At 47.3% G+C, this 564179-nt stretch overlaps 17 protein-coding genes, 5 long non-coding RNA genes and 1 other non-coding gene across 57 annotated transcripts; 16 read left to right on the top strand and 7 right to left on the bottom strand.

Annotated features, from left to right (window-relative positions):
- The first annotated feature begins 5112 nt into the window (after nt 1-5112).
- dennd5b (DENN/MADD domain containing 5B) lies at nt 5113-89565 on the top strand. 8 transcript variants are annotated; one of them, XR_015941274.1, is made up of 25 exons: nt 5113-5709; nt 34794-34853; nt 41459-41568; nt 44108-44774; nt 54968-55155; nt 58796-59326; nt 61266-61497; nt 64438-64588; nt 64895-64988; nt 66554-66661; nt 69288-69419; nt 70606-70758; nt 71088-71166; nt 71461-71542; nt 72160-72288; nt 72904-73025; nt 77834-77979; nt 78607-78651; nt 79296-79414; nt 80549-80736; nt 82102-82184; nt 84059-84185; nt 85552-85714; nt 87110-88196; nt 88293-89565. XR_015941274.1 is itself a non-coding variant. In XM_088646063.1 (24 exons), exons 1-24 carry the CDS (start codon nt 5601-5603, stop codon nt 87291-87293), a joined length of 4002 nt encoding a protein of 1333 aa, XP_088502189.1. In that variant the 5' UTR covers nt 5113-5600; the 3' UTR covers nt 87294-89565. The 8 variants fall into 8 exon arrangements, 7 of the variants coding, with proteins under 7 accessions (XP_088502189.1, XP_088502190.1, XP_088502191.1 ...); XM_088646063.1 differs by having other exon boundaries at nt 87110-89565; XM_088646064.1 differs by lacking the exon at nt 78607-78651 and having other exon boundaries at nt 87110-89565.
- Nucleotides 89566-92471: 2906 nt separating this feature from the next.
- Nucleotides 92472-102267, top strand: sinhcaf (SIN3-HDAC complex associated factor). Of its 3 annotated transcripts, XM_088646075.1 has the most exons (6): nt 92485-92726; nt 96238-96369; nt 97110-97209; nt 98247-98376; nt 98595-98745; nt 98941-102267. In XM_088646075.1, exons 2-6 carry the CDS (start codon nt 96242-96244, stop codon nt 99122-99124), a joined length of 693 nt encoding a protein of 230 aa, XP_088502201.1. In that variant the 5' UTR covers nt 92485-92726; nt 96238-96241; the 3' UTR covers nt 99125-102267. The 3 variants fall into 3 exon arrangements, with proteins under 3 accessions (XP_088502199.1, XP_088502201.1, XP_088502200.1); XM_088646073.1 differs by lacking the exon at nt 98941-102267 and having other exon boundaries at nt 92472-92726; nt 98247-98745; XM_088646074.1 differs by lacking the exons at nt 92485-92726; nt 98941-102267 and adding an exon at nt 92749-92934 and having other exon boundaries at nt 98247-98745.
- A 1531-nt stretch (nt 102268-103798) lies between these two features.
- On the top strand, nt 103799-119132 carry caprin2 (caprin family member 2). Of its 3 annotated transcripts, none has more exons than XM_088646072.1 (21): nt 103799-104478; nt 105703-105953; nt 106376-106438; nt 106748-106834; nt 107678-107916; nt 108142-108224; nt 108456-108605; nt 108725-108768; nt 108980-109291; nt 109410-109451; nt 109645-109776; nt 110123-110207; nt 110698-110750; nt 111018-111125; nt 111282-111389; nt 112369-112509; nt 112978-113149; nt 113255-113434; nt 115818-115921; nt 116724-116787; nt 117816-119132. In XM_088646072.1, the coding sequence occupies exons 2-21, from the start codon at nt 105717-105719 to the stop codon at nt 118382-118384; spliced, it is 2973 nt and encodes a 990-aa protein (XP_088502198.1). In that variant the 5' UTR covers nt 103799-104478; nt 105703-105716; the 3' UTR covers nt 118385-119132. The 3 variants fall into 3 exon arrangements, with proteins under 3 accessions (XP_088502198.1, XP_088502196.1, XP_088502197.1); XM_088646070.1 differs by lacking the exon at nt 103799-104478 and adding an exon at nt 104500-104521; XM_088646071.1 differs by lacking the exon at nt 103799-104478 and adding an exon at nt 104585-104886.
- A 3891-nt stretch (nt 119133-123023) lies between these two features.
- On the top strand, nt 123024-149869 carry ipo8 (importin 8). Its single transcript, XM_088646085.1, has 25 exons — nt 123024-123231; nt 127601-127682; nt 127775-127931; nt 128328-128486; nt 129519-129675; nt 130345-130434; nt 131028-131122; nt 131226-131310; nt 131873-132007; nt 132376-132475; nt 132967-133043; nt 134060-134176; nt 134455-134544; nt 135033-135198; nt 136658-136818; nt 138938-139063; nt 139710-139776; nt 140399-140524; nt 141134-141231; nt 142114-142209; nt 143179-143399; nt 145219-145424; nt 146484-146720; nt 147589-147715; nt 147855-149869. Coding segments are annotated over exons 1-25 (3060 nt in total). The 5' UTR covers nt 123024-123147; the 3' UTR covers nt 147856-149869.
- Nucleotides 149870-166261: 16392 nt separating this feature from the next.
- On the top strand, nt 166262-295940 carry tmtc1 (transmembrane O-mannosyltransferase targeting cadherins 1). Its single transcript, XM_088646086.1, has 19 exons — nt 166262-166668; nt 172783-172960; nt 181988-182061; nt 184236-184412; nt 221056-221137; nt 226022-226125; nt 230319-230508; nt 242472-242593; nt 259123-259290; nt 260649-260762; nt 277728-277871; nt 281943-282051; nt 284800-284902; nt 285647-285782; nt 286766-286910; nt 288570-288707; nt 290176-290298; nt 292257-292334; nt 293068-295940. The coding sequence occupies exons 1-19, from the start codon at nt 166385-166387 to the stop codon at nt 293185-293187; spliced, it is 2589 nt and encodes an 862-aa protein (XP_088502212.1). The 5' UTR covers nt 166262-166384; the 3' UTR covers nt 293188-295940.
- A 2679-nt stretch (nt 295941-298619) lies between these two features.
- LOC148655421 (chymotrypsinogen B-like) lies at nt 298620-303533 on the top strand. 2 transcript variants are annotated; one of them, XM_088646060.1, is made up of 10 exons: nt 298620-298674; nt 298900-299008; nt 299649-299820; nt 299953-300022; nt 301196-301373; nt 301853-301986; nt 302362-302515; nt 302614-302649; nt 303018-303227; nt 303305-303533. In XM_088646060.1, exons 2-10 carry the CDS (start codon nt 298900-298902, stop codon nt 303454-303456), a joined length of 1215 nt encoding a protein of 404 aa, XP_088502186.1. In that variant the 5' UTR covers nt 298620-298674; the 3' UTR covers nt 303457-303533. The 2 variants fall into 2 exon arrangements, with proteins under 2 accessions (XP_088502186.1, XP_088502188.1); XM_088646062.1 differs by having other exon boundaries at nt 298630-298667.
- A 3146-nt stretch (nt 303534-306679) lies between these two features.
- On the top strand, nt 306680-318051 carry ovch1 (ovochymase 1). Its single transcript, XM_088646059.1, has 13 exons — nt 306680-306951; nt 307269-307373; nt 308722-308905; nt 310565-310640; nt 311141-311330; nt 311678-311820; nt 313593-313749; nt 314142-314174; nt 314626-314845; nt 315037-315194; nt 315877-315975; nt 316459-316595; nt 317841-318051. Exons 1-13 carry the CDS (start codon nt 306900-306902, stop codon nt 318003-318005), a joined length of 1719 nt encoding a protein of 572 aa, XP_088502185.1. The 5' UTR covers nt 306680-306899; the 3' UTR covers nt 318006-318051.
- Nucleotides 318052-319131: 1080 nt separating this feature from the next.
- Nucleotides 319132-327098, top strand: kxd1 (KxDL motif containing 1). Its single transcript, XM_088646058.1, has 5 exons — nt 319132-319289; nt 320605-320731; nt 321464-321616; nt 324136-324182; nt 325593-327098. The coding sequence occupies exons 2-5, from the start codon at nt 320637-320639 to the stop codon at nt 325835-325837; spliced, it is 540 nt and encodes a 179-aa protein (XP_088502184.1). The 5' UTR covers nt 319132-319289; nt 320605-320636; the 3' UTR covers nt 325838-327098.
- Nucleotides 325286-325357, bottom strand: trnam-cau (transfer RNA methionine (anticodon CAU)). The gene has a single exon. It is a non-coding gene; the product is annotated as a tRNA-Met (tRNA).
- On the bottom strand, nt 326344-329368 carry LOC148655417 (uncharacterized). The gene is made up of 2 exons (XR_015941273.1): nt 329235-329368; nt 326344-328584 (listed from the first exon to the last, which is right to left on the bottom strand). It is a non-coding gene; the product is annotated as an uncharacterized LOC148655417 (long non-coding RNA).
- ergic2 (ERGIC and golgi 2) lies at nt 328578-345060 on the top strand. 2 transcript variants are annotated; one of them, XM_088646056.1, is made up of 14 exons: nt 328578-328781; nt 330852-330997; nt 332409-332517; nt 333666-333712; nt 334301-334371; nt 334538-334578; nt 335099-335200; nt 336642-336737; nt 337836-337891; nt 339153-339251; nt 339994-340091; nt 340921-341083; nt 342034-342113; nt 344388-345060. In XM_088646056.1, exons 2-14 carry the CDS (start codon nt 330892-330894, stop codon nt 344451-344453), a joined length of 1134 nt encoding a protein of 377 aa, XP_088502182.1. In that variant the 5' UTR covers nt 328578-328781; nt 330852-330891; the 3' UTR covers nt 344454-345060. The 2 variants fall into 2 exon arrangements, with proteins under 2 accessions (XP_088502182.1, XP_088502183.1); XM_088646057.1 differs by having other exon boundaries at nt 328578-328790.
- A 5574-nt stretch (nt 345061-350634) lies between these two features.
- On the bottom strand, nt 350635-354089 carry LOC148655415 (uncharacterized). Its single transcript, XR_015941272.1, has 3 exons — nt 353697-354089; nt 352370-352456; nt 350635-351337 (listed from the first exon to the last, which is right to left on the bottom strand). It is a non-coding gene; the product is annotated as an uncharacterized LOC148655415 (long non-coding RNA).
- A 241-nt stretch (nt 354090-354330) lies between these two features.
- LOC148655414 (fatty acyl-CoA reductase 1) lies at nt 354331-434811 on the top strand. Of its 3 annotated transcripts, XM_088646055.1 has the most exons (13): nt 354331-354625; nt 379306-379365; nt 389181-389418; nt 411992-412167; nt 416802-416981; nt 418150-418327; nt 423045-423089; nt 423323-423441; nt 425012-425079; nt 431099-431270; nt 432036-432165; nt 433882-434009; nt 434423-434811. In XM_088646055.1, the coding sequence occupies exons 3-13, from the start codon at nt 389209-389211 to the stop codon at nt 434583-434585; spliced, it is 1569 nt and encodes a 522-aa protein (XP_088502181.1). In that variant the 5' UTR covers nt 354331-354625; nt 379306-379365; nt 389181-389208; the 3' UTR covers nt 434586-434811. The 3 variants fall into 3 exon arrangements, with proteins under 3 accessions (XP_088502181.1, XP_088502179.1, XP_088502180.1); XM_088646053.1 differs by lacking the exon at nt 379306-379365 and having other exon boundaries at nt 354332-354625; XM_088646054.1 differs by lacking the exons at nt 354331-354625; nt 379306-379365 and adding an exon at nt 354654-354856.
- Nucleotides 434812-443136: 8325 nt separating this feature from the next.
- On the top strand, nt 443137-448974 carry LOC148655413 (uncharacterized). Its single transcript, XM_088646040.1, has 7 exons — nt 443137-443279; nt 444077-444197; nt 444560-444787; nt 445738-445846; nt 446182-446275; nt 446571-446647; nt 448021-448974. The coding sequence occupies exons 5-7, from the start codon at nt 446265-446267 to the stop codon at nt 448611-448613; spliced, it is 681 nt and encodes a 226-aa protein (XP_088502166.1). The 5' UTR covers nt 443137-443279; nt 444077-444197; nt 444560-444787; nt 445738-445846; nt 446182-446264; the 3' UTR covers nt 448614-448974.
- On the bottom strand, nt 447057-459435 carry LOC148655411 (uncharacterized). Of its 5 annotated transcripts, XR_015941267.1 has the most exons (5): nt 459218-459427; nt 458647-458913; nt 457087-457150; nt 455353-455877; nt 447057-448567 (listed from the first exon to the last, which is right to left on the bottom strand). XR_015941267.1 is itself a non-coding variant. In XM_088646043.1 (4 exons), the coding sequence occupies exons 2-4, from the start codon at nt 458766-458768 to the stop codon at nt 455437-455439; spliced, it is 627 nt and encodes a 208-aa protein (XP_088502169.1). In that variant the 5' UTR covers nt 458769-458913; nt 459330-459435; the 3' UTR covers nt 454314-455436. The 5 variants fall into 5 exon arrangements, 4 of the variants coding, with proteins under 4 accessions (XP_088502169.1, XP_088502167.1, XP_088502168.1 ...); XM_088646043.1 differs by lacking the exon at nt 447057-448567 and having other exon boundaries at nt 454314-455877; nt 459330-459435; XM_088646041.1 differs by lacking the exon at nt 447057-448567 and having other exon boundaries at nt 454314-455877.
- On the top strand, nt 448986-453412 carry LOC148655412 (uncharacterized). Its single transcript, XR_015941269.1, has 2 exons — nt 448986-451483; nt 452122-453412. It is a non-coding gene; the product is annotated as an uncharacterized LOC148655412 (long non-coding RNA).
- Nucleotides 459436-463958: 4523 nt separating the features above from the next.
- LOC148655410 (differentially expressed in FDCP 6 homolog) lies at nt 463959-489702 on the top strand. 2 transcript variants are annotated; one of them, XM_088646026.1, is made up of 12 exons: nt 463959-464153; nt 470686-470826; nt 474370-474549; nt 476099-476326; nt 476901-477047; nt 481437-481545; nt 484958-485136; nt 485376-485471; nt 485601-485767; nt 486242-486440; nt 487659-487749; nt 488516-489702. In XM_088646026.1, exons 1-12 carry the CDS (start codon nt 464058-464060, stop codon nt 488731-488733), a joined length of 1851 nt encoding a protein of 616 aa, XP_088502152.1. In that variant the 5' UTR covers nt 463959-464057; the 3' UTR covers nt 488734-489702. The 2 variants fall into 2 exon arrangements, with proteins under 2 accessions (XP_088502152.1, XP_088502151.1); XM_088646025.1 differs by having other exon boundaries at nt 463960-464153; nt 485370-485471.
- Nucleotides 485831-493614, bottom strand: LOC148655409 (uncharacterized). The gene is made up of 2 exons (XR_015941270.1): nt 493474-493614; nt 485831-486475 (listed from the first exon to the last, which is right to left on the bottom strand). It is a non-coding gene; the product is annotated as an uncharacterized LOC148655409 (long non-coding RNA).
- On the top strand, nt 492829-499620 carry mcat (malonyl CoA:ACP acyltransferase (mitochondrial)). 2 transcript variants are annotated; one of them, XM_088646038.1, is made up of 5 exons: nt 492829-492961; nt 493152-493651; nt 494733-494820; nt 496328-496545; nt 498998-499620. In XM_088646038.1, the coding sequence occupies exons 2-5, from the start codon at nt 493223-493225 to the stop codon at nt 499397-499399; spliced, it is 1137 nt and encodes a 378-aa protein (XP_088502164.1). In that variant the 5' UTR covers nt 492829-492961; nt 493152-493222; the 3' UTR covers nt 499400-499620. The 2 variants fall into 2 exon arrangements, with proteins under 2 accessions (XP_088502164.1, XP_088502165.1); XM_088646039.1 differs by having other exon boundaries at nt 492866-492918.
- Nucleotides 499621-500331: 711 nt separating this feature from the next.
- LOC148655407 (uncharacterized) lies at nt 500332-507234 on the bottom strand. Of its 6 annotated transcripts, none has more exons than XM_088646049.1 (8): nt 507116-507228; nt 506968-507002; nt 504457-504527; nt 503690-503752; nt 503297-503430; nt 502726-502854; nt 501233-501350; nt 500332-500834 (listed from the first exon to the last, which is right to left on the bottom strand). In XM_088646049.1, exons 5-8 carry the CDS (start codon nt 503389-503391, stop codon nt 500739-500741), a joined length of 438 nt encoding a protein of 145 aa, XP_088502175.1. In that variant the 5' UTR covers nt 503392-503430; nt 503690-503752; nt 504457-504527; nt 506968-507002; nt 507116-507228; the 3' UTR covers nt 500332-500738. The 6 variants fall into 6 exon arrangements, with proteins under 6 accessions (XP_088502175.1, XP_088502174.1, XP_088502177.1 ...); XM_088646048.1 differs by having other exon boundaries at nt 503695-503752; nt 507116-507227; XM_088646051.1 differs by lacking the exon at nt 504457-504527 and having other exon boundaries at nt 501233-501347; nt 503695-503752; nt 507116-507234.
- Nucleotides 507235-508057: 823 nt separating this feature from the next.
- ttll1 (tubulin tyrosine ligase-like family, member 1) lies at nt 508058-531916 on the top strand. 2 transcript variants are annotated; one of them, XM_088646037.1, is made up of 10 exons: nt 508058-508272; nt 510395-510527; nt 512990-513198; nt 514279-514459; nt 520580-520717; nt 522509-522617; nt 524040-524183; nt 525449-525535; nt 528892-529055; nt 529776-531916. In XM_088646037.1, the coding sequence occupies exons 2-10, from the start codon at nt 510415-510417 to the stop codon at nt 529900-529902; spliced, it is 1272 nt and encodes a 423-aa protein (XP_088502163.1). In that variant the 5' UTR covers nt 508058-508272; nt 510395-510414; the 3' UTR covers nt 529903-531916. The 2 variants fall into 2 exon arrangements, with proteins under 2 accessions (XP_088502163.1, XP_088502162.1); XM_088646036.1 differs by lacking the exon at nt 508058-508272 and adding an exon at nt 509288-509548.
- LOC148655406 (uncharacterized) lies at nt 526719-528898 on the bottom strand. Its single transcript, XR_015941271.1, has 2 exons — nt 528767-528898; nt 526719-527985 (listed from the first exon to the last, which is right to left on the bottom strand). It is a non-coding gene; the product is annotated as an uncharacterized LOC148655406 (long non-coding RNA).
- Nucleotides 531917-532343: 427 nt separating the features above from the next.
- Nucleotides 532344-563622, top strand: pacsin2 (protein kinase C and casein kinase substrate in neurons 2). 8 transcript variants are annotated; one of them, XM_088646028.1, is made up of 13 exons: nt 532344-532937; nt 545248-545444; nt 547790-547894; nt 549230-549386; nt 550292-550527; nt 551907-552062; nt 553787-553962; nt 554310-554430; nt 555998-556036; nt 558852-558979; nt 559997-560125; nt 561404-561588; nt 561959-563622. In XM_088646028.1, exons 3-13 carry the CDS (start codon nt 547838-547840, stop codon nt 562069-562071), a joined length of 1497 nt encoding a protein of 498 aa, XP_088502154.1. In that variant the 5' UTR covers nt 532344-532937; nt 545248-545444; nt 547790-547837; the 3' UTR covers nt 562072-563622. The 8 variants fall into 8 exon arrangements, with proteins under 8 accessions (XP_088502154.1, XP_088502160.1, XP_088502153.1 ...); XM_088646027.1 differs by lacking the exon at nt 545248-545444 and having other exon boundaries at nt 532345-532937; XM_088646030.1 differs by lacking the exons at nt 532344-532937; nt 545248-545444 and adding an exon at nt 532960-533082.
- The last annotated feature ends 557 nt before the right edge of the window (nt 563623-564179 follow it).

The following is a 564179-nucleotide window of genomic DNA, read 5'->3' as shown; positions in this document are numbered from 1 at the left end:
TTGCCTCCAGAGCTTCATATAGTTTAATTATTTCCCCGTGGCCCAGTAATCGTCTGTACTGTCTGGCTAAATCTCATTCAGCCTGACATCAGTCTGACTGCTCTCCTATGTACTGTCTCTAGGACACCAGCAACGTCTGCAGCCTGAAACAGAGCACACTATTCCAAAGGAGGTCGAGGACAACTAGGACATTGTTCAGCTTCAGCATGGCTCCTCTAGGTTTTAAATTCTCTACTATAAATTATATCAAGCATTCTGCTGGCCTCAGTTCTTGCTCCCTGACATTGCCTAGATGCAAATGATAATTTAACATAAACCCACAGATCTTTCTCATATATTGCTCCTTCTGATTCAGGAGTAATCCTTTGATGATTACAATGCCCATGTTTTACTGTTTGTATGTAACATCCTGCACTTGAACCATGCTAAATATAATTTACTGAGCAATTGACCAGGTGTGACGAGTATCTTAGTCTTCTATGGATCACTTGTGCAGCTGGATCTGTATTTGCATCTTCATCTAATTTTGCATAATCTGTCAAATTGATATAATTGATATAAATTAAGAAGAGCAGCAATTTCAAAGTCATGGAGGTACCTCGACTTTCTGAAGGTCCAGATACACTGTGTCAGATGCCCCAGAACTGCATGTGTATGTATCTGCTTTCTTGAAAAATCGTATCCTTCTAAAACAACACTCACTCAGATCCTTACTTTTTTTATTTGGCAGGTCTTCTAATTTGACTCAGCTATTCAGCCGGGTCAGCTTTGTATTTTGTTTAATGAATAGGTATTACATTACTATTATTCCTTCAAGTCCATTGAAGTGATATATGAATACCCTCCCTCATTGCTTTGAGCATAACTGGAAAAAAGCCATATGGCATACATGACTTAACATTCTCCTAGCTCTATAAGACTTTATTATTGACATACAGTTGAGGAAAGCACAGAGCATGTACATCCTTAATAAGAAAAATATAAATGTATTTACGTTGGCTGAAGGAATGCTAGTACACTGCCATAAAAAGGATGAGGAACTTAACATCATAATTATAAACCATTATGTCTGACTTACATGTATGTTAAGAAAATTATGATTTCAGCTAAACTAGAGGATCTCCTCTATGCAAACAGAATCACAGCCAATAACATGGATTTCGAAAGGGTAGGTCTTGCTTAACTGGTTAGAGTCCTTTGAACTTTGAACAAGCAACAGCAGTAAAAAACAATGACCATGAGGTATGGTATGTTCAGATTTTTATATACAGATATTTTGAATGATTTTGATACATTTTCTCATAAAACATTCATTCTCAAAATCCATACACAGTATGCTTTCAGAATAATTCATGTACTTGGATAACAATGGAAATGGTAAAGATAAGGGGTGCATGCTCAAATTTGAGTAATTAGAACTGTAGGGATCTGTGCTAAATCACAGGTCTTAATTACTTCTGCCATTGATGCAGATTCTGATACAGTTAGTAAACTAATCACATTTGCAAGTTATACCAAATTAGACGGACTTACAAAGACTGCAGAAGCTGCCAAAGAAACTCAAACAACCTAAATAGATGCCAAGACAAACATCTAGCAGATGACTTTTAATGTAGACAAGTGTTATACGCAGAGCTCAGATGCATAAGCTACTGATAGAAAATGGGAAACACTGAGCTGCAAGAAGCTACCTATGAAAATATTATTGTAGACATATTAGACAGATCATTACTTCTTCTAGACTGTTAAAGGAAGCAATAAAATGTTTGGACATATAGTTCAAAGTGTGAAATTTAAATGAAGTCATATTGTGTTAAAATTGCACAATTCACTAGTAAGATCTCATGTAGATTCTTGTTCACAAGTTTGGTCACCATGTTATAGAAACATTACTGGAGCTCTGGAATCTCTTCAGAGAACAGCCACCAGTTACGTTCCAGGTCTTTAGGAATGAACTGCACTGACAGGCTTTAGTGAATCTGAGTCTCTCTTAAGTCTTGAACACAGAAGTCTAGAGGGAGTTTGTATTAGTCAAAATCCTCAAAGCCAGTGACAAAGTTAATCCTATGGAAGACTTCATAATCAACAGTGAGCAATAGCTGGAGCTCATACTGAGCTCAGAGCTCCTGAGAGTCTCAGGATCTGGGTGGGGTCACCACGCTGCCACTTCTCCAGGAAGAACTGCTTTGCATTTAACATTAAAACAGGACCCAACAGGAGACAAATGTGGAGATTATCCTGAAAAAAAGATATCAGCTGCTGAGATCATAATAAGAGTTCTTTACACTTACATGGTGCTTTCCTGGACAGTCCACTCAAAGCACTTTACAGGTAATGGGGATTCCCTCCATCTCCATAAATACCAGTGTGCAGCCCCACCTGGATGATGCGATGGCAGCCAGGGTGCACCAGTACACTCCCCACACACCAGCTCTGAGTGGGGAGGAGAGCAGAGTGCACCAGTACACTCCCCACACACCAGCTCTGAGTGGGGAGGAGAGCAGAGTGCGCCAGTACTCTCCCCACACACCAGCTCTCAGTGGGGAGGAGAAGAGAGTGATGAAGCCAGTCTAGAGATTGCCAATCTGGGGATTATTAGGAGGCCATGATTGGTGAAGGCCAGGAGGAAATTTGGCCAGGATGCTGGGGTTACACCCCTACTCTTTTTAAGAATCGCCCTGGGATTTTTAATGACCATAGAGAGTCAGGACCTCGGTTTTACACCTCATGTGAAGGAAGGCGCTTTTTTACGGTCTAGTGTCCCCGTCACTATACTGGGGCATTAGGACCCACACAGACCGCAGGGTGAGCGCCCCCTACTGCCCCCACTAACACCTTAGTTTTTCCCAGGAGGTCTCCCATCCAGGTACTGACCAGGCTCACACCTGCTGAACTCCAGTGGGCTGCCAGCGTGGAGCTGCAGGGTGACATGGCTGCTGGCTGGTGATGACTTCAAGGGCTGATAGCTCCTCCCTGTGCAACCGGGCCAGAGCTGCGGGTTCGATCAGAAGATAATACTTCTGATATACAGGTGTATGCTGCACATTGGTGGTGGTGGAGGGGAGTCCCCATTACCTGTAAAGAGCTTTGAGTGGAGTGTCCAGAAAAACTGCTATATAAGTGTAAGCAATTATTATTATTATTATTATTATTATTATTATTATTATTATTATTATTATAAGCAGAACACTTTTGAATGTCCCTCACATTATTAAAAATAAACTGTTCTCCCTGCACTTGAGATACAACCTGTTAATGTATGGAATTATTTCCACTTATTTCAGGGAATTACTCTTTAGTTAATAGTTCATAGACGTGTTCTGCTAATATTCATCGTGCATGGGCAGGGGAACGGATTTCACTGCTACAGTACTTGACTGAAGGACTGGAATGTTATGGTTGGGAAGCATTTTAAATACAGTGACACTGAAGGTCCGTGTATTATGAGATTAGCAATGACCTAACACACTCCTGTACTGAATAACGAGATGAGATCCAATCAAACTGGATACAGGAACAACGTTCTAATCGAATTTACTTTAATCTCGGCTCAGTTGCGTTGTTTGAGTGGTTCACCTTGCTCTTCCCACATAAAAGGGGGATTTCTGTTGCCAAGGTGGCCGGAGGGTCTTAGGAAGTGGGTGACTCGTTGAGTAGTGACTCCTGAAGATTTCTTTTCTTCTCAGTTTTACAAGACGTTTACAAACCAGTTTTTATTGACCTTGCGAATCAATTTAATCTCCACAGCCTTTACACCGTGAATTGTTTATAATAAATGCCTTATCTTTCCGGATATCAGAAGGCTGTTTGATGCACAGTCAGGCTGTAGCAAAAATCTGCATGACAAATGTAACAACTTCTTAAACCTCCTACTTACGAACTAAGAATAACAACATGCAAACATCTGACTTTCTGGAGCGCCTACTTACAGTTTACAAAATGTTACCGAGCAATATACAGTAACAGATTTAAAACGGTTCACATTCGAGACAGCTAAGGATCATTTATTACGTCTAGGGGCAACAGGGGGAACAATTGATCCTTTTTTTTCTGTGGATGTTTCAATTACATCAAGTTTTATTTGTTTTTTAAAAATGTTACATACAAAGTACATTTCCATAATATATATTGTCGGTCATTTTTTCCCTGTTATGTGTTAGTGGAGTAAACGGATTTAATAAGACGGACATTAGACATCATTTAGGATGTTGCTTATTGATGATCTTATATTAATTTAGTATTTTCGTGTGTGTGAGATACAATAACATTCGTGCTTCATTACAAAGGCAAATAATCATATTTAACGCGAGTTGATCTTCGTCTCAGTCTACACAGCTGAGGAAATAGATTCAAACTGCAAATATATCGTGCCCCATAAATGCCTGATCATCCCGTACTGTACTGTCTTTGGAATTCTGCGGTACGAAGAAACGCAGTAAAACAGATCGCGCTACTAAGCTCCTTTCCAATTTACGGAGGCCGGATTGGATTGTTTTCAGGTCAGCTTGGGATAAAAGTGCGTCTTCAGCAAAGCTGGCTTGCATGTCGGCAGACATATCGGAAACAACACTGTGCCCAGGCCAGCCACACTGGGGTACTCTGGGCTCGGGTTTTACCGCACAGCGGGCGGGGTGCCCGCGGGCCGGCGGGGCTACCCTGGAGTCATCAGTCTGTGATTTGGACACACGGGAGATTTGATCAATGCAGGCAGGACTGGTCGGTTGTGACCCTTGGGAGCTGGAGGGTGATGCTGCTTTTGTTCAGATGATCTTTAAACCGCATGACACCGGCTCTCCCGTGACCCTGTGTTGGATAAAGCGGTTAGGAAATGGGCGGATGGGTCCGTGTTCACAGCTGGGCTGTTCCAGGTGCTTAGACATCAAGGATTTAGGGTCACTGCTGGGCTGTGGCCCCTCGGGACCCAGTTTAGACTGATGTCGCCCAGTCTGTACCGTTTTTACATGGCCGTGACTGTCCCTGCTGTCTCTGTGGCTCATCGGCCTGTATAAGGACAGCTCTTGGCTCCACGGCCGAAACGTTGTGTTTTCTTTCTTCTCTTTTCAGCATGGAATAAACCTATTACTTGTTCCTTATTATTGTTGTTGTTGTTTGCGTTTGCGCGTATGACGCATGACAGCGTGTAACGGACATTGATGCGGCCTGCACCTTCCTAAGGAGGGTTGGCGATTTGTTTGAAATCTATTAATACGTGAATGGCAATCGCAGCTGTTCCTCTTTATTTTCGGGTGAACGCGGGGCCGGGCAGATATTTTCGATTTGCCAAGCGCCCCGCCTCCGGCGGCGTGAGCGAGTGAGGAGCGGGCGGAGCGGGGGAGTGACCGACCGACCGAGTGGGCGGGCGGCCGGCTGCCTGAGCTCCTGGCAGGGCTGGATCAGTGTTCGCTGTCGCCGCGCCGGGAGACCTGCCGAGCCGAGCGCTCTCCGGGCACAATACAGCCCCGTATTGTCTTTGTGCGTCCGGCTGCGCTGCGCTGCGCATTCACAGCGCACAGGGGGTTTTGCGGTCGTTTCCCTTGTTGCCTAATGGAGGTCCTGCGGCAGGAGTAGGAGGACACAAGGCTTGACGGTCCTGATCCAGGATGAGCGTCACCCCTCCGGGCTCGGGCTCGGCTCCCTGCCGGTTCGCGCACTACTTCGTGGTGTGTGGGATGGACACGGAGACCGGGCTGGAGCCGGACGACCTGGCCGGTAAGAGTCGCTTTTCCCGGCTTCTGCTTTCTCTCGGGCGCCTGACCCCGAAGGGGTGGCCGGGTTGTGGAAGAATGAAATATCGGCTTTAGGCTCATCGTGGTATTCCGAGACAACATTTCACCGTTGCGGGGAGAAGCGAGTATGAAACTTTGTTTGCTGGGGCTGTTGGTCATGACTGGTTTATAAACCCAGCCCGCATTGTGGTATTAAATGGCGGGGGACCAACGGTGTATACAAGACTGAGCGCTCCTCATCGGGGAAAACTCGCTCGTTACAGGTCTGAATATCGCGTTCAGTGTCCGGAGAATGAAGGGGAACATAACAACCTTCCAAGCGTGTTAATGTTACACCACCGTCTCGCATCCGAGAAAGGATTACCGGCTTCAGTGGACGTACGCGGGCGAGATGATTAATATTCATTAAAGAGCCGCGCCGGTGCGGGGCGAGCTCGCGTTTATACTGAGATTTCAAGTACCTGTTTCGGCTGCGCTTCATAATCGGCCACAGTGTGACGATTTCTGATCACAGCCTCTAACGGTTTGTTTATCGCGGATTCCAGCGGCAGGTGCAGCTCGGAACTGTTTCGATTCCAGGATCTGTCCATGTTTCCAGTTTTCTTACAGGGTTTTAGTCATAATGTTGGTGGTAACATAGTGCGATCTGAGGCTGTACGACGTTTCTAATGCTGTTTTTCTGACTGGTTCGTTCACACACACACACGTATATATACAACAGTTCTTTTAAAACATAAGCTATTTTTATATATATTTCAAAATATTCCATTTAGTTTTAACGACGGATCCTATATTCAAAACCCGAATTAAAGCCCCATTGCACCCGAGGGGAATTAAAATCATGTTTCGACTGCCGGACCCGTCGTGGTGGAAGAAAATTGTGTGACGGCAGATTCCCACGCGTCAGAAAACTCTTGTACAACCAGCCGAGACAAATCGACTTATTGCGACCCCACTCCTTCTCCACCCGTGTGCACGGACGAGCAGCGCACCCCATCCGCGACGGGCTACTGGACATTTCTAGTACGTTAAGCATCTCTTTAGCCTCAGTGTTGAATGTCCCCGGTTTTGCTTTTACAAACCCTGCGCCTTTTTTTCCTGTAATGTTTCTTTCCCGGCGGGGAAGAGCGCTCCAGGCCTCCGCCGTGCTCTCCTGACCTCTTCCCTGCGGCCTGTAGGTGACTCGGGTCCGCCGGCTCGCTGCCAGCATCTCTCCGACGTGCGGTGTGACGTCCTCTGGTGGCCGCTCTGAAACCCTGTACACTGGCCTCCCACTGCCTGCCCACCGGCTGTGGTGTGCGCAGGAAACGCGCTTACTGTGGGCGATGTAAAGATTTCTCTAAACAAGACATCGGCAGAGAATTTAGGTTAAGGTCAAGAGAAATGTGAAAATACCTTTTTGATGTTGCCACAAATGACAGGTGTCACATATGTTTTCGTCTTTGTACCCGGTTTCAGAGGGTTTTTATCTCTCTGGTAACGTTTTTGATAGTGCTCAGGGCTACATCGTGCTCATTACAGTAAACTTTGTGCATAAGTCTCCACAAATATCTAAGTGCATTTGTAACAGGTTAGGAAGGTGAAATAGCAGAGGAGCTCCTTTGATCTATGACCTCCAGTCTTTCATCTGGGGTACAGTGTGTGTTGGGGAGCAGGGCTGCAGGGGTCTGCTCATTGTGAAGGGCACCTAAATATTTACAAAGAAAGCTGTTTATGAGAAAACGCATACTGAAGCCACGTTCAAGAAATTGTTGTGGTTACCCTCTTATTACCCTATGGAAGGGCACAGCCCCACCTGGGAGACCCACAGCGGCCATTCTGCACCAGCAGCCCCACCTGGGAGACACACAGGGACCATTCTGCACCAGCAGCCCCACCTGGGAGACACACAGCGGCCATTCTGCACCAGCAGCCCCACCTGGGTGACACACAGGGGCCATTCTGCACCAGCAGCCCCACCTGGGAGACACACAGGGGCCATTCTGCACCAGGAGCCCCTCCTGGGAGACACACAGGGGCCCTTCTGCACCAGGAGCCCCTCCTGGGAGACACACAGGGGCCATTCTGCACCAGCAGCCCCACCTGGGAGACACACAGTAGCCCCACTGCACAGCTGATCAGGAGAAGAGATAAACTCCTTCGCCAATTGAATTTAGGGAGAAATTTATGGAGGCCAGACAGTACAAGCACAGTGATGTGGTGGGGCTGAACCTGAGCTCGGTATGGATTAATATGATTCTGGTTTGAGGAAAGCATGGAGGCACCTACTGTATTTGTTGTATAATATAATAGTCCAGGACTGCTATGTGGTGAATGTGCACCAGGATGAGTTCCATCCCAGTTTGCTGTGGTAAGAAATGGAAGCACAGCCTTTGTAATAGTACTAGTTTTGAGCCTGGCTGTCCTGCTATGAGTCAGGAGGTCTGGACTTCATTTGGCGGCAGCAGGGACTCAGCAGCAGCAGTAGTTAGAGGCAGGAGAGTTTTGGTGATTCTCATCCTGCAGCCAGCTGATTCCAGGCTGTGTTTTTGCACTGGGGAAAGCACAGCCACCATGTCTCAATGATTTTCCAGACTCTGTTCAGCTATACTTGTTAAGTTGGACCCGAGGGGTTCCTTGAAGAAAGTGTTCCAAAATCTGTCAGGGTTTTGCGTTGGAGAGTCCCCAAGACATTGTTTTAATCAGAACACAAGGTTTACAAATTTCAGCTTTGAACCCCATCTGTTTTCAGTGTTTTATATCGGCTTTCCTGCGTTGAGCCAAACTCACGTAAGGAGCTTCAGAAGCAACCTGGCCATTACAGCATCCCTCACCCCGACCGTGGTCTTAGCACAAGAACAAGCTCTTAATTTTACAAGGGACAAACAATATGAAGAGCAGACTTGGACGTGGTTGTGAAGTTTATTTAACTGTGGAAGAATAATGCTTTGACTCGATCTGAGGATGAGAGAGTGCCGGTGTTTATTTAACAGCGTTCCAGTTTCTAACCGTACACGTGTCAGAGTCGCTGAATGGAGCACAAAGGTTAGGATGATGTAATACTGTGTGTGCAGCCTGTCATTACAGCCTGACAGCTCTTGTCTGTGCCCTTTCCTTCAGTGAGACATGGTGCCCATGTTTTGCATTTTCATTTTTGAAAATGACTCTAGCGGTATTACGGCCACTCAGCTAGACACACGATCGGGTCTGTCAACCTGTCCCTCCCTGGCAGCAGACAAAAGGAGACGGTTTGGCTGTAGGGCTCAGCTATAACGACAGTAATAGCTCAACAGGTGCAGCCAGTGCTGTTTCTGCTGCCCTGGGATTCCTCCCTGTGTTTCTCTGGCCTGTCCTTCCTTCTGGATTGCACAGTCCAGAGCAGCCTGTGAATGGAGCTGGCTGTCGTCCACCGGGGCTTTTCATATCGGAGAAGAGCAGCTCGTGCTTTGCTGGGGTCTGGAGCCGCAGTCCAGCGTTTGGCAGCCTGTGGGGGGGGAACGTAGCGGCAACACGAGCTGGAGCTGAAACACCTGAGGCGGCGGAGTGGAAGGGGACACTGGCTGGTTTTGTCGCTCAGTCCAATAAACATCTCCGTCACGCTGCCGCTGTCATGTGAATTCCTGTACAGCCCTGACTCGCCGCTTACCTTTGCACTAGATCAGCCTGTAAATTCCTGGACACATCTGTGTGATTAGATGGTTTCTAAGGTTTTTGGGAGAGCCAGAATGTTCAGGTGCTAGAAAAAAAACCTTCTGATTATTCACTGGGGTTGTGATTGTCACCTTCCCTGTTCCGTTGGGTGTGTGTGTTTAAAAACAAAGCATTTATTGATAGGAGGTTGTGAGAGGCTCCTGAGGTGGGCTGTCGGTTAAGTGCTGCAGTACTCTGACCCTGACCGCCTCCCTCAGGCTGGCCCAGGAGAAGGTCTTCTGGGTGCTGTTCCTCTCGGAGACCTGGGTGTGCGGTTGGCCACGAGGGGTGAAGAAATAGCTCTTTGGGTGACCCATAACCACCTCGCAAGTGGCTGCAGACACCCAGGTCTCCCCATCAGCCAGTGTTGTGCCCCTCTCTGACCTGTGCTGCCCCGGGTTTGGACTCGCCAGTCTCCGGTCCGTGGAGCCCTTCCTGGGCTCAGACAGGCTGGTCAGACCCGCGCTCGGGGGCACCTTGTGGCAGGAAGGAAGCTGGGTGAGAGTCGGCCATCAGTTAGTGACCAGATGACCAAGGTGCGCTGGTTGACATCCCTGTGTTTGCAGACCTTTGTGTGCTCTAATGTTTGTACAAGAGCCAGAGGAATGACGGTTTTCTCGTGCTGTGGATGAGCTCTGGCTGGTGAGGAGAACTGGCGCCGGGACGGTGGATCAGTGGGACGTCTGAGCCTCGGTACCTGTGCGCTGGGCCTGAGATTCGACAGGTCCGGCCAGGTTCAGCCTTCCTCCGCGGGGGCGATGGCGATGTGATTTTGCTCTCCGGCGCTGTCGTTGTGAATTATTCAAGAATGCGGTCATGCATAATTCAGGGTCTTGTGAGATTCGGTAATCGGGGTTTTCAGGGGTGTAATCTCCAGAGTATAATATGGGTAAAAATTTTAGAAATCCCAGGGTCCACCTGAAATGGTAATATTGTTTTAAATAGTGTACTACTTGCTCCCGTAGTAGTTGTTTTAAGACAAGTGTGTCTGTTTATGGCTGTCCTCAGTGGGATGACTTTGTCACTGCGGTGGGCTTTGCTGATGCGGAGGTTTCAGAGCAGGAGGCCACCCGGCTTATTCCTCAGGCCAGTGGCTGTTGTAACTATGGTGGTGTGGCTTCCTGGGACTCGGGGGTTACAGAACAGGGCTCTCCCCAGTGGGCAGGGGAAAGCGGAACTGGTAAAGATTCCTGTCCTGTGTTGTTGAGGGCTCTGGGATGCAGAGTTACCTGCTGAGAAGCGCGCACTGTATGTGGCGCATCAGACGAGAGCTATGACTCATTTCTGCAAGTCGCTCCGGAGGCGTCGGCGTTGCCAGCGGGACTCGGTACATCTTGCTCTGTCGCTGCTCCAGCGCTGCGGAGTGGCCCTCAGCCAGCCAGTTCCTACTGGTCCCAGCACACGGAAGACCATCCGAAAGGCCGTTCGGCTTATCCAGCGCGTGTGGTTGCTGACCGCTGATTGATCTGAAGATCTCTAGCAGTTTCTTGAGAGAAGCCAGGGTGTTGGTTGCCCAGCTGGGTAGCTTGCTCCACACTCCCACATCCCTTGGTGTAAAGTAGTGCATCCTGTACTTCCCCTTAGTTTCCTGGTGCACTTGACTGTTCAGCCCAAAAGTGGCGAGACTAGCTGACAGAGGCACGCGTGAGTGTTTTGCCCAGAGCTCCTGCTCTGCGCAGCTCTCTCTTCCTGATGCAGTCCAAGCCTGTAGGAACCTGCTTTGTTGTAGCATCTGCTGCCTTGAACCAAAATGCTTTTTTTAACAAGACAGCACACAGATTGGGTGTGAGAGTCTAGAACCTGATTTTAGAATATGAGTCTGATTAATGCACCTGAAAACAATCAATCATTTTTCCATTTATTTTGATTGCTGGAGCGTGTGTTAAATTTTAATGTTCCGAGTTTGCTGCTGAACTAATTAACATACCTAATCTGTCTGTGCTTTGCATAATGATTTAAACGGCGGGGTATCGCAGATTGGGTTCTCTTCACATGTATGGGCCCTGTGTGTACAGGGTGCACAGAGATGATAAGGCGTTTGCTGTTGGATTCGCTGGGATATGCACTGCAGCTCCAGGCCGGAAGGCTCACATTAGGCTGATGAGTCTTGGAGTTTAAAGTCTGTGAGCCACCTGTGTGGTGAACCCGTGTGTGTCTCTCATGCGTTATTCTATTTCTGCATTTAACCCTGGGCCCTGTTTTGCCCCAAACACCACCTGCCTTATATTATACGCTATTGAGCTGAGAATGCAAATGAATCAGCTTGCCTTTAGGAGACTTGGCTCCAATGGGGAGCCAGACAGCTCCCTGCCCACGCCTGCACCCTTGTACAGTGTGTGCATTGTGGGAAATCCCGTCATTGCGACGCAGAGGACGGATATGGCGACAGGTTGTGTGTCCTCCTGCAGAAAATAATCCCCTCACGACAGCGGCTGGCACCAGGGCTCACTCCCACGTGTGAACGGCACACGTTCGAAAGGGCCCGTTGTTATGGGGAGCTCAGATTTCCTGTTTAACTGTGCGCCGCTGGGTGTGAGTTTGTTACAGCCACTGTGGGGTTTTCTTTGTCATTTCCCGTCGGGGGCAAAATGTGAGCTTTACTGGGGACAGAGTGAGCAGTTGGCTCTGTTCTTAATGGGCGAATGGGAGTCCCTGTGAAGGTCAGTGTTTTTGAGGTACCGATGAGGAAACGCATCCAGGGTTGTAGGGCTGGCTGAGAATTTCATACAAAATGTAAAAGGCTCAGTCACAGAATATTTTATGTGGGCCGTGGGGTGTTTTGATATTCTGTTCTGAGAGAAGCGGGATGTTTTATTGATGTAAAATGCGGGATGACTTCCCTGCAGATTTGAGGGCAGGAACTGAAGTGTTGTAATTTAATTTATTTATTTTTTTTAAGAAGGAGGAAAAACAACTCGCTGGCTTCTGCTTCAGGTATTCCTGTTCTTGATCTTGGGAGTGAGTTCCTATTAGGCAGCTGAAATTGGGAGTCCGCTGCAGTGCCGTGCCGTGTGTGAGGTCCACACGCACAGCGGGTTGTTTTCTGTTGTTCGGTGGACACGCACGAAGAGCGGGAGCCCTGGAGCCCAGGACCCCGCTTGTCGCCGACGTCGGGCCGCGGGATCACGAGGTGCAGGGCCACAGCGCGGCTCGTGCGGTCCGGCACCGGGTGCGAACACGCCTCCCGGGGGCGGCGAGCTGCTGGAGCGAATTCACTGGCTTTCAGTCTTCAGGGTGAAATGACCCTGGAAAAGAATGCAGTTTTAAAAAAGAAAGTAATTGGTGATTGAAAATAAGGGCTATCCTCTTGTACCTGTAAGAATATAAGAAGAACTGTCACTGATGGCCCATCTAGCCCGTGTCTGGTAGTTCGTAGGTAATGGAGCCCAGGTTCTCATCCAGCTGGTTCTTGAAAGAAACCAGGGCATTGGCTTCAGCCACATGGCTGGGTAGCTTGCTCCAGACTCCTGCAGCCCTTTTCGTAAATGAAAAAACGCAACGAAAAGATTTATTTACAGCACCCTTTTAACCGGTGAGCTGCTGGGAGCTTGGCAGAAGAATACAGAGTCCTGTCGCAGCTGACAGTATTGTCAAGTGAATCCGTTCTGCCGCACCTGCGGTGCAGTGATTCAACATGAGGCCTGTCTGTAGCAGCTGTGCTCCAGTGCCCCCGGCCCTGGGCTGCTCGTGTTTGTGTTCACGACCCGAGAGAGGCTCCACGCGTGTGCGTCTCTGTCCTTCGGCATCTGACTCTCGCTCCGGTCCCTCGCGCTGCCAGCTGTGAAGGCACGTCCCACGGGCTCCGAGGGGTCGTGTCTCTGTGCTACAGAGGGCTGGGGTCCTGAGCTGAGACCTGCCTTCAACGCCTCATTGTGCCGCCTCATTGTGCCGCCTCATTGTGCCGCCTCATTGTGCCGCCTCATTGTGCCGCGTGTGAGCCGCGTGTGAGCCGCGTGTGAGCCGCGTGTGAGCCGCGTGTGAGCCGCGTGTGAGCCGCGTGTGAGCCGCGTGTGAGCCGCGTGCCCATTGAAAATGTGTGTCCGTTGAAGAAGTCTCCAGCAGAGAGAGATCTCGACAGGACAGTATCTGCAGAGTGAGGGGAGCACAGGGGTGGGGGGTAGAGAGATCCCCCTCCTGCCATTGGGAGGGGACCCTCCACAGACACTGAAGGGCCTTATCACAGCAGCGTTCTGTCACTCTGTTGTAAATCCATTTCTGTAACGCAGACATTTTCATTCATGACACCTGAAGCCCGAGAGACTGATTTTCATTTCCCATGTAGCAGGAGGAAATCTGCACAAGGACTGGCGATTTGTATTAGTCCAGTCAAGAGACGTCTGGAATGTGGGTGTTTTGGTGTTTTGTTTGTTAGTACTCGTGAATGCGTGTGATCTTGGTGTCTTGCGTAGTGTTTCCTGATTTTCGCAAGTGTGACATTTCAAAGTCTGAAGGGTCACATGCTGGCAGAGTGTTTAAAGGTCAGAGTTGCAGCCTTGCTCTCTGACAGAGCTGAGTGAAAAACTGTCAGCACAAAGCTACCAAAGATAAGCTCATGCCGCATTCCTGCAGGACTGAGAAAACATTGGCGAACCCCAAGCATAAGTATGGGAATGCCACTTTCTTATTGCAATTCCCTTGTTTAATCTGAATCAAAACTGGCCTTTTCTTAAATAACCAGAAGAGTTCATATTTACCAGGTCATAGTGAACTTGAACTTTGCCATATGTAACCGGTACATGTACTGGTACAATGGAATTCTTACTGACAAAGTCTCTCGATTTGTAAAAAGTGTAAAAACACAAAGTGCAGACAGTGCATCAAGACGATATTCAAACAAACAGTAGGCAATATACAAGTAAACAGCTTGAATGTAAGCAATGCAGACATGTAAACCATGACTGCAGATGCAAAAATAAATAAAATTACATTGCACCTTGCGTCACCCATGAGCGGTCTTCAGTTCTTTATAGCCGACCTGCAGTCCCAGTTTCACAGACTGGCCATTAAATCCCTGTAACAAAACAAATTCATCGATGATATAGAAAAAGTTTACAAATTTCGAATTGAGCACAACATTGTGAACTTTGTGAAAGTGCTGTAAGTAGCCAAACGGGTTGCAAGCTCTCCTGTGAGTTCCCATAAACTGTGATGTGATGTGGCCCTTCCTGCTCACTAGTCCCTGTGATGACTAATGTGCTGTGATGTACGAATGGATATATATGGGGTTGTGCAGCAGACAATTTGCCGCAGAAGGTTTCCAATGTGATCTGCATGCAGAGTTAACAAGTTGCATTTATCGTCCAAACCATCTCGTAGTCCAGAGCAATATTTCTATTGGTATTGCTTAAGTATTCACAAGCCTGCTTGTTTACAATATTATAGGTCCACCTCCCTTCAGCGGACATTCTATTGCTTCATCCTATAACACAGAATATGGTGCTGTGCATATGGGGGGATTAAGTAAATAAAATATTCTGTGATGTAAATAGGTTTTACAAGGTGCCGTGTGCATTTTACTTTTATTGCTGTTTGAAACGCACTTATCAATGCAAACTCTAACCCTGCAAAATCAGAACAGCGCTGCAGCTCCCCTTTAAGTAACTGGTGGTGGGCCAGTAACCTAGCTTCCACACTGCTGGGCTTAGTGCCTCTTGTTTGTATCCTTTCTTGTGTTCGTGTCGTAGTCTTTGATCCCATTGTACACCCCCCTGCTCTCTGTTCTCGAACCTGAGTGGCGTTGCAGTAGAACAGTGTAGTCCCTAAGTCTTCAGGTTCAGAGGTGAGCAGATGTTTCACCTCCCTCTGTGTGTGGGAGCTGTCAGACCGCAGTCATATCTGCAAAGTAAATCTTGTTTACTGCTAATGAATAATGGCGCTGTGGCACTAAACAGCCCGTTGCTGTATCTTGCTTTATTTCCCTAAGACACGAGAGTCATTAACCCCCTCCTCGGGATCATAAAGGATCAGAGAGTGCTTTGCATATAGAAGCAGACCACCTGGGTGACGTACAGCTGCCCTTCAGCACGGCAACACAAGGACTGGAGTTGAAATGGCATCACTAGTTGACTTGAGGGGAACGTTAGAGCGTTATTCAAGTGATAGGCTGGTAACACCGCCGGTAATAAAGTTGGATGTCCCACAACTACAAAAACAAATTGCATGACTCGCATCACCATCTGTACAAAAATCTAAAACAGACAGGAGGTGATGAACAACAGAGACATGAGTAACGTGTTCGGAACTGGATGAAAGTGCAATGTTGTCATTTGAATACTTAAGTTCAGTGTAAGCTTGTATTTTAGTCGTTACTCTGAAACATATACTGTAGGGAAGAGCAAATAATTCTAAACTAAAGAGTCTTGCAAGAACAAACCCTAGTGTGAAAAGTGTAGTAGCAAAACCTAAACTGTGTTTCTGATGTTCTTCAAATATGTAAAGAAACAAGTAAAGGTCAACTCCCTGCTGAAAAGAGATAAAAAGAAACAAGACGCTTTGGCTGTGTAGTCTTCTTCGGCTGACCGAAACATTGTTTCCTTTCTCTTTTCAGCAGGGAATAAACCTTTACTTGTTCCCTTGCAGCCTGACGCCTGCTGACGCAGCTACTGTACCTACTTAGAAATATGCATGTCGGTATAATATTTTTTAGATTTATTTAGAACTGAGTGGATGGTCATGGATTGTTCACATGCTTTGAAAGCAGAAGAGCTAATGTGCTTTATGTGCAGCCTGAAGGGTTATTCATTGACTGTAATGGTCTGCCACCCTGATAATACAGAAGAGCATCAATTAAGTTCTGTTTCTCCAGTGCTTTGATGGCTCCTGTGATGGTATTTCTTAAGTTCTTTGATATAATTGTAAAGAGTTTAATGAGCTGCAAATCTCTTAAAATACACGAACAGGGCTGATGTGCCTTTGGGCACATGCTTCCTTTTACAGTGTTACTGTCTGCTGTGGTGAATTCTGATTCTCTTCCATGTCTGTTTCAGTGAAACAGCTCTTGTCTGTCTGCGAGGAGAGGAGCAGTGAGGGAAGCTGTGTTGTTGAAGCTGTGTGGAGGGGTGGTGCTGAGGTGAATGAACTGACCCCTGTGCATCTTGATATCGGGGAATAAAGGCAGTAGTATCTGCCTCAGTAGGAATCGTGTCCCATTTTTATATACTGTATATATATTTTTTTTGTAAGGATGCTTTCTCCCTTCAAGAAAGAGTTAACAGGATTTAATACTTGTCAAACCTACGGCCTGTGGCTTTTGTTTTAAAAAAAAGGCTGAGTGGGTGCGTTTCAAAGCAAGAACAGAAGGCAGTTCGTTACTCAAAGGGTTGTAGGAGTGTGGCACGAGATACTCAGCCATGTGGCTGAAGTCAGTCTCATGGCTTCATTTAAGAAATGGCTTGATCCAGATCCTGAGATCAGTTAGCTTCTAACTACTAATTGACCCGGGTGGTCTGCATTTCCTCCTCTCATTTGTGACCTTAGTTTAGTTTCACCTGTCTGTATAATCTGCCTTTTTTAAACGTGTTACTTCAGACGTTTTCTAGAAAGTTTGTCAAGACAATCAGTCCACAGCGATTGAGCTCAGCCTTCAGAAGTTATCATGTTGACTGTTGAAGTTCTACAGGTAGATTGTAAGGGGCCAGCTGACTCACCAGATGCAACTGATGCCCCCAAACTTCAGAAACATCTGGCATTTTAATACCTGACAGTTCGACATATCTGCATTGTTAGTTCCCAAATATGAATTTGTACCAAAAATAATACATCTTTTTTTTTTCTAATGGAGTTGTTTGTAGAAATAGAGATTCTTATTTCAGAAGAGCTTTTATCTTTAGGCATAGGACACACTATCTGTGAAGCACTTAATCTTGCACAATATTCATGTTTTTGTATCGGCATTCCAGTACACCTCCTTAACACCTGCCTGATGCATTCATGCCACTACACTCGCTCTGGTAATTGTGGTTTCTCTTCCGTGACCCCTTGGAGTGGAACTGTGTAAAGAACTTTGCCAGAGGAATGAAATTTTCAGAGAACATTGCCATAAGAACAACAGCAGTGTCACAGTGTTCGCTAGGGAAAGGAATTTTGATTCCAGTTTAGAGAGGCGTGTGACTCTGACATGGTGACCTTTGGCGTTCTAGTAACTCAACTGACTGCCTGGCATCGCTACTTTATCACTGCTTTGTGCACTTCTAATGTCACCAGATTTCTGTTCAGAGTGTTTTTACCCTGAACAGTAAAAACTGCCCTCCCGCCGGGTGCGTTTCTGGTTTTAATTAGGTTTTAATACCTCGTCGTCTGATCTTATCAAGCCTCAGAAGCTAAAGAAGTCTGGATCTCCTCAGTGCTGGGATGGGAGGTTTGAACCAGGCTGCCGCTGTCAGAAGTGTTGGCAGACCAGTAGGGGGCGCCCTGCTTCGTGTACCACAATTTCTAGAGCAGTGCCCCAGTATGATGATCCGGTATCACTGTGCTTTAGGCAGTGCTGTCTTTTGGGTGAGGTATTAAATTGAGGTCCTGCCAGCTTGGGTCATTAAACATCACGCAGGGGTAGGAGTGTTCACCCCAGTCTTCTGGTTAATTTCCACTGTGCACCTGTAGTATTCCTGAAGACTGAACTGCTGGGTTACAAACCCTGAATAAATGAGAATTCAAATGAGGATATTTTTGATCTGTAAGTAAGGTTTTAAAATGATTAAAACACTGTGGCTGTTCAAAATATTTTACTCATGTGAACTTGACGTGATTGAACTTTTCTTTGCAGTTATTTCTTACTGGCTTTCATTTATCACCCGAAGGCATACCGTGTTATTATAATCCACACAGCACCTCACAGAGTCAGCTGTGATATAGGGCTGCTTTTTAATGGAGACGGATGGGCTCGTCTTGGAAGTGTGACAGTAAGCATGTTATAAAATGTCATGCGACTGTGTGATTAAGCACGTGGGCAGCTCTGAGAACGATTATTGAACATGTCCATTTACAGTATAACTTGGTTGAAAATGGCTGCAATGCAGGCTGGGATTCCATTCACCAGTCAGACATTTTTCTCAACAAAAAATGGAATCTGTAAAGAAAAAGCGTGTATTTAAAAGTGCTTGAAATTGGGCTCTTTTTTCTTAGAGCTACTGTAGCTGCTGTACCTCAGCCTTCCCCAGCTGAGCACGCTGTTGGTTCTGCAAGCATGGTCAGGCTGTGATTTCAGCCCAGGTGTGTTGTTGAAGCCGACACTGTGGCAGGGTGAGGTTCTGGAATCCATTAGCTATGAACCACTAAATGGGCTGGATGGGCCACATGGCCTCCTCTTGTCTTACGATCTCATTATGTTGATAATCCACTTCAGCATGATGTGGTTAGCAGAGCTGAGCCCCCTGTGAATCTTCCCCACACTATCCTGTCTTCCTGTGGGACAGTAAGAACAGCTCTGTCCCCTCTTCTCATTCTCCACCCTCTCTCTCTGTCCACTGCCTGTCCCTGATGACCCTCCCTGGACACTGACCGTCTCTCCCCTGCTCTTCATCGGTCATCTGTCTGCCCTGGTCTCTCCTCACCCTCCTCTCTCTCTCTGCAAATGCATGTGTAGGCTGAGACAATGGCTCATCTCTCCATCTTGTCCTCCTATTTTAAAATGCTTGTTGCTCCAAAGAGCATGTTTGTATTAACTGCTGACAGCAGTACTGTGCCTTCTTGTCATTTTCTTGTTTCTTTCTTTCCTTTATTTCCCTTAACATGCATATCAACTGTCTAAACCCCCAAACACAACATCAGCTTTTGTATTTCTGGGCTCTCAAGTCATCTTTTGCCCTGCGTGTGCATCTTCCTTTAGAAGCAGAACTAATGAGGAAAAAATCCTCCACAATCTGCTGTTTTTCTCCCTAGCAAACACTTTGTATAATTAAATAGAAAACATGTCCTGCATTTTCTAAACTATTCCTTCATTGAACTCCTATAGATTGTCAAGGTAAATCCTCGTACTTTAGGACAAATATTCACAGTCTCATGAAAAGAAATCGGAGCTATTAAAAACGTTTTCTTTCCCCATGAGTGTGAAGATCAGGGCAAGTTCTTAGCTTGTTTCTGACACATGAGGTTTTGCGGATTCCTTAGTGTTTCAAATTCCTTGATTGCTTCCTGTAGTGCCAGCTGTGACTTCTGAACTTTAACTGCCCATTTCCATTCAGTGTATTACCTCTGTTTGCTGCTGTGATTTATTTGCTCCTACTGCAGCTAAGTGCTGTCTGTATTGAGGAGCAGAAAATAGGCAATTCTCCTTTTACATATTGAACTTCACCTTTCAGTTTATAAGAAGTTTATTGGCCAAATACCATTGGTGAGGAAATCCCTGCTGTGGGATTACTCATGAGTGACTGCAGGCTCCCTTCCCAGGCTGGCTCTAGCCCACTGCGCACATAGATCACTTTATTGGCCATATATACATATATAATTGTAATGACAGATGACTTACAGTATTGCTAAAGCTGTATTAGGCTGTGTGCGTTGAGGCATTTCTGTGTGCGTTGAGTCAAGGTATATTATGTTAAAATATATAGTATAACGCACCAGTAATGCATAATTTAGAATATGGTGTTCAGTTTCGGTCACCACATTATTGAAAGGATATTGCTGTTCTGAAATCAATCCAGAGAACAACCAGACACATTCCAGAGAATAAAGGAGTGAACTACACCGACAGGCTGAAGGAAGTTAAGATAGGATAAGATGACTTTATTGGCCATATACAATTTCTTGCATTAGGAATTTGTCTTTTCGCAGACCCCAGCTTGCTCTCCATGAGACACACAGACAGGGAGAGAAGCTGGGGGTCAGAGTGCAGGATCAGCCATTTATACAGCACCCCTGGAGCAGGTGGGGTGAAGGGCCTTGCTCAGGGGCCCAACGGAGTAGGATTCCTCTTCTGGCTGCGGGATTTAAACCGGCAACCTTCCAGCCACAGGCGCAGATCCTGAGCCACAGAGCCACAGCTGCCCCAGCCCTGTTTGGAGCAGGGTGGTTTTGGAAACTGCTCAGATTCGGTACCTCTAGTAAAGACCACACGTCACCAAAAGTTGCAGCCGGACTTGTAAGCTTTTCCATTGAAGATTTTGAAAGTAGGGGCTGCTTATGCAGAGGAAATCTATTTTATTCAGCCCAATGTTTTAAGGATGGCTCAGTGGTTTCCAGGCCTGATGTTATCCAGCAGTCTTCCATGTTGTGCAAAACAAACATGCACAGAGTAACTCCTGACCTCGTTGAGAAATGGAGCTGCAGTGTCTTTTGACCCTGTGGAACCAGATACACGGGGAAATCTGTTTCTTTCTAATCTGTAGCTTGATGTTTAACTGCCCTTGTTGTACTGCATTATCTATTTAGAGGAATTGTTTTAAAAATAAACTGGAAAAAAATGAAGAGGCCAAGCAGCTGGGTAGGTGTGGAAGTGAGGGCTGAGTTTCTTCTCATGGGGCCCCTGCTCTCCTGGGGACCAGGTGAGGAGTTGATGGACAAGGGGTTAAGAGCTATTCTCGTGTGGAACAGCACCTCTTCACTGTAGCTTCAGAAGCAGGTGATCTCAGCAGGAGTGCAACACTGGAACCACTGAGAAATGTTCACATCCGAGTTTTCATTTCCGAGGGGCAGTGTCTTGTTTGTCTTGTGACTGCCTTGAGGGAAACGGTGTCAGGAAAGCTGAGTGCTTCTCCGTCTCCCAGTGCCGGTGTGGTCTATTTCCACCTCGCTCTCGGAGGGCTGGATTCCTGCCTGAGCACACTGTGCCTCAGCCGTGCGGGGAGACACGCAGCTCCGCAGCCCGCGTGCGAGTGGTGCCGATCGGCAAGCGCGTTATAGAGGTGCGATTCTGATGGCTGCCCCGTTTCCTTTTAACCACGGCATGATGAAATGTAGCTCTTGCTCTGGCCCTGTCGGCTGCGATCATTCTGTAGAGAGCTGCAAAGATTTATTTCTGTAAGAGGAGGCTTTGAAGCCCGAGCAGGCGGGCACGAGGTTCTCTCTCTGGGTACACGTGACGTGAGCGAAGCCTGCAGCAGTCAGAAGCTCTGCCTTTCTTTTTCTTGCGTGTCGGCTGGTGCCGATGGAAAGAGAGCCGATACCCAAGGTAAAACATTACAGAGGAGCTCTTAGTCATAGTCGTAGTCTACTGAGGATCCGGAATCGGGAGCGAGGAGGCTGCTTGATGAGACGTGATGGTCACTGCCTTCCTTCTCTTTACCAGACGAGAGACGAAGGCAGCAAACGCACTGCACAGACCATGGGGAAGAGACCCCTCCTGCTGGCCTTGCGGTGCTCTTAATTGAGGCTGCGGTTTGTGGGCCCAGGAAGGCCGTTCCAGCGCGGGGGAGGGTGTCCGAGGTGATCACAGGAGGCCCCAGGCCTGCTCACTAGATCCCCATGGAGGAGCGGGACGAGGCCTGACCGTCCTGCCCCTTGAGCGCCAGAGCCATGAAGCTGTGATGTTCAGAGTTAGAAAGTCTTGTGGCTGTTGTACCTGCCTGCGACTTCATTCTCTTTTACTCTGGGGAAAATCTGTTCTTGTGTTTAAATTTCCTGGAGGAAAATGTCAGCTAAGATTCCATTTAGCTTCTTTTTAGACTTTTTCACAACATTAAAATACGCAGGCTCATTAAGAGACGACCATATAAAGCCGAATTTCTTGTCAGATTTCTTTTTAAAAGTGTTTTTAAAAGAAAGGAGCCGTGTCCGCAGCTCAGAATTGTACTGGACAGTGCAGGTGCACCCTGCCCGAGCCTCCAGCAGGACCGCACCTGGGATTCGAACCCACAGCCTTCCAGCTGCAAGCGCAGAGCCCAGAGCACTGCTCCACACTGATGCCTGGAGGTTCATTGATTATAAATACTGATGCATATCATTATGTGGGTTCATTAGTAAATAATGTACAAGTACTGCATCTTATTTGACAATTTAAAGTTTGCACCTGGAAATTTTCTAGTAGGATTTTTCTTAATCTGGGTGCCCCCTTGTAACATATTATGACTTGGCTCCCATGGAGAGAAATAATCAATTCCTAAATGTGATTGTACAGTTTGATCAGTTTAGTACCTTTATTGAATTTTTGTTTTTGCACAGGAGTTACATTGTATTTCTATTTTATATTTGCTTTGCCTTGTTGTAACTTTATTGGACTATGCTTTGTCCATTTTATTTTATTTTGGGCTTGCACTTTAATATTAACACTGCAGTTTGACTCGGATCAGGGCTTCTGCTGCTGGAATAATCACACATTGATCAAAGATCGTGTTAATAAAAACGGTGAGTTGCGAGAAGTGAACCGAGCTGTTTCTGGAAGCGCCCTGCACTGTTCACTGAATTCTCTGAAATGTATAATAGAGCCAAAGAAAGGAGGAGAACAATAAATCGAGAACTGAGAAACTGAATTGAGCGATTGAAAATAACATTTTCCTGGGTTTTGTTCTCCATATGTTTCAACCTAATGCTGGAAAAGATGTTTTAAAGAAGAGTTAGAGGATTCCAGGGAGAACAGTGTGGGAATAAGGACCAGTGGTACTGGCTCGGTTTCCTTTGTGCTCGGGGTGTGGTTCTGTCCCAGTGTGGGAATGGGGACCGGTGGTACTGGCTCGGTTTCCTTTGTGCACGGGGTGTGGTTCTGTCCCATTGTGGGAATGGGGACCAGTGGTACTGGCTCGGTTTCCTTCGTGCTCGGGGTGTGGTTCTGTCCCAGTGTGGGAATGGGGACCAGTGGTACTGGCTCGGTTTCCTTCGTGCTCGGGGTGTGGTTCTGTCCTGTCCCAGTGTTCCAGCTGGTCATCAGGACACGTGCCCTTGTGTGGCACGGTGGCCGTGTCAGTGGTCTGCAGTTTCCCTGTACGTTATTGAGAGCTGCAGACTGCAGGGTGGTCTTCTGGGCAGAACGTGAGCTTCACCTGAAACAGTGAGGGAGGCTGCACTGACACCTGGTTCTGACCTGAACCAGAGACCAGGCCTAAGCTCGGTCTCGGGTCTAGAGAGAGCAAAGCAATCCTGTGCAGGGAGCAGCAGGACGCAAGCAGATTGCCTGAGCTCAGTCTGTGCAGGGCTGGGCTGCGCTGGACGGGTCTGTATGGGTCTGTGCAGGGCTGGGCCGAGACGTCAGGTCAGTCTGTGTGCCTCTTATGTCTGTAGCTTCATGGCCCGGGGCTGCAGTGAGTGCAGAGGAAGTTTGAGGGGTTCAGCTGGTGCCCTGCAGGATCGCAGGAATCCAGGCGTCCAGTCCGAGTCAGTGTGCTCAGAGCAGCAGTGTTTCAGGCCACATTCCTGAGCTGAATGAACTCATCATAGTGGTGGGGAGGTCCTCCCACTCTTGTGTCAGTTCTGCCGAGTAATGTGTTAAAGCATCAGGCCTGAGGGTTAGGGCACGTTATAGATCTCTTCTAAATGACATTAAAGACCTCTATAGATCTTCTTTCTACTTTTGAACGCCGCATTAACCTTTTACTTGTTCCATTAGAGGTCTCATTCTCTTGTATCGTGAATCGTCACTCCAGCATCCCCGGTCCTTGTCTTTAGAGCTGTGGTATAAGCACATACAAATCTCCCTGAGGAACAGTGAAGGCTTCGGATGGGGAACAGAGCAGTTAACATTTATTGTTCATTTGAACATAATTTTTGGTGTAAGATGGAGTTGATCTGTAGTTAGATCATTCTCCAGCACAATTTACACTTGAGCAACAAAAGCAGTCTCTGTCTTCTCTAGATCTTGGTTGCATCAGGAGATATCAGTGTGAATATGCAAATGAACAGTGGCTGGGTTGCTCAGATTGAGATAAAGGAGCTACTGCTTGATGCCTAGATCGCTGCTCTCCATCTCAACAGCAGACAGAGACCTGAGATAATCTGCCTGCGGGACAACTGCTTTTCCTTCTGGAAGAAGAAAAGTCTTAGCATTGATTTGTGTTTTTGCATTTCTTAACCTTGATCGACAGTGTCAGATTAAGGTGGGCAGTGCTGCAATTATTCAGCATTTTTATTTGTTTAAAACTTCAGCTGATCCACAAATATTCATATTCATACCTATGGCCGTTCTACAAGCTGCATATCAGACACGATACGTTTCTTGTTTTGTCTCTGAAAAACAAACCTCTTCACATGGCCATTGTGATTGGAAGTAAATTGGTTTGCGAATGATGTGGGGCGTTCCCCCCTCCCCACTGCTCATTCAGCTGTAATGGGCCTCTTTCAGTCCTTCGGGTCTCCAGGCTCACATAGCAACCGGAGGTCGCTCTACTTGGCAACCGCACGATATGGAGAGTCCTTGGGCCTCTGCTTTGAAGCTGGAAAAGGAAAATGAAAATAGAATATTTCAAATTAAACTCTCCAAGCTCTGGTTGAAAGTTCTATTTTTCTCTTGAGCGAAGCGCGTGCATCCTGAGTTCTTTGGTGGTCATAATAGCCCTGTTTTCAGGGGCTCTTCGTGTCGGTGACGTTGCCGAAAGGCCGAGACCTTGGAGACCTGCCGAGAGAGCAGGGCCCAGCGCTCGCTGCAGCCTCTCGAGAGCCGGCTTGCTCTGCCCGGAGCAGCAGTGTCTCTTCTGTCGAGTGGGGGCCAAAATGTCTCTCTGGAGCCGGGGAGCTCAGGAGCGCCGCGCAGAGAGGGGGCGGCGCCGCGAGAGAGCGGTGAGGGTGCTGGGCCAAGCGAAACTGCTCACCCTGCTAGAAAGGCAGATGTCTGCTCGGCGCTCCTGGCGGGGACTGTCCCACGCCGGTTTCAGAATGAGGCGTTCGAATCTGCAGCTCTGCACTCCTGGGGCTGTGGCCTGTGGTCCACCCCGCTGAGTGTGGCTTCAGTTTCTTTGACACACCAAAGCAGGTGCTGCCAGTGGGACGTCAGCGCTTTGTGCAGGACAGTCCACACTGCGCAGGGACCAGCTCCGGCAATTGGCCTAACGAGATTTGTAGTCTCTTTATTTTGAGCTGGTAATAAGGTGTGTGTTGGGTTGTTTTGTGTGGGTTAATGGAACGGCTTTCACAGTCCGGTTGCGGGTAGGGTCCCTCAGAAAGGCTCTTAACGAGAGTTTCTGCCAACGAGGGAGGAATTGAGAAGAGGCAAAGAGGACCTAGTTGTTGTCACAGTAAACATCCAGTTTTCTGGACTTTGGATTTAATGGACAGACTCGGTGAAAAGGGGATCTTGACTGTAAAATCGAAAATGCAATAACGGGAAAATGCACAAATAATAAAACAAGGTAAAAATAATTATGAGCTAGGTCATTCAGGAATGTTAGTGGTGTCCTGTAGGTCAGTTGCTTAGTATGGGTATTGTTTGCAAGCTTTAGCACATTTTACACAGAATATTTGTGAAATAAAGAGCTTGTGTATTTATGATAAAGGCACAGGGATTTGTTTCATTGACTGTGTGTATTGTAATTGTTATAATGAGTGAAAGGGTCCAGAAAGCATATGTATATGCTGTAGTATTTAAGGTGTTGATGTATCATATCGTGTTTGGGGGCTGAAACAATGTTGTATGTGATTTAACAGATATTTGGCTATAACGTAACGGACACCCCTTCCTCCATTGGTCCCCCTGTACTTATTATTACTGGCTTCGCAAAGCCCTTTTGCAGGATTGCTTAAACCGTATATATATATAATATTATAACATGACTTTATTAACCCTTTACAATTTCTTGCATTAGGAATTATCTTTTCGCATACCCCAGCTTGCTCTCCATAAGACACACAGACACACGGAATAGTGAGAGTATCTGTGTGTAAATATATGAATGTTTATACGTGTTCATCATAAACACCAAAAAGAAATAAAGAAATGCCAAGAAAAAAGCTGATGGAGGCACAGAAGTGCTTGGTTGGTGTGAGGCCCAACAGTGTGTCTTATCAGGCTTCAGACACTATATAAAGATTCAGTGCTAAATTGATCCCTCTTAAGATAAACACTTATGTTTTAAAGACCCTTAGTAGGTGGCATGAATTTCGGCACTTATTCATTTACTCTGTGAGCACTTAAATCACAATACATTTCTGGCGCATGTATTCTTAGCACCTCATGTTTTCCAAGAGAATTTCTTTGTTGGTCTGACCAAACCTCAGTTTGTGAGGGCAGTGTAATTATATGGTTGATTAGTGTGCACTGTATAGGGGGCGTTTAGGAGCTGCAATAAAAACGGTTGTTTCAGTACAGAGACGCTGAGAGGTCACTAAATCATCGTGCTCTGCACGCCTGTGGTTGAAGCCCAGGCTCGTCCAGTGGAAGTCTTGCCAGCTGCTCACTTGCCAAGCTGGCTCGTGGGAGTCTGGAACCAGCAGCTGGTCTTAGCTTCTTTCCACAAGAGCTGGATCAGGTGAGCTACATATATGTAGAATGTATCAGGTCAGCTACATAGGGGGGTTTTCTAAATCAGTTTCTTTCCAGCAGGCCATTTTTCACCGTGTCGCTGTGCTTTCTGCCCCTGTCACTGGGCAAGGCAGCACCTCTGAGGGTGGTCCCGAGTCTTGTACCTGGTGGGGGCAAGGCAAAGCTGCCCGTATTCATCCCAGCCCTCTCTGCACAGTGACAGTGACTCCCAGGGACAGCATTCTGCTTCTCAAGCTCTTCCTGGATCTCGGACTTCCCATTCCAGCCTGCGCCCAGACACAGGCACGAGGCAGCAGAGCCTGGGAAACCCATATGAAGGAGTTTCTATTTTTAATGTTTGGTGTTGAAATGTATTTAGTGTTCAAAAGAACAGTAGCACATCAAGTGGAGATCAGCGCCGGTTCTGGTTCCTTTCATGGTCACAGTGCTTGTGAAGGCTCATTAATGCCTTACCTCTCAGCTGGCGTGATCACTGCAGACTTGTCGTCCACTGGGATTTGAGCAATTTGTCTTTTAGGTTTAGATCTGAATGATTTCTCTCAGTAAGGGATAACAGTAGTTTAAAGGAGTGAACTGAGGGTGTCGATATCATGGGGTTTGACTGGCTGGATTGAGCTGGCCAGCATCGCCTGTGTGAGTGCGGCTCTCTCACGTGGCACTGGGCGCCTGGACGTCACCGTTCATAGTTCCTGCCTCGTGGAGGAAGCCACGCGGGAGTTAAGTCCACAGTTCTGTGTGGCTGGCGTCTTTAGAGAGGGTTCAGTCCAGTGTTCTGTGGCAGGATGGACGTCTCTGTTCTGGGGGTAGGAGATTTGCTCAGCAAGTTGACTTCCGTGGAGGAGGATTGAACAGGGTGGTTTCGGGGGTCCCGTGTGGGATTGACGAGCCTGTCTCTTCGCCACAGTGGCTCAGGCCCGGGCCCTCTGGCGGGCTGCAAGGACGGTGTTGGGTCTGGGCCCAGATAATCTCCCCAATCTCCTGGGTAACAAGAGGGAAGTGCCAATGTGTGGTAACACCATGCAGCTGGAATGGCACATGCGGGTTTTATTTGTAGAGCGTGGCACAGATTGGCAGGAAGGGGGCTGCCTGAAGCTCTAGGAGACGTGCTGCATGCCGGGAGGTGGCAGAGAAGCTCTCCAGGGCGTGTGCCTGAGCCACAGGAAGGTGATTGGAGCCTTGTGTACGCAGCCCAGCGCTGGCTTGTGGCTGTGGGCTGCCAGGTTCCATCAGACCCTCGGTGCCGATGTGTTCCCAAGAGCGCCAGCCCTGGTCTGTGGTGACGCTGGCTGGCACAGAGCAGCGCCCCCCGCTGGAGAGAGGAGGGCGATCCCTCCCAGAGGCCGGGATAACCTCTCGCTAGACTCGCGCTCCGAGAGGAGGCAAATGGGAATCGGGCTGTGATTATTTTGAAGTTCTGTGCTTGTGTGCATGCTGTTTGAGCCCAAATCCCAACACCCCCATCCCCAGATGCAAGAGGTTCTGCTTGAGTGCGTGACTTCACTCGCAGAGCAGTGACGCAGATCTCACAGGGGACCTGTGGTGGAAACAAGTGCTGAGAAAACGCGGTGTCCTTGGCGATAACTTAATCACATTGTCAATCTTTATTGTGCAGCGTTTCATAACCAAAAACTGCATTTTAATGCACTGTCCTACTTTGCACGTGGCAGTGCTCAGTCACCGTAGGCTCTGCTGTAGGGCTTAGTGAGTAACAGATGGGAAAGAGAAACTGTAGCAGTAGCAATGGAACCGACTACATCATCAAACAGAATTGAATGATGCTGAAAATGAGTTTGTCTTCATCCTCTTGTAGCAGGTTTGCGGCCAGCTGTGCTGTAGGGGAGTGAGGGTGTGCAGCTGGGGTGTGGGGGTAAAAATAAATGCTCTATTTGCAGGGGTGGCATTGTGCTTAATGGGAGAAGTTGTTTTGTAGTAAAAATAAATATTCCAATAAATAAAAAGTACTGATGGAAGAGTTGAATGAATTCCTAGTTCCTGAAATTTAGGAATGTCTTTCTGAAGGGTCTCTGAGACGCACCTTGGGAGACTTGAGAATATTTAAATGCCACCAAAGCATTTTCACAGTGTCACCCTTATTTAGATGTTAAAGTGTATTAAAACTGCTTTTGCAGGGTTTGCTGTTATATCTGACACCTTTTAAATGTGCCCTGCATTCTCTCCCTGGCTTTCAGTTGGATTTTTTTCTGTTTTATACATTTTGCTTTTGAACTGAAAATCGTAATTTTTAAGCAGCAGTAGCTCCAGCTGTCATGAACATGGCCGTGCACTGTGAGAGTAGAAATAGAGCTGTGCTGCTGGCAGTTGTATCTTTTCTTAGTCCTGTTTGCCACCTGCTTTCTGCTTCCTCATTGTTACTTCTGTTGCATGTTCACCTTCTCAGGTCTTGGGCCCCTGTGTGTAAGGGACTGTTCACTTGCCCAGCTCTCTTGCTGTGCTCTTGAATATTATGCCTTGAGGTCTAGAAACACACCAGCAATGAAGCCCAGTGGAATCAAACTGCTGCAGTGCCGTTTCTCCGGCTCATGAATCAGCCTTGAAAAACCAGCCCCTCAACTTTAACAGGTTCCACAGTCAGTCAGTTCTCCTTTGGTCAGGGCAGCAGCACCTAGCTCTGCTGTGCTGGTCCTGTTTGTAGGCAATTTTATTCTGTTCTCTTTAATATAATTTGTATTTTAACAAATGGTCTTGGTTATGATAAATGTGTCTGCGGTCTTGATTGATCTTTTTCCTTGGTAAAGGAACCTGTACTCAGTTACCTGCACTTCTGCTGCTCATTTGCTGGAAGCTTGTTGCACATTTTGTCAAGAGAAGGCCTGTCGGCCCGGGTGTGAGAGACTGACGTGCTCTTCCAGACGAAGGGGCCTTCTCTTCCCTCCCTTTGGCTCAAGAGCCCACGCCCCCTCCTCTCCACGCCTGTTTCTCATCCAGAAGAACCTTCCCCAGAGCTGAAGAGTTGATAGTTTAAACTCCTCTAGTCCAGGGCAGTGGTCTTCTAGACCAGTACCATTAAGATCACAGTTGTGCAATCAGACAGGTTCCAAACCAGAGGAGGCCGTCAGTCCCATCCAGCTCCTTTGGTATTCAATAGCTGCAGTAATTGATCCATGGATCTCATCCAGCCTGTTCTTGAAAGAATCCAGGCTATTAATTTGATACTTGGCCATAGCGATAGAATTAGCTACCCTGCTGGTTAGGTGGTTTGTTCCAGTTCCCCATCAGCCCTTTGACTCCTCCAGTTGTCAGTCAGGATGCACGCCTGAGTCGTCTTCATGCTCTGTGCGTTTCTGCTCCCTGCTGCAGCACTCGGCGTCTTCCTCCGTAAAACGTCACCTAGCAGGTGCTTGTCCAGTTGTGAATTTTGAATTTCCTTTGCTGCTTCCCCAGTGTTTTGGTATCCGTTTTGGCTAACAGCATCGTGGGACACGCAAAGAATTAAAACGAGGTTAATTCAAATTCAGGACGGGGCAGTGAGTAGGCTGAAGGCCCTTTTCCTATGGGGGGAAGCTGCCGTTTGCTGCTGTCGCTGCATGTTGATCAAGCATGCACAGGGGACACACTGGTTGGCTTTAACCACCGGCTTGAATTGGCTGAAGGGATTTTCGCTTTCACCTGTGAAGAGAACTGGCTTGATGTCGTCTCTCCATCCCCGGTAACAGACAGAGACGGCCTGAGCTGAGCACTGTTTTTCTTCTACAGACAGTTACATTGTTAACATCAATGGTAACTTAATGGGATCATTAATGTGAAAGGGGATTGGGTTTCACAAGCAGATCAGGAGCTGTTCATTCTAATTCAGGTTTGAAGCGGGTCAGAAAACGCGCGGTGCTGTGTGTTCTGTACTGCGAAGGTGGAAATGGCATTCGAGGTCAGGTCTGTTGTAAGAGTCAGGCTGAGGTGGTGTATCCGTCCTCGCAGGGTTAAGAGGCCACAGAGCTCCCTGACGTCTCGTGTTATCTCTAGTTCCAGTCACTGGCGCAAAGCTGGCAAGTCTGCCCAGCGAGCTCCAGCCTTTGAACAAGGTTATGTAATGCCTCCTGTTTTATTTATAGATGGCACCGCTTGAGTGTGGAATTCTGGGGGCTGTGATTTCATCAGCACAAAGGCTTTTCCAGGCACATTTGTGCTTCTGCAGGTTTTATTCTATTTATTCCCCTGGCACTGGGACTCCACCTTCTGAATGTCGCTCACTCTCCCTTTTGCATAAATCCAATGAATCATGAACTCTTTTTTTTTTCATTCCAATGCAGTGATGGAATGATGGAGTGTGTCTTCGACAGCGAGGCGTTATTGCAAGCTGCTCTGCCCAGCGACCGGTCGAGTTGGTCACGTGTTTGCCAGGTTTAAGCAACACGAGCTCCGGGATGCCTTTGTGCCGTCTTGCCTGAGCTCAGAGGCCGCTGGCGGAGTTTGGTGACGGGGGCTGTAGTGGGGATGTCTGTTCCAAGTGGCTGGTCTCGGCACTGTCCCGGATCTCCTCCGCTAGGAGAACAGTAAATTCTTTGAGGCACTGAATCTGCATGCTTGCTTTTCACCCTGGGGAGCAGGCGGGGGGGCGGGATCCGGCTGTTGGACCAGCCCTGCCTCTCCTCCTGTGTTTCCTCCTGCGCCGGGGGCCGCTGAGCCGAGCCCTGGGAGACGGACTCGTCCCAGAGCAGGAGAGGAGAGCGGTGGCGGGACAGGTGCACTGAGGCCTGAGCTCGGAGTCCTCTCGAACCGGCAACCTGCCGTGTAGAAGGCCGTTACTCTGATATCACTCTGCTGAAGGGAGTGGGCTTTAAATGTTGTCTTTTGGGTACCTGTTTCTTGGAAGATCTACAGTAGCAGTCAGGACAGCAACGGAAGACATTAGTACCAGAGGTTGGCACCCCAAGCAGACGAGAATAATTATCCAGCATCCAGACTTGTACTAGTAACAGTGGAGCCTGACTGTCCTGGATCGACTCGTCCGCACGCCTGTCCCTCCTACAAGACGATCTTGGAAGACCGTCGCGATCGACGAGGAGGGTGGACATTAGCGATGCGAGACGGGAAGGTGCAGATGAGCTGGTTAGACTCGTTCAAATGGTTTGCGGTCAAATGACCTTAATCAGGCTTCTCTCCTGCCCTTGGTGGGGAGAGTCAGCCGGCCGCCGCTATGGAGAATATTCTCCCATTCTTACCGCGGCAGCTGGTGAGGGAGAACCTTTGCCTTTCAGTGGGAGCTGTAGGAGAGCCATCGCTGTCTCTCGACTCCCCGCTGGGGAGTGCCGCCCAGCGTAACCAGAATTCTGCTGCCCGTCGGGGGAGCTGAGCAGGATTCCCAGGGAGCTCGGTGTCTGCCTCCAGACCCTCCCGTCTCTCCGGGCAGGAGTACAGTCTGTTCCACAAGACTGCAGGGAAGGGGAGTCGTTGCTCTCTAGATCTATGGACGTGTAACGTGTACCGATAAAAAAAAAAAAAAAAAAAAAAAACATCTCACTGGCAAGATCTATTCAGGAGCAAGCGAAGGGAACGTGGGTGATGAGCAGATGACGGCTGGAGCTGTTTGTTAGTGCTTATACATGCCCTTACAGTTCTTTCCAAACACAAGATGGTACTGCCGTGGACTGACTACATGCACCTGGGATGTTTACTGGGATTGGAGAGGCTGTTGGATCAGCGGGCTGCTGCAGCCAGCTGGCTCAGATTGCCTCCTAGTATAAACATGTGCTCTATCTTTACTGCACTTAAGTTCACAGCAGTGTGGGTTTGAGCACATGTACCAGCAGGGCAAAGATACGGTTGAAACATGTTGTCTTTGCCTGCTATTTGTGTTTTTTTAACTAATCCAAAAAAATCTTGAGTCCTTACTGTGCTTTTTTTATTATTTAAACTTCAGTTCACAGTGGTAGGACCCAGGGATCAATCTCTTTCAGCAAATCCTAGGAACGATTTGCAAAGAAAATCCATATTAACCAGTCAACACTGTGGTTTTAAATCGGCCCCCCAGAGCAATGCAATCCTTAGTTTGTCATGTTGCTAGTAAATCCTGCATTGATTTCCTCTACTGTGCAGAGGGTGAGTTCAGTGTGGTTTAACCTTTGCCCCATGTAGGCTGTCGAGCCAGATGAATGCATGCTACCCAGTCACAGCTTAACTGAACCTTCACTGATAACCCAGGCCTGGGTCACAGTGTGTTTGATCTTTCTTCTCTTTCCGTGCAGTCCAAATGGTTTCTTCTGTTTAGTGTGTTCTAATGGCTCTACAGAGGCACTGCTTAGTTCAAGAATACAAACGGGAGAGGACCAGAACTTCCGGTGCTGTGTTTTCACATCCACTGTTGCCCTGGCTGTCCCCCAGAGTGGAGGAAGGCTTGCTGGAGTCCGTGTGGATCTGACAGTGTGACAATCCCGTGCCGCCTCAAAAAAGATGCATCAAAGAAAAAAAATGTAAAAACATTTTTAGCTTGATAAAGCTTGTTCAGGGTTGTTTTTTAATACTCAGCTGCTTGTATTAAGAGTAGAAGTGGAGTAATTGGGGGGGAAAAGAGCCTGTTTCAGGGGAGAGGGAGTCTCCTGGGACTGAGATCCCGCAGTTCTGGAATCTGATGGCCAGGGAGGGAGGCGCTCAGAGAGGTGCAGGCTGGTCCTGACTCTCCGGCATCGGGACACTGGTGTGCACGCTGGCGGGAAGACCACAAGGTTTAGCTTCTGATGCACTGAAAAAAGCATTCTGCTTGGACCGCAAAACAGATCACTTTTTTAAGGCAGTCGTTCTCTGCAGTCCCCTCCCATCACCTTTAAAATGTTTTCTGCGACTGTGGTTGATTACTGTTCTTACTGCATTAAATCCCAGGGGCTACCTCAGTGCTAGAGTGAAACATAAGCCTGGCAGGTTAGTAATGTCCTGATAATCACCCGATGACAGCGACCACTGTATCTCTTGTCGAAGAACAAAGACCCCTAAAACCTGATTGTGCGCCTCACGTCATGACTCTGCTCCGCGTGTTAGTCTTTCTGCTGCCTCCTAATAAGAACAGAAGAGACACAAACAACAGGAGACCATCTGGTCTGTTTGGGGGTCGGTAACAAGTTTCTCTCATCCAGCTGTACATTTTGTCTCCTTATCTTATTGAGATGGTTTCGGTGTCACATCATTTCCTCACCCCCAGTAAAAAAGCACTTAATTTCAGATTCCAAAGCCTGATCCGAGATGTATTATTTAAAGTCTTCTGTCCCCATCGTTTAGTAACTCAATCAGTTTATGCGGTTTGCCTGATCGGCTCTGGGGCCCCTCTCATCTCCGATCTGCGTCGTCTGCGTGCCCTCCTGGTTACTTTGTCGGTGGCATCTGCTGGCTGGCACAAGCCAGCTGGAATAATTAGGGGCGACGGGGAGCATGTTTCACTCCTTGCTGCCCATCTGTGCGGGAGACGGTTTGTAGGCCTGACGAATCGAAGGGCCCTGCGAGCCGATATCTTTCTGCAGCCGAGTGTTGAAGAGCCCCTGATGCCTCTTTGTCTGCTTCCCTCTGTGGGCTGTTAGTCCCTGTCCAAACGTCTCTGGTTAGTCGCGGGACAGCGTCCCCTCGCCGGCCCTGTTGCCGGCTGGGAGTGCTCTGCTCGTCAGGACGCTGTGTGATGCTCTCTGACAGAATCAAGCAGCACCTCTCTGTCTGCAGTGGGCTGGGAGCTCTCAGTGCAGCAGAGGCTGCTGGAGATGAATGTGTCTTGTGCCTCTGTATGTGTATCGAATAAAATGCCAGCGATATATCAAAGTACACTTGGATAAAAAAAGGTTTTGAAATTTATGTTATCAGCGGCTACTGGGATTCTTCAGGATGGCCTCTGTGCTTGGCGACGTCTCATTTTGTTTGTCGTGCTACATGTGTTTCAGAGTGCGTCTCATAAACGGGCGCTGCAGTGTAACCGCTTGGATGCAGAACGTGTTGTCCTGCTGCCTCTGTCCGTGAATGTGGTCAGCTCGCGCTCCATGATGTCATGCCTTTGCTCTGTCTCCGTGCTCATTGTTTGCTTGACGTTTGGTTGATGTGAGCTGTTCTGTTTTCTGCTTGTGTCCACCTAGCGTTATACCAGTGGCTAGAAGCAGATCGCCATGGCAGGAGTCCAGAGGCTGCAAACCCAGGTAAAAAAACCCCAATAAAAGCTGCTGCCAGCTCTGCCCTCCGCCTCCTGTACTCCTGCACCCTTCCTTCAGTCCTCCTCTCTTAATCTCCAGCTGGTCTGCTGCAAATCTGTGGCTGGGGGTCTCTGTTCCAAATCCACTTCCTTCCGAAAGAAGGATGACCTTTCTCGTGGGGTTGCGGCCCGCCATTGGCCACGCCTTCTGCCTCGCCTGCTGCGTTCTGAAGGATTCGTTTTAACAAAGCGGCTTAAGGGCTTTTCTTCTGCCGTAATGGCTAAGAGTTTGCACGGCATCTGAAACCTGTTCCAGGCCAGCTGTCTGCCCCCACGTGCCGGCCAGCAGAGCCATGTGCCGGAGGTGTAGCCTGTCTGAGCAGGTGGCGGGTCTGGGAGAGCCCTGCAGGCACGTGCTCCAGGTTCAAGACCTCTCCTCGACTCTCTCCTGACCTTAGCTCCTCTAAGTCTGCAGGGAGAGCGCTGGCTGGCCTGGCTGCTCCTGTGAACACAGTTGAGCTACAGTGCTGTAATATCTGGGGTGCGTCCCGTGTGGGCTCGCAGAGTGGGCAGGTGTGTTTGCATTTATTCTCCCTGTCCTCCTTCTCATCCGGCTCTGTGATATCAAGTATTAAATGCTTGCACAATACAATGTACATCACAGTGGTGTCTGGAAGGGCCTGTTCCAGTCGGAGTGAAGGAAAAGCCCAGAAGCCTTGTGGAGGAGATTTATGGAGCATATAATTAATTTAGGCATGCTTCCGAATAACAACAGGCAGCTGACCTGACAGCGGGGTAGCAGCAGTGTCTCGCAAGGAACCTGCTTGCATATTCATGTGGACTTGGCGGAGGAAAATCAGACCTAGTGACCCCCGAGTCCATTCCTGGACATGAAATTCTCATTTGTTTTCTGACTGGGGAGCGAGGAGGCCTGGGAGTCGTGGGTCTTGGCTGTAGCCCACTGCAGTAGAGGTGTTTCCAAGCAATCAACTCTTCCTTTTCTTCCTTCCACAATCCTGAGCTGCCTGTTGTCCGTGCTAGCCTCTGTGTCCCCCTCGATTCTTTCCTGTGTGTGTCAACCTGCTTGCAGGCCCCGGTGCCGTCTTGTGGCTGCGATACCCTGATCTCATTCGCTGCACAGGCTGTCCTCACACAGCCCAGGTGCTGTGGAAGTGGGGCTCCCCAGGGAGGCGTGAACGGAGATGGTGTGACCTCCTCCCAAAGTGCAAACTTGACTGCAGCTGGCAGTTTTGTTCTGGTCCAGCGAAACTGCTCGGGGCTTTCCCGTGCTTAATACGGCCTCTGACCAGACCTTCCAGTACTGAAACACCAGTCTCGGGCAGTGGGAGTCCTACTTTCGCTCACTGCCTTCGTGAGCTGAACCACCTGAATCCGAATAACTTCAGTCGTGTTCATCTTCGTCCTTCCCTCTTCCGTTTTTGAAGTGTTGATTTCAGCTTTCACATTATTGAATTATTATTGACTGGTCACATCCAGAAGAGAGCGAGATCTGCTCTTATGCTTGAGGAAAAAGTTTATTTGCAACTGTTTCATATGTAGCCCTGAAGTGTTTTTTATTTTTCCAGTAATAAGTGTTCAATTTAGGCATCCTTCCACTACACCACTGCCAGCAGCCACGACCTTGTGTGTCCCCGTGACTCTGAGACGGAGCCTTATGTTAAGTGTCCTGAGTGTCTCTGGTGCCCTGGGCTCAGTCTGATCCTGGTGGGTCAGCTGGCTGTGAGGCTGAGGCTTGAGGCTGGACTGTCACAGTCAGGATGTGTTTTGTTCTGAGGTGAGGCACCATCTTAGCTCAGACCAGGCCCAAGGAAGAGGACATAGCTGCAGAATGAGACACGTCTGGCAGGAACGATTAGAGGGAGTAGGAGAGGGAGCTCAGGATAGGCTCTCGCAGGTCTTGGCCACGTCACGGATGTCCACGGACAGCCTTTCAAGAGAGCCGCCTGAGAAAGAGGGTCCCGGTCTGCATCTGCATCCACAAAGGGGACCGTCCCAAGAGGAGCGAGAGTGAGGGCTCCTTCTCGAGATGAAGAGTGTTGGTGCGAATTCCCAAAGAGCATTGAAGTGTTTAAAGAAAGCTGAGTGCCGTCGAGTCAGTCGGGTTGAAAACTCCTGTGCACAGTGAAGAGGGCAAGATGAAGAATGGGTAAATGGTGAGAGACAAAGTGTGGGCCCCACGGAGTGGATCATGAGGAATTATGGGAAGAGACAGAAGGAAGGTGTCTGATCAGTCTAAGAGCTAAGGGCCCAGAGGGGATCCAGATGTGGTAACTGCAGCACCTGGACAGTAATCGCACTTACAGGGGAATGGGACACTGCACGTCGAGGTCATGTCATCTTGTTAGACCTAGCTGTGTCACATCATGACTTCTAATAAAAGCAGCAAAACATCATTGAAAAATGAGCTGTGGTTCCTTTCCAGCTGGTCAGTCGGGGATTTTGTCTTTGCCTTTCAATTAGTGATAGTCAAATATTTATACTTTCCAATTGGGAGGTACTGTTAATAAGACAGGAAAACATGAACATCTTGCATCGCATTACAGGTCCACAGCGCCCCCAGGAAGGCCACTGACCACACTGAAAACCCATAGCGCCCCCAGGAGGGAACTGTGGGCACTGCAAGCCCAGAGACAGAACGTTTCTTGGTTGAGGCGCTTGGGAATCCAAGCCTTTTGAACATTTGCTTCCAGGTTCTCTCCACGCTCGGTCTGCTCTGTGCAACTTCTTCTCTTCGGTCCTTCCTTCACAGACAACCCTGCGAGTCCTTCCACACGGGAAGGACACGCCCCTCACTCTCCAGAACTGTGCCTGCATTGCTGCAGCTGCCCTTGACCTGGAAATTTCCAGCTTGTCTTCCACTGACGTGAAAGAAATGCTTCTGTAGCGAACGTACAGTATCGGCGCCTCGAATTAGAATATCGCATGTCTTCATTCAGCTCAGTTCTCATGCCTCTGTCTTCTCTGTGTGGTGTGTAAGGCCTGCTCAGGTGAAGTACAGTTAGGGGGCCGTGCGGTCTGTTGCACCTGCAGCAGGTCTTCAGGAGGAAGCCTGGGAGATGGGTGCAGAAGGCAGAAGACATCTTCGCTTTCACCCACTGAACAGTGAAGCAAGGAGAGCAGCTGCATCGAGAGTAATTAGAATGCTGATTCCACAGGTTTTGCCTGGGAAATACATTTTTGCTGGCAGAGCCCTTCAGGGACCGTGGAGCCTGCTGCTTGTTTCTAGTGTCTGGCTGCGAGCTCCGAAATCGCCCCTCGATTTTACTGCTGTGATTAAAAACACTCCGCAGCGCCCCCAGAGCTAACCCCATCGTTAAGTAAGAGAGCACGGGTGAAGGAAGAGAACTGTTCTGCTTTGTGGCTCGGTTCAGAAGGCCGAGGAGTGAACGGGTTTTGCTCCCCTCTTCTGGTGCCAGCTCGGTGTACCCAGGAGTTGGTTGGCAACAAGGGATGGTCTTTTCTTTCGTCTTGCCCTGAGACGCTCTGCCTCCCTAAAGCGCGTTATTACAACAGCCACCATCGGAGCGACGCCGTTATCTCGGTCAGTTCATTATTAGCCAGGTTATTGGTGGTATTGATTGACTTTTGGTAAATTGATTGCTTAATTTTCCTTATAGATTTCCACACAGTGAACCCTCCAGGGCTGAGCAGACAGCCCGTTATGGAATGAATTGCTGGTTTTCACTGATGAAGTTCTCCAGGAGAATACCTCTTTACCAGCAGTGGGGAAGGACTTTTTAATAATCGCTGAATCAGTCAGGCTGTTACAACATTATATAGTGAGGGTACAATATATGCTCAGCTGTCAGTCTTTGAGGTTGATGGCAGCCTCTGGAAAAATGAGTTGGGCTCTTTTGTTTTGCCTTAGAAATAGAGATTTCAGCAATGACTTGGGATCCACTAAAAAGATATATTTCTCCTTGTTTGCAGCTGTCTTTTTTTTTTGTTGTTGCAATTGTGACGCACAGGGTTATCAATCCGGACTTATCACTAAACGGATTTACTCACAGTGAAACACTACCTCCTCAGCAGCATCTCGTTCAAACGATCAGGCACAGGAAAACAGATAACCAGGTGAAAGAGACAACAGCTTTTCCTTTTCCAGTTGTTTTTATATTTTATGTGCCCTCAAATGTCACATTGCATGCTGTAATGTCCATGTACGTGCATGTCTAGTTCATAATGCTCTTTAGATTTAACCTGGGACCACACAGCCTGCCCAATGCAGTGATAATATTGAACGTCATTGTCACCGAATGAAGATAAAAACGCACTAACAGGAGTTCAGTTTGTTGATGACGTCGGCAAACGTGCAGTTGCATGTCATGAGAAGTCGGCTTTATGAATGCTGTGTGCAGAGGAGTTGAATGCTCTCTGCAGTCTCCAGCTATAGGAGCAGCCCACTCGTTTATGGGAAACGTTGTGAAAATGTGGAGCTGTCAAAGAGGATGTTGAAGGGATGTGTGGCCTGTGGAAGAGATTGTGACCGGGGTCAAAAAGATTCTCTCCCAGGTAGTACAAGGCAATACAGTGACCTTGCTATAGCTCGAACAGCAGAGCTGAGCCACCAGCCTTTCCTGTTCCCCTGGGATCTCTGAAACATCGAGAGGGGTCTGGCGACATCATCACAGCCCCGAAATGTACATCCGTTTGTCCTTTACAGCCTGGCCCTCCAACACTGTAGGTAGAGTCAGCGTGAAGGCATGCTTCCTCTCTTGCATAATTTGCTCATGTATATTTAACCCAGCTTTCAGTTCTGCTGATATTGGCTCATGTGATCATTCCTCCTATGTGCAGTATCTCTCTCTGAAGTCGGTCGTTATGACCATTAATAATGTGAACACCGGAAACTCGAGAGCTTGGACACAACGCAGCATGTCGGACGAGAGGCAGGTGCTTGACGTTTGTGTGCAGGAAGTAGACGTGTACAACATCACACTGCAGCTATGCCACAGGGCAGTTCAAAGGAGGAAGAACATGCCTGGGGGAAGCTATGGACAAGGGTTCGAGCCACGATGGTAGCATCCTGCTGAAGCTCCTTTTCACTCCTTTTCCCACGGTTCCACCAGGTTCCACCAAACCTGGGACTGGAAACACATCCTGACTGTGACAGTCCAGCCTCAAGCCTCAGCCTCACAGCCAGCAGACCCACCAGGATCAGACTGAGCCCAGGGCACCAGAGACACTCAGGACACTTAACATAAGGCTCTGTCTCAGAGTCACAGGGACACACAAGGTCTTGGTTGCTGGCAGTGGTGTAGTGAATGGATGCCTAAATTGTACACTTATTACTGGAAAAACAAAAATAACACTTCAGGGCTACATATGAGCCATTTGTTATCATAACCTCTTTTCCCTCCAGCAGAGCAGCAGATCTCAGTCTCCTGGATGTGACCAGTCTGCTGACGTTTCACCTCTCTGACTGGGCGCTCTGACTGGGCTTCCTGTCATGCGGTGACTGTTTATCTCGGTGATTTGGGGCTGCCTGTGTTTGGAGCGCGACAGAGGCTCGTTGTCGAGAGTGACCGTGCTTTCGCGTTCGCTGTCAGTTCTAATCGCCCTGCCTCAGCGGTTTCGATCCCAAGTCCGCTGTGGCCTCTGTCGTGTCATGTGCTGGCCAGCTCGGTGCTGTTCTTCTCTTACCCCAGTCCCAGCCTCCCTCTCCGGGTCTGCCCCCTGGGGGGTTATTTGCAGCCGTGCCGGCGTGACCCACAGTGCCCAGCTGTCGCGGGGGGCACGCGGGGCGTGAGTGGGGGAAATAGCCTCTGAGTCATGCAGAGGAACTCCTGGTATTTGCAAGCTGCGTGCTTTAGCAGGGTGGCTCTGTCTTTGTGTCTGTTGGCCTTGTGCTAATTCCAGTGATAAGCCTCCCCACTGCAGAAATGACAGACTTTGTTAATTTCACAAAAGGCTGAGAGCTGCACTGTGAATGGGCTTTCTGTCCTTGTCTGTGAGAGGGACATGGTTCCACTCGGGGTGGAAATTCAGAGCAGAAATGTCTCAAAAACCAAGTCTCCTCTGGCTCCTGCACGCCAGCGCCCTGTGGCTGTCTGGAACGGCAGGGAGACGCATCCCTCCAGCTCCTTCAGCTGTGAGTGAGCGCGAGAGTCGGGTGGGTGTGTGTGCTGTCCTCTCCTCTCCTGGGGGAGAGCAGGGAGAGAAGTGCGTTGAGAACAGACCGTCTGGTGCTAAGGGAAGAAAGAAAGAACAATGGGACCTCTGTGTTTGCTAGAGATGAAAGGGGAGACAGGCGTGTTTCTGGTCAGCGGTTTCCTTGCTCTCTGGCCTGGGGAGAGGGACTGTTGTGGCAGGTGCAGTGTTAAAGAGCTCGCTCACAGCAGCAGCAGGACGGCCGGCTCGAGTCACCTGCATTTTTTAATAATATTGTCTTAATGACTGTTGGGCTGCGAATTCCCTGTAGTTCAAGTGACTGAATCGGTTGGGGCGCCCCAGGTGTGGCGACGGGGGTGCTGTGCGCTTGGCTGGGAAGCGGTGGAGGGGTGCGCCGGGCCCGGCTGCAGGCCGCTCACCCTAGCATCGTCAAGGCGTGGTGCCGATGGGACAAACCCTCTCCTCTCCTCTTCCTTCCAGGGGAGAACTTCGAGCAGAGCCCCCTCAAGAGAACCTTCAAGTCCAAAGTCCTCGCTCACTATCCGGAGACCGTGGAGTGGAACCCCTTCGACCAGGATGCGGTGAACATGGTGAGTGCTGGGGGGGTGCAGACAGCAGGCGGACACCTTTGCTTCCGAGGTCTCTGCCCTGCGGCTGCTCGTCCCGGGGCTCTGGCCTCCTGCTCAACAGGCCGTCTCACGGCCCTCGCCTTCGTTCCAGGTTTACTGACCCTGCGCTCTGACCCCCAGCTTCTCTCCCTGTCTGTGTGTCTCCTGGAGGGCAAGCTGGGGTTTGCAGAAAGACGGATTCCTCATCCAAGAAATAAAGTGATTAATCTTATCTAGTAGGGACGCGCACTGCACAGCTTTTGTTTGGGAATGTTCTGCTCTCACCTATGCAGATGATCCTGTTCTTCTGAATTAACTGAATACCAAAAACTACGCTCTCCACGGGGAGTTTTTTTCTCTTATACCTTATTAAAGCGAAGATGTTTGAAGGCCGTGCCTAGTACAGTATGTGCTTCCTTTTCTGGAACAAGAAAAGGAAAGTGAATACCAGGCCCACTGGTCCAAGGTCATATTTTCCATTCTCAGCTCAGTGACTCAATGAGTGCATCAGAGATGCTGAATTATTCAGCATGGGCTCTCAGTTTACCGGGCTGTTCAATGGCCTTGCTGATGGCTCTTTGCAGACACAGCCACATGAGCCTGCGCGGCCTCAGCTTGATCTGTTCCATGTTCATGCTTAATGTCGAACACAGGAGGCCGAACGCCGCTGCTGTAGTTATGAGTGGTTCCATTTCCATCTTGGCTATTGAGTTTCATCGGGGTAAATGGGAAAGTTTGTGACTGTAGCCAGGGACAGACTTCATACATCAATCAGCTTTTGGTTGTTGTCTGCATTCAACCAAAGCACCGAGATGTTGAGTATCGGACCCCAGTAAAGGTCGTGGAGCTGCTGGAGCTCCCGGAGTCTTCGCTGTGCCACGCGTGCAGAGTGTCAGAAAGGCAGTGGCAGGCAGCGGTGTGCAGACGCACTCCTCCAGACTGCACCGCGCGGCCTGTAGGTGCTCCTCGTGGCGCGCGGACCTTAACGTGGAGCAGAAACGAACTGGCATCCTGCCCGCAGCCGTCTCTCTTGGGAGACCATGCCATCACGTTTTCTCACTGCTGCACAGCCTTCTTCACATCAAGCCATGAACTCATCTCCACTTGACCTTCATCAGGAAGAACCACCTTTATCCATGGCAGCACCGAGCCCCGCTGATGAGACGACAGCGCGTGTCGAGGAGGGGGGAGCGTGTGCGTGCGTGTGTCGAGGAGGGGGGAGCGCATGCGTGTGTGTGTCTCGAAGAGGGACTGTGTCATCTTTCATGCCCTACCTCCCACCTCTGTCCGCAGGACATCAGCGCTGGCTCAGACATGCCTATAATTAAAATATCTTAAATGGCCCTTAAGGGATTAGGATGAAAGGCTTGCAATATTGGTTTTTTTCCTTTTTCCCCTGACTTCACAACAGTGACTCAGCCCGCTCAGCAAAGATGGGCAGCAGACTCCTTATCATGGATTTTAATTAGAATGTATCCTCATTATCCAGATTGCAGCATGGGGAAAGCCTTTTCAGGAAATGAAAGCGATTCTGTGCCACGTGATCTGAAACACTGCATAATTGAGCAAGAATTTCTGCCTGGTCCCACTGAACTCCCCTGCATCCCTCATGCTCAATTGAATATCTATGACCGTTCACCCGCCTGGTGTTAACTCCACTCAGGTGAATAGAACTGAGAGTCTAAAATGTGTTGCTCATATGAACTCCAGATCAGGTGGTATTCTGGAATATACCCAGTGCAGGAATACATTTACAGACGGTAACTGGTCAACTGCTTTTCGTTAGAAAAAGCAGTAAGGTTACTCTGCCATGGAGATGACAGTGTAGAGTTTTTGTCTGTGTGAGATCCCGCTGAGCACTGCTGTTTAATACCTATGCTGAGACCCATTTCAATTCCTGGTATAAATCACAGAGACAGAGGCTTATTCCAGAAGAGGCTTTTCCCCTGGGAGTGAAGCTCCATCACGGGGATTACTGGAGAGAGACGTTTGCACCCGGGGAAAAAGGATGGAGGGAAGCTGATTACAGGGTTTGTCTTTAACATGGAGTGCTGCGCTTGTTGGATTGTATTCCTCAAACACCCTCTTATCGGGGGCCAGTTATTCTTAATGCTATTGATGCTGCTGGTTTAATTGTTTGGGGGGGGGCAGAAGCCAGAAGCCAGACATGTGTCAGACATAACGTTGTCAGGAAAAGCATTTCTGTTTTCTCTTTGACTTTCCCAGGGCTGCTCGAGGAAACGCCCGCAGCTGCTGCAATCAGTGGTAGAAGGAGAGCACGCCCGTCTTTAATAGCGTCAGTTTTGGTCTTGAGTTTTGTGCTCACCAGATCGCAGGCCGGACTGTCCACCCTTCAGGGACGGCCCTGCTCCTGTTCCAGTCTCACTCTTCCCTGAATGCTGCTCTTACTCGTGGTGCTTAGAGCCGTGCTTGCGTCACGTTGGCGGCTCAAAGCAGTGCTGTTCCCATGAGCAGGTGATCAGCTGCTCACGCCTGTCCCTGCCTGTCGCCCTGTCTCTAGCTCTGCATGCCCAAGGGGCTGTCCTTCCGGACCCAGCTGGACAGCCGGGAGCCGCAGTTCCACTCCTACCTCATCACGCGGGAGGACGGCTCGCGCACCTACGGCTTCGTGCTGACCTTCTACGAGGAGGTGACCAGCAGGCAGATCTGCAGCGCCATGCAGACGCTGTACCAGATGCACCAGGCGGAGCACGCAGGCAGCGTCTGCGCCTCCTCCTCCTGCAGCATGGACTCGCTGGCCAGCAGCCTGGACGAGGGCGAGGCCGGCCCCCTGAGCAAGCCGCCCTGCTGCGGCGCCTACGACGCCGGCCGCGACACGCTCTACGTGTCCAAGGCCATCTGCCTGGTGGCGCCGCTGCCCTTCATGCACGCCTGCCGCCAGTTCCTCCTGCAGCTGCACCGCGCCGTCACCGCGCCCCAGCCGCCCCCGCTGCCCCTGGAGAGCTACATCCACAACATCCTGTACGAGGTCCCCCTGCCGCCCCCCGGGCGCTCGCTCAAGTTCCACGGCGTGTACGAGCCCGTGGCGTGCCAGCGGCCGGGGCCCGGCGAGCTGCCGCTGGCGGACTACCCCCTGAGGGAGGCCTTCGAGCTGCTGGGCGTGGAGAACCTGCTGCAGCTCTTCACCTGCGTGCTGCTGGAGATGCAGGTCCTGCTCTACTCGCAAGGTGAGGCCGGCCTCTGGGCCTGTGGGTCCCCCCCCGTGGGCAGTGTCTCGATCAGGCCTGTACCCCAGTAACACCAGACCCGTGAGGCCGGCCCCTGAGCCTGTGGGTCCCCCCCCGTGGGCAGTGTCTCGATCAGGCCTGTACCCCAGTAACACCAGACCCGTGAGGCCGGCCCCTGAGCCTGTGGGTCCCCCCCCGTGGGCAGTGTCTCGATCAGGCCTGTACCCCAGTAACACCAGACCCGTGAGGCCGGCCCCTGAGCCTGTGGGTCCCCCCCCGTGGGCAGTGTCTCGATCAGGCCTGTACCCCAGTAACACCAGACCCGTGAGGCCGGCCCCTGAGCCTGTGGGTCCCCCCCCGTGGGCAGTGTCTCGATCAGGCCTGTACCCCAGTAACACCAGACCCGTGAGGCCGGCCCCTGAGCCTGTGGGTCCCCCCCCGTGGGCAGTGTCTCGATCAGGCCTGTACCCCAGTAACACCAGACCCGTGAGGCCGGCCCCTGAGCCTGTGGGTCCCCCCCCGTGGGCAGTGTCTCGATCAGGCACGTGCAAACTCCACATCTCAGGTAGAAATCCTAACCAGGATCCAGAAGTCCAGGAGCTGTAAGACAGCAGCACTTATCAGCACACTGCTTTCCCACTTTCATGACAGTGCTGGTTTACTAGGCCAGCCTCTTGCTAGAGGGCTGAAAACACTGAGACAAACCTTATTACACTTCATTAAGCTGTTGGATCACCGTGATCACTGGGGTGGAAATACTCGTCTGCAGTAGTTATGGTCCAAAAATCGATATTTATTTAGGCATCCAACAGGGATGGGCTTGTTTTTCTCTACAGCAAGATGTAAAAGAACTTTTCAGTGTTTGTTCCTCATCACGCCTCTCCTATTCTATTTGCGCACCTACAGTATTTGCGTTTTCTGTGTATGCAGAGAAGGGGACGTGAATTCTGTTAGAGGCAAGTTATCGCCTGTGCAGTGTTGTTTCCCTTGCGTGTTTAAACAAGGAGTTCAGATGCTCAACATCTTCCTGTTTTTCGACTCTGTGACCTGCTTGGCTGTCTTACATTGTTTCTGCTCCGGCTTGCGCCGAAGGCGTCCAGCAGCCAACACCAGCTGCTGCGGAGCCTGGCCGGAGCTGGCCGCCAGGAAGTGTGCAGAGGAAGACGGCAGTATACCCCAGAGCGAGAGCCAGCACAGCTGCCCTGCCCTGCCCTGCCCTGTGGCTGTGCTGCTGCGGCGCCTCGCGTCGTTTCCTCTCATTCGGAGAGGAGCCCGCTTCTCAGACGCCCAGATAGTCGGTCACTGTGACACAAGCAGTCCAAGGAGACACAGCCACCGAGAGCACATGCAAATATCAGAATGAATGACACGGCACTCACTACTCTCCTGTGTTCCTCCGCAGGATCTCAGTGTGCTGTGTGGTCCTTGTCAAGAGACCTGAATGGTGAAGGACAGTTTCTTAAAACACACAGCTTCCCAATAATGAACAGGAAACAATCCCAAATGCAGTGTTCACTGTTGTTGAGCTTCTCTTATTGAGCCGAATGATGCCTGTGTGTTAGCTGGTATTATCGAGCTGCGCATGGGTAGGGTTGACTTCTTGTGCAGACTGGTCCGAGTTAGAAGAGGCAGCAGAAGGGAGGAGTGAGGCTGTTGGTAAATCTGTGCAGAGGGGCGTGTAGTGCAATATCATCACCACTGAGCCACATTAACATCCTGAAACTCCTGAGGGATGTTAGTCGCACTTTGTAAGCTTTTTACAGAGCTCGGGCACTTTAATAGGCCTGTGATGAAGATTTTATAGTGAAGCTTTTTACAGTATATCTTACAATAACTATGCCATAAAATAAAGTTAGTTTAGCCTCGGGAATATTTTTTACAGGTTGGATACTTGTTAAAGGGAATGTGGCCTTTCTAAAGACAGTAATTGAGCTCCTCTGGCTTGGTGTGCAGCTGTGTAGACCAGGGGCACGTGGATTACACAGCACAGCCTGCAGTTTCATCATCTCAGTGCGGTGCTGTCCTAAACCTCTGCAACAGACGTCGAGCAGCAGCTTCATAGCTGAGGAAGGCCTGTGCCCCTTTTAAATCAGGTGGTCATTTTGACTTCTTTTTAGTATTTTTAGGGTAATAAAAAGGCAGCTGGTTATTATTTCATTAAAAATCTTTCCGAATGTGTGAGGAAGATTGAGTACGCCTGCCCAGGCCAAGCTACGAGCTGCAGGAGTGTAAGGAGATGGGATATCATGGAGTCAGCACCAAGAATATGTCAGAAATCAGCATTTGCCTTTTATCTGAGGCAAATCAGATCTTAAGTACATTTCTAAATTTTGGTGTTTTTGGATTACTGTACCAGAGGTGTATTTCATTAGCCTACATTTTGTTACTTGGACAGCAGCTTATACACACTTCCTGGGATCTGAAACACAATATTTCTGTTCTAGTAGATAGTTTTATTACTCTTTTTTCCAGCCCACTAGAATTATTTTTTTATCGACTTAGTTGAAAAGGTCATAGAAATATCCTTGAGCATGTCGCATTCATTGTACATATTCACTGTCAATGCATGTGTAAAATGCTGTGTTTTAATGTAGCATATATATAAAAAAATAATCTCATCATGGAAAGACTCTGACCTGATTCGATTGTTCTGAGTAGGCAGCATTTTAATAATACCATTCTATTTTTGAATGCTCTTCAGCAGCATCACAGCTCTGGGCCTTGCAATATCTTTTGCGCCTTAGATATCCGTACCTGGTATATGACAGGAACAGAAGTCCGACGTTCCGGGAAGATTTAGATGTGGGATATGGGTGCTTTGCTTTAGGAGGTGCTTGAATTTCCTGTAAATCTTTTGTTGGCCTAAATGCAAAGACTTGGAAGCTGGTTTTACGTGCCTCCTGTTCAGCTGTGGCACGTGCGAAGCCTTCCTGCCAGGTAGGAAGACCTGAACACCTCATTATGTTGGCATGAATGGGCGGAGCGGTGTCACTGTGGCTCAGGATCTGTGCCTGTGGCTGGAAGGTTGCCGGCTCGTATCCCGCGGCTGCCAGAGGAATCCTACTCCGTTGGGCCCCTGAGCAAGCCCCTGAACCCCAACTGCTCCAGGGGCTCCGTATAAATGGCTGACCCTGCTATCTGACCCCCAGCTTCTCTCCCTGTCTGTGTGTGTGGGGGAAAAAAATCCTAATACCAGAAATTGTATATGGCCAATAACCTGATCTCTAAATCCAGATGAAGGCTCTGCCCATCTGTATCTGAGTGCTGCCCCCTGCAGGCATATTGGTAGCAAATCTTAATAGATACTTTATTGATCCCATAAGATATTAAGTATCTTAATAGATACTTTATTGATCTGGTGAGGGAAATTGCAGAAATGCACCCTTCAATGAGCAGGGTGAAAAGGGCTCTGGAAATGGGGTGTGTACACTCCAGATAAGCTTATCATGTGTGTTAGGCTCCACAGAGAAAACCACCCTCGGTGCTGATGAATCAAATCATGTTTTTATCACAATAAAGAAAGGATGATGCACGAAGTTAACAGGTTCTCACTCACTTTTTCAAACAGGACCATGGGCTTTTTTTCCTCAAGGTGAGCAAAATTTCAGTATAAAAAAAAAACATTTTTTTTTGTTATAGTTCTGAGAAAAATCGTAACAGTTTGTTGCCTAATAAGGTGTTAACAAGGTCAGAGAGTCAGACAGTCAGCTCAAGTCAGCCCTGGCAATAAACCAAGTGTCCTGTTCCCTTCATGTTGCTATGTCTGAGGATACATGAATTTCATCTCCATTTGAGAGACCTTGACTGGCCCCAAAAGTACAGTGCAGTAAAACAGTTCTTCAAGGCTTCATTCTTAATTCATAAGGAATATATTCCTTCTCGTGCCTCATTAAACCCACCCCTGTTTTTACACGGGGTATTTGTTCTGTCCCCTGTGGCATGCCTATGGTTATAGGTTCACAATTTGTGTTGTGCTGCATCCAGGTCAGGCAGGCCAGGTCACTCCAGTCACTCCCGGCCTTGTTGGTTAAGGCACAGGCTTCATTCCTGTGGTGAGGTCAGCTGCTGTCTTCCTGCAGCGCAGCCTGAGACTGCTGCACTCTAAAACCGGTGACTTTTGGCCATTATTGATCTAATTTTTACTGCAATCAAGATAATGCATTAAAAAAGTAATGCAATTTAGAAGGATCTGAGCCTAACAAAGGCGTATATTCCTTAAATAAGCAAACAAAGAGTCAATGACGCCAATCACTTATTTCAGTTAATTTTAGGTACGTCCTCAATTATACTGAAGGACGATTTGCTTGTAATAGGATTCTGTGACTGTCTTTTATTGTCGGCTTACCCATGATCCCTCACGCGGTCGGAGCAGACTTGGCATTCCAAGCCGCGGAGCCTTTGAATTTTAATGCACTTTTTCAGAGCTGATTTCAGAGCCGGGAGATTTTTTGGTTTGGGCTCGAGATAGCCTGGAATATTGAGTTATTGTATGAAGATGTGTTATAGCCTCTGTGTCTTGGAGTTGTTACTTAACTTTTTAGTTGTTATTTTTTAAATGGGATTATTTTGGAGGAATGAGCAAAACTGCCTTGTGATCTGGGAAAAAAAAGTTGATGTGCTGTCAGAGTTCTGGCAGTAATTCTAAATATCTCATTCTGAATGATTTAAAAGCGGTTTCATTTCCAGTACTATTCAATAATCATTTGAAGTTGCAACAATAAACAGCTGCTCTCAGATGATGTTAGATTTGTCTGGCAGCAGGAGAAGAGCTGTGTCAGTAAATCAGAAGGGGAATTCACTGCGTTATCTGCTTTCTGGCTTTTCTGATTCATTAGCATGTTTGTAACTCACAGTGGCACCGGCCTCCTGCACTAGTCCTCTGTGCCTTGAGTAGGAGGAGAACCGAGGGGCCGAGGAAGAAGGTTTCCTCTGTGCTGTGCAGCCTGTCAGCTCAGGATGACTCAGCGCCGTGTGTGACTGATGACTCAGCTCTGTGTGGTCCGGGGCTTCAGAACTGCAGCGCTGCTGTGCAGATCCTGTTTGCTAAATGAACTGATCTGTCCGAGCCCGTTTCAGTGACACGCCGTGCTTTGCCATTATCTGGTAAGCTTTCTGACGAGTTGCCTCTAGGGCCAAGGCATTCTGGCAGAAAGAACTTCCAAAGCTGTAAATATTGGATTTAAATTCTGGATATTTACAATATAAATCAGAACAGCCTTGGAACACCAACAGGACATCAGTTATAGTACCAAAGCCTGGTGTGTTTCAGTGTCCTGCAGCACTGATTATATTTAGAAGAAATCAATTTTTTAATATGAAAAGGTCACGTGTATATAAAAATCTTTGCAATACATACTTCTGCAATTTCAAATGATAAATTACCAATCTGCAGTCTTCTGACATACACTATTACTTTAATTTAAATCTTGATTGTCATTTAATAAAAAAAACCTACTTTAAATTGCTAGATTTAGGCACCTACATGTAAGCGAACTTTTATAGCATCACCAGTAGCAATATCAGTTCCAGCAACTTTAGGAATAATAGAAAAACCACCCTGCATTTGCAGAAAAAATTATCGTGTAATTTGGTTTCAGTCTTGGAAAATGACACCACTGTAGAGCCATGAGGCTTAATGGGCCATTCGAATGAATCCGTCACTCCTGTGGGATGAACCACAGTTACATCATAAGATATACGGTGCCTTCAGAATATATTTATCCCCTTGGGTTTTTCTTCACAGTATATATTTCAAACTCAAATAGAAGCACGTTTATATGGAAGTCACTATCACAGATCTACACTAATTGCTCTATAATGTCAGAGTAGAAAAGAAGTTCTGGAATTCTTTTACATTCACTGTTTAAAGTGCACACGGCTCATCAGTGCTTGCTCATTGCAACATGAAGCATGGTGGTGGCAGCATGGTCTTCTGGGGCTGCTTTTCAGCAGCAGAACTGGGGGTGCTTGTTGGGATACAGGGAACAATGGAGCCAAGCACAGGCAAACACTTTAGGGGAACCTCTTTCAGTCAGCAGAAGACCCTAGACTGGGACAAAGCTCCACATTTTAACCCGACCCTGAGCACATGGCCAAAGCAACACTGGAACAGCTTCAGAACAAGAAGGTGAATGTCCTTGAGTGGCCCAACCAAAGCCCAGGCTTGAATCTCATTGAGAATCTGTGAAGGGCCTAAAAGATTAGAATTCACCAACACCCCCCCACCCCCAATCTGGACAGAGCTTGAGCAAAACTGCAGGGAGGAATGAGAGTGAAAAGCCCCAAATCCAGATGTGCCAAGATGATATTTTGTAGGAATTACAGCTCTCACTGATGAAGGTGAATACTTCAGTAAACAAGATACTTCTGTTTTCCATTTTTCCTCCTCCCAGCATGTTTGTGTGTGCCCCTCACTAGCTCTTCCAGACCACTCCACACGTTTAGTACATTTTCACAACTGCCTTTAATGCATTTGCTAATTATCTGGGAGATCCTGTGCTGAAGCTGGTAGCAGTAAATTCCTCTGGGAAATGACATGCTCAGATACTTACATTTCTCTAATGTTGATTGCTTTCAGCAACCTGCATTCTTAGTGAGCACGGTAAAGACCAGGGCATTCAGCATTTTTCTTTTTCCCCAATGGCTAATTTTTACTCACAGCGGATGTTTCTTTCTGAGATTAATTCTTTACAGTAGAACAAAATATGATTGCATTACACTGAACAGAATCAGAATAGAAGATAAAATATTTTTCTGGCTCAAACGTTTTGTCCACAAGGACGACTTGGCATCCCTAAACTAGAATGTTTCAATGAGTGCAAATGCCTTTGGTATGTCACACTGTAGAGAGCAGGTTAGACTGTATCTTGCTGGTGAGTGAAATGTAACAGATGTTGTAGCCCCTTTGGAAGTCAGGGCCTGCAGGTCTGTAGCGTGCATGAACACTGTGCAGCTGTGTGGTAATGCAACTGTGCAACAACAGCTGTGCCCCAAGGCAGCCAGCGCACTGATGCAAGAGCTTAAACAGCCAGTGGGCACTGCAGGGAGGTTGTGCTCTTTCAGGCTTGTGTAGGGCTGAGCAGGGGTTGGCAGGAGCCCAGGAGCTGGTCGCCCACCTGACCATGAGGATGTCCCGGAAAGAGAGCAGGCGTGTGGGAGGAAGATGGGACTGAGAACAGCAACAGAGGCTCACCTGGACTGAGATTCCTGCTACCTAACATGAGCTCGACCTGTGGCAGCATTTTTTTCACTGCGTCCTGTAGTTATCGTGGGGCTCCGTGTGCACCAGCTGAGCAGACCCAGAGGATCTGCTCTCTAGGGGGTAATTTCTGTAAATACGACAAATGCAATGTTGGGATAAAAATTATTATTAATAAATTATTATTGCCAGAAGCTATATCTCTCTGCAGCTCGCCACTGGCAGCCCACTGAAGCTCAACAGTTGTGAGCCCGCCCAGTACCTGGAGGGGAGACCTCCTGGGAAATGAAATGGAGTCCCCAGTAATTTTGAATCTGCACTAGTACAGAGACTCTTGCTGTTTTACTGTTTGAGATGAGCCTTGGCTATAGATCATTGCATCTTATCCACTTAAGCTAATTGTCCATAAGACTAAACTGGCACAGAAGATGATGTCTTCCTCCGGGGAGCCCTGTAGTCTTTAGTGCAGATCCTGAATTAATTTAAGAGGATGATGACAGACTGCGATTGTGCAGGTGTGCTGACAGCATATTGATAAATCGCATCTTATTATTCTCTCAGCATGCATTCTTCTGCTCCTGTTGTAATTTAGGAGATGTGAACTAACCTGTCCTTGAAGGAACAAGTAATAGGTTTATTCCATGCTGAAAAGAGAAGTAAGAAAACAATGTTTCGGCCGTGGAGCCTTCTTCAGGTTGACACACCATGGTTATTCCATTAATATTCGCATGGCTTTGACACAGTTTCCTATGGTTTCATCATGTTCTGAATTTTTTTTGCCATTCTTTTGCCATTTAACTGTGCTTTACCTCACTGTGATTTTTTTTACTTTTACCGTGCTTTTACCGTGATCCATGTGCCAGTCCAGCTGCAGCAGTGCTGCTGGACTGAGATCTCTGCTGCTACATTTGGATCCTCACTGCAGAGACTGAGAAGCTTCAGCTACAGCATAGCGAAACTGTAGCTGTGTGTTTTAAGGCGCACAATGGGAAAGCCTCTGGTGAAGAGTTTTAGGTAGAACTAGATTACTGTGAACAAACTACCTCAATAAATTCAAGTCAGATTTCATAACTATATAATATAATTGGCGACCCATAAGAGACACTTAAGAAATCAGTAAGAAAAGAGCTGCTAGCAAATAAGTTAACTCAGGAGCCATACTGCTCACTTGGGAACTCAGCATGGGATTTCATCCAACTGGTCTTGAAAGAACAAAGACATAAGAACAACTGCTAATGAGAGGAGGCCGTTGAGCCCATCGAGCCAGTTTGGTAGTTAAGAGTTGATTCCACATGGTTTCCACTTGCGTCTTCTGGGTCGTGTTTCTCTGTTGATTCTGAGGAAGCCTGTTGGGTGGATTTTGAAAACTGATCCATTTTCACCTTTCTGTGAGTCCGCTGCTTTTCGAACCCGGGGCTTGGTGTCGCTTTCTGATTGGAAGCGAGGTCGTGCTTCTGTCAGCTATGGGGTTTGGAGTGTGTGATGGGCAGGGTGGTCAAAGTTTGGATTTAATCCAGATGTAGTGTTCCAGTGAAAACAAACGAAAGGGAAAATGTAGAAAAGGTCAAAGCAGAATGTTGACAGCTGAAGGGTCTTCTTTCCTAAGAAAGGAAGAATCTAGCCTTCAGCAGAGGTGCAATGGTTTAATTACCCAATTCTATATTAAAACATAGTTTAATTATTGAATGAAACAATGTATGGACATGCCAAGGAACAAGAAATAGGTTTATTCCATGCTGAAAAGAGAAGAAAGAAAACACGTTTCGGCTGAGACGTTTTCTTTCTTCTCTTTTCAGCATGGAATAAACCTATTACTTGTTCCTTGGCAGCCTACACTTGCTGATGCAGCTCCCCACCTGAACTACTTCCTTATATAGACATGGATATTTTTTCCAAACTAAGTTTGATTTCCACACAAAGTGTGATCTCGAAATGTAACTACAGGTCTGAAGGTGTTTTGTTCTCCCTCTTGACAAAATGGACATGCTGAGACAATTAATCCTGGAGAGCTGATTCCTGTACAGTGTTAATCTCTGAAGTGGTTGGTGCAGATCATTAGTCAGCATGCTTTGGCAGTGACAAAGCTAGTTTTGTAAATCCCACTTAAAAAAGCAAGCACTAATTAACGGGTGGCCGTGCATGTGAGAAATCACTAATTGCAGCTGCCTGTAGCAATCGTCAAAGAGCGAGCTGAGGAGAGCAGAGGGACAGCTTTCGGAAAGAAGATGGATGAACAACTTCTCTGGTTCATTTCATCGGGAAACACAAGGCACGAGGGCTTTCTTTAAGAGGATAAGCCTCATTCATCCCAGTTCAGCCTATTCACACATTGGGAAATATTGGCTCCCTCATGCTTAATGTGGAATCGGGGAATGATGTGTCAAACTAAAATAAAATCAGTTGGGGGTGGGGTGGAGTTCCAGTGTAAATGTTATATGTTGAGTCTGCAAGAGACTGTGAAATAGTGCCAATGGCTGTACAGTTGGGATCGCTATCCTTGTTGCTGCTGCTTTGCCTCCAATTCTTCTGGGAAGAGGTCCTGCTGGAGTAGGGCCCAGAGCCATGTTCCGACAGGGTTTAATTAGTGTGTGGTCGCTCTGCTGTTCCATTATTGACAGCTGGTGGCTAGTATGGGCTCCTGCTCCCCTGTGACCCGAAGTGGATGACGAGGTTAGAAAATGGGTGGGTGGTTCACCTCCGCTCCTACCTGCATTGGTGTTGGCCCGTCACCAGGTCTGTGAATTTCCTCCATTAACTCACCTCCTACGTGAGAACGTGAAGTTTATAGACGACTGTCCTTGTCCCATATGGGTCATCTAGGGTAGAGATAGCTGGTAGCTCCTCTTCGCGGGGGTGTTAACGACCGCGCGTCCCCCCTCTGGATGGGTTTCCTGGTGACAGACGCGGGTCCCGTGAGCCGGCTGGCCTTCGCCCGGGGGGGGGCAGTGGAAGACGGTAGTTGACCGCCTGGTTGCTCTCGCTCTCTCCCCCGCAGACTACCAGCGGCTGATGACGGTGGCCGAGGGCGTCACAACTCTGCTCTTCCCCTTCCAGTGGCAGCACGTGTACGTGCCCATCCTGCCCGCCTCGCTGCTGCACTTCCTGGATGCCCCGGTCCCCTACCTGATGGGCCTGCAGTCCAAGGAGGGGACAGACCGATCCAAGCTGGAGCTGCCCCAGGAGGTACCCTGCCCCTGCCTCTGCCTCTGTGCGCATTGAGCTGTTCCTTGCTGGTTTCCACCCGGACTGTTTCTGGACCCTTTGAACGCCTCTGTGTAGGGATTCACGGCATTAACCCACTACCCTTCATCCTCAGGGGGAACCGCTCCCCCGACTCGCTCCCCTGTTGACACAGGAGAGGCGTGTCCCTCACCGATGGCACCGCAAGCCTGCAGATGCCCAGGGGGCCACAGGGGGCGCTGTGCTGCTGAGATCTGAGAGACCCCTGACCGACTTCTCCCGCCCTCTCCTCTGCTTGGGCAAAACCGGTTCACAGTGGGCAAGTGACATGACCCAGTCTCAAACCCGCAACATTAGATTAGACAGCTTAGTAAACACCTGTCACTTGAGCCACTGGGGAGAGGAACGTCCGTTTCTTTAGTCCCAGGCATTTCCATGACTGCCTGGAACCTCACAAGAGTCAAGAGGGAGCAAGGGAATCTATTTAAAGAGCTGGGGGAGCTGATACGTGTGTTAGATGTGATCCTAACTGACCACCTTTTATTGTCAAGCCTCTCTTACAACAGGCCCAGAAACGCTTCCAGTATGAAGGCCGGGCTCTGATAACTCACATTTTATCTGTCCACTAACCACTTCTCTTTCTCAAGCAGTGGAAGAACATGGTATTGACTTATTATTGATTACGTCCCTAAACAACAGGGGCAAAAAAAAGTTACCAAAGGTCAAAGGAATTTAGCCATTATGTAAATAACAAACTCTGCTAAAACTCTGCTACTACGGTACCAGGTATGAAGATAATGCCGATAGAAGTCTTAACTCTCAGCTTTGTTTTGGTTGTCTGGGAACACAATAGCATCGAGCTCCAATCGATAAACCTTCCCCCTCTTCTGCACTGGCCAGCACTGTGTTCTTCTCCACACTCTGATAGACAGGGGGCGCAGGTAAGGGCAAGACTGGGAGATGTGTGATCACACTGGCGAGAGAATGATGGAGGGTGAAGATCGTGCAAAAACCACCGCAGGTTGTGGTCTAATTACAGGCTGGAATCATCGGTGCTCTCTGAGCACTAATATTTCTGTATGGCAGAGGGGTCCTCAGCTTTCAAGCTTTCTGGGTCTGTGTGATCTCAAGCCCCATCCTGAACACAACCAACTTCTGACTGGAACTGTGGCCAAGCAACTCGCTTGTGTGCGAGAGAGATAACATTCTAATGAGCTAATCTCCACAGGCACACGTTGAATTATAATTGTCAGAGCAGCTCTCCTGCGATCAAGGGATGGGGCTGTTGGTTCCATGAGCACTGCTGTCGAAATCCTTTTTTTTGGTTTCTGTTCAGATCGCTCCATGCTGAATTACAGTTTTAGGAAAAAGCCTTTGAAGTCTTGGTGCCCCAGGAGAGAACGGACAAGGGTTCTTAGCTGAGCAGGGCTGCAGGGGATTTGGACTCTTGCAAGAGAGGCAAAGCCAGGGCAGGACAGGAGAGTCTGCACTGCTGTGCTTTCTGACCAGCCAGGATCAGCACGCTAACATGTTTAAATATTACTGAGTCGTTGTTGTTTGTATTGATCCAGACCTGACTGCAGTATTCATGTATAGATTCATAATGGACTCATTCTGCCTGCAGGGGTTTGTGATGTTTTTAGTCATGCCTGCAGCTTTAATTTCGTTTCCGCACAGTAAAAAGCAGACAGGCTGATCTAGGGAATTTCCGACACTATGAAAAGCAGACTCCTTATTCAAGAACCTTGGCTTAACCTTGGAACAACAAAATATTTCAAATGCATTTTACTCTCCCTCCGGTCCTGCCTGCTGCTCGGCTCCACACCTGACCTTCCACACTGCTGCCTCTAGCTCTTGGCACCGGGCACTGGGTAAAAACAAGCAAATGGAGTAAAACTGACACAGGCATTGTGTAAATCATTGATCGCTTCCAAAGCACTGCCTGTGCACTGCGCTTCTGTGTCACAGCTTTTATCTTTTGAAAGGATTACATAACAGAGGCAACCCAGATACAGGGCTGTGCAAAACAAAATGCCTCTTCAGTAGTGAATGTGATACTTGTCTAAGGAATAAACCTTGAAGAGCAGCTGCACTGGTTCTGCCCTGTGTCCCCAGGGTGGCGCTGGGGGCCTCCTCACGGACAGTGATGTCACTAAGAGGCTCGCTGTTTCCTGGCCACTCGTGCTCTTTGGCGTGACCGGGAGTTGGACACTGAAGGCCGCTGGGATCGACGCGCGCCTGCTCCCCGGGCGCTGTCCACAGGCTGCGGTCTGGTGTGCGGGCTCTGTTCGGGGCTCAGGCGGGAGAGTGACTCGGGCAGCCGGTCTCCATCAGACGTGTGGCCTGGTGTCTGTCCGCTCTCCTGCCCGAGCCCGAGGGCGACGTGCGCGGTGTTCTCTGGGGCTCGGGAGAAGGGCTCACTTGTTCCATATTCGCTTTTCCTCTCCCAGTCCCGGGAACGATCCCGGCTGAGTTTCTCCAGGGTCCAGGTTTGCAGTCTGGCCTCGATGGTAGTGTACAGTAATCACTAACTTGTTCTGCCCCAGGTGGGAAATTTGCTGTGCAGACGGGTAAAAGACACATCACAAAACATGATGCGTTTTTAACGCAACATGACTCCATTAACAAATGAGACATGTACATGTATGATGAGAGAATGTATACAAATAAATCTGATGCCCTGCCTGGATGCTCAGATCCATCAGTCCCAATGGCTCCTCTGGTTTGTAACCAGTCTTAATTCTGGGGCACCTGATTATAATGCTTTGACGTAATACGCCAAGGTGATTGGTGAAATGTTTATATCTGATTTTGTTTTACACCACATTTCACTTTTCATGAATCTGCCCTGTACACAGTGTAAGCAGCTGCACTGTTTCTGTACCGGGAACCTCTGGTCTGACTGGGCCCTCAATTTATACATACAACACCAATGTGAATGTGTAATCTGTGCAAGTGCAGTAGATTTTCTGCACCGTTGGCAGGTCTGAGGCTTCATTCTGCTGTTGCCTTCACACGTGCTTATCTTGATCACAACACAGTAGATCTTTATCATGCGAGCACAATAAAATCCGAGAAGCCTCTGCAGGGAAGACTGCTGCTGATTGTCAGGCATGACTGCAGCAAGGTCTCTGCCCTGTCCAGGTGGACTGACGGAGGAGGAGACTGACCACTGCGTTGACCTTTCACAGTCTGATGGGAATGGAGTCTTGGAATCTCCTCTGGCAGCAGAGTTGTCATAAGGCCATTACATCCGACCGGGTTTGCACTGCTATGACTAACATGCAATGCTCCGACATCGCCGAGTTTGATTCTCTGAGCTGCACTGGACTGCCTGGGAAACACGAAATCAACGCTTTCTGTGCCATATGCCACCTTATTAATCCTTGTCATGTTCCAAATGCTGTCCGTTTCTACCATGACATGTTGTGCATCTTCCTGCTGCCCTGATACTTTTGTGTTTTGTATCTTTTTAGCTAATACTGCCTGGGGGGCTCGTTAATTAACCGCTCAATTGGGATTGCCCAAGAGATGTTAAGAGCCCATTTAGAATACCTTTAGATCCTAGAATATATTTAAAAATGGGGTTCTGAGGACAAGACACCCTTTGGGACTGAAAATGAAGCTCTCTGTGTCCCTGCAGGCTAACCTGTGCTTTGTGGACATCGATAACCACTTCATCGAGCTGCCCGAGGACTTCCCGCAGTTCCCCAGCAAGCTGGAGTTCATCCAGGAGATCTCCGAGGTGCTGCTGCGCTTCGGCATCCCGCCCGAGGGCCGCCTGCACTGCAGCGACAGCGCCACCCGCCTGCAGAGCCTGGCGCTGCAGGACCTGGTCAACGACGGGAAGAACGGCAACCTGCCCGGCGACGCCCTGGCCGTGTTCGAGCTGCTGCAGGGCAACGCCACGCTGGCGCGGCTGCAGGCCCTGGCCCGGCGCTCGGGGGTCACGGTGGGCCCCGTGGGGGCGCCAGGCCGCGGGGACTCCAAGGGCGGGCGCCTGCAGTGCGCCGAGGAGGAGCTGCGTGACGCCCAGCTCAACGTGCAGGTCCGGGAGGTCTTCGCCAACCGCTTCACGCAGATGTTCGCCGACTACGAGGCCTTCGTCATCCCCTGCGCGCAGGACCTGGAGTCCTGGCTCACCGGCCGCGAGCAGATGCAGAACTTCGACAAGGTGAGGCGGGGGGGTAATGGGCTCGTGCCTGTGTTCAGGACCCCAAATGGGCTCGGGTACAGGTTCCAGCAAGTCAGGTCTGCCCCCAGCAGACATCCCGGCTTCCCAGTGTCAGTGCCAGAGCCGTACAGCTTTCGATTCACATTTCAGCTGGGGCACTGGCTGACCGTAGCTGGGGGTAAGCACACAGCCGCCATGGGGAAAGAGGAAACGCCCTCATTCAGCGAGAACAAGCTTGACTTCAGGCAGGGATGTGCTTCTGCTACTCTGCTATTACCTTGTTTAAGAGTACAAGAGCAGTAGCCTGCCTGGGATGTGAGTCTAGAGCCTTAACCACTGCTCTGCCTTGCTACCAGAAGACCTCCGCAGGGCTTGATGTGCTGAATATCCATGTTCATCACTGTTGGCCTAACAGCTTGATTAGTCCAAAATGTTCTCCACAGGTACCACTGTGGTTGGAAGGGTTTGTATTGGGTGTCACTTGTACTGGTATAATCTGTAAATGAAGGAGCACTGAAGGAACTCTATGCAGTTCTGTGAAACCACTCTACCAGAGTCCGGTGTTTTTAATTTGCTGAAGTAGTTAAGTATAACCTTTCTGTGATCACAGAGGTTTCAAATTAAAGCATCGCCTGTCTGCAGTTAATGGGCTAATGCTTTGATTGGTTTGCTCATTGATTAGTTTCCTAATTTGTGCAGCACTGTGGCTGAAGAAGAGCAGACAGCAGAGCTGAAGGCGAAATGAGCTCCCTGTTCAGGTGCAGATTCGCTGCCCTGCAGGGAATATTCATGACAAAGCTGGTTGTGGGACTACAGCTCCCCACCACTTCCAGATGGACGCTTGGCTTGGCACCACAATTAAGCAATGTTAGAGCTTTTATCTTTCCTTTATCAAGCAGTATAAATGGTAACCTTAAGAACTGATTAACGAAGAACAGCAGAATATTAAATATCTTCAGTCTTTTACCTACATTGTAAGGAAATATTACCCAGCATTTTACTTCTCACACTACTTTAGGCATATTGTACTAAATATTTTAATGTGCTGATTCATCTTTTAATCTCTTACATGTCAGAACTCACAATGGGATGGCTAGAGAGTGACTGTTTAAGATGCATGTAGTAGCTGAAAGGATGACTGTAATGTTGGTATGGGAGATGTCATCGAATGTGACAGATCTTAATAGTGGCTCATGTTGGTTCTGTAATAACCTTTTTACGCCTGCTTTGATCCTTAGAGAGTCCGCTATCAGAAGGAATACTTTCTTGTCAAAGCTATTCTTTGTTTGCTTTTGTTGGGCCCAGAAATCAAGGAAAGACCAATGCAGTTGTGAAATGTTATATATTGTAACGCTTACGGGCGACAGGCACTGTGTAAGAGCCGGCGTACCAGAGCAGGTGACGTCACCGCCCTTCCCTGTGATAGCAGGACTACAGCTACTGGGCTGTAGAGAGATCTCTCTTTGGCTCACCGGGCTGGGTCGCTGCAGAGTGCCGTGGGAGTCCCGGGTTCGAGCCCCCGACGGTGGGGGGCCGACCTAATGCGGCAAGGGCGCCCGCCTGAGCCCCCGTTGCGTTACAATATATATAGTATATGTGTACTATATGCTTACTGGCAAAATATTACCCGCAGTCACATGCAGAGGTCCTCTTGGTGTCGGGGTCAGTGTATCTCCCGTCAGTCCCCTTGAAGACCAGTGGGGCTGGAGGCATGTGAGCAGCCCTCAGCCCATTGCCTGAATTGGAGGGACCTGGGGTGAAGGCATTTCGGGGTGTCGTGGAGTACGAGTCTCTGGGTTCCTGTCTCTTGGGGGGTGTTCTGGCCTGGGCGTGTGAGGTTTGGGACACTCCAAGCAGGTGTGTGCGACCCGGGTGTCCAAGCTGGACGCGGTTGAGCCCCTGTTCCAACCCCGCTCGCTCGCTCGCTCGCCCGCTGCAGGCCTCCTTCCTGTCCGACCAGCCCGAGCCCCGCCTGCCCTTCCTCTCGCACTTCATCGAGACGCAGATGTTCGCCACCTTCATCGACAACAAGATCATGTCCCAGTGGGAGGAGAAGGAGCCGCTGCTGCGCGTCTTCGATTCCCGCGTCGAGAAGGCCAGGCTGTACAGCGGCCGGGCGCCCAGCCTGCGCTCCTCCACCTACCAGAAGTGCAGCATCCTCAAGGAGTCAGGTGAGGCCGCACTACATAGGCCCCCTCTCCCCCATTATCGAAGGGTGCAGTTAAACCAGAAAACCTCGGGAATATATCGTTCGAGATGTTGAACAGGCCTTGAGGATAAGAGCCGGTGTTTCAGCCCCGTGGATCTCGCCTGTTCCCCGTTTTCCTCTTGCAGCCTGAAGCAGGAATTTGAATTCTTCCTGAACGCTGATGTATTATAGGTGCTCAAACCTGGCCTTCGATTGCTGGAGCTGAGCTCCCCTGCTGTAAGCTTCTGCATGGTTACACGTTCAGATCTGGTCCAGTGCAGCTGAGGTACCCAAGACTGAGGATTTAAGGACTGTGAAAGAATAACTTTGGCTTCACTGTTCTGATTCTGAGGACTTGGATGTGAGACCTCAGGCTTTCTTTGTTCAGTCGCCCGCTCAGCCTGGTCAAGGACACAGCCTTCCATGTCGAGATCACCTCCTCTGTCTCACTTAAGGGTTAAACTCTTAAGGGCTGCTGATGCTGCAGGAGAGCTGGGTCGCTCCTGTTCTATTTTTATCTTGTTGCTGCCGTTGTGCTGATCATAGATCACAGTCCAGCGGAAATCAATGGTGCCTGATGAGTGTGTCATAACCTCACAGAGGAGCACATTACTCTCTGACAATTATTCCAGTACAGAGATATGCCCCGATCTGGCACTGCAGGAACGGAACGTCCCCAGCAGGTGGCCCTGCAGGCAGAGCCTGGTCATTTCTCCTCGGTAATGTGTGGGTTTTTACACACTTGAAAATCCCAGGTCTGATTCTGGGTTGAGTGACTTGTCCTGAGAGCACTGGGATACTCGGAAGGACTTTCCTGGCAGGAAAAAAATGGAGCAACATGGGGTGAAGATGGTCACTCAGACCTGTTAAGTAGTGATTAGTATTGACCATTGACCTTGCCTTCTAGGGAATGAGTGAACCCAAACCATGTGAGGAAAATGGGCCTCACAATACCCACAATACAGAACCACCAGAACCCCTCACTGTAGGAGCCCAGCGCTCAAGGCTGAAGGGATCTTCAGGTTGTGCCACTTGTGCACTTGTCTGTCTGTCGAGAACATGGTGAAGGATGACTCAGCTGGCCACATCACACTCCTCCACTGCCCAGTCCACAGACTGGGAAGCAGTGGACTCACACATGTGCATCTCCAGGTGTGCCTAGCGGTTTGAACACTGCAGCCTGACTATGGCATCCTGCTCTGTGGGCTCTCAGCGGACAGTTCTGGATTAAACTGGCTGCTTGCGCCCCAGTTTGGGATTTGCAGCCAATTTATCTGCAGTTATTGGCCTGTTATGTCTTGTACTTCGAATGAATTTGGGGATATCGCGACCCGGGAATGTTCCGCCCACTTGCCCTTTGCCAATGATGTTTTTCCCCCAGAGTTCCATGGTGACATCACCTTTGACTCCATTGTTTGGGAAACGTAATCAGGTTGAGCCTTCTTGCTCACTGAATCTCCTTCCAAACGCACCCCAGCCACCACCCATCTTGTCCTGTGCCTTACAGTGCTAGCTGCTCTCGTGGAAGATATCTGTCCACTCTGGGGTATCAGGTGTGATGAGGACAGCCATGGAGATTGGAGTGTCAAACACCATTTTGTGACAGTATAACAGTGCTTACTTCAATAGCCAGGGATTTTCAGGCATAATTCATTACTGGGCACAGTTCGATAGTGGATGGATGAAGTGTGTCATAACGTCACAGAGGAGCACATTACTCTCTGACAATTATTCCAATACAGAGATATGCCCCGATCTGGCACTGCAGTAACGGAAGAAAATGCTTGACTGCTGCAAGTCACTTACATTATCATTTGGCAACGTCTTTCTAGCAGAAATTTGTTATCCTGGGGAACACAACTCGGTAAATTCCTCTGATTGTGCTGAATTGATTTTCCTCTTGCGCTCAGCTCAGCTGGACTGCTGCATTAAAGAAACTCAATCCTGCTAGACATCGTGCATGAATACGTACTGTATTCACATTTTTCATGTGTTCAGACCTGAAGGGGATGGGCCCTGTTGATTACAGGTGATTGGATGAATTTCTGTGCACCTGTTTTAAATACAGATTTCATTATTGTATAGTTACTAATCCTACTAGAGCACATAAGCCTAGCTAGGCTGACTTAGATAGATTGATTACACTGTAGCAGCATTGTTTCTCCTACAGCTGTATATGAATCTTCTTTAAGGGTTTGATTGGATTTTAAAACTAGAATGCCCTTTACAAGACCAGGGTTTAATTTTATACTCTTAAATCTGTTTGTGTAGTTTAAAACCAAAAAGAGAAGTCTGTGTTCATATCCTCAGTAGAAACTAATGGTTAAAGGCCAGTACAGCATGTCGTCTAGTTGCATTTTCACAGGTCAGTAATGCTTGGCCTGAGACCGACTGCTCCACGCTGGCACCCCTGTGGCGCACATGTCCAGCTGGGCTTGTGTCTCTCTGACTTCCTGTCTTTGTCCAGTCGCTTGGGGGGGACATATGGGACTGAAGACGGCAGCTCCGTAGTGCTGTTCAAGACAACATCAGGGCTCTGTAATATGTATGCAGCGTTTGAAGAATGGTGATCATTTCACTGGGAATGTTTTCAAAAACAGCATATTAAGAATTGTATGGCTTAGGATTGTATTGATTGCAGTTATACCAGAAGAGAGAGAGAATTTTCTAAAGCAAAAAAGAATTTATACAACCGAAATGCTGCCTAAATCTGAGGGAAGTACATTGAGCTGTGAGAGGCCCAGTATTGTGTCAGTGTTGAGGAAGGAGCTCTCTTCGCTGTAGCCATTAAGAAGCAGCATTATAAAGAGGTTTTCACAGCCGCTCGTTTATTCCGGTGGAGTGGACTTGTGTTTTGTGGCTCGGCGCAGTGGCTCCCTGCCACTGCCGCAGTGAGTCACGCTGGTCCGTGCGTCTCCCACAGCCCAGGCCATCGAGCAGAGGCTGACGAAGATCGACCACACAGCCATCCACCCACACCTGCTGGATATGAAGATCGGCCAGGGCAAGTACGAGCCAGGCTCCTTCCCCAGGCTGCAGGCGGACGTGCTGTCGACAGGCCCCACCAACAACAAGTGAGTGGAGTCCCCCAAGGCAGCCTGAAGTCCTCTGGCCCACCCTGTCCCGCTGCGCTTATTTTGAAGATGAAAGTGGTAGCTCGTCTTATGGGAGACACTCGCTGTGCAGCCAGTGACTGTTCCCAGACGGCACGGCGATCCCGTATCGAGCCGGTCCAGATAAAACTGACTCTTCTCTGCGATTGCAATCATCGGCAGGATTCGTCGGCTGGGCCGTGTGAGCCTGCGCCCGGTATTGTGGAGGAGCCACAGGCTGCCCCTCGCTGCGTCTCTAATGCTGCCCTCTCTTGTCCCCTGGCTCAGCCGGTGGAACAGCCGCTCGGCCACAGGCCAGCGCAGGAAGGACCGTCTCAGACAGCACTCGGAGCACCTGGGGCTGGACAACGACCTGAGAGAGGTACGGCACGCCCGGCCCTGCCAGGAGCACCCCCCGGCTCCGGTGCCCAAAGCTCTTTCATTCTGCGGTGTTCTCCATCTCCTGCGGTGTCATGTCCCCTTCGGGAGCATGTTTTTCTCATGCAGTGTGCATCTGTCTCTCCTGTCCTGTTACATGCAGCTGATTTGAATGCAAAAAGGTTTCTGTGTTCCATGCGTTAAGGTTGTGACCCAATCAGTGTGTTTTCTTAATTTGCTCTTATCCAGACATTAGGCAGCCTCTCTGTAAGGGCCTGGTGTAGTGAAGGTAGTGTACGACCACTCCAGACACAGAGCTGATGAGAGAAGGCTCATGAGGAATAACACCCGGGACTTCGATGTGTTGGACGGGGTTGCTGAGTGTTTAAGTGGTGGAAAGGTTTGGCTTCATGCTCCTGGCTGAAGTCCAGCCCCCTGGCTGTAGGATGAACCATGGGGCTACTGTACAGCTGGAGGCTGATGCGAAGGAGAAGCAGGGGGTATTATTCAGGAAGCAGCATCATGAATGATCGCGTCAGGGCAGCTGAGGTGAAAATAGCTCTGATCCCCCCCTGAACTTTCTCTTCAAGCTCTACGAAATGGCAGTGAGGTGACTGGAGTAATTGTGGCCGTGTTGCGCCTGGACTTTTATCTCAAGTCTGTAGGGATCCCCACTAATGACATCCTCAATATTCCCTTTCTGTATAAACGAACTGTTGAGACTGGGACCACTTTCTGCTGGAGAAATGTTTTAAAAATACTGGAATTACACTTGGAATACAGCGTTAAGCTGTTTGGAGCCTCTGGAATTTATGGCTCCAAGGGTTTCATGGTCATAGACTGGTAGCATTTACATCAGAGGTCGTAAAATAAATGTGCCAGGAGATCATTTATTTCATACCTCCACACCATTAGGGCATAAAACGGCAATCCTAACAGTGCTGAAGCATCTACTGGTAAACTTCCAACAAAAGATACTGTAATTTCATCACTCGGATCTTGTGGTAAGTAAAGCAAGAGCACAGGAACATAAGGTGACCAACGAAAGGAGGTCAGTCAGCTTTTCTGCTAGGCTAATAGTAATCACACAGGGACTGACTCCCCCTACCTCTCCACACACAAACCTGTGGAAAGGGACAGTTCGGAGCACAGAAACTCCCACCTACTCCCATGGGAGGCACTGGGAGCACCCAACCACAATCTACTCAGAAGCACGGAGAACATGCAAACTCCACACAGACCGTGCTTGTAGCTAGCCTCTCCTTGAAAGATCCCAGGATATCAGGCTCCACACCTGGCTAGTTATTTCCAGACGGTTTGAGCACCACTGGTGGGGCACATCAGCAGCCTTCAGTGGAACACAGACCCTTTGAAACCTTCGCTGTTATGACTTTTTGTTAACGCCATTGTCTCGTTTGATTTTGAATGTGCTGTGCCTTCATCTGCATGCCGCTGCTCTTTCTTGGTGTCTCTCTCTCTTCTCTTTTCGACTGCCCATGCACTCTGGTTCTCTGCCGGTCCTGCTCCCCTCCCTCCCTCCCTCCAACTCCACACCCACCCCGACCGCAGGCGGAGGGGTGCTCGGGCCTACAGAACTCCATGGCATTCTGGGAGTGGGATCAGGGGGTGCCCCCTCCTATAAGACCTCCCAAAAAGTCCTTGTCTGCCTGCTGCCTGGTATGTGAAGGGTCTGACCCAGCGTCTCGGTAGACTGTGGCCGCCTCTCTGCTGTGTGCCTGTGTGCTAATAGTCTGAGAGAGGTGACCAGCTCCTGTACTGAAGAACTGGCATCTAGCTCAAACAACTGTCACTCTCTAGCCTTCAGTTAAACCTAAACCTCTCCTGATGTTCTTCCTCCGTCACGTCAGTATGTTAAGATCTAGAGCTCTGGTGCAGAAGGGCCAGTCCGTTATCAGGCTTCATTTGGAGTACAGTTTTTAGCAATAGCAGAAAGACATTCAGAGCTCCTCTGAATTATTCCTGATTTTGGATATTTTGTTTAAGCATCTGCTGTCCCCATGTCTGTGATTAATTCTCTAGACAGTTGTCTTTTCCGGTGGCATTCTTTGTGGTTTTTGTTTCAGGGAAGTGCTAAATGATTTCTAGACTTTTTATTTGCTACACCATTGAGAGGCATTAGAAGACTTGTACAGATTTTCTTTTCAGTCAATTTATGAGCTTTGTTTATAGTTGTTTCCCTGCAGCTTAAAAAGTGACGAGAGGCCACTCCTGTCCTGTCAAAGCTAACGACTCTGAAGGGGTGGCCACGTGCTCTTAGTACAGCAGGGCTGTTCTCTCTGAGCATGTTGCCTGTGTCTGTGCATCTGCTCTTTAAACTGTTAGTGATGACACACCTGCTTCAAAACAAGTGTCATCCCCTCTGGGAAAATGTCACTTTATTTTGGGGTGACATGTGGTTTGGTTCCGTAGTTTTCAGGAAGTTACTAAGGACAACCTCATGCATTCAATAATGTGAATTGCAGTTTGAACAGACTTTTGAAATAAAATTGCCCTTAAAACAATCCTGTAACAGGCGTCATCATGGCAGAATACAGAAAGCAGAGTGTTTTTTTAAAAAAGATTCCAGCAGGACCAGCAACCTTATCAAAAAGATCAACTCATTTTGATCTGTCTAAGATGATTGGAGTTAATTGAAGTTGGAAGTTTGTTCAGAGAGTCCTTCTGTTCTCTGTTCATTGGCTTCTCCTTGTTGCAGGCAGTCGGTCTAACGGTGGTAAAGCTGGTCTCTCAGTGGAGGGACAGACATTAGAAATGTATAGAACCCTGAAGCAGTGAAGGGGAAAAGGAGCTTCTGTTCAAGGAGTATGCCTAGCCAGGAATTGAACCCCTTGGTGTGTGTTGAAGGAATCGATAGCAATGTAGCATCCAGAATAAAGAATAAAAGAATCGTCTTTGTCTCGGTGATTTGATATGGAAAGGGTGCAGTGCCTTCCAGCAGCAAAATCAAAACTTGTTTTTGCTTCACGGTTAAGCAGTTTGTATTTGTGATCGTGAGATTCAGATGAATGACGTGTATTTTATTTTTGGTTAATCCCATATAGTTGATCAAAAACAGGCTTTGTGTTTAACCCAGTCTTTTCTAGTGCCCGTAAGTCCTGGGTCACATTCACCTGAAGTCAATTTCAGAGTGTAAAAGTCAGTATTTGGTTGCATATGCCATTGTGCAATAACTGCATGAAGACTGCAACCCCTTCAGGTCGTCTGACTCTGTATGGTCGTATGAGGTGCCTGATCTCCTGATGAGCACCTTGTTTGTCTATTTGTTCTGTGCCTGTGTTTCTGATCACTGTCATGCTGCATGGTGAAGCACCACCTAACTAAGATGGAAGCTTCTCCATAAGAAGGCAAAATGATTCTATAAAATTCAGAATTCATTGAATGAACAATGAATTCATGCCACCATTACTAATTGCACCATTTCTAAAGATGAGTGAGGCTTCGGAATTGAATTTGGAGTAGAAAAAGGAGTCAGGAGAGGTTGGGAATAAACGTTTATGGACAGATGGGACCAAAATAAACTTTTACTAAAATGATCAGATTGAGATGCGGACACAGCAAGGAGCTGCACTTGCTTCAAGGATCCCACCTTCTCTACGAAGCCTGGTGAGGGTCATGCTATGACCTGGGCGAGCGTGGCTGTCTCTGGCCTTCTGACTTTGCTGTCCCAAGACATTTGAGGTCACTATTATTTTTATGTCAGCCAGGGCTGCGAAGGCGGTGAGAAACGCACTGACTCTCCTGCAGGGCTCTGTCTGAAGATGACTGGCTCCATCAGAGGGGCATGTCCTCAAGACCATGAGCTGAGTCTCAAACAATAGTTGGGTGATTCCAAACTGGGTTCCAGTTAATCCCAAAATTAGTGTACAGTCGTTTTATTTTACTGTGACTGTCATATGCTGAAACACAAAGAAACGTGGAGTGTGATCCAGGCCAGTCTCTGAAGCCTGTTCAGTGAAGTGGCCATGTTAGAATGGAAGACCCATAAACACCCTGCAGCTTTTCTGGAGAGCCTGACTGGGCCTTGAATAGCAGAATCCCAACAACCACTCTGCCTCTGGGCGGCTTAATACTGGTCCTTATGGACCAATTTGTTTCACTCTCTCAGATCAAATCTTACAGCTAAGTTTGCTCTTCACGTGTAAAGTATTGCTTTATGAGATGCAGTAGAGAAAAGCTGAAAAGCACAGAGTCCGCAGCCTGGCAGTCCCGGCCTGGTGTGGGCCAGAACGTGTCCACAGCTGCGAGGAGCTGTGCCGTTGACCGTGTCTCCTCTGGGCTACAGAAGTACATGCAAGAGGCCAGGGGCCTGGGGAAGAACCTCCGGCAGCCCAAGCTGTCTGACCTGTCCCCCGCTGTCATCGCCCAGACCAACTGGAAGTTTGTGGAGGGCCTTCTGAAGGAGTGCAGGATGAAGGTGAGTGGGATTGTGGGGCCAGCCTGGGGTCGTGATGGGAGCGAGGTCTGGGGCTGCGCTCCAGGCGCCCGGTAGCGTTGGTGCAGATTTCTGCAGCTCTGAAACGAGGTGTTGAAAGGTTTGCTACCTGACTGCATGCCGTGTTCAGCTTGAGGACCTCAGAGCAGCACAGAAAGGTTAGAGACAAGAGGCAGCTGCTCATCCTGTTGTGCTTAACCAGGTGTTAGTCCTGCAAAGGCGTCAGAGCTGCACAGACTGCCTGAATGTCCTTGGCGACTGGGCACACAGTTCGGCTAGTTCCTCATGCCCACGAGTGTTCAAAGACACCGAGGGGCTTTCGGCTGAGGTTGTGTTAAGAGAGAGTACTGAATTTCAGAAACATACACATAGGACATTTTTACCTGAAACGATAGCTGATGCTAAACAAAATCTTTTTCTATAAATGATTTTTTCTATTCATTTGCATCAGGTGTGAAGCTGAAATATGTTATCAGTTCCAGTTGCATCTGACCTGTATTTTGTGACACTTTGTGCGTTTTCATTTGTCTGTTTTTGAGCAGGGAAACAAATCATCCTGATGTGTATCTGTGCTGAAAGACCCGCTTAGTACATATTTATTCTGGGGTGAAAGATTCACTGTGTTGTTCACAACTGTTAAACTTTTTAGAAGACTTTTTGGAAGTGACCTCTGTTTAGCCTTAACCGAACAAGCAGAATTGTAACAATTCATAATAAATAGTGTATTTCATGCCTTTTGTGCCTTTTGATGTATGTCATCTCAGGGTGATTTATAATTTGATGAACACCTGAAATGTAAAAAGACAAGCTAGCACTTCTGTGTCTAAAGAAGATGGGTGAAACTGGTCACATACTGTAGAAGAAGATGAGAAGGGTCACAAACAAGAAGCTACTGAGCCCATCTGGCCTGTTGGGAGATTGGAGCTCAGTGACTGGAGGATCTCATCCAGCCTTTGCTTGAAGAAAGCAACAGTATCGGCTGGGTAACGTGTTCCAGACTCCCACAGCCCTCTGGGTAAAGGGGTGTCTCCTGGTCTCTGTCTTAAATCACTTCCACACAGTTCCCACTTGTGTCCTCTGGTGCGTATTTCTCTGTTCTTGCTGGGTTGACCTTGTTGTGGGACTCCGTGGGGGACCGCTCCACACTGACGCGTCCTGTCCTCCTCAGACCAAGCGCATGCTGGTGGAGAAGATGGGCCACGAGGCTGTGGAGCTGGGCCATGGGGAGGCCAGCATCACGGGCCTGGAGGAGAACACGCTCATCGCCAGCCTGTGTGACCTGCTGGAGAGGATCTGGAGCCACGGCCTGCAGGTCAAACAGGTCAGATGTCAGGCAGGGCACCGGCTGAGCACGGAGGGGTTGTGACCTCTGACCCCTAGAGCACACGGAGGTGGGGTGACTTCTGACCCCTAGAGCATCTTCCTTCATGTGTTTGAGAGGTCTTCACTTCCAGGAGTCTGTCACAGGGCGCATCCAGATGCTTCCCATGGGTCTTCTTCAGTGTAGAGCAGCGTCTTCACAGCCGTCGCACAAGGAGGATTCCAGTGGGGACCTGCAGTGTCCAGACATGAGACAGGTCTAAGTGTCGTATTGGACACAAGCCCTGTGTCTGCGTGCAAACTGGGATCATCTGTTTCTGTCCCACACAGGGGAAGTCTGCTCTGTGGTCTCATCTGCTCCAGTACCAGGAGAGGGAGGAGAGGCAGGAGCCCTCTGCAGGGTCTCCAGGTGAGACGTCTGGGCACTGGCACAGGGGGGAGAGGCCAGCCCTGCTGCCCTGGGCGCTGGGTTGCAGGAGCTGACCCTTACTCTGTTAGGACTCAAGCATTTTATTAAGGATCATCCAGAAATAAAGGTATAAATCTGATTGCATTAGTCACAGTGTATCATCTAGATCTTTATATGGACAGAGGTTATAAGATAGTTTGTTAGATTGTTCCTGTCGCATTGCTGCTTTTGCTGGAAGACGGAGATTACAGCTCATCACAGATACACAGACAAGCACGTCTCATGTTCCCACAGTTCCTCTCGGGCCGGAAAGACGGCAGTCGGAATCGGGGTTGTCCATGCCTGCCCTCCGGGTGTCACTCATCCAGGACATGAGGTTCGTACAGCGGCGCCGAGCTCTGAGGGGCACGGCCAGCCTACTGTCACACACTGTCCCTTAAAACAGGATGTCTTTGCCCCCTTCAGAAGAGCTGTCAAGTCCTTTAAGGACTGTCTCTTCTATCACAACTCAGTGATGCATGGAGAGATCATTCGTTAGTGCAGTGGCACAGGTCTGAGGAGCTCTCCATTCTCCCGGACGTCTGAGCTGAGCGGATTTCCTTAACTGGCACTTCTTGCAACCTTCGATATATTTCATAAACATGACAGGAACAATTGGTGATGGCCCTGCAGATTCTGGAAGCAGTTGCTCTTTCCCATGACCGTTTGCGGATGTCTGTGACTGCCCACTCCTGAGGCATTGCGTATAGTGTGGACAAAAGCTGATCCGAGCGTCCGGAGGTCCAGCAGGCGCACCCCTGCTGGGCTGAACACAAACGCAGGGCAAACGGACTCATGGGAAGTTTGGATGACGGGTAGCAGTCGATGCAAGATGCAAGAGCCACGTTGTTAGGAGAGGCTCTTGTTTTGTCAGAATTGTTCAGATCATTTAAAAACCTTGAACTGAGCTGCACTCTTGCACCGCGTTGTGCTGAACACGGGTCGCTTTTACAGGCACATCCAGAACATGAGCGAGATCAAGACCGACGTTGGCCGAGCGCGCGCCTGGATTCGCCTCTCCCTGGAGAAGAAGCTTCTCTCCCAGCACCTCAAACAGCTGCTGTCCAGCCAGGCCTTGACAAAGTAAGGGAACACAGGGGGGAGCAGCCCACACTTGACATGAGCTGACCACAGACCAACAAAGCAGGAGTATGTCTTTAAAGTCTGTAGAGTTTTTATCGTCCGTGCACAGCTTCACTGTTCAAACCTTTTTTCCTTTTTTGGGGGGATTTTTACTGAAAGAATGTTCCTTATAACGAGAGTGCTAATAAGTGTCAGAATACAGGTCCTAGAGAGGAGGCAGTCAGCGAGCTGTAGGAGAGAGGTCATGGCTGTGTAGTGCCCAGAGGAAATCTGACGCAGTTATCTGTCTCCAGCAGCAATGAGTGGAAGAGCAGCACGCTTCTTAACAGACGGGGCCACTGTCTAATCAGTGAAGCCCTGGAATCCGCAGACACCAATGGATTTGCTCGAGATAAAGCAGTACAGCTGAGCTCTAAATACTTTAATCCTTTTATGTTGTTAATCACACACTGTTTTTTAAAAGAATTTTAAAAGAAAATTAAAGGGCAAACGTTTGAGAAAGCCGACAGCCGGGGTCCCCAGTTCTCCTGCGGAGGAGCGATCAGCAGCAGAGCTGTGCTCTGCGACAGCAGTGCGATGCAGCGTGACCTGATTTTGCCTGTGCTGGTTCTGCAGGAAGCTGTACAAGCGCTACGCTTTCCTGCGCTGCGAAGAAGAGAAGGAGCAGTTCCTGTTTCACCTCCTGTCGCTCAACGCAGTGGACTACTTCTGCTTCACCAGCGTCTTCACCACTATCAGTGAGTCTAAGAGAACTGTCTCTGGCGGGAACATTGCATGCGAGCGCATGGTGTTCTGCCTATTCAAATTTTGTGCTGTGTCCACTCATTCCTTTCTTGACTGCTGTGAGATGGCCAGAGTCTGGTCAACTGGCAGTGCGGCCCAATTCCAGTTCCTCGTCCCCCGCTTGTATTGATTTGGATCGGCCCAGATCAGCCAATGAGATCACATGCTAAAGTTCAGCCAATCCGTCAGCTCCTCCGTCTAACGTACTGTCCATGACATCTTATTGCTCATGAATTAGCAGGTATCTTGGAACAGGGACACAAAGCAGGGGCCGCTGAACAAAAATTCGAGACGGCAAGTGTCACCTCCCCAGTAACAGAACAGATCAGGCTGGTATCTCACGTCGTTCTGCGCAATTAAGTGAGCCAAGTTTAAGCGTTGTTAAAATCATTCGTATTTCTATATTACATAGTGTACTACTAGTAGTACCAAGAACATAATCATACTATTGTGGAAGAAGTATAGCCAACATTACTGCCTGCATACCCAGAATTCGACCCAGAACGTGACAAGGAGGATTATTAATCCCAACCCTTTATGTCAAAAGATAACCTTTGACCTTTCTAAAGAGGAAACGTTTGTTTTCACCAAGGGGGTGGGAGTGTGGAAGATGTTGCCTAGCATGGCTTTGGAAAATAATACTCTGGCTTCTTTCGGGAAACTGCTGGAGGAGACCCTGGGATCAATTAGCTACTGAAAGGCCCGACGTCGTACACAGTATTCTCTCTTATGCCTGATTAGTCCGTTATTCAATTTTAACATGACACCCTGGATTTAACTTCGACACTTTTACTTTATATAACTGTCTTGTTGTTTGAAAATGAGATATCAGTAGAAACCACTTATAAACTATATTAGTCTTTCCTGTAGACAGCTTCTTCCAGCTGAGTGTTTCATTCTTCTCTTTATAATCTAAATAGAATAATTATTTAAATTATAAATTTAAATAATTAGATGTATTAATTATTTAATAAATTAGTGCCACCAGGATCAGGATCAGCGCCTGTGACTGGAAGGTTGCCGGTTCAAATCCCGCAGCCGGCAGAGGAATCCTACTCCGTTGGGCCCCTGAGCAAGGCCCTTCGCCCCAGCTGCTCCAGGGGCGCTGTATAAATGCCTGACCCTGCGCTCTGACCCCCAGCTTCTCTCCCTGTCTGTGTGTCTCATGGAGAGCAAGCTGGGGTATGCGAAAAGACAAATTCCTAATGCAAGAAATTGTATATGGCCAATAAAGTGATGTTATGTTAATTTGTGTCTTCTACCTACCTGTATCATGGGAAGCACATTAAATCTGTCTGGTGTTTGGGAAGCTTGTTCTAGACGCCTGTCTGTGTACAGTTCCCTGCATCTGCCTACATCAAACCGCATCTGCCAGGTGTTGCTAAGTCTTGTTTTGTCTAAATTACCTATAATATACAGTCTGGAGTAAATGCCTGTGAGCTCCCTCAGTTGGTTTGTTATTGCTTTATATTTGTTACCTAAAACATAATTAGATCTTCATGAAAGTTTTAATGAAAACTGAGTTTAATGAAAGATAAAGATAACTTTATTAAATGCATAAAACAAAGACATAAGATATACCTGGATGATATACTTGGCATAGTGATCCAACAGTAAATGTCCCTGTGTGACTTAGTATGTGAATCCTCATCCTAGATTTGGTAACTGCTGGCACCTCCTTGACTTCAACTACTTGTTTTCTGTACCTGTTTATCAGTCTTTTGCATTTGCTTGTAACTTATTAGAGTTTTTCAGCTCAGTGACATTAGACTTTCCTTAAATGAACAGCTCCCTTTGGGTTCTGCCGTAACATCTCAACGGGGTTTTGGCTTGGTCAACTTCACGTGTGAAATTTCTTCAGCCATTCTGTTGTGGATCTGCATCTGGATCTGTTTGGGATTATTGTCTTGCTGCATGACCCACTTTCAGCTCGGTTTCCGCTGACGATGGGCTGGCCTGACGTTCTCCTCCAGATTTGCTGATACAACACTGGAATCATGGTTGTGTCAGTGATGACGAGCAGTTCTGGTCCTGAGTCGGCAAGCAGCCCCAAACCCTGATCCTCCCACCTCCCTGCTTGACACTCAGGATAAGAGTCTCCCGTAGGAAGGAAGTGTTTGGTTTTTGCCACACAAAAACATTTCTTTTTTTCAGTTCAGCTTTCAACTCTTCTGTCTAGAGAACCTTCTTCCAGCAGTCCTGTGGATGATCCAGGTGCTCTTTGCCAAACATGAGACAAGCAGCAATGTTCCTTTCAGAGAGCAACAGATTCTTCCTGCCCATCTTTCTCATGAAAACCGGTCCCATCAGTCTCTTCCTGAAGGTTGAGGCACGAACACGGACATTAGCCACAGCAAGAGAGGCTTGTAGATCCTTACATGATGCTCTGGGGTTCGCTGTTAGTTCTTGGCTGACATTCTGGTTTGCTCTTTGGACATATTTGAAGGACAACCAGTCCTGTGTAGAGTTTTTACACTTTACTGTATGTCATTGAACAAGAGACGGCAGTATAAGTGTAAAGAAAAATATTTTTCAGAGTTTCTCTATCTGTTTTGATCCTACCATGACATGTGTCCAATAATCTGCATGGTGAAGACCTTTTTTGCCTATTATTTAGGACAGGGCTGCTTAAACCAATCCTTGTTTACTTGTTACCGAATGATATAACCGCCTGATTCTAATTACCTTCTTAATTGTGCTAACTACAGGTTCATTTATTATCTGACATGCACAGTTTTCTACTTCATACACCATCGTCTCTGTAAATCATTAATATGAATAAGGATGAGCAGTGGTCCTATAATTGCTTACACTTATATAGCGCTTTTCTGGACACTCCACTCAAAGCGCTTTACAGGTAATGGGGATCCCCTCCACCACCACCAGTGTGCAGCCCCACCTGGATGATGCGACGGCAGCCAGAGTGCGCCAGTACACTCACCACACACCAGCTCACACCAGCTCTCAGTGGGGAGGAGAGCAGAGTAATGAAGCCAATTCATAGATGGGGATTATTAGGAGGCCATGATTGGTAAAGGCCAGAGGGAAATATGTCCAGGACACTGGGGTAACACCCCTACTCTTTTTGAGAAACACCCTGGGAGTTTTAATGACCACAGAGAGTCAGGACAGGACCTGTTTTTACCTGTTTTACAATATAGTGTCCCCGTCACTATACTGGGGCATTAGGACCCACATGGACCACAGGGTGAGCGCCCCCTGCTGGCCCCACTAACACCTCTTCCAGCAGCGACCTTAGTTTTTCCCTGGAGGTCTCCCATCCAGGTACTGACCATACTCACACCTGCTGAGCTCCAGTGGGTTGCCAGTTGTGAGTTGCAGAGTGATATGGCTGCTGGCCGTATATGGTCCTAATACAGGTCCCTGTGGTACTCCACTAAGACATCACCACAATTAGAGCACTCACCACTTGTCATACATTGCCAGTTTTCAGACTAAACACACATTACCAAGAATGCTTATTGTTTGCAGTTTAAGAATCACTCTGTTTGGAGAAACCTCACCAATATCTTTATGAAAATCTAAATATACCCTATGATATGCTCTTTGCACTCATAGTATTGTTCAAAGAAAATACTCTTATACATTAAGCAAAACCTACCTTTTCTAAATCTGTGGTCTGTCCCCTTAGTGTTACAGTGCCATCCCCTAGTTTAGTTCTTAAATACTGTTTCCGTAACCTTACATGCAATAAGAGTAAGATGTCCTGGTCTGCCTTATTTGGCTCAGCATTGCCACCCATTTATGGATGGGTGCTACATCACAAATTGTGGCCTGTGAATACCCTTTGTTGCTTACTTAAATACAGTTGGTGGGACACTAGAGGGCCCTGGAGATGTGTTAATCTTCAGAGTTTCTAGCACCTGCAATGCGTTGGCCTGCTGTGTGCTAATGCATCAATTTGGATTCTAAGTATCAAGGATTTAAAAATGAACCGAGTTATTCAACATGTACACAGGATTGAAGTCATGCCAAGGAAGTTAAGTGTCTGATGTACATGTGGCAGGCCAGCGGTAATTAGGACAGCAGGGTCAACTGATCTGTCACTAGAGGGCAGTAGGGCCTCTTTCATGTAAATAAGTTCACATGTGGTGCATTAATTGATTAATTAGATAATTGATCAAGGGCTGAGAGCTCCATTCTCACATGGAGTTAATTTAGACTAGTCAGGTGTGTAAAGAGATTCATGGTGGTAGTTGGTGTTGGATTGTGCAGAATAGGTGTGTGTTGTCCGTAGTGAAAGGATTTGGTAAGAATATCCTAGTGCTCCATCAGGTTTATCTAGGTGCACAGGCCTCACAATCCACCTGGTTGGAGGCCGACCGGTCTCCGATTACGGCTTTGAGGATTCTGCACTTTCCTTTCCCGCTCTCCGCCTGCTGCCACTCTTCCTTTCTTCTTCTCTTCGAGAGTGACAGTCTCCCGCGTCTCCGGCCACAAGGCTTTGTGTCCCTGCGGTGAGGCTCCCCACTGAGGCCGAGCCTGGCTGGAGCCCAAATCTGTTCTCCAGAGTCTCCTTCGGTGAGGCCCGATTTGAGCCTCACCGCCTCCGAGTGCGTGTTGTTTCTGTTTGAAAGCCCCACGTGGACCGAGTTCTGCTTGCCCTGTAAGGCTTCCAACAACATATATAGCACTTTCCTGTCTGAGGAACCCCGGGGTCTTTTCTGTAGAGGAGGGCCCACTTCCTCCAGCCTGGAAGTGCAGGGGATACTCAGCAGAATTGTTCCCACTTCCCCCGCAGTGATCCCATACCGGGCTGTGATCATTCCCATCAAGAAGCTGAGCAACGCCATCACAACCTCCAATCCGTGGGTGTGTGTGTCAGGGGAGCTCGGGGACTCTGGGATCATGCAGATTCCTAAGAATGTCCTGGAGATTACATTTGAGGTGAGTAGCAGTGCTTATCCCTTTACAGCCTGCCCCCCTGTTCATAAATGACTCATTTTGTAATTTGCCTGTATTTTAATTTCGTCTGCACAAATTGTTGTTTTCCATATTCATTCTACTTTTTTTTTATTTTGTTGAATCGGAATATCTTTCATTCGGGAAAGTAACCTGCTGTGCATGTCAGTAGATTTTAATCTCACTGATGGCTTGGTCACAGTAGCCATACATCAGTGCCACACTCTTGTCTTTGTGCTGCTCGGTTTTTGTATTTGTGTGTTTTTGTAAGTTGCGTGTTGTGTGCCAGCATGGAAGACCAGTGTCGTTGAGCAGACTGGTTCAGCTATTATTAGCGAAGATGGTGCTTCTGCCTCATACATAAACGTCCCACACAAACATCATCTCTGCACTGTCCAGCCCTGTTTTTAATTGTCTGCACAATTAGCCACTCTTGTGCCTCAAGCAGGTATAAAAATGAATGAATGTTCTCTTGGGCAGTTTGGACAGAAGGGACTCACACCTGCCCCTCACACGGTTCTCTTGGGCAGTTGGACTGGGTGCGTCTCAGGGGGATAATGAGAAGTTGTTTCAGGGCTACAGCAATGTACTAATTTTCTCTTCCTTTCCCAGAATGGTTTTAGGCCTCATCACACCCACATCTCCGCTGTGTTCAAGGTTAGACACCATTCTCTGAAACAGGATTTTCAGAGTCGTTAAATACATTTAGATCCTAGACATTTTGTGTTCTGTCCTGCGAACTCTTAGAATGCCTGTTGCATCCAATCAGTCATAATACATGGCAATAACATGTCAAAGTGTTTCTTCAGGAAGAAATGGTCAGCCACCTCGATTATGAAATACATCAATAGTCTTTCGGAATATAAAGCACAGTCTAGGAGAACACAAAAAGACAGTCCTGCCCCACAGTCCTTACTTTGCTTCAGTTTCTTATCAGTTAGCTCAGAGCACATGCTGACAAATTTGTAGTAAATGGCATTCCAGGAATTTGCACGTGTGTCTCCTGTTAGTGTCTGTTGACTATTTTCTCCTGAAGCATAGTCACTAGACTAAACAGTGGTAAAGGACAATGCTCTTATCATTAATTAGCAATCAGAATAATATGTTAAAGCACTGTTTTCTAACTTATAGTGTCACACTTCTCTGGAACTTCAGTTTGTCAGTACAATGTGGCTTTGGTCAATTTTCTGCCCAAGTCACGGCCGAGGCAGGGTGTTATGGGACAGGTGCACTCTGGAGAAGACGAGCTGGGGAAACCACAGTAATAACATCCTGTCTCCTTCCGGAACCTCGGGTTCCAGTGTCAGAACCTGGGGAAGCTGACGACTGTCCAGATCGGCCATGACAACTCTGGGATTCTTGCCAAGTGGCTGGTGGACTGTGTGATGGTGCGGAACGAAATCACGGGCCACAGCTACAGGTAAGACCTCCTGTTGGACACCCAGGGGCGGGGCTCTTGCCTGGGGGGGTCCGTCTCCCTCATTTTCCAGAACAGACTCTGCCTCCTTCCTTCAGTCAACTGGATTTCATCTCTGAAATTGAACGGGGGATTCTTGTTGTAGTTGGCATTTTGATGTATTTATTTTTTTCGTCTTTTAAAAATCCGGTTTTCTTTCACCAGATAAGTCACCCGAAAAGAGATTCAGGTTTAAAAAACTGGCCTGGCCCAGAGGCTTACAGACCACTATTACTTGGAAGACATAGTCAAGACAGAAGGAAATGATCAGTAGAGATAAAATACCAGTTAGTGTGGTAATAGTGTGTCCTAATAATACGGCTGTCAGGTAGGATTGACCTGCATTCAAGTTTGGCTGTTGCTCTGTCTCTAGGATAACATATTAAAAACATATCCCAAAATATATATTTTTTAATATGCTCCTTGATTAAGAGTTAGACTCGATTTTCCAGAATGTCAAGAGTAACAGATTTTATAAAGAGGTTCGAGAGCAATGTATGTCCTGGAGAGAAGATGAGTTATGTGGACATATCCTACAACCCAGTCTGTCCCCTGTCAGTGTGAGCCCCCGTGTGCTCGTGTCCACAGTCTCTCCCCTGTCACAGTGTGTGCTCGTGTCCACAGTCTCTCCCCTGTCACAGTGTGTGCTCGTGTCCACAGTCTGTCCCCTGTCGGCGTGAGCCCCGTGTGCTCGTGTCCACAGTCTGTCCCCTGTCGGCGTGAGCCCCGTGTGCTCGTGTCCACAGTCTGTCCCCTGTCGGTGTGAGCCCCGTGTGCTCGTGTCCACAGTCTCTCCCCTGTCACAGTGTGTGCCCGTGTCCACAGTCTGTCCCCTGTCGGTGTGAGCCCCGTGTGCTCGTGTCCACAGTCTGTCCCGTCGGTGTGAGCCCCGTGTGCTCGTGTCCACAGTCTGTCCCCTGTCACAGTGTGTGCCCGTGTCCACAGTCTGTCCCCTGTCGGTGTGAGCCCCGTGTGCCCGTGTCCACAGTCTGTCCCCTGTCGGTGTGAGCCCCGTGTGCCCGTGTCCACAGTCTGTCCCCTGTCGGTGTGAGCCCCGTGTGCTCGTGTCCACAGTCAGGCTTGCTGTTCTGTGTGCAGGTTCCCGTGTGGCCGCTGGCTGGGGAAGGGTGTGGACGATGGGAGTCTGGAGCGGATCCTGATTGGCGAGCTGGTCGTCCCATGTGCCGAGGATGACGTGGGCAAGCAGTGCCGGACCCCTCCTCTGCAGCGCTCCCCCACGCAGCCCCGCCGCCTCAGCATCACCTCCCTGGCCAGCAGGACCAGCAGTAAGTCCAGCCTCCTCCTCTGCACAGTCCCGGGACACGTATGTGGCTGTTGTACAGCTATTAATTCATAATTATTCCTTACACTTAGACAGCGCTTTCCTGGACAGTCCACTCAAAGCTCTATACAGGTAATGGGGATCCCCTCCACCACCACCAGTGTGCAGCCCCACCTGGATGATGCACCAGTCCACTCCCCACACACCAGCTCCCAGTGGGGAGGAGAGCAGAGTGATGGAGCCAGTTCACAGATGGGGATTATTAGGAGGCCATGACTGGTAAAGGCCAGGGGGAAATTTGGCCAGGATGCTGGGGTAACACCCCTACTCTTTTCGAGTAACGCCCTGGGATTTTTAATGACCCCAGAGAGTCAGGACCTCAGTTTTATATCTCATTCCGAAGGACAGCCCTGTCCCCATCACTACACTGGGGCATTAGGACCCACACAGACCGCAGGGTGAGCGCCCCCTGCTGGCCCCACTAACACCTCTTCCAGCAGCAGCCTTAGTTTTTCCCAGGAGGTCTCCCATCAAGGTACTGACCAGGCTCACACCTGCTGAGCTCCAGTGGGCTGCCAGCTGTAAGTTGCAGGGTGATATGGCTGCTGGCATTGCCTGCCTCTTACTGTAGGAGAGGGCATGTGAAGGTCCGACAGGGCTGGGATACCCAGAGAACTACACCCAGTCCCACCCATTCCAGCTGCTGCTCTGGGTTCATCTTAAAATCCATAATGCACGTTTACACACAATCAGGCAGCATATTCCATGATTGCTACATTTACAAACGAAAAAAATAACTTGTTCTGATTAGGAGTTTCAGTAGCAGTCTCGATGAAAAGCATTTGCACCAAACATGGCTGTACCTTCCAGGCCCCCGCTCGTACAGAATATGTAGTAGTGTGTTGACATCATAAAGACAATGTTGAAATGTGTCTGGTTCTAAGCCTAGTGCTGATGTGCTGAGTCTCCCGATCAGCTCTCATCGCTGTGGCCCAGATTAAGCTGGTTTCAGTCCAGTGCCAGGCTGTTTAAGATGTATAAAATAAGATGAATAGGTAAGAATCTGAAACGGGCAGATGTGAGTTTTGAATGGAGAATCTCGATCTCTGCTAAATCCTTTCTGCTAAATCATCCTTGAAAATGCTGAAAGGTTTAAGGCTTCAGAGATTATTTGTGTTAAATCTGTCAAAGCAATGGACAGCTTGGACACGTCAAAAAATCTCCAGACGCTGGCAGGTGCCTTCAGAGTCGTTACTGGATATATTGTTATTATTGCTCCTGTAATTGTCTTAGTTGTCAACTGTCTGCCAGTTGGGGCGTGAGACCGTGAATCCTGCCTCCGGTAACTGCTTCCTCTTCCTCCCTCCAGAACTAACGGCTGCGCAGATCCAGGAGGCTGTGGGCGAGGCTGTGAACAACATAGTCAAGCACTTCCACAAGCCTGAGAAAGAGGTGGGTTTCATGAGCGCGGTGCTGTGGGAGGAACGTGATTCCGCTGGGCTGTCCGGGACCAAAATGCTGTGTTTCTGTGGACGTTGTATGTATCCCAGTTATCCAGCACCAGAACTGCACGCTGCGTTGCTCACACCCAGCCCAACCTGCTGGCAGCGAGACCCCTGTGGTAGAGCTGGTCTTCCTGAAAGACTGTGTTTGAACTGCTGCGCGTGGTAAATGATCGATCAGAGCTGCTTGCTTGCAGTTCCAGTGTTAAGGACTCCCTGGCATGTCCTTTGCGAGGACATGCTGTATGAAAGCAACGAAGCAGTAAGGTTGTTTTGTTATCTGTTATTCGGATGAGATGCTAAACTGAGGTTCTGGCTATTGTCACTAAAATCCCCCCAGTGCAAGATTAGGAGTGTTAAGCCTGGTGTCCTGGCTAGATTCGGGGTTCGTACAAGCTGGCCTCCCTTGAGGTCCCCCTTAATTCAATTGCTGAAGCGATTTTTCACTTCTGCACGTGGGCTGCTGGTGCAGAATGGCTCCCAGCTGGAGCTGCACTTCAGTGAGAGAAGAGAGTCTCCTCCCATAATTGAAGTGCTTTGGGATCCTTTGGGAAGAAAAAACACTATATAAAATTATGGTGGAAAGCATGTTAGTGGTGAGGAAAGAAAATTGCATAATTATATACCCACTACTGTGAAAATCATGACATGCAAACAAATGGCACTGTAATGGAATACTGCAGTAGGCAGCAACACGGCACCAGGGTTTCTCTAGACTCGCTGTGGAGTCTTCTTCAGGTGACACAGCTATCTACTTGAACTACAGTATGTTTAGTGAACCTGCCAGTGGACAGCACAGACGCATGGACAGAGCTCTCAGTATTACACCTAGTACCTGGTGTGGGTGTTGTAACTGGGGAGGATGATGCTTGAATCCTCAGAGGCGCTGTCACCAGGTCTGTACCTCCCAGTTTGGACTTGGAGGTTGCAGGAGATTTAAGCCCATGGTAGTCTCTTGGTCAGTTTCGGTGCAGCCTTCATGCTGCAGGAAAACAAGTTTTGAAAAATTTTACCCAGTTGGAACAGTGTTTGGCGTAAAATACGTAAGCGATTTCCGAACAGAGGCGCTGTCATTGTCCCCTAGAAGGTTATGAAATGTTTCTGGTGGACGTGGGTGGGTCCACTCGGGGCCACAGTTTTCTCTTGATCAGCTGCCTTGTCTGCTGCACTGACGCTGGAAGGAAATTCCAAAAAGCCGACCAAACAATTTCCCAGTTTGGGATTTGGAAAGGAACAAAGAACAGCCCTTACCGGTAGGAGCTTCTTGAGCTCAGTGGCCTGGCTCTTGAGGAAGGACTTGATTCAAGAGAAAGTGTTTCCCAGCTCGTTGTGGTTATCCGTGTCCTGTCCCAGACAGTGGGAGATCAGAACAGACAGTTCCAGAGGCTTGTTTTTTCTTAGCAAACAGGCTATGGAAAACCAGGATGACCCACGTGCAGCAGAGCAAGGGAGTGTTTGAGCAAGGGGGCTTACAGGGAAGAGAAACTTTTACTCACCGTACCCCGTGCTCTTGGTCATTTTAATATCCAAAGCTGAAACAATGAAAGTGCAACCGGACAGGGTTTTGGGGATTTCAAGGACGGGTTCGGAGAGAATCTGGGAAGAGCTCAGGGGGTTGCAGTCCAGGGTGGCCCCAGGTGTAGGCTAAGGCAGGGGTGAGGAATCAGGTCAGTTTCCTGCACGGCGTTATTCACGAGACTCTGTCGGGCCGCCCCACGAGGGTTCGGCGTGGCTCCGGGACGTTCTCCCTGGTCCCAGCGGGCCCCCGAACCGCAGGCCGGGGCTGCTGCCTGACGGGCGTGTCCGATTCTCTCCGGCCTGCAGAGGGGGAGCCTCACCGTCCTGCTGTGCGGGGAGAGTGGCCTGGTCGTGGCCCTGGAGCAGTTCTTCCACCACGGCTTCAAGTCCACCCGCATCTTCCAGAAGAACGTCTTCATGTGGGACTTCATGGGTAAGCACGCCCCTGTCCCAGGCAGAGCAGTATACACGAACACCGTTGTGTGCCTTACACTTGCCTTCTATAAATATAGAACTATATATAAATCTGTGTTTAAAGATGTTTAGACTTCTTTCTGCTTTTCTGAGAACTGAGAGGTTTCTGTGGCCGTTATTTTTAATGATGAACTAGCGCCCTCTTGTGGAAATGTTATGACAAGTCCTATATTACGCCGTCATCGGTAGTTTTATTTGCAATAGCTTTTGGAGAAACGCACGGCGCAAAACTTTAGACCTTCTCCCATTTCTGTTCTATTTTAAATGTGTATTTTTAAAATGTTATACATCATATATAGTATCTTGTGGTCTCTTTTTGGAAGCCATTAGCTGAGCAGATGAAGTGGTGAAGGGAGAGAATTCACAGTGAAGCTACAGAAAACTCTGTGGCCATCACATTAACAGACTAGTGACTGTTTGCTTCTCCCTGGAAAATACTACAGTCTGTAAGATTGCTTTGAGTTTAAACTAATTTTGTTACCTACTCTTGTCTTTCTGGAAAACCCCATTTTATCAGTCACAAAACTGGTGTTTGGAACTGCGCAGTAAAGGGCTCAGCTCCCCTTGCAGTGTCCATGAGGTGATTTTCACACACAGAGGGTCCCCAGGGCAGAGGGAATTCTGATCCTTGCTTTCACATCCTGAATGAATCGTATGGAAAAAGATGAGATGTTGAAGAGGCTGAAGTCTGGGTCTGGTGTTAGGCCAAATGTGTTTATTTCTTCTAGGTCTCTGCATCACGGCAGTCTTGCTGAGAACACTGAAGACTTTAGAAATGATCTAAGACTCTAATTTAAGCTCATGTCTGTCTCCTTGGGTAGCAGCAGTTAATATTCTGCAGTGCGGTGGGGGGCTACACTATCTGAGTCAGTTCATGATGGCAGCTGATTAGAAAACAGATTTTCTCTAACAGGAGGCGTGATAAAATAGTTTATTGTGGTACTGATAAAGCTTACAGATTCTGTATGCTGCTGGAAGGTCTGTCTCTCTGATTACTGTTCAAGTGACACCCAAAACAAAATGACAGGTCCATCGGGTGATTGGAGAAATTCATCCCCCCCCCCCCTCTTCAGAATCATTGTAAATATGCTAAATAAATCTCTTTGTGGATAAACAAAGCAGGTTCACAGGTTAGGAACCAGCTGAAAAGCAGAGTGACGATAAGCCACATGCAGATAATCTGGAGTTTGTAGATTGTCGTTCGTCCACGAGCCTGGGTGTTTTGGACAGGCCGTACTTCCTGTTGCACAGGCTGACAAACTCACTGCGGCACCAGGAGGCGCTGGCGAGCGAGTAACGTCTGCTTCCGCCTTGCGTCCCTCCAGAGAGAGCCGCCGTCTACCTCGCGGGTCCCGAACTGAGCGAGGACACCGAGGAGCTCCTGGAGTCCTGCAGGACCTTCGGCCAGTACGTGCACGCCGTCAACGGGACGTCCCGGAGCATCGGCAAGGACACGAAGTTTCAGCTGCTGGTCTGTCTCGGCGCGAGGTAAGAGGGGAAGGCCTGTCTCAGCAGCCCAGAGCGGAAAAAAGGAGGAAATCTCCGCTAGAGCAAAGAGCATAAACACACGCTGGTGCCCCTCAGCTGGTGGTTGTGTTGCCTGATACTCTGATGGAGGAGGTTCTGGAGGTAACAGCAGGGCAGACAGTCCTTTGCCGAGTTTTGTTAGCAGCTCTGAATCATTTCCACCTTGATTGCATCTGGAGAGATGCTGCCTCAGGGATGATGGTTCCTGGAAAAGATGCAAGCAGTGATCTCCTTGGTTACCGGCAGGACTCCAGCAATGATGTCGCTGCCCATCCTTTCACGTGTCAGTGAGATGTTTTCCAGTAATTGTTGTGCCCACAGAGAAAATAAAGACCTGAGTCTATCAAATCCCAGCTTTTTTAAAAGAAGAGCAACTGCTCTTGCGCTACATTCACCCCTCTGACCTGGGAATGTAAATCGAACAGTCCCGTGGGAGTCGGGCAGCTGGTCTTTTCTGGACAAGCTGATTTATATATAAATTTAAGAACAGGGTATTGCCGTGCAGGAGCACACACCAAAGCACTGGGGCAACAGGAATCACTTGCATATTTAAGATCACTTAAATTAAAAACAGGAGGCACTGTTCACACAGTGGGAGCCTGGAACAAGCCTCCCATCCATGCTGTCAAAACTAGTACCCCAGTTTTTTTACTATTAGCAACCAAACAAGATGGGTGGTCTGAAGTTCTGAATGATACAGTAATAAGATTAGATAAGATTACTTTATTGGCCATATACAATTTCTTGCATTAGGAATTTGTCTTTTCGCAGACCCCAGCTTGCTCTTCATGAGACACACAGACAGGGAGAGAAGCTGGGGGTCAGAGCGCAGGGTCAGTGTCCACTGGAGACTGACCTGGCAGTGTAAAGAGTGTAGAGAGTGTATGAGGAGCCCTTGTAAATAGGTGTCAGTATTTGCTGCTTTGTCCTTGTAACCTGCTGTGAACTGAAGTACCCCTCCTTAATCCTTACCCTGTGTGTGTGTGACCCCTTCGAGGAGTTTCGATCTCCGTCTGTCGAAGTCTGACGGGCGGAGGTAAATAAACGTGTTGTTGCCGGCACATCAGGGGTGTGCGAGCTTCATTCTGTGCGAATCCCCCGGTCATTACAATAAAGTGCACCGTGTCAATCGACGGAATTCCATTTGGCGTTTACCCCTCCTCTTGCACGTTTCGGAGTGAAGGGGCCTGGGGTCTGGGGACACCGGAGGCCAGGCCCGGCCCCCCGCAGCCATTCTGCACCAGCAGCGCCAGAGCGGGAAATCGCTTCAGCGGGTGGATTCTAGGGGAGCTGGGGGGTGGGCAGGTGGCGGAAGCCCAGGGCGGGGCTGGGCTCTCACTGGCGCTGTGATTGCAGGGACCGCTGGCTGCCGCGCTGGCTGCCCCTGCTGGCGGAGTGCCCCCTGCTGGAGAGGATGTACGAGGAGCACGCGCTGCTGCGGGACCACCGGGCGGTCAGCTCCCTCGGCGGGGTGCTGCGGACCCTCCAGGAGTTCAACATCACGCTGGAGTCCTCACTGGTCAAGGGCATAGACCTGTAGCCCCGCGGCGGCGCAGGCCTGGCCGGGCTTCCCCTGGATCGCTGAGCCGCTGGCAGCGCAACGCCGGAGGGAGAGACTGGACCGACTGGACCGACGGGGCCCAGGAGGCCCACGTCTACATGCTGTGCACAGAGAGGAGTGCAGTGTTGCCTACCGTAGCTCGTTCATTGAGAGACCCTTGAGATTTAGGTTAAAAAAAACCATAGAATATTTTTCACGTGCTAGATGTGTGTAAATCTATTTTCCATAGCACCAGCGATGAAAGGCTCTGACGCTCCTGCGCTGAGCTTGCCAGGGGGAGCCAGCCAGACATGTAGAGCGTGTCTCGTGCTGGGGGGGGGGATGTGCCCTCTCCCCTGCACAGAGACTGGCACGGTCCTGCTGCCCACGGGCACTGCCTTGCCAAGGAGGAAGTGGACACGCCAAGCTGACCGTCTCCGTCACGAGGTGCAGACCCCGGGGCCCGTGGGCTCCGAGCGGGGAGCCCATCTGCTGTTGCTTCTGCAGGCTGATTCAGAGCTCGTGCTTCATCTCGCCACACACTCTCATCACGTCCAGCTGAAGAGAGGGCAAACGGCCAGGAGCTACAGACAGGCCAGCGGGGGAACGTGCCCTGGTCGTGTCTTCTGTGTTGGAAATGAAGACGTGCTTCGCTGTAGTGGAGCTGGACTGCAGTCTGTCCGACACGGTGTCATTTCTTTTTGTCTTTTAATTCTAACTGGTCTCAGAGAACGGTCGAGAATGTTGTGCGTTCTGCCAAGAAATTCAAGCACTGAAATGTTTTTGAAATGGTTTACTACCCATTTTGCATATGAACAAATAAATACTAAATCATGCGTTCTATTTCAGTAAGCATTCAAGGCAACAAAAACCTCCACAAACTTTCAAGAGGTGACTTCTTTTGTCAGCTTTCCTCCAGAGTCTGGTTCTCACACTAGAGCACATTCTAGACTCCATTTTTCCACCAGAGTCTGGTTTTCACACTCAGACACATTCTAGACTCCAGCTTTCCTCCAGAGTCTGGTTCTCACACTAGAGCACATTCTAGACTCCAGCTTTCCTCCAGAGTCTAATGTGAACCATAGATCATCTAGTTTTAACTTAGATTTAATTCAACCTCTTCAAAGCAATTAAAGGTCATTCAATCCACGTCCGTTAGAAAGCTTTCATTCTAAATCTCCTCTGGGGTTGTCGTTCCTCTTCATTGAGAGGGTTGTGTGTGGATTTTGCTGTATTTCTGCAAATAAGTGTCTGCTCTGCTCACGAACTGCAAGTTCAGGCTGCAGTCAGTAGATCTAGAGATCAGCTTTGCATTGCTCCAGAACTAGAAACTGTGACCAGAGACAATAACATGTCTGTCCTTGTTCTTGTATGTTGCTAACAGTATTATATACAGGCACATAGTGGACAGTATTCCTGTTTCAATTTGGGAGACCCAAGGCCTCAGGAACAAGTGTAAACGTGCCATGTACATTTCTTAAAGACAACTTTCGTTCAGTTTTCCTGCATGGACTTGACTTGAGGACTCACTCCATGCCATACCAGGGACGAGGAAGGTTTTGTGACTTGCTGGTGCTGTGTGTGGAAAATCAGATGACGCCGGAGAGTCCGTAAAATCACCTGACTTTTCCCTGGCAGTCCCTGCTTCCACAGCACTGTAGCCTCACTCCTCTGGTCCTCTGGTACGTCAGGGGTGTTCCATCTGCTGCCCGGGAGAGTCCGATACTGACCTGTCTCTACTGCTGCACAGTACAGATCACAAGGCTGGATTTTAATCACATTTCAGGCTTAAGTATTGAAACCACTTTCATTTCTATTTCCTTCTCTCAGAATCAATGACAACGTTGTTTAATCATTTAGGTCAGGAATGTAGCATTAGCATTAGGTAACTCCATATCCTACCCAGCTCTCTTCCCTGCGTTTGGAAGTCCAGTACTGTGGATGAACCCAGCCAGGAAAGTCCTAGCAAATACCTCTGGAAATGGGATGTTGGAAGTGATTGACCTTTTTTACATACCAAGAGAAATGAACTGAAGTTATTACAATCAGTCTGTGACACAAGACAGGACTAAAAATCTCTACTCACAGTCAAGTTTTGAGAGACTTTTTTTTTGCCTTTTTCACTGTCATTGTGAATTCACTACGCAACCAGCCATGACCTCCTGATTTTATTTCCAATGAATGTTCAGATGTCTGCAGTGCACTGTTTGTACATATCACTGTTGTTATGATATTTATGGAACATTTCATTAAACATGCTTTGTTCATTAAATTGAAAGTGCTGTTTTCTCCTGTGGACAAGAAGCCAGCAGCCATATCTGCAGGTGAGAGTGGTCAGTACCTGGATTGGTGACACTTGGGGAAAGATGAGGCTGCTGCTGGAAGAGGTGTTACTGGGGCCAGTAGGGGGCGCTCACCCTGCAGTCTGTGTGGGTCCTAATGCCCCAGAATAGGGACAGGGACACTATAATGTAAAAAGGCGCTGTCCTTCAGATGAGACGTAAAACAGAGGTCCTGACTCTCTGTGGTCATTAAAAAACCCAGGGCATTTCTCGAAAAGAGTAGGGGTGTAACCCCGGTGTCCTGACCAAATTTCCCATTGGCCCTTGCCAATCACGGCCTCCTAATAATCCCCATCTCTGAGCTGTCTTCCTCACTCTGGTCTCCTCCCCACTGATAGCTGGTGTGTGGGGAGTGTACTGGCGCAGTATGGCTGCCGTTGCATCATCCAGGTGAGGTTGTATACTGGTGGTGATTACCTGTAAAGAGCTTTGAGTAGAGTGTCCAGAAAAGTGCTATAGAAGGAATAATAATTATAATAATTATTATTATTATTATTATTATTAAGAAGTGTACAGCTGCTATCATTGAGGTATTCTGGCTGCATGGTGGTCAACAGGATACTGGACAGCTGAGGGGGAGTGTGTCAAGATGCCCAGGCTTCTCTGTGCCCTTTGTTACCCTACAAAAAAATGTAGCCCTTCCAGTCACTTGGCGAATGTAATATCTGAATATAAATACGTATGTTTTCTGTTAGCAGAGTGACTTCGACTGGTCGACCCCAGAACACTGACTTTTTTTTTTTTAAAGTCCTGTGGGGCTTCGACTTTGTTTTGGGTCACCGTCCTGCCAGGGCCTGATGCAGCGGAGCATTTTCATAGCATGAAGCTGCCCCCACTGTCCTCCACAGGAGGGACGGAGTTGTCAGGATGGTGTTCACTGTCACACTTGCGCTAAGCAAAGCGCCTAGCCCTGAGGCTATGAATGTCAGTTTGGTCTCATCGGACCATGGAGTCTTCTCCCACTTGGTCTCGGAGTCTCACACATGCCTTCTGGCAAACACTAGCCAAGATCTGATGAGATTTTTTCAGCAATGGCTTTCGTTGTGTCACTCTGGCATGAAGCCCAGAGCTGTGAAGCACTCTGCAGCTGCTGTCATATGCAGTTACTTCCATCTCAGCTGTGCAAGACTGCAATTCCTTTGGAGCTGTCATAGGCCTCTTGGTAGCCTGGTGCCCTTCTGCTCCCAGTTTTCTAGAGGACGCACTGTTCTGCACAGATCCACATTCGTACAGTATTGTCTCCGGTTTTCATAATGGACTTTACAGTGCCTTAGGGATTATTCAATTTTGTTTTATGGCAATGATTTGATTTCCCCACATTATTTCTAATTTTCTCAAATTATTACATTTGGGATGTTGCAAACCAACAAGTGAACCAGTAATGTTAAGACACTTTCAATAGATGAAAAGAGTTCAATAGTTCTATCTACCTTGAAATAGCCGAGTTTGCTAAAAAAAAAGCCTGTTGGCCTTTTTTTTTATAAATGGTGTCACATTTATCCAATCATAGGTTTTGACCAGTCCCAAGTAGTAAGAAGAAGGGGTTCTGAGGAAATCCGCTTGGGCTGTCTTTCGGTGTCTTTGAGGAAGTTGAATACCTGCGTCAGGCCCCTGTCATCCCGTCTGTTCAAATATAAAAAGGTTCAGGTCCTGTGGCTGGTCCAGACTCTCACCACCCTCTGGGTAAAGAGCCTTCTGTTCTTTGTTTTAAATGCACTTCCATGTAGTTTCTACGTTGTGGTTCTGTTTCACATTCACTCTGCAGAGCTCCTCCAGGTGACTTTGACAATGGCTGGGAGGGTTCTGAATATTCGGCTCAGGTCCATCGATTGCATTTATATAGTTCCCAGAGGTCTTCACACACGGGGGGGAGAGAGGAACTGCCCCACCAGGTGAACAAGGGCAAAGCTCGGAGGAAGCCCTATTGCTCAAGCTCAAGAGTGGGGCTGAGCCAGGACAGCAGGGTCAACAGCCCTATCCAACAAACAGGACCACTGGACCTCAGCTTAGCATCTCATCCAAAAGAAGGACAACCCACCGGATGCTATGAGGGGATGTGGAGTGGAATCTGTGGTTCAGAGGGTGCCACCTACTGGCCCACCAGAACCCGTTACAAAAAGCGGGAGGCTTGTAGAAGTTTTCCTATCCCAGGACAGCCCCTGTACATCTCCGCTCCTGACTGAATGACAACATCGGGTAAGCAGGAAGGCTGTCGCGCTCACAGGCTGCTAGGCCCAAGACCAACACAGCTCAGTTCTCCTACACCGTGAGCGCTGGCCATTCCTTTGCGCCCCCAAAACGAATCTGGGTGCGCTTTGCTCCAACCACCCCCGCTGTCAGCTTGACCTGGTGTGAAGACAGACAGCGCCAGACCTCGAATGCACCACGTTATCAGGAGAACGTGATGCAAAGCCACATATTTACCAGAAAGCAATATTTCCGCGGCAGCGTTTCAGGCTAAGCACTGGCGACGCGCTGCAGGGTGGGACACGTTTCTTGCAGGCTCCATAAACTCCGTGCGTGGTTTCCCGCCGGGTTTAGACTCAATGGTGACGTTCCACCAGCTCGGCGCAGGGTTATGATCTGAGCCCAGCAAGGTATCCATCTTCGCAACAGCGCATTAATGCCGCTATTGTTAGCGGTGGGCAGATACGACCCGTCTCCGGCCGGGAACAAAGACGTGAGGCGCACCACTTCCTCCTCCATCTGCAGAGGCCATCTGCTGCTCCAAGGTGACGTCTATCGCCCCGCCCCTCTGCTTCCATTCGCCAGGCGCACAAAAGTGTGCCATGGCAACCAGTACCAGCCCCCGTTTCCCGCGCAATATCCCTTTCCTTATAAGGCCATCAGAATGCAGACGCCACGAAACGTCAGGCGCGTATGCAAATAGGTTTGATTGAAGAAAATGGTGGCGTGGGAACGGAGCCTGCGCAGAGCGGAGCGATTTACTATTTCCCAGACGGAGCAAGTGAAGCGTCAACAAGCGAGCGCAGTTTGTGTTATTGTGTCGGATAGTTCAATGAATCCGAGTTGCGGCTGCCGTAATCACAACTGCATTTCGTTTTGGGTTCGAAGTCCACGCTCTCGGCAGGTAGGGCTTTCCGTTGTTTAGAGAGAGGAGAAAACGTGCTTTAGTGTAACAAGTTTCTTAGTTGCTACGTAAAGCTGGTAAATGAAGATATTTTTTATTGAAGTAGCCTACTTTTTCTGCGGGCGCGTGGGTAATCGTTGTTGATGGGGGTTTTTCCCCCCTGATTGCTTGTTTTAAATATTTTTGAGGACTCCCTCGTCCTCCTAGGGTGAGAAAAGCAAACTTCCTTCAAAGTTTCTTGTATATTTCAAGAGCGCACGTAACTACGACACGGTCCTGTAAAGCGTGCAGCTCCACTACTGTCAAGCGAAGTCTATGTCGATAGCTGACTTCAGCCTTATTTACCTGCCACTGATCGACCGAACATTTGCTCGTTTTGACCTCGTAACCTATATATTCTCCTCCTGCTGACCCGCTGCAACAGAGACGGGTCGTAGCTGCTGAATTGTCCTAATACAGGCTTATCTGCGACATGTGTTTAACGTGGTTTGAATGTTTTCGTATTTCACCAGCATGGGACAGGCTAATGTAGTAAGCGTTTCAGATGGACTCGACTACCGCTGCGGTGAAGATCATTAAATAACCCCACGCAGGTGCCGCCTAAAAAGCTGTAAACGTTAAATCCCAGTGTTAGAACAGTCTCTTGGACCCCGTTTAGAAACGGCACTTGATTATGCTTGAATAGCGGATCTAACTTCCAAAAACGCGCTTAGGTGCGTTTGTCAGCCTGTACAATGTGTGTATTCGTCTGACCGCGCTTTGGCGATGGCGTCTGTCTCGAAGACCAGACTGGTGGTCGCATCTCCGGCCATCTCGATGACCTCTGTAAGCATTTCCTCGGCAGCGCGCCGTGTGGCCGCGTTTGCAAGGTGGGCTCCTTTCGGAGTTCACATCCCCCGTCCGTGTGTCCGTGAGACCGGCGCGCCTGCGAGTCTGTGCGCCGGTGCGCTCTCCGGGTCGGGCACCGGCGCCCCAGCGCGCAACCGCCTGGAAACAAAGGGCGCCGCAGGTTACACTGTGCGGGAGCAGTTGTGCTGGGAGTCGCCAGTCCTGACCGGCTTTCCGCCGCTGAGTCTGTAAACCCCGGCCGTGGCGGGGACGTATCCGTCCCCCAATAGGCAGAAGTGCGCCCAACGCGGTAGAAATGGGCTGCATATGAAGAACGGGGCGCACACGGGAGCTAACCGAGCCGCGCTTCCCCTGAGCAGCGGTGGGCGGTCAGAGCGACGTCTCAGGGCAGTGTCGCCTGGTGACAAAAACGCACCGTATAAAACGCAGCTGCTGCTGCAGCGAGTTCTGTTCGTCGAGGGGGAGTTTGTTCTGCTTGGTGTTTGTATCTTCCGTACGGCAGTTTTCCTTCCTTTCGTGGCGGTTTCCGCAATTGCAGCGCTTCGCGGGTCTGTGTACCTCACACTCCTCCCCCGGCTGCCCTCGTCTGCAGCGTGACGTCAGGCCTGGGACAGCTCGCCAGGCAGGCCAGCGGAGCCCTGGGGAGCAGCTGCTCTCGCTAGCACTTCAGAGATGGCTTCTGGTCTTGCGAACAAACTGAGTTGCTTTGCTTTAATTGGTGCCACCCCGTGCGCCTGCACTCTAAACCACGGACCACCGCTAGGAGAGTTGCTAGAGAATCTGATTTTATCTCGGACGTTTCCCGTGCAGTGTTGAAGTGGGCGCCGGGTTTCTGTCCGTGAAGGTCGATGCGCACCGTGGCGGAGCTCGGCGGACCGGAGCGCTTGCTGTCCGACAGCGTCGCCATCTGACCGACCGGCGGCTGCCGACCTACTTTTCGTGTGGGTCACACAAGACAGCTGCAGAGCTCCAGTCGAGTGCGGATTGACGCACAGAAATGATCTCCGCTTCTTAAAAAAAAAACGCTTATTTTACGGCCACCCGTAGCGATGGGCGTTTTCACACATGGGACCAAATTCAGACCGTTTGCAACCCAAATAAAGCAAATTTAACCCCTCGGCTACAACTCTCTAGTCGTACCGGTCTGCACCTCAGGATCTGTGAAAGTACCTGGGTAGGACTGGTTTTAAAGGCGTGGGAAAGTTATAAACAGAATCCAATAAAAGTCTAAGAATGTGTGTAAGCCTGAAAGCGAGTTTGTCATTTTATCTTATGTAAAGGAAATTAGTAGACAATTACGTGGCATTAATTCTAAAAGCCTTCTGCGGGTTTAGTAACGAGATCGAAAACGTGTTGAAGTTCGCTTGACGGAATGGGGATATTGAAAAGGATGAGCTTGAGTTTCTGTTCAACAACGACTGAGTTCAACCTGTAATTTATACTTATCCAAAATATTCAGAAAGAAACAGTCCACCTGATGTCCCACTGAGCCTTTGACTGGACCTCTGTCCAAATCTGTCCAGATTCTTATTAAAAACCTAGTTTATAAGATGTGTTCCCATCTCGGAGAGACAGCTGATTTTCTCAACAAGCCACAGGTGTTAATATGAGCTCCTGATCTGTTTTTACGCACAGTGGATGTGTCAAGTCTTGACACCAGTATTCCCCATCAGAACGGTATGGATGCTTTGAGCCGTGTGCCTAATTGGGGAATTCCCACCAATTAAAGCTGCTAATCCGGACGGAGCTGGTTTATAGAAAGGGTTCGCTTGAGCCGCGCTCCTCTGGCGCGTCAAATACCTGTGCTGCAACGTCTAGAATAAAGCCACCCCTTTAAACAATAACGCAAAGTTACATTTATCAGTTGGAACAAATGTAGGTTTTTAAAATTTCATTTGATGTTGCTCCGGAGAACAACAGCGAAAGCCGTCTAGCCCGTCTGGAAGTTAGCAGTTAATGGATCGGAAGCTCTTATCCAGACGTTTCCCGAAAGAAGACAGGGCATCATCTTCAACAGCTCGTGCCCTCCTCCCTCTGTTGTGGAAAGAGCTGTGTCCACGTGTGTCCGTGTGGTCTGGGCTGTCTGTGTCGCTGCCCTTGAGGAGTTTGAATACTCGAGTGAGGTCTCCGTTCTCCACTACTGTTCCAGTTTCTTCAGCCCCTTGAGATCTGGAGTGTATCTGGTTGTTCCTCCCTGGACTGACTCCAGGGCAGCAGGCTCTTGTCTATAGAGTGGTGACCAGAACTGCAGCCAGCTCTCTACCAGCGAGCTCTTACTAGTGAGTAAACAGTTTCTGACACAGCCTGCCCTGGCGTTTCCCTGCACTGTCCAGGTGGGCAGGTGTCAAAAAGACTTGGGTTTATGTTTGTAGGAAAAAGAGAAGAAGCAACTTCTTTTGTGTTCTTAGTTGTTCGTGGCCGGTGGTTTTGCTTTTATTACGCTAATTATCTGTGCTAGTCCTGTGGACATGAGAGACTCGAGCGCGTGTGCCTGCGCAGGATATGCTCTTCAGGAACGCTCTCCTGCTCCGGGGCTCTGTGTCCCTCGCTCTCGGGGAGCTGGTTTTGTTTCCTCTCGTGTGTGGGCGCTGTGCGGGGCAGGTGGGCCTCTCTGCAGCCCGGAGCCTCACTGCCCTGTGCCCTGTGCCCTGTGCCCCCGCAGGAAGATGTTTGGGTTCCACAAGCCGAAGATGTACCGCAGTCTCCTGGGCTGCTGCATCTGCCGGGCCAAGTCCTCCAGCTCCCGCTTCACGGACAGCCAGCGCTACGAGAGGGACTTCCGCAGCTGCTTCGGGTAAGAGCTCCAGGGTCCCGGGGCTGGTCAGGGGAGCCCCTGCGCTCGGTGCCTTGACCAGGGGAGGTCAGTCAGACCGCAGGGAGAGGCCTGGCAGCAGTGGTGGGCTGAGGTCGAGGCCCAGCAGGGTGGTCAGTGAAAGCACAGCGGGGACAGCGAGAGGCCGGCCGGGCTCATGCAACTGTGCACAAGGCTGCGGCGTCAACACAACTGGAGACCGATGCAGTGTGCACTTCCACGCATGAATGAATCCACAGAGGCACTAGCCGTACCTGCTCCAGCATAAGCCGAGTCGCCCTTAGCTATGTCTTTGCGCTCAGGTGCATCGCTAACCATCTCTCGTCAGGGCTCGTAGGAGTGTTCATGTTCAAAGCGAAAGCAGTGTTGTTAAATGAAATAGTAATTGAATTCTGGTTAAAAGTTCAGGTTGATGAGGCAAGACACCTGATCAACCTGATCCTCATAGTACTACAGTATTGGTGTTTTGTAGATTATAATTTTTCTAGTTTTAATTTCTATGCAAATTGAATTCTGCATGAAAGTACTGTCCTAAATGTTTTCTTCATATTTAGTAAAGCCTGAGTTGTGATTAGCACAGTGTTGGACGCCCTGAGAGATGTGTGCATGAGTGATTCCTGAATTGCCTGTTTGCAGTCCAGTCACAGTCGGGTCTGCGGCTGGGAGTCGTTTCTTTTCGGATCCGGTTCCGTCTTTTGACCTGGCGGTGTTGTCTCCCGCAGGCTGGGTGAGGCTCGGACTGGAGAGATCTGCAATGCCTGTGTCCTGCTCGTGAAGCGCTGGAAGAAGTTACCGGTCGGATCGAAGAAGAATTGGAATCACGTATGTATTGTCAGCCCTGCTTTGCACTTCAAGAAGCGCTTTTGTAGCTTTTTGTAGTTGGGTAATTGCTTTGAATAGAAGTTGATCTGGGGGGTGCAGTTTCATTATCAAGGTCTTTTTTTTTTAAATGACCTTGATAATGGAACTTTAAGCATGATGTTTCACAAAAAGTACAATATTTTAAGTGATTGATATAACATACTAGAAATACTATTCATGACGTGTACTTGTATACAGTAAGTTTGATTTTGAAGTGGCGAGATCATTGCTGTCTCCTGGGTTTGCACCCCAGCTGGTGTCAAATTCCCGTGGCAGGTACTGCAGAGTTTGACGCTGGCCAGCGAGGGGCGCTGTGCAGCTCTAAATGAGCAACAGTGATTGAACCCCAGCAGGGGGCAGCGCTGCACCTTAATCCCTCTGGGCAGTGTGCGATAGAGGTGGTGTGATATGTCTTCAGGTGGGTGAGGGCCAATGCTCCCTCTCAGCTGTGCGCATTTGCGGCGCACACAGGTTAGGAAATCCGCGCACATAGGAAGCTGAACTGTGCACAAAAAAATAAATTCCCCCCAAAATATGATCATAATAAAACAAACACGGTTGTCAACTGAAAAATGCTAAATTGACCATGAGACAAGAGAGGCCCAACTTGGCTGTGTGAATTATTATTGCTACTCGATCATCGATATCTCTGCTCTCGTACCTCCCTGCTCCTGCTCGCTCCACACTCGGTCTCTATGACTGGGCTCGCTGAGTCGCTGTCCCGGTCTTCTGGACCTCTATGCTTCTCTGAGAACGACTATATTAACAAAAAGTAATTTCAGGTTTACAATTTTACATACAATTTACAATTTAGTGCGCACAAGTTTTTGTCAAGGGGGGAAAAACTTGAAATTTGTGTGCACGTGGGCCATTAGAAATTAGAGGGAAGATTGAGGAGGTAAAATGTTCAGTAAACTCTCTGGGGAGCGGGGATGGGGTCTGGAGGCCCCGGGCTGTCCCCCCTCTGCCTGGACTAACGCCGCGCCGGGCACTCGCAGGTGGTGGACGCGCGTGGGGGTCCCAGCGTGAAGACGGCAGCGAGGCCGAGGAAGATGAAGCTGCTGTCCGGCAGAGTCCGGCCCGGCCCAGGCCCGGTCAGCAGGCTCCAGGGGCGGCTGAAAAGACACCGTAAGACACCGCGCCGGGAGCCGCATGCTGGTGCCCACGAGGCCTCCTCTCCCATGCCATACCTCACACGCCCTGTCTCCTGTCTCCTGTCTCCTGTCTCCTGTCTCCTGTCTCCTGTCTCCTGTCTCCTGTCTCCTGTCTCCTGTCTCCTGTCTCCTGTCTCCTGTCTCCTGTCTCCTGTCTCCTGTCTCCTGTCTCCTGTCTCCTGTCTCCTGCAGACTCCGACGCGCACAGCTCCGCCTCCAGCGCCTCGCCCGCCCAGTCACCCAGCTACAGCCACCCGTCCGACGAGGGCTCGGACTCGGAGCTGCCCGTGGGCGCCGGCCGCGCCCCCGTCTTCTCCTTCCTCGACCTGACCTACTGGAAGAGGTAGCGGCCGGAGGGTGGGGGGCGCTCCTCTGCTCGCTGCGGCCCCCCAGGGTGACGCTGGGGCCTGGCCGCCGGAGTGCGGGGGGGGGAGGTGGCAGGGCGGTCCGACTATGCTGCTGCGGGCACGGTCATTCGCTGACCAGGCCTGAACCTTGTTTTGTTTTGTTTTTTCCTCCATCCTTCTAATTTTTCCAGGCAAAAAGTGTGCTGTGGGATCATTTACAAAGGCCGCTTCGGAGAAGTCCTGATCGACCCCCATCTCTTCAAACCCTGCTGTGGCAGTAAGAAGGAGGGCGGGGAGCCCCCGGAGCCCCAGGGTGTGCAGTCCCCACCCCCGGCCAAAGAGGAAGAGGAGGAGGAGGAAGAGGAGGAGTGGTGACGCTTTGACTGGTTTGCGATCGGCTGCTGCCTCGTTTGGCTTTGATTTCCAAGGGCAGCTAGACCCTCCTTCGCTCTTCCCTTTCATTCCCCTGCCGGTCGGATCGCTCCCACGCCTGAGCCAAATGGGCTCTTCCGCGTCCGGGAGCTTCAGGAATCCAGCGGGAAGATGCCGACTCCACGCGGGAGCAGTCCAGGACCGGGCTCTCCGTCTTCCCCGTTGTGTGAACGCGCACACGACCGCTGTGACCACCAGGATGGACCCGTAGTGTTTACACCTGCCTTAGCTCTACTGCTCCTTTCAGGGACTAGACACTCCCAGAGCTGACTTTACAGCTGTTTGAGCTTTTACAAAAAAGGTAACATGAAATGAAAGTCCTTTAGCCTTAAATGTGCCACGTTGGTATTCAAGGGCCAGTGAATCCTCCGTCAGGAAACCCCTGTGATCTCACTAAACAATTGTGACCGTTGTATAGTGTTCTTTTATTCTGTGATTCATTAACATGAGTATCTGTGCATGAGTGCTAAATATGGCACATGAAAGTCATTATTGCAGTATTGCATGAATTGACACAGTGCACAGCCTACAGTTTTCTGGACTGTGGGATTTAAGTGCTATACAGCTTTTGAAAAACACTATATCAGTTATTTCCCTGTATGCCCTCTCCTTGTTATGAAAAGTGATCATCCCCACAGCTCACAGCTCTTGGATCCTGGGTTCAGTCCTGGCCTGGGGTACTTTGTGTGGAGTCTGCATGTTCTCGTCACTTTCAGCTGGTGCTGTGGTTTCCTCCCGTCTCCCAGAGACAGGCAGGCTGGGTTACTGGAGGCTGCTCCCAGCTGGTGTTCTCAGGGACAGAATGGCGTCCAGCCTTGTGCCTTATGTGTCCAGGACGGTCTCCGGCTTTCCACAGACCTGGCCACACCTCGGCAGTGATCTGCCCGCCCATCGGGTCAGGCCCCTGCCTGATCTGCTGCTGCGTTCCGGGGAGTATGGGAGAGCAGTGCACGAAGGCCTGCACCTCTCCTGTCCTCTTCCTGTGGCGAGAGCTGGCTGGAGTGCTAGTGGTCTTTCAGTGCAGAGCTCTCCCTTCCAGGCTCCGAGTCGTTTCTGCTGGATTCTGCCACATCCCCTTCAATCCCCTGGAGTTTCCACAGGGACCTTTCCTCCACGTTCTCTAGGGTTTGGCTGTTGTGATTGAAAGCCTCCTGGTACCACCCCACCCACGAGGTCTCCTGTAGGCACTTTCAGCTCCTGAAACAGCTGGAGAATGAAGGATGGTTGTCGGCTTTCACGCCAGTTAAACTGCCCGAATGTTCACCTGCTTGACTGTTCCAGGACGGTCCCATTGGTGTGCGACCTGTCTCAAGTTTCAGAGAGACCATGAACAGACGGACCTAAAAGGCACAGAGCTGTCTTGGACTTGTACTTCCAGGAGGCTCTTTGCTTCTCAGAACCAATAACACGGAAGATGTTTGACAGCTCTTCACTTATTCCTGAATCTTGCTAGGCCTGGGTTTTAAAGAGCTGTCTTCCCTACAGTTTTTCTCCACTGGGTTGTGCAAACGTCTTCATTTTTCAATCAAAATAAGGCATTAGGCACGATACTTTGAAAAATGTAACCAAATCAGCTACATATGTATCACGATACTATAATTGAGCTCAAGCAGAACTGATTAAGAGATGACCTCCAGCTGCTTCAAGCTTTCAAATCTCTCACTAGAGGTTCTTTTGTAAATCAGAACAGTTATTCTGCGTGTGCAATTGCTGTCATTATGAGGGATACTTCTGTTGTAATTGTGATTTTTTTTTTTTATTGCTCCTGTTTGGTTTTACTTCAGCTACAGCACCAACACATTTAGCAAAACCTAGAACAGTGATGCTTGTGCCCACTTTGAGTTTTTGTTTTTCTGTAGGAGATGATCACGGTTCTGAAGAGAATCGTGTTTTGGACACTCGTTTGGAAGTCTGGGCTTGCCTCCGCGTAGGGTGGTCCAGAGCGCGTGAGGACTGGCTCTTGGGACAGAAGGCCTGTCCCTCCACCCTCATCAGCTCAGAGCTCTTGAGGCCCAATTCTGGCTCCTAGGATGAGCGAGCTGTGGGTTAAGCCAAACATAAGCTCATCTCTTTCCAATCCCATATCATCTTCTGTGTGTCAGTGCAAAGATTACTGCAATAATGTTTTGTTTTTAAAGAAATTAAAGGAATTAACCTCTTTAAAAAGCTGGTGTTGGGTTGAACATGCTGGCAGCTGTTTTGTGTGCATGTTCGCCTGTGAGAATTGGACTTGTTAAGCCCAGAGATTGACCATGTAAGGCTTCTCTTTTTGTGCAGAAATGATTACAGACTTGTCCACAGGCTGTTTTTGTGTATTATTTGTGTGTACAACAGTACCGTGCATGCACACTAAAATGGTACACTTTGTTTTCAGTTTTATGTACGGGGTAAATATTGTAACGACTTCTCTCACTGTTATTTATTTGTATTTATTTGTATTTGCTCTCTCCCTCCTGACTGTACTTTTACAAGAAATTCTTAGGGCTGTGTGGGAGTGGAGTACCCGATCCGGACACTAAAAGCCACTCGTGGCGTTAGCAGGTGTGTGCATCTTGCAGGCACGCACAGTGTGATTCAGCAGTGTTGTGCTGGTGCCAATGTAGAGCTCATTTTGTGCTTTCTTCTTTTAAAATATGTAATTAGACCATCATACAAATAATGGTGGGGTGGGGCAATTTAATTCAGCCACAGTGCCCAAATTATCCTGACTCAACTGATGCATCTTATCTAGCACTGTTTGTACAGATTTCTGCAGATGAGGGCAAAGTTTTTTATCTGTAATTCAAATATTTTAAATACAACGTAGCAGAAATCTGGATTTTGTTAATGCGTTTAAGAGGATACTCCTTTAATTGAGGAGTTATCCAGTTTATGAGGAACAGGATCCCAGTGAGATGTTTGCCTGAAAGTCTGATGACCTCCCATCATGGTATCTGCAGCAACTAGTTTCTTAGCTGTAGTGTTACAAGCATGTATGTAGCTATGCACTTTGTACTACTATATTAGAGATCTCTGGAGCAAGTTTTGTATTTTTTATACATATTGTACTTTTTTACTAGTTCTATAATAAAGGTAGCTTGTGGAGATTTCAGTGTGCATGTGTGCTCCACTGTTAATGAGCAAGGAAACTTGCTCTATAATCTTTTCATCTTTGCAGGGGCTTAAAAGTTTTCAGAGTATCCAAACCATAACTCTAGAAAGGGAGCTTACTGGACCTTCATTATACTGCACCGAGCGATTTGTAGCCAGAAAAGATTTTTGTTCCGTTTACTAACACCCGCAGTTGATAAGTTTGTTTTTGTGCTTTTATCTACGTGATATTTTCATATTAGACTTTCCCTCATCAATCATTATGCTGTTAATATTTCATACATCTTAGTTCCCTTTTTAGATCAATTTTAGGTTAATTTTAGTTACCCTGTGCAGTTTGTATAGGAATAACTTCATTTGCTCGGCTACATTCTGATTTTGCGAGTACAGTTATAAGAGGGCAAGTGTGTGTACACACTTCACGGAACTTCATGTCTGACATGGACATGTTAATGGGCATCAGGGGATTTGTTTCCCTCTGGCGGAAGAAAGCAGTTACTGCGAAAAACGCCAACGTAGGCAGCACCTGCTGTCGCCCTCGAAAATAAGATTATGAAATCAGATTCATATTGGAGAAGCCATTTTCTACCTTGTTCGAAATCTAAAAAAACAAAGCACCACAAAAAAAAAAACCCACGCACCACAAGCCCAGAGGAAACTCTAGGGAAGTCTACTTTAAAAAAAAAGACGAAGGGTTTTACATGTTATGGATCCAGCTGCCCAGCCTTGCTGAAAGACGCCGGGCTATCCGATGAATGAGATTCTCGATCAATTCGCTTCCAGCAGTCAAGTCATGTTTGCAAGCGTGCTTGGGTTATTAGCGTACAAATACACAATTGACGTAGACGGTCGGTACATTGTACCATGCAGCAGCTGCAGTGACTGTTTTACCGTCAGTTTAGGAGGTTAAAGGAGGTTTCATTCGGGTGCGAGACGGTGAAAGGTCCTCTCAGGGGCTATAGGGCGGGAACTCGACCGCTTCGGAACCAACAGCGTTGCTGCTGGACCGGGACCAGGGTCGCCCGGCCCGGAGGACGGGAGACGCATCTCCACGCCGAGGGGGTGGAATAAATCCCCTGGAATAACCCCCTCTGTGTAAACAGGGGCTTCGGGGTCCGTCAAAAACGTGACTCCAACGGGACCATTGGGTCAGTGTGCTTTTATAAAGCAAACGGATAATGCGGTCCGGATGACCCCTCGTTGTGACACCCTAGAATGGAGAGAAACCCTTGAGGTATATAAATAAATACATTAAATATAGGCCATTGAATATTTTATTAATCTATGATCAATCTACATCATACAATTCCTTTTGGACACGCTTGAAGAAAATAATTTTAATTTTTCACTGACCACTCCGCGTTACGGCTTTAACATGTTATTGTTAATAAATAATATTACAACAGCCAACAGACCGTTTTACAGCAGGTACTGTAAAACTCCCAACCGCAAAGGCTGCGCCTGTGATGATGAAACGGGGAGACGAGCAGAGAACAGCGCGTCGCGTTACACGGCCATCGGCAAATAATCAATAATAACGCCGTTCAATCGCACACGAAACCCGGGGTGAACATTCAATAGGATTCTCGGGATTTCAGAGAAAAGCCTTTTTATTATTATTATTATTATTATTATTATTATTATTATTATGAGTCCCGAGTCGTGGCACGACTCAATTACCGGCGCTGGAGCGCGTCCTCTCCACACGCCAGCGCTCACCCGCTCTCCTCCGACCCTGCGCCGACGCGGAGGGGTGAGCTGTCGAGCCGTGACCGAGACACTGACCCTTCCGCTCCCCGCGTCCACGAAGGCTGCTTTAGACCAGATCACAATCGCACGGCGTGGAAGTAAAGAGACCAGCGTGAAAAACGCCGCGCCGCGCGGAGGGGTCAGCGGGGGTGACGATGCACGCGCGTTGGGGGGGGCAGGTGTCTGGATTGCCGGACGCGGTGACGTCATAATAGATCGAAATGCCCTAATCGGCGCAGCGCGCACGGCCGGGCGCGTATAAAACAGAACAGGTAGGGGTAGCCTGCCCCCTGTTACCCCCCAACATCTGCCTGTGCGGGCTGCGGAGGGAGGACCGTTCGCTCGCTCGCCGTGTTTCTGTTCCGTGTATGTGGTCACACACCTGCCTCTGCTTCGCTCCGGCCGCCGCCGCCGCCGCCTCAGCTGCAATCCGCACGCCCCGTGAGAGGAGCGCCGAGGTTAGTGCGCCGGTCTGGATGCCTCTCGGTTCTGCGCGTCTGGGTAGGCGTGGGGGCTTCTCGGGGATCTCGGGTCCTTAGGGTCTGCCGCAGCCTTTAACGGGCATCTGTGTGTGGTGTGTGGTGGAGGCTCGAGCACGGGGCGAGGTTGCACTGGGTGTGTGTGTGTGTAGCGGGGAGCAGCCGGGAGGAACTTGCTGGTTAAAGCCCAGCTATCCGCGCCTTTCGTTTCGCGTTCGTGGCGCGTTTGAAATACTGCTTCATCATGACGCGCCCCTGCGCCGCTCCGGAGCGGCTCTGCAGAGGCGGGGAAGAGGTACTGGCCCCACGGGTTCAGAGCCGCGCTGCGGAGTGGGAACCGGGCGATGGACCAGAGCTGACTAGGCTGCTCACGCATGGCCTGCTCTGGTAAACTGATTTCCTCCTTTTTTTCCCCCTCCTGCTGGCTTGAAGCCATATGAACCCTGGTGGTGGTTGGGGAGGGATTGCTTTTTAAAAAATGAGCAGTCATCCTGTAACATGCCATTTTTGGGTAGCGCTCCTGAGGCCGGTGAGCTGAGGGCCAGGTCTGTGATGCTGCTGGGCCCTCCCTCACTGGAGGGGCTTGGCCCCAGCCCTGCTGGCCTCTAGTTCCCCGAGAGGCTGGGGGGTTCACGTGCCCTTGTGGTGCTCCCTGGGTCTTGGTCCTGATGCTGTCCTGTCTCCCTTCTCAAGACTCCTCTGGGTGGCTGTAACGTGCCAGCCCTGGCTGCTGAAAGGAGCACAGGCTGCGGAGGTTTGTGCATATTCAGCTCCACTGGGCGAGAGGATGTTTCTCTTCAACAGCCCCAGCTGCCTCCTGGGTGGACACTCTTGAAGCCCAGCTGTGCTGATAGTCTATCCAGCTGGAGCGAGGCTGGTGCAGGAACTCCTTTCGATACCCGATACACAATCCCAGTCACCGGTCCTCTTTCAGGGAGGCTGTCTCCCAGTGGGTGTCCGCTGCTGTGTTCTAATGGTTAAGTGGGAATGGGCAAGCTGGGCCCGGTCAGTGCAGGCGACGGGGTGCCCCAGGGCTGGCTCTGCTGGGGCAGGTGAGGGGGTGGTATCTGGTGTCTGTGTTCAGAGCCTGGCAGTGTCTGGGGTTTTCCCAGCCGTGGGTGCCTTGGGGGGGCAGGGCTGGAGTAAGGGCTTCTCTGTGCCTCCAGCCGGCCTCACTCCCTCTCCTCTCTCCCCTCTCCTCAGAAACCGTGTTGACGATGGTGCAGCTTTCCCCCTCCCCTGTCCTGGACCTCGCGCCGATGTCGGAGCACTCCGAGGTGACGGCGGAGAGGCAGGGGAGCCCCAGGAGCCCCACCGCGGAGGCTCCCCCTGTGCTGAGCTCGCTGCAGCTGGCCCTGGCGTCCTCCGCGCCGACGTACCAGGGCTACGACACCTACATCGAGAACGGGCTCATCTGCCTGAAGCACAAGATCCGCAACATCGAGAAGAAGAAGGTGGAGTAGACCGCTGTGCGGCCGCGGGCTGGCCTCCCGGGTCTTATCCAGGCTTTGCGTTTCCGCTTACCCGAGCGCTGCTCGCTCTCGTGCAGGAGGGGCTGATCTTTGTGCGAGGGCCCCGGTGCTCTGTGAGGAATGCTTTCCCTGCGGCGTTAATTGCCTAGCTGATCTAAGTAAACGCGTGCCTCCTGGGCTCCCCTTTCGGGGTTGAACCTGGGCTTCCTCCGCAATACTGGCGTGCGTGTTTACCAGTGCCTGACTTTGTGTTGTGTTTTTTAGTCTGAAGTGTTGCGCTTTGGGCAGGAGAGCTCAGGGTAAAAGGGGGGTCAAGTTGCCACGTTGTGATCTTGATGTCTGTTGTGTGCACAGCACATGATGGTGAGAGCTTGTTCTTGGTTTTGGATGGTGTTTGTCCACAGCTGAAGCTGGAAGACTACAAGCAACGTCTGAAGGCAGGAGAGGCCCTCAACCAGGACCAGCTGGTGAGATCCGGCCACCGAGACGAGCAGTGACCTCTAAACTCAGGAACCACTTGTATGATGTCCACAGTCCCCTTGGCTTTTTCACACTTACTAAAAGCAGTGGCTAAATGTGTGTTGCATTATTCTGACATCCTGATCTTAAAGGGCTATAACTATACTAAACTGCATGCTCCGGAAGGTATATTCTCCAGATCACTTTTAGATCTTGGTCACAGATTCCTGCATTTTAAACTTGGGTATATTTTACCCCCCTCCATGTTGAGAGATCTCTAGGCTCTGGTTCACCTGGCCTGTTGCTGTCGCTTGCAGGATGCTGTGGAGAAGTATGATGAAGTTGTTCATAACTTGGCATTTGCGAGAGAACTGCAGAAGACCTTCAGCTCCCTTAGCCAAGATGTAAGTCTTTGTGTTCTTCCAAACAAGAGCTCCTCACCATCTTTGAACTGTACTGGATTCTTTGAAGCCAGGTGTGCCTTTGCTGCTCTGAACATGGGAGCAGATGGAGCAGAGAGGCTGGCCAAGACTGTAGGTGTTGAAGCTGGTACTGTGCTTACCAGTTTTTTTTTTTGGTAGCTTGATTGCTTGTACGATGACCTGGAGATGTGGAGGGCTCTGGGAAAACTAGTACTTTTAGTCTCCTTTCCTATTCTTCAGCACATCGGAACCTTGGGGATAAGTGTAGTGGTAGCATGGATCTGTGCTCCTGTGCTGGGACATCCTGTGGAACTGTAACCTGTATCCACTGCTCTGCCTTTGCTGGAAGTTGATTTTTTGTTTTTTGCCATTGGTCTCTGTTAAAGGCCATGTGCTTAGGCAGCGTTTCCCTTGTGTGGGGGTGGGTGGGGGGAGGGTGTGAGGACGTTCTGCTGATCTCATGCTGCATGGCGCATGGGTATATTTTTGCTCGGTGAGCTCGGTCGTGCTTGGGGATGCAGGCTCACTGACAGGATGAATAGCAGTCTTCTGTGGGGAAAATTCCAGCTCGCATGGTGGGGTCAGACTTCAATGTCTGATCAATCCGTTTACTTAAGGCTCGGCTTCACTCTGGATGCCCTGAATTTGATGGGGGCAGGCAGGTTGTGAAACCGCTAGCCTTTTCCCTGCAAACAGCCTAGTGGGCTGACCCATTGGAAAGGGCCTGGGTCTGTGCCCGTTCCTGAAGAGCCCGCCTGCGGGGCTTGTGATGCAGATTTAATGGGAGCCCTCGGCGGTCCCCTGACTCGTACCCGTGTCCCACAGCTGCTGAAGGCGCAGAGGAAGGCCGTGCGCCGGGAGCAGGTGCAGAAGACGGAGGTGGAGAAGAAGCGGCTGTGCACTGTCCTCCAGGTGCACTACATCCTGCAGAGCCTGCAGCAGGAGCACGTGAGGAAGGACTTCCGCAGCGGCCTGAACGGGGCGCCCTTCCTGTCCGCCCGCGAGCTCGAGCGCCTGCTGGGCTTCTCGGAGCGGGTGGGCTGCAAGCGCAACGAGAGCATGAGGTACCGGGTTCGAGGAGGCCTCGGGGTGGGAGCTCTGTCACCCCCATTTCTGAAGGGAGAGCCTCATAACAGTGGGCGTTAATATTTGGGGAGCTTATTGCCCTCGAGTATGAAGTGGCTTTGGAGTAAGTTCCTCCAGAGCTGCAGGCCCGGGCTTGGGAGTAAGCCTGGTACCCCGTTGTACCCTGCTCTCTGGTCTCTGGAGCCTGGCCTCTTGTCTTGCAGCGTGGAAGACCAGATGGAGCAGGCAGCCATCGTGTACGGGGACCTGTTGGAGGGAGCGGACAAGCCCGTGGCCGGCACCACATGTGAGTCTGGCCAGGGTGTACAAGCCTGGCGTTCCCCTGCTGCCACGGGCCCTCGCACAACTTGTGCCCCCTTCCGGCTGGGGGCGGGGGGAGGCGGGGAGTGGGCGTTGTCGTTCATCCCTTTTTATTGCCAATATCGCCCCTCCAGTCGAGGCGCGAAGGCAGGCCGTGGGGGCGGTGCCTCGGGTGGCCGCGCGCTCCATCTCGTGGGTGTCCTCTCCCTCCTTGCAGACAAGCACCTCAAGGAGCAGCTGGCGAGGCTGTTGGACTGCGGCTACTTCGATCACATCCCTGTCCCTCACAGCGAGAGCCTGGAGGAAGCGGTGGCAGAAGTGGTGAAGAAGCCCCTGGCGCCGAAGAGGCCCGCCGCTGGTGTCCCAGGTAATGCTGGCCCCAGTGCCCTGTGGTGGCAACGCCGGCCCCAGTGCCCTGTGGTGCTGTCGCTTGACGCTGCTGTGTTCTCGGCCCTGGGTCCTCAAGCCAAGTCTTCTATCTTTCAGAACCCTCCGTGCCACTACCAAAGTGCGAAGTTCCCGCGAGGGAGGTAAGAATCCAGCTCTTCTCACCAGGTGTAAGGCCACTGGCCAGTTTTAATGTTTACTTGGCAGCATTGTGGCCCAGTCCTTCCCATCCGATTCTGTGCTAAAAAATGTCTGCTCCAAACACAAATTTGGAGCTTCTGCGTATTCCTGACAAGACAAGAAGGCTGAATGAATCTGAAGGCGGATCTTTGACTTTATTTTTGGATAATGTAGTTTCTTAACAGACGCTACTTGCCTGAAACGGACTTCCGCGCACAAGAACAGGAAGGCCAGCCAGTGCCCACCTGGAAAGCGGAGTTCCTGGCTCTGAAGCAGCAGGAGCCTCCAGACTCCTGGGATATGGAGTACACAGAGAAGCCGGCCTCTCCTCCGCAGTCCGCCCTGAAACCCTGGAGAGCAGCCCCGGCACCTGCCCCTGCCCCTGCCCCTGCGCCCATGCCTGCCCCCGCCCCTACCCCTGTGCCCAAAGAGCAGGTGGAGGTGAAGCCCCCCCCTGCTGCTGCTGCTGCTGCGGAGCCCAAGCAGGCAAGTACACCCTCTCCATCCCGGGCTCATCAGGGCATCGAGCTCCTCCAAGTACGTCTTGAAGTCCGTCAAACTGGTCCAACTTGTCTGCTTCTTGTCTCCTCATGGTGGCGTTCAGAGACGAGAAAGGAAGTCCAGACCTGAGCAGGAAATGAAAGTGGTAAGGCTTCTTTTATAAAAGTTTTCTGCATTTATTTCCCTGATGGTGCTGTCCTATGAGATCGGTGCTAATGGGCTTATATAAGCCTGTATGAAGCTTTTATAGCGATTTGAGTTTTTTCCCTAGTGCTCTGTGAGCTTGCCCATGTTTTAGCTGTGGCCGAGGACAAGGCTGACTGACTGCTTTCCGACAGGCACCCAAGTCCGACCCCTCGCCGGTCGCGGTCTTCACCTCCCCCTCGCCCCTCCCGGCCGACCCAGAGCTGCGGAAACAGAAGCTGCAGGATCTGATGGAGGAGATCCAGGGCTCGTTCAGCTTCATGCAGGTACTGCAAGCATCTGCCCCTGCGGGACTCCCCCTGAGCGCCTGCTGGGGCCGGCCCACTCCAACAGGGCAGAACCCGGGCCCCAAGTCCAGGTGTCCTGCCACAGGAGACAGTGCTCAGTGAGCCCTCCTGCACGGGCTCAGATCTGGGGCTTGTGGGATGGAGCTTTGCCTTTCCTAATCTGCGCCAGTGGCTCATTACCCGTTATTGTGGAGGTCATCTGTAAAATGTTTTGAGGTCTATTTCTCTAGAAAACTTCTAGCAAGTTGTACAAGGAAGGTGGGAGGTTTGATTTTCCCCATTCTCAGCAGGTAATGAAATAAGTCTTCATGGTCTTGCTTTCTAGGATTCTGTTCTAGAGGGTGAGGGATCTCCAGGAGGCGGAACCTCCCGGTTAAAGCATTCTGCCCTGGGAACGTCTACACCCCTAGGTATGTGTTTTTAGAGGAGAAAGTCCTTTTAAGTTCTTAATTTTAGGAACTGGGAGACATGATCATCTTAAAAAGATGATTGCTTACACTTATATAGCGCTTTTCTGGACACTCCACTCAAAGCGCTTTACAGGTAATGGGGATCCCCTCCACCACCACCAATGTGCAGCCCCACCTGATGGATAATACAAATGCAACATCCGTGGGTGGCCTAGATGACCCATTCAGTTTGATGGTGAATTAAAGAGACCCTATCTTTTATGCCTGTGCAGGGTTGTCCTCTCCCCCCCCCCCCCCCCCCCCCCCCCCAAGATCCCATTTGACACAACCAGGCTTGACCATTTTGGAGCTGCAAAGCTCAGCCCGTGCCCCACAAATGTTTTAATGATGCGACTAGATTTCAATCGCCACTTCCCCAGGAGGAGTCTTGGGATGAGAAATGTGGGATTACAAGGCGATCTTGACGTAGCCCAATGCCTTTCTTCTGCAGTGCAAAGAGAGCCCAAGAAATGCCCAGCAGACCTCCTTCCAAAAGCCCTGAAGGTAAGACTGGGGGGGGGGGGGTTTGACATGAGCCTGGAGCTGTTCATACGGATTTTACAGGGTGGAGGTTAGGGTCTGTGTAAATCTAGATATTGGGATATTTTCCAGTATCCTTTTAGCCTGTCAGTGCTGATGGAATGAGGGTTTGCTTTGCTCTGGACGTCTGCCCACGTCGGCGGGTGGGAAGGGGTTGGCTGTGGTTTAAAATCTTCATCACAGTGGAAATGCTTGACGGAACGGCCTGTGAAACTGTGCCCTCCCCCGCAGCCTGCTCCAGTACCTGCTGCTCCGGTCCCTCCGAAATCGAGCCTGACCAACGGGGAGTGCTCTCTGATCGACTCGGGAGTGGACTTCCCCACTGAGGAACCAGACCAAGTACTGTATAGCTCAGACTCTGTGCGCCCCGGTTTTGAAATATTTCTGCCTTCTGGCAACAGTCCATGTAGCTCATGCCTTGTTGCTTGTTTTTGGGGTTAGGTGGCCGACTTGCCCGGCTACGCTTATTCATCTTAGTTTTTTTTTATCTTCCAGGATAAAATGCAGCTTTCCAATGCAGACGGCTATGTTCCAGCACCACTGTATCCGGCTGGGTCAGGAGTTGCAGAATCCAGTGTGGATAAAGCATCGGATCCAAGTCCAGTAGGTGGTCTGGCTTGCTTGCTTCTCTCGTCTTGGGAATGGGCTGTGCCGTGAGCTTTCGGCCACGTCCCTGTTCAAGCCTGCGGTAGCAGCGAGCCAGTCTTGTGGCTCACCCTTCAGTCTGTTCCTGAACACTTCCTTTTCACCCCTGATCCAGGTGGCTTTGGTACATCTGTGATCGGCCCCCTCCAGAGCCAGTTCGCCATTTTCAAGCTTGAGTGGGAGTATTGGAGCCAAGAGCTCTTTAAGGATGAAAGCATTTCCATGTATAATGTATACAAATGGACCTTTTCTGCTTTCATTTCATAACCTATCAACGCATTTGGCATTATACTAGCATAGATGGGAGTTTACATATGGAAATATAACCAGCAAAAACAGAACAGGTAATCTACGCAAAGACTGCTTCATCTTTTGCAGGATAATATCAAGTCTTGGTGGGGTCCAAAGTTTATTCCAGGCTTTCTGGGATTTAATAAACCTTTCCTCCTGTAACCCAAGAGAAAAGGTGAAGGAGATTTATAAAGTGAAAAGATGATCACAACATCAATCCGTTGATCCGATGTTGGGGGTTCTTCGGTAAATGGGTTCCTTGTGACTTTTTTTTTTGCTAGCAACTAAGTATTACTACCAAATCAAAACGAACAGATTTCAAATTCTATAGACTTGAGGGTTTAAAGACCGCCCCCTGTGGCTGTGTGGTGCTCTCGAGCCCTTGCTTGGCCAGTGTCTCTGGGCTCCTGCCAGGGGGCTCCTAGCCCTGCCTGGGTGTCCCGAACTTGCTGAGACTGCACACTACCATTCTGAGGTGTAAGCAGAAGCCATTGTCCGCTTCTGCCATCCAAATTCTGTCCTGTCAAACTGCTGACGGGTCGCAAATGCTCTGGCGTGGGGTTTTAAATTCAATACTTACAGCGCGGCGGGCAGGCAGCGACTGCATTTTTCTCCTTGCTCTTCTTTACCATCCCCCCCCCCCCAGGCTCCTGCCTCTCTGCCAGAGGAATGCCCCCCCTGCAGTGCCACAGCTCCTTCCACTCCGCCCCAAGGACAGGCCTTCTCCTCGCCTCCCAGCAGCCACACCTTGAGCATGAGCGCAGCTCCGTTTCAGGCCATGCAGACTGTAAGTCCCCTTTCCCACTGCGGTCTGCCGGGGGGCTTCAGGCATAAGGTCCTTGTCGGTGTGTGCGTGTGTGGTTCACCAGCACCAATGTTTCAGGCTTGTTTTTCATGATTATCCAGTCAACCACTGTGGTCTGCAGCTGCTCTGCATTGCAGTCTTGCAGAGCTGTAGTATTGCTGGGTGTTCTTAGTTGAGGCCTTTTGCAGTAGACGTGACATTGTACCTCTGCTTTATTCAAGATGTTTGAGTGGTGATGGCTCAGCCGCTGAACCGTTGTCTTGTAAGCGCAAAAGCCCTGATGTCACTCCACCTACCGGAGACATTCCAGGCTCATGCAAGACCTACCAGTTTTCGTGGTTGCATTATTGCCTGTTCTAGAAGGGCTGTGGGCTGCACCAGTTCTCCCGTTTCGAATGCCGATGTGCACATGCTGTACGTGCCTCAGACCTCTCTCGCCCTCCCCCGCAGGTCTTTAAGGTCAACGCTCCCTTGCCACCCAGAAGCGACTCGGATATGAAAGCGGAGCCGAGCTCCTACTCGGACTCCTACAGCCTGAGCTACTCCACCGCCAGCACGCAGACTCCCCCCGAGTGCCCCGCCCCGTCGTCCAGTGTGCTGGAGCAGGACAGCCTGCCGCCAGGTAGGTGCCGCGGAGCTGGCTGGGCCCCGACGACTCCGGCCGGCCGCTTCAAGCGTGGTGTTCTGCTGGAAACGGGAGTGAACCCGGTGAACGGCTGTCTTGCAGTGTCCTACCCGTCGGACTGCGTGGTGAGCAACGGCTGTCCAGCTTACATGTCCCCTGGACAGCACATGGGCGCCTTCCCTCGCTCCAGCCAGCCCTACTACGGCCGGGGGGCTGTCAGAGGCGCGCCCCGCGGCCCCAGGGCACCGGCACACTCCTACCGCTCGCCCAGCGCGTACAAAGGTATCGTCTTCTCGCCTCTCCCGAGTCCTGGGGCGATGATGGGGTGCCTGTGAACATATTTGTCAAAGGAGTGTTTCTGGGGCATGTCGGCCGTCGTAGATAAACCAGGGATCTGTGAAGTCTGTTGGAGAAATGTAGAACGGTGCTCAAGGGTTGGGTTAGAAGGGCGACCTTCCGTTTCAGGTTGTGCTAAAGCGCTCCCCTACAGCACATGTACTGCATCAGGCCAGGAGGCTGGCTTCCAGTCTTCACTCATGCTGCTCCTCTGGGAGTGTGTGTGATGGCGGTTTCCCTCCTGTGCTTTTCTGAAGCCCTGGGAGTTTTCATGAGGCTGTGACTGGCACCCTTGCTTAGGGCTTGACGCTTGAGGAGGTCTTGGTACACATTTTTGTAAACCCCTGCAGTAGTTAGTGATGGCAGGGAGGTTGTGACTGCTAATGGCAACACCTTAACTGTTTTTGTGAAAATGGAGAATTGAGCAGTGTTCAGTCATACGAGCCTGTGATCTAAGGGCAGACCTTTCAAATTGTCCGCCTGTGTACATATACAGTATTCAAAGTGCAACACCAAGGCCCTCAGTGGGGAGGGAGGGGAGAGACTGTTTGAATACAGCGTGCAAAACCTCTACATTGATCACATGTTAAGGGCTGCTTGTCATGGTGCCTTCAAAACTGAATAAACACATTGACATGTTCCTGTAACTGGGGGGGGGACGACAAAGTACTGGACAGGATAGTCTAAGTATAGAGGAGACCTTTCAGGTAAATCCTTAGAATGTGATGGCATCTTGCCAGTGGAAGTGGCAATGAGGAAGCCAGACTTGCAGCTTCTGAATCGTTCAATGCAGCACTGCCCACAGGCCCGGAGACTTCCCAAGGCAGTGTTCAGCCCTAAGAAGGATCACAAACGGAAACAAGAAGCTGGTCTGTAGTTCAAGTCTGGCTTCCATTACCTTTCCTGCAATGGAAACAATTGTAAGAACTAAATGAGAGAGTTGTCTATATGGATGTTTTCTAGGAAACTGGATTTAGAGAAAGTAGGTCTTGCCTGCCAAAACATTTGTTCTTTTAACAAGCAGCAGTAATAGATGTTACGTACTCAAGGCATGAAATGGTGATTTTTTTTTCTTTTTCCAGAGAGCTTTTAAGAATTTCCTTGTAAAAGATCAGTTCACAAACAACGTGGGGTAGACATTGACTGACATGGGTGGTTGGATTGGGGACTATTGTTAATAAGAGGATTCACCCACTTATCTGACGCCCTCTAATTGGGAAGATGTAATTAGTGGAGGACCACATGGATCCTTACTAGGACCTTTTTATATTGGTGATCCAAAGTCAGGAATAAGAGGGTACATTAGGAAGATTAACAAAGAAAAACCAGCAGATGGAAGAAATCCTGGCAGATGACCTTTTAATGTAGAAAAGTGTGGGGTATTGAGTGTGGGTAGTTAATCAAGAATTAATGCAATATGGGGAGCAGAGTGCTAGAGGAGATTTGAATATTCTACATGTGTTAATGTATGGAAGTAATTAAAAAGGACAATATTAGCATGGTATGATTTTATGTTGAGGGTTGTGACAATTATACAATACCAGTAAGATGCACCCTAGTCTAAATGAGATAATGGTCACCATGTTCTAAACTTGTGCTGTGAGATCTGGCTAGAGAATAGCAACAAGATTTGAGTTCCTACAGCCTGTGCCTTTGTTCACGAATAATGAAGGTTACCACGGGACCCAATTACAGGTATTCAAAACAAACCAGGGTATAAGTGGAAACTGGAAATGCACTTAACTGAGAAGGGGCACTTCTAGGTCTTCCACAAGCTGCCTGCCTCTGATCTGAAACCCTGCGCTTGTCCACATTAGAAACCATCTTCCAGGCTTTTGCCCAGTTGTCAGTTTTCTCTTGCTGCTGCTGCTGCTGCTTCAGTGTGCTGATCTTCCTAACTTGGGGAATTTTGTTGAAAACAAACGAATCATACCAGAATCTAAATGACAGATGCATTAAAATGTGCATGTACTGCTTGATAAATTTGTCCTATTTTATTCATTTGGACATTACCCGATCCAGGCAGGAATTGTAGACTTGTAGAGTCCACCTTGAATAGAAAAGGCCTTTTTCCAGGGCTTTGGCACTGGTGTAATGGGTGAAAATGAGCCCTTTCCACAGCACCTAGCTTTTGGAGCTCTGCAGTCTCTTGGAGAGCTCTATGACCTAGCAGTTCCTCCCAGGAGCCCCAGGCTACAGGATAAGACTTCTTACAACATTGTGATGAGTGGTGGTGAATTCCAGTTTTTTTTTTAATTACCAATGTGAGACTTTGAAACATGTGGCTCAGGTGGATTCAGTGTTGTGATTCTTCCTTTCTCCACTTCAGGAGGATTTGAAAGTTACAAAAACGGCATGCCATCTCCTGGAGGGAACTTCATTCAACCGTCGTACCCCGCCAGAGAATGTACACCTATCCTGTATGGTGCCAGGGTACGGAACCGTCCCTCCCCACTGCTACTGCTTCAGCTGGAGTGGTCCTGGCTTCGTCTGTCAAACTTAATTTGACCTGCCCGAGCCGTGGGTGGGGGAAGATTAAGTGAACTGATTCATCTGTACGAGACTCTAAATCGTGGTTTAGCCAGTAGTGGAGTCTTGAGGTGCAGAAGGTCCTGCAGTTGTGCTGCTGACACAGAAGAGGAAGCCTTTTGCTTTTATAACAGGAGCAAAGTGTTTGCATTCACACCTGCAATCTTATTGGAACAGACCTGCCAACTGTAGTCTCCAACAGGCAGGTCCTGCAGATAGTCCTCTAATACAATAATTAAGCTGATAGGAATATGCAGCACATCCATTAGTCTTCATATGCCGAAGCCAGTAATGTCTGACCCCTGTCCAGTGGCAGAGCTGTTGCACTCTGGGTTCCAGGAGCTTGTCTAGAAATGGGAGGCCTGTGAAATGTCTTGATTCACTAGATCAGAATTAAGTCCTAATCTTTAACTCTGCATTATGGAGCCTGGGAGGGGCTATCAGTGGGGGGGGATTATATTGAGGGAACGATTAACTAGCGTTTGCTTGGAGCAGGGGATAATGCTGGTGTTTTAGAGACTTTCCATGTACGTCCATCTACCGTGACACAGGAAACAAAGGAAAATTGTGTGCATGAATGAAAGAGAAGGAGGGAACAAATTGTTCCCTCAATGTTACTTTTTTTTCTTACCGATGCATCCCTGTTTCAGAAATCTTGTTGCCAAAAGCCTGGGAACAAGACCTGAGTCTTTGCTTTTCTTTTAAGGAATCGGGGTTCCAGCAGAACTATAAACGTGGAGGCTTGACTGGGCAGCGTGCCAGCTCGAGAGGTAGGGGTCGACGGGATGAGCAGGTGCCGTAGTCCTCGCGGTCTTCCTCTACAGAGCAAGAGGGGGGAAGGTTCAAAGTGGGCAGGACACTGTACCAGAATAACTGAACTGGGAGGAGTAGCCCCGGCACATTTCCAGAAAATAAAGTTAGTGCTGTCGCTGAGAAATGGGTCACCTGGTGAGTGCAATCTACCCCTTGGTAGTTGAGTAAGTGGGCGGATCTGAAAGGGAAAACTTGAGTTCAAGGCATGTTGTGGATTCCTTTCCCATTTCCTTCATGGAGGGACAGCTGCATACCATAACTTTTTACAATTGTCTAATGTGTCTTTATCTGTACTGATCTGCTGTCTTGACTTTAAGCTTAATACATACTTGGTCTAGTACTTCTTAGCCTAATTGTGCTGTAAAATCCTTGGCATCTGTAACTTGGATTATGTCTAATGCTACAGTACACTTTCTGCACCATGTGAGGTCTTGTACAGGTGTAAACCCTTGAAGTTGCAATACCCAGAGTGGGAACACCTGGAGTGATGTGCGTTCAGATCTCCGAGCTGGAGATGACCGGTAGTGCTGGTGTGCTACTGTATACAGTAGGTAGAGAGCATGAACAGCCTTTTCTAGTCTTTCATGGAATATCTTGGAGCTCTATCAGCCCTGATCAGTAGCAGGATAGAGACCTGGTATGTCTTGCTGGTTTTCCTCAGAAGCAGTAACTGTAAAACTCAGTGCCTCAACATTAGACTGCATTTGAACTTCTGCAGCAGCAGTGCGGAGAGCTGGGATCTGATGTATGGTTTAAGTACAAATCTTTAGCAATTTTAGCTTTACTAGCAGTCAAAGGCTGCAGAAGTAGAACAAGGGTGGTTATGTGGAGAAGGGTAGGATTCTCAGAGCCTTCCCCCCCCCAAGTCCAGGTGACCAGCTCCAAGCATGACCCCTGCAGCTGGTAAGGGGGGAGGGGTTCAGTAATCTGGGGGGGTTGAGCCCTACTCTGCTCTCGGAAGCCCTGCCTTCCTTCTTTTCCTCAGCCACCTGGAGCGACTCCTCGCAGGTGAGCAGCCCGGAGCGGGACAACGAGACCTTCGCCAGCGTGGACTCGGGCCAGGGCGACTCGCGCTGCATCACGCCCATCGACGTCCCGGTCAGCGCCCCGGGGGCCACGCTCATGCCCGTGCACGTCTACCCCCTCCCTCAGCAGATGCGCGTCGCCTTCTCGGCCGCCCGCACCTCCAATTTCGCCCCCGGCACCCTGGACCAGCCCATCGTCTTCGACCTGCTGCTCAACAACCTCGGGGAGACCTTCGACATGCAGCTGGGGCGCTTCTCCTGCCCGGTCAACGGCACCTACGTCTTCATCTTCCACATCCTGAAGCTGGCCGTCAACGTGCCCCTGTATGTCAACCTGATGAGGAACGAGGAGGTGATGGTGTCGGCCTACGCCAACGACGGCGCGCCCGACCACGAGACGGCCAGCAACCACGCCGTGCTGCAGCTGTACCAGGGGGACCAGATCTGGCTGCGGCTGCACCGCGGCGCCATCTATGGCAGCAGCTGGAAGTACTCCACCTTCTCGGGTTACCTCCTGTACCAGGACTGAGGCGTCGGGAGGGCCGGGGACGTTGCTTTGCACTCGAACACTTGCACTTTATGCCGTGTAGTGAAACACTGCATGCCCAGGTTTTTCTTTCTTCCCAGTTTTGAGATGCTCAGGTTTAGTTTCAGGGTTCGTGCTCATTTTCTCTCTCCCCCGTCGCTTTCACTAGCGGCTACTGTGCGGTCTCGGGCAGCCGACGTGAGCTGACCATCTCCGCGGTGCAATTGCACCGTGGCCGAGACCGAACTTCGACCTCCCTGCTGTGGAGGCCCATGTGAATTGTGCACAAACCCCCAACTTTCTTTTAAAGCCAGAAATGTCCTCTTTTAATTCTGTAGGGTTGGATACACACAGGTGCCACTTGTGTGGAACAAGCTGCAGTTCATGTAAGGCCAGCAAGTTCATTTTTCTGGGATGTGCCCCTTTTTTTTTTTTTTTTTAAATGAACTTCTGAACATTTTCCAAAAGTCCGGTGTTGAGCTGGAGGGCATGCAAAATGGTGCCTTGAATGACTGGGTGTTGTGTGATGACTGGGGAGGTGTAGTTAGAATGACTAACTGAGCACTTTATAAGACTTCATTGTTGCCTTGCTTTTTGGTTGGAAGTGGGAGACTTAAGCTGTGAATGTCTGTATCTGTTCACTGCAAAAAGCTGTGTACATGTCTAGCTGGTAACTACCTTATTGATGAATCTGCTCTGAAATGGGCTAATTACAGTGCCTCGTTGTGCCTAAATAAACTATTGCGCAGTTCATGAGTCTGTTCTTTGATCAACATTTAGCTGCCAAAACGGTTGGTGTGGCCCCATTCCCCTGTCTGTGCGACTGAGGAAACTGTTCTGCTGTTGGAGTCTGTCAGCGGTCTGTTCTCTGTATGAATTGGTGATAAAACCACACACTGACCCATCTGGCTTCTGGCACTCATGTTGCAGCACTCTTACCTACCTTCCCCTCCCCACTTCCAAATGGGGCCGAGACTGCTAGTGAAGTACTATGCAGTGCTTGCTGCAGTCCACCGGAACTTGTGGGGTCCATTGTAATGTTGGCTCATTGACCGCTTTAATCTGGACTGGTTTCTGAGGGCTTCTGTCACCATGCCCGTGCTTATGACCTGCTGAAGGAGAGGTCCGCTGTTGGTGGCTACAAAGGAGTTCAGGCATGTGACCTCTTGATAAACTGCAGACTACCTGTAAGTCTCCTGGAAGCCCATGAGAGCGAGTGAGGGTTACAGCTCCTTGTCCTGGAGGTGCTTGTTTTTGATGTCTTCAAGTTGTAACTGATTTCGGTGAGTGGCTGTCCAATCTCTACTGGGCACCAGACTCATCATTTCTTTCAATTACAACACTAGCAAAAGTGGCCTTTGCTTTACAGATCAAGCATAAAGTAACTGAGCTGTATTTTAACACATGGAACATGCTAGATCGGTAGTTTTAGTGCTTAGCATTGCTGCCTTGCAGCCCTGGGTTCAGTTCCTGAGCTGGGGTGCTGCTGTATCTGTGTGGAGTTTGTCCACAGGGGCTCTCTCCAGCTGCTCCCGTTTCCTCCCACGGTCCAAAGATGCACTTGCCCTAGTGTGTTTGTGTCCGCCCTGCAGTGGACTAGTGTCCCACCCAGGGTGGATCCTGCCTTGAGGCTTTCCTAGAGAGGCTCTGACTCTCCCACAACCCTGAGTTGAATGAAGCACTGGGGGGGGAGATGGGTAGATGGGTGTTCAATAAGTGAAAATGAGGTAAAATTCCCATCGCAGTGCCTGGGAGTTCCTTCCCCTGTGGAAGGTGTGAAACCAGGCCTGAGTCTGGGGGGAGGGAGGTTTGCCATGGTGTTGGCTTTCCTGGAGGTTTCGAAGGCCGTTAATGAGCCAGGGAATGTTGCTAGCTGGGATAGAGCTGCAGGATGGGTCACTGCCAGTAGGAAGGAGGGGTGATGTAGTGCAGGAGATGAAACCTATCGGGGCAGATGGGTTTATAAGTGTATTTTAGTCTGAGAAGGTGACGTCTTGGGGTGATACAACTGCTACATTTTTTCACCTGTCGGAAGTACCGTTTACCCAGTTGCCCCGGTCAGCACAGCAGTGCGACGCGGCCCAGAGGATGTGCCCGTGTCCTCGGAGCAGCGGGGTTTGTGTTGGGCTATCGGCTCCTGAGGCGAAGGCTCAGGTACCGCAGGCATTGTCCTCCAGAAAGGACACTCGAGCGACTGACTAAAAACTGTAAAAGCAGAATACAAGAAGACAGAATTTGTTTTTTTACGACTTGTGCTTCAGGGCAATTCAGGCCATGTGATTTCTGGTGTACGTCGTCCATGAGTCCATCGTACAAAAGGTGGAGGAACTCCCTCCTTGGGTTTTGGGCCAGATATGTGGTCTTGTGCCACTGTGGCTGCTGTGCCAGTGTACACAGCTTTGTAACAGAATCGGTTTTAAAAAAGATGGACTACACAGAGGGGAGGGAAAACCTTTGGAGTGAATGAAAGGTGACAGTACAGGTTTTCACCGTGCGGCGTGGCCTGTGTTTTATTGAGAACCGAGGAATTTCAGGTCATCCCGCGGATGGTGAGCAATTGTAGTGTTAGTTTCCACTAGAGGGCGCAAATGTCACTGAAGGAAAACTAACAGGGGACGGAGGTTCTCTGCACAAATGAATGAATAATAATTCCTTACACTTATATAGCTCTTCTCTGGACGCTCCACTCAAAGCGTTTACAGGTAAAGGGGATATCCTCCACCACCACCAGTGTGCAGCCCCACCTGGATGATGCGACAGCAGCCATAGTGCACCCGTACACTCCCCACACACCAGCTCTCAGTGGGGAGGAGAGCAGAGTGATGAAGCCAGTTCAGACATGGGGATTATTAGGAGGTCATGATTGGTAAAGGCCGGTGGGGGGGGGGAATTTGGCCAGGACACTAGGATAACACCCCTACTCTTTTCAATAAACGCCCTGGCATTTTTAATGACCATGGAGAGTCAGAACCTCAGTTGTATGTCTCATCCGAAGGACGGTGCCTTTTTACAGTATAGTGTCTCCGTCATTATAGCGGGGCATTAGACTCACAGACTGCAGGGTGAGCGCCCCCCTACTGGCCCCACTAACACCTCTTCCAGCTTCAACAGGAGGTCTCCCATCCAGGTACTGACCCGGCTCACACCTGCTGATCTGCTAAGAGTGGACATCAAAGTGGAAAGCGATAGATCCTGCTTTTCTTCTTTATAGTCATCCTCCCAACTTGAGGAGCTCATTGGTCGTTTGTCTGAACCAGGATGCTGCTGAATGTTCACCTGGGAGACACACAGAGGCCTCACTGCACCAGCAGCCCCTCCTGGGAGACACAGTGGCCATTCTGCACCAGCAGCCCCAGATCAGAAGTGTGAAATTACAAGGAAGACTGAATTAAGGGCAAACCTGTGAATGACAGAAAAGTAAACAACAAACCAATCAGTAAATCAAAAGTCTTCTGCAGATTATGAAAACATGAAACAGTGTCGACAGCTTTGTAGTTGATAAAAGGTGGGGTTCCCAGGGGTCACTGGTGTCCCAGACATTCTACAGGTACTTTTAAAACGAGCAATTTATAAAAACCAGGTCATATGACTTAACGCCCAGATTATGAGTTCAATGAACTGATGAACAGAGGCGAAATGACATCCAGTCATGGGATGAACTGTCTGGAAGGTGCCCAGGTTAAAGAACAGACCCCTTGTAGTTCCCCAGGCCGAAGGAACAGAGCCCTTTCAGACCTGAGCAGGGAAGATTACGAGGGGATCTGATTCAAGAATTCAGAATCCTCAATGGCACTGACAAACACAGCCAAGCGGATTTCTTCAGAAGGAGCTGTGAAACGGGGGGCCAGAGGACAGAAGTGAGAACTGCAGAAGTGCATTTAAAACAGGGAGACAGAAGGTCTTTACACAAAGGGTGGTGGGAGTGTGGAACAAGCTAAAGGCTACCCAGCCACATTGTTAAGGCTGATGCCCTGTTTTCTTTCAAGTACCAGCTGGAGGAGATCCTGTGATCAATTGGCTACCACCTTCCAAACAGGTTAGATGGGCCAAATAGCCTCTTCTCGTAACCCCCGCGTCATGGCCAAATTTCCCATTGTACTTTCACAATCACTGACTCCTAATAACCCCCATCTATGAACTGGCTTCATCACTCTGCTCTCCTCCCCACTGAGAGCTGGTGTGTGGGGAGCGTTCTGGCGCACTATGGATGCTGTCGCATCATCCAGGTGGGGCTGCACACTGGTGGTGGTGGAGGGGATCCCCATTACCTGTAAAGCGCTTTGAGTGGAGTGTCCAGAAAAGCGCTATGTAAGTGTAAGCAATTATAATTATTATTATTATTCTCGTTTATAACGGTTCCTACTTTTAATAAAACGTCGTCTTGGCAGTTGGAACTTGTTTTTGGACTCTTTTCGTTTTGTCTTTCTTACTCGTGCTGTAGATTTAGCACACATCAGGGTTACAGAGTACCTGAAACATGACGAACGTACTGCAAAAGGCGCAGAACGCAGACGGGGGCAGGACCGAAACCCACTTGCCGTAAAGCCCGGCGCGCTTGCCGTACGATATGTCTGCCCCCAGGAGCAGGCCCGGCCCACCGCAAGCCGTAAAAAAGGTTGCCTTTTCTTCGCGTTTGCGACTGCCGCCTGCTGATTACCGGTAGGATGGGGCAGGGCTGTGTCACAGACACTGGCTGAGTGTGCTGAACGCCGACGATAATTGTTGCGAGAACCGTTTTCCGCCGCGGCTCGGAAGGAGAAAGCCAGATGGATCCGAATCGGATTATCCAGGCGCTGAAAGGGACGATAGATCCGAGCCTGCGGGTGGCCGCGGAGAATGAGCTCAATCAGGTGAGTTATTTCGCGGATCAACTTTCCTGTTGCTGCAGCCGGGCGGCGGCAGGTTCCCAGTCAGGGTACTGGGTCCCGTCCGAGCGAGGAGGCGCTGCAGGCCTGGTGGCGTGGCACCGCGGTCCAAGCAGCGGGCCCGGGCCCGGGTTCGGTCCGGCTCGGCTCGGCTCGGCTCGGCTCGGTCCGGTCCGGTCCGGTCCGGGCCTGGACGGGACCGGCGGCAGCCGGGGTCCACCCAGGGTCCCACCGGCCAGAGCAGTTTGATGGCGGCGAGTGAGCTGCAGGGATCCCCCGGCCACAGTTTGTCAGTGTTGCCCCGCAGGGGTAACGGGGTAGTTTGAGCCTTAAGGGGACCCCCTTGGGTTTCATACTCGCCCCGGGGCTCGGAAGGGGTGACCGACTTCTGCATTTTTCTCTGCGAGAGGTAACAAGTCGTGCACAGATCCGCAAAGAGAAGTTTTGTTGTGGCTGTGTCGGCGCCGCGGAAACAGTCACGAACGCCGGGCTCGTCGGTAACACTCTGGGAGTAATCGTTCAGTAAAAACTCTTTGTCGCTTGCGGCTTTAGAAGCAATGCCCCCCATATCGTGGAGATGCGTTGCTCGTTGACGTGATGCGATTTAAACACTTCCTTGCGAGTTACTGAAGAGCGGCGTTGGTGTCTGTGAAGCTGCGCTAGACAGAAAGCATCTTGCATTAGTAAGTTCCCCAAGACCATCTGAACTGCCCACGGGGTGCATAAACACTCCAGTGTAGCTTCACAGAGGGTTTTTATTACACTGACTAGGATATGCACTGGATTTCAGTTAAAATAAAATGTCATTCTGATTGTGTGCGCAGTTATGCTTAAACGTATGTAGTGCGTCCTTGTGAAATATAATAGTGACCCTGTCCTGTGTCCCAAGGCTAAAAGAGCACAAGAAGCACTCTCTTCCCCGAGACCTGATTTCATATGACAAGACGAATCCCTGTTGCCACTACAGTGGCCTCGTCTGCACTCTTCACCGTCTTATATATAGCAGAGTCCTGTGCTCATTCAACCTGTTCGCAGAGACCGGGACGAAGTCTCTGTCTCTTGTTTGAACTCTATTCTAAAGCTGTAATGTCCTCTTGGTTGGTGTGGTGACGGCGTGTTGTGAATCGGGTCTGAACACTGCGTATGACCAGAATATGACCCCCGTGGCCCAGTCCGCCGTCAGGAAGCCTCGAATTCCCGGTTGGGTCTCGGGAAACTGGAGCCTGTCCTGGAAGCACAGGGCACCAGGCGGGACCGGGCCACAGCCTCGCCAGCGTGTCTTGGGAAACTGGGAGATATCCGGCATGCGGTGCTCCGCTCTCTCTAGTGTGTGGTGCTGCCCCATGTGGTCTTCGTGCGTGCAGGGAGGAAGAAGCATTAACGCCCGGAGTCATTTTCCACCTCATGGCGCAGTCCGCGACACTGTCCGGGGCTGTCTGCGATGCTCTCCCTGCTGTTTCAGCGTTTGCTCCTCCCCCTGTCCTTGTGTCACCTTGAAGTGTAACTGGTGTGGGATCTCTAGCAGCAGGAAGGGAAAAGGACCTTGATCGGACCCCTGTGGTACGCCGCAGCGTTGACCAGCCCCAGCTGTTCTCCTTGAGACGATGAGCAGTCTTCTGTTATCGACCTCATCTCCAACAATCTGCCTTAAGCCTTATGGATTCGTCAGAATCTCATCCTCTTCAGTCTTATTCCGTTCTTGTGGTTAGCTAAACAAGACTTTCCCTTTTTTTGAATCCATTGGTGTCTCTTAAGGTGCGAGTATGTTATTTAAGTATTCTTCTCGTTTAGCTCTGGCTGTTGTTTCCATAATGTCGCTAAGTTAAGACCGATTGATCTGTGATTCCTGGTTAAATTTTTTCCCTTTTTCCTTTCTACGATTTAACACTAGATTTGCAGTTCTTCGATCAGCTCCAATCCTAATTCCGAGCTGAAATATTCTAGCTAAGGGTCTTGGCGTCCCCCTTACCTGTAAAGCGCTTTGAGTGGAGTGTCCAGAAAAGCGCTATATAAGTGTAAGCAATTATTATTAATTATATTATCCTTTATTCCTTATTCCTTTTATTCCGTTAAGTACAGCTGGTTGCCCTGGACTCTGTGACCTCATTTGTCAGTTATACTCGAAGCACTCCATCTTGATGGACCTTCTGTTACACAGGGGGCATGGGATTAGCATCTACGATCATAAAAATGTGTATAAATATTAATTTAGCCCCCCGTTTGCAGTTTGGCAGTTCACTTCTGGTGCAAAAAACATTGCCCCCACGCCCGGCCTGCGCACTATGGGGTGCTGGCGCTGTGGTGAGGTGCTCGGCAGCAGCAGGACAAGGGTGCTGTTGGAGGCTCTGACTCAGTTTAATGAGATGCTGAGATTCTGAAACGGGACACCTTTCTTTGCCCAGAGGCAAACTGCAGTCGCGAATCTGCGACTTCAGTTGCAGGAACCGCTGTGTCCGGCGGTGTGGAGAGCTGTCCTGGGCCCTGAGTGAGCCGCTGGACGGGGAGGACCGCTGTGTCCGGCGGTGTGGAGAGCTGTCCTGGGCCCCGAGTGAGCCGCTGGACATGGAGGACCGCTGTGTCCGGCGGTGTGGAGAGCTGTCCTGGGCCCCGAGTGAGCCGCTGGACGGGGAGGACCGCTGTGTCCGGCGGTGGGGAGAGCTGTCCTGGGCCCCGAGTGAGCCGCTGGACGGGGAGGACCGCTGTGTCCGGCGGTGTGGAGAGCTGTCCTGGAGCCCTGAAGTCCTCTCTGCTTGGTTTTCCCCACTTGTGTCCTCAATGGCAGGATCATACTGGGCAACGGGACCCTGTCTGGACTAAAGCACCCGTTGATGTCGGTGGATAAAGACGGGGACGGTCCTTACGAAACTAATCTGAACTCCTCCTTCGTGCAGTAGCTCCTCTCTGGAGCGTCTCTCAAGCAGTGTGAAGTTTAGGTCTCTTTAAATCGGTGTCTCTGCTGCGGCCTTGCACCAGTGCTATCAACACTTCTCGGAACAGCTCAACCTTAACATTGGAATAGATGTTTATATTACACTGTTATACTGTCGCTGCCCGAAAATATTCACACCATTAACCTGTGTCATAGCTCTCGACCTCCTCCTGTATAATATTCTCACATTCCCAAAGTGGCCATGTTCTCTCCAGGGAGGCAGACGGGTCTGGCTCACTATTGGATCAGTGTGGTGTAGGTGTGTGCGCGTGTGTTTTGCAATGGACCGGCATCCTGTCCAGGGTGTGTCCTGCCCCGTCCCCTGTGACGGGCTGGTGTCCTGTCCAGGGTGTGTCCTGCCCGGTCCCCTGTGACGGGCTGGTGTCCTGTCCAGGGTGTGTCCTGCCCCGTCCCCTGTGATGGGCTGGTGTCCTGTCCAGGGTGTGTCCCGCCCCGTCCCCTGTGATGGGCTGGTGTCCCGCCCCGTCCCCTGTGATGGGCTGGTGTCCCGCCCCGTCCCCTGTGATGGGCTGGTGTCCCGTCCAGGGTGTGTCTGTCCCGCCCCGTGTCCTGTGATAGGCTGGTGTCCCGTCCAGGGTGCGTCTGTCTCGCCCCGTGTCCTGCGGCGGGCTGGTGTCCCGTCCAGGGTATGTCCTGCCCCGTCCCCTGTGATGGGCTGGTGTCCTGTCCAGCTGTGTAATTCATTGTTACAAAAATTGTAGACGCTTTAAAATGTCCGATTTATAAGAAGACAGAAATCTAAGGACGGCTCCAGACGAGAGGAGGCTGAGGGGCCCTGATTGGTCATGAGTACCTAACTAATCCCTGGGTCTCATCCTGCTGCTTCCTGAAAGTCCCCGCGGTATCGGCTTCAACAGGGCTGGGCAGCTTGTTCCACACTCCCACCACACTTTGTGTAAAGAAGTAGCTCCTGTGCCTGGTTACTTCTACGCAGATAGCAGCACAGATGCGGAGAGTTTTACAGCAGAGCGACGAAGTGAGAGGGGACCAGTCTCCCGTCTCCAGTCGGCAGGCAGACAGACAGACAGACTTGCCAGAACTGTAGCTACTCTGGTGCCACCTTTTGCTTCAGACTTGCGGCTCTTAATCATCCAGAAAGGATCTGCACCCCTCGGTGCCTCATCTGGATACAAGCCATTAGCTTGGAGCAATTTATGAATTTCTGTGTTTTGTGAATGTTTGTGCGGCGGAGTTTATTGTACTAAAGCGAGACTTTTATTTTCCTGTCTGCTGCAGGTTTAGGTAAAAGAGTCCCTTCTGTTTTGCGAACACCATGCTGTGTGGCTGAGCGCCCCCCCCCTCTCTTGTTGGGGGTGGTTCTCGTGAGTGTAGGGGCTACACTGGGGCTGGCTGAACACGCTTCTTCCTGACACTTTTCAACTCCGTTGCCGTTTCTCCTTCTAGTCCTACAAGATCATCAACTTTTCCCCGACCCTGCTGCAGATCATCGTGTCCGATCAGGTGGAGTTCCCTGTGCGGCAGGCAGGTAAGGCCCTGTCCGTTTCCGCTGGGTGCGCCCGAGAGCTCCGGGCCGCGACTTGCCTCTGACCCACGCCCGTTGTCTGCCCTGTTGCGCAGCCGCCATTTACCTGAAGAACATGGTGAGCCAGTACTGGCAGGACCGCGAGCCTCCGGCGGGAGAGCTCATGTTCCCCTTCAACATCCACGAGAACGACCGGCAGCAGATCAGGGACAACATCGTGGAGGGCATCATCCAGAGCCCGGAGTCTGTCAGGTGGGCTAGCGCCGCGCGCACGCACGTGCAGGGGGACCTCTCGCCCTGCGGGGTGCTCAGCTCCTGCTCTCCCTGCCCTCTACAGCTGGGCCGCGCGGTCCTGCGTGCCCTTTGACCTCCCTGTCCTCGCTGTTGCTGGGAGGAGCGGCCTGCTCCGTCTGCCCCTGTCCGGCTTGAGCTGGGGCTGCTTCCGCACAGTGCTCATCCCGGGAGTCTTCCTCAGGATGTGCGGCGGCCCTGCTGGGGGCAGACTGCTCCTGTCTGTGGGACACATGGTGTCTCCTGAACAGGAAAGAGCAGTGGTTCTGCACTGCTGCCGACGTTTTCAAGTACGCAAAGAGCCTCCTAATCCATTTAGAATCTAGACCAGAGAGGTGTGTGCTCTCTTCCTTACAGGGCCCAGCTCACGGTGTGCCTCCGCGCCATCATCAAACACGACTTTCCTGGACGCTGGACTGCGATTGTGGATAAAATCGGAATGTACCTGCAGTCCCAGAACAGCGCCAGCTGGTACGGAAGCCTGCTGGCTCTCTACCAGCTAGTGAAGACCTACGAGTAAGTCTCCTGGCTCACCTGTCCCTTTGGGCTCCCACTGCCGCTGCCAGAGGGTCACGGGGTCACGGGGTCACAGGGTCATAGATCTGTCACATCCTGCTCTCGATGGCGATGTGAAATGTGAAAGGCGTCGGTTTTTGGAAAAAAAACACGACTGCGGAGCTGTCCAGGTGGGCGCTGTGGGAGTCGGGGAAGGCATACAGCATTGTTTGAAAAAAATGATTAGGAAGTAAATCTGTGAAAGACACAGGAGGCATAGCTTGCAAAGCATTTAAAAGTGTTTACTTGGAGGTTGTGGATCTATAAACACAGATAAAGCAAGGAAAATGACAAGGATGCTTAATCTTTAGTGTGGATTTTGACTGTGAGCCTCAGCAGTTGGGGATGAATAAGGCTTTTCCTACCTCATCAGCATAACTATGGTGTTTTAAATAACAATCCAGTAAGAACAGCTCTATTTTTATTTCAGCTTCTGTTCACTGGTGTTATTTAGAGCTTAGTTTACCTGCAGGATGTCACCTTGTTAATTAGAAATCCTCTAACCCCTCAGCTTACACAGTCACACGAAGAGAGCGCTGCCAGTGCCACAGCTGGGTGTCTGATGTGGTGCTGTATGGAATAGTGGAGGGGCAGGTGTACCAGGAGAGAGCTGACCTGGTGCTACACTCCTCTCACAGCTCTCTTGTGTGAAAGCTGCTGTAGTCCTGCAGCCGGGTGGTGTTTAGGGACTCTGGCCCTGTGGCGGGTGTGATGTGTTCAGGACTGGTCCTGCAGCGGTTGTGATGTGTTCGGGACTCTGGTGCTGTGTTTAGCACTGGTCCTGTGGCGGGCGCTCGCTGTGTTCAGGACTCTGCAGCGGTTGTGATGGGTTCAGGACTCTGGCCCTGCGGCGGGCGCGCTGTGTTCAGGAGTCTGGCTCGGGAGCGGTTGTGATGGGTTCAGGACTCTGGTGCTGGGTTCAGGACTCTGTCCCTGCGGCGGGCGCGCTGTGTTCAGGACTCTGTGTTAAAGATGTGGCCCGTCGGTGTTTAGGTACAAGAAGGCGGAGGAGCGTGACCCTCTCCTGGCTGCCATGCAGCTCTTCCTTCCCCGCATCCAGCAGCAGATCTCCCAGCTGCTGCCCGACTCCACCGTGTTCTCTGTGCTCATCCAGAAGCAGATCCTCAAGATCTTCCACGCCCTCGTGCAGGTGGGTGCCCATCCACTCATCCTCCTGCGCTTGTTCATGCTCCCATGGGGCTTTCGGATGCCACACACGTTGCAGTTACTTGTCCTGCAAGTGTGGTTCTGTTTTCCAGCGTCGGTGGGTTGAGGGCGGGCAGGTGTGTGGTAGAGCTAGGCAGTGCGTTCAGCCCGGTGCTGTTTTCCTCAGAACGGGCCGTGCCTGGTGGGGTGTGGGGGTGTAATACCCAGCACAGCACGTCTGACTAAACTCTCCCCAGAGTGGTCTTCAGAAGAGGCAAGGACCCCTGTGTTGCTTTTTTTAAGCAACATGGGCTTGTCTGATTGGTTGGTTTTATATATTATGTAGTTTAAAATAGCAAGAGTGTGTAAATAGGGTGAAATCTTCATTTCTAGAAGGAGATTTCTCTCTTACCCTTAGATGGGGCATCACTATGGCCGGGGTTTCTCAGCCCTGCTGGTATGTGCCCTACACTGCCGCTGGCTCTGGCGCAGATACTCTGGGGCGGCAGGCGTGCCCAGGGCAGGGCTGGTGGTCTCTCGCGCTGCGGGCTCAGGGCAGCTCACATGAGGCGTGAAGGGAGGCGTGACTGACGCTCTGTGCCCGTGGGGATGGGTGTGGCAGTGCCAGTCCGTAGCGGGAGCTGGGTCTTGACCCGTGTGCCCTGTGTTGCAGTACTCCCTGCCTCTCCGGCTGCTGAACAACGCCGTCATGACGCAGTGGATGGAGATCCTGAGAGCCGTGCTTGACCGGGACGTTCCCCCAGTAAGAGCCCTGCCCCCCGACACAGACTCTCGCAGACACGCCCAGAGCTGACTGGCCAGGCTCTCCCAGGCCTGCTCTCAAGGCTGGGCGTTTTCACTCCCACCCTGAGAATAAACTGAAAGAGCCCGGTTTTGGTCCAGCAGTTCTCACCTCTTTCTGAAATCATTGCATATCCGCAAAAAACAAAATCCGCATTTTAAATCCAGCAGAAGGTCTGTAATAGTACAGTATTATACATTACTGTAACTATAAGATAAGTTTAAACCATTAATTCAGTTCAGGAACTATATTCTGAGTTATACATATTATGGTAACAGAACGAAAGAAAAATGTTCAGCCCTGCATTGAGGAATTCAAATTAAAGCTGAATATACTTGTAAAAGTGCATGGTCCAGTAGATTTAAAAGCATCTACTTCTGTGTCTGCATACGTCTTTCAAAAGCAGTTTCCCTTCGCTCTCACGAGGCTGTAATGAGCTGGGTGCTCTCTTGGAGACGGGAGACTGTAGGGATGTACTAAGCCGTTATCCCAGCGTTGGGGCTCTTCAGTTTCTTCAGGAGGGGGCGGTGAGCAGTGTCTTGGCTTGTTGCTAGGAGACGCTGGAAGTGGACGAGGACGACCGGCCCGAGCTGGTGTGGTGGAAGTGTAAGAAGTGGGCCCTGCACATCGTCGCGCGCCTGTTCGAGAGGTGAGCGCCCTGCCTGCCTGCGCACGTGATCTCTTCTGCTCCCTGTCGGAGAGCACCGCGCAGCCCGGATAACCGCCGCGTCCGGCTTCTTCTCCCCGGACAGGTACGGCAGCCCGGGCAATGTGACGAAGGAGTATTTTGAGTTTGCGGATTTCTTCCTGAAGACGTACGCTGTGGGGATCCAGCAGGTGCGTAGGCAGCGTGGCGCGTGTGTCGAGGAGTGGTGGGCTGCGGTGGTGTTGAGCCTCTGTCGCTGTGGCTGTCTAGCTGGGCGCGCACGATGGAGGAACGCTGGAAACGCTGTGCAGTGTGTCTGACCAGTTCACGAGGAACAGGCGAGGTGCTCATGCACTGCCCGCGGATGCACTGTGACTCATCAGCGTTCGGCTGGTGCTGTTATCCAGAGTGACTTGCGGTACCAGAGCCCTGGTCACTCCTTCACACTGCGTTCAATATTTCACATCAACTCTTTACAGAATTTTGTATTTATAAGTAACTACTTGAAAATGTGGTCACCTGCTGTGGAGTGTTACTGTGGAATTTGAAAAGCCTAGAGCTTCAAGTCCCACACAGCTGACAAATGATTTTCCGTTTGATCTGCTCTCGGCGTGTCTGTTGTTACTTGCTGGTTGTTGCCTGCAGTCATTCTGTCCGGAGGATCTCCTGTCTAGCAGCGCACGAGAAGGGCAGAAGAACAGGCCCTAAGCCCCTGGATGGCACAGAACATTATAGACTCTTCTGTCCCTGCAGGTGCTGCTGAAGACCGTGGATCAGTACCGGCAGAAGCATTACATCACTCCCCATGTGCTGCAGCAGGCCCTGGCCTACCTGAACCAGGGCGTGTCCCACTCGCTCACCTGGAAGCAGATGAAACCTCACATGCAGGTCACTCTGCCGCGGGCTGTCCCCTCTGTCCCCTCTGTCCGGCTGTCCGCGCTCCGCCCTCCCCTGTAGGGATAGCTTGGTCCAAATAAGGCATGCAGCTCTTCCTGGTGAAAAACGGGGGTTACGTCAGCAAACGTGTTGTAAAATCTAGTTATTTCTGTCTTTTAGACCTTCCTGTATAGTGATGGCAGGAGTTAAATATAATGTTTAATTCTATTTAATCTATGAACCGAGCACATAGCGCAGCGTAGACGCTGGGACAGGCATGTGCTTTGCTGGACGGTTTCCGCCGTGTGCCGCTCGGGGTGAGCCTGTGCTGTCTGCAGGCCTGCCCTCGTCTCCAGCTTCCTGTGGTGTTCTCTTTGCAGGCCATAAACCAGGAGGTGATCTTTCCTTTGATGTGCTACAAGGACGAGGATGAGAAGCTGTGGCAGGAGGATCCCTACGAGTACATCCGCATGAAGTTCAGTGAGTGCAGCTCGGGCAGAGTCCGGCCCTCGGCTTCCTCCTCCCGTTTCCTGGAGCATCTGCAGCTAGGGGCGTTTTAGGATTCAGAATTGCAGAATAACCCATCCATCCATTTTCTCACCACTGTATCCGGAGGGGAGCTGGAGCAGTGGGCACAAGGCCGGACACGCTCTGGACGGGTCTCGGGGCACACACTTGCACACACTCTCACCAGGGCCATACAGACTCCGCACAGACAGCACCCCAGGAATTGAACCCAGGGCCTCGACGCTGCCAGGCAGCAGTGCTGTGACCACTGGCGCCACCTGCTGCTCATTTGAATTCAGTTTTTCTCGGAAAACTGTGCGAAATATTTGAGCTTGGGTTTCCCAGTAACTGTGCTTTTGTATGAAGGAGATTCCGCTTCGTGTGTGGCTGCTGCGCTGCAGGAAACGCCCCAGTGCTGAAATGAAAGCGTCTGAAGCCTGTGCTTTGTGCGCCCTGTGTTCCAGATGTGTACGACGACCACGCCCTTCCGGCCACCGCAGCGCAGAGCCTTCTCTGCTCGGCAGCCAGGAAGAGGAGAGAGGCGAGTGCCCGCTCCAGTGTGGCACGGCTCCGGGAACGTGCAGCATGTGACTCTGAACTCCGTTTACATCCCAGGGGCCGCTGGGGCGGAGTGCGGGGACTCCGCGGGGCCGGCAGTGGCCAGTTTGAGGCCCAGTGGTTCAGTTGGGTGTGGTTGGGCAGAGAGCCAGTGTAAGGCACCAGAGACATAGCGATCTAGAAAATCCCTGCTCATATGTGTAGGCACCCTTATGTTCTGAGAGGTCTTGGCTCTACATGATGAATATTTTTATTGTTTTCCTCATGCAAGAAATTGTATATGGCCAATAAAGTGACGTCTTGTCTCTAAAAAGCATGTGGCTGTGTCACCAGTCAAATTCGATCTTTTAGTCTGGTGAGATGTTTTAGTCGGCTTTCACAGCTCCAGGGTAACAAGACCAGAAGCCACAATTCAGCAGAGAAAACTGAAGACTAAAGTTTTGAGACCTTTTTTTGAGACCTTTTAGTTTGGAGCTGGAGGCCTGAGCCTGTGATCGGACCTGCGTGACACTGTATGGGGCCGATGAGCAGTTAGTGCAGCTCTGAGTTCAGAGTAGAGAGCAGAGCGAGGGGAGAGATAAGACTATGAAGTGTCTGAGCTTAGGCACTACAGAAAATTTGATAAGCAGACACCTTTAAGGTTTCTGGCACTGAAGCGATAGAGATTAAATTTGGGAAAGTGGTTGTGTACCTCAGATTGGTATCAAGTGTTTTATTATATCCCACAGAAGAGTGTCATTTTTCTCTTTGTTGTTTTTTTATAATAAATGAAATGGATATATTGCCTCACACCTGTGGCTGCTCCTGCAGTGTCCAGCTCTGTTCCTTTCCAGTCTGAGACGGGCCCGTCCCATCTGTTGTTGCTGCTGAAAGATAATATTTCTGTTGTTTTCTGAGAGCAGGGAAGTGGTTAGTTGCATGAGTATTTTTGTGGTTCGTTCAGCTTGTGTATTGAATCGTCTCTCCCTGCTGTCTTGTGTTTTGGGCTCTTTGCCACAGGTGTTGCCTAAGATGATGGGTTTTTGTCATCACATTCTGCTGGACCCTAACGCTGACCCCTGCAGGAAGGATGGGGCTTTGCACGTCATTGGCTCCCTGGCAGACCTGTTGCTCAAAGTAAATTGTCTTCATAGTTTGTCTCAGTCCCACTTGCGGTTTCAGCACTCGCAGTGCTGGACACTGAACTACCAAAAAAAAATAACGATTGGTCGTGATTGCATTGCTGTCGAACAAATCCTTTGCAATTTAAAAATAAAAAAACAGCCGTCAACTGGTGAACACAATAAAACTATTGGTGGTGGTTCTGCAGTCATATTAAATGCCAGATGTTTCTGTGAAGAGTCAAGTCTGTTAAGTAAGTGTGATACAGAAGTGGATTCTTTTCATCCCAACAGAAGCGGGCCTACAAAGATCAGATGGAGCTCCTGCTGCAAAATTACGTGTTTCCGTTGTTAAACTCCAACCTGGGCTACCTCCGAGCCAGAGTGAGTACCGCCGGGGTGCTGTCCCGAGGGGGCCGGGCTGGTCCCGTCACAGGCAGGGAGCTGTCTCTTGGCAGTGTGCCTCCTGCTAGCTGTCGGTGGTTAAGGGCCTCGCTGTGAAGGCGGTATCCTAACGAGCTTCTCTAGTTGAGCTGGGATGTTGCAGAGCACCTGTGCCAGTTTGCGTTGTTACTGGTTCAAGCTGAACAGTGTTCAGTTCTGCCTGATATGTGCTTGTTTGTTTTGATGATAACGTGTGTGAAGAGGCACACTGGCTGCACCACTCCTGCCTGCACGCCGTTGTTTGAGGTCTGTGCGCGCTTGCTGACGGACTTTGAGTAGTCTCATTCTCTACTACAATTTGATTGGCTTTGTTCGCGGCTTCAATCACGGGCACAGCCAGTGGCGGGGTTCAGAGAGCGCTCTTTACCTGCAGTAGGTGGTGGAATGCATCTGTGGGCCTCTCTCCCGTTTGTCGCCCTGTTCCACAGTCCTGCTGGGTCCTGCACTGCTTCAGCCCCCTGAAGTTCCACAACGAGCTAAACCTGCGCAACGCCGTGGAGCTGGTCAAGCAGAACCTCGTGGCCGACAAGGAGATGCCCGTCAAAGTGGAGGCGGCCATTGCCCTGCAGGCCCTCGTCAGCAACCAGGAGCAAGGTTACTGTCAACCTCGTCCCGCGGGGACCGGAACGAGGAGACCCCCAGTCTTCAGAGCAGCTGTAACACTCCCGGTTCTGCTTTTGCAGATGTCCTTGTCCTTAATAGGCAATATCAGGATGTAAGACTTATATCGGACTGCAGGTGCTGTAACGACCAGTATGACTTTTCCCATGACTGGACATGCGTTACTCGAATACAAGGCTAAGGGCCTGTTGCCCTGTAGTCCTCCCAGCTCTTGCTGTATCAGTAGGCTTCCTGCTGTGCTCACACCCTCGCACCCATGTTCGTTTCTCGTGCTGATGCTCAGCAGCTCTCAGGGGCACAGGAAGCTTTGAAGTTTGTGGAAAAACTTCCCCGACGCAGGTAAACTCGCCTCTGTCCTCCTTGTCATGCCCAAAGGAGAAGACACTTCCCCTGTAGGTCGGCCCGAGGAAGAACCGCACGCCTGATCCTCCTCTTCTCCGATGAGGCTGGCGTCGCTGTGGTGACGGGCTAGGATTCTGCCGGCACCTCTGTCCCAAATGTTTCAACAGAATCGTCGATGAGGAATAAAGACAGCCCTAAGCAGGGCTGCTTTTAAAATATTTGAATATTTAAAAACCAGTCGTGAAGGATTTTTATGATCTTAAAGCTCTTGGTTAAAAACGCGAGCACCACGACTCCTACTGGACGTCCTGTCCAAGCTTTCCCAATCTTTGGGATGGGGAGCAGACACGCCTCAGTCCTCTCCTGCGTCCTGGCTCTTGTGCCAGACAGCTCGTTCTCCAGCTGTCCCGCAGAGAGTCCACGGCCCCTTCTCCTTGATCCTCGACACCTCCCCTCTCAAATCGGGGCTCTGTGCGTTTAGGGGTTACCCTCCCTTTCTGGGGGAGCACACACTGAGGCCGCTGTCTAAGAGCAGCGCTTTGTGTGGGGGAGCCACCTTGGGAGTCGGGGCGTCGGGCCCAGGGCAGGAGGTGAAGCCGAGGTGAGCCAGCCTGTTGCTATAGAAACAGATGCAGTGTTGAGCACCTTGTGGGGAAAACATGCAGAGAGCTTCCTCTAAGCTCGGAGGCAGACCCACATCAGCTCAGCTGCCAAGCACCCCTTAAACTCAAGGGGCGCTTAGAGGAAACTGGGGGGGACTTTCACTTAGGGGGTTTAGGACAGAGGCCTGTGCTCCGGGAGCGATGAAGCTCTCGCTGCCTGAGGAAGTGGCCATGCTGTTCAGGTGATCATTGGCAGCGTTGAGAAACGCTTTTTTAGGACTTGATTTCCTGTTTTTATTTTTTGTCTGTCTTTATGAGTAAAGTCATAGCCACTGAGTGGCAGCTTTATCTGTGTTTGGGTTTGGGTATTGTGGGTGGTACTGGACCATGTGGTATGCTGAGATGCTCTTCCTAGTGATCCTGAGGACTTCCATTGTGCTTGAGTCCAGAGCCTTTTCCCACTGTTCTTGTCCCTTTCTCCCTCCTAGCCAAGGTCTACATCCGGCCCTTCATCCGGCCGGTGATGCAGGAGCTGCTGCACGTCGTCAAGGAGACGGAGAACGACGACCTCACCACCGTCATTCAGAAGATGATCTGTGAGTACAGCGAGGAAGTCGCCATCATCGCCATTGATATGACGCAGAACCTGGTACGACCCAGTTTCTAGAACCGGGCTTTTAGCCCCACACCCTCCCCCTTCCCGTGTTTGTGCCGCCTCTCCCCGCGTGTCGCTCGCCTGTGTTTGTGCCTCCTCTCCCCGCGTGTCGCTCGCCTGTGTTTGTGCCGCCTCTCCCCGCGTGTCGCTCGCCTGTGTTTGTGCCGCCTCTCCCCGCGTGTCGCTCGCCTGTGTTTGTGCCGCCTCTCCCCGCGTGTCGCTGAGCTGTGTTTGTGCCTCCTCTCCCCGCGTGTCGCTCGCCCGTGTTTGTGCCTCCTCTCCCCGCGTGTCGCTCGCCTGTGTTTGTGCCTCCTCTCCCCGCGTGTCGCTCGCCTGTGTTTGTGCCGCCTCTCCCCGCGTGTCGCTCGCCTGTGTTTGTGCCGCCTCTCCCCGCGTGTCGCTTGCCTGTGTTTGTGCCGCCTCTCCCCGCGTGTCGCTGAGCTGTGTTTGTGCCTCCTCTCCCCGCGTGTCGCTCGCCCGTGTTTGTGCCTCCTCTCCCCGCGTGTCGCTCGCCTGTGTTTGTGCCTCCTCTCCCCGCGTGTCGCTCGCCTGTGTTTGTGCCGCCTCTCCCCGCGTGTCGCTGAGCTGTTTGTGCCGCCTCTCCCCGCGTGACGCCGAGCTGTTTGTGCCGCCTCTCCCCGCGCGACGCTCGCCTGTGTTTGTGCCGCCTCTCCCCGCGTGTTGCTCACCTGTGTTTATGACGCCGAGCTGTGTTTGTGCCGCCTCTCCCCGCGTGTCGCCGAGCTGTCTGTCCCACAGGCCTGTGCTGAAGAGGCAGGTTTAGGTGCCCCACTCCCCCCCAGCCAGACTGCACATACAGACTATAGACAAGGATGCTCCTCTTCCTCCTGTACCAGAATCTCATCTGTGTTTCCATGTGATAAAGTATTTGGGCTGGCCTGCAGTATGCAAAGCATCTTGCGGGTGACATTTGCGGTTGCATTTAGTTTAAAGCTCCACTTCTCTACATACTGCTTACTTAATTGACAGAAACTCTGGAACCTCTGGTGTTGTTCTTTCACTTTTGGGCAAATAGTTTCCTCCCACAGTCCAAACATGTACTGGTGGTAGGTCAATTGACGTCTGGGCCCGGCTGTGAGTGTCTGTGCCTGTGTATGGCCTGCGATGGACTGGTGTCCTGACCCAGGTGTATCCCACTTTGTGCTCGCTATTTGGCAGGATAGGCTCCGGCTTTTCCACCACCCTGATTTGGATAAAGCGGTTGGGAAATGGATGGATCGGGAAGAGATGTATATCAGTATTTCTAAAACGGGAAAGGGGCAGTCGTTTCAGATCTCTAAGTGTGTTGTAGATGTTTGGTTGATTGCCTGCTCTTACCATTAAAAGCAGGTCTATGTCATGTATTGAGGGAGAAGATGTTTGATGTTCTCTGTAGCATCTCAAAGCCTTCGGCTTTGCCTTCCACTCGCGACGCCAGAGCTCGATGTGGAAAGGTGATCGCTCCCATGTGACATCTGTTTCATCGGCACGTGAAAGACTTCCCTCTGTGGGTGCGAGTTTTCAGCAGCTCTCTGGGACAGTCTCTGTTTGAGCCTCTCCAGACTCGCTCCTTTTCCGGTTGTATAACGAACACCACATCATCGAGGCATCATCTTAACAGGAACTTGCACTGTGTGCTTTTGTCTCCTCATGATGTGTAAAAAATACTTTTTTATCACAGTGCAGCAGATAGAAATGCGTGCCAGTTCTCCTACTGGTGAATTTAAAAAAGGTTCATGTACAGGATAATTCGACAAGAAGGGAGGAACTGGTGCCGACTGGACTTGGTTAAGAGAAGTGAATTAGTGCACGTTAGCTGGGGAGTGGAGAGTGGTAACGATAATTCGCACTGACGCTCTCCGAAGAGGAGGAGGAATGTACTGGAGAGAGGAGTATTGCATTGTGTTAAACCTGCGTTTGAAGTGCAGGGCCTTCATGTCAATTGTAGTAGAATAGCCAGGTTCACCAGGCAGTCAGAAATATTACAGGGAAACATTAAATTTAGTGCTGCGATGTGTGCTGCCAGGAAACTGAAGCTTCCCAGCGCTGCTGGGGTTTGTCTTGACTCTGCGGTCGGGGACTGAGCGTGGGGTCTGATCTCTCCCCTCACCAGGCCGAAATCTTCAGCAAGGTGCTGCAGAGCGACGAGTACGAGGAGAGTGAGGACAAGACCGTCATGGCTCTGGGCATCCTCAGCACCATCGACACCATCCTGAGCGTCATGGAGGACCACAAGGAGGTGGGTGTGCCAGGGAGCGGGCGCTGGGCGCTTGGCGCTGTGCACAGCCCTTATCTATTACCGTTAACGGTAGTCAGATGACATAGGAGTGACCCTAAAATTAGAGCTTTTGTCATCCTGAATGCTCACAAGGAAGGCTGACAGAAATGTGTGTATAATATAATAAAAGCAAACCATATAATAAAGCAAACCTGCTATCTGCACTTGACTGTGCAAAAATCAGTTTCAAGAAATAAATGGCTGAATTTCTATATTTCTGCATTGTGTTGTGATGAACTAGCACCAGTTATTAATGATCCTGATAACGCACTCACGAGAAGTTTGGAAGTGTATAGATTATTCTGTATATATTGAACTTTCTTCAGTGTTTTAATTGAGCAGTGTCGGAGGGTGGCAGACGGAGCTGGTGGAAATGCTCAGTGTTCGTGTTGTAACGGTCAGCCCTGTTTTCTCACGCGCTGAGCTGTGCAGAGTTTCCTGTATTGATCTGCAGGGCCTGGCTTTTGAATTTCAGTGTGATGGTTTTTGCTGGTTTTGTCAGTGTGGAAAGCCTAGAGTCCTGGTAGCCACTGGGAAAACAACTTGACTTTGAATCGTGTGGACTATCTCACACTGATGCCCCCTGCCCCTCTCCTTTGTCTTCTAGATAACCCAGCAGTTGGAAGGAATCTGCCTGCAAGTGATTGGGCTGGTGTTGCAGAAACCCATAATAGGTACTGTGTGGCACGTTGTGCTTTTCAGAGCTTTCCCTTGGTTTCTTAAACTCTTAAACTGAAACCCTCTCCAGTCACAGAGCCCAGCTGGGGTGTTGTGAGAAGCCTGTGTAGGCTGTCTGTTTGATCTTTCAGGATCGGACCTGACCCCTCAAGTGTTTGCAAAACACAGCAGATTTATTGTAAAATTAATTAATTTAATAAATTATTAATTTATTTGTTAATCAGCATATGTTTGCGGTGCAGTTTTTTGCTCGTACGAAGGTATCCAGGATATTTAAAAAAAAAATTTTTTTTAGTTTAAAAATAGCTGTTTGGTTCTGTTCTTGACCATGAAAAGCACAAGAACTGTTTTAATAAAAAGGACAAATATTTATTACCATCCTTCTTTATAAATCTCAAATCAGTAAAAACACATTTTAAAAGTTCCCTTGTATCAGTACCAGAAGAAATTGGGAAAGTCTAATACAGCTTCTTGGAAATATATAGTTAGGAACTTTAAGAACAGTCTGATACTTTGTGTGGTGACATGGTTTTGCTAAATCATGCTTTTCCATGTGCGATTAATTTGACATGTCTGCGTTTCTGTATTTTGAAATCGCTCTGTCTCTGCCTTCCCTAGAGTTCTACGAGGAAATTCTCTCATTGGCGTTTGGCCTGACGTGTCAGACGATATCTCCCCAGATGTGGAACTTGCTGGGGGTTTTGTACAATGTCTTCCAGCAGGACTGCTTCGACTATTTCACAGGTGCTGTGAGCTCAGGGGTGTGCTGGACAAGAAACTTTTAAAATCATAGCAATACTTTCTTGCTTAATTAAATGTATGCATTTGGTGATGGAATTGATTTGAAATCCAGCCAGTTTCATTTGGAAATATCCCATCTGCACTCTCCGAAATGCCTGTGGGCTTTAGTTGACATTTTAAAAATTCCTCACAATTGAGCGCTGAAGGATGGGCACTAGAGAGTCTGTGCTAAAAAGCTGACTTCTATCACCGTCTTCGAGAGGCAAAAAAAATTAAACATTCAAAAAGAAAAGCTGGCAGAGCCTTTAGATTGTTTCCTGTCAGTGCGCTAGTCGAGCTCGGTTTGTTTATGCAGCGAGCCAAGAAGCAGCTGGGTGGGTTGAAGAGATGGGAAACCCATTTCTGAAGATTGAGAGTAAAGAAACGAGACTCCAGGTGACAAGCTCTCATTGAGGAGCGTCACGTAGAAACCTTCCCAGCTCCTTGCCCGGTGCTGTTCGTCTGCGCAGCTCTGCTGAGTGTACCATAGCCACCTGGGAGAGGGCTTACCTGCCCAGGGTCAAATCCCTTTGTCCCAACAGCCGCAGAAAAACACTTTTGTTTTCCTTGCAGATATGATGCCACTCCTGCACAATTATGTGACAGTGGACACAGGTATGCTGCTTTCCGACCCCAAGCACCTGGAAGTCATTTACACCATGTGCAAAAAGGTGAGCGCAATGTTTGCATTATTATTATTATTATTATTATATATCACTTAGAAAGCGGCTTCTCAAAGAGCTTTACCTTTGTGTGAAAAAAGTACACAGTGAAAGAAGGCAGCAGACTATCATGGTGGATGATCGTCCACCAGGTGGGGCTGCACACTGGTGGTGGTGGAGGGGATCCCCTTTACCTATAATGCGCTTTGAGTGGAGTGTCCAGAAGAGCATTATATAAGTGTAGGAATTATTATTATTATTATCCAGTGGACCCCTGAAGCATTAGCACACCTTGATTAATATAAAGAAAAAGGCCATCATAAAATAAACCATATAGATAATGAGAGATTTGTAATACTCATATGTGAGGGGAATACTTTTCTTCTAAAACATTTGTTCATTTCAAGGTTCAGTTGTAAACAAGTAATGCTGTTTTATCTGATAAACATTCAATATCCCTTCAAATGCAATCAAACATCTGAAAAAAATAATGTATTTATACTTGTTTGAGATCAATTTTGTCATAATAGGTGTACTTTAGTGACTTCCTGTTTCCCTAGGTCATAAAAATAATGAAGCACACACAGAAAATCCTTTTGTCATTCATCAGCATGGGGAAGGTCAGAGATCTAACAACAGAAATGAGGCAGACCATCGCTGATCTGCACAAAGCAAATAATGGTTATAAATACGTCAAACCTTAAAAATCCCAATATCGCCTGTCAGAGCAGTAATGTAAGAAGTAATCAGCAGTAATGTAAAGAAGTGTAAAAATACGCCTTGCTGCCACACTCGTGCAGGATGAACCCCGCCCAGCGTGTCCCGTCTTGGTCAGCCCTCTGTTCTGCCCTCAGCCGTGACCCCCTGTTCTCCTCGCCCCCTGCTGCCCAGGTCCTGACTGGAGACACGGGCGAGGACGCCGAGTGCCACGCCGCCAAGCTGCTGGAGGTGATCATACTGCAGTGCCGAGGACGAGGAATAGACCAGGTACCGCTGTGCCCACCTGTCCGGCCCCCCTCGCCCCTCCTGACGCCCTCCTGTCCGGCCCCCCTCGCCCCTCCTGTCCGGCCCCCCTCGCCCCTCCTGACGCCCTCCTGTCCGGCCCCCCTCGCCCCTCCTGTCCGGCCCCCCTCGCCCCTCCTGTCCGGCCCCCCTCGCCCCTCCTGACGCCCTCCTGACGCCCTCCTGTCCGGCCCCCCTCGCCCCTCCTGTCCGGCCCCCCTCGCCCCTCCTGTCCGGCCCTCCTGTCCGGCCCCCCTCGCCCCTCCTGTCCGGCCCCTCCTGACGCCCTCCTGTCCGGCCCCCCTCGCCCCTCCTGACGCCCTCCTGTCCGGCCCCCCTCGCCCCTCCTGTCCGGCCCCCCTCGCCCCTCCTGTCCGGCCCCCCTCGCCCCTCCTGACACCCTCCTGTCCGGCCCCCCTCGCCCCTCCTGTCCGGCCCTCCTGTCCGGCCCCCCTCGCCCCTCCTGTCCGGCCCTCCTGTCCGGCCCCCCTCGCCCCTCCTGTCCGGCCCTCCTGTCCGGCCCCCCTCGCCCCTCCTGTCCGGCCCCCCTCGCCCCTCCTGATGCCCTCCTGTCCGGCCTCCCTCGCCCCTCCTGTCCGGTTGCTCACAGTTCACTGAGCCAAGGAGAAACTAGCTGTTTCTTGAAAAAAGCTCAAGGAATGGCCTTCCCAGACTCCTGCGGCTCCTTCTGCAATGCCAGACCTGAAAACTCTTCATCTGAAAGGGCTCATAAGACCCTGCGCTCTGACCCCCAGCTTCTCTCCCTGTCTGTGTGTCTCATGGAGAGCAAGCTGGGGTCTGTGAAAAGATGAATTCCTCATACAAGAAATTGTATCTGGCCAATAAAGTGATCTGATCTGATGTTATCCGGAGCTGCTAGAGAAGCCGAGTGGTGCTCCGGCGATCTGGCGCTCCGGAGGGCTGTCCTGTGTGAACCGCTCCGTCTCGCTGCAGTGCGTTCCCCTCTTCGTGGAGGCCGTGCTGGAGAGGCTGACGCGGGGCGTGAAGTCCACCGAGCTGAGGACCATGTGCCTGCAGGTGGCCATCGCGGCGCTGTACTACAACCCCGCGCTGCTCGTGCACACGCTGGAGAACCTGCGCTTCCCCCACAGCCCCGAGCCCATCACCGCCCAGTTCATCAACCAGTGGATGAACGACACCGACTGCTTCCTGGGGTGGGTGGTGCCGCTGCCCTCATAGATACGTGTTGCGTGCATGTGCCGTCTCCAGACAGCAGCGCTCGCGACAGTTCAGTGCCCCAGGGTTGGGATGGGAGAACCCTACAGAAAAACAGGTGGCTGCTGCTGCTGCAAGTAGCGCTGGTGGATCAGTAGGGGGCACTCTTCCCTCTGCACCAGAATATATGCTGTAGGAGGCGCCGTCTTTCGGATGTGATGCCAGACAAAGGTCTCAGCTACCTGCTGGTGCCTGCAGTGCCCATTGTAAGAGCAGGGGCTCCTGGCTACATGTCAGGATTTGGACAACCTGGTCTCCAGAACTAATCCCAGTTATTGGAGCAGTTTCTCACTCACTGGCACAGTTAGGAGACCTTGCCCAGGTGGGAGCTGATGTGGGTCCCCTCCTTGGTGTAAATTGCTCAGGGGTCCTTGAGGGTGAAAAGCACTGTAAAAATGCAAGGAGTCTGATAATGATAAATAGTCCTTAACCTTATATAGCTCTTCTCTGCACACTCCACTCAAAGCACTTTACAGGTAATAGGGATCCCCTCCACCACCACCAGTGTGCAGCCCCACCTGGATAATGCACCAGTACACTCCCCACACACCAGAGATCAGTGAGGAGGAGAACAGAGTGATGGAGCCAGTTCAGAGATGGGGATTATTAGGAGGCCATGATTGGCAAAGGTCAGGGGGAAATTTGGGTAACACCCCTACTCTTTTCGGGAAACACCCTGGGATTTTTAATGACCACAGAGTCAGGACCTCAGTTTTATGCCTCATCTTTAGGACGGCGTCTTTTTACAGTGTAATGTCCCCATCATTATTCTGGGACATTAGGACCCACACAGACCGCAGGGTGAGCGCCCCCTACTGGCCACACTAACACCTCTTCCAGCAGCAGCCTTAATCAGCAGGTATGGGCTGCCAGCTGTGAGTTGCAGGGTGATAAAGAAACTAAACATGAAGCATATTGTAACACTGATGAAAATCAAATTTAAGAGGCAGTATAATAAAACAATTTCGATAATGAAATGTAGTCCACCGCCCTATTAAAATACGGACTCCCCCAAAACACCTGGAAAAGACGCCGGTGCTGTAAGGCCCTGGGAGACGCAGTAAGCCAGCCTGCCTCTTCCTGCTGCTGTGTTTTTGCTTGCTCCACTGTGAGCACAGTGTTTCTTCTTCCATGTGAACGGTGTCAGAGTTGGTGATGTTAATGCAACAGCCTGCTGTATAGCAGAAAGGGATATCTCCTCAATTTATATACATGGTGCATAACGGGAAGAAAAACTGTTCAGTGTAGTTGTTGATATTTATTGATTAAAGACAGAAATAACAGCACAGTTTCTGATTTGGAATGAAGCGCGTGCTGTAGGACTGGAAGGGCTGTGGTCTTTCCTCGCCTGTCGCTGTTGCAGCCGACAGACCTGCAGAGCCAGCTCCTGACGCGCTGCCGACAGTGACCACAGGAGCTGACGCCACCCGTGTTACACTGATTATCTCACCAGATGCAGAACATCCCACATTAAACACTGAAATGGTTTTACACCTGTTTCAGTATGTGCTCCCCCCCAGCGAGAGCGATGCTTGTTGGCGGAGTAATCAGCCCTTGAGTGGGAGCTTCAGGATTGCGTACAGGTGTGAGAGACTGCAGGAGGGCCGCTGTGCGCTGATGAGCAAGGCGTGTTGCGTCGCGGGCGGAAGAATTGAGAAGTGTTGCGGACTTGACGAGTCGGACCTGCTCTCGGGGGGGGTCTGTGTGTGAGCCTGGCTCCCGGGCGCTGAGAGACTCGTGTTCTTGTGCTCCGCGCAGGCTCCACGACCGCAAGATGTGCATCATCGGGCTGAGCGTGCTGATGGAGCTGCCCGGCCGGCCGGCCGCTGTGCAGGCTGTGGCCGCCCAGATCGTGCCCTCCATCCTGCTGCTGTTCCTGGGCCTGAAGCACGTCTACGCCTCCCGGGTCCTGGCCAAGCAGGAGGCCCTGACGAGAGGCTCGGCCGCGGAGGAGGAGGAGAACGGTATCTTCCGGCCGGCGCGTGTCCGTTTTCATCCCTCTGTCGCCGGAGTTTTCCCCCTGTCCGTCACGCTCACCTTTCACCAGCTGAGCGTGGGAGACGGGAATGTCCTGCTCTCCTCGTTCATTCACTCTTCTCCATCGGTAAACATTGTCGAGGGTTTTGTCGAGCCCACCTCTGCCTGTAGCGCTCTCGTTTGCGGTCGTCTCCGATCGCTCGGGCTCGTTCTGAAGCAGGGCCCCCCCAGCGCCTGTGGCTGTCCAGACCTGAGGCTGAGCTGGCGCACGGAGCAGACCAGCGGTTTGGCCGGAGAGGGGCGCCAGGCTGGGGGAGGCGGATTCACTCCAGTAGCTGCGGATTCCTCCCTGGTGCTGTCCTGTAACCCACCCCTGGGGACCGGCCCAGCAGCTGGGACTCGCCTGCTTCTGAACCTTCAACACCGCTCCTTCTGCTGGCCTGCTCTGTGCCCACCAGCACCTTGCTGACGTGTAACCAAGGGCAGGCCGTTCGGCCCGCCGAGTCGGTGCGAGAGGAATGTGTGGAGTAGAAAGGGCTGCTGGTCCCAGTGAAAGACAGCCCCTGTGGGCGCGTCTGCCTTCCGCCCCAGCCAGGACACGCTGATGGCATTCCCCAGAGGGGAGGGGGGTTGTCTCCCTGCCCCCTCTCTTTGGCTGCCGAGCTCCTGCTGAGTGAGCGTCTTTCGAGCGGCAGACTAATGAGAGGGCAGGGGGTCCGTGCTCATCCAGGCAACAGTGACTAATCTGAAGGTCCGGGAGCCTCCGGGACGGGTCACTGTGAGCCGAGCGGTCAGATGGCAGGCCTCTAGAATTAACTGTCTTATTTGTCTTTTCCTGAGCTACGTTGGGAAAAGCAGGAGAAAGCGGAGTTCCCAGGATGCACCTAGCCTTCCTCCCTCCACAAATCTGTGGGGTAGCTGGAGTGTTGTTATGGTCGCCCTTCCGGTTTGTTGCTGGAGTATGTTTCCGCCCGAGACTCCCGGGGTCGCTGTCTGCGCCGCAGGGGGCGAGCTTGTCAGCGAGTCCGCCTCGTGTCTTCCCGCAGAGGAGATCCCCAGCGACGAGGACGAGGCGGATGAGAGCAGGAATCGGATGCAGGAGCAGTCCGGCGCCCCCGGGGGCCGGCGAGACCAGGAGGAGGAGGAGGATGAGGACGAGGACGAGGACGACGACTACTGGGATGAAGACGGCCTGGAGGGCACGCCGCTGGAGGAGTACGGCACCCCGCTGGACTACGACAACGGCGAGGACGAGTACCAGTTCTTCACCTCCGCCCTGCTCCGTATGTACCAGAGAGGCCCACGTTCGAACTTCGGGGCTCAGTCTCGGGTGTTGGGATGCCGGGGCTCAGTCTCGGGTGTTGGGGCCCCCATGGTGGCTCAGTCTCGGGTTGGCGTGAGCGGTATTTCACTCTGATCCCGTTTCCCAGCTGGCAGGATGCTCTCCAGCTCGGAGCGGAGGTCTGCTGGAGAGTGAAATGAGGAAACAATCTGGTTCTTACACTGCAGTCAATAGGTTTTCAACCTGGGAGCTCCGTCAGCTTGCGTGGGCTGCAAAGGAACAGGTAAAGAGACGCAACGTTTCGGTAGTGGAGCCTTCTTCAGGTGTGACACAGCTTTAGTTAAAAACTATTCACAATATCGCAGTGTTTCAGATAACCTTACAGCTAATGTAAAATTGTCTTCATGCTGTTGCCGTTGAATTCAGAGTTGTTACCAGCAGACCCGGCTCCACGGCAAGCTCGTTATCGCACCACTCTGTTGGCCGCAGCCAAGCAGTCGTGTTGCTTGCCTGAAGCTCCTCCAAGATTTGCGGGAGTGAGCTGTTAACTGTGAAGCCTCTCCAGGTTAGCTTGCTAAGGCGATGACATGGGGAATGGAGCAGAGTCTAGCCCGGAACACTCTGTGATGAAAGAGCATGGCGGATGGAAGAAAAAGCTTTTAATTCTTAAGCAGTTGCTGCTGCAGGGTCTCACAGAGCGCCTTTCAGCAGGTCTTGTTATGCTCTAGTGCGAGCTGGCGCAGGCTGAGAGCTCGTTTCTTGTGATCTGTATTGGGACACATCTATGGACTGCAGCATAAGAGGCAGCTTGTTTCCTCACTCCGCTGTCCAGCAGCGCGGCAGCTGAGTGCCTCTCGGTTCAATCGCAGGGATTCAGAGCGCCGATGCTGCCTGGTACCAGTCCCTGGTCTCCCCGCTGAGCGACGACCAGAAGAAGCAGCTCCAGGAAATCTACAGCCTGGCGCAGCAGAGGAGGAGCGCTGGCAAGGGGCAGTGGTGAGTGGCCTCGGGCAGGGCAGGTGGGAGGGCAAACAGGAAGCGCCTCGAAATGTGAGGAAGGGGTCTGCTGTACAAAGCCGTGGCCCGTCCGGGTGCGGGCGTGACTGTGTGTCCCTTTGCCGTTTCTCTCCTACAGACCTGGTGCCCTCAGCTTGGTGCTCGTGACCTTGGCGGACGCTGCGAGGGCCAGACTCCCCGGGGCTCCTCGCCTGCCCGCCAGCTTCATCCCGGAGAGGAGGAGGCGGCTCTGTTCTCTGGACTCGTGGCCAGCTGATCTGTCTGTGCGGGTGTATTTACCAGTGATGCTTCTTCTTCTTCTTCTTCTTTTAAAGAACTAACTGATCTTGGAGACTTCAGAAAATGTTGTGTGGCAGAGCTGGGTTCGGTCTGTCACTGCACCTCGGGAAGCAGCAGATCCGACGTCCTCCGAAAGTCTCCGTGTCTCCTGTGGCACAGCGCTTGGCTCTGGGATGGTACCAGATTACAATTGCAGCCACACACCCTAGAAAAGTGGAACGCTGAAGGACCGTTTCTGTAACCGGTTCCTGCGTCGTTATTTGAATGCCCACCTCCCTAAGCCCGCTGTCCCACACCTGCGGTCGCTGGCGCGTGTGTGCGTGCGTGCGTGTGTAAGAGCTGGGGAGCAGGGCGCCCCGCCAGCACACGTGGAAGTGCTGTTTCCTTATGGCTGCAACCAGCTCTCTGACTTCGGATTGTGTCTTCTGAAATCGATGACAAACCAATTTAAAGAGATCTAGCCGAGATACTGCAATGTCGGACATTAATGAAGGGGGATCTGCGAAATAAATGTTTTGTAGAAAATAGCACTGCGGCAGACACAGCAGTTATTATTGAGAATGAAATAATGCCGTGTCTGGAGTCTAGATTTATACGTTTTTTATAGTCGGCTCAAGCTCAAGGCTGGAATAGTCATCTTCTCTTCAGGCCCCCAAAATCCAGTACACCCTTGTGAAAGAAATTTCCTTTCTGGTGTGGTTTTTTAGAAGTCCGATCTTCTCGTATGAAGGTTCGGCAGACGGAGTATCAGATGGGCGAGTTCGATGAGCTTTATTGCCGTTGGCTTGTTGAGGGTGATGTCTGTGGAGCAGAGGGCTGGTCACAGTGTGGGTTTTCCCCTTTCTGGACCGGCCCGGTCTGGGCAGCTTCTGAGCAATCAGGAAGAAGATCTCCTTTCTGGAAGTAGCTGCAGGTGAAATACTGAAGGTGTCAGAGGATGTTGGTCAGGTCTCTTATTTATTCTGGGTTTTTTTTTTTTGCTCTTCCTCTGCCGAGCCCGTTTACCCAGCTTCGTGCTTTGATTTTCGTTGATCTCGAAAGGTACCCGTTATTTCCGAATAACGTTATTGCGTTATTGCGTTATTGATGGCCAAGGCCACGCAGGGCAGGGTCCGGCTCAGGCCGCTGGCCCCTGCTGATTTCTCTATACGCTTCTTCTCTGCCTCACGACGTACATTTCCGTCAGATCTTCAGCTGTTCTGCACCAGGGGAAGCAGTGGAGTCAGAAGTAAGAGCTCGCTCACTGTGAGCCAATAATTACAGAACTGGGAGAGAGGAAGTGACATTGGGAAAGGAGGTCAGGTATCAAACTAGACGTGCTGCACTAGAAACTGTTTGAGCCCTTTTAACTCCTGTGCCAAGGTATTGAACTCGCTCTGCAATAGACATGTGTTGATCTGCTGGTGTGTTACAGGTAGCACATCTAGAAATCCAGTGCAGTCCAGTCCAACGCAGGGTATTTAACAGGAGGTTTCTGTACAGTGCATGAGAGCAAGTGCAGCTCAGTGTCACAGTCACGGGACAGGTGCTGTTTTCTGGATGAGGATGCCAGTCGACTGTCTGCACGGCTAAGAACCTACTTTCAGGTGATAGGGGTGTGGTTGTGAGAGAGGGGCACTGCTGGTGTTCAGCTGGGTCCCCTGTGAAGGCCCATCCCCAGTGCCTCTGCTTTGCGGAGGTGTCCTAGGATCTGTGATCGCACAACGATTCTGCCAGGTGGGAGGTTTTCTGCCCTGCAGAGTTCTTGACTTCTCTGCGTAGTGTTTTGTATAGAAGCTGTTTCCCATTGAAAAACTGTAAGAGTTCGCACTCGCCTATGAGGTATTTGAAGAATAAACCTTTTGTGAAGTAAAACTTTTTATTTTGTGATTCCTTTTTTCCCCTCACACTAGACTTTCGAGATGCATTTGAGCCTGTTGAGTAAGATATTTACAGGGCTGACTTTAAAGTACAACAATGTACAGCAACCTCGCTGTACGCAGCTTACCTCTTGAAAGCCCTTTTCTTCATCCTGACTGCAGCAGAAGTGGAATGGCCGAAGCATGTGTGCGGGGGGGTTGTATTAATACAGTATTTGTGCAGTGGGGAGGGGCTCTTGTCTCCCTGCTTTTGTTTTGATGTCTTATGCTGGCCAGCCACCTGCAGGAATGGCTGTCGCCCACCCCAGTCCCCCTGAGGATACTGTCCCATTCCCTTCCAGCTTGCGGAAGAGCCAGGGGGACTGGCTCCAGATGCAGCACTGTGTTTGGGAATGGGGTTATATGGGAACAGCCAGCTGTGAAATCAGGTGGAGCTGGTACACCGGGAGAGCCAGGTGGAGGGAGTCATAGCGACCAAGGTGCGAGTCGGTAAATATGGCCTCTGACTTCATTAACGGCGTGCAAGTGTCTGCATGAACTACAGGCTTTTCAGAAATGTCCATCACAGGGCCCACACACACACGGGCTCTGGCCAATTTCCCGAGAAGTCAGTTAACGTATGACCCCTGTTTTTGGACTGTGGGAGGAAATTAAGTACAGCGAGCCTGTCTCCCAATAATGCTCCAGATATTTACAGTATATGTAAATATCTTATGATTGTGTCTTTATTGTAAATGGCTGTAGTTTTTTTTATTTATGTTAATTGTACTTGTTTTGGTTTGGCAACACTGATTTTGGTCATGCCACTGAAGCATCTTGAATTGAGTTTGAAATTGGCGTGCCTGGCAGAAACCCCACGTGAACTCGGGGAGAACGTACAAGCTCCACACACGTCACACCCCAGGTCTGGACCTGAACCCAGGGCCTCCCGCGCTGCCAGGCACCTGCCGCCATGCAACTGTCTCGCGGAAGTGAAATGCACACGACGACATAACTGCTGCAGTAAGTGTGCACCGAGGGCATGCCCGATCTTTAATACAAAGTATGTCTGTGCAAATTAGATAAAGCTCTTGAGAAGGATCTCAAATATTCTATTTTACTCATTTTCATTTTCCTTGAATCAGGGAAAAATTAGCAAGTAGTATTGACAGCTTCTTTCCTCATCCTTACACTATCCTGGTGAAGGAAGTGTCCCGTGTACTGATGGTCCACCTGGCGCATGAGCTTCATATGATCCAATATTACTGCATATTTGATTTCAGAGCCTCTTGTGTGTTGAGGTTTGTTCTTCATTCTGTAGGTGAAACCGTCTCTTCCAGTTTGAGCTCAACTGCGGTTTATTTCTGAAAAAGGAGGGCAATCAGGACTATAAACCAACGGGAAAAAAAATCGAGCTTTGCAGAAAATCCAGCGAGTTTTGAAAAAATGATGAAAAAAAAAAGAACAGAAAGATTTTTAAATGAGCTTCTGCTTTCATTAATTACTGTGCATCATTCCTCTTTCCTCTGTTTTGGCTTGACGAAAACAAACAAAAACAAGTCTTCGGCGTAAATTACCGGCATTTATTCCCTGATGTTTTTTGACATATTTAGGCCATGTCATAATACTCCCTAAATATATCAAATCAATGGGAAAGAAAATGCAAGTCTGGGAGGCAGAGAGGATAAAGACCCCAGTCTTGCCTTCTGCCTGCCTGACCCCCGACCCCCACCCCCCTTCTGTCACCATGGCGATGAGCTTGCAGACCTCTGTCTGGTCCGAGCTGATCGAGGCCCAGATGTCACCACGAGAACAGCAGGACAGCTGGCAGAAGAGTGGTCAAGGTATCTCTGCTGCTCAGAGCACCAGGGTCCTGGCTTCGACTTCCAGGCTGAGACGACTGTCTGTGTGGAGTTTGCATGGTCACATGGGCTGTTACCAGGCACTCCAGTTTCCTCCCACCGTCCAAAGACATGCAGGTTAGTGCTGAACGGCTACTGCAAATTGTTCCTTTGTGGGGGAGGGTGGTCTAAGGACATTTACACTTAATGGTCATTTGTTCCCAGTACAAGTGCAGGCTATAGAAAAGTGGAACCACATAATGGGCTAAATGGCCTCCTCTCTCTCTCTCTCCCTCCTCTGGTCTTTCCAGTGTTCTGGAGTGTCTTTGTCTCCCTGTGCAGCCTGATAATTGAAATCACCTTTCCTCGGGCCCAGAGGGTCAATGCTCCGGCTCTGTCTCTCTGAGCTAAAGACATGGCGATGTGGGACAGAGGAGGAGGAGGACGACGTGGAGCTGCCAATCTTTCGGATTCGCACCAGGTGAGGGGACCGAAGAGAAAAAGATTCCGATATGCCCTGGGCTGGGAGAGGAGGCATTTTGGTACAAAAATACACTCCTGGGGGCATTGCACCTACTGCACTTATTTCGGACCGGCGCTCAACTCCTGGCCTGACACAAACCATTAGTTGGAGGGCAAGATGATGTGGTATTACCTTCTGTGTTTTCACTCCACCCCAGCCTGGAACAGTAAATGTATGTGATGTAGCAGCAGCACAAGCATTACCATTCCAGTGAGAGGAGCAGCAGGACACGAATGAAGCAGGGCTCCGCTGTGTGAGAGGCTGCTGGACCTGCTGTGGCCGGTGTCTGGCTGTATCCTGCCCAGGTAGGAGAGATGTGTCTTCTGTTGCTCTGAGATGGCTGCTATTTCCTTTGTATTTACAGCCCCAGAAGGATTTAGGTCTCCGTTTATTTTACTATCTGTCCATTGTAGTAGGAATGCATCTAAAATCTTGTGATTAAAATTTCTCGGTGTTGGTCTGCAAATTGGGCAGTTCCGATGGATTCTGCAGATCTTGTAATTACAGCACAGTGTGTGTTTTCCTAAACCCCTCCAGTAATGTGTTCCATATTCAGCGTGCATAGTTAACACATATCTGCTACGCTCCATTAATTCCAAAGTGAGTAATTGCTCTTCTTAGTTAAAACACAAAACGGTCTGTGCTAGCCTGCATCACACACTGTTTGAGTGTAATTTAACAGTGGGCTCTTCAGAGACGTAAGCCCAGCAAGTTCTTCAATCCAGCTCACCTGACACCCATGAAGCCCAGACTGGAGCCGCCTGTGATGGGCGTAATTTCACTTCCAGCCAGAGGAGGTTGAAGCTTGGCTTTGGCAAGGAGAGGTCAGAGGTCAGGCAGGGAGAAGTGAAGGATGTTATGTACTTCCCAGTAACGCCAGCCGCTATCGCATCCCCCCAGGGCAAGCTCGGAGCTCAGGCCTCCTGGGCCACAGTCAGACAGCCTGGATTTACACTGATGAGGCTCATGGGATAGAGAGAAGATATTGCTTGGTTAAGGATAAGCAACAGTGTCCCATCCTTCTACTCTCTTACAGTCTGTTTGTGTTTGAGAAGATCTGTTATGCAGTTAATGACTGTCCGTGGGCTGAAGTCCTGCAGTGCAAACGACTGGGAGTGCCAGAGTCGGGCTGTTAGTCACAAGGAGCTGATTTGCCTTCATTCTCCTTCTCATACCTATGCTGCCACAGGGAGAGACACTTTGTCTGGGTTTCCTAAACCAGGGAGAACAGATGGCTATGATTATAATAGTGAACACCATCATCAGTCATCATGATCATCAGCATCCCGGGCTGGGGGCTACAGTTGCCCATCCCAAGACCGCAAGAGGGCTGTCGTGCCAGGCGAGTCTGCCCTGGTTATGTCAGGCGTGATGGAACAGGGGAATGGTTGTTTGCCTTTCGTAGCAGAACATGAAAGACACAGCACTGGCCCGGTCATCCCTACAGCCAGGCAGTTAGTTTTCTTTTCCTGGTAATTACAGTGACTCAATATGTGACCTGAATGTTCCGCACTGCAAGGTACTTCCAGACAGCAGGTTGCATTAATAAAAGTTATATTAAGGGGCAGGAAATGGATTCCCTCATGCTGCAGCTGGTGGCCCTTGATGCTCAGCGTGTGAAGGGCGCGGTGGCTGTGGCCCTTGTCCTGCGACTCACGGCCAGACGGGGTCCCCCTGGGTGCTGTCTTCAGCGGGAGCTGCTGCAGGCCAGAGCCCATGCACAGCCGGCATCAAACTCACTCAACGCACTCGAGTCTGCGGCTCCCCGTTTGAAACGCTGCCTGAATTTTAAGTGGCCAACCGAATCCCGAGCAAGAGCACTTCCTGCACGTGCAAACCAATCAGTTTGTCACTGGGGCGGAGCGGTGGCTCTGTGGCTCAGGATCTGCGCCTGGGGCTGGAAGGTTGCCGGTTCGTATCCTGCGGCCGGCAGAGGAATCCTACTCCGTTGGCCCCTGAGCAAGGCCCTTAACCCCAGCTGATCCAGGGGTGCTGTATAAATGGCTGACCCTGCGCTCTGACCCCAAGCTTTTCTCCCTGTCTGTGTGTCTCATGGAGAGCAAGTTGGGGTATGCGAAAAGACAAATTCAATACTAATATAAGAAATTTTATATGGCCAATAAAGTGATCATATTTCCCCTCCGCTCCCTGCAGCAGGCGCTAGCTGGGGTTTGGGGGTAAACGCGTCTCATGCGACGACCTTCGAAAAAAAGGCCATCTTTTCAGAATTGATTACTGAGCTATTGTTGAAACACTATGACAGTTTGTTAGAATATCAAAGAAAAGAGTCAAAGAGAAGATGCTGTTTATCCTACTTGGCCAATTTGGTAGTTAGTAATTGATTGATCCAAGGAACTCATCCAGGTATGTCTTGAAATACATCGACCATGGCTGGGAAGCTTGTTCCATACCTCCACAACCCTTTGTGTAATCAAGTGTCTTCTTTTTTTCTATCAACATTTGATTTAACTGTATGAATCATTTACCTGTATATAAAACCAAATGGTACCTCACTTATTTGTCTATTTAGTTGCAATATGAACTACCTCCTAAATAGGTTTTATACTTTCTCCAAAACTGTTAATATTCATACCTCAAACACTGAAATACTGCAGTGCTCCCTAAATACACTTCAATTTTTTTAACTGTTCCTGGGTCTTTACACTTATTAGTAGCAGGCAGCTGATTAATAAGCTGGAGCTGTTTCATCATCTGTGCAAACCTTTGAATAATGAACTACTGACGGAGCTAGGCAAGGGCAACAGACTTCCACTCCAGGCACAGGGACTTTTTCTGTAAACCCATGGGAGAGACACTCTCTACACTAACATCCCTTGATTTCTACACTGTTAATTCTACATCCTGGCATTTGGTTTTTGTATTGCTTCCCTGTCATAATTCTGTACAAGATGATTTAACATTAAGACTGCTTTTTTAAACATAGCATCTTCAAGCTCAGTGCTTCCCATCTTATACCTAGTGTTCATGTTCATGTTACCTTGTTACTCTGCCCTAGTTAGCACTGAACTCCCCTGCTGGATCTATTTGTCTTTGAGCTCTTCGGCTTCTACAGTGTTTGTTAATCCCCTCATTTTGTTATCATCCACCGATTTATTGACCACACCTTAATGTGTATCCCTGATATAATTTAGGAAGAGCAGTGGCCCCAGTACTGATCTCTTTTGGATACTCCACTAATTACTTCACCTAAATTTATGCATTCACCCCTTCACTGTACTTCATGCTTATGTTAGTTGGAATCCCCAGTTCTGCAATTTAAGAATAAATCTTTTACAAAGACATTTATCATAAATGTTCCTCATAATGTAAAAAATATATACTGTATATATAACATTTAGACTTGACTAGACAGCTTTTTGTCCTGTTTAACACTAGACAAACAGATCTCAATATTTAGAGACAAATAGATACTTTAGAGCTACATCTTATGGTAACCCTGGAAACAGTGAAACATAGAAGAAGGTTTTTCTATGTCTCCTCATCAACACATTCCTCATTAACCTGGAGGTGAATACACAATGGAAACCTGGCTGCAACTAATGGATTTTCCTTAAATTCCATTACAGAAATACCTCAAGCTCCAATTCTATTTAAAGGAAGTTAGATCAACATAATGAGTTCTGAAAGTGCAGAAGTGTGCTTGTTGTACAGTACGCTGCACACAGTGACTCTGTTAGACTGCTGCCTGCCGGTTGTTTGTTCCACAGATCTGCCACTGTCATGAGTGGGTGTCCGGAACATGGATTTCTGCTCAGCTCCAGTCTTTAATTGTTAACCTTTTAAAATAACTGGACTTCCGTTTAGAAGTCAAGACGCTAACTATTATAACACAGTGTCTGCTGCCTGTGTGGTTGCAGAGTGTCTCTAGAGTTGGAAATCATAACCTCACCCCATCACAGAGTGAAGGGAGACCATGGTCCTTCTCCTCGGAGCCCTGAGGACATGCAGAAACGTTTGGCAATGAGGAAACCGATGGCGAACCACAGATATTAAGTGGAAATGTACAACAGCATGGTAATCTGCCACAGCTAGAAGTCCCAACATACAAATTAGTGGGAGGTCTGTTGACAAGGGAATTTCAGCTTTTCCAAATGCAGGACAGGTACACATTTCGTACAATTCATGAATTTCATGAATATTTTTAAATGAATATAATTAATATATTATGAATAATGAATAAGTGGTCAGACAGCATTAATATGATTGATATAACGTTGTGTGCCCATTCTGTTATAACAAGCAGTACTGCTGCAGGTTGGAAGTTAGCCTGATGAACAAACAGAGCTCCCTCACAATAGCAGTGTCTTTAGAGGCTTCCTGTGTCTCACTCTTCCCTGCCAGGTACAGAAGGCAGGACTCTCCTGCTGACGACTGAAATATATGAGGGAATGGAACATTTGTTTTGTTGAATGTTTACATTTATTTTGTATTGATCAAAAAGGTGTCCTGGAGCTTCTTGGAAATTATTTCTTGGAACACAAGTCTCTTTTGATTGCAAGGCTGCATAAATCAGCCTGGATATAGATGGCAGGCTATTCTGGAAGTGTCACTGGCAGACAGATAAACCACTATTTTGTGGTTGTAAATCTAAATTGTAATCTCTGGGGAAACTGCTTCTCTGTGCTTCACTGCAGGGGGCAGAGAAGGAAGACGGATCATCAGGACCTAGTTCTGACAGACAACTGGGAAGTCAGTCTGGAGACCAGACCCAAAATGTTGATAGGCCTATTGGTTGAATCCAAAATTCCTTTAATTGACAAGCTACTGGGTGGAGACAAATGACCATCAGTAACTACATTAATTATAGTCAGGCAAGTGATGGTATCATTGTAATATTTTGCACTCAACAATGACATAACTGCAATTGGTTTAAATATTTACTGTGCTGCTGTATTAAAATCTTAAGACATGTTGTTCACAATCAGGTGTGTGTGTGTGTGACTATAAACCCATGACATGAGCAGCGCACTGCGACTCCAGCAGAGTTGCTTTTTATACTGAAAGAGACAGATCTATAAAGATTATCTGTCATCTTAAGATGACACATGGCTCAGGTATCAGTGGAAAATGGCCTTAGAATTGTTTGTCCACAAAGAGTTAAAAACGTTGAGTCAAAAGAGTAGAATTATGCAAAATGTCTCATTCTTTAGTACAACAGTGAATAACATCAATCTGTGGATTCGTCATTGTTGAGGGAGTATCGGCAGCATCAAAGTCCACGTGACTGTTCTGAGAGCAGTCAGTTCACCAGCGTAGGTATGTCGTGTAGATACAGGACAAAATAAGTTAGTGCTGATACTCAACAAACAGAGGGCGGATTTGCTTGCCTAAAAGAAACAGTAACATTTGAAGTGATTTCAGTAGAATACTGCATCACATTCACCAGCAAACCTCAACAAGTCTGAGTGTTCCTTACTGCAGTCGCCCCCTGTCGTGTGGAACTCTTCGATCTTTTAGTGCTTCTGCCGTCCTACACGTTGGCTTTGGGGATCTGGGGCTTAAGCACAGACGCCATAAACATTGAGGCAACTAGTGTTTGGACAGCTACAGAAAAAACAGCCTTTCTGAAGCCGAGCAAGCGAGGCCAGTGCCGTGACAGCGACTCGTATCTCGGTGGGAGTTATGGGGATAATTTCGTCGGTTTCGTGTCCTCTAATTGGGCTCGCCCTTGAGGAGAGCTGCTCAGACAGGCCCGGGAGTCATTAGAATGCTGAAGCTGTCCAAAACCACCCCGCAGCCATCAATCCTCAGCTTCATTTGCCTGCGCCTTCCTTCGCAGGCCTCTCCGAGACGCCCGGCGTCCGCGCACACGCCGCTGATTGAGATGAAAGACCCAAATTAGACGTCTGCAGTGGGCTCGGTGAGGACACAGGGAGCAGCCCAGAATAGATTGGCTGCCTGCCTTTTTTTCCCGATGAGAAATGCTGCCACAGGCTGAAAGCACTTTGTCAACCTGTAATGTAGTTTTAATGTTGCTACTTTGAGCACCCTGAACGGAATGGTTCAGCGTGTCCGGGTTTTAAAACCTCGTTTTCTCAGGGTTTTACACAAGCAGCCCTTGTTTCCCTCGTCTCATGAAGTTGAGAGTGTGTGAACGATTAACCATCTTCGGGCAGGTGCCCGTCTGTGGCGCCCTCCTGTGGGAACCACACAGTGAAACACGGTTCAATCGCACATCCTGTCTTTTTGTGTCAAAGTCATGACGTGGACAAGATTCAGCTGCTTCAGTTTATCGAGCTCTGTTTTTGCTCGCATTTGCCCCACTTTTTTTTTTGAGCAGACCTACAGAATCCACAGCAGACAACACTGAGCCGTGAAGACTGGCTAAGGTTTAACCTTAAACGATAATAGAGGAAGAAAAAAATATTTTCCTTCCTTAGCTTCTCTGGCTCAGACGGAATCGACACGTCGCAGGAGAAGGGATGCCCCAGGCTTTCCTGGGGCGGATCTCGATGAGCACAGGTGCAGAATGAGGGTGCCAGTCCCAAAGGGAGCCTGCCTGTGCTGGGAAGACAGAACACAGCCATTCCTCTCACGAACAGAACCAGGAGGATTTCTCAGCCTGAGAGGGCCAGTGGTCAATCCCAAAATTGTGGTTCGTTGAACAGACTGAGGCAGGTCAGATGGTTAATTGCTTTATGGCTGCAGAGTGAGTCTCCCAGGATAAGGGCACAAGCCAAGCAGATAGTTTTCAGAGTAGTAGCTCTTTGGCAGATTATTTCTCTGTCTAATAAGATACTGTACTGCTCACAGGCAGACGCTGAAGGCTAAACTAAATGAAAGAACAGATTGTTCCGTTGTGCAGGCCTGGGTGGAGGGCTGTCCTCTTAATTGCAAGGAAATGTGCAACAGTGGCAGCTGGGAGGCAGCAGGCCAGGAGACATCCTGTATGTCCTTGCACATTGCACTTGGCTGATTTGGGAAGCGAATGGGACATGTCTTTGTCAGCCATGGATGTTTTCTGTACGACAGCTGGAGCAGACGTGTGCTGGACTCTGCAGCCCTGTGCCCTGTACACCTGCTGTTCGTGAAGGTGACCGAGGGGGAACCGTGACCTGATCTGTTGGCCTTGATTTCAACATGGGGCTGGGTCCGCTACAGAGGGCCTAGTTTTATTTCCAGTTTACAAAAGGTCCTTCGCATCTTCCCTTTCAGTTTGTGCCTTTAATAAGCCTGGGCGCTTTTTTTTTGTGCCAATTCACACCAGGGCATCAGTCGGAAAATGGAAGATCTAAAATTCTGAAAAGACAATGAAGTCAATCGACAGCGTGTTGACGGTGTGAAAACAGCCGATTTGGAATTTTTTACCCGAGCGTCTGGCTCTGTTTAAAGTAAGTGTAGTTAGCCATTCAGGCCTGGCGGTGCTTTTAGTACAACAAGAAGATTGCCGAGGCGCGGTTCTGGTGTAATGATTACATTCCATCGCTGCCAATAGCCTGTTCTGTCACAGCGCTGCTGCTGCTCTGAGCTCCAGGTCCACAGACTTGGATTCCGTTCACCTGCTAATGAATCTGCAGCCTGCCTGGAGCCTAATAGGCGCCTTGCTCAGCCCATCTGATGTGTCTTGGCAGGCAGGCCCGTCACCTCAGCCGTCAGCTGGCGGAGCGGCTGAGTGGCTGCAGGTCCGAATGCCGAATGATTCAGACCCCTGTCACCGCCCCAAGCACGCCCGTCCAGCCTCTGAAAGAGGATCAGAGAGGCGGGCTGAAAGCAGAGTTCAACCGCCTGACTGCGGTACCCAGCAGTGAGCCGGAATCAATGTACTGAAAGGTATATACAACTTGCCATGCCTTATACTTGGTCATTATCACTACAAACAGCTCAGAGCGACGGGATATCAGCCAATGACCTTTACAGCCGAAACGTAATGCAACTCTGCCCCTCAACATCCTTACTCTGTCCATGAATTCAGATTCATCTTTATGGTATTATTAATGCCTAAAAGAAGGGGTCTGTGCACCAGTTCTGGCTGTTTATAACAAGAATAATTATAATTTATTGCATGTATACAGCGGGGTCCATGCTAGAGCTGCCAAGCGTGACGTATATAGGAGACCCACTCCACCTCCTGCTGAAGGATGATGGGACAGGGGAGGAGAGAGGCTGCTTCACCTGCTCAGTTAAGGGGAACGTTGGAGAGTTAGACTATGACAGCCAGATTGGAATTTGCAGTGAGGTTAACCAAGCAGCTGCGAGAATTGGTTTTAATTGATTTTATGTCTCATCTGAAGGGCAGCACCTCCAACACATCGCCTCCCGTCACCTCACTGGGGACTGCTTTAGAAACACCACAGGCTGCAGGCATGGGATAAACCGGTTTTCCCTGGAGATCCGCCATCCCAGTACTGGCCAGGCCCAGTCTCACTCAGCTTCTGGTTTGACTTCCACACTTTTTACTCTTCACCCCAGTATTGTTTGCTTTTTAAGCACTTGTCCACATTTTAATGAGAATAGAGAAGACTGTACATAAACACTCCGGTCCTTATACATATGGTGTGTGCTTTAAGATGATCGATCCCTGTTGCATGCCCCTCCCTTCCTGTGGCTCTGAATCACCTGTGGTACGTTCCTCTATCTTGTGTGTCACCTTGGCTCTCGCCAGTTTTATACTGTTCTGTCAAGCATCTTATCCAATCCACAAGAACAGGTACAAACACACAGAGGCCACTTGGCCAATCTAGTCTGTGTGGAAGTGCATGATTTTGTCCTTGGTGAAACACGAACCCTGTTTGAAACTGCTGTTCAAGACGTTGCCCTGCTTTCTTTTGAGAAACAGCTGGAGGAAATTTTGGATCAATTGACTCAATACATTAGATAGGCCAAATGATTCTTGTGTGGACATATCCTAGGATATTTTCATTTTCAGAATCAACCTTTGATTTAAGGATTAACCTGGATAACCATGTCAAACTCTTTCTGTGAATGTAATTACGTTCTATGTTTTAAGGATATGAATCATTTTTGCTTTCTTCAATGAATTCTGGCAAGTTAGTCCATTTTGGTAGTTAACTGGTCCATGAATCTCATCCAGCTGTTGATTATTAGAAACCAGTGTATTGGCTTCAATCACATGGCTGGGCAGCTTATTCCAGACTCCCACAACCCTTTGTGTAAAGAAGTGTCTCCTGCTCTCAGTATTAAATGCTCTTCCACATACAGTACTGTAGCTTCCTCTGGTCTGTATTTCACTATTGATTCAGAAGAAGTTTGGTCAGGAATTGAATTGGTCTTCAGCAGGGGTCTGCTGAGTGTTTTTTGGTTTCTGTTTCAACTAGTCAATTAGACAATGAACCTTATTGTTTTCTAAATCAGACATAGGATTCTTCAAAGGTTCTTTACAGTCATGACGTTAGACATTCACTTGATTAAAGTTAGTTACCTGTAAATCACCTCACACTCTGGAAACCACATGGAACTGAGAGCAGGAGGCCCTTCTTTACACAGAGGGTGGGGGGAGGGTGGGACAAGCCACCCAGACATGATGTTGAGGCTGATACCCTGGCTTCTTTCAAGAAACAGAACAGAATGAGATTCTGAGATTGACTGACTACAACTAAACAGGCCAGATGTATTCCTTTATTAGGTCCTTACTTGTACGTATTACAATTTTGCAGTTAATAATTAGAAAAATAAAGTGCGTAACTAAAAATGTAGGTGACACTAGGCCCTCCAAGAGCCGAGCCCTCTGATCTGCAGTCCCCTGGTTCAGTTCCGTACCTTAGAGACACACCTGCTGTTTGCCAATCTTTGGAAACTGCTCCCAGTTTAAATGAGAGCTGGAATATCCTAGCTGGGTGTCTATAAATAATTAATAATTAATAATAATCATTGCTTACACTTATACAGCGCTTTTTTCTGGACACTCCACTCAAAGCGCTTTACAGGTAATGGGGATCCCCTCCACCACCCCCAGTGTGCAGCCCCACCTGGATGATGCGACAGCAGCCATAGTGCGCCAGAACGCTCCCCACACAACAGCGTGTGTGGTGAGCATAAATAACACATTTCATTTCCTTGACTATGACTGGACAAACAGAGCTTGGAAATCTAATTTTAAAAGGTCCTACTGAGATATGGTCTGGCATGACGAAGCCCATGAGGTCACGAAGAGTCCGACTCCACAAAACGACTAGACACAAACTATACAGGAGGATATACTGGGGACAAAACAGACCGGGGTTTCATCAAGAGTACCTGCAACAAGTTGTCTGAACCCGTCTCTTTAAACGGGTACTTGCTGCAACTCTCTGAAAAATCAACCTGTTACCTAAAAACGAAACAATGGCTGATTAAAGCTTCTCCTTTTCACTCAAACACAGGTAATATCGGCAACACTGTTGAAGTAGTTCAGGTGGGTAGCTGCGTCAGCATGCGTAGGCTGCAAAGGAACAAGTAATAGGTTTATTCCATGCTGAAAAAAAGAAGAAAGAGAACACAACGTTTCGGCCGTGGAGCCTTCTTCAGGTGTGGTGTTGAAGTATACGAGTAGAGATGAAATGGTGACTCGGTTTCATTCTCCTTTCGGCTTGAAGCTCGCTCGCCCGCGGAAAGGCACCGCGTTTTCTCACACAGGACGAGATTCCTGCAATGTCTCAGCTTTCAAAAACACCGTCGCGCTGAAAGCCCTTGATCTTTCGGCTTCGCAGTCATTGCAGTCTCTGACACTCGTACTGTGGCTCAAGGCTAGACCTCGACGGATCACGCACACTTGTCGAAAAATACCCGATGACCCGTTTCTCAGGCCAAATCAACGGCACACGATCTTAGAAACGGAAAATTGAATAAAGCCGGTTTCTAGGAAAACAGAATGAAGAGCTGTCCTTTAGTTTTTTCCGTTTGTCTTGTAGCTGCTTGCAATACCTAGCATGACCACAAGGGGACACCAGCAATATTGCGGTTCTGCGTTTTGAGTAATACCAGAATAATAACCATGGAATAATATTTGCTTTTTATACTCTAGAACCAAGATTTTCGTTTGTACCCATTATTTAAAATACAAGTGTCCATAAACCTGTACTGCTACGGTGGTCCAGCCCAGTGCCTCAGACTGGGGCACTGTGCTGAGATGCGGAGATGCCGCTGTTTGGATGAGATGCCAGACCGAGGTCCTGACTACTTGGTCAACTCTGCTGTCTTGGCTAAATGATACTCTGGGCTTCTAAACTTCCCCCTTAGTTCAAATGGTGAGTCACACGCTGTGTTTAGTGCTGAGATGTGTGGTGGGGCTGCTGGTGCAGAATGGCCCCTGTGTGTCTCCCAGCTGGGGCTGCTGGTGCAGAATGGCCGCTGTGTGTCTCCCAGGTGGGGCTGCTGGTGCAGAATGGCCGCTGTGTGTCTCCCAGGAGGGGCTGCTGGTGCAGAATGAACACTGTGTGTCTCCCAGGTGGGGCTGCTGGTGCAGATTGAACACTGTGTGTGTCCTAGGTGGGGCTGCTGGTGCAGAATGGCCCCTGTGTGTCTCCCAGGAGGGGCTGCTGGTGCAGAATGAACACTGTGTGTCTCCCAGGTGGGGCTGCTGGTGCAGAATGGTCCCTGTGTGTCTCCCAGGTGGGGCTGCTGGTGCAGAAGGGCCCCTGTGTGTCTCCCAGGAGGGGCTGCTGGTGCAGAATGAACACTGTGTGTCTCCCAGGTGGGGCTGCTGGTGCAGATTGAACACTGTGTGTGTCCTAGGTGGGGCTGCTGGTGCAGAATGGCCCCTGTGTGTCTCCCAGGAGGGGCTGCTGGTGCAGAATGAACACTGTGTGTCTCCCAGGTGGGGCTGCTGGTGCAGATTGAACACTGTGTGTGTCCTAGGTGGGGCTGCTGGTGCAGAATGGCCCCTGTGTGTCTCCCAGGTGGGGCTGCTGGTGCAGAATGGTCCCTGTGTGTCTCCCAGGTGGGGCTGCTGGTGCAGAATGAACACTGTGTGTCTCCCAGGAGGGGCTGCTGGTGCAGAATGAACACTGTGCGTCTCCCAGGTGGGGCTGTTGGTGCAGAATGGCCCCTGTGTGTCTCCCAGGTGGGGCTGCTGGTGCAGAATGGCCCCTGTGTGTCTCCCAGGTGGGGCTGCTGGTGCAGAATGGTCCCTGTGTGTCTCCCAGGTGGGGCTGCTGGTGCAGAATGGTCCCTGTGTGTCTCCCAGGTGGGGCTGCTGGTGCAGAATGAACACTGTGTGTCTCCCAGGAGGGGCTGCTGGTGCAGAATGAACACTGTGCGTCTCCCAGGTGGGGCTGTTGGTGCAGAATGGCCCCTGTGTGTCTCCCAGGTGGGGCTGCTGGTGCAGAATAGCCGCTGTGGGTCTCCCAGGAGGGGCTGCACTTCAGTAGTGGATGAAGTGATTGTGAGTTCCCTTCTATATGTAATATGCTTTGTAAATGCAAGGAATTATAGTGATTATTATAATAATGAGAGTGATTATTACGCAGAGGGGAGGCTTTATGGTGCAGTGGTTAGCATTGTTCCCTTGCAGTGCTTGGACCTGGGCTCAATTCCAGACCTGGGGTGCTTCCTGTGTGGGGTCTGTATGTTCGTTCTTCCAGTGTTCATGTGGGTTTCTGCAGCTTGCCCCAGTTTCGTTAGGTTAACGGGCTTCTTGGAAGACTGGCTCTGCAGTTAGTGTGCGTGTGTCTGTGCGTCTGTCCTCCCCTGTGATCAGCTGGCGTCCCATCCAGGATGTACCCCGCCTTGCTGCTGTCGCTTGTGTAGCGGTTCTGGGGGTTCCCGCCCCTGCCCCTCCTGCCCTGCCCTGCCCGTTCACCCCTCACTGCCTGGGCTCGAACCCGGGTCTCCGGCGTCACGCAACAGGGAGCTTGCCGGCTGAGCTAAAGGAGAACTCCCCCAGCCCGGGCGGCTGAGATCCCCGTTATACACAGGGGCGTATTCGTTACACTTGTTGGGATAGACTCCAGTTCCACGACATCCTTACATTGGACGCGTCTACCCCCAGACCCCAGCCAGCGCCTGCTGGGGAGCGGAGGGGAAATACGATCACTTTATTGGCCATATAAAATTTCTTATATTAGTATTGAATTTGTCTTTTCACAGACCCCACTTGCTCTCCATGAGACACACAGACAGGGAGAGAAGCTGGGGGTCAGAGCGCAGGGTCAGCCATTCACATGGCACCCCTGGAGCAGCTGGGGTGAAGGGCCTTGCTCAGGGGCCCAACGGAGTAGGATTCCTCTGCCGGCTGCAGGATTTGAACCGGCAACCACCTTCCAGCCACAGGCACAGATCCTGAGCCTCAGAGCCACCTCTCCGCCCTCTGTAGCATCGTGTATATATATGGTCCCCGTATCACACAATGAACCCTTCTCTGGGAGGTGCTCAGTATGTGCTCTGGTGCCGGGGATGAGAATACAAGAATCCTTTGGCAAGCCATGTGGGCGGCTGCCGGTATGCACATCATCCCTGATATTTATATGAAGCTCACGGCTCAGCTCAGCACAGTTTCTAATCGACAGTTAAGAAACACTATTACACCATTCACACATTAATTCTTAGCCACGTCCATACTGTAAATTAGAAGATATTCCATGAGGAGCTGCAGGCTGATCACGGCAAGTTGGAGCACTTGCCAATTCCTAGTGCTAGGGACGAAAAACCAACATGAGTGCGATACAGACAGTTAAAAATAACCAGGGAAAAGTGGCGGTTTTGGTGACACTTACCCAGCAAAACATTCTTTCTCTTGTTGCGAGGGTGAGAATGCGACAGTGATGAAAAACATCCTTTTTGTTTCACAAGCAGAAAGACTCGCGCTGCGTGAGTAGGACATTAATATGCGAGCGCCCGTCAGTAACACACCGTCACGCCTATTCCAGCGAGGTGACTCAAAACGCCACCTGTACCCTTTAAAACACGAGCGAAATACCCCTGAGTTTGAAATAAAAAAAAGTCTTACGCATAACAACCAAGGCCCCGTCTCGTAGCGGAGAGTCGTTAGCTTATCTCGCGGTTCAGCTGAGTCCAATTAGCCCGCGGGTGTGATTGGGTTTGAGTTCAGGTAGTAGTAATTAGCAGCGCGCATGCGCGGGGAGGCGGCGGTGCGCAGCCTCTCCGGCAGCGCAGGGCAGGAGCTCCTCAGAAGCGCTGCCTGGGCGGGCATGGTGCTTCGCGTTTCCCCCGGTCCTCACCGATTTCACCGGCATGCCGAGCGGGGGGGAGCATGACAGCGCACGGCCGAGACGAGACCCCCCCTCCCTGGCGTCTCCCTGTCCCCGGCGGAGGAGTTTGGAGCTATGCTCTGCTGATGTCCGTCTGCGCCCTGTGTTACGGCAACTCTCTGCGAGGCGAGTTCGTGCACGACGATGTGTGGGCTATCGTTAACAACCCCGATGTCAGACCCGGCTCCAGTCTGAGGAATATCTTTTTCAACGACTTCTGGGGAAAGAGGATGGCCGACAACACCAGCCACAAGTCCTACAGACCCCTCTGTATCCTGGCTTTCAAGTAAGTTGTGTGGAGTGTGCGGAGCGGTTCGCCCGCTCACTCGGCGGCGCATCTGGAGTCGCGCTATCGAAGGGGGTGTCGCGATGGTCTCACCCCGGTCACTACCTGTACGGTCCCTGGGCGCGCAGGCAGTGCCCGGGTTATAAATGACCACGGCGCCGCAGCCTCCGGGCTGCTCGTACGGAGCTGGAGCGCCCGATTAAACACGGCAACAGCGCGTCTCCAGCCTGCGCCGACTTGCAAGACCCCTGTCGCGCAGGGGGGGACCGCACATCTCGCATGCGGACAGCCTGAACCCCGAAACCAGCGAAGTTGGGAGGGGGGTACAGGGGTGCGGAGTTTACTATTGGACCGCGGCGAGGTAGAAGCGGGTAATCAAGTTTAGTCCAGATCTCTGCCAGAAAAACACACGCACACAGTTCGCAACTCGTTTCAAATGTAAGCAGCAGCGCCGTGCGCGGTCCTTCAGAAGTCATTAATGCCATTTTCGCTGGGCTGATGTGATGTGATGTGCTGTACGCGATTTGCTCTGCCCGTGACGTCCCCGTTAAAACAACTTTAAACACGTGTTGCTCTTTATTATTTAGACCCTAGCGCCTTATCTCTTAAAACCGCAATTATAGTGTTTTTGTGGGGTGGGGGTGTCATTGAAAGAAATGTGGAAGCGTATGTTAATTGTTGGAAAAGCGCATCTTTGGAAGATATTTCTGTAGAGCGTGTCGCTTTATGCCGGGTCTCAGCCTGGGGATTCCTGTGGTCGGCCGAACATCTAGGATACAGGAGGGTAAAATTAGGTGACATTCTTGGAATAATTCCTGGACGCAAATTTAAGTACAATTTAGAGCACAGTATTTATGAAATAATACTACAGACGTATGTGGTCTGTGGGTTACCGGCATTTCGATTGATTTAGTATTTCTGTTGACAGAACCGTTCATTAAGCTCACAGAACACGTCATCTTCAGTACAAATCACCTTCCCCCGCTTTTAAATGTTATACGAGGTCGCTCCTCGCAGTTCGCTCCTCCAAGGAGTACGGTTTAGATTGGACCAGCTTCTGACTGATTTTTTTTTTATAGAAATAAACGCACAAGGTACGGTACTTACAGATAGCTGCAGAATGTACTTGGTCGTTTTGTTTAATGACTCCCGGATCTCTCACTCGATCACTGTGCGGGGTGGGTGGGAGGGAGCATTCATTTCCTCTCCATGGCAGCGTCTGCAGATGCTTGCTCCGGAGGCAGGCTGGTGAAGTTCGGCTGGCCAGTGGACGGCTTCCCGGGTTTTACTGGGGTCCGGAATGTTCCGGTCCGTTCATTAGGCGGAGGCGGGCGGGGCTCAGGTAACTGGCGCAGATACTGTACCTGATGTTCAAATGTAAATCAAGCCGGGGACGCCACTGGGGGCACTTTCACAACGTGTTTGCGCCCGTTTTCTGAAAGGCAAGCTGCTGGGCTTCTTTGGGATCTCTGAAAAGGCGTGCAGCGGGCTGAGGTCTCGTTCAGGTCGTGCCCTGCTCTGTGCCCCGGGTGGCCCTGACCCTCAGCAGGAGTTTATTACTTGGCTTTCAGGTAATGGGTGGGCGGTGAAGACTGTAGTCTGCCTGCTGCGCTCTTTAACTCCACCTCCCTCGTTCTGCAGCTCTGGCACTGCCGTCTCGGTTTCTGAGCGCTGCAGCTCTGCTGGTTTTGAGTTCTCCTCTCGGCTGTGTCACGGGGGCGTCGCTCGGCGGCCCCTTGGGACGAGATCCGCCTCTGGGGCAGTCTGGCGGGGCCCCAGCGGCGGGTTATGGGAGGTGTTGGCCGTGCCGGGCATCCGCAGGGCTGGCGCCGGGTGCCACTAAGGCTACCACTGGTCCGGGTGGGGTCCGGGCCAGCTCCCTGGCCTCGCTTGTGATCCAGTCGATCGCTGGTGGTAATATGTTTATTGCTCACTTTCCCAATAAACATGGGAACTATTGGGTCGTTTTTTTTCTTGTGTGCAAAGGGTAGGTGTTTCCATTCACAGCTACTGGTTAAGGGTACTTATGTGCATAGGTAAGTTTCAAGAAAAGTGACCTAATACATTTCTGGGCCTAAGGGAATTTAGCATGCTGACAGGCTAAAAAACTGAAAATCTTTAGACTTGAGACTTGAACAGAAAAGACTTAGAGGCCCTGATACAGGTGCTGAAATCTTCAAAGTCACCCAACTGGATTTCTTCAGAATGAGCAGTGAAACATGACACAGAGGACAGCACTGAAAACCAAGTGGGCATGCATTTAAACAGAACAGGAGGCGCTTCTTGACACAAAGGGTTGTGGGAGTCTGGAGAAAGGTACACAGCGGTGTTAAAGTCGATGCCCTGGTTTCTCTCAAGATAACTGCTGGTTGAAGTTCCTGGGTTAATGTGTTCGAGTGTCCTGACTAGCTAGATGGGCTGTGGCCTCCTGTGGTCTGTGGCTTGTGATGTTGTATGAACACCACAGAGTGTCTACAGAGTGTTTAACACCCTGAGGATAAAGGCTCACAATATTGCGCACCACCATTAGATACCAGCAGGCAGGCAGTCTAGTGTGTTTTTGTCACAGTCAGTTTAAGATGTTAAGCAGTGAAAGTAGTACAAGGCTTGTTGAAACCAGTTCATCCTTTCCAACAGCTCTTGGGCAGTTTCTCATTTAAAGAGAACCAGGTGGGGGAGATGTAGCTTTTGAGGACCAGAGTTAATGGCTGATGGTTTAACAGGTGTAGGTAAGGTGTATTTTAAATTCTTTTTGGGGAATGTGGGTCATATGAGATTTCCTTTGGCAGTTAATGTCCTCCAGACAGTCTGGGGCTGAGCCAACAGAGCACAAAACCGAGATGTTCTGGGCTCACTTGTTCAAAAATATTAAAGGAGTGCTTGAGGTTCCATTTGGTTTTATTTCTGTAAATCATTAAAAGCAGAGAATGCCTTAAAACAGTTTTCATTTTCTGACCAATAATTACAGCCAGTTTATAAGACAGGATCACTTTATTAGCCATATACAATGTTATTGCATTAGGAATTGATTATTTTGTGATGGTGAGTAATTTCATGATGTCTCCTGTAGACAGACACACATTATCTTATTAAAGCTGATATTCATACTTGGTTGTCTGATTAAATTATATGAAGTGAAAAAAATAATTTGTGGAATCACAAATTTAGTAACAGTTTAACTTCTTTCTTGCATAATATGGCATTCTTCAGATGGTGCCTTTGTGTTTGGTTGATTCGAGGTACTGTAAGTCATTAAACTAATGACTGGCATTTTTTTTCTCCAAAAACGTGGCCAGGGTTACTGCGCATGTTAAACTTTCCTGCTCAACTCTCCTTCAGTATACAGATCTTTCTGAAAGGAAGCATGAAGGGGCGAATAAAAAAACAAGTAATTTTAATGATTAAATGGTTTTGCTTTAAAAGAAACTTTCAGCTTGCTTGGAAAGATAATGTCCAGAAGTCTCACCTCTGCTTTTTGTTAGAGGTAGTTTACAGTATGGACATTCATCGTCATTTCTAATTATTTCGGGCAAAAAGCAGACTAGAGTAATTATTAATGGGAGATAGTCTTTTACTCATAAAGACAAGATTCATTAACCTTGAGTTTTTGTCTTGATACAGGTGAAGTGGTAAAATCCCACTTATGCACAAACATATTTGCTTCAGAGGTTCATGTCCTCATAGAAGGGCTTTCCACACATTCTTTGGTGAAATACGTTGTTAGAAACCATTAACCTTGAGTTGTTACAGCATGACCACATCAGCGTTATTTTTTTGTGCAAAAGAATTGGATTTGATGAATATCAGGAAAATAGGCTCCAGGTAGCAGCAGCACAGAAAGGAATAAGCAGCTTTCTGATAATGGATGTGCGGAGTACTGCAAAATAAAATGAACCTATGCCCTGTCAGTAAAAACCAGAAACGGGTTGTTTTTCCTCCATGATTCATAGATATTGTGTTTTTGTTTTTTGATTTACAGCACATTTAAGAACACGTGTTAGCAAATATCCTGCTTTCTGTACTTGGGAACTTTGAGTTGTACACTACAAAGAGATTTCTAAAAATACCTTTAAATCAGATTTAGTTCATGCTTTAGTAGAATTCTCATTCTTTCACAAAAAATAATCCAGATACGAAAGGGGCCTTGAATTAATTAGTTTCTTTTCTGACCTTCTGAGTATATTTTAAAGCTAAAGGGTATAGTTCAGAGTCCAATCAACAGATTATAATAGCAAAAGCCTGCGAACACCTGGCAGGTGCTATTTAATGTGGAGTTCTAGATGCAGGGATCAGGGCCGTCGACTAAGAACAGAACATCAGGAGGCTGCTTCTGGGAAACATTTCGGACTCTGTTGACGCGACGTGTTCTATATGATGTGTGGCAGCAAAGGAAAGTCAAGCAGAGTGTAAGGACATGCCGGCAAAAATACAGCATTTTAAATGGGGATCTGCAGGGTGAATATTGCACAGTGCGGCAGTAAAATGACATTTAGAATATTACTGTATGTAAATTGTGGTCATCAGGTCACAAAATAGACCTTGCTCTTCTGTGGACTGATCCCAGAGCAGCAGCCAGATACAGTACATGCTCATTAAAGGAATGTCCTGCACTGACAGGGTAGAGGAAGTGAATCTTTTTCATTTGGAACAAAGAGGACTGTGAGGGGCCCTATCAGTACAACTACACCACCACCACTGCCACACAGCGCCTTTCGTATCAAAGCCCTTTATATGTAGGGGTGGGCTTACTGTACGTCATTTCCCACGAGTGTGGAACCTGCCTGCAGAGCCACTGTGATACCCAGCATGAGAAACTGCTTCACTAGTAGAATTAAGGGGAGCTTTAGGGATGCGAGTCAGGAGTGGGGTTGAGTTTAGTCAGGACACCGTGTTTATGAGGTTTATTACCCCTACTCTTCCGAACACGGTATTTAAGATCATGACCAAGTAGTCAGAACCTCAGTTTAACATCCCGGCAGTGATGCCTGATTTTGATTATGTGGCTTAGGTTTTCTGGGTCCAGGGAGATGCCTTTACACAAGCAGCTGTGGGCGTACGGGACAAGCTGCCCAGTCTTGCGGTCTAGCTGGTACTCGGATCTCACCCAGTCTTTAGCAATGTCCTCGTGTAAATTAGCTGCTCATCACCATATGTGCTAAATGAACCCAGCTGCCACTCCTGTTGTGTGACCATTCTTATGTTCCTTTCTCCTGTAGCTTTCTGTGTTCAAAAAGCGGTGTCTCGGGGATATGCAATATAGCGAATAAGAGTGAACAAGAGTAATGGTTACCTTTTAAAATGCTACTCCTGTACTGTCCTGTAGAAGTGAATTATGTGTTCTGTGAGAAAGGGACACACAGTGAGCACGCCTGAGGAAAGCAAATACAGAGACTTTTGTAGACCTCTCCGACACACGTGTGTGCACTTTGAATACAATTAACACTGGCTGTGCTTGATTAATCCAGTAGTCTGAAATGCTGTAAGCAGTCCAACTCTGGCCTGAGAGTCTTTTGATGAGCCTTTCCTCCGCTAAACAGACATTGTTGAAGGTTGAAGTAGTTCAAGTAGGGAGCTGCGTCAGCATGTGTCAGGCTGCAAAGGAACAAGTAAAGGTTTATTCTCTGCTGAAAAGAGAAGAAAGGAAATGCAGCGTATTGGCTTCACACCCGAAGAAGGCTCCACAGCTGAAATGTTAAAGGTTGATGGTCAGCTCCATATAATACATGCGTCTCGGAGCCCTGCAGGGCTGGGCCGCCTGTGTCTGTGTTAATGAAAAGTCCCACTGAAGCCGACACCCATCACTGCTGGATCAGCAGTGCTCCCTCTTCCCTGATGGCTCTCTTCTCCTCTGGAGGAGCTTGGCAATTACTGCTACCCATGGCATGTTCTCTCTGCCTAAACGATACCTCGTTCCATTTGCAATATCCTTAAGGCCATAAAGAAACTTCTTCCTTAATGAGGTCCTTCTCGGCTAGATTTTTTTTTTTGCAATTATGCTCTCCTGCCGAGGAGACGCGCGGTTCTGATGGAGAGTGTTGATATTGGTAATGTTCCGGCTCATGTTGCCGATGGCTGTAGGGATGAAAAACGCGTCTTTTTCTTTCGTGCTTTTAGGTTGAACATATTGCTGGGAGGGATGACGCCGCTGTACTTCCACGTGGTGAACGTCCTCCTGCACTGCGCCGTGACGGCCCTGCTGATGCTCGCCTGCGAGAGGACCGTGTTCCAGGACAGGCGGCTGGCGTTCCTCACCGCTCTGCTGTTCGCTGTCCATCCCGTGCACACAGAAGCTGTGAGTGTCCAGATGTTTCAGGCCCTTGCTTGCTAGCAGGAATAGAAATGCTATTTTTATTCCTTTTGTGAGCACAGGAAGAGGGTGGGGAACGGGCACTAGGTAAGACGTCACAGCAGACTCTATTCAGTGAGAACGAGAGATAACATCAGGTTTCCAGAGAAGAGCAGTAATATGCATGCTGGCCATATTCCACCACATCTGGCCGACCTACAACTTCCTGTGGTTGGGGAAAAAAAAACTCGTGCACAAGAAACTTGCATTCCTGAAAGCACTCCATTACAGAATTACGACATTTTGGAAATTAAAAGCATGTTTTCCGGGTCGATGTTAACATTTTGTAACATTTCTTTGAAGAAGACGGTTTGCCAAGTGTGCACCCTCTCTCTGGAATTGAAATTCCGCTTTGCACAGTTGGTACAAAGGCGTGAGCAAACTCAGGAAGCACATTCAAGCAAGAAAAATGAAAGTAAACTCTCAGGTTACAGCATGTGCAAAACGGAGCAGGCGAGCAGAGTGTTGTTGCCAGTGGCTGTTCAAAAGGATCAGGATAATGTGCAGCACAACTCGTGCGATAAGTCCCCCACTGAAAGCAGGTACTGTGCAGCCTGATATCTGCTTTCAGTGGGAGCTGATTGTATAGCAGCCCTGTGCTGAACCCTCACTGGGAACATGCTGTACATCAGCGAGGACAGTCCTCGTAGAGCCCATCTCGCAGATGCCTGGGGTACAGTGCCCAGCTATCACATGAGCACTTTAACAAAATGAAACTCCCAGCACTGTAATTGGCTAAAATAATAAGTACCATTTATTTCCACATGTAGCCAAGCAAGGAAATTTCCTGCTAGGCATTTCTCACATCAAGATCAGACTCCAAGCTGTATGAAATAAAGGCATTGTTGTTCAATTTGTTTAAGAGCTTAAGATGAGAAGCTATTCAGCCCATCTAACATGTTTGATTGCTAGCAGATAATTGATCTGAGGACCTCATCCAGCCCGTTCCTGAAAGAAACTGTTATCAACTTGGACTGTTGCAGACTGCAGCTATCCTTTCTGTAAATGTCTCCTGTTCTGGGTTGTAACACTTCCCACTAGTCTCCACTGGGGTAATGTCCAGTGCCTCTGAGAATTTTGAGTATCCCTTTTTAAAGACTGAAGGAACTGAAGCTTTTCAGCCTGTTAGTGTAGGACATTCTCTTAAGCCCCATCTGGTTGCCCTTTGGGGGGGGATTTCTTAAAATAAATTGGTGACCAATTTTGTACACTATTGTAAATGTTGTATTGCTCAGTAGTACATTGTGCAACTTTTAACATTGCTTGATTTCTGTTCTATGCATTTAGCTTTAACCTAGTATTTTTATTGCTTTCCCATGATGTAAATGATGCATTAATATAAACAATATAAAGAGTCTTTCTAATATGTGGCTTCTTCCAGTTCAGCAGTGGCCTTATTTGTCCCATTTTGTATTTAAAGTACAACTTATTGGTAACTGCATGTAGCACTCCTCACCTGTCTGTATTAAGTGTCACCTGCCACTTGAATGGGGTCTAAGTGGTTAGGAGTTTTTTAGCAGCATCTACAGTACAGTGTTTCTGCTAATCCTCCCCATTGGATAGAATTGGTGAAACTGAGTAGTTTGAGCTACACCTGAATCTCAATCATTAATATTACTTAGAAAGAGCAGTAGTTCTAATACGGATCTGCTTATGACATCACCACAATTTGAGTATTCACTAATCTGTATTCAGATCTCTATCCGGAGTAACTATTTCTCAAAACGAATGCATTTTTTCATGGCATTCCCAAACATTGTTTTTATTTTGCTTCTTGATTAATTCTAAAAAGAACAACGTTTTTAAAATGGCTAGTTGTTTTTGGGAACAAAGGTATTTTTCCTCCTCCTGCAAACTGAACTCCTGCTCCATGGATCTCTGAGAGCGGCGCTGCTTTTCCTCGTGACGGAGTGGGAATGTGGCCGGGAGCGTCGCTCCTGACCCGTGACCGATCTAGAGAGACGCCGCGGCCGGCCGGCCTCCTCCTGGGCCTGTACGCCTCTCTGGGTGTTTGTTACTGGTTGACGTTTCTTCGCAGTGCCAACAGTGAGCATGAGCTCGAGCAATAAAGGCAACAACGGTTCTCTCGTGTGCGAACGCCAAACTGGCCCTTCCTTAAAGGGGGGCTCCGTGTGTGTGGAGTGGGTTCATGCCGTACGGACACTGATTGGGCAGCACTGTCCACAGCTCTCACCTGTGCACAGATCGGAGTTTCCCCCTCATTAGGGTCCAGACTGTTGGTGCTCCACAAGGATACAACGATAGGTGTCTTTGTTGGGCCTTCAGTTCATTGGCTGTGACAGAACTGCGATTTTTCTGTCAAGAGACAAGCTGACCAGGTGAACCAATTGGTAAGATGGTATGCTCACATAATTAAAATATAATTGATTATAATTATAGCCGTTATATTCACCAATGTCACATCTTTTAAACTGTCAGAGCCTCCGAGCCTTACTGTCTTGGATTTTTAAAAATGGCTCAGAGTTGAAGAAAAATCACAGATTCTCCTGCTTGCCCTGCTCAGCTCCCGTCTCTGGTGTGACGTCTGAACGCCTTCTGTCCATCTCTATCACGCCTGTGACCCTGTAGCCCCTGTGTCCTTGCTAATGCGACAACAGATGTGGTATTTTAGCTCTTCCTTCTGTGTGAGGGCATGCCAGTTTCCTTTGCGCTAGCCACTGCAAGGTAAATTAGCATAGTTTACTGGCCAATTTCCCTCTGCTGAGCTCCTGCAGATCATGCGTGACCAGTAAGAGCCTATCCCCTGGCGCAGGAGTGCCAGTGAGAAATTGTCTTGTCATGTTTGTTTAGACTCTGCAAGTTGAGCTGGCTGAGTTTGATATAGACCAGTGTCTGGCAAACTGGACCTTATAAATTAACTTCCTTCACACTGGGTAAGAACGGCAGCTAGGCCTGAGCTACCCCACCCCCTCTGGGGTTTGCCTTTAAACCCGACATCTTTACAGACCATGAAAATCAGTTTTACTAAAAGACCAAAGCCGGGCTGGAGTCCATGGGTGAGGTTTATAATAAGCTGAAGTGAAAGTAAGGTTTTGTCTGAACCATCTGCTAAAATAACGACAAACTGTAAACACCTCTGATTATATTTTACTTTTTAGCTCCAAAACATTCTCTTTGCATTGGCTCCAGAAAGACACTCCAGGCTTGTGTAAGCTAACTATGGTGTTAAATGTAGTGTTGTGTCGAAAATCAAAAAGTCTAATTAGTCAAATTACGGCTGTGGTGCAAGTGTGGCCTGTAAACACACCTTTTAAGTTCATTACACTCCAGGATTTCAACTGCTGCTTTCTGCGAGCTTCATTGTACAGCTCTGGGAGTTAAGCCTTTTTTCCTTGCCTCAGTGTAATTTCTTTACTTTTTTTTCCCTCAACAACTTGTCTCTGTGGAACTGAATGCTGCTTTTCACACATAAGTAAAAGCGCTGCTTCAGGGTATTTTAAATATACATCACAAACAGTATATGGTTACCATACTGTAAATACTGTGAGATATATAATAGTAACACTAGCCTTATATAGTCTTAAATGTTCAATATCGTAAACAAATGGATGGAACATCTTGGTATGAAGCCAAGCTCTGGCTCTAGTTGTAATGTTGCACGTTTCCTTCATCTCCACTGTGGTTTCAGAGTAAAAGAACAGCCGACAAAATAAAAGACTGAAACATCTGCTTGCACGAGCTAATGGCCAGAATACAAAACGCACTCCCATTTAATGTAACAATTAAAAAAGTATATGTACTCTGGGGTCTCTCCAGGCAAAACAGATCCCAGCAGAGTCTAAAAGAGACTCAAGTTCAGGATAATGGCTTCCTCTTGCTTAACTCTGCCCGCCCATGTCAACAACATGCAGACGTCACACAGAAGGATCCCCAGTCTACAGTCACACCCAAGATTGTGAGCTGCCAGCATTAACCGCTGAACAACAGTGCACTTTATACTTAACACACCTTAAATAAAAATAAACTATTGTTTGTGGAACCAGCAATACAGGTTTGAACTTCACGTCCAAGCAGGACTTTGCTGGCTTGTAATATAAATCCTGTAGCAGTGGTTCCTGGCCTTTTAGCCCAGTGGCGCTCCTCATTACAGGCTAACTTAATATTTGGGCCACATTTTTATTTTATTTTCCACTTTTAAGAAGTGGGTGTGTCTGCCAGGGTCATTCTCACCTATGTCTGTTCATCTGTTAACTCACTGTAAGAGCTGCCAGTAACATAACAGCCAGTGAACTGAGCTGAAGTATTCGAAACAGTACCCTTGAAGTTGTGCATTTTGATGCTAGAGACTCACTGAAGAAACAAATTAAGTAAAAGGGACATAGTATTCCTCCAGGATGGGGCTGGGAAGAGCTGGGATAGAGACGGTGTTCCTACAGAACCGGGGCTGGGAAGCGCTGGGGTAAAACTTGTCACCCTGTTCCTACGGTATGCTCTGTATAGGGTTGTTTTCACACTGCTGAATACGTGGGACTATAATCTCTGCTGCACAACCATTGGAGCCACTAGTGCTGAATGAATACTAGATCGTTAGCTCTTTTCCTTCACTTTCACGAACCTGTGATAACATTGTTTAATTAATTGGGATCACGGTACAAATCAGTGTTAACAGAACACTACTCCCTGCTGGGACCAGCTGGAAAGGGGCATTGTTTTCCTGGAAAACGGAAGGTTTCCTTTTGTGATTCAGCTTGGTTATGCCATTGGCAGGCTCTTTGAGGTTACTGGTTCGTCAGTTCAATACGGTGAAGAGAGATCACTTGATTTCAGTCTAATTAATAAGCAGAATAGCCGTGCAGGAAGGTGTGGGTGGTGGTGTTTTATAATGAGTTGGCATTGCCTGGTTCCCTGAACAGGAGGCCTGCTGTACTGCAGTCTTCCTCTGGAGTCTAAAAACCGACTGCTTTGTCAGGGAACGTGGATGTCGGTGTGACGGTGGCTGGAGAGTCAGAGTTCACTGCCCCCTCCACCACCGGCTCAAGCAGGCTGGCTTGTGTCGTCAGGGATGCAGTAACATGACCCTGCGACAGCTGGTGGCCACAGGACCGGTAACGGTGCTCCAGCTCTTGAATAAGTGAAGAGGAATGCAGATGCACGGCCTGGAGAGGGGACGCAGACGGACAGATCTTTGTCAGTAGCAGATGAATTATGAATGTCTTCCCTGTTGGCTGATGATCTGGAAAATGAGAAGCTCAATTTTAGAAAAGATCTTATAATCACAGAAATTTCTTTGTTTTTACTGTCCCCCGTTATTTCAAGTGATGGCTACAGGACAAGAACTCAGATGCCTATCCACATTTTCATGGGGTAAGCGTTCGGTCCGTCCTGGTCACCCATCAGGGCGGTGTTTAAGGTGGTTTGGAGTCGTTCAGTGGGGACAGATCAGCTTTGCGAGTCTCTCTCCCTGTGAAGCCACTGGGTTTGGGCTCTCCTGCTGGGGTAAGGGCACACAAGCCTGTGTTGATAATTTGGCTCCGGGAGCCCTTGGCTACTCTACGGTTTTGCTTCCTTTGATTCTACTTTGCCCCAGTGTGAGGGGTGCTGCCCTGTTCCGCCCCTGCCAGGGTTCAAGGGCTCAGAGCCCCACAGCCCCGCTCTCTAGACAACATTGAACTCCACTCTGCCTCCAAACTGGGTGTCCTGGGGAGAGTTAATTAGGTCTTGGGCTGGAGTAGAGCTCTACACCGACTGGGACCGAGGTCACAGACATGACATCACTTCCTGCTCCCTGCTCCCAGACACATACTGTAACACACATTGTAACACATCCGCAGGCACCCGAAGGGCTCCTTCTAGAGCTACAGTGGTTTAAACTTGATTTCATTCCGTTTTGAAATGTTTCTAAAATGGTAGATGTCTGCAGCATATATCTGGCAAAGAAAGTTTTTTTTAAATTGCTTTTCTGTCAAAATGGCCGCAAACCCACATTGAGATCTGAAGATTTGCATGAAAATAGTCAGCCTCTCATGTCTGAGCCCCTCAGGGCTGTTCCAGTGTGGAAGTATGAAGCCAGTCTCGCGCTCCTTTTCAGCTGAAGGTCTTTAGTACAGACGCAGTCCCCCTGAGGAGCAAGGCCTTTGTTTCAGACTCCCTTACTGGTCTAATAATCCGCCTTTTAACGTTACATACAAGGTCTTGCTGGTGCACAGTTCTTGGCCGAGTACAAGACCCAGCTCTTCTGAGGGAGGTTCAGTCCAGCCAGTCAGTGTTGCTACCCGGCTTCATTCTGCATACTGGTCCCTACAGCCATCAGGGCCCTTCAGCACACGGTCACTCGAGAAGATGAGCCGAACTTTTACTGGCTTCCTGTCACGTTTTAATGTCAACTTCAGAATCCTCCTGCTCACCTATAAGGCTCTGCATGGCTTGGCACCTCTGGACCTGTCTGAGCTACTACTGTCCTACTCCCCAACTCACAACCTTCGCTCTTCGCCTGTCTTCGCTCTATAGGTGACGGGGTCTTCTCCTGCTGCGCCCCAAAACCTTGTAATTCTATCCCTATAAATATCAGAGTCACTTTCCCTGAGCACCTTCAAACCAAGGCTCTGAAATTCTTCGTCAGAAGGACGTTTATTTAAAACTGGATCTGTGTACCCCTCTGCTTTCCTACTATATTCAAACTCTCATTGTAACTGTGTAATTCTGCTATCTCATCTCCCTGTGTATCTTTGTTTCTCTCTGTAAAGCACTGAGAAGCCACTTTTAAAGGTGCTATATAAAATAGTTTATTGTTAACTCTAGGACAGTTCAGTCCCTCTGTCTCCACTTCTGTGTCTTGTGAAGCCTAGCTTTGTGTACACCTCAGGGGTGAGTAATCATGCAAAAGCGCTGCACCCTGCACTGTGTGCCCAGAGGAAATATCTACTCTCCTGCTGAGCCAGAGCCCATCTTGTAAAGTCTAAGGAAAATTCTTGCTCATAAGCCAGGAGATCAAAGGTTCAGCAACAGCAACTGAAAGCGCTTCCAGCTGTGCAGACCTGTAAACCTGCATGAGCTGTACCTAGAGTGGAAAACCTTAGTCAGAAGCAGGAATTGGCTTTATACAAGAAATGCATACAAGGCATCTCTTTGCAATGTGCTGGATTTTCACGTGTTTCGGCTAGTGATTGCTCCCAGATGTGAGTGCACTCGTTAGTTAAGAGGGAAGGCTGTGCATACCGCCTCTGCCATCAGACTGACGGGTCACAGCAGTGCTCTGCTGGATTGTAAGACTGTGGAACAAAGCCATCTATTGTAAGCAACAGTAGTCCTTCTGAGGAGTGCACACAGAGAGGGGGGAGATAGGCTTGAACACATTGCTTAGCGGAGAGGACAGGAAAATCTCTGCCCACGACATCCACTACATTCCCGTTCATCATGAATCTGCACCTCCAATGCCATCTGCAGTGCACTGTGCTTGCAGAGCATTGAGGAGCAGTGTGCTATTAGAAAGTGTCCCTTTCCCCACAGTGGTCTTCAGAGTCTCTAATCCAGCACTGAGGTTTGTTTTTTAAAATGTTACTGTCAAGATCTGAATGAGTACCTTTAAGAAGCCACTCCCAACAGGCCTATTGTTTATTTTACGGAAATGTGAAGTGTAACCATGAAAACTGGTGATATTTGCAAAAACCAAAGTGGAGTCTGGTGTTGACAGAGGTCACACTTTGTACACGAGTTGTTGTTGTGTTAAGTGCCACATGGAGGTATAACCAGGGGGCTCTGGGGCCTGATTTAGCCGCGCTGGTGCGGCAGCAGACGGGAGGAGCCGCAGTGCAGTGCCGTTCTGCTGAAGCCAGTGGGAGTCCGTCCCCCGAGGACCGCCGTGACTCCCTCCTCAAAGCAACCCCTGAGGGACAGGCGGCTGGGACGCCAGCTCAGCCTCGCAGGGGGCAGGCTGGGAGGAGAAGCTCTGCATGCTCTCTTGCTCGAGACGTGAAGAAGACATCTCGTCGACCGGTCTTACCTGCTGCAGCCAGAGTGCAGCTTGATGGCAAATCTCCATTTTTCTCGCACTTTGTGGGGCAAAGAGAAAGTCGCTGTGAAACAGTGCTGGTGGAAGTATCACAGTTTGATTTAATTGAAAGGTAGTCTGCATTCCCTGTAGTGACGTGTTCTGTGCAGCAAGATTCTCCACTGGTTCCACAGATAAGATCACTTTATTGGCCAGATACAATTTCTTGCATTAGGAATTTCTTTTCGCAGACCCCAGCTTGCTCTCCATAAGACACACAGACAGGGAGAGAAGCTGGGGGTCAGAGCACAGGGTCAGCCATTTATACGGCGCCCCTGGAGCAGTTGGGGTTGAGGGCCTTGCTCAGGGGCCCAACGGAGTAGATGCAAACCGGCAACCTTCTAGCCACAGGCGCAGATCCTGAGCCACAGAGCCACTGCTCCGTCCCATCGAGCTGTATGAGGCAACACCTCTGTTTCCCTCTCAAGACCTCAGCGCAGGCTGGTTTAGATAATGGAAAGTGGTTCTCCAGTGGTACTTTCTTTACGTTTTGATCTGCAAAGCTGCAGAGAATTTTAGAAAATTGTGTGGAGCAAACCACACTAAGGTTTTGGCCTGGTTTCTAGACCGTGAGAACTGGGGTTCTGTGCAGTTTTCAGATGCTGCATCTCACCAGACTCCATCTGGACATTTTCAAAACGCAGAGATAGTGAGATAGCCGGCAGCACAGATCGAATCGCAGGTCCCGCCAAGTGCACGAGAGAATGTTTGTTTTTCCTGGTGTTGCCTCACCAGATTCTGTCTCTCCGCGAGAGCAGCGCAGTGAGATTTGCATCACAGTTTGATGCGGGGGGTCCGCAGTGGGAGTCTCTCCAGACACTGCGCCGCTTCGAGCCTGCTGACGGTAAATAGCAGGCAGGTAGACCTGTCCTCATGCCACAGCCACGCCTGAAATAGCGACGCCCGGCCCTCAAGCCTTCATCACCATCTCGGTGCAGGAAATTAAACAGACATTTCTTCCACAGGTATCTGGAATTGTGGGGAGAGCGGATGTTCTGGCGTGCTTGCTGTTCCTTCTGACATTTCTCTCCTACACAAGGTAAGTCTTTCAATTTGTAGAATTTGCCTACGGGGGACAAATTACCTGCAAGAATGGTGAAAATGGATATCGAGTAAGAGCTTCCCTGAATAACGTGGCTCTTTGCAGCGCTTTGATCGAACCATTTCAATGTAATGAACTTCCTAGAAATACTAGGAGGCATCTATAATCTGGACTGCAGGGCTCAGTGATGGGAACCCCTGGCTTAATTACTATTTTCTGATTTAATTAGGTTGCGCTGGAGGTTGAGAAAACCCATCGGCAGCCAGCAGAGTGGCCAATCCTTCTTTGCAGGGGTTCGGGGCAGCGACAGAAGCTCGCTCCCTGCCTACTGTACATCGGTGTGTGCTATCCTGTACAAAGCACACAATCCTATACAAAGACAAACCGTGTTTAGAAAAGATCAACGCAAGCTTGTAAATCTGTCACTAATAGCACAGCGGCAAGTTTTTAGCCATGCATTTAAATTTCTAGAAATATTAAACATTCTTTACCAAAATTTGCAAGTCTAATCCCAGAATTCCCATTCCTGCCAAAATCAGAACCGCGTCCTGCAGCAGTTGTGCAGCTGCAGCCCAGTGCGAGATCTCCTGTCGCAACCTGGGGAGCAGGCACTGAGCCCTTCTCACGCTAACGCCATGTCTGTAAATGTTTGGGTTTTTTTTCACTCTAAATGTCTGTAAACATTCTATTAATGGCTTCTGTCCTGGTAACACTGCAGTTCATGAGCAGTGCCAGTAAAACTCTTGGAATTTGAATCGACACAATGACTTCATGTTACAGAGGCTGGCGGTGGTAAATTACTGGCTTTTAGTGTGAGGCTCGGCAGCCGCGACCGGTCGCTCTCCCTGAAGAGCAGCAGGCTGGCTGGGGGCTTCGGAAGGGCAGAAGGGGGACATCTGGAGCCTGTGTCGCATCAGCTCCCTTCTCACATAATTCCTCTCCCTCCGCCACCGGGATTATCATCTCTTTGTGTGACTGGACTCATTCTCTTTCGGATGGAGCAGACCTATTTCTGCTGCCACTCTCTCCACTCTGAAGAGCGTGCTTGTCGGGAGCTGTAACTGGAACGTACTCCTGATATTTCTCCTTTTTTGGGATCTTCACCTGGGTGAAATAATAAAGACTTAGTCCTTCTGCTCCTCCTAGCAGTGCCAGGGCCACTCCACAGGCCTGATTGCAGATGAGCTGGTGCAGCATGTGGGGGCGCAGCCCAGCCCTGACTACAGGGGTACCCCGAACCTGGAGCAACGTGGTGAAGAGGGTCCCCTCATACATCTGTAGCACTTGGGGATCCTTTGGCACTATATATAAATGCCATTTAAGAACTGTTTTGGAGTTGTAAAATCAGTTATATAAAATTATAAATATTAATTATAATACAATTATAATGTTCAGGTGGGAGCTGAAACATTATAATGTTCAGGGAGGCTGCAAAGAAACAAGTAATAGGTTTATTCTATGCTGAAAAAAAGAAGAAAGAGAACACAACGTTTCGGCCGTGGAGCCTTCTTCACACCTGAAGAAGGCTCCACGGCCAAAACGTTGTGTTCTCTTTCTTCTTTTTTTCAGCATAGAATAAACCTATTACTTGTTCCCATACAATTATAATAACAGCTGTGAACAACTACAGTCGTCCAAAGAATCTTGAAACACTTAAACTCAATTTTGTATGCTCGGTGATATGCAGATTTTCTTTAAGTGAATATCGCTGTAAACGCATGGTTATTTCTGTATTATCCATCCATCCTTTTTCTTAGCGCTTTATCCAATCCGGGGTCATGGGGGAGCTGGAGCCTGTCCCAGCATGCAACAGGCCAAGGTCAGGACAGGGTCAACGCTGGTCATGCGCAGACGCAAAAACACGCACACGTCCGCTTTTCCCAGACGCCAGTTAACCCAGCAGTATACCTCTGGACCAAACCTGAGAGGAACATACAAACTCCACACAGACAGCACCCCAGGAACTGTCCCCAGGGCTCCAGTGCTGTGAAGCTATTGCTGTATTCATTTAGTTTTTACAAACTTGTATCATTTCTCGCTCGGCTGAAAGAAGAAGCCCCTTGGCACCCTCTGACACCCATGGCCAATTTTCAAGGGTGTGGTTGCCCTGAAAATGCAGTTTTGATGCTCCTCTGGTTCCCTCAGTGATGCGTTTTCTTCCTTTTGCGCAGGTGCGTGGATCACAGGGGATCCGGAGAATGTTTCCCACCCACGGTGTCCGCGGGCTGGCTGGTGCTCAGCCTGCTCCTGGGGACGTGCGCGATGCTGGTGAAGGAGACGGGCGTCACAGTGTTCGGGGTGTGCGTGGTGTACGACGTGCTGGTGATCTGTCAGAAACCGCTTGTTTCGTAAGTCGCTTGTAGAACCTTTTCTGGTTGTTTGGATCAGTTTGTTCCTTCGTCAAGGACATCGATTCTTTAATTGTTTGTTGTTTTGTTCTTTTGACTGTTGTTGTCTTCCTGGGGGCTTTGTTGCTCTGAGGAAGTGGAGGCAGAGATCTGGAGTCCCGTTTGCAAGCAGGAGCAGCAGGAAGTTTGGAGAGCTGGAGCATTCTTGCGATTTAAGAGTTGTGAACTTAAAAATGGACTGCTGTATTGTATCTGCAGCTTGGGTCAAGAAAGTTACATTTTTAATATTACAATAGCATCTCAGATGGTCAGGGTGTGATCTATTGATATCATAACTATGGTGACAGCAATGGAGGTTTTAGTAGCTGTGTTTCAGATGTTGTATGCTGTTATGTTTACCCCCCTCTGATTTTTTTTTAACCTCGTGGCAATGTTTGGGTTATTGGGTATAAATTCTGATTTAGCAAAATGAAGTGTTGCAAGTCCTTTCTGATTTCCACCTTGCCCAATTTCAAAGGCTTAGCAAGGCTAGACCTGGTCAGTACAGGGGTAGATCTAGAAGGAAAACTAGGTTGCTGCTGTATGTAATGCTGGTGGACCTGTAGGTGGTGCTCTCCCCTCTGCACCGGAATTTACAATCCACTGCCCCAGTATGATGATCATTAATAATCCCTGTTAAAATCCCACTCTGCTATTGTACAGTCTGGCCTCCCTATATTTCCCCCTTAATTAAATTGGTGAAGCAGTTTCTCTCTCTCCCCCCCCCCGCTCTAAAGTGCACGGCCGCTGTGTGTCTCCCAGCTGGGGCTGCTGGTGCAGAATGGCCGCTGTGTGTCTCCCAGGTGGGGCTGCTGGTGCAGAATGGTCCCTGTGTGTCTCCCAGGAGGGGCTGCTGGTGCAGAATGGCCACTGTGTGTCTCCCAGGTGGGGCTGCTGGTGCAGAATGGCCGCTGTGTGTCTCCCAGGTGGGGCTGCTGGTGCAGAATGGCCACTGTGTGTCTCCCAGGTGGGGCTGCTGGTGCAGAATGGCCCCTGTGTGTCTCCCAGGTGGGGCTGCTGGTGCAGAATGGCCGCTGTGTGTCTCCCAGGTGGGGCTGCTGGTGCAGAATGGCCCCTGTGTGTCTCCCAGGTGGGGCTGCTGGTGCAGAATGGCCCCTGTGTGTCTCCCAGGTGGGGCTGCTGGTGCAGAATGGCCGCTGTGTGTCTCCCAGGGGGGACTGCTGGTCAGTGGTGGAAGAAGTGGGTGCTGTCTTTTGAAGGGTGCTTGTCTTTTTGAAGCAGTTGGGGATCCTTTGTGTGGAGAGGAACTTGGCAAATGCAAGCAGTTATGTTTCCATTGTCATGGGCCTCAGAGGCAGGAATTCACCTTTGAAGAAAATGCTGCAGAAATTGATCGGAGAGCGAGGGAGCTGGCAGTGTCGCTGCTGTGTAAAAGTGACAGTTCCTCCCTCTGTGGGCGTCGGGCCATATGCTGAAGTTTGGATTTATTTTTTTTAGAAAGAACAAATGATAGATCAGAAAATAAATTGTTTTTATTTACTTGGCACATCAGTAAATAACAACTGGAAGAAATGTATGTGGAGCCTGGAAAACAAAAGCTGCAAAGCTTTTTAAATTGCACACATCTTTTATTTATGATTTCCAGCTCGAAGTTGGTTTTATTTTTTGTTTGTGGGGCAACATTCCACTGCTGTTTTTAAAATCTCATTGAAATATTTTTAAATAGTTTACATGTTATTTTTTTTAAATACTCCCTTGCTAAATGTGAAGCTTTTTTTCTCCCCCCAAATGGCAGCAGTGGTGATCCTGAAATAGATATTTACATTTGGGTTTTTTTCTTCCCCAGTCGCCACCCCCTTCTGGTGGTCATTTTGAATACCGTGATGTGAGTGGTGGGAGTTCATTGGTCTTCCAGGTCTGGCAAGCAGGTTACCCATCATGACTGCAAACCCACTGAAATGCTCTTTCAGGAGAAAGCAATCTTATTTTAATCTTGAATTGTTAATTGCTATATTGCTTTTCTTTGTGCCGTAAGTCAGAAATTCAACCTTCTTATGACTGTTGCGATTTTCCCATCAAGCCCAAAAATCCAGACATAATGAGGAGCAGTAGAGATGTAAAGGTGTGCAGTCTGCTGTCAGCTGCTCCATTAATTTGATTTTTAGTGTAAATTGCCCAAAGGAAATCAAAGGTAAGTAGTCTTTTAAACATGTATGTGCAAAAAAATCCACAGTGCTTTAACAGTATATTACTGAAAGAAGACCCGTCTGTTACATGCAGCAAGTTCAATTAAAATGCAGCGTATCGAACACTGCGTTGCATTGGCATTTGGGTTTGTCAGGTACGGCTTATTGGAATTCCTTACCTACAAATAAATAAAACAAAACGCATCCTAGGTTGCTTCATGAAAAACTGAAAGCCTATTCAATCTTATTGTGCTTGAAAGTAATACATTAAAAACAAGCAGGCTCAGAAATCCACTGGGATCACTCCATCTGAGCAGAGGATAAATTGTTTGCTGAAGCATGCATTGCAAATGTCACTGTTAATACATTCCTGACGGGGACAGGCAGAAATCTTTTGGAATGACTGGGGAGATGGGAAACGGGAGGTTTCACAAAGCAGGTCCGCCACTTCCAGCAAAGTTAATTGGTTTGAAAGTGCGTTTAATAGCACAGATAGCCTGATGCACAGCATTTAAAATCGGCTAGTTTCAGTAAAGCCCTTTTCAGCTTATGCTGCTTTGGTAGCTATTATAATGGGTAAAAGTTATTAAAATGGAACAAATTGCTAGCTATAGGATTAATGCCTTTTGTTAGAATATAGGTGTATGAATGTTTCTGTGCAATACCATTTTAGCCTTGAAAGCATGGCTGTACTTTGTGACGAGCTTGTGACGGTGATGTTACTGGGCGTGGGCAGACTCCTGGCTTGGGGAGTTTTGGGGCTCTGTGGATCTGGCAGTCATCACAGTACTGCCACTGCTCAGATGGGACGACTCCAGAAGAAAGAGACTTCTTGCTGTGCAGAAAAGCACCACTTTCCAGTTCCCACACTCTGTGGCTGCCCTGGGGCCAGGACTCTGGGAGTCTCGTCCACTAAGGAAGCAGCAATTCCATTTGAAAATGTATCTGACAACTCAGAAGCTATTGCCAATACTGCATTTTAGACAAATATGCTTTCGTTCACAAGCTAATCAGGGGTTAAAATGGGGAGGGGGGGCTCTTCAATTATTCAATGTACCTCGGGGATCCTGACTAGTTATTGCAGAAACTGTCTGACTTCCTTTGCATCTTGTCATCTCAGTGTGTGGTTCAGCCACTCATTTGATGCTTCATTAAACCTTAATATGAAGACAGAGTAATTTTATATTTTCCTTGTGACTGTATACTGTACATTACATAAGAACAAATGACTAAACCTAAAGATCAGGACAAGGCTGAACTCCTAACGTGTGAGTAGGGTTACAGTTTTGTAGACAAATGCAGTAAGACGGGTAACACCTGACTGGAGAATTTCGAATCTAGTTACTATCCATGTAAACTAAACCGAGTAATTAGAGATCAATAACTTCTCTTGCATGTAAGATAAGATCACTTTATTTGCCATATACATACTGTATACTTGCATTAGGAATTTCTTTTCACAGACCCCAGCTTCTCTCCCTGTCTGTGTGTCCGTGTGCCTCAGGGAGAGAGCACACAGACAGGGAGAGAAGCTTGGGGTCAGAGCACAGGGTCACCCATTTATACAGCACCCCTGGAGCAGTTGGGGTGAAGGGCCTTGCTCAGGGGCCCAACGGAGTAGGATTCCTGTGCCAGCCGCGGGATTTGAACCCGGTAACCTTCCAGCCACAGGCGCAGATCCTGAGCCACAGAGCCACCTCTCCGCCCTAATGAACACAATTGTAAGACCTAAACTAAATGATCACCAATGAAAATAATACCCCAGGGAATAGTCACTGTGGATTGAGAAAAGGTGGGTCTTGCCTAACCAACTTGTTAGAGTTCTTTGAACAAGGAGCAGCAGTAAAGGATATTCTGATGATATGATTGTGTGGATTTTAGATGTCCAGAAGACTTTTGATAAAGTTGTTGGTATGACAGTGTGGTTTGGTTGGCAGCAGTTTGTCTGACTGGAAGGCTGGAAGTATTGCTAAGGATACTGTACCAGTCATCCCGGTTTCTCACTTTTCAACCCCCTCTGGTAAGTGTTACAGGAACATATATTAATAATAATTGCTTACCCTTGTATAGCGCTTTTCTGGACACTCTACTCAAAGCGCTTTACAGGTAATGGGGATCCCCTCCACCACCTGGATGATGCGATGGCAGCCATAGTGCGCCAGAACGCTCACCACACATCAGCTATTAGGAGGAGAGCAGAGTGATGAAGCCAATTTATAGATGGGGATTATTAAGAGTCAGTGATTGGTAAGGGCCAATGGGAAATTTGGCCAGGACGCCGGGGTTACACCCCTACTCTTTTCGAGAAACGCCCTGGGATTTTTAATGACCACAGAGAGTCAGGACCTCGGTTTTACGTCTCATCTGAAGGACGGCGCCTTTTTTTTTTTTTTTTATAGTCTAGTGTCCCCATCACTATACTGGGGCATTAGGACCCACATGGACCGCAGGGTGAGCCCCCCCTACTGGCTCCACTAACACCTCTTCCAGCAGCAGCCTTAGCTTTCCCGGGAGGTCTCCTATCCAGGTACTGGTCAGGCTCACACCTGCTGAGCTTCAGTGGTTTGCCAGTTGTGAGTTGCAGGGTGATATGGCTGCTGGCACAAACGTCCAGATTCAGAGACGGTTTCTTCCCACAAGCTGTCAGATTACTGAACTCTACCCCTGCCACTGGCTCACACTGGTGTTTTTCTCACACTGCTTGTCTGACTTTTTTTAAGCTGTATGTTATTTAACTTGTTGTTGCTGCTGCAGTTTTGCAATTGTTTTTGGTGATTCCTTAAATGCATTTCTGTTGGAGCCTACATGCAAATGAGCATTTTATTGCACTTGTGCATCTGACAATAAACTGACCTGGAGTTCCTGGTAAAATAATTCTCAATATGCATGCAGTAGACATTTAAGGTAGTGTATATTTAGTCAGGAAATGGTGATTACTGATAATAGGATCTGTACCAAGACCAGTGCTCTTCCAAGTCGGATCGATGATCTGTATTTCTTTATTTAGTCAACTAGTCTAGTTTGCTGATAGTGGTAAAGTAGGAGGATTAGCAAATACTGTAGACGCTGCAAAGAAAATTCAAATGGATGTAGACGCAATTCAGGACTGAGCGAACACCCGGCAGATGACATTTAATAAAGGCAAACGCAGAGTGTTACATGAAGATGGCAAGCATATAATCTACAAATATCACCCACAGCTTGGAGAAGCTAACTATAAGAGATTTAGGTGTTTGCATTGGCACATTATTTTCATTTTCTAGACAATACGGTACCTAACTAGAAACTATGGGGAAGTCCATTTTAACTTGCAAACAGGAGACACATCTTCATGCAAAGGGTTGTGGGAGTCTGAAGCTACTCTCCCCTGCTGATGAAGTTGATTCTCTGAGCTAGATGAGCCCTGAATGGCCTCTTCACTTTTGTAACCACTATTGTGTTCTTAGTGTAGGTCATGTGTGTGATTAAGAACATGGTAACGGGGCCCGAAGAAGGCTCCACAGCCGAAACGTTGTGCCTCTTTTCCTTTCAGCCTGCAATAAACCTTCACCTGTTCCTTTGCGACAAGGGAACACTACTTAGTTAATCACCTACAAGAGCAAATATTGGAATCTGTACTGTACTGTGTTAATAAGCTCTAGTCTGGAGTCAATGATGGATTAAGCATGTAAATCCACTGCTAGAATTTGTCATTTGAAATAATTAGCATAAAACCAGTGATCTAGATCAAGACCGTCAGTATGCTAGAATATCTAATTTGGGAAGAAATGTTAATAGCTCTTTTGATCAGTGGGACCAGAACCCTGCTGAGAATTAAGGGTCTGGTTTACTCTGTTGTAAATGTTGGTTCCTTAGGATGTCCTCATTTTGTTTTCTGACTGTACATTAAGTTGCTCTTTTAGCTCATTGAATTCTGATTTCTGAGTCTCTCAGAAGTGAACCATATCTGCTTTAATCTTAAGGATTCACAGATTTTCACTGCTTTGCCTGTAGTCTGCCTGAAAACCCTGCTTTTGTCAGGAAATGTTGTGCTACCCTGTACATCTCCAGTAATAAAATATGACCCACATAACAACCCAGATGACAGCAATTTACACCGCTTTGAGGAATGTAAATTATACGGTAACATCCCGCCCCAGGGAAAGACGTTCCCATTTCTCTTTAATTGTTTGCGTCAAGGTCTTCAGTTTGTGGTGCACCAGATACTGTAGGTGTCTTTCTGATTAATTCCCACAGGCTTGTGTGCTCACAAAACCCCTTTGTCTGAAGGCGGGAGGAGGGGTGCCACACTTTCACTTCCTGGGTGACCAGGAATATTGAATCCCAACCCGCCTCAGTCACCAGTTTGAACTTGAAGTTTTTAATCCACATCAAAGCAGGTGAATGTTCTCGTCGGGACTGAATTTCCATGTTTTGCTTCCTCGGGTGAATGATCGTCTCTCTGCCGTTGTAGTCAAGCCTGCGAATGAAAGGAAGCTGTTGAAAACCTCCGGTGATGAGAACTGCTGAGGCTTTGCCAGGTTTTGCTGCCTTAGTGTTTTTATGTTTTTTGAGCCTTATGAGTGGAACAATCTGTGACCTTGGGGTCAGCAGTCAGTTTTGTTTGGCTTCAGAAAGCAGGTATAAAAGGCCTTTTTTAGTGAGGCCGAGTAATATGATTACAGCAATGTACCACACAGATTTTTATAAAACAACAAAACCAGTCTGTTTTGCTGCTGCAGGTCCTTGGGCAAGAAATGGCAGGGCTGCTCCAGCTGCTGTCTGGGGCAGAAGGTTTGTGCAGTAGTTTAGTAATTGATTGATCATCGTATAGGGACAACACACAGAAGATGGGGACCCATTTCATCCACCCACCTAGGAGACGCACAGCAGCCATTTTATACCAGCAGCCCCACCTGGGAGACACACAGCGGCTGTTCTGCACCAGCAGCCCCTCCTGGGAGACACACAGGGGCCATTCTGCACCAGCAGCCCCACCTGGGAGACACACAGGGGCCATTCTGCACCAGCAGCCCCACTGCACAGCAGATCAGTTGGTGAGGTGAAAAACTGCTTCACCGGGTGGATTATGGTGGAGCTCTAGGAAGGACTGAGTGTTCAAGCGGAGTTGAATTTAGCCAGGCCACCAGGGTCAACAACCCTACTCTTTTGGGTGGTGTCCTGGCATCTTTATTGACCAAGCACAGGACATGCTGCCCTTCAGATTCCTGTAGCACAGTGCCATGATCCACCATTCTGAGGCACTGAATTGTAAATTCTCGGGGGAGGAGAGCCACCTACAGGTTCACTGACACCACTTCCTGTACCTCACTGACCTGGTATTTCTTGGTGGTCTCGCATCCACAGTATCACCTGTGACTGAAGACGAGGACTGATATTTTGTTGAAAAATGAGGACTTGTTAATTCATTTGGGTTCTTTACCCTTTTTCTTTCTGTGGTGTATCTTCTTTCCTGACTGTGGTTCTTCAGTAGCTGCTGAATGGTTTTATTGGCATTGTGTCTTCACCACATACTCCACTGGTCTGCTCTGTGTGTGCCATTAGTGTTGATGAGTGTTGTCAGCAGTGCCCACAGAAAGCTTACAGAATCGCAACAGTGCCTTTAGTAATAAATAAATAGTAATAGGCAGTAGACATCTGCAAAGCGAATAAAAGAGAGCTTTGTCTCCATGTTTTTCATGCAGCTTAGATGTTTTCGGATGAGGAACCAATGGAAGCAATGCAGGTTATAGCTCGAGTGTCATGAACTATCAGAAGTGATTTGCTGGGGCTGCAGGAGGTATTTGACATTACAGCAGTCGAAGAGTCAGCAATGATACAGGGCAGCACAGAATGAAAGAGGAACTTGACAAATGATAAATGCAAGGAGCTGCTGCTGGTGCTGCCTGTCATCTGCTGACGGTAACCTTTGAAGTCCTCCCAGTAAGCACCTCACCAGTGAGCCCGTGTGGGAGTGAGGAAAGTTATAATTGTGCTATAAATACTAAAGCTCATCCTGCACGCAGCTCTGTCTGAGACAGTTCTCCACTGTGCAGTCCGGGCTGCTTCTCCTTTGATCACGCGGTCTAGGCGCCACGTTACTGAGGAACTTCAAACAGAGATGGAGGTTTAATCAGCAGATTTTGTAGCTGGTGATTCACAGAATGTTTTTTTTTTCCTGAGCTTGATATCCCGTCTTTGATAGAGATGATTTGGCTGTCGCTGATCAAATTTGAGTTCCATTATAGAATAAAGACCAAGCAACACTTGGGGATGAGCGAAACATTGCTTTTTTTTTCTGAAAATGTTCTCAAATTTTCTGCGCGAGAAAAAAAAAAGTTCAAACTAGTTTTCACATCAGGCATAGCTTGGGACACACGCGGTATTTAATCATTATGAAGGACAACTGGTTTAATTGTAAGAGTTTTTAGGAAAATGCAGAAAAAAGACATTTGCAGAGAAGAGATTGGGGAAAAAACAGAACTTGCAAGTCAAGTATCTGCTTATTCTTCCTCTAGTTGAATTTACAAATTTCTAGAGACGTTTTTTTGCTCTCCTTTTGCTCCGAGAGCGATGGGATGGCAATTGAGAGGCTTTTATCATTCGAGTGTGGAAATGAGTGATGGTGCTGCTGCAGCCAGGGGCAGAGTTTCTCTGAGAAATGTGCAGCCTTGTGACATGGACCCAGCTGGAATATATTAATTCAGACGAGCTCTGATCTGTGGCCTGGTTGTTGTTGCTTCTTTCACTTGCCTCCGCTGTCGGGGAGTGGTGCAGGAACCCATTCGGTCCAGCTTGGCTTACAGCAGTGACGCCTTCACAGCTCCTCTGGCTGGAGCCTCGTCCTCGGAGACGCAGAATCGATTTCTGCCGAAGTCACCAGACTGTCTCGGGCATGCCAATTACAAAGCAGTTTTCAGAGGAGAGCCCTGCACTCACCAACCGAGTGAAAGCCTGCTTTGGTAAAAAGGCTTAAAAAATACTGCAAAGCTTGTGACTTGGTTTGTATGAATTGGCCACAAATGAGTTGCTTTTCAATTATTCCTTTTGCAGCTTGACTACACATGGATGCCAGGTTAAAAAAGGTCTCTCAGTTTATAAATGTACACACAGGCATTTAAAAAGCCTACAGTGGGAACTGTTCAGAATGTAAGATCTGTACCATAAAGTGAACTTGAACTTTATTGCCATATGTAACCGGTACTGCTACAATGGAATTCTTACTTGCAGAAAGTCTCTCGATTGTAAAACAAGTGTAAAAAACAAAACAAAGTGCAAACAGTGCATCAAGACAATGTACAAACAAACAGTAGACAATGTGCAAGTAAACATGTAGACAGTTTGAATGTAAACAATACAGACGTGTAAACAATGACTGGAGATGTGCAATAGATAAGAAATCATAAAGAGGTAGATGGTGATGGTGTAGGTGTGGTCCGAGGGGGGTGGCTAAATGTGTTCACCAGTCTCACTGTTTGTGGATAGAAGCTGTTGAAGAATCTAGTGGTCAGTGTCCGTATGCTCTTATATCTCTTGCCTGAGGGCAGTGGGGTGAAGAGCTCATGCCCGGGGTGGTGACTGTCCTCTGTGATGGCCAGAATTCTACCACGGCAGCGGTCCTCATAGAGCTGTTTAATCTCGGTGAGACCGCAGCCGATGATCTTCTGGGCCATATTGACCATTCTCTGCAGTGCCTTTCTTTCTCGCGAAGAGGTGTTGCCATACCACACGGTGATCCCGTTGGTGAGGACGCTCTCGATGGTGCAGCGGTAGAAGTTCACCAACACATGTATTGGCATCCCCCATCGCTTGAGGCACCTCAAGAAATAAAGGCGCTGCTGAGCCTTCTTCATGATAGAGTCAGTGTTCACAGTCCAGGTTAGATCTTTAGATATGTGAATTCCCAAAAACCTAAAGCTGGTGACTGTTTCCACTTCCGTTCCATCAATACTGATTGGGCTGTGAGTGTGTGGCCTGTGTCTCCGAAAGTCCACTTTTAGCTCTTTTGTTTTCTTTACGTTCAAGTACAGCAGCTTCTCCTTCCTCTCAGTTTGTGTTTAGGATGTGCAGAGCTGTAGTTAATATATACAGGACCTTTTCTCTGCTGCCCAGCGCCTAAGAGAGTGCAGCTTTAATCAGCTACTCTGGGTTCTGTAATGAAATGCAAGGCACGCTCCTGGTTCAGTTTTAGTGCTTTTCCGGTATTGTTTGCTGGCTTAATTGCACAGGGCATGTTTGCAAACTGCTAATTGATGTGGATCCATTAGCGTGCATGTTAAATACATCACAGGACACATTTAGGAGAGCAATGAAGGGATAATCTTACGTGTGCAGTTTCTTTTTGACATGGGTGTGGGCTAGGATTGTGCAGCGATTCTGTCCCCACAGAAGGGCTCTGCATGGCTTGCTCCTCATTGCCGAACTTGCCTTTTCTGTTATTAAGGTTTATTAACTTCTCCGCTGGTTTACGGGAAGTTTTTATTTACATCTGTATAAAAATCCAGCATGTATCACACGAGACTGGAGTCTGGAAATTCTTCTGGGAATGGCTGTTCCGATGGGGAATGCAAGGGAATCTGCTGGCTGGGCAGTAGGAAGGACTCTGAGGAGAGCCAGTTCCTCTGCTGTCTGTGGCTGATTTGTATTAATCCCTGAGCTGAACTTCATTCAGCAGAATCGACCTGTCGCACCATGAAAGGCTTTCAAAAATGGCCTCTTTGCAACTTAGATTTTTCTATAAATCTGGGATTAAACTAAGTCGACCTTTTGGCCTTCATGATGAGGCTTTAGCGTTGCTTAAAAAGCAAAGGCCTGGTAAAGGAACAGTTTCTGAACATTGTCTCATTGTGCAGTGCACAGTGAACTTTCCCTGACCAGTTTGAATGTGATGGCACCACTGACGGAGATGTGTATTCAGTGCCTTTCTTTGTGGCTTTTAATGAGTAAACGACTGAAATTGCAGACAGAGTCTGATTTAATTCCGAGGGAAATGTGGAATGCAGTTGTCCTATAATTGTTTTTTCTATTTAACAAGCACACTTTGACTCTTGGCCAGCAGTGTGGTGGAATGTCTTTGTACTGCCTCAGTGGGAGGCTTGTTCCTGAACACGCCACTGAGACAGTGATGTAATGAGAAGCATGGAGTGGGATTGTGTGCTTGTTGACTCTACAGCTGCCCCCTCGAGTGCAGTTATATCATGAAAATGGGGATCTATTAGGGAAGACTGTATGTTAGGGAGATTATATGCCAGTGAACTGTTGTATATATTTGTTGATTTATGCAAGGCATTAATATTTTTAGACTCAATTTTATTTCTGCTGTTTGGAATGCTCTGTGAGTTTAAGCTCACAGGTAATGGAAATTTGTGTATTGGAGTGACCTATGATCTAACTTCTGACCCAGCCTCCTACAGATACATTTTAAAAGTGTTTAACCACGGAAGTCAAAATAGTTGAATAGCTCTCAAGTTATAAGTAACTTCTAACCCCCAACACAAAGCCCCATCAGCTCATGCTGTGGAAATTAGAGTGTCTCTGACTAGTACTGCTGTGTTCTAGTCAAAAACATTCAGTGCAATTCAAGGATTATAATTACATCTTTACACTTGTGACAGACTTTTCATCCCAGAGCACTTACAGGAGAGAGCCCACTTCATCCACCAGTAACGTGAAGCTCTGCCTGAGAGAGACGGCAGTTTTCTGTACTTGGTAGCACCACTGCGCAGACGATCAGGTGGAGAAGAGAGAAATTGCTTTACTAACTCAGTTAAGGGGGGTTCTGTAAGTCCTCCTTGTTCAAAGCCTGTAGAATTTATTCAGGACACCACGGTTTAATGCCGGCACTCTGTAAGCACTACCGGGGAAATGTAATGAGCTAATTATCAGGGTCTCAGTTTAAAGTCTCTTCCAGTGGATGGTACCCCCCTATAGTATAGTGTCTCTGGTCATGATCCTGGCGAACTAGTTTCTCCCAGTGGAAAGAGCGCCACCTACTGGTCCACCGGCATGGCTCACAGCAGCAGCCTGGCTTGTCTTCACAGGCATGGCTCAGCTCCTGGGAGCTGACAAGCGGCGGCAACAGGGTGGCCATGCAACTTTAGTGTTATTTGCCTGCTCTTCCCCCCCTACTCAGCCAAATCCTACTCCGCTGAGGCCCTTCACCCCAGCTGCTCCAGGGGCGCCGTATAAACGGCCGACCCTGCGCTCTGACCCCCAGCTTCTCCCCCTGTCTGTGTGTCTCATGGAGAGCAAGCTGGGGTCTGTGAAAAGACAAATTCTATACAAGAAATTGTATATGGCCAATAAAGTCAACTTATCTTAATACAGTGGGGTGTTTCACTGAAGTAATCTGAAAGAAGTACCTCTCTCAAGAGTACCAGAGCAGCTCACCACCCAGAATTCGAAACTGCAGCCTTCCTGTGGCACTGTAGAGTAATGCTCTGTCCATGAAGAGGTTTGAGTGGGGCGCTCTGTCAGTGAGCCCTGGCTGCAAAGGAAGAAGTAAAGGATTATTCCATCCTGTAAAGTAGAAAGAAGCAACAGCTGCTGAGCTGCTTCAGGAGTGAGGGGGGAGAGGAAAGCAGCAGGAAAATAGAGCACAGGAGATCAGAGGACAAGGCAGGTGGGAATGGGGATTTATCTGACCGTTCCTGCTGGTACTCTCTCCCTCACACCTGAAGAGCCCCAGCTTGCCAGTTTTCAGAGTGGATTTCAGCCTTGCTTATTCCTAAGCTCTGTGTGCTAAACGATGACCAAAACAGGCATTGCATAGTTTCTTAATATGAAACCATCTCTGGACTGTCATCTTAAGACAAAATGCTGATTACTCTGTACTGTACAGTTTGGGGCTGAGCACGGCCTTTCATGATGTGCAGAGCAAAAGTTCTGTAAATGAGGTGATTTGTACAATCCTATCTGAGCAGCCTATTGGGATGGCTAAAGCAGAAAACTAGCTTATAATTCAGGGTCAGTCAGAGGAATATGTCTATCTGCATTTATTATTTTTCATGTGCTAAATGACACGCATTTCCTGTTAAGCTCCCTGTTGGCCTGAAAAACTATGTGGGACTTAAATTAAGATGTGACCTATAAATTGCTAAAACAGCAGAAAGGCACTTGCAAGCCTCACTTGTTCTGATGGCACCTGCAGATGTTGCCTTGTGTTTGTGTGGGCGTAGGGTGGGTGTTGGTGATGAACGGCTCTGTAAAGCTCCCCCTAACGAAGCCGAAAGCTGTGAAGTGCTGGCTGGAGCACGAATGAAGTGTACTCCTGACTATTACAAGGTCTGTTCTGCTGTTCTGTATTTCCTGCATTGGAACATTTGCCTGGAGCATCTGATGTCTAGCAGAAACATCAAGAGAGCTGTGTTAAACTGTCTGGCAGCCAGTTCTCCCCACAACTTTGGGGAAAAAAAGCTTCTCTCCTCCTTTAGGATTTCTCCCATTTATCTGCAAATACAGATTTAAAGTCCTATTATCGATGGCAGATGCCATTGGCATGATAAGAGAGGGCTTAGTCTTCATAATGTTATAGTATCTCCTGAACTCTCCATGACCTCCTGCCAAAGCCCATTAATTGCAGTCACATTGTTTTGCTTTATTCATTTTTAATCAAGTCTCATGTTTCTTTGCATGCACTAGTATGCTGGTGTGTAAAAAAGCAGGTATTGTTCATAGAGCTGATGACCATGGACTGAAAGCAGTTGTGTTAGTGAGTAAATGGTTTCGGTGAACTGAGTAAAATGACCTTTTGTTCTTCCATGGCTTTGTCTGTCTTCTGTATTAACACACACAGAGGTGCTATCAACCTCCGCTGTTGCTTTTGCCATTTTGGATTAGATAGGAAACATCTGGGTGAAATATGGTCTTGGATCCTTGATATCTGTTGTTTCTTAAAGGGAGCTTCTCATGCGGCTCCCCTGGTGTGCAGTGTTCAAGGAGTTAGAGCCCTTTGAAGCAGAAAGGGGAGTTGGAAAGTCTCGGCAGACTGCAGCTGCAGGCACTCTGGGGGAAAGAAAAGCTTTGGACGTGGTGTGGGTTTTGTGTGCAGAAAAATGCTCCTCCGTGGCTGGGCTGACTCCCCCACAGGGCTGTGCAGGATCACGCGGGGTTAACTGCAGCAGAGCACCATCTCCCACGCGAGAGGCGGAATGAGTGAGAAGGTGCAGCAGATTAGCTGCCACTGTCCATCCTGGGTGAGCGATGCGAAACGATTCAGTCAGACGTCCTCACGTCAGTAATGGAGCTCTCGGCCCTCTGTGAGCTTCGGCGCCTCGTTTCTGAATTGGCCTGTCTGAACACAGATAAGAACTGGCATGTCGTCTTAATTTGCCGGGTACAAATTTTCAGTCCCGTCTTCTGAAAAGGAATTTTTTGCACCTCCGTGTCCCGGAGAGAAGGGCACTGCGGAGTGATGGATTTGTCTGGGTAGCACAGCTGAGTCATGATCCTGACTAATGAGGATCTCTCCATTCTGCCAGAGGTGGTGATGTCATCTCATTAGAGCAGCCCACTGGACTGCAGTGCATTGTTGGCAGTCCTTGCCGCATCCTAACCTTGCTTGCTGGTGTCCAGCAGTAATGACCAGCCCAGCTGGGGGGGGGGGGAGGTTGAAGATTTCTCCTTATTTATTCATTTTGGGTTGCTCAGAAGTGGCCCGTTTCAAGGTGACTGTTTACAGTTCGGCGTTAACCTGAAATCTGGAGATGCTCGCGTGCAGCTGCACTGCAGAGATACTGGCGTCGCAGGAACAACTCCCCCTGAAAGCCCCAGGTGGCAGGATCTGGGGTTGGGCAGAGTGGCTGTGTGGGCTGCTGCTGACCCGCGAGATGGGGGATGATGGGATGCTGGAGGTCTCGCCGCGGTGGTGGATGAAAGTTCCGTCACATGACTGGTCACATAAGGAAGTGACGCACGATCCCCGGAGGTGTTTTCCTGCACAGCCAAGAGGCTGTGGAGAGAATCGGTTGACATCTGTAACGTGTTTTGAAGTCAGTCTGATCTGGTTTCCAAACTCTCCACCGGGAGGCAGGAACCAGAAGGAGAGAAGAAAAGAAACGAAGCAGCTGGCTCTTGTTGCCATTGCACAGTACTCGTGGTCGAGCCGGGAGCTCGTGCTTCTGAGGAAGTGGGTGAGTGTCGATGGGACCTGTGCCTCCTGTGGGCAGATGCTTAGCTCTTGCTTCAGGCAGCTGTGGTGGCTTCTAACTGCTGCTGATGATAGCAACCATTTCCCACTCTGGCACACGGTTCAACAGCATGTTGTCTGCTTTATAAAGGTTTCCTTTTACACTGTCGCTTCCTGAGGCCATACCTTTGGAAACTGATCTGTGCAGTCCTGCTGGAGGTCCAGATTCTTAAATCAGTGTGACGGCTCGAGTTTTCATTGTCTTTCTGCAATTATTCTATGCCACAGATGGAAAAGGATGATAAGTTTAAGCTGTTCAGACATGCAAAAAGTTTATCTTGCTGGCCGTCTTCAGTAGCGTCTGAACTGCTGTTTGTTCTGCTGTCATTTCGAGTGTAATCTGCAGGGTTGCGGAGGTCAAATTGAGTTTTTGTATGTTTCTGAGTGCCTTTGCATGTAATTCTAATAGAAACACGCAGTCATGTCTGTTTCAGCCGAGATGCTGAATGTTTTAGGTGGGTGAAAACCCGGAAGGTTGCTCCCTTCTGTTGATCTCATGGATGGAACTAGTATTCTAGCAGTTCTGTATGTGATATTACAGATTTCTGAGCTGACACAAAAGTCGGGGTAAAAATGAATATTGTTCACAAAATTAAGACCGAAGAAGAGTTTATATAGTACAAACAGAAAAGGGCCCGTTGCTGTAGCTGATGGATTTGCATGTTTAAACCCTCGGATTTTCCTTCTGGACAAGAACTGAAGTGGGTCCGCCGGGCTGTGCACACCGGCACACTGGGCAGCGTTCAGCTGCAGTTCTGCCTCCTCTCCCTTGGCGCGCAAGCAGCTGTGAGCACAGAGCTCATTAACACGGCTCTTCTGGTCATTGACACCCGCAGAACGGCAGCAGCAGTGTGCTCCTGGGAGCCGGCGCGGTTCCGTCCTGGACACGCCCTTGTTAACACGCACTGTGCGTGGCGCGATGCTTCGGGCTTCGCTGGAGCTCCTGACAAGGTCCGTGTCACTTGTGTTCACCCCTGAGCCCCTGCTGTCCAGGCCTCTCGCTGGGAGCAAGCTGCCCTCGACCAAGCATGCTGCCTCCGTGCGATAAACAGTGAGTCTCTGCGCTGGCCTGGTCTTCGCCCTCGGAAGGCACAGGTGTGTGTTAGAACAAACAGCTACAGCCTGGAAGGCCTGGGGCGCGTCTCTGGCCGACAGGAAAGTGCGAGTGCCAAAACACACTTGGAAAGAGCAAGTTCTTATTTTTAGCACTTAGCCTGAGCATTGTAGGTGTGAGCGCAGGTGAGATGATCGAGGTCGGGATTCCCCACACTGAGGCCTGGGCTCGGTCTCTGCTAATGGGGTCAGAGGTCACCTGCAGGAAAATTCATGGCGACATTTCCCTTCCCTTCCTCCCCTCCTGTTTTCACCTCCCTGACCTCATGCAGCCAGTAAAACATTTTAATGTATAATTAATGAATACAGCATCACATACAGTAATGTAAGTAATGAAAGTGCTGCATCCTTATAAAATCATTAATATTGGATGTTGTTCTTGCTGTATCTGCTTTGCAGTTAGGAACAGCTGGGAAGCCGGGCACCGTTTTACAAACTTCAATTTCAGGAGTTTTAAACTTTAATGGTCTCAACTTTCAATGAATTTTGTGGTGATTTATAAGTAGTTTGATGTTGCCATACAAGGTTGAAAGCAGCAATCTTTTTTTTTTTTAGGAAAGCATTAGGTTGAATTTTCTTCAGAAAAAAAAAATAATTGGAAAATTCTTTTAAAACCTTATGCCTGGAATTTCTGATCTTCAGTAAAGGGTGTTCCCTTGCGTGGCAAGTCTTCAGCCTTGGTCCCGGAGAGCTGCAGACTGCTCTTTGATTTCATTCGCTTACTTAGCTGGGACAACTGCTCAGTGCCAACCATGTCTTCAGGTTCCTTTAAAGCCTGAGGGATTGTGGCCCAGCAGGTAGGTGGCTGGAGATTCTGCTGGCTGCTCTCAAGAGGGTTTGACTGACAAAGTCTGCTGCAGGCAAGAGCTTCGTTACTGAGGGTGATGCAAAACCCAGCATTTCCCACAAAAGATCAAGGGGAGGTGTTCTTCAGGGGAGCATTGTAGGATCAGATACATGTATGTGCCCTGAAATTGGGAGAAATTAACATCCGGCCTGTTGGTTCTTTTTTGCATTGTTTCCTACCCTGCCTGCTGTTGAGATTGAGCGTCTTGAATAAGATGCTTGGCAAAGATCGCTCTTCGGCCAGCGGTCCTGGTGGATGTAGATAACGCAGGAGCCAGGGCTGGCTTGCAGGCCGGCCTCTCCACCCGTGAGCTCCTCTGGGCCTGCCTGGCAGAGAGGCCGGGCGGGTGACACAAGTGGGGAGCTCGCCCTGTTTTTCCAGCTTCTTTAGGAGACTGGAACAACTGAGCCAACCCAGCCTGGATTTCTGTCAGTGGGTTTTTAATTCTTAATTCCAATAATTAAATGTCGCAGTTTACCTCAGCCCAGTGCACAGAGTCAGGACAGTCAGAGCTCAGGGCTCTGTGAAACACACCCCACCCTGCACCTGAGCCCAGTGCACAGAGTCAGGACAGTCAGAGCTCAGGGCTCTGTGAAACACACCCCACCCTGCACCTGAGCCCAGTGCACAGAGTCAGGACAGTCAGAGCTCAGGGCTCTGTGAAACACACCCCACCCTGCACCTGAGCCCAGTGCACAGAGTCAGGACAGTCAGAGCTCAGGGCTCTGTGAAACACACCCCACCCTGCACCTGAGCCCAGTGCTCAGTGAGTCAGGACAGTCAGAGCTCAGGGCTGTGTTGGGGCAGGTGCTTGTTGCGGTAGTGGAGAAGCAGTAGTGATCAGTGCGTTAAGTAATGAAGGGGCTGGCCAAGCAGCAGTAAGTACAGGAGTGGAGGGGAAGGCCTAGCTGTTGAAAAAGCCCTCTGCAGGCCCTTCAGACCAGTACTCACCATCACACTGCTCCTGTGCAATCCATGTTAATGTTTTACCTTTAGTATTCCTGTGCAATAAAGCTGTGAGCAGATTTTTTTTAGGTTGGCAAGCATCTGTGTTATAAATCTTTGAGAGAGAGATCTAATTAGCAACCTGGGATTTGGTGTGTACACATCTCTCAAGGATTTATGAATGTTGGAGCTGCTACTCTGCAAGTGTTCATTATTTTAGGTTATTAAAGACCCAGATGCCTGTTTGACTGCTGTTTTTTCATGTATGATTTTATTGATATGTGATACATTACAAATCCCAAACCCCCACCCACCCCTCCACATAAATCTATGTCAGGAGAGCTTATTTGTGTGACTGGCAAGATTTATTGATTTTTGATAGAAGATAATTATACTGTAAGGGAGTTAATTACAGAGTATGTCTCCAGATGATTAATGTCAGAGCTTTGGCAACCAAAATGGGGGTATAATTAAAAAATTGTTCATTCAAAATAGATTTTAATGCTGTGAAAGCAATTTTGTTTTTAGCTCATTAGAAGACTTCTTAATCTTTGTTGCTCAGACTATTTGCCTAATACCGGTAAAAAGGCAGACAGTAACCGTCCAATGTTGCAGATGCACAGAACACATGGTCCTCACCCACGCTGGTCTGTCGGAGGTTCTCCTGCAGCTGCGGGGGAGATCTCGGTGTTCACCCATCGTTGTGCCATCTAGCTGCACCGGAGGGGCAGAGGGGCTGCTCTCCGCAGGGCCACTGAGGATGAACAGAGGGGAGAGTGAACCGTCCTTAGCCGAGGTTTAGGAAAGAAATCCTTGTCAGCCGTTAGACTGGGAATGCTGGCGACATGCACGGGGCTGATTGCCCCGACCGCAATAAAGCACCACCCGCAGTAAAGTTTAATTCAGTCAGCCGCAACCGCTCTGATGAGTGAACACACTTCTGTGCGGTTTGTGAATTGTAGGCAGCTCACCTTAAGAAGAGTTGCATTTTCTGCAAATCAGGCTTCTTTGATTCAGACACACGTTTGTGGAATTTCCAAATGCTTTTTAGATGCTCTTCTGTCCCTCTCCAATTCAGTAGAGCGGTGTTTGTGAAGGAGTAGTCTAGTGTGAGTGTAACAGTATCCTGAATCAGATGGGATCCTGCTGAAGAGTTTAAGTGACAATTCCTTATACCTTTGACTCAGCCCCTTGGCCAAATTTGCGTGTGCTGGGACTGCACTGGGATTAAAAATGCGAGTTCCTTGCCGGTCATGATTTGAAAAGTGTGCTGGTGATACTGTCAGAACAAGCGCACAGTAGTGCAGAGGATCCATGAGAAGTAATGAAAAATTCTCCTTAGATTGAAAGTTTTATGTGTCTTCTGCCGCATTTCCTTCTGATTACTGCTTTGCCTTCGTTTACAAAGAAGATGTCTTTTTCCTTCAGAAAGGGCCGCCTGTCTTCAAAAGCAGACTCCAGGGAGGAGTCGCTTTCCTCCTTGTCAGTCCTTCATGCCCCTTTCGTACTGGGGCTTTGATGGAAATCCGAAGACAGCTGTGAGGCTGAAGGCTGACAGGAGACCCCACAGGAGCTTCATGTCAAAGTTTCGTTCACTCTGAGACAAAAATACAGACAATCGTGCCGCGTTCTGCAAAGTGAGGTGAGCCTGGAATTCAGGTTGAAGTAGAAAATTCATTTCCACTGGCCTTGGCTCTTCTGGCTCTGCTCCCGGGCTCTCCACCGGGAGCTGCGCGCCTGTCCAGGCCTGTCCTGCCGCGATCCGGGGCCAGCCGTGCCTGGCGTGCGCCAGCCCGCTCACCCCGATGATGCCGGAGCCAGGCCCAGCCCCGTGGGTCCGGTCCGGTCCGGTCCAGAGGGGCTCAGCACCTCCGCCCCGTGCCGTTTGGCTTGTCCTGATCGCTGGCTCGGGATCGTGCACTGCACCCCTCGGGGAGGTCGTCCAAGCATTCCAGTCCCCTGCCGTCTCAAAATAAGTCAATTGCATTTCAGTGGAATTTATTTTTTCTCCTCCCTTTTGCCTTCTGTCTATAGCTGAGGATGGAAAGTATCGCTGCGATTCCTCAGTGCCTGTCCCCTGCTCAGGGCTTTAAGCGTCATTACCTTGTGTTGCCACTTTTCCTCCTGCTGAGGAGCAGCAGACGTGAGAGGCCGCCTTGAATTGTTCCAGGTCAAAAACCTGGTGGGGGGGGGTCACAAGCCGGGGTTCCGACCGCTGTGATTGGTGCCCGGCCCGTGGGATGAGTAGCATCAATTATGGGTCCGGTTTGGCTGGCAGATGGTCATAGGGCCCCACGTCCATCAGCAGATGCACTGCTGCACCGCAGTCAGGTCACACAAGGACAGGGGTCTGCTGATAATAGTGCCAAAGGGAGTAAATCTGTTTTTATGGCCGGCATCTAAATTCTCTCCCAGATGTCTATCCACACAAGCGTAGCGGACAGACTGCTGGCTGCTGCAACCCTTGACAGGAATAAGTGGCTTTCTGATGCTGAAGGGGTGAGGGGAGACGATTAGCACAAACCGATGCTCGATTAGAACTGCGCACTTCAGGTGTTTTTCAGACAAAACCCATTTTTCATCTGTATGTTGCTCCTCAGTAGACTCATCTGCGAATCGGAGCTCCACACTTCAGTCTTACAGATGACGTCATGAGTTTAATTTTGAAAATGACTGAGCTATTAAAGCACATGCAGCCAGAGGGAGTGAAGATCATCTCATCCCAGTCTGTACAAGGCAGAGAGCCCATACAGTTTGCTCTTTCTTCTGAGGATGGGGGATTGAAAGTGCAGCTAGAGAGATCAAGAAGAAAGAAGAACAGCACCTGTCAAAGGTCACACTGTACAGGTTCGCTGTACAGAAAACTGACTAAGAAAAAAAAACTATTTCAGTGAGACATCCAGTTGGTACTTTCCTGCTCTTGCGTGCTGCACGTGCCTGAGGAATTCCAGTCGCAAAGTTCAGCAGTGCAGGTGAGCGCAAGTGGCCTTCATGTGTCTCACCTGTGAGCCCTGGAAGGTGGTAATAAGTTTGTGGGTTTTGGCATTCAACCATTGCAGAGGGTATTTCCTCTCTCACTAATAATGGACCTGGCAACCATCCAAGACAAACAGGCCGTGCGCTTGAAGTGGCATACATAAAGTTTCATTGCCCGGTGGTTTTATGAGCATGGGTTTTTATTCTCTGAGGGCAGGCTGCAGAATGCCTAGTTTAAATGAAACTGAGAGGTTTGACTGCCAGTTGCACACCTACTGCTGAGCAAACGTTGCTGCCTTCCGCGTGGGAGTTAAGAACTGGGTTTTGTACTGTATCTATGGGGGAGACATTGGTTCTTTTTCCATTCCGAGGGTCATTGCCGGCCGATGGGATGTTGGAGAGCTGGGTATTTTCCGGCCCCTCTGATGAGCCGGGCAGGAGTGTGAAGGTCTCCGGGGGGGAGCGAGAGGGAGTTTCATCCCTGACGGAGCACGTGACGTCGATCCGTCGGTCTCCAGAACACAGCCCAGCCTCTCTCTTTCTCAGTGTCCCCCGGTCAGTGACAGGCGACGGAGATTGTCAGTTAAATGATTTACCCTGATTTCAGACTTTCGAGTATTGAATGTGCGAGTTGCCTCCGGGCCAATTCCCAGCTCGGCGAGAAGCTGTCAAAGCTACTTCTCCTTCAGAGCAGGTCTGGTTTCAATCACTTTTGTGAGCATCATTCCCTTGCTGGTCCCCAGCTTCGGGAAGGCAACTATTTGTAGCTGTAGGTCTTATTAGTTAATCGAAGTTCCTGTTTTTTTACTTACTCTTTACTGAAATCTGCAAATTGGCATTCTTTTTCTGTGTCAGTGACAAGCTCTCTTCAGGGGGCGATAACACAGTCCCCAGGCAAATACTAATTCACTGGAAAATAGTTACAAAGCCAGTTAGCCAGTCAGATTAATCTTCACAAGGGACTGTGTCTCTGTGTGTCAAGTCCTGGATCCCGCTAGCTGTACCACATTTATTGAAATGCCAATAGGCATTATGACCTAGGAGCTGAAGGGAAATTAATCACATTATCTTAATGTGGAGAATGTCTTTCTAACCCATTCTGCTTTTAAAAGACACTTCTCCAGAAACAGTCCACAGCAGTCTGGTTGTCTTGGCCAATTCACTGCTTCTTGGCTAATTTAGCTAAGGTGGCAGAGTAAATGACCTCTAAGCTAAGCTCTCTGAAGGAAAGCTGTGAAAATCGTACTTCATTAAGTCCTGGTAAAGAAATATCAATAAGCTTTAATGAAATTGCCAATTGTTTTCAGGGTCTGTTCTGGGAAAATCCATAGTGTATTATGATGATGTCAATAGCAGGTGTCTGGTGAACTGTCCCCAGTAGCTCATTGTCCGCTATCATAATTGTGAGATAAGAGTTTTTTTATGCCTTCATCAAAGGACATCAGTTGAGGTCCTTTGCAAACTCTTAATTCAATCGCCAGTCATCCTGGAACAAAGCATTTTTTCTTTGTATTTATATTTTGGTAATTGTAACTCTGTGGTATTGTTATGGCGGTGTTACAGTAGGCATTGCTAATCAATGTGTTTGTGTCTTTGCCTTACCTGTTGTGGATCCACGCTGTGTTCTGTCAGTCCCACCATGCGGGTCTCGAGTTACAGACCCCGGCTCGCCTCTGGTTTGAAAGGAGGCTCTCCTGTCCGTCAGGAGGACCTGGGGGCACAGCTTACAGTATGTGACCTGTCCCTCACGTCTGGGCTTGAGCCTTGTAGTGTAGTAACTGTGTCTGTGTGTTGCTACCAGCCTTGGTAATGGAAGGCCTGTTTTTGAAAACCGCAAATAGGAAACTTCCTGGGTGAAACAGCTATTTATGTTGAATATATTGTCCCCACTGGAGTCACTCGAGATCGCTTGGAGCCATGGAAGAAGAATTCATTTCTTTTGCTTTAAAAGCAGTCTCAAGCCAAAATGAGTGAGTTTAGCTAATGAGAAGCCTATTATCTTGCTTTTCTGACAAGACCTCTAATATCCCCAAGATAAAAAGCTAAAGCCAGACAAATGATACCAAGCCAAGATGTAGCTTAATTGTACTGTTTTTAGCTGATATGAAATCATAATCCAATATATGCCATTTTCCGCTGAGCATCAGGTTTTAAAAAAGTCTTTCTAGTAACAATTTATTTTCAGCCCATAAAACATGGGATTCTGATCATTGGGAAGCATTCTGCACATTAATGAATCAGTCCTGCAGAAACTTAAATCTGAAATTTCCCTTCAACATTCATAACTGAGATTGAAATACATGTTAAGTTTATATGGGTGGAATATAATAATAATAATATTATACTACCAAGCAATTCAAAAGTAATATGCCAATTTCTCTGTTCATTATATATTGCAGCATATTGTGAAAGTTCATTAACAGTGTAAAACGCGAGGGAATGTCCTACACTGTCCTGCAGGCTGAAGGAACTGAACCTTTTTTAGCCTTGAACAGAGAAAACTACAAGGGAGCGGGATATATGTACTCAAAGCCCTCAAAGACAACACAAAAACTACATGGAAGAACATTTAAAATCGAGAGCAGGAGGCAGTACTTTGCACAAAGGGTGGTGGGAGTGTGGAACAAGTTGGCCCGCTCTGTTGTTGAATCTGATGGTTTCTTACATGGCCGGGTGAGGCCCCTGGATTAATGTACTACTAACTACCCAGCGCACGGGATGGGCTGTATGGCCTCCTCTCCACTGTAACCTCCCCGATGTTCTTGCGCTTCTGCAGAAGAAACGCAACGCTCTCGGGAGCGAAGTGCCGGCCGGTCAGGCTGCTGCTGTCGTGCAGGTCGGCCGTGCAGCCTTAGCTGTGCCGATGTGGCTCTGTGTCCTCGGCCCTCATGTCTTTGTCAGCAGGGGTTCTGTGGGATCTGTGACCAGGCCAGAGATCCTCGGATTAGCCTGGGAGAGGATCAGGGATCCCCCCTGTGCAGGGACACGCATTCTCCCTCGCCAGCCCCCTCTCCCTGTCCTTTTTACAGGGAATCGTCAGGCACCAGCCAGGCATTGTGCTCAATAACGCCTTCTTCATTTAACACTGTGTCACATGAGAAATAAACCTGGCTGCTATACGGAAAACTGCCGAAGGGGATTGTGGAGGCAACCTTGATATTTACATGTTAATAGTGTGCAGAACGCTACGCAGGCCTGTGGATGGTAACATTAAAACTTGTGGCTAATTAGAACATTTTTAATTCGCAGCATCTCTCTTTCTCACTTGTCTGTGTAGTTTTATTTCTGTCTAATTCTGATGCTTATGAATTATGAATACGCGTGGAGCTGTACACGATCAAGCTGCGATTTCCTTCAGTCGTCACAAGCTTTTCCTTATCCTGCTGTGTGGATTTGAGTCCTTCTAAATGTGGTTGGTTTGTTTGTTTGCGTTTGATGGCGACAATCTGACGTACCTGGGGACCTCCAGCAAAACCTGGCTGCTGGCTGAACTGATTCTCCGCAGTGCATCTCGTCATATTTCCTTTGTCTGTTTTCTAGTAAATAGGCAGTGAAAAACAAACAAATAAAAAGACATGTAGTTATGGTCCCAAGAGGGCTGCATGATACTGTAGTGACTCGGGGGTCCGTGTGGGAAATAAACAGGACTGTGCTCCTATTTGGATGCACAGGCACTACTTTATGTCAGACCTCCATCCGCCAGCAAGAGCAATAGAGACCATAGAAAATTCTTGAACCAAGGCTTGAATACACGAGGACAGCTATGGGAAAAGGTACACAAGGTTAGGGTGGATACAGGTCATGGGAGGAACCGGGCTAAACAACAACTGTTTACATCCATGCTAACTGTCTCTCTACACAACTGTTTCCATGACCAGGGTCAGCTATCGGCTAGCCGGCTGACCCTCAGTTCATCCCCCGGCAACGATTCCCAGCCTGCACTGCAGTGCATTCTTTACCCAGGTGCGCAGTCGCTAAGGCGTCCAGCGAGGGCGCCACACTATACTGACAAAACAGAGGTTATACAGTATTAGTTGCATATGTTTGCTAAAGTTAAAAGCCTGAGGTTGTCGATTGATAATCTTAAATTCGCTCAGTCTGAAACCTCGGTGTGCTGATCTAGGCTTTGAACCTCTTATTTGGAGGACCACTCCAAATAAGTGGAGTGGAGTGGAGGACCACTAAGACAACCTGTTTTATTCATGCAATACTGCCAGAATTGGATCCTGCTTGTCTAGGTCTGTTTTTCCTAGGATGGACTCTTGTCATGCCTGGTAACCTGCATCTCCCAAAACCCACTGGCAGGGTTCCAGCTTGTGCAGTCAGGCTCCCGGGCCAGCGCTCTGCTCAAGTCGCTGTAAAGGAGTGGCTGAATTTCCAGATCCTGCTGTTAACTTCAAATCTGTTTCACAGCCTGGCTTCTCTGCGTTTTGAGACTCTCTGCTGACTCTCCTCAGGTCTTACTTTCAGCAGGTCCTGGTCTGCTGCCTGTGCTACGAGCCAGGTTGTAAACTCTGGGCCGCTGAATGTTTTCTCTCTGCAGTCAAACATGGGGGTTCTTGTCCTGTGTCCTTAAGAACTTTTGAGTGTCTAATTTTAAAACGTGCCGAAAAGACTTAGTGTTAAAGTAAATATGCCTTCCATCGAACCTTTTTGATTTTTTTCTGCCTTTTTTATTTTAATGCCCTTGTTTTGCTGTATGTCCTTGCACATACAGCAAAATACTTTGCACATACTGCCTTTGGGGTGCAGAACAAGAAATGATGCTTTATAAATAATAATTATAATAATTATAATTGCTTACACTTACATAGAGCTTTCCTGGACACTCCACTCCACTCAAAGTGCTTTACAGGTAATGGGGATCCCCTCCACCACCACCAGTGTGCAGCCCCAGTGGGCAGCCATACTGCGCCAGAACACTCACCACACATCAGCTCTCAGTGGGGAGGAGAGCAGAGTAATGAAGCCAGTTCATAGATGAGGATTATTAGGAGGCCATGATTGGTAAGGGCCAATGGGAAATTTGGCCAGGATGCCAGGGTTACACCCCTACTCTTTTCAAGAAACGCCCTGGGATTTTTAATGACCACAGACAGTCAGGACCTCGGTTTTACATCTCATCTGAAGGACGGTGCCTGTTTACAGTATAGTGTCCCCATCACTATACTGGGGCATTAGGACCCACATGGACTGCAGGGTGAGCGCCCCCTGCTGGCCCCACTAACACCTCTTCCAGCAGCAGCCTTAGTTTTTCCCAGGAGGTCTCCCATCCAGGTACTGACCAGGCTCACACCTGCTGAGCTTCAGTGGGCTGCCAGTTTGAGTTGCAGGGTGATATGGCTCCTGTAAAAACCGATTTGACCCCATGTGTGTAGGGAGAGCCGTCGGACCCGTCAAACCCACAATTGTCTCTGAATGCAGGATGTGCTGCTAGCAGGTCAAATCAGAAAAAGCATCTGAGGTTTAAAGGGCCGTCTGATGTCTAGAGCTTCACAGTTAATTGTGCACACCAGCGCTGTCTGGTTTTCAGATCTGTGCATTGCATGTTCTAGTGCTTTGAAATACAATAAATAAAACCGTTTGAAATAACACTCGTCGAGCTGTTTCTGGAGTCATTGTGTGGCCTTGTTGTGAGCACTTCATCACAGCAGCATACGAATTGAATGGCTCTTCCTGTCTGCGGTCAGGCCCTGGAGCGCCTGCTTCACTAATGGCTTCTTGAGCTAGCTGGTCACCTCGGCGGAGAACCCGCCGGTTGGGGTGAGCCTCTTGGCCCTGCGGTTCTCCCGCTGCCCCGGCGCTGGCTGTGTGCGCCGTGGGCCTTGGGCAGCACATCTCTCTTGTCCCTGGGACCGTGTTCATTAGCAGCTGCCGGTTCCACAGTGGGGTTTTCCATCCATCCCGCAGGTCAGCGCTTTATCCGGTTCAGGGTCGCTGGAGAGCTGGAGACCCTCCCAGCAAGCAATGGGCACAAGGCAGGGTACATCCTGGACAGGGCGCCTAGCCAGCGCAGGGCAGACAGATGCACACACTCCAGCCGCGACCAGTTACCTCCCAGCATGGCTCTGGAGGGTGGGAGGAAACTGGAGTACCTGGCGGAAACCCTTGGACTTTTAAAAACATTAACCATCGGCTCTCCACTGTTGCAAAAACAACCCTTTTGTAAGTCTGGCACGTGTAATGTTTGTGTATATCAGAGGTTCAGTTTGGACTGAAAGTGGAATGTGGGCCTGGAGCCACTCGGCTTCTCTAGCAGCTGGGGACAGGAAGCTCAAGATAACATCAGATCAGATCACTTTATTGGCCTTATACAATTTCTTGTATGAAGAATTTCTTTTTGGAGACCCCGGCTTGCTCTCCATGAGACACACAGACAGGGAGAGAAGCTGGGGGTCAGAGCGCAGGGTCAGCCATTTATACAGCACCCCTGGAGCAGCTGGGGTGAAGGGCCTTGCTCAGGGGCCCAACGGAGTAGGATTCCTCCGCCAGGTGCAGGTTACGAACTGGTAACCTTCCAGCCACAGGCGCAGATCCTGAGCCACAGAGCCACCGCTCCACCAAAGTAGGGCTCGTCCGGGATTTGAACCCGCGACCTCTCGCACCCAAAGTGACAATCATACCCATAGACCAGCGAGCCGGCATTCGGAGTCTCTTGAATTTCTTGCCAGCAGGGGGTGGGCGGAGGGAGCTGAGTGTGAGTGATGGGAAACACCCCAGGAGTGTCTCTTCCCCTTTTCCAGAGCCATTCCCAACCGATTTCCTACTACTGCTGTTTCCCAGAGATAATGCTTCCTCGCGCTCTGACATGTCTTTCCTGTAGTGACTGTGAAATTAGTCTTTTTCTCCAGCTCGGGCCATGACATTTCTCAAGGTCGCCGTTCCCTATGTGCATCTGGACCAGCTGTAAATGTCAGCCTCTCAGCCTTGAATTGCTCGTGCTGGTCTTGATGAACGAGTTGCCATTTGTTAACCGCTGTGGTGCTTGTCGCTTTTATAAAAAGCTAAGCATTAATTTTGTGAATTTTTTGCCAGTATTAAAAAAATAATTAATCAAACACCATATTAGCATCTTTTTGGAGCATAAGCAGACCCCCCTTAGCGTTTCTGATGTTAGCATGTGATGCATTGCGGTGGCACATTGGATATATTTATTTTATACATTATATATTTATATTTTATACATTATATATTTATATCATATATAATATGATATATTTTATACATTATTATATTATGATTACATAATTACATTATTATTATATTTATGGACCGTGGTTGCATTTAAAATTGAGACTATTTTAACTGCTCTGTGCCGTTTTTGTGTGTGTGTGGGGGGGGAACATTGATTTTGAGCCCTTCAGTCTGAGAATCCCGAGTCACATTTTCTTCTTTCTTCTGTACGTTGTTGAAAGGGTAGTTTGCTAGAAAATAGTAGAAATACAAAGGAGTCTCCGCTGAACCAGAACTGATCCACCTCCACAAACTCTGCGGTGCAGGCTGGTTTGGCCCTGCTGTGTGGCGTCTACCCAGTGGAAATCTGTCCTTAAGGGCAGGGCTTCCTTTCCTGCTGGCAGGTTCTGGTTTCTTTTGGATGGACTGACTGAGATCAATAAGTGGTGGTTCTTCACTACACACTCCGGAGGTCTCTGAATCCTATAGATAACTCTACTGGGGAATCTTTTTTTAAAGCAAGAACCGCAATAATTAATATTCGTGCAGTGTCATTTTAAATTTCAGAATTTACACTTTTCCTTGTCTAGGAAGGCTGTTTATTCATTCCTCCTTGCCCAGGGAGAGAGCAAAGGACTGTGGGAGTCTGGAACAAGACACCCAGTCGTGTTGCTGAAGCCAATATTCTGGCTTCCTCCAAAAAGGCCTGGATGAGGTCCTGGGATCAATTAGCTCCACCCACATGGGCTGGGTGGCTGAATGGCGCCTCTGTTCTGTAAACCGTTCCGATGTTTTATGAGAGCTGGAGAAAAGTCACATTCCCTTTTGAGTCTGAGCATCTCCAAGCCAGGGGGCTTGGTTGTTTTTCTGCTGTGAGCTGGGAAGCATGAATGGGAGGAAAGATATAAGTTGTACACCCGAAGAAGGCTCCACAGCTGAAACGTTGTGTTTTCTTTCTTCTCTTTTGAGCGTGAAATAAAATATTACTTGTTCCTTTGCAGCCTACGCATGCTGACACAGCTACCTACTTAAACTTCTGAAGATATATGACTTTAAGATTGTACAGTTTGGAATAAACACTGAATTGTATTGTAGAATTCATATACCAAAGTGCTGTGCACAGTTTATCCTGTTTATACAATAGCCACATAAAAACATGAAACTTGTACCCATGCCTTTTCTTAATCATCTCCAACGGTGCTCAGCAGTAAAACTAAAGATAAAGGTATTTTCCTGAAGTGCTAGTGCAATTACAAGATGAAAAACAGCTTGCAGGGAATCACTATAATTAAGAATCATCAAGCAGTTTCTAAACTACTTGTGCTGTTTTCTCTTTTCTTTTAATGTTTTAAAATCTGGAACCAATGATTATTGATTTTTTACCCACCCACGTTCAAATTGCCCCTCACCAGACATCACTGAAAACGGCCCCAGTGGCACACCCCTGCTGCCCAGGCTCGAGTCTACAACATCTAAGCCAGCGGGCCCCAGACCTGCTGTTTCCATTGCACCTGAGCTCTGTTCCGTAACTGAACCCATTACTGATCTCATTGAAGCTCGTTTACTTATTTCAGCTTAATGCAGGTCCCGCATTGCATTAAGATTCGTCTGAAATGGCAGAGGTTCCAAATCAAGAAACCTGTCTGTTCAGTTCAAGGGCAATATAATTTAAGCACTCTGCTGCAGTGACTGGCAGTGGGCTTGTCTGGGACCCCCTGCTCTGGACTACAGAACTCAGCTTTGTTCTGCAAAAATTCTTGCATTTTTGCTTAGAAGCTGAACAGTTTGCTTTCTGCTTCCAGCCATGAGCTGATCGAGTCTTGCCACTCGCAAAGATTGTTTGAACGCAAAGATTGCTGGGCAGCAGTGTGGAGGAGAGGTCAGGGCTGTGGCCGTGGTTTCAAATCCCAGGTGTGACACTTCACTCACATTGGACCAGTTTAACGTCCTGGTCTGCTGTATATGTGGATTTCAAGGTCATCCGTGTAAATAAATCTTAAATTGTGTTTGGCAATGATAACTAAAATGTGGAAAATGAGATTCGGTGCAATTCCGTTATGTAAATAGTGAAAGCCAAAAGATTTTAAATACATGTACTTTTCTGTTTATTCAACACAAGCACTAGAGGGGCACTTGCATTCATTTCAGGATTAATAAGGCACTTTATACAGTTCTGACTCTCAGATATTCTATACTGTCGTCTGTCATTAAACTCTGTGATTGCAGGGAAGAACTTGATTCCTTGCTCTTGCAGAAGTGTTTTTCAGAGTGCCTGCAGACTGTGTGCTGCTCATTACAAAGGGCATGGACTTCAGCCAAGAGCTCTGACCTGACCTTCTGCTGAACTGGAAAAAGGAGGAAGTTGTGGTTTTATGATTAGCCCCCAGTGTTCAGAAATCCTGTGCCTTGGCCAGGCAGAAGCAGAGCGGAAGAGGAGTTCGTGCTGCTCAGTCAAAAGGGTGGGGGGTTAACCATCTGATTTAAGGGCAATCCCAAAGGAGAATGTGGGTAAAACTGGAACTGCCTGCAGGTTTGTGTTTGTCTTTACATGGCAGTCGAGCAGTTTGCCAACTTTTTTTTCCCTCTTGCATTGGTGATGGAAAAACATCTATTTCTTAAATTCCTCCCAGTCCTGTTCCAGGGCTGCTGCTGCAGCTGATCCTGAAGTATTGGACCTGGGTTAATTAAAAAATTAAGGATTGATTCTGTAATAACTGGCAGGATCAAGGTCCAGAAATGGCAGGGAGTTCCTGTGACGGGGCCAAAGTCCTTAAAATACATGTCTATAAAAGTTTTAGATTTGTTTGTGCTCTGCTTTAGCGATTTGCTCGATAAGGTCCTGTTATCTACGGTTAATCTAGCAGATTAACAACATCCAGGAACACTGATGCTTTATTGTATGTTTCATTCCTTTAATCATTTTTTGCTCATGGATGAAAGAAAATCCGGCTGTCACTGTGGTGATTCTTGTTGGGCTGCTGCCCAGACAGACCAGACAGCTTCTTGACCTGCTGGGTTCAGAAACTTGTCCATTTAATGTGATGCCCAAACTCTGCTATTTCAAGCTGGAGAAAGAAATGCAATAAATAAAAGCAGTGCAGTACAGGATTCTGCTGCTTGCCCAGGGTGAGGAGACTGAACCTGCCTGTTGTAGTTTATTCTGTCATGAAACAGGCATCTGAGATGAGCAGTAAAGGTAAAGGTGTCTGTGTAAACTGCTTTGATATTTGGTCAGCTTAATGAAGCAGATCTTTAATACATAATTTATTCCAGAGACAGATTGACCTTCTCTAGCACACATCGGCGCAAGCGTGCAAATTAATCTTTAAAACAGCATCTGCTGATGAATTTAAGTGTAGAGGAGTCGTAAGCAATGGTCTTCTTCAGTACTATGCCTTTGAAGTCTTATGACTAATTCACCAGCATGCAGAATATGTGCAGAGGAATGTGTGCTATAAAACTACGTGAGTACACTTGAAGGATAGCAGTCGGGTGTGAGCCTTCAGAAGATATTTAAAATAAATGTCAATAAGAGAAAATTAAATTTCGTTAAGGATGAATATCGCATTACTCTCTACCTCTTTCTGACTTCAGATCAAGGGTGATCATTCCTGGTCCTGGAACTTTTCATTCCATCTCTGCTCTTGTAACAACGAGCTGGTGTTAGTTGGACCAAACTGGACCAATTTAAGAGCTCCCAGTTATTCAGGTGCTTCTGCTTTATAGAACAAACCTACTGACACATTGTTTCTCCAGGACCAGGTCTGGGCGGCCCTGCTACAGACATACAGACCCTCCAGGACTGTGACTGGACAGCCCTACTACAGACACACTTTCTCCAGGACCAGGACTGGACGGCCCTGCTACAGACACACTGTACCTCCAGGACCAGGACTAGACAGCCCTACTACAGACACACTGTTTCTCCAGGACCAGGACTGGACGGCCCTGCTACAGACACACAGACCCTCCAGGACCAGGACTGGACGGCCCTTCTACAGACATACAGACCCTCCAGGACCAGGACCAGGACTGGACTGGACTAAAATCCAGGACCATATTTTACCCATGCTACAGGCATACTTCAGGACCAGCACTGGACAGCCTTGCCACAGACAAACTGTCTCTCCAGGACCAGGACTGGACAGATCTGCTACAGACACACTGTTTCTTCAGGACCAGGACTGGGTGGCCCTACTGCAGACACAGTCCCCCCAGGACCAGAACTGGACACCCTTGCTTTACAGTGTGCTAGACAATGAATCATATGCTGTATGGCTTCTGCTGCTATTTCCAGGTTTGAAGCGCTGTTATTTTTGTGTTCTGATTAAGCTCCAGTGTACAGTGAGTGGGTGTTGAGAGCCACACTGCGTTGTTTATAGTGAAGCCCAGACTTTCTGTGTATCTGTAATATTGAACAGAAGGGCACTGGTACTTGCTGGTTGAGGTTTGACACTATTTTTCTAATGTGCTTGCTCTTGTACAGTGGACACCTGTGTCTGAAGGCAGGCTAGGACTGCTTGAACTTGGACATCGTGTGCTCTGGGCCCCGTTTACATACGAGATTTTACTGTCTGCCACGACCTCCTGATTTATTTCTGAGTTGCTTCATAACCCTCTGCCAGCTCTTTCTGAAGAGCGGGATTAAGAACCAGCACACAGGAAAGCCGTGATTAATTGGTTGGGTAGGAGCAGGTAATCGCCGCACGGCAATGGGAGTTAGTTCCGTTAGCATCACTTCAGCTCTGTCAGATCTCCCCGAAACGCCTTGTCTTTCCAAAGGATGCTGTCTGTCTCTGAGGCCTCGGCCGACACACCTGCTTGGGTTAAAATTAGTCTTGTGCAGCAGGAGCGCTTTTTCACAAATGGCATTAATGTCTAGGGAACAAGAGGCGACAGAGCAACAGTGAAAATGAGCCCCTGTGGGTCTTTTCATGTGAAAACATTTCCTCTGTTTTGTTTCGGAGCTTCTGCTTTAAAGCGTTTGGTGCCAAAAGGCATCACCAAATGGAAATGAGCTCATTAAAAAGTATTAATTGCAACGTAGGACCTGCTGCTGTTGCAAGCGGTTTTCGATTCATGCACTTTTTTTCAAAATTAATGATAAAAAGTCTCGTCACTGAAGTGTATTGATCAGAGCTGTCTGGTGGTCGGGGCGCGGGTGAGGTGATGTCTGATGTTCATGGCGGGTGTGGTGGTTGCTATCATTCAAGGGAAATATCAGCAATTGGGCATTCTTATGGAATTAATTTGTATTGGTGCAGCGGTATGAAATCTTTATCGATCCTTTAGAAGCTATTGTATTATGCAGTAGTTTAAAGATATCCTCTTCTGCAATACCTGTAATATTTACAGCTGCCATGTGTCCAGTACCATTTAAGCATCACATAGAAAAAAGTAGATGTTTTAAATTAGATGTTATTTAATTCAGACTGTCATACTACAGTTTGTTTTTTATCTGAACTCTTGACATTCAGCCTTATTTGGCATTGAATATGCATTTTAATAGAATCGGATGCATTTAAGTGATACCTGTTGGTGCCAAACATTTAAAAGCAAAGCTGAAAGTCTAAAATCACCATATTGATATATAACACCAGCTCTTTCAAGTCTTTCAACTCAAGGCCTGTTTCTTTGAGCTCTGCTCAGCTGTGCTGTAGAGATCTGTGCAGATGTGCTGCCGGTGCAGGTAGCAGCCCGTGGCTTGAGCTCCACCTGTGTAGGCACACAGAGCAGGGCTGGTCGAGTCTCTCAATGCAAGACACCCAAGAGCGAAGGGTGATGGCGAATTTACAACTGGCTCACAGTGATCTCGCACTCTGCTCCCCAGTACCACGCAACCGAGCAATCGATCAGTCCTCAATAATATCCCCAGGAAGTACAGACCCATTATCTTCTCCGTTATTGGTTGAGGAGGGGAGCAGAAGATAAATTAATTTTAAAGTTCTGTTCCACTGATTTGCGTCTGTAGCTCAAATTGATCAGCCTTTCTACATTTTTGATCGGTGCCCTAAAAACACCTGTGGTATAAAAAGGTTTACTTAGGTCTCCAGTCTGCAGAACGTCCTGCTTCATCCATTTCGCTGGATCAATACATACAGTCCCACAGCTACCACCAACCATAAGCTGAAAGAATTGAGACAGCCGCCTAAAACCAGCGAAATGTCGATCCCAAGACTATGAAAAGAATGTGGAAAGAGAGTGTGGAATCTGGGCCAGCTACAGTACTGTGCATTAACACAAGGGCAAAGAGACAGGTCTTGCTGTTCTGTCTGAGGCTGAAAAATGGAATTCTGAAATCTCAGGTACAAACAGCCCCTTGGTGTAAAAAATATACTAGCTCTATAATAAGGTCTCTAAGGGCTGTAAAAAGCCGTCTTCCAGTCGGTGCCGATCCCCCCCCCCCCTCGGGCCCTGGAGACCCCGCGGTGTGGCAGGGGCAGGTGGGCATGTTGGAGGGGGAGGCTCACGGCTGTACATACAGGCACAGCCCACTTTGAAACTACCACTGAGCCACATTGGGTTATTGTGCAGCTGGTATCAAAATATTGATCCCCAGTTTATATAAAAAGTCCTGTTGTAGCTACAACCATGGAAAGATTAATACATTGTAGGATGTACTTAAAGAAAAAAAAACACTGTCCCATGTATTATTGCAAAAAGATTGTATTTGCAATGTACTATTGATTTAAAAGTATTTAAATTTTCATCTTAAACTGCCACCCTCTGTGAGGAGCCTCCTGTTTAGGTACAGCACGGGGAAAGTGTGTCTCTAAACTTGCCCCAATGCCCCTGTCCAGCCTGTCCGTCTTCGGGTTGGAGAGTGTCCTGCAGGAGATTGAGAGGAATTGAAAGAAGCACAGAGGGAGCAAAGCCTGCTGTCAACATCAAGAAGCGTTTCTTGTTTGTTGTGTTTGATTACTGCAGCTTGTTTTCCAAAGTTCACCTCCAGATACCTCTCTGTTTTCAAATGGTTGTTTAGATCCATTTCTAAATGAATCCCTTCTTATTTTGTGGTTGCGGGGAGGTTTAAATTGGCATTGCACTTCCAAGTAAATTCTTCTCAGCTGTAGTGTTACCTAGCAGGGATCCCCAGTCCTCTCTCATTAAAATGTTTCACTTCCCTCTCTCTGTTGAGGAGCAGGGCATTTCTGTCTCCTTTCAGAGGTGACAGGTCATTTCTAGTTTCTTGCTACAAGCTCCACACTTGCAAAGCATTTTGAAGCAAATAATCAAGGCTTTGTTTCAAAAAAAGTTGTGTACTCTTATTTTAAAACCCTCCTTAAACAGAAAACAGCATTTTTAGTGTTTTTTTTTTCAATTGCTGGAGATCCTACAATTCTCTGTGCCACAAAGGATGTTTCTGATCATTTTCAGCTTGGTCTCTTTCTCAATTTCATCTTTTACATTCTGAAACCCAAAATAGCCCACTTTGTGTGCCCAGTGCCGGATTTCATAGGCACAATGTCTAGGGCTTACGAAATTTTTAGGGCCTACGAAGGAGGGAGACACTAGTGACTCACGAGAAACAAACTGAAACAACCTGCTTGCAATTCGACTCAAGGTGCTCCAGATCAATCACCATACAGTATCTAGCGGCTGTTCTAGAAACTAGAAGTATCGAAGTGACGGTCACTCGACTCGCTCCATCAATCAGGTGGTCTAGCATGAGAATAGTTTAAAGTGCATCATGTCAATCGGCGTCATTCAATTGGTGTTCACCCCTCTTTTTGCACATTTCAGAGTGAAAGTGCCCAGGGCCTACGAACACCTCAATCTGGCCCTGCTTCTGTGAGAGATGATGTCACATGAAGAGTTTTGATTACTTACATCAGCCTTACTAAGTCAAGATTTAAAATGACTGAATGGATGTTGTTAGAGGAGCAAAACCTTTAAAATATCATAGTGCTGCACTTATCTCCCCAGCAGTGCCGATCAGGACACGGGGACGTTGTATAAAATGATGTAAAAAGCTGCCGTTTTACAATGAAGATAAGAGAGAAGTTTGAAGTTAATTGATTTAAAAGACGAACACTTTCTGCCTAATACCCTGAAGCCACAGTAATCCAAGACATTTGGTGTGTAACTTTAGACGAGGTGGGGAACAATGGACCTCTTCACACCCTTGTGCAGGTTTCCAGCCTGTGCACCAATAATGCTTTGTAATTACCTGGAAAGAAAATAACCTTGCCTGCCTGGTTTTTAATGAAATATTATTCTGTTTCTCTGGCTTTTCAGGTGTCTGTCCTGTGCCAGGATAAAAGATCTCCTGAGAATATCCAGTCCATTCATCAAGAGAGCCACAGTGGTTTCTCTGTATGTAAGTATTGATGCTGTACTGCAGGTGTGAGTGAGTATTGGACACTGCAGGCGTGTATGTGTGTGAGTATTGGACACTGTAGGTTTGTGTGTGTGTGAGTATTGGACACTGTAGGTGTGTGTGTGTATGTGTGTGAGTATTGGACACTGTAGGTGTGTGTGTGTATGTGTGTGAGTATTGGACACTGTAGGTGTGTGTGTGTATGTGTGTGAGTATTGGACACTGTAGGTGTGTGTGTGTGTGAGTATTGGACACTGCAGGCGTGTGTGTGTGTGAGTGAGTGAGTATTGGACACTGCAGGTGTGTGTGTGTGTGAGTGAGTATTGAACACTGTAGGTGTGTGTGTGTATGAGTATTGGACACTGCAGGCGTGTGTGTGAGTGAGTGAGTATTGGACACTGCAGGTGTGTTTGTGAGTGAGTGAGTATTGGACACTGCAGGTGTGTGTGTGTGTGTGTGTGTGTGTGTGAGTGAGTGAGTATTGGACACTGCAGGTGTGTGTGTGCCTGTGTGTGAGTGAGTGAGTGAGTGAGTATTGAACACTGTAGGTGTGTGTGTGTATGAGTATTGGACACTGCGGGTGTGTGTTTGTGTGTGTGTGAGTATTGGACTCTGCAGGTGTGTGTGTGTGAGTTATGGACACTGCAGGTGTGTGTGTGTGAGTGAGTGAGTGAGTATTGGACACTGCAGGTGTGTGTGAGTGAGTGAGTATTGGACACTGCAGGCGTGTGTGTGTGAGTATTGGACACTGCAGGCGTGTGTGTGAGAAAGGTACAGATCATAAGAAAAGAAGAAAAGTCGACTCTGAATGGCTCTTTGAGCATGGCGAAGTTGAATATTAAGAGGTTGAAGGTACCCAGCCTATATCAGGCCATCCCTGCAATCTGAGCAGCCAGGCAGGGAGGAAACTGGTAATGAGGCCATTGTGAGGCCACTGATGATCTGGAAAAAGCCACAGTTCTCAATGGCCGAGACAGGAGAAAATGAGAGAGAGATCACTTTATTGGCCATATACAATTTCTTGCATTAGGAATTTGTCTTTTCGCAGACTCCAGCTTGCTCTCCCTGAGACACACAGACAGGGAGAGAAGCTGGGGGTCAGAGCGCAGGGTCAGCCATTTATCAGGCGCCCCTGGAGCACTTGGGGTGAAGGGCCTTGCTCAGGGGCCGAACGGAGTAGGATTCCTCTGCCGGCCGCAGGATACGAACCGGCAACCTTCCAGCCACAGGCGCAGATCGTGAACCACTGAGCCAAAATGTAAATGAGCCAAAGCTGGGCAGCATGGCAGCGTGGCAAAAAAAGAAAAAAGATCTGAAAACTACTTTTGTTCCTGGAAAACATCTCAAATCCCATCCAGAGTTTGCAAAAATGCATTTAACTTTTAACAAAATTCATCTTTTACCAAGGCAACGTCACAAAACTTCAGCCACACTGGTGTGGATTAAAAATAAGAAAGCGAATATCCTTGAGTTGCTGATGCAGTGTCGCTTGTGTGATTTATTTGACTCTGAAAAATCAACCTGCTGGGTCTTGAGCAAGTTAGCAGTGTGTGCAAAGCTTGTAGTCTTCTTCAAAAAGACGCACAGCTGCAATTGCTGCCAAATGTGCTTCTTCCAAGTATTGATTCAACAGGGTGAATACCTGTGCAATCAGCACATTTGAGATTTGAGTTTTTTATTTTTCTTTGCTGTTTTTGCTGACATTTAACAACTTGTTCCCATAAAAGTGTTTAGTTCAAGTATTTTGACCTTGATTTATTTTGGGTTTGATTAAAAATATTCACTTACAGATGTGTAGATATGTTGCAGTCCAACACAATGGGACATCACTCCCAGGAAGTGAATTATTTCACAAGGCTCTGTATGACTATTGTATCGTTTAAGGTGTGTGTATATTCATAGGTCTTGAGAATAAATGTTATAAAATCTGGAAACAATCATACACCAGATATATGGAGGTTAGTCAATGTCAGAATTCCTACTAGTTTCCAATATACAGCCATTTCCCGCTCTTGTGCCATTTTTTAATTCTTCAGTCTTATCTAGCTGTATCATTATTTCATATCCCTGCTCCTTTCGAAACCACAGCGATTTCTGCCGCAGTGCTGGTTGCCCAACAGAGATAGCAGCGTACACGTATTGTATAAACTCCTGTTTTGTTCACTGTTGACAGGGCTGCCCGCTATTATGAACTGCCCCCTTCTTTTGAAGAAGAGAATGGTCTGGAGGAAAAGTGTAAAGTTTCCAAGACAGTTGATTGCAGGGTGGGAGACCTAACAGAAGAACGTAGCTGTATTGAGGGGGAGAACAAGATGCTTAATGGAAGAGGTGTTAGTGGGGCCAGCAGGGGGCGCTCACCCTGCGGTCCATGTGGGTCCTAATGCCCCAGTATAGTGACGGGGACACTATACTGTAAACAGGTGCCGTCCTTCGGATGAGACGTAAAACCGAGGTCCTGACTCTCTGTGGTCATTAAAAATCCCAGGGTGTTTCTCGAAAAGAGTAGGGGTGTAACCCCGGTGTCCTGGCCAAATTTCCAATTGGCCCTTACCAATCATGGCCTCCTAATAATCCCCCTCTATGAATTGGCTTCATCACTCTGCTCTCCTCCCCACTGAGAGCTGGTGTGTGGGGAGCGTTCTGGCACACTATGGCTGCCGTTGCATCATCCAGGTGGGGCTGCACACTGGTGGTGGTGGAGGGGATCCCCATTACCTGTAAAGAGCTTTGAGTAGAGTGTCCAGAAAAGCACTATATAAGTGTAAGCAATTATTAATTATTATTATTATTATTAATGGCAAACCTGGATGCTGGTTTGATGAGCGGTGCAAAGGAGCGTCAAACACCGCTCCAGCTCCAGTCCTTGTTGTCTTTAATAAGTCCGGGAGAATGGAAGGGCTGCATGGTGTCAGGAGTGATGTCAGAATTCCCAGGAACATGAGCTGAGGGAGACACCCTGATGTGGCAGCAGTTCTTTTCCATTCCCTTGTGGGGATGGGGGATTGTGAGTGCAACCTAATCCGTGTGGGAGCTCTGCGTGCAAGGGAGCGGCTTGTGCCGAAGTGGGTTTCGTCACGCCCGTATCCTACCTCCAGCTGCGCCTCCCTTCCCCCCGGCTCGGGAGGGGGTGCTGGCCGTCGGTTCGAGAGAGTGCGGCTGTGTATCGGGTGCACCAACACGCTTGCAGTTTGTCCGAATATCCTTGTGTGCACGATTGAGAGCAGGAAGAGCGAAGAGTTCCGGTGACCGTGGAAGTACTGTTTCTGCGCGAGCACGAGCGTGTCTCCGAGGTGCCGGGTGCGAGTCCTGGTGGAGTTGGAGCATCGTCTTTCGGCCGCTGCCCGAGCAGGACTCCCTCCCTCCCCTGGTCCCCCCAGGCTCCTAGTGGGGCGGGCCCTGACCCTGCCACGCGCAGCCACAAAGATGAAAGAAGCCTTCATTTCAAGCCTTTACAGTGCATAAAATAACCAACACCAGTCGGCTTCAAACAGCGTTCAGCACCACCAGCACTGTGCATGGCCTTTAAATACCGCAGCGGAGGCTTAATTGCACCCATGTGAGAATGTGGGATTCTAACCCCCTCATTACCAATTAACCAAATACTTGCCTAATTCACCTCTAGTGTAGCTATTTACAAGTGTTGAAAGCTGTGTAGCGGCCCCTAGTGGCAGGTCTGTTGCAATTACAGCCCCCTTCCACAGCATACCTGCCCCAGTGAGATACGCCCCTTGGCAGTGGGTCTAGGCAGCACCGGAGGACTTGCCCCGAAATGTGCCTTTCCCCCAAGATGGTAGTTGGAGTAGTTCAGTGTGCCTGTCCTAGGCTCATGCACCTTAGCTCTGACCGTCTAGTACAGATGTACAGAGCCTTTCGTGGTTAAATAAGAGAAACTGTTCTGAAATACAGTTCCTACTTGCTGTGTTAACTAAGATTTACTGAACTGCCTCAAAACAGAATGTGGATGTTGAGTCATTCTTATTTTAGCTTGAAAGCAAAGGCCTGTTTGCTTGGTTTTCACTGCAGCGTGTGACTAGATGAAACTGCAGTGTTTGTGCTGATCCCAGTCTTGCCTGGCACAAGGACTCCTCTCAGTCACTGAGTGTTGGGAAGGCAGAAGACAGTGGGTGTGTTTCCCACAAGACTGACCCTCTGTTGCAGGGAACACACAGCTTCTTTAATAAAGTGAATCATTTCTGACTGCCTGCAAAAAGAGCAGCATTTCTCATCATTGTGACCTTCTTAATTAAACTTCCCTGATGGCATTTGAAAGTGGTATTTTTAGAGAATTTCATTAGTGAAAAGTTCAGGATTTAAATAAGTGGAAAAACAACAACAACCTCCAAACTAACTACGAAAGCTCATTTTTAAATGTAATAGAGTGCTTGCTTTCAAAGGTATGTTTGTCTGAGGAGAAACAAAGTAAATTTCAATTCTCCAGTCACCATGTATGCCAAGTGTGGTAGTTTGTGTCCCTTGTCTTTTGAATGTATCTATTGTTGCTTTAAATTACGTGCATCTGAAATTTCCCAGAGGACCCACTGCCAGTTCTGAAACAAGAGTGCTTCTGCATGTTAAATAATCTTCATTCTCAGTACAGCTCAGCTTTAAGACTGTTTCTGATGATCACCAGAGCACTGAGATGTGTAATTCATTCCGTCTGCTTTCAAGTTCAGTTTCTGATGTCTTCTGAGCTCAAGTTATCAAGCTGTTAAATTGTGTACACCTACTGCATAGATTATTTCTGCTTCTCAGAACTCTGTTGGAACTATTGTTGGCAGTAGTAGTTGTATCGGAGGTGATTAGAATGTGTCTCTGTTTTTCTCAACGTGTGGCTTTGGGAAAAAACTCTTCCGGGTGACTCCTGATCCCCCTTGTCTTTGGCAGGTGGCAGTCATCATGTCATTCCGCCTGTGGATCATGGGCGGCTCCATGCCCTTGTTCTCTGAGCAGGACAACCCAGCATCCTTCTCTCCACACCTCCTCACCAGGTAAGTCCACCCACACCTTCACACAGAGCTGCTGACCAGCAGATAACTTCCTGTTGGACTTGGGGTTCTCCAGAGTCTTTGGAATACTGTACTGCTCCTGGATGGACACCAGGGAGATTTATTTGTGAAGTTAGTTCTCACTCCTATTGTAAAAAGAGAAGCTCTTTCTAGGTTGTTTGTGGAGCATAGCCATGCAACCCTGATTGGGGCCGATCTTTGCTGATCTCTGAGCCCAGCTAATTCTTTTTATAGCTGTGATTTCTGCACTTTGGGTAATGTGCTTATCGTGCATTTTAACGTCTTGCATGGAAAGTGTTCCTCATACCTCCTGAAGCAACACAATAAGAGCATTGATACTGTTCACACTTGGGCAGCGTAACATAGTGGGTGAATCTCTGGGCTCGTGAGGGGGCAGGCAGGTTGTGGGTTCGAGTACCTGCTGCAGACACTGCTGTCATTCCCTGAGTGGGGTACTTTACCCCAGTGGCTCCACTCCTCCCAGCTTTATTAGTGGGGACCAGCAGAGCTGGGGGTAATTCCTGTGATCTTTGTCCTGTCTGGGGGGGTCAGTGAACTCTCTGTTCACGCACCAGGATGTACTGCTGTGGCTCTGCTCTGGACATCACCTCTACTGTTCGCGGTCCATGTTCAGTCATGGTTTATTGCTCTCCCTGTCGGTGTTTCTGTGCTCAGGAGGACCTGTCAGTCTCACGGGTGGACAGTTTCTTCAGGTGGTCACTTGGAGCTGCTCATGGCTGAGCGGGCTCACTCCGTGTTTTGAAGGCCAAGGAAGTGTAGTGTGCTTTGGCATCTTGCCGTGGCTGAATTTCTTTACCATTCGAATCTGTACCAGGAGCTTGATAAAGGGCGATCAGACGGAGGCAATCCAACTCTTCCCAAACAGTTATCTTGCTGCCTCAGGCTTGTATCTTTACTACGCACACAACCTTTTTAGAATTGGCGTGTCTTAGATGTAAGAGGAGTTTTGGAACACAAGACAGCCTGTATCATCATTCTTCTGCAGTATGCTCGTTTTAAAGCCTTCGGAAACTGTGGGAATTATTGGTCATTGATTAAGTATATAAATCTCCAGTAATTGGAACACATCAGCTTGTGTCTGAATGTTGTGCTAAACGATATTTTTTTGAAAGGTGCTGCATATGGCATGTAGTGCTTGTTAATTATAAAGGGAATGTGGATCACCTCTGCTTTGCTCTGCATAAAAAGGGAGAGGTACAGTACATCATGACTTTCTGCATTTGAGTCCTGCTGAGTTTATTGCTGAAAAGAAAGCAGGATGACTCTAAAACCAACAGCCCTTTTGTGAATCTGACGGGCTTTTTCAGTCCCCTTCACAGCACCTGGGAAATGAAGTGCACACTAGAGAGTCAAAGACATGCTACAAGGCTGACAGTGCTGTAAAATCTGCAGGACAAGGTCTTGTACTCAGTCCAGAGTGTGCGGCCTGTCCTCTTACAGTGCGCTGCTGGAGCAGTGTCGGAGAACCATGACATTTCTGCTGCAGCATCTGCTATTCCTTAGATCCACGTTTCCCATTGTTTCCTGCCAGCATGCAGGCGCGATGCTGTTCCTTTTCCAAGGGAATGTGAAAATGCATTCTTTGTCAGCTGCTTTTTTTAACCTCGTCTCCATCTGTTTGATGTTCACGGTTTCGGCACCGCTGTGACGTGTGATTGATCTGCTCGTCGTGGGCGTAGGCTTTGCTGTGTTATCTATCCAAATATTAATAACTACTGTTTGTGAAAGGCAACGCGAAGAGAGAGCGTTCTCTCTGCTCAGATCATCCTTATTGACAGAGACGAAGTGTGGTGTGATTTATTAGTGTATATCACACACATCCTGCAGTAGTAATGTTCTGAATGTTCTAAATAGACATCTCTGTGCATTCAGGCACTGGGTTGCCACAACTACTCAGCACTGCGACAGGGCACTGTAAGTGTCTTGATGAGCTTCTAAAGTGGTCTCGGAGCAAACTATAGACACTTTGAACTGCTACACTGAGGTCCGTGAATTGATCATTTCATGACCCGTACTGTAACAACCCCTGTCCCAACGTCCCAAGGTGAAAACAGAGACCTCAGGAATGTATACAGCCCTGCCCTAACCTTGCACGTGTATTGTACAACTGTCTGTCTGTCACTTTGTATTAAATATAGGAGCACACTGTCAGATGTGAGTTATGGTGTATGTGTTTCACAGGTGTGACGTACTGTAAATAAGATTGGAAAACGTCCTGTGTGCGAACGAATGTTAGATGCTGATACTAAAATAAAGCGGTTTACCAGTTTCTGTAAGAGGTGGTCAAGTGAGCTTACTGATACAGGTCATCCCAGGGTGACCGTCTCAGAAGATCATTTTTCCTATACTGACACGGCCAAAAGGACTAAACGTTTTCAACTGTGAACTGAGAGGACTACAGTCAGATCTGATTAAAGTTAGAGATACAAGATTCAAAATCTTCAAAAGCATTGAAAAAAACAAGTGAAGTTTTGAGAAGAGTGAAATTTAAAACAGTGGGTACAAGTGGATATTATTAAAATATTAAAAAACTGGGACCAGGAGGCACTACTTTACCCAAAGGGTGGTGGGAGTGTGGAACAAGCCATGCTGAAGCTGATACCCTGTCCGCTTTCATGAAATGACTGGATATTATCCTCGTATCAGTGACCTTCTGGAAACCAAACGTGCTAGATGAGTCAAACGGCTACTCCTCATCTGTTCAATTCTTATGAGATGCTGCTGACTTTCATACTTTTGCAGTGGGACACATGGTCATAAAGGTTTGGAAAATCTAAAACCAACTCATCTTGCAGGTCTTTTTATTTTTATAGTGTTCCATTTAGTTTTACAGCAGCATAAGAACTAAGGTATGTCCCCAGCACACACAAACCAAAAACATCTGCTTCAGGGGTCAGAGCGAGGCAACGTTGCTGTGCAGAATTAACCAGGAGCTGCCCCTGGGCCATCCCACTGGAGTCCCGAGATCTGCATACGAGGAGAACAGCCAAGCGAAACCCGGTGCCCACTGCACGGCTGTCTCATCATTGATGAGTTTCACGAGCTTCGGAAGTCCCAGGCATGCTTCAGAGCTGAGGCACGGGAGTCGTGTCAGCAAAATAAGCGGCTCTTCCTTCCTCTGTGATTCTACATGTCCTGCAAAAATGGAAAGCTACAAAAATAACAATGGCTTATTATTAATGACTTGAGATGTTAAACTCATTTACCTATTGAGTGCGCCCACTGACATTCTTCCATCATAATTGGTTAAAGGGTTTTTCAATGGAATTTGATCTTGACTGAGGGAGTGAACAATCCTAATTTAAAGCCTGGAAATGCTGAGTGTGCTGTATGTGTCAGTCTCACTGCAGACAATCAGTTGTGACAAAAACCCCTTGCAGACATAAGACCATAACGCATATTGACGTCACCGCCCCTCCCTGTGAACAGCAGGGACTGCAGCCGTTGGCCTGACGGGAGATTTCCCTTTAGCTCAACTGGCTGGGTCCCTGTTGAGTGACGCCAGGGGCCCGGGTTCGAGTCCCCAGCAGTGGGGGGCTGACCTGAGCCGGCAGTGGTGAGGGCGCGTACCCACGTGAACCCGAGAGTGCTACAATACATTGAAATGAACAGCCGGCACTCGTCCAGCTCACTGTGTGTGAAAGTTTTATTTCCCCCAAGCTTTAATATGCTGGGATGTTCTAGTACATTATTTATGTGCGGACAGGCGTGTATCATTTACTTAGTACTGTAAAGGTACAAGAGATTCAGTTCTGTATTGAGAGTTCTTTTTTTCCCCAGAAGAGTTCTTCTCCCTGTGACGTTTCTTATGATAGGGAGGTATTTGCTTTGCTTGTTAAAATTGGCATGAACTGGTAAGGTCAAGTTGCAGTGCTGTGTTATTGATTTAACAACGCAATCCATAACATTTTTGTCTTGATTAGCTTAACACATGCAAACCTCTAATTATTTATTTGAGATTTTGCTAGTCTGGCTTAGACAGAGTCAGGGTATTGGGGCAGAATCAAGAGCACAAGTCTGAGGACCCGTGTTGCTCTACGCAGGTCTGTTTCCCAGCTGCAGCGTCACCCCAGCGATGGGTCTGGGGTCCCCAGTGCTGCGGAAGGCCAGACCCGCAGTGCAGTGTGCTGACTGGCTCTCTTCCTCGTCCCCAGGCTCCTCACGTACAGCTACCTCCTGGCCTTCAATGCCTGGCTGCTCCTGGCGCCCATCGTCCTGTGCTACGACTGGCAGGTGGGCAGCATCCCCCTGCTGGAGTCGGTGTGGGACGTCCGCAATGCCGCCACCTGCCTCTTCGGAGTGGCCATGGTCTGTCTGTGCCTGCACTGCCTGGCATCATTGCAGGTAATCCTGCTCACCTGGGGACCCAGCCCAGCCACAGGTGCAGGCTCTCTCTCTCTCTCCCCCTTTGTCTCACGGTCTCAGTCTCTCTGTCGTCAGTTTTTGACCATTATTGACATGCCTGAGGCCAAAGCCTACACAATCACCTCAACCTTTACAGCACGAACATATAGATAAACATTTTCAGACACCACAGGAGAAATGGTATTATTTGAGACGGTCAGTCGTTGTTCCTCAGGCTGTGAAAGCAGAGTACGTACTGGGCTGCCAGCTCAATTGAGTTTCCTCCCCTTGTAGGTTTAGAAGCAGTTTACAAGTGCTGTTTCTATGTGTTTCTGTCACATCTGCAGTGGTGTGCTTGGAGATACAAACCTTTATCAGATTCATCTACCAGCCAAACTCTGTTCTTGTCAAATAGGGAGTAATTAGAGTTGTAGTTAGAATACGATCACTTTATTGGCCAGATACAATTTCTTGCATTAGGAATTTGTCTTTTCACAGACCCCAGCTTGCTCTCCATGAGACACACAGACAGGGAGAGAAGCTGGGGGTCAGAGCGCAGGGTCAGCCATTTATACAGCACCCCTGGGGCAGTTGGGGGTGAAGGGCCTTGCTCAGGGGCCAAACGGAGTAGGATTCCTCTGCCGGCTGCAGGATTTGAACCGGCAACCTTCCAGCCACAGGCTCAGATCCTGAGCCACAAAGCCACCACTCCGCCCAAGTGGTGCTTGAATATCATTGAATACTTTGAATACTCAAATATCATCACATAGTGAAGCTCCTCGATATACTGCAATCTACTGTCTGATCATTTTGTCCCACGTATTTTAATTTATTTTCTGATTGGTTTTATAACAGGTTTAAGGTGGATCGGTGTCCGTGGGTCCCATGCGGCTCTCCCCCATGATATTCTTGCAGCTGCTGCTCAGCTTTTTAGTCCGTAGTGGTGAAGTGGTCAGGGCTCTGGACTGACCAGTCCTCCCTGCAGGTGGCCTTCCTGCAAGTGGAAGGCCGATGGTTTAAATCCCAGGGTGGTTCTGCTGTTCTGTTTCACCTCCTTAGGGGTTGGTGCAATAAAGAGCCCTTCAGTATAAATGTAAGTTCCTTTGGAGCGTCGATCTAGTAAATGACAGTAATAATAATCTGAAAATATGCCTTAATGATCATTAAGGCATTGCTGCAATTAGTTTCAGAATGCTAACTCCATGTCCATTGAATGGAGGGCAGATTTGTTCTTGCCCTGTTTTTACTTATAATCAGTGTCCAGCTATTTTCAGGCATGTGTACTGGAGCTCAAAGGCTAACACTTGCATTCCCACCATTAGCTAAAGATGCAGTTAGTCATCAGAGTTGTAGGCGACTTTGGAGTTAGCAGCAGCCTCTTTAATGCGCAGTAGCTCACAAAACGGAACCTGCTGTACTTCAAAGCAGGTTAGTTTGATTGACCTGATAATTCATGACATGAGAGACTGTTGAAAAATGGCAGTCTTTTAGGTTATTGCAACTAGTCTAGTTTTTATGTTTTCCATTTTTGGCTCTATACCCCCTTCAGAGTGTACTTTGATATTCAAGGCAGCAAATGTCTCTGTGGGAGTAAGGGACTTGAATAAATTAGTTTTTCAGAAGACTGAATCCAGTGACTAATTGTGAAGCCAAGGGCAATGTATTTAAAACAGAAATTATTAATGGCTCTGATGCTCCCTGTTTAAGCTGTGACCATGTATATAGGGTGCCGTGTTTACAGTCTAGTCCTCTATAATTATTTAACATATGTCCGATCTTGATGTAATCTTAAAATCAGACCTGATCTCAAATTTCTCAGAACTGACACCTGATATTGCAGGAAATATTGTACTTTCTAAAGGTTATTGATGTCATCTTTTACAAGACTAACTTTGGAAAGATATTTGCTGTACTGGAGCCATAAGAAATGGCTCTAGCATTTTGAGCCGAGACTTTAAAGAGTATTAGACACTAGTATTTGTCGATCACTAACTAATAATGCTGTTAACAGTTCATTTAACATCGCTCCTTCTAAAGAAATGTATCTAAAAAATATATGAACAAGAAGATACAGAACATATGAGCTGATACAGAACATAAGGAGAGGAGCGTGTAGAAACTTGAACACGAGCAGAGGGATTTTAAAATGTTTTAGCTGCCGTTTCTTTCCTTACTGACATCTACATTGGGACTTCAGCTCTGCCAACACATGGAAAAGGCGCTTCATCGCAAAGCAAAACAACAGAATAGCTTTAGAGTATCAGGGTTTTGATAGGGTGTAGGAAAGTTTTATTATTGGTAGAGTTCTTATTTTAGATAACTTGTCTATTTTCAGGCCTGTTTTCGTTTGAGTGGGGCAGATTTTGAATCCGTGCTGTGATGGCTTTCTTGGCAGAGTACTTCAGCACTTTTTGCTAATATTTATTACAGATGAAAGCAAACATTTTTTAACATTGATAGTCCTTCCCTGTTATGCAGTGTTACACTAAAGAACAAAGTACTAACAAGAAAAACTCTACAGTGGAATAGAAAACGCCAATAGTCCTTCAGTGTACGCAGATATGATTTATGGTTCACAGACGCTGTGCCGCGTCGTTTGTCTTGAAATATACAATGAACAGCAAATTAAAGAGGGCAATTATCGGGGCACATGACAGAACCCTTTCCCTTAGGGTCTGTTCTGCTGGCGTCTCTGTGACATATTATTTCAGTATGGATGCACTTACCAATAACAGCTGGGCCATTTTTCATGAGTGCTGTTCAGGCTAATGTCGTGGATTATGAATGTGCTGGGCCCAGGTCTCAAATACAACTCAACCAACGTTCTTTAGGTTTATGGGAATTTTATGCATGAGCCAAGTAAGCCCATTTGTTCTGACCGTTATTTTGTTTTCATCAGCGGTTTCCACAAGGAATGCCAGGGATTTCCTAATGTCCTAGTTTCAGCCTGTTTTATCTGGAGCATTCCGAAACAAATCTAAAACCCATCAGCGAAACAAAAAAGAAACGACAGCTATTTGTTAAAGCCTGAGCGTTCGGAAACAAATCTAAAACCCATACTGTACATGAAACAAAAATACAGGCCAGCTATTTCTGAGAGCCTGGGGAGGGACTGACTCCGTTACAGGCGAAGGAGACCCCTGTAATTAAGCACACTCTTCCCTCCCTCAAGGCTGCAGTCCAGCAGGGCTTTTAGCTCTCTTTAAACAGCTGGAGTTGAGGAATATTAAATCGACCCAGTCCAGCTAGTGATTAGTTCCAACTAGCTCTGCAGTCAGGAGCTCAGTGGGAAGGAGAGCTGTGGCCCTCTGAGGGCGTTGGTGTGGAGTTGGTCAGGCCGCAGGACAGTAACCAAGGGCTCCACTGGGAATGGAGGAGATATTATCCCTTATCCACAATTTCTGCTTAGTAGCAAAAGAGCCTGTTTACTGCCAGGACTCTTCCTGAGCTGCACCCACGGCCCTCTCCCTGGGATTACAGCTTCTCTCTCTCTGAGGACCTGCAGCCTCTCTCTGTGGAGGGTCGAGCGGTTTCTCTCTCCCAGCGCGAGCCCGTCTCGTGCCAGCCTGTGTTGTGGGAGGAAGGAGGCTGCCCGCAGGGGGGCAGGTTCCAGGGGCGCAGGGGTGGTGCTGCTCAGGCCCCAGGAGTGGCGGGTATCCTCTGCGCCTGCGGCTGGAGAGCGCCTTCCCATCAGCCCCGGCTCGCTGGCGTGGCAGGAATGTGGGACCTGGGAAATAAGGATCATTGAGTAGGGTCTTTGGAACACATCCGCTCTTCCATGAACGAGGTAATATGAGCATCGCAGCCAGTACATCCTCTAGCACGTCCACTCAGAGCAGAGCTCATGCACCACCACAAGTAAATAAAAGGCCGCGCTCTAAATACCAGGTGTGATGAAAAGAAAAACTGATGTGATAAATTCAGCTTCACGGATGTCTAGAAGATTACTGGAGGGAAATTACCTCACAGTATCGCTTACAAGCTGCCCCGGCTCAAGAAAAATACTCCAAAGAAAAAACGCCAATGTGTAATTTCCTCTTGAGGAGGTCTGCTGAAGAGAAATATTCTGATTTTGGTCAACACCAGATATTTTACTTTATATTAGATGAAAAAAAAACTGCCCATCTTACAGATCATACACAAGTGTCTAGAATACCCATGTCTTCCTACCAAGGCAAAACAAAACAATCCATCATCTTTTGGGAAAAGTTTTTTTGGGAGGGTGGGAATTACTTGAGATTCTGCGTTTGCCCAAATTGGGTTGTAAACTTTCCCCTCACCTCTCAGATGCACTGTAGCTGCCTGTCGGGGACACCTGTGCCAGTTTAGCCAGGAGAGTCTTCACTGCTGGCAGTGACATGTTTAAGCAGCGGAATTACAGTTCAGTAAATTATTGATGATTAACATAATTCATTCTGGAAGCGTAAGCCTTTTTCTGTGTGTCAGAGGCTTTGTTCACTTTGTTGTTGGCTCAGCGGGCTGTTGCTGGCTGTGCTTTGGCATCCCTGCCAGCATGGTGTCCTTGATGAGCCAGTGGTGGGAGCTGCCTGGCTCAGTGACTCAACAGTGGGTTTTATATTCGCAGCAGTGGAAGGCGATTTCAGCTTTCAAGGAAGTACCTTTGCCTTGTCTCGAAGAAAAGGCACTGCAGCTGCCTCCCAAGGTCCCTCATTCTGTCCTGGGCATTGTGCAGCCCCGTCCAGGCCCCGCTGTCCATCTGTCAGGCAGGCCGAGGGCTGTGCTGGTGGCAGATGCTGCATTACGCTGTTGTGTTCCTGCACGGTTGCCGTGGCCAACGGCTGGTGCTGGCTTCTGCCCCCTTTAATCTGCTGGGCTCCCCTTTCGCTGCTTTTCTGCCAGGGGAGCAATGCCCTCACAGGCAGAGCAGCTGGACGTGAGAAACTCGGCTGCGGCTCGGAAAAACCCACCTGTTTCCATGCCGGAGCAGCGGAACTGGAGACGGACTGCGTTCGAGAAGGGAATCGCGTGGGACTGCTGGGCCGTCAGACAGACAGCCTGAGGAAAGGCCACACGCAACCCCCACTTAAAAACAAAATACATGCAAATATAAAAATTGCCTGTCGCCTGGGATGTTGTGGCTGACTGGTGTGAGTGCAGAACCGCAGTTAGGATGCCGGAGAGTTTAAAACAATATTGCAGTGACAACGTGCCATTTAAACTGTCAGGTTCAGCCACAGTATCATAGCAACCAGGGGCTGGAGGAAGTCCATCAAGCAGTGGTTCCTCTGCCTCAAACCATCTGCTTGTGAGTTTCAAGACCTCGGGTTCCATTTCTCCTGGAAAATGTGCTAAGAGCTAAGACAGCCTGGGAAACAGAAGAGAATATCCTGGAGCTGAAGACAACGGAGTAACTGTGTCTTCGGAGCAGAATGGGGGACGAGGCCAAAAGCAGAAGACCTGCACAAAATGAGGTCTTAAAGCAAACTGAGCATCGCAGCTGGTCTCACCCCCAGCAAGTCTGATCAGGGCAGAGATGGGTGGTGGATTCTGACGTGAGGGCACCGTGTGATTGGAGAGGTGCGGAGGGTTTGTTCATGTTGGGCGTTGAGAATTCCAGGTGCTCGGGGAACCAGGATTACAAGTGAATAAAAGAGTGTGCCTTAGACACCAGGTGTGAAGTGATGAAAAGAAAAATTGATGTGATTAATTGGACTTCACTGATTTCTACATGGAGGAAAATAACCTCACAGTATTGCTAACGAGCTACCCCATGCAAGAATAATACTCCCTAGGAAAAACCAAGCATGTGAACACATTCACAGCTCAGCTCGTGCAGGACCTGTCACACAGAAGGGTTAGATCGTTCCTTTTTTCATTCATGTGGCAGAGCTCTGTATTTTTTTTTAATGAGTTAAGATGCGAGGAAATAAATGCATGAATTTGAGGTTAAAGGGCAATGTTGAAATATTGACATCATTTACATTTATTGTTATGGAAATCTTTTAGAAATCTGTATTTTATTCAGTCATTTCATAAAAAGGCAGTATTTGTCTGATTTATGACTGCTCAAATTGGTTCTTACCCTAATTTATTACCCTTGCCTAATTGAATTTCAACCATTAAGACTATTACTCAGAGTGTGATGTAACCTTGTTATCAGTAACTTGCTGCAGTGTTGCCACAGCAGACAGAAGGCTGCCCTGCGGTCTTGCAGAGTGATGGAGTTATTAGGGTTACCACATGAGCCAGCATGGTAATACCATGCCTAACGAGCAGTCTGCATGCAGTGGTGAAGAAAAAACTGTTTAGTGCTTAGCACTTACATCTCATCAGATGAGGGGCTTTGCAGGATTAAAGTAGATTGGGCAGGAGAATAAGTGGCTTCCTCAATCACTTCTTCTGATGTGAGATGTCATGACGAGATGAGGTTGTACAAAAAGGAGAGAGTCCTCAGGGTGCACAACTGTTTAGTTCCATACAGATCGGTGCAATGCTCTTCTCTTTTGTAACGGGAGAAGATACCGGATGCGGAATCTTGAAACAAGACTCCTGGCAAGTAAAAGCTCGTTTCAGGCTTCTGAGCGGCTGAGCCATGGAAGGAGCCCACGAGGAGCACAGCCTCTGCTCCAGGCACTGCCCGGCACGTCTGGGCTGAGCCCGGGCTCTCCAGGCAAGGTGGCAGCAGCCCCTGTGGCTGTGTAGGATTGCACCGGCTGGGGTGCCTGTGAACGTGCGGTTGTAGTGATTGTAATTACCTCACACATGCATACTAAATATACAATTTATTGATATAACAAGACCATGCATGACAAACAACAAACGGAATACAATATTTTTTGTGAAACGATCTGCTGCAATGCGAAAGGTTGATCGTTGGCTGGACTGGTGTGCAGTCCAACTTGCCAGCTGCTCACTCTGTGCTGGGTGTGTCCCGGCTGCAGAGAGACAGGAGCAGAGCTAGTTAGTGTTGCTGAACTTTGGACTGTAAAAACAGCCTGCGCACAGTTGCCTACTTGGGCTCTGCCACAAGGTAGACAGATGGGAGAACAGAGTTCATCCTGGCTGCAGCTTGGTGCCGAATATGCATGGATACTCAGTCGACATCAAAGAGTCTAGCTGTCTTATTTCATCTATCATGAAAAATAACATTGGGTTCACAAACACAAGATTTCTTCTGTTTCAGAAAGAGAATCTTGGGCAGAATTCTGTACTTTTCTGACTCACTCTCTTGACCTGGAGCTACTGTACCTGCAGTAGTTGGGACAAGTCAGATTGCCAGTTCAGTTGGAGAAAGATGATGAGCTGGTGGAATTAGCCAACGGAAAATGAGTTGGGTGAAAGATTTTAAGGTGTGACATCACAGCTGATTGGATGAGGGTGTGATCAGGTATAGTCTTGGTACCTATCCTGCAGGTCCCTCACTGGTGATCTTCCTTGAACCTGTGATCTTGGGAAGAAACAGACTGCAGACTCGCTGGAGCACATCTGCGCTATACTGTATATCATTAGATGGGCACAGCCCTATGATATCTGTTTTTCAGAAAGACGAAAGCTGCCTTGTCAAGGCAACACAAAGATCATCTTTAATAACATTTAATTATAACTGTAACAATATGCCCTGCTGCCACACAGTGCTCTCAGCAAGATCTACACCAGCTCTCCAGACAATGGTGTCCGTGCAAAGAGGCTTTCAAAAATGACAGGCAGCTGTGACCATGCATGTGATGGACAGGGATGCACAGTTTTCATCCTGTCCCTTCTCCAGTGAGACAGGGGTCATAGTGATGAGCTGGACTGATTAAAGAGGAGAGCAAATCGTAATTATCACCTAATCAGGCTGCTCTCACTCCACCTGGCTTAGACTACCAGTAGCTCTTCAAGTGCCTGCTTCTCCCAGACTGAGGGAAGTACCGACATGACGACCTGATCTTTGTACTGAAAAAAGGAAGAACTGGCTGTTGTTTAGAGTAGGAGGTGAGGAAGAGCTCTGGGCTAAATCCTTCGTGCTGAAGCTGTCAGAATTAATCGGGGCCAGGAACATTGAGAGAAGGGGCTTGGTAACAGTAGCTGGGCTGTTTTATAGACCATTTAAATTCTAATGAAGTACAATCTTTTCCAATGTATCACGTTTAACTTAAAACGCAATATCTGAGCACTTCAGCTTCATTAGTCAGGCTTTGTCAGAGCTCCAGCAGTCTGCTGAGGTCTGTATATAGAGAGAGGAATCAAAGTGGCAGCAAACGGTGAAGGGAGAGAAACCAGGGTTGGTCACTGCTCACTTCCATGGGCAGTCGATGCACTAACAGTAAGATTAAGGTTACAAAACCCTGAAGTGTGAAGGCTTAAATGCTGGGAGTAGTAAAATATCTGGAGCAGCAAGGGGGTTTGGGCATCATTCATTGTTTATTATAATGAACGAAGACGAAGGGGGTGAGCAGGGGACGAGCAGCGGTGTTGAACAGATTACTAGAGGGGAGCCAGTAGGCTCTAATGAGGGCAACAGAATAAGTGTCTGACCCACAGGAGTGTGGTGTAGGTCACCAACTAATAGGCAATTAAAACAATAGATAAGATCATGAAAGCTTTTAGATAAAATGATGCTTTTATAACGGTAGACATAATCAATAATGATGATGATGATGATCAATTTTCATGGCCTAGCTAACAGGCATTGCAATATTATTCCTGTGATCAGTAAATTACATTGGCACCCCGCCTGATTTTGAGTGGACTTTGTCTCCTGCTCATGTATAAGGCATTGGATGGCCCAGCTGTAGGTTTTATAGGCTTATTGCCTTTAATATTACTGCAAATAGTCCAAATTTTAATCCCGGCCTTTTCACTTTGTCAAGACCTGGGTGTCAGAACCTGTCATGCGCGTATCTGTGGAACTAGATCCATTATAGATGCTGCAACTGTCGACACTTTCAGTTTTCAACCTTTTTTTCTTTTAAAGATCTATCTTTTTACGTAACTTATTTTTCCACTGGATTTCAATTTGCTGTCCCTTTTTTTCCTTTTCTTTAGACTTCTCTTGTGTATTATGAGAGTGCTATTGTACAGCGCTCTGGGTTTCTAGAAAAGTGCTCGGAAATAAAATTGCATTGTTATTTTTCCTACCTCAGCAGGCCTCTCTTTAGAAACCTTGGAATTCAAAGACAGTAATTGAATGTCTCTAAAATCTTAAGGCTGTGGAGAGGTGATGAACTGCCCTAGTTAAACACTAGCGTGATCCCTTCAGCACCCTCTCCCAGCCGAGAGTCCATTTAGAACGTACTGTATGGCAGGGGTTCCCAGTCCTATTCCTAGAGGACCACTCTAGGACTGCTGGTTTTCATTCCAGCTCAGCTTAAATACCCAATCAGAGCCTTAATTGAAATAATGAGTGGCCTGCTGGTACTATTCGCAATTGGGATTTTATTTCACTTATGAAATGCCGTCGTTAAGAGGTAACATTAAAAAAAAAATGTAAGAGTTGAAAACAGTCAAACAGTTATTTCTGTTATTAGATTATTAAGTCCATGAATTCTCCATTTGCGTTATCGTGAGCTTGTCTGGAACAAATCCCAGCAGGTGTGTGGGCCTCTAGGATTGGGAGCCCCTGACCTAAGGGAACACAGACCTGTGGGAAACCAGATCCCCAGCAGTGGGACCCCAGTCTACTACAGAAGGTGTGCCTGTGTCCAGAGACACTGCAATGTCCGCGTGTTGGGCGTGATCGTTCTTGTGCCTGTTTTTTGGCTCAGCAGGCTGCAATCAGAAGACTGATGTAGTCTGGCAGTGTAGCTTTATGGAAATGTTTTGGGGCAGACATTGGAAGCAGAGACACCAGGCAGTCTGGAACAAGCTTCCCAGCCATGTTGTTAAAGCCGATACCCAGGATTCTTTCATGAAACAGCTGGAAGAGATCCGATTAATCCGCTGCTCACAGTCAAATTGAGTGGCCAAATGGCTTCATCTTGTTTCTTTCATCCGTAACTTTTCTCACTGTATATTTTTATGAGTATATTTGATTTTACACTGTATATTTTATTTTTCTGTGTAAATGATCAAGCATTAATCAACAGTCCAGGAAGGCCGTGTATAACTAATAGGCAGGTACAGTGAAGGGAGAAAGAGAGAGAGGGTGCAGGCTCCTTGTTGCAGCTCATCCAGGAAGACCAGACTGGAGTGAAGTATCTGAACCTTGTTAAGAGAGCTTGCGATCCTGCTGTTAGGAACTTTGATTTCTTGAATAGAGAATCCCGTGGTGAAAAACAGCCTCTCCTGGTTAATGGGTGCATTTCCAGAATAGGGAGATGGGTTCTGAATAGGCACTGATACTGTAGGTTCCCATTCATCTGGATGCATTTGGATTTATAGAGAGAAATTGAACTCTGGGTAGTGTTCTGTTTAGTTTAGAAGGCAGCTTTATCTCTTCTTTTAGCTGTTGTAGGCATTGTAAAAGAGTTAAGTACTTGCTAGCAGTTTGGGGTTTTTCTGGATTGTTAGGACGTTGGGCCTCTGGGAAATTATTTGAAAGCTTGTACATAGCGTAAATTGTGTTGTGTTTATGGTGTGTGTAGTTTAGAGTGTGTATTATCAATACTAATGAATATGTGTTTAACTAGGTGTGCCTGATTATTACTCTTTTCACCAAAGCTGTGCCAGAGAACAAAGAATTCTTCAGAAATCATCATTCGTTATCATCATTCTAACTAAACCAGCCCCTTGGGTATATTCTTGACAGAAATCATTTACCCCAAGTTGGGCTTTATGACCATTTATTTTACTGATTGGTATTAATCCACTCAGTCAGTTCCTGAAACCTCTCTAGTTTCGTAACCCCCCACCCCAAATTCAGATGACTCTGCCATTGTGGGGTGTATTAGAGAGGGGAGGGAGGAGGAATATAGGAGCTTGAATTACCAATTTTGTGGAGTGGTGTCATCTTAACCATCTCCAGCTAAACACCAGCAAGACCAAAGAAATGATCTTTGACTTTTGAAGGAATAAGTCTCCGCTGAACCCTGTTTCCATCCAGGGTGAGGACATAGAGGGCGTACATTCCTACAAGTACTTAGGGGTACACCTGGATGATAAGCTGGAGTGGTCTGGTAACACTGACGCCCTGTACAAGAAAGGCCAGAGCCAACTCTATTTTCTTAGGAGACTCAGGTCCTTTGGTGTGTGTGGAACACTGCTACACATTTTTTATGAATCAGTGGTGGCGGCGGCCATCTTCTACGCTGTGGTGTGCTGGGGCAGCAGCATCATGACAAAAGATGCAAATAGGCTCAATAAACTCATCAAGAAGGCTGGCACTGTGCTGAGGATGAGCCTTGATCCCATGGAGGTGGTGGCTGAGAGGAGAATGCTGACCAAGCTCACAGCCATCATGAACAACACCTCTCATCCGCTTCATGGGACTGTTACTGGGCAGCGGAGCACATTTAGCAATAGACTGCTCCAGCTAAGGTGTTCAAGGGAACATTTCCGCAGGTCTTTCCTCCCGGCGGCTGTCAGGGTGTATAATGCTGCCCTAGGCTGTTAGCCCTTCATTTGCTCGTCTATGGACAGCATGTTTACTCCATTGTACTTTTTGGACAATCAGTCTGTATAAACCTATGCACATTTTGCACATACAGTATTTTATTGTTTTTACAGTGACTATGATCAGCACATTTTGCACACACCTATGTACTTATTTATTTTTATTTATCTTGTTTGTCTTTTGTTTTATAACTATTCTGATGTCTGTTTTGCTTGTCTTGGGCTGGACTGCTGTAACACATCAATTTCCCTACGGGATTAATAAAGTATTATCTATCTATCTGTAACACTGTTATTGGCTCAATCTAGAGGGCAATGCAGGGAAGGTGTTTCCAGGTGGGGGAGTTGGGAGGTGAAGGCCCAGCCGACTCGCACGCCGCGCAGGAGAATGCTGGGCGCTGATGGGCAGAGTGGCCTGCGCCCACCGTCGGCTTTCCAAAGGGTTTGATTTTCTCTTCTCTTTTTGGCAGAAACTGGAAAACAGGGAAGTGCTGGTGGGGATCCTTTTCCTTGTGTTCCCGTTCATTCCGGCGAGCAATCTGTTCTTCAGGGTGGGCTTCGTCGTGGCAGAGAGAGTCCTCTATATGCCCAGGTAAGTACCGCTGTCCTCCAGCCCAGACAGGCCTATGGCACTGGTGCTGTACTTCAGTCCACTGATCCAATAAACCACAGAGTGCACGTGCTGTCATTACTGGGGAAATGTCCCACAGTTTTACATTGGATTTTAGGATTTACTGTATAGCATGTAGCTAAAATAAAGATTCATGATCAGCTGCTGAGCTGGGGTTTATTTTTCCTGATCTCTTTTGGGTAGGCAGAGGGTACCCTGGGTCTGCGTGGCGACCCAGAGACATGCCTGAAGATGTGCCAGTGTTGCACTTATCTCGTTGTCTCTCGCTGCTCCAACAGCCTGTGTGAATTCAGTACCCGTAGGAATTAGTGGCGGCCTCAGCTGTCTCCAGGCTCCAGTAACTGGATTATTGAGAGGCCTTTTTTTTTATTTTAAATGGAAGCTTTTTTCCAGGGACAGTATAATGTCAGCTTTTATTAGAAAGCTTGAGGTGAAAGCGCCTGCGCAGGGAAGCTTTGTGCTACTTGTGTGTTCATATACAGCACACACTGTCTAGTTCCTTTGCCTGGGACCCTTAATATAGTTATCTCTGGCATGTAATCTTTCTAGATGATACCACATTCTTATTTTAATAACACACGCGCTGTGGATATAAATAGGCCCATATTAAATCAGATCCTCTCAGTTTACAGACCCAGTCCTTCGGGGCATCTGTCTGTTTGCCAGTGGCCTCTTGAATCCACTCAGCAGGAACGACGCGTCGCTCTTGAAATGCGTGACAGGCAAGGGTGTCACTTCAGACCTGTCCTGGGAAAATGTCTCATCCTCGGAAATGTTGAGGAAAGGTTGTCTATTAAGCAGTTTTCTTTCCACTTAGTCTGACAAAATGTTTCTAGGTCCCTGATTGCTCGTCAGGGAGCTGAAGGCTTGTCTGTGCCTTGGGGTTTTGCCAATGAAAGATAACGAGGATGTTAATTTTCTGTGTTGCCAGTATAATGGCGATTGTGTGAGTTCTGTTGGCATTACTGGTAAGTAGGTCTCTCTGACTGGTCTGGCCTGTCTGACCCACTCTTCCAAGTACAGCTGATATTTTGTAGCCTACTTTGTTGATTTTCCATAAAAGAATTGATTCTTAAGTTAATTGACTATTAACTTAGAAAACAGTTCCTAAACTAAACTTGTGAGTGCAGTGTCGACAGTCGGTACATAGGATGTAGTAACTGTCCACTGCTGCCTTCATAACACCACAGCATTTCATTTGTCTTGATATATGACAAGACAAAAGAAACCCGAGGCAGAGTGGTGGCTCTGTGTCTCAGGATCAGCGCCTGTGGCTGGAAGGGTGCCGGTTCAAGTCCTGCAGCCGGCAGTGGATAGTGGGTGTCTGGAACAAACTTCCAGGACACGCGATTGTAGCTGCCTCTTAGATTCCTTAACGGAAAGGAATAGGCTGAATGCTCGGGACTTTAAACTGCTAGCACGAGAATGAGATGACCATCTTTCTCATGTATAACCTTTCCTGTGTTCTTAAGTAGCCCCACATCTGCGTGCTGGGCATGGCAGTGACGCGTCTGATTAAATGCCCTCCTCTCCTGGGGGTCCGCGCCTGGAGCAGACCGGCCTGTGCGTACTCCAGTGAGGATCCTTTTGGATCTACTTAGCCTCTGTGAAATATTTTTTCTGAGCTGCATGAGGAAATCGCTGTCTGGTGAAGTTCAGTGCCTTCTCACCTTTTATATAAATAGATATTTCACAGCTGGGTGTTATTTGTCTTCCTTATCAAAGCAAACAGGAGAGAGGGCGGCTTAGCGCTCTGGACTGTACCATTTCAGGCCCTCTATCTGCCTCAGAGTTGCCTTCCTTCATTTGTTCACCGCCAAGGCAAAGAAGATAATCCTGCCCCTTTAGCATGCTTTTAATGTCTTCCGTAAATGAATCCCTGGCTCTGCGGGAGAGTCATTAGTCTGGAAGAGCGCTGTAATCTCCTGGCTCGAGACTCAGTCAGATGCCTGGTGTTGTGGAGTGGAGGAATTATACTTCCTCTGTGCTCAGGGTTGGCCCAGGGAACAGGTCCTCAGGTGCTGAACGACAGGTGTGATTCTGTCGTTCACTGTGATAGAATGTTCAAACCTCACCCTGTGTCTGCAGAACCAGTCAATCTGAATGGTTCTGCAGGAACATGAACAGGTTTTGACTGAACCGAAGGTCAGCTGCTGGCCATGTGAATGGCAGCCTGTTACTTGAAGTATTTCAGCTCGACTTTCTCCGCTCACTGAGATGTTTCTTGCCAGCTACTCTTTGTTTGTCCACCCGCTGGAGATCCTAATTGTCTCTTTTCGGTTGTTGTGATCCCAGGTTCAAGGTTCACCACTGAGTGTGTAGTAGTGTCTCATGTTGACTTGTTCATCTGTCCATTTTATTTGCTCATCAAAGACTGTGAATCAGCCCTTTGATGCAGTTTGAGACCTTTCCTTTTAGTGGTTACTTGTTGTGTTTCAGAATTCCCAGAGTCTGTGGTACAGGTCCCTTCGTCTTGAGATACGGTCAAGTCCTTTGTGGCTGTAAGGAGCATGCATACAGATGCATGAATAAAGCTAGAGTGTGACTATTTCCTTTTTGCTAATGGGGAAAAAGTTTGAGCTTGGCACACAATTCTTCTGTGCACATGGCGTGCATGAGTACGGGGGTTATACAGTCCTGGCTATTCTTATTCCTCCTTGTTTAAGGTTTCAAACCGCACACCTGCTGGGGTTGTGAGCTGTGTTTTGTGGTGCAGCCAGTTGTTATGCCACAGTTTTCTAGTGCAGTGAGAACGGCCAATTGCGTGCTACTGTTTGTTGCTGCACACCCACCCAAAGTGAACCACTGAGAAGCGGGAGCACAGGTGTAGCACCACTGGCTTAATATAATGGGTGTGTGTATTCAGCAACATCCAGACGTGCGTTCTTTTGCCATATCTTGAAGCAGCGTGTCATGTTGCATTATTGACCTCACTGAGTACGGCTTTAGGTCTAATTATGTAATGTAACGCTGCATTAAATTTCAGATAACTGCACATTTAACTTTTAATGCCAGATCCATTTTCTAAATTGCAATACAGAAGCTTCGTCACTCTGTATAGAACAGCTATGTAAATATTTAAAAAGTGTTTAGCACACTTAACCTTTAAAATGCGATTTTCTTCCAAGCGTGGGTCTGTATTATGAAGACACATCTCCCATAAAGTATGTTTTTATAAAGTTACTTAAAACACTGACTGCAGCACTATAAATATTACTTTTCTAAATGCTAAAGGAACAGTGAACTTTTGTGCTGCAAGAATTAAGAAAAAATGCATCGAGCATAAATCTGTGGCACAGTACGTCTTCTGCATATTGTTTCCTGGCTCATAATTCTGTGATATGAGTGGAAAAGTGTTTTAGAGTGCACTGAAGAGTGGAGCATGCAGGAGCTGTGCTGCTGTGAGGCAAGGCAGGTGCGAATTCTCAGGCGTAGCCTTCCTGCTGATTGAAACTATAGTGCAGAAATTGCCCAGAGCTCTGTGACAAATTGGAGGAGTGTGTTTTCTCTCAGATGGAGGGGAGATGTCAAGATGATTGCATTATAAAAAACATACACTATTTACTTTATCAGCAAGTGAAATGGGTTATAAATAGAAGTGCTGGCTCTGATTTCTGCAAAATTTTAAAATTCCTCCAATTCTTCCAAAGAGCTTAGATTTTCAATTACATCGCCCCAGTGGGAGTACTGAAGGTGAAACATGTTCCACTCTACAAATTTACTGCTACAAGCTGTAAGATCAGATCTTTTGCAGGCTTTTCAAAGTAAGAACTGCTTTGTTTTTTGCTTGATTGATTTTAAAAGACGTGTGCAATGATGTGTCTAGGCTTGTTGCTGTAAGGAGAGGTGCAAAGCTGAGGAGACTCCGATAGGCACTGTTTGAAGAATTTTATTTAGTGGTAGATCTGTAGATCTTTCTTATATCAGGGAAGATGTGTTTTAAGAAAGAAACCTGAGGGGATACTGAAAGAAAGGAGTTTGGTTTAGATTGCTCTGGAGAAAATGTCCATTTTGTCCCCTATATTTTAAATTGACACACAGGTTTAGAAACTATTTTATTCTGTAGAAAGGGAAATGGAGACAGATAATTAGATTCCGAATGTGTGGTCCCTAGAGACACATTGTCTGTGCCCCTGTGCGCTGACATTACCTTAATGATGGTGTCATAGTCCCTCTGACGCATCTCTGCTTGAGTAGCTCCAATCATGGAGTTTGTACAGAAAAGTTTTTTGTTACCATGGCTTTTGTAGTAATTATGGTTATCATGGTGATTAATGAAGATGGATTTCCCTTGAATGCATGTTTTTTTTATTATTTCTAATGCAGTTTTTAGATTAGTCTGGGACAAACGGCCCAGTCGTGCTGTTGAACATGATGCCTTTTCAATCTGCTTATTCCAGGAAACAGCTCCTCGGATCTCTCGGATACAGGCCTGCTCTCTTTTGAAAACGTTTTTATATTCTTGTTCCCCACCCTCCGCCCCCCCAGCGCTTTCAAGTCAAAGCAAAGTTTCCTCTGTTGTTATGTCAGCGTTTAAACAATTCTGTTTTGTAGGAAAATAATTTTTTTTTTTTAGAATTTCTTCTTAGAAAGCCTCACCACAATCATTCAGCTCAAAACGGTTACTCCTAACCTTACTCCTAACTCAACACATCACTCTGGACCGGAAGAGGGTTCTCTGAGCTGTAAGGGGCCTGTTTCTCATGCCTGGTCACCCCTTCCCCTCGCTGGGCTGCCCGCTGCTCTTGGGGGTAGGGGTGGGACGGGAGGCTCCATTAGTATGAGATTGGATATAGGAGTGGGATGGGAGGCACCACTGCTGCTCCCAAAGCAAAAAACAAAGACAAAGTAAACAGAGAGAAGGCTTCTTTATGTAGAGCTTCATTCACATCTTGAAGTCATATACCGTATTTAGTCAAGCGGAACTCTGCCCGAATCAGCTCAGACCTGTTTTGTACTGTATCTCCCTGCTCTTGCTCAGTTCTCAAGCTGGCTGATTGAAGGCTATAGCACCTCTTCCTTAATGTACTCCAGGTGGCAGAAGACTCTTCCCTCTCTGCAGGGAGCTCTGGGCTGCACCTGTGCCGTGGAACGGAGCTAAATATGTTCTTTTATCACTCAGTGTCTACACCATCTGGACCAGCACGTTTTCTTATCCTAATATTCTCATGGAATTGTCCGTCCATCCATTGCCAAAATTCCTCTTATTCCTGGTAAGAGGCTTGGCAACTCGGTGCCTATCCCAGAAGCACAGACCTAACCACAATCCGGACAGGATGAGCCGACGCAGGGCGTGTGTGCACACACACAATTACACGGCAAGCAGTTAAAGGCGCAAATCAACCTAACCAGCTCCTCTTTGGAAAGGTAAGAGGAATCTGGAGCTCCAGGCAAAAACTGATGTGGGCACAAAATGAACTCCACACAGAAGGATGCCAGGATAGATGGGATCTTGGGACCCAGGAGCTGTGTGGCAGCAGTTCTGGTCTCCAAACCACCATGCTCCCCGTCATGCCACTGCTTCTGTGCCTTTTCTGTTCAGGAATGTGTCAGCCAGGTGTTTATTTCACACTTCATTGCCACAGTACATGGAAAGTGCATTTGCTGGATACCACCATGAAATGCATTTCTAGCCATGCTGAATATAGATGTAAAATATTGTTTCTTTACATCCATTGTCTTGACTGACACGGCAATGTATTGAAGTGAAATAAAGGATCACCTATATGACAGACAGATGCTAGGGGATTAAAAAAAACGGATTTTGAAAAGGTAGGTCTTGATTAACCACTTAGCTAGAGTTCCTTGAACAAGAGGGCACACGATGGGGTGTATTTTCGGAAAGGCTTTTGATAGAGGTTGTCTTAAACATGAATTCTCAGAAAACAGGCTGTAGGCATTAAGCGAAATTGGCTGAATGTGTTTGGATTGACAGTTTATTAAACAGAAAAGAGGATGCTGAATACTTAAATTGGGCACTACTGTGCCATTTAATTTATAATAGAATATACAGTAGTTAATAATAATAATAACAGGTATTTAATTTGTAAAGCATACCCAAGGACTCTGTACATAGTGATAAAGAAAAGAGACAAAAAAGTAAAACAAAAAATAAAACAGAGAATACATGTTTTTACAGATAGAATGTAAGACGACCTGTAGCCAGTAAAAAGGTGAGTTATGAGTTTGGATTTGAAGAGAGTCAAAGAATTTGTCTCTTGTAGTGTCTGAGGAAGGGCATTCCACAACACCGGAGCAGCGACAGAAACAGCACAGTCTCAGAAAGTCAGAGATTTCAGTCTGTTTTGTCCTGTTTTGTCCTGTGAGCAAATGACCGGCCTCAACTGAGTGGAGCGGAGCCTACGAGAGGGAGTGTGAACATGGAGGGGTTCACAGATCTATGATGGAGCCAGATTGTTTAGAGCCTTGAAAAGATCTTATATTGAAGACACAACTTTATAGGCAACCAATGTAGAGACTTATGTGTAGGAGTGATATGCTGTCAAGGTCTGGTGTGAGTATTCTAGCTGCAGACCATATTATAACATTTTGGGAAGAAAGGGAAGGTAGTGTTCCGCACTGACAGGCTGGAGGAACTGAGTCTCTTTAATCTGAAGGGAGTGTCCCACACTGACAGGCTGGAGGAACTGAGTCTCTTTAGTTTGAAGGGAGTGTCCCACACTGACAGGCTTGGGGAACTGAGTCTCTTTAGTCTGAAGGGAGTGTCCCACACTGACAGACTGGAGGAACTGAGTCTCTTTAGTCTGAAGGGAGTGTCCCACACTGACAGGCTTGGGGAACTGAGTCTCTTTAGTCTGAAGGGAGTGTCCCACACTGACAGACTGGAGGAACTGAGTCTCTTTAGTTTGAAGGGAGTGTCCCACACTGACAGGCTGGAGGAACTGAGTCTCTTTAGTCTGAAGGGAGTGTCCCACACTGACAGGCTTGGGGAACTTAATCTCTTCAGTCGTGAACAGAGAAGACGACGAGGAGACCTGATCCAAATATTCAAAATCCACAAAGGCATCAGTTCAGACAGCAAAGCATATTTCTTCACAATGAAGAGTGAAACACAAACCAAAGGACACAAAAGCAAACTATGTTGAAAATTAAAATTGAGTACTGTACAACAGAATCAGCTAAGCAGCCATGTTGTTGCAGATGGTACTTTGGTTTCTTTCAAGAAACAGCTGGATGAGATCCTGGGATCAATGAACTGGATGAAATCAAAGACAAACCAGTCACAGAAGCCATCAATCAAAATGGGTTTTGCTAAGTGAGATTAATTTGATGTGGCTGATTGATCAGTGCATTAGTCATATTTTTTTATGTAAGAAAATGTAACGCAATGCTCCTCTACTCTGCTTAGAGTGCCCCCTTCTTCAGACAGGTCATCTATTGATGATCTATATGATCTATTGTCAGCATTTCAAAGCATTGTACTGTATATTGCCAAAGTAAAGTAAAACGCAACTGGTTATCATTGGGCAGTGAAGAATAATTTCATTGGCTTTGTACAGATGTACAGTGAAATACCCCAGCACCTCACTGAGCGGATTAAAAATGCTGCCCTGTTTTAGCTGAACTGTGTCACCCAAGGAACACATTTCAAGGAAACTTTCCTGAAGTATCACTACTGGGTACAATGTGTTCACATTCAAGAAGGACTGCAGTGATTTCTGGAAAAATGCAGTGGTATACTGTATGATGCTCATTTTGCAAGTTGTAGTGTTTCTTTTTAGAGCATGTCAAATTTACAGTATACTTTAAGATACTTTGTGTAGGTATGAAGTGCTTTGCACTTTATATCTAGAAGTTAAACAGTAACTAGGACGTTTTATTTTTCTTACATTACTGATATTTTACTTTATTTCCTTGTGTTTTCAGGGTTCCTCTCCTATAGCATCATACTTTGCTTTGCTTGACAGATTTATTACTGGCTGATGCAGTTCACATTCTGGCAATTTAACATGTTTTTCATACATTACAGATTTGAATTACATTTATGTAACTTTGCATTAAATCATTAATAAAACTGCATATTATTGACTGTTGAAATGCAATGCTCTGCAACAACACACATATAAAATGTATCTGCTTAATGCTGAACAGCAGGCTAACCTGGCACTCAGGAGTTAATGGTTAATTAATTGATTTTTAATCTCACTGGGGAGGTCTGAATGTGTCTGGTCTACATCCCATGACATTTAATTCAATCATATTTGATCATTCTTTTGTTGCATTACAGTAGCATAAACCAGTTCAGTGATATGCTGATGATGCAGAATGCATTCACAATGCATACTAGAGTCTATCTAGTTTGTAACTAACAGGAATGCCCTTTGTAGTCTAAATATTGAAAGACTTCTTATTTGATGTTCAGGAAATTGGAAACTAAGAAGACACTACTGTAAACAGAATAACCATTTGACCACTGCATCTCCAGAACTATCTTCAGTTAAACAATTAGAAGACAGATGGTTTTATTTTGTTCTCTCCATCAAGTCTCCAAGTTAGACTGTCTAAAACTTACATTTGCTGATACAGAAATTATTCCCTTAATTCTGCGATTTGTTTTACTCTTTTCTATCTTTCTAATCACACTTCATAAGTCTGCAACACATCCTTCTTCCATTCATGCAACATGCAGTTTAAGACTAGTTCTTCTCCTACTGATGCTGAGAAATGACAGTAGTCCATGCTTTCGGCTACAGCTCTGCTCGCTCAATCATCCAAGGAAGTACAACAGAAACAGTCCAGAAGTGCGTCTTCCTGACTCCTTTGCAGATGTTTTTAAATCTCACCTCAAGACTGACTTCAATTACTTACATAATTCTTTCTTCTAATTTAATAATTTATACATTTTTATATTGTTCTTTCTGTATGACTGGTGTGAAATGCGTTCAGAATGCTCTAAGCGAAAGGAGCTATATGAAATAGACGAATGGGAGTAGGTCACTCAGCTCAGCACTGTTCTATACAGTTTCTGTCTCCGCAGCACGCTTAGTTAATCCCTTCTATTCACTGGCTTGGAGTTTTAGGGTTTGTCCCCATGTTCTGATCACCAAACTTGAAATAACGATTAGGGTCAACACATTGCAAGTCTCCTCTCAGATACCTTTTACTGAGACTGGGAAGATTAAGTTCCTACAGCCGCTCCTCATAACACGTCTCCTTAAACCCTAGAGCCTTGTTGCTCTTCCCTGCTCTTTCTTGAATCTGTCCGCAGACTCGAATTGTTCTGTCCACTTTCTGGCTCCACTGTGCTGTGTCACCAGAGGTGTATGGAGTAGTGGTGTATAAAGGTGTAGTCTGGGGTTATGCAGAGAATTGTGTGAGACCTGGACTTGTGGGAACAAGATTTCTTTCTTGTAATTATATGGGTGAGATCTGCAGCTTAAAAGTAAAAGAGGAAGAAAACTTGACTGTTGTGAGTGGAACTGTTGGAAAGTTGCCTTGGCCAGTCTGTCAGAGGACTAGGCCTCTGGCTGTTTAGTCAGGACTCGCAGATCAGGTTAGTGAGGAACTCCAGTGGGAGTTGGGAATTGTATTTCCTTCCCCGTGTTGAAACTGGAAAATGAATTATGTCTCGGCAGAACCTCAATTGCAAATAAAACGCCAAGACACGTCTCAGAGCTCCAGTAACCTTATTCACAATTTTTTGCACTCGAGGACGAGGCAGACCAGGTCTGCCTGTGCCGACCACAGTCCCTAGTGTGTCACGCCCCACCCTGCTATAGTTCATCCTACGTGACATTTCAGGACACCGTGTTTGAAGTGTTTTCTCTTCTTCAGAACAGTCCTGGGCTTGCATTTTACATATACAGTACATAAATGTCACTGCTAGGTGAGTAAAGGAACTCGCGTGAGTTCCAGCTGAGCAGCCGGTCCCTTTTAGCACAGAAGATAATTAATAATACATTTAAACCCAGTGCCCAAACCTTTTTATTAAATTAGTCGTGTAAAACGACTGGGACTATAAACCAGGAGAGGATAGGCGCTTATCAATTCTGTGACTAGCGTCAGGATTGACCCTTAATACCATAAGCTGTAAAATACTCAAACACCATTTACAAGCCATTTACTGGATGATGAATTTTAATGGCTGACTGAGGGGCAGAGGATATATGAAGTGCGATAGTCCAGTTAAGATGACATTTATAGGTCAATGAATATGCGGTTTAATGCAGTCGATGTTGATAACGTGTGTCGGCCATAAGCAAATGTTTGTGTGTTCCCCAGGCTGGAGGATGACAGATCACCACCACTGTCAGGAGTGATGCTTTCAGCCCTTTCTCCTGTGCCCTGGCACTGGAATATAAATCAGCAGCTGCAGAGCCAGGCGCCTGGTTCTGCTGCACACTGACGGAGCTGTACTGGCAATGAATATAAATGGGACACTATGGTATTTAATGCATGCCTGCCATCTAACTGAAGCGGCTTTTGCAGCACCATTTAAGCGGTAAAGTGGTTTCATACCCCAGGGATCCATCTGGACAGGCAGAGCCAGTTTTCAGTGTGTGTGATTTGTCAAAGGCGTCCTACCTGTTGCGGCTGGATCTTGGGCTGCTGTGCTTTTTGGAGGTGCTGAGGAAGAGGGAATTGGGGGCAGAGAGGGCACAGCAGAGTGTTGCTCGGTGATTCCAGCACTCGTGTGTTTTGGCAGTGCTCGGACGGCATCATTGCCGCTGTTGATGGTCTCTTTGAGACAAGACGGAGAGGCGCAGAGGGGGGTTGGACGCCCAGGAAGCACAGTTGGCAGCACTGGCACGCTGACATCAGGAGAGCTCCCTGCAGTAGAGGGGATGTGGGATGACTTTACCCCCTGTAGCATCCTGTGCAGCAGTAAAGACCTGGAAGCCTCTTCCTCTTCCAGACACACATTTTTAATAGCCAGGCCCGTACAATTTCATGGCTGACTGTGACTTGCATTATAAATTATGCAGTTTTATTATAGAGTGTGAAACAACAGTGGAAACAAAGGACGTGTACATAGTGCAAAATGCTCATTATAAATTAATAGCTTTTGTGTAAAAACGCAGTGGTGCCTTATGCAGTAGTAAATTGAGTTGCCACAATGTCACTGGTTGTCTGACAGCCCTCCGGAAGGTGCCACTGGGCCCCGGAGCCTGTGGCCCTCCAGGCAGCGATGAGCTGTGGAGCTGCAGTGTGAAGGAGGTCTCACACGAGACGAGAGGAGCGCAGGAATCGTGCCTCTACCTCATTAGCGACTCGTGGTGCCAGACTGCAGCCCAGCCTCACGCCTCGCCCAGTACTGTGTGCCAGACTCCGGGGGAGGTAAAACAGCTGGTAATAGAAATGACTGAGAAACAACCCAAACTGGGGAAGTGGGGCAGCAGGTCCAGGAGAGATCTCCCTGCGCTCGGTGATGTCTCCGTTTCTCTGAGAAGAGTGCTCTCCACGGTAGCTTGAGAACCTGCACCTCCCTCCTTCCTGAAGAAGAGGAGGCTTCGCAGCTGCGGGCCCAGTGAGGCCGTTTCAACCCGCCGTCCAGCACGGCGCCGAGCACAGAAGCGCAGGGCTGCCCTGCGGGGAGACGCCAGGGAGCCTGGCCTGCTTGGATTTTGGAGGTGGGGGGGGCCCGTGCATCCTGTGTCCACATGCCCCCCAGTCCCCGTTTGAACCCAGGCCCCTGAGGCAGCAGAGCTGACCGGCACGCTTTCACAGTGGAGCCAGAGCCCACGTGGTACTGAAGAGCTGGAGTGTGTTCTGCGCTTTATTTGTATCTGTAACCACGATTACCTGGGAATCTTTTTTTCTTCATTCGTTTTTCTAAAACACGAGCGCTCTAAGTGGTCTGTGTTGGCTCCCAGTTGGTATTGGGAATAATAAAACATTGCATCTATAGCGGAAATGCAAGGAAACGTATCTCAAGTGGGACTGTGCTGCATGTTAGGAATGTCTAATGTAAACCCAGGGATTCCGGAAGGGTTCCCTGTACTGATTTCTTATTCCACGATAGTTACTCCCTGATTTCTAACCATGTTGATATTCCGTTCACATCTCGCTCCTGTTAGAGCACTGGAACACCTCTGGATGTTTTCAGGTTTAAGTGTTCTCCGTTTACTTTCCCTCACTAGTGCATTCTAATTCATATTCGCCTCTTCCTCTGAGCTTTTACAATGAGGAGAATCACTTGTGGTCAGCAGAGTCTGGACAGTTGATTTGCAATCTCAGTGCAGCGGAGACCGGGATTAATTGTGGATCGAAAGCAACAATTACTCAAACCACTTTCTAAAACGAAGCACACGTCAAAAATGTTTGAGATCTAATGGAATCATTAAAGCCAAGTAAAATACTACCGTACTTTTTTTCCTTTTATTTCTTTAAAACCTGCTGCAACCAACAGTGAATTTTCAGGCCACGATGGCAAGATTTTAAAGAAAATAATAAAATAAAAATGGTGAAACTGCCAGACAGAAATATTTTTTTCACATCATGAGTCCTTTGAAACAAATCCCTGCTGGAACAGATTGGCGATGCACTGCCAAGAAAATTAATTCAAAAATAAAAGCTGCAAAAAGATTGAGAGTCGGGTGTGTGTGAGAGTAAACACAAGTCGTCTTTCTTTTACTTTTCACTTGGCCTTCACTACAAAAATGAGCCCAAAATCTCCTCCACTCCATCTTTCTTGGACTGATTTGTGTTCTGGGTGCCCTGCCTGGGCTGTGGTTACTTTCATGTAGTATCACCAGTTATTTTTGTTTGATCGATCTGGTTTGGAATAGCTGTCTTTCTTCACGTCTTGGCCACTAACCCTGTGACCGCACACAGGGCAGGGAAACCCCGCCCCTTGCCCCGCCCCCTTGCCCGCCCCCACCAGACTTACAGCCAATCGTCTCTCAGCATGTCACAGCACCGTGTGGCTGTCTCAGTCAGCTGAGCCTTGTGGCCGAAATGTATTACAGGTTCCGCTACAGCTGTCCTCGCAGCTCGCGGTTCACCCCCAGCCGCCGTGGGCTCGTCGCTCATTTTCCCCACCCCCTGCTCTGCCGGGCGAGAGCGCAAAGGCTCTCGGGCGAGGGGGAAAGCGCAGGCTCACCAAAGGCCCTCAGCGCTGCAGGACCGCGAACTTGACGTTCATCTCCTGCGGGCACGACACGCCAGCTTCCCAGAGCGCAGAAATGCGGAGACACCGGGCAGGCTTGTCCCAGCTCTGTGGCTGGAAGAAGAGAATCCCCCAGAGGCAGCTGAGGAGCGCCGATCTAAACTGGACCCGCGAGCTGCGTTCGGTTTTTCATAAATATAAAGAACTCAGCCCTAGATTAAAGACGGTGTGACACATTTAACATAAGATCCACAGAAGGGATGCACACCTCTGTAGAAAGTCTGCTCCTGAATATCAAGGGACTATTTAAATATGGGGTAGGGTTAAAAAGGCGTTGAAAAATAAAGCCGAGCAGTTTGAACATGGTGCACGTATTTGAAGAGCCTTTGTGAGAGCCATGAAGAGTAGAACTCATACACCTTAAACACAAAGGTCTTAATGAACACGTCCTCCACCATCATTAATAACGGTAGCAGCTTGTGTTGAAATAGCCAATGCAATTCTGCAGCATTAAAAGGGCTTGTTCCTTACGGGGCGGAAATGAAGGTTTTTCTCTCGAGAGCTTTTTTTGTTAATTGAATTCTGTAGCTTTCTAGCTTCCACGCATTTCTCATCTCTGAGTGCCCTCTGCCCTTCCTTATGTAGCAGGAGCCTCTCGGCAGATCTTGAAGAAACAGGCAGCAGGCCAGCGGCTGATGCTTAATTATCTTGAGTGCTGCGCTGTCCACGGGGAATGTCACTGCTCATAATCTGGTGACTCCCTTTTATATGGCAGCAATTAATTGACTATACAATGTTATGGTCCATTTAGTAAAACAAACAGTACCCTACCCAGTTTCTATATGTCATGTGCACACTCAGAAGCCGATCTTTAATGAAGAACGTCAGATTGATTTTGGCCTCCTTATAAAAACACGTCAAATTAAGAGAGTGTTTGGTCGGCTGGTGGCTGATAGGAATTGGACAATGTGCTTTGGTTTTGGACGAACAGGCTTGTTCCCGTGCTTTGTGAAGTTCACATGAATACAGGTTTTGTACGGCGTGTAAACTATTCAGGGTCATTCTAGATTTCCAGCAGTGTTTCCACCTTGTAGTCTGATCCAGTCAGATCTCGGAGACTGTGCAAGGCCGGGCCTGGTCAGTACTGGGCTGAGACCTCTGAGGAAAACCAGGTTGCTCCTGTAAGTGATGTTTATGGACTACTACTGCTACTGCTACTACTACTACTACTTTGTACATAAATAACTTATTTTGACCCATTTCCTCTCTTGTAATTACCAATCACAAAACAAGCTGACTTGTTTTATCCTCATATCTTGATTGAGCCTTAATTCAGACTTTATCAGTGGTCCTAGTTAATTAACCAATTAATTGATTAATCGTGACATTAAATTGCTCATCCCTGTCAGGTTCCTGTGGGCAAACCTATGACTGGACCTTGTCCATTCTCACCTGTTTCATCACTATACAGAGCAGCATTCTTAAACACGGGGGCCAACGAATAGGTTTCTCTGAAGATGGAGAAGTGGATCTTTTAGAAACAATCACGCCTCTTCAACTCAGTAAACAAGAACAATACCATTTTCTTGTCTGCTCATTTCTGTTATTCTGTGTGGAGATAAGTCAGACTTTGGAGAGTGTTGCCCAGATATGATCACGAATATAAGACCAGCTGTGGCAATACACAAGGTCTGGCCACAGGTTCACTATAACAGATTTGATTCCATTGCAGGGATGCCTTGTGGGATATTCCCAGGCCTTCCAAAATGCCATGTGTAAGCGGCAGTAAAGCCCAGTGCAGAACAGAAGGTCTTTACAGCACACCTTCCTGTTATCCCTTCACGGCTGCTCGGGAGCAGCCAGCAGCCTGCCAGGAGTACCACCTGGGCGGAGGATTTGTGGAAGCAGCCAGTGTGACTGTTCCCAGTAATGGGATCTGATGGCCTGAATTCCTGCGGAGAGCACTTTCCAAAGAGTCCGCTGGACAAAAAACCTCTCTTTGAACTGCTGCTTTTATATGTCCCTTGATAGTCGTGGTTATGGAGGGAGTGTGAAAAGACAGGCTTGGCTTAGGTTGATAGAAATACACAGTGTCTCGGAGGAAGGCAGGCAGAAGTGATCACAGAGTGCTGCTCGCTTCCTTTGGTCTTCAAACTGGTCAGTGAAGATCTGATGACTTTCCCAGTGCGTTTGATCGCTTACTTGCAGTTTTTTTTTTATGTGTTGCATGCATCACTTCAATCACTTTAATAATTACAGGGAGCAGTGCAGCTCAGTCAGAAATGCTGTTGTTTTTCACAGGCCCCCTGACTCACCCTCTGCAAAGATCCAGACCCCAGGGGCTCTCCACAAGGTCATTACTGTATCCTGCTGTCTTATTTTTTAGTTTCCCATAATCCGCTTGTGTCTCACTTTGTTTCCCAGGAGCAGTCTGAGGCTCTTTGGAAAGACTGATTGGCCCCACATGGTTGGCACAGTTCAGTCAAAGAGGCGCTGGCTTATCCCCCAAAGGAAAAAAGCAGAATTTGACTGTATTTCACACATTGTGTTGAGATACGTGTAGCTTGTGCTTTATTAAATTTTTTGCCACTCTTAGGGATTACTGGGTTTGTGCCTTTGCAGTCATGCGCTGCCAAGAATATTTTAAACACCTAGAGTGATCTGCAAGAAGGAGAAGAAGGCAGAATTGGAGCCTTTCGGAGAGCCGGCTTCTCCTCTCTTGCTGCTGTGTCAAAGAAAAAAAAGGAAATGCGTTGAGTGCTGATGCTCGAGTGGAGTTTCGAACACTGAGGTATCAGTCCAAGCCAGCGCAGAGAGATGTACTGTAGCTGACGTGGCTCCCTGGGTTAAAGTGAGATTGCAAACAAGGAAATCAGCAAACAGCTCAACAGAATGAAAGGGGACCCAGGAGCCCCGGAGCTCAATTAAGGCTTGACGAAACCCGCTAGGGGCAGGGGGAACCATTAGGAGGATCTGCGTGTGCGCTGAGAGAGATGGGTCCCAGAAACGAGACACTGCCGCTGGAATACCTTTCAGTCGTTTTGTTTTAATTGTAGGTGCTCAGAATAACGGAGGTGAACTTTAAAGCATCCAGCGTACAAGCAAAACCTAAGCGTGAGAGATGCTGGTGATAAACTCATGTTCTCAGTTTGTTTAAGGCAGCGGCAGTGTCTTCCGCAGCCCAGCTTGGTTCCTTTTTTAAGGTTTGTGGGATTCCTGGATTAAGATGAGTGCAGCGTCCTGCTGTATAATCCCAGCCTTGTGACCATTCGAAAGTGAAGGACAGGGCGGTGGCTACAGTGAGCACAGGGCCTGCGGGTGAGAAGGGCGGAGGAGGGGGAGGACACAAGCGGGGGTGGCGTTTGGATGTGGGGCTCTGCAGGACCCCTTTCATCCTGTTCCGTTGCCCCGTCTCTTCCAGCATGGGGTACTGCATCCTGGTGGTCCATGGCCTGAGCAGGCTGTGCTCCGTGGTGGGCCGGTGGGGTGCGCCCGCGCTGACGCTGTCCCTGCTGCTGCTCCTGCTGCTCTTCTCCTGGAAGACCGTGCAGCAGAACGAGACCTGGCTGTCCCGGGAGGCGCTCTTCAGGTAACGTCTTCCTGTGAGACCATTCCCTGCTGGAGCCCTGGCCCTGGGCTCGGGGTCGCTGTCCTGATGGAAGCTGGACATGTGTCCCAGTTCTAAGTCTCCAGCAGTCTTGAGCAGGTTTTCCTCTTACGTTTGCCTGTACTGTGCTCCGCCCATTTGCCCAGCAATCCTGACAGGCCCCCAGGTCCCTGAGAAGCAGCCGGGAAGTGTAACGCTGCCCCCGCCATGCCTGACTGTAGGGCTGGTGTTGACTGAGTGATGCACTGTGTTGGGTTTGTGCCAAGTGTAAACCTTTGCATGGAGACAGATACGTTCCAAATGCCTAATCTGATCACTTAACCTTTTACCACGTATTTACAGTATCACTTAAATGCTCCATTTAAGCAGACTCCATGTGGGACTTGAGCTGGAATTTCCACTCTGTCTCACTGGTCAGATGGTTGACTCATGGACATTTTCTTCCTCTCTGCCGGTCACTCTAGTTGTCCTCACAGGGGCACCCCCGACCAGTTTCCCCCTTTCTCAGCTCCTCAGTTTGGAGGAACAGCCTGATCTTATCCCTGCTGGGCCGGTACAGTGGTTTTCATGGTTGAAGCTTTGCTTGAAATTCGCTGCCTGACTGAGGCACCTCACGGAGACACAGGTTTATAGTCTAAAATCATGAACCACTATTAAAGCACACTGACAGAGGCTGTTCAAATAATTGTGCGACTTTGTCAAAGTAACTGTGTGCATCTGAACTAATTTATGTTTGTCAAGGAGGTAAATACTTTGTAACAATGAACAGAATTTTTTCTTTGCAGTTTTTGCCGAAATTGAACTTTTATCACTCACATGTGTTCAGATAGAGCAATCAAGCTAGTACTAAAAATAGTTTAAAACTGTACATATATCATGGATAATACAACAAACTGGGACATTGTTGGAAGGGAGAGAATACATTTGCAAGGCACTGTTTATAGGCCCAATAATAATTATAATGGTCAGTTTTTTTAAAGCACATTCATTGCAGAATTCAAGGAGACTCTGCAGTGCTGTTCAATGCAGTAGCTTCAGCTTTTTTATGAGACAGACAATGAAGATCAAGGGTTAAACAGCAGGGGGCAGTATGAGGAGCAGGGAAGATGAGTATGAGTTTCTGGAATCCCTGGGGAGTGCTGTCGGCGTGCTCTTTTCATAGACCGGATGTTGTTGTTCCTCTCTGTTTTTATCCAAGCTTTGCAGTTTGATCTTGTGCTGGGAGGAGACTGGGGCCAGACAGATCTGCTTTGTTTTCTGCCTTTTTGAAGTTTTTGAAGCACTGGAATGTCATTTGGTTCTTGTTGTGACTGGCTGATGTGCTTTATCTTCTCTTGTAGATCTGGAATTCAGACTCTGCCTCACAATGCCAAGGTACACTACAACTATGCCAACTTTCTGAAAGACCAAGGGAGAAACCAAGAAGCTATTCATCACTATGAAACTGCACTCAGGTGAGTTAGCTGCTGCTCACAGCAGAAAAGCACAATAATAATAAGACATCAATATAGAAGGTTTGACTTACGTTCGAGGTGTCAAAGTCTTTGCTATTGAAATGGTTTCTTTCTCAGACTTTCCAGAGGAAACAGTTAGTCATGGCCATGATAGAGTGAGGTGCTCGTCTCGTCTTGAGGTCGCTTGCACACTGCCACTGCCCAGACTAGGCTAAGGAATTCCCTTCACAAACACATTTTTCAGGTGTTCCTGTTGTGAGTTGTGCATAGCACACCATGCAGAACATGTGCCAAAAAGATGTGGTGCACAAAGTGAGGTGTGTTATGCACTTATTGTGTGTTTGCCCCGCTGTAAATTCTTAAAAGAAACACATTTTTACTATTTTTAGAGACCCCCACAGCAGGAAGGACACTGTATCAGACATAAAGCACTAACAGTGTATCAGACACGCCCACAAGTAGGAATGACTGTGTATCTGACACGCCCACAAGTAGGAATGACTGTGTATCTGACACGCCCACATGAAGCAGTAACAGTGTATCTGACACGCCCACAAGTAGGAATGACTGTGTATCTGACACGCCCACATGAAGCAGTAACAGTGTATCTGACACACCCACAAGTAGGAATGACTGTGTATCAGACACGCCCACATGAAGCAGTAACAGTGTACCTGACACGCCCACAAGTAGGAATTACAATGTATCAGACACACCCACAGGAAGAAGTAACAGTGTATCAGACACGCCCACAGGAAGGAATTACACTATTAAATATAAAAACATATAGATGAGCACACTTCTGACACTCAAAGTTGATACCTTTTGATCTTTAAAGAGATTAAAGCAAATATGCCCCATAAAAAACTGAAATCAATTAGCCTGGGATTAAAAACGGCATGGAAACCGTAAGAGACATAAGAGGCCTGAACCAGTGGGCCAGACAGTCTGTGTGAATTTGGGCTTTTTCATTGGACAGGGGTGTTGTTTTATTCTCATCATTATTGTTTCAGGCCTTTCTGTACCATTGAAATGAATTTGACTTCAGGAACGTTGTACGCGTGTTGGATATTTGCCGTGACTGACAGGAACGTGGTCCTTGTGCGTTTCGGGAGCAGAGGCGGGTCAGATCCCTCGTGTAGCGTTTGATTACTGCTGTTCCCCAAGGGAGGACGGCAGTGTCTTCTGGATGGGCCGCTCTCGCTGGCTGAAAGGTTTTTGGCTCCTTTTCCTTGACCTCTGTGGGGAAACGGCGCCAGCTGGCCCTGCTCCAGCGTGGGTACAGAGCCAGTGGCGAAGCGTTTTCAGAGTTTCCATAGCGATCGGCGGGGAAATAAAGTGCTGTGCAGTCTGCTTGGCGGGGCTGGAGTGCTAGAGATCGAGGGGAGGCAAGCAGCTGAGTCCCCAGGCAGCGTACGAGCTCTGCTGGAGCGCTGGCCGGGGGCTGACAAAACGCCTTCAGCAGAGGCTGGAGCAGAATTGAGATCATCTCATTTTCCAGACGAAATGTAAAGTCCTTCACTTTGACATTTTGTTTTGGAAGTGCGTAATTAATAATCAGAGCTTGGATGTCACGTTAGTGTTTCTGATCAGACAGTGTTTCCCAAATAAGCTTTTAAGAAGCCAGGTGGGCAGTGGTTCAAGAGTGGCTTTCCCACGTGTGCGGTGTCTCTCCTGCTCTTGTCTTAAAGAGCAATCAGACGGCGCTTTTGGGCCTTGCAATTTTTCTTTGTTTAAATTAAGAATGGCCAGATATTTGCTTTATTTCCACCTGATTTTGGAAGAGCCGTTTGTGTATTTTTCCACATCTCAGCTACAGGCCCTGACCCTAGCCCTAACTCTAACAAGCCCACCTTCAGGCCACTGGTCTTTCAAACAGCCCTGCGCTGTGTGGGCTCCCGTCCTTCACCAACAGCACCTGGCCTGTGAGCGCTCAGGAGGACACAGGGGTCACTTTGCAGAGCGGGAATTCTGGACACCTTATCCCACCCTGCCTCTGCAGTGCTCTGCCAGTTGTGTGCCACCACTTGGGCAGTCCTGGGCACAGCTGGCACAGACCTGCCGTCACAGAGCTCGACCTGAGCTCGAGAACCCGCCTTCACTGGCTGAGCTGTTTGAGAGGCCCCACTTTGCTATAAATCTCTCAGTGAAGATAAGATCCTGTCAAGAAGCCCACGTCTTCAGAACACAGAGCATAAGATAGGCTAAAGGAGGTCATTTGGTTTTTCCGGCTTGTTTGGGCAATCTGTTTTTTAAAGCAGCCAGTACTGTACAGGTATGTTGTCCGAAGGTGGGAAACAGTAGCAGATAAATGCAAGTTAATAAGTGCATGGTTTGAACCTGTGACCCTATGGTATGGTCAGATTCTTACACACTGCTGCTGCTCAGATCAAGCAACAATTCAAAGCCATAATTCAGTAACATCCCACAAACATAGGAAACTGACTGCATTAATCGCAGATTTTGTCTGATGCCTCAAAAGATTACCTGTGAGAAGAGGGCATTCTGCCCAGCTGGCATTTTTGGGCTCCGGTTGCTACATGGTATTTGTAATGAAGGTGACAACGTATCTTGTTCCACACATTTTTACAGTTTGAATTCATGTATTTTTGCGGTAGAGTTATTGTTAACCATGTTGTTGTGATCTTCGAGGTGTAAAGGTATCCACAGATTTTTCAGAACAGTTCCATCTCCTGACTCCTCACTCCTGCTGCTTGTTGTGCGGATGGTTTTGTGAATGGGTGTTTTGAATAAGAGGAGAAGTTTCATGTGGTGCCTGTTTGTGAGCTGCACTGTGAGTACTTCCTGTGGTTTGCCTGTGTAAAAACCGTCTGTTTTCGCCTCTTATTGCAGGACAGGGACTAGAGCAGAGTCTCAGGCTCTGGGATTTTCTCACAAGGCCCTGATGCTGTTTGCCATCTGCTTTAGTGACCGCGACAGCAGTCTGTTTGTTTATTTCTCAGAAGGTGGCATTAACGCAGAGACCAGTCTGAGCACTCTGGCCTTTTATAATTTAGCAATTTGTCACTAGTGTATAAAGAAATAATCACTGGCTGCAGCAACAGATGGACTTTGTTTTAAAGTTCTTTAGCAATGCCATGAAGATAAAGTTGCCTTTATTTACAGAGAGCACTCAGTGGCTGCTCAGCATGGAAGGAGGGAGTTGGGGATGAACAATTTCTGAGCCTCCTAGCCTGTAATTAAAAGATCAGGACCTGTTCTTGACAGGTCGCCTGTGACATTGTCTGCCTATAATATTTAGCTGAAGTGAAAAAGAGATCAGAAACGAAAGTGTACGGATCAGCAGGTGTATTCATTTCTTGTTTTAAAATTTCACATTTGAAATATCAGTATTCTGTTTATTGCATGCGTTGCATGTACTGTAGCCCTGGTCAAAGGTGTTAGCCAGATAAATAGATAGAAAAACTGGAGTCTTTGTAAATCAGACTTTAAATACTCCTGTCAAGGCATGGTGATGTGAGGCATGGTTTCCCCCGCTCACCGGCAGACGCTGTTCTTTAAAAGCACAGCGCTCCAGGTTGATGTGATTTCTGGGGAGCAGTGCACAGGGTGTGTCGAGGTCGCCCCTGCTGGAGCGCTGCTCTGAACAAGCTAGCGTCTCCATGGCAGCCAGTCACGCCCCTACTCCTCTGTCTGTCAGTCGGTTGCCATGGTTATAAATCAGACAGGAAGTCTGTTCCACCTCTGTCTCCAACTGCCTTGTTAGGAAACAGGCTATCTAAGGCCTGGTGTGACAGTACACTGGGCTCCTTTATAGAGTTTTACTCTATAGCCACTGCCTTAGTCTCTAGCTTTGCTTTCCACGCTTGTGTTTCTCTTTGGACTCTCGTCTCTGCTTCATTCTGACCAGGCTGTGGGTTTCCCTTGTGTTCTCCTCGTCGGCGAACCTGGATTGCTTGTCTCCACCCTGCTTTGGATTTGCCTTTTGTGCTGTGTCACCGTGTCTCCAGGCTTCGACCCTCGCACGTTCCCTGACCACGATTCTGGTCTGTGTTTTTCCTGCTCACGCTTGCCCGCTTGCTCATCACCGCCTCACCTGCTCTGGGGTTCATCTCACGACTCCCAGACCTCTGCGGTTATCACAGTGAATGTTAATCCAGTGTTTCACGTGCACTGTAACACCAAGCTGAGGGGCATCCTGATCACTGGACATGGAGTTAACAGGGCACTGGAGGAACAATGACGTCACGTGTAAAGGTGATGAACCGTGAAATACAGTCCAAAGACATGCATGCTGGTTGGTTACTTGGCTTCTGGGAATATTGGCCCTGGTATGAGTGTGTGCAGCCTTGTGTCTGTGTCTGTGTGTGCCCTGTGATGGGCTGGCGTCCTGTCCGGGGGTGTATGAGTGTGTCTGTGTGTGTGTGTGCCCTGTGATGGGCTGGCGTCCTGTCCAGGGTGTGTGAGTGTGTGTGTGTGTGTGTGTGTGTGTGTGTGTGTGTGTGTGTGTGCCCTGTGATGGGCTGGCGTCCTGTCCAGGGTGTGTGAGTGTGTCTGTGTGTGCCCTGCGATGGACTGGTGTCCTGTCCAGGGTGTGTGAGTGTGTGTGTGTCTGTGTGTGCCCTGTGATGGGCTGGCGTCCTGTCCGGGGGTGTGTGTGTGTATGTGTCTGTGTGTGCCCTGTGATGGACTGGTGTCCTGTCCGGGGGTGTGTGAGTGTGTGTGTGTGTGTCTGTCTGTGTGTGCCCTGTGATGGACTAGTGTCCTGTCCAGGGTGTGTGTGTGTGTCTGTGTGTGCCCTGTGATGGACTGGTGTCCTGTCCAGGGTGTGAGTGTGAGTGTGAGTGTGTGTGTCCTGTGATGGACTAGTGTCCTGCCCGGGGTGTGTGAGTGTGTCTGTGTCTGTGTGTGCCCTGTGATGGACTGGTGTCCTGTCCAGGGTGTGAGTGTGTGTGTGTCTGTGTGTGCCCTGTGATGGACTAGTGTCCTGTCCAGGGTGTGTGAGTGTGTCTGTGTCTGTGTGTGCCCTGTGATGGACTAGTGTCCTGTCCAACGTGTACCCCACCTTGTGGCCGTTGCTTGCTGTGAGTGACTTTTTCACAATCCCTGTAACCACCCTGTCCATGAACCAGAGGATATAGCTAAAAGCAACGTAGAAGTGTATTCTAAACAGAGAACAGGAGGCCCTTTTTTACCCAGAGGGTTGTGGGAATATAGAACATGTTGCCAAAGGCAGTGCCCTGGATTTATTCAAGGGCTGGATGAGGTCCAGGATTAATTAGACACTAGCACCCAAACAAGCTAGACGGGCAGGATGGCCTTCTCTCATCTGTAAGCGTTGTTTTGTTACAGCCAGACAGAGAGACAGATAGTCACGCAGCTGTGGATGTTATTCCGTTCTTGGCTCTTGCTCTTGTTGTCTCACAAAGCTATGGGGGGTGGGGCTGTGCCATATTTGAAGATGCAGTGAGACGTTGAGGGGCAGTGCCGTCTCCTGTCTGTTCAGATCCGCCGGGACCCCAGGGGCTGCGGGTTACAGGGCAGGAGCCAGGGAAGCGGAGAACTCTCTTCTCCTGAACCACTCCTGGGTGTAAGAGCATGCGCTACTCCTCGGGATGTTTCAACTAGATCTTTTAATCCGCTGTGGTGTGGTTAATCGAGAGCACCCTGCCAGCTGTTTGCGCTGTGCGCTGTAAGGATTGCTACAGCACATATCTCTGCAGAGTTTAATCATCGGCCGTTAACCCAGAGCAGGCTCTGGGACCTCTGGATTTACAGTATACTGTATATAGAACTGTATTTCTGCCTTTGCTGTTTCAAGGACGCTCTGCAGCTGTTGTACTGTCTGTGTACCACTACTGCAACGACCGTTCCGCACGGCGCTGTAGACGGTGGTGCCGAGAGAGACATTCCCAGCCAGGCGGAAGTACTGGCTGTAACAGGGAATTGCTCCTCCGGTGCGGGGCCCTGTCCTGGTGTCCCAGGCATGTGTGTCTTCCCATGGGACAGATCTGCAGCCAGGAGAAGCGGCCTGCATGTCTGCTGGTGGACCCCGAGGTCCTCCCACCTCAACCCAATGCTGTTGACAGATCCGAGGCCCCTGCTAATCCTGACGAGCCCGTAGGAGGACTGTGGAGAAGCAGCTCTAATTCCCACATAATGGCTTCCCAGGTGGTCAGAGTGCAAGATATTACTGTACTTTCGAGTTGGATAATATCCTAAAACACCACAAAGAAGTATCCGCTGTGATTGCGCATGTTGGTGTGCAAATGATATTAGAAATTTGGGGTGACGGTACTCAAAAACAGGGTCATTAAGCTTTTTAGTTCGGCAGCACAGTGTCTAATTTTGCCATATGGTACATTAAGCAAAAGTTTATTTTATGTGCTACTGAGCCTTTCATAGGTGTACTGTAGGCCAATAGAATTTGCATTTTTCAAATGACTAGATTAGATGCCGAATGATGACCCAGCTGGCGATCTTGTACTTTCCGTAATTGTCTGGGGGTGTCACGACGCGTCTTTCAGGACCCTAGGCAGACAGCACAGTCCGGAAGGGAGTGAACAGACACGGGGAGGAGACGAGGAACTGGGCTGGTAGACGAACAGGGGGGCGTGACGAAGGTGCTCGGTGCTCGGGGAGGCGTGGTCCAAGGCAAACAACTCCAAAGGGTGTTCAGAAGGAAATTCATGGGATGCAAATGTCCAGAGCCGGGTGGTCCATCCGTGACGAAGACTAGACAGAGATAAAAGCCGGATCGGGATCCGGCGAAAGGTCGGGGGGATAAAAGAGGGTAACAGGACCAGGCACTCCCAGTCCCGGACCCAGATGGTCAGGACGCCGTTGCGAAGCCTGTGCCGTCGAGCCCCTCCCGGACTCGCGGGAAGGCGGGCTTCCGGGCATCCATCTTCCAAAGCTGAGCCCAGATTGGCAGGAGCATCTGGCTCTTATAGGACGGGGGCAGGAACTGGAGGCAGGTGCAGGAGTTCAGGAAAACGAGGAAGAGCATTAAGAGGAGGGTTTTACGATCGTGACAGTGGGTGTAGCTCAAATGTGTCCAAACCTGTCTGCAGGTTTTTGAGAGATCTATAAAGCACCACTACCTCAAGGGCTGAGCGAAGCTGTTATATTGGTCTAATTAAGTCAATAATGAGAGTGGATTTAGGTCATTAAGAACTGAGCTGGAGTAAAAACCATAGACTCTCCGGGGCCAGTGCAGAACACATCTGGTATGGAGACCTAGGAACTGCACTTACACATCAAAGCAGTTATTCAAGGTTTTTTAATCAAAAAAGAAAAACACTGGTAGTGATTACAAGTCAATGCAGTGGGTCCTGCTGCACCTGCAGCTGCAGTAATAACAGCCCAGAATACTTGACTTAAAACTGGTGGAGGAGTCTGATCAGCTGAAAGTGTGGAAAGGGTTTTTTATATTTATATTTTTTATATTTTAGCTTGTTTTTTTTAAAACCATTGTTATATAAATACCATGAAAGGATTTTTTCAAAACCTATTTATCTTTAATGCTTAAAGGATTGCAAGGTCTATGAAGGTTTAATGCCTGTGTTGTGGGAAAAGCTGATGCACAATTAGACTGGCGGATGAAATGATGTGCCCTGCTTCTCTGAGCGCTGCTGATGAAGAGTTTACCACCTGCCTAGCTAGAGGACAAAGAAAGAAGAAATTAATCTGCAAACCGTGGATGCTTAGAGGTGTTTATTATATGTCTAAAATATAGTAGATTTAGAAAGCGTGTTAAATTAACAAATTTCAGCTGTAAGTCTAGGTTATACAAACCTGCAAATGAAAAAAATTCATTGGAAAGATTGAATAATAATATGATTTAATAACTTGTGAAATTTAATAGGAATTAATAATTGAAAGTAAATACAAATGTGTATGTTTCTCCATCTTTGTAATTGTAAAGACATCAAGAAGACTTTTTTCTTGCAGTAACCCCCTCTAACATTGTTATTGCGGTGGAATAATTTGACTTCTTCATTGTTTGCCTGTATGTCTGTACAATACAGGCAGTTTGCTCTTGGATTGTCGAGCGAGCGTTTGTCTCTCTGTGGAGGGCAGCTCTGTGAAAGCAGCTATCAATCTTGCGCTGCCAAAGATGGAAACAACAGCAACATCTGTGATCATCCCACAATATGACATCATAATCGCAGTGCTGCCAATACAGATGCAAGAATTCAAATGCAATTGCAATGAACATCAAGGACAGCTCAGAGTCAAAGCCTGTTTTCTTAGCTTACTTAAATATCTACCTAATTCTAACTCAGATTCTCTTGATTACATTAAAAATAAAAGAAGGTCATCATCTTTGCATTACTGTGTTGTCTCAGAACTGTTATCAGCGTCTCAGTGTGGTCACAGCAAAAAGCTCCTGTGTTCGATCAAGTGAGTCCTGGATTTTCAAGTTTTGCAAATGTGAAATGGACAAGAACCAGGAGAAAATAAGAACAGGACGGTACAATGTGCCCCTCTCTCCAGTACAATATGGTACCTCTCTCTGAGTTTCTTCTATATAATAATCCTTATATTTAGATAGCGCTTTTCTGGACACTCCACTCAAAGCGCTTTACATGTAATGGGGATCCCCTCCTCCACCACCACCAGTGTGCAGCCCCACCTGGATGATGTGCCAGAACGCTCCCCACACACCAGCTCTCAGTGGAGAGGAGAGCAGAGTGACGAAGCCAGTTTTGAAATGGGGGTTACCAGGAGGCCATGACTGTTAAGGTGCAGGGGTAACACCCCTTCTCTTTTTCAAGAAATGCCCTGGGATTTTTAATGACCACAGAAAGTCAGGACCACCAATGGATCCGGGCAGGCAAGCTGCACATCAGTAACGTCAGAGATCCAGGGGTACCAGTTTGAGAGACCAAGAGAACAAGAGCAGGAGAAAAGGCCCAAGTGAGGGAAGCCATTCAGTCCATGGTCATTGGTCGTTTGGTCGTTAGAAGTTAATTAATCGCAGGATCTCATCCAGCTGTTTCCTGAAAGAACAGGGTATCAGCTTCAGCAACATGACTGGGCAGCTTGATCCAGACTCCCATAACCCTTTGAAAGAGTGAAGTTATCACTTAGGAAAAGGACTGGATGAGAGCAAAGGATGTCAATTTTTTACAACAGTAGACAAAGAAACAGTTTGTTACCAAAACCATCTCATTTTGTAAAAAGGTACCAGGATAGAGCAGGCCCAAGGGACAAGTTTCAACAGATTTGATACTTTTCCTTTGGATACAATAATAACTACATTTTAAAAAACCTACATTAGCTACATGTGTATCCATATTCTTGCAGTATTAAACAGCTCTGTCTGTGTTAACAGTTACAGCTACCTTTAAACCAGACTTCAATGCGTTAGTTCTAAATAATTACTGTATAGATTTTGAACCTCACAAGATTGGATAAAGTCCATGAAAGGATAGTGCTAAATCCTGTCAACAGATTGTCAGTAGTCACAGTATCTTTGAGAAGCCTCAATCTGAGCTTTGACCCAGTCGTAGTGCAGAGACCAATCTGGTCAGTTTCACAAGTGATCTAGTGTTCAGATTCTGCTGCATCCACCTCTGCTCTCTAGGACCAAAGTGTACCATCATACTCTGCTAATAGATCAACTAATAGGAAGGGTGGGTCTGTCTGGAACTGTAGAGAATTTGCTTAGATCACAGCTAACACACAGCACTTGGTGTCTTGGGGTTGCAGAACTAGTGAAAAAGGTCCCTCAGGGCTCTGTTGATGGTCCAGATGATTCTCTTTAGACATGTTGCCACAGGGTGAGATTATTCAGGAACACAGTGACCTTCACTGTTATGTGAAATGAAACACAACTCTATATATCTGAAACCTGCTGGCATTACTGCTAATTCAGCTTTTAAGTATCTTTTTTGCCTGCCCTTTAATGCATATGTGAGGCATTTTCTTCCTGGGCTCTCTGCCACCAATGTTAACAAAACCAGACTCAGATAACCTGATATTAGCACAATTCTAAACTTTTATCCTCCCAGAGAAATTGCCAAAAATTGGAGTTTTGTCTTTCCCTGGGTGAGATTTTAGATTCTTATCAGCCAGCGGGAGCACTGAGGTCAGCTGTTGCAGTCCTTCAGATGAAATAAGGAAAGGAGGAGATGCAGGCTGCTGTAGCACTCTGTCTCTTTTTTTTATTAGCAATGCAGTGTCAGTTGCTGTTTTTAATTTAGTCTTTTATAACACTACCTTTCTAATGTGATTGCAGGCTTCATCTCATTATACATTGCCAACATACTACTAATTATTTTTACCTTATTTAAAAAATGTATATATATATATGTTCTGTATTTGGTGCAATTAATCTTTTTTTAACATTTTTTTTATACGCAATCTTTATTTCCTATTCATACACATTTGTAATCAGTGCATATTGTCTAACTCAATTGTATTTTTAGATTTCGCTTTTCTGAATGTAGCTACTGATTTTTCCCATATTCCTAATTTCTTTAGCAAGTAATTCTCTTAGCATGAAGGACATTATAGAAATACATCTCAATTATTATTAAATTAGCGCTAGCTCTGTCTGCATGCTGAAATATCACATTATATTTTCTGGCTGTAATCAGCATCTTGTACCGATTATCTGCTGCAAGGACTCCTGTCTGATTAAAATATCCATCATTAAATTAAAGAGAAAAGACATCACGTAAGTGCCATTTTTCACAACACTGAGATAAGTAGCTTTGATCCTTCTAAATGGAATTGTAGATTACCTCTGCAGCTTTTTCTTACACTCAAGACACAGCAAAATAAGCATCAATTATAAATATTAAGTCTGTGTATAGCAGCTTTCTTCCATTTTTGTACATTTATTTAGACATTTGTCTTCAGTAATATTTCCCAAGAAGCAGCAGTTTTGTCCCTCTTAAGGCATGATGACAGTCAGTCACTGTATGATGAGACCGCTGGACCAGAACCATGGGGCACACATGTGTGCATGTGTGTGCATGTGTGTTTGTGTTCCATATCTCCAACTAAAGCACATACAGTATCTCCTCCAGATCACCATCAAGAAATGAGCGAAAGACCTTTTCAGGCGTAGTGTTCATTTAAATCAAAGGCAAGTTTCACAAGTCTTATTTTCTGGACTATATTAAAAAGAAAAATGTCCTGGTTGTTTAGATATTCCTTCATGCATGCAAGTGCATGGTCAGCCCTGCCAAGGAGCCAGTGAGCTGTGCGGAGTGCAGGTCACGTCCACGAGAAAGCATGCTGCCACTGTGCGTGGTGCCATTTATAATACTGCCACACACCACAGGAAGCAAATGGAAAGGCACTGGAATAGATCAGAAACACTTCTCAAAAGACACGGGGACACTTTAACACCTGTCAACTGTAAGTCTCCATCCAAAGTCGCTTTCAAGCACGTCTGCTTCATACAGGGATCTGCGTAGTCCTGAAAGAGCTCAGGGCGCAGACGTGTCCTGGGAGAGCCACAGTTCCTCCTAGATAAGATAAGATCACTTTATTAGCCATATACAGTTTTCTTGTATGAGGAATTTGTCTTTTCGCAGACCCCGGCTTGCTCTCCATGAGACACACAGACAGGGAGAGAAGCTGGGGGTCAGAGCGCAGGGTCAGCCATTTATACAGCACCCCTGGAGCAGCTGGGGTGAAGGGCCTTGCTCAGGGGCCCAACGGAGTAGGATTCCTCTTCCGGCCACAGGATTTGAACCGGCAACCTTCCAGCCACAGGCGCAGATCCTGAGCCACAGAGCCACCGCTCCGAGAGTCAGGACAGCGGGGACGCAGCGGGTGGAGAGCCTCCGCCGTCAGGTGTTTTTAAAGATGGAGCTTCCTGAGCGCGGCTGGGTTAGGGGTCGCTCCGGTCGCCCCTGTGTCTGGTCAGGGCGGGAGCCCGTGGGCTTGCACTGGTGCCCCGAGAGCTGCGCCAGCTCTCAATCCCCAGCTCTCCCAGCAGGGCTGCGACGGGTCACAGCAGGGCGGTCTGATCGCAACCCCAGAAGCTCAGAGACCTGGTGGTCTTGCCCCGCCGGCACAGGGGGCTCATCAGAGCAGGCCTTCTCAGGGAGCCTAGTCTGGGGGATTACTCAACCTTAAACAAAGAAACATCCTCCTTTTAAGTTTCTTAGTGAAGGCAACGTCAGGAATGTGGCAAATGAGAAGAGGCCATTCCCTCTCGTTTGGTTGAAATCTGTTGTTTTCAAGGGGAGAGAAACAGAATTAGCTGAATTGCGATTTGATGTTCTGTATTTTTATTAGCACAGTACTTAGCACAAGTACTGTACAAGGTTACAAACTTCTATGTCTGAAAGCAATCTTGTCTGCCAGGAGACGATAAACTTTCAATTTGTCTGTGTTCAGGAGGTGTTTTTCCATTTTGGGTATGGATAGCTTCTCAATGAGCCGCATTTTTCATTGTTAGTTAGAAAAATCAATTCGTGTTATTTTATACCCAGTGTGACAGCCTGCTGGCGTGGCGAGTCCAAGACAACAGACATGCCAACCACAGCCATGTGGTAAATTAAAACACCAGTGCTCTTTATTTGACAGCGAGGAAAATATTAACAGTCACAACCAATAAACATCAAAACAAAAACCTAAGCTCCACCTGAGCTACTGACTCAACTTCTTTACGAAGTCCTTAACTGTCACTCAGAGCACTGGGTCTCTTCCGTGTTCTTCACAAAGCTCAGCTGCAGCCCCACCCTGAGACTTCACAAAATTATTCCCAGCAAACTAAGTCTCTCTCCGAGACTCTTCCCAACCAAGCACGTCCAAAATTCTCAAATTTGTTTGGAACCAAGCACATCCAAAATTCTTTCTCTCTCGGTCAGTGTCCATCTTGTGAGTGTGCACTGCAGAGGACCTGCCCTCTGCCCCCCTATGGCACACTGACCCACTTCCACACCTGCTTTGCAAACACTCACCTGACCAATTGTCTTCTCGTAACTGGTCAGGTGACTGAGGGCAGCCGCTCATTCTGCACAGCATTCTGGGGAATGTAGTCCAAACAGGAATCCCCATTGCACCTGGACTGACTGCCCTCTCACGCCAGTCAGTGTTAGTGTACTTGGCTTTACAGCTTCCGCTCCTGTGCAGCACGTGAAAGGTTTCCTGCCACCCCCGCGCTCTCTCTGAAGTCCCCGCAGGACACAGGAGCGGCAGGCTGCCGGAAATCAGAGAGAGCCCAGGTGAGATAATCCCAGTCCCAGTCCCAGTCAGCTAGGGACTTTAATCACGGGATGTTCAGGATGAAATGTTTGGAGCCGATGCTCATGTATGTAAGAAAGGTGTTGATATCTGAAGCCCTTTGTCACTCTGAAGATGAGCAGGCTCGTGCCTGCTGTCTTACAGACCTTATAATCTTGGGATTTTAGGTGCAAATGAAAACTGGTTTATTTTATCCACTGGGGCTTTCTGGATACTGAGAGTTATGTGTCTCCCTGACATAGACAGAGGACACGTTACAGATAGAGAATAATACGCTTGGCGTAGGGCTGCTTATAAAACATTTATGATTATAAAAGCCCTTTTCTTTGCCCTGAGCCTTTCGCTTCGAGATTCAGTTCAGTTTATTTGTCCTTTGCACAAGTGCAGTGGAATGCTTATTTGCATGTATGCTCCAATACAAAGACATTGAGGAAACACCCAAAACATAAACACAGAGCAGTAACAGCAACACCAACAAAGTTAAATAGCATAGAATTAAATACCAGTCAGCACAAATGGTCTGCAAAAAAGCCCAACATCGGTGTGAGTAGAGAAGCCGTCTCTGAGTCTGGAGGGACTGCAGATATTCTCTCCTTGTCACTGAAGCTGAGAGTCTGCAGAAATCCCTGCGCCAGCCAGTGCATTGCTGTGCTGATGTGTGAAGAGAGTTCCCTTAGTTCCACTTGCTGTTTTAAAATGTCTTTGGAACAGATCACAGGTGAGACTGAGCACTCATTAGGCAGGAGGTGTCCCACAGAATAAAAATGTCCACTCAGTTAATCTTCGTGACGGGCTTTTTAAAGATTCAGTGCACCATTTTAATAGGAGCAGGGATCAAATTATTCTTCCTGTCACTGGTCTCTCCCTCCTGTCTGAAAGCACGGCACTGCGATAGGGATCACACAGACAAGCCATACTCCTGGGGGAGCCATTTGTTTCTGACAGTTTAATTAATCAGGAATTCCTGTAAGAAAAGCCTTGTTTTTTTAATGTTTTCAAATGGGTGAAAAGCGAGATAGGCTTCGAAACAGATAGTCATCCTAATCGAAATGTTTATTAAATTTGTTGCTCATGATTTCAGCTGTGAAAAGATGTTTGTGGAAGGAAAAGCATTAAACGAGTTCGTACTGTATTTCTCAGTGGCGCAGAACTTAGCAAAACTGCCCCGCAGTGTTGTGGCCCTGCCTCAGTTCTCTACCTGGGGTGCTGTCTGTGTGGAGTCTGTATGTTCTCCCCTGGGTTTCCTATGGGTGCTCCGGTTTTCTCCCACAGCCCAGAGATGTACTGGTAGGGTAATCAGCTTCTGGGACGACTGTCCCTGGTGTGAGTGGACGTGTGTGTGTACCCTGTGAAGGTCCTTTGTCATTGCTGGGGAAGATGGGCTCTGGCTTCCCTGCAATCCTGAATGGGATGAGGTGGTTTGAACACGGATGGATAGATATTTCCGTTTCCTTTTCATGTAGCAATTTCAGGGCACATTCAGACCACATAATGGCATAAAGCCTCATGCAGCTTTCATGAGGCTGTGCAATTAGAAACGGCTGCCGCATTTTGAGACTTTCCCAGAGTGCACAAACGTTTGCGCAGGAGGACTTTCATTTTTCTGTCCACAGAGAAAATTTCACTTTTGGGCACAACAGTGATGTTGTAGAAACGCCGATGCTCCAATATTCCTATCCATTTGGCCGGCAGTTTTATCCAATGCAAACTTACATTTCTTGCCATCTCTACAGCTGGGTGTTTAACTGGAACAGCGCAGGTCAAGGGTACAACAGCAGCGTCACACATGGGATTCGAGCCCCCTACCTCCCCGCTCCGAGTCCAGAACCCTGCCGGTGCTGCACACAGCTTCCCCTGACTCTGTTTCGCACCTGAAATACCCGCTTGGCCTTCTGGCGGCAGGGTGTGGGAGCACCGTCACTGCTCCTGCGCCTGGCCGAGCTGCAGCCTCCAGCCCAGACCCACTCCTCCTGCGGCCCCCACGCGTGAAAAAGCACCTCTCTCCCGAGGAGCCCCCCCACACCTCCGCCTCCGCCTCCACCTCCTGAACCAAGGATAGATCTGCAGCCGAGCCGACTGTCACATGAGCCAAGATTGTCACATCTGGTCCCTGCCTTCGGAGTTAAAGAAACATTCAGATCAAGTCCTGCGTTCGCCAGCTGGTGCTAGAAAAGCAGATTAAACTGTAGCGGAAGTCCCTCAGAGCAGCAGTCTCAGGAGGGCGAGAGTGCTGCATTATTTTCCAGATAACACACAACAATTAGAATGAGCGGGAACAGTCCTGCTCCAAGGCATCATCTACCGCCCTGAACTGTACGGTGCTTCCAGTTTGTGACAGATGGCTGTTGTAAAAATACTTCAGCACTCAGAGAAGCATGTTTGTTACCACCACAGCCTGTCAGCTCCAGCGTCCCGGGTTTGACATGGTCTGTCTTTTCTCCTGTGCCTGCATGGGGTTTCTCTGGTTTGGATCTGGCTTTATCCCACTGTGCAGAGAATCTCCTAAAGTTTGATCCCTGGTCAGCTTCAACTGGGGAGCTGAGCTCCGCACCACATTAGGAGCTAATTGATCTGTGGTCTTCTCATCCAGTTGTTTCCTGAAAGATGCCAAGGTATCAGCTTCAACAACATGGCTGAGCAGCTTGTTCCAGACTCCCACAACCCTTTGTGTAAAGAAATGCCTCACAGATTTCTCAGAATGAGTCTGGTACTGTGGTGCCATTAATCACAGGAACTCAGGTTTGTGTTGCATAGAGCACGTTCAGGGAGGCACAGGCCGATTTATTTATTTTGTGCTCAGAATACCCCAAGAAGGGATCACATTCGGGCTGACATTGAAAACAAAAAAATAGCTGATTCTTGTATATTGTTTCAACCGATAAATGAAATGTCTTGTTTCTATATTTTTCACCAGGTTTGAGTTTGAATTGACGTGACCTCCAGATCTTTTTTTTTGGTTTGTGGGTTATCGTGGTGAACCTCTGATTTTATTTGCAAAGACTTGTGCCAGAGATCCATAGATGAGTTGTGTTAATGCTTTGAATTGCCACAGGCTGCATCTTCTAAATTATTTCCATTAGATAAGCTATTTTCATCATTAAGTTGTATTTCTTGGTCCTCTGTGCTGTTTTTTTTTTACATTTCTACCAACGGCTGTGAGTCATGAGTGCACAAGCACATTGCATTAGCAAGAGGAGGCTGGAATTGGCGTGTGTTTTGAAAATATGATGTGATTGAAAATATGATCTCTTCCTCATCATTCGCGCTGGCCATACAAGTTGTTCATCAAGGGACGGAGGAGGTATGCCTTTGAAAAGGATTCTGACTTCCGTATGATGCTTGCACATGTTCCTGTAGTGGGAACGCCACTTTCGGACTGTAAATCATCTCCAGATCCTGGTTTATGTTCATCTGCGGCAACTGCTGACGTGTATCTGATTAACAGATCAGATCAGCAAGCTATCAGCAATGAAGAATAACTTGGTTTAAGAATATACCGTTTATCATACGGTGAGCGTCCGACTGCGTGTTAGCGTGAGGAAAGGATTACAGGGAAAAGGCTCAGGACATTAGAAGACAGAGAGCACTGTTGAGAAGGAAGCTGGTGTCAGCAGAGCCACTTGTCAGACTTGGGGTCCGTGGACATGGCGAGTTTGAGGTCGTGGTGGGGTCCGAGTGCTGTAGGAGACGAGCCGCGCTCGAGTCCTGTGTCGGTGCGATGAGCTGAGCCCTGCGGGTTTCGGCCTTGAGGTGGAACCTGAAAGCTTCTCCCTGCCTCCACGTTTGCAGGCTGTACCCCCGGCACGCCAGCGCCATGAACAACCTGGGCACCCTGACGCGGGGCGCGGAGGAGGCAGAGAGGCACTACAGGAGGGCCCTGGAGATAAACCCCCAGCACAACCGCGCTCTCTTCAACCTGGGCAACCTCCTCAAGTAGGTACCGCCGCTCCCCTGCCGACACCTGTGTTTCGGCCTTGTGTCTCTCCCGGGGCTTTCTGAGCTCAGAGTGCATTCCAAGACAGCGGATCTGTGATCTCCTTCATCTCCCCATGTTTATTTCCATATGCTATTTTTTATTTAAAACTACTTCTTACTGTTTTTAAGTCAAGTATACTTAAAACTGAAAATAGCAGGTAGTTCTTTACGTTAAGGGTGGTGGGAGTGTGGAACAAGCTTACCCGGCCATGCTGCTGAAGCTGGATTCTTTCAAGAAACAGCTGAGTGAGATCCTGGGATCAATTAGCTACTGCCTTCCACACTGACCAAATGGCCTCCTCTCCTTTGTAACCTTTCTTATATTCTTAATTATTATAAGTAGTAAATGTATCCATCCTGTTTTCTGTTTCATTAGAAGTCAAGTCTGGAGGTGTACTCAAAACACACAGCTGCCACTTAGTGAATGAGGCCCAGAATGTTAGAGCTCTGTTCCCTCTGTGTGCAGATGTCCTGGCTTTAGATTGTAGACTGGTGTTAACTTTTTAAATGTGTCTCTTTATTTTTCGTTGAATGTATTAATTAGACACATACAGGTATGTCAATGAACGGAGAACAAATTCTCATTTTTGCTCAAGGTAAACAGTAGCATCCCACCTGGGATCTGGTCACAGGGGTCAGAGCCCTGACCACATTCCCTAGCATATTCCAGCGCCTTCACACACGTCTTTGCTGTCCTTCACTGCAGCCTCATGCAAATTCACCTTGCGCAAATTCTGCATATCATTATCACTACTTTTTAAACGTGCTGTGGCTTCCTCTACTAGAGAATGAGGCCCTTTGTCTCTCAAGTCCAACTCTCAGGGTCTTGCTGTGCAGACTGGCCCACAAAGCTGAGCCTTTCGCTTGAAGAGAAACGCGATTCTTTTCTACCAACAGCCATGAGCAGTTGTTCAAGTCTCTCCAGTGCCATGGGTCGTCATATATTGTTTGTTTGAAACGTAAATAATTGCTTTGTTGGCACCTCAGACTGTCGCACACTACGTACAGAATATAAATAAACCTTCACGGTGCCCAGTGTTAATTATATCCCCCGAGACAAGATTTCAAACACACAACAGACCAACAATACAAGCTCACTGAAAATCAGATTTTGCACAGTCAGGAGGATTAGCTGCATCTGACGGCACAATTGTCTGGATGTGAGAAAGTGTTCTTTAATGTCTTTATGCTGCTGCCGTCCTGCATCAGTGATGACTGGGAGTAGAGTTCCTGCACTTAGTTCACTTCGTCTTTATTTCCTTCGGTTTATTTTCTCATTACCATGTGCCTCTAAATCAGAACACGACCAGCTAGAAGAAGGAGATATTTAGCTGTTGGCAAAAAATTAAGAATGCACATAACAAAAAATTGGTTTCGGGGAAAAAAAGTGTTATTTTTCCAAGTGCATTGAAAGATTAAATAAAACATTTTTTTTCTTTAGAAACAGCTGTAGGGTTATATATGCCTAAAATGTCTTTTTCATATTACAACAACTTGCCTCCAAATTTAGTATAAGCTGTTGTTTCCAGTTTGGACCCTGCCACATTATTATTGAACGAATTACTGTCTGCACAGTTGTTAGTAATTGTCATATTTGCAGGGAGATTTGATGGCCTGTGCTGTAATTAATGTGCAGAGACCGTGCATTCAATATTTTGCATTGCCTGGCAGCCTGCTGCATGGTGAGGATGCCAGTCTGCACTGGTGCTCTGCAGGGCTGGTCCCCCTCTCACAATGACAGCAGCCTCTGCGAGCATGGCTAGTCACTGGTGCACTCTGGGAATGAGCCCTGCCTCGCAGTTCAGTGGATCGTCACCTCTTTCTGGTCCCTTGAGGTGGACAGCAGGTGATAAAGACGGCACTGGGCACCCTGGAGATCCATGCCGCAGAGGAGAGCAGCTCACAATTCGGCTTTGCTCCTGGGTCTTCAGCAAGACACCATCTCTCTCTCTTACACACACTTAATGCTGAGTTCCCACAAGTGTGGCACAATAGTGCCCTCTGTAACAAGGTCAGACTAGCTCAGATACTGGAACCACTTTACTCTTTAACTCCTGAAACTAGTTGCTGAAAGTAGTTTACTCTCCGCATGCGCAGGATTTGATCATAACACAACCTAACAAACAAAAAACAGCTGTTTTTTTGTACACCAGGGCTCTCCAGTCCTGGGGAGGTTTTCTAAGCCCCTTGAAATCACGAGCTCTCAGAGAACGGGAAAAACTGTTACAGAACTCCAGACAAGACAATCGTGAGCTCGTCTGGGTTGGTAGTAGTTGGAATTCTAGCTGGAATGAAATCCTGTAAGCAGATTGGAATGCCAGGACCAGGACAAACAGTATCTTGGTGTTACTGATCCCTATAAATAATCTGTCCTCTCGTCTACTGCCCAGGATTGAAGATGTTTTTGTGTTGCACTGCTCTCAAGTGGTAGGAATGCAGCTCGTTATCTGTGCCCGCAGCATTAAAGAGAAAGAATGCCTTTCCACAGTTAGAGCTAAACACTGCTGCGCTAACAAAGGCTCACATCCGCTCCAGACAATCCTGTGGTATCTGGTGCAATTTTAGTCCGGGTTTTTTATTGCAGTGTGAGTAATGCAGATGAGTAATGAGTAACCACTGAAAAATAGATAAGTAGAATCCTCGATGCACAATTTCTATTAAAGAGATTATAGGATTGTTTCCAGGGGTCACCGTACTAGGACAGTTTATGGATTTACAGCTCATGAGTGATTTTATCAGCAAGAACCTTATACTGTTAATTGGACCTGCAAAACTAATTAGGACAAGATGATTTAAAATGTTCCACCTTCACCCGACTGCTGGATCTCTAGACAATGAATTTAAAGTAAAGCTTTGCGCATGTAAAATTGTGCATCTTTTTGCTGTTGTCTGTTTTTGGCAAGTAGATTTTAGTTTCAGTTAATTGGTGTAAATGATGGTGTTGAAAAATTATTGATATATTTAAATTTAATATTTACAGTGATTATTAAAAGTATTCACTCTTTGGAATTTTTCACATTTTACTGTGTTTACAACATGGAATCATAATGTATTTCCTAATCATTTATTTTCTGTTTTATATTTATAATTTAGGAGGATTTTGTTCTCACTTTCACCTTGTAGAGTGTTTTGTGTCAATCCATGGTAATAAAAAAGCAATTAAATAATTACAATTCCTTATTGTAACACAATAAAATGTGAAAACATCTTATGAGGTGAATACTTTTGATAGCCACTGTGTATCAGCCCAGCTGCACTGATGTCAGTGGGATTTTCAGGTATCTGATTCTGTTTAATTGGATCTCATCTGTTCTCAACCTTTTTGTCAAGTTTTATATTGAATCTGTAACCTACACCGCTTGACATACTATACCAGAACCACATTAGGTGTGCACTCCTGTTGTGTACATGCATGTAAATATTATACCATTTTACAAATTCTTTGAAATCTTGGCACCACAGGCAGATGGAGAGCTCTCATACAACACACAAACGAAGTTGAAATGGAATGCATCACGTACAAACAGTAGTTTTTCGGGTATCAGAACATTCCTTGTTAAAAATAAAACCCAGAAGAACCCATTAAAAAGGTTTTAAATGGCATTTGCATGCTCACTTGAAGGCTTGATTTTACTACAGTACATGTGTGCCAGTTTGTCTGTACAGCGTGTGCTGTACATGTCACACTGTCACAGGAACCCACTGCAACACCAGCTTCAACTGCCCGTTCCAGTGCACTTCCGAAAGTCAAGACAGGGAATAACACTAGCCAGGGGAATTTACTCCAGAGGAAGAGGAACTCAGGAAAGCAGATGGAAAGTCCTGGCCCATGATGGAGGAAATGTCAAGAGCTGGAATGTGTAAACACTGTGCAGGCGGCGGGAGACCCGCAGCGGCACAGATGCCAGTGTGGTACAGCGAAACTGTGCAGGTCATCGGCTCTCTCGTGCGGGTGCTCGTTCCCTGGCCGCCAGGGGGCTGGGGCGGGTGAGCAGCGGGCGCGCAGTCAGCTCGTCCCTGTGCTTGCAGGGCGCGGGGGAAGGAGGCGGAGGCTGAGCAGCTGCTGAGAGACTCGGTCCAGCTGGGGCCGCACTTCGCCGATGCCTACTCCAGCCTCGCGTCTCTGCTCGCCGAGCAGGTAACCCGCCGCCCTCCCCTTTGCTCTGCCGTCTCTGCTGCTTCTCCGTGTGCTCAGTAATGCTCAGCGGGAGACACTAAGGATCTCCATCCATCCATTCTCTAACTGCTTTACCCAATGCAGGGTCGCAGGGGAGCCTATCCAAGCAAGCAAGGGGTGCCAGTCCATCCCATCCCATCCCAGGCCAGACACAGACACAGACACTCACACCACGGACAGTTTTCCCAGAAGCCAGTTATCCTGCCAGCATGTCTTTTTTTATTACCAATCCCATTTTATCCGCGCTGTCTCTTCGTATTCAGAAGTGTGGTTCCTGCCTTTGGCTGTTGTTTTGCTGCAGTTTCGTACAGTATTGCTGCTGGGTTTGCTGCCACACCTGTACGTGGGTCATCTAGCTTGGCTCTCTGTTCAATAAACCTGCATGTTGGCGTGTTCTTGAGGCGTTCAGGTTCCACTGTCCTTCCCAGGGAATCCCAGACACCCTTGCTTGCCCACCACGGCCGGCTTTTCCTTTCTTTATTTAAAGGGAAAGGAACATTTCTGTCAGGATTCTCCTTCCCTGAAGGACAGTGGGTATAGCACATGTTCTTCCACAACACCTAGACCCCAGCACTACCGAAGACACAATCTCACTGCTTATATCACATTCTCCAACAGTTTCCACATCACTGTACGCGTGCTTCAACACAAAATCAGCTGTAGTACTGCAGGCACTTAAGATGAACTATTTCAGCTACTGTATTTCATCCTACAAAGCTGGCTTTTTTTTAAGGACATTTAAAATGAAATACTTTCTTGTCCTTCTAAAACATAAGCGAAGTCTGTGGGAAATGATCATACAGGATATACTGTATCAATTAAAGTACCAGAATAAAATTACATTTATAACTTATGTATAAATGTATCATTTTAAAATATAATTATTTTGACTGTGTTTTGGATCAGGACATGTTTTTACATTAATATTTTGGGAGTGTTTTTCCATAACTTCTTCAGTAAGGTGGGGGGGGTGATATTTCTTTTTCAGATTATTTGGAGTTGTTCGAGAATCATTTTAATTGCTGTATTCAATCATAGGCATTATGCAAGCAGAAAATTACAGAGTTGACAGAATGAGGCTATTGCAGTTCTTTAGACTGGAGATGTTGTGAAGAGCATTAGATGTTTTTGAACTCAAACTGTTAGCTCCTTTTTCAGTTCTAACATGCACTGTGTCTGTTGGATTGTGCTGAAGTCTGTTGATAGGTTGAGATTTTGCAGAGAGTTGCATTGCTGTCTAATACTATGCTATGGCCAGTAATATACTTCTACAGGAGGTTTAGCTGTAGTAACACTAATTCTAGAGTCACTGACGTTGATCTAGGAAAGGAAGTCTATTGCTGCTCAGGGTCTGTGAAGCTGAGCCACAGAATACTAACACAAACTCTGGGCTCAGTGGCCTGGTACACAACTTCTGACACGCCTGGCGTTCAGGCAGAAGGCAGGAGAATCTACCAAAGAGGGCTCTGCCATCATGCATCACATTTCAAACAGAGATGGAAGTGGGGGTTGCAATTTGGGTTTAAGCCGAGCCTTGGTCAGGCCAGGAGGTTCTTGGGATAAATGTGTCCAAGCCAGCTCGTAGCAGGTGTTGTGTTTTTTCCTGGTCAGAAAAACTGCAGGACATCCAGCCCGGATGGAAATGCCGATTGCTGTCCAGTATCTCCAGGGCTTTTCTTCAGATGTTTTTCCAGTCTGGCTTCTCATTCGCAACCATCGCAAGATGCTGGGTGGGATCGGAGCTGTGGACTCTGTCTGCCTTAGGCTTCTCCACATGCTGCCAGCTCTTCACGGCAAAATCCTGTCAAAAAGCATCATGTCTGTCAAGAACATTTACAGCCAGCAGCTTTTTACTGCGTCTCCTGACCTTTCAATGCCTAACCTGAGGTTGTCTTGCAGGCTACTGTCTCACAAGACAGGGTTTAGAGAAGTTAAAGTTTTGCGTGTTGATAGGATTGAACCTGGATTAAGTTGAGGGGAAAACTGGAAATTGACAGTAGGCCAGCAGAGCCTCATTAATTGAGCCACTTTGAGACATGAGGTGATTGTGTTGAAGTGAAATGAAGTGAAGTCTTTGTTTGTGGCCTACAGTAGTTCCTTGTGAATATGCAGAATGCTGTGGCAAACTCATAATGTGGGTTACTGTAGAAAACCACTAATAATCATATCAATATTCATGAGATGTCTTATAATCTAATTTTAATGCTGTCTTGTTATTAAGATCAATATTGATGGGCAGTTTACACATGAATTCAGTTTAGAGGAAACCAGAAACCCCTGTCCTGTCTCGAAGAGTCTGGAGACTCTGGAATCAGAGGAATACAGCTCTGTAATAATTCTGTATACAGTATGTCCTGCTCCTACTGCTTCGAGATCTGCGCAGGACACCTGTGAAGAAGGGGAGTAAATAATGATGGTTATAGCAATGCAACGATGAATACATTGAGAAACGTTCAGCAGAGCTTAATAAACTATCAACCCAGCTTCTGAGGGGTTTCAGTTAACAGCTTGCATTTATCCAAAGGCAATCACAAATCTATTCTAATTTTGAGATTAATAAACCAGAGTTCTTCTGTAAGCATCCTTAATATTTTCTTCTCCTGCTTCTCTCTGTGAGTGTGTGCGTGCGTGCGTGCGTGCTTGTGTGTGTGTGAGTGAGTGTGTGTGTGTGTGCTCTTGCTAAACCTTCTCCTCGGTTTGCTTGTTCAGGGGCGGTTTGGCGAAGCCAATGAAGTCTACTTGCAGGGCATTGAAAACTGCCCCGACAGCTCGGACCTGCACAACAACTACGGCGTCTTCCTGGTGGACACAGGTGCGTGGGGTGACTTCCAGGAGGGGAGAGGTTTGTTCGGGAGACAGGAAGGTCCCCTTTAGGACGATTGCTGGAGCTCAGACCGCGGCTCGGGGCCCGCAGCTTTCAGCGCGCCTTGCCCTCCTGACTGAGGCGGGCGAGGGGCGTATCTGCTGTCTCTTGAAACTGGCGCTTGCAGGCTGTGATCACGGCGAGCATGTGCGATGCTAGAACAATCGATCCTTTGTTGGATGAGTTTAGAAATAAGAACTCGGAGCAGGTTCATGAAGGAGCTTGGCAGTTACATTGCCATTGGCACTCTTCCACCCCGGCGTTTGTGTGGTCCACTGCATCCAAATGATGTCCCATTCCATATACCCTGACGATACTAAGCAGTATATAACAATTCCTGTATCCGCTGCAGCGCCTTGTTGAAATCTATTGCTTAGCAGATGTTGCGCAAGGCATTAGTCATCACGGGAAACAAGGCAAGCCGATTCTATTTCAAGAGCTCGTCACACGAGACGCACAGCGGTGGTGCAGGCGAATCCGTTGCTCTTGCAAACTGGGTGCTGGCCAGTTTGTGCACTTTCTCCTGGTCGGTGCAATCTGTAGAACAACGTAGCGTGCATTAGGCTTGGTGTAAGGAGCAGCGTTGCACCAGCACCGGTGCACAGCCCTGCTGGGAGGGGTGCAGGCTGCTGGCTGTCGCTCTGCTCGGCCGGGGGTTGCCTGGCCGCACCCTGACAGCACCCGTGTCCCCAGGAGACGGAGAGGGGGCGGCGGCCCACTACCAGCAGGCCATCCAGCTCAAGCCCTCCCACTTCGTCGCCATGGTCAACCTGGGCCGGCTGCTGCGCTCCTCCGGGCAGAACAGGGAGGCCGAAGCCTGGTACAGGAGGTGAGCGGGACGGGGGGCGGGGGGCGGGGGGACGCTTCCATCTGCAAATCAGCCAATTTCATGTGTGCCTGTTTGTACAGCGGGGTGTGTTAGTGGAGCAGAATGACTGCAGAAACTTGCTCAAGAGCCCCAGCTAGGATAATAATTATAATAATAATAATTCCTAAAACTTGCGATCCACTCAAAGCTCTTTACGGGTAATGGGGATCCCCTCCACCACCACCACCAGTGTGCAGCCCCACCTGGATGATGCACCAGTACTCTCCCCACACACCAGCTCTCAGTGGGGGGGAGAAGAGAGTGATGAAGACAGTTCAGAGACGGGGATTATTAGGAGGCCATGATTGGTGAAGACCAGGGGGAAATTTGGCCTGGATGCGGGAGTAACACCCCTGGGAATTTTATGAATGTAATTTGGTGAGCACCCCCTGCTGGCCCCACTAACACCTCTTCCAGCTGCAGCCTTAGCTCTCCCAGGAGGTCTCCCATCCAGGTACTGACCAGGCTCACACCTGCTGGGCTTCAGTAGTGAGCTGCAGGGTGAGATAGCCACTGGTAGACCCACAACCATCTTGTCCTGAGCCCAAAGCCTAGTCACTCCTTCACACGGCTGCTGCAGGACTGAAACAGGAAGTACAATCTGGGTGAAATCTGTAAAAAAGGAGCGCGGACATTTGTGATGACCCCTGTACTGGCACAGCAGGTCGCCTGTGTCACTGAGTGGCAGAACAGGGGTGAATGCTTCAATAGAAACAATTCTGCTAGTTTTCACTTAGAAGTTCTGGTGGAAACCATTTGTTTTGAGAGCTGGTTTGTGGAACGTTTACCGTGACATTTCAACGTTTTTACAAATAAGGTTCTGTTCATCGGCAAGGCTGCTCGTCACCCTAAGCCGATCAATAAGGAATCTGTGCTGCGGAGACGGTGCTCTGTAATCACCAGCCGGGGGGGGTGCGAGATCTGACCTTTCTGCCACGTGGCAGGGCCTTGCAGGTGACCCGCAGGGTGGAAATCCTGACGCCGCTGGGGGCGCTGTACTACAACACGGGGCGCTACGAGGAGGCCCTGCAGGTGTACAGGGAGGCCACGGAGCTCCAGCCCGACAACGGCGAGATCTGGCTGGCACTGGTGAGACTGGCACACCGGCACCCGCGGGTTCAACTTCCCTTCGGGATCAATCAAGTCTCATCTGTCTATCTTCTCAGGGCAGGGGCCTTTCTTCTTTAGACGAGAAATGACACCATTCCAGTTGAGTTCAGGCACCTAAGCTCTTTCTGACAGAAGCCGGCGGCTTATCAGGGTTTCTGATTGCAAAGAATTGCGATATCTGGGGACACGGTTCTGTCCCTGGTGTGACTGGATTTGTTTAGTTGCTGTGAAATCCCGAAATCCACAGCACAGGCATCTCGGAACGCTGGTCAGAGTTTTTACTGCCACACCCCTTTTCCGAGAGGACCCACTACATTTAATGTGCCAAGTGGAGGAGAATACAATTTAATCTGAATAAAGTCTTCAAAACCCTCCAGGGCACTCCCAAAGTCAACCCAGCAGGCCTCCTTAGAATGAGCAGTGAAACATTACCCTGAGCACGCAAGTGGAGACTACGGGGAAGTGCATTTGAAAATGAGAACAGGAGGCTCATCTTTACCCAAAGGGTTGTGGGGGTATGGAACAAACTACCTAGCCATGTTGTTCAGCTCAGTTTATCTGTCTTATGCACAAGTGCAGTGAAATGCTTATTTGCATGAATGCTCCGACACAAAGACATTAAAGGAATCACCAAACACATAAACACAGCACAGCGGCAGCTGTTGAAGCCGACACTCTGGTTTCTTTCAAGAGCCGGGCAGATTAGATCCTGGGATGAACTGACTACTCACTAAATGGGCTGAGGAGCCTCCTCTCGTTTGTAATGGGTCTTTGATCCTTCGGTCAATCTGGCAGTCTGGTTCCTCTTTCCTTCAATCTCAGCAAGATTTCAGCATCTAAACCTAAAGCATCTGAACTGAAAGAACTAATTTGGAACAAAAATGACCGTTTTCACTTCACTGCCCCAGTACTTCCACTTCTCGCTGTGCTTCCAGCTGGAGTTGATCTGCGTGCTTTAGGGTTTTGTTTAGTTGCAGTTTTCACATGGGGATATGTCTTTGGTCTGGCAGCCACAGTACTGAGCCAGTGTTTCACAGGGGGTTCAGCTCGGATCTCCTGATGAGCACAGGGAGAAATCATACAGCTGGACGAGACACGTTCTGTGTATTGTGCCCTTCCAAAAAATCCTGTGTGCCAATATTTGTCAATATACTGATATACAAAATGTTTGTTATATTATGGAACATATACACTGTATGTGTGTAGATTATAGAGGTGCATGTGCTTGAAAAATGTGTTGCATAATATTTATTTTATATTCATGGCGTGCATATAGTACCATCGTGCATAATGTGGCAGTGAAGGGAGAGAATTGCTGAATTTCTTCCTTGCCTATATATTTGTGGCCAGACCTTGGCTGTGGAGAGGGATGCTTGCATGCAGGGAACTTTGTACCAGAGGAAAGCAACATTAGACTGGATATAAAGAAATGGAACTTGCAGGATACCTGACAGATCTTGTCTTCGTGGACATTACTTTGCAGACAATGAGAACAAATTCCAATCAGATCAATATTTCTAACACGTCCTGTTAGCACCAAAGCTCGTCTGCCGTCTCATTTTATTCCCTAAGCGTGTACAGTGGCTTTCCTTTTTATCAGAGCAATTTCATTTCCCCTTTTTTTTTCTTGTTTCTCAGGCTCAGGTCCTGGCTATGGCTGGACAAGCGAAAGAAGCTGAAGAAATGACCTTTGGGATTTTATCTAAGAACACGGCCTGTGTTGAATGTTATCGACTCTTATCTGCCATTTACAGCAAACGCGGAAGCCACAATGAGGTATGCAAATAGAACCCGTGGAGACGTCGTGTTTGTACTGCAGGCGCTAGAGCCCAGGAGACCCACATTATCATTCATCAGCCTCAATAGAGTGTCAGCACTCCGTGTCTGTTTTCTCCTCCTCGTGGACAGGGAGATGGATCGTTTGTGCCACTGCAGTGTGATGTACAGTACCTCCTCCGCAATTACGGGTGATGTCACGAAAGGGCAGCGATTCTGATTTCTTCCTCTGGATTGGACACAATCTCCTAAAAACCACCATAAGACATTCACTACGTCAGACCGACACCCAGCCGGAATAAGAGCGTATAACAAAGGTTACATTTCATTCTTGCGCTCTTAAAGCAGGACACCTTCAAGGATACAGCCTTGCCTTTTGGCTCATTAAATTCTGAAAGGGAAGTCGGTCAGCTACAGTGAAAGAGCTAGTAATTACCTTAGGGATCCAGGAGGATCAGTTAAAATGTGTCTTGCCTTTCTTTTTTGGGACCCCACTGTTTTTCCCTAGTAAGACAAAGGCAATTGTGCTCTTGTGGACAAAACTTTGAAATTCACCCTTCTTCCTCGGTGCCTGTTCTCCCAAAAGAGTGAGCCCTGTGTCTGCAGTTTCACATCTGCTGTCCCTGCCAACAAATACAGTTTGTTTCAAGAATGGATCGCAGCTCTGATGGTTAGTTTGCTCTGCTGAAAACGAATTACATTCATGGGCACGTCTCTGATCCCTCATCTCGGTGTTCCATTCCATTTTTGACTTTGCTGGAGCCCCTTGTGAAGTCAGAGAGAAAATTAAATTAAACTGTAAACAATTTGGCAGACTCCAATGTTTTTTTTAATATTAGTGTAGTTTGAAATGCCTGTTCCATCGACAGGGCAGAGGGTGTGGAGTACAGTACTGTATGTTAATGACTCTTTTCTGCAGAAATCCACCTTCTCACCCCACTTCCCCGTCTGCAGAGCTTTTCACTCTCTGTCCTCACATTGTAGCAATGTACATGATGGCTGAAGAAGGGAAAAGGGCAGCAGAAGTATCAGCTGTTATTAAATCAGATTCATTTATCCATCCGCCCAGCTGCTTTACCCAATACAGGGTCACGCAGGGGTCGGAGTCTGCCCTGGCAAGCGTGGGGCACAAGGCCAGGTACACCCTGGACGGGACGCCAGTCCATCACAGGGCACACCCAGACACACTGGGGCCAATTTTCCTAAAGGCCAAATAACCTCCCAGCATGTCTTTGCGCTGGAGGAAGAAACCAGAGCACATGGAGGAAACCCATGTGAACACGGGGGCAACATGCAAACTCCACACAGACATACGGGTAGGGCATCTGGGCCCCAGCACTGCGAGTCAGCAATGCCAAGCGCTGTGCCACCGTGATACTGGTTTCTAATACTCTTTAATGACTGACGTCACAGCTGCGTGCCAGGCCGCTGCAGTGCTGACCCGCGGTGCTCTGTGTGTGATTGACAGGCTCTGGACGCCCTGGAAAAGGCCATCCAGCTGAACATGGGGGACCTTGCCATGAAGGCGGAGCTGCACTTCTCCAAGGGGAACCAGCTGAGGGAGATGAACCTGCTGGAACAGGCTTTCCAGGTGACTCCCTGCTTCTTCAAACCGCGAGAGAGTAACTGGGGAGCTTGTGGTCATGTCGGTCGGCGGGTACTCGCCCTCAGATCGAGAGAGGGGCACATTCTGTTTAGTTACCCATCTTTTGAAAGATGCACGGTTAAGAACTCCTTTAACATAACAAAAGAATGAAAGAGAAGTAGCACAGGCATGTCCTTGATGAAATAGTTACAATGCAAACGTGTTTTAGTAGAAGTAACGCCATGTGGAGAGCTGGTCCAGCGTCCTGCAGAGATCAGGTCATTTGAATGTTGGATTCTCTGTCCGGCCAGAGGAAGGGCATGTGGAGCTGCTGTGTTTAGACGTTGATAAGATGGCCTTCCTGCGCAGCGAGAGCCCAGTGATTGCTTCCTTCAGTACCCCTGGCCCCCAGCCAGCTTTCCATTACTCTTATGTGCTCTTCAATTTTACAAGAAGCACTACTTATAAACTTTCAAAGATCGAAACGTTTAAATTTAGGAGACTAAATTTAAATAAAATAATATCATTTTCTGCATTATTTGCACATTAGTAGGAAGCTTTAAGCATTAAATGAAATACTTTTTGTGGACGTGATTGATAAGCTTCTGCTGCCACCTAGCGCCTGTGAACTTACAGCTTCAGCTGTGAAGTGATTTAGATTTTTATTCCAAGCTGCTGTGATGACTGATTGTATTAGCTTGCACCAGGGCTGATTCTCCCAGAAGCCAGTTATCCTACCAGCACGTCTTTGCACTGGTGGGGGTAAAGGAATAGGAAGAGGTAAAGGTTCATTCCGTGCTGAATGGTAAAGAAAAGAAACTCAATGTTTTGTTGCATGGAAAAAACCCTTACCCGTTCCTTTGCAGCCTTTGTATTCTGACACAGCTCCCTAATCGAACTTCTTAATTCTGCATTTACTATTTCCAAAAAAGCTGATGCAATAATTAACTGCTGATATGAAAGAGTAAAATGTTACTTGATAGTAATGCATTACACATGACAGAAATAAACCACACAGCATGTTAATATTCTGTTCTTTCCGGTTGTGGAGATGACAAGAGGTGAATTATACAATACCTTATACTTTACATGATTCTAAACATACTTTTATAATTGAGGTGGGGAGCTGCGTCAGCATGCGTAGGCTGCAAAGGAACAAGTAATAGGTTTATTCCATGCTGAAAAAAAGAAGAAAGAGAACACAACGTTTCGGCCGTGGAGCCTTCTTCAGGTGTGACAGAGGTGTTTCACATGCACAAGATGTCCAATATCCTCTAAATCTGACATCAAATTTAATTTCACAGCACTGAAACTATTTTTTTTAATTAATCCCCGGTGCTACATTCAGGAATAAAACACATTCATCCCCCCTACCTGCTGATTTCATGGATTTTTAACAGCAAAATCAAAACACAGCACCACAAACTATATATCATAAGAATCAAGAAACCTCTCCTTCAAAACAGAGACATTGGACAGCTGTGGAAAACTATTTGGCATCCTTCATGTGCTCAAGTAAAGATCAAACGTTTCTGTGTTTGTGTTTTGGATATGTCTTTCTAGTGTGTGTACTGGCTAAGACACAGTATAAAACAACTGATGGCTCAGACGTGATGCCCAGACTTGACTTCAGGCCCGCAACCAGGCCTCATTTTCTACACTTTCCGAGATAATGCAAGATGTTTGAGGGGAACATCCATTCCAGGCAGAAATAGCCTCTGGAGTACTGGGAGAAGAAATGGTTGTTTGCCAGGTTTATGTTTGGTCATACAGTACACAGAGTTACTGCATCATGCAGAAGAGATGCTCTGTGCTGAAAACCAACACCCCTGGCTCATGCAGAGAAAACACAAGGTCTATCACCTATTAATATCCTTCTTTTAACTAATTACTCAAGATTTTATCTGTGGGCTATTGTTTCTTGTGAAATATCAGCCTAAAGCGCTCTCTCTCCTCTGACACAGAGTTACAGGATGGCTGTGGAGCTCAATCCTGACCAATCACAAGCTTGGATGAACATGGGGGGAATACAGCACATTAAGGTGTAGTATGGCAGGGTTGTGTTTGACTGGGGCAATGTGCTATCCATGCTGTGTCTGGGGGTGAGACTGGGGTGTGGTGCTATCTGTGCTGTGTCTGGGGGTGAGACTGGGGTGTGGTGCTTACTGTGCTGTGCCTGGGGGTGAGGCTGGGGTGTGGGACTGTCTGTGCTTGTTAGAAGTCTGTGATTTGCTGCTTGATGTGATTGTATTGTATCTTTTCATACCTGTAAACAAATTCCCAGAAAAATATAACTTGCTGTCTATAATCATTTCCTTTTTTGAAAACTGCATGAAAAACAAGTTGACTTGGCTGAATGAACAGTTTACTGTGTAAATGGCAACTTCTTTTTAGGAAAACAGAACAAATCATGTGAAGCAAAGCAAAGTTCACAGTACTTTACGATTCTTCCACTGCATTGTTGTCCAGCTGCATTGACATAACTTTAAAAGGCAAAACAGCTTCACGTTAATATTTTCTTCATAAAGTCTAGAAATAGAAAAAGATACAGATGAAAGTGTTTTTACATACAGGGTGTCTTTTTAAAACTGTATCTGAAGCTCTTTAAATGATTCATGGTCCTCTGGGAGAAGCTGTTACAATGAGGAATTGAGCGGAGCAAGACCAGAGCTGTTCGCATTGCCTCTGAAGCAGGTGCAGCTGGCCAGGCAATATGAATGCGAAGGGGGTGGCAGTGGAGCTTCCTGCAGAGTGACCTGTCTCTGGTGTGTGCAGGGGGACTACGTGCTGGCTCGCGTGTACTACGAGAAGGCCCTGCAGCTGTCTCCCGGCAGCAGGCTGCTGAAGGAGAACCTGGCCAAGCTGGACCGCTTGGAGAAGCGGCTACAGGCGTGAACGGGACCCGGAGCCCTGGTGTCTCTGGGCCCAGACGAGCCGGTCCTGGAGCAGAAGGGGGGAGCACAGAGGGCCGCGCCAGGACAGCAGCGGGGACAGCGCCTGGGCACCAGGCTGTGGCAGTCCTAGTGGCCGGGGTACCGGCGTCCCGGGACAGGTCTGGAGGAAGAATGCGCCAGCAGGCTTTCCTCTGCAAGTCATAAGAAGTCTGCTTCTGAATATATAAGCTGAGCACACCTAATCTTAAAAGCCTCAGTGGCTTTTCCAGCAGTTTCATCTTTGTTTTTGCTAAAGGAACTTAGCAGGAACCTTAATGAAGAACAGACTCTTTGAGCTTAAAAATCAATGAAATACCCAAGCTATGAAGAGGCATAGGACTATTTTTGAAAATGCTCTGCAGTGCTAGACATGCTGTTGTGGAATAAAGGGTGGGCACTACAAGTGTTTCCTTCCCTCATACGTTTCTGACCAACTGGGGTTGTGTTTCTGGAAAACCAGGAATGGGAATCGTCACTGCGCACAGTAGATGGGTTTTCCACCTGTGGATTCACCAGCCTACTGCTTCTCCCACTGAGGCCTGGGCCCTCTCCGACAGACGGAGAACAGCCCCAGGGTTTTCTTAATTTTGTACTTGCATTTTATATGCTATTGACATATCTCCAGTGAAAGGAGGGAGTAAAATAAGTATTTAGAAAGACCTTTTACCATTTCAGGACTGGTATATGTCGTTAGTAACACTGAAATACTGAGGACTGATTTACCAAACCTTTTTCCTAACACCGAGAGGCATTAAAAGTTCAATAGGTGCATCTGGTTGTTACCCATTTGTGGTGTTTTTAATGTTTCTTAGTATATTTCTTTGCAGTTTCCCTGCATCTCTGGATCCATCGATTAATCTTCAGTTGTACTTCAGTCTCCATTCATGACATCATCTCAAGACACTTTACAATAAAATAAAACCAAAAACGGTATAAAAGTATGCAGTTGTTTAGTATAACATATTACATCTGCAGTAGCTTCATTTAGATAGATGGACCTTTGTATAACGAGATGCATTTGAAGACAGGGTAGGATTGTATGCAAGCATAACTCAGATGTTCTGAGATGAGCTTTTCAGTTTTATCAATGAATGTACCTGCATTTTTTCTGGGCACAAAAATAACGTGTAAATATTTTCTTATTTATGAATCAAGTGTTTTTTTTGTTTTTCACCCAACAGATCCAGCAGTTACTTTGAAGTACATTGCTGAATAGTGGATTCCCACTGGGCTTATTATTATTTATTAACCATGTAAACTCTTTATGCTGGTTGGGTGTATGTTTGCATTTGTAAAACATTTAAAATCATTGTGGATTTTTAAAATAAATATGCAGTTAAACTAAAATCATCAGCAACATTCGAGATAAAAAATAAATCCTGTAGTCATAACTTACAGAGGGCTTGATGTGTAGTAATACAGCTATAATCCCGATCAAAATAAAGCAGGCTATAGTAAATAATTACGTCCTTTAAGACATTTTCCCCATTCAGTGCTATTCAGTACTATTCAGCACTGTGTAACGCAAAAAACAAGTGATACACTACATTCAGCAATAATTCATTCAAAACACGCAGTCCAACTGAGTGTATTTGCTTTATGTAAAAACAATTTGCTAGTTGTGCTCTTCGTTGTGCTGGAATAAAGAGCTTATACTGTTCCTTGATCAATTAATGAGAGGAGTTCTTGGATTTCTAAAGAGCTTGTTAGTTTCCTTACTGATGAAGAAAAACAGTAAAAGGGCATGTTTACAGAACGTACCCCTTCGCCCCAAACTGAGACCCTCAGGGCAGGAGCCCAACAGCAGACAGTACATATAGCACAGGCGCCCTGGAGGACTCAGTGGAATGGCTCTTGTGTCAAAAAGATAATTCAATACTTCTGCTTTATCAAGCAAGCTGCTGTTACTATTGTTAGGGTGCATTCCTTGTACAAAACATAGGTACTCTAGGTATATACAGTAGGTATCTTAAAAATGGGTTTCTTATTCCATTTTCAGGGGAATATTGTGTACAGTACATACTATGGACAATCACATCTGTAGGTACGGCGAGGTAGTACAGATCTGAATCATTTGAAATTCACAACAACTAACCTCTTGCGTGTTGAAAGCAACAATTCTCTTTTTGTGAAAGTTAAAAAGTAAGAAAATGAAATGGCTTCAACAACGTGGCAGGGCAGCTTGTTTCAGACTCCCAGTGTTTCAGCCGGTCAGTGTGGGACATTCCTTTGGATCCCGGAAGGCATCTAATTGCTCTTCCTTAGCCTGCTTCTACAGCAAGAAACAGCATCTCTTTTGTAATTCATCCATCAATTTTCCACTACAGGGCTGAGGAGGAGTCGGAGCTTATCCCAACAAGCACTGGGAGCAAGGCAGGATACGCCCTGGATAGGACACCAGTCCATTGCAGAACACACACGGACACAAACACACACACTCACACCAGGGCCAATTTTCCACTCGGAGGAAACCCACATGAACATGGGGTGAAGATACAAACTCCACTAACTATTTTTGAATATGCTGAAAGGCTGTACACGGTATTCCTAATGAGTTCTTTCTCGTACACTGTACCATTATAAGAAACTTGTTACACTCCGTCAATTCTGTGCTGCACTATGCAAGATTGTGTACCGCATTCTGTAAATTACTTATAATTTTAAACTTGTATACATGAATTCTGCACTTACCAAATAAAATAATGATGATAAAGACTTTTTAGTCCATTTCAGGTTTTGTCATTTATCTTAAACATCAAATAACCATTAAAGCAGACAAACTTCATGCAGCTTCTATGTGAACATCAACTTTAAAGAAACAATAAAACTAAGGGAAATAGAAAAAGTCATAGAGATTGTTTCCCTCATCAATAACCAGAACACCCAAGTACAGTCACAGCACCCTGAATGTACAGTATTTCCTGTTTCTCAGATGAACATCTTTCAATGCAACAAAAAATTCAGAATCTGTCTTACTGTTACTGTAGCAGACACATTAAAATATTTAGTGGTGAAACGAAAAGAAACACAACGTTTGGGCTGTAAAGCCTTTAGGTATATCCAACATGTTTACACCCAAATCACAAAACAAAAGATCACATATAGCAATCATCCAAGACTGAAAAAACAGGACACTTGAAGGCTGAGGCATGAAAGTATAGTGCTCTTGTGAGGCGATTCTGTGAGAGCATGATGTCATGTTTGTACTTATCAGTTCCTTCTACTTACAGTACATGTGAGTTTTAAACCAACAGGATGGTTTTAGGGTTATAAGGATGTTTGCAAAACTCCATTCGGCCCATTCAGCTGGTTTGTCAGCAGTTAATTGATCTAAAGATCTCATCCTGCACCCAGTTTCCTGACAGAAGCCAGTGACCCGGTTCTGTCATCACAGCCTGGCAGCCTGGTCCACACTCTTAACAGGCTTCTGCAGCAGACCCTGGGATCTTGAGGGATTCAGCACCACCTTTCACCAATATTTCACTTATCAACACATTTCATTTTCTAAGGTGTTTACTGAATTAATGCACCTTGGTTGGAAATGTTAGGAAATGCCTTGGACTGTATACAGTGTGTTTGTAAGACATTGTGCAATCAACCAAAGACTATGCTGCAGAAAAGGAAAATCACATTTTTTAAATGTTTACTACCTGATTATGCTTAAAATACTTGTAAAGACTGATTTTTAAAACAGTGCTTTCTATACTAGAATATATAAAGAAAATGCTGGTGTCTCACATACTGTAACTTCCACAATAGCGCTTTTCTGGACACGCCACTCAAAGCGCTTTACAGGTAATGGGGATCCCCTCCACCACCACCAGTGTGCGGCCCCACCTGGATGATGATCCAGTCCACTCCCCACACACCAGCTCTCAGTGGGGAGGAGAGCAGAGTGATGGAGCCAGTTCAGAGATGGGGGTTATTAGGAGGCCATGATTGGTAAAGACCAGGGGGAAATTTGGCCAGGGTTCCGGGGTAACACCCCTACTCTTTTCGAGAAAGTACATTATGGACAATGTTTCCTCTAAGCTGTGAGCGTGTGCGCGTACACACGGGTTATGAAATCAGAGGACATAGGAAATTGAACTGCGCACAAAAAATTACATTCCAAAAACATATGATAATAAAACAAACACGGTCGTCAATTGAAAAATGCTAAATTGACCACAGGAGACTGGCTGCAAGAGGCCCAGCTTGGCTGTGTGCATTATTATCGCTACTCGATATCATAGAAACATAGACTAATTGTTTTCAAATTTTTATTGCTCACTTAAAAATTTATTTTATTTTTTAACATTTTAAATATTAATTCACTATATCGAAAGAGGTGAAGGGCGTAAGGTGCAAAAGAACTGCAAGTTCATTTAAAATGGAATGGCTTGACGAAGTGGGAGAAACTGCTGCTCCGAAAAGTCATAATTTATATCTGTTCCGTTGCGAGAAATATTTATGTTTGTGTTGTCAGGACGTGAAAGTTCCAGGAGAATGTGCTTGTGGAAAAATGAACGGTTTTGTGACCTTGCAAAGCTGATGGATATTGGGGGAACTTTTCTAGCATCCAGTGTTCACTGTGAATGGAATTTAAGCTTAATGAATTCACTCAAAAACAAATGAAGAAACCGCTTAGGAAAGTGTCATTTGGATGTGTTCATGAGAATTAAAAGCTTTCAACTGGATGGAGGGCTCATTTGTCTGGATAAGCTTAACACAGAATGGGCAAACACCAAAGACAGGAGAGAGAAAAAATAAATTAGATTATTTGTACACTGTACATACTGTAGTGATATTTATTTGCATTATAAATTGCAGAACTTAAGAATAAAGCAATATGCATATTAATTTCCTGTTTATTTGCATCAAGAAACAAAGTAGCTCATATTTTCTGGTAAAACAGTTTATGCAATTTTTAGTAGCTACTGTATGAGAATGACTGGATTAACAAAACATAATTTCAGGTTTACAATTTTACACACACTTAATTTAGTGCGCACCTGTTTTTGTCACTGGGGGAAAAAATTGCACAACTTGAAATGTTTGGGCACACAGGCCATTAAAGATTTAGAAGGAACACTGGTTACCCCTCACTGCAGTATAACTAACATCTATCCCGCTAGCTAAGGCTTATACTATCAAGACATCTCGAAAACGAGTTTATTTCAGGCACTGGTTAATAAAGATGCAAGTCTTGCCTTTAAAACAAGCTTCTCTTCGCCAGCTGTGAGAAAAACACTCAGCTGCAGTATTTCGCGTTCAAAGCGCCCCGTCAATATCTCCAAACCAGGAGGACGGCCAAAAGGATCACTCACGGTACACGGGGGAGGGTGTCTTTATTTTCCATTAGCGACGCGACAGGTGTTAAATTGGCCCAATTAGTTAATAAGAGTCAGGAGGGGGGGAGGCCGCCAAGCTGAGGCTTTTGCGTACGGGACGGCGCCTGTTGTAAGCGGTGAGCTTTAGAAATTCTTCCCAACTTTATTTTTTTTCCCTATGAGTGGCTTTTCATTGGAGAACGAATTGTAAGGCATTTAGTGTGTATTTCTGATGCGGTATATTTTTCCCTTCATTAAATTGCGCTAAAAGTAAAATAACTTTCTTGAATGTAGCTGGTCCTGTGTGATCAATAACTCGCGATCGATTCTCAGGCTTCCGTTACTTCTTTATTCCTCTATAGATGTTGGGAGGTACTGTGAAACCGCGTGAGAGACTGTTCCAAAAAATGGATTGTCCGAAGACAATGCTACTTTTAATGGGGATCTGTCTCTCGGTAGACTTTACGCACGGTAAGGAGTTTTAAATCGTTTCAAAGAGCTCATACTTTTACAACTGGATCTGCACACTGCAATTTGGTGCCCGTTTAAAAAAAAAAAATAAGTAGCGGTGCAGAATTCAGCCAGCCCAAATCTTATTTCTCGCGGAGACCGTTCTTTTTATTTCACACCAATCGATATAAACAGCCGACAGAAATAAAGCTTCTTCTATTGCTGACTTCAGAGCCTGGGGAAGAAGCCGGCCGTTAAAAACCAAGGCATACCAGAGTTATCAATTAAATCAGGCGACTCGGAGTCGGAAGAAATTTGCAGTTGGCAAAACCGCATAATTCTAGTGTTTCCAAACGAGTACTAATGTGCAGAGCAGTATAAACAAGTACTGTAAGTGGATAATTTGAGCAATCCAGTGTCTCGGGTATCAAGAAAAAAGTATTTTCTTCCTCGGGTTTAGATAAAACAAGCGAGGAGACACTACGTTAGTCTCAGACCCCTGAATTAAGTGATCGTAAAGTACTACACAGAATGATCCGCTTCTATTTCCATGTCATTAATGCGTCTAAAAGTTGTTGCACGCTGTTCCCGTTTGTGCAAAACCGGTGCAGGAGGGCGCAATACCGGTGGACAGTGACACCTGCGCGAAATGTTGTTCCAGAGCTGTGCGGTACCCCCCGGTACCCCCCGGACCTGAGCGGCGGAATCGGCCCCACGCTAGCGCTCCCTCGCTCCCACACCTGGCAGGTGATCCTGACCCACGTGAACGCGCTGCGCTGCGGCGGAGCCGTGGTGGACGCGGCGTGGATCGTGACTGCGGCCGGCTGCGTCAAGTAAGCGCTCCCGCCGCCCGAGACGCGTGGCTTTCAGAAGTACGAGCCCTCGAGTGACAATTCTCCCCCACACGGTCGTTGACCAAGGACCGCAGTCTTAACTCGTACGCAATGCTCGTGTTTTTGCTGCAGCCAGTACCAGAGCCGCCCGGGGGACTGGACAGTCACTGTGGGGGTGGATGAGAGCAGTCCAATAATCAAGGTGAGCCCCCGTATGTGACGGGGAAGCTCTCGCCTTTTTAACTTCTAATTCCTCGGGATGAGGAGTGGTTGGTGCTGGTTATTCATGGAGGGTTTTGGAAATTTACTTTAGCCTGTATCGCTCTTCATAATTAACAGCTGGAATTACTCATGTTGAAGGAAAATTTTCTGTGAGTGGGAGTTGGATACAGTTTCAAGCTGTAGAAGCAGGGCTTGCATAGGACGCAGAGGAAAGTCCTGCTCTGACAGTCTTCCAGTGTGCGGAGCTGTTAGCTGGCCCTGCCCCTGACCCCCTCCTGCAACATCTGGCAGGTTCGCCCTTGTGCTGGGGTTTGGCACAGCTGGAGCAGGGCACTGTTCGTATGGCAGCCTCAGTTTGTGAGAGAGGCACTGTTTTCTAAATGAGTGACCCTCCTGGGCCTGCTTTCCAACCTTTAACAGTAGTTGGGTGATGCTCAGCGCATCCAGGTGGATGCTGCACATAGGTGGTGGAGGGGAGTCCCCATTACCTCTAAAGCGCTTTGAGTGGAGTGTCCAGAAAAGCGCTGTGTAAGTGTAAGCAATTATTATTATTATTATTATTATTATTATTATTATTATTATTATTATTATTATCATCTTGCTTGTTTGGATTGCGGTAGCTTATGAATCCAACAAGATGATTTCTGAATCTCTACTGTTAAGTACATATCTGATTCCTAAATGGTCTAGAAACGAGCAAGTGAATACCTTCCCAGGCTTAAAAACCTGTTCTACACAGGCTTAAAAAAAAAAGAAATTCAGCTATTCAAAATGCTCAAAGGTCTTTGACAGAGTGAATTCAATCATAACAACCCATAGGGCACCAGTGAACATTTATGGGTACAGTAAATGGAGGTTTCAGTTTAAAACTGAACATAGGAGAGTAGAAATTTTAGGCCTTCTTGTGCTTTTTATTTTGTTTAAGATCTTGCATACTTTATACCACAAGTGGTAGGAGTCTGGAATAAGCCCCCAGGCAGTCTTCCTAGATGAAACCCTGGCATCTTTCATGAAGCCACTGACACTTTGCTGGCTTCGCTAGCTATGAGAGATCCAATGAGCCAAGCAGGCCAGATGGCTTCCTGTTTGTAACCTTTCAGTTCTGTGGATGACTCGTCCTGTTTAATCTTGCAATTTGCCTTTGTGCCACAAGAAAATAACTGCAATAGAAGTGCATCCGAAGTACAGCCTGTTCTACGGAGACTATGACTTGGCTCTGGTCAGAGTGGACAAGCTGGAGTTCAGCGAGGCGGTTAGTCCTGTCTGCCTGCCCTCCGGCGTGCTGGAGTCCTCCTCCATCTGTGTGCTCACTGGCTGGAGTGTGGTGAATGGTAAGTCTTCAGCTGCCTTCATCATAAACTGGTTTTCTAGGAAGTAGTCTTAAAATGTGACTTCTTAACATCTTGGGTTCTTCTTAAGTAGAAATCTTGCATGTTGTATTATAACAGATCTCTTGCAGCTAGTATCATGTTGTAGTTTGAGTTTTTCAATACCAAGGTCTACTAAGTTTGCAAAGTTTGGTTTTTGGTTTCACTAAACTGATGTCCTGTTTCCCCACCTCTTTGGATCTGTCTTACGTGCGATTATGAGCCAGTTGTACTAAAAACTGCTCTTAAAAAGGGCCTCTTTATACTGTTTTGGCTGGCAGTTGGATGTGAGGTGACTTACCTTTGAACCCCCTGACGCAGCTGGGTATTTAGCTGGAGTAATCACAGTGACGTCCCTGCTCTTGGGCACAGAGCTATCTCACCATCTCGCCTGTCCAGAACCCTCACTGCTGACATTCTGACTACTGGTTCTGTGGCCCCAGGGCAGAGAGCGAGCAGCCTGCAGCAGCGACTCGTGCCCGTCCAGGACTCGGGGGTCTGTAACAAGTCCCGTCCCCCTTGTGGCACCGAGCGCATGTGCCCCCTCTCCTCCATCTCGGGGAGCAGCAGGTGTCCGGTAGGTGGGCAGTAAAGAGGTACAGTCCTCCACAGAGCAACCGGGGAGCTGCGGGCCTCAGGCTTCGTTTTAGAGTTGACTGGGACTGGGGTCACACAGAGGTGGATTGAAGCCAGATTGGGGGGGACTTCTGCACCAAGATTCATGTCCCTGTGACTCTTGGGGTGGGGGGTTACTGTGCACTTTTGTTTCTTGGGATTTTCCTCCTCCAGGAGGTGGAGGGGGGGAGAGAGTCCTGGGAGTATTCACCGCTGAAGGGACCCACGGTTAATGTGTGGACATCCTTGCCTTAACGTTGTAATACTCGTTTTCAAGTCGATTTTGAGGGTGGCCTTTAACGCCCTCTTTTGTTTGTTTGTTTTTTTTTCCCCCAAGTTTGATACCGGCGACCCGCTGGTGTGTAAAAGCGGCGGCGTGTTTGTGCTCGGAGGCGTGCAAGGCGGGCACACGGACTGCGGGGGGCCGGTCTGCGTCCACAGCCGCGTGGAGGCCATGGTGGGCTGGATTAAGGATGTGATCAGACAGTACGGTTGGTAAATCTGTGGCAGCTAGTGGAGCTTAACTCATCCTGAAGCAGCCAACAAGCCCAGCTTAAGGTATCTTTTCTTTCTTTTCCCCCCCCTTAAGCTTTAAACGGCGAACTCCAAAGTGACGTAGGGAAGGGTGAGAACTTATTTCCTTGGATTTTCATTAGACGTTAATCTTTGCCCTAGTGATATTGTGAAGTGATATTTCATTGGCAATTAAACAAGGAGCAGGCTGCAACAGCTCTCCAATGCAGTGTTGCGGAAAGGTCACAACTTTTATAGCCCTGCTGTATCCCAAGCTGCCCTATTTAAGAATTTTGTGGTGGGAACATGATCCTTGAAGTTATGAACCTGGTGGAGGAGGAATTATTCTCTGGCAGGTATAGTTATGTGCCTGGACACCTATCCTTCATTGTCCCATAATGCTGTACAACCATTACACTACACATGACTATTCTTCTGCTCCTGTGGCCTGTCCTGATATCATGGCCCTGTTGCCCACAGAGTGTCCCACAGACCTGGAGCTGCCTGCCCCACCAGCGGCCCTGCTGTCCCCCCCGTATGCTCCGAACCTCGCCTGCTCCTGGGTCCTGCGGCTGGGCGAGAGGAGGAGAGCCGAGGTGGCGGTGAGCAAAGTGCACACTCCCAGCTTGGACTGCAGGAGCACCTTCTTCAGCATCGAGCAGCAGACAGGCAACCAAACGCTGCTTCTAGGTAACAAATTCCCATTGCGTGTGGAGGCCTGGGGAGTGAAATGCTTGTTGTTGATGGGGTTTTTTTTAACTCCCTAGACCGATTCTGCGGAAAGCTGAAATATCCCTACAAAGTCTACTCCCTTCTGTCGGATGACAAGTCCTTTTTGAGGTTTTCCTATAAAACCAACACGGATGATCCTTCACCTGACTATGGATTTTCTCTAACTTACAAATATGTTCCAGATTAGTGCTCTGTGTGTCCCTATTGGCCTTCAGTTATTTTTGTGTCTCCATGTACTTGATTTTGAATAAACTGCTTCAATTATGTTGTCTTTTCTAGTACATGCTGTACACCTGCACAAACAATAGTTGTTTTTTTTTTAAATAAGGCAAAGTTAAGGTTGAATTTTTTTTTTCTCCCCTCTCCTTAAAGCAACCTGGAGTCTTTCTCCATGGACAAGGACCAAGAATAAAGGTTACTAAGGAGACATAGCATGGATAAAGCATAGCAAATGAAGGACATACGAAGAAAAGCATAGAATTTTAAACCAGGGGATGTTATGTTAAAACTGTACAATGCTCTAGTAAGGCCTCAATGAGAATACTGTGTACAGTTTTGGTCACACGCTATAAAAAAAAAAAACTGCTGCAGTGAAAACGGCAACCAGATACATTCTGGAGATTAAAGGAATGAATTACACTGACAGGCTGAAGGAACTGAATCTCTTTGTTCTCGAACAGAGAAGACTGCGAAGAGGCCTGATACCAGTATTCATAATTCTCAGGTTTACTGATCACCCTACAGTAGTTCTGGTTTCTTCAGAACCAACAGAGAAACACAGACCAGAGGACACGAGTGGGAACTGTGTGGAAGTGCGTTTTAACACCGAGACCAGGAGACACTTCTTTACCCGGAGGGCTGTGGGAGTCTGGAACGCATTACCCAGCCATGTTTCTGAAGCCGATACTCTGGCTTCTTTCAGGAAACAGCTGGAGGAGATCCTGGGATTAATTAGCTACTAAACTGGCTGGAATGGCCTTTTAGCCTCCTCTGGTTTTCAATGTTTATGTACAGAGGAGCAGTACAGTACTACAGCACAGGGCTGGGCATCATCATCACAGACTCTGAAGGATGCCAAGACTGCCCTGTGCGATAGTCGCTGGGGAACCCCACATTTTCTGGTTTTTAGTTGAGGCCAAATTCTTTTCAAATTGTTCAAAAAGGTGCTTGACTGGAACCTTCTCCAGGTTTTATTGCTGCTCAAAAGTGGTGGATGATACGTTATTTATGAAAAACAACGGTTAATACAGGACAAAAATGTTGGAGGGTTTGTATGTCTTTGCACTGTGGACCAGGAGGAGTGATATTTCATTCCACTGTATACTTGTATATGGCTGGAATGACAAATAAACATGAACTTGAACTACTCAATTTCAGGAACGGGGACGGGCAACTCTGCATTGCAGAATCAAGTTGTGTAGCGCCCCCAGCTGGTACACTTGAGGAATTTGTGCTGAAGCTGTCTAAGCAGGAGGTACAGAGAGCTTTTGGAAAGGTGAAGCAACTCCATCTGCAACTGGGTCCTGCACTTCCTGACAGACAGACCCCAAGTGGTGAGGATTGGAAACAAAACCTCATCCTCTCAGATCCTCCACACAGGGGCCCCCAGGGCTGCTGCCTGAGCCCACAGCTGTATTCTCCATTTACACATGACTGTGTGGCCAGATTTAACAGCAACCGCATCATCAAGTCTGCTGATGACGCCACAGTAATCGGTCTTATCGGCTTCAATGATGAAGCCACCCACAGGAGCGAGGTAGCAGAGCTGGTGGAGTGGCGCCACAACAACAACCTCACACTTAACACACTTAACAACAGCAACACACTTAACATCACACTTAACATCGGCAAAACAAAAGAGATTATAGTGGACTTCAGGAGGCAAGGAGGACATCACACCCCCATCATCATTCAGGGGGCTCCAGTCGAAACTGTCAGCACCTTCAGGTTCCTCAGCCTCCAGATCACTGAGAGGCTGAGCTGGTCAGAGACCACTGCTGCCATCCTCACTAAAGCCCACCAGCGCCTTCACTTCCTGAGACAGTTAAGGAAGTGGGGGATGAGCAAGACAACACTCACCAATTTTTACTGTAATAGTATTGAGTGTCCTGACCGGTGGTTTTACGGTGTGGTATGGTGGAGCCACAGTACAGGAAAATTCAAAAGACCTCAGGGTTGTGAGGTCCACGCAGAAAATCACTGGGACTGAACTACCCATTGACAGGGTATATCTCGACCGCTGCCACGACCGGGCTCGAGCTATATTTCGGGACCCAATTCACCCTGGCCACGATCTGCTTTCACCTCTGGGTTCCGGTAGGAGGTATCCCAGTATCAGAACACTAACCAATAGATTCCCCCAAGCAGTCCGCATCTTAAACAGCTCAAATTAGCATCTGCACTTTAAGGTACTGCACTATTTGCATGTCCTGTCTTGGCTGTACAATAACGTCTATTGTCTAAATTTATTGTCCATGTCTGTTTGTCATCTGTGCATATTGTTTTTTTCTCTAATGTTACTGGGTTCAGCTGGATGAGTAAGCATCTCAATACACTTGCTGTGTATGGCAAATAAAGACATCTTGGATCTGACCTGTGCTGAATTAGAGATGTTGCTCAAGTTTTCATCTGATGCGACTTTAAAGTCAGAATTGAAACGACAGTCACTGTTGGATTTCTGGATCCAAAGACAGAGTAAATACCCAGCCCTCTCATTATTTTTTTTTATGCTGAGCCAGATTTGCGTTTGAAGCTCACTGCCCTCGTCCCTTACATTGCAAGGCTTTGCTCGATGAAACAGGCTAACCCCTCTCACTGAAATAGTAAGCGCTCAGTGCTATTTTTATTATATTTATTATTATATTTATTATTTTATTATATGTGTGTGTGTGTGTGAGTGTGTGCGCGCATGCTCATGTTGGTCATTGAGAAATTCTGGGGTTCCTATGAGAAGATGACTTGTAGGTGTTACTTGGAAGCTTTGGTTTGATCAGGGGTGGTTCTTGGTCCAAAAAGTTTGAGAACCACGGTTCTAAATGAAATGCCAAGACTACCCTTCCAGTGCACTTCAGATGTAATCAGCGTAGCTCTACCTTGAACTGTGAAATGAAATCTGACCGCAGAGATACAACTGAGCAGGCAGGAGATATAAACATAGGAGAATTAAAAATCTTTTTCAGACAAAACGCATTTTGCAACGTAGCAACTGGTTTCACATTTCTAATTATTTTTGCAGTTAACCTTTTATCTGATCTGACGTGATTTCAATGATACAGTATAAGTGAATTGTAAATGTATTTCATGCCACTGTTGTGGAGTAAATATAATTGTATAACATTTGTATTTAAATATTACTTTAATTTAGATAATACGATCACTGACCGCTCTACCTCGTTCCTGGATGAACCAGTTAATCGCAGAAGTTGATTGGTATCAGGTGTGATGCATTCATCAGCTGCGGTACCTGTGCTACGACGCAGTTTTTAAAAAAATCTTTGGGCGTGATGGTGGTAACTGCACTTTTAAAATACTGGCGTATGTTTTAATAAACTTTTATTTTCAATTGTAATGTTTCATGCTAATCTCATCCTAACAACGGCATAGGTCTCGCTAGGGGGACTTGGCTCAATAATGTTTCTGTTCTTCGTCATCTGGTGTTTGGTATCACAGAAGATAGATATTGGTAAGAAGTAATACAATATTTTAATCGTAACCTAAATCAAATGTTCTATGAAAGGACGGAAGAAACATTGTATTGAAGTGAAATATAAAAGGCTGATCGTTTCTTGTTATGAAATAATAAGTGATTTATCGAGATAAGGGAGGAATAAAAAAAACATTCGCTGCGTTCACCGAGTTTTCGCAGTTTCGAAGTTCCCGCTTATACTCTCGGGTAACCTGCACGTTGTGCGTTCTGGCATACAAACCGCGATAAGGAAACTTACCTTGAAATTGGAAAACGTGTGAACTTTCTTCTGTCCCCCCCAAAACCTACAGTAGGTGTGGCTGCTGTTCCAGTTAACTCTAGGACAGGCCAGCCGGAAGGTCCCCTGACGCTAGTCTCCAAAACACTGAGCCCCTCTCTGCTTGGCGTGGAGAATGAGGGTAAGTCATGGAAAAACGACAGTATCTAAAGGGGTGTCGATGGCTGCATTACCAATCTCTCAGTACACACCTCCCCTCCCTACAGGGATTAAAACCCTTTGTTGTTACATGATTCCTCTTGGTCAAAACCTAGAAGTACCTGGTATGAATCATTCTGTCTATACTGAAGATGCTCAGATCCGATTCTACACTACACCTGACACTGGAAGGTGTTTTAGTGCTTGTGTTGCATCACTGATGTCGAAGCCGGGACGGCTCGGCCACAGTGGGTGCTTTTATTAAACCTAGCCTGGAAGCCTTCAGTGTTTTGTTTTGTTTTGGGGGGGTGATTTGTGTCATCTGGGATCTTTTTTTTAAGCTTTGTAACATTTAAATTCTGTTGTAAAGTTTTATATTGTAATATTGTAGAGCACCTTTAAAAGGAATGCAAAAGGGTGTTCTTTCTAGTAGCTTATGATATCGTCAAAATGATTCCCTCTGTGATTTGGAGTCATTCAGTGCCTTGCATTGCAATTGACCTCTTAGATGCAAAAGAATCATGGAGAATGTTTTTTAGAGGATTTATTTTGGTGATAAATTCCACCTGGATGCTGCACACTGGTGGTGGTGGAGGGGATCCCCATTACCTGTAAAGCGCTTTGAGTGGAGTGTCCAGAAAAGCGCTATATAAGTGTAAGCTATTATTATGATTATTATTACCTTCACTGCAGGAGAGAAGGATGCTCAGGGCTCAAACAAGTGTCCTTTACCTCATCTGCCTGTTTGAGCAATTCGCGTCTTGTCCAGCAGATGGCACTAGACCACGGCAGATCGCGCTCCTGCTGCTGAATGGCAGTTTGGGTTCCACTGCAGGCTCTAGTACAGGGGTGTCCAAACCCAGCAGGCTTTAAATCGTAAATTCCTTAAGTTCCCTTTTGCTCACTGAAGCAGATGATTTCTTTCAATTTAGATCGTATAGGACATCCCTTGAACTGCAAGTAGACCTCAAGGACCACAACCGGCCATGCTAGACTTAATTAAACCAGTGAGCTGACTTAATTGATCAGAGCTCGTGTGTTCCAAGTCAGGGAGTGACCTGTAAGATCTGCTGGACTGGGGCTGTACAAGGGCCAGGGTTGACCACCCCTGTTGAAGTCTGTAGACCAGCACTAGGGACGGGAGGCTTCATGTCTGCTCCCTTGCCTTGTGCTGCGTTGTTAGTGTCCATGACAGCAGGTCACTCCCTGCTCCTGGATGAGTGGGAGGCAGGTGCGAAGCTGGACACAAGCCTGCAGTGTGCTGGAATACTTGGAATGACGTTGTGCTGCACGTCTTATAAAGTGTGGCCCATTCCCACGTGTCTTTGCAGATATCGCGGGGTGGCGCAGTTTCATGCCCATGCAGGGGCCTCAGGACCGCATTGTGGGGGGCATGGAGGCCTGGGCCCACTCCTGGCCCTGGCAGGCCTGCCTCAAGGTCATCACGACCCCTGCGTGCGGAGGAGCCATCATCGGGCCCTTGTGGGTCCTCACAGCCGCACACTGCTTCAACATGTGAGTCTCCGGAACCCACCCGCATCTCCTCAGCTCTGCTCACGGCGGGGGTGTCATGAGCAGCGCTGCACTCTGGGGGTCCCGGACTGCCCTCTGGTGGGTTGGAGCCCCGCAGGCTGTCTCCAGCATGATTTACTCGTGGCTCCTAGTCAAGGTCCTGTGACATCCGACAGACGCTGGATATCATGCTGGAGTGTGACACTAAACTGGAGTTGTAACCTGAAAAGGCACTTTCATGAGAATTTTTTTTTCATTTTTTCCCCAAAATCACACAATGTCATAATGCACAGAGAGTGCGCAGCTCAGAATAACGATTTGGATGAATGACAATTCCTCAGCAAAATGTAGAGGAATAGACACAGGTCAAGAAGCCAAGAAGTGGCCTTAAAACATTAGATGTCAATGATATAATTAAAAACATATTGAATAGTTCTGCTGAGTTAAAGCATTAAGGATATTTTAAAAAATTCATGCTTTGAAACAAAGGTTTGATGCTATTGAAAGAATTGGTCCAATCCCTTTTAATATATTGTAGGAAAAGACTGTGTTCTATAATCCGTGCCAGAGGAGATTAAACTGAGTACTAGAGACAGGGAATCCAAAAATTCTGACACTTGTGTTTTTGTGAACAAAATACAGTAGAACTGCTCAGTTAAAAACATTTATTCTAATACAATCATTTCAAAACAAAAGTCTGTAGTTTTCCCATTTTGGGGGGCATAAAATGTAGCTCATTATCTGGGCTGTTTATTTTATGCAGCTTTTTTCTTTATTTATCAAGGGTGCTAATAATTCTCAAGTCCATTGTATCTGATCCTTTAGAACCCCCATGTTACAAGTCAAATATGATCAATCTAGGAGTTAAAAATGCTGGAGATGATGCGAGACTTGAGAGGCATTCTCCATAATTTATAGGTACAGTATGTAGAGTAATGGAAAATATTAGAGAAAGTTTTTCAATACTCTAAAATTATTGTTGGCTTAAAACTACAACTTTGTTTCTGGGACAATCAATCATCAGAGGCACAGAAAATACTTTTTAGTATTACAGCAGTGTTCGAATGTCAAAGGTCTGTCTGAAAGAAATATGGATATAAGATTTACGGTCTTTCAGTCTCCATGATCCTACTTCAACTGATGCTGCTGCTGTTCTCCTCCAGCCTGATGTGCATCACCGCACGTAAAGATTTTCAAGGGTGGTGTTAATGGTGTAGGTTTCCTGTGTATTTGCCATTTTCTGAGATGTACTGTAGTTTTCAGACCAAAATAATAGAAATATGTGTGAGGTCTAACACGCGTGAATTATCCATGACCTGGGCAACTCACACCAGGTTAAAAAGACCAAGGACCTCGATCGGCCCTTGATGCCCTGAGATTGAAGCCACATGGCTTTGTTGCTTTTGGCTTTCAAGAAAAGCAATGAAAAGGAGTGGAGTTTCACTGCGTGCAATGAATATATTATGCCCCTTACTACAGGCTTAGAAAATGTTTATGTAATAATGGCCTGGAATGGCAGGACTTCTTTTCCTGACATCAGTGCATCCCAAACCATGGGATGGAAGAGGGAGTTTGGTGTGGTTTTATCACATAGGTGTTTTCCCACTTGGTGAGGCTCATTCAACTTCCTGGCTGAGAGAAAGAAACCTTTTTCAATTCCAGATACTCGAATCCAGTACTCTGGAAAGTCCTGGCTGGGAAACATGACCTGGACAATTTGGAGGAGACATGCCAGCAGGTAAACCCCCATGTTCTGTGGCTGAAAGGGGTATCCTACTGGGCACCATCTGCCTTCTCCCCATGGTGCAGCAGCTAACGTGAAGAAACAGCTTCTACACCAGCAGACAGGAATTTCAGGATTAAATCTGTCCTCTTCTGATGAGGCACTTCTTCAATTCCTCCAAGATGGAAGAGGTGGTGCATACACACAGTAGTTAATAAGATGTACTGTGTGTAACGAACTGGCGGGCGAACTGGCAGGGCAGGAGGGGCAAGGATGGGAACCTAAAGAAGTGACGTACTTGGTTTCCATTAAGCTGTAATTTTATAGCTTGCTCTTGGATTGTGACTTTCTTCTTTTAATAAGGAACCCTTTATGCCACTATGGGAAGTATAAAAAGTAGTACACGTGTTGACCAGTTTAATATCCTAGGGGGAGTATTAAGTGGGTGTTAAAGCATATTTTATAGCTTGCATGGCTACCACTCCAATGCAGGTTCAGTGGGGGTTTTTTTGCAGACTGTTGGAATCTCCAGAATCCTTCGCCACAAAGATTACGATCCCAAGACGCACAAGAATGACATCGCTCTTTTGAAGCTGGAGAAGCCTCTGGACTTCAATAATTGTGTGAGACCAGTCCTCCTACCGACTATAGAGCTGCAGCCCTCCAAGTTGTGCACTGTGACTGGATGGGGCACAACAAGTGAAAGTAAGTGCACTAAACAAAATTGATCTTACTGTTAATCAAAGGTTGTTTTTTTTTTTAAATTGAGAGTTCTTATTGCTTCCCAAACCAGTTGGTGAACACAGAGTTCAAATCTATTTGGAGTTCTATTAAATTGATCACATTGGAAGAAAGAAATGAGACTTGGAGATTGAGTTGGAGACTGTTTAGTCTTTTTCATCTGCCATTTAAGTTGTCCAGTATTTTTAGTTTTCTTTTTTTGAAATAATCCTTTTTAATTCAGGTTTACAAATACTGCTGAAGCACACCTAAATTTGATTAGTTTTTAATTCATAAATGTTCAGCAAAATGCATGTGCTGTATCAATTCAGACGGGCCTCGGGCTCTGAGACTGCAGGAAGTCAACATCACCATCCTGGATCAGAACACCTGCAACAGCCAGTTCTACAGCAGCAGCATCAGTGTCGGCATGGTTTGTGCTGGCAGAGCAGAGGGCGGGAAGGACGCCTGCCAGGTAGGCAGATGGCGGTCGAGATGACTTAGTGACAGTTGTGTAGTTGCACTACTATCTTGCCAAGCCTTTAGTGATGACAGAGATGGTCCAGGTGTGACACCGCAGTGGTGTTTAACTCCCAGTGAGCCCGTGTGGGAATCACTGCCTGATTCTTTTGAGATGGGGGTTTCCTGCTTCAGGTCCTGCTGTACAATGCATTTTCAAACACAATATAGTGTAGTGTCATATTGCTGTAAGACATCAAGCTCATAGACTTTAACAATCAACCACAGGAATCATAAGGGCATGAAATGAAATAGTTATTTGGACAGTTTCGACTTCTACTAACCCATATCTTGTAGGAAGCCATAGTGTCAGCTTTTCTAGCATTACTGTGTAGCTTGTTCCATACTCCAATGACGCTTTGTGTAAAGCACCTCCTGTGCTCGGTTTTAAATGCACTTCAATACAATTTCACATGCGTCTTTTATTCACACATTGTGAATATTTAACCTGTTTTATACTTTGCTTATTGCTTACAAATAATCTAAATTAGAATATTGACACATTAAACGATTTTAACATCCCTCAATTCAAATGCTGTTCGTTAACTTCCAGACCTGCTTTGGCTTTTTCATTATATCCAAGAGACTAAAATGATCTGCGAACACAAACTCTTTTCATATTGTAAGTAGTTTCTTCACATTCAACATATCGCCCATAGTGAAACATCCCATTTCTGTATTCTCTGACCATGAAACATTCCCCATCCAAACACTTACCCTCTGAGTGCCTGTTACCCGCGATGTGAGAAATAATCTGAGGAACATAATTCAGAGTCTTCTGAAAATATAAATATTCCACACAATATGTTGTAGTTTTTCTAAGAAATCTAAGAGGTTAGTTAAGGAAGACCTACTGTACCTTTTCCAAGTCCACACTGACTATAAGATAAGATCACTTTATTGGTCAGATACATTTTCTCATATTAGGAATTTGACCTTTCACAGACCCCAGCTTGCTCTCCATGAGACACACAGACAGGGAGGGAAGCTTGGGGTCAGAGCGCAGGGTCGGCCATTTATACAGCGCCCCTGGAGCAGCTGGGGTGAAGGGCCTTGCTCAGGGGCCCAACAGAGTAGGATTCCTGTGCCGGCCGCAGGATTTGAACCGGCAACCTTCCAGCCACAGGCGCAGATCCTGAGCCACTGAGCCACAGAGCCACTGCTCCACCCCAGGCGGGCTCCAATGCCCCAAGAAACCACGAACAGAAATTAAGAGGTGTAGGAAAACAGAAGGGCTACTACATTCCCCACTTTATTCAAGTGTGGATTATCTGTTGAAATATTGATGGAGTATTATATTTGTTGGATTATCTAGTATAATAGTGATGGATTATTATACTCTGTGGATTACTGGGTATAAATACCAAGCCATATTTTTGAAACTCATTTCGAGATCCTTAGATTGATAAAACACTAAAAACCTTAAGTGGCTTTCTGTTAGGGGTTGGAGATATTTTTTAGCAAAATAAACTTTATTCCACAATAGACATATTACAATAAGAACAGATTCTAGCAAGCCGTGCAATCTCTACTACAGTATATATAAACTTTGTTAAAAGGGTGATTGTCTTTTTTCAGTCTGTGCACAGTGAAGGAGTCCGTGTCTCTTTCTCCCTGTCCCGGCTCTGAATCTGCGGTCGTCCAGTCCTCCGCAGGAGCTCGGAGGAACAGGGTGGTCCTCTCCGTTTGCTCTTTCTGCTGTGGTGAAGGCCCCCCTTGTGTTTCCAGGGCGACTCGGGGGGGCCCCTGTCCTGCGAGGCGGAGGGGAGCAGGTTTGCGGTGGGCGGCCTGGTGAGCTGGGGGGTGGGGTGTGCGCGGAGGGAGAAGCCGGGCGTGTACACTGACGTCTTCCACTTCCTGGACTGGATCAGCGACCGGATTCAGGGTGAGCGTGGTCACGCACGGCGCCTTCCGGGAACCTTACATGTCGCTTGCAAAGACCGGTGAAAATGAAGATTTTGATGCTGGCTTTTTTTTCTTCCATGGCAAGCTGTGAATTTGAGGAAGCCTGGGTCCTACATGAGACCTTTTTTTATTATAATAATAATTGCTTACACTTATATAGCGCTTTTCTGGACAATCCACTCAAAGCGCTTTACAGGTAATGGGGATCCCCTCCGCCACCACCACCTTTAACTTTTTTTTAAAGAAAAGTTTCTGTTGGGTTTCGAGGTCATAGCTGTAAAAGTAAATCTATTGTCTGGGAAGGTGCTGATATTCTTTTGAAGCTGCACCCATGCACTGTGTTCTTAATGCTGTTTTTCCTTGTTAGAACAGAGGGAGCTGCTGGAGTTTCAGGCAAGCGCAATGGTAGGATTTTGATCTTTGTTTTTTGGGACAGTCCCACCAGCCTGGGTCTGGGTCACTCTGCTCCTTTAATCTTGTCTCTGAAGAGACATGATGGTTTAAAAACAGGCCCACACGATCTCCAGCCTTTTTAATCTGCTCCATTGCCGATCTTGAGTATAATCAGATCCATGGTTAATTGCACTATAGATTATAGAGTAAGCAGCAGATTGCATCTGAATACCGCAATGGAGTGAATTGGAAAGGATTGCAAAATGAGTAGTCCTGATATTTGTGTCCAGGAAGACCTTTGTTCTTAAGGATCCCCCAGTTCTGCAGATCTGGTAGTGTGTCAAATAGCATTGATGGAGATTTCCCTTCTGACTTTTATGTGGAATTATTTGGTACTTCTTTTAGTAAATTATTAGGATGTGCTCTGAGGACAGCAATCTGTTGAAACTCTTGCCCTGTCCAGACTTCTGCGGCACGAGCAGTACTAAGCCTTGTGGAATGAGCTCGGGCTTCGCGGAGGTGGTTGGCTTGGACGAAGGCAGGCCCACTGTGGAAAACGTGACCGTGGCCTGTCCGCACTCCTGGCCCTGGCAGGTCAGCCTGCAGAGCAACGGGCAGCACTTCTGCAGCGGGACCCTCATCCATCCCCGCTGGGTGCTGGCCGCCCGGCACTGCGACTGCAGGTACCTCGCCTGCGCCCCCTGCTGGGGAGGGCTTTCCATAGCACTGTCCAGAGGCTTATTACAATAATAGGAAGTCCAGTAGTGTTGCAAAATAGCATAATTCCATAATACAGTTGCAATTTACATAATACTGAAGCCTTTTTGTTTGCAGGTTAAATATGAGTGGAGTTGGATGCGGTTTGTTTTTCCAGATCTAAAACCGATGATGTGGTCCTGGGCGCACATGACTTGACGTATATGCCAGCGCAGATCATCCGAGTAGATGAGGTCTACAGCCTTGCGGATAATGGGAGTTTCCCCCCGACTGACGACCTGACTCTGGTCCGCCTCCAGACGCCTGCCAGATTAGGTACGGATGGGACTGGCCGGCAGCGCGATCTGAAGACGCGGCCTGTCGCCCAGAGGCTCCGATATGTTCTGTGCATGTTTGGGTCTTCTGACAGGGCACAGGAGGCACTTTCCTATCGAACCTGCAGTGTGTATGAATAAAGATGTCTGTCCATCCCATTTTGTAACCGCTGTATCCAATCAAGGGTTGCAGGGGAGCTGGGACTATCCCAGCAAGTAAGGGGTGCAAAGCAAGGTTCACCCTGGACAGGACGCCAGTCCATCACAGGGCACACACAGACACACACACACACTCACACCCTGGACAGGACTCCAGACCATCACAGGGCACACACAAACACACACACACTCACACCCTGGACAGGACGCCAGTCCATCACAGAGCACACACAGACACACACGCACTCGCACCAGGGCCACTTTTCCCAGAACCTAATTAACCTACTGGTATGTCTTTGGACTGTGGGAGGAATCTGCAGCACCTGGAGGAAACCCATGCAAAAATGGGGAGAACATGCAAACTCCACACGGATAGTTCTCCAGGTCTGGACTCGAACCCAGGGCCCCAGTGGTGCGAGACCGCAATGGCAGCTACTGAGGTGCCGCCCTCTTCAAACGTGTTTAGAATGTATTTCGCAGCCGCGCTGGTTTGTGAATCTGCGGTGGTTTTTCTTCCTGTGAAGGTGACGCCGTGGCTCCGGCCTGCCTGCCGGATGAGAGCGTCGACCTGGATGACAGCTGGTCCTGTGTGACGACGGGCTGGGGGTCCAGCAGCGCTGCCCGTGAGTCAAATCCCTGCTGCCCCTTTCGGGAAGCAGCCTGGGTCGGATCTGGCAACGCAATCGCTCTCCCACCTTTTGTTTGGTCTCCTCGGCGGGATCCGGGACGCGAGTGTGGAACGCCTGTTGCACTCGGGGACCCTGACTCCTGTGTGCAGCTTCTGTTACTGTGCTTTAGGAAACCCATCTTCAAGGCCACGCACGCTGGATTGAGGGCGAGAGGGCCAAAACCCTAGAAAAATCATGGCTGAAGTTCACTAAAGGCCCTTCTGCTTACTCTTCCCTTTAAAGTCAGATTTCAGGGCTCGTCCTAAATTCTTTATTCTTTTCAATATTTTTTTCCCCTTGAGGTTTCATTATAATGTAGTTTGAAAACTTTGTGCTAGTTTTTCTTTTTTTTAAAAATATTGCTGTGTGTTTAGTGAGATGGGTTTTTTTTCCCTTTAAAAACGTCTCTCAAAGTGTCTGTTTCCAATCCGTTTCCAGCAAATATTAACCCGGATGTGCTGCGCCAGGCCAGAATACAGCTGGTTAATGAAACGTCTTGTAGAAAGAGCTGGGGAGAAGACCTTATTCTTAAGACCCACATCTGTGCAGGGGCAGCTGGATCCAGATCTTGCATGGTATATTCTTCAATTTCCATTCGCTCTTGCAACAACACGGTAACATCTGTACAGATACAGTATTTCATACTTTACAGTGCTCGAGATGACGGACATTTTAATGTTATTTATCATGTTATTTAGATGGGCTATACTGTAGCTGATTGGTAATGGATTTAATTGTTGGGAACACACTCTGGTAATCTGCACTGTTGTGAAAGAGAGTCCATTCATGTCGTTTCTGTGCCTTCTGCTCAAATCCCGCTGTTGTTTCATTTAAAACAGCCATTTTACCATTGCATCCTAAATATACAGTTAACTAACTGTCAAAAGTAACGTATTGCTGATAATTGCAACAAATTAAAAGAGTTATCTGTAAAATATCTCTTCTTGTTGGGGGCATGCTGCTATTTTGTTGACCAGACTTGCGTTGGTTAATGTCTGCTACAGCACAGGGCAGTCTTGTGTACATCAGGCCACAGTTGCTGTCTGGTGGGATCCTGCACTGCTCCTCTCGGAGCCGAGACAAGCACGTGCCTGTTCCAGGGCTCAGTGATCAGTGATGTCATGGGTCATTGTGTGTATTTCATTGGGCTGTCTGTTGTTCAGTGGCCTAACAGCATCTGTACTCATACAGAACATGCTCTACCATGCCATTGCCTTTTAGTCAATTTCCAAAATGCAGCATTGCACCACCATGGTTAAAATCAACAGGTCTTGGTTGGGCTGGAATACTTGCATTGGCATCATTACAGCATGAGATCTCTTTGAAACCTGACTAAATACCACACTCCTACTACATTTCTGCACCGGTTCTCAGACATGGGCAAGGTGCATCTTTTATTTTTCCTACCATCTAAACGTTTACAATTCAACTACACCTTAAGTAGCGTGTCCTAGAATTTTATTTGGTATGAATGAAACGTCTCCCGTATCGGTACTGTGTGGGGATTTACTCAGTCTTCGATAAGACATTCCTCTTATTTAAACCCGTCTCTCCCAGTTCAACGAGGTCTTCTGCTACATTCTGAACAGCGATGTAGGTATATGTACAGGTATTGTTTTTACAGAGTCTGATTTTTCTATACTCTATACTTGCTTAAATTAAAGTTGAATTACTTTGAGTAGGTCGGGGTTTCAGGTCCACTTTTTGCCCATTTCAGTGGGTTGAAAGGGAGTTGGAATGAACCCCGAGCCTGACTGTGAACCATCAGAGTCTCAAATAAATTGAAGAGAATTTGTGTCAAACGTCCTCCCTCCCTCCAGGGGATCTCCGGAGGGGCGCTGGTCTGCAGCAGAGAAGGTGTGTCTTCCCTGTGGGGCGTGCTCACCTGGGGCAGCAAGACCTGCACAGCGCACAGGCCGGCTGTCTTCACCAGGGTGTCAGCCTACAGGTCCTGGATAAAAGACGTCACGCGGGGAGAGGTGTAAATACTGAGCAGCACGTCTGAAATAAAGTCTTAACCAAGATGCTCGATTCACTGGCTATGAATTCTTGCTGTTGTTGTTGACTCGGATCATTCTTCACATGATTAGGAGGTAGTTTTCTGGTTGACAAATGATACGATCGATTGGTGATTGATATGATAATCCAGGGGTCAAGCCAAGCCAGGGGTCTCCGTCCCGGTCTTGAAGGACCACGCGGCTGCTTACAGTAGATGCATAACTGAACCCTTAATTGACTTGATATTATCAATTCAAAAGATTGTTCTTCTTTTTAAACATGCTGGAGGCTGCCTTTAAATATTGCATTTCATACATAACATACTCAGACTATAAAACAAATCCTGCAAATATTTCAATCAAGCAACTTCTCAGTCCAGCTCGGTGACGAAGCTCAGTGGGAAGGAAGGCCGGCAACTGTGTGGCACTCCAGCCCTGGGAGTGGGAGCCCCTGGCCTGAGGCCCTTTGGCATCTCGCACTCATCTCTCAGGAACCAATCAGCTGAGCTGGAGAACCAGTCTCCTGCCACAGGAGGTTTGCAAAGCCTGTTGGGATACAGCGCATTACTACATCCCTGTAGTGGTCTGGTGTTGGGTGGCTCTGAAGCTGGCATTGTTACATGCTGTAAATGCACGAAAGGCAAAGCCCAAGCCAGAGATCTAATGATCTTCTTCTGAGTATGAGTTTCATATCAATACAGTTTCATATCAATACACCATGAAACAAGTGACCTGTCCATGTTGTTGAAGCTGATACTGAAGAAACAACTGAAGGAGAACCCTGGATCACTTAACAACCGAATTCCACTAAATACCAAGAGAGCTAGACTGGTCGAATGGTATCCTTCTTCTTTATAGCTGTTCTTAATTCTGAAAGTGAGAGGACATATGGCATGGAAACAAGCTGGATTGTTGCTTTATTTAATATTTCACTGGAAAACCTGCAGGAACAACGCCCCCCACCGGCCAAAGATCGCCCGTGCTCCATCCTCCTGCAGTAATCGGTGCTGTATTGATACGAAACGGGCAGTGTTTTAGATTAAAAACGCAGGACTTCCAGGGCCTGGGAATCCGCCTCTTCCGCCAGCGTGCACACGTGGTTCCGCGCCGGACAGGAAGTCCCTTGTGTGTTTCCGCAATACGGAAGTGAGCGGAGCGCAGTCGTGCTGAACCGAGGAAGGGCTGGAGACGTTTATTTACTACAACTAAATGAGGCTGTGGAAGTAAACATTAACCAGGATTACACCCACGGCAACCCTTGGCGAAGCAGGCGTGAGTTTACAGATGTAGCAAAACGAAGAGATGCCGCTTATTTCGCGTCTTCCATACCAGATCATGTCAAACTCCGAACGTTACTCCTAACATTCAGTAGACAAGTCTAGGATCCGAGAGCTGCATCATGCCCATTCTCCTCTTCTTCATTTCTTGAACGAGTGACAGTGCGAGTTTGAGCGATACGATGCGCATTGGGGAGGCTGGCAGCTCCGGTTCAAATACGCGTCACTTGTCAAATAACAGGAGGTCGGCTGAGCCTTTTAAAGATGCGGACTTAAAAAAAATGAACTGTGGAACCGTCCAGAAGTGGTTCATACGGAATCGACACTTGCTCGTTTCGTCTTCGGAATGCCGAATCGGTCTCAAAAAAAAAAAGTGTGTGAGGTGTTTTAAAATTCGCTTCCTGAACAGTTAGGCTTGACACCAGTAAACAAATTGCACGCGTGTCGTTTTCCAGTCTTGCGATGCACTGGCTTTACCGACAGCCGGTGGCGCTTCTGAGCGTGCATGGTAGTATATGCGTTTTATCTGGTGCTGGGGAGGTACAGTACGTGGCTGTTTGAGTCGCCGTGTGACGGTGACTCCAGGCTGCAGGGGTGCTGTGCACTCGATGCCCGTGTTTCCAAGTAAATCTCTTCAGTGAAGACCGCGGCAGCTGCTCAGTGCACATGCGGCTTCGAACGAGGCCCCAGCTGTAGAAACCAGGAAGGACCTCCTGCACCCTTCTACTGCATCTTCCCCATTCATTGCTTCTTCTGCCCATCTGATGTCTGGGATTCGTGTTTCTGCTTCCTGTTCGTTGTGACTTGCCCTTATCCAGTTCTGTTTCGGCAGGTGTCTGCCCCGGTCTGTAGTCTTTGCGTCCTGGTGTGATGCTCGTACAGTTACGGCACTATTTACAGTTCTGCCTGGATTGGTGTCCTCTGCACATTAGAAGCGATTTGAGTGTGGTCATGATTTGCCAGAGCTCGTCTTATTTCTGCTGCTCTCACTCTCGCCGGGACCTCCCAGCAGCCGGATCTCCTCCTTGCTGTGTGCTGCTCCGAGTGTAGAACAACAACACCTCGATTCCCCTGACACGCTCCTGTCACTGATGTTTGATCGAGTAGGCTCAGGACTGCCCGTAGTGTCTGTTTTTTCCTCCTTTCTTGTCATTTTTCATTTAAATTTCTGTGATCCCTTTACATTCTATAACTTTAACACTGATTTAACGTTTTGTTTGATTAATGAATGAAAGATTTCATAGTTATTTCTCAATTTACCAGCTTTTAATTTGCGTGTCTTTTTGTTTATATCTACTTTGTCCATTTAGGACACTGCTGGTTCTTTGCTCGAAGGCTCAGCATGGAGCCGACTGCTTCCGGCATGTTCTGCGACAGGATGCTCAGCATGGTCAATTCTGAGGATGTGAACGCCATCATTCAGGCGCAGAGGCACATGTGAGTACGATGCGTGGCTCTCGTCTAACTGCACTGTAATTCTGAGAATAAAAAAAACGTTTTGTCAGATGACATGCAGATATATCTGTGTTGTATAACACAGGAATTATTTTTTTGAAGGAAACACATCTGTTACATACATAAATAAGAGAGAGAGAGTTTCTCGATTGTCCCCGAGGTGGCAATTTGTTTTACGGCAGCAGACAATATCAGGAAAACGCACAAACAAACAACACGCATCAACATGAGCTAGAGAATCCTCTGGGCAGGATTCTGGGCGCAGGTTTCAGTAATAATAGCTCCACTGGATGCTCCACTCAAAGCTCTTTACAGGTAATGGGGATCCCCTCCACCACCACCAGTGTGCAGCCCCACCTGGATGATGCGACAGCATCCATAGTGCACCAGTACACTCCCCACACACCAGCTCTCAGTGGGGAGGAGAGCAGAGTGCACCAGTACGCTCCCCACACACCAGCTCTCAGTGGGGAGGAGAGCAGAGTGCACCAGTACACTCCCCACACACCAGCTCTCAGTGGGGAGGAGAGCAGAGTGATGAAGCCAGTTACATTGAAAAAACAAATAATATATAGGAAAGATGTTGGCTTCATTCTAGATTTAATTTTTTTAGTTTTATATTGCTGTTTTTTGTTCTTTAAATCCTGGAAGGGATATCGGTGTGCCGTCTCGTCCAGCTTCCAAGCACTTTCTCTATGTGACGTGTTCCTGCAGGCTGGACCGGTTTGAAAAGACCAACGAGATGCTTCTGAATTTCAACGGCCTGTCCAGCGTGCGTCTCCAGCAGATGAGTGACCGCTTCCAGCACCACACGAGGACGCTGGTGGAGATGAAGAAGGATCTGGACAGCATTTTTCGCCGAATCAGGTGCTGGCTTGTCTCCGCCTCCCCCAAAAGACCGTCCCTGGGAGAGTTCCATACTCTCTCACGGACTAGCAGGACTTTGCTAGGATCCAGGCCAGTCGCCTGCGGGCTCCAGGCACACACAGCCCCGCTCCCTAGACAGGGGACAGCTCCCTAGACAGGGGACAGTCCAGGTCCTGTCCCACAGCCGAGCTCTACGCAGGGGTGATGTGTCAGAGCGGCTCGGGGCATGAGCCCTGTTGCGCTGCAGGTGTCCCTACAGACAGCAGGTGCAGGATCCATCTTTCTCCGCATCTGCACAACATCTGGGGGAGATGACCCGAGGCGTGAAGCAGAAACATTAGAGAGCAGCTCTGGGAACAACAGATCACTTGTTGATCAAGACAGGTATCAGACTTCAGGGCTGCAGTTCAGATGGGAGACAACCTTGGATGTTGGAGCGCAAACATGACCCAAAGAAAATACAGGTTGTGGGATGAGGTATTTTTTTAGATTGCTTAAGATTCTAACAGACTCAAAATCCGTCTCTTTTTTTCCACTAACAATTCAAACTTCTCTCATTTACAGCGCCTTGCTAAAGTATGTAGACCCTTCCTATGCTGTCCCATTGTGTGACTATTTAACATCATGCACACACACATCTGATTTAAATGAATATTGTATTCAAAACCATGATGCCCAAGCTAAAATAACTTATTAGGGTAGATAAGGTGCAGTCAGGGTAAGGGGAAGAATGAAATATGTTGAACGCATACGTATTCTGCCTGAAAACTCAATATTTGCTTGAAGCACCACTGGCAGCAGTTATAGCCACAAGTCTTTTGGGGTCTCTTCCAACTCACATCAGCATATGTGCTCGTTTTTCTTGGCAGATTTCTTCAAGCACTCTCAACTTGCTTGGGGACCACTTATGAACCGCAGTCTTCAAGGCTTTCCACATTCCCGACTGGACTGTGACTGGCCTCTCGCGGACATTCACTTTCTTATTCTTAAGCCACTCCAGGGGAGCTTTGTCTTTGTGCTTGGGATTATTTTCCTACTGAAAGGTGGATTTTTGTCCCAGGTTTTAGGCCTGAAACGGGTGTTCCTCCAGGATTTTCCAGTACTCCGTCACTGTTCTGCTGGTGGTGGTGTAGGGGAGTCCTTATTGCCTGTCAAGTGCTTTGATGGAGTGTCCAGAAGAGGGCTTTAGTAGTACAAGGATATAAGGATATTATAATGTTCCCATCATTCTTGAGAAGCTTCCCGGTTCCTGCTGATGAGAAGCAGATTTATAACATAATTCTGTCACCATGCTTGACGGTAGGCATGGTGTTGACTGAGTGATGCACTATGTTGGGTTTGTGCCAGATGAAATACTTTGCATTTAGATACCAGGGTTCCACTTTTTTCCTCATTTCGCCACAAAATCTTTTTCTGCATGTTTGACTGAGGTCCTCTGTTGCAAACACTCTGTGGGTTTTGAAATGTTTTTCTTATTCAATTCCATGTGAAATGTCCTCTGTGGAGTCACTGGAATATTGTTGATTCTTGGATATCAGTATCTTCTGCCATCCCAGCCCCTGAACCCTGTCATTTTCCTAGAGTCACTGCCGGGCTCACTGTTGCATCTAAACTGCTTCCTCCTTGCCCAGGTGCTCAGCCTAGAGGGGAGGCCAGGTCTATTCAGTATCTGTGTGCTTTTTCACTTCTTCATAATCAGCTTCATCACCTCGCTCAAGAGATATTAAGGGTCTCAGATAAGTTTTATACCCTTGTTGAGACCTGGGCCTCTGAGATGTTTTGAATGCTTCATGGTTGGTCTTCATGGCTGAATCTTTGCTTGAAATTCACTATCTGACACAGACAGTTGTATTTATTCTGAAGGAATGACAACTAATATATGGCACACAGAGGCCACTAACCTAAAATACCTTGCTAATGTAGGTTTGGGCACATAAATGCATCTGTTTTTACCATAGAATATATATAATCTCCTTACTACTTTTTGTTTTTTTGCTTTCAATATGTGGAGTAGGTTGTAAAAGTGTCATGACCGCAGTGTGAAAACTATGTCATGAATAGTCTGAATATATTTGGAAAGCTCTGTATAAGTGAGGAAGCAAACTTCTTAAATGGGTGTGGATTTCTGTCTATAAAAGTTTGAAAGAATGAAATGCTGAAGCCACATGTACCATTAATCAATAAAACAGTTTCAGGTCCCACACCAAAAACCATGGTAGATCAAGCTGGAAAATGTAGCCAGGCTGCTGATAACTTTATTTTCATTTTTGTGATGGTGTATCAGGCGCTTGGGAGTAATTAGGAGTGAATCCTCAATGGTTTTCAGAATAGTCCATAAAATATGCCTGTGATGAAGTGGGTTTGGACTGAGCCTTGGCTGGTCATGACTCTCCAGTCTTCCTGTACGCGCTCTGGGCTCTCAATAGCACAGCATATTTTTTCCATAAAAATGTCATCCTAATGACAATGGCTATTGATTATTGATCATGCTTATTGTTTTATTTATTTTTTAATTGCAGAACACTGAAGGGCAAGGTTGCAAAGCAGTATCCAGATGCCTTTAGTAGTAAGTATTGATTATTTTTTTAATTTTGTAGCAGTCGCTACAAAAGCACGTAACTGTTCAAGGGGGAGCCCTTAGTGTTTCTCAGCTAGGAGCTGTGCTAGGTCAGACTGCCTTGCAGACTTGTTGCATGAAGAGAGGGAGATCCAGAGCTGCAAATCCTTTGTTTTATTTTGCTGCCCTGTAATGTTTTCTGCTGGAGGAAAACCAGCCTCAGATGTGCAGGAACAGCAGCAGCAGCACCTCAGTTGAAATGCTCCTACTCTGTGGTAGGCTCCCTGCTGTCAGCTTCTTGATGGAGATTCCCACAGTCGGGATTAGGGATTCTGCTGGTGCTTTAAACTGAGGCTGGTGCAGAGACACTGACAGAAGAGCCTTGGAAGTCAGTCTCTCCTGAAAGACAGAGCCTAAGAAGGGTCAGTTCCCCTCATCCTGTGGGAGTTGCTGGTATCACAGTTTGTTGTAGTGAAAGCTGGAATGGAAGTATGTGGGTGATTCATGTCCTTGGGTTCTGAAATAAATAGGTCTCATAATATACCTAATAATAGCAGGTCTTTCTTTTAACAACTGAAAGAGATCCTTAGATCTGTTAGCTGCTTACCGCAATGGTCTTGATGGGCTTAATGATCTCCTGTCGTTTGTACCTGTTGTTGGGTTCTAGGTTTGGGGACAGAGGTGGTAGCACTCTGTTACCTTGGGCTTTATCACACATGGTGGTTTGTCCCAAGCTTGCCTGAGGTCTTCATAAGCAGCTTTGTTTCATTTATTTGTTCCATGGATTTCAGAATGAACAGAGGAGGCATAATGTAATAATGTTAATGTTTCTTTATTAGCCCTATACAATTTCTTGCATTAGGAATTTGTCTTTTCGCATAACCCCAGCTTTTCTCCAAGGAGACACAGACACACAGACAGGGAGAGAGAAGCTGGGGGTCAGAGCGCAGGGTCAGCCATTGTACGGCGCCCCTGGAGCAGGTGGGGTTAAGGGCCTTGCTCAGGGGCCCAACGGAGTAGGATTCCTCTGCCGGCCGCGGGATTTGAACCAGCAACCTTCCAGTCACAGACGCAGATCCTGAGCCACAGAGCCACCGCTCCGCCCAAACAGCTAGCAGAGGATGGTTTCGATCCATCGACCTCTGGGTTATGGGCCCAGCACGCTTCCGCTGCGCCACTCTGCTCACAAATAGCATAGTGAATAGTGGAAACTAGGTGGAGGCATGTGAAAAACTGAGAAGAAGAGGCACTGCCTTACACAAAGGGTTGTGGGAGGGTGGAACAAGCTAGCCAGGAATGTTCATAGTCTGCCTTCTTTTAGGATGGATGAAATCAGTGATCAACTTACTACTGGCAACCAAACTGTCCACCTTGCGTTTACAACCCTTCTAAAAATTTTCTGGGGTTTGATGTTCGCAGACGTCCACGAGTCTCCCATCCTGGAGGACGACGACGACGACGAGTTTGACCACATCGCCCCGAGCACGGCCACTACCTCGGCCACCTCTGAGCAGAGCACGGAGTCCGGCGCCTCCAGCCCCGACATCATCTCGCCCACGGCGAGCCGCTGCTCGGAGGACTCCTGTCAGGAGCAGCCGGACACGCCCCCCTCGTCCTGCCAGAGGCAGCCCTGCAGCGGGGAGGAGGACGCGGGGGAGCAGTGAGCGCTGGAGTGGGCCCCGGTGGTCCTGCACGGACAGTTGGCTACTCTCGGCTGACTGGGAGCAGGCCGTCCTGACCCGTGTGGCGTTTGCACAAGCCTTGTGAGTTAGTTGCCTGAAGAAAGGCGCAGGCCCGGGTCACACTGGGAGCGCTCGCTGCACACAAGCCGATACTTGAATATTGCACCCAACAGGGGGGGACAAAAATTTCCTTATATCAGTTGTCATTCGTTGGTGATCGTGATCGTCGTGATTCTTATCTGAATAACCGGGGTCGTATGCGTTTTCACCACTTACATGAAATGTGAATGTGTCTAACCTTAAACGCCGTAGGAAAACTACCAGTTAGGTACAGAAGAGACTTACAGAGGTCCCCGCAGAAATAGGCTTTTCGGCACTGTAACCCTCAGTCCACTGTGACCTTTCCCATGTGCTGTGTGCATTCAGGACAGTGAAGCTCTTGCAGCCGAACTCATTCAGTTCAGAGCTAACAAGCACTAGAATGCCAGTTTTGTGTTCATTGTATTTAATGCTTATAGGTAACAGACAATAATCATGATTATCAAGAGTATTTCTTGAATGCAATATCAGGATTGTTGATCAATGGTAATTCCGTTTTGCCGATGTAACGGGGCCTGTGCCCTGAGCCAGTGACAGGAGTGACCTCTGTGCCCTCTGAGATCCAGACTGTGTCAGACTGCAGGAGCAGGGAGGCGTTATCCACTCTCCTGGGGGGGGCGCTGTGCAGGTGCCTGGAGTCTGGAGCTGCTCTCACTACTCCAGTTAATTTCAGTTACCCCTTCAGCTGTGGTTAATTCTGCTGGGCTGTGTTCAGTCCATTGGCACCACTTACCACAGTGTGGGGGGGGGGGAATTGTACTGTATAAGACAGTATAATTGACAAAAGTAATGTACAAACTTGTTTCCCTTTTTTTGTAAATACAGGTTTCACAATTCACAAATCTATCTGCGCCATGCCTTTCGGGAAACCGATGATAAAAATGTTTAGGAGAAATTAATACTGGAGCTTGGAGAGAAGCCGCAGCTTTTGGCAAATCTTGACTAAAGCGACAATAAATTCAAGACGACAAGGTCCGGCTGAGCAGGCATACCTGTATATGGCAGCCTGCTGCACCAGCACTGGTGTTTAAACTCTGTCAAGCTTCCGGGGAGTAAAGATGCTTGGAGTAACAGTATGAGTCTTTGTGTTTTGTGCCCTGCAATATGGTGAAATATTGCAATAAATATTAAGCTTTGTTTAAAAGTTTGTTTTTTTTTCCATAATAATTTTCTTCCTGATGCACAACGACAGTAGTGAATGGCGAAGTGCTGCCACGCACTGCTCAGGGAGCTGCCTGTGCTGCAGTCTGCATGTGCAGGCTGAGCTCCTCGCACCCGGGTTCACTGCCATTTGTGAACCTTTCATCCTGACCCCTGTGATACCACAACAGTCATTTCAGGTCATGGTTTTGAGACGGGGATGTTTTAAAAACACCATTGCATCAAAATATTTATCTGTTTTAGTGTAATAAAAATCTCTGTTGGGGACAGCATTTTTACTCCATAGTATAGAGGGAAACACATATGGATATATCATGAGGAGGGACGTTGAGGAAGTAACAAAGAGGGTAATGGAATTAGAGGTGGAAGGTAACAGAGGAAGAGGCAGGCCTAGAAAGAGATGGATAGATTGTGTGAGAAAAGATGTGGAGGTGTGTGAAGTGAGTGAGGAAGATGAGATCGACAGAGACAAGTGGAGAAGAGCAACCAAAGCAGCTGACCCCAGGACAGTCTGGGACTAAGGCTGTGAAAAAGAAGAAGAAGAATATAGAGGGAAACACAAGCCATACTGTTATAAGATCACATTTAATTCCTTTCCTGATCAGATTAAAAGCTGAATGCGAATATTAGAGCCAGTGTGTCAGAAGGTGCTGATTGTATTGCCCTCTCAGGCCTGCTAATTCAGCTCTTTACATCCCAAAGGATCTCAGACTACATAGTATACAGTAGGGGACCCTACTGAGAACAGCAGTAACCTGTGACACACAGCAGCCATTCAGCACCAGCAGCCCCAACTGGGAGACACAGGCCATTCTGTACCAGCAAAGAGGAGTGAGATACTGTTTCCTGAGTTAAGAGAGAACTTCAGGGAGGCCAGAGTGGAAATTAGCAGAGATCTAAGTGTTGATGCCCAAACTCTTAGAAACTGCAACAGCATCTTAACCAAATAGATCCTCTGTGTAATGTATCTTCTTAAGGACAGTACATCCTACGGCACAGTATCACTGTACGGGAGCATCGTCTACGAGGAAGAGCGCCGCCTACTGTTCCACCAGCGGCACTTGCAGCAGCAAACTTGTTTTCCTTAAATGCTTCTGATCCCAGAACTGACCAGGCTCAGTCCTGCTCAGCCGGGATCTGGCTGTGAGATGGTAATACTGCTGCAGTCTCAGTTTAATCTCAGACAAACATCACATTAATTCTCTGGAGAAACACAGGGACTCCTAGGACTCTTTGAGTTTGATTTTAAGGTGTTTGCAGAATCCCTAAACCCAGAGAAGCACAATTTAAGTGCTCCGTGTTTCCTTCTTGTTCTATTTTTACAGTGCTCTCTGACCCAGGCGTCTCCTTCCTTGCCCAGGATTAGTTCCTCATGCATACCCAGGGGGCGCTCTAAAAAAGACCCCTGCCACTTTGCCGCTGCCGCTGACGTCACGGCGCTCGTCTTGCCGTGTCGCTCTCGTTGTGTCCTGTGTCAAAGGGGAAAGGTCGAGAGGTTAGACACAGTCAGTGCCGACAGAAACTGCACAGGAAGAAAATTGCTCGGTTGGATTACCCGAAAAATCCGGTTATTTGAGTTTTCGTGTGCCTCGCGTGTGAGCAATGAATATTGTTTAGACGAGTTGCGGACAGAGATTCCGGTGGGGATCCAGGATCTGAAACTCATGTAAGTAAGGTGAGAAAGCAACAGACAGCCCTCGCTGGGGCAGCTGGTTGCCTCTTGATTTATAGACATTTGCTCTGTTTTTCCAATAATATGGTCCTGCTTTCAACGTGTTAAAGCAAAGGCGCCGTGTAGGAAATTGTTTGCCGAAATTCATTTTGTTTTTATTTGGTATCGTACCTGACTTCCTTTCCGTTGTCAAGAAAGTTGAATATTGACATAGATTTAATTAATTTTCTCGCGGTAGTCTTTCAACATTTTTACGCTTCGTGTGGTTTATTATTATCACGTCAGACTCGTTAATCCAAAGTGACGCGCCTCTGCACAGCTGGATATCTGACAGATGTACCGTGCCGAAGGTAACTGAGCCCCACCCGGTATCTGAACCACAGTTTCCCAGTTATAGTCCATAGCGCTGACCCCGTATTCCGGCTCTCGGAACCACGGAAAATTCACCTGCGTGATGTCATCTGATGACTCTTATCTACAAGACAAGTCTTCCTTTCTCCACGGTCATAAGATTGCCGACATTTATATGACAGATCCAGCATGGTTGAATTGTAACCCCCCTCCCCCCCAGTTTAGTTCCAGGTGTCAAACAGTTACGCACTTTGTAAGGAGTGATGTAATCAGCCGTAATTTCTAAAGAAGGGTCGTAGTTTATCTTGTAGTTTTTAGCCATTTCAGTGTAGTCCTCTGCCTTCACTGTTACCGTGACCGGGGTGTCGCTGCGTGTTTGAATGGGCACAGCTGACTCATAAGCAACGACTTAACACATTGTGTTTCCCAGATGGAGAACTCTGTAACAGCAGAGATGCTCTTCCACTCCTTCTGTAGTAAATCTTGGTTCAGCAGACCTTAGCGGCCACGTATTTGCTGGCGACCCAACAGCACTTCTGAACATCTGGCTTAAAGTAGTGTTTACAATGTATTGCTGTGCAGGGACGCGCTTAAATACCTTACTTTGTAGAAGCATTTGAACAATTGGATAACATGCAGAAAACATCTGGATACCACAGCGGATGATCCTGTATAGGGTGTCTGAGTAAACAGGGAAATGTTGACATCTCTGGTTGCACTTTTTCCAGTCCAGCAGTGTTTTGATGGTATTACTGGTCTGGGGAAGTAACATGAATAAAAATGCACACTATAATAATAATTAATAAAAACTTTATTTTATATAGCGCCTTTAAAGGTGGCTTCTTTACAGAACGACAAACAACAAAACAAATACACAAGATATGCGCACAATGAGAATACACAGTGAGAGGAGACGGTAGATGGGGGTACTGAACACAGCAGGAGCAGAGGGGTAAAGAACAGTTAAATAAAGGCTCTTATATAGAAGAAGGTTTTGAGTCTGGATTTGAAGGAGTTTAGAGAAGGTGACTCTTTGATATCCTTGGGCAGAGAGTTCCAGAGCTTGGGGCATAACAGGAGAAGGCCCTGTCTTCCATAGAGTGTAGACGGGCTTGGGGGGACAGACAGGAGACCAGAATTAGAAGAGCGAAGGTTGCGAGGTGGGGAGTAGGGCGATAGTAACTCAGACAAGTACTGAGGTGCCAAGCCATGCAGAGCCTTATAGGTGAGCATGAGGATTTTGAAGTTTTCGCAAAATGTAACAGGAAGCCAGTCCAAGGACTCCAGGACAGGAGTAATGTGATCACTTGCACTAGACCTGGTCAGGATTGTGGCTGCCGAATTTTGGATGTACTGGGGTTTGTTCAATGTGGATTTAGAAACCCCAGAGAGTAGAGCGTTACAGTAGTGTAACACTAATGCCTTTTCATTCTCCCGAAGGCCCACGTAGCTGCTGGTCTTCATTCCAGCTGACCTGCATGACCTCATTGACACCTTAATTGAAATAACAGGTGGCTTGGTGGGGATATTTGCATTTTTTTTTTCAATTGAGGATTTTGAGTTGTGTTTAAGTTATGAATGCAAGCGTACAAAAGACAACTTCCAACATCCTTAAGAGCCGAGCACAGTCCAGCAGGTCAGTTCGATCTAATTATGAGCAGCAATAGTCTGTTGGGGCCTCTCTCACGCTCAACGGGCCTGTGTTGTGCTCAGGTGGGATATATGAAGGTAGAAGAGGAGGACTCCCCCGAAGATGAGGCGACTGAACCGGAAGAAAGCCCTCAACCTGGTCAAGGAGCTGGACGCTTTTCCGAAGGTTCCCGAAAGCTACGTGGAGACGACGGCCAGTGGAGGCACAGGTGCTGTGTTCACTCCTTTAGACAGACCCACCAAGTGAGACACTTGGTGCAGGTGGTGAAGAGCAGCTGCTGAACCAAGCCTGACCAGTCCCTGGAGAGCCAGCCACCCTTACAACTTGTGTATTGTGATCACTGGAGTGGGTTCATTGGTTCAGAAGTCAGGAATGGGGAAGTACTACAGTTCTGCAGTTTTATGTGATTTTAATTTACATGTTTTTTAAGTTTAATGCACCTTAGGAATGCATGCCACTTCTTAATTGAAGACACTGCTAGTTCTCTATTTAATGCACTTGGGCACAGCTGGCAATGGAAAGCTTGAAGTCTTAGGGCCACACACATGGCTTGTACCCAGCTGTGCACCAGTGAGACACACAGGCGGCGGGACAGCCTCTTCCCAGGTACAAGCCATCTCCCCATGCACACCACTGAAGCTTCATTACAAAACCAAATCGCAATGTTAATTATGAGATGAGAAAACAGATGCTGTTTAAAAGGTACACTAAGGGCCCTGTTCACCTGGCACCACTAACAACAGGCTTCCTTTTGCATGTCGCATGAAATTGCTCATAAATATTTAACAATAACTTAGTGCTACTACAGAAATATGTTGTATGAATAAAAGTGTATTATTTTTTATCTTGTAGTTCAGACAGATTGGGAGTGGATGCATTTTTAAGGAAATTAGTTCCTTTAAAAAAGTAGTTCTGGTTTTAATTAATGCAGAGGCTTCTGGGAACACCTCTGCAGCATAAATCGGGAACTTCCTGCATTTCTATTTCAGATGATCTCTGACCGCACTTCATTGAACATATTATGCTTCAGGGAAAATGTTCGTTTGATAAATGTTTAGAAATTGCTATTTTAAGGGTCGCCCCCAGAATTGGCTGGATTGTGGCTCTCCAGGATCAGGGACGGTCACCCCTTCTCTTTCTGTAGGCTGTTGTGTTTCTATAATCCATTCTTGTTTGAAGCATTTTAACTTGATTGCAAATTTACACCTTTCAACAGTGTTACTGAAACTGAACTTGCTGTGAGTTGAGCTCTTTATCTCTGGGCTGTTCTGTTCATAAAGTCTTTTATGAAAAATGACCACATTTGAGTTTTCTCTGCACTGTTACTGTTACAGCTATCCTGTTTTCATTTCCTTTCCTGATTTGTTGATTGATCAGTTATTTGTTTTATTTTCGTGTTCTCCAGGCACAGCTGGTGTGATGGAAATTGTTAATTCGTTGTCAATTGTGAACGTATTGGATCTTGTAGTTCAATACTTTTAAACCCTACAATTCTCTGTGTTCTGCATCTATAATAAATATTATTCTTGAATGAGTTTAGCAACTAAAGGAGATGGATGAGCAAGACTGGTTTGAGGAATAAGTGGGTTCGGCACTCACTCCTTCCTCTCCCTCTCCAGTGTCTCTGCTAGCCTTTACAGCCATGGCTTTGCTGGCCTTCATGGAGTTCTTTGTGTATCGGGATACCTGGATGAAATACGAGTATGAAGTTGACAAGGACTTTTCTAGGTATGTTTTGTTACTGTTTTCTTTTCATTTTGCAATAAAGCTGTATTGCCCCAGCTGCAGTAATATTTACGTTGATCGCAGAGTGTTCTTTCCTGGTCCTATTTTCTTCCTCCGTGCTCATAATGAGATGCCTTTTACAATTTAAGGACTGTACGTCTGCCTTCTTTAGGTACTGTAAGTACAATGATGAAGTGAACAAATGAATTATTGCACAGACTTGTTTACTGTTGTGGTTCCCTCCTCTGTTTCAGAATGGAGACAAAACTGCGCTTCTTTCAGGAGCACTGGGACACTGCTGATATGCAGTATTGTTGATCTAAATTGTTCAGGGATCTGCTTTCCTGCAGCCCTTACTTTATGTACATAGTATACCAGCATAGTAGCAGCTAAATGCCCTGATTTTCTGTGTACAAGACTGCTTCACCTACAACATGCTTTACTGGACTCCCAGCTATGTTTTTGTATGTCTTTTTGTTTTAGTTTGACTATTTTCATAATGAACACAGTGTAGTGTAAGTCTTACCCCTCTTTTAGTTTTATGGCTCCTGTGGTGACAGGCTTGTTCAGGAATCTGGTTCACTGTTGTGAACTTACAAACAGCGTAGGAAACCTCATTGTGACAAGTCTGTGATTGCACTGTGTGCTCTGCACCTCTGGCTCTGTAGCATGGCTTTACAGAACTTCCATCACATACTGTGTGAGGGCAAGATCACTCACAAGGGCTCCTGACAGAATACAGAATGCCCCTTCAGGCAGTTTTCCAACATCAAGCCTAATGTAGTTAGGCACACTGAGATGTACTGAGACACAAATTCAAATTATGCAGCTGATGGGTCTTTTAAATGCTGCTGCTGACTGGAGGTCCAGACTGTTGTTGTGAAGCGTATGCAGTACAGTATACAATACAAAGGTATTTTGTAAGCTGGTCATAGGTATTTCTAACTATTTTGTTTAGGTTAGGTGAAAATGAAATGGTGTCATAATGTCTACAGTTCAGCCTGCCTGTGTAATACTGACCCAAAGGCAAAGGAGCATTGATATGTTAGAGGGCGCAGGTTATACTCTGGAGTTTGGCATGTTGTTGTTGTTTTTTTCAATAAAACCTTTCTATTGGATCTGATCTGCTTTTTTTTCTCTCTCTCTTACAGTAAATTAAGAATCAATATAGATATTACAGTTGCAATGCGATGCCAGTGTAAGTACTTTTATCCCAGGTATTTGAACTAAGAATGTTTTCTGAAAATGGTTATGCAGGTGTAACAGGTAGTTGTGTACCAACACTTAGTGGGTGGTTTTGTCTCACCCCACATCTAGGGACCCTGGGAAGAATAGCATCAGATGCTTCCCCAGTGTGACTGCTTGTATTGTTCTCAGTATTCTTTAAGACGCCTCTTGTAGCTGAAAGAAGAGACTGGAATGTGACCTGGTTTATGACCTCGTGTGTGTTCTCTTGCAAGAGCTGGCCTTTCATTTTCTCTCTTGCCTTTCTTAGCAGTTTATGTGCTAGAGGCTCTGGTGCTATGTTATCAGTTATTTTTCAGAGAAAGAACAGCCCTGTAATTTACCTATCATATTACCTGCAGCAGAAGCTCACTGTCATGTGGTACTCTGCCCCTTGACTTATATGGGACAACCTTAAAAACATGAGATTTGCTTACTGTTCTACTGATCAAGAAGGATGATGTGTGATTAAGCAGATGTTCACTAGGTACTATAGAAAAATGCAGTTTTCCCCATTTCCAGAATATTTTACATGTCAGGCTTTGTTTTTCCACTCTACCAGATGTTGGAGCAGATGTGTTAGACCTAGCAGAAACCATGGTAACCGCATCAGATGGACTGGAGTATGAGCCAGTAAGTAGAACAGGCGTGGCTGGCAAGAATCCTGCCTAGGATATCCCTAGGGATTCCCCCTTCCGTGCTGTGCCACTCGTCAGACTGCCTGTCTTTTTTGTGCTTTGTGATGAGGTTGATTTTTATGTCACTGAACATCTCACCTGTGCCTGTTGTGTAATTGCAGGTGGTGTTTGAACTGTCTCCCCAACAAAGACTGTGGCAAAGGTACGACATGCTTCCTTTAATACAGGCAACTTGACAAGTACACTTTCATCGAACAAGCTTGATGAGCCGGATGGCCCCCATTCTCTTCTCTTATAATCAAAAGTAGTCTTTCACACATCCCCTAATACTGCTTGAGTCCGCCTGTCACTGCGTCGACCTGAACGGCTGCTTGCGTAGCCCAGGCACTCAGAACCCCCCTTTCCTCTGTGTGGATCGAAGCAGTGGTGGCGAAGTGAATCAACAGCAGTGTCTGGTGGGGAGCACGCTCAGCCTCTGGAGCCCGACACAGACTGACACCCTTTTCTTCCTCCTCCTCCTCTTGTTAGTCCAGGGGAGTGAATTATTGCGCAGTCCTACCTGCTCCTGTCCCTCACACTCTGGAGTCTCGCGCTCTCGGGATGCCGGTTATCCAGTCAGTCCGGGTTTGTCCCATCCCACCGGGCTCCTGTCCTCAGGAGGAGTCTGTCTTCCAAAGCCACCGCCTCTTGCTCCCTCACGCTGTCCTTCTCTTCTGCCCCAGGATGCTCCTCCTCATACAGAACAGGATGAGAGAAGAGCACTCACTTCAGGACGTCCTGTTCAAGAACGTTTTGAAGGGGGCTTCCACAGCCCTGCCTCCTCGGTGAGCACGCGCACAGGGTTAACATTTCGTCTGCCTTATCAGCACGCATAGATTAGTCCTGTTTGAGGACAAGGAAGGAATTATAAGGACTTCAAATAGGCCAATGCAAAGGGAGATGAGCAGACCAACCTTGAAAGCTTTTCACTTTAGTGCAAACATTTTCTTCCGCTTTTTGCTTCTAACGTATTTTCTAACGTTGTAAAAACAGTTATTGGTGTTGGTGATATGTGGGCTGCGGTGTGGAGTAGTGGTTAGGGCTGTGAACTTGTGCTTTTACCCACATCCTTCTGGCGGCGATCACGAAACGTGCCCGGTATACAAGTGGGTACTAAAGTTTGTTGCTTTGGTTAAAAATATCAGCCAGATAAATACATTAACAATCATACAATTGCCCTGCATGTTTGAATCTTATCTTTAGGCTGACTTTCAGGTGTCGATTTTAGGCTGGTAGTCTGACAGTATTTAAGCTATTTAAGACAGTATTTAAGATATGGCCAGCAGCCATATCACCCTGCAACTCACCACTGGCAGTCCACTGCAGCTCAGCAGGTGTGAGTCTGGTCAGTACCTGGATGGGAGACCTCCTGGGAAAAACTAAGGCTGCTGCTGGAAGAGGTGTTAGTGGGGCCAGCAGGGGGCGCTCACCCTGCGGTCCGTGTGGGTCCTAATGCCCCAGTATAGTGATGGGGACACTATACTGTAAACAGGCGCCATCCTTCGGATGAGACGTAAAACCGAGGTCCTGACTCTGTTCAATAAAAATCCCAGGGTGTTTCTCGAAAAGAGTAGGGGTGTAACCCCGGCATCCTGGCCAAATTTCCCCCTGGCCTTTACCAGTCATGGCCTCCTAATAGTCCCCATCTATGAATTGGCTTTATCCCTCTGCTCCCCTCCCCACTGAGAGCTGATGTGTGGGGAGTGTACTGGTGCATTATCCAGGTGGATGCAGCACATTGGTGGTGGTGGAGGGGATCCCCATTACCTGTAAAGCGCTTTGAGTGGACTGTCCAGAAAAGCGCTATATAAGTGTAAGCAATTATTATTATTATTATTATAAGCTTTTGTAGAGAAAAGGCACAGCTAACATTTATTGTGTTCCAGGAAATGAGGATTAAAATTAAAAGTAAAAGCTTCGCAAAACCCCCATTTTATCCTATAATTTCCCCAGTCCTGCATTTATTGTAGTTGTAAATGTTGCCTCTCGTATGCAGCTCTTGTTCATAACCTAAATCTTCTTGCCACCTGAGTTAGGGCGTTTGAGAGTACCTGCACAGGACTGTACAGATATACAGCAGATACTGGAACTGGAAAAGCAGGAACTAGTCTGTCTTGTTTTTTTTTTTTCTGAAAAGGCTGCATGTCCATGACCGTTGTGCTTTAACAATACTGCAGCTGTGTCAGCCATCATGTTCAATAACGAGATGCCTTTCCTTTTCCACAGAGAAGACACTCTTTCACAGCCTCCCAATGGCTGCAGGATACACGGGCACCTTTATGTCAATAAAGTAGCAGGGAACTTTCACATTACAGTGGGCAAGTATGTTATTTTCATTGAAAAAACTTGTGTATACATTTTTAGTTTTCAGCTTAGTTTATGTCCAGTGATATCTGTGATAAATGCCATGATTCCAGAAGAAACATGCCACACATAATTAAAAGGGAACTACAGTCCCAATTACTTTGACCGTTAATTAAATCTCGGTGACCAAATAAATTAATTAATGTTATAGAAACATTTTACAAAATTAAGCACAGAATTGTGCATTTTGTGAAAGTACTGTAAGTCCCAGTGTTGTTGCAAACTGGCATTCAAGTTCCCACGAATTGCGACATGAAGCGACTCTTCCTGCTCACCAGTCACTGTAATGATTAATGTGATGTGATGTACTGTACGAGCAAATAAGTACAGGTTGTGCAGCAGAACTCTCACCGCAAAAATGTTCCAACGTGATCTGCATGTAGAGTTAACAACTAAGTAGTATTTGTCGGCAAAACCTTCTTGAAATCGAAAGCAATATTTCTGTAGGATTAAAAGAGCATTCACAAGCCTGCTTATTTCACCTCACCGAAGGTTTTGTTGCCTCGTTCTGAATCACAGAACATGGCGCTGTTCATACCTGGAAATGTAATCTATTTTCTGATGTAAATTGCAGGTTTTACAAGTTTCTGTCTAGATTTTCCTTTTATTGTGGTTTGGAATGCACTTATCAGTGCTGATGCTTTCTAACCCCGAAATATAAAAATAGCGCTGCAGTTCCTCTTTAATTTATTTTCTAGTGTGAATAGAATAGTACAGAAAACTGTAATGTTCACAACACACTGAAAACTAATACATTACAACGCTGACATTTGAAGCAAACCTAAGCATTGGGGATGTGTTTTATTACTTAAAATATGTATGCTTGATTTTAGCTTTGTAATTCTAAGTGTGTATGTCTAATACAATACTAATGGGCTATTTTAAAGGCAATATTCTCTTTTTGCTCTTGGTGAATCAGGTCTGTAATCAATGAGGAAATGAGTGAATTTGTTGAGAGTGTGATCGAGGTCTGAGGCACGAGCTGTGTGTCCGAGTGTGTCGGAGCTCCCTGCGGTTGTTTCTGCTATAAGAAGTCTTTGCTGCTGTTTCCCACAGGGCTATTCCTCACCCACGGGGCCACGCTCATCTAGCAGCTCTTGTGAGCCACGAGAGTAAGTACCGTTCGGTTTGCCATATTTGCATCTAATGAATCCTACTTTTCCCTGATCAACCCACGCCTACACACGGCAGCCCTGTGGCTGAAGTGTATCGTAAGGAAACATAGGTTATCATGTATTTGAGCACATTTGCATGAAAGTTGTTTTTGTTGCCGGTTTCCACTGAGGAAGAATATCTGTTTAAAAAAGTTTTTTTTTATTTCATTGATGTGTACCTCACCAGATATCCAAAGCAATATATATATAAGGCATTTTACTGGAGCAGTCAGAGTGGAGCGCTGTGTTTAAGGTACAACAGCAGGACCCAGGAACTGCACCCATAGGCTTCCAGAGGTTAAACTACTACTGATTAGGTAGCCGTTGCTGCTAAAAACTGCAGAGATTACACATAACTGAGTCACAGAAAACGACAAATCTGATTTTTAGAAGCGCAACCCATTGCTTAGTTATTTCAAGTAGGGAGCTGCGTCAGCAGGCGTCAGGCTGCAAAGGAACAAGTAAAGGTTTATTCCCTGCTGAAAATAGAAGAAAGAAAACACAACCCAAAGAACCACTTCTCTCACCCAGAGAAGGCTCTACAACCTTTCAGCATGGAATAAACCTTTACTTGTTCCATTGCTTAATTGTTTCATGTGAATGTTATTTCAGTACCTGTTTGTGAAGACCCAGTACAGTGATGAGCCAGTAGCAGAGTGCAGGAGAGGCTTGATCTTGGGCAGAGACCATTTACAGTTACTGGCCTCATGAGGGAGCTTTCGCTCTGCTGAGAAGGTCTTTTCCTCCACTTAAAATGTATTTCTCAAAGCGTTTTTGTGGAAAATACTCAAGTAGCCCAAAAACACAACAGATCACCTTGACATGAAGAAGCAAAATAAGCCATTATTTAAACAAATCTGACCAGGAAAAATAATTAGATGCATTCAACCGTCATACATACAGTAGCTAGGCTTATTGTGGTGGCTGCTGTCTCCTGTCAGGACTGGCTGAGGAAACTGTCCCAGATACAGTACCTGGGTGGGACACGAAAGAGGCTTTCCCAGACCTTTCCAAGAAGAGTCCCCAGAGAGCTGAGATTATTCCTTGTGCTTGCGTGATATTAGGGGAAATCTCTGAGTCCTCGAGTTGAGTTGTCGATTGAATTCAGTTGATACACTTTGTTCTAGAAGACGGAACTCTTGCTGCTCAGAGGAAGCTGTTGAGGTTAATGTGGTTTTCTTGTTGTTATTGTTGACGTGAGTTTGTTCTTGCATTACAGCCTACAACTTCTCACATCGAATAGACCATTTGTCTTTTGGAGAGGAAATTCCAGGAATCATTAATCCCTTGGATGGAACAGAAAAAATTTGTTCTGACCGTAAGATGAAGTTATTATGTAAAAGCAAAAACCAGTAGATTAATGTTTGTCTTAATCTGTCTCGTTCATGCTGGAAGGGGAAATAATTGTCTCTTTGTTGATTTGCCAAGAAGTAGTTCTTTGAATTTTAACTGAAAAACTGAAATATTTTTATTTTTTTAAATATCCATAAGTGAGCAATCCTACTGATGTAGAAAAGCAGATTTAGATTTTCACGAAAGCCTCTTTAATCTTCCATTCGTCCGTCATCATTGTCAAGTTTATTTGAAGACAATCCAGCAGGGCCTGCTGGAGGCTGTGGCCTGTTTTTAGTATTTGGGGAAAAAAAATCTGTATCAAATATATTTTGATTTGGCAGAGAGAGTGCTGAGTAAAGAGGGGGGGCGGTCGCAGTATTTATCTCTGCTCTGAGATAGTTTTTTCTCCTTGGTGCTAAGTGCTTCTGTAGGTCTGTGGCTGCAGCCACGAGTTGTGTTTTACCATCCAAACACTTTCAACAATGGTTGATCTTCTGTAGTTACTTTAAACTGGTTTTATTAATTTGCTTTCTCTCCATCTGTGTGCATATGCAGTATATCCATGTATATATTGTATCGAACATCTCAGATCATGTATATCAGGTAAAGATCTATTAGATACAACATATATCTCTCCTATGCTCAGCACTCAGCAGGCTGTTTTCCTTGTATTTTTGCGACACTGTGTTGTTTAAACCAGCGCTGATTCTGTGCTGTTGTTTCAGACAACCAGATGTTCCAGTATTTCATCACAATAGTGCCAACGAAGCTCAAGACATACAAGATCTCCGCCGACACTCATCAGTACTCGGTCACCGAGAGGGTACGTCCAAGGAGCAGCGATCTGCCTCGTACAGTGCAGCCCCTCTGGCTTCCATGTGCCGAATGACGAGAGCCAAAGTCTGTGTGTTCTTTGTTCACTCAGCCTCCCACCACATGTCGTGAGGACCCACATGGAGCTTTGATAACTTTCAGTAACATATATATAGAAAAAGTAAGAAAATCTGAAAGGGGCAAACACCTTTTCACTGAACAGTGTAATGTGACATACAAGGGAAAATTACCAGCTTTGCTCGTCTTTGTTTGAATTCATTTTTGCATCGGTACAAAAAATGTGGTTTGCTGTGCCGACAGTTGGTTTTAGCGAGCTCGCAATAAACCATCAGTAAACCTTTCAAAAAAGGATATTGTGATGAAAGGATGTATTACATGAATTGCGATTCACATCGAGTTAGGAGCTGCTGAAACAATATAGGAGTATCATGGCGTTTAATTAATTGGTCCCAGCTGGGTCTTGAAGCTTGTTCCAGACCAGACCCAGACTTGGAACCTCTGGTTTTGGCCAGCTGGTTCCAGTCCCCCACAACCCTCTGTGTAAAGGAGTGCCTCCCGTTCTCGGTTTGAAGCCCAGGCTGCAGCAGGAGCGTGATCAGGCGGATCGTTTCCAGCTGTGCTTGAGTTGCGCCTTCTGCTGGCTCCAGCTGTCCCCAGCTGTTCCGGCCAGGGAAGGCGATGGAGCTCTGCTCCCCAAGCCAGCTGGAAAGCGTGTGTGTCTGGGTTTTCTTTTTAACGTTTCGGCCTGTTAATGACGGTTTCTTCCAATGAGTGTTCAAAGGCCTCGCTTGCTTTTAATCCTGGTCTTGGTCCTGCAGGAGCGGGTGATAAACCATGCCTTGGGCAGCCACGGAGTTTCAGGGATCTTCATGAAGTACGACATCAGCTCCCTGATGGTGACGGTGACGGAGCAGCACATGCCTCTCTGGCAGTTCCTCATCCGCCTGTGTGGCATCGTCGGGGGGATCTTCTCCACCACAGGTGAGCTCTTCCATGACAGAAGATACATGGGGGGGGCACAGTGGTGCGGTAGCTGGCATTGCTGTGTCGCAGCTCTGGGGTCCTGGGTTCAGTCCTGGACCTGGGGCGCTGTCTGTGTGGAGTTTGCGTGTTCTCCCTGTGAGACATGCCGATTGCTCTGTTGGCTTCTGGGGAAATCGGCCCTGGTGGGAGTGAGATCTGTGTGTTTACTGCGATGGATTGGCGTCCCGTCCAGGGAGCACCCTGCATTGCGCCTATGGCTTGCTGGGATGCTTGCCCTGAGACCCTGTTCTGGATGAAGCACTTAGAGACTGGATGGATGTAAGATACACTGGAGGTGAAGATCGGGAATTGTCGCACTCACATTTGTGTTCTATACCCTCCCAATTTGGAATCAAAACTTCCTTGCTCGTGTCTGCCCACTTCTGCAGAACTTCTGTATTGAAACTTTTTAATACGTGAATCGTGATGGTCATCGAGTTAGGAGCTGCGAAATCAATATGGGAATACCATGGCGTTACATTAATTGGTCCCAGCTGGTTCTTGAAGCTTGTTCCAGACCAGAACCACCACCAGCCCGGGGGTGACAGACCTGCAGCGCAGCTCGGACCGCACGACGGGAGGGCGCAGCTGTTGCTGAGCATGCTGCAGGAGGTCGCGCAGGTGCCTGTCCCCCTTGAGCCTGCACCCTAATGGCCGCTGAGGGAGTCCCGGTCAAGCTCTCTCCCAGAGAACCTTATACTTAGACTTTTTTCATATATTTGTTATCTTTGATCAGACGGCTTGCAATCCTGTCCACCTTTAGGTGGCTTTTTTTGTGTTCTGCTACTGCAGCGTCTCGTGTTGGGCTTCTCAAAACCCCTTCTGTTTTTAGCCACTGATCTGATTTTGTATTTTCTAGTTTTTTAAACTGATTTTTCTTTTCTCACTTGTACGTCTTTGTTTTTTAGGCATGGTCCATGGACTTGTGGGCTTCTTGGTTGACGTTGTCTGCTGTCGATTTAAGCTGGGTGTTTACAGGCCGAAGGAAGTAAGTTTGATTTCTGAGACTGTTGACAGACACGCTGAAGGATTATTTTAAGAGCAGGAGGTGTCTTCACTGGATGTGGGTTTCTGAGGACGCCTTTTGCACAAGTATCGTGGGGAAGAACCAGATGTCAGCTCTTCTCAAGGCACAGAAATTAAGGATTACACATCCTCATAGGGGTTTGTGGCTAACCCTCTACTATGGTATTAAGTTTATTTAGATTAATTAGGATGAAGTTTAGATAGCAAACTGGACTGCAGCCAGTTTGTAGTGTGGTGCCGTCTCTCTACAAGCTAGTTGGACGAGCCCTTTATAGAGACCGGCTTTTTTATATAGAATGCTTCATATGTATTATGTGTGTATAAATCATTTGATTATTATTGTACTTTGTGGTTTTTCTATGAAATTATACTTCTAAGATCATTTATGAGTCCCCTGAGGATAATTTCTTGATTTGGCTGGTCAGCAGTCCTGCTGACGGGCTGTACTGTCTGAGTAGCAGTATAAGCTGAGAATCCCACAATGCAAGCAGTTTGTGTCCCCGTGGGAAAAGCACCATGCTGTGACAGAATGAGGAGGCTGGTGGGCAACATTTCTCCAGCAAAACAAACTCATTCTTGTTATTCTCAGGTGTGCCTTAATCTTTTTTAGCAAGACTAGAGGCTTCTCTTGGGTGAGGGTTCATACAGGGTTTATTTGCAGTGTTTCTTTGTGTTTTTGCTGAAATCTGGTGCTCAGATTTAGACTTTCTGCTTTGTTTAGGGCAGTGAGGGGCCCCAGTGCTTGTGATCTGTATGTTATATAAAAGGAGTGTCTTAACGGTGTTCGGTGTCCACTGTTCAGCTCAGTTAATTAAAAATATATTGCCATTCTGATCTGCTTCACCTGAGCTGCATCAGTAGTCTCTGTGTAAAGGCACAGCTTGGTTAACACATTTCTGTAGCAGTGTGTCTTGAGTGAAGCTTTATTCAGTTTCCTTCAGGAAAGTGTTAGATGTGCCTTGTTTGTGTAGACCTCTTACCAGAGTAATGTCTGTATGTAAGACAGTGTTGTGCTGTAAAAAAAAAAAATTTAAATAGCTTATAATTATCATTTAAATAATTTAATGTTATATGACAAAAAAAATCTGTAGTCTCCAAAGTTATCAGAGTCTCAGTTCTGGAAAAAGATAAGAAAAAAATATATAAGAAATAGACAAATCAGGAGAAGAGGAGAATTGGTTGAGTGCAAAGGGAGTGTGTGCAGTTAATCTACTCTCTTGTCTGTTGTTACTGTGCTGTAATAAACTTTATTACAGTACAGCAGCACTGCATTTATAATAGCAATAAAAATGAGATGTAAAAGGCATAGAAGAGGCACTCTACTAAGAATGAAGAAAATAATTCAATACAGTCTGTGTAAGGTATAAAATCATAGCAGTGATCTCATTTATTTGTACGCCCATGCACACTACCAATTTCTTAAACGGTTAACAGTCATATCAAAATATTGCTACAAAACTACTATGGAAATTCTTGTTTTACAAGCCCTTGAATCGTAGCCAGTTTAAACTTCAAGGTACCTAACCCTGGTGAATACAGAGATTTTACTGTTTCCCTGAACAAAACGTCTTAATTGCAGACAAAGGAGGATTTATCCTGTGCTATTAAACCTGGATATGGGGCAAGCTTCTCGTCTCTCTGTTCTCCTTTCTGCTTCCTGGATCATTTGCAGAATCCTAGCTGCTTCTTTCTTTTGTCTGAGTGGATATGATCAGCTGCTGTTTCCTGAGGAACAGTTAGTTAGGACGGGTTTATCACAAAAAAAAAAAGAAGTCAGTCTAATAATTAAGTTCTTCTGTAGAACTGCTCACTGACAGTCAATTATAATCGTCAGTGTGATAACTATGAATTATTCCTCTTTTTGCTCCCAGATGAGATATTCTCTCAACAAGAATGGAGTGCGCTCCATCTAAAAGAAGAGCTTTTCTTGTAGCTTGCTAAAATGTGTCTTCAGAAACTGCCTGAAAAATTTGTTTTGCCTTAATTTTCACATTTTTCTATGTGAAATTGTTTTTCAATTTCTTCAGGATTGTGGAACCTTCAGAATCTTTGGAAGCAGGTTCTCCATGTGCTCTCATGTGAGCATGTGGAATATCCATCCTTCCTTGTCCATAAGGCCAGAAACCTGCTGATGAGGGGTTTTGTTCAGTATAACGACTTCATGTTCTCCTGACAAGATAAGTGGAAGCAGTGATTCCTGCAGAACTAGTGAGGCTGTTTGTCTTTCTCCTTTCAGGTGGCTCTCTCCGATGGTCACATGAATAACCACAGCCCCGCTGCGGTGGAAAACAGCACACATTAACAGGGGGCGAGAAACGCCCACTTCTCTGGGACTTCCTCACGATGTTTTTTGATGTAAGAATGCAAATTTTCCGAAGGCGCTGGAGTAAAACCTTTTTAAATCAATTGGGTACTCTTTTGTACATTCAAATTTTCGTACAAGGTGGATGGGAGCACACCGTTCAGAAAACATGAAATAGTGTTGCTGGAGTCCATGAAATGGCATTGCCCCCTTGGTGTTTGTGGGGAGCCTCTTCCTCCTCTTTTACCTTTAGAAGAACTGCAACCCCAATTTCCGAACATGCCAGTAAATTTTCCAGATATCGTGATGTCTTTCATATCTTTTCCTGCGAATAGAATTTTCTTTTGGCTCGCCGAAGGACCAGCGCAGTGGGCCGCTGTAGTCGGTGACAATGACTCTGTGTTAATTTATTTTAATGTGTTGGTTGCAGTGTCCTTGCTGGTTTGTCGCCTGCAGTCAACAATTTGTAGCGAGGTCGGGAGGAAGAAATATTCATTGTCAAATAAGTGCTGAGTCCCTTTTCCACAAAATACTAGGAAAATCTCTTGGATATTTTAACAGTTTCTCCTGCTGTATATTTATAAACGACTTCCAGTACCATCTGCAAGCCTTGTGTTTTCTAGCATTTTCTGTTTTTAATAAGAACTTAACAACACTCGCAACACACAACACTTTCAGGCTGCCATACAGAAGTCGCTCGAGTCGAGCTCTGCCCCAAACGTGGGGACCCAAGTTCTCGAGAAACTGGAGAATGTTCCCTTTCCTCTTGTGGTGTCCTCCTTTCCAGGGCCTCTGAACAGATTTTTTTTTCCCCAAACACAAACACAAAATAATTCTGTCTCCTCACAATACAACTCCGTCTCATAATACCCATGACCGCAGGCCGTTTTGTAAGAACATGTGTTTGATTTCACTGTCTGTACAAGAAGTTCAAGTGGTGTTTGTGCCCTTGTTGATTCACTGCACAGATGTGTTTCGACAGTGGCCATCCTCCTCTGCTGTGCAGATGTGTCCTGCCAGCTCGTTGCAGGAGAGTTATTTGTCTTGTGAACATAGAGAGACAGTGGATAGGCTCTCTGTAAGAGGTCATCTTTGGTGTGTGTTGCGTGTCTCTTTATCCCGTTTAAATCAAAACGTATGAAACATTTTTTTTCTTTGCCGATGACCTGTGAGGGGAATGCAGTGTTGTAGTGTTCTTAATGTGATTTTCTTATAACATTTTATACCTGGGGAGTTGGGGAGAAGGGAGTGGTCTGTCATAGTCACAGGCATAGAGCGTGTAACCCCCTTCCTTGTGTAGAGTTGTCACAGCACTGTTCCAGATCCCTTGTTACCTTATTGTGTTTCTAATGATGAGAAGAGCCCAGACTGAAGCAAAATGCAAGTGGTACTCTGCTGCCCGCTGTGAGGAACCAACACCCCCCTTTCACATGGCCAGTGCTTTCCTGGGTCAAACATTTTCCTCCATCTATTCAGATGCATCTCTGGAAAATCTTCAGCTTGCAGTATATTCAAGTGTTAACAGTCTGCCCCGATATTCCTGTTTAAAACCCAAGATTATCCACAGAAGAGGGACTGAGCATACTTGTTTCCTGTCATGTGGGTCCAGCTTTCATCTACCGTATGGTCACGGAGCGCGTGTGTTAAAGGAAGTGGTTACCAATTTTTCACTGCTAGAAGTGACAATGGAAGTGAGGTATCCCTGCCCGTGTTTTTGTCTTTTGTCTGGTGATTCCTTTTTTCCCCCCCAGAGGCTTCAAATTAAACCTCGGTTTCTTAAGCCCTGTTTTGTGGTTATTTATGAGATGAGTGGAACATTTGTATGAACTAGCGTCTAGTTTTCCAAATCTGTGTCCCGAGTTTGTATGGACTGGAGAAGGTCTCGTCAGGTCTGTAGTTGAGTGGGGGCGAGGCTGCCTTGCGGTCTTCCTGTGCCATTTAATCCCAGTCCTGCCCAGTAGGTAATGGGATAAGTGCATCTGTGGGGGCTTCATGTAACTCCCCTGTCCACCTCCTAAGCCCCTGTACACTTTGTGCAGCGTGGTCACTACTAGTTGCTTTTGAACTGCACTTAAACTGGACTTTTTTTTTTGTCTACCCAACCATAAACATTCAAAAGCTTAGAAGCTCTACCTGCAGAGCTTAGTCAAATATGCAAAGACCAGAGACTTTGTTAACATGATAGGGTAGATAGGTGAAGGAACTCCTACATCCTTTGACAGCAATGGAGACTTAAGTGTTTGTGGACGCATTTTAATCTCGAAAATGTGGGGACACAATTAAAAAGGAAAAATACAAATGATGAGATATATAATTAAAAGTGTTTTATTTAATTAGAGAGATAATATGTTATAATATGCACTGTCATTTGTGGATTGTTTCTTTACCTGCAATATAAATTTCATTTTCAAATTTGCACCCTGAAATGAGTTTAATTCTCAATTTAAAGGTAGTGGACATTATGTGTATCTTTGGATTGAGAACGTTTGTGAATCAAAAGCAAAGAGTAAAGCTAAGGGATGAATGCTCAAATAATTGATAATTGGTGGAGTTCCTCAGGGATCTGTACTAGTACCATTTCTAATTTATCGAATTGATCTAGGTCTGGTATAATTTGTAAACTAGTTAATTTTCAGATGATACCAAGATAAGAGGACAAGCAGCAGATGTTAGTGTAATTCAAGAAACATATCGGGCACCTGAGCAGATTTGTAGGCAGTTAGCAAAAATTGAGAAATATAGGATTGTAGATCCAGAATTTGATGAAGCTGCTTATGACATAGCTTAGGTGTGTGTTATCACAATTTAACCTTCTAGACAATGTAGGCAAATATAAAGGCAAATAGTATGCTGGGATATATTGTTAGGTGTGCATAATTAAAACCAAGGGACTTTGTTAAAATTGTACAATGCATGACTAAGACCTAAAATGCGTTTTAGAAAACTGTGCACAATATCACATTATCATGTTGCAATAATATGTTGCTTTTATACAGCATAGAGTAAATTAAAGATTTAGAATTGCACATCTGGGTCCATTATGGAACTTAAGACCCTTTCAAAGCTATGACAGGAACTATAAAGTGTAAAATGCTACTTGAAAGGTAGTCTATAGCAGTTTCAGGAACTGCAGTAGTAATGGCTCATTAATTAATACAATGTCAGCAAAACAAACTGTCAGCAAACACCATGAATTTTTTTTTATATCTTTAGCAGACTGAGGCAAGTGTTCCATTACGTTTTGTAAGTACTTTGCTCCAGCTATCTTCGCGTCTTGACACTTCTCCCAGTGCTGATGAGAAGCAGGAGTGTAATATAATGCTGCCACCACTATATCTGGGCACTGTATATTGTGTCACCTCATATTGTGTCTGAGTCCTGTCACTATTCCTGAGTATTCATCATTGAACTGTGTGGTTTTAAAAGCCTCTGCTCTCCAAGCTATGGAACGTTTTTACAACCTTTAGACCTTCTAAGCCAAAAATTGTCTTCTTAGGTGAATTTGTTCATTTGTTCATTTGCTATTTTGAAATTTAACAATATTTTAATCCTGGATGCATTTAATATCCACATTGACTCTCAACAGTCTGGTCTGAAGTGCTTGGATTGTCCTGATGGTGCACGGTCTCTCCGTGCTCCAGCTCCCAGCTAAGGGCACATCTTGAATCTAAGCTTGTGTCCACCCACTGTTGGAAATCCATCCACCTGGGCTGTTCGTTTCCATCGTTTGCAATCTGTAAGCTTTTGCTGTTAACAATTGGGTTTCCAATTTCCACAAGCAGTGCGATTGGCGAACACATTTGGCCATGCCCCTCGGACCACACCTACACCATCCACCTCATTATGATTTCTTATTTATTGCACATCTCCAGTCATTGTTTACACGTCTGCATTGTTTACATTCAAACTGTTTACTTGTTTACTTGTACATTGTCTACTGCTTGTTTGTATATTGTCTTAATGCACTGTCTGCACTTTGTGTTTTTACACTTTTTTTTTGTAGCAATCGAAAGACTTTCTGTAAGTAAGAATTCCATTGTACCAGTACAACCGGTTACATATGGCAATAAAGTTCAAGTTTAAGGTAAGAACGTTAGAAGAGTTTCGACTCAGAGGAGCGCAGGTGATCATGTTTTCTGATTCTGCTCTATCATGCTCCTCTGAGAGTCTGGAAGATCAGAAGTTCAGTAGCGCTCTGACACACACCTGACACTCTGGACACTATCTCCTGTACTCACCTCACCCCTGGGGAGAAGTATGGAGACAGTTCCTGGTGTTGGAACGCAGGTTCTGTGTTTCAGACAAGTGCTCAACTTTTGTTTCTCATATTATTGATAATAATCAGGAAACTTCCGAGATACCTGTCTTCCAGCATTACCCGACTGCTCAAGCCCTGCTGTGCTCTCACATCACCTCCATCGCCTCATTCATGCAAACATTTCTGTAATGGAACAAGTTACAGGTTTATTCCTGCTGAAAAGAGAAGAAAGAAAACACAACGTTTCGGCCGTGGAGCCTTCTTCACACCAGCTTGGAATAAACCTATTACTTGTTCCTTGGCAGCATACGCATGCTGACGCAGCTCCCCACCTGAACTACTACAACCTTTCTGTAATGTTTCACAGCCAAGCTTGATAACATTGAACAACATTCTCTCCTCTCCTCTCGCCCCACAGCAGTGCCTCTCTGTGTCCCTGCCCTTGCTGGCTCTCCTCTTTCTCACTTCACACTGCTCATGCCTGCAGTCTTTCTGACCTGGCACCCCCCTCCCTGTCTGTGGACCCCACTCCCTGTGTGCGATTGATTCCTGTCTGTCAGCCCTCTGCCCCTGGGTGTTTAATATAATGGCACCCTGAGCTCCAGCGTGCTTGCATCGCAGCTGCACTCAGGCCAGTGCCAAAAGAACCTCCAATGACCACATCTAACTTGCCTTTTCTTGTGAAAGTATTAGACCAAGCTGATGCAGGGCAACTAAAATATCATCTCAGCCTAACTAAATTTTCCAACCTGTGCTCTTGTGCAGCCTTCAAATAGATTAAATCTCGCTTTGCTGAATGTAACCTTTTTTATTTTTGTTGACAATTTTAGTTCTAAGGTTTGATTGATGACAACATTTGCTAATTGTGCCTCAGTGCTGTATTCTGTTCCATTTTCTATGTAAATGCAGATGCTCAGATCTGTGTCCACCCTAAACCATACCCTGAGGTAGCTGTTTTGTACATTTTGTTAAGGCCATGTTTCTGGGAACCTCTCATTAGTTACATGAGCATTAGCTGTATCCCTGTCCTCTGACATCACTTGAGTTTCTGTCCAGAATGAAGAATGAGGGCAAGACCTCCAACTCTGGATTGATTTTTGAACCTCATGTTCAGAATATTGTAAAGACTTCATGTGTTTGTCTCTTCAAGGACTGATTACAATAACAACCTACTTACAGGAGACTGTAAAACTACACTTAATATGTCACAGTGTCTTCAGAACACACAACGAGTGGGCACTTCACTCCTGACCTGGAGTCCTCGCACATGCTTCCCGTCAGGTTTTGAGTTAATTATAAAATTGACTTCTGCTTACATTCAAGTCTCTACATGGCTTGTCTCCCCAGCATCCAGACAATATATTATCTGTTTACCTCCCTCCACACAGCCTTCACTCAGCTGATTGTGGTTTACTTTGCTGTACCGCAAAGCTGAAACACTACTCCATCACATGTTTTTGTTGTGAAATGAGATGTGGTGGTTGAGTAATATTCCATTGCAGAAGACTGGAAAGGCTACAACTGAAGTCCCCCTGCAGGGTGTATCGATGGCAGTGTTTTTGTAGAGACATTGACTTCACACTGCGCTACGTTCGGACTAACTACAGCCTCAGTAGGACCTTCAGAACGCACAGTGAAACACACACCAGAGGACACAAGGGGAATCTGCGTGGAAGTGCTTTTAAAACTGAGAACAGGAGGCACTTATTGACACAAAGTGTGGTGGGAGTCTGGAACAAGCTTCTCAGCCATGTTCCTGAAGCTGGCGCCCTGGCGTCTTTCAATAAACATCTGGATGAGATCCTTTCTCATTCAGATTTAGTCAATGACCTATTAACTACCGCACTGGCTAGATGGGTTAAATCTCACGTGTAACTATTCCTGCATTCTGATCACAGCGTGAGATGAGGTTTGTCAGCTATGTGCTGCTGATCAGGCGTCTCCTCATACCCCAGATTCCTCAGTGGGTCGAGTGCAGGTGACCTAAATAGGCCGACACGCAGCCCTGAAAGTACACAAGGCCACGGAGCTCCGTGATGCAAAATGTACAGAAGGAAGCAGGACGACATGCAGCCTGCTGTGTTCCCTGCGCCCATTGTGACACACAGGGGCTTTATCAAGTGTTTCATCGCATTCTTCTGGGCTGATGCTGACATTGTTAGAATGTTCGCTCTGCGCCGTGCACCGCTGAGCTAGGTGTGGTGTGCGAGAGCTCCAGGGGTTATCCTGTCCTGCCCAGATCCCTGCAGACTTTAACTGAGTCTCTTCCATCGATCTGTCGAGATGATCAGATTCTCTTCTGACTGAAGGTGCTTCTATCACTTCAAGGGCGGAGGCTTCCTGAACCGCAGAACAAATTCACACATGTAGACCTGCTAGAATTTTGCTTATTTTTCATTTAAGCATTTATTTAATTTAAACACAACATTCAATCACGTTACCACCTCGGGGACTGATCTTATCACATCTCAGAAGCTCAACAGCGTGAGGTGGGAGACTTTCAAGGAAAACCAGGATTCTGTTGTAACTAATACTGTTGGATCAGTAGGTGGCGCTCTTACCTATGGACCAGAATTTCCGTTTCCCAGTGTGTTGTCCAGAGATACTGTGCTGCAGGGGTACCATCCTGGGGATGAGACATTAAACTGGGGTCATGATTACTTGGTCATTAAAGATCCCAGCGCACAGTGTGTTAGAGTACTGGTGTTAACCCTGATGTACAGCTTCTTCCTTATTCCTTATTATTTTTACCAATAGCAATCAAAGTATCTTATATTTTCACCCATGTCTACAGGTGGGTCCTTTACTGTAACAGCAGTGTCTCACCTGGGATTTGAACCCACATTCCTTCTCCTGACTGCTTCTCCATGTGTCACAGAGTGACTGACGCAGGAGTACCCCAGAGGCCTGGGGGCTGTGTTTGCTCATGTTATGTGTGGAATGTCAGCATTCACTGTGTCTAAAGAGGAGTAACTAAAGAGAACAGTACTGAAACCATCAATTGTGCAAGTATTCAGACCCCTTGCCACACCTAGAGGGCGCTCTGCTTCTGTCCTGTTCCTAGTTCCCTGTGATTGTTCATGTCTTTCTGGTGTGTCTGGTTGTGTTGCCTATTTACTTCCTGTGTCTGCTCTGCTCCTGGCTCAGCTTGAGGGTACGGATGTCCAGAGACCCGCCTAGCACCAGGTCGCCACACGTCTGTGGCCTGAGGGCACAGGTTTCTATACCGACATCGTCTGACCCCCTGAGCCTGGGCTAATCCCCATGTTGCCCTTTTTACCGCTACGCACAGGGTCTCTACTGCCCTCCTGGTCATTCCACAGCTTGCCCTTCCGACACCCCTGACACCCCTGACCTCAGCATTTGGAGGAAACATCTTTGGCAGCCAACACAACAGCAGGTCTTTGTTGGGCAAGTCTTGACCTACTTCGCTCACCATCCTGGAGCGATTTAGTCCCTTCTCTCTTGGTAGATTTGCTCAAGCTCTGTCAGGTTCCTCGGGGATCACTGATGGACAGCTGTTCTCAGGACTTGCCACAGATTCCCAGTAAGATTCATGCCAAGACTTCATTAAATAACATTTAACGCCACTCGTGGACATTAACCTTCTCTTAAACCACTCCCGTATAGCTGTGGCCTTGTGCTTAGGATCACTGACCTGCTGGCAGGTGAATTCTTGTCCCGGTTTTAGGTCTGGAGCAGGTTTTCCTCTAGGATTTGCCTGACTTTGCTGCATCAACACTCCCTGCGGATGAGAAGCAGACCTGTAACACACTGCTGCCACCTCAACCCTTGACAGCAGGGAGGGTGTTGTCTGAGTGATGCACTGCGTTGGCTTTATTGTACGTCAGGTTTGCAGTGTAAACCAAAAAGTTCCAAATTTGTCTTCTTTGACCACAAGCCCTTTGATGAGCAGTAAACACGTTAGCAGTATCAGTTGGGCATTATCTTGTAACTCTATTTGGGATTTGAGATGGGATTGACTGGGATTTCAGTTCCGTACTGTTATTTGTGGAGTGACGGGGATATTGTTGACTCCTGGATATTTTCTCCCGTCTCAGCCACTGACTGGGCCGTGTCGCTCTTTCAGGGTCACTGCTGGCCTCACAGTGGCGTGTCGAACCCATTTCCTCCTGGCCTGGCTGCTCAGTTTGGAGTGGAGGCCTGATCTAGGCAGTCTGGGTGCCTTCTACCTCATACTGGTTGACTTCACCACGCTTAAAGAGATAGTTGGACTATTTGAAATGCTTTTATCCCTATATATATATATTTTTATAAATTATACCTTCATCCTGTGCCTTTATACAGTTTTACGCCTGAATTGTTTTGAAAGCTCTTTGGTCTACAGCTTTGCTTGAATTTCCCCACCTGACGGCGAGAGCTTGCAGAGGGAGGTGGATCTGTTGTGAAATCTTGTGAGCCGGTATTACTACAGACAGACAAAGCCAGCTCAACTAATTGTGTGGCTCATTGTGTGGTTACAAAAACGAATTGACGTTTTCCACAGCAAGCGTGTACTTGTGCAATCGTCGTGTCTCCACTTTTCTTTCACATTAATGATCTGTTTAGTTCAGTTTTGTGTTGCTTTGAAGGTATAAAGGAAGGTGTGCAGGTAACAAATATGAATTGTCTCTGCAAAGAGTCGTGACTCATGAGTGCAGCCTGCTGGGGTCATAATTCCTTTTGCAAGGCGTTGTATAGAGTGAGCAGAGATGTTGCACCTACAGTACTAGATCCAACCCAAGGCATTGCCAAATCTGGCATATCGCCAAGCAATGTCTGACATTTCGAGACATTTTCCGCAGCAAATTCTATGGGCGAGGTGGGACCAAGAAGCGATTTTCTTGAAGATAACATGTAATTATTTCACGAGCAGTTCGCAGACAAGCGAGCGATGTAACGTGCACGATGCCCAAAGTAAATAACTACGAAATCAGATTTTATCGCTAAACTCTTTAATATTAGATGTTAAAAATAAACTAAACCTGTTTTTTCCTGGGAGCTCTCCCATTCCAGTACTGGCTGGACGCAGCCTCGCCGAGCTTCTGAGATCTGACAAGATCGGGTTTCAGCCTGTGGCGCTACTGTCGGTGATGTGTGTCGTTCATCCGCATGAATTGTTGACGTTTAAGTACAACACCGGTTTCTTTAGATGAATTTCCAGTACAATACAAAACAACACAAAATCTTCGGTTACAAAGGGAAAATCATATGCATACAGGTCTGCGACCTCAGGGCGCGCTAGAGATGTCAGTCTTTAAAAATGAATGGACTGTACGTGCCTGAAGAATTACCTGATCTATCTGAAAATGTGATAGTTATTTCAGTATGATTCTGCAACATCCTACCTTTGGGTGGAGGGTTAAATTATTATTATTATTATTATTATTATTATTATTATTATTATTATTATTATTATTATTATGGTAGCCGTGGTGGTAGTAGTAGTAGTATTGAACTCACTTAAAACGGCGAGGATTCTAATTTCACATTGATCGATCACTATGTGTACTCTGTAGCGAATGGAGTAACCCGATCTCTCCTCACCGCGCCGGTTTGCCCAATGACGATGACGAGCGTTTCGTTCTGTTGGCCAAAAAAAAAAAGAAGTAGCAGCGAGCGAGCGAGCGGGGAGGGGAGGGGGGAGGAGGAATGCCCCGCGGTTTTGGTGTCCTACACACGCACAGGCGCGTATATATATATACTGTACACACACGCGTCCATGCGCGCAACCCCTTCGCGTCTCTCCGCGGCTCTGCCCTGCCCACCCGCCCGGCCGAGGGGCTGTCTGACTGCTGCCTGGGGTGTCGGCGCTGCGCGGCGGACAGCCGGGAGGAGGCAGAGAGCGCGGTCCGCCTCGGCAGCCTCGCCCGGGGCCGGTGTCGACACTGGGAACGTCCCGCCCATGGTCACGGTAAGACACACGTGTAGCTCTCTGCCTTTCTCCGGGGAAGGGGGGCCGCTCCGGGGCGCGCCGCTGAAAGCGGACATCAGCCGGGGAGAAAAGACAGGCGGCTCGGGAATCTGGCTAAGGGTGGACAGCGGGGACCGTCCAGTAATCCGCTGGCCGGCATTCGAGTAACTGCAGCGCGTCCGGGTGGACTGTACACTGAAGAGCAGATGGATGGATTCGTTTTTTCATTCGGTGCGCTTTTTGTACTTGATTTTTTTTTGTTGTTGTTGTTGTTGTTGCTAGTCCGGGATAAAACGAGGACCGATGCGTCGTAAGGGTCGCCGGTACCTCCCATCAGCAGGGCTGGAAAGTTCGGTTTGGGATAAACGTGCTTTTGCGCCCGGCAAGATCTGCTGTACAGTACTGTATGTCAGTGCGGAGAGAGAAGCGAAGCGCGTCTGTACGTACCGCAGGGGGGTGTAAAAAACACAGACGATGAAACGTTGTATCACTTCATTTTAGAGGGAAGCAGATGGGTGAGGTAACACAGATATCGCAGCCGGAAAGCAAAGAAACAACAAACAAAAAAAAACCGCTGCCGAATTAAACTGGCGGAGTTGTGCTGCTCTGTGCGAGCGCCTCAGGAAGGATGGTCGTGGCGGTGCGCCGGCGACTCCGGTCTTCTGGGATGCGCGGCGCACAGACCCGGAGAGGCGGCCGAGCAAGTAGCTCCAACTCGCCGCCGCTGTGACGACCGGCTCCCCTTCACAATATCTGACAGGAGTTTGAATTGCGGGGTCAATGATACGCCCACTCCCCCCAGTCATGCCGGTGTGTAGACCCCCCCCCCGGCGATGCGCTGGTCCCCGCCGGGCAGCGTGAACGCACCTGGGCGTATTAACGCGACCACAGCGCTGCGTGTTCACAGGGGACAATTATTTGCCTTTTTCTAAGTAATTGTTTTGGGTTTTTTTTTTCCCCCCACGGGATGAGACCGACGTTTGCAATGTCTGACGTTTTATCTGAAGAGGAGCGGGGGGCGGGGTGGAGTAGTTGTGATCGCGGTCGTGTCTGGGCGATAAAAAATTATACGGGGAGGGGAGCGCGCCCGTGGTTGTGAATTGTGAGGCGAACACGTTGTCCCCGCAGTTGTGGCAACATGCTCAGATCCTCGGACGAGCTCATCCCCTGTAGACTGCATCCCCTGCTCCTGCTCAGGTGGGGACTCCAGGTACTTGGTTTGCCCGCCTCGGCTAGCTCGTTATAACACGCTGCCCTGAGCTCAGTCCCCGCAGCTTGATTTAAATCGCCTCCCTGTGACCGTCTATGACATCTTTTACGACGGGATAAAACGCAAAGGGACATGGCTGGTCGCACAGTTACGCGTGGATTGGTTGGTTGGTTGGTTGGTTATCGGCTGCAAGAATCTCAATCATTTTCAATTTCACGATTGTGACAGAATTGGCTAGAGCATTGGTTTTGATCTGACGCAAACTCGCTGGAATCCTAAAAGTTCGCTTGATGTTTAGCTAAATGCATTGCAGTTTGTATTATCGCGAATTAAGTTTTGTGGCCCTGACTGATACCGCTGCTTTAAAGGCGTTGACCCTCTCACGAAGATTTTGTCATCTTTGGTTCTTTGTAACAAGCGTGGGATTTGTCAGAGAACGGGACACGCTCAAATATTGATAAATAGGGAATCAATCACAACATTTAGCCTTGTGAAGCTTTTATGGCCTGGCGAATCATTTTTTTTTGTGCTCGATTTATTCTCTAGAAAGAGTTAAGCTGTTTTCTAAAGCTGAAGAAGGTTTAGCGTTTATAGTGCTCACACAGTTCCACTTCCTGACATCTCAGATTGGGGTGCGCTGTTGGATATTGGCGGATGTGCAATAAATATTGACATATACAGCTATTCCTTGTTTCCTGTAGGGGTTATGAGATAGTGCTGCTTTTTTCCTTGTGAGGCATGTGTAGGGGTTCAGTGGGTATCAGTGAGGCGCTGAAGTGTTTTGTGTCTGTGGGCCAGCTGGTTGGGGTGTGAGGTGGGGTTGCCGGAGTAGCTGCTCCAGCCATATTGCAGGTGCCTGAAGGTAGGAGTACTTTTTTAAGTAATCCTCACTGTGCCATACCTTAATATGGGTGGGGTTCATGAGACATAGTAGACTGAGAAATCTTATTTCTGGAAAGATCCACAGACTATGATGGTGCTGTCTTGATTAAATTGAGTCTCTGAATTGCCACCCACCACCACCCTCAAATGTATGTATGAGTACAGTATGAAAGTGTGTGAAAGTGTGACTGTGCCCTGTGATGGGCTGGCGTCCTGTCCAGGGTGTGCCCTGCCTTGTGCCCTGTGCCTGGATCAGTATGGTTCCTGTGTGTGTATGTGTGCCCTGTGATGGCCTGGCACAACTTGTCTTCAGCAGCTCGGTAGCATGTAATATGTCTACATTTATTTCTTTTCCTTGTAAACCCCAGTAGAGAGGCCTGCAGATGCAAAACAAAGCCCCCAAACACACTCAGTTGATTCAAGCGGCATGGCTGTACACGTTGTCTTTATTAACTGCAAATCTAACATATAGGAGGCAACAGCAGCTTCAAGAGGTTGGTCCAGCCCATACATGGAACAGGGCTCTTCTTTACCGAGTAGGAAAATTCCTTTGTTTGTTTTTTGGTACCAAATACCAATAAGTAAACACTTTCTGAATTGTGGAATAGCTGTGAGGAGGCAGAGATGCAGTCCCCTGTCTCACTGTATCCCACTGACCTGTATCTGATATGGGGCAGCCCCTCCCTGTGTCCGCTGGTTGAGAGTGCTGGTGAAAATGTACTAGACTGTGTGAAGATGACTTGTAGCTCTCAAGTAGGAGCCCTGAGATCTCCATCTCATTTGCAGTTGGGACAGTGAAAGAAATTCCTTTGAATCCAAACCACCCCCCTGATTAGTCCGATAAGATTTTACCTATTTGCGTGCAGCAGCTCCAGTGAGCTTGTGGACTTGTAGTTCCAGTTTTTTTACATAAAATAGCAGCTCTGCAACCTGCTGTGTGTTCAAGGGGAGTCGTGTTAAAACATAAAAAAGTTTGCAGACGAGAGGGGGCCATTCGGCTCATCAAGCCCTTTTGGTAGTTAGTAGCTAAGTGACACAAGAATCACATCTGTTTGTTTCTGGAAAGAAACCAGGCTTCAGCAAGATGGCTGGGTGACTTGTTCCACACTCCTACTACCCTCTGTGTAAAGCGGTGCCCCCCGCTCTGTTTCAGATGCACTTCTTCACAGTGTCCACTGGTGTGATCTGGTTCACGTTCTGGAGCTGACTGTGATGAGATCTGCTGTGTCGGCCATCCGTGCCTGTGAGGGTGTTGAGAGCTTGGATCAGGTGCTCGCTGTGGCCCGTGTCTCATTCTGCTCGTTGTGCTCACTCGAAAAACGTTTCAGCACGTCATTTAAAATGCCGGTTTTAATTACACTATAATGTCCTAATTATGTGTTGCTCTGAAAGAGTCTTCTATTATATGTAAAGGAACAAGTAATAGGTTTATTTCATGCTGAAAAAAAGAAGAAAGAAAACACAACGTTTCGGCCTTGGAGCCTTCTTCAGGTGTGTGAAGTGTGTGACCGAAACATTGTGTTTTCTTTCTCTCTTCTCTTTTCAGCATGGAATAAACCTCTTACTTGTTCCTTTGCAGCCTACGCATGCTGACGCAGCTCCCCACCTGTTCTATTATATGTGCCCCATTGACAGATGATGTACCCATACCCAATTTCTAACCTTGTTCTGGAGCAAAAGTTCTTGTTTCCTGAAATATGCAAGAGTATTCAGTATAACTGATGAGGGGAAATATATCTCATTCATATCTGTTTGCTACAGTATGTGGCCATCTTAAGTTTCTGTTTGGCATTAGTTTAGGGCTGGAGGAATCATGCAGGGATAAAGGAATTCTACACCAGAGAAAAACTTTATCAATAATACCCTTAAAACCATAATTCATTTAAACCCGCCTGTTTTTTTATGGGCTTCCTATAAATCAATAAACAGATTTTACTTTTATTAATATTGTTTCAGAAAGCATTTCACGGTTTTGGAATGGGTCCTTCAAATTGCACTGTTTCGTAATGGGGCTGTTTTACCGCTTTAAAACCGGATTGCTCGAGACAGTCAAACGGCCGTCTCATGGCGAGAAGTAAATGAGGAAATCTGACACGACAAAAAGCTCTTCCGAAGGCGCCCGGTTTGAAAAGAATGAGCTGTCAGAATGAAACATTTAAAAAAAATCAAAGAGGACTGTTTTCTGGAGCAGTGAACTGCCAAGGTCTTTATATTGGAATAGGTACATTTGTAGTGACCCGTAGTGACAGATTTTAAAGCAACGGACTGTTTATTGCAAATGTAATAAATATTCTGATGACCCATAAAAAAAGGCGAGATACTGCACCGAGCTCCACAGCACGTGCAGCGCTCCCGTCGTCTTCACGCGCGAGCGAAGCGCACGGCGCAAGCGCACTTGGGCATCTGGGAGGGCGAGTCACGATTCCGTACCGCTGTACTGCCAAGACTGGCACGGCGGATCTCTAACATCAGGGGAATGAAGAAAAAACAAACCCCGAGAACTGACCTGGCTGAAGAGAGGCGATCAGTGGTCCCTCTTTCCTTACCGCTTTCATTTATCTGAGGAGGCAGTCGGAGTTAGTTCCCTTGAAGACCCAGAGACCTGGCACCCAAAAGTATCCGTGTTAAAACCTTCAAATGAAGAATGAGAGAAAAAAAAACAATGAAGCAAAACAAGGCAACTGCAGATGTTTAGAAACGTTACTTTACTTGCTAAGTCTTGCAGACAGGATTAGTTCTGCTAATTGCAGAACTAATAGCAGAATGTGATGCTATTGGCAGTCCCAGATGAGAGCAGAGTAGTTATTAAACTACACCTTTATTAACATATTAGCATCATTGAATGTCAGACTTTAAAAATGCGCACAGTTTCAAAAGTTGCATGATCTCACCATCATCCGGGGGTGAGTCTCGAGCAAGGTCACGCGATGACTGTTGTTTGAGAGTGATGTACAGCTGTGGAATTAATTAATTAGGCAATTAGTGCAATTCAGGTCTGCCATTTGTCCAGCAATGACACCAATGATGCCTGAGTCAGAGTTAATCCCACCTTGTTACTCTGCTGTCTGGTGTGTTTCAAGCCCTCCTAGACACCTTCATCATCATTTTAACAGTAGAAATCATGTTTCTAATAGAGGCCTGTGGCAGTAAGGGCAATTATTATTATTTGGAGAAAAACATGCTTAAGGGTTTAGAGAGCTCCTACTGTATCAGTGCTGTACCATATGTGCTCATATTGCCACCAGGATGGTTTAGTAGCTGTATTCTGATTAATGGATCACTGCTGCTGTCTCCACCTGAAATCTGACCCCAGCTGACAGGGTGTTTTGATGGGCTTTTGAGCTGTAGCTGACAGTTGACAGTTGACAGTTTGTATTTTTTCTGTTTATCAAACAGAGAACAGTTTGACTCTTCAGGCACATACTGGGCATTTTCCATTTTAATAGTTCCATCGAATAGATGGGGTTACTGGGCTTTAACTCCACAAATCCCACACAAATGGTGATAGGTACTGCCTGGAGCTGTTCTGGCTCTGTTGAAGACACCACTGGCTGTCTGACAGTTTGTTGTTAACTGATTCAGGAGAGTTTACCAGCAGGAGTTTGCATACCGTCTCTCGTTTCGTTTTTGTTGTTAAGTGATTATATATTGTGTGTGTAGTACAAAATCTCAGGAATGTGAGTCAAATAAAATACAATGAACGCGGGAACAATAAATAAAACGCTCACCGGCCAGACAATAAAAGTCTTATTGTACAGCTGATGTTTTTCAAGGATTAAGGCCTTGACGCAGAGCTAGTGCTGCACTCAGCTTCAGAGACGATAACCATACTGTTTCTCCACGCGTGTTTCACAAGAGATGATGACAGTTGATGCACTTGTTGCAAAACAGCGTTCTTCTACCTCGGGAAGAAACAGCCTTTCAAAGGGGCGTTTCAGCTCCACAAGCAGGCGCAGGTTTGTGGCTCCGTGTCTCCTGTGCGAGCACGCTGCCTTTCCCTCCTCTCACGCCTCACGGCGCCAGTCCCTCCTCCCTTCCCGCTCGCAGCTTTCTGTGATCGAGGAAGAATTACTGAGCTTTGCTTTGGCTTGGCCAGCCCTCCCCCCCCCGGGACTTCACCGTGCAGGGGGAGCCCTGCAGCTGGCCTGCACCCGCACCAGGGGCACAGCCTGCTCCCTAAGAGCTCGGGCCGAGGCGGCGTGGCTCGAGGAAATCACCGCTCTGCAGCGCCCCCATTCGGGACCCTCGCCGCGCACAGCTCCCCGCCTGCACCTTCTGTGATGCTGGCAGGAACGACAGGGAAGCAGGCTTGTTACAGACCAGCGGTGATGTTCGCTTTTCTGACCACGGCAGCGTTGCCGTCCTTATTTCGCCACAATGCTTTCACGAGTTCTCTTAATAATTGTACGTCTTTATTAATTCTTAATTGTGCGTTCGTCACCTGGGCAGGGCTGCAATTCAGTGTTGGACGGAGTGGGTCTCCTCCTACACGTGAAGCACTTAAGTGTGCGACAGGAGGAGCACGCAGTACCAGAGGGCTGGAGTGGACCGGGGAGGACTCGGCTGGGCCAGGGTAGGCTGCTCCACCTCCCTGTTTCCAGGGACCATGAGTGGGGGGAATAAAGAGCCTACAACACCTTTCTAGGGCAGTAGTTGGCGTTTGAGGCTCTGTGCATTTCACATTTCGGCACAAACGATCACTGGGGTTTACTGTTGCACAAGAAGTCAGAGAGTAGGATCAGTGACATAAGAATGGCTGCAAAGGAGAGGAGTCGTTCAGCCCATCTGGCCAGTTTGGTCGGTAGGAGCTAATTGATCACAGGATCTCGTCCGGCTGTTTCCTGAACGAAGCCAGGGTATCGGCTTCAGTCACAGGGCTGGGCAGCTTGTTCCACGCTCCCGCCACCCTTTGGGTAAAGGGTGTTCTTGGTTATAAATGGCTTTCACGTGTGCCCACTCGTTCATTTGTCTCTGTTCATAACGTGTAGAAGAGCGCAGCGCAGTGCAGTGGTTGCCGCAGCAAGGTCTAGGACGTGCCTGCCTCGTGAAGAGGGCTCCCAACAGTGGAAACAGCACGCAGGGTGTAAGACTGCTCCCACGGCCCTGTCTGTGTTCACAGGGGGCGCAGCAGCTCCGTCACTGTGACACTGCAGGCCTGGAGACATTCTGAGGCATTCTCCTGCAGATGCCAGGGCTGGACAAGAGCAGGGAGCTGCTGTCTCCCCCGCCCTGCATGGGCCGATTGCCTCCTCTCGTCATGTCACTCAGCCTTATCAATCGCCACCTGTGCGATGGTTTCTGAACTCTCACTCTGCGACCTTTTAAAAAAAACACAATACTGTCCACTAGAAGAATCTTCAGATTTACTACCGCACACCTGCTGCTCAGGTGCAGTGCACTGAGTCTCGGTGCAGAAGGGTGGGAGTTGAAGCAATGATGAGAACCGGAGAAAACCGTGAACAATACTGAGTGACGGGCGCAGTCAATCAAGGGTTAATTTCCGAGTGAGGGGTTCACAATGTGGTACACTTTGAGCCGTGGCTGTCGCCTGCCTCGTCTCTGCTGTTGAACTGCCTTCACAGAGCAAGCCACCCCCTCCAGTCTCAAAAATCTGGTCTCTTGAACTCCTAAAACACTCCCATCACTGGGTGTGATATGAAATCTGGAGAGTAATTCAGTGTCTGTGACTTAACCGTTTTCTGATGTTTGCCAGGTATTTTATGACTTGAATGCTTCAGTTTGTAGACAAGCAACAAATGTCTAGGAATATTTAAGCCAGGAAAGAGCTGCAGATTTTAACTGCATGACAAATGACCTGTACTCAAGTCTAATGGGGGAACAGACAGCATGATCATCAAAATGTGTCGGAATGAGAGATAAGGCTTCTTACAATATGTGCCAGAATCTCTGAAAAAGGATTTAGTCGTCAAAAACAATTAATTACCTCTTGCATACTTAGCTACTCTCTGTGTGAAGTCATTATAATGTAAATGTCTAAGCACCAAAAATGAGTTTTGAAACTACAATTCAGTTTTAGAAACTGCGATATCACTCTATTGAAATGTGTTATTTTAACCATACTGCTGCACATTGCTGCTCAAAATCTTTCTTACACCCAGAACAGAAGAACAGCTCCATTGGGCAAGTTTGGTAACTAATTAATAACTACTAACTAGTTGCTAATGGATCCAAGTAGTTAGTATCAGCTTTAACATCATGGCTGGGTAGCTTGTTCCAGACACCCACAACCCTTTGCGTAAAGCAGTGCCTGTTTCTCTCCGTTTTAAATCCGCTGGGGGCTACACTGCAGCAGTGGTTGTAGGCTGCCGGCGTTTAACTGCACGCCCCAGCCTGCAGAAGAGACAGTGGTGCCTGAAAACCAGCCGCACAAAGAGGTACAGTATGCGCAGGGCAGTGCCTAGCACAGGGCCTGACTGTACTGCTGAACTGCTCCCTCTCTGCTGTAGAGGGCCTTTCTGGTGGTAGAAGAAGGTGATCTGAACCTCACCTTCCAAGGAATCAAACTCAGGAAGCCTTGTTTTGAACTGGCGTAGACGTGGAATAAGAGCTGATTAAACAGGATGGCAGCCAGACCCCTCGCTGTGCTCTTAGTACCGCAGTGGGAGTCCGGATCTGGTTTTTCAGCAGTCGGTTGGTTGATCTACTGTAAATATTCCTGGGTCCTTCCCACCTATGTAAACAGCAGCAGCCGCAGCTCTGTGTTTTATGCGTCTTCCAGTGAGAAAGGCCAGTGGGGTTGCTTCGTGGGTGTGTGTGTTTTCTGAGGGCTGGGAACAGCTTTGTAGAGAAGGCACCAGGAGAGTTGCCCGCTAAATGCCTCTGCTCCTCCGGCTTTTTAAAGAATCTGGGGAATTTTTTAATTCCTCTAAGCATTAATAACTTAAACCCTTGAATAACCACCAACGCAACTGAAATTGCACAGCTCTCAAGGGCTGAAGAACGAAAATGCTTGCATTCATGCTTGTTTTCTCCTCATTTCATGTTGTATAGAAAGTCATGTATTACATCTTTACTTCAGTCAGGAAGAATCGAGTTTCTGGGATGTTCTGAAGGCCGTAGCCAATTTTTTGGTGGTCCTCCTGACTCCTGAAGCGCAGTCTTCTGGCAGCTGGAGAATCCCTTATTCCAAAGGGCTCTTCAACCTTCATGCAGTGCCAAGGCTCGAGGTTATTGACCTCCAAGCCCCCAAAGCCACATCCTGGAGGAGAATGTGCTGGTGTTCTAACAGAGCTGAGGAGCAGATCAGCCAGGCCCATCAGTACTCCCCAGCTCACACACCAGACCAGAGCGCAGGTGTTCACTGCAGCATCTGAACGCTGAACACCTCTTACCCCTGCGTGGTGAAACATCTGACAGAGTACCATTCTCTGTTGTATGCCAGCACCCATCCTGTCCCACTGAGAAAGACTTCCTGTTTGTAGGCTTCCTGTGTACAGAGATGAGTCTTGGGAATGACTGACCCCGGATGGACATCACCATCGGTTCGCAGGGTGCTTATAAATTCCGGGGCGCTGGCCCTACTCGGGTCCTGCACGGTGAATAACCATGTTCTCCGGCTGTTTAACAGCTAGAGAGGATTTCATTTTGGGTTTTTTGCTTCTGATGGACACGTTTATTCCCTGACCCATAGCCAATCAGTGGAGGTCTGTGAAAATCTCATTCCAATTCAGGAAGGTAGCTGAAGGTAGCGGCTTCCGGCGAGATGAATTGTGTCTGATGCGTCCTGGCGCGTCTGGGGATGAGAACGCTGGCCGGAATCGGTGCGAGTTACTGGCTGCCCTAGTGAAGCTCGGAAGTCACATGACTTACAGGAGGACACTTCACATGAAAAGCCATGTTTTTTACAGTCTGGTATTCTGTCTTTTCATGCTGTAAAATGCAGTTCCATCTCAACAATTCATGGACTAAATTGAAAAATCCGTAACTGAGCATTGATAGTTCAAGGTATAGCAAATATTAGCTTTAGATTTTCATTTTAGCTTGGGATCAAAGTGATCTTACAACACTGACTACATATAAGACTACATATAAGACATAAAATCTCCTCTAAATATTTGTTCTCTATTTGAATGTACAATAGAAATCTCCTTAAGGGTGTGTGACGAAGGTCCTGACTGTGGGAATCGTATGATTAATTGTCTTGATTGGTACAGAAAAACAAGACTCTGACGTGTAAAATTTCAGGTTACACCAAGGGCGGTGGGAGTATGAAACAATGGCTTCTTTCACATCACTGGATGGCGAACAAGATAGAGGGAGAGAATGACATACTCATTTGTAATCATGCATACAATTGAACATACATCGTTCTAAGAGACAGTAAACATGGAGAATATTTCATTTGCAAAATATGAGGCATCTTATTCCAGTAGTGATATCTTCCTGCACAAGCTAATGGTATTGAGAAAGACCTGTTTGTTTCCTTCGCCATATTCCAGTTCTGGTTCTGGTGTAGAATTAAATGAGTCTGTAGAAAGGTTTTCATTCTGTAGCCCCCTGAAAGGTTGGTAAAAGCCATGTTTTAGAGTAGCCTGCAAGTATTCCTGTCCTTACAGGTAATGGGGATCCCCTCCACCACCACCAGTGTGCAGCCCCACCTGGATGATATGACAGCAGCCATAGTGCGCCAGAACGCTCCCCACACACCAGCTCTCAGTGGGGAGGAGAGCAGAGTGATGGAGCCAGTTCAGAGATTCTGGAGAACTCTCCTCTGTTATCTGGCAGTTAGCTGTGTTTAAATGCTGTAAAATGGCAGCAAGTTTTACCTGACATCCATACAGCTAAGTGCTGCCGTTGTGGTTTGTGTGAAAAGATGAGAAATGCCTGGGTCAGTCCTTTCCTATATCAGGTCTGTGAGGGCTGTTTAAGACTTACGGAATTCAGATCACAATGCTAGCACTGAAAAAATTGCTTCACCTGCAGGATGCACATTTCTAAAGATGTCTGAGTAACCTGCATGTGCTTCTTTTCTGCTGCTTGGATGCTTTCCTGAGGCGTAGCTAAGAATAGACTTTCACTGACACAATTTCAAAAACAAACTGCATTTCATGTTCATGTTGTAAAGGTGAAATTTTGATACTAACCATTGACTGTATTAAAATTCTTGGCAGCAAATTTTTAATATTAGTAAATTAAAACTCTGGTATAGGAAAGGTTGCAAATGAGAGGAGCCAATCAGCCCATCTGCCCTGCTTGGTAGTTCTTCCAGGTAGATCCAGTTTCTTATAGGCCTCAAGCACATGGGTGCCCTCGCCACTCCACCCCACCGGTTCGTCCCGCAACACCTGGGGCGCGAACCCGGGTCTCTGGGGTAACGCAACAGGGAACCAGACGCATGAGCTAAAGGAGACCTCCCGAGCTCAGGCGGCTGAGGTCCCTGCTATGCACAGGGAGGGCCATGACGTCACCGTGTCCGAACCAGCTCCGCTACACATGTGCTCCTGGCCTCTGCTATCCACGTTAGCGCTATAGCTGGGAAATGTCAACAGTGCATTCCTACTCAGACTTGATCTGTAAAGCCAAAAGAAGAAGAAAAGTCTTCTTCCAACACCTAGGGATGTGAGATGGTTAAGCGTTCAAAGTTTAGCAAGCACATTAAAGTCCTGGTATAGAATTGGTTACAAATTTTAAAATAAGAGCACTAAACACTCAATCTTTACTCATGAAAAGGTTTACTATGTGACATTTCCATTTGGTTTGCATGTGTTTTTGCATCAGTAGGCTATGTGTACATGCCATCATTCCTTTCCCCTTCACCCGTGCTTAATTCCAGGGCCTTGTCTTGCAGATTTAATGCTGTTCTTTGCAGTAGCAGGAGATGCAGGTGGGCAGGTGGGTTGTCACACTGAAACACCCATCGCTCTCATTAGCAGCCTTGCAGAGACACGGTGTGTGTTGTTGTGCACACTCTGTGTGAGATAAAATGAAGTAGTTCTCATTTCAAAATGGACAAAAGATGTTTTAGAAATGAAGTTTGCTCATAAGGCAAGGTACTGGACTTCTACTTCTCCACAGCAGGGAGTTGTTCCTACAAGCAGCTGTGTCACATCAGTACTGCAGCTGCTTCACTGATTGTGTAGAAAGTGGAGCACGTGAGACGTTCAGTAAAGTATCTCCAGAGGGATTGCACCTTTTGGCATCGTTTTTTTTTTTTCCTTTTTCCTTGATAATTCATATAACAATTTTAGTTTCCTGTGATATTTTACTATTATTTCCTATCTACTGTACCTGAGCACTTAGCTTATGCAGTAGGTTTTAAAGCACTTGGTGAGCTGGGCCCAGTATGACACAGGATATTAGCACCTTCAACAACAGTTGCGCCTCACACCAAGCACTCAGACTGCTGCGCTCTGATGGATTGATCATGGATGGTCTAGATAGGTCAGGGTTTTTTGTGAGATCATGGGGGAAGCAGCAGAGACAAGCATCAAGTCTGATCCGAAAGGTTCTGGTTGACATTGAGTGCAGATGCTGGCGGTGCTGAACTTCAGACTCGGCCCTGCGGGAGGCCGGCTGGCTCTTTTGCCCCAAAGAGTTTTTGCCCACGGCTGACTGTCTTTCTTGTTTGTGGAATCTGTAAATCCCGGGATGAGTTTACTGCCCCTCGGGAAGGTTATGTGTAAAAGGACCTCATTTTCACTGGCTGTCATGTAGAGTACAAAATACTTTATGCAGCATCTAAATCTTCATCAGCTGCCTGGCACTGTGGCAGAGTTAGATGTTTCTGTTTTCCTGTTACGGACTTGGAGCACTTAGCTCTAGTCTAGGAAGCCACACTTTCACTGCAGACTGCGTGGGGTTCACGTTAGATTAATCCGATCTGATTCAGGGATAAGGTGTTTTCCCCCGTGGGACTTGTGAATTTCCAGCGATCTCTAACTTCCAGTGAAGGAGGCCTCGTGCCGAAGCAGAGGGGAGTCTCGCAGAGCTTAAACCCTGTGTCGTGTGTGATGTGAAGCCCACACCCTGCTAGTCTAGTCTGCTTGAAATGTCATGGCTCCTCTCCTGTGCACTGTGGCCCGGGGCCTGTATGAGCTCTCCTCAGCATAGAAGCATTGTCAATTTAAGCTCTAACAACAGTGGGACATGTACTTCATTTCACCTTGGGATGAATTTCCTGTCAGTGTGAGAGCTGTTCTCGTTACAGTTTGATTAGGCTGATCAGAAAGGAAGGGGAAGGCCCAAAGCATACTAACAAACAGAGTCGCCTCATGGAAATGTACAGTACTCAGATAAGAACGTCAGTTTTCTTTGCATTGAGAAAACAAGGGGGTACTGTTCTGTAGCACAGGAACAGCGCTAATGAGGTGTTCTCATTAGGGCGGAGCGGTGGCTCTGTGGCTCAGGATCTGCACCTGTGGCTGGAAGGTTGCCAGATCAAATCCCGCGGCCGGCAGAGGAATCCTACTCCGTTGGGCCCCTGAGCAAGGTCCTTCACCCCAGCTGCTCCAGGGGTGCTGTATAAACGGCTGACGCTGCGCTCTGACCCCCAGCTTCTCTCCCTGTCTGTGTGTCTCATGGAGAGCAAGCTGGGGTCTGTGAAAAGACAAATTCCTAATGCAAGAAATTGTATATGGCCAATAAAGTGATCTTATCTTACCGTTAGCTGTTCCTGTGCTATAGAATAGTATCCCCTTGCTTTCTCAATGCAAATAAAAATGAAGTTCTTCTCTGTGTACTATACATTTCCATGAGGCAGCTCTATTAGTATGCTTTGGGCCTTCCCCTTTCATTCTGATCAGCTTAGTCAAACTTCCTGCTGTAACAAGGCCCGTTAATTAACCATTCTGAGACCCAGACTTCTGCTGTCAGTGGAAACAGCACTTTATCATGTCATGGAAAAAATGTACAAATAGTATGAGACTCAGCATCACACAAAAGGCTTCCAGTGTCAAATGTCAACCCTGCTGTAATCTCACTGTTTGGAGACATTTTAATTTTGTTTGATTCAGCTGTTGCATGAGTATTGTAACACACAGTAACTGTTTGCACACTGTCAGGCCCTCAGCCACAGTCACACCACGATCAAGCCAACAGTCAGGCCCACCGCCCATGGTCAGACCCCCACACTACAGTCAGACCCACGATCAGGCCCACAGTCAGACCCACAGTAAGACCCAGAGTCAGACCCACAATAAGACCCACAGTCAGACCAAAGGCCCACAGTCAGACCCACAATAAGACCCACAGTCAGACTTAAGGCCCACAGTCAGACCCACAATAAGACCCACAGTCAGACCCACAATAAGACCCACAGTCAGACCAAAGGCCCACAGTCAGACCCACGATCAGGCCCACAGTCAGACCAAAGGCCCACAGTCAGACCAACGATCAGGCCCACAGTCAGACCAAAGGCCCACAGTCAGACCCACAATAAGACCCACAGTCAGACCAAAGGCCCACAGTCAGACCAACGATCAGGCCCACAGTCAGACCAAAGGCCCACAGTCAGACCAACGATCAGGCCCACAGTCAGACCAAAGGCCCACAGTCAGACCAACGATCAGGCCCACAGTCAGACCAAAGGCCCACAGTCAGACCAACGATCAGGCCCACAGTCAGACCAAAGGCCCACAGTCAGACCAACGATCAGGCCCACAGTCAGACCCACAATAAGACCCACAGTCAGACCAAAGGACCACAGTCAGACCCACAGTCAGACCAAAGAACCACAGTCAGACCCACAGTCAGACCAAAGGACCACAGTTAGACCCACAGTCAGGCCCACAGTCAGACCAAAGGCCCACAGTCAGACCCACAATAAGACCCACAGTCAGACCAAAGGCCCACAGTCAGACCCACAATAAGACCCACAGTCAGACCAAAGGCCCACAGTCAGACCCACAATAAGACCCACAGTCAGACCAAAGGCCCACAGTCAGACCAACGATCAGGCCCACAGTCAGACCAAAGGCCCACAGTCAGACCAACGATCAGGCCCACAGTCAGACCAAAGGCCCACAGTCAGACCCACAATAAGACCCACAGTCAGACCAAAGGCCCACAGTCAGACCAACGATCAGGCCCACAGTCAGACCAAAGGCCCACAGTCAGACCAACGATCAGGCCCACAGTCAGACCAAAGGCCCACAGTCAGACCAACGATCAGGCCCACAGTCAGACCAAAGGCCCACAGTCAGACCCACAATAAGACCCACAGTCAGACCAAAGGCCCACAGTCAGACCAACGATCAGGCCCACAGTCAGACCCACAATAAGACCCACAGTCAGACCAAAGGACCACAGTCAGACCCACAGTCAGACCAAAGAACCACAGTCAGACCCACAGTCAGACCAAAGGACCACAGTCAGACCCACAGTCAGGCCCACAGTCAGACCCACAATAAGACCCACAGTCAGACCAATGGCCCACAGTCAGACCGACGATCAGGCCCACAGTCAGACCGACGATCAGGCCCACAGTCAGACCCACAATAAGACCCACAGTCAGACCAAAGGACCACAGTCAGACCCACAGTCAGACCAAAGAACCACAGTCAGACCCACAGTCAGACCAAAGGCCCACAGTCAGACCCACAATAAGACCCACAGTCAGACCAAAGGCCCACAGTCAGACCCACGATCAGGCCCACAGTCAGACCGAAGGCCCACAGTCAGACCAACGATCAGGCCCACAGTCAGACCAAAGGCCCACAGTCAGACCAACGATCAGGCCCACAGTCAGACCAAAGGCCCACAGTCAGACCAACGATCAGGCCCACAGTCAGACCAAAGGCCCACAGTCAGACCAACGATCAGGCCCACAGTCAGACCAAAGGCCCACAGTCAGACCCACAATAAGACCCACAGTCAGACCAAAGGCCCACAGTCAGACCAACGATCAGGCCCACAGTCAGACCCACAATAAGACCCACAGTCAGACCAAAGGACCACAGTCAGACCCACAGTCAGACCAAAGAACCACAGTCAGACCCACAGTCAGACCAAAGGACCACAGTTAGACCCACAGTCAGGCCCACAGTCAGACCAAAGGCCCACAGTCAGACCCACAATAAGACCCACAGTCAGACCAAAGGCCCACAGTCAGACCCACAATAAGACCCACAGTCAGACCAAAGGCCCACAGTCAGACCCACAATAAGACCCACAGTCAGACCAAAGGCCCACAGTCAGACCAACGATCAGGCCCACAGTCAGACCAAAGGCCCACAGTCAGACCAACGATCAGGCCCACAGTCAGACCAAAGGCCCACAGTCAGACCCACAATAAGACCCACAGTCAGACCAAAGGCCCACAGTCAGACCAACGATCAGGCCCACAGTCAGACCAAAGGCCCACAGTCAGACCAACGATCAGGCCCACAGTCAGACCAAAGGCCCACAGTCAGACCAACGATCAGGCCCACAGTCAGACCAAAGGCCCACAGTCAGACCCACAATAAGACCCACAGTCAGACCAAAGGCCCACAGTCAGACCAACGATCAGGCCCACAGTCAGACCCACAATAAGACCCACAGTCAGACCAAAGGACCACAGTCAGACCCACAGTCAGACCAAAGAACCACAGTCAGACCCACAGTCAGACCAAAGGACCACAGTCAGACCCACAGTCAGGCCCACAGTCAGACCCACAATAAGACCCACAGTCAGACCAATGGCCCACAGTCAGACCGACGATCAGGCCCACAGTCAGACCGACGATCAGGCCCACAGTCAGACCCACAATAAGACCCACAGTCAGACCAAAGGACCACAGTCAGACCCACAGTCAGACCAAAGAACCACAGTCAGACCCACAGTCAGACCAAAGGACCACAGTCAGACCCACAGTCAGACCCACAGTCAGGCCCACAGTCAGACCCACAATAAGACCCACAGTCAGACCAATTGCCCACAGTCAGACCAACGATCAGGCCCACAGTCAGACCGACGATCAGGCCCACAGTCAGACCCACAATAAGACCCACAGTCAGACCAATGGCCCACAGTCAGACCGACGATCAGGCCCACAGTCAGACCGACGATCAGGCCCACAGTCAGACTGACGATCAGGCCCACAGTCAGACCCACAATAAGGCCCACAGTCAGACCGACGATCAGGCCCACAGTCAGACCAAAGGCCCACAGTCAGACCAATGGCCCACAGTCAGACCGACGATCAGGCCCACAGTCAGACCAATGGCCCACAGTCAGTCTCATGATCAGGCCCACAGAGCCACAGTCAGGCTCATGGGAGCCATCAGGGCTGTGACTGCACTCGAGACTCGCGCCCACCTGCACTGATGCAGCCTGGGAAGGACACCTGATGAGGGCTGTCTGCTATTCCAGGAGCCACAGATAAGACGTTGTTAAGCAAACGGAAAGAAAGGAGTGGTGTTTCTGTAATCCCCGCAGCCTGACCTTGGACCCACTTGACTCACAGAGCTGATTGCTTCCTCTTTACAGGCAAACAGCGTCCCTGATTTGCCCACAGTAACTGAGGCCAGCTCAGCTGCGGAAACCCGCTTGCGGTGCATCTTTAAAAAGCTGCTCTCTGTCTGTGGCTTGTTCTGTTGGGGCTGTGGCTCTAGTTGTTTTTTAAATATTCAGTACAGAATGGTGCAACACAAAACTTTGCTGTTGTATTTTAATGACCAAAACGATAGTGCCTAAAGTTTTTTTCTGTTTTCCCTAAAATATATTGTCAGGGAGCCAAAACGATGCAAGGCAGTGCAGCGACAAAAAGGGTAGAGCTTCAGCGGAGGAGATTCGGATTTTTTTCGGGATTGTTGAATTGATGACTTGACAGTAATTCTCCATTTGGCAAGATTAGCGCTCCCAGCTATGCAATCACAGTGACATCTGTGTTGAGTGCTCTCGTGAAAACCAACCCTCTTCTGCGGTCCAGAGTGCAATGTGTTTTATTTCTTCAGCATGACATTATGAAGATATAAGGAGCGCTTTTCGGGTCTGGAAGGGATGTAGGTCACGCATGCAGGGGAGCAGGAACTCTTTGCTATGGAAATCGCCTTGGCTGGAGGGGCCTGCTCTATCTTAATCAGTCACCTAGCTTAAATTAAGTCACTTTGCTACGTGGTGTGTTTTACCCCTCAGAACTCACCTTGCGTTTCCTGAGTGAATAAATCAGGCTCAGTCATGATGCAGGACAGGGAGGCACAACTGTTACCCTCTGGTGGAGTTTGTGCTCCTGTGTCAAGCAAGAGCTGGTGGTGACCAGGACTCTGCTCTGACGTGCTGTAGGAAGTGCCCTTCCTACTGGAAGGGAATCATTACCTGAGCAGCAGAGGGGTTGTGAAGTGGCCTGGGCTCGTCTGTCCTCTGATAGAGGTGGCAGCGGGTATGAAGACCCCCAGGGAGTCCCGAATATAAAAGGCTCTTATCCTCCTAGTGCCAAGTTACGCTATGAAAAGGAACTAATGGGAAAGGTCTATGAGGAAAGCACCCCATTGCTTGAATCCTTGCAGGATTGTGGGGTGTGCACTTCTCTGCCATGTGAGGTGAAAGCTGTCTTGACACCAGTTCAGCCAGCAAGCCTGCTGAATATGAGCAGTGTCATCTGTATCATGCTTTCGTGCAAGAATTCCACACAAGACATTTTCTAATTGAGCGGACGTCGTGGCTCAGTAAAAATATCTGAACTAAGAGAATAATTATTCAGATTTCTCTGGACGCCAGTGTAAAAACTGAACTTTCTTTTCTGGTGAAATTAGTGTTCCTCATGTGTATTGTAAGAAAATGAAGTGTCAGGTATGACTGAAGAGGCACCATGGCCAATAGGTTGTGTTTCCTTCTTTCATTTCAGTGTGGAATGAAGCTCTACTTGTTTAAAGCAGCTCCCCTTAGCTCCAAAATCTAAAAACTAGGTCTGCAGGAAGCTCGTGGAGTCACTGGGACAGGGCTGTCAATCCAGACTCCTGGAGGGCCTAGTACAATCTGCTGTTTGTTCCTGCTCGGCAGTTAACCTCATTATTTCTGCAGTTAGACATTTCTAGGATTTTTCTTAAGGTCTTTTACACTGGACTACTCAGGCGATTCACTTCTTTACAGGTGCAGCTACAAGTAAAGCACCTTGGAGCCAGGCTCAAAGTCCAAGATTATGCATTTAACGAACCCACTTTGGACTAGGGGCCTCTGCACCAGGACATGGGCCTGCCCCCAGTGTTTGCTCGTGCCCACTGTTGTGGTAAATGCTCACGGCACTGCGGGTCTTACCCTGGGCAGAGCTCAGGTTTCCAGACGGTGTATTTGAGTGACTGACGGAGTTTGGTATGGGGATTTCCCGGTGTTTGCCGATGAGTATCCTTTTTGTGCCAAGTGGGGAAGGCATCCAAGCATTTCTGACTGAAGCCCTGCCAAAGTGCTGATCCTGTCGGAACTGCATCCACATCTGTTAGCCCGCGTTAGTGCAGATACTTTAAATAATTTCTCTCATGAATCCCAGACATTTTGCAAAGATTGCAAAAGACAGAAAATAAATGCACAGCTAACTGCACTAATTGCTTTCTCCCATTTCCTAACTTTGTTTCAGTATAACCTGCACCATCAGTGACATGTGATGTCATGTTTCTTTAATGGATGGATATTGCAGATGACTGCTAGCCCCTGTTACTCAGACGTTTCCTCACACCAGCATTTCACAAGAGAGACGTCTTTGCAATTAAGAACTTGAAACCTGGGTTAATCATCATTAGCGGAGCTAAATTGCTGTTCCTCTAAAAAGCAGCAGGGCCCGGGGTCTTGCTTATTGTAGCTAGTTCAGACTATCCTAGTCCCATCGCTGTGATAAAACTTGTAAGTGCACAGTTTAATGTTTAACTAATTCATTTCTATTCTAATTATAAAACACAGGAAATGTGACAAATGAGAGACCACTCAGCACATGTAGATCTTTTGGTGGCTGGTTGCTTTTTGATCAGAGAGTTTCATTCAGTTGTCTTTTACAGGTCTCAAAGACCAATGAGCTCCAACAGCATGGCTGGCCAGCTTGGACAGAGTAAATTACTGGAAATGTTTTTTTTTGTGTGAATCGGGAATGTCATTATCAATACTGTCTGAATGTTACCAGTCATGCTCCGACAATTGTTTATGGGTCCAGGTAATTGATTTTGAAAATACTTGTCAGACCCTTGCCAAATTAATTGAAAGAAAGCAGTTTGAACAGCCTCTGGAGCACTAAAGCAATATGTGCTGCCCCTGTTGATCTTATCACTGCTATTGACTTTCCCTTCACTGTGACACATCCCTGAGGACAAAGGAGAGAGCAGACAGAGCTCTCCAGAGCTACAACACCAGCTGCCTGGAGAAGCCACCTTCAAGAGCTCTGTAAAAATTAAACGCACAAATAAAATTTAAAAAACAATCAAAAGCATGGTATGGCTTCATACAGCAATCTGTTAACCCTTGCAAGTAATCTGTCCATACGTCCTGAAATACAGGTCACACCCTGGACAGGACTCCAGTATCTCACAGAGCACACACACACACACACACACACACACACACACACACACACACACACACACACACCACTGCACCACTGTGCCTCCCTTTTCAGTCGCCAGTATTGCAAATACTAGCAGTCCACATGGTGAGTGCCCTCTTTCATCGTGAAGTTGGCAGCCCCTCACGGTTTGCAAGCATTTTTCTCAGGCCATTGGCTATCTCAGCACTCTTGACTTGATTAAATGAGCTTGTTCTCCGGAGGGAAGCTGTTGTGCTGGCTGGCTTTTTTTATACATTGACGGTTGAGTTGCATGCTTCTGAGCCTGACCTGCTGTTAAGCCTGCGCTATTCTGTATTACTCTGTAATCCAGGTAGCTTCTGCAACCTAAAGGTTAATACAGGGCAATTCATCTGTCCTGTTAACTCATTGCGCGGATGAGTGTGGTGCCTGTTATTAAACATTAACGGCTCCAGAGATATAGTGATATAGTGCTGGTATCTACAGGGAGCATCAGAGAAATGGCGCGCAACTGATACTGCAAGTCCGCTGGTCTTTCCACATTATCTCGATTACCCACTGGCACTGTCCTCACTGCAGAAACATGTGAAGTGTTCCAGCACGCTTGTTGTTTCAAGCTTTATATTTAAATTGCTAGTGACTTATAATAATTCCTTACACTTCTATAGCGCTTTTTTGGACACTCCACTCAAAGCGCTTTACAGGGAATGGTCCACAACCGCCGGCTCTCAGCAGGGAGGAGAGCAGAGTGATGAAGCCAGTTCAGAGATGGGGATCATTAGGAGGCCATGATTGGTAAAGGCCAGGGGGAAATTTGGCCAACACCCCTACTCTTTTTGAGAAATGCCCTAGGATTTTTAATGACCACAGGGAGTTAGGACCTCGGTTTTACATCTCATCCCAAGGACAATGTCTTCTTAATATAGTGTCCCTGTCACTAGAATATGTCGATGTTGTTAGGCTTTTTCTCATTTTTTTTTTAAAAAACAGTCTTCTAGAAAAATTTTCAAATGCTTTTGTATCAGAATTGTGTACCGGGACTGGCGTTCTCTGCGCTGTGCTCTTGAGTCAGGGGGGCTTTTTTCAGCAGTGTTGGAGTTTTAAAAGGATGTACTTACTGAACCTTAGCTGGCAGCTGGAACGGTCTGAGGGGATCTAGGAGTGCTAATGGATTCTTTCCTGCTTGCAGTAATGGCTCTCTGTGCAGTTAAGGCCCAGGCCGTTTCTCTGTAGCGGGCTGGTGTCGTTGTGGGTGTTCTGAGCCAGCATTCTTGTAAGCGATACTGCGTTACTGGAGACAGCGGGTGTCCTTCTCTCAGTGACAGCTGCTGTAATTAAAGAATGGAACCAAAGTGGATTAAATAAGACTCCGTGATAATAAGCATAGGGAGGGGGTTGTTGGCAATTTGTCTTATTCATGCATCTTTTTTTTTGGTGCGAAGCAGCTAGCCAGTACAGGCAGGGGAGATTCGTTCGCGAACGTGGGGGTCACCGTGTTTCGGGAACTTTCTCAGAAATGAAAAGGCTCCTGACCCCACACCTGCCTGAAGTCTTGTCTCAGGAATGTTACCTTCAGAATAACATTTTGTTGAGCTGTGTTTTCCAACACATTGTGTCGTACTGCGAAGCACCTGGAGAAGAATCACAAGTGTACTGGTTAGCACTGCTTCTGCCCATGTCTTGGGTCCCGGGTTCGAGTATAGCCTTAGGTACCCTGTGTGTGGAGTTTACATGTTTCCCTCCATCGATGAGGTTGAGTTCCCTCCCAGCCTCCCAGGGTGTGTCCGATTGTTTATTCGGTGTCCCGGTGTCCGGGCTGGCGTCCCACCTTGTGCCCTGTGCCTGTGGGACAGGCTCCCGGACGCCTTGAATCAGGGGCTTCCTGATAATGCCTGGGCTTCTGCAGCGTGCGTCAGGGAAGCTCCCTGCTCCCTCTGTGGACAGTGGGCCGGGCGGGGTGTGGCTCTCCAGGCCAGACGGATCACAGCGGCCTGCTCGTGTGCCGCTGCTGGATTTGGAGCAGGAGCTACTAAGTGGGCTGCAGGGTTTGCTTCGAGAAAGCGGACCGATGGAGAAGCAGTAGACTGGGTGGGGTGCTCCGTGCCGGGGGGTTTCAAACGCAGCTCCGACCTGTGTTGCTGACTCGTACAGCCTTAACAGCAAAAATTATCAAGATCCCCCCCTCCCCCCCACACACACACATGAACGGCACGGATTTCCTGAGTATTCTGCCCTTCCGGCCTTCTCCGCAACACCTGACGCAGGGAAGTTTGCCCTCCACCCTTTGTGCGCCTGTGACCCCTGACACCACGCTGGTGGGATCTCCTGGGAAAAAGCCCCCCGGATAAATACAGGGACAATGCAGACCACTTTCTGATGATGCGTTTTGTGTATCTGACGTAGCCTTTCTCTTTCTGAAGTTGGCTCTTGCGCGTTAAGGGCTTGCTCCTCGTTGTGAGCTGTCTTGAAGCGCACTGGCTGGAGAATGACGGATCTGGAAGCCAGCTGACGGAAACAGGGCGTCAGCCTCCGCTGCCGCCAGGCTTTTCCAGACCTCCTGGAGCTGCGCCCTGGCAGCCTGCGACAGTGCTAGCCCTCCAGCCACCCCTCCACGGCCACGTTTTCCCTCAAGGCGGTGGAGAGGGAGGGCTGACGGCTCTTGTGAGTGTGGAATTCCTGTGGAAACCTCCGGGAAGGCTCCATTGCAGGAGGCCTCCTGAGGCTTATTCGATCAATAAACGCCCTGAGGACAAAAGGAAATCACCTCAAAGTCCACTGGCGATTCTTTTTTAGTTTTTACTACACGGCTTTAATGTGTGACTGTGTTTGATTTGGAGCAGCAGAATGCTGATACGGGCGCAGGTTCACCTCAGCACCTTTGTTGCGAGCTCTGGTAACCTTCATCAAGGACTCTGAGCTTCCCGGGGGGACATTGCCGTGCTTTAAAGAAAAGGGCTGGAATAATAGTACAGTATGCACAGTGGCGTTGTAGGAGACTGGACTGGACTCCCTGAAAGACAGTGCTGCACATTCCCTCCTCTCAGGACAGGGGGTCCGGCTGAGCTGTGGATGGATCAATTGAACTTGTGCAGGTGTGCAGGCGCAGGAACAGGAGCCGTGTGATGTGTGCAGTAGGCAGGCCGCAGGTCTGTACAGTAGGGTCTCGACATTGGTGAGGGTTCGGTGCAGAGAACCGTCACAAATAGCTCAATTCACATATAGCAAAGTCCACATATATACAGTATGTACATATATTAACATGTAACTAAGTCCACCCCATACCAATGCATAATACTGCAGTTACATAGTATGTATGGTTAAAAGACACAAGTAACCCTCCCTTATATGATAATTAAAGCACTAATGCATGGACTTTAAGTTAATTTAGGTAACATTGATCAACCTAAAGAAACAACACATCCAGCCTGCGCTTTCTCTCTCTGCCCCCTGTGATCAGCTCTCCTCACTGTAATGAAACCAGATACACTGTAAGACTGTCAGAGAGCCTGTACAGCCATCTCCAGCCTGTCACTCCCACACTGCTGACACAGAACCTGGAGCGCCGGTTCAGTCTAAAACAAGAGCATGTTGGGGTGCTGGTGCTGGGCAGTGGTGCTTGGCCAGAGGGCAGGGAGAGACTCTCACTCGCTATCTGCACTCGTCTCAGGACCCCAGTCTGTTGTGCTGCTCATTTGAAAGTTGTTCTTAACAGCCTCTGGCTCGGTTTCACCCCGCTCTGCTCTTACAAGACACTGTCTAAGCGAATTTGCTTATATTAAACTTGATGTGCAGACCCTACTGTGTACAGTATACTGTGAAGCAGACCTCTGTGAGTTGGATCGCAGCTCTCTTTAGCTCGTGCCCAAGGAGGTCCAGCTGCGCGAGGTGAGGTTTTCTGAGGTAGTTCCTTCTGGAGCAAGGCGTGGCGCGCGATGTCCCCCCGAGCGACCCTCAGGAATGTGGCCGGCCAGCGTGCCTGCCGGGGACGAGCCGAGAGGGTGCATCTCTGACAGAGCGGGCTTCCCATTGATGCCAGATCCTTATCGGCTCGCCGCAGGATAAACCTGCTGAGCAGGCGAGCCCAGTATCACCTCTGAGCCCACCTTTATCGGATGCTTGAAATAGTTGTCTTATTCTTTTCAAAGAAAGACTGTTTTGCAACGAGACGTGAAGGAGGACTGCTCTGTACTCTTTGCTTTAATCAGGTGAGTGTCAGTTTTAGAGACTTCCGTTTACCTTTAGTCTGGTTGTCAAGAGAGCATTTCAGTCTTGAGACCAGGAGTGTGGGTTTTTATTCCTTTATTCATCTCTTTCTCCCTTCTCTCATCTCCCTTCTCCCATCACTGGGCTCCCATCTCCCTTCTCCTGTCTCCAAACTCCCACTTCCTGGGTCTCTTCCAGCCTGTCCTGTTCCAGAATTTTAAACAGCCTCCCCGCTCCTGGTGTGGATATGAGGGGGTGAGAGTGTGTCATTGTGCTGAAATGAGACATCTCCGTGACTGTGGGTCTGACCTCCAGCACTCTCTGAGGGACCCCGTCTGTGTGTGCCTGGTGTTTGTGCACACGCTCTCCTGCTCTGAGCCCCTGAGCAGATCGTGGCAGTAGGTTGCAGTGTATTGTGGTGACCGATGGAAGAATGAGGAGGCTGGCATTTGGCAGCCTGCCTGCCTTCCGTCTTCAGGAGCCTGATGTTGGCAAATGCTTTAGCCTTAAAAGGCGTCCGTTGTTTGGCGCCGAAATTCAGCAGTGCCAGACCACCTCAGCAATCGCTTCAGTGTGGTTCAACTCTGACGAGCACAAGCCCGAGCTGAGGCTGTAGGCCCACTGCCTGCCAAGCACACTGAATTGTCTTGGAAAATATCTGCAGCTGTTTTGATGCTGAGGAGCCTTGTAGAAAACTATTCTACTGTACCGCAACAAAGGCATAGTGAAGAGACCAGCAGCCCAGCGGCTGGAAAGTCCTGACGCCTGTACTTTGCAGCCACCTGGAAGTCTGACTCAGACAGCCCTGGCTTGACAGTGTGATACACCAGCTGCAGCACTAGAAGAAATTGACAGAGGGCCTATTTGGGGATTTTCTCAGTAATATTGTAGTAGGATTTTATACAGTACCATTCGGATTTCGTAGTGTTATTGGTTGATGGTCTTAATTCTTGATGGCTAATTTCCACCAAAACACAGGCCCTGGATGGCCCACTGAGATCACCCAGACACTATGCCCTCCCTGTTGCCCGTGTTGTTCCGGAAGTCTCTTAATACGGAATGTTTTTTAGTCAAGATGACTGTTTGGGTGACGAAGGTCAGTCTGCTCTGTATTTCACTGAGGGCTCAGTGCTTGTTTATCCAGACATGAAAAGAGCCCCAGGCTGTTGTCTCTTAAGAGCTCATTCTGTGAGTCAAGCCATTTCCCTTGGGAATAAAGATATTCTCAGGCGGTGACAATGTTAGACCGAATGACAATCTCAGTTGTGGCCGATTCAGAATTTTCAAATGCACAACCAAGCATTACATTAGCAAGTCAATTATTTTTAGCAGTGCTCACGGCTGCTGTCCATTTCCTCAGTGTCTCTACCAACTAAGGGGAAGCAGACTGTTGCACATGCGGAGTCCATTGGCCCAGTAATGCTGCTTCAGGATAATCTTCCAGAGGCACTGCGAGGCTGACCAGGATATACAAAATAAAACTCTTTTCTGGACTGGGCTGCCACTATGTCAGTGGTAGTAATGTCTGCTCTTGGGCTCCACATACAGTATCAATCAGTACTCAGTATTCTCTTATACAGCATCTAAACTGACATAAAGTCCAGTGGAATGCTGATCAGTTCCACCAATCTATAGCTAATTTAATGCAAATGAACTCATTAGCATCAAACAAAATACATGAGCACGAATGAAGAACATTCACTTCTCAAAACAGGAAAGCTGGCTTCTTGATTAAGTTGTGTAGGTGTTTTTTTCTTATGCCAGATGTGCGGTCGGTTTAAAAGAATATTCTTTATAGAATGAGAAGCTCCTTGCGTCACATCCTGTGTTCTTTTTGATTGACTTTTCCAGCAAAAAAAAACGTGTTCTGGCCAGATGTTTCAACTCTGAGTGCTGGAGACATTAAGAGTCAGAGGAAGGAAATGAACAGGCCCTGATCTGCTCTATACACCCTCACGAGAGGCTTACTAACGCAGCTCAGGGTGAGAGCAGGACATGTCCCTCTATGATTTCCTCTCTGGCCAGCTTTGAAAGGCTCCTCAAAGTAGATAGGTTGTATTTCCAGGAAAAGTATGCAGCCTATTGAGTCCCTCACTGGGACTGCATCCGAAATGAAGCTTCATGTCCACACAGGAGCCCTGAAGCACCCCTGGAACTTTGTTCTGCTGCCTTGGATCTTGCTGTTCCAAGAGGTGCTCTGTTGGTATGGTATCTCTGTGTGACAGGGCTAGGGTCTGTGCCTTGAGGCCTGGCCAGGCCTTCCTCGACGAGGATGGGCTGCAGGAGATTTTCCTGAAGGACATCTTGATGTCCGCAGTCGCGGCTGGCCGCGTGCTGCTGAACGGAGATATCACTGCTGTTGTCGTGGCAGGCTCCTGCTGGTCAGCCCCGTGGAGATAGAGGCCATGGGGAGGGTCTGTGCTTTCCCCTTCTCTGGCAGACTGGCTCCCTTAGGGAAACACAAACAAAACGAGATGACACCTCCTCTTGTTCCCAACTCAAAACTGGCACCAGCCGCCCGAGGCTGCTGATATCCTTGTGTAAAGAGAGATTGCTGTAGAGTAAATGAATTTTGCTTTTGGTAAATAGGAGATTGCCGAGTGCGTAGCAGTGCAGTGGTAAGAGGCAGTGACATCTGGAGATGTCAGAACACACAATCTTATAAACCAGCTTCATTTTTCCTACAGCAGTAATTGGTAGCAAATCTGCTTTTATGTATTCTCATAGATTTAAAAAAAATGTCTTCAATTTAACGAATCGGTATGCCTATATTGGCTTTCAGTGGTCCAGGATTTCTGAATGGTTGTGTTGTCCAGCTGAGTGGAAATACTTGGTGCCCTGGACACTGTCCAGCAGCGCAGCTCTTGATCACTAAGAGTAACAGCGCAAGGTATGCAGGGAGAGGGAAGGGAGGGAAAGGCGTAATTGGAATGTTGGGTAAATGAGTTTATATGGACTTCATACAGCAGAAAGACTCGGTTTCATTTGTAACCTTGTTTTTGTTCTTACGATGTCCTGATTAACAAATGGCACCACACTGTGCAGCAGGCTACTGACTGAAATCCATTTATAGATGTCCTTTACAGGAGATGTAGGGTAATCCACGTGATCTGGTGCACTATGGGGATTGAGCCCCTAACAGTCCACAAGTTTCTTCTTTGATGTTGAAGATCTCTGTTTCTCTTCCATTTCTGTTGAGTCACATTCGTTCCAGTGTATTGTGTTATTACTTCTCCAATCAGAGACGTTTTCTTTATTGATGAAGAGATGACAGGACAGAAAGAAAAGTGAAAACAGTGTTAATCCAAACCCTAACCCTAATGTTGTGACTTCGTGGTGAGAGTGTACTTTTCCCCTGATGTGTAGAGCTTGCATCTTGTTTTCTAATCACTTCATAAGTATCAGGAAGAATTAAGAGCAAAAAAGCGCATTTTTAGAAAATATCTTTGTTTCCATTATGTTATGTAAAAAATATGTTTTTTACTGTGTTTTATTGAAGAGAACATTCTCATATTGTCTTATGTAGGGTAAAAAATGTGTTTTGACACTTAATAGGCTAAAATAAATTTCCGAATTAATACCATGATGATATTTAAGGCTTCATGTTTCCATGTGAGCTATAGAATAGGGCTTCACTGTGCTTTTAGGAGTTTTGCATTTGCAGCCTGAGGCTGAAATTCACATGTACAGAACCCACAGCACACTGCACTCAGCACTCTGCAAGCATTCACAGAGCACAGCATGCACTCAGCACTCACAAGAGTGCATTTGCAGCAAATTTTCAAGCAAGAAAATGTGCTTGAAATAGCTTCAGTCTGACGATTAATGTTACCCAGGACTTGTTTTAAGTTTTAAATTTTAAATACAATTGCCAGCGATGTGTAAAAGAGATAATATCAAGCTACTGGTCATGGTGTCCTGTAGTTAAAAAGCATTTACAATAGTTTAGCAATGCAAAACATGTCATATCTTTCTTGTGTTTAATTCTGAATCTTTCATGTCGTTGCATGATAAAGGTAAAGTCTTTATAGAAGGACCTGACTAGATCAGGCACCGCGGGTACTTCAGATCAGGCCCTGTCGGCCATGCTGGGTCTAGCGTGTGTGCAGACTGGAGTGCTGGCAGGAAGCTGTTGGCTGCTGTGGGCTTCCTGTGTGCTGTAGGGACGCACTGTGGACCTGGTGCTGAGAATCAGGGCTGCAGGAGCTCAGCTCTGCCTGACTGCCAGGGGACAGCAGGAGAACAGTCCCAGCAGCACTGCAGCGTCACACAACACACACGGAATCATTGCAGAGCGATTGCTCCTTCATCTTAGATGTGATCTATTCACTTTCACATATTCTGCTCATCAAAGGAACTAAATTTCAATTTATTTTTTCTCCAAATACAACAACGTAAAAAAGAAAGACAAAGTTTCATCCACCCCATGCAAAAACCTCTCTCCTGCCCTCCTTAGTTGGTCTGTTGTCCTGGTTTCTACCTAAGGAGTGCGAAAGTACAGCCCAACAGCTACAGTGGAGACCCCCTGCTACAAGGCTCCGACTGCACCACCAGTGCTCCCACTGTGCTCTCTGTGGCATCATGGCTCCGAAACAGGGACCTGATGGGTCCATGCAGAGAACATCAGACTGGACCCAGTACAGCCAGGACCAGGACTGTGGAGGCCCTGGACTCAGACCCACAGGCAAATTGGTTTCTGATGAGATGAGAGTCACCGTCCAGCAGAGTGACTGGAAAAATAAACAGAGTTTAACGACAGGAAATTGATTCCAGTTGTCAGATCACGTATACGCATACCTCTGCTTTGTGCAGCAACCTGAAACTTTCAGGTACCATAAATAATATTATTGCTAAACATATGCCGTTCTAATCTGCAAGCGACCAGAATATAGAATACGAATTTTTGTATAAAAATGCATTAAGTCCTGTTCTACACCTGCATGCTTTGGAAGCACTGGCCTACCTGTATACAAAATATACAAAATGCTTTTAAATCTAGCATTACCACACACATTATATATATAAAAAGTATTGATCTAGGACACACAGAGTATCGGGTGCAAACCAGGGACAAGTTGAGCAGAATGGACGGATAGGAAGAGCCTTGTTTCCTGACCCTTGCCAGACCGCGCAGCATAGTGCCAGCAGCTCCTGCACTACAGAGCGTGCTGGAGGACTAGCTCAGGCACAAGGCTTGATGGACCTTCACAGGATAATCGTTTTACACTTAAGTCATGCACACTGAAACCATTGAGGTGATGAGCAGTAAAAGACCCTCTTTTAGGGGGAACTTAAGCAAAAAATATTTGCGTAACACAAGAACTCTGAAACAGAGTTAGTCAGCAGTCAGACAGAATGAGAAAAAACGAGTGCAAGGCATCCTCTGTGTTCCAGTAACACGGATTTGAGGCTGCCGGAAGACTGCTCTGTGGAGTCAGTGTTAATAAGATAAGACGCGTGTCAGTTAATTATACTGTGCAAGATGGGGTTTCAGGAGACTGAAGACAGCTGCTCTGAATCTCAAGGTTGTCTGTGTTCCAAGGTCCCCTGGTAGATCCATGTCACAAGTGACCCAAATATTGTTGCTCTCTTTTTGACCTATTTACAAATCTGTGCACTATCATCTAATGCTGTTATCTGGGCAGTGAGGGAAAAGGACGTATTAAAATCTGCAGTTAAGACAGGGGTCCAATACAAACCCTGGATATTTCTGCAGAATGATCTCATATTCTTTTTCTTAAAATTTATTCTATTTTTTCTCAGGCGGGTACATTAATCTGGTGTCCAACTCCCGCTGTAATCTGTGCCCAGGAAAGCCCAGATTCCATGCACAGACCTCTCTCTGACACTGCTTGTTTAGGAATCTGAATGTTTCAGGCCTGAAAATAATTCCAGCTATTGTTTATTTTAATTCTGCAGCTGTAAAAAGGAACTCAAGACACCACCTCACCTAAATCATTTCAGCTGTCGCCTTAATGTCCCTTGTTTTGTCCAAACGCTGTGATAGCAAGACTATTGTTTTTGTGTGTGGGCATAGAGTGGTCGAGTTTTCTCGTACAGAGAAATAACACAAACACAATAACACTGGCAGCCTTGACTTAAAGATAAGACACAGCAGACACAAGCACAGTGGTATCCAGTCTTTGTGCTTCTTGCAGGGTTTGACATAGACGATTGCGCTCAAGGCTGATTATAAGTCTATTATCGCTGCTATGTTATGAAATTTTGTTCTGTGTTGCTTGTTTTGCTGGGGCAGTGCTGACCTCAGTGTGTGCAATGGAACAAGTCGCTGATAGTTCAACAGATGTAAGGCTGTTTACGAAAGATGTCTCCTTTAATTCTGTGGATGATACTGTAGGTGTGCTTTTGATAATTTGTGAAAAAACAGAGAAAGTACAAGACTCGAGGCATCCTGTTGGGTTTCTCGGAAATTCTCCCGGCTGAGTATTTCAGACTAAATATGTGCGGGACAGGTCACGAGATCACGAGAAAGAGGATCACACTTCCTGTTGTCAAAATGATCATTTTATAGAGAAGAACAACAATACAAGGCGAGAAAGCAAATTATCGGAAATGCTGGCACCAGGACAGGGCTGTAATACATGTGATAAGATCCCAGATATTTCAGCTGGTTTCCACACCAGGATAGCAGACATCCCAGATTTGAGCAGTTGATTTCCGGGAGGGTAAGGAGGGGGTCGTCTCTTCCGTTAAAACTTGCGGACCCCCTTGAAAACAAATCACAGCTACTGTATATAATCGAATAATTAGCTGATAGATACTATAATAAGATACTATAATATATTTGAAATACACTATAGATAGCTCACCAGTCCAGTTGAATAATCTCACTTTTCAAACCTCCGTTTGTACAGAAATGCGGCTCTGTACATATTATATATTATATCATTGAATAATTCGCTGATGATTATTCGGACCGGGGATGTCGCCAACAGAACAATTTGGGAGCGGGGAGGTGATTTCCGGGAGATTACGGATCACTTGCGGGAGTCAGGGAGGAGTGAGCTCTTCTTACAGGTTGAAAGGCACTGGAATCAATAGGCACTGGAATGTGCTGAGCCTGATTCTTCAAGTGGAGATTAGTATGAAATGAAGTGATCATTTGAGTATATTCCTGGATGCAGTATTGACAGCCTCTGAGAGGCAAGAAGCACTGACCTTACGTTAATGTTTTCCTTTGTTGGTATCATTAAGTGCCTCCTATAAGGCCTGGGAGCCTGGCCATCACTGCCCCAGACACAATTGGATTAATTGCTCTGAGTAAAGCCCAGGCACAGCACAGTCCATTGCGTTCTGGCCATTAGCGAACAGATTGATACCATTAAAATCCGATAAAAACATAAAATAAAATAAAAATTCGAAGGCTGTAAATCTGAACGTGTAGGCACCTCCTGCACCTCCCAGGCAGGCTGCTGCAGGGCCTCGTGGGCCAGCGTGTCAGAGCTGGTTATTCCTGGGAAGCAGTTTTCCAGCGGGAGTGGGGAATTCCTGGGGAACGGGGCAGAGGAAGCGATGGGGCTCCCCGGAGCCGTGCGGTGCAGTGCGGTGGTCAGGGCGTGGGCCACAGGGGAGAGGAGCCCACCCGTGAGACACCCTTGGGGGCTCTCCTGCCCCTTTCTTTCTCGGACCTGGTCACGCCCCCCACACGGTGGTGGAACAGGGGGAACTCTGAAACGCTCGACGCCTCCCCTGCAGTGATTTCAGTTTCAGTTTGTTCTGGTTTGGCACGGTCGTTTCGGGATTTCCCTGATTCATTTTACTACACCCAGCTTAACCCTGCGGTGCCTTTTCACTCCTCAGCTCCAGCTCTGTCACTTGCAGGTATTTACTTGATCATAAATACATACTGTAAGTCTCCGGGTTTGTACTCAAAAGGTTGTGGATTCAAATTCTGAAAGAGATGCGGTTTTTGTGCCCTTGAGTGTGGTGGCTCCTGCAGATGGCTTCAGCAAATATAAGCAGCTTTTAGTGACCAAATAAATATTAACATTCTGCTTTCGCATTGATGTAGCAGCTGGCCAGTTCCAAGCAATTTCAAAGTCCTGCTCTGAAACTGTTCTGTTGTCTAGCTGAAAGGGTTTTTTTTTCCCACATCCAAGGGTAGAGCAGATGAGATTGCCATAATTAGGAATTTGAACTTGGCTGATTGGGTTTTAATTGCATTTTAGTCGTCGTTTAACATTCTCTTGCCCGGAGCTCTGTGAGCGCTGTCCATCCATTGCCATACGCCTGTAAGGCCAGGAGCGTCTGGGCCTGTCTGCCTGCCTGCCAGAATCTCAACAGGGCTTGGAGCAGTCTGCTGAAAGACTCCCGAGAAGGTTCTCCTTAACATAATGGGGTTATTCCCAAACACAGAGCTTCTAAAAGCTGTTCTCTATACAGCAAGGCTCAGGGTAATTGTTCACATTTGCAGAACTGTGGCACTGCAGTTCTTTAAGTGTAGCAATTATTTTAACTGGACCCTTAATGACATGTTTTCAGTGAATAACCACACGTCTGTGTTTAACATGATTAAGGCAAGTGAAAACTCTTAACTCTCTTAGTTTGAGAGCTAAAAAAGGATTACTCTATGAGTGTTGCTGCACAGTCACTGGTATAGAAGTGTGTTCAGGTTAGGAGAGCTGTACGATTGCTCTTGTATTTCTGGGGTCATGTGTGTGTTCAGGTTAGGAGAGCTGTGCAATTGCTCGTGCAGTGCTGGGGTCCTGTGTGTGTTCAGGTTAGGAGAGCTGTGCGATTGCTCTTGTATTTCTGTGGTCCTGTGTGTGTTCAAGTTAGGAGAGCTGTATGATTGCTCTTCCAGTGCTGGGGTCCTGTGTGTGTTCAGGTTAGGAGAGCTGTATGATTGCTCTTGCTTGCAGAAAAGCAGAGCCCTTCTCTCTGTGTACGCACAGTGCTGTGCTTCACCCCTCTGAACAATCTGCCCAACCATGTTGTTCAAGTCGGTATCCTGGTTCCCTTCAAGAAACAGCTGGCTTAGATCCTGGGATGAATTAAGGACACACTACCAGACAGGCAAGATGGTCAAAAAGCCTCTCGTTTGTAATCAAAGGCAGGTGCGCCCTATCCTACCCTTTGAAAGAGTCATTTCTTCACCCAAAGAGTTGTGGGAGAATGGGGGGATGGAATCCTGGATTCTTGCGAGAAATGGCTGGATGAGATCTTGGGGTCAAGTAGCTGCTAGCTGCCAGCTGGGCTGTGTGGGCCTGTTGCTCTCCTGTTGTCGGTGTAACAGGAGCCGATCCGGGCTCCCGTGAAGCGTAGTTCAGGACCCTATGCAGACGGTATAATCCGGAAGTAAGTGGAGAAGGACAACAGGGAAAAGACGTAGAGGATCAGGACGGGTTGACAGACAGGGGGGCGTGACGACTGTGATCCGGTCCAAACAGTCCAAGGGGGAATCCGGGGCACGGTCCACGGTCCAGGAACCGGGAGATCCAACCGAGACGAGACAAGCAAGGTTAAAATCCAGACCGGGATCCAGAGCAGGGACAGGGTCAGGGAATAAAACCAGGGTAACGAGACCAGGTGCTCCGAGCCCCGGACTCAGACGGTCAGGATGCCGTGATGAAGCCTGTGCCTTCTGGTCACTCCAGGACCCGCTGGTAGGCGGGCTTCTGGGTGTCCCTCTCCCAGTGCTGAGCCAGGAAAAGTGGGAGCGGCGGGCTTAAATAAGGAGACAGAACAGGGGGCAGGTGCACATAATCAACTAAAATACGAAAGGGTTGGAGCGCCCTTAAGGGGAGGGATTACAATGGTGACAGTTGGTAACCTCTCCTGTGTTGCTTGTGCACAGGGGCTCTTGGGAGCAGGCCGGGATCAGGATGACGGAGAGACAGAGCGGCATGACGTCCATCGCGGACTACTATGCAGGCAAGAACGTGCTCATCACGGGGGCCACGGGCTTCATGGGCAAGGTGCTGGTGGAGAAGCTCCTGCGCTCCTGCCCTGAGGTGAAGGCCATCTACATCCTGGTGCGGCCCAAGGCTGGCCAGTCCATGCAGGAGAGGGTCCAGGACATGCTGAAGAGCAAGGTAAGAGACCCGGTCCAGAAACCCTGCTCTCTGCCGGCCCAGTCCGACCGGTTCCAGGAGTTCACTCCCGTGTAATAAAGATGTGCGGAATCTGGTACTGAATGAACTACAGGCCAAAAAAAAAATGACAAAAACATCAATTAATTCCTGGCTAGTTTTCTGTGATTCGCAGGTTCCCACAATGTACTGTTTGATACTGAAATAACATACATAAGGAGGCATTTTTTTTAAATAAATGTTACAATATAAACCTAATTTGTTTGCGGCTGGCCACATTTGCTTTCATTTTGCAGAATTAGTCAGACGTTTTGGGAAATCCAATTTACCTTCCAGTTTTTCTGTGGATACCCCCGGACCAAGATGATCTAATATTATCTTAATCCGAAGGGCAAACGTGTGGATTCCATTCCCTTCTTGTTTTAAACAGAGCAGAGTACCTTGAGGTACAGTATTTGGACATGTGTTGTACTACATCAAAAGGTGTGCTTTTTGGTGTCAAGGTGGAAACAAGCAGGACTTTGCAGAAAGGAGCAAAGCAGATCTGATGTTTTGTAGTTTTTCAGCTTTAAAACATTTATGCTAAGCGGACATGAACATTGTCACAGGAAGAGGCTCACTCAGCCTTTTAGCAGATTTTGTAAACGTATGGAGATGTGTGGCTTTGCGTTCTCATGCTGTGGCACAAATGAGTGAAATAAGGAGGGATTCCCACCAAAGGAAAGGTCTGGTCACAGGGTAGCGGTCAGTCCTTGAGGGACTCTGAGGGCAGAGGTGCTCCTGTCTTCAACACAGGCACACACTGGGGGCCTGGTTTCCAGGAAAGTGACTCAGTCATTGTTTGTTGTTCATTGGTCGTTTATTGTCATGAGCAATTTCACATTTCAGCCAACCTCCTGATTTATTTGACAGGCCTCACTGACCGTACCGACTTCTCATGTAGCCCGAAGTCAGGTAGCCCTCTCCGTAACCCCAGTGGATGCTTTCATGGGTTTGGTTCTGAAAAGAATCCTTTTGCGGAAAATAAAAGGTGAACAATCTGTGAAAGAAGGGCTGCGACAAACCTTACAGTTTCGATGGGAGATGTGGCCTGTTTCAGTGATGCCACCTCTCTCTCGAGGCTTAATCCCCGGCCTTGTGTGACTCCTACAGCAGGCCTGTGTATAAATAGCCTCTGGAATCGCGACCTGAGGAGGCGGTGTGAGGTCAGGTCGCGGCTCGCGGCCCACGGTCCGCACTGGGGGGACGCTGGCACACTGAGCCGAGCTGAGCAGGGCAGGGCCGCGGAGTGGCAGCGGCTGACCTGCTTTAAAGAGGCATCCTTTAAGAAGCCTCTTTTGAGAAGCCACCTTTAAAGGCGCTATATAAAATTAAGTTTATTATTATTATTATTATTATTATTATTATTATTATTATTATTATTACCCAGGCAGGGGTCACAGAAGGCTTTTCAAGTGCCTTATGTTGTTTCCATGGTTTTGTTTGGGAATTTAAGGAAAAAATTCACACATGCTGTGAAAAGCCATGAAAACCTGCAGTGCGGAATAAAGTCCGAGCTGGACTGAGATATATACGATGAAAGATGCAGTTCTTAAATGAAAAATGGAGAAAAAGATTGCCATAAATGTGTCTTGGACTCAGGACCTTAAGTGCATAGAAAAAGGGCTGCAGTTTTATAATGCACCTGGTACAAGTTTCTGTTGTAATCGTGCTCCATATCCCACCATCCATATGAAAACAGCTCAGATACGCCACAAACTCCAGCGCAATTTGCTTGATCGATACGTTAAAAATCACGTTAGCTGCAGCGCAAGAATGCTGTCCCTAATTTTTGTAACAGTGGTTCATGTTATATTGTCGTCTTCTAGTTTTGAAAGTCCAGCATGGGAGAAACACAAACAAGCAGCAAAACCTGCAGGCTGACTTTAGACTGAGCGATATCAGAGACATCTCTCTCGGCTCTGCTTGTAGTTTGTAAACAGTTTTCTCTGAAAGAGTGGAAGTCTTTGGAATGAATGCAGGCAGGAAGTATTCTGTGCACCTGACTCCCATCTCCATCTCTAATAATAATAATAATAATAACATTCCTCACACTTACATACAGCTTCTCTGGACACTCCACTCAAAGTGCTTTACAGGTAATGGGGATCCCCTCCACCACCACCAGTGTGCAGCCCCACCTGGATGATGCACCAGTACACTCCCCACACACCAGCTCTCAGTGGGGAGGAGAGCAGAGTGATGAAGCCAGTTCAGAGATGGGGATTATTAGGAGTCAGTGATTGGTGAAGGCCAATGGGAAATTTGGCCAGGTTGCCAGGGTTACAACCCTACTCTTTTCGAGAAACACCCTGGGATTTTTAATGACCACAGAGAGTCAGGACCTCAGCTTTACGTCTCATCCGAAGGACAGCGCCTTTTTACAGTATAGTGTCCCTGTCACTGTACTGGGGCATTAGGACTGACACAGACCGCAGGGTGAGCGCCCCCTGCTGGCCCCACTAACACCTCTTCCAGCAGCAGCCTCAGCTTTCCCAGGAGGTCTCCTGTCCAGGTACTGACCAGGCTCACACCTGCTGAGCTTCAGTGGGCTGCCAGTGGTGAGCTGTGATATACAGTAGCTGCAGGAGAGGTGAGCCTCTGCAGACTATTCTCTGAGCGCAGACACTTCCTGTGCCACACCTAAAACAGAAAAAGATGCAGGGATCAGTGCAACCAAATACTGAACACAACAGATTATAAACCAGATGTGCTCCGCCTGTACCGGCCTTGCAGCCGAGGCAAAAATGTTTGACTCTGCAGTAAAAAAATGCATCATGATTCGACCGAAAGATTTCCATGCCTAACACGTTATTAGGCACACAAGTGAATTTCAGCATTGTCTGGTAATGTGGGCGTGCATTCCTGGCAGCTGTGCTAGCGGATTTTGTGGACGGTTTTGGAATATTGATGATCTTACACCCATCCCAGCGGTGCTGCACCCTTGGGCAGCCTGGTGCACGCATCACACATAGAGAAAGGTCTTCAGGTCAGGCAACCAAGACAAACAGGGGAGCTCTACATGCAGACAGGGTTTAAAAAGGAAACAGCAGCCAGATCAGGTGCGAAATGTACGTGCATCTTTGACATTTCGACAACGCCAGAGTTTTTGTGGTGCTTGAAGTGGGTCCCCCCCTTAATGTGCAGCACAGTGAGATCCTTTGGGATGAAATGTGCTCTGCAAATGCAATGAATGATTGTGAAAAAAGAGGCAAATGTTGTATGAAATTTAGAGTGGAGGATTTTATTTAGAAACACTTCAGAAAGTCCAGTGTGAAAGCGTTTGTCTTCTTCTTACAGGTTGTACAAAATCTGTTTTAGCAGAACTTTCACAGCAGTTTGCACTTCGTCAGTCTGAACACTAGAGGGTGTACCACATGAGGTGCCCAGGCATGGTTCCCCCTCACCTCAGGGTACACGCAGGGCCCCCTGGGGGCTGGACTGAGCCTCAGTGGTCAGTACAGCAGGGAGAGGCCTGTACAGCGGTTTGTAACAGATGCACACGTCTCGATGACGGGCTGAGTTGGCGGGGCTGACACTGGACACTCTTCCACTGGGCACAGCAACAGTCCAGCAGGTCACCGACACCAGGAAATCACCTGGAGTACCAGGAACGGACAGAATAACCCCTGCCTCCACATTTTTGTCAGGGAAATCTGGACTCTTAGCCGCCTAGCTCCTGCCTCAAAGAGAGGTGCCTCCTAAATGAAAACATAAGAAAGTGTCTCCAGACATCTTCCTCCTGATCAGAACTCTTTCACAGGGCAGCAGCAGGAGCAGCAGCCCTGCTCTCCTCTCACAGGGCTTGCCATCCCAGTGATTATGAAGCAAGGCCCCTGAACCGTCCTCTAGGTGAGACCCGTTGCCATTCACATGTGCCATGTGGAGCTTTTCTGTGTCATGTGACCTCTGCTGTCCAGCAGGGCCCCTAGTTCAGGGCGGACTTGCTCCTGTCCGCACTGCACTGTGGGCCAGCTGGTGCCACTCCAGTCCTCCGTTCTGGGGGCGCCGTGGGGCTCCTGCTGACCTCGGACTCGCCGCGGCCGCGGGGAGCGTTCTGGGATGGCCGAGCGGACAGCGAGAGTGCTGAGGAACGGGGGGGCGGCAGCTCTGTGGGCGGACAGCGAAAGGAAACAGTTTCGGGATTTGTGCTGACGGGCAGCTCGGAGGAGGTAATGAGGTGTCACCCCAGGGCTGCCAGACAGCAGCAATCAGAGGAGGCAGGCAGGCCCTGCATTTTGATCACATCTCTGCCCCTTCTGTCAAACCGAAAGCGTAGCTGAGATTTTCTTTAGTTTGTATAAAGCAGCACTCCAGCCCTGGTCCAGACAGCTGCAGGAGCTTCGGGTATTCCAATTCCTCTTGGATCAGGTGTTGGCTTTATTATCCGAGATTAATGTACAGTAATTCTCAGACTCTGAATGAAGATCCTGAGGGACTGGGAGTCACCAGGAACCGGACTGGACACTACAGGTATAGATTATGCTAAAATCGTCTGATTTCGTGCAGGAGGTATTTTTTCAGTTATTTTTAACTGAAACCTCAGCTCCTGTTAGTCTTTTGTCCAGCAAGATCACAAGAAGTGTACCTCAAGAACAGATCTTCTTTTTCATTTTAGCTGGAAATGAAATCTTCAGTTTCTGAAACCTGCTCCTTAGCAACACCTTCAGGCACTGTGACTTAAATATTAGGGCTTAATTAATGATTGTGACTTTAATATTAGATATTAAATATTACTGAATGCACAGAAACTAAAAGCAAACTTCCACCATGACAATCAAACACAGGTGCAAAGCACTTCGTTCACAAGATTTTTTTTTAACTGTGGTCTGCACTGACCAGATAGCTCAAATTGTTTGGGCGCTTTACAATTCTGCACTTGGAGAGAAGACCTGTTTCTCTACTAATGCTGTTTCAGGTTTACAGCCCTCTCGGGCCACAAGATCAGTGCTGCAAGCCAACAGCGTAATAATATTTTAACTCTGGCACTTTTCACAGTATAGGGTCACTTAGGAGTGGACACACAGGCTAAACTGGAGCTGGTCCAGTGGACACCCAGGTTATACTGGAGCCAGACCAGTGGACACTTGAACTATACTGAAGCCAGACCAGCAAACAACCAGGTTATGCTTGCAGACCAGTGGACAACTGTCCTATACTGGATCCTGACCAGCAGACAACCTTGCTATACTGGACCCAGACCAGTGGACTCCTAGGCTATACTAGCCCTGCACCAGTGGACAGCTGGGCTTAGCTGGGTGTTAAATATGCGGCTGTGCCTGGGGCTGTATTGAAAGATGAGGCAGAATACCCTCCCTCTTCCTGCTGCTCGGTTTCAGTTCGATAATGGTACACCGCAAGACAGGAAAGGCTGGTGTGCTAACCTCTCCTTCTGTTCAAGGGGCCCGAGCTTCCAGAAATCTACATCATGTGTCAGTTGTAGGCCTAGCAGGTGAAAGCTGCTGTCTGAGCTCCTTCTTCAGCATCTCATGTTAATTTCAGTTTTCTAACGATGAGGCCTGAAACTCCAGATGTAGCAGGAAGGGGAGCTGTGAGTTTGTCAAGCTGGGCCGATTAAAGGTTTTAGATTTAAATTTTCAATCCCATGCTTCCATATGGTGACAGGGCACCCTGTATTTAAGGGGAAGCTGTCCTTTGGGTGGGATGTTAAACCAAACTCCAGGTCCTAATTCCTTGGTCATTACAAATCCCAGGACACTGTTTGTAAGAGGAGAGGTGTTAACCCTGTTATCCTGTCTAAATTCCACATTGGGCTTCTAAAATTTGGCCCCTCTTAATAATCCCAAATTCTCTCTCTATTTAATTGCTGAAGAAATTTCTCACTACCCCCCCCTGTTGTGGTGTGTAGTGGGGCTGCTGCTGCCCAATGACTGCTGGCTGTCACCCTGATGGAGCTGCACTATGATGGTGGATGAGCCGAGTTCCCACCTATATGTAAAGTTCTTTATCATACTTTGGGATGATAAATGTGCTATAAATGCATACGACTATAGTAGCAGTTAAACAGGTATCTTAGGAAAGGATCTTAGGATTTTACGGAACAAGTATAAAGACAGGCTGCTCGTAGTGCTGGGGCCCTGGATCCACTTTCAGACCTGTCTGTGAGGAGCTCGTATGTTCCCCCTGTGTTCACGTGGGCTTCCTCGGGTTGCCCCGGTTACCTCCCTCGGTGCAAGGTCACGCTGACAGGCTAAGTGGCTTCTGTGAAAATCACCGGTGTGAATGTGTGCCTCTGTGTGCCGGCGATGGACCAGCGCTCCGTCCAGGGGGCACCCTGCCTGTGCCGCTGCTTGCCAGGACAGGCTCTGGCTCTCCCGCCATGGGTTTATAGGTAGAAAAATGGATGGAAAAAAGCATAAAGACTTACTGTAGGGCCAGAAAAAATGTGCTGGAGGTATATTTGTGTTCCTACCCAGCTCAACTTTCAGTAACAGTTACAGGGCCTACAATATATACACACCCTTTCCAGAGTAACACATTTCGTGGCCTGACAGCCTGATCTCATCCAGTCGATGATCTGGGGAATGACTTGGAAGGTCGCTGTCGGTCAAGTGTCCCATCGCAGTGTGACTGAGCCAGAACCGTTCTGTGGGCAAACACGGCCAAATCTAGACGCGCTGCTGTACATTAGCACTGACCTTTCCACCAGGTTCTTACTCACAGTGAGACCACTTATCCACCCCAGTTTTCTGGGTAATTATTTCCCAGAATGTTATTTCTTGTTTTTCTCTTGGAGGAGTTGTCAGTAAAGTCACTAGGGACTTGTGAGAAAAGGTAGTAGCTGAGAGAGTAGGTGTCCAAAATCCTAGGAGCAAAAGGCAGTATGCGTGGTCGGTGTAGACAGGCTTGGTCGGGATTCTGGAGGGTCAGATCGAGAGTATACTAATCCAAAAGATGCCGGGCAGAGACGAAGTCGAAGCCGGAGACAGAGCTGTGTCGGGTATCCAAAAGGCAGGTCAGAAAGGTATCCAAATCCAATAACCGCTAGACAGAAACGAAGACGTAGCCGAAGACGAAACGGGGCCGGTATCCAGAAGTCTGATCAGTAAGGTACGCGCACAAGAGAAAGGCTAAATTCGATCTCAACAGTGAGCGAGGACTGAGAGGAGTGAGAGGGTATAAATGGAAAAAAGGGCGTGAGCAGAGCTGATCCCGTCCGAGGGTGTCCAGTGTGCCTTTATAGGACCTGCCCAGCTGGGGCTCCTCGGCTGGAGACCAGGACAGCAGGTCAGACTACTTCTACCAGGGCCCCGCCTCCACACTGGCCACGCCCCCGCGCCAGGCCACGCCCCCCGCGTCAAGCCACGCCTTCTAGTAATCTGGCCATTTCCCCTCAGAGCGCGGGGCTGAACTTCGAACAAGCAGGGGCTCTCGCCACTAGACCCACACAGCAACCTGTTATTAAGAGCGGTGGATTTTATCTGACACCTTACTCTGAGACAGAAACAAGATAGCCCCTGCATGTAAGCAATAGGGATTAGCCTGTGATTCTGACAATGCAAGCCAGGCGCCTTAGTAATTGTTTCTCAGAAAAGAGCTTAACGTAGTACAGAAGGTGTTCCTGGAGGTTTTCATTTCTTCACATGGAGCAGCTTGTCTGTACTTGCTTCAGCTTTAATTAATGATATGGGGGGGGGCTCGCTTCTCCCCCAAGATAATTACTGTAAACCTGAGCCCGGCCAGAGCTCGGAGTGCGTTTATATCTTTGTACCTGCCTGTACAGCCCTGAGAAGGTGCCAGCCCTTCTCTGCGAGGTGTGGAGCCCTCATGTAAAGCTGTACATGTAGGAACTCCCTGGCCTGGGACTGCGATGTTACTGAGGGGCAGGAGTAGATTCAGTTTCCCTGTGGAATCCAGTCAATTTGCGCGGAGTGCAGGCTGTATAGACCGGGCCTGAAGCAGCGCCGGGCCTGCGGCAGTGAATAATTGATGCGGTATCAGGATGTGGGTCTTTTCACAGGCCAGCGTGATCCTGATTGATTGTTTCCTGACTGGGGCAGGCTCTACAGCCAGGGCTTCCCTGCGGAGCAGTGTCCACTGCCCCAGAGAGGCCTGGCATTTCTTCGGATTCGGCCTCTCAGTGCTGTCCTCGCTGTGGACGTTCTCATCAGAGGAGCTGCTAGTGTCCAGTCCACCAGGATTAGTTTGCTTTTGTGGATGGGAGCGGTTACACTCCTTTTTGCTTTTACCTGTGATCTTTAAATTGAAGCGGATCCTTCTTAATGACTCTCTGGTGCTGTGCTGCCGAGACACTCACGGTGTCCTGCCCGTGTGGAGGAAACTGTCTCCTCACGGACTCCTCCATTGTTCGTGCAAGTATCTTTTTATAAAATAAATGCCTTTATTTTTCCTTGTTTTTCTCCCAGATACAGTATGAATGTCTGGTTGAATGAGTGTGGTTGCAGAGACAGTTTTATGTGCTGATTTCACTGTCAGCCAGTGTTGCAGCAGACCCCTCTCTTTGTACAGAATGTCTCCCAGTACGAGCGATGGAGAGTCGCTGTGGGTATGCCACAAATATCAGCCCAGCGACGAGCTGTTTGAGACAACTTGCTCTCCCTGAGACACACAGACAGGGAGAGAAGCTTGGGGTCAGAGCGAAGGGTCAGCCATTTAGATGGCGCCCCTGGAGCAGTTGGGGCGAAGGGCCTTGCTCAGGGGCCCAACAGAGTAGGATTCCTCTGCCGGCTGCGGGATACAAACCGGCAACCTTCCAGATCCTGAGCCACAGAGCCACCACACCGACTTCAGGATGAAGGAATGATGTTGTTTTTGGATTGTTTGGTTTATCTGACACAGCTGGTGAGAACTGGGCTTTGGCGCTGCTGTGAGAAAGTTGACAGAACCAGCACCTTCAAGTGCTGTCAGCTGACCAGGGCTTTCAGAGGTTAGTCTTAATTCTGTGCATTGCCCCACTCTGCTGAAAAGAAGAAGTGGCTTTTGGTCCAGAAAGAGAGTTTATTTTCTACAAAGGTATTACTGTTTCTGCCTGTAATGGATGAGGTCAGGGTTTTGATAAGAGCTTTTTTTATTTCATAGGCAGAGAGCAGGACTGGTGCGTGATGAGGGTACTAAGCGGCCTGTGCTCTGAGCTGGTCCACACAGACCTCTGCTGCTGAGCTGCTCCCTCTCTCTTGAGAAGAGAATCCCTGTGGTCTCTCTAAATCTCACCCTGGCACCGCTGGTGCTGCAGCCCGTACCTGAGAGACCGCGCCTGTTTGGAGTGATGAGCCTCAGTGGCGATGGGCTTTTCTGTCAGGCAGTATTGGAAAATACTGGAGCTTTTTTCTCATTTCTCACAATTGCATGGTTTCTCTCATTCTCTGCTCTCAGTTAGAACTCTGGTTTAGCACAGCCAAATGTGTTTCAGGTGCAGTAGCACCTCTCAAAAGCCAGCACACCATGCAACAGGAATAAATATATACAGTATACTCAGACAGTAGGGAGGCATGCAGTGCACCTGCAGTGACTGCTAAGAAAGGCATTACTGTTTCATTATCTCTCTGGTGTCTTAACAAGCAAAAGAGGTGAGAATGCTCTCTCTGTGCAGGGACTGACTGCCTGAACACCAGGCAGTAGATTTGCTGTACCAGAGAAGGCACTGTAAAACTCACCAGTTTAGTGTGTGCATTTTGAAACAGATGCCAATAGTTTTTGTGTTTTGGGACAAAAGCGGAAGTTTACACGATTCCCATTTCCATGTGGGAAGATCTTACAATAAACTTGAACGTCTTACCTTTGAGCACAGTTAGTCTGCCGTCCAGCAGGCGCTGCTATAAAGTGCATGAACCATCTGAAATGAGCTGTATTTGCTTTAATACATTTTTGGATCTATAGTAACACCTGCAGAAGGGTTTGCGTAAATATTGGAAAAACTGTCGATCTTTACAGATCGCAGTTCTGCTAGGGTGGCGTTTTAGTTTCCCATTTATCCAAAAGGCGAGAGCGGCAATTTGTATGTTCTGTCAAATCTAAATGTGCAGAACTGCAGAGGAAAGGTGCTCCTGCCGTGGGATGGGCAGAGCACCAGCATATTCAATCTGTTGGGTTTTCTGGCGATGGGAATGCAGGCCTCATTTCATTCAGAGTGTACCTCCCAAGAGGAGGTAGAAGGTATGTTTTGCATGTAATTAGGCTGCAAATTGACGCCTGTTTGTGTAACAAATTAGCACATTAGATGTCTCCACTAAAATGAGTAATTGAGCTGCTACCAAGAACACCACTCGTGCTCTGTGGGGGGCTGTTTCTTCATAATGACCCTCCTGCAGAGCCCTTCTGCGCGGGGCCTGTGTCAAGGCCTGCACTCTGCTGCTCACCTCCCACCTGCGTCTCGGGCGCTCAGAAAACACACTGAACAGGACAGTCCCGCTGCGCCACACCCAGCTTGAGCCTGAACTGCAGAACTGTGAAGTGCTCTTAACCTTTTGAAGTCTTCAGAACTGCCGCTACCTCTTGCGGATTGCACAGAGAGCGTGAGCCCAGGCAGTGGATAATTCCTAATAATTATAATTACTAATAATTCGTTATAATTATTCATAATTATATAATCACATATATTGTTATGTATTATAATATACATAACATATTATATAATATATATTATTATAATTGATTATTATAATAATGTTATAATTATTATTAATTATAATTAATCATTGTAATTCGTAATAATTATAATTCCGATAATATTCTGGAGCGTGGCTTGTGTTTCCCAGCTCACCAGCTTGTGTTCCCACATTATTCCTTTGTGTTGTGGACCTTCATCTTCCATGGGCTCTCACCACCTCTCCACACGTATCGGCCCCTGAACGAAAGCCACGCGGTTCTGGCGCTTTAGCAAATGATACGAGCGATCATCAGTCCAAGCAAGACTGTTTCAGCGTTCCTCCACACCCCCACTCCCGGGAGTCCGACAGCACGGGCCACTTGCGGCTGAAATCATTTCTTTGGCCGATTTACAAAACCTGGGGTGGGCAAGCGAGCAGGGGAAGGAACCGCAGAGAAAAGCGCTTGCAGGGAGGCAGCAATCCCAGCCTCGGCGTGAACAGGGCTTTCGGCACTTTGCCAGCCTAGTTGGAGCTGCTAGGAGAGGTGGAAGATACAGATCTCTCTACACTAGCTGGCTTCTTTCAAGGAAGGCTGAACGAGATCAACTAACTACCAAACGGGCGAGATGGGTCAAATGGTCTCCTCTCGTTTGTCACCTTGCTTGTGTTCTTACTCCTCTAGATGGGTTTTGTTTCCAGTGGAGCTCAGGCCAGCAGGTGCTGGTTGCTTCACGGCAGGCCGAAGCAGCCGAGCGCCGAGCGCCGAGCGGCACCAGCAGTCTGGGTCAAAGGGCACATCGGCGAGCGTGAGAACGCAAGCCATCCCTCTGCTGCAGGAACACCCCAGACAGCCCTTACAGAGTTTCTATTTGGTGGTAAATATTTACAATATGAACACCTCCACGTGGGACTCTGTCATCTTGTCATTCTCTCCATTTGAGTTCTGTGGACGCGTAGGAAAAAAAGACTGAAATTATCTCAAGAGCATAATGCAAAATGCCATTTAATATCAAACAAACGTGTACTGTCTTGTTCCCAATATGAAACTCCATTGAGCCAGGAAGGATTAAACTTTTATCTGCGTAAGCAGAAGCTCTTGGAGACTTTACATTCTCTTCCGTGTTCCACATTCCAAGATTATCCCAAAACAGCTTGTAACATGTCTTACACATCATGGTCAGCCATGAATTAATTCTACATATTTTTGGAGTCAAACTGAGACACACAGTGTGTCTCTTTTTAATAATTGCTTACACTTATATAATGCTTTTCTGGACACTCCACTTAAAGCGTTTTACAGGTCATGGGGATCCCCTCCACCACCACCAGTGTGCAGCCCCACCTGGACGATGCACCGGCAGCCAGAGTGCACCAGTCCACTCCCCACACACCAGCTCTCAGTGGGAGGAGAACAGAGTGATGGAGCCAGTTCAGAGATGGGGGTTGTTAGGAGGCCATGATTGGGTAAAACCCCTTCTCTGTTCAAGAAACACCCTGGGATTTTTAATGACCACAGAGAGTCAGGACCTCAGTTTTACGTCTCATCTGAAGGACGGCACCTTTTTACAATACAGTGTCCCCGTCACTATACTGGAGCATTAGGACCCACACAGTCCGCTGGGTGAGCGCCCCCTACTGGCCCCACCAACACCTCTTCCAGCAGCAGCCTTAGTTTTTCCCAGGAGGTCTCCCATCCAGGTACTGACCAGGCTCACACCTGCTGAGCTGCAGTGGGCTGCCAGCTGGGAGTTACAGGGTGACATGGCAGCTGGCTGTTAGGATGAACGTGAGGTAGGGCTGGGCAACAGCAGTAGTATCTGTTGCTGTACTGAGGCAGCAGTGATCTCGGGACCGGTTCTGAACCAGCCTGGACACGAGCGGCCCATAATCTAGTGTGTATCTGTCTCCACTTGCCTTCATTTGCAAAGCCATTGACACGAATAGTTGCAGAAGCCAATTATCTGCAACAAAAACCGCCGGGGGTCCCTCTGCTGTATTGCTCTAGGTCTCTGGCCATGTCTTCCCCGTCCCGAGACAGGAGAAGTAACCCAGCCTGAGGAGACAGCAGGCCGGGAGCTTCCAGACCTTGTCCCTCACCTGCATGACGAGAGCATTAGCCCAGGTGCTGCCTGTGTTACCATCCGGAAGACCCCTCTGGAGAAAGTAGAAGTTTATCCAGAAACATGGGTCAGGCCAGGGTCAGAAAACAGTAAATCCACAAAGAACGTTAAGGGGAGAGAGACAAAAAAATATATAAGTCCACAAAGGAAGCAGTCCACAAAAACCAAGTCAAGATCCAGAAGACAAAGCCAGAAACAAGCCAGGGGTCAGAACCAGAAATCTTGTGGGGAGGGAACAGGAAACAGTGCAGCTCTAGCTGGGTAAAACCCAATCCTGAGCAAGGAGTGGAGTGTCAGGCTGGTCTGCGTAGGCAGGTGGAAGAAGGTGTGTGTGATTAGTTCATTGAAAACTGCACTGGAATGTGAAGGAGATTGAGGGCGGTGAGTTCAGTGTGGGCTTGCGCTGTTCTCTAACCCACGCTCCTCTGCTCTGTTGACAGCGCTGCTCCGCCCTTCTGCTTGACGGACTGGTGTCGCAGAGCCACGTGCCCTGAGCCTTACACTGCAAGAGAAGCTGGGGCAGACTCTTTCATACTCCTGTTTAACCAATGATATTGTAACGCAACGGGGGCTCAGGCGGGCGCCCTTGCCGCATCTGGTCGGCCCCATCCCGACTGGAGGCTCGAACCCGGGACTTCCGCGTCTCTCTGCAGCGACCTAGCCCCGTGAGCTAAAGAGAGATCTCTCCACAGCCCAGTACCTGTGGTCCTGCTATCACAGGGAAGGGCGGTGACGTCACCTGCTCTGGTACGCCGGCTCTTACACACAGTGCTTGTCGGCCGTAAGCGTTACAATATGCTGTGAAAAGCGATAGCAAGCTTGAAGTCAACAATTCAGATGGAGGGCCACGAATGCTTAGGCTCCCTTGGCCTGGGTGGGTTCAGCCAATCTGTGTAGAAAAGCTGCAGAACTGCAGGGTTTCAGTTTGTTGAAAGCAGGAGATCTGTTTTGCGAGGACCTGCTCTTGGACTTTGGGATAACCATGGAGAATGTGGTGTGATCCAGGCAGTACGCACTATGCTCTTAAAAAGAACAGGCAAGGTTTGAGTTGAGAGGAGGCCGTTAGGCTCATGTAGTCCGATGTGTAGTTAGTGGTTAGTTGATGCCAGGATCTCCTCTGGCTGTTTCTTGATGGGTGCCTGCCAGGGTATCATCTTAACAACATGGACAGGTAGCTTGTTCTAGACTCTCAGAACCCTTTGAGCTATGAAGAGTCTCTCCTAATCTCAGATTTCAAATGAACCTCCATTATTTTTCACTGTTCATTCTGAATAGATACAGTAGTTATACAGGGTTTTTTCTGGCATTTCCTGGAAGACGTAGTGGATGCCAGCATCACCACCTAAGTTGCTGTGTGGTACGTAGCCTCTTCAAGATCAGCCCTTCTCATTTTATAGACTTTTTATACGTTATATCATTTTGTTTTCTGCGTACTCTTTGTTGCGAACGGTGGCTTGCTGGCTCCCCCGTGTCGCTGTATTGGATGAAGCGGCGAGAAAGCGGGCGGGTTTATACAGTGTGTTTCACTTACAGCCCTGCCTGCGGTGCGAGCACGTTGCTTCAGTAACAGTCTGCTGAATGTCACAGCGGCGACGCGGGGGGATCTGCCACCACCGCACATGCTGTGGAGGTTCAACGACGCAAGCAAAGCGGCGCTCCGTGTTTGTGTTTGTACACCCGCTGTCGCTGCTGGCTTCCTCCGCAGCACGCATGCGCGTGTGCAGGGCTCAAACTACTGTACGGCTGAACAAAACGGCAAGGAGTTGGAGATTTTAAATGCTCGCTTGCTAAAGAAATGCTTTGCTGGTTTGAAGTAATGTCCAGACACTTGACTGGGAAAGCACTTCCTGTCTTAATAATCGATTCCAGCTGTCGGTGCCACAGTGCACTTTAGAATACCTGTATCAGAGAGCAGTGCCTGACTTATGCCAGTCATTTCAGTCTTCCAATTACTGGCTCAACTGGAGTGAGCTGCACTGGTTAGCACTGCGGGCTCCTGTAAGGTCCTGTCTTGTTCTATTCTATATTTTTGATAGATCACTGTTTCTGTCACTGTCTTCACTGTAACACAGGTGTGTGAGTCGTTTGGCGAGGTTGTTATGGTAAAGGAGAACCTGTTTTCAGCTGACTTAACAATTCAATGAAAATGAAATATATTGGTATTTTTTATTTACACAGTAACTGGGCACAAGATTACACATGTTTGTTGGTATTGCGCCTAAAAAAAAGCAATGAATTGATTTTCTAATGGCACTTGATTGCAGTGTTGTTATGGTCAGGGAAGTTTTTCCTGTTTGTTTTTTTTAACCTCATCCTTAGTATTTTTACATCCTTAGCACCTCATCCTTAGTATTTTGCTGTGATTACAACATGTCCTTGTGCTTGTGTCTAAATGACTTTTTGTTTGAATGTGAATTTAGTCCGCTTGCTCCCTGCAGCTGCAGGATGTCAGTGTGGCCTTGTCTGAGCTGTGCCGGTCTCTTTAAAGAAAAAGAGTCCCTTCTTCCTCTTGTAGATTTTATCGACGGTTACTCCTCCCCTTCCCTGCTGTCACTTGAATTTGTGCATCTTTCAAAAAGCATCCTGCCACACAGTTAAGTCAGGAGCCTTTAGACTGAATTGTGGCAAAACCAGATGTTTTGGAGAAAAGCCATTTAAAGAACCCAGTTAGGTTTTAATTAGAGCCTAACTGGCAGGCTTCCTTTCGACATCAATCCTAAAATTAAACTGTGGAGCGTTTTAGGAACAAAATGCTTTCCTCTCGGTGTGTGCGATAGCCGCTAGGGTTCGGCTGCTGTAGTCTGCAGGAAGCACAGGCGCGAGGTGATGAGCACTGCTGCATGGCTGCTCCCGGATCCTGGGTTCGATTCCAGTTTGAGATGACCTTCAGTGTGGAGTTTGCATGGTCTTCCTGCTTTTGTGTAGGTTTTGATCAGGAGCTCCTCTTCCCTGTCACTTCTCACGGACATGCAGGTTACTTTGACAGTCTAAATGACTCCTTTCCAAGGGGATGTAAGCCCCATATGACCAATGCCTGCTACCAACGAGCTGAATGACAAATTTCCAATGTGAAACAATTTCCGTCAACAATGGGGAGAAATGTGCCCCACAAAGTGAATGAGGAGAAAAAAAGGAAGTGAGGTACAAGCTCTCCCCCTGAAATAATTTATTGGGTATGGGGGCATTTCTAGAATAACATCTGCTAAAATATGAAGTACAGTGTCAGCGCTCTGTAAAACTGTTAGGAGCTTGTAAAACTATTATTCTCTTTTCAGAAAGATCTCATTTCATTTTAAAGTACATAGGCTGCTCTGTGCTTCTTCAATGACATCCCTGTGCACTATTGTCCTAGTTTAAAAAAATATCTTGAAATAAAAGAGCTAATTCATTATTATTTACATACGATACTAACATATGGCTGTCGCTGAACTGTGGTTCACCAAATGTGTATCGATCTCGCTCTGAAATGCTGTGTTCTGCAGCCAGCGAGTTGATGTCTTTCACAAGACACCCCCCAGCTGAGAGTCAAGCAGCTGAAAAGGTAATCAGACATTTCAAACGAGCCGGGAAAGGAGCTTCACGTGCAGAAAATTCTACTGTTTCTTCTCTCCCAGTGTAAAATGCCCTGTGTGATTTTTCATATAGTGACTGTGCTTTTGCTCATAATTTTTGGTAAATAATGAAATTGAGGGAGGTGATTGTGGTTCTAATCAGTGGCATGTCAAAGGGAAGACAGGGTGAGAAAGCCAGCATGCATTACAGACACTGGAAAACCAAGCTCTGCTGCACTTTGTGTGATGACGTGAAAATACTGCATCTTCTCCCGGGGGACAGCAGCAGACGGAGAGCACCCAGCCTGACTGCAGCCCTGTGAGCACAGCTCTCTGCTGCAGACGCAGCTCAGTGAGGGCACTCCTGCTGCCTGCTCCGGCCTGCCTCTTCCTTAAGGCCACAGAAGTCGAAGCTCTGGGCTTGCAGGCAGACAGTATGTGCCTTATGTCCAGGCCCCTGGGACGTATTGTTTTAATTGCCAATTTAGAATACGATGTAAAAGCAGGGCGATTACGGTTGCAGGGATAAATGCCAACGGATAATTGCTTTCCATACTTTCTGGTAAACTGGCATAATATCGATAGGAGGTCTAATTTAGTGTTTTTGCAAAGCTCATCCGTTCATACTGATCGACAAAAAGCTGAGTGATCTAAAGGCGAGTTCAGTCTCTGTATGTTTCTGATCAACAGCTATTGACCAGGCAGTTTCCCCTTGTAAGGGATACTCCCGTAGGAATACTTTTTCAGATCTGGCGCTTGGATATTCTTTTCGTGTAAAATGTCAAAAGAAAAAAATGACCTGGCTGAATTCGTCAGTATTATTAAACCTGTGACTCAGACACTTAAAATAGTCCTTCTCATAATTTCATGTTTGAGATGGGTCAGCGCTCGCCTTTCTTGGCTCTTCTGCAGATGATGTTCAGGCTGTTGCAGGACCACTGCACACACCTCCAGCTCCACACTGTTCTTTCAGACTGTACACACATTGTTCAGACCCAGGGCCTCACAGCCAGGCTATTCACGCCCGAGACCCGGCTGCGGGCAGGAGCCAGTGCACGGCTGGCACGATGCAGACTCCCTCACAATGGCTTTTTAACATTCACATCCTGAACTTTCCTGAGCCCTTTCGATACGGACACCACCCAGACCCATTCTGCCTTCGTGTCGTCTTTTTTTTTCTTTTTCCTGTAACAAAAAGCCCCACTGTGCTTGCAGAAGAAAAGGCCCAGTGAAACACAGGCGTCTATTCACCCACACATCTGGCATTCTGTTTCTTGTGGTAGGAAAAGGTGCAGGTTGGTGCTGCAAAATCTTTGCTAAATATGCTTACAGCGCGAGTGGCGTCAGACCCTTCCCGTCATCTCAGAGTGACGAGGAGAGAGAGGGAGGGCTTCGTGTCTTTACGAGTGATTATGGTGATCTGCATTTAATGCAAACCATTGGAGCTGAGCTGAAGGAAGAGGTCCAGGTGCGAGGGTGTGTCACATGGCACTCTCCCGCGCTGGCAGATCGTGTCTGGCGCAGCGGGCGGAGTCCTGCCCTGTGATGGGGAGCAGCAGCACGTTGGCGCAGAGATAAGATTTGATTTGATTTGATGTTTTTAGGTTCTGCTAGAAACATGAGCAATGATGTGCCAGGGATAGGTTGTCATGTAGCAGGTGGCACCGAGAGGGAAACTCTCCCCATAAGCGCCGTCGGGGTGAGGTACATTACTGTGATTGATCGGGATTGCTGATCTGCCCGAGTCTGGCCTTTAAAGACACTCACACACACACCCTCTTCCCCGGGAGACCCCAGGCAGCGACCAGCACAAGAACTCACACGTGCACAGCCTCGGACTGAAAAACACACAGAGACGGATTACATGTAGTGGTAGGAATGCACCATGGAGACCACTGGCAAAATAAACCCGCAGAGTTCATCTGGTGCGATTCAAGAGGGAAACGACCCTCCTTACTTCCAAAGTGGGACTGAACTGGAAAAGGGGATGGCCGTTTTAAAAGCCAGTTTGAAATATAATGTTCTGCCAGGACAGTATAAGTGTGGAAACCTCTTGCAAACTATAGAACCGAATAAGAAAAATAGACTATTTTGTAGCGTATTGTTTTGATCTTTCTAGAGCGAACAATAAGCACATAGAACTTAGGCAGTAATTCAACTTGGAAATAAATGCGGTTACCAGTCTTGGATGGGACTCATTGGTTTGAGTTTTCCCAGAGATTAAGGGTGGAAAATGGGCTGGAGATCCCGAGGGAACTGGCTGTTGCCTGGGTCTGGTAAAATCTCACCATGCATTTAGACGGAGATGTCACTGATTTGAAAAGCTGTACTGAGATTGGCTGCTAGCATTAAAACTGTTCTCTCAGTACCCTATAATATTAAAGATGGTATCAGGTTGAGTTAAAGGAAATATTTATGCTATGCAGAAAATCCAGATATCTTGAGGTGAGCTCTTAAATTACACCACAGGTCCTGGAGTCCTATTCTGGAGTACCTTGTCTCTTCTGGTATTTATTCCAGTTCAATTAAACAGTTTCCTTATACTTTTAAAACAGTTTCAGTTCTTAAACAGTAGACGGAGGTTAGAATTTAGCACGAATCCTGTGCCTGAAGTTGGATACCTTCTGTCTTCTCGGGTTTATTGTTTGAAAAGAACTTACAGTATGTGTCCATGCAGCACTGCGGAATCTCATTACTGACAGTGACTCAGTCTGACAGTGTCTCTCCCACCTCTGTCTGCACAGCGAAAACTACAGGAGAGCAATGGCTTAATACCAGACAGAATTTAGCTCTTTATATTTTTAAAAAATAAAACCCATAAACACATTATTTGTAAGGCCTGAGTGCAGAAAACTGCTAGAAATCAATCAGGTGCTGAGAATTAAGGGATCAATAAATCTAATTTGTTAAGGAGCTCAGCTGAAGTGAAAACGTGGGGGCCAGCGCAAGGAAACTCCACATGATCCTCCTTGATTATTATGCAAAAAACGTTCTCTTGAATATTGCCTAAAAGAGGGAGAAACGTCTTGTTTCTTTCCCAGATGAATTAATGTTTCCATTTTGTAATGACCGGCACAAAGTTTCAGATTCACATCTCCTAAGAGGCAGGGTGTGCTTTCGTGTGGTGCTTGTGGCTGGGCTTGTGGCTGGGCACTGCGCCGCTGGCGGCTGTGCAGGGTGTTTGTTTTGTTGCCTAGATACATCAGACCGAGAAAGGAAGTTGATCTGAGGTCATCAGGCACGTAGCTAGTGATGGCTGTCGCGAAAGCAAAAAAACAGGAAAAAACTGTTCTGGAATTGGGTAGTAACACATAAACACACTTTGGCACCATACTGTCCAAACGGCAATGAAAATATAAACAAATTCATTTTTTTCCGGGGAGTTTCATTACAGTGGCATTGATATTACTGCTTCATGCATGATACAACAATTGCTCTACAGTGATACATTACTTTTACACTTTTTCGTACCTCTCGCAGATGGTTTTTTGCTTTGGGGTCTCACCATGGGTCTTTAGCTTGTGTCCTTGATCAAGCCATTGCTTTCTGAGCACTCCTGAGGCAGTTCCCAGGTCGCTGGAGCTGTTGCTGCTCAATATTAATTTTCAGGCATACCCACTGCTGAGCTACCAGTCCTGTCCAGGGCACAGCCCTCCAGAGCAGCTTTCCGAAGAAGGATAGATGAAGCTAATAGACATTTTAGTTTAATGACTTTCCCCTCGGCACCCATAAATCTCTGACACCAATAAGGGCATCACGGCCAAACAATTGTGCTGAAACCAGGTTTCTATCACAAAGCAGTAAGACGTATCGTTCCCTCACTGTAAAGGTGCTTTTAGACCCTTTCGACAGCAGCTTGCTCACTTCCTTCCTCTTCCCTTCTGATTTCAAAGAGCAGCTTGTTTTTAAACCTTTCAGAAGTAAACGCTGCCGCGGCGCTGGCAGACAGAAGCTTAAAAGGTTTCTCCTGCGGTAAGCGTTTTGCTGCGAGATGAGGGGCAGTATGCCTGGCTCAGTGCCCCTGGGGCAGTCCCCCTGAGGCAGTATGCCTGGTTCAGTGCCCCTGGGGCAGTATGCCTGTATCAGTGCCCCTGGGGCAGTAACCCTAGGGCAGTATGCCTGGTTCAGTGCCCCTGGGGCAGTATGCCTGCATCAGTGCCCCTGGGGCAGTAACCCTGGGGCAGTATGCCTGGGGCAGTATGCCTGGCTCAGTGCCCCTGGGGCAGTCCCCCTGAGGCAGTATGCCTGGTTCAGTGCCCCTGGGGCAGTCCCCCTGAGGCAGTATGCCTGGTTCAGTGCCCCTGGGGCAGTATGCCTGTGTCAGTGCCCCTGGGGCAGTATTCCTGGCTCAGTTCCCCTGGGGCAGTATGCATGCGTCAGTGCCCCTGGCTCAGTGCCCCTGGGGCAGTATGCCTGTGTCAGTGCCCCTGGGGCAGTATCATTGGCTCAGTGCCCCTGGGGCAGTATGCCTGCGTCAGTCCCCTGGGGCAGTATCCCTGGCTCAGTGCCCCTGGGGCAGTATGCCTGCGTCAGTGCCCCTGGGGCAGTATCCCTGGCTCAGTGCCCCTGGGGCAGTATGCATGCGTCAGTGCCCCTGGGGCAGGCGATCGAGGCCTCAGTCAGCTGTGCTTTTACTCAGGCTGTGCTTCAGAGGCCTTGATCTTGTATACAGGAGTATTTAAAGACTGTGCATCTATATAATCAGTACTATTTCATAGTAGAAACGCAGTGTACTTAGGGCTCTGTGTGCAGAGTGGTCTGTGATATAATGTTAAAATAATTCCTTGCACTTATGGAGTGCCTTTGATTCCAAACGACTCAGAGCCCTTTACTTAGGAGGAGGAGACCATTTCATCCACCAAGGAAGTAGATAATTTCTAATAACTTATTCACTTAAATTAATTATTGAAGCATACAGTATACAGACGGAAGATGTTCGGGGGGCTGTGTCAGCGTGTTAGCTGCAAGAGAACAAGAAAAGGTTAATTTTACACTGAAAAGTAGAAAGGAGAGGAAGTAAGTCTATAGGATATAGTGTATACTGGATCTCCATATGCTTACATTTTGCTAGAATCGTTCTAGATAATGTACAGTAATGCCAGCAAACTGCTGCTTCTCCCTGTTCTGCTGACAGAGCTGTCATGTTTATTTCTTACAGAGGTCTCCATGAGTGAGAAAATAAGAGAGGAGAGCATCCAGAGTTTATGTGTTTCACAGTGCACCTGTGCATAACAGTACTGCACACAGACATTCATGTTACTGCTGCCAACAATTGTGCTGTTCGATAACAGTTTGGCTCTGATAACCCAAATAAGTGTTTTGAGTTCCCTCAGCTGTCTAAGCCTATACATTTCTACTGCAGTTAAGCATCATTGAATTTCTGTCGAGGTTTGCCGCTGAAACCATATTTTAACGTCTGATGCGTGGCCCTTATCATTCTGCGCTCCGATGTGCATTGTGGCATCCCCACAAGCTCGTCTAGTTTCAGAAAGTTCTTCCCTTCGTGTCAAAACACCATCTCTCACCACATTGTGAGCTGCTTCTCCAGAGCACAGAAGTGTCCGGGTTGTCCAGCCTAGTGTGCCTGGGATGTGTTGTTTAGTCTCTATACAATAAAACACAGTAGACCTTTGTGAGAACTCTTTAATGTTCCTGGCTCTGACTGCACTTGGGCCTGTTTGGAAATATTCCCCGGTGCTTTGTCTAAACACATTTTGACTTGAGGGGAAATGAAGTCCAGTTTTAGGAGAGGAAAGGTTTTCCAGAACCTGTTTTAATCTCCTCTTTCTACAAGTTCCTGTGAGTGCCTGTCAGGGGCACACCCTTGTGTGAGTCACCTCAGGATCTGCTGCACGCTGACGGAAACATGCTCACACACAGCAGCGGTGCTGAGCGCCAGTGCTGTCAGTCTGGAGAGACAGCAGAGCACAGAGAATGTTTTGCTTATTTTAATCCCAATACTGACACACATTGACCCTGCTGAGTAATGCAAAGTGTTATTCAGGGTCAGATCTCCAGTAGAATCTAGATCCCCTAGAGAGCCCGTATGTAGCAGGTGACTCCAGAAAATCATTTTTAATAACCTAGGTCTTTCTAATCATAGTATTTAAAACCATAATCCCAGGGTTTTCAGAGACTTTAAGAGTGTCAGATTAAAATAGGTATTCCACACTTTGCTTTTCACCAGTTTCATGAGAGAAGTAGCTTAAATAAACAGCTAGGAAAGTACAAGTTAAAAGGCAGATTTGGTGAAAGAGAAGATGATGCCCAGTGACGTGACTGTTTTGCTTGGTTGCAGCTGTTCGATCGGGTTCGAGAGGACAACCCTGACTTCCACAGCAAGGTCATTCCGGTCAGCAGCGAGCTGACCCAGCCCGGCCTGGCCATTAGCCCAGGGGACGTGGGAAAGCTGACTGCCTCTATCCACATCGTCTTCCACTGTGCGGCCACCATCCGTTTTGATGAGCATTTGAAGTAAGAATCTGCTTTAATTCACAGACAAGTGCGGGGTTTTGCATGCAGGTGGTAAAAACAGGCAAACTGGGTAACACAGAGCCAGAAGCTAGAAGAGGCTACTGATGAAAAAGACTTGGGCTTACATCTCATCATGTTCTTTCCAAACAGAGCTAAGATCTAGGGCTGACTAACTCAGAGCAGTTCTTCTTGACGTCACCACCAACTGATATTAAAAGGCTGCTTTGGGTTTCCATTTTTCCAGGATTCCTTCTGTTTTTATCTTTGTATTGATCATGGATTCAGATGCTGGGGGAACTGGGAGTTAGGTCTCTAGTCTTAACAAGTCTTTATGTTCTACATTGACAAGACAGAAAGTACAATATGGCTGTGCACTGTATGCTTTAATTTGTCTGGTATTGCCTGGATGAAAGTAGAGTAATTGTGTTCACCCCTTGAGAGAATGAAGTGTAAGGAAGGTTTGTGCAGCAGATCTAATTCAGAAATTAATTAAGTTTTGGGGAAGCTGGCTTGGAGGTTAGCAGGGCTTCCTCACAGCTCTGGGTTCAACTCCAGCCGGGGTACCTTCTGTGTGGAGTTTGCATGCTTTCCCAGTAGCCCCATGGGTTGTCACCAGATGCTCCAGTTTCCAGGTGCTCTAGCTGAGGTGGTGTCTCTGAATTGCCTGGTGTACTGTATGTGTGTGTGCACTCCAATGGACTGGTTCCCAGCATAGGATGTAATCCCACATTCAAATGAAGAAGTGGCCACAGAAGATGGGTAGATATTTTAGAATACACGTTCAATGAATTATTCCAGGATATCACAGCTGGTATTGGTCGGCTCGGCAGAGTTACCTGTGCTTCTGTACTCCTCTATACCTGTGGACATGTTCAGAATCGTTTACTCTTACAGCAGGAGAAACTCACCCCAACTCGGCTCTCACTCTGCATTAAAATACCTTTGAAACTGGCGACAGATCTCTGCTTGAGAAGATAAATAACTTCAAGGGACGAATTTTAAAATTTATGAGAGAGGTGAAATGCCTGATGATAGGAAATTCAACAGCAAGGATGAGGACAGAGTCGGAATCTCATTTCTTTCGCTGTCTTTGTTCCCAGCCTAGGACAGAGATATTGGAACTCCATTGTACAAACAAAAATTCCTGTATTAAAAAAATGTCTGTGTAACAGTGGCTTTTATTAGAAAAGATCAAACTTATTTGTAATAGTACAGAAATATTCCCGCGGAGGTTTGATTTCCACTTCAATAAAATTGAACATCTGTGAGCACATTCCTTTGGGAGACTTGCTGTTCCTCTCAGGCTGGCGTTGGTTTCTGAAACAGGCTCTGTAGATTTATTGACCTCTTCCCCGAGATTCAGCAAATTGCACTGCAGCAAGGTTAACTCTTGCTATTTCTGAGTGTCAGCTCTTGAGGAAATTGGCCTGAAGCATGACGCTGGCAGCCAGCGTTCAGAGCTGTTCAGAACAGTGCATCATGGTATTGTGTGCTGTCTCTCACTCGTGCTGGGGAGCAAGAGAAGCAAGGATACAGTCCAAGCACGACTGTGTTCACTGTAGGAAACTGTCAATGCAATGATGTTGGATGTTCCTTAGCAGTAATTAATAGTTTCTTTCAAACAAAAAAACTGATTTGGAAGTACAGTGCCTATAAAAAGTATTCACACCCCTTGGGCTTTTTCACATTTTATTGTGTTACAGCATGGAACCATGATGTATTTAACAGAGACTTTTGCCACTCCTCAACACAAAGTACTCTATAATGTCAAAGTGAAAAAAATCTAGAAGTTTTACTAAATTAATTAAAAATAAAAACAGAAAATAATTTAATTCATGAGTATTCACCCCCTCCCAGAGTTAATTCTTGGTAGGACCACAGCTGTGAGTCTCTTTGGGTGAGTCTCTATCAGCGTTGCACATCTTGACACTGGAATGTTTGCCCATTCTTCTTGGAAAAATTGCTCGAGCTCCATCAAGTTGGATGGGGACTGTTTGTGAACGGCACTTTTTAAGTCACTCCACAGATGCTTGATTGATTGAGGTCTGGGCTTTGACTGGGCCACTCCAGGACATGAACCTTTTTGGTTTTAAGCCTCTCCAGTGTGTTTTTTTCTGTTTCTGTTTCGGGTCATTGTCCTGTTGGAAGATGAAATCTCTTCCAAGTCCCAGTGCTCCTGCGAATTGCAACATGTTTTCCTCCAGGATCTTTCTGTACTTAGCCCCATCCATTTTTCCTTTTATCTTTATGGGTTTTCCAGTCCCTGCCTCAGAGAAGCATCCCCAAAGCATGATGCCGCCACCACCATGCTTCACTGTAGGGATGGTGCTCTCAGTGTGATGTGTTGTGTTAGGTTTGCACCAAACAAAGTTCAATTTTGATCTCATCAAACCATAGAATCTTCTTCCAAATTGTTCTTATCTAAGATGTAGAATAGCCAGTTTTATTGTAACTTACACACCAGTGGATGTGATGTGGAGAAGCAGCGTCTCACAGACTGTTAGAAACCGAGAGGATTTGTTCTAAAGTCTTTCCCACAGGTGTGATCTCAATAAACCTACAAGACTTAAAAATGCATGGCGTCTTTATAACAGTGTGCTGTGGCTGGTGGCATTTTGATTTTTTCTTCGTGTTTTAGTCCTTGCAGAAAAAGAGTCAGTAACTGGCCTTATCAATCTTTTAAACACAGAGCTCAACAGTCTGAATTTGTCCAGAATGGAGGCCAATTTGTTTCCATTGTCACAGGGACTCTTTAAAGACTGAAGTGATTTGAATGATTCTTGTTTTTGTTACCTATTTGTAACATTTTGTTGTTGTACAGTATATATTAAAGTCTCTATTTACATGCTGGTATTTATAATCACTCTCTCAATCAAATCTGTAATACAACACAATAATGTGACTAGGAATTGTGAAGAGTTCACCATCGTTAAACATTCTCCGCAAACAGTTATTATGAACCAGTACCAATATTTTTTTATAATTGAGTATAATTGATTTGTAAAATCCAGTTATGTCTCAAAATGTTGTGTAAACAGAAAATAAAGATGTCAGTGATATGTTCTCAGATATTTCATCGTGTGTTGCTAGGGGCAGGTCTGTGCTGAATGAAGCTCTTCAGTGAGGTTCTTTAAAGGCTCCCCATATTTCCCATAAACCTCTCTGTGATGTTGCCACAGATTCTCTTCCAGATCTGGTGTTTTATGTTTGGAAAAAGCTTGGGACTTCCTTTATTAATTGGCTTGGCTTGGCCCAGCGCCAGAGAAGGCAGAAATGAGGCATTCGTTGTTGATTAAAAACGAATGTTTATAGTCAACATGATCAACTGTCAGAGGAGATCCAAGCTGTGCTTCAGCCAACACCCTCTTTTCCCTGGTATTTTCACTGGATCTATTGATATTAGTGTATATTCTAAGGACCAGAGTATATTTTATTGAGTAATTTGCAATGTTTATGTGAGTTTTGAGTCTTGTTTGGCAAAAGATACTGGAATTAAAAACAAAAATGAGATATGAGATATGGAGTTTTAATTGTCTTCAGGTTCAGTGGGCTTCCAGCGAGTTTATTCTTGCTTGTGCTGTCACATTGAATGGACTGATGTCAGGCCAGTTAATACTGTGGTTTAGTATTGATTTTGGACTCCAGAGGAAATTCACCTCTACTACCACAATTCCACGATCTGATACAGTATCAGGGCATTTCCAACTGCCCTCCCCGAAGTCCGTCCCTTGAAGTGGTTTCCGGGGCCTGCTGGCAGACAGATCATTAATCAAATTTAGTCCGACACCTCAGTCTCACACTGCCTGTTATTGTTGATCATCCACAGCGCTTATGAAATGGAGGAGTCTAAACATTCCACTGATTCTCTGAAGATGAGATGTACAAACAAAAAGACAATGGTCACTTTTGCATGTATCGCCTCAGATTGTACCTTTTTAATTTTTTAAAATTGAGAAAGCATTCCCCTTGTCTTTTGCTGAGCCTGAATTATCAACCAGCAGTGAACGAGCCCTCAGAAAACTAGACCTGCCAGCATTAATCAGATTTACCACTACAGCCAGCTGTCCCAGGAATCAAAACATCATGGGACAGTTTGGTAAATGTGTTTGTTAGTGCCGTGTGTAAGAAGTGGCCAGATATTCTACCTTCTTGCTAAGCGATACGAAACTGCACACACAGCACCACTGACCAGACAGCAGGCCACTCTGCCCCACCAAGAGACCCATCCTCTGCAGCAGCAAAGTCGTACGCTGTCTAGATCGCAGAGGAGATGCTTGAGGCCTCTTACATTTAACTAGTTTGGAATAAAGTGTGAATGAATTACAGCTAACAAAGAAGGTTTAAGGTAGGACTCTTTTCCTACCTTTGCTTCTCTTGTCACTGACCTCTGGGGGTCACTTCTGCACATTATTAACACCTGCTGTTGTTTGAAGTAGTTGTGTTCTTATGTAGTCCTGACCACTGTGGCATCTGATGGGTGTTTCTGTGCTCCTCAGGCATGCCTTGTCGGTGGTGTCTGATGGGTGTTTCTGTGCTCCTCAGGCATGCCTTGCCGGTGGTGTCTGATGGGTGATTCTGTGCTCCTCAGGCATGCCTTGACGGTGGTGTCTGATGGGTGTTTCTGTGCTCCTCAGGCATGCCTTGCAGCTCAATGTGATTGCAACACAGCAGCTCCTCAGCCTGGCTCGCCAGATGCAGCATCTTGAGGCCTTTATTCACATCTCCACCGCCTATGCAAACTGCAACCGGAGACACATCGACGAGATCATCTACCCCCCTCCTGTGGAGCCCAGGAAGCTCATTGAGTCTGTGGAGTAAGTGTCCCCTACCTGTCCAGCATCACGGGCCTCCTGCTTTTCCTGACCGCCAGCTCCGAACGGGAAGGAGGAGGAGCGGCTGGGGAAAGAATTGAGCCATCACATGAGGAAAGAATGAAAGAAGATTGGCTTTTCCATACAGAAACTGCAGTAGTTATTTTTCTTCAAGGCGTGTGTTTCAAGACTGTTTAAAGCACATGGACAATTTTTTAAATTGAACCATTCTTTAGCTTAACACGATCATTTGTTTTCACGTTGGTGTCAGCCCTGCCAGGTGAATCCTCGTTTATGCATGAACTGAACGAGTTCTGCCCACAGTCCTTTGCACAGCAACAGGCATGCAGTGAACAGAGCACACAAGCACAGCGGGTCACTGGGCTGTGCCAGGCATGCCGCCATCTAATTCAATTTAATCTGGCTCTAGCTCTCCCGAGTGTTGTATTGCAGGGAAGCCGGACTGTGTGCCCTCGTGGTCACACTGTCAGTCCCCACAGCCCTGCAGGTGAGACAGGAAGCAGAGTGGATACCCTGTCGGGCCGCCCTTTATCTCTGCTGCCGTCCAAGTGGGGAACACAGAGCAGAACCCCTAAGGAAACCATGCGTCTGGTCAGATTCCATTCACGTGACCTGCAGCATCAGTCGGTCGAAAATACTGTAACATCCCTACAGTCCATTTCAATTGTAGATTTATAGATTGTGACATGTTTGAGTGTTTTCTTTGAAGAAGAACCGCAAAGGATATGATCGCAAACTGCTTGTTTCTGCATGTGTGCTCCTGTTCCCTTGACCTGCACATGCCACATTGTTATTCATGCTCTTCCCCGGTTGACTTGGTTTGTCACCAGGTGCTCATTTTTTCTCCTACAGGTTATCCCGCCGGTTTTCCTTTGCCCCTTTGCTACTCTAGATGATCCCTTTCTGGGGAATTTTGTACTTGGGAGGTTTAGGTCTATAGAGAAATAGAACCAACTGAGAATGATGGTGCAACAGCTCTCCTCTCGTCTGTGACCATTCTGATTAGCATAACATACACACGATTGATTATTTGCACGTTGTAATGGATGGGTTCTGAATTTTCACTTTGCTTGGGAGTGTTTCCAGCAGTCTTGCCACGTGTGTGGGTGTAATGATTACTGGTGACGTGTAGGTGATGTTCCCTGCGCAGGTGGATGGATGAGAGTATCATCCGGGACATCACCCCCCGGCTGATCGGGGACCGGCCCAACACCTACACCTACACCAAGGCGCTGGCCGAGTACGTGGTCCAGCAGGAGAGCGACAAACTCAACATCGGCATCATCCGGCCCTCCATCGTGGGCGCCAGCTGGCAGGAGCCGTTCCCGGTGAGTCGAGCAGCGCTCCGTCCGGGCGGCCGGGGGCAGCTCAAGGAAACCAGACCGCAGCAGGGGCGGGCTCGGCCTCGCCTGTCGGGAAGCCCTGGGTCAGCCAGGGCGGCCGCTCTCGGGCAGAGAGAGAGACACCTCCCCCCGGGGGCCTGGGGATCAAGCCAGTTCCCTGGCACTGGAGGCTGGACTCTCGGGCCAGTGGGCGTGGCGCTCAGCTGGTCTGTGGGCCCCGAGCGCTGGGCGCTGTGCCCAAGAATCGAATATCCAGCTGCAGAGCGACAGCGTCGGTGCACCAGGAGCGGTGAGATACAGTATGACGAACTCTGAAGGGGATTAACCCTTTGCTTAGTGAGGGGGGAAATGCCGTCTGGAATAGTGCTGGCAGGAGCAGCCTCACGCCACTGGCAGCTTGTCCCCGTGACTGCTGGGGGAGGCACTTTGGCCAGGAAAGAGCCTACTTTTTGTTTCTCGCCGGTAAGAACGCCTGATTTAAAATCTCTTGTCTTCGGATTCCGGCGCCACAGCCGTCCCTTAGCCTCAGACACTGGTGCGGTTCTCCTTCCGGCCCGGCTGCAGGCCCGAAGAGCTGGGCGGCCAGGTCCTGCAATGCAGGCCGTGCCGCTGTTGGCTGAGGAGCCGCTGCCTTTCCCCGTATCGTCCTTCCAAGGTCCGAGAGCACTGCGTGCAGACGAATGTTCCTGTGTGTACGGCGGGGAGCGGGGCTGCAAGCTGTGGGACGGTGGAATTTAGGAGTCCCCCAATTCTGCTAATAGGGCCCACAGCAGTGTGTGATTATTACAGTCTGTCGCGTCAGATAAGCTTTTTATTATGGTTCAGGCTCATGGAACGAGGGGCAAGGAACAGCAGCGAGACTCGTTTGGATGGATATTATTCATGGGAACCGGAGCTCTGTTTCCCCACAGGGCCCGCTGGCTGCGAAGTGCCGCTCTGTGTGCCGGAAGCGCCTGGCGGTGTGTGTGCGTGTCTATTCTGGTGCGCGGCCGGGGTGACTCACAGTGGCTTCTGTAGACGCTCTCTGTCGGCTCTCTGTCGTGATGCGCCCCGGCCGACTCCGCTTCGGCTCCTCGCAGGTGGGGGGCCCCGTGTGTCTGTCCCGTGGCTGTCAGAGGGGGCTGCTGGGTACCAGTGCGGGTTAATCTGAAGACCTTGTGTACAATGTCTCGGCACTCCAGACACACACACTGGCGCTTTCCGACTTCAGTCAGAATCCCTGCCTGTTGATTTTGATGAGATTTGTTGATTGCAACGATTTGACAGCATTAAAATGCCATTGCTTGACGGCGGTGCTGTTAATTCAGTGTTTTGGCGATCTCAGTGCTATGTTGTGCTTGACAGATGATTTCACCGAAGGAGGGCAGGGCAGCCGGCCAGTTAGCCTTCCCTTGTAATCCTTCAGCATGAGGACCAGAACAGCGACAGGGCTGAAGACATTGTAAAAGACAGTGCAGAGTTATATTCCAGTTCTTAGTACCTCTAAACCCAAATGAGAGCAATTGGGTTTCCTTTCTGCTTCCTTTCTGCTTCGTCATCAGATCCTAATGCAGATGACTGATTAGACTCGTAGTAGGCGTAGTTGGAAAACTAGTCAAATTCACAGAAGACACCAACATAAATTCAAAAGCAATGATATTAGATGAAATTCGGGACTGTGCCAACACCAGATGACACTTCATGTAAACAAGGGTGCGCATGCGGAGCAGAGTGGTGGCTCTGTGGCTCAGGATCTTTGCCTGTGACTGGAAGGTTGCAGGTTCAAATCCCGCAGCTGGCAGAGGAATCCTACTCCGTTGGGCCCCTGAGCAAGGCCCTTAACCCCAACTGCTCCAGGGGTGCCATGTGAATGGCTGACCCTGTGCTCTGACCCCCAGCTTCTCTCCCTGTCTGTGTGTCTCATGGAGAGCGAGCTGGGGTCTGCGAAAAGATAATTCCTAATTCAAGAAATTGTAAAGGGTTAATAAAGTAAAAGTAATGTTATTATGCAGGGAGGAACACATGAACTATAAATAAATATAAGATGGGAAACACTGAGCTTCAGGCATTTAACTATGACAAAGACTTAGATTTATGAATAGACACATTATTTACTTCTTCTAGACAATGTGGGAGAACAATAAAAAGGCAAACTGAATGTTAGGGTTTAGAGTCAAAGCAAATCACAGTATGTTAAAACTATATAATGTATTAGTAAAGCATCACTGAGAATACTGTATAGTGTAGTGGTCACCACATTATATGACAGACTGAAGGGACTGAAGATTTTTAGTCCTGAACAGACAAGACTGCAAGCATATGTGATAGAAGTATTCAAAATCCTCAAAGCACTGACAAAGTCTGCCTAGCAGACGTATTTAAAATGAGTTCAGGTGGGTAGCTGCGTCAGCATGCGTAGGCTGCAAAGGAACAAGTAATAGGTTTATTCCATGCTGAAAAAAAGAAGAAAGAGAACACAACGTTTCGGCCGTGGAGCCTTCCACGGCCGAAGGCTCCACGGCCGAAACGTTGTGTTCTCTTTCTTCTTTTTTTCAGCATGGAATAAACCTATTACTTGTATTTAAAATGATGCGAAAATAAGTCACAGTCCAAGGAACACATGTGGAAATGACATGAAAGTGCCTTTAAAACTGGGAACAAGAGGCACTTCGTTACCCTGACTCATGGGACAAGCTACCCAGCTACTTTATGAAAGCCAATGAGAGCGCTTTATCGCTAATTGTTGTAGTGTGGCAGAGGACACGGCTGTACAAGTCCCTCCTAGCTTCCCAAGGACCCTCATTGTAAGTCAGACAGAAACGCCAGACTCGCCTGGTTTGACCCCCCGAAACGTCTACATTCTCAAGGACGCTGGTCGGACCTAATTGAAATGTTTGGGATTATCTTCAGCGGGCACAGGCAGACATGGAGATAAAGCACAGGGCCAGTCATGTAGCCTGCAGGGAAGGGCTCCAGCTGGGTTTAGAGCTAGGCCTGGTGGGGGTGCAGGGCTCTGCTCTCCGGACAGGCCGTCAGCTCCTGCTACCTGGCTCTCTGCGGCTCGGAGGGCATGATTCCTGCCAGCCTGCACTCCAGAGCTTCAGCGTGCTGTCGGTGTGCAGAGGAGAGGGACTGCATCTGGGAAAGTGAATCTGAATGCGCTCCTCAGCACGTGAGCAGAATATGTTCATGTTAATGTTAAGAATATGTTCATGTTGTATTGGTGTATGAAGATCATTAACAGTAAATCGCGGGAGTTTCAATCAAGATATTCTGTCCTGGGTGAACAGTGGAAAATCTTTCATGGGAATTCTGCACAATGACACTAATCTGTTACTGGATACCAAACCTCAGATGTGAGCATGGCTCCGTATTTAAATCTCGTTATCCTGCATCCTGGCTGGATGTCTTGAAAATAATAAAGGTGACATATGGTGATGACCCTCTGCAGCCTGCAGCATTCACTGACACTAATCCCTCATCTGACAGCCACAGTGCACATGCCCTGCATATATTTCCCAGAACAGGTCTGCCCACTCTGACTACTGCAGGTATTTAAGAATGCTTATTGCATCCCCACTGCCTACCTGCGCCGGTAGCTTTGCTGGGATGAGCAGATTGAAAATCCTCTTCCTGAAGATCATTAAGGACACTAAGCCATAGCTGTGTGATTACAGTAGGTGGGGACTAGTTTCATGTAAGTTCGACGCATAAAAAAACAGTAATGGATAATGTGTGTTGTGAATGAAAATATTTACGCATGACGAGTTAAGCTGTTTGAATGCTGCTTTACATAAGATCTGGCGTGGTGCCACCTTGCGAACATTTGCATTGATTAAGAGCCCTGAGGTTTATCATCTGACTGAAATTCACTGATGGCACAGTAACCAATGATTCCTGATGACCCAGCAACACATGCAGTATGTAAAAAAAACTTCTTTTCAAAGCGTTCCCCCAGAAAGCCAGTAGTTCAGGCAGTGGTCTCAACGCTGAAAGCCGGGGACAGGGGATGTTCCTGCAGCTGTGTGGTTATTTCCACAGGCTCATGGCCAGAGCCCGCAAAGAGACATACCTGTACAGGTGTCGTGGCAGCTCCTCTGGTAGGAACAACACAAGCCTACTGCTGTAAGCAGCTCTCCTGGCCATTGTTCACCAATGCACCTGCATATATAGTGCCATCAAGCAGTTAGGAATACAGACAGAATTTAAACCGAGGGATATTTAGTTCAAATTGTATAACACACTAGTAAGACCTCTTTTAGAATATCACGTACAATTTTGGTCAACACATTACAAGATATATTGGCCTCTTCTCGTGAGTATCGCCTCTTAAGCTCTTCAGTATTTGAGAAGAAAAAATCAGTGTGTTCAGTACGTTCCTCTAAACCTTTAACTCCTACGTACTGTACATTGGCTTGGCTCTAGTGGAGGCCAGAAAATATGGTGACATATGGAACAGCTCTTTCGAAAGTGAAAACAGCAGAATATTTCTGTGCTGCAGCTCTCTGTTAGCCATCAGCTTTCCTGAGCTGAGATGATTTTTGTAAGTCCGGCAGGCAGTGATTTCAGTCTGAAAGAAGAGATTCGAGTAATAATTTAGCCCTCCTTGGTGTTTAACGTCTTTTCACATTGTAGTGCCTAACTGCAAACCTGAACACCCCAGGCGCTGTCAGCACAGACGCCGCTGCCTCACCGTGGTCTTGTCTTGTCTTCTCTGTTCCAGGGATGGATCGACAATTTCAATGGGCCCAGTGGAGTTTTCATTGCGGTACGTACGCTCATCGTGCGCTTGTCCACGTTTTCGTGATCGACCTGTATATAGCATGCGGAGTGTTGACCTGCACCTGGCGGTACGTGGTTTCTGCTGTGTGGAGCATGAAGGCGCAGTGGGTGTGAGGGGGCTGCAAGGACGTGTCTGTGAGCCCAGAGCACCGCTGGAGCCGACACCCAGTGACTCGTTTCGGGAGTGTCCTCTGTTCACAAGCTTTCTTCCACACGCAGGCGGGAAAGGGGATCCTGCGCACCATGCGGGCCAACAACGACGCAGTGGCCGACCTCATTCCTGTGGACGTGGTCATTAATCTCACGCTGGCAGCTGGCTGGTACACAGCTCTGCAGAGGTAACCAGCTACCCACAGCGCACCGTCCCGGGGCCGCCTGGCTCTCAGTTTGCCTGTGCTGAGTCCATTCACACTCCATTGCTCTGCTGAAGCACTGTCTTGGAGCATTTTACACCGAGTCTAGAATATTATTCATCAGATTGATCGTATTGATCACCGGATCACCAGTTCTGTCCAACAGATGCCGTGTGGTTCAGCTTCTTGTTCGCTTTATGAGTGCATGACAGTCAGGGCACGCGGGGAGACAATGCTTCCTTGGCCTGCCTGCTGAAGGCAGCTCTGAGCTTCAGCCCCCCTAGTCCTGCTGTCCTATGAGGATCAGGGAGGGGCTCAGACCTCCCCCTGATCAGACAGAACCGTGTAATCGAATGCACTGTCTCATGAAGAAGACATGCGCCATCTGAACCCCGTCGGGTGAGCTGATAAATGTGGGTGTTACACTTTCGATCACAGAGGTGAAAGGCTGAATCAGAAGGAAGGGGCAGCAGGGACCAGCAGGAACACAGGGAAGCCTGAGATCTTTATTTGGGTTGGGAAATTTGCAGGGCATCAAGCGTGTTTTGGCTGGAAGGGTCCGCAGTGCTCTCAGCACCGCTGTGGTCTGTTCCATCGCTCATGTGTGGAAATAATCCGGGCTCAGAGGTGCCTCTTACTCTCACAGGGCGTGATGTGTGAGTGAGCATGGGTTCGTGAACATTCGTAGGTTTGGAAATTCTTGAGGGAAGAGTGCCCTCAAGCTATTCTCAAGTAGCTGACCATGGACACTGTGCTGTTAGACGAGCTGTCCTTCAGATGAGAAGTAAAAATCGTGTCTTGTCTCCTTGGTCATTAATGATCCGTTTGCACCGTTCATAAGAGTAGAGGTGTCAACCATGATCTTCTGGTTAAATTCAGTCTTCTTTTGTGCAGTCTGGCCTCTCTAAAGTTCCCGCTTAATTCAGCTGGTGAAGCAGTTTCTCTCTTCTCCACCTGATCTGCTGTGTAGTGAGGCTACTGCGTGTCTCCCAGGAGGGGCTGCTGGTGCAGAATGGCCCCTGTGTGTCTCCCAGGTGGTGCTGCTGGTGCAGAAGGGCCCCTGTGTGTCTCCCAGGAGGGGCTGCTGGTGCAGAATGGCCCCTGTGTGTCTCCCAGGTGGGGCTGCTGGTGCAGAATGGCCCCTGTGTGTCTCCCAGCTGGGGCTGCTGGTGCAGAATGGCCCCTGTGTGTCTCCCTGATGGGGCTGCACTTCAGTGTCCCCCCACACGGAATCTTTATATATTGGTTTACAAATACAAAATCTGTGGTCCTTTAACTGAACAGGGATTTAACTTTAGAATTAATTTGAAAAACACAGCATGTGGGTGCAGTATTGCATTCTTACCCTTTAAATTCCTTCTGAATTCTAGAGGAAATTATTTCTTAATTCAATTAATCCTAAAACCAAAATTCATGGCACATAATTAAAGGGGCTCCCCAGGAGACACATTTTTGGTAACACTGCTCCGAATCACACAGTGCAGTTTGTGGCAGGGTGATTGTTAAATGTGTATGGACTGTTCCTAGCACTCTGATCTTTTCTTTGTCTTTCCAGACCAAAGTCGGCCCTGGTGTACAACTGCACAACTGGGGGGATTAACCCCTTCCACTGGGGGGAGATCGGTGAGTCTACTTCTGTCTAGAACCGTGACGGAAATGCACATTTTTTTAAAAGTAGCAAAAAATGCATTTGCCCAGTCGGATTAGAATTTTTAATGAATGAAATTAAATTAGCAGTAGTGCATTTCTTGTTTATGAGCCCTTTTCAGGCATTGAGAAGACAGGTTTATAGAATTAAAAAATATTTTAAGATATTGAAAATTAGATTCCCATGTCTGCAAGATAGCTGCAATTAGGTAGGGTTAGGTAAACCAGATTATTTAAGAATTGCTTGAATGTGCTTGAATTGAATCGAAGTTAAGCAGACAGTTAATTCCAAAAATTGGTCACTTGGATCTTGGAGAAACAAGAGGAATCCTGAAACGCTGTAATATTAACTTAGAGAATGTCTGGGACTGGTGGTGCAGCTCTTGCAGCTGCAGGTGCTAATAGGGTCAGGCAGGGTACCGGTACGCCCACTGTCAGCAGGATGCAACGCCGCGGAATCTTCTCTGCGTTTGTGCTCAGGGCTTTGTTGTATTCAAGATGTCGAAGTGGGGAGCTATGTCAGCATGTTTTGGCTGCAAAGGAACACGGGAAGGTTAATTCCACACCGATAAGGAGGAAGACAAATCTCTGCGTTTCAGCTGTTTAGCCTCCTTCGGGGAGAAGCCCTGAGATCTCTGTTCTTATGGCTCGTTCCTTGTCAGTGCGCAGACCAAAGTGCAAAGTTTCAGTGCGTCGAAGCGTGACGTCTGAGCTGCAACAGAACCCCGTTCAGCTGACTGCTGGAAGACCTGTCCCGGGACACTGAAAGGTCCTGGTGGGCACGGAACTCAGGAGGGGGTCTCGCTGAGGATGAGGCTCTTCAGGCTCTCTCCCTGATTCCAGGCAGTGCCGGGCTCGGTGCCCTTTCGCTGTGAGCTCATGAGCAGACTGCAGTGAGCTGCTTGCTGTCACGGAAAGGAAGCAAACGCTTGATTTCCATGAAGAGCTCAAGCAGACTGCCGAGATGCAGCCTGTGCTCTCGTGTCTGTGATTAATTGGGGCTTGTCAGTGGGCGTGTGACGCTGCGCGGGGCAAACGAGCTGTGAAATCTTGACAGCACGTCTCGTGTCTCGGGAGCCCTGCGGGGCCTTCGCCACAGTGACATACCTCCCGCTTGCACAACGTGCTGGAGATCAGGCTCCTCCTGAGGGTGACCCCTCAAGCCTTCTTGTATAACGGTTGATCATCTGCTTCACTTCACTTTATTCACTTTGTACTCGACAGCAGCTCAAAAGGCAAACGCCACTTGCATAAGTCGTCAGACTGATTGGAACTGAAACACTGAAGGATTTATACAAATCCCCCATTAACAACAATTACTGTGTTTGTCAATGGCAGTGAAATCAGTAAGCTGACTGACTCTAACAGGCTCTAATCCCTTGTAAATGAACCCCTGAGGCCACAGCAGCAGTAATGGCATTACACAGCACAGGAGGATAAAGGAAGGAGGACATAGCCTACTGTATCTCCTAGCATGGGGTGAGACGATTCAGGCATTAGAAACAATCAGAAATGCTGTGCAGTTTTGTTTTCTCATTGTCTGCTGTTTAAAAACCTGGCTGTGCTGTGCAGCTCTGCGTCTCTCTGCACTGATCCCCGGCTCAGGACACTGCCGCTGTGGAAACCGAGCCCTTAGCTTTGCAGACATCAGGGTTAAAATCACACACAGCTCCTGTCTGTCACCCGGCTCGGATGGCGCGGAATGAAATGCTGAGAAATTCATTCCTGGACACGCGTTCCTCCCAGTGACCCGGGACACGCGGGGAGGTGTCCACTCTCCGGCTGGCTGACCTCTCCCCGGGCGCCCTGTGACGGGGCAGTGGCTGGGAGAGTCAGTGATGTGGGGAATGCCAGCTAGCTCGTACGCGCTGCCTCTTTCTCCCGGCGCGCCGCAGTAATGGAACATGAAAACCGCCACCAGGACATAGAACAAGCTCCTGAGTTTCCTCTCCCACCAGCCTCCTCCCTGTACATATCTTCGCTGAGCTCAGTTCTAATCAAGGCAGACACTCCTCCTGAGGTACAGTAATTCAAGAAAACAGGCACAGCTAAGAATTCCAGCTCTTTCTTCCCAAATCTCGCTGTGGGCAGAACTGAAGAATAATCCTGCTCGAGCAGAAGGTCAGACCAGGGGTCATCCTGGGACCCTGGAGTTGGGAGACCATGTTGTCATGCGCCGGCAGCCGGCACTGTGTTTGTAGTAGATCTGCTTTTCCAAACTGCTACCTGTGACCTGAACATAATTCATACAACATTTTGCCATATTTTAAGTGTGAGGTGAGACGTACAGTATATATATGCACAAGCTACAAGTTGTATACACACAATATATTCTTAGTTTGACTCGGAGTCAATATTTTTCAATCTCCCCTGTAAAGGAAATGGCAGGGTAAGAGCTGAAAAACCTTATTCATGTGACATACAGAAGTTCAAAACATGAGTCCTGCTCCTAGACATACACATGACTAAATATGAAATAGGAACGAGTAAAGGTTAATTCCAAACTGAAATGCAGAAAGGAGAAACAAGATTTCGGCTGTTGAGGGGTCAGCCATTTATACGGCGCCTCTGGAGCAGTTGGGGTTCAGGGCCTTGCTCAGGGGCCCAGTGGAGTAGGATTCCTCTGCCGGCTGCAGGATACGAACTGGTAACCTTCCAGCCACAGGTGCAGATCCTGAGCCACAGAGCCACCGGACTACAGCAAGATGAGTTAAGAAGGAAGGAATTTTGTATCAAATGCACTGTTGTGATTGCAGTTATTTTTCTCTTATGTGCTCAATGTTTTTGTTTGGCTCTTTATTGAGGCTCAGACAGCATTGACAGGAGGAAAAGGACCTAATACCAAAACCATTAGAGAAACCCACACTGACACCCAGCAGGAGTTTCATTTACATGCAAGTCATTGTCGAGCAGCTATCGCAGTTAAATGACAAAACTGATGCACACGTCCAGAGCTGGTGAAACGAACAGGGATACTAACATGGAGAAAGCAGTGAGGAGCCCCAGAACAGCAGATCCAGCCTGTTTTACTGGCTCGCTAATGATGAGGCAGCAGTGAATTACAGTACAGGGGGAAACATAAAAATGCCTCAGCTCTTTCATAGTACATACAGTAGTTGTGATATTTCCCACTGAATGTGAGGAGATGTTAAGCATACATGTACTGTGTGATGAGAAGCATTCCTGCAGATCATGTTTAAGATAATTCTGAAGTGTCTTACTGTCTACTACTTCTGTTTTTAATGGATAAGTGACTCCATGGGCCTGAATGCTCAGTGGAACCCACTGCGTCTCATTTCTCAACAGCAGATCACTGTGACACCCCTATCCCCTTCGGAGTGACACAGATCAGGCGTTCTCAATCCTGGTCTTACTGTAAATAATAATAATAATAATTTCTTACACTTATATAGCGCTTTTTTGGACACTTCACTCAAAGCGCTTTACAGGTAATGGGGACTCCCCTCCACCACCACCAGTGTGCAGCCCCACCTGGATGATGCAACGGCAGCCATAGTGCGCCAGAACGCTCACCACACATCAGCTATTAGTGGGGAGGAGAGCAGAGTAATGAAGCCAATTCATAGAGGGGGATTATTAGGAGGCCATGATTGGTAAGGGCCAATGGGAAATTTGGTTACACCCCTACTCTTTTCGAGAAGCGCCCTTGGATTTTTAATGACCACAGAGAGTCAGGACCTCGGTTTTACGTCTCATCCGAAGGACGGCGCCTGTTTACAGTATAGTGTCCCCGTCACTATACTGGGGCATTAGGACCCACACAGACCACAGGGTGAGCGCCCCCTGCTGGCCCTACTAACACCTCTTCCAGCAGCAACCTTGGTTTTTCCCAGGAGGTCTCCCTAAGTGTTTCCTTTTTCTGTTTCCGGTGTTTCTAATTTTCTCTTTCAGCACATACAAAGTTCTCGTTTTATATGCATCTATAGCTCAGTTATTTGAGGTAGTTAGGTGTCGGGTTTTAGTGCCTCCAGACAATGCCTCAGTAACTCCTCTAATGTGTTTCACCATAATTTCGCTTTCTGGCCATGTTCAGATTCTTTGTTAATGACAGATTATCGTATAATTAATTTTTGTGTGTGCATGACCTCTCACAAAATACAAACTGCGTTTTTATAGACTGTGAGCCAAGAGGAGTGTTTTATGCCAGCCTTTTCCAGCTGAGATCCAGTTACACTTACACATCTTTTGTGGTCCCACTAATCAATAAAACAGAGTGTCTTCAACCACATCAGAAGGATGTCCAGTTTCCTTTGGAAACAAACCCTTTTCCACACACGAATGCTCTTGTGTGAAGATGAAACAGATATTTAAGTTTGGTTTAACATATTTTGGTGGGGTCTGTAATGAGACAGGCAGCAGGATAAGAGTCATCAGTCTAGGGAGAGACATCACATCCTCGAAACAGCAGACCCAGCTGCAGGGCCAGGGGGCGCTGTTGGGGTAAACTAGTGGGGCACTTCAGAGAGCTTCTCAATAACAGCACCTCCCAGGGGTACAAACCAGCGCCCTGTCCCTCTGTCCAGAGAGGCGGGCCGTGTTACGGCGCGGCGGCGCTCAGGGGGCCGCCGCGGTGCCGTTCAGGTGGAACCCAAGCGCTTGGGCTCGGGGAGTCCAGCAGGCTTCCGAAGGCAGAGGAGCTCGCCGGACACAGCCGCTGACCGAGAGGAGGGCTGCCGGCCGGGCCCTGGGTGGAGTGCTTGTAGGAGCCGGCTGGAATGGTAGCGACTGCAGCAGGCTGCTGACTAGCAGTAGACCGGCATGGCCCCAGAGGCTGGCGGCGAGCTTGCGGTGACTGTAATAATAATGATAATAATTGCTTACACTTATATAGCACTTTTCTGGACACTCCACTCAAAGCGCTTTACAGGTAATGGGGATCCCCTCCACCACCACCAGTGTGCAGCCCCACCTGGATGATGCGACAGCAGCCATAGTGCGCCAGAACGCTGCCCACACACCAGCTCTCAGTGGGGAGGAGAGCAGAGTGATGTAGCCAATTCATAGAGGGGGATTGTTAGGAGGCCATGATTGGTAAGGGCCAATGGGAAATTTGGTAACACCCCTACTCTTTTTCGAGAAACGCCCTGGGATTTTTAATGACCACAGAGAGTCAGGACCTCGGTTTTACGTCTCATCCGAAGGACGGCGTCTGTTTACAGTACAGTGTCCCCGTCACTATACTGGGGCATTAGGACCCACATGAGCCGCAGGGTGAGCGCCCCCTGCTGGCCCCACTAACACCTCTTCCAGCAGCGGCCTTAGTTTTTCCCAGGAGTCTCCCATCCAGGTACTGACCAGGCTCACACCTGCTGAGCTCCAGTGGGCTGCCAGCGGTGAGCTGCAGGGTGATATGGCTGCCGTCTTGTGGCTGACTGCAGGGGCTGCAGAAGTGGCCTTGGAGGCTGGCTGCTGACTTGTCAGTGTGGCTGTACTAGTAGCGGTAGTCTGGTAGCTGCCGTTGCATGGCAGTAGAGTCTGGCTGCCAACTGCCGTAGATGACACTGGTCTGACACTCGTATTCCGAGATTCTGGCAAGTTCTGGGATCTGTGCTCCCAGGAAACACTGCTAGCACATCCCGTGGTGAATGTGTTCAAGTAGGGAGCGGCAACGGCTGCAAAAAAAGCTTTATTCAGTGCTGACAAGAAAAAAAAAAGAGAGCCGTGGAGCTTTCTTCCTTTGCAGTGGGAAATATGGCCACCACAGAACTGTCCTTGTACTGTGGCTATCTGAGGTTCAACAGGGAGTGATTAATGGGGGCTAACTGGATGACTGAGTGCCACATTAGTAGGGAGACATTTAAAATGCCCAAGCCACTTGAAGTCCCAAGTGACATTCATTCGCACTGTCGTCTCGCGGTAAGCAAGGGGCGAGGGGTCAGATCTGCTAAGCAAAGGCTTAACCATGCCGGAGAGTCTATGGCAGGAGTCAGAGTGTACAGGCGCTGAGGCTGTTTGTCCTGCTGTGTTTGTGCAGAATACCATGTCATGTCCACCTTCAAGAGGAACCCCCTGGACCAGGCCTTCCGCCGGCCCAACGCCAACATCACATCCAACTACCTGATCAACCAGTACTGGATCGCTGTCAGCCACAAGGCCCCGGCTCTGCTGTACGACCTGTACCTGCGCTTGTCAGGCCAGAAGCCCAGGTAAGACAGGACCCCTCTCAGACCCCACAGGACTCCCCATAGCCGCCCAACCCTCTAGACCAAAAGAGTGTCTCTCTCTCTGAGGATGCACAGCACACCATTTTCACAGTACGCATCAGGATGAATCTCGTAACGTGACGACCGGGAAGTATTGAAACACTGGCGTGTCATGAAGCTGTAGGGCTGACGTTCTCAGCCGGTGCTCCAGCAACCCCAGGGGTCCTGAGAATCTGTACAAATTGCACATGGAGGAGCTGCTCCAGCCGCAGTGAATATTGTGATGCTGACCTGCCGTTCTGCCTTTTAATATTTTCTCCATCCATCCATTTTCTAACCACTTCATCCAGTTTAGGGAACTTACAGCCTATCCCAGCAAGCAACAGGCGCAAGGCAGGGTACACTCTAGATGGGACGCCAGTAAGTCTTTGGACTGTGGGAGGAAACTGGAGCACCTGGAGGAAACCCAGATAAAAGCAGGGAGAACATACAAACTCCACACACACAGCACACCTTTGGGTCTGGAGTTGAACCCAGGCCCTTCAAGACCGCAGTGCCTGCTACTGCGCCACCGTGTTGCCCTTAAGATTTCCTTATTTGCAATAATTCAGCATTTCATTTGAATTTCATTTTGACTGTAATTTCCTGACGTTCATGGCCCTGGTTGAAAGGCATCTTGTAAAAAGGGGGAATTCTGGGAGGAAGAGGCGTGGTGAAGTCGCAGGCGGCTGGCCTTCCCTCATTCCTGTGTGTTTGCTGTCGCCGCAGGATGATGAGGATCTTCAACCGGCTGCACAAGGCCATGATGCTGCTGGAGTATTTCAGCAATCAGTCTTGGGAGTGGAACTCCGACAACATGAACATGCTGATGGGCCAGCTCAGCCCCGAGGACAGGAAGGTACTGCAGAGTCTGTGGGCCAGCCCCCTTCCCTCCTCTCCTGACACTCCTGACGAGAGAGCAAATGGGCAAAACAATAGCGGCAGAAGAGTCAGTTTTGGGTAGCTTTGGGAATATCTGGTCCATCTGCTGTCCCGTTCATGGACTGAGGGCTTTGCAGGAGTCAGAGCTACATGAGACACTGCACCAGTCTCCCTGATTCAGAGCTGGGTAGCGTGGACTGCTCCGATTTCTCTGGGCTTGGTATCACAGTACTGTCACGCCCAGTACACCTGGAGGGCGCTCTGCTTCTGTCCTGTTCCTAGTCCCCTGTGATTGTTCATGTCTTTCCAGTGTGTCTGGTTTTGTTGCCTATTTACTTCCTGTGTCTGCTCTGCTCCTGGCTCAGCTTGAGGGTACGGATGTCCTGAGACCCGCCCAGCACCAGTTCACTCCTGTCCTTGGCCTGAGTGCACAGGTTTCTATACGGCATTCCCTGAACAGCTGAGCCCGAGCTAACCCCCGTCTCGCTGCTACGCATAGGGTCTTTCGCTCTCCTGCCATTCCACGGTTCGTCCCTTCCGACATCCGTGACAAGTACAGGAGGAGTTAGTTCTGTTGTCTTTCTTTTATTTTCTAAACAAAACCAAGGCCTACCTATCCACTCCAAATTATAATTTTCGGCCCTCGATACAGCTTTTAAAAGTTTTTCTGGTGCTGAATAACTAACATATTTGCTGTGGAAATGGTTTGTGACTTGTATGATTACATTTGACTTTCGGGATATATGTTTTGAATGAAATTGAATTTTTTTCCTCTTTTAGTAGTATTATTTCAAATGGTAGTGTTCCTTTATAAAATATAAACTCATGCAACCTTTGTTCTGATCCATCTACAATTTCTCCAGATGGCAGAGGGTAACTAAGGTTAATGACTGGATAGTGGAAATCTGAACAACACAAATTGATATATTTTTAATGCACATTTTTTGTTCAAGCCAGTACAAAAGAGGGCTTGTGTGTCAAGCAAATGGATTCGGTTTGCACAGGAGCATGATAATGCAAGAGAACGAATTCAAAGGAGGCTGCACAGCTCACTGAGTTCAATCTGTGGCATTTGTGATTCATATACAGGTACAATATGATTCTGCAAGGCAGTGTAGAGAAAAATATTTTACCAGGCAAGTCAATTAAGAACGCTTTCTCATTTAAAGGAAAGACCCTGAGACCCGTCTATAGTGCAGAGCATTTGCCCGGAGCAGTTTGAAAGCAGTGTCTTGCTCAAAGATACAGCAGCAGTGTCCCACCTGGGGATTAAAACCAATTTCACTCCAGGCCAGAGTCCTAACTCTGGCCCGTATGAATAGGCTTAATTTAGAGCTGCCTGTCTCTCTCTTTATGAACTAGACCTGCAGAGACTGCTAGCAGGCCAACGAGGAATGAGGTTATAGTCAGTCAGTTGAGGTCAAACGAGCTGGACACTTCCTGAGCTGTAGTGCTGAGCTGGTCAAATGCAGTGCTGGGCTACAGCAGACACATCTGCCTAAAGCACAGATGACTAATTTTATCATTTAGAACCTCTTGTGTGAGCTGTCAGTCCCAGCATAAGAGAAATAGTGCAGGCAGTGCAGTAACCTAGGGCACCGCTACATTTTCTGCAGTGTTTCTGATTAAATTGGTTAGATCCTGATGTAAAACCTACCCCCTAAAACATCACATAATTATTTTTCTTCTACAGACATTCAATTTTGATGTTCGTCAGCTGAACTGGCCTGAATACATTGAGAACTATTGTATTGGCACCAAGAAATACGTTCTTAATGAGGACATGTCTGGGCTCCCTGCTGCCAGACAGCACCTTAAGAAGTAAGTGCAATTAGTTTGTCAGCTGTGGAGAGTTTATTAGGATTATTAGGACACTGGTATAGCAACCTCAAAGTTAATACAGCTACAGGTTTCCCTGATATGGTGCTTAGAAATTTAACTTGTGGCTCATGATTGCAGTAAGGTATAATTGCTGTATACCTGTCAGAACCTACACATCACTGGGGTGAAGGGCCTTGCTCAGGGACCTAACGGAGTAGGATTCCTCTGCCGGCCGTGGGATATACACCAGCAACCTTCCAGCCACAGGCGCAGATCCTGAGCCACAGATCCACCGCTCGACCCAGATTTGGATTTAGATTTAGCCGATGGTGATAAAGCAGGAAAACTGATTCCTTCGTGGATCTGCTCCACACCGTCTTCACATTCCCGCCTGCCTGTGTTTTGACTCTTAGGCTGAGGAACATCCGCTACGCCTTCAACACGATCCTGGTGGTGTTCATCTGGCGGATCTTCATTGCCAGGTCCCAGATGGCGCGGAACATCTGGTACTTCGTGGTCAGCCTGTGCTTCAAGTTCCTGTCCTACTTCAGGGCCTCCAGCACCCTGCGGCACTGAAGCCCGGGGGGCGCCCGGTCTGCCCCTGCTCAGCTACTTGGGGTACCAGCAGTGCTGCCCCACCACTGGGGCCCAGGGGCGCGCTCAAGAGAGAAGACACAGCCATCAGACCTTTCTTCCAGACCGCACTGCTTCCAAGCCCTGTTTTCTTTTAATCTTTCAACAAACCTTGTCCAAAAATTTTTTATATCCATTCTTTTTTAAAATATATATGCAACAAATTCCATTGTGTGATTGTTCTGTGCGACTACCCGTGTAATAAGCCTAAACCCAGTTATGATGCCTTGAAGTGGTAATGATTTATGGGATACTTGAATAATGACTCTTTGTTTTCCTAATGGGCTTTCTTGTATCCAAAGCTGAAAGCTACACTAGTCAAATACGGTTTGTAAAACTAATATCACTATGGCGTTTAATTTTTCAGTGTTGTTTAAACCAGTGCTTCTGGATCCATCTGTGACACCGTCCACCACCCTTCCAGTGTGAACAGGAACTGGTTACTTACTGCTTTCCGTCTCCTGCTCATTAACCCTGCACCTAATGTGATGTTTTGGAGGACAGAAGTTTGACGGATCAACTTGAATCTAGATGAAGATGTGTAAATATTCAAAGTTCTATATTATTGTTTATTTACAGCACCAAAAAGGTTGTTTTTTTCCCCTGCCTTGGAGGATTCTGCAGGGTGCAGGAACTGCAGGCCGGGCTCTGAGGCTGTGGTTTCACGTTTGTGCTTATTTGCCTGGAATTGTCCACTTCTTTCTTTTCCTTTGTAGACGGCAGGCTTAGAACTTCAGAAGTATCATTGCATCTGAAAGCTCTCCGTTGTACCTAGTACAGTCCGCAGTAGTGCTGTTAACACTTCCACCTGCAAGGAGACACTCTGTACACCTGCTCTTCACACAGGGAGAGAAGTGACTGCAGATGCTTGGCCCATGTGTTGAGACATGAGTTAGACAACCTCAAGCTGAGCAGACAATGATGGAAGTACGCAAAGTCAGCAGTCTGTCTGAGACTTCCTTTCATCCACACTGCATTAACTCTTCGTTTTAACTCTCCAAAGAATCCTATGAGTTGCTAAAGAATCAAGTAGGATCATTTATTCTCAATACTGGGCCTACAGGAGAAAACTAAAGCTGTGAGATTTCAAATCAACCCAGCTCCCCGCTAATGGAGACGTGAAAATGCCTGTAAGCCAGCAGAGTGTTTAAAAGCCTGCTCGCACTGTTTCAGACTGTGAATTCAGTTCTCAGGCTTTTACCAGCAGTACATTGCTCCTCCTTTGAAAAAACCTCATTTATTCCACTTGGCCATGTCAATAAACATGACAGAAAACATGCCAGTGCGAACACCATCCTGCTTCATCAATCCACACACTGGACTGTGAGCAGAAGATCTGAGAACTCAGTGGCCATTAAGATCTCCTGTGTCTGATCTTAAATAGAGGCAAGACAAATAACTGCATCTGGCACAGAAACACACCCAAGGCCTCTGCAGCCGAGAAACCTGAAGAATAAACGCCAGGCGGTGACGCTGATCACAAGAAATAACAATACAGAAGGAAAATGATTTCATCCTGTATGCACTTGAATGAATTGAGATCCAAAAGAAATTGAACTTAGACATCTGTCTTTGAACGTCTCTGGAACATGTAGCCAGCATTCACAATCTCGCTGAAGCCTGTGCCAGGGCAGAGTGGGAACAGCTTGAGCAGCTAAACGGCAAATTCGCCCCGTTTTCAAAATATCTTTTTTCCCCGATTTGAATTTGTTCATATGTGACAGTTTTCTATGCACAAGAAAATACCAAATTGCTTATTTTCCTTAAAAGGACATGTTGGTATGATGCATAATGTTATATAATAGTAACACATATCTATGTCAATAACCTGGTCTTTTGCTGTTGAATAATAGTGTTGGGCATCTCTCACACCGAGAGTAACATTTTCCTGCATGTCCACGAAAGTACTGAAAGACTTTACCGTCTGCTTTCGGCACGTCTGAGACGTCCAGTACTCTCACCTCATTTTCTTGCCCACAAGATGTTAAATTCTGGCAAGGGAACAGGACGGAGGAATGCCAAACACTGGCGTGCAGGATGGGGGCGCGCGGAGCCCCCCCCCGTTGGAAACACAGCTCTGCCTGTCCTTCTGTGTCCTCCTGTACCGCTCCTCCTCTGGCCACGCAGGCCAGGCGGTCTGCCACTCCTGAACGTGCGCCATGACCCGAGTTCTTCCAACAAGCCGCTTGCTCGTTCCGGGAGCTGAAGACCGGCTGCGGCCGAGCGCCCCAGGCCGCACTCGCGAGGCGCCCGGCTTTGGGCCGCCATGAATCCGCAGCTCCGAGACGGGCGGACCAGGGAGCACGAAGACCTGCTGGGCGGCGGATGTGAAAAAAAAACCGACAGGTGCTTTCTCGCCAAGTGCGAATATCATGGCGCAGGCCGCAAGACCTTCTGAAACCCCCGAGTATTCGCCCCTTCTCACTGTGGGCCACTCGGGTATTTCTGGCAGCACTTGCTGTTTTTACCTGTACGTAATGCAACTGAGCCCAGGTCACAGGTGAAATTACCCCACTAAAGCATTCCAGACCACAGACATACAGTATCCTAGAGATTTGAATGAGCTGACTGGGGACATGCAAACAGGTGCTGGTGTACAGCTCATGTTGACAGGGCCCAAGAAACCAGCCTGGACTTCGCACAGTGAGGCACAGGGCTGGCAAGGTTGACGCGGCAGACAGAGGAAATGATGCACATGAAGAGCATTCCAAGCTGGAGCCATTTTTCTTGAATCTAAGAGGAGCACCAACTGTCTTAAGAACACCCACAAATGGAGCAAATTCCGTTCGAAAAGCATTGATGTGCTGATTCTCCTATTTGCCAGTGTACTGAAATGCTCGTCTCAATACTGCCAAGGTTAGCCAACTGGCCTCCAAAATCTCCACCTTTCAGTGGTCTTATCTTACAGGTTTTAAAGATTTATATTTTCTGAGGTATTCAAATGAAAAAATAGGGCTTGCTCAGCAGTGGAATGCATGCTGATCATACAAGTATGTTCAACGTTATGGGTTTCAATTGAAACAAATCCATTGTGGACGATGTAGATGCATGCATTAGACAAACAAAATGGAGCAATTTTTATTTTCAGTTCTTCACCAATGGTTTGTATGCAAATAAAAATCACTCCATGTTCAGTCTATTGCTTGGATGAATTGTTATACTAAATCCACAGATTTAAACAATCTACCAATATTATTGAAAAATGTGTCCAATTAAAGATAAATTAATTTAATCAAACCTGTTTTAGTCCTTTCATCTTAAACTGTTACATTCTATGTTTTGTATGTGGGGTATCTTTTTTCTATTGGGGATGAATTTCACATTGAAAATTTTGTTGATGAAAGTTGTCTGATTAAAGAACAGTGTTTTATCTCTAGAAAATTAGAGCTCTGTCACTGAATGAATAAAAAAGTTAACTCTTTGTTGTGGATTCATACTGTTTAAAAAAAACTCAAAGCCATTCATATTGTTACTAAAATAATAGAAAAGGGTTCTTTTACCCACAAACACGGTCAGGGTGAGAATTTGCGTTTTGACTAAAAATAGTGACGTTTCAAAAATGTGTAAACATCCTTTGAAAATTCAACAAAACAGGCTGTCCCTGGAATGGGGTGATTACATTTGCAGGCACTGTAACCAATCTGTTTTCTAAACCGATAGAGCCACATTTCTCTAACAATCCATAACCCAGAGGTGCCATTGGATGATTGTAATGCTGTCATTTGTTTGTGTCAGGTTTCAGTTAAACAGAGAAAACCCAGTTTTATATTGTTAATAAAGTAATTTAGTAATAATAATAATCATTATAATTGCTTACACTTACATAGCACTTTTCTGGACACTCCACTCAAAGCGCTTTACAGGTAATGGGGATCCCCTCCACCACCACCAGTGTGCAGCCCCACCTGGATGCATTATTGTTTAGTTAACATTAAAGTTTTAAACAAGGCTAGTGATCTACGGTTGGAGTAGCTCAAGTCTCTAAAGCAGGGGTGAACAACCAATCGATCGCAAGAATGTTTGGCAAAAAATAAATGGGCTATTTGACTGTTTACTTTTTTCGATAGCCTAAAACTTCATTCAGATCTGTGCATGCATGTAATGTCACACATTTTACTGCCCTTGTGTGTGTTTAACCCTTGTCGAGTGGGTTGTAAAAGTCTGGCTCACACTGGGGGAAAAGGCAACAGGAGCTCCGTAAATTGAGTGTTGTGTGTGTGTGAGCTGCCCAAGAATGGTCTCTTGGTTATTGCCACACGAACACACATTCGCTACAGCGCATAGTGGAGACTGGCCAAGACAAATTCGCCAACAGTTTGATAAGTCTGGTTTCCTATTTGATAGTTGTAGTGTTTTAAGCGAAAATGATGAACCAAAGAGACCGAAAACTTACCGTTACCTCAAGGAACACGAGCATGATTATTGTTTGTACTTCCGCATTCAAATCTGCAATGCTAGCGTCTACGCGAAAAAGGGAAATAGAGAACAACATTTCAAAACTGCACACAAAACGTATGATGTAGACTTTCCCGCTGAAAGTGAGTTACGGAAAAGAAAAGTGGAAAAATAAAATTTCAATTAGCAGCAGTCGGTTTTCACGAGGCCTAATACAAGAGGGAAAGCGGCAATCATCGCACCGTTCAGGTGTGCGGCACGTCCTGGCTCCACACAACAAGTCATTCAGGGATCCAGAAGTCATAAAAGCGTTTGCTGAGGCTGCTGACTTGCTGTTTGGGGATTTAAAAAAACAAACATTGTTGGCGAGGTTCAGACAGCTGTTGCCTGAAATCAAAGAGTTTCTCAAGTCGTCTAAACACAATGAATATGCTCAATTAGCAGATGACCAGTGGCTTCTGGATTTAGCATGCCTCACAGACTTGACTGAACTGCCGAATGAGCTGAAAGTCGAGCTGCAGGGACACAATAAAAATGTCATCGACATGATCAGCAGCGTCAACATGTTCAAAAAAAAAATTCCCAGTGTTCCCAAGTAAGCTTCTCAGTGCCAGTGCTCACATTAAGGTAGGCTGTTCTTTTTTCTAAAATGGGGAACATTACTTGTTCACTGTAGCATGAGTCACTTGCTTTTAATTGCTGTCATTTTAGTGATGGGTATCGTTATTGTACTGATGTGCCCAAAGTCTGTTTTTCCTATATCAGAGCTTCAAATTCACACTGGTAGATCGTGCTGGACTGGCAAATGAAAAAGTAGATCTTACGTTAAAAAAGGTTGGGCACCCCTGCACTAAAGGCATTCCCCAAAGGGAGTGCAGCCCAACTCCGAACATGCACAACAACGAAACTCAAAGATGTCGACACAAAACTGCGTCCAGAGCGCCAGTGTGCACGTCCAGGCCCCAGCTCGCTGCACTGCCTATAGGCACAGGTCTGTCTGAGGTCCGGCAGGTTTAGAAGAAGACAAGGCATTCCAGTAATATCCAGGTCACCACTACAGCCTTCCAGGGGTAATCCACAGTGGATCGAGAGCGAGCAACTGGACCAACAGCAGCTCGAACAAGCCGAGCTCCGGAAGATACCCACACAGACACAGCCCTCACACACGCTGACACAGGGTCCGTATAGGGATCCACATTTCACCGCTGGCTGCACCGTAGTGCTGCGCCAGAGCACACTGGAAGGACATGAAGATGAGAAATCCTAGTGTGTTATACAGGCAGGGAAGACAATATTCACAGAGCTCAGGTACAGTGTTCAGATAATACCAGAGACTCCAGGAGCCACTGAAGGGAATTTCTGCATTAAGTTGTGGACTGTTAGCACTGCTACTGTAAACCTGGGGAACACTTCCAATTGTATTTGAACTGCACTGCACTATATTATTTTTAATGCTAGGCTATTTGTCTGTTTTTGGCAATAGCCATGAAGCGTATCTAAACTGACTGTATTTGTATTGCTTTACCTGCCTGAGCTGTAAAACAAGAAACTTAAGTTCTTATGAAACAGTGGGATAACTGGAAAGGAAACTTTGCATTTATATTAACAGAGCACATCTGCACATGTAACCCCTGCCCGAGAGTGAGGCTGTGAGCTGGGATCATGAGACACACGGACACAGGCTCTCGCCCTCAGAGGTACCTGGGGAGCAGCTTCACAACTGGGGAGACCTGCCGCCCCCTGCTCTAGCTAAAACACCACAGCAGCTGCTCCACTGGGGTCTCCTGGGTCTGAAGGGCTCAGGCTGTGGAACTGGGAACTCACCCCCCATCCCACTGGCCATAGTTCTGAATTCCCAAAGCCCTGGATTCTGTGCTAAATCCGGAATCAGGCTGCACACAGAATGAGTCCAGGTTTGCCTTGATTGCATTTGTTTTGTAGCATTTGTGACAGGATCCTTGTTGCTATGGGGTATCTTCAGGCTGATCAGATCAGGGCTCAAGGTCACCCTCAGAGGGCACTCTGTGGACCTGGGAGGGCAGGAGCGATAAATAAAGCATCTGAAACAGGGGTCCTTTTGCTGTACACCTGCATATTGATACACAGTTCAGGCTTGTCTGTAGAAAGTAATCAGGAGAATGGAAGATATAATCATTTGTGGTTGCAAGGGAGAGAAGACACACCCACTTTCCAAGGGCAAAAGCCCCAATCTACATGTTGAGGATAACTACAAAAACAGAATGAATTAATTCAATTCAACTGAGCCCTCTTAATCTTGATATATCTCTGCATTCTCAGAGCACTGCGGTCGGGATCACACAAAAGACGTGTAAACCCTGAACTGGTTAACCCTGAAGCGCTCAGAAAGTGAATGAATGCTTTCCAGGGCAGGCTCCGGCTAAGCAAGTAGAAAATAGGCAGATGGATATTTTAAAAATTGGACTGTTTTCCCACAGAATTAACGGCTACGGATTCTCTCCATAACCTTACATACATCTTAAATTAGAACTAATTTCAATGATAATCACCAGATTTTTCCTGTACAGTACATTACTCTCATAAAAAAGTATGACCTTTCTCCAGTAGTTCAAGGAGCTCAATAGTTCACCTTCTCCAGATGTCCTGCATGGGCAAAATAGGGCTGTTTTACAGAAATGTCAATTATGAAGCTTTTGAGACTAGTTTCGTCGTTTTGCCTCAGGCAGGCAGCTCTGCATTGTGTTGCTGGGGAGGGGCGGACAGAGATCAGAGCAAACCGTGCCACGCCCCAGCTCACACTCAGAACACAGGAAGGCCACCAGCGACTGGAGGCCATTCGACCCACATAGCCTGTTTGGTAGTTGGGAGATTTCATCCCGGCCAGCTGTTTCCTGAAAGAATCCAGGGTATCGGCTTCCGCAACATGGGTGGGCTGCTTGTTCCAGACTCCCACCACTCCTTGTGTAAAGAAGTGCCTCCAGTACTTGGGTTTAAATGTTATTCCATAAAAAGGAACGGACTCATAAAAGCTGATAGCTGAGGGTCAATTTAGCAGGAGCTCAAAGGAAAAATGCAATTAAAAAAGAAAAGGAGGAGGAACTTCTTTACACAGTTGTGAAAGTTGTGAAAGTATGGAACAAGTTCCCCAGCCTTGTTGTTGAAGCAGACGCCTTGGTTTCTTTCAAGAAACAGCTGGGTGAGAGCCTTGCATCAGTTAACTACTAAAAACTCAAAGGGTTACAGAGGGCGACTGGCCTCCTCTCGTTTCTAACTGTTCATATGTTCCTACTGTATCTTCAAGTGCTGCAGTTCTCAACCTGCATGATCCTGCTTCACCAGAACATGTACATGTCACCGCCCAAGAGGTATCCAAGCGCAAATCCGTAGCCTGGGAGCCGGAGGAAGTGCAGAATTGTTGTGGGCTATGTAATTAATGCTTGAGAGAAGACGCGAGGAACTCTTCCTCGTGTTAGGTAAGGAGGCAAGCGCTTCAGTGAAGACAATAATCTTGAGGGATGTGTGCTCCAAATGTGAGCAGTAAGTCTCTGCTTCACACCGGCTTCAGAGCACTCTGCTGGTCCAGGAGAGACAGCCAGGACACAGGACTCCCAGTCCATCACCCTTCAAGGGCAGCCTGAAGGACGTGCAACTCGTTCGCTCACTTTAACTGTCCCGTATTTGGACTCATTTTATTTAAAATAAACTCACCCAAGAAGTAAGTGTATTGAACTGTTTGTCAAGTGTTGTAGTCGCAGTAAATTGGGCTCAACCCGCCTGGCTGAGGGCCCCTGGCTGGAGGAGGAGGCTGGAGCCCTGCAGAGTGAGGTGACCAAGGGGCCGCTGCAGGGGGAGGAGGGGCGCAGGAGACGGGGGGGCTGATATACAGTATTTGTAGTTTTTATGACGTCAGGAATGATGACAAATTACCGACAGCTGAGATTGATTGAGCTGGGCTGTTCTCATCACTCCCGATCTTTCACATTTCGAAATATCCTTCTGCTAAAAATACCAGTACGTCTTGAGTAGGGGGTCGTTTTCAAGTGCATTCTGTGTTTATTGCCACACAGCTCAACCCCCAGTCAATCCCCAGTATGTGTCCGTGTGTCTGAACAATTCTGGCTCTTAACCAACATTGCCTGAACTCAACAGGGCTGAGCCGTGTCTTTGATCCCTTCTGTGAGTTTACATTCCTGGGCCGGGGTGCTGGAGACGAGACGGAAGACAGGCAGGGTGTTTCTGCTGGGTGAAACACAGGAAGATCAGGTTGGTGGTGACAAACACAATCTGACCATCTGTGAGTACTGGAAACTATATAGATGGAGATAAGACTTAATTGATCTCGAAGGGAAATTATATCAGTCCGTTCATCGAATTGTTCTCGGTCGTAACAAAAACCTGTGCCACTTTTTGTTAAAAAATGACAAGTGCGTGGTTTCTGCCTTGAACACGTTTCCAAAGGTCTGTTCCCCCTTCTGCGGAATGCAAGTACTGCATCATTTGTTAGTCTTTCCACAAACTGGTGGATTTTTACTGCTCTTCAAATACCAAAACTAATACCCGCTCCTTTCCTTAGTGGAGTGCTCTCCCAGGACCTCCGAGCACTTGGGATGTGCCAGGGGATCACGTAGTTGAGACGCTGGAGGCACAGAAACCTCTGCCCTCCTCACCACGGGGAGACCCTGGCTTGAGTATCTCAGCCAGAGGAAAGGGTGACCCCTGGGGTGACCCGTCCAGCACTGTCTCCACCTGCGGCCCTTTTCCCTTGGAGCTCTCCCGACCTTGGGACTGACCGGGTCCAGTTTTGCCCAGCTGCTGAGCACGGGTGGGATCCAAACTCAGGGATTATACTGCATTTCTCCTACGTCTGCCACGTGTTTCCATGCCCTGTGGAGGGAAATTCAGTTGTTGGTTTGGTCTTTTCCTCAGCCAAGGTCAGACCAAGGTCGAGCTCTCATCTCCTGGACCCAGCAGATTCACTGTAGGCAGCTGACACTGTCCTCAGGTGAAAGTGTAGTGTATTTGATGTGCTTAAAGCGTTGGTCAAAACATCTTTTTAACAGGATCCCCAGCTCAGAAACCCCTCGGCAGACAGAACACCCCTTTCTCCAGTGCTCTGGAGAAGAGAGGAGCAAGGCCCGGACCTGAATCTCTACTCTCCCAGCTGCAGGACCTGAGACACAGGTGAGCACAAGACACTGTGTTGGTGCGTGTGGTGTGTTCAGGTGTGTTGATGTGCGTGCAGTGTGTTCACTTGTGTTGGTGCGTGTGGTGTGTTCAGGCGTGATCATCCAACTCGAACAAGCTAGCTGGGGGTCTGTAAAACGGAGAGAGCTGTGTAACACGGTGTCTGTCTCCCCCTGCTGGTGCAAGAGATTAAGTTACACGCCAGTGTTTTCAACTCGACGTCCTTGCCAGGATCAGAGTTACCTAAAGCAAGGACGATCAAGCCCCTGTTTTCCACGGGAGCTTTATAATCGTCAGCTGATATATGGAAAAACTTCCATCCATACATACACTTTCTAACAGATTCCTCCAATTCACAGGGGAGCCGGAGGACGTACCTGGAAGCAATGCACGCAAGGCAGGGTACACCCTGGACGGGACGTCAGTCCATCTCGGGGCAGACACGAACACAGACACGCCCACACTTACACCAGGGCCAGTTTTTGCCAGAAGCCAATTAACCCACCAGCCTGTCTTTGGACTGTGAGAGGAAACCCACGCGAACACGGGAAGAACGTGATTCTGGAGACTTCCTTCCGAAATGCGAAGTAAGCAGTTCGATTCGACTCAACGAGACCGAGGCGACCTGTTAAGACCGTTTGTCGGAGTAAACCTTGGTTTACAGCGGCCTCTGGTGTTCACTCCGCGTCAGTGTCGCTGCACCGCGCAAGCAGGTGCCTGAATTGGAAGAGAGTGCGGCTACGTAAAACACCTGCAAAAGACGGAATAGTTCGCGCTCTTACTTCTAAACCTAAACCTTAATAACAGCTAGCATCGCTTTAAACAATAATGTTCATTAATGGCATTATTAAGTCTGGAACCAACAGATTTTCCTTCTAGAAGAAATCGTGACATGTAACAAATTGCGCTTGCGGGGGGGGGGGTCTGTGCGGAGAGTCAGTGTCCAGATAGTCTCAGACAGTACACAACCTATTTCTAACGAAACACCTGTAAGTCGATCGGAACTCTGTTCCTTAAGGGCTGAAGGACATTCAGATTTTGGTCCCAAAAAATGTCTGTAACTCAGCCGCAGCAAACTGAAAGCTGAGTGCCGATGTGACGTGAATGTGCTCAGGGTGGCTGTTGAGTGCTCCTGGCTGTGTGTTCAGGCTGTTTGTCTGGCTTCTGGCCAAACTGCTTGCCGGGCTGTGTCAGTGTGTCTCTGTGCTCTTGATGGAACTCGTGAGTCCAGATCAGTGGAAGTGAAGTCAAGTTACACTGCTAACGGGCTGAGCTGTAAGCAAGTCGTCCCAGGGGGTCCCCTGTGGCCCAGCCCTTGACAGCGCTAGCAACTCACGCGTGGTTTTGTGTTTTCACTGTCAGGGCTGCACGTGTGTGAACCGATCGGTATGTGGTACGGAGAAGTGATTGATTATATGTACAGTACATCGATTCCCTCACTGTAGCAAGGCGCCTCTGTATAGGGAAACGCAGACTGCACACTGGAAAACCTCGATTACTGATGTTTCTGTTGATTTGGACTCTTCTTTCTTCACAGGCTGCCAGGAGTGACTTGAGCGCCACTCCCTCCAGAGTATCTGCGCGAGTGATTTGGGTTTTTAACGGAGGGCTGCGCTATGATCTGCTTGTAGCCCGGGGGACAGCAGGTGCTCATGTCTCTCTGACACCATGTCTCTTGCAGTAGCATAATGTATGTCTCCTTTACATTCTTAATACACTCGGGAACTGTGCTATGCTCTTCAACCAGAAAAAAAACAAAAAAACATGAATGTGCATTTTGTGAATTTCCAAAAATGTCCATTAATGTGGAAGTAAAGCTTCAAAATACTGTTATCTCTTTATAAAATAAATATTTTTGCGCTAATGGAAGGGGTCCGCCCTACTCCCCCAGTCTTGGAGAGTCCAGTCCAGTTAGTCTTATGCGTCACCTGTTTGTAATTAAACACCTGAAAAGTCAATACCCAGGACTCCTTTCCCTTAGGGCTGGCGGATATTCCGGGCTCGGCTCCTATTGAGCTGTGAGGGTCAGCTGCATCGAAACTGAAAGCTGCGGGCTGACCAAGGATGATCCTGAGGTAATTACGCAGCTCCGCACTAAAGCCGAAAGTTTGTTGCAATTGACCCTAAATAACTGAATTTAGCGTATCCCCTGCTTAAATGGCGACCGAGAAGTTGTCTAGAGTCTTTAGCAACTGGTAATTTACTGGCGACCCACAAAACCTGTAATACTGGGGCTCTCCGGGAGGGAGTAGGGCTGGGGACTAGAAACTGCAAGTAAAAGTAAAACCGATAATAAGTAGATTTTTAACCGAGGCGTCAGAGGTGTCACAAGAACAGATGAAAACACAGTTTCCTGTTTGTTTCATGCAGAAAACTGGGCATTATTGAATCTCGTTGTCATAATGAAACTCGTCTGATCTGCTGCGCCTCGTCTTTAGTCTCGATTCGTAAGTTGACTTCTTATATATTATAATTAAAAAATGAAACGTTACGCTTTTTAAAAACAAGCACTGGCATACTTGCAGATACGGTTTCACTTTTCAGAATGAAACGCGAAGTTTAGTGGGGGTTTAAGTTTCTGTGCTATATCAATAAATGTATTTTCATTTGGCACTTTGCTTAGATGGATAAAACAGGTTGTTTCCCCGATTAGTTCTGCTTTTCAGCTAGTTCGTGAAATATTGTGCAGTGAAGGTTTACAGCCCAGATCTTGTGCGAACCGGGGACGTTTACTTAAACGACGTTATTACAGTAGCTTGACATCCTGTGTAGCTATACAAATACTGTAGCTTTAATTAATAATAAAAGGAGGAAAGTTAATCCCGACTGTTTTTACAGAAGGCAAGGACCCCTGGGTTCTGTAGTCTGTTTCCAAAGGACCAGGCTTTTTATTTTCTGTGAACTACCGTGGTGTCGATAGCAGAGAAGGAACAAAAAGTGCTGACGGAGAAATTCATAAAGTAACTTGCATGTTTACAACATCTCGATATCAGGGAGATAAGTAACATTTCACAGGTTCCAATAAAAAACACAGTATAAACAACGCACACTGAAGTTAAGGGGTCAAGCTTCTTAATCTTTTTAATCTTCTTAATTTTTGATTTATTAGATCTTTTGTCATTCCTATCTTTATTTTCATGTGTAAAAGCTTTGCTTAGTCTTGATAAGCGATGATAAAGTTCATCAATAAGAGACAGGAATGTCTGAGACAGGAGGAGAGGGCAGCCAAAACCAACAAACTTTCACCCTCAAAAAGTAATGAAATGTGTTTCAAATCAAAACATGTCCCTCTTTGACATGTTGAATCAGACACATTTTGTGTTTTGATTGTAAACACATCTCATTACCTATTTTCTGGTTGAAAAGTTTCTTAACACCGTGCATGTTAAGACTTTGGGTAGTGTTGTTTCCCAGTCTGACCAGCGATTTGCTTATATCATTTGAATAAACTGAAACAGGCTGGCGCGCAGAGCACGGTGCTGTAGCACGAAGCCAGGGTTCTGTTGGTATGAGTTGGCCGGTCCACAAATTGGTAGAAACTGTTCAAAGACTTTCTGAGGTTGCAGTGGTTAAAATCACCCAAGATCAATTTGGGTGCTTCGGTGGGTAGGGACTGCACAGCACGACAGACATTACAAAAACACTGTTAAACGTGTGTTTCACTTTCTTTTGGATGAATCTACACATGGGCTATGAATAGGTGTGGGAATCATCCCCATACACAGCACATTCACTGCTAAAGTAAGAGAAAACCACTGATTATTCTTTGTAAAATAAATGAAACCTATGAGCTTCATGATCATTTCTTCCCGTGTAACAGGCACGATCCCAGGAAAGGCAAAACACGTGGCTTGTTCTTGTCCCGCTCACTGCTGGAAGACCATGTCGGAGTACTCTGTGCATGGAAGAAGAAAGCAGCTGTTGGCCCTGCTGTGGGTCCTCAACCTGGCGGTCACGGCCCAGCTGCTGTTCAGCCTGATCTTTGAACGCGGGGAGTTCATACAGCTGGACGAAGCATCCATCAGCCCATACGGAATCCACCATCGCCAGGCGAATCTCTCCCCTGCGGGTGACTTGCAGCACAGCGTCTCGAGTCCCATGCTCTTTATAGCCATACTGTGCATTTACCCCACGCTCGTGCTCAACCCGTTTGCCATGATGAGTCTGGCGTTTGGGATTTATTCTCCGGACAGCAGCTCCTGGGGTCTCGGTGTGGCCCTTCAAGGCTCTTCAAGCATCCTGATGTTTGCTGGCATCTTGTTTTTCGTTGGTGCCACCTGGGAATATTTTCACCTGTCAAAGATTACGCTCTCCTTCATGCTGTGTGTTTGCCTGTGCTTTGAGATGGCGCTGGGGGCTTTCGTATCCTGGAAATTGAGAAAGTGGAATCAGCTTAAAGGCAAGAAGAAGTAGCCCATACTTCCTATTCTTTATACTTAAGGCAATGCTGGGCGGAGATTCAAATTTTATAAGGGCTTCTGTTTTATCACTTTCGCCTCAGCATGTAGCACCTTGTATGTGTTAAATTCGTTGGTGCTTTATTTGTATTTATTTCAACAACATGAAAATCATATTTTGTTGTAAATAAGCAATCACAGAAAGAGCTTTCTCATGAGGGTGAAGAGCAATCAGGAATGCATGTCTGTGTAGCTTGCTGACTCATTCTCATCAGTCCACAAGAATGACCAGGCACAACCTTTCTATTGCAGTGGGAGACGACCATATTTTAATAGTCTTAAAATTTAAAGGTGTTTACACAATACTGTACGCCATTCACAGTGACCTATTGTGTTTTTTGTTTTGCAAGAAACTCAATATGTTCATGAAAATCTGTTTAAGCACTAAAAACTAGACCAGACGGTTTTGGAAATTGAACATCTACATTAGCCCTTTTGGTACTTTTTCCTAGTGAGAAGGGCTGTTGGCTGCCAGCTGCCAGCACAATCACTACAATGTTTTTCTGGAATTGGAGAATCTTTGTAAATCTTTCTTCTTCCCCAAGTACAAAAAATTGCTAAAATCAGGTGTCTCTGACAATACCAATGTACAATACAGATAGAAAAACATCATCATGTCACTTTCAATAAATGCTCATTCAGTTCAGGGTCACGGTGGCCCAGAGCCTACCCCAGGAAGCAATGAGAACAAGGCAGGGCACTAGTCCATCGCAGGCTAGACTGAAACACACTCACAACAGCTCTGGATGAATTTCCCAGAAGCCATTTAACCTCGCAGCATGTCTTTGAACTGCAGGAGGAAGACGGAACACTCTGAGAAAACACACAAAACACTGAGCCACTCTCCCGCCCTTGGTGAAAAGCAGTGCGATCCAAGAGCTGGCTTTTTAAAGCACCTTTTGGTAAAGCAGCTCAGCCACAATTAAGTGTGTCGATTTTCCAAAAAGAAACCACCACTCTACCTCTACATTTTGAGAAGCCTTCAACCACCTGCACTTTACATTCAGTTACCAAGAAAATACAAAGTTAAAATACAAAGGATCAGCTTCATGAGTCTTCATGCCTAATGAACCTGTTGTTTTTTATTTCAAATAAGGAAACAAATGACAAAAATTCAGGAGTGACACATCTTTCAGAATATTAATGTTAGGGTTGCACTAAGATGTTACGTTTACTTTTATTTTGGAATGGTAGACGTTTGCATTTTCAATATTAACAATCAGATGGTAAAGTCTTATGGATCAAAAGGCTGTTCTGTAACATACCTGTTGCTTTTTTGTATTTCTATCTTGCACAATTTGGTAATTTGAATGCTCTGAATTGTAATGTTTAAAGATTTAAGATGAAATTTTTTTTGTGTGTAATGTGGTGTCAAAAGTGTGAGTTTTTTTCTTTCATGTTGCACCTTGTTCATTTACACGTCTACTGATATATTCCGAGCATTGTGCATGGCTTACTCTCCCATACCGTGCTTAAAGGGAGCTGTTTATTCCTTCGCACCTCTGCCTGGACTCGATGTGGACAGATGAGTGTTATGACGCTGAGCTACTGTACGGACAGGTTGTACTGCCTACAGCCAACACACCAGTCCGTTCCCTGGAGCTAGAGCCAAAGAGTCAGAGAAGACTACTGCTTGCAGTCAAGAAATGACACTACCTCTTGGAAGTATAAAATCAAGCAAGAAGAGTTTTGGACAGAAGAGACCAAAAGAAACTTTCACCAAACTGATAGGCAGATTATAATGAGGAGACTAAGTAACTAGATGCTCCAGAGATCAGCACCTCATCTGGTGGAGGTCTTGTCATGACCCAGGTGTGCATGGTTGTCTCTGGAACGGCTGCATTCATTATTGATGATGAAAGCAGTATAGGTGCAGGTGTCTACAGAAATGTTTCATCTCGATACACCATATCTTATGCTCTGTATCCATTATTGTTGCTTTTAAAAAACAACAACCTTAGTTTAGTTAAGCAAAACCTACCCTTTCTGAACCCAAGAGGATCCTCTTGCTGTGAATGCTCCAGCTTTGTGCTGATTATTGTTTCCATAACCTTCCATGTAACCGAAGGCTAACTTGTCCCATTTAGGGAGCAGTACTCCAACTATAAAAGAGTCACTTGAATAGTATAGACAGCTCAGGGGGACTGAGAGGCGGAGTTCACACCTATCGGCTGATTAGAAACCACATGAGCGGGGTGGTGTGGTGGCTCTGTGGCTCAGGATCTGCGCCTGTGGCTGGAAGGTTGCCAGTTCAAATCCCGCGGCCGGCAGAGGAATCCTACTCCGTTGGGCCTCTGAGCAAGGCCCTTAACCCCAACTGCTCCAGGGGTGCCGTATAAATGGCTGACCCTGCACTCTGACCCCCAGCTTCTCTCCCTGTCTGTGTGTCTCATGGAGAGCAAGCTGGGGTCTGCGAAAAGACAAATTCCTAATGCAAGAAATTGTATCTGGCCAATAAAGTCAACTCTATATAGGAGCGACCGGTCCAGACCCCAGCAGGACCGGTGCAGAGTCCTTCTCTTCTCACTTGTACTGACCTTTCAGTTTCTTAGAATTGCAGAGAGCTTCAGTTCTCAGCTTTAATTAGTAAACTTCTGACTTGCTTTCAGTTAATTAGTAACTTTCTGACTTATGAACACAAATGGGCTTTTTCCTCTGCTGAAGCTGCACCACAGGACAGTGGTACCGAGTAGCTGGTCTGTTTTTACAACGGGAAACGCAAGTCAGTCCCAGCTCCTGCTCCTGTTCCGCTGCAAAGACATTTTGCATTTTTCACCATCGAGTTCTTATATTCAATGCAGAAAACTGCAGATCGGCACGATAAAGGTAGGAATAGTATTCCTCTAAATAATTTTCTGCAGGAGTGCAAGACAGAGCCATGCATCACTGATGCAGTCGTGTTGTTCCGAGCTTTGCAGCCATAAGTCAATGCTGCTGTCACAAAGTTTAAGAAGAGCTATCTATTTAGAACTTAAAACTGAGGGTCTTGAGGTGAAAAAAATGTTAAACCTTAAAATTCTAGGCTGCCCAATTCACTCAGTTCCCTTTATTACAACGACCCCTTGTGATCAAGTATAAGAACTGTACAGCTCCGACTATTTCAGACACTGCTATAATATTCTGTTTTCAAAGTTAACACTGCAAAAACAAATATTATTTGGTATTTTAGGTTAATAAAATGATGCATGTTGCACACCCTAAATGTGACCAATTCACAGATATAAACCACAAGAACAAGTTGACTAGAAATAAATATGAGGAAGGTTAGTCCCAGATTCCTGAGTGTAAAACTGTTTGATAATCTTATGCTGAAAAGAGAAGAAAGAAAACACAACGTTTCGGCCGTGGAGCCTTCTTCAGGTGTGAAGGCTTTCAAAACCCGAAGAAGGCTCCATGGCCGAAACGTTGTGTTTTCTCTCTTCGCTCTTCAGCAGGGAATAAACCTATTACTTGTTCCTTTGCAGCCTACGCATGCTGACGCAGCTCCCCACCTGAACTACTTTGACAATCTTATACCAGTGTCAGCTTTGTGGCAAAGGCCAGGTATGGCTCTGCAATTAGAAAGGAAACTCAAGTAGAGGGCTAGTGCCTGTGCACACACATGCACGTGGGGACAGTGGGGGAGACACTGAATAACCTGACCAGCAGGTCACTGGGAGCAGCACGGAAATCAGAGTGGGAGGGGAAACCCCATACAAGGCCCGGGCGAGCATGCAAACTCCACACAGAGGGTGCCCATGCCAGAACCAAACCCGGGGCCCAGGGTCTGTGAGGCAGCTGTGCTTGATCTTGCACAGAAAGGCCTCTGCTTCAGCCTTTTGACCTGCTTGTTTTATTTTTCTTTGTTTTCAGTCCTTGCTCTCTGCCACAGTTTATAAAAGGGAGACGCTCGGCCTCTCTGGCACCTCTTGGAACAGTACTGTAGTGAAAGGTCAAAAGATTAAGCAATGACGCAGCACTATCAAGCAGTTAACTTAAAGTTTTGTATTGACAACAGCTAATCGCAGTTAACTCTGCTAATCATATCTAGACAGTTAGACAAAATACATTTCTCTACTTCTGCTCTAGCTGTTGTAAAACTGAAAATGAGATATCCAAGTACAGTGAGCAAACAAAGCAAGCAAATCAGCTCCAATATTACCAAAACATTATAGGTGGATGAGGGACATCATATGGGGAAAAACTGAAACTTACTCAAAAGTAACAGGCATTAAGACAATGAAAGTGTTAGACAACCGTTTAACATGTGAAAGTGACTTTAAAAGCCTTTAACTGAAGGCAAACAAACGTGGGATAATTCCATGGAGCAGCGAAGTGTGCCAAGTGCCCTAGGGTTTCAGCATCTTGATCTCTGTGCAGTGGGAAAACACCTTCAGAATAAAAGGTTCCAATCAAATGAAATTCATCGCGAGCCCTTCTTGCTCTCTTCCCTGTATTTACGAGGGCAGCCTTCATGGTGCTCTAAATTGCAACCTTGTTTTTGAGTCTCTTCCGTTCAAGCCTATTAAATGTAGATCAGGATTTAGGAAAGAGCGATCGTTCACAGCTCTGCGAGTTTTTAGTTTTTAACTTGTTACAGCACAGCAACGTCAGGACCAGTGCCACACACCGCCCTGGCCTCTGGTGAAGCAGCTGTGCAACAGATCTCCACAGGCCCCTGAGGAGCAGTCAGAGGGGCTCTATAGCACCAGACCATCTCCTAATCCAGCAGTTCCCAGTCCGGGATGCAGAGGATACAGGAAGTCACAGCGCAGGTCGGCGAAGGTTTGAAATAAGTTTAAAATTCATTACAAAAAAGGCTATTATCCAGAGAACACCTAAGAAGACACACACAAGGTGTGCGCTCTGAATCCAAGTGGGTTTATAGTTTGAGTACAGCTCTGGCCACTCTCTATTACCATTACTGCCACTAATAAGTGTTTAGGAGTGATCACTGCACTGCATGGCACGTTTTCACATCATGCTCTCTTTTCAGTTATTCCTGAAATGTCACCTCCAACAGGTGTCCGTAAATCTAGAATGAACGTAGATGAGGTCAGGATCTACACGGAGGACCACACTGCTGCTGGTCTCCATTCCAGCCCAGCTCTCAGTCACACACACGGTCCCCTGTTTTACTTCCTGACAGGATCAACTAGAACTGTTTGGCTGGTTTCAGCTCTTTAACACGTTAGAGGTAATTTGTTAACAACTGCCTTTCGAAAGTAAGATAAAAGCCAGACTCTTGAGAAAAGAAAAGCTGCAAATATTATAATCGAGCAACTTGTTAGTTCAATTAAGGCTTCAATTAAGTAATTAAGATCAGCTGGATTGAACAGTAGCAGGTGTGTAGGCCTCCAGGACCAGGATTAATTTAGAAAGAAGCACGTCTCTCCCAGTTCTGTAAACAGGCAGCAGCCAGCACTAGGAGACTAACATGAGAGGTGTTAATCACTGATGCAGCTGTTGGTTTTCTCTGCAGCTCACTCTTCAAATTACTACATTTACATATGCATCCACACCTACTATGAATACCTTGAAACTTGTTTCTCAGGCTATTTATAAAGTTTTATACTTTAAAATAAATAATTCCTGTGGAAAGAGGCAAAAGCCTAATGTTCTTTCACGTTGTATTCATTGAAATATACAAATACCACCAGCAAGAAGAAACAAAATCTTTACAGTTGACAAAACGTTTAATAAAATACTACTGCACATGATCAACCACACTTTTTATTATACCTGTACAGTATTTAAATCTGGCCAGAACAGAGCATCCCTGGGTGTCCTGTGATCATTCAAAGTAACAGCGATGTCTTCTCTCACAAAGCCCACAGATACAGTGCTTTGCCATTCAAAAACCTGATTCCTGAATCAATCACTAACAAGCTGCCACCAAAGTCTCCTCTTTCCTGTTTGATCCATCTGCTGTTCTTTTCCTTCTCCTGTATCATGTGCTGTTAACTGCTCTATTCTTTTTCCTTTTATTGCTGCATTAAAGGAAATAAGACGCACAACCAAAACAGCCGTACTGAAGAGAATACCCTGGACGTGAAGAGACGCACTGTGATCAAACACCCAGCAAGAAAACAAAGCAGAAGCAAACACATTGCTCTTCAGACAGGTGTGCTCCATGTGCACCATCCAGGGCCTGACACAAACCTTGAGCGGAATTACACAGCAGGCTTGTGTTTACACCACAGGTGAAAGAGCTGCAGGGATCTGGCACAGTTCCACTATGCCTGGAGGTGCTCACGCTAGGACATTAGAGCGCTAATAGAAGGCACAGTGTTTAGCATTGCTGCTTCGCAGTGCTGTGGCCCTGGGTTGATCCAGACATGGAACCTGGAAGACCTCTGGGGCTCTGGTTGCCTCTCACACTCCAAACACATACTGGAAGGTTAACTGCGTTCTGGGAAAACTGGTCCTGGTGTGAGGGTGTGTCTGTCTGCACCTGTTGCTGGCAAGATAGGCTGCCTAAAGTGGAAAAGTGGTCAGAAAATGGACAAACATTCTCTCTGTCCTAGGGCCTTGGCTTTAAGGCTCAGAGCAACATTAGAATCGCACGGCTCAGGGTGGTCACCACAGCGCAGAGAGAGGTAGCAGTAAGTAACAGACTCACCAAAAACCTCCAAGTAGTTGGTGGCCACATGCATTAAAACAGCATTTAAATAACAGACATTTTGAATCGCAGGGACATTTTTCTGCATGCTTACAGTTTTCTATGTTCTTTGACCTGCAGGATCAAAACAGATCCACCCAGCGGGGCCCTGTCCCAGCGGGGCGATCACAGTGGACGTTTACAAAGGACTTTGATCGGTTTCCCCAAGTAAAGGTCGTGTGAAGAAGATTTCTCGCACGAGCCTGAGAGCATCGTCTTCAGAATCACCTCCCGGACTGTTCTCGCCTGGCTGCGTCGTCTCCCCAGGGGCTGGCTGGCCCATCTGCTCCGCATCCTGCGGGACTCTCTGGCCCTCTGTGACCAGCTGTGTGTCTGTCATTCGGACCCTCTTTTTATCTTCTGCTTGGCATCCTCCACTGCCTAGAAAGGGAATGGTTTCTTCCTCTGCAACCCCATCCAGGTCCGATTCAGACACATGAGACCTGTCGCTTGGTTCTGAGTCTGCCAGGTCCTCCTCCTCCTCCAGGTCCGAGTCTGAAACCCAGTTTCTCTGTTCTTTCTTACAGCTTCCTGTTGTGCTCTCCTCAGGCGCCTTTCCCACCGTTGCTGGGCCCCTCCTCTGGCAAACGGAGAAAAGCAATTGTCCCAACATTCACATCCGTTTCCTAAAACCGTTTTACACCAACACACGCACTGCCTCCTCGCAAGCACCCACACAGGGATCAGCTTTGGATTAACACCCTAATTCCAATACATTATTTAATGTACATAGTACATTACATTAAGAGTTTGAAAGGATTGGAGTGCTTAGTATAGTAAGATCTCCTTTCAAATTTTCCTGTGTGAAGGTTGCTTTTTTTTCACAATAAATGAAGCAGAAGGGCATTCTGACACAGAGGAAGCTCATCTCAATCTGCATCTTTGTTCCAGATTTCATTTTATTGAACAACACGGTGCACCTTAAGCCTAAAGGAAAAGCCAGGCAAGGCTGAGTCTCCCCTCCTCCTGGACTGCTTGCGATAAAACAGATCATGTGCAGATACTTATTTTTCAAAGAACATTATCAATAAATAAAAAGTGTTCTTAAACCAGCAAATAATTTTCTTCATGCAAAACTATTTTCTCCATGTGCACCATTCACTCTGAGAACTCATGCCAATCTAATTCAGAACTTCTGCACCAATGCAACCATATTCTACCTTAATGCCCACTACAGCAGTGGATAATTCATCTTTCAGATCTTCCGCTGTACGTGGATTATTTAATGGGGATTCTGCAGCCAAGACATGGGGCATAACGATTTAAATTCAGGCTCCCAAGCTGAAACCTCTCAGCTGACATCTGACTTGAACAAGGAAAATAAGATAAGATTAGATCACTTTATTAGCCATATACAATTTCTTGCATTAGGAATTTGTCTTTTCACAGACCCCAGCTTGCTCTCCATGAGACACACAGACAGGGAGAGAAGCTGGGGGTCAGAGCACAGGGTCAGCCATTGTACGGCGCCCCTGGAGCATTTGGGGCTAAGGGCCTTGCTCAGGGGCCCAACGGAGTAGGATTCCTCTGCCGGCCGCAACCTTCCAGCCACAGGCGCAGATCCTGAGCCACAGAGCCCCCGCACTGCCCCCACAGTTCCACCACTCTGCCCTAATAAAACTCCTCAAGTTTACTGCCCTACAGGGCAGGGCAGTTCTGTGAGTATGATTGCCAAAACGTAACAGATGACTGGACAAGACCCAGTACCTGAAATGCAGACTGATCAGATCACAATTATCAGGAGGCTCTCGGTGATCTAGCACAGAGCTCCAGAGACGCCAGTTCTTACCCCAGCCAGGAAATCCATGGCCGTCTTCACCAGCTCAGCCTCGTTCATGCAGTATACCGTGACCCTGAAAATGGGGACAAGCCAGAAAACTCATTCCCCGTAAGATGTATTCGTAAACTACCCTGGAGGTTTATTTTTTATTGAAGGAAATATACAATGAACGCATGTCTTCATATGCATCACAGAAACCCTTTCTTTTTCCATCACTGAGTGACTCCTGTTCTATATTACAAAAAAAAGAAATACTTTCTATATGTTGTACTGTGTCTTAAAAGGGGCATCCGTGGTGATACACCTAGGCAGTCCCGTTGGGCAAAAACACAAAAGAGCAGGAGAAACAGACTTTTCAAAGAATCGTCTGCAAGTCTGTACCGCCCGTCGACTAGATCAAAGTTCCAGTGTTGTACCCGCCTATTTTACCACATTTATTTTGAAAGAAAGAGTTTGACTTACAAGAGCCTTATAGTGAATTATAATAATTATAACATCTGAAGAAGGCTCCATGGCGGAAACGTTGTGTTTTCTTTCTTCTCTTTTCAGCATGGAATAAACCTATTACTTGTTCCTTTGCAGCCTACGCATGCTGACGCAGCTCCCCACCTAACTACTGTAATAATTATAATATATATAATTATATAGAAAATCAGCAGTCCCATTTATTTAAAGTATCCAAACTTGGTAAATTTTGAATATTACCTTTTTTATCTAGTCCCAGTCTTACAGGACTGGGGGGTACCCCAGGACAATCCTAAAGCACTTAACACATAGGAGGGGACCCGTTCACCCACTGCTGAAGTCTAGCGCCCACATTCTGCACCAGCAGCTCCCTACACAGCTGACCAGGTACAAAGGTGAGAAACTGCTTCACCAGCGTTCAGCCATTAGCTCCCCTGGCTCTTACAAACAGTGCCATGAGATCATTCATGACCAAGCAGTCAGGTGCTTGGTCGAACTCCTCCTCTGAAGGACAGCAGCTCTAACAGCAGGGGTGGGAAAGTACCTAAACACAAACTAAATCACCTCGTTAGTGGCTTAGTGAGACCAAGGTAATAACTTCCCCTGGGCCTTCAAGTGCTGCTGCTTAAGAGACCCAGAGAACCTGTGGACACACCAGCCCTCTAGGACCAGGACTGAAGATCCCTGTCCTACAGCACAGACACTATGGTACAGGAAGAAGAGTGCCACCTACCGCTCTCCCAATGCCGCACACAGCACTGATGGCAATAGGCAGGTGGACAGAAACTGTTTAACGGTGAAATTATGTAAAACCGCATGTATGAAAACAGTTCAAAATAAACAGGACCGGGGTAAATACCTCATACTGAATCACAGTATCCATGCATTGCTACGACTAACATAACTAATACACACACAAGAGAGAAAGGCTGAAAATGAGGAGGTCTTTCAGTTCCTTTGGTTTATTCGGCAGTGAGCAGTGAACTGATCCAAAGATCTCAGCAGGCGGGTTTGTAAAGGGTATCATACGGCCGGGGAGCTCCTCCCAGACTCCCGCACACGTGAGAGCAGCTGGTCAGAAAGAAAACGCCGAGCTCACCTCACCTCTCAGCTCTCTTCCTTTTGCCCCTCTGCGGGGAAGGAGCCCTGGTCTCTGTCGATCCTGCCTCCCTCTCCTCTCTCCTCCTCACCATCCAGGCCGGCAGAGCCCGCTGGCGAGCCTGCATCGCTCGGGCGCCTGCTGACACACCCTGGCCGGCCCCGTCAGAGGGCTGGTGCCTGGTGTCCACGGCTGGTCTTCTGCCCGTTTCCGAAGCACATTGCCGCGGCAATGACTAGTTTGAACGCGCTCTCTGCAGCGTGCAAAAGGCGCTTGAATCAGAAGAACATTTCAATTGTTACTAAGAAGTTTTATATTTTTACAACTCGCTCAGACATTTCTTATTTTAAGTCTGTTCATCTCCAAGGGGAGTATTCCATTCAATCGTGGAAAGATCAGAAACCAAAACTAAAACTGCAAACTAAATTTAAGCTGTCTTGTGATTTTAAATGTGCAGTCTGACAATGGTCACCCTTTCAAACAGGTTTTGATAACTAGTTCACTGTTAAAATATTTCGTTTCTCACAGTATTAAAAGGACTGGCTGCAAAAGATAAGAAAAAAAACTATGATTTACCGAATAGCTAGGTTGATCGATTTTACAATCTGAAGACAACAGCTACTATTGTATTTTCTAATACACCTTTAATATAAATTGCAATATATCGTCTGTAAACTGTAGATCTAACCAGTTTGTAAATTCTCCGAATTACTCTTCTCTTCCTGTTGATAAACAACACATTGTTCTTCCGGGATATCTATGGTCATTCAATCTTCTTACGGCCTATCATACAATGCATGATGGGAATTCAAAGGACTCCAGTGACGTGTTTCTGTTTACGTGTATAACGAGTCTTAATCCCTAGTACAAATCATCTGTTTTTCGATCGAGTGAATTTCTTCACAGAATTCACTACTATTTACTGAGAGGCATTCCGACTTTAATAGCCACATACTCTTGTTCTCTACAATTGATTTTCCTATCTGCGCGGTCTGAAATTACTGACTGCTTATTCTTAATATAATTAGCTGGTCGTGGCTTGGCTGGCAAACGGTGCTTCAGACAAAGATGCAAGCTTTTCAAATACTGTACATTGACCTCTTCGTTTTGGTGACGCTGTTTAGATATTGTGTTAATTCGTGTTTTTATATACTTATATCTATCCCTCTGTAGCTTTGTTTGAATTGCCACTGGGTGGCGGTGGTTTTTTAGAAAATCACAATACTGTCTGATCAATAATGTTAAGTACAGATTAATTTTAGCGCTCTCAATAACTGTGATAGAATTTGCTGTGACAGTTGAACTGTATTATATAGTGTATAACGTACAGCAGCGCTTCCCAGCCCCGGTCCTTTAGGAACATCGTCTCTATCCCAGCTCTTCCCAGCCCCAGTCCTGTAGGAACAGTGTCTCTATCCCAGTGCTTCCCAGCCACAGTCCTGTAGGAACATCGTCTCTATCCCAGCGCTTCCCAGTAAAGTGCCTAGTAAACATTACATAGTATTAAATTGACAAGACATGTCCCACAGAAACCCAGAATGTTGGCCCTATAACCTGAGACACAGTACAACACCTTGACAGGACAGCAAGAGAGACAGCCTGTGTCCTAAATAAAAGAAAACAACTCGGCACTAAATCTCCTTTCCTATAACCTGGATGCCCAAAAGAGAATGGGAGTCTATCTCCCTATTCTAAAGACACATCAGCAAATTAGGAGAGAACATTTTTAGCCTGAGAATTTCCTAAGACAAACCAGGCAGCAAGCTGTTGAAAAACAGGTTCAAATTCTGTAGCCAGAACCTGGTGTCCAATACTGATCAGAACAAGATCCTCTAGCCTGGCACACAACACAGAGTAGGAGACAGGAGATGGTGCTCCTTCTGTCTGGCTCCCTGTCTTCCTTTTGTTCCTTCCCTGTCTCTTTATTATTTATTATTCGATTCAGAACCGTATTAGCAAGACCAATGAGTTATAGTGCTGCCCCGGCCGATAGAATCAACACAACATTTACAGTACAAACTCTTTATTCCACCTCTCTTTTATGCTGGGCTCTAGGTCTGATGAAGACATTAATGTTTTACTAAGAAAGTGATTAACTACAGTAAACCAGAAACTTAACTGACACTGGGTAAACACCTCCATTGGAATTCAAATTCTACCACCGTAAAATACTACCAAAAGCATAAAATGCATAATCTTTAGTTCAGGATCTGCACATCTCAAGTTCAAGTAAAAATACTATAAACTAAACTAAACTTAAATACTTGGGGAACTTGCATGTGAGTCCCAGGTGGGCGTTTCCTGACCGAGGGAATGTTTTTCCTCTATCCACTCAAACACAGAGGTGCCCAGAGTCACTGTCCCATCATTGGTCTGAACATGGCATACCAGGTAAAGTGCGTAGCTTGTGAAAAATAACAAAACCTGTGCAAACGACTCAGTTCTTGAATGTCCTAAGGTCATACTCAGCTACGTCTAGGAATACTATTTTTAGCTCACTGTTCTGTTTCTTTCTCTTTGCTGGTTTTTCATTTCTCAGCCTCAGGTAAACCTATTTGTATCTTGCTGTTTCTTTAACCAGTGGTTTATTAATTAAATGCTGCCTGTTCATGCTTGTCTGTGTTGTTAAGACTCCACTTGCACAGTGGAATGGTTTTTAAGGAGGCAAATTCTTATGCCTATCAAATATTTTAGTTTGTTTTGTTCTTATGCAGTTTTTGCTGATATTTAAGAGTTTTTATCTTTGAAAATGTTCAGTTGCGCATTCAATTATTTAAATCAATTTTGATTAAAATATTCTCTTTAACAAATGTGTGAATGTAATTTGATAATCAACAAAATGGGATATCATTGGAAGGCACATCAATACTTTGGCAGAGCTTGCAACACACAAGTACAACACAAGTGGACCCCTGGATTCTAATGATACTCAGGGGTCTAATCGTGTTGCACTCGCAGTGACTATTGAGAATAGTGTTCCTCGAGGACCAGGGCTGGGAAGCACTGGGATAGAGACAGTGTTCCTACAGGACGGGGGCTGGGAAGAGCTGGGATAGAGACGGTGTTCCTACAGAACCGGGACTGGGAAGCTCTGGGATAGAGACAGTGTTCCTACAGGACTGGGACTGGGAAGTGCTGGGATAGAGACAGTGTTCCTACAGGACCGGGACTGGGAAGTGCTGGGATAGAGACGGTGTTCCTACAGGACTGGGACTGGGAAGTGCTGGGATAGAGACAGTGTTCCTACAGGACCGGGGCTGGGAAGTGCTGGGATAGAGACGGTGTTTCTCTGGGACGGGGCTGGGAAATGCTGGGATAGAGACGGTGTTCCCTAGGGACAGGAGCTGGGAAGCGCTGGACAGAGATGGTGTTCCAGCGGGACCAGGGGCTGGGAAACACTAGGATAGAGATGGTGTTTCTTCGGTACCAGGGCTGGGAATCACTGCTGTAGGGAATAGGTTACCACCGATGTCCAGAATGTATTACTTTTCTGTAAATAATGAACAGCTGTTGAAAAGTAAGAAACAGTTAGACCATACCATAATTGGGTCAATATAACATACGTTTATCAATGAAAGAAACACGGAGAACCTGCTGGGTCCCGAGCTTGAGGGCTGGGGGAGGCAGCATGGGCTGTGTTTCTGCTGAGCGGCTCTCCTCCAGCAGCTCATCCGAGCACTGCTCCACACACAGGGGCTCTCTCTTCGCCACTTCTCTTCTTCGCAAGATAATTACAGTAGAAGTCCAGAGAACTACTGTCGCTTGTTTGCTGTGTAAAAATGAGTTTCATATTCAACATGATATTCACAGTGCCTTTTCATGCTCTGCCTTACCCTTGTACTCATCAATGGCCACAGGGGGGGCACTGTACTCTCAGGTGAGCAGTGAAGTGCAACAATAACAACTCCCTTAACTGCATTAGAAACCCATTACAAAACACACCCAAGACATTCAGCCCTCAGGTCATATTGTAACATCCATTCATTTTGTCATCTAAAATTGCATTTTATGAAGAATGCTTTAGCTTCTTGAACACTTGCCTGGAATCACTAGTTAGCTCTATGATGTCTTAAAAACAAACTATGAATCCACTATCCACACATTGGATTCTTTCCAGTGGATATTTCTGCTTATGGAAGGGGTGGTTTCACCATTGTTTGATACCATTTAGACCAAGCGTGAATCCAAAGCTTTGACTGAAACACATCATGTTTCACACATCAGTGCAACAGGTAGGTCAAGTGTCATTAAACAAAGTATTTTATTATGTTATTAGAATGAAGTATGGAGTTATTAGTTATGGAAGCTTCTAGACGGCACTAAAATAAGAGTGCTTAAATATTTTGATCAGTATTGAAATGCTCACTCAGCTCTAATGTTAAACCACCTCTCCTGATACACCCGGCTTCAACAGCAGACTGTAAACACAGCTGCAGATGAGGTTGATAAATGGGGCTAAGAATACTACACAGCCTGTGGTTTGACACATCTACCTCCCTGAGAGAGAGATGACGCACTCTATGCTGAAATGAACAGGAATGACAGCAGCAGGGCTGACGTGTCCTCTCTGTCATTAGAAGATGGACATGAGCTTAGTTATAAAGAAAGCCTTGATTCAGCTCTTTCAAGAGCTGAGGGAAAAGCTGACCTTCAGTAAGACAGAACGAGCTAAGCCAGGCTCAGGGGCCATGTGATATACAGCAGTCACTTTGTGGAGAGAATCTCCTCAGCTCAACCAAGAGACAAATAAACGGTAAATTCATTCACAGAAGGAAGGGTGTTTCAGTTTGACAACAGCAGGCTTACAAGTTCTGTAACAGATCTCCCTTTTTGTGCTGTTTTTCATTAATTTCAATAGATCAGCTTTACAAATCACAATCACTGAGAAGAAGTTAGATAAGACAACAATTGATCATTTGGTTTCACAGTTACTGAATGGAACATAAAGTGATGGTTTAAATATATATTTAAATATTTATTTTCAAAGCTTCTGAATCTGAAAAGCTGAAGTACAGTAGTTTTTTATATTATGAATTGCTTTACTATAAACGGACTAGCTGGAGAAAGTGACCTACAGTATATAAGGATTACAGAGTTTGGAGTTTATTTAGCTGTGAGAATTTGCACTCCGTCTTTAGCTGGGAGGAAACCTTAATGAAACAGACAAAATCACGAAAACCGAGACTGGGCTGATCGTGAACTGGTCGGACCAGTTGTCTGTGCTGTTGTTATTTTTGAAATATTTGCCACTGACTTGTTGTTTCAAAGAACTTTCTCAAGTCGTGTCTCCACCCACACGCTATCTAACATCTTCCAGTGTTTCTTCACTGTCTCTCTCTCTTTCTCTCTCACTCACACACTCCCCTTGCCTGTGCACTCCAGCAGTTTGTAGTATGTAGCAGACAGCAGCTGCAAGATGAATTTCAAAGCAGAGCTGCTCAAGTCCATCTGGTACGCCTTCACATCCCTGGACGTGGAGCAAAGTGGAAAGGTCTCTAAATCCCAGTTAAAGGTACGTCTGATTTATTTTTTACTTTTACAAGTGGTAGCAGATTGGGTCTATGCTGCCAGGAAATCTATGTGAAATGAAAACCTAATTCAGAATAGCAACTTCCTGCCTTCATCAACAACACCTATGCAAGCACCTGGAATTCCCAGCTTGTCTTGGGCTTCTCTCCCTGGAGAGTTCGCCCAGAACCCCCAAGGCCATCTGCTCTTCATAGGCAAGCTGGGACAGGGTGAAGCAGAGAGAGGTTAGAGAGCTGTTTCTTCATTTCTGCAGTTGCTTTTGCTTGTTTTTCTATATCTTTATTGCATCACAGTTGTCTGCTTCTTGTTGTTCATGCTGGTCGTTTCTTTAGTGCACTTGAGCCCAGCTCAAAAAATAAAAAAACACCAGTGGTGGTGTTTTGTCCGTAATGGAACCAAGGTGTGTGTCTTTGCGGAAAGAGCAGAGGTTAGAAGAAACAGAAAAGTGTAAAAGACAGGTCACGAGTAACTGATTTTGGCTGACCAATACAATTTTATATAACATTTGCTACCACAGAATATGTTACTTAAACTTTCTGTAAATCAGTTAGTTTTAGGAACCAAACTCTCTATGTCAGATCCTTCTGTTCCCAGTCTGTGTAATGCCCACTCATTATTTTATTTTCCAAACAGCTCAGAGTAAGCTACTCACGACTTATCATTGATAAATAAAACTTAAATTGTGCTTTCTCCATTTGCAAATTGATGGAAAGTCATCTGTCTTTGAAGAGGTCCATGAACTACTTCCTTTCGGTGTAAAACAGAAATGAATTCAACCTCCTGCTTTGCTTTAGACCTGCAAGACCATCCTTCAGCACCTAAAGGTCTCTTTGCATTAACAGCTCAACACCTGCAGCTGGAAAGAGCTGTTTAACTGCCCCAGTGGTTATTTCAAGTGGGGCACTGAGAACTGAACTGGAACAACGATATGCTGACATAGCAGATCTGCAGGATGGGGGCTGGGCAGGACTTCGAGCAGGTTCAGTGAATGGTGACACGCTGCACACTATCATTGTTTTAACACACTGCATGAGAATATTAAGAATATTGGGTCCCGCGGTCAGGAGTAACTCCTTCGAAGTGATGCAACACAGACAAACCAATAATATAAAGACAGGGGAAAAAAACTGTGATGATACAGCACATTGGTGCTGTAGCTAGAAAGAATCAGCACAGAGATTAGATGCAGGTAAGCTCTGTGGGGAGTGTAGTCTGCACGCATGAAGGCAGTTTAAGTCTTACCAAGCAATGCAGCGGATTTCTTCTCCAATGGAGAGCTGTCCTTCCTGCCACAACCCTGCTGGGTCCGTTCGCATGAAAGTCACTGCAGATGCGAGATATGTATAGCTAGTATACCTTACTAGAGGAAGTGTTCGCAGTGTGAAGAAATGGGAGAAATGTCACTGACTTGATCTCTCATGTGTTAGCTTCATGTGGGTCCTGCAGTCCCTGAGACTCCTCGTGAGGACCCTGTGGCAGAGCTGCTCAGCGTGCCAGAGCCCCCAGCATTCCTTTCCAAATGGCTGACTTAGTTTCTTATTTTAAAATACTGCTCTAAACAGGGTGCACTGCACTGACCTTTCTAACACAGCTTGGTCATCTCTGACCATCTATTGCTTTTTATTCATTTGACGTACTTATTTGTTTTGATTATTTCTGTTCTGACACAGTAATTTTAACATCCAAGTGAAAAAAATGAAGCATTTTGGTCTGGTAACAGTAACAGCAGTGAGTGTTACGAAGTGATGGATATCTTGGAGGGATCATCAACAAGATGTTTATCACTAACAGGGGGTCTGTGGATGGTGAGTTTCACCCCTCGATATTAGTTTCTTTGTGTTTTTGACACGTGGTCACTCTTTGCTTAATATCCTACAGCCAGCAGGCCTGTTTCCTACGTCTATCATGTCAACATTATTAAATAACTATTTTAAAATCATCTGACAGGCTTGCAGGTCCTAAGTCTGTAAAAAGGTCTCTGAGATGGAGAGTCAACAAACAGTTTGGTGCAATTTGGGTTCTTCTGAAATGTTGACAGGTTTGCTGTTCAGACCCTCCAGTGTGGCAGAGCATGACAGATATGAATGGTTTTTACGGGAACTGGTTACTTTTCTTGTGTTCTAAAGATTTTATCATCAGGCTTGTTGCATTAGTATGTGCTGTCTCTGCTGGCACTGTGCCTGATAGAAGCAGTAGTGTGTTTTCTGTTATGTTTTGTCAGTATCTGTGGTCACGAACAGAAATATAAACGGCTGGTGCAATCTTCCTTTCATCCCCATCCTTAGTGGGGAATCAAAGCTAACATTTTCTGGCAACTATTTTATTGTTTGTTTGTTTGTTTGTTTGTTTAAATCAACACAAATTCTAGATGCATAAGTAAAATGATTGGAAAAGTATTATTGAAGTAATGCTACAGAACACGTAAATTGGTTGGTACAGTGTCTAGTCTGAGACTAATTTGTGAAAAGGAAAAACACAGAATTTCTGGTCCACATCCTTCTCAAATCTTCCCTCGCAAAAAGAAGTAAACCTAACAGAGAAGACACAAAAAAGGGACACAAAAAAGGGAATACAAATTGCACTAAACAGTCTCCAGACAGCAAAATAAAAACAGAAAGGCCAGTCCTAACAGGTTTCATCCAAGCAGCCCCTTTGTTATAACAGATTCAAATCTAGGGTGTAGAGGGGAAGCTCAAGGTCTCAAAATAGTTCAGAAATTGTAACAAACTTTAAAAAACATTATGGTGAAGCTACATGTGTACTTGATTTTATCTTCATTTCTCCGAGCCATTGAACCCGTGTGGGTGGGGCAGCTTGCTTCGAAATTGAAGAGGATTCGGCACCTTAGAAACGGAGTTGCACAAGCCAAGCTGTCAGACTGTAGTTCTGAGAGGGTGAGGTCGACAGCTGGCACACCAGAAAAAGCAATGAATGGAGTGGGTGCCATTTCTAGATGAGTAATTCCTGAGAAAGCACCCCAGATGGAGGAGCGGAAATGAACCAGTTCAGGACCAGACCAAAACACAGGCATGAGAGTGGCAGGAGCTCGTGCACATCTGTCACATGCTGGGTCCGAATTAGGACATATTTCACCAAACTTAGCTTTCTACATATGTGGTACATATGTGGTGAGGTATTGTGTAATTTTAAATTTTATGAGACCTTGCCTGGCACAGATAAAGGAAGAGTGAACCCAGGCTAAACTGGCCACTCACTGGCCTATTTGAATAAAAGCTATCGCGTTGCAAAAAAAACGTTTAAAGTGCTTCGTTGCCCAATTGGGAAGTGTCAATTATTCATGTATATCGGCTCCACCCAGTCACTCCTATACAGCCCTGGAGTGTGAGTATGGGAGCGTTTGAGGCATAGCAAGCTGCACAGTGCCTTACAAAACAGTCAATAATAATAGTAATAATAGACTGCACAGCTCTTGTGCAGGAGTTCTACACTCAAACTCCATAGCTGTGACCTAATGCTTCTGGTGGGGAAGGCATAGTCCCATGAGCTGTAGTAAATAACCTTACACTTATACAGCTTTTCTGGACGCTCCACTCAAAGCTCTTTACAGGTAATGGGGATCCCCTCCACCACCACCAGTGTGCAGCCCCACCTGGATGATGCACCAGTACACTCCCCACACACCAGCTCTCAGTGGGGAGGAGAGCAGAGTGCACCAGTACTCTCCCCACACACCAGCTCTCAGTGGGGAGGAGAGCAGAGTGCACCAGTACACTCCCCACACACCAGCTCTCAGTGGGGAGGAGAACAGATTGATGAAGCCAGTTCTGAGATGGGGATTATTAGGAGGCCATGATTGGTAAAGGCCAGGGGGAAATTTGGTCAGGACTCCAGGGTAACACCCCTACTCTTTTCGAGAAACACCCTGGGAATTTTAATGACCACAGAGAGTCAGGACCTCAGTTTTATGTCTCATCCAAAGGACGGCACCTTTTTACACTGCAGTGACACCATCACTATACTGGAGAATTAGTATTTCCAGAGGGTGAGCACCCCCTACTTGCCCCACTAACACCTCTTCCAGCAGCAACCATAGCTTTCCCAGGAGTCTCCCATCCAGGTACTGACCAGGTTCACAGCTGCTGAGCTTCAGTGGGCTGCCAGCTGTGAGTTGCAGGGTGATATGGCTGCTGGCATTGAGTCACTGCTGATTGGTGGAGCAGGGAGTCTCTCAGTGATGTCACTGCCTGGCTGGCCAATCACAACCCCGCCTCCAGCAGAGTTGAGACACTTTTCTGCCAGTTGGGAAATACATATTCAGTTGGTGAGATGACTCAGGATTGAAGCTCAGAGCCAGTTCCTTTTTTTAAACTGCAGTTTAAGGGTGGAAATGCATCCCTCAGTAAAGTGTTCTGCGAGGCAGCTGTGCAGCCAATCTTGAGCAGCGTTGCCTCTTTTCAGTGTCAAAACAAGTAATTTTAAATGCACTTTCACTTAGTTCTCGCTTGTGCCCTCTTGTTCGTGTTTCACTGCTCATTCAGATGTCTTCTGGGATGATTTAGTCAGCGCCTTTGAGGAATTTGAAAATGTGTATCAGCTGCCCTTGTAATCTTCCCTGTTCGAGCCTAAAAAGGTTTAGTTTCTTCAGCCTGTGTGGTTCAATCCCCTAATCCCCAATGTATCTGGTTGCTGTTCTCCGGACTGATTCCAGAGCAACAATATATTTTCTATAATGTGGTGACCAAAATTGTACACAATATTCTAAATGAGTGCATTATAACATTTTATCATGAAGTCACGTGATTTAAATTCTATGCTTTTAACTTTAGATCAACATTTTGTTTGCATTTTTAAACACTTTCTCACATTGTTTTGGAGGGGGAAATGACATTAACATGATGACCTACGTCTTTAACAAAGTACAGCAGCATCATCAAGAGTGCTTGCTCTACCTTGCTATAGTGGGCCGTGCAGGCTCTGATGAGACAGGGATTGAACCGAGGCCAGTCGCTCTGATTTTTTAAATGGGCTTTGCAGGCCAATCGCAACCTGTCAGTTCGACACCCCTGGCTTAGGGGATGGAGTTGATTTTCAAAGCCTGCTATAGCAAATAGCACTACTTTAAACACTGGCTAACGACTTATTCTACCGAAAGGTCACAGGAAAATTGCAGCATACAAGCTAAAAACTGTAAATCAAGAAATAAAGATGCAGAAGGTTTGTCATGAAAATCAGTGTGAAGCATATTGATCCCAATTCTAAATATGTACAACCTACAACCTAAGTTGGCGATGTTATCTTCAGCCCATTTCTTCCGGCGTTCAAAAATGGTTAACAGATTGTTGATCTAGCAAGTTTAAAACCATGTTTGCCTTTTTGGTGCCTGTAGTCGAAGTTTTCAGAAAGTCACATGTAATCTTGACGGAATACACTTCATTGCTAGAGATTCAAATGCTTGAGAGAGGAAATGTGTCCCAACAATGTAAATGTGTCTGTAGACACCAGAGACGTCACAGCTACCTGTCCGTGGTTTGCTGAGAGCAAAGCGATCACATGCCAAACAATCAAACATATAACTACATACTAGACCAGCTCTCCCAGTCCATGAAGTTCGTGTAGGGAGCTCTGTCAGCATGCACAGCCCAAATGTTGTGTCTCTTTTCATTTCCTTTCAGCACGGAATAAATCTTTACCTGGTCCTTTGTCTCCCATCCCATGTCTTGTGCTGTCAAATCCTTAATTACAAACTGCGGTCAATTAAGCAATTAAAGGATCCATTCCGGAATTAGCTTGGACTGGATGGTCCAACATGAGCTGTAAAAGCCAAGGTTGCCTGGCCCTGCATGAAGTTAAGTCTTGTTCTTTATTTTTCCATAGCTTAGAGTCAGTGCAAGAGCACCTGACACATTACACATCACTGCATAAAATCGCCAGGTTACGTTGTCCATGTACAGCTGTTGAGAGCTTTGCAAATTAGAACATGCCCTTCGGTCCAGCTGTGTCACTGGGCCGATGGTTGCTACAGTAATTGTTCTCTCCTGCCTATCTTGAGGGGTCAAAGAGAATTTGCACATTAGCACAGTGGTGAGTATCCCCTCCTGTCACGCTGGATCCTGGGGTTCAATGTCCAAAGAGAGGGAGCGGCTGTTTGGCGACAGGAGCAGGGTCTAAGGGTCAAGGATCTGGCTTCAAAAGGGGAAGGTTGTGGATCCGAGTTCCATCTGGGGTGCTTCTGTTGATCTCTTGACCAAGGTACTCTGCTCGCATTGCTGCAGTTGATTGCTCCTACTGTACTACTCCTACTGAATTGGTCTCCAGGCTGTCACCGTGAAACAGAATGTGTTCCTATCTGGTTGAATGGAGGTGTTCAGACCATGGCTGGGCTGTGTCCTACACACACTTTAATCCTGATGAGGGGTTTTTACATTCAATAGCTGCAAGTATGGATTGAATGCCTTGACATCATTTCACGTTTACCTTAAGCTTTCAGATATCGAGGCTAATAAATGCAGTAAATCCTGTTGAAGCAGCACTGTGTTCCTCGTCACTGTGTGCAGGTGCTGTCCCACAACCTGTACACCGCCCTGAACATCCCCCACGATCCTGTTGCCCTGGAAGAGCACTTTCGGGATGACGATGCTGGCCCTGTGTCCAATCAGGGGTACATGCCATACCTCAACAACTACATCTTGGCCAAGGTCAGAGAAAACCTTTGTGTCTTTCATGCTGCTATTTCTGTATCACTGAAACTTTGCAAAAATATCACCCGAGCACCCACTTCCATCTCACATTGTCAATGTGATTCGCCTCTTCAAGTCAGAGCTAAAATGTGTTCAGCAGTAGGCGTTAGAGAATCTGATATCTCAGTATTGGGATATTACAGTACTCAATCAGATAAGATCTACAGTAGCTTGTACTTCATCTTGAAGGAAACCTTGGATTTGCTGACTGCTCAGTCCTCAATGTGAAAACAGGATTATTGAGAACCCAGATTATTTTTACATTCAGTAGTAAGGTCAAGGTGACGTGCTGATATGTTCAGTGTATATTAAACAGGAAACACACTTCTTCTAGAAACAGTATTGAGAGAAAACGAGAGAGCGAGACATGAAAGAGGTTCTCACTGGAGGTACAGGGCAGGTTAATGGTGTACACAAGCACGTACGAAAAGTTACAAACAAGAGGAGGTCGTTCAGCTCATCTAGCTCACTTGCTTGCTAGTAGATGATCTATCTGAGGATCTGATTCAGCCATTTCTTGAAAGAATTCAGGATATTAGCTTTGATGACTTGGCTGGGTAGTTTATTATAGATACCCACAAGCCTTTGTGTAAAACTCCTTCCTGTTCTCAGTTTTAAATTCACAGAGTTTTCACTTGTGTCCTATTTTATACAGTATTTGTAGCTCATGTTTCCATTTCTGCCTCTAAAACTCAGTAGTCGTCTACATACAATACCACCTGCTGCGTGTTTGCCCAGTCTTGAATTCTGTCTAATTTTTTAATTTCCCTGGCTGCTTCTACAGAGTTTGCTTATCCTCCTATTTTGTATTGTCTGCAAAGCTCTATAGTATAATTTTCCAACTATACCAGTACATAGATCATTGATATACATGAAGAAGAGCAGTGGTCCTAATACACATCCCTGCTGTACTCCGCCAGTGATGTCACCACAGAAGGAAATTTCACTCTTTCTCTCTGCTCTGTGTTTTCTGTCCATTATCCAGTTCACAATCCAAGCACACACATTACCTGGAATGCCTCGGGCCATTATTTTCCCAGTCTTTAATCGTTTATGAGGAACAAGCCTACTGAAAATATAAATATACCACATCATGTTCTGTGTGTGTTATTACTGTAGTTCAGTGGTTCTCAAACTTTTTGGACCAAGTACCACCCCTAATCCAACCAAAGCATCCAAGTACCACCTACAAGTCATCATCTCATAGGAACCCCAGAAATTCTCAATGACCAACATGAGCGCGCGTGCACACACACTCACACATACATATAATAAATATTATAATAATAAACTTTATTTGATATAGCGCCTTTAAAGGTGGCTTCTCAAAGTGTTTTACAGAAAAAAAAATATTAACAACAACTAATAAAAAAGCACCATTTCAGTGAGAGGGGTGAGCCTGTTTAGTTGAGCAAACCAGATGTGAATTAATTTACAACAGAGTCTAACAGATATTAAATCGTCAGGCATTTTCTTGACGGCAAAGGTCTCGCGGTGGATGTTGCAATGCGTACATTAATTTCTGGAGCAACCTCTCCAATTCGTGCAACTACACCGCTGTGTTGGCTGGTCATTGCTCTAGCACCGTCTGTACAAACTCAGACGCATTTCATCCAGTCGATGCCATTCTCTTCGATAAATTCATTCAGAAGCTGAAATATGTGCTCTCCTGTAGTTCCTGTTGGTAGCGGTTTACAGAACAGAAAGTCTTCATGAGACGTGCCCTCAAACTCGTATCTAACGTAAATGAGCAAATTGGCCAAATCGACTACAGACTCATCTAATTGCAGTGAAAAACATCTGCTCATCTTAACGCGCTCTATCAGTGTACTTTTGATATAATCCTTCATTTTAATAATTCTATGAATGACTGTGTCTTTCAGGGGGAGGGGGGCAGCAGGTCGAGCTCTTTAGCAGCTTTTTCTCTACACATAATATGTGTCAGCTCTTTTGCCAACGGTAAATAAGGTTCTTCAAAAATAGTGTAGCTTACCTGCTTTAGCAATACGCAAGCTTGCATTTTTCCGCGTTTCTGTTTTTATTTCCGTATTTATTTAAAGTTTTTATTTCATGCGCATGGGAGCGAAACACAGAGACGCTCGGTGTATTTTTCTCAAATTAGAACAGTTCTTAAATATTTTTCTGTTATCACGCTTTCGTGTGCTCACAAGATTACCTGCGTTCGTAGCACGCATTTCTATGCATTCCTGTGTTTACAACGTTGGCATTGTTCCAAAATTACGCACATTCTCCTTTCTCCCTATTTGCTGGAGATACAGTAGCTTTTTTAAATACAATTGGTCACTTGCATCCGTAGCACACATTCCTATAGAGTGGTATAGAATTACAGAGTATCTCTTGTGTCCACTGAAGTATTAGCGCACACTGTATCGTAGTACGTAGGCTGCGTATTCGACACGTATTAAAATACAAAATATGAAAACCCGTCCCGATTTTTCAGTGCACACGACACAGTTCCAGGGTCATTTGGCGGACCACTTGGCGGCACTCCACGTACCACTGCCGGTACGCGTACCACAGTTTGAGAACCACTGGTGTAGTTAATTGTTCAATGAGCTCTAAAATATTAAGACCTACCTTAATCCATGTTGACTATCCCCCAGGTTCTTACTTCTTCCCAGATAATTCTTTAGTTTAATTCAAAGTGTACTTTAACTGGTAGAATACCAGCAAGCCCTACATATTTGTTCATCTTAACTTAACTGAAACACTTCCTCTTCTGTGTTATGATTAAATACAGAACTCTGTCTCTCTGCGACCTGAGTCATATTGTAGATGGGTTTTTTTTGCTAAGGACCTGAGTAAAATATTCATATAATAAATATCTGTTTTGGTGTCTAAAAGTCCTCCATCTTTACCTCTAGGACATTAATCCCCATTATTATCCTAGATATATTTTACTTCATCCTTTTTACTTTCCTTTTGCTATTGTAGTGCTGAAAGAACCTTTCATTATTCATTTTAGCCTACGATGCAGCATTCCTGTTTCTCTTTCGGCCTCTCTAATACACTTTTTGCCTGCTTGAAATAGATAATGAATTAAAGTGAGCAGATTGCAATGAAGTGAATGTGTGCCTTCACGCCGTAACTGTGTCTGAATCTTTCGGGGGCTAAATGTTAAATGCGGTTAAATGGAACAGCCAGTGTTTCTGAAGTGCAGATAAGGATGATGGAAAGACATGTCAGCAATAATATGCACTGTTCCTTTTTGACTACATGCCATGCATGGGTCAGTGCTGATCATGAGCACTGTGGGCTGATTTGGGGCACTGTGATGTGTTTCAGGAGGGAACGGGAAAGCCAGATTTACAAAATGCACGGAGGTGATGTAGAGTGGGGTCGTTTGAATTGCACTGGCCATATAGCCCACAATCCTTTCTTAGGACATGTTAAAGATATTCCAGTTGGGTATGTAGCTCCCCCTGCCCTTGTGGGAATATGTGCTTTTATCTGAATATGACGGAATGTCTTCTTCATCAGGCCAGAGAGGGGACCTTCAACAAGGAAGCCTTTGATGACCTGTGTTGGATGATGACGTCCAAGAAGAATTACGACACAAACAAGCTGGGCATCCTCTCCAGCAGAGACTGCTTCAGACTCTTCTGCCTGTTCAACCTGTTGTCAGAAGACACCTATCCCCTCGTCATGATACCGGATGAGGCAAGGCAGACTGTTTCATTGGTTACAAGCAGGCATTGACATGGAGAATTGAAAAATTTTAAAGCATAAACGGTCTTGGTCTAAATTATTTCTGAATTTTCACATTTCCCTCACTCAGTTCTCTCTCCCGTTCTTGGGGTACTTCTGACAGCTCATGACTGCGTTGAGTCTCCTGATCAGCCCACGATCAGAGCAGTTTTAATGTGCACTGTTTACCCACCCTCAGCTGCTCCCACAGGGCGTGTGGCACTACTGAGCATCAACAGAGCTTTGATGGCTGGTGGTAGATGCCAGGGAGTTGAGGTTAGTGCCCCACATGAGAAGGAGCAGGCTGTGCTGCTGTGCGCCAGGAGAGTCCCCAGGCTGCAGCAGACCTCAAAGAGCCCACGCACCCTGACATCTCGCTCCTCATCTCCCTCCACTGACGTGGGCCGAGAGGGCTCATGCGCTCGCGGCCCCCGTGACTTCCTCCTCGGCAGAACTGGTTTCCTGTCAAAGCAGATAACCGCAGAATTCAGCTGATAGAATCTCTGGTCTCCATGGAGACATCCAACAGGCCCCCTGGGTTTGAGAGCTGTTGCCCAGTGTGCTGAGTAGTAATCTAGGCTAGCAAGGGGGGCATCAAACAGCCAGCAAGGCAGAGATCCTCCTGAAATGTATGTTCTCTTCACGGGTTTTGTGTTTGCTGGATAGATTCAATTGCCCCGGTTAGTTTTTACAGCTCTATCTACTGTACATCTGCATCTATTTCTACATCTATATCTAAGGCACAAAGGCAGAGTGGTTAGCACTGCTGCATCCAGGGCTCCTGATCCTGGGCTTGCACCTGGTGATAAGAGCCTGTCTGTGGGGAGTGTGCACCTTCTCCCTGGGTTTCCTCACACCATCCAAAAGCCGTTCAGGTTACGCTGCTCCTCAGTCTTCATGGTAAATGAGAAGTTATTGTGAACGGGCTGGTTACAGCAAGAATTATTAGATGGACCTACTTACACATTTGAAGCACGCTTCGCTTGCAACCATGTTACTCATTAGTCCATTGAGAGAACAACTCGTCTTGGAGTATGTTTCAATGAACAGCACGTGTCTTGGAGCCACCTGGTGTAAAGAGCCTGGTGCAGAAATCAGAATTTAACAGGTGCTTGGAGCACTAACGTCAGGGTGCTCACAGAAAAAGCACAAGGCCTCTCTTTCGGAAGGAATAGAGAGAGGGGACAGTCATGAGCAGATGCACCCCAACAATTGTACAGCTGGAACAGAGCATGGCAAGACAGGGGTCCTGCAGAGGGGGGGAAGAGAGAGGGCATCCTGGTGGAAACCAGAGTCTCAGATTCCCAGTATTAATTCCCTGGTATTAGGGTTTACACAAAAGACCTTGCAGAAATGGAGGAAGTGCGCTGTATTTCGAAGTGCTTGTTTCCTCTTGAAAACGGTTAGCACCGAAGTTCAAGGGCAGTGGGTGCAGTTAGCTCCATTCTCTATGAAGGAATGTGCCTTCTGTCCAGTGAACCGGTGGGGGTCATGGAGGTCACCTGTTTCTCTGGCACTGCAGGTGGAGTATCTGCTGAAGAAAATCGCGGCGGCCATGAGCCTGGAGTGGAATCGTCAGGAGCTGGATGCTTTCTATTCCCTGAAAGCCGAGTTTCTGGAAGGGATGTCAGTCTGGACCTTCCTGGAACAAGTTAATTCTGGGAAACTGCTCCACGTCGAAAGCATTGAGTCTTTTAGCTTAGCTCTGGACGAGGTCTTCCAAGAAATGTACCACAACGTGTTGAAAAAGGTAAGACAGTGGACCACAGAATCATTGTATGAGAAGACCTGCAATGCTGGAGAAACTTAAAATGAACTTTATGGCTGTGCACAGGGTTTGCTCATTATAGAAAAGTACCACCAAAGGTTTAAATTTGTTTCCTTCTCCTTCTATGGTTATTTCACAAAATATATTGTACAAATATACCCATTAAGCAGGAAACGGGGCACAGAAAGTTCAGCAGGAATGTCAGCTTTCTGAAAAAGAACAATAAAGAGGGTTGCAGTTGCTTGACAGTTATGGTCACAGAGCAGAAAGGGAGTGTTACTGTGAAGCTGTGGTCTCGCACCAGCTGTGAATGGCTCTGTAACTCCTTGGCTGGTTCCCTGGTCACACAATGAGAGAGCCTGGACCAGACTGAACTTGAGCAATTTTCACTGGACAGAGACAAGGCAAGCTGCCAGTCTGTTCAAGGAAGAGTAGACAGTCTTTTGGAGAGTCCAGCTCTGGTCACACATGTGACAAGGAATCCCACTGAGGAAACAGATCGCTCCGGGGGGCGGCTGTCCAGTCTGTCTCTAAGGGGCTGTGCTCTCGTCCTCAGGGCTACATGTGGAAGAAGGGACACATGCGCAGGAACTGGAATGAGCGCTGGTTCGTGCTCAAGCCTGCCGGCATCCTGTATTACGTCAGCGAGGACATGAAAGAGAGGAAGGGAGAGATCCCGCTGGACAAGACGTGTGTGGTGGAGGTAAGCAGGTCCTCTCACTGGAGTGAGTCTGCACTAGCAGGTCCTCTCACTGGAGTGGGTCTGCACTAGCAGGTCCTCTCACTGGAGTGGGTCTGCACTAGCAGGTCCTCTCACTGGAGTGGGTCTGCACTAGCAGGTCCTCTCACTGGAGTGGGTCTGCACTAGCAGGTCCTCTCACTGGAGTGGGTCTGCACTAGCAGGTCCTCTCACTGGAGTGGGTCTGCACTAGCAGGTCCTCTCACTGGAGTGGGTCTGCACTAGCAGGTCCTCTCACTGGAGTGAGTCTGCACTAGCAGGTCCTCTCACTGGAGTGGGTCTGCACTAGCAGGTCCTCTCACTGGAGTGGGTCTGCACTAGCAGGTCCTCTCACTGGAGTGAGTCTGCACTAGCAGGTCCTCTCACTGGAGTGAGTCTGCACTAGCAGGTCCTCTCACTGGAGTGAGTCTGCACTAGCAGGTCCTCTCACTGGAGTGAGTCTGCACTAGCAGGTCCTCTCACTGGAGTGAGTCTGCACTAGCAGGTCCTCTCACTGGAGTGGGTCTGCACTAGCAGGTCCTCTCACTGGAGTGGGTCTGCACTAGCAGGTCCTCTCACTGGAGTGGGTCTGCACTAGCAGGTCCTCTCACTGGAGTGAGTCTGCACTAGCAGGTCCTCTCACTGGAGTGAGTCTGCACTAGCAGGTCCTCTCACTGGAGTGAGTCTGCACTAGCAGGTCCTCTCACTGGAGTGAGTCTGCACTAGCAGGTCCTCTCACTGGAGTGAGTCTTCACTAGCAAGTTCTCTCACTGGAGTGAGTCTTCACTAGCAGGTCCTCTCACTGGAGTGAGTCTTCACTAGCAAGTTCTCTCACTGGAGTGAGTCTTCACTAGCAGGTCCTCTCACTGGAGTGAGTCTTCACTAGCAGGTCCTCTCACTGGAGTGAGTCTGCACTAGCAGGTCCTCTCACTGGAGTGGGTCTGCACTAGCAGGTCCTCTCACTGGAGTGAGTCTGCACTAGCAGGTCCTCTCACTGGAGTGGGTCTGCACTAGCAGGTCCTCTCACTGGAGTGGGTCTGCACTAGCAGGTCCTCTCACTGGAGTGGGTCTGCACTAGCAGGTCCTCTCACTGGAGTGAGTCTGCACTAGCAGGTCCTCTCACTGGAGTGAGTCTGCACTAGCAGTTCCTCTCACTGGAGTGGGTCTGCACTAGCAGGTCCTCTCACTGGAGTGGGTCTGCACTAGCAGGTCCTCTCACTGGAGTGGGTCTGCACTAGCAGGTAACATTATGTCACACTTCTGAAGAAAAGAGCATCATTGTGCCTTCAAGAGAACGAGAAGATCAAGATGGACTAAGCGATTGCACTGTAGCTCAGTTCCTGGTGCGTCCACAGCCAGCAATTTCTAATCCGTCAAGACATTACAGTTAAAAAGAATCCTTGAGAGATTGAGAGACCATGAGTCCTGAGCCTTCACCAAGGCCGACACGTCCTTTTGCTCACTTCTTGTGATTGTTTCCCCACTACCAATCCCATGGTTTCTGGTCACTACAGTCCACACATTGGGGGCTTAACTGGGAGGTGGTGCCTCAACAGTTGATGTGTTGATGTCTACAGCCAGATGACCAGAAGGAGGCCCAGTGTATTCCAGCATTCATCACCATAGAGATAAGAGCAACACCTGGACTCACAGCCAAGAAGACCAAGGACTCTTTAGCAATCAAGCAAAGTTTTGTATAGATAACCCTATAGGACAATGAGGAACAGACTTGAAGACTAAGAGGGAACCTGTTTCAAGAATTCGAAATCCTCTCAGACAGTGTCAGCGACCTTCTTCGGAAAGAACTGTGAAAGATGAACTAGAGGGAACTGGTGAAAACTAAATGGATGTGCATTTAAAACAAAAAACAGGAGGCAACAGGCCATGTGGTTGAAACAGGTACCCTGACTTCTTTCAAGAAACAGCTGGATGAGATCCTTGGATCAATTAGTCGATAAATACCATACTGGCTTCATGGGCTGAATCACCTCCTCTCCCTTGTAACTTCTATAATGTACTTATGATTGGCAGCAGGCATGTCACTGATGTGCAGAATGATGCACTAAATATTGTGCACGACAATAATAATAATAATAAACTTTATTTTATATAGCGCCTTTAAAGGTGGCTTCTCAAAGCGCTTTACAGGATGACAATAACAATAAATAAGAAGATTACAACAATAAATAAGAAAATTTCACAAGACAGGACACAATTATAATTACAACAATACAACAATAACAATAGAGGAGACCGTGGAAGATGGTATTAAGAAGAGCAGAGGGGTGAAGAATGGAACCAGTTAAGTAAAGGCTTTTCTGAAGAAGAAGGTTTTGAGTCTGGATTTGAAGGAGTTTAGAGAAGGTGACTCTCTAATATCCTTGGGCAAAGAGTTCCAGAGCTTGGGGGCATAGCAGGAGAAGGCCCTGTCGCCCATACAATGTAGACGGGCTTGGGGGACAGTAAGGAGGGCAGAATTTGAAGAGCGGAGGTTGCGAGGTGGGGAGTAGGGCGATAAAAGTTCAGACAGGTATTGAGGTGCCAAGCCATGTAAAGCCTTGTAGGTGAGCATGAGGATTTTAAAGTCTACGCGGAATTTGACCGGAAGCCAGTGCAAGGACTCCAGGATAGGAGTAATGTGAACACTTGTACTAGACCTGGTCAGGATTCTGGCTGCTGAATTTTGGACATACTGCAGCTTGTTCAGAGTAGATTTAGATACACCAGGGAGCAGAGCATTGCAGTAGTCAATTCGAGAGAATACAAATATGTTGATCAGCTTTTCAGCCACAGTTAATGATAGCATAGGGCGTAGTCTTGCGATATTTCTAAGGTGAAAAAAAGATGTTTTGACAGTATGCTGTACATGTGGGTCGAATGTTAAGCCAGAATCGAATATAACCCCAAGGTTTTTCAATTTTGATTGAAGCTCAAGTACAGAGCCATCTACAGACAGGGTTACAGGACTGGCTTTACGAAGTTGATGGGGGGTACCAATAAGCATGACTTCAGTCTTGTCACAGTTAAGATGAAGGAAGTTTTGAGTCATCCAAATTTTTATGTCAGAGATGCAATTAGATAGAATAGAGACAGCCACGTCAGTGTCGGGTTTGGTATGGATGTATATTTGAGTATCGTCAGCGTAAAAATGAAACCCAATAACTGGGTGGAGTGGCGGCTCAGTGGCTCAGGATCTCCGCCTGTGGCTAGAAAGTTGCTGGTTCAAATCCCGCAGCCGGCAGAGGAATCCTACTCCGTTGTGGCCCTGAGCAAGGCCTTTAACCCCAACTGCTCCAGGGGCGCCGTATAAATGGCTGACCCTGCGCTCTGACCCCCAGCTTCTCTCCCTGTCTGTGTGTCTCAGAGAGAGCAAGCTGGGGTCTGCGAAAAGACAAATTCCTAATGCAATTGTATCGTAGAAATTGTATATGGCTAATAAAGTAATCTTAACAGGTCAATCAATGGAAAGGGCCAAGTGTGATGGTCTAGGTAGGAACTAGTAGGAACTACACTCTACAGATCTCTGCTTGTGATCAGTGGTTGCCTGACTGCATGGGTCTACATTGATCAAGTACTGGGAACTCACTTGGTTTGTTTCCCTTCCTGAGAGCTCATCCTGATGGGACAGCATTGGAGCAGGACAGCACACATGCGACTCGTGTAAAAACAGCTTCCTGGAAAGATAAAAACATGACAGTTGACAAGATAATAGTTATGACTGTGACTGTTGACTACTGACTAATGACTATTTGTGGGATGAGCTGGGATGATGTGTGGCATCGTGGGATGTGTGGCTCTGAGACCAGTGAACAGGCACATGCTTGTCCAGGCTCTGCAAGAGCAATAGTGCAGAATACAAGAGGACAGCATCTGCAACCTGGTGCAAAGCATGAGTCACAGATGTACAAGGTTTACATTTACCGTGCAGTATTGTTTCCAGTCATGACTACACACACTACTAGCCCGTGACTTTTACATTAGACATTCTGTTAAGCAAGCTGTTTATGACAAATGTTAATCAGCATAATGCCTTTACCTATATAATATCTGAACTGTAGAATATCAGTGTCTGTGATTTAAACAAAGACTGCCCTTTTCCAGATTTTGAATTTATTGTAGTTATAAGTGCTAAGTTTCTTTTGGAGTTCAATACGTTATAATGTACTTGTTAAGCATTTTCTGATTTCAATTCAATAAGACTTCCCCCTATGATTTAGAATAGGTAAAAGATACCTCAATTTTTTTGACAGAAGCACTTAGGGACATCCTTCTTTATGGTAAAAAACAGTTATGCTATTCCTTTCCTATCACCAGTCATCAGCTGTGTGAATCCCCCCCGTGCCTGTTTGTATCTGAACCTGTGCTCTTCTCCAGTCCATTCCAGACAGGGAGGGCAAGCGCTGTCTGTTCTGTGTGAAAGCAGCCACCAGAAGCTACGAGATCAGTGCGTCGGACCAGAAGCAGCGCTTGGAGTGGGTGCAAGGTGAGGAGAACATGGCTCTGGAGGTTTTTATTAACTACAGAGTGCATTCCGGATATCGGCCAGCCAGTGCAGGGACCTTTTTTCTGATTTATTTTATGGAGTTTTTAATGAAAGTTCGGGAGGAGTGAAGGCAGCCGAGCTCATTCGACACAGCTGCTGCAATTCCCACTACTCCTGACGTAAGCAACCGGTCTCCATATATACCAAACGTCACCCGCTCTTCTTCCTCGTTCGTTTTCCGCATGGCTTGTTTTCGCGTAGCCCAAATCCGTGCTCCCTTCTCATGGATCTGCCAATCTCCTGCTCCGATGAAGAACTTTTCGGACTCCCCTACCCCCCCTCGTCCAGTCCGACCGCTCCCCTTACCTCCGTCCCATCGCCTCCATCCGCCGCCGTGCCACACCAGCGCCACTCATCTCCCAGCCAGTCCTCACAAGATCCAACTCCTGGCCGAAGACTGCGTTCCGCCGTCGTAGTCCCTCTCTCATCGCAAACCCAGCCTTCCTGTTCCTCTATTGCAAAGTCTCCAAATAACCCCCGCTTCTCACGAGGACGTCCCCGCCGCCGCACATCGGCTCCCCCTTCTCCAGGATCATCTCTCATGATTTCTGACTGGACCGTAGCACGCCTCCAGAGGATACTTCGAAAATATGGCGTCCGTTTTTTTTTTTTAAAAAAAAACCGCTTCCCAAAAAGCTCCGTTTTCCCTGTACCTAACTGCAGTCTACACAAAGGAAACCTCGGCGCCCTCTGATGACATCACCCGCGCCGCTGCCCCTCATCCCAACGTGAGGACCACGAGGCCGCCTGCGCCTCTGCCTGTCGCATCTTCCGTTTTGTCTTGTCACGATATATCTGTGTCCGTGTTTCTTCCCCCAACCAATCCCTACCTCTGCTGGACAACTGCACCTAGCCCCTTCCACTCAGCTTCCTTCCCTAAACTCCTTGCTGCCGAGTCCAAGGCTCCAGGTTCCTTCACATTTGCAGCTTCTGTGGCGAAGCTCATGCTCGCTCTGCCTGCCCCTGCCGGCCCTTCCACACTCTCTCCACTTTCAGCATTCCCAAATGACTACTGGCTTATCCGTCTACCCCAATCGATATCCCCGCTCTTACTTCCGAACTGCTCCGTCATCCCGACCCCTCTTCCACTCGCATCTTACTCCTTTGGGTTCTCACCAGGCCTGTGCGCACTTCCTTCTTCCCCTGTCTTTTGCAAAAATCTGCAGTCTCCTACCGTTGATCCCCAGTCTGTCAATTCCTTGCTAGCATCCAAAGTCGAGAACGGTTTCATGATCGGCCCACTTGACTCTCCCCCATTCCCTGTATACCGCATCAATCCCATCGGCATAGCGGTCCATGAGTATTCTGGTAAAAAAAAAAATGCCTTTATAATCAACTTGTCAGCCCCTCATAACTCCCGCGTGCCAACTCTCAATAGCCTCATTCCCAGCTCAGACTTCTCCCTTCACTATGCCACAATTGACCACGCCATTTCTCTCATCAAAATCGCAGGTCCGGGTGCCTGCCTCGCTAAGACCGATATCTCTAGAGCCTTTCAAGTCATGCCTCTCGACCCAGACTTCTGGCATCTCTTTGCAGTCCGCCTAACTTTTTAAAGCAGGAGTGGCCCAAAAATGTTCGGTACCGTAGCCGAAGCTCTCTGCTGGATCCTCTTGAATAACTATAGGCTTCCTTTTCTCGTCCACCTTCTTGACGATTTCCCTACTATAGACTCTCCTCCTCCACACTTATTTCCGTTTTTAGGAAACTAGGAGTACCTCTCGCCATGGACAAAACAACCGGCCCCTCTCACACAATCCAGTTCCTTGGGGATCACTCTCAATTCCATCAATTTCTCCGCCTCCCTGCCTCGCGACAGGATCGACGGGATCCGGGTGTTTATCTACCTATTATTCCACCAAATTTCCCTCTTTGTGCAAACTTCTCACTCTGCTCGGCCACCTCAATTATGCTATGCGTATCATTCCTCAGGGATGGTCATTCATCTCCTACCTTCTCGACCTCGCCTCTTCTATGTCCTCTCTTTACCACCACGTAAGCCTTTCAGCCGACTGCAAATCCAAGCTCAGGCTTTGACGGTTATTTTTGGCCAACTGGAACGGCATATCTCTCTTCTACGACGACTTCCTCTCTGATCCCGAGGATATCCAGCTTTTCACGGACGCAGCCCCCTCAATTGATTTTGGAGGCTATTGCCAAGACCAAAGCTTTTTGGCCTCTTAGCCTCCCGAATTCTCTTCAATCCCTCTTGCTGACCAGTCATCAGCCTTATTTGAAATATTCCCAATTGTTGTTGCCACTTTTCTTCGGGGCCACAATTGGAAACAAAAAATCAGTCCTCGTTCGGTCAGACAACTCCACAGTAGTTCATATAATCAACAAAGGAAGGTCTTCATCCCAATCTATCATGAAATTTCTCCGCCGCCTTAAATGGATTTCTCTCACACACCAATTCATCCTCCTAGCAGCTCATATTCCAGGCCACTTTAATGAGATAGCTGACTCTCGCTTTCAATTTCAGAAATTCAGGAACTTGGCACCAGATGCAAGACCGAATCTATGCACAGTACCTCTTTTTTGGAACTCGCGTTCTTCTGAATCATTCCTTCCATCGCTATCTCCAGCTGGCCCAGCAAACTATCCTCTCCGGGATTGCCCCTCGAACTCTCAGTTCTTACTGGACTGCCTGGAAGGGGTTCCAATCCTTCCACCTCTCCGCGAACATAAAATTCCCTTCTTTCGATATTCTCACCGTATCATCCTTCGTTTGCTATTGCAGAAACTCACTCAAAGTACAGGTATCCACCACCAAAGAATACCTCTGCGGCATCCACTTCTTCCATAAACTCCTTTTCGGCACCCCGGTATCCTCAAGCAGGCACTTTCTCTCCTCAGCTGAATTAGTTCAATCATTGTTTTTCTGCCCTGGAGACGGGGGGTCCCGCTTGGTTCTTTTGGGGGGTCCTATCGTCCCCCCTCCAATGGCCGGGAGGTTGACCCTCAGCCAAGCAGGTTGAGCCAAGTCTTCACATCCCAATAAACGATTCTAATTTCTCCCAACCTTTCGGCTGCTGTCATTCCTCGGGAAACTTTATTTGCACTGGCGAGCTGAAACAAAACAAAAGAGGTTGAGCTGTGTGGGTGGAGAGGTGGAAACAGACAGCGGGCCTGACGCCTCCACAGCCACAAAAGAAGAAGCTGCAAGAGTCTGACCTCCTTCGTCTGAGCCTTTCTTCAGGGGTTTGTGTAAACGAGACGCAGATCGCCAGTCCCCGAATCCCTGTCTGGGATGCGCTGACCCCGCCAGGCCAGCAGGCGCCGCTGTGGAGACGTGTGGCCCAGGCGCGCGGCGGTTTCAGTTTTCAGTGCGACGCGTCCTCTCGCCCCCCAGCCATTCAGACGGCCATCCGGCTGCAGGCGGAGGGCAAGACGTCTCTGCACAGGGAGCTGAAGCTGCGGCGCAGGGAGCAGCGACAGCAGAGCCCCCACGCCAGAGAGGAGCCGCCCGGCCTGCAGGTCCTGCAGGAGGAGAGGGGGAGGCAGGAGCTGGAGCAGGAGCAGCTCGTCAGGGTGAGGAGGACGGGCAGGCCGAGTACAGTCTACACCCATAGACATTTACACAACACACATACATACCCATAGATGCACACTTCCAATCCTTCCACCTCTCCTCTAACATAAAATTCCCTTCTTTCGATATAGTGGGAATATCATCACACACACTCGCCCATACATAGAACTCGCACGCCCATACATTTGTGCAGTGGTACAATGCGTGATGTGATGTGTGCTCTGTGCTCCAGAGGCAGCAGGAGCAGGAGCGCCGCCTGCAGGAGGAGCAGGAGCGTAAGAGGCAGCTGGAGGTGCAGCGCAGCCTGGAGAGACAGCTGGAGGAGGCCGAGAGGGTGAGTGCACCTGGGAGCCCAGACGCTCACCCCAACACACACTGGCTCATTCGTCCTCGCTCACTCATTCACAATCCTAACTAATCCTAAACGCTTTTTTTGTGCGATCGCCCCTCCGTGATGGCGCAGGTCCGTGAGAGCATGGCGGCGGAGATCGCCCGGAAGGAGCAGGAGGCTCGGGGCCAGCGCCGCAGGATCGAGGAGCTGGAGCTGACCCAGCAGAGCCTGGAGAGAGCCCTGAACGCCGAGATCCAGGCCCGGCTGGAGGAGGAGACAGCCCGGCTGGAGCAGGAGAGGTCAGGCGCTGTGGCTTTCAGAACCCCACTCTGGTATTGCACAGGCTAAGTAAGAAAGCTTGGTTCTGGAGCACATCAAAATTAATCTTTATTATCTCTCTTAAAGAGGCTTCTCTTTCACATAGAATAATATTCACAAGTATGTACTGGAATTGCTCTTTAAAGAAGAATAATGCTTACAATGAACACGCAAGTCTGAACCATTGAGATTGAAATGAAAGAACGGTAAAATGTAGACAGAAGCAACTGATTTCCAACCTGATTTAACAGCTGTGACAGAGAGGTGGTCAGCATGGCCTCCTTCTCAATAAGTTCAGTTACACAGACACCAGGCTCTCACCTGGCCTTAAAAGCTATAAAAGTACAAAAGGGCACAGGGCTCAGCGGCAGAGAGGTCAAGCACAGACAGCCCCACCATCTGATCATCTGTCCTCTTTGTAACTGTGTGCGCCTGTGTCTGTCTGTGTGCGTCAGGCTGCTCAGTCAGGAGGAGGAGAAGCTGCAGCATCTCAGCCTGTTGAAGCAGGAGCAGGACCTGCTCTTACAGCAGGCCCAGCTGGAGAGGAGTATGCTGGAAGCTGAAGTGGCAGACAAGGTCCAGGCCTTTGAGACGGCCTCCCAGGAGCTCCAGAGGCTGCGCGAGTCACGAGAGAGGAGCAACCACGACCTTCAGGTGAGGGGCTGAGGGACACGCACACACACGCCAGGCTGCAGCACGTAGTTACAAAAACAGCACAGAAGGGAAAAAAAAAACAAGAAAATGATTTATTCATTTTCACATGCAATATCTGACAACCTTGCACCTAATTTCTCTTCTGCCTGTTGTTTGGTAACATTAGTGTCTTGTGTTGTTTTAGCACTATTATCACTATTATTTGTGAGTAGTAAGGATCTTGACAGGAGCTCCATTAATTTTCCAAACCTTGCTTGTGTCACTATGAGACCAAGGCTCGATCACCATGGCGTCACGCTAGTGACATACAGACCCAACAGAGAAAAGCCCTCTGTTGCTCCCTGCTCTGCTCACAAGAGAGTGGCACTAATGCCCACCACATGCGAGCTGGCAGTGGTGCATTATTGGAAACGCCAAAAATGTTTTTTCTTTACCAATAAAACCAGTTGGAGCCTTTGTTTGCAGGCAAGATTATACATACATGAGGCTGATATCCACCTTTTGACATTCTCCCAAGTGGCAATATGTTATTTTTGTTTACCATACTCATCCTTAATCATTTGTTTCTACAAAACCGAAATCCCAAACTTGATTGTTCAAATCGACGTTTCAATTTCATTTCAGTTTTTCATTGACGTTCTCATGTACAAGGTTTTTTACACCAATTGGCAGATGTATTTCTCACATTGCGTTACTATAATTCCAATAAAATCCACTTACATGTTGGCTGCCTCAGGTAGTTTTTACACAGTTCATTCCTAGTACAACTGTCCGCCTGCTGGGTGTTTTAATCAGCAAGGTCTTCACGCAAGCCGGTCAGCTGTGGCCTTAGGTTAATATCTAATTTTCCATTTAATATAATTTAATTTTGTTTCGAGCCCAGTTTTGCTCTCCTGTCCCAGTATGGATCTGGCCTCTGTGTTCCCTAGCTTTGTCACCCTGTTCTGGGCAGGTCCTGTCTCAGCGCAGGGACCTGCTGCTCGGTTCAGCAACACTTTCTCAGTGGCAGGAGCCACCCTGAAGTGTATTTTTGTCCTAATACAGTACACGGTGCAAATTATAAACGGATAAGGAATTTCATGAAAAGGGCAACAGGTGACAAATAATTCTGACTTTTTTTCTCTTAAACGGGCAAGGTGGGCCTTATCCACTTCCTTTGCTTGGTCTGCTCTCTCTGCCTCTGACACCTGGCCTCTGCCCCTTGCCCTCCCCCTGCAGGTGGCCCAGAAGAAGCTGCGCAGGGCCAGCCGCCATGTGAAACACTGGAACGTTCAGCTGAACCGCCTGATGCAGCCCATCGCACCGGGAGGTGAGGCAGGTCTACGGCAGCCAGGGTGCCGTCAGTGTGCATCGCCTAGTAACCAGATCAATCGCCCGTGTAGCAGTCTGACTCTGGCCTGGGGGTCGCTGCACTTAAAACAGACCCCTGCTGTTGCACCCGACGTCTCGGGAACAGCTGAAAGGTGGGGATAATATCGTCAGGAATGGTCCCTCATAAACCCTCTTTCATGGGGATAACATGGGGTGACCAGGCCGGACTCAGACTGTAAATCCCCCTGTAACGCTGCTGGAGTTCAGGACGGTGAGGGAGATGCGCCTTGTGTGTCTTCTCCCAGTGTCCTCTGGAAGTGGTCACTTCCGTCACAATTAAACCCATCTCAAACCTTCACTGAACTGTGACTCCTTGCATCCCTATACCAGCACAACCAGCTCGCCCCACTCACCACCAGTAACGGAGAGAGAGAGACGCAGCACTAGGGAATGGGACTGCCGCTTACAAATAAGTGTCTTCCAGCAAAGACGCATTCGATTTTACAGGACAAGAACAAAACGGGAGGAGGCCCTTCAGCTAATTAGCAAATCGACCTTGACTGAAACAATTGGCTTCAACAGCATGAATGGGAAACGTGTTTCAACCTCCCACCCCCGTTTGTGTAAAGAACTTGCCCATATGTTTTGTTTCAAGCCCATCTGTGTAACGTCATTGTCCTCTGGTGTGAATTATTTATTGATTTACTTCCACCTCCGCGCGCAGAGAGCAGTGCCAAGCTAACCCTCTTCTCCCCTGTGCCCAGACCAGCGCCAGCAGGCACAGAGCAGGGACCCGGGCACGCTGGGCAGGAGAGGAGCCTTGTCCAGCAAAGAGTTCATCGCCAGACGCTGTCCCGGGAACATGCCGGTCTCCGAGTGCAGCTCTTCCTCTGAGGATGAGGGGCTTGAAGAAGACCTGCAGAAGATCAGCCTTTCAGGAGCCAACAGAAGAAGGATGGAACCCAACGGCCAAGAGCACTAAAGAGGGATTTTGGAGTGGTGCCCCTCTGTGTCCACCGTGGGGCGTCTGAGGCTTTGGAGCTGATGCTGCCGAGCCTCTTGACAGGCAGGAGGGGTGGCTCAGGGACGCCCTCTGCAACGCTGGCACTTCCATGACATCAGCTCTGCGGGTTGGGGCTGATCCAACATCCATGTGAAAGGTGCCAACCCCACGTCCAAGCGTGTCTGTGCAATCGCTCTGTTTCCTGTGTAGTTTTCCCAACGGGCAGCAGACAGGAGGCTTGTCTGTGACCTAAGGGTCGTCCCAGTGCTGCCAGCCAGCTACCACCGTGAGCTAAGCAAGCCAGCAGCCCTCGGGCCTGTGCCTTTATATAGGAGTACAGGCAGACGTTGTACACCAACATCCACTGAAGAGCAGAAGCGTCAGCTTTTCAGAGCTTGTACGGATTGTTGGAGATTCATCCGTGGGGATAAACAACAAGCCACTTACAGGAGATAAGACATTTTCAGTTTATTTGTCAAACAGCAACCCTTTTTTTATTAGAACTGAAACATGCTGTTCCTATAAAAAACAAAAATCATTTCACAACATTGCATCACATTTCCTAACCTGTCTGGTGATGGAAACCCACCTGTGTGGCCTCTTGTTTACCTGCTCACTCAGGTTAGTTAGTTAGTTGCCTTGCAAGCTAAACCGTTCTGTCAGCAACAGTTCTCATCCTTGCTAATTTAATAACTTGTACAGTACATTGCAAAGAGATCCCTTTTCTATTCTTTGAGCTGAATGAAAAAGTAATCACAAATACTCTCTGAATTCAGAAGACAGAGTGGGGCTGAGCTCTCTGTAGCTGAAGAATATCATCACTTAAGAGAAAACAAGAATACATCAGTATCTCATTATACTGACAGCCACTGTAAGCCTTTAGTGTTTTCATGAATAAGAAATTAATTAACACATTTTGTAAACTATTAAAGACATTTTTCACTATAAGTTTGTCTTTGAAATTTTTGGTTTGGTCATAAAGTGTACTCAATATTCAGATGGAGCTTTAGTATTCCGCTGGGGGAAACTGGTTTTATGGCACAATCCAATACAGCAAGGAAGACAAACATTACCAACAGAGAAGACGGTACAATACAGTGATGCAGGAGATAAGAATTAATTTACGTTCAGAGAGAGATTGCAGTGAGGATAAAAGATTTGTTGAGTCTGTTACTGTTATACCTGGGGAACAGAGGTGTCTCCTAGACAGGAGCAGTGTAAATTCACAACGGAGGGGGGTGAGACACACACTCCATAAAGCTCTTGGCCTTTATTGAAATCATTGTGTTTGCAGGGGCTTTTTAAGTTGATTAAGTTATTTTCCAAACCTAATACAAATAATAGTCCTGATGTTGCCAAACTGTCAAGAGAGACCGTATGCTAAGCCCCTTTCAATAAATGACTTGTAGAAAAGAATTAAAATAGTTGGACGTTTCAATAGCTGACTTCCTAAGCCAGTAATCTGACCCTTTTCATAAATGTCACAACATTGTTATGTGAGGGTTTCTGCGCCAGCCATGGTGATTGTATTGTATCAGAATCGGAGGAAAATGAAGAAACAAGATCCTTACGAATGGCTTTGCTTGGTCAAGATGCTGATGGACCAGATTTAATGTTGTTGGGACAGCATTGCTGACCCCCCTTCTTTCCTTGTCTGCGAACTGCAGTAGGTCCTGTGTGCTCTGTGAGGTGTTGCTTCCCGATTCTGTCCAGACTCTTCAGTGGGGGAGATCTGTGGGTTAGGGCCTGTAGCTCACTTCAGATCTTCAGCCTGGCAGTTTGGGTCATAGTATCATAGTCGATTTCTTCCACAGAGAGGGGATGATTTGCAAATTTAAGGACATTTGAAAAAGCAAACTAAAAATATTGCACGAGATTGCAAACCCCTTCCACACACCTTACCTAGACCTGCGCTTTTCCTCACATTAATTCTCCTAAGCTGCCAGCACAGCTCTGCAGTGTTCATTTGAATGACCTCTCCTGATATTAGGAGATCAGCCCTATTAGCAGAGATGTTTGTGGGTTCATATCAAACAAATTTAAATAATTTCCCATTTAACACAGGTACAGTATTAGGTTTTACCTTCCTGAGAGATATGTCCTGCCATGCTAGTCTGATATCACCCACAACCATGATATTCTTCTTTTTCCCTGTCCTTAGCTTTCTCACTTTTCACCTCTTTCTGCCTTGTCCTACTGAGCTCTGTGTCCCCCTGAAAAAGAGCAAAGTGCATGTCTGGGACTCTTGGTTACCCAGTGTTTATTACTGGGGAACAACCTTCAGGGTTTGGGGGGAAATTGTGTCTACACAGAAAGAAATACAATCCAGAGCTACATCAGCACCTTCTTGGATATCCTCTGATGGGTCTTTAATGACATCCTACTGCGAGCAGTTGACACAACCCTGTAGACTTTCGGTGCTGCAGTTCAATGTGGATTTTTACATAAGTGGTAGACTGTTAGGAATTGGTGTTCCTTTCCTGCGAACAGGAATGTGGAAAACCTATAGCGTTAAACGTATTGCTATACTGAGTGTACTAGTTTCACCATATACATGATATCTGTTTTAAAACTTCTTTCCAGCTTGCAAAGTAACATCAATGCATATTTTATAGAAATACATGGATAATTCATTCCAAAAGTGCGCTATTGGCTTCTGTGGTCCAACCTCTTACTATTGAGTTCATTAGTAATCATGATCATGTCACCGTAATACTAGATCAATTGCTGTCCTTCGACAGAATCTGACCCTTCTGCACACTGCGTTCTCATTAAGTATTGTAGCTCTTCTGGCGCAGGGCAGGCAGAGCTGACAGCTCTGTGGAGCAAAGTGCTCAATCCTGTGATGCCATTTGAACGGCTCTGTTGTGCAGATGTTTTCTATGTTGAGCTCTGCAGCTTTGGTCCCATCTTTGTAGTCGGTGCAGGGGATATAATGGAGGGGATCCCCATTTCCTGTAAAGCGCTTTGAGTGGAGTGTTCAGAAAAGTTCTATATAAGTCTAGTGCTTATAATTATATATTATATATAATCTAATAATAATTATTAGTAGTAGTATTAGTAGTAGTTGTAGTATTAAGACCTGCTTCTGGAAATCAGTGCAATGCTGGCACGTTTCTTTTGTAAGTGTGTGAACAGAGCAGTAAGCTGTCAGGTGGCACAGAGTCAGTGGTGAAATGCATGATGTGTGATGTCAGCAGCTCTCCCTGGCCCCGCCTGCACTCGAACCCGGCTCCTCGTGAGCTCCGGGCTCACGCACACATACTGCCCTCCTTCCTGACGGCTGATGACTCCAAACCCCCGAGAGACCCTCCCCCTGCCTCGCCAGAGCCAGACACTGTCCGGATCTCGGAGGTGGGAGACGTCACTCCTGCCACGGGCTCAGCGCTCCGGCCCTGTCCCAGCTGGACATGAGGCAGGGGGCCAGGCCGGTGCTGAACCCCGCAGCTCACAGCGACAGGAGGGATGGCTGAGCAGCAGGTTCTCAATTCTGGTCCTGCAGAATCCCTGAGCACCTCCGCCAGACTTTGCACTCATTCCGCCTAGCCTTTGTCCAGCCTTTGTAATTATTGCCAGACCATGAAAGGCCAGCGATAACTGCCAAGGCTTCAGAGCTCCTGTTGTGTTAATTAATCATTGTCAAACTGTCTTTAAAAGATCTTTAAAAACTGCTGACTAAGCGCTTATCTGTGACTACCACTGGACTGCTGTTATGAAATTTCTCTGCTGCTACAGATGAAACTGATACATGTGGAAGGAAATGTGGTAATAAAGTCGAGAAATTATATATTTTTCAGATATTCATAATAGTAATTATAATTGTTATTATTATAATTATAATTATAATTATTATAGTAATTATGCCTTGTTTATTTTTTTAATTAAACATACTGCATTTCAAACAGTATAGTAATTATTTTGTAAAAGTTAATAGCTTCAGAATATTCGTGTCGTCTCAGACATTACAGTAATTTTACCATCTTTATCCAATCTCAGTATAATTTTTCAGGGTCTTTTATTTTGAAAGAACTCGAAGTCCCAGAAATCAGTGTTGTTTTCCGTGATCGGTACCCGGAGGAAGGAGTCTTCTACGTCACTGCCGGGCATGCGTGACCAAACAACATGGCGGCGCCCTTGGTGACTCGTGGGTAAAACCTATCCGAGGTGGAGGGAGATTTTATGCTGTGCAACCACATGGATGCTTGTAGTAAGTAAATGCATTACTGCTCTGGGGGGAATGAAGATGATCAATTATCCCTTGGAGGTTTCAGAACGTTCCACAGATCTTTAAAAAATTATTATTTTAGAAACGTATCCTTGGGATGTGAATCGCGGTTAATTATTTATCAGGTGGCGGAGCCTGTCTAAAAACGTGTATAAACTCTCTTTCTGAACAGGGCGGCGACACTGAAGGCTGCCCTCCTCGTTTTGGCGACCCAGGAGGCCCGCAGACGCGTCTGTAACAGACATGCGGTGGTGGTGCAGGGCTCTGTTTCTGCGGGCGAGAGCGACGCCCGGGAGAGAGAGTCTCGGGTCTCTCCGAGCTCTGTCCGAGTGCCCGACAGGTCCCGTACAGGGCGGACAGCCCCCGTCCGCGGCTGAGCTGCTGGACAGCGCCGAGCTGGGAGACGGGAAAGCCAGGAGGAAGCCCGGCGAGTGCTCGGTGCTGCTCTTCCCCGGCCAGGGCAACCACTTCGTGGGGATGGGCCGAGGACTTACCCAGTATCAAAACGTCCGGGACATGTTCGGCGCCGCCGAGAAGATCCTGGGCTACGACCTGCTGTCCCTGTGTCTGAACGGCCCCGAGGAGGAGTTGCTGAAAACCGTGCACTGCCAGCCCGCCGTGTTCGTCACGTCGCTGGCGGCCGTGGAGAGGCTGAACCACGAAAACCCTGCTGTCAGTGTTCCCATGTGACGGTACATTTACTTCCTCCACTGAGCGGCAGTGAGCGCTTCTGCTTGAGTTCAGTGATGTGCCAGAATGTGTACAGTCTGGAGTCTTAATGCAGAAGTTTCAGCTGTTTCTAGCGGTGAAGGGTTTGTACGGCAGCGGTAGAGGTTTTGCTGTATGTTTATTTCCACTTGAGATTGACACGAGGCTTAGTTAATTCATCTGGCTGATGCTTTTACCCACTTACACAGCCTGGCATTGTACTGCAGAACTGTCAGTGAAGCGCCTTTCTCAGGGGTGCGATCTCAGGATCACTTTATTGTCCAGATACAATTTCTTGCATTAGGAATTTGTCTTTTCGCAGACCCCAGCTTGCTCTCCATGAGACACACAGACAGGGAGAGATGCCTGGGGTCAGAGCGCAGGGTCAGCCATTTATACAGCACCCCTGGAGCAGCTGGGGTGAAGGGCCTTGCTCAGGGGCCCAACAGAGTAGGATTCCTCTGCCGGCCGCGGGATACAAACCGGCAACCTTCCAGCCACAGGCGCAGATCCTGAGCCACAGAGCCACCTCTCCTCCAGGAGCTGTTCTCCTCCGCGGTACTGCATCACAAAGTGTATTTTAGAAAGGGCAAGCCATGCTGCTCTTCTTACAAGCCGGCAAAGTGAGCTTGTTTTGAATAATTCCTTGCGTTTTATATAGCGCCCTCCATCCCGAGGGACCGCAGAGCCCTCCGTACACAGTAGGGTGATCAAATTGTGGGGCCTTCTGCACCGGCAGCCTCGCTACACAGCGGAGGAGAGAGAGAGGCCGCTCCACCAGCCGAGCTCGAGGGAGACCAGGGCGGGGTTGAGCCGGTTCGCCTGGGCTGACGGCTCTGCGCGGTTTGGAACAGAGCTGTGGGCTGTGCACGTGTGACGTCTCTGATGGTGATGCTGTGGTTGGAAACGCAGGGAGGGATTTTCTCATTATAGCACCAGTCGTCCTTTCAGCGGGGGACGATCGGAGGTGGAAGCTCACCGCGCGCGCTGTGCGGGAGACGCGCCTCTGAGCTGAGCTGAGCCGCCGGGCTGTCGTGTTTTCCAGGCCATCGAGAGATGCGTCGCCGCCGCCGGATTCAGCCTGGGGGAGTTTGCCGCCCTGGTGTTCGCGGGGGCGCTGGATTTCGCCGAAGGTAAGAGCAACGAGAGGATGGGGGGGTTTGAGCTCGCCGTGTGCGGCGTGGAGCTCTGGCCGCGGAATCGAGGCTCGGCCACTGGGTCGTACCGTGAACCCCTCCCGGGCAGGAGCGCGGTGGGCTGGAGACCCCTGAAGCAGACGAGCGCGGCTCCTGGTTGGTTGCAGTGCATGTGGCTCAGCTTGCTCCCTTTTCCTCGGGGGCTCCCAAACAGTGCTAATCCGCAGTGCGGGAAAGCCGAGTTACACAGCTACAGCCTGAGGCTACTTTCCATAACACCGCGGGGAGTCCAACTCGCAGTGCGATGGGAAACGAGCGGAAACATTCCTTTTCTCACTTAACATAACTTTAATAAGCAAGATCCCTAGATCTTTGATTGGATTGGTCAACATATCCTTATTCTTCGGCATTCTTTGGAACAATGTTTTACTGAACAGTTTTAAGAAAACACTCTACAAGCATTTGTAGATTTGAATTAAAAAAATGGCTGTTGTAAAAGAATGGCTGCAATAAATGCAATCCAGCTTGCAGCACTAAATTTTTTTGGTTTCTTCTTCATTGATGCATAGCTTGTGCTTTGAATATGGGTTTTTTGAGAGACGTGGGTCAGAAATCTACCAGAAGGCTACCTGCGACTGCTCTGGCTGGGTTTTCTAGCTCTACAGGATAGGTCTGGTTCTGATTAGTGTTCTGTCTGTATGACTGTTGCATTGCTGCAACACTGATGTTGTTTAGTCACATTTTGCATTAAGAGTACCAACTGCTCTCTTTTTTTGATCTGTGTGTGCATGTTCGTAGGCCTGCGATTTATAGGAGAAATGACTCTGTCTTGTAGTTTTTGGAGATGTTATTATGGACACAGCATTGGTTGCTATAGTCAGGAAGGTTACAATACAGGCCAGGTCTCAGCTGGTCAAAGGGTAGCTTACTTTAAATCAGTACCTTATCAGCACAGATAAAGTAAGTCATTGTGGACAGATTTGTGTTATTGTTTAGAAACAAGGAATTTTCAATACTGGGATAAAACCTTCGAATCTGTTGTTACAGAGGCCTTAGGTAAATAATGACTAACTTGTATACAGTACAAGGGGCATTTAGAATGTGGATTATTTGTCTGTTATTAAAAATAGCATGAACAGAGGAGGAATGAGGCTGTTAAAATAATTTAAATGCTAAAAAGAACAGAATGGAGTTCAGTCACAATTCTGCAAAAAAAGTCTGCCTTTATTATTTAAAGGTGAGATGTTCCCCTCTATGCTTCCTCGTAACCTAACCTGTGGAGGTGACCTCTTAAAAACCATTTACTTTAAAGACTTTGTCCTCGCAGTCTTTAAGATTTAACAGCTAGGGTTACCCTTTGGTTGAGCTCAGTTGTATTCTGTTGAACAAACGGCCGAGTGGCCATTTCGGTCCACTCGTCAGCTGAAACATTGCTGTGTGTTGACTCGGTTTTAATAACTGTGCGTTATTTCCGGATTGCTGATTTCTTTCTCCCTCGCTGCAGCTCTGTACGCAGTAAAGGTCCGCGCCGAGGCCATGCAGGAGGCGTCGGACAGGATCCCGAGTGGAATGATGGCGGTCCTTGGGAAGGCACAGGCTAAATACGGCTACGCCTGTCTGATGGCCCGGGAGCACTGCGAGAGTCTGGGGATAGAGAGCCCGGTGTGCTCCATTTCCAGCTACCTTTTCCCAGATGGCAGAGTGATCGCAGGGCATCTCCAGGTACAGCATTTTGACGAGAAGACTATCTTTTAGGAAAGCGTGCAGATAGGCGTCTGCCACAAAGCTTCAGGTGAGAAGTGATTATGTAGTAAATTCTGTCATGTATTGGGATTCAATGTCAAATTGCTCGTAATCTTATTATTCAAGGTCAATGATGAAGTAGATTGCAGGTAAAATGGCCTTGAGGTTTCAGACAGAAGTGGAAGGTGGTTTCCTCCTGCAAGCCGATTGCGTGAAAAGACAGGAAAAGGCTTGTGAATTTAATATGCACAGTCCTGAACTTGATCACTGATGCGCGCGTCATTTTATGTTTTATTCAACCAGTCAAGAAAAAATAAATCCTCATTTACCGTGATGACCCACTGACGCAACTTTGCATCTGCTGAAGCAGCATGAGCATGAGGCACTTTACTCATCTGAGCCGCAGCAGTTTCTCACCTGGGATTTGAACCCACAACCTTCCGGTTTTGAGTCGGGAGATTGAAGCACTCCCCCCTGTACCTCACCGTCCTCTCATGTCTTCACAGCATGTCGTGTTCCTCCTGACCCCTGTGCAACCTCTGAACACGTTCTTCTGTATAATACATGGGACAGCTTGGTAACTTCTATAGACGTAGTGGTGCTAGGAAGTTTGTGAACCCTTTGGAATTTTCTGAATTTCTGCATAAATTTGACCTAAAATGTGGTCAGATCTTTATCTAAGTCATAAAAATAGATAAAGAGAACCCAATAAAACTCACAAAAGGATATACATTTTCATTCATATATTGATCAAAATGATCCAACATTCTTTGTCGGAAAAAGTATGTGAACCTATGCTTTCAGTAACTGGTGAGTTCAACCAAAAGTTTACAGTAACTGTTGATCCGTCCTGCACATCGGCTTAGAGGAATTTTAGCCCATTCCTCCTTACAGAACGGCTTCAGCTCAGTGATGCTGGGGGGCTTTCTTGCATGAACTCCCCACTTCAGGTCCTGCCACATTTCTATTGGATTAAGGTCTGGACTTTGACTCGGCCATCCCAAAACGTGAAATTTCTTCTGCTCAACCATTCTTTGGTAGAGTGACTTGTGTGTTTAGGGTCGTTGTCTTGCTGCAAGACCCACATTCTGTTGAGCTTCAGTTCACAGACGGATACCCTGACATTCTCCTGTAGAATGTGCTGGTAGAATCCAGAATTCATAGTTCCCTCAATGGTAGCAAACCATCTGGGTCCTGTGGCAGCAAAACAGCCCCTCACAATGATCCTGCCCCCACCGTGTTTCACGGCTGGGATGAGCTTCTTATGTTGGAATACAGCGTTTGGTTTTCGCCAAACAGCGTTTCTCATTTAAGCCAAAAAGTTCTATTTTCGACTCATCCGTCCACAGAACATTCTTCTAGTAGTCTTCTGGCTTATCCAGGTGGTCTTTAGCAAACTTTAGACGGGCAGCAATGTCCTTCTTGGAGAGTAGTGGCCTCCTCCTTGCTATCCTCCCATGCACACTCTTCTTGTTCAGTGTTTGCCTGATGGTGGACTCGTGAACACTGTCGTTAGCCAGAGCAAGAGAGGACTGCAGATCCTTAGACGTTGCCCTGGGGTTCTTCGTGATCTCCCGGAATATTATACGTCTTGCTCTTGGAGTGATTTTTGTTGGACGACCACTCCTGGGGAGAGTGACAGTGGTGTTGAATTTTCTCCAGTTGTACACTATCTGCTGACAGTGGACTGGTGAAGCCCAAAGTCTTTAGAAATCATTTTGTAATCTTTTCCAGCCTGATGAGCATCGGCAGCTCTTTTTCTGGGGTTCTCAGAAATCTCCTTTGATCGAGGCATGGCATGCGTTCACAAACCAGCGTGGTGAAGACCAGACTTTGGTAGTGAAGGCTCAGGTTTATGTTTTTTAAATAGGGCAGGGCCACCCAAACTCACTCATCCCATTGATTGACACTCCTGACTCTAATTATCCCCTTAACTGAACTGATAATCCTAGAGGTTCACATGCTTTTTCCGACAAAGACGTTTAATGTTGGATCAGTTTGATCAATAAATGAATGAAAAACTATATCCTTTTTGTGTGTTATTTGTTTTATTGGGTTCTCTTTATCTATCGTTATGACTTAGGTGAAGATATGATCACATTTTAGGTCAAATTAATGCAGAAATTCAGAAAATTCTAAAGGGTTCACAAACGTTCTAGCACCACTGTATGTGCAAAACATTACTACATATGTTACTTGTTGATTCCTTGCATCAACACATACAACCCTGAACTTCTTAAATGTGGAAGGAAGTTCCTTTGCAAAAAATGTGAGGAATTTCCCTGTCTGGAACGTTCCACGTTTGTGAGAGCACTATCAGGCCAGCCACAGCAGTTATTGACCTGTTGTTTGTTTGGCAGGCTCTTTTGAACATCCAGCCAAAGATTGAAACTCTTTTTTTGTTTTAGAGGCTACTTTTTCTTCTTTCCAGGCACTGGAATTCTTGCAGAAGAATTCGAGGAAGTTCAGCTTCCTGCGCACAAAGCTGCTGCCCGTAAGCGGCGCGTTTCACACCGCGCTGATGGAGCCGGCCGTCGAGCCCCTGAGGGAGGTCTTGAAGAAAGTGGAAATAAGGAAGCCGGAGATATCCGTGTACTCCAACGTCGATGCCAAGAAGTACATGCACGGCCAGCACATCCGGCGCCTGCTGCTGAAGCAGCTGGTGTCCCCGGTCAAGTGGGAGCAGACGGTGCACGCCATCTACGAGAGGAGGCAGGGCGCCGAGTTCCCCGAGACGTACGAAGTGGGCCCGGGAAGGCAGCTGGGATCTGCGCTGCAGAAGTGCAATCTGAAAGCCTGGCAGGGTTACAGGCACATCGATGTTGTAATGTGACCTTCCCGCCCGACACTGGGAGAGCTCCTTTCCTTTACCCGGATCGGTTTTGTTTTGTTTTTTTTCCAAATCCTCCAATCCTCTTGAAAAGGATCTACAAGCGTAGGTCCCCGATGGGTGTCATTTAATTACATTTTACCATGTTAAGTTTTATGATCATTGCTAAATGAATTAATAATAGTATTAGTTTCTTGTATATAAAAGCTGTTCTTAGAAAAGCTCCAGGTTGCTTGGAATGCTGTTTTTTGTTTTCTTTGATGTGCATTCTTTACAAATTCCTTCCCTGTTGTTCTGGTTTAAATTGCTTAATTCCAATTAGTTGCAGTTCAGTGAGCTGGGTAAAAATACAGTGTGTGTGCGTGCTGTTCTTTGGCTACCTTTAGCACTGCTTTATTAGAAGGTGACTGTTAAAATAACGATGGTGCAGCAAGTGGTATTTAATGCAACACAAAACTGTCCGAGACTCGGCAATATACTTTTAATTATCTGACATTTGCACCTCGCATGGACATTCAGGGCTCCCATCCATAAACAGACTCTGCAAACTCTCTTGCGTTTCTCACCCCAGAACAACTTGAACTCTGTCCAGGAGGAAGTGACAGATGTGTTCCACCTTTCCGCACACAAAGGGTCAAGCAAACGCATGGTCTAAAGTAAACAGACTCGTGCTTCATGTAGGAAAGAGCCTGCTTAGCTCTTTCAGTGACTATAGCTTTATTGTTTAAAGAGAAATGAAACTATTCTTTAATTAAAACTAAGAAAATAGCTTTTACCAGAGATCCAGAGAAATCTACCCTGCTCTCAATGTCCCATTTTATTTTTAACTTGAGTAATTTTCTAATGGAAATCTGCACAACTAGAAGATGCTAAGAAAATGAAATGGTTTGGTGCAGGAAGTATAAACGCAAAAATATCCAGAAATTCCAAAAGCAGACATTACAATGTGTTTTTTTATTAAAGTTATATAAAATTTAGTTTAGCTTTACAGAAGGAAGTCCTGCATTCCTTTTAATTTTACTACAGACACCATAAAATACATAAAGGTCACACAAAGATACAAATATATCTAAAAAAAAAATCTTTCAGCCAGTGAACCAGAATTATAATTATGTAGACTGTTAACCAGTAGCAGCCTTTCAGAAAACTCATTTTCTTGCAAAGATTTAGAAAACGCAGTGTCCCAGCACTTGGAATTTTAATACACAAAAAGGAAAATAAAGGAATTAAGTCAAATTTAAATAAAAGCATTAACCTCCTTGCCGATAATGCTGTTCCAAAGTGTGTCAGTCACAGACCTGCTTGTGACTCTTCAGTGCAAGTGTCCTCCCCGCCCGGCCCTCTAGAGCTCAATGCAGACGGCTGCGGCCAGCAGGATCACGGCGAGCGCCCCCGCGGCCCAGCCGCTGCAGGCGTGGCTGGGGTGGAAGTGGGAGACCTGCGACCCAGGACGAAAGAAGAGTGAACAACAGTGGGGAGCCAGGCCTGCTCCATCCCGGCACACCCCCCCTGCTCCCTCCAGGACAGCGCGTCCATTACTGCTACACTCCCCTCCCTCGTGTGCCCGTAACCAGGTTTCTGCGATTCCAGTTCCGGTTGTATCCTGCATCTCCTGTAATTTGTTTTTCCCCGATACCAGCCTCTAGGCAAGAGCACTTAATTACCGGATCGCTTGTTTTGTTTCTCCTTCTCCCTTCTCTTGGCACAGTAGTAAAAAACATCGCTTTGCATGACGACATCGTTTTGAAACGACATCGGGACCAAGTGCCCCAAAATTAAACGTCACTTCTGTGCCTTTTGAATGTACGCGAGGGTCAAGATGACCAGCACTCTCACCCAGCTCCTCCATCGGCTGCGTCTCTGGGCTGCTGGAGCCTCTGCTCCCGAAACCAGGCACCTTTTGATCATTCCGAACACGGATCTTGCGCCCACATGGAAGCCAAAAGGCGATCTTCTAAAATGAATCAATTTTAACAATTGCAATGGGTCAAGACCTTGATTTATTCTATAAACACAACTGAAAGATACATTTGCAACCTCAAAAGCATAAAACATTTGAAGCAGGGTGAGATATGCCCCATTGTAGATGACACTGTGACTGAACAGTAGAGATTTATTCACAGGCTGTAAGTACTCTTGGGCCCTGGGTTTGATTCTGGCCTGGGAGGCCCGCTTGTGTGGATTTCTGGTCCTGGTGCTTCGGTTTCCTTAGCTTCTCAAGGACATGCTCATCAGCAACACAATCATGTGCAAGCTGTGATGGACTGGTGTCCTGCCCAGGGTGAAGTCCTGGCTCACACTCCAGTAAGTATCTGTTCGAGTTGTGCAACTTACGACTACAGGCACTTTAAAATCATTTTTGATGCTCTGCACTGATTCCACTCACTGAAGGAGTGATCGGAAGAAACTCTGTGCTTGCAGGATGGCTCTCCAGTCCAGTCCAGGAGAGAGGAAGCAGTATTTGGGGAAAAGCAGAATGGAAAGAGATGCAGGGTCAGGCACTGCTTCAGAGCAGTGTCCTGACACAACCTTTTGTTTTACCTGTAGACGGAGAGCAGTAGGTTTGTTGCAACATGATTTGCTTGAAGAGCACTATTGTCAAGTATACTAATGCACCAACAGCTCAGCTGCAGTAGAGAGCATTTTTCATGCAGGTAGCAAACGGAAACTATAAACACAAAAAAGGTTGTATACAAACAGCCCTCCAGAACAGTGTGTATCTGCTAGCGTCACACTCCTCCCCACCATGCCCTGTTAGCCATGTTTCGACAGTTCCAGTTCCCGCTACGGTTTCATCTTCTGAGATACTAGCCTTTAATTACCTGATCACTAGTTTCATTTCTCTCTTTGGTTCCCCCTTTGTGTTTGCTCCCAATGTAAACCTTCATTTTGACTTCTCCCTCCATCTATCCTATTTGTCTCCGATATCCGTCTTGGGTGGAACAAGAAAGACGAGGTTTCTCTTACATTCTTAGCTTTGGAAGCACTGTGAAACTGGACTGCTGTTTACTAAAATCAGTGAAATTTCAGAATATTATTTCGGATATGTTCCGATTGCATCCATGCAAATCCATCTTCTATTCTACGAGCACAGGCAAAGCGGCAAAGCCACCCTTTCCTCGAGGGTCCAGAGCGCACAAGTTCCGGGACGGATTCTGAATTGACAGGTGTAAATTCCATACAGGTGGGCTCCCAGGAACAGAATCAAACTGGAGAAGACCCTCCCACTATGAGGGTTCTGATCTCAAGGGCACGGATCGCCGGTCTGAGTTTTTCTTTTTGATGTAAACCTACAAACCATTTCTTTGAAACTCGGAGTTCACACACACCTCGAAGGCCGTCCAACATGCACGGCTGTGGGCGTGGGGTGCAACAGAACACTTAGGAAGTGCCCACTGTAACGCTGATTGAGCTCGTCGCCGATGACTGCTAGCTGTCGCCCAATGTGCTGAGCAGCACTGAGAAAAGAGAAAACCAGAATTATTCTCCGAAAGACCCCTCAGTGGTTGGCTCTGGACCACCTCATCCTGCAAGTCACCGATCAGAGAGGGTAAGAGGTGACCCATAGGCTGGAGGTTGCCAGTTTAAGTCCAGGCTGTACCACAAGACATCGGTGTCTGGACAGAAGCCAAGCCTCGCAGTTTTCTTAATGAGCTCATGGGACAAATGGGTAGAGGCATCTCATGTGCAGTCGGTTCAGTCTTCATCACCGAGCGTCATGAAGTGATCACACACAGATTCACATCCGGTGCAGAAAATCTTAGTAATCTTTGAAAAAGGTGTATTATTTTGTTTCCAAAACAGTCATCTTTCCAAATAAGGAACTTATGCCATTTAAAAGCTCATCAAATCATATCAAACAGCCCTGGACGAAAGAAAAAAGCTCTTATTTTTCTGTACCTTATATCCATATCTGAGAGAACTCTTTCTTCTGCTTCGCTGGGGTGGAGCTGGGAGGAATTGCTTTTACAGGATTCTCCTGCTTCGCCGCTCATGGTGTATCCAAGTCAAACAAAAACCCTGCGTCTCGATTTCTGCAAAAAGCAACATGTTTTATGAAGCGGCCAGTAAGAAGGAAAGGTAGGGTAAATGAATATAAAAATGTTGCCATTTCCACCCCCCCCAATAGCAGATCAGTAATACGGAACATTAAACACCCCCCCAGAAAGTGTGATATTCACATTCCCGGTAATTCAAATTAATTCAGAATGTTCCCAGTCTGCTACTGAACACAGGCCTCACGCCAGACATTCACAGTAGCAGATGAAAGCAGAAGGGACAGTACGAGGCTACCTTACTGTGAAAGCCCAGCACCGGCAATGACTAATTACTCTGGAAAAGGTGAAGATGATCCCTCTGGAAAAACAAGCAGAGGGACAAGACAGGCATTCAAATGAAGGCAACAGATCTCCACAGAAAAGGCGGCAAGTACTGGTTACATTTTAACTTCGCACTTGAAAAACCCAAGGGGCCTGGCTTAACCACAGAGATCACCACCAGGAAAAGTGCTCACAACTGGTGACCAGCACAAGTTCATATTCACTTTGCAATTCTTGACCCCAGCTTTCCAGAACACATGTCCTTTTAAAAGAGACCTGAAATCCTGTTTATGTGAATCCTAAATTAATTAATAAAGTAAATATAAACTTGATCTTGGCTAAGACTCGCTTGCTGTGCTGCGCCGTGCCTTCATCTCTGGGTCCTTAAAACTCCAACTTCCTTTAGAGAGCAGAGGTGACATCATGCACTGGCAAGCAAAGCAGGTTTTGTCATTGAAAGAAAAAAAAGCACACAGAAGCCTGCTGCACAGCTCACTGTTGCTTCTCAAAGCAAACCCCTCCAGCAGCCAGCACTGGAGTTCATTCCATAGTTTCGATATGGGACGTCTTTACACAGCGATCACTGCACTGTTTCAGTTTGTACATTTTCGGTTTCTGTTTGGGGAAAATCAGCTTGCCCCCCCCCACCCTCTCCCTCCCTGCTTGCCCGGCACTCTTTCGGGGTGCACTGGGCGAGCCCCGAGTCGCCTCCAGACTGAAAGGGGGTGTCTGGTCACAAACCTGCAGTGTGACAGGAGCCAAAATCGGACTTTCAGAACGATGTTCAGTTTTCATCGAAGGAACCAGTAAATCTGGAAGAGGAGGGGTAAATAAACAGTGTTTTGGCTGTCGAGCCTTCCTCAGGCGGCTGACTCCTCCTCTTCAGAGAGGAATTCATATTTATTTGTTCCTTTACCAACGAGCGCTGGGACAACTCCCCACTCAGACCTTAGTTTTAGCTACAGTATAAACACTGACACTGTGGTGTGATCAGGACACAGTATAGCTCTTGCAAAACACAAGAAAGTGAGAATTTGCGTGACTTCCTGTGGATATCTGCACAGGCCATCCAATACCGGTTCGAGCAGCCGTTTTGTAATCCTGAAAAAACATACTGCTAAAAATTTCACTTTTTTTAACAATTATCAACAATTACTGTTACTTACTGTACAGTAAAATTTTTAACAATTTTTAGATTGTTTTCTGAACCAAGCTAAGTTATAAGTCTCACAATGATTCTACATGGGACAAGGTTTTCTTCATTTAAGAAATTCCAGTTGCCGATTGTCATCATTTTAATAGATTCATACCATTTCGCATTTCTTTGATGACAACAATGAATGAACCAAGACATTCTTAAAAAGAACAGCTGTAAAAAGCTATTTGACATAAAAAAACGCTTTAATTTGTAAACAGGAGTATTGCACGCCAACACATAGGGGCTGGGCTTTAGAGAATATTACACATCCCGGGGCCAGGGCATGCAAATTCCACATTTCCATTAAGCAAATGAACCAGTCCTCCCCTGCAGAACAACAGCGCTATCGACGCCGAGGCAGCAGAAATGGTTTCCGTGTATTAACAGCCTCGACAATGAGAATGAATAACCGGGATACCACTGGAGATTGAATCCTGCTCTTCCAACAACAGCGCGTCGGTGATCACACCCGAAAACTAAACAAGGCACCAGGGCACCGTGCCGCAGGAGCAGAGCCGCTGGAGACTGGACCTGCAGGCGCCGCAGCAGCGGGGACTCCGGACGGCCGCGCACCGGAAGGCCGCAGTGTGGCCAGGGCTCCCAGCTCGGACCCTTGGGCAGGGTGCATGCTTACACCAGAGGTCCCTGCAGGCGCACGTGGCTGCAGCTGTGGATGAAACACTGCACAGCGAGGCCAGAACCTCAACACGGCCAATGTTGCCCACACTCCACCCCGCCGACTCGTCCCGCAACACCTGGGTGCGAACCCGGGTCTCCGGGGGGTAACGCCACAGGGAACCAGCTGAGGCCCCGCCACGGGCGGGAGGAGGTGGGCGATGACGTCACCCTGTCCTAACTAGCTCCGCTACAGAGGCGTGCTGCTGCTCCTCGTTCCCTCCCGCCCCAGCGGGTCTGAACGTGGACGTGAAGCACCAGTTTGCTGCTGCAGCATTGATCAGAAAGTGCCCTCACATTCTCCCTTTCAGATACGTTGACGATTAGAAGACAGCCTGTGAAATGGACCGATGACGTCATGTGTGTGTAAACAGTAGCCGTGTCCCTCAAGAGGGCTCTTCACAGCTCCTGCTCCCTTCTATGGGCTTTCCCGTGTTATCTACCTGTACACAACCATACATGTACATTGCTGGCCGCTGCGGTCTAACATTATTTCTAGGACACAAATAGCTGCTGACCTCCAAATGAAATCATAACTTCTCATGCTGTTTGATACTGGTACATTTTCCCCTTCAGAATTTGTCATTTTTAATAAGCGAGTTGATAACATTTTGTAACATTACAGTTCATTTGCTTCGTCACGTTTGGCAGTGTCGTCATGAATTCTAACGGGCACTGAATGCTCTCCGACTGACACCTTACAGTGAAATATAACTTCTCCTCCGTCCTCAGACAGGACACCAGGAGCCACGACAGTCGATTTCTCGACACTGTCTTGTTTACTTCTAGCTCAAACCAACAGTATCCACACCGGAGGGATAAGGCATATGATTAATATAAAAGTGTAACTGTCGTTTATAGGCAGTGGGAAAAACATACAATAAACGATAACCTTAATTATCAGTAATCCAAGATGATAATAACGTCTATCAAAATAGAATAAAAACATAACGCAACCAATCACATTGTTCTTCCGAAATCTGAACTGAACAGAGATCCGGAATTTGCGCCGCCTGAGCACTGAAAAGCGGACTGAATCGGAGGATGAAGTCAGGAGATACACGTTTTAAACCTTTTTGAAAATATCGTTTAGCTCTGCGGGGCGTTTAATCGAAACGCCGCCTCAATAATGGACAGCAGCCCGCTTGATCCCGGATGATGTCACCTTTCCTAAAAGGTTCCTTTGCAGAAATTAGTCTCGGAAAATACGGAAAAGCTGAGAAAATTAAACCGCCGCTGCCTCAAAGCAACTTATATGATCCTGTAGGATCAGACTATGATGCCGTGCGCGCTACCTCGATCCATACTGCGGCGTCATGCGGTCACCATTACTGACAACAAAAGCAAACAGGTGCTGAAAAGGCAACACAGCCGCCTACCTGCTTTCTTCCCAAAGATCCAAGCGGACGCCGCCCTACGACACGAGAGAGAACATTTTATTATCGCAACAGACTGCGGCAGGGCCCCAGAGGCGATCACGATTCATGTTTTTAGGAACCGCATAAAAGAGAAGGTGGCGTTACTTACAGCAGCGTCCTTTAAAACTGCTTGCTAAGTGACTGAGACAGCACCTGGGCTCGCACGACGGTGTCACGGAGTCCACGCCCACGGCGGCACGCTCCGCCAGAGGGCGAGCGCGCGCCCTGGTCCCGGCTGGTCGCGGGCTGTACTGTACCGTCTTCTCTCCACGTCTGTAGTATCGTGCCTCTGTAATTCGGACACCGACTATATGCCTGATGCATCAACACCAAGCGATTCATACTTATTTTCTACCTTTTTACACCGCCTGCTGCCCTCTCACCCCCCAGTTCTCCACTGGCAGCCCACTGGAGCCCAGCAGGTGTGAGCCTGGTCAGTACCTGGTCCGTGCTCCAGCAGGACCTGTGCTCCAGCGCACAACAGCGGTGCCTCAGCCCTCGAGTTTCTAACGGCGTGTGCGCAAAAGAATTTCAATTTGTGCAAAGTTCCCCCCCGCGACAAAAACTTGTGCGCACCAAATAGAGTGGGTGTAAAAATTGTAAACCTGAAATTACTTTTTGTTAATATAGTCATTCTCATAGAAGCATAGAGATCCAAAAGACCAGCGACTCAGCGAGCCCAGTCATAGAGACTGAGTGTGGAGCGAGCAGGAGCAGGGAGGTACGAGAGCAGAGATATCGATGATCGAGTAGCAATAATAATGCACACAGCCAAGCGGGGCCTCTCGCAGCCAGTCTCGTGTGGTCAATTTAGCATTTTTCAATTGACGACCGTGTTTGTTTTATTATTATCATGCTTTTTGGGAATTTATTTTTTTGTGCGCAGTTCAATTTCCTCCGTGCGCTGATTTCATAACCTGTGTGTCCGCGCACACCCTCACAGCTGAGAGGGAACATTGGTCTCAGCCCTTCAGGTCAGGAATTTGAGTTACAGTGTGATGCGACCATCAGCTATATCATGAACTATTGTTCTTGTCATAAACGGCGTCCAGACCGCTCCATGGCAAAGGTCACCTCTCTAGACGTGACCTTATATTTGAGTGGGATGAGCACCAGTCATTTTGGCACAAGCAGCCACAGAGAAATCCGGGAGCCAGAAAGAAAGCTGAAGAAGAAGGGGAAGAAAGAAATGAAATTTCTAAAGGGAGTGACCTGGGGAACAAAGCTCGACAGAGACCCAAAGGGAAGAGCAAGAGGAATAATCAGGTAGTTAAGTACTGATACCTAATTGCTGGGAGTGTAAGATAGGTGGTTTTAGAAAATACAACATTACCAGGCAACTGTGAAGGTACTAGAATCACAGAACCCCGGCTCACCACAAATGGAGAAGTAACTGAGACTCCAGGAGCTGGTGTCATAACAGGATCGTTAAACAGGGCAGAAAACCAGACAAACAGCCAGTAGGCACAAAGCAGTGCTGCTTCAATTCAATGCAAGCTGTATCATCCCCTGGGGGAAATTTGTTTTCTGGCAGAGTCCAACACAACACTACAACAGAAACAAACATCCCCTACAAAGAGCTCAGCACAGCAGTGTTTCGGCAGGCTAGAGCGGTATTTGACCTTACTTGAGCATGAGATGGGAGTGGAATATTTCCTGGTCCCATTACAGTTACAGACGGTGTCTCTCAGATGGGGGCGGTCTAAATTCACAATGGAGGAGGTGTGACACACACTCTACAATGCTCTCAGCCTTCTTTACAGCTCTTATTGTGGAGGGCACTTAGGCCAATCTGAGTGATTCTGCTGCTTATTTTCACTATTGTTCCAGCCTATCACATTTAACAGAATTGGTGTTGCCGAACCAACAAGTGAGACTGTATGTTAAAGCACTAAAACACTAAATGATTGACAGACAAGTGTTAAAATGGTGACCTGAGGAAGGCTCCACGGCTGAAATTTGTATTTGTCTGTCTTAAAAAGCTGAGTCTCCTAAGAAAAAGGTTTCTGCTGGTATTTTTATTAAATAGTGCCACAAAAGTTGTTGCAACTCAGGTTTTTGTCTAGGTGCCCAGGACCACGTCTACTTATTATACTTAAACCTGCTATACTTAACACCTAATAATAATAATAATAATAATAATAATAATAATAATAATAATAATAATAATAAACAACTCGAATCAGTGAATATCACTTTCTGGCCAATGACAGACTCGCGAGGCTCGTGCGGGACACGTGGGGCACGTGGTCGTGCCGAGCGTCCCCGGTTGCTAGGCTCCTTCCCCGGAAGTGGATGCACCGGGGCCGGTGGCAGCAGGGAGTGCCCACCCACCCACCCACCCACCCACCGGCGAGAGGCAATGAAATATTGCGCTCTGACAGGATGACGGCCCGCTCGGCGCATTGGAGATGACACGCTCCTTCCCGGACCCAAGTGTCGGCTCTTGCTAGGCTCCGCTCTGCTGGGTGTAAACACTGTCTGGTCCTGTCGCGTCCTGTGACCTGTCTTCCGTAGTGCGAGCTGCACGGCCGAGGAACGGGTAATGTCCAGCCTCTGATGCTCCTGACTGGGAAAGGTGCCGGGCAGACATGCCCAGGTTCAGCGGTCGCTCCGTGCCCAGCATGTCCGCGTTGAGTGAAATAGCAAAACGTCTTTTACGTACGGCATTTACAGAACTAATCGATTATACACCTGTCAGTGCATGCTCTGGGAGACGTCTCAGTGTCGCTAGAATGCATTCTGTAATAACCATGCTTTTTTATCAGTAGTTCTCGTGTCAGATCCAGTCTGCTTAACTGCACAAAACGTCTAAATGATTTCTGGTGTTGTATTAGACACAGGCTCACCGTTTATTTACTCTGGTTCACTCTTTAAAACACACACCCATGTGGTCTGCTGGTATATTTATTCATATTCTAATGACCAAATTGATATCGACGAAGTTATTCGTCTCCTCAAGAGCACTCTCGACTCATGTCTTCGCTGTTGTGTGTTTTATTTATTTCTGCCCGAGTCTCCAAGACCCCGAGTGCAAGCCGAGTTCCCATGCAGAGGGGAACCGGACTTCATTTTCTAGCTGGCTGCTGCCAGTTCAAGCCTTATTTCCTCAGAGGGAAGCTTGTTTGAGTCTAACTCAACAATACAAACCCCAGACCAATATCGCCAACAACACAATTCAGTCCACAAGCGCTTCAGGCGATAAAGAGTTATTTGACATTGTCTGAGAGGGAGATTGCAGGGGGGACAGAAGGTTTCCATCTTGCTCTGTTTCGGTGTGTTGGGACGAAGCGCAGAGGCTGTCCTTGTCGAGTCGTCCGATGAAGGAGAAAGGCAGCCATTCCTGCAGTGATGCAAAGCGCCCGTGTCGCAATGCCCTGCCTTTCAGACGCCCGCCAGGAGAGCATCATGGCTGGGAAGGTGAAGTGGGTGACGGACATCGAGAAATCAGTGCTCATCAACAACTTCGAGAAAAGGGGATGGGTCCAGGTGTCTGAAAACGAAGACTGGAACTTCTACTGGTGGGTATCGCAGATGTCTGGCGCTATAGAGAGTGGAAATGTTCATTAATCTTTAAATCAAGCCATTTCCTTAATTAGATTTTGGAGCATGACAACATACTGTAAGAAGGGTAGCGAATAAGAGCAGGGGCTTCAGCCGAACTAGATTGTTTGGAAGTCAGGATACAGCTGGGCCGCTTGTTCCAGACTCCCACAACCCTTTGTGTAAAGAACTGCCTCTAGTACTCTTTTTGTAAGTGGTTTCCGTTTATGCTGAGAACAGTTTTTTTGTCTCCTTCGTTGCTATGTCTTGGTTTCAGAAGCATCCTGGGGTGGGCACACAGTTACGAACGCGTTAATCAAACAGAGATCCGATGATGAAGGGATTTACAGATGGAATTTATACAGAATTACAAAGTCATTTTTGCTTTCATCTTTCACTTTACAGTAATATTATTTGTATTTATATAACGAACTATTTAAATTATGAGAGTATAAATGGAAGGTTATATATGGAAATATAATTGGTAATAACACAACAGATGGCTAATAATGCACACAAAAAGATTGCTTCATCTTCTTTCACGGAATAAAATCAAATCAAAAAGGGGTCATGAATTTAATCCGGACTTGTCAGATTTTGCCAAGAAGTCTCATTCCCAACACTCATCCATTGTTCAGACGTTGGGGGTTCTTTACTGAATCTGTCTTTTTAATATACATGCCTCTCTATAGCTCTGAACCACTCTAAAATAGCTTACAGTTAATTATGTGGGACTGTTTGTGCATATGTTGCATGGATGGAAAGGCCTGTGAGTTGAAACTATGTGCCACACTCTTATTGCTGAGGACCAGCCCAACCCAGTGCTGAAAGAACACTAACAGTCCTGAGAGAAATTTAAAAAGACTTTCTGGGTTTGGAGTGAATCCTGTTGTTTAAGATTTAACGTCTGTGTTACATGAAGATGTACTGGAGCCATTATTCTAATTAAGGAGTTAAATGCATTGAATGTTTCAGTGAAACTTGCACAAGGTGATTTATTTCAGTGAAGGCCTAAAAACAGCGGGACGGCACAGACAGAGTGTTACTAACCCAGGTCAAGAATTCAGTGGAAGCTGAGCTACGAAATCAGTGGACATTGGTTTTCCTTGCACTTAATCTACACTTCAGGATGAAGTACTTAATCCAGAGCTCAGTCAGCCAGTTACCTGACAGCACGAGACTGCGACACACACACAATGCAGCCTTTCAGTCTGAGCTGCATGAGGAACCAGGAGCTGTGGTTTACAGATGGTGGTCTGGAACTGTACTGTACTGTCTATCTCATGGTGTCAGAAACGACATTAAATAATATGCTTTTTAAGTCATAACACTCTGAATGTATCCAAAAAGGGGGATTTTGGCTATTGGCTATAACACGCACACATTGCAGTGTTTCAGTCTGGACCAGGGATGACTGTACCTGGTGTGAACTATGAAAGCACTTGACCCCATTATGTTACAGCCTTGTGTTTATGGTCCATTTGGTCATCTGGAACTTGTCTCATCATGTTGTGTCTGAATCCGCATTACATGATGTACTTTTTAAGGAATAACGTATCGCAAAAAAGGTGAGTAAGGCTATTTAAAAACACTTTCTCGGGCAGTTACAGGTATTACACATGTCATAAGAGATAGTGTGTTTATTATCCCCAAAGGGAAATTTGTTTTACAGCTGCAGACATAAAGACACACACACAAAACACATAAACTTGAACTTGAGTGGGGTTATGGCCACAGGCAAAAACGAGAACTTAAACCTGCTCGTTTTTAAACGGGCAGATCTGTGTCTGCTTTCTGAGGGGAGTAATTGGAATTCATTAAACAGAGGGTGTGAAGGGTTCTCTAGGAAGGAATCTGCCTTACGCAACACTGGTAGACTTGGGGTGGGGCCCGACGATCAGCACCAGTGACTTTCTGACACAGTCCGTTAACGGAGTCCATTAACCTCCGCGCGGAGTGAAGAGCTGAACCAGACCTGTTGTTGAGTCATCCCGATGGTTCTTCTCTGCTCTTGTCAAAGAACTAGACGGATGCTCTTCGCGTTCGGTTCTTGCGCACATTCCTAAATTCTACTAATTTTAAAACGAGATCGAGGGGAGCTGAGGTGGTTTCGGATGCGAGGCTCACTGGGCAGACGCAGGACACACCGTCTGTCACCAGTCCCTCAGCTGGCCCGGGAGAGCCGGGGACCCCCCCCAAGAGGAGCTGGAGGCTGTTGCTGGGGAAAGACAGTCTGGTCGGCCCTGCGCAGCCCTTTAACACCGCGACCTCAACCAGGAGCGAGTTAGAACGTGATGATGGGGATGATGATGAAGCTGAGGATGCTCCTGCTCTGGCAGGGTGTTTTACATTAGAACACGAACGTAGTAGTGCTCAAGAGTCTAGTCTGGGTTCCCAAAGTAAATTATGGGCCACTCTCTCTTTTCCCCTTTTGTCCCAGGATGAGCGTCCAGACCATCAGGAATGTCTTCAGTGTGGACAATGGCTACCGCCTGTCAGACGACCAGATCGTCAACCATTTCCCCAACCACTACGAGCTCACCAGGAAAGACCTCATGGTCAAAAACATCAAGAGGTACAGGAAGGAGCTGGAAAAGGAAGGAAGCCCTCTCGCTGAAAAGGACGAAAATGGCAAATATGTTTACTTAGGTAAGCACACCCAGACTGGGAAAACACACGCCAGTTCTCTCTGAGGCCATGTGCGCGCAGCAGTCAAGGGGAAAGCTAACAGAAATGGTGAAGGGCTTTGCTGCATAGGCCTGGGCCAGATCGGCACACTGAGTCACACTTAATCACAAGAAAGATTACAAAAGACCTGAAGAGGAGGTCATATAGGTCATCCAGCGTGTTTAGTTGCTAGTAGCTACTATCTAGCTTGTTTGGTTGCTAGTAGCTAATTAATCTGAGGATCTTATCCAGCCAGTTTTTGAAAGAAGCCAGGGCATAGGCTTTGATAACATAGCTGGGTAGCTTTTTTTTTTTTTCAAAACTCAGCAGGCCTTTATTGAAAAAGTACCTTCTGTCCTTAGTTTTCAATGAACTTCTTTCCAGTGACCCTTTTTGTGTCTTGCGGGTTCATGTTCGGGTGCTGATCCTGAAGAAATCCATTGTCAGTGCCTTTAAAGATTAGAAATACATGAATCGGGTTCCTCTGTAGTCTTCTCAGTTCAAAATGAAAAAGATTTCGTTCTTGTAGTTTGTTAGTCCAAAGGTGTCTGGGTGCTCTTCACTCGACTGGTTCCAAAGCCGTGATATCTTTTTTTTTAAATCAAGATGGTCAATATCTTCAAGATGCACAAAATTCAAAAGGCAGTTTTATTTTATGAAAGTTTAACATAGCATGTCTTTTTTAAAATTCTATACTCTAAATTTCATTTATCAACTTTTTATTGCTCCAAAATATTGTCTGGGCTTGAAGATGACAATGATGTGTGCACATACTGTAAATACCAGAAGTCTTTCTCATAGCTTCCTCATCCTGTTCTTGTAAAGCTTTCATGAGAGCTGTGTGCACGGGTTCTTAGAAGGGACTGGGATGGCATTCCATACTTTGTCTGGGCCGTGACATTTTTGTAACGTGCTTGTTCGCTTATTTGATGCTGTATCTGGTTGCATTGGAAAAAGAATAATATATTTGCTAAAGAATGCAGCACTGTGAGGTTGTAGCAATGTGAAGTTAGCAAACATACAAGACTTTCAATTGCTGGTCTCCACTGTGTCCTTTGCTAGATTTTGTACCGGTGACTTTCATGCTCCCTGCTGACTACAACCTGTTTGTGGAGGAGTTCAGGAAAAACCCTTCCAGCACATGGATAATGAAACCTTGTGGGAAAGCCCAGGGAAAGGGCATATTCCTCATCAACAAGCTTTCCCAGATCAAGAAATGGTCACGGGACAGCAGGACCTGCACGTAAGTGTCTGGCCTGGCTTGCAGATCCAGTGTTGTTTTTTTTTCAATGTTGATTGTGACCTTTCTTTTAAAGTTGATATTTTCGATCTCGTGCCTGGGCAGTAACACAGCATTGAGCATTGCAGCTCGCCTCCAGATTGTCTACAAGTTCTGAGGCTTACATGAACAGTGCCTGTAGAAAGTCTACACACTCTTACACATTTTGTGGCCTGGCAGTCTGAAATCAAGACACATTAAGTAGAATTTCTTTATTTCTTGTATTTACACATTGTAACACAAACCCTCCAATGAAAAGGGTGGAGCGGGGGCACTGTGGCTAAGGATCTGCACCTGTGGCTGAGGAATCCTACTCCGTTGGGCCCTGAGCAAGGCCCTTCACCCCAGCTGCTCCAGGGGCGCTGTATAAAAATATGGCTGACCCTGTGCTCTGACCCCCAGCTTCTCTCTACCTATCTGTGCCTGTGTGTCTCATGGAGAGCAAGTTGGAGTATGCGAAAAGACAAATTCCTAATGTAAGAAATTGTATATGGCTAGTAAAGTGACCATCTTCTTGAAAAACAAATGCTCAGACATTCTGAAAATTAGTTACAAATGTAAACCTAAAAAAATGGTCTTGGTAAATGAACACATCCCTGAGTTAGTACCTGATGGAAGTACTGTTTTCTTGAATTGTAGCCACAATTCTGTTCGAATAGGTCTGTACCAATGTAGCTCACCAGATTTGGAAGTGTTTGCTCACTTCTCCTCACAGAACTGTTCAAGCTTAGTCAGATTGAGAGTGGACTGTTGATGGCCTGCAGCCTTCAAGCCATTCCACAGGTTTACAGTCGGCTTGAGGTTAGGTCTGACTGGGCCACATGAAGACATTTACCTTTGTGTTCTTTAGCAATTCTGCTGCTTTGGCTGTGTGCTTGGGGTCGAGTTCAGCTTTCAGCATGACCTTCCTTCCCACTTTCAGCTTCCTTGCTCCGCCCAGTTTCCCTACAGTCCTGACCAGTGCCCCGGTCACTGCTGCAGAGAAACACCGCCATAACAGAATACTGCCTCCACCTTGCTTTGCAGTAGGGTTGGTGTTCTGTGGGGGATGGGCTGTATTGGGTTTTTGTCAAATGTAACATTTTGCATTTAGCCCAAAAACATCTATTCTGGCTTCATCAGGCCGCAAAATTTAGCTTCACAATCTCCACACTGTTGTTTTTCATACCTCCAGCAAGACTCATTGTGGGCTTTTTTGAGCATTGGCTTTCTTCTTACCAAACTCTTTGTTGCCCATAGTTGACTCTCGATTATGAGAAGCACTACCCAGCAGAGGAGACCTACAGGAACAGCTGGTTTTATTCTGAAATCATCAGACTCACTACAGTTGAACACAGGTGGAGACTTATTAGCTCGTTGTGTGATTTGAAAGGCAATTGGTTCCACCAGAGCTAATTTACAATTGCTGTTCCTGAGGGGTGTGGACACTTATCTAACCCATTTTCTAGGTTTTTATTTGTAATTACTTTCCCGAATGTTGGAACACTTGTTTTTCACTTAGAGGTTCTGTTACAACGCTTAAATAAAATAAATTCTGATTTAACGTGTCTTGATTTCAAGCTATTAGGCCACAAAATATGTGAGTTTGGAATGTGGTATTAACTTTCTGTAGGCACTGTATGTTCCGTGCTAGGAACTGAGTCCTGGTAAATTCAAAAACAATACATTTCATGACATTTTTGACAATACATTTTTACCTGTTCGAGTTCAAAGTGTTTCTGATTATTGATGTCAATCAATCGATTTTTATTTTTAGAATAGCTTTTTGGTAGCAAAAGCCACTTCAAAGTGCTTTGCTAGAAGCAGTTGTAAAAAGTACAACAGAACATTTACCGGTGACAGACAAAGTATAGTTAGATTTCAGAGTTACAGTCTGGGAAAATGATTAACCAGAGACAAAGAAAATGTTTATAGGCCAACGTTTTACAAGAAACAATGCAATGCAAAACAAGATTACAGCTCTGAAATCTCAATAGTTTAACTCTGAAATCAGTAGTTAGAGAACGAGGTGGTTATGTAAAAATTGTTGCCACTTGTTCAAGAAGTATGTTGTATAATTGTATTGTATGTCTTTAATTGTATGAACTCACCGAACCGAATTTGATGCAACTAATGTTTATGGCAATAAAGTATTGAATTGAAGTAAGAATAAAGGAAGGACAGAGGCAATAGCTGTGCCTTCAGTGTCTGTATAGGCTAGAGGCCTCTCTCTACCGTAACTGCAAGAGCTAGACTGCTGGTGTTACAGCTGCATTTAATCCCTTGGGCATTGGAGGCAGGTCCAGATCACTACAGCTGGAAGTCAGCAGAACCAGCACACTGCAGAGGGTGTTTGGTCCACTTGTTTCCACTCGGAGGTCTGTGGTTTTGGACCATCTGCAGCCTCTTGGTGCAGACAGAAGTCCAGTAAAGAGGGTGTGGTATAGAACAGCCTTGGTGCGGGAGAGAAAACGCCATATCGGAGAATACCGGCAGCTGCAATAGGTTTGGATGCACCCTTGTAGCTTCTCAGTGGTGGTAGAAGGTAGAGTGTTTGTGTGGAGGGTTATGTAAGGCCACTGGTGTCTGCTGATGTGGGATGACATCAGCTGATAGTGTCTGAACCGCAGGTGGAAACTGGAAACCTGAACGTGCGCTCGAGCTGTAATCGCTGGGTAGCCTCCAGCCTATTTGCATTGTGTTTGTCTCTTTCGCACCTGGCCAACCTTTGTTCAGCTACTGCACAGCAGAAGACAAGGTCCCCGTCTGTGGAAATCGGCGGCGTCTAGATTACACTGTGTGCTGGTGAGCCACGCCCAGGACCCTGCACTGAGCTCGTGCAGACACCAGGGAAAACGGCTGTCCTTCGCTCTGCAAGTGGCCAGAACTTCCATGTCGACTTGTTCTTGTTGGAGAACTGGAGTTTCGGAACTTTAACCTAAAGTAGTGAAAGGAGTGAAAGAACTGAAGTTTTTTGTAAAAGCAAGGGGAATTTCACCTTTTCTAAAACTTGGTGATTTACATATTGCAAAGTGTATGTGGTTTAAAGTATGTATATTAGGATGCTGTTAATTCTTGATTTTATTTTAAGCAGGTTAATTAAAATAGTCTTACAGTAGATCTTTAAATTCCACCCTAAACCACCTCTCAGTCCACATGTGGTCATAGCCTTATCAACCACGGCAAAAAAGCCAGTGGCCTCAACACAATTTACCACTTTGTTTTACTTAGTTGTTTTGCATCTATTTATTCTTATTTTACTCTACAAAAGTTAAGAACACAGAAAGATAAGATAAGATCACTTTATTAGCCATATACAATTTCTTGCCTTAGGAATTTGCTCTCCCTGCGACACACAGACACACAGATGGGGAGAGAGTGCTTCCCCAGGTAAGCCTCCATGCCTCAGGCACCCCTGCTGGCACGGCTTCTGCATCTGAAAATGAGTACGAACTGGTGCCAGTTTGACTCAAACAGGCTTTTGCAGTGCCTCACGTAAATCAAAACTAAAAACTAAAGGTGTTTTGTCTACTGCTGGGCTAATGAGCTTAATTAAGTTAAGTTTCCAATCCATTCCGTTCCACAGTTTCGCTGCAGCCATCTTCCTGATTATGCAGTGCAGTGGTTCTCAATCCGAATCCTGGTTTAGCCCCGCATCTGCTGGTTTTCGCTCTGACTGGGCCTTTCATCACCAGTGTTGATCGGTGCCTGTACTTGATGTGATCACCGGTTTAGAGTTTTTTCTGTACTCAGTCCTTAATTTCAAATACCCTAGTAAAAGTGCAACAACATCTTTTCCAACATTTCCAACATCTTCAGCGCACAGAACTTCCAGTCTCTCCTGAGCTACAAAGGAACAAGTAAAGGTTTATTCCTTTCTTCTCTTTTCAGCAGGGAATAAACCTTTACTTGTTCCTTTGTAGCCTGTGCATGCTGACGTAGCTCCCTACTTGAAACTCTTCTGAGCTTGCTAATTATGAATTTGCTGCCTTATTTCTGACTCAACAGCTGTTAATATGTGATCAGTGGATGAACAGACACAGATGGGGATAACAATGTATCCATCATCTCCGGCTCTGTGTTCCTGTTTTTTCATGTGTTTTTCATTCAGCTCAAGTCTAGTCCGTTGTATTTCCCCTAGCACACCTGTATGAGGGCAGGCCTGAAACTGGCTCGTGAACTGGGGGTTCCTTAAATAGAAAATTGAAATAAAGTAGCCTGTGATTCAGAACTTGTCTGGACCAAAACCGAAAGACGCAGGGGTGACCCAGGAGCAAGGCTGGGATCCTCTGTTTTGAGGCATTTATCAAACTAAGGTTTGAGTCCAATAAAAAAGCCTAAACCAAACAGCTAAGCAATCACTGGCATCAGTTAGCACTGGAACAACAACCAACAGGCACAGGTTTGAGAACCACAGATTTTATTGCGTAACCAGCAAGATTCATAAAGCTCTGAGCAGCTATATTGTCAAGCTAGGCTTGATTATGTGTACATCCAAGATCTACACTAGTTTGTAGACTAGAAGGCTGTACTGAAACATAACAGAATGTGTTGATCAGCTGGGCACCCAACCTGTTAGTGGTGCTGGACTGGTTTTTGTTTGGGACTGTTATTTTTTTTTGACAAATTCCAGGAAGGAAAGGGTTGAGGTTAAGCAAAATATTTTAACTGATATTTTTAAAGGCCTTTTCCTGTGTATAACATCCCCTTTTCGTTATCTTTCGCAAGCAAGTTAATTTCGGGTGTGAATGACATTGCTCGGGCTATTTTGGAAGCCTAAATACTGCGCAGCTAGGAAACCTTCAGAGGAGCTGGGGGTAATGTCTGCTGTCAGGTAGCTAGACACCAACCTCAGTTCAGACTGGCAGCTTCATTACTGTTAACATTCATAAGAGCTAAGATTCCTGGCTTTGATTAATTGAAAATGAAAGCTTTTTTAAAATTTTACACTTGGGGTTTAGCTGAGAACTGTGGAGACGTGGGGCTGTTCCTTCAGTGCTTCTTCACCTTTCCTGCCAGGCATTGCTGAACTGAGAAGAGACTTTTGTTAATCTGAGAGCTTCAGTGCTGGTGTGTGTTGGTTGCAAGGGAGCAAGCAAAGGCTAATTCCACACAGAAAAGTAGAAAGGAGAAACTGTGTGTCAGTTTTTTAATAGTGTCTATCGGATGATGTTGCTGTCGGGGAGGGTGTCGTACTGTCCAAACGTGGTTCTGTGGAGAGGCAGGAGGCAGGTCTGCAGCTTCACAGAGGCAGAGGGTTTATTGCCCTTTTAGTTACAGAGGAAGGTGCTATTTGCCAGGGAGAGATAAGGAGAGAGAGGGCAGGTGGAGAGGAAGGAGGAGTACAGTCTTCCATAATGCTCTACACTGTGCAAAGCAGGCAAGCATTAAGGGGGACCCCCTCAATATGGGGTACAGTGGGGAGGAGAAGCTGCAGCTCCAGGTCAGGGGGGCAGTGGGACAGTCCATAACTCTGGGGGGGTGGGGGGAGCGGAACACACTGGGGGCAATGCCTACATTCCTACCGTCCACGTGTGGTTTTACTGTATAAACGATGCTTTAATGTCACGAGAGGGGGAAAAACCCGATGGTGTCAGATGTGAGGAGATGGGCGTGGGGCCGGGGATTGGCAGTAGAGCTCTGTCCTCCAGCGCAGCACCGCCGTGGCGGAACAGGGGAAGGAGTCCTGCTCATGCGTGCAGCGCCTGCAGTTACAGCTGCAGAGTCCAGCTCGACGCCAGCCAGGCAGCCCTGCGCTCTAGACAAGACTGCCTGGGGTGATCGAAACCTGTACATGAGGGGTGGGGGGGATTTTGTGCTCTTGGTTCTCGGAATGATATGGCATTAACCCGCTGAACTACCGTTTCCTGGGCCTTACCGTTGGTTACTTTGTTACGCTGCAGGGCAGTGACGTGTCCCAGTAGGGTGCGAGTCCTGCGGGGGGGGGTTTAAGGTGCTCTGCCCGTGTTTGTTGATAAATATTGATAAGGCCCGTGCTAGTGCCCATATATGTCCCGCTGTGCCTGGAAGGTGTGGCCTCCTCATCTCTGGGATGTGAGCCGGGGAAGATCTCTCTTCTTAGGCGGCTGCCTTTTCTGCTTTTAGGTTTGTGGCGCCATCTAGTGGCAAGGAGGCGTATGTCATCTCTCTCTACATCGACAACCCCCTGCTCATCGGTGGGAAGAAATTCGACCTGCGCCTGTATGTGCTGGTGACCACCTACCGCCCCCTGAAGTGCTACATGTGAGTATTGCGAGGGAGCGATGCTGGCCCCTGCCACCCGGAGCGGCAGACTTGACTGTCTGTGCCTAAACACTCAGAACTGCAGAACTGCAATGGTGCTCTTCTGTACAAGTTAGGAAGACGAAGAACACGTGTCCAAGCAATGGGTCGGTTAAACCAGCAACGTCCCAGTGAAGGGGGCACTGGTCCCAGAGGGGCGAGGGATCTTTGGATGTTTATTGCAAATGATCTCTGATTTCCTTGACTGGACACACCACCGTGCTGAACTGATCACAGTTAAATCGTTCCAGGCCCTTAGGAGCTGATGATTTAAACCTGTTGGACTGGGGCTCTCCAGGGCCAGGGCTGGAGACGGTACAGTGTTGCAGGATGAGCACAAACTAGTGATAGTGCATATTGCCTACTGTGCAGCTGATAGAAAATTATCAACACTAAATGCACTGATCAGTTTGCTGTCAGCAAGCTCACTCCAGAGCCTCTTTATTGACCACACAGTTAGGGGACAGTATGGACCCTCGCCCAGGTCTCTCATCCTGACCCGTTTCCAGCTGTTGGTTGGATGAAGCCTGGCTGTTCATAGCTTCTTCACCTCGCCTTTCAGCAGAGCCTCCCCTGCTCCTCCATCAAATCCCACATGAAACCAGATTTTCTTTGGTAAAAACCAGTAATTTATGAAAAATCTCATAATTTAATCTACTCTGGTTTTATGCTGTCACGGGGTTATCAGTAATAACAGATATCTCAATGAAATCGTTCAGTTAGAACTCTCAAATAATTTGACTAGAGAATTTTATTTACCTGAATTCCTATTGATTTTTGCGGTGTGAGTATTTTGGGGGCATCTGAAGACTTGATCTGGTGAATGTCCTTGCCTTGATTGCTGGAGATGACCTTAAATCTGTCTGTATCCTGTTCCGCTAATGAAAACATGGGATCCCAGTGTCTGCTGGCATCTCGGGGAGACCTTCGTCTGTCCTCCAGACGAGACATAAACACTGGTGTTAAACCACAGGAGAGATCTGTCTTTAGACCAAGAGTCTCCAATCCTGGAAGTTGAGTCCTGCTAACAGGAGGGGTTTTTAGGTCAATTAAATAAAATACAATTTTAAATTCTATAAAGCTTCATGTCTGTGAGGGTAAGTTAAGGCTTAATTTGACCACTACAGTGCTTCTTGTCAAGTCTGAATCTGTGCTTGATTTTAAGAGAACTGGAAGCCTCAAGTTCTGGATGTGGAGACTCCTGACTCCTGGTTTCGAATGACTGCAAGTACAGCTTGTTTGCCCACATCCTGCACAGCCATTGTCTTAACGAAAGTGAACACAGAAACAGTCACACAGAGACAGCGATTGTTCAGTTTATTAGCTCAACTGAACAACATCCCTGAAAACTCATCAATTTTGTTTTACCACCTTACCGATATGTGTGTGGGACCATGAAGAGTTCTGCGTGGTTGTAGCGCTTCGGGGTTCACGTGGGTATGCGCCCTCACCGCTGCCGCCTCAGGTCGGCCCCCCACTGTCGGGGACTCGAACCCGGGTCTCCGGCGTCACTCAACAGGGACCCAGCCAGTTGAGCTAAAGGGAAATCTCCCGTCAGGCCGACGGCTGCAGTCCCAGCTGTTCACAGGGAAGGGTGGTGACGTCACCGCGCTGGTAAGCCGCCTCGCACAACCTGCAATGGTGGCCGTATGCGTTACACGTGGTACTGTATTTATTGGACAGTGTGATATTTTAAAACCAACAGATTTATCCATGAAAGAAGTTATACATTTAATTTGTTTTCCGTTTTAGGTATAAACTGGGATTTTGCCGATTCTGTACTGTGAAGTATACTCCAAGCACCAGTGAGCTGGACAATATGTTTGTGCACCTCACGAATGTAGCAATACAGAAACATGGGGTAAGTTGCAACAGGGAGAGAAGAGGAAATGAGCAGATAAAGAAATCTGCCTCGTGTGTGTAGCTGAGGATATTGTTATGTATGTGAGGGCAAACTGGACTGTGCTCCTCCAGGTTGAGCAGGAGTAGCATTTATAAAGCTTTGCACTAGTTATGGGTACTAGCCAGTACAGCTACAACAGTGTAAAGCAAGTGCCACACAAAAGCAAATACGTATAATATTATATAATATATAATAATTATGTATTAAATACCATAAAAATAGCAGCATGTACGGGTTGCGTGTGTCCAGTAATGTAGCCACCCAGTTTGTATGTTTACAGTGAATTAGTGCATCAAGTGAATATCACTTTCAGATTAAAACGTGAATATGATTAGTCAAGAATAATGTGCTGTAAGAGTTAACAAAGCATGCAGTTTGGTCCTGAGAGGTCTCAGGTGTCTGCACAGACAAGTAGGGCTCTTGAAACATCTAAACATGAAGATTAAACATTTCACTGACACTATGCGACTCGACACTGACTATAGGACTATAAAGATATGGAACCAAAAGAACTTGTCAGGCTGAATGGCCTCTAATTTGCAACCTTTTAGATGTTTGATGTCTTGAATGGGTGCAGTACTGTCCATACTGCCCATAGCGAGAGGTTCCGATTTCTGTGGGTATTTCACCCACAAGTGAGCAAGAGTGGAGAATGAGCAGGAGTGGAGAAGGTGGGAGGGACTGTAGGGAGAGATACGAGATTGAAGGCAGGTAAGAACAGATTGTCTGAGACAGGGAGGTGAGGAGTAGTGTTTTCGATCTGATGCACACGGCAGTAAGGAACCAGTGGAGGAACTGGAGTAAAAGAAACAAAGTGAGAAAAGACAAGATAAGCAGCTCTGGATGGGTCAGCAGGGGTGCCAGGCAGGAGGCAGTTCCAGTATCCCAGGCAGGACAGTGGATTTGGTAAGGAAGGGCAAACTCTGCAGGTGTTGTTCAATAAGAAGCTTGGGGGAGGTGCCGAAGGAGAAACATGTTGAGGACGAGAGAGAGGGGTGTGTCAGGAGTGACGATGAGCTTCTTCGCAGAGGAGGGGGAGGGTGCTGCAGACACGGGGGAGCTCGGAATTGAGCACTGCTTTGTCTTTCACACCTCATGACACCAGTGGTCACTGTAGGGCAGCAGACCACCTCAGCTCTGCTGTGTCGGCTCATGGCTGCCGCTCACCTGAGCGGGCCTGAGGCCGAGATGCTCCTCCTGATCCAACGCTGGACTCACAGCTGCGTCAGTGATTAAGCTGTCCAGGCCCTGAGCATGCTTGATGGTCGGCGTCACATTCTTCCCTTTGAAAGCCGAGTTTTAGTGTTTACCAAACGTACTGTAATGTTCCCCCATTGAGGCCAAGGAGTTCTGCTTTTGAATGTCAGATCTCCCTCTTAGGACGATTACAATCACATTCACGGTGGGAAGTGGACGGTCAGTAACTTGCGACTTTACCTGGAGAGCACCCGTGGTAAGGAGGTGACCGACAAGCTGTTTGATGATATCCACTGGATAATGATGCAGTCGCTCAAGGCTATAGCGGTAAGCACACATTTTCCTGTTAGTCTCTTTCATTCAAGGTTAGTGCTTATCAAACTTCTTTACCTGCCCGGGAGCAACTGACTATACCCTACCTTAACCAGACATACTGTGCTGTGAACCCCTTAGGATTTTCACATATTTCGCATGTTTGAAAACCAAAATGTTATGAGGTATTAACATAAGTCCTAGTAATTGATAAAGTTAACATGACGAAATAAATGACGCACAGCATAGTGATCTCTTAACATTTATCCCCGAGTGATGCAACAGTCAGTATCCATATGTTACTCCCTTGAGCAGCAATGACTAAATGTCTCCTGTCACCGTTCGGGTTTTAAGGAATTTTGGCCTGTTGCTCCTCAAAGAGCTCCTTCTGGTCTGTGCCATTTGAGGGCTGCCTTGCTTGCTTCGGGTCCTGCTTACAACCTCTCGATGGGGTTAAGTCTGGACTTTGAGCAGGCCATTGTAAAACATAATTTTGAATGTCATTAGCTCTTTTTCTGAGGTCTTCAGACCTTTCCTCAGATCACGGCATGAGACTTGATACCACACACCTGTATGGTGAAGATGAAATTCATTTTTTATTTTTATGCAAGGTGGGGCCTCCATATTCAACCTCCAAGATCTACCTCATTATTTAAACATTCTAATTACTTAAATGAAACAGGGGTTCACTTACTTTTTCACTCCCCCTGTACCTTAATTACTCATTTTTTGTTTAATTCATACATCGGTTCATTTAAAGAGACATGGTATTGGTTACAGTATACTCTATTTGATATTTACATAATTCAAGAAGGCTATTATGGGAAATACTATGACATTTCGATATTTGGGGGAGTCAAAATGCTTTTCTCGGTAGTGTACACCATCCATCTGAATGTACAAAGGCATTTAAAATACAATAGGGAGGAATTGTATGGGGTGTCTAAATTATTCATGCAAATTATATTGCCTTTGGGGATGACATGTTATGCTATTGTTGAATATCTCACAGGCAGTTTTTAAGGAATTGGCTCAATTAAAAGTTGTGTTCTGCATTTGATATTTTGCGAATGTGAATAAAGTACAAGTCAAAGTTAAAAAAAAAACTTCTTCCAAATAATAACTAAAAAATCCTTACATGCAGTGTTCTTGTCTTATGTTGTTATCCTGGGCATTCACAGTAGAATATTCATTTTGAAGGCTCTGTATCTTCAATAATTAAGATATTATTATGTGCCTCTAGATTATAACCTGTTCTTATTACCTCTTGTCCTCTGCAGCCTGTAATGAACAATGACAAGCACTGCTTTGAGTGTTACGGTTATGACATCATCATTGATGATAAACTCAAGCCTTGGCTGATTGAGGTAAGTGCTCCATTCTTGACTTATGGTTAAAGTAAAGCTTTTCTGCCACTTCAAAACGCAAGGAATGTAAGAATTTTTCTGTATTTTGCAGTGATCGTGTAACGTTTGTACAGTTTCAGTTGTAGCCGTTGTATCTGGTTGACAGTGAGTAGGAGTGGTTTAGGGTTAGGGCCGACAGTATGTAGGGTTGGTTTTTGCATTAAAACCTGTACAGCTGCTGCTGTCAAACCTGACCTCATCAAACTGAGGGAGTGTGTGTAGCAGGGTCTCCTGTTCGCTGTGCAGCAAGATGGCAGGCTAATTGAAGGCAGTGGTTAGGGCTCTGGGTCACATGGGGTGTTGCTGTTGCCCCCTTGAACAAGGTACTTTCCTCAAATTATTATGGTGCTGTGGAGGAATGGCTGGGGCACTGGGAGGTTGTTGTAACCTTGATAAAGCACCTTAATTCTGATTTTTACAATAGAATGTGTAGCTCTATACAAGTACGTTTCATTGGATGCGTTGTCTGACCGGAAGGTTTTACGGGGAGTGATCAGGTCAGCCCAGTCCATCGCTGGGGTACAGCTCCCCTCTATTTCAGATATTTTTTACAACTCGCTGCCTCGGGAAGACTGGACGTATCGCTAAGGACACCAGTCATCCTGGTTCCTCACTTTTCTTCCCCCTTCCCTCTGGTGAGCGCTATAGGAGCGCAACGGCACGAACTTCCGAATTCAGAGACGGTTTCTTCCCACAAACTGCCAGATTACTGAACTCTGCCCCTATCACTGGCTCACACTGGTGTTTTTTTCCAAGATGTATGTTATTTACCTTGTCGTTGCTGCTGCTGTTCTGTGTTTATGTTTGTGGTGTTTCCTTAATGGCTTTGTATTCTTCGTATTGGCGCACACATGCAAATACGCATTTCATTGCACTTGTGCATCTGACAATAAACTGAACTGAACTACTCATACTGCTTACAAATAAACTTGGCTGATACAGGAAAATGCTGGTATAAACCTTCTCTTTTCAATTATAACCTAGTGAGGCACACAGAGGTGAGACTATTAGGGAACTGTGTTCATAATGTGGCGTTCTCTGAAGTGTACTTCCAGACTGTAGAGGTAGAGTCTAAAACCCATCTTTGAATGAAACAAACACGGCAGCAGACTTTGAAGGAAACAAACACAGGTGGGCAAACACCTAGCAGGAGGTGTTTAATGTAAACAAGGGCACAGTATTACATGCAGGTAGCAAAAACATGAACTATAGACACGCAATGGGAATCACTGCGCTTGAAGACGCTGTGTACAAAAAAGACTGAGGTGTTGATGCTGATGCATTATTTACGTTTTTAAACAATGTGGGGAAGCAAAACAAAATGGAAACAAAATGTAAGGATATATTGTTAAATTGTAGAATTTAAATTAAATAACATTTGGTTAAAATTGTGCAATGCACTAGAAAGATGTAATTTAGAATATTGTATGAAATTCTAACCATAATATGAAATTGATATTTCATTAAAGTCTTGAATGCTCAGGCTGAATACGTCTAAGGGTGTGGTAAGTTTCTAGATATTTGGAGATTGCTTACGGACTTTAATTTTCAAGTTCTCCCACAGATTCTCATTAAGGTCACATTAGGATTAAAGTCAGGACTGTGGCCTCATTATTATTACTTCATTATTTTTAACGCTGATGTAGCTTTGGCCTTTTCTCATCCCATTTTCAGGTCTGAAGCAGGTTTTCCTTTAAGTTTTGTCAGTGTTTTGCTCTCTCTGTGTTCCCATCTGTCTTGACACTCTGTCCAGTCGCTGCTGATGAGAAGCAGAACTATAACATACTGCTGCCATATTGTGTGGAGTAAGTTGTGTATATACTGTACAAAATATTAATTGCTACTTCCAAACTGTACCATGAGTGCAAACCTTAAAGCAATTAAAGGTGAAAACTCTGCCAGGGTTGAATATATTTGCAAGGACGTGTCAATGTATTTTAGGTCCTTTTCAAATTACAACTAAAAGCTACCCTGGACAAAGAGGCTGCTTCCCTCCGGTATTGTGTTTGGGATCCAGCTTCATTATTAGGACTCTCTTCGCGGCTGGGGTGTGTTTGCTCAAAGACAGGAGGTCTGAACAATATCTTGTTTGACAAAGAGCTGATGAATGCAGAGCTGGAGGCATCTGATTAAACGGAGACATTAATCACTAGTCTTATGGGGAAAAATAGTGCTGGCTGCCATGGTGCCTGGGGAGAGCTGGCACTGGAAGTGACTGCAGAGCTCAGGCTGGATGGTCGGCAGGAAAGCTCTTGTGTGGAGGAACAAGAGGAGGCCCTTCTACTTAGTTTAAAGTGCACTTTCCTCTAAATGTCACCCGTCTGATGCAGAAGAGGTCCGCTGGGTTGTCAGTGCCTTTGAGGATTCTGGATACTGGAATCAGGTCCCCTGTTACTCTTCTGTGTTCTGCACTAAAAAGATTCAGCCTGTTAGTTGAAGATATTTGGGCACAGGAATGAAAACACAGGAAAGGTGACAGTCAGCCCATCTAACCCATTTAAGTAGCGAGACGTTAATTGATCCAAGGATTTCATTCAGCTGTTTCTTTAAATAATCTTGAGTGTTGGCTTCAAGAACATGCCTGGGTAAATGTCAGTAAGCCTGGTCTCCTTCCCCTGGGCTGAGTTCAGTCAATTTTAACATCACATCCCTTAATTTAAATCCTGTCACCCTGTAGCCCGTTTCATTCAGATCTCAGAAGTTTAGCAAAGCTGCGCCAGGTCAGTATTAAGGAAAACCTAAGCTGCTGCTATTGCTAGTGCTGGTGGACCAGTTGGTGGCGCTCTCCCTTCTGTATTTGCCATTCATGCTGCTATTGGTGTCAACCTTCAGTATCATTTTAAACTTATGTCCTACTTGGTAATTTTAAAAAAGATCCCATGGCACTGTCAGTAGGAGTATGGGTGTTAACCGTGTATTCCTTACTAAATTCCACTCTGCACTTTCACAATAGGGCCTCACTTATGTCCCAGATTAATTCAATTGGTGAAGCAGTTTCTCACTTCTTCACCTCATCTGTTGTGTTGTGGTGTGGGGCTGTTGGTGCAGGTGGGTGCTGCATATTGGTGGAGGATGAAGAGAGTCCTTCTCTTGTACCACGTACTGTACAGTATAAAGCCTTTTTGGGATTTTTTAATAAAATAAATGCGCTAGTAAGGCCTCATTTAAAATATCATGTACTATCTTGGTTACCACGTTATAAAGAAGATATTGCTGCTCTGGAGTCTGTCCAGAGAAGAACAGCTGCAGCAGATGCATTCTGGGACTTCAGGGTTCTTCTGTTCTTCTGTCTGACAGAGCCCTTTTTCTCAACGCAGGTCAACGCTTCCCCTTCGCTGACATCAAGCACAGCCAACGACCGGATCCTGAAGTACAACCTGATGAACGACACGCTCAACATCGTCACCCCGAATGGAGAAATCCCAGACTGCAGGTGGAATCGCAGTCCGCAGAAGGAAGCTCTTGGAAACTACGAACTGTTGTAAGTGTTGGTCAGAATGTTTTGGTTATCATCATGTGTAGGAGGCAGGCTGAGACACGAGGCAGTGGTAGGTGAAAGCCCTTTGCAGCCATGTGCTTCTGGTCTCCGGCTGCGACTCGATTAAATCAACACTTTGAGCCTCTCAACACACTGCTTAATGGCTTCTTTCTGTTTGCTACTGGCTCCTAACATGCACCCACGTGGAAAGCAGGCATGTTGCATGAGGTCTGGAATTTGCCATTGCAGGGTTGAAAGTGTGTTTTAAACCAGACCTGAATGCCTTTATGACCTCTAAGCCGGTTCACCATAGTTTTCTCACCACAGAAAAGGTCAAGGCTTCTACAGGTCTGGGAAGAGAGGCCTTGTCCAGATCAGTGGACACTCATTAATGCCTCATGCTCTAATCCCAAGAGTGAAACTTTAAAAGTTTAAACATTTAAACTTCAAAAGAATTAAGCGAGGAGTGCCTCAGGAAATGCAATGCTCGTAATTGCTTTTCAATCTGTTGGAAGAGCAAATATTTCAGTGTTGCTAAGTAAGAGTGGCACTTTACCTGGTTTTTTTAGAATGATAAAAAAAAGTTTAAACGTTGACATTGCTAAATTACCTTTATGTAGGCATTTTTGGAATTTATCTTTGATAATCCGAGATGTTCAGCTATCGAAGCCTGAAACTCTGCTACCCTTTCTCGTGCTCTAATGACTGCAATCTGCGTGTCAGGTATGATGAGGAGCTGGCACAGAGCGAGAACGCAGACCGCGACCTCAGGAGCCGGTCTGGACAGTCTCTGGGATCCAAAGGCGGCAGGGCAAGCAGCATGAGGCCAGGGCCTGCCACGTGGAAGTGACAGATCGCATCTGGGAAACAAGGCGCCCGCCTGCCCGCCTGCCGCTTCTTCTGGGATGAAGAGGAGGAAATGCAGATCGCAGTAACTTCCAAAGAGGGCCGTGTTTACGTGGCTTTCTCTATAATAACAAACTGTTTTGGGTTCACTTATTCACTTGTTTCTGCCACACTGAAAAGGCAGAGATGACCTCAGTCTGACAGGGCAGTTAGTTATTAGTGCATGAAGAGCATGAGTCCAGACCAATTACTTTCTGCATCACATACTGTACTCTGGGTTAACTGCAGCTGCATTTTTAAGTATGTGGAACTGAAACACTAATGAACACCATTTTTCCTACCCATTTATATATGTTTGCACAGATGGCAAAATGTTATTGTTTTGAAAATAATAACAAAGTTATTTTTCTGTTCAGTACTTACGTCTGCTGTATTGAGAAGTCGCTCTATCACAGGTTCAACTGTTACTAAAAGACAGGTGTATAGTTCAGCTTGAACAATGTGGCAGCAATGTGTATTACTTGGACAATACAGGACTGTGTTTGACATTAAGGGTAACATAAATTCAGACTATTGGAAAGGCAGAAAAAAATTAAAGCAGATTTAAAAGGCTAGGGTGCACCATGATAGATTTTGGTGGACGCTGATGCATGAACTAATTTTGTCTCAGTGCGCCGTTAGTCAGTTCCTCATTTTTGTTTTCTTTGTTTTCAAGGCCTTGGCCTTTGCTATTGTACCGAAATGGGTTTGTTTAGGAGTTTTATCTCTCCAAAAGGAAGAGGGTTATTTTAAGAGCCAAGCCAAGGCCGTGCCAGTCTGTTACAGGAATGATGGCGAGAGCCTTGTGCTCCTAGAGGACTGGAAGCACAGTGACTTTCTGCCACTTCTGGCTTGTGGCATTCTGTACAGCGCGCAGGAGTCTGGGCATCGTATCCCATTGAAAGAGCTCTAAGCAAAGGCAGGAGAAGTGCTACATTTCCACGAAAAGGGGAGCTTTTATTTAGTGGTGGAGACCGTGTGGGGGAAGAGCCGTGAGTGCACACACGACTACATGAAGGAAGTAGCTCCTGCCTGAAGCCCACGCTCTCTGAAGCGTAGACTCGGAATGAGTCCAGGTGGGGAGCTGCGTCGGCATGCATAGGCTCCAGAGGACCAAGTAATAGGTTTCTTCCCTGCTGAGAAGAGAAGAAAACGCAAAGTTGTGGCTGTGGAGCCTTCACACCTGAAGAAGACACCACAGCCGAAACGCTGCGTTTTCTTTCGACTCGGAATGAGGTTGCAGGGTTCTCTAAGGCCTCTCCAGATCGCGTATGTAACGCAGCTCTGTTCCATAATAACGGACCGGTGGCATAATCCTGCGGCCGTGTGTTCGAAGACGATCTTCCTTTAACGTTCCCCCCCCCATGTTTTCGTTTAACTTGTGACCCGCCGGCTTTACAAACATCCAGCATTTGTTCTTAAAATGCATTAGCAGGTTATCGGGGTGTCATTGGGGTCCCCATGGTGGTCAGTAGAACTCATGAATCTGGTCTGTGAATTTAGGGCATTATTCAAAGAGAGCATTGTTGACAGAGTCACCCCCACCCCCACTGAACCCAACGTGCACTATGGGAACCATACATGAGCCCTGCTGTCCAGACGTCCGCGGGCCTGTGAACTTATTTCCTGTGTAATACTGAATATCTGAATATGTATGGTTGTCCGATATGCAATATGCAAAACCTTTAATACTTTTCTACTTCTGGTGCTTTCTTTGTCTTAACTTATTTTTATTAATAAACTGTTGAACAATAACGTTATTCTAGGACCGAAATGGTCACCTTTTGTATTGTGTGGGGAAAAAAACAGGTGAGGAGATAACAGTGTTATTTCTGTTGGCTGGCTTAATTTTACAGTGATACGACACAGCATTGCTCTAATTCATTATTAGGGTGCACAGTATTCGCTGAAGAATTCCTGTAATAGTGATTTTGTTTTCCCTTTCATACGATTAAATCAGAGTAAAATGAAAAAAAAAACCCCGCATACATGATGTGGTCTATGTGTCTCTTATTAAGACGTGCTGTGCTTCAATTTGTACTCGTTCGTCTGTATGAATATAAAGTCCTGGTATCTCTGAAATGTAATCTGAGCTAGTCCAGAAATCCCTTAGCTAGCTCAGAGATCTAATTCTGAGTTGTCAGGGTCATCCCTAAAATAGTACGCTTCTTCTATCTGCTGTCCGGGATGGTTTTAATTTTAAAACGTCCCAGTCTTGGGGAATGCCCGTGTGCGGGGATCTCAACCTGTTCTATACAGTAAACGAAACCCAACCACCGCAACCGATATGCGGAAGTTAAAAAGTCGGGGGGAAATGGGAAATGCCGGCGTGATTGTACTTTCAATTCTCCTTTGTAAGTATTGGTTCGAATTGAAACGTCGAGTTACCGAGTCTGGCAATGAGAATGGGTGGGGAGGGCGCACAGGAACGTTTTTCAGCCTGCGTGTCGCGGGGTGAGCTCTACGGAAGACGATCGTTTTTTAAGATTTACCCAGACAGACCGAAACAACCCTTCTCCAGTTAAAAGTTGCTGTTACCCCCGCAGTCATCCAAAATCTTCTGCGCCTTTTTATGGACTTTTCCTAGCGATTCGGGCAGGAAATAAGACAAGATCATAGGGCTTCCTGGAAATGATAGCGTACCGTTACAGCTAGACCACGGGCACGGAAAACGGTGTGAAGGCACAGGTTTTTCCCGGCCTGCGACTGCAGCTCCTTCCTTCGCCTGACATTGAGGAGACCTTGCAGCGCGGCGCTGCCCCTAGACGAGCCTCCACGTGTGTCCAGTCGGGGCCCGAGGTGACGTCACGCCGGCAGAAAAAGTTCCCTCGGCAGAAAACTTCTGGGTGCGGGGTTGTGACGTCAGAGAGGCGCGCCGCTCCCAGTCTCGGGCCGTGACAGGAGCTGACCAGAAAAGGGAAAAAGCAGGAAACGCCGCAGGAGAGAGAAGCTACGGTCTCGAAACCGCGTTGCTTTGGCAGGGGAAATCGCAGTTTTAAGGTAAAGGAAGAATGCCACGCTTTCCCCCTGACAGTCGCTGTTTGCGGGTAGTTGAGAAACGCGGAGCTGTAGTTTGACTCGGAGTCGCGGCGCAGGAGGTGAACTCGCTGTAACTGTGTAACAGCCCGGAGACTTCACTTAATCTGTACGTGGGAAGGGCGAGGGGGGTGTTTTATGATGTATTTGATGCATAATGTCAGGAAAGAACTTGAAAAGGTTTTTTTTCTTTCCATCGACAGACAGCGAAAACTTTCGAGCAGTGACGGTAGTGCTCGGCGCAGACTAGTCCCTTGCTTCAGACTTTGTTTTTTTTAAAAAAAAACTTTTTCTTTACTTTTTTTTGACAACGTGGAACTCTCAGAAATACGATAATGATTTAAGTTATGCTTCCGTCGTTTGGGTGGTGTATTACTTTTCAGGAAATCACCCCGCTGAAAAGGCATTCCTCTATACGTGTGAATAATGAGTCTATTCTTTAAGACAACACGCAAACTTCGCTTGTTATTCGGCGACTAAACTCTTTAATCTAACCAGCAGGGAATTACGGGACCTGATTTTGTGCACAAATAAGGGGTGGCTGTTTTTATAACGCAGGGGGGCGAATTCTTCCTCGTAGTTCTTTGCTCTCCTGTTCCAGAGACACGCTGCCCGTGTAAATACGTGTTCGGGCTCTTCACGACGCCCAAGGGCATCCGTGTGATAGCGGTGAGGGGATGCCCGGGGCTGGAAGCCTTTAAAGAGGCTACAGCTACCCCCTTCATCCCCGCTCTCTGAGAGCCGTGCAGCTCTGTGGAAAGTGATTGCTCGGAGATGCGCCTGCGGGAGAGACCGTGCTGCCTGACGAGTCTCTCCGTGGGTCGGGTGGGGCAGCACTCCGTCTTTAACTCGAAGGCTGGATCTTTTTTTCAATGACTAGAAGGCAGCGAGCACGGGAACTGTTTTTTTTTTGGTTCTTCGCACTCTGTTGTAAGTAGCGCTGTTTTGAAATAGTGCTGAAAGCCTGTTTTACTTTCCAGTACCGCCTTCCCAAGCGTCTAGTAGGGAACGGTGTGGAGTCGAGGTAGGGCGCTGGGGATCTAGGTTGTGGGTTCAAATCCCAAGTGTCTCTGTGCCTATTGCTGCAATAAGGTTCTCCCTTAGAGGAATTCTCTCCTAGAGGAATTTGTGTATATTAGTTGTTTTGGGTAAAAGTGTCAGCCACATATAAATAAAATACAACAGTTCCTACTGAATAATGCATGCATACTGTAAAACAACACCTTGATATTATTAAAACATAATACCACTAGCATGTCGGAGTATGTTTAGCAGTCTGAGACTGCCTGAGAATGCAGCTGCTCCTTAAGAAATACTGCTACCGAACTGGAAGGTTGTGGGTTCAAGTACAATACCAGGTCCGAGACCGTTGTTGTACCTTTGAGTGAGGTCATTAACTTGGACTGCTCCAGTAAAATGCCCTGGCTGTACAACTGGACACAGAGTCTGCTGCTTTGTATAAAAAAACGTCCGTTCGCAAAATTGGCAATATTGGAATAGAGTACATGAGAGAGTGTTTAAAATAATGTGACATACAGCTTGATGTGTCATGTTCTTAATACCAGGCAGCTGCAAACAGTTCCTGCTTTTAGTGGTTTCTATGAAACTCAAGAATCTTTTCAAAACTTTTACAGGAAACCCCGGAAATAGATTTGAGAAGTTGCTTTAGGGTGAAATCGTAAGCGTGCACTTATTCCAGCACTGTCTGTTGGAGGCCTGTGTTGAAATGTACAGTACATGAGGGATCTCTAACGGCTTGCGAAGTAGTGTTGTGATTGGACAGGCTTCTCTGCCTTATCGCTGCGAGTACAGTGACGGTTCAGGGTTGTTGGAAGGTTGAATTGCTGCTTGATTGACCTCATTGCCTCGAGGTCATTGCCGTTCCTTCGGGAATCCAAGGTCTTTGCCCACATCGAGTTGACCGTCGGCTCTTCTGGTGACAGCCTCCTTTGGGACGGCGCGAACGTGTGTTATTGCGTATCGGTTGACACGCGTGAAAGACATATTAAACATACTCCAATGGGCTTGTCAGCCCTCGCCTGTAGGTGAGACAGCTGGCTTCAGGCTATGGACTGGAAGCTATCAGGTCTGATTCAAGCTGCCCCCACCACTAGGGGGTGCTGTCTGACTGCCATAGCTGGATGGCATGGATAACCCTGTTAGTGGTCAGGCTCCTAAGAGTCGGGCTGTTTCGCAGGGTCACACCGGTGCCAGGCATCTGCCCAGCTCCAGTCAAAGCAGGGTAGTTTGGAAAGAGACCAGTGACTGTGGACATGTTAGGGCGGAGAAAGACAATGGGACTGTCCAGTCCCGGTCCTGGAGGGCCTGTGTGTCTGTAGCAGGGCTGTCCAGTCCTGGTCCTGGAGGGTCAGTGTGTCTATAGCAGGAGTGTCCAGTCCTGGTCCTGGAGGGTCAGTGTGTCTGTAGCAGGAGTGTCCAGTCCTGGTCCTGGAGGGTCAGTGTGTCTGTAGCAGGAGTGTCCAGTCCTGGTCTTGGAGGGTCAGTGTGTCTGTAGCAGGAGTGTCCAGTCCTGGTCCTGGAGGGTCAGTGTGTCTGTAGCAGGAGTGTCCAGTCCTGGTCCTAGAGGGTCAGTGTGTCTGTAGAAGGGCCGTCCAGTCCCGGTCCTGGAGGGTCAGTGTGTCTGTAGCAGGGCTGTCTAGTCCTGGTCATGGAGGGTCAGTGTGTGTCTGTAGCAGGGCCGTCCAGTCCTGGTCCTGGAGGGTCAGTGTGTGTCTGTAGCAGGGCCGTCCAGTCCCGGTCCTGGAGGGTCAGTCTCTTCAAAGCACCAGCACCTGAAGGGTTGGGAGAAGTTACAACATTGGTGCTATTAAATCAATAATGAGCTGATCTAGGTTATTAAAAGCTGAGTTTGGATGAAAACCTGCAGACACTGTCCGCCCAGGTCCAGGATTACCCACCCAGGTGCTAGTGTGTGCTTCTGTATCTCTAGGGTGTGCGTTATTAAAAAACGCATTCTGTAATGTCCGTTCAGAATCTATAGATAGTGAAATGGTAGAGCTGGAAAGAGGAAGTTGTATGCATGAGATAAAAAATATTATGACATGAAAACTGTAGTATTAAAAAGTGCTTGATGTATTGTTTTTTTGTTCTTACTGAGCATGAGAAATACTTTGTGAAAAAACAAGTTAATCATTTACAGCACGATATTTCTGGGATTGTATGTTCTGCCTCACTGTCCTGTGGAGCCACCTTGGTTTAATTGTGTGTTACTGTTGGAATCGGGGAAACTGGTTTGCTCATGGTGTGTTTTCGCCACTCTTAACAAGTGTAACGAGGACGGCGGCGCAAACCCCTTGATCAGCCTTCCTTAGAATACGGTGAAACCCGAGGAGGGGACTAGCTGAGACAAGCCTTCTGAACAAGGCTCTTGTTTGCATTGCGTAACATTCCTACATGACAACACAGTTCCAAAATACCGTCCCAGTGGAGTATTTCAGCGTGTGCTATTTTAGAACACTCAATACCCTGGAATTAAAAAATAAAAACACATTTCATATCGCCTGTGAATGCCGGCCTGGTATGAGGGGTAGTTCTGCCGTACAATATCAGATCAGGTCTTAATGAGGCGTATTTCACGGCCAGACCTTTCAATTCCCGAATTCCTCCTGAATGATAAACGTGAGAAAAATAACCTTCCAGAAAAGCTGTGTTTTTTTTTTAAAGTACATTTTTGTTTTATTCTTTTACCCCTCCCTACCTTCTGCTGCTGCCTGTGGCGTTCCGGACAGTGAAGGGTGTTGGTGCCCCGTCCAGGTCAGCTGGGGGGAAAGCCTGAGAGCGGGAGGGGGTGCCTTTGTGAGTGAGCTAGCGTGTTGTGTGCCGCCTTCTGTCCTGCAGAAAGGATAAGTGGGATCTGAAAGAGGAATGCTGTGTTTAGCCTTGTTTATAAGCATAGCCGGGGCTGGTGTAATGGAGGTGAGTTCGCGGGGAGATGACTCAGATTGCAGGTGACGGGGCCCGTTGTGGGCCCGTTGTGGGCCCGTTGTGGGCCCGTTGTGGGCCCGTTGTGGGGCCGTTGTGGGCCCGTTGTGGGCCAGTTGCCCCGGTGGGGGCGGGGTGGGATTGCGAGGGGGCCACCGCGGTGGTCTGCAAGAGGGCGGGACCCCCGCCGACGCCGATGCAGGGGGAAGTGGGGGAATGGCGCGGCTCCGCAAACGGGAGAGCAACACCGCGGTTCACAGAGTCGGCGCGAGCCTGCCGGCACGAGGGGGGGCGCTGCTGAAACCCAGTCCCGCAGCCCACCTGCTGGGAGGAGAGGCCGTCACCTGTGGGCAGGTGTTTCTTTAACCCGTGTCTCTACTGCCAGTTCCCTCGGCCCTGTTTTATCTGCTGCAGATTATTTCGAGAATGCTGTTTGGATTCTTTGATTCTCCGGTTTTTAAAATGTCATTTGTTTTGCTCGCAGATGTACAGTACGTCACGCAAGGTGATGTGTATTCTGATGTTACGCCGCTCAGAAGTCCATGTTGCACTCTTAACTTCCGCTGCCTGGCGTTCAGACAAAATTACCTCCGTATTTAAGTATCCGTGAAGGTGTATTAGAAATCATTTGGCTAACACTTATCTCAAGAGACTTCCCGTTTTGTAGCCGTTCAAACAGTTTTATGTATTTCACTGACGCATTCTGAATGTCTGAGTACCTTTCTAAATGGGCACCAGCAATACCCTTACAAAACGCTGTATGTCCACAGCCCTTACCTTCTCTGCTTCTTCAATGCTGGTCACAGATGTCATGAACAAAGTAACTGGCATGTAAGTCAGGCTCCAGAGACGCACAGCGTGCCTACAGGTAACCATTTGTATAGCACTGACCGTTTAGCTGAGGGAATGTACACCAGGAGGTTAAATTCCACGAAGATGAATTATCACTGTTTGTGCAGAGTTGGAAGCCTTGAGTCACCATTTTTGGGTGCCAAACACATATGATGATTAGGTTTTTAAAAATGTTTATTCCACCTTTGTCTTAGTTTTGTAATAGAGGAATTCCTGATTTATTGCATGTTTTTTTTTAAAAAAATACTCCTGACATTGGCTCACAAGTGAGAAGTTCATATCTCAGAGTTATTTTTCATTTCGCAAGTTAGAGTTTGGTAAATCAATGCTGCGTGGGTTAAGCATTACACTGTAACCTCAAGCAAGGTCGTTGCATTAACTGAAGATTAGGATTGTACAGATTACAGCACAGTGTTTTCACAGGCTAAAACTGAAGCACAGGAAAAAGAATGTATTGTCTCATACCACTAAGCAATAGTTTAGTTTATACTGAGTAGCCCAAGATCTTTGTTTATGACTGGAAAGAGCACAAAATACCAGACAGTGCTTTTCGTTGCTTGTCCGTTTTGTCCTCTGAAAGGTCTTATTTGTTTAATGCTCAGCTGTATGTGCTCTGTTGTCTGTGTGTGGTCTATGTACTTTTAATCAGTTTCTATCAAGTTTAGGTCTGTGTGGTTGCTAGTACCTGACCATTCCAAGGGTCCCACCCAACTGTTTCTTGAAACAAGCTGGTTTAAAAGCTTTAACAATATGGCTTGGGCAGCTTGTTCCATACTCCCACAACTGTTTGGATCACAGATTGTCTCCTCTTCTCAAGTTTTATAGCTGATTAGTGCCATATACTGTATATATACTGATGGAAAAATGAAACACAGCACTTGTTGTTGGACTGAAATTTCAACCTTCATTGCTGAAATAACAATAAACAAATGAGAATAATAGGAAAACAAAACAGTACAACAACAAAAACAGGAAAGAACTGTGAACATTAACAAGAGTTGTCTTGCAGTCCTTGCAGTATCATGTGTGACCGCCTCTTGCAGCCTCCACTGCTTGACATCTCTGACACGTCACTGTCCTGTCACTGGGGCGGGCATTGTGTCTGCCAGCAGTTTCCGCAGCAGGACAGGTTGCAGATCTGAAACGATCTCTCAGATGGACCCGTCTGATGTGTCGGTCCTGCTCTGGTGTGGTCACTCGAGGGCGACCGGATCTTGGACGGTCATCTGTCCTGCCACCCGTGGGACACAGTGGAGCGGCTCACTCCGTAGTGTCTGGCAACGCTGGCACATGACATGCCTGCCTGCAGCATGCCAGTGGCCCTCTCCCTTGCTTCTGGTGACATTCAAGGCATTATGGAATGCACAGAAAACTGACTAAGTGTGGCCTTTTTCTTGCAGTGACCTAAGCTTTTTTTTATGAAGGCCTTTTTAAAGGGGACCTGATCAGGCATTGTTCCACCTGGACCTCATTGGGTCAAAGTGCACCTTACGAGCTTTCATGTGATGGGCAAGTTGCAGTGCCTCACTGCACAAGCTGTATTGCTGGTCAGAGGGTTTAAAACAAATTGAAAGTACACAAGCTAAAACTATAGTATTCTCATTCCAGAAAATGTTGCATTTCTTTTTTCTATCAGTATATAATCAAGGAATTATTTCCATCCCGGAATACGACAAAGTACTTCACACATAGGAGGAGACCATCTCCACCACTGGAGAGCAGCAGCCACCCGGAGTCATCCTGCTCCTGCAGTCCCGCTGCACAGCCGAGCCGGTGGAGAGGAGAGGGAAGGTTTTCACAAGTGGAACTGAGGGGGAACTTGAGGGGGGTCAAATTGTAAAAGCCCAGAGTCGGGTTTACCTGTGATTATCGCCTCCACTCTTGTGAACGATACCATGGGAGCCCCGTAGAGCAAGCAGTCAGAGCCACGGTTTGAAGTCTGACCTAAAGGATGGCACCTCCTGCCACCTCAGTGGAACGCTGGTTTGGAAGTTCTGGTCCACCGGCACCACCTACAGCAGCAAACAAGTCTCCCATCCCAGTACTGACCAGGCCCAGCCTTGCTGAGCTTTAGAGACAAGATGCCGACGGGCTGCAAGGTGGTGAAGTTTCTAATGCAGGACCGCTTTTGCAGCAGAGGGGTTCCAGGAGATCTCTCTTTGAGCTGTTTTGTGATGACGCACACCGCTGTAACGGAAGGTGTCCACCTACCTGTTTTCGCTGGCCCTTCGCCTGTGTTTGCTCAGCGGTGGAAGCCAGAAGGCAGAGTCGGTGACCAGGCAGGTGGAGTACAGTGAGCGCCGCCAGTTCAGCTCCAGTGGCGCAGAGGCAGCAAGTAGCACTGGTCCCCGTCCTGCCCACCGGCGGTTCAGAGACCGTCCCGCGCTCGAACAGCCTGCGACGAGGGTGAGGAAATCAGCGAGGTGCTGAAGCAGGATTGTCAGTTTTGCCTTAACGGCGTCACGTTAGGGTGAGCTCCAAGGGAAAAGCAGTACGTGGGCTCCCAGGACTTAATCAATGTAATGCCTTGCAGTCAGTTGCTATCGCTCTTTGCAAGTGGAGGTGTATAGTAACACTCCGGTCCAGACCATCATGCATGGACTTCCTCTTCGATTGGTGCTTTTTGCCAAACACATCGCATATTGTTCTGCTTGTCTCCACCATCCTTGCTGCTCATGTGGTCAACAGGGTGGTCTCTCACTGAGCAGGACGTGGCTCCGATGCTGTTGAGTCCACCTGAAGTGCTCTCAACATACCAGTGATGTAAAAGTGTTTTTGTCTTTATAAGCGGAGCATATCGGTTACTTTCTTTCCCATTTTGATTTTCACTAGGCTTAACACTGAGCAGGTTAAAGAACCATATCACCTGTGCCAGCTCAACACTTTCACCAATAAAAGTGATTCACTGTCAGTGGGGAATGAATCAATAAATGAAAATGACACCAAAAATTTTCATCGGTATCCAGAAGCACTGTCTGTTTAAATTAGACTGACTCTCAAAGACAGACGTACGACAGCAGCTGATGATCTGAGTTTGGAACAGCAAAATCTAAACCACAGTGTTGTTTTATAAACTAAACTGAGTTTGCAGAGTCTGATCCTCTTCGTGAGGAATGCATCTGTGACTTAAAGAGAGCATTAAGGCTAAGACAGAAATGGTTTGCCAAAAGTATTAAACTTTGACCCTAGTTCTTTTTATAAACACAGCAGAATACCAAAAACTGAACTGGCTTTCTCTCCGGTGACGTACTGTAAAAGATTATAACTTTCCATTTATTTGACACTGTTATGCAGAGTAGCTTACATTTGTACACATTTATATATCCGGGCATTTTCCTGGAGCAGTCTGAGCAAAGCGCCTTGCTCAAGGGTATGACACCTGTGTTTCACCTGGGATATGAACCCACCACCTTCTAGTTACAATTCTAAAGTCCTCCAGATTGCTGCCTTAAAGAGACACTTTGCACTTCTGGTAACTGCATTGCCATATGTTGTGTTATACTGTACTTCTAACATTTTGATGTTTCCGACCTCTTAACCCTGTCGTATCGGGAAGAAGCTGCCCAGTCGTGAAGTTGAAGCCGATGCCCCACTAACTACCAGATGGCAGGGGGACTCAAATTTCCTCCTCTTAAAGAAATATATATATATCTCCAGAAAACAAATTCTATGTGTGTTCATCAGTGAGAAGGATGTTTAATCTATAAGCTTTGTTTAGAATGTTGTGTACAGTTTTGGTCGTAGGAAAGATATCGCTGCTCTAGAATCAGTCCAGAGAAGAGCAACCAGATGCATTCTTGGGATCAAGGGGATGAACTACAGTGACAGGGTGCAGGAGCTGAATCTCTTTAGTCTTGAACAGGGGCGACTCGGAGTGGATCTGATTCCAGTATTCGACACACTTCTTCAGAACCAACAGTGGAACAATGAAGGAAATGTGTGGCCTGAGGTCACTTCAGGCCAGTCTGTTAGTGGGAGGCTATAGGTAGTGATTTTGAAGTAGAACAATGGTCCGATTTCTAAAGCGGATATTTTAAGACATTATCTAGAGAGAATGTTTTCTGTTTTGGGGTTCAGGGTGACGTTACAGCACCACTTTAGTTTGTAATTCCAAAATGCCCCTCACACAAGTGATATTTGTCTCCCCCAGCTTTCCACAAAACACATGTGATCGACGCCATATTACATTCTCATATTGCTTAGACATCGGAGCTATTTTTGTGCTCTTCTTTAAATAGAAAAGTAGCATGAGTTCCTGCCTTCCTGCAATGTGCGTCAAAAAGTTGATTTGAATGCACGAAAGGTGTTAGAAGATAGAAGTCCCGAGCGGTAATGTCCAGTAATTAAGGAGACATGTTTGACTGCAGTTGTTTTTCTAAACCGGCCACTCTCTGATTAGCCACCCTGCATGCGCCGGTGCTGTCGGGTGTTGGCGTATCAGGCTGGAAATTCCCTCCCCAACCCGGTCACTAGTTTCTGAACGCCTGAAAGGATGTGATGAAATGTTTTCTGAGTCAGCTTGTTTGTTGCTGGGTCGAATACAGCTCGGTGGCATCCAGCAGGAAAGCGGGTGAAGCCAGGAAGGCTGAGCTAACCGCGCCGTGCCTCCTGCTTGCGCTCGGCCGTGCCGCTGCGCTGCCTGAGCACTCGGGAGCCGTGCGACCGCCCGGCGGCTGGGAGCTGGGTGCTGGCAAGAGCTCGTTCAGCGAAACGCAAGCCTTGCACCCTGGGCGGCGCAAACAGACGGCTTCGTGTTCCTGGCCTTCTCAGTTGGTTTGGTTCCTTGTCTTCTTTCCTTGCAGCGGCGATCGATGCCTCAGACGAGTTGTTCATCCAGTCTGCAGGGGTCCGCAAGGGTCTGAAAGGGCCTGCGCTTTGTATCTGCACTTCTGCCACACAACAGCAAGTCTGTCTCTCTCTCGGCGGTGGGGACTGTGCAGTGCAGACCTGGTTCTGCCATGGTGCCTGGCACGGTAAAGTGCCTGTGACTGTGTGCACTACAGACAATTCACTTCTATCATCCTTACCTGCTAATTATTCTCATCTCACCCCCAACATGCACTTTGACTGGTCCTGGATTCTGAGCTTATTCTCGGACATCAGTGGGGGTAAATGAATGAATGAACTGAACTGACGGGAAAGTCCGACAACATGAAGTGGGACTTGATGAGTTTGACGTCTTGCCCACACTTGAACGGAGCGCACTGCTGCCGCGACGCCCTGCAGGGTTTCTGCTCTGGGGCTCAAGATGCAGAACTGCAGCTGCAGCTAGAGCAGGCTTGTGGCTTTTGAGCTCCTTTTGGAATCCCGCTGAAATATTAACCACGGGATGAACAGAAGCTGAAAGCCGAGCCTGGCGTGGCTGGGGAGGAGTGGTTTGTTCAGAAGATCGAAAAGCTTGTTGATTTCTGATTAAACGGTGCGTTTTAATGAGATTGTCACGGAAAGGTCGGTTCTTGTCACACGGAGCCCTTTTGTTTTGATGTGGAACACTGCTGTATTGTCGTACCGTGGCACGAACAATAGATATTCCAGGCGCTGCTTTCCACTCGTTTCTGGAATGTGGGGGCGCAGTTGTGTATGCAGGTGGCCCTCTGTTCCCGTTGTTTCCACAGCGGCACTGATGGAGGGTGACTCTGGGTTGCGGGTTTGCCCACAGAGCCTGGTGCTGCAGTGATGAGCTGGGGTTCACTCCTGCCTCTGGACGGAAAGCTGCAGGCCTCCCACGGATGTTTTGCGATGTGCATTTCAGTTTTGACTTAGTTGGTGGATTTGTGAGTCATTTTATACCACTTTCGGCCTGTGTGCACCGAATTACCATGTGGAGTGCTTGCTCAGCCCGATTCTTGGGGAATGCAAGGATGTGTACGAGTCTGAAAAGAGTGAGAGAAATGTCACTGATGTGGTTCTTGTCTATACTGTAATCTCGGCACTCACTACTTGCTGTCATTAAACAACTGAGTAAGGATTTTTGGTGTTGCTTTTAAAGCTTCAAATTTTGCTAGGATTTAAGTGTCTTGTAGGGGAATTGTTTTTCTCTTTACATGACTCAAACTGCTGTTGAGTGTCAAAATGGATATCTTCGTAGCATAGTATTTCTTTCATTTTTTTACGATGCATTGAAGGCAGTGCCTGCAGGTTTTAAAGATACTTTAGAGACTCACTGTGTTTCTTAACATGCATCTCAGGGGGGTTAGCTTTGGTTTCTGGATTGATAAAGCAGGTATAGCGCTGTGCTGTCCAAATGTATCTCTACAGAAAAGTCAGGCATGTTGTTCCTTTAGAGCATATTGCATAACTGTCTATGCTTATCCGTGAGGCATGTGTACACCTTGGACTATGGTATTAGCCAAGTTTACTCTCTGGCAAAAGGCATGCAGCTCTGAAGGAATGCAGCAGGGCATGCAAAACAACACTGAGTGGTTTTCCTGCTGCTCTGTAAGGCCAGCTTACTCCCCAGAATACTGGCTCTGTCTGCGGTGATGCTCGCTGTGCTTTCATCAGGGAGTGGGTCAGGAGAGCAAGAAGATGCCAGCCCCCGGCCCTGTGCTGCCCCTCTGTCAGCCTCGCCCGCGAGACGGCTTCTCCTCTGCACGGGGCGAACACGCCGGACCCACAGCCTCTCCTGAAGCCTGTTTGCTGCCACGTTATTCCTGTTTTGATGGTCAGGTTGCGACACAGAGGGCTTCGTGCTGCAGACTGAGCCCTGGTCTCGGCCTCAGGCAAGAGGCGCTATCACACAAAGGCTGTGTTTAGAAGGAGCACCGGCCCAGGCTGTGTTATTATGCCACCGAAATGAGCTGTCTCTGGGCTCCCCGGGTGGTAGTTTGGTCAAAGCCTGGTATTTGAACTATATTTAGCCATACAGTTATAAATCTTTATGTGCTGCGTTTTATCTGGGCTGAGTCTGCAGCTCACGAAGGGTTCCGCCTGCGTTTGTGCTTTTTGTTTTAAAAAGCCAAATGCACCTTATAATTAAAACCTTCAAAGCCCAGAGAAAGCTGAAAGCAGGGTAGAAGGGTCAGACCTGCTGCAGTAACAAAGGAGTTAAGTGACTTTATTCTTGGCTGGAATGTAAATTCCATTTTGTGCACTTTATCCCCTTATATGTTGAAGGAAAGACTGCAGCTGTACCAAGTGCCATTAGCTCCCGAGTGCGCACAGTATTTCGACATAAAAAATGTTGTCCCTATTCTCAGTTTAACTCTGAAACTTCTGAGGTGTCCTGTTCAGTCTTGGGTAAAGTAAAGGCTTTTGATTAATTCTTCTGCTGCCGTTATTTTATCGTCACTTTGTTACCACACTGCACCTTTTAGCTTGTATCCATTTTTCGTCTGCCTTACTTGTCTGTGTAGATCTCATCCTGTGATTTCGTCATGTAAGCTCTGTTCTATAAAAATGTTGAAGGTTCTCAGCTCTGTTCTTAATGCTGCTCTGTATTCTCCTCTGATCTGCTTGTCTGCTCCCTCCAAAATCCCAGCGCACACAGACTCACGTCAGGGTCAGTTTTCCCAGATGCCAGACTTTGGACCGTGGCAGGGAGAACTGGAGAACCCAGAGGAAGCCCTCACAAATGTGGGGAGAACTTGCAAACTCCACACAGACAGTACCCATTGACCCAGTTCTGCGTGACAGCAAAGCTGACCGCTGCGCCACCTTGTTTCGATCTAAAGAAACGTAAGTTCTGTTGTGTTCTAGTTTTGACAGTGGAGGCTGCCTGCTGAATCCCTGGTTGTCTGGCCCCCTGTCGACCCGCCTGGGGAGCTCTGGGGCTGCTGTGCTCGAATGGGCCGGAGCTCCTCCCTCGCGGCGTGCGTGTGCCCGTGCAGCACCGCTTGCCATCTGGGCGATCCGCCCCACAACCGAGACGGAGCGCGCCGCTTCCACCACCCAGTTTCCCCTCCGCGGCACGGGAGCTAAAAGTAGCTCCCGGAGAAGAAGCGACTGTGCCGCGCTCGTCTGAGCCCTCCTCTCTCGCTCTCTCTTGTGTGCGGCTCTGTGACAGGAGACGAGTGTGCGCGGTGGCATCCTGGAGGCACAGCCCTGCTGCCCTGCAAGCTGCTGCATGCCTGGAGCGCGGCTCTTGTCCGTTGTTTGTTTTCCTCGTCGGGGAGGAGAAAACGCCTCGGGCTGCCTGCTTAGCCCCGCTGCCTCCGCTCCGGCTGAGCGTCCCCTCCCCCCTCTCCAGCCTCATCGAGAATTGGGATGAGATAAGGGAGCTAAATTACTCTACCTGTACCAGGCTCGTTTTCCTTCAAAAGAATGGCAGGAATTTTCATCACTTCCTATGGAAAGTATGCATCGCTCGGGCCCCGTCCCGAGCTCCAGGAGGTGGGGAGGCTCAGGATTCGCCATCGGCCCCTGAGGAAGGAAAGACCTGCATCTGCTCCAGCGGCCTGGAACGTGACGCCCCCCAGGGGTCCACGGCCGTTCTGCTCCTTGTCATGGTTTGGCATTTTGTTCTGCATTTTTTTTTGTGATGTTTTCATTTTTTTCCTGGCAACCGGGGAATTAAATCTTAATCTCTTCCCTCCTTACGTTTTTTTTCCACAAACCCACAAAACCTCCATGAAAAGCGGCTGAGTGTTTCACCAAGCGGGGGGGGAGAGCTGCCTTCTCTCCCCAGTCTCCTCACATGCATTCCTTGCGCTGTGCTGTTGACTCCCGTTTTCATTCCTACATGCCACTCTGAGCGGCTGCCCCAGGAAACAGACTCGCTGGGGAAGCTCATCTCTGTGCCGATGCTGAGAAATCGTCTGCTCTTCGTGTTCTGCTGAGAACCTGGGGGCTGAGCTCTTGTACTTCGAAGCCTGTTCCCTGCTTCCCCTGCTCATTAGAGTTCCTGGCATCCCTCAAAGTGTGTCTCATGACAGGCAGAGCCCACCCCACAGACACAAGACGTACAAAACGCATAGGTGGACACTGGGAGAAATGATAAAAGTGTGCAAAGACAGGAACCCCTTTCCGGACAGGGTGGTGGTGGTCTGGCTTAATCAGCAGAAGGCTGCAGTGTCTTGTTGCTCTGTCTTGTTGCATTTTTGTATGATTTACCGAAAACAAAAGCCCAATTATTAACTTAGCTGACGTTCTTGGCAAACGTGAGTTGAGTGAGTTTCACTCCTGTGGCCAAGACCCCTGTTTGCAAGCCGGTAGCCCTCGGAGCAGTGCTGCTGGGGCCTTGCACACTGAGCCAGAGAAGCACTGCAGTGATGGATTGATTCATTGTTTTCTGCCATTGTTTTCTTTTTACCCTCACGGCTCCTCAAATAAAGAGGATCCTGGGGAACTGGTAAATGGTGCCAAAAAAGGGGTTGTGAAACACTGGCCAAGACGCCCCCTGCTGGGCAGCAGGAGGACTGAGCAGACTGTCCTGCTGCTGGGTGGGGTGCAAGCGCAGGCCGGGCCCCCAAAAGAGACACTTCCCCTCCTGTCCTATCTTGTGAGGCCCAGGGGTGAGGGTTGAAGTAGACCCTCTGTTTGTTAAAAATATTTGGTGTGATAAAAGGTTAGTGGCACAGCTGCCACATGGGTCCAGGGCTCTTTCAAGAATACACCAAGCTATTGGAATAGCTTGCAGCTGTCAGTTCTGCAGAGTTGGCGTTAGAAAGTGGCTGTAGCGGACAGCTCATTACAGATGATGGAATACAGCAGCTGCGCTGAAGAATCCTGAAGGTTCAGTGGTGAAAGTTTGTCGCTCAGATAACAGGTAGCAGGTGTAGCTTGTGTCTGGATGCTCCCTGATATGTTTGCAGCTGGATCTTAGTGATATGGCTAATATAACAGCACTAGCTGGTCAGGGTTCGAGTCATGAGCCGTGTCAACACGAGGGCTGCAACGGAACAGATAATGATGAATTCCACTGTTGAAAAAGAAAACTAAAAGTTTAGACTCTGGAGTTTCTTCAGATGTGAGGGGAAATGAGGGATGGAGGGGGAATGTGAGGGTAAAAGACAGCAGGAGGACCCTTGTGCACAGTGCACAGTTCAGGTCCTGAGTATATGTGTTTCTGTTTTACTTTTCAGGGATAGACGATTCCTGGACTTGGAGGGGATTGGCTTCATCTCTCAACGATGTCGAGTACCTGCGATGACTCCATGTTAGATGTCTCTAGCGATAGCTTCTGGGAGGTGAGTTTTAGAGCTACAGAGCAGTCCAAACTACAGCCAGGAGTTTAGTGTGCTGAAGTGATACCAACACATGAGCCATCTGTTTTGAGCACAGCACTGAGTCAGATCCAGCACAGCACTTCACCATACAGTATGTCATTAATTAAATGTCTGTTTATCCCAAACGCTACGGCTTTATATGAGAATCGTGCTTTGATTAGTGAAAAAAACATTAAAATAAACTTTAATCAATTTCAGCCTCTCTTTAACTCATAACTATTTTATAAGCAGAAACAAAACAAAAGTTCTTGGTTTCCAAGGGCATTTTTTGATGAACAAACGCTCATGTCGTTTAAGTCTGGTGCATGTCATTAAAAGATGCTGCGAAATACTACAAAGCTTTCGATATTCCTCTCCTGTTATTTTCAGTGTCGCTCTCCTTCATGTCTGAAATGACATGGAGTGTCTCAATGCCTGGAGGGTGTCCTGATGCCATTAGATATCATACCTTTTTGTCACCCTTTTCTTCCTGAAAACAGTACAGCTTTCATGTGAAGCATCATGAGAACCTCTTTTTTTCTGGAAAGGGCTACAATCGGGGAGTCCCTTCTCTCCACCAGTCCTTTGTTTGGTGCAGGTGATAAGCACCCATTGCTTTGATTATCCCTTGTTGTGGTCTGTGAAAAGACAAATTCCTAATGCAAGAAATTGTATATGGCCAATAAAGTGATCTTATTGACACCATCGCGCTTTACTGCGTTTCACCTTATGTCAGGGAGCTTGTCGGCGAGTTAAGGCCTGGAGTAATTACAGACATGCACAAGGGCACGTCTGTAATGTCGGCTACCCTGTGACAACTAAAGTGCAGTGACGGCCCGTAGCTCCAGAACAGCTGTCAGTTCAGTGTATCTGGCAGGCAGTGAACAGGGAACATGCCATGGCGCAGACGGTTCCGCAGAGACCTGGAGCACGCCTGGTTTCCATCTGAATCTCCTTACTTGGCGTGATCCTGACATGTTCTCGTTGCTTTCCGAGAGCGGGCAGCCCTGTGTCTGGTGTGGGACACTCGCCTCTGTGCAGGAATGGATCCCCTCCCCCAAACTTTTGGACGTCCGTTGACGAAGAGCCCCTGTTTGTAGGGCAGTTGGGCTGAGCCATAACTTCCTGGTCTGCTTGTTTTTTCCACTCCGTTTCGGAGGTGTGCTTGTTATTTGTTTTTGGGAGGGGGTGGCGTTCGTGAGGAGGGATGGGGGGGAGAGGTAGGAGCGGATGTTCTGTCTTTCGTTCTCGTTTTCGATGGTGTGCAGAAATTAAACCCGGTGCCCCGATCTCCTTCTTTCTCCTGCCCCCCCCCAGGTTGGGAATTACAAGCGCACGGTGAAGCGCATAGACGATGGGCACCGACTGTGCAGCGACCTCATGAGCTGCATCCACGAGCGCGCGCGGATCGAGAAGGCCTACTCCCAGCAGCTCACGGAGTGGGCCAGGCGCTGGCGGCAGCTCGTTGAGAAAGGTGAAGGGCTCGGCTTCGAGTGGGGCGGGGGTTGCTTTCAGCTTTCCGTTTTTCATCTGGCGCAAGAGCGCATTCGGGGGTTTTCCTTTCTGTTGTTCCAGTACGGCCCATAAACACACGGCCTGTTCTCACAGTGTGCATTCTCGAACCTTTCAGTAGAAGTAACAAGCGAGCAGCAGTGCACAGAGACAGCATATTACCTTTTTGCAGTGCCTGGCCAAACCTTAAATCGCTTTCACGGGAAAAAGCATTAACGTGTAGGTCACTACCTACTGTCGTGCTCTACAAACACAACATGCTTTTGTGTTGTGAGAAGAAACAAATTATTCAAATTTGAATCATGAAATAATTCAGATTCCTCGGACTCTGGAACACCAAGCTGACAAGTAGCGATTTTCTGACTTAGCTGGAATTGCATGCCTGTAAAACTTCACAGTCTTCTCTCGGGCGTGCCCTGCCAACAGGACATGCCCTGGATGTTGTGCACCTGAGACGTGTTATGCTGAACACACAGCGTTGTAGATGGCAGAGGTTTGTTTTATGTCAACAACAGGGCAGAGGTGTTCACTTCATGCCCACCGAGGTTGTCCATTTAATTGAAAATGAGCATGCAGGCAGAGGGGTTAATGATTATAGTTTGGAGGAATAACCTGCTCTCAGTGCCCATTTTCCGTCTTGTTGCCAGGCTTGTTAAAGCGAACCCTCCCGTGTCGCATTGGCCACCTGCCTGTACAGACCTGTCGGGAGTTCTAGGTACCGTAGCCCAGCAGGCATTTCAGTTAAAAGTGAAACGTTTGAGTGTTCGGCTCATGTCAAGCAGAAGGAAAGCCAAGCGCTTAAGGTCGTGCTCCCCACACGCGGAGCGCCCCTCCTTCTAACTGGGAGTGCGAATGGGATGTGCGCAGGGCCCCAGTACGGCACGCTGGAGAGGGCCTGGACCGCGGTGATGACTGAGGCGGAGAAGGTGAGCGACCTGCACATGGAGGTCAAGGGCGCCCTGATGAACGAGGACTTCGAGAAAGTCAAGAACTGGCAGAAGGAGGCCTACCACAAGCAGATGATCGGGGGGTTTAAAGAGACAAAGGAAGCCGACGATGGGTTTCGCAAGGCCCAGAAGCCCTGGGCAAAGAAACTGAAAGAGGTTTGTTTAATATTCCCATTTTGCGCGGTTTGTGTAATGCGTTCACAGTTTTCAATCGATGAACTCCTGCAAATCTCGTGACCCAGCTCTTGAAGTTGCATTGTATCTGGTACAGAGCGTGCCAGGGCACCAGTCTAATTCTAGGATGCTTTTTTAAAGCTCCTATTTTGAAGTAAATCTAATTAATACTTACAGTACGCAGTCAGGGGGGAAAAAAAATTCTATGCAAGTTTATCATTAGTTCAGCTCAGGCGTAATGGAAAACATTTTGTCATGTGTGGTTATTGTCTTTGAACATTGTTTGGCAAAATCACGTGAGGCTTTTTTTTCCATTTGGAAGTTTTCAGGTGACTTCTTTCTGATTTCTGTGAGTTTTTCTGCACTTCAGCAAAGCTGTGTGTCCAAAGTTCTGTTGCCGTCATCACTGAGGTCTTGATCACTCTTGTCTGTGAGGTGTAACCATGGAGTACAAAGCATTATGTCTCTGTTTATAACCTTTGGAAACTACTGAATAAGAAGTCTGAAACACTAGACCTTCAAAATGAACTGCACTAACTTATTATAACAGCAACATTCAACTTTTAACAGAGATTTCAAAGGATATGCAGAAGGAGCGAATATCTGAATTTGGTGAATTTTTGTTTTGATAATGAGGGAAAAAGAGAAAAGAAAAAGTCTTTAGGAAGTTCTGCTGTGCTTCTGAGACCTGTTTTATTGCTGTGCTTTGTTACTACATTGGTAAATGTCTGAACAGACCCATTCATTAATGGATTCATTATCCTTTCCTGTTGTGATAGTCTTTCTTTTCAAACTATTCGAGTTTGAAGCCCTTATGTTGTACTCGTAGAAGGAATTGGCTCCTGTGGGATATTTTTAGTGTGTAGGCTGTTGGCATAGACTGAGGAAATAGTATTGTCTTGACTACAGTACATATCCCTTGTTTGTCCAAAACCCACTGATAAAACTGAGAGAGAACCAAATAAAAAAAACTCTTGGAAAGATTAATTTAGAATTTTTTGCAGTTACTGTTAAGAAAAACAAATTGATGGACATGTGATAAACTCTTTACCAGAACTGCTGTCTGTTCTACTGATCACTACAGATAGAAGGTGTGATTGCATTTTATGCATGTCTGATGATTGAATGAAAAAGACGTGATGCTTTTAATGCTGTAAACACAAATGTGCAGCCTGTAGAAAGTTGTTCCTTATTGTCACAATATGGTGAATAAACTCCTGTTTCGGTCCATTTCACATGTGGATGTAAACCATTTATATGTGGCACCACAGCTAGATAACTACTTACAGTTTACAGCCAAGCAACCACCACGCTCGAGCAAGTTCACCAAAACTATTTTAAAATATTTTTTTCTGTTTTAGGTAGAAGCTACCAAGAAGGCATATCACTCCGCCTGCAAAGAAGAGAAGCTGGCAACAACGAGGGAGAGCTCCAGCAAGCTGGACCCCAACCTGAACCCCGAGACACAGAAGAAGCTGCAGGACAAAGTGGAAAAGTGCAGACAGGAAGCGCAGAAGGTGGGGGGGCGGGAGAGCGTGTGTGAGTGTGTGTACGCGCGCACAAGCCGGTCTCGCGAACCGCGGGTGTGTTCTCGGTCGCCCCTGGCGACGGCTCTTCAATACCGTGCAGCCACAACATCTGATGCTGCTGGTCGCTGGCCTGTAAACTTTGTCCTGCTTGTCAGTTTCATGTCGTGAGGTTGGAAACTCTGCCATTGGCTTTCAGTAGGTCTTGCCTTCTGCTAAATGTGTCTTCTGTGCAGTCTAGACAGTAGTAAGTTGACGAAGATTATTAACGCTAATGTTGTGAAACAACAGTTACTTTACATGTAGCACTTTATTAAAGGGTGTGAGGTGATAGGAAGGTCATTGTCACATTTACTTAAATAATATTTTAGTTCTAAATAGTGTTTTATCAAGTAAACACTATTAGTGACTGTTAATGCGAAATTACAAGTTAACTATATTAGTAAATAATGTAAATATAATAATGTATTATATTACTTTATAATAATCACTAAATTATACGATAAAATTATCATTAATATTTTATGTATGTTAAGTTTCTTAATGCATGTTTCAAAATTACAGAATTATGCCCCAATATCGGCACCAACGCACTATTAGAGCAGAGTACTGCACAGAAATCAAAACTTAAGCATTCAGTATCTTCATCCTTCATTATCATTCTGTTTCTACATAGTTCTTACACCAGGTTTGTTTGTGGTAGAACACAGTGTTCATGGAGCAAAGGGCCTGCAAATGAGTCCCTCTGGTATTTCAGCAGGACTCCTAGTCTGTGTCCCAGTAGGATGTTTCCCTCCCAGCCTGTGGCCAGTAGTGTTGGATACTGTCAGGCAGAAGAGAGCTCAGTGTCGACAGTGTTCATTAGCTACCTGATTGGAGGACACAATACAGCCAGGTGTCTCAAGGTTACCGTTTATGGAACTGTTGGAGAAGGATCAGAACACTTCCGGGTCAACACGGCAGTCAGAGGTCACAGGCGATGGTTGCAGCAGTTGCTGATGCATGTGTATCGAAACCCGCAATTCCCTACTGAATGACACTCAAACAAAACGCCTCTGTAAAGCGTTAGTTTAAAGAAAAAAAACGAGCTATAGAAACTATTCAAAGGAAAAGATAGAATAATGCAGGAATCGCCTTGCCCAAAAGATCCAGAACTGCGAGATCAATAGGGGTGACTGGCTGCCAGAAAACACCTGTAGAGGAAGGATCCGCTGCTGTAAAAGCGGACTGCTGCTCGTCTTGCTGGAGACCAATTAATCGTATGTGCTAAGACCGCAGGATGTGCTTCCAGGTAGATCAAATCTAGCAGGTCACGAGTTTGCATACGAGCCCAGCATGCTCCTCCAGTTTGCAGTTTGCAGCAAATTGTCATTGGATCTTGTCTGGCTTACTTGCTGCATGAGAACAGTGTTTCTTTGAAATATCTTTAAAGCCCATCGGACAGTTATGGGATGACCCCTGTGATGTCAAGTGTTAACCTTTAGGCTCCGCGGCTGAACCCTGACAACCCCTTCGTCGCGGGGGAAGCTGTGTATTTGTCCCCGTGAAATGTGAGTTTCTGCAGTGAAGTGCGTTTACTCGGTTTAGTCGTTCGCCCTCTGGCCTCGTGGAGGAGCTTACCTTGGGGAGGTGCGAGTGGGAGTCCCTGCCGCGTGCCGCGCCGTGCCGTGCCGGCGTCCTGGCTGACCCTCGCGTGTTGATCTCTGTCCGCGCAGACCAAGGAGAAGTACGAGAAGGCCCTGGAGGAGCTCGATAAGTGCACGCCCCAGTACATGGAGAACATGGAGCAGGTGTTCGACCAGTGCCAGCAGTTCGAGGAGAAGAGAATCGACTTCTTCAAGGAGCTGCTGCTGGAAGTGAAGAAACATCTGGACCTCTCTACCAACCCCGGGTGAGACACCGCGTATGAGCACACTGACCTGCGTCTCCCTGGGGCTGGCTGTCAATTCATCCTCCGTTAAGAGCCACGATACTCATATGTTTAGGCCATTCTTCACTTGTTGGAACTAGTGGCTTTAGTTGATTTCCTATGGCAAGGCATACTTGAAAATCTAGTATACTCGCTAGTGCGATTCTCTTTTAGCGAGCATTCGTGCTAGGACAGGTATTCTGTTGGAGTTATGCTATCTGACGTGCTGACAGCAGACTAGAGTTCATGCAGAAACTGCTCCCTGCCTGGTGATATGGTAATATGATGCCTCTGTGTGAGTTTCATGCAACAGACGGTTTTGTTTGCAGCTATGCGGCGATTTACCATGACCTGGAAGACACAGTCAATGCCGCCGATTCCGACGAGGACCTGAAGTGGTTCAGATCTAACCACGGCCCTGGGATGCCGATGAGCTGGCCACAGTTTGAGGTACCGTGCACGCCGATCTCGACCCGCCGAGCCCAGGAAGAGAGCTGCATGAGGTTAGGGGAGTGAGCACAGTGCTCTCTGTGGCTGCTCACTACGCTGTCCACAACTGCTACAAAAACACTACCAATGCCATTACCATTTGGTTATTTTAATCCACACAACCCGAGTCAGAAATGAGAATGGAGAGAGTATTGTCATGCATACTTTTAAATGTTAAATGTTTGGAATGCAGGAATATTCAACCGTCAGTGGGCATCACTGCCGAGATAATGCATTTGCTGATAACATCATTAGGTGTCCTGTTACACGTTTATATTGAAATCCTAGGGAAATGAAGCGCTGGAGGCATGTGTGGTTCTGAAATTGATGCGCTTCTTCGTTATCTGCACGGGGGCATCTCACAATGCAAAAACCAGCTCTGGCAGGCTGGATTAAACCAGATTAAACAGTCTGGCGGACAGAGGACTTGAGGTTTATTTTAAATATCACACAATGCAAATTGTCATGTCAGGTGAAAATGTCACATTGTAAAGAGCAGTCTTGGCATTAGAGGTCACTTGCACAGAACACTGGTCACACAACCGGCGGAGCAGTGGCTCTGTGGCTCAGGATCTGCGCCTGTGGCTGGAAGGTTGCTGGTTCAAATCCCGCAGCCGGCAGAGGAATCCTACTCCACTGGGCCCCTGAGCAAGGCCCTTCACCCCAGCTGCTCCAGGGGTGCCATATAAATTACTGACCCTGCGCTCTGACCCCCAGCTTCTCTCCCTGTATGTGTGTCTCATGGAGAGCAAGCTGGGGTCTGCGAAAAGACAAATTCCTTATGCAAGAAATTGTATATGGCCAATAAAGTGATGTTACGTTGTTGTTATTGTTACAACGGAGCAGATACCCATCCAATGATTTCTCATTGATTGGCCTTGTGTTTTATATACAGAAGGGTCTGACGGGGATAATATCACACAGCTCTGGACCATCCTACAGTGCTTAGGCACGTTAATTGTAAAACAGTCTTACAGTAGATTCATTAACTTTACAATCTTGAAATAGAAGTCTATGGTCCCCAATTAACAATCCTCATAATACATTTTGTTTTCATCATACTTTTACTGAGTCTTTTAATTCCTCTAGTAGCACGATGTTTAAACTCTTAAACATGCCACATGTTTTTTTTAAATGATTTTGTCAAAATAAAGCCCATGGTTGGATTGTGTTCTTAGTGTGCAATACTGATAGTACAGGTCAATAACAGTTACCTCTCACAGGAACAGCACCATGAAGACATGTGCAAGAAATACTCTTTTGTTATTTGAAACACTTCTCTTGTAAATGTAAAAGTAATGTAATAACTGTCTGTTCCACTTGTTCATAGTGGGTTTAGTTTTGTGTATAGACCTCTATAGTATAGTACAATGGTGGGGCTATAGGTATTTAAGATGCCACAATCATTTTATTGTGTCACAGTACAATTTTTAATGAGCACAGTATAGCTTAAGCTTGATCTTATATGACCTGCCCATGTCCAGCTGATCCAACCCATTGTTTTCTTGCTTTTTAACCCTTTTAACAGACATATGAAGCACCACTGAATAGGAGATGGTCCATAGTAGTGAGTTTTGCATGAAAATGGACTTTTTTAAAATCTGCGTAGTGGTTGTGGGGTTGATGTCTGAACCCCAGAAGTCTTGATGCTTTTCTTCTCAACTGTCTCCCCTTGAGTCGGTGCTGTGGCGAGGCATAAGCACGCAACTCTGGATGGCCAGCGCCTTTCTGCTTCCCCTTGTGATTGGCCCATGCGTTGTCCTGCTGTCTTGCTGAGATGCCGACATCAAATGTTGCCTGCTTCTTGTGCATTTTGGGAGAAAATGGCTGTTCCTATTTGGCCTAGGATGACACCCGCAGTGCTCGCAAATGGAAACGTGTGCTTGCTTTATCACCGCGATTCAGATTATAACCGAGCTCGTGAGTAATGGGAAAGTTCCATCTCGGGAGCCTTGCTCGTTTCGAGTTGGCTGGATGGGGAAGCTCGCTGCTTAACCGACAGAGTCCCCCCCTTGGCCTTTACCCTTTTACTGCAGGCAAGGAACCAGCGTGTAAAGCAGCTCCTGTGTCAGTCTTTTAAAGATCCTTCAAGCAGGTTTGGCTTTTCAAACTGAAGGGTTTGGGGGTGCTGTTCACCCCACACCCACTGCCCTGGTCAGTTTGAGGTCTCGCTGACAGCACTCTCTCGGGGACACAGGTCACCCTGCCTGGCTTGTGACTTAAATCAGTGCATGTTTCCCCTTCAGTCTCGCTGTCCAATCAGCTTATTTCTTTCACTGTTTTTTTTTTTCTCGTGTAGAAAATTTAATGATTCTTTCCGTTTTTTAAATGCTCTCGATGGGTAAAGAGTGACGTAAGTGTTGGTGTTTTCTTCTACTCCCTTTTTGTGCGGTGCAGGAGTACCGTACCGTAGTTTTTTGGTAGGCAGTTTCTCCCGAACTGTGTTCAATACACTTCACTTTTTATGACGCCTCCTGTGTCACAGTGACAAAAATGACCAGAGACCAACAGCTGCAGGCCAGCGCACTATTGAGGAAGTCTCGTGCCCTGCATGGAGCACAGACTGGTTTTAAATGGAAAACCGTGATCACAGAGAGGGTGTTTCCGAGCAAAGGGCACAGCCTCAAATCGCTGAGCTCTGAGGGCTTTTCTCTCCTCGGAGAGGTTGCGGAGTATTTCAGCAGTGAGGGAGCTGCTAGAGAACATCCCAGGTGTATAACCCACTTCTGTCTAGAGGTCTGGGAACTGTTCCTCAGGGCGGGGATCTGGTGTTGGCAGATTCTCCTCTGCTAGTGGAAATGTAGTTTAACACTTCCTAAGAGTGCAGCAGCAGCTCTGTAGAACCACACCCCTGGGTTCCTATGCCCATCCTTCAGAAGCAGTCTCATCTCTGCGTTGCCCTGAGATCTCCATGTGGGTTGGCTAATTCCAGCGATGGTCTGTCACTGTTTCTCATCACTGTTTTGCAGGTAAGGTCTTAATTGTGCTACACGGACGTGCTCTCAGGAAAGTAATGCTTAGACTTGACTTTGGTGGATTCCTTTGGGGCTGTGCTGCATCCTGGAACGGTCATTTTGAGACCATTAGATTGACCTTTGTATTTTTATTCACGTTTCTTTACGGGGAGGTAGTACGGAATGACATGTTCATGAACTTTTTGTGGAACCTGTGGTTCGGAGTTCATTGTTGGTTGAGGAAAATAGAAGTGAAAGAATCTCCTGTCAGCTGCGCCCATTGTACAGCCTCAGTTTCTCACAGTTTTGCTTTCCCCTTTTGAACATTCCTTTTACTTCAGTTTTATTTTTCGTTTTCCAAGGAAAGGCTGCTTTGGAACAATGTGTGTTCTGTGAGCACAGGTACCCATGTATGTCAGCTAGGTGTGTGCCTATGTGGAGGCTGTCCTGGACAGTAGCCCGCGTAAAACCAGGAGGGAGAGAGAGAGAGAGAGAGAGACTGCTGCCTCCAAGCGGGAGCAGACCCGTCTTCTCTAGTGTAGAGGAACGTTTTATTGAACAGCGCAGGGGTCCTCTGAGTTATGAAACAGGCTGACAGTGGATCTGGGGCATTACACAGTAAATAATAAAGTGTAGGTTATTCAAAAATAAAGAATCCCTGCACCATGGCTTCCGGTAGGAAGGAGGAGGCATGAATTACAGTAGCCTTTGACACTTGGGTTGGTTTGTTCACATTGAGCTCCAGTTGCTGCAATTGGCTGGTTATTCGTGAACCTGTCTGGAAGGGCCATGAACACTCTGACCCGCCTCTCGGGGATTCAGTCACTCCATAGTGACCCCCCACCCCTGTGAAGTACGTGAAAGAAAGAATGAAGCTGCTTTATATGCAAATAATCTGCTTTACACTTTGTTATATCAGCAATCGCTAGTGTGACTTGACACCTCTGTTATAACATTGAGATTTTCAGGTTTACTGTAGCTATGCGTCGCTCCTGGTGTGTTCAATGGGTTTCCCACAGCTGTGATTCGCTATGCCGAAAGCAGTGATTAGAATCTGTATTTTAATTGTAATCATAAGCACATTCGTTGCTTCTCAGATTTGCATGCCAGAAGATGCTTTTAAAACGTTTTTAATAAAAATCAAGTGCTAATTCTAACTTTTTGTACACAGCGCAGCTGTGCAGACCTTTTACACATTTTCAGTGCAAAAAATACCTCAAGCTGTAGTCGTCTGCTGTATATGAGCATCCTTCTGAGATTTTCAGGCATGTTAATTGAGAATCAGGTTATGAAATGAAAGCGTTGCCTCCTACCTCTGTGGGCCGTGAGCTGAAATATTTTCCGCTGGGATGGCGCGCGGCGGTCCGGGCCCGCGGGGGCGGGGGGCCGCCGGGCTGAGCAGCAGCCTGAGGTGCCGGTGTGTTGCAGGACTGGTCGCTGGACCTGAACCGGACCCTCAGCAGGCGGGACAAGAAGAGGCCCAGCGATGGGGTGACTCTGACAGGCATCAGCCAGACCGGGGAGCAGGCCGTGCCGCCGGCCAGGAACAGCAGCAGGTACTGTGCCCCGGCGTCTGTGACCCCCACACACACACACACACACACACACACTCTGAGGCAGCCTGTCGCACGGCCTGCCTGCCGGCTCATCGGCCCTCCGGCCTCCCGGCGCGGAAGATAATTCCGGCACGCCGACTTTTAAAAGCTGCGATTTTGTCACGGTCTTATCGGAACTGCAGATTTCTTTCTCTCGGCTCAGCGGGCCGTGCGGCGGACAATTCAGGACCTCAGTCGGTATTTGCAGAAGCTTGTTGACATTCCAATGCTTAATATTTAATTTAGTGATACTCTTCTGTTGATATTTGACTTGCGTCAGTTTGGTATGCTTTTCTAGCGGAAACATAATCGTCTGTCACGGCTGTGGTGCCTGTCCAGACCGCTCCGCCAAGCACTGGATTACCAGTGAAGTTGTGCTCGTACATGGTGGACCCAAGGAGACATGGACACCAGCCATGTTCTCCGACAGAGACGGGTCACTCGGAAGTTTCTTGTGTCGCACTTCGGCCCACAGTCCCTCTCAAGCCTGAGGACCCTGCCTCTGCCTTTCCTGCCCCGCTTTCTGGGCCTCAGCTGGCCGGTCGCACAGGCTGGCTATTTCAAAACCCAGCAACTGTGCTTTTCTGTCCCAAATGCTAAAACGCTTCACAGTGCAGCGCAGTGCAGCTTGTACAGCAATGTGTTAGTCGAAGTCGAGGTCAGTAAGTAACCTGTGAACCCAGAATCCTGTGATGTTTTGGGGAACGTCCTGTGCAGAAGCTGAGTATTGAGATGTGAAGCCTTAAAGGCCCACATTATAAAGCAGGCAATGATTTATAATGCACATGCAATATGGATTAAAGTTTTTGTTCCTGTACAAAATAAAATTGAATATATGCCTGTAAACATAACCTATTTATCTGGATGCGTAATTGACCATGTGGTTAATGATCATCACTTATTTCCTTCTGTGTGTTTTCTCCCGCATTGAAGATGCAGCTGTGTTGTAACCCTCTGTTTCCCCATTATTAACCTCAGTGTGCAGAATAGCTCTGAACAGCCCAGCTTAAACCCCTTCGAAGAGGAGGAGGAAGAGGAGGAAACTGTGAAAGAAGAACAAAACAGCAGTCCAGTCAGTGAAAAAAAAGAGGAGGTTAAAACTAAAAAGTTGGTGAAAGCCTATTTTCATTGTCTTAAAAACCTTTTCCCTCCCTCTCTTTTCCCTTCTCAGTCTTCCAGGTGTCTGTGTACTAATGCATGGACTTCACTGGATGTGGACTTGTCTCTCTGCAGTGCTGTGGAAAATCACGTCTCTTAACAGAGTTTTGTCTCGATGATCAGCCTGTCATTTTATTTCCTTCATAAACACGGGTTCGGTGCTACTGTGCAGTCAAACCTGTTGCTCATATTCAGAGAAACTGGGGGACATGAGAGGAAATTGTGCAGAAGAGCATTTTAAAACCGAGAGCAGACTTCACTGCTTTACACAGAGGGTTGTGGGAGCATGGAACAAACTCCCGAGCTTTGCTGTTGAAGCCGACAACCCTGGCTTCTTTCAAAAGATGCCTGGCAGATCAATTGGCTACTGAAAACTTCAAAAGCTACATGAGCTGAACGGCTTCTCGTTTTTTACTTTCGTTCTGCTCTTCTGCTCACTGAGGACTGAGTAAAGAGATTTAAAATTCAGGGACCATCCCAGGCTCTTCCGTGTTCGCGTGTTCCACGTCATGCGTGCGGTCTGCAGCTCCGTCGCTCCTCTCACGTCAGGTAGCTGACATCAGGAGGAGCTGGGACCCAGGTGACCGTTGTGGGTGGCATGGCTCCACACAGGTTCGACTGTATAAGCAGCTTCGGCCCCGTGCCTTTTCCCCTTGTGCCCTCCCCCTTTGTGTGTGTTCTGCGTGTGCGTCCGTGCGTGATCAAGCGCACATCTCTCGAGCCCCCGCGGGTGGCCGGGTCGGCACGCCGCTGCGAGCTCGTGATGGGACTGCAGGCGGACCTGCAGGACGTCTGCCTGTGCTCAGACCCTGGGCTCTTGCCTTCAGTGACTTTGCATCGCCCTGTCAAACCCCATTGTACGGCGTCAGACTCCGGTGAACTAATACATAGTGCGGATTTCTCTAACTGGATCCTTGTGCTTCAGTGTTTGTCTTTGCCACACCTCAAAATAAACAGAACAGGCTTTGCTTGCTGACAGATGGTTTGTGTTTTGCACAGGCGGTAAAAGCATTGAGTGTGCCGACACCCAGTGGGCTTTTCAGTAAGGTCTGTTCACCTCTCCTGTTGCCGTTTTCAAAACGCTTCAAAACATCTTAACAGCCTTTTTGTTTTGTAGCCAGAAACTGCTCTCTCTTTTTCCGGAGCTAGCCTGCTCTGTTGGCTCCTGTGCCGATGATGATTACCAAGCCCCTGACGGGTTGGCTGTGTCTGTGGGTGTTTTTGCAGCGCTGGCAGTGGGGAGAAGCCCCAGGACTTGTCCGACGACGAGTCGGGGAACCCCTTCTCCGCGACCAGCGCCAACGGCAACGGGAACCCCTTCGAGGAGGAGCCGTCCCCCGGGATAGAGGTGCCGGTCAAGGCGCTGTACGACTACGACGGCCAGGAGCAGGACGAGCTCAGCTTCAAAGCTGGTGCGATGGCCTCTTCTTTAGTTGCAAGATTTGGTTTTTCCCTGGGGCTGGGGTGGGGGGGGGTGGGAAGTGAGCAGAACCACGAAGATGCCAGCTTTTTGTCCGGCAACGATCCGGCTTTGGACGGGGGGAGGTGTGCGGCTGATGAAAGGCAGCGTAGGCCCCCTCCTTTTCGGTCGTTTGAGCTGCGGCCTGTCGGCCTGCGGACCTCAGTCACGCGTTCGGAGACCGACGCAAAAGAGCAGTTCAGACCCCAATCGAGTCCGCCGGCTCCAGGGCTGTGCGAGTGGCGCGTCATGGTCTTGGAAAGAGAGTTCTCACCTCGCCTTTTGTGTTTTTGTCTTTTTCCCTTCCCTCCCCGTTCCTGAAGGCGACGAGCTGACCAAGATCGGCCACGAGGACGAGCAGGGCTGGTGCAAAGGGCGACTGAAGGACGGCCAGATCGGGCTTTACCCGGCTAACTACGTGGAAGAGCTCCAGTAACCGGGAGGAGGGGGGGGGGGAGCGTTTTCGCGAAAAATGGTACATTATTTAGCTTCTCGTAATCTTCCAAGGACTGCGGTGAAAGAGTGAACTGTGTACATACAGAACACCAGATGTTGCGCTGGTGCCCAGTGTTTGATCTCCGGGTGGTGCTGAAGCAGGTCTCGCCGGGGCTCGGCTCTCAAGCGAGCGCGTCGAATCGCTCGGCGAGGATCGGCCGCTGCATCGCAATGCGGAGCAGACCGCACTAGACCTGTCCGCACGGGCACCGCAGAGCAGGAGCCTGGAGTTTGCTTTTGCAGGCCTTGTAAATACGATTTTATGCTGTTTTGAAATACCCTCTTATTTTTTTAACGTATAGTGTTAATATTGGTGCACGTGGAGCGCTCGGCGATGGCTCTGTGCAGCGCTGCTGCGGCCGTGGTCTGTTCAGGTTGCCAAGAAGCACGGGGAGGCCCGTGTCGGCTGTATGTCGTCTCCGCTTTGGGGTGTGAGGGAATGAGTGTCTGTATCGTGTTGCAGCTGCTCGTCTTTGAACTCCGTGCTGTTGGGGCCTGTGATAAACTCTCCTCCGGGAGTCGCAGCTGCTGGGAGCACATGGACCTTCCGGCTCAGGCTGGGTATCCGTGTGGACAGCATCGACACCGTACAATACTTATTTTATCCCAAATATTACACATCTGTTATTTTTTTTTCTTATTGGCAGTAATGGGTAGCCTTTCATTTCTGGCTGTATGGCTGCGCTAGTACTTAAATGAGCAAATTTCAGGCCTCAATCTAAAAATAGTAACTGTTCTTATATATATATAGACTCAGACGATTTATTTTTAAATGCCTTATGTCTCCCTCGATGCTGAAATATTTATTGAGTCAGCACTGGACGTTTCAAGTGGTGCTGATCACTATTTTAGAAACTGTGGTAAAAGATGTTGAAAGAACAACAATGAATGTTTTCACTTATATAAAGTATTTTCACTTGTATATAACAATGAACAACTAGAAATTTGGGGTTTCTTTTACATATAAATCAAAGAAAGATAATTTATACCATCTTTAGCCGCTTCCTTGATGTTTGTAGAATGCTGTGATTTAAGTCAATTTGTATAGTAGTTGAATATTTTTATTAAATGTCATGAGTGATTGGGTTATCTTACTACTTGTAAATACACATTTGTTTCTCAGAGGGTAATGTCATGGAATCAATAAATTTAAGAAACCCATGAGGGTTACATTTCATTTTTTAATTATAAATTAAATTTAATGCATTTGCTATTGTTCTCACAGTTAATTATATTTCCGCTTTAATTACTTATGTATTCCTGTTTTTCTTCCTCCTCTTGCTCCTAAGAAATATTATTTGTGAATTCGAGCTAGCAACGTTTTTTGCCATTATTTGAAATGAAAGTTTCTCCGAACATGCAACTGCAGGCGTTTTGGAAGAACATGTAGTATCAGCACCTTGTAAGAATGTAATTAAAAATTAAGCTACACTTGCACAGTTCTTTTTGTAAATGGCTCACTTTTATCATAAAATAAAAGGATTGCAAAAGGTTTTTGATTTCATGATGAGTTTGTTACACGAAGGAGACATGACTGCTCCAGATAGGGAGAAGATTCAATAATTGCTTACACTTATATAGCGCTTTTCTGGAAACTCCACTCAAAGCTCTTCACAGGTAATGGGGATCCCTTCCACCACCACCAGTGTGCAGCCCCACCTGGATGATGCACCAGTACACTCCCCACACACCAGCTCTCAGTGGGGAAGAGAACAGAGTGCACCAGTACTCTCCCCACACACCAGCTCTCAGTGGGGAGGAGAGCAGAGTGATGAAGCCAGTTCAAAGATGGGGATTATTAGGAGGCCATGATTGGTAAAGACCAAGAGGAAATTTGGCCAGGACACTGGGGTTACACCTCTACTCTTTTCGAGAAACACCCTGGGATTTTTAATGACCACAGGGTAAGGACCTCAGTTTTACATCTCATCCGAAGGACGGCGCCTGTTTACAGTATAGTGTCCCGGTCACTATACTGGGGCATTAGGACTCACACAGACCGCAGGGTGAGCGCCCCCTGCTGGCCCCACTAACACCTCTTCCCGCTGC

The sequence above is a fragment of the Lepisosteus platostomus genome, chromosome 9 (genome assembly GCF_059453375.1).
Source record: "Lepisosteus platostomus isolate fLepPlt1 chromosome 9, fLepPlt1.hap1, whole genome shotgun sequence".
Lineage (NCBI taxonomy): Eukaryota > Metazoa > Chordata > Actinopteri > Semionotiformes > Lepisosteidae > Lepisosteus > Lepisosteus platostomus.
Note: the sequence above shows the minus strand (reverse complement) of the source record. Positions and strands in the feature narration are given on the sequence as shown.

Excerpts from the sequence above, each read along its gene's own strand:
- ipo8 (XM_088646085.1), top strand. The coding sequence starts at position 123,148 with ATGGATCCGAATCGGATTATCCAGGCGCTGAAAGGGACGATAGATCCG. Across the intron at positions 127,683-127,774 it reads GTTCCCTGTGCGGCAGGCAG|CCGCCATTTACCTGAAGAAC; the intron begins GTAAGGCCCTGT and ends CCTGTTGCGCAG. Across the intron at positions 132,008-132,375 it reads AGATGAAACCTCACATGCAG|GCCATAAACCAGGAGGTGAT; the intron begins GTCACTCTGCCG and ends TTCTCTTTGCAG.
- LOC148655411 (XM_088646043.1), bottom strand. The coding sequence starts at position 458,768 with ATGCAGGCTCGCCAGCGGGCTCTGCCGGCCTGGATGGTGAGGAGGAGA. Across the intron at positions 457,151-458,646 it reads AAAAGGAAGAGAGCTGAGAG|GGTCACGGTATACTGCATGA; the intron begins GTGAGGTGAGCT and ends CCCCATTTTCAG. Across the intron at positions 455,878-457,086 it reads CCATGGATTTCCTGGCTGGG|AGGAGGGGCCCAGCAACGGT; the intron begins GTAAGAACTGGC and ends TCCGTTTGCCAG.
- caprin2 (XM_088646071.1), top strand. Across the intron at positions 105,954-106,375 it reads GCAACATCGAGAAGAAGAAG|CTGAAGCTGGAAGACTACAA; the intron begins GTGGAGTAGACC and ends GTTTGTCCACAG. Across the intron at positions 106,439-106,747 it reads CCCTCAACCAGGACCAGCTG|GATGCTGTGGAGAAGTATGA; the intron begins GTGAGATCCGGC and ends TGTCGCTTGCAG.
- tmtc1 (XM_088646086.1), top strand. The coding sequence starts at position 166,385 with ATGACAGCGCACGGCCGAGACGAGACCCCCCCTCCCTGGCGTCTCCCT. Across the intron at positions 242,594-259,122 it reads AGAGTCCTCTATATGCCCAG|CATGGGGTACTGCATCCTGG; the intron begins GTAAGTACCGCT and ends CGTCTCTTCCAG. Across the intron at positions 282,052-284,799 it reads CGTCTCTGCTCGCCGAGCAG|GGGCGGTTTGGCGAAGCCAA; the intron begins GTAACCCGCCGC and ends TTGCTTGTTCAG.
- LOC148655410 (XM_088646025.1), top strand. The coding sequence starts at position 464,058 with ATGAATTTCAAAGCAGAGCTGCTCAAGTCCATCTGGTACGCCTTCACA. Across the intron at positions 470,827-474,369 it reads ACAACTACATCTTGGCCAAG|GCCAGAGAGGGGACCTTCAA; the intron begins GTCAGAGAAAAC and ends CTTCTTCATCAG. Across the intron at positions 486,441-487,658 it reads GGAGCAACCACGACCTTCAG|GTGGCCCAGAAGAAGCTGCG; the intron begins GTGAGGGGCTGA and ends CTCCCCCTGCAG.
- LOC148655407 (XM_088646046.1), bottom strand. The coding sequence starts at position 503,391 with ATGAGCGGCGAAGCAGGAGAATCCTGTAAAAGCAATTCCTCCCAGCTC. Across the intron at positions 501,351-502,725 it reads CATGTTGGACGGCCTTCGAG|AAGATCGCCTTTTGGCTTCC; the intron begins GTGTGTGTGAAC and ends GATTCATTTTAG. Across the intron at positions 500,835-501,232 it reads GCAGCCGATGGAGGAGCTGG|GTCTCCCACTTCCACCCCAG; the intron begins GTGAGAGTGCTG and ends CCTGGGTCGCAG.
- LOC148655414 (XM_088646055.1), top strand. The coding sequence starts at position 389,209 with ATGACGGAGAGACAGAGCGGCATGACGTCCATCGCGGACTACTATGCA. Across the intron at positions 416,982-418,149 it reads AAGCTCATTGAGTCTGTGGA|GTGGATGGATGAGAGTATCA; the intron begins GTAAGTGTCCCC and ends TTCCCTGCGCAG. Across the intron at positions 418,328-423,044 it reads GCTGGCAGGAGCCGTTCCCG|GGATGGATCGACAATTTCAA; the intron begins GTGAGTCGAGCA and ends TCTCTGTTCCAG.
- LOC148655421 (XM_088646060.1), top strand. The coding sequence starts at position 298,900 with ATGTTGGGAGGTACTGTGAAACCGCGTGAGAGACTGTTCCAAAAAATG. Across the intron at positions 299,009-299,648 it reads CTCGGTAGACTTTACGCACG|AGCTGTGCGGTACCCCCCGG; the intron begins GTAAGGAGTTTT and ends ATGTTGTTCCAG. Across the intron at positions 303,228-303,304 it reads CAACCAAACGCTGCTTCTAG|ACCGATTCTGCGGAAAGCTG; the intron begins GTAACAAATTCC and ends TTAACTCCCTAG.
- kxd1 (XM_088646058.1), top strand. The coding sequence starts at position 320,637 with ATGGAGCCGACTGCTTCCGGCATGTTCTGCGACAGGATGCTCAGCATG. Across the intron at positions 320,732-321,463 it reads ATTCAGGCGCAGAGGCACAT|GCTGGACCGGTTTGAAAAGA; the intron begins GTGAGTACGATG and ends GTGTTCCTGCAG. Across the intron at positions 324,183-325,592 it reads GTATCCAGATGCCTTTAGTA|ACGTCCACGAGTCTCCCATC; the intron begins GTAAGTATTGAT and ends TGATGTTCGCAG.
- ovch1 (XM_088646059.1), top strand. The coding sequence starts at position 306,900 with ATGTTTCTGTTCTTCGTCATCTGGTGTTTGGTATCACAGAAGATAGAT. Across the intron at positions 310,641-311,140 it reads TGGAGGAGACATGCCAGCAG|ACTGTTGGAATCTCCAGAAT; the intron begins GTAAACCCCCAT and ends GTTTTTTTGCAG. Across the intron at positions 311,331-311,677 it reads ATGGGGCACAACAAGTGAAA|ACGGGCCTCGGGCTCTGAGA; the intron begins GTAAGTGCACTA and ends GTATCAATTCAG.
- pacsin2 (XM_088646028.1), top strand. The coding sequence starts at position 547,838 with ATGTCGAGTACCTGCGATGACTCCATGTTAGATGTCTCTAGCGATAGC. Across the intron at positions 547,895-549,229 it reads CTAGCGATAGCTTCTGGGAG|GTTGGGAATTACAAGCGCAC; the intron begins GTGAGTTTTAGA and ends GCCCCCCCCCAG. Across the intron at positions 549,387-550,291 it reads GCGGCAGCTCGTTGAGAAAG|GGCCCCAGTACGGCACGCTG; the intron begins GTGAAGGGCTCG and ends GGATGTGCGCAG.
- sinhcaf (XM_088646073.1), top strand. The coding sequence starts at position 96,242 with ATGTTTGGGTTCCACAAGCCGAAGATGTACCGCAGTCTCCTGGGCTGC. Across the intron at positions 96,370-97,109 it reads GACTTCCGCAGCTGCTTCGG|GCTGGGTGAGGCTCGGACTG; the intron begins GTAAGAGCTCCA and ends TGTCTCCCGCAG. Across the intron at positions 97,210-98,246 it reads CGAAGAAGAATTGGAATCAC|GTGGTGGACGCGCGTGGGGG; the intron begins GTATGTATTGTC and ends GGGCACTCGCAG.
- LOC148655413 (XM_088646040.1), top strand. Across the intron at positions 446,648-448,020 it reads CTCGTCTTTAGTCTCGATTC|GCACGATCCCAGGAAAGGCA; the intron begins GTAAGTTGACTT and ends CCCGTGTAACAG.
- ttll1 (XM_088646037.1), top strand. The coding sequence starts at position 510,415 with ATGGCTGGGAAGGTGAAGTGGGTGACGGACATCGAGAAATCAGTGCTC. Across the intron at positions 522,618-524,039 it reads TAGCAATACAGAAACATGGG|GACGATTACAATCACATTCA; the intron begins GTAAGTTGCAAC and ends TCTCCCTCTTAG. Across the intron at positions 524,184-525,448 it reads AGTCGCTCAAGGCTATAGCG|CCTGTAATGAACAATGACAA; the intron begins GTAAGCACACAT and ends TGTCCTCTGCAG.
- mcat (XM_088646038.1), top strand. The coding sequence starts at position 493,223 with ATGCGGTGGTGGTGCAGGGCTCTGTTTCTGCGGGCGAGAGCGACGCCC. Across the intron at positions 493,652-494,732 it reads TGAACCACGAAAACCCTGCT|GCCATCGAGAGATGCGTCGC; the intron begins GTCAGTGTTCCC and ends CGTGTTTTCCAG. Across the intron at positions 494,821-496,327 it reads GGCGCTGGATTTCGCCGAAG|CTCTGTACGCAGTAAAGGTC; the intron begins GTAAGAGCAACG and ends CCCTCGCTGCAG.
- dennd5b (XM_088646063.1), top strand. The coding sequence starts at position 5,601 with ATGAGCGTCACCCCTCCGGGCTCGGGCTCGGCTCCCTGCCGGTTCGCG. Across the intron at positions 64,989-66,553 it reads TGGACAACGACCTGAGAGAG|GCGGAGGGGTGCTCGGGCCT; the intron begins GTACGGCACGCC and ends CCCCGACCGCAG. Across the intron at positions 85,715-87,109 it reads CTGGTCTGTCTCGGCGCGAG|GGACCGCTGGCTGCCGCGCT; the intron begins GTAAGAGGGGAA and ends CTGTGATTGCAG.
- ergic2 (XM_088646056.1), top strand. The coding sequence starts at position 330,892 with ATGAGGCGACTGAACCGGAAGAAAGCCCTCAACCTGGTCAAGGAGCTG. Across the intron at positions 332,518-333,665 it reads GTTGACAAGGACTTTTCTAG|TAAATTAAGAATCAATATAG; the intron begins GTATGTTTTGTT and ends TCTCTCTTACAG. Across the intron at positions 334,372-334,537 it reads ATGGACTGGAGTATGAGCCA|GTGGTGTTTGAACTGTCTCC; the intron begins GTAAGTAGAACA and ends GTGTAATTGCAG.